The sequence below is a fragment of the Ceratotherium simum genome, chromosome X (assembly GCF_057802395.1).
Source record: "Ceratotherium simum simum isolate JZ-2026a chromosome X, ASM5780239v1, whole genome shotgun sequence".
Classification (NCBI taxonomy): Eukaryota; Metazoa; Chordata; class Mammalia; order Perissodactyla; family Rhinocerotidae; genus Ceratotherium; species Ceratotherium simum.
In genome coordinates this window covers 36777341-37354056 of record NC_141940.1, presented here as the reverse complement: position 1 = coordinate 37354056, position 576716 = coordinate 36777341, and the positions used below count along the sequence as shown (strand labels likewise).

General features: G+C 40.4%; 3 protein-coding genes across 18 annotated transcripts; 1 reads left to right on the top strand and 2 right to left on the bottom strand.

Annotated features, from left to right (window-relative positions):
* Positions 1–109598: 109598 nt before the first annotated feature.
* On the top strand, positions 109599–370289 carry PAK3 (p21 (RAC1) activated kinase 3). Of its 11 annotated transcripts, XM_087427731.1 has the most exons (20): positions 246148–246259; positions 247102–247167; positions 247287–247396; positions 248229–248385; positions 252779–252926; positions 254034–254123; positions 272922–273123; positions 292335–292435; positions 297914–298067; positions 299808–299845; positions 314636–314767; positions 315963–316128; positions 324095–324158; positions 340283–340331; positions 340648–340760; positions 342371–342488; positions 343958–344057; positions 344561–344757; positions 360223–360360; positions 363752–370289. In XM_087427731.1, the coding sequence occupies exons 7-20, from the start codon at positions 272949–272951 to the stop codon at positions 363839–363841; spliced, it is 1635 nt and encodes a 544-aa protein (XP_087283857.1). In that variant the 5' UTR covers positions 246148–246259; positions 247102–247167; positions 247287–247396; positions 248229–248385; positions 252779–252926; positions 254034–254123; positions 272922–272948; the 3' UTR covers positions 363842–370289. The 11 variants fall into 11 exon arrangements, with proteins under 11 accessions (XP_087283862.1, XP_087283853.1, XP_087283860.1 ...); XM_087427727.1 differs by lacking the exons at positions 246148–246259; positions 247102–247167; positions 254034–254123 and adding exons at positions 109601–109973; positions 153169–153264; XM_087427729.1 differs by lacking the exon at positions 254034–254123 and having other exon boundaries at positions 248229–248341.
* A 13386-nt stretch (positions 370290–383675) lies between these two features.
* Positions 383676–408221, bottom strand: CAPN6 (calpain 6). Its single transcript, XM_004440494.3, has 13 exons — positions 408143–408221; positions 401468–401641; positions 392735–392866; positions 391468–391676; positions 390760–390952; positions 389986–390179; positions 389650–389727; positions 389357–389543; positions 387581–387703; positions 387200–387402; positions 386505–386626; positions 385965–386101; positions 383676–385364 (listed from the first exon to the last, which is right to left on the bottom strand). Exons 2-13 carry the CDS (start codon positions 401630–401632, stop codon positions 385182–385184), a joined length of 1926 nt encoding a protein of 641 aa, XP_004440551.2. The 5' UTR covers positions 401633–401641; positions 408143–408221; the 3' UTR covers positions 383676–385181.
* A 30419-nt stretch (positions 408222–438640) lies between these two features.
* DCX (doublecortin) lies at positions 438641–545738 on the bottom strand. 6 transcript variants are annotated; one of them, XM_087427387.1, is made up of 7 exons: positions 545455–545738; positions 543522–543907; positions 534815–535155; positions 470008–470110; positions 467590–467727; positions 452750–452844; positions 438641–441190 (listed from the first exon to the last, which is right to left on the bottom strand). In XM_087427387.1, the coding sequence occupies exons 2-7, from the start codon at positions 543883–543885 to the stop codon at positions 441134–441136; spliced, it is 1098 nt and encodes a 365-aa protein (XP_087283513.1). In that variant the 5' UTR covers positions 543886–543907; positions 545455–545738; the 3' UTR covers positions 438641–441133. The 6 variants fall into 6 exon arrangements, with proteins under 6 accessions (XP_087283513.1, XP_087283514.1, XP_004440554.1 ...); XM_087427388.1 differs by having other exon boundaries at positions 467605–467727; XM_004440497.2 differs by having other exon boundaries at positions 467605–467727; positions 545638–545711.
* Positions 545739–576716: the final 30978 nt, after the last annotated feature.

The window sequence follows — 576716 nt, the reverse complement described above, 5'->3', positions numbered from 1 at the left end:
TCAAATGATTATCTCTGCTATGAGTTTATTTATTGTTATTTAATATTTTTAAATGAGTCCTTAGGTTCACAGAAGTGGATTCATCATAATCCTTGTTTCAAGAGACACCCTCATCATTGGTCCATACACGGCCCTCTTTGATTTAACTAGTTATTTATTTTTAATAATTATAATACATACCCAAAATACCCCCACTCAAAACAAAAGCTAGAAAGTTAGAACCTTAACAATAACCTACATCTAACCACGTGTTCCACCCCCCATTATACCCCTGCCTCCCCCTGCCACCCCTACCTGATATAACCATTATCCTGAATCCCATGCTCATCATTCTCTTAGTTTCTTTTTGATATAATCTTATTGCATCTACATGTGTCACGAAAAGTAATTTTTGATTTTTAAAATCATGGTTGTTTTTAATTCTATTAAAGGGGTATCACGTCTTATGAAAATCTTTTGGGATTTCATTTTTTTTCACCTAACATTATATTGCTCACTTCATCAACATTGTTGTGCATAACTCTAGATCATTTATTCTGACAGCTGTATAATATTCCATCGGGTGAGGATATCACAGCTTATTCATCCAGGCTCACATTGATGGGCATTTTGTTTGTTTCTATGTGAACTTTAAAAGCCAGCAACTGGCTCTTTTCTTTCTTCCATTATTTACACTGTGATGTCCCTACTCTGAGGCAATGGATGCTGATTCTGAGCAACTCAGCCTGAATGGGAGAAGGGTAATGGAATAACAGAAAACACCTAGAAGGAAAACATACATTGGTTAATATATCAAGAATTACACAGATACAAACTCAGAGGCTTTTTACCTAGTCAAACCCTAAGCGTGTCGTTCGTTGCTCAAAAGGAGTGGTCTGAGAGAGAGGAGTGGGGATGGTTCCCTGTGGCTGAGCCCGGCTACTAAAAGAGCATCTCAAAGGACTTGTCTTGTGGGAGCGGCGTCTTTATAGTAAAAATACAGTATATCATTTAGCCTATTTTCTCCTCCTCTTTCTCCTGATAGTTTTGTTCAGAAGACAGAATAGATGGGTGGAGAAAGTTTAAGAATGTGGTTCCTGGCTCAGTATTACCATTAGCATCATTTAGTCATGTTTTAGATTATCTCCCCATTTACTAAAGAACATTGACTCTGCTAAAGTTACACCATCATTAGTGCCAATACAATTCCAATCTAGATTTCTTAAGATATTTCCCTTTCTCTGTCACAATTAAGTACCTCATGATACTGACAAGTGCCACTTAGAGGCAAAATGCTGGAAATGAGGAACTTTACTGAAGATTCTGGGTGTGAAATGTGTTTCTAAGAAGAAGGAAGGTGGTTTATATGGTTTACAAAATTATTTAAAGATGGGATTTGCTTTGAGAATCTTCTTTCCTTTCAATTCTTCAGTCTATGGCTTATGAACTTTGATTTAGGGAAAAGATCAGGCAGCTTGTTGGTGGGGGGCAGTACATGATACTCACCCTTTATCTTCTTGAGCCAGTGGGCAGCCAGCTGCTGCTTTCTGCTCCTTTAATTTAACTTGCAACATCCATACAAAGCTTATTCTTCAGACTGATGTCATGTGCTGCAGCTCCAAGAAACATTTGCTGGCAGCTGGATAGGTGTTTCAAAGGAGAAAGTGAGGTTGAAAATTGTCTTGGGATACTATTTTTTTCTTGATTCAATTCTTCCACCGCCCACCAACATGGGAGTCACACAAAAAGTAGAGGGGAAAATAGAAGGGAAAGTAAAAATATTGTACTGATAATGATAAAAAAAAATGTGGTTCCAGGTGGGATATACTACAGGTTATTTTCAAAATATTGTACCTTGCAATTATATTTTAATACACTTTTGGAATAATTTAATATTTATAGAAGAGTTGAAAAGACAATCAGACAGTTCCCATATACCCTTCACTTAGTTTCTGCTAATCTTATATAACTAGAGCACATTTTTCAAAATGAAGAGATTAACATTGGTATATTACTATTATCTAAACTCCAGCCTTTATTCAGATTTCACCAGCTTTTCCACTAATATCCTGTTTCTGTCCCAGGCTTCCATCCAGGATACAACATCACATTTAGGAAATTATATTTTAAATGGGACGAACCAACAAATTAGAGAGACGTTTGAGACAAGGCCCTTAAAGCCTAAAGCAAATCACTTATTAGATTTTGCAGTTGCATGATCAGTTTCTGAGGGAATGACAGTAGGGAAGGGAAGATGGTTGGAGTCTGGGAAGAAGAAGAAGTTTTAATTTAAGGAGGCTTTAAAAAGATTCAAATAATTTTGTGTAGTTTTGTCAGAAGGGCTTTTTCTTTCTCTGAGGATCACCGTGATGGACAGGTTCAGGAAAATGCATAAAGCCATCATGGCATATGGAGGCGCTGTGGTTTAGTGGAAGTTTTGGATCAGCAATTAGGAAATCTGGGTTCTAGTCTAAACACTATCACTAGGCACCAGTGTGACCTTCTGGAATTCACTAATCAGTTCTCTGCCTCAGTATCCTCAGCTATAAAATGGGAGGAGAGTTTTACTTACTGTGTTCATCTCAGGGAGTTGTTCTGAGGAGCAAATGAGATAATGTATATGAAGATTCCTTTGGGGGAAAAAGGACAAAAAGCTATTCATATGCAAGGTACACTTATTAATAAAAATAAGAATGTGATTATGTGCAAATCAGAGTGAGCTGATTCTCCATCAAGAACTATTCTCAAAGCTGAATGTTAACATTCTTGGTTTCATTCAAAATGTCTCTAGCTTTCTGTGTTCTTTGTGCTTCAATGACAAATTGATTGTGACCTATTGAGGCTCAGATGTTTCCATTTCCAAAAGCAAGACATCAGATAAAAAAAAAAAAGAAGAGAAAAAAAGCAAATTTGAGCTTTGTCTGCCTGTCACCCAAGGAACTGGCAGAGTAGTGAAAAATTAAATCAACTAGATGTTTTGACTATGTGTGACTTTTTCATTGTATTGACTAGATCTTCTGGTTGTTTGGGCATCATAAGGGCAGTCTCAGAGGCAATTTTGTATCAATTTTAATATTTGTGTACCAGTTGAATATTAATACATCAAGGAGACTAGGCCACCAAGAATTCTCACTGAAAGAGGACTCCACTTCCCTGTCTTCCATTATCATATATTTGATGTCAGATAGATTTCAGTTTAATTGAAACTATTCTAATTATAGAAAAACATTTGATCCTTCCTCTGTACATTATTGGTCTTATCTCTTTTCCTGAATTGTTAAAGATTTGATCCATTTTTCAGCTGCCTCAGAAGCATAAATAAAAATGCTGACCATATTATTCTCGCCAATTTCCTATTCTCTGATGATCCTGAAAGGTGCATTTGGTGTCTGTGTTACAGTCAATAAGTGCAAAAGAAACAAAATTCTGCTGATGGGCTCTAGGTAAGTGTTAATAAGCAGATCAACCTGGCTCAAATTTGAATTCCTTCATACATTAAAAAAAATTTATGCAACACCTAATATTTTTAGGCATTAGAGTTCCTTAAACCCTAAATAAATGCATATGTGCTTGAATGATGACTATTGAAATAATGATAATTATAATAGTAATATGTGCCAAACACTGAGCTAAGTATGCTTTATCTTGTTTACTCCTCATGACAACCCTATAAGCAAGGTGCTATTTTTATTCCCATTTTACAAACAAGGAAATTATGTCTCAAAGGGGTTAGATAATAACTCAGTCAAGGTCATGTGTTGATGAAGCAAAGATTTTTTTTTTTGTGAGGAAGATCGGCCCTGAGCTAACATCTGCCAATCCTCCTCTTTTTGCTGAGGAAGACTGGCCCTGGGCTAACATCCATGCCCATCTTCCTCCACTTTATATGGGACGCTGCCACAGCATGGCTTGCCAAGCAGTGTGTCGTTGCGCGCCCGGGATCCGAACTGGCGAACGCCGGGCCGCTGCAGCAGAGTACATGCACTTAACTGCTTGCGCCACCGGACCAGCCCCATGAAGCTAAGATTTGAATCCAGATCATAGCTAAAGTTCCTGCATTGTTTACTACTTTGCATATGATGTCAAAGAACTTGGCTTCTGATACCTTCTTCCAGTTAGGGCAGATGTTCATTTAACCTGGAGATCTCAGTTAGGACCCGTGGTCCTAATGGTTTTGAGCCACCTTGACTATTTTGTTTCTTCACACTTGCAAAACACACTTTTTCTTCTTTGTGGGAAAGTTGTAATTAAATAGTCAATTTATTTTATGGTTATGGGGCTATTTGGTTTGATTTTTTTTTATTTTGGGTCTTCTTTTAATTTTATTGTGGTAAGAACACTTAGGTGAGATCTACCTTCGTGACAGATTTTTAAGTGTACAATACAATATTGATAACTGTAGGCATAGTGTTGTACAGCAGGTCTCTAGAACATGTTCATCTTACATTATTAAAACTTTATACCCATAGATTAGGAACTCCCCATTTCTCCCTACCCCGTGCCCCTGTCAACTACTGTTCTGCTCTCTGCTTCTGTGAGTTTGACTATTTTAGATACCTCCTAGAAGTTGAGTCATGCAAAGCATGCTTTGACCCATTTTCCTGATAAGCTGATCACTTCAATGAATTATCTCACTTGAGGCTCACGTGTCCCATTAGGAAAATGAGGCTCAGGAAAGTTAAGTAGCTTGCCCAAAGTCACACAGCTTGTAAATGGAGACTGTTGTACTCCAGTGCCCCTGCCTTTAACCACTTTGATAACTGCCTTGATCCAAAAATAGAAGGAGATCCTAGGTTTGAGCCAGTTCATTCAGTAAAGATCAAATGTCATCAATAAATAACTCATCCTCTGCTTTCTTTCATTCATTCATCCTTTCAACAAGTATTTATTTGGCACCAGCTATAGCGTTATTATAGCCTCTGGAGAAGATCAGTTAACAAAATAGAAAAGAATGGACCAAAATCTCTGCCTTTACAGAGCACACATTTTAGTGGAGGTGGGAGAAACAGATAATAAATAAGTAAGCAAAATATATACTATGTTAGATCGTAATATATACTGTGTTAGATCTAGCAGAGAGGGAGAAAGGAAGTGTATACAATGAGGGTGGGGGTGGGGTTTGCAATTCTGGGATAGGGTGATCTGACTGAGAAGCTGACATTTGAAGCGGCCAAGGAAGTGAGCCGTGTGGATATCTGGGAGAAAAGTGTTCCAAGCATAAGGAACAGCAAGTTCAAAGGGTCTAAGGTGGGGTAGTGCCTGGTGTGGTCAAGGAACAGGAAGGAGACCAGTGTGGCTGGAAAGGATAGAGTGAGGGGGAGAGTGGTAGGGAGATGAGGTTAGAGAGGGAACGGGGCCAAGTCCTACAGGGCTTTGGAGATCATGGTCATGATGTCTGAGGGAGATGGTGAACTGTTGGAGGATTTTGAGCAGAGGAATGTCATCTGACTCACATTTTTTTTTTAATTTTTTGTTTATTGCAGTAACATTGGTTTATAACATGGTAAAAATTTCAGGTGTACATCATTGTACTTCTATTTCTGCACAGACTACATCATGTTCACCACCAAAATACTAATTACAACCCATCACCACACACATGTACTGAATTATCCCTTTCACCCTCCTCCCTCCCCCCTTCCCCTCTGGTAACCACCAATCCAATCTCTGTCCCCATGTGTTTGTTTATTGTTGTTATTATCTACTACTTAATGAAGGAAATCATACGGTATTTGACCTTCTCCCTCTGACTTATTTCACTTTGCATTATATCCTCAATGTCCATCCATGTTGTCACAAATGCCTGGATTTCATCGTTTCTTATGGCTGAGTAGTATTCCATTGTGTATATATACCACATCTTCTTTATCCATTCGTCCCTTGATGGGCACTTAGGTTGCTTCCAAGTCTTGGCTATTGTGAATAACGCTGCAATGAACACAGGGGTGCATGTACCTTTGCAAATTGGTGTTTTCAAGTTCTTTGGATAAATACCCAACAGTGGAATAGCTGGATCATATGGTAGTTCTATCCTTGATTTTTTGAGGAATCTCCATACTGTTTTCCATAGTGGCTGCACCAGTTTGCACTCCCACCAGCAGTGTATGAGAGTTCCCTTTTCTCCACATCCTCTCCAACACATATTGTTTCCTGTCTTGTTAATTATAGCCATTCTGACGGGCGTGAGGTGATATCTCATTGTAGTTTTGATTTGCATTTCCCTGATAGTTAGTGATTTTGAACATCTTTTCATGTGTCTGTTGGCCATCTGTATATCTTCTTTGGAGAAATGTCTGTTCAGGTCTTTGCCCATTTTTCAATTGGGTTGTTAGTTTTTTTGTTGTTGAGATGCATGAGTTCTTTATATGTTTTGAAGATTAAGCCCTTATCAGATGTATGGTTTGCAAATATCTTCTCCCAATTGTTAGGTTGTCTTTTCGTTTTGTTGATGGTTTCCTTTGTTGTGCAGAAGCATTTTAGTTTGATGTAGTCCCATTTGTTTATTTTTTCTATTGTTTCTCTTGCCCGGTCAGATGTGGTGTTTGAAAAGATGTTGCTAAGACTGATGTCGAAGAGCGTACTGCCTATGTTTTCTTCTAGAAGTTTCATAGTTTCAGGTCTTACATTCAAGTCTTTAATCCATTTGGAGTTAATTTTTGTGCATGGTGTAAGGTAAGGGTCTACTTTCATTTTTTTGCATGTGGCTATCCAGTTTTCCCAACAGCATTTGTTGAAGAGACTTTCTTTTCCCCATTGTATGTTCTTGGCTCCTTTGTCAAAGATTAGCTGTCCATAGATGTGTGGGTTTATTTCTGGGCTTTCGATTCTATTCCATTGATCTGTGTGTCTGTTTTTGTGCCAGTACCATGCTGTTTTGGTTACTATAGCTTTGTAGTATATTTTGAAATCAGGGAGTGTGATCCCTCCAGCTTTGTTCTTTTTTCTCAGGATTCCTTTAGCTATTCGGGGTCTTTTGTTGTTCCATATACATTTTAGGATTCTTTGTTCTATTTCTGTGAAAAATGTTGTTGGAACTTTGATAGGGATTGCATTGAATCTATAGATGGCTTTAGGAAGTATGGACATCTTAACTACGTTAATTCTTCCAGTACAAGAGCACAGAATATCTTTCCATTTCTTTGTGTCTTCTTCAATTTCTTTCAGAAATGTTTTATAGTTTTCGGTGTACAGATCTTTCACCTCTTTGGTTAAGTGTATTCCTAGGTATTTTATTCTTTTTGTTGCAATTGTAAATGGGATGGTATTCTTAATTTCTCTTTCTGCTACTTCGTTGTTAGTGTACAGAAATGCAACTGATTTTTGTATGTTGATTTTGTATCCTGCAACTTTACCATATTCGTTTATTACTTCTAAAAGTTTTCTGGTGGATTCTTTAGGGTTTTCTATATGTAAAATCATGTCATCTGCAAATAGTGACAGTTTCACTTCTTCCTTTCCAATTTGGATCCCTTTTATTTCTTTGTCTTGCCTGATTGCTCTGGCTAGGACTTCCAATACTATGTTAAATAGGAGTGGTGACAGAGGGCATCCTTGTCTGGTTCCTGTTCTTAGAGGGATAGCTTTCAGTTTTTCACCATTGAGGATGATATTAGATGTGGGTTTCTCATATATGGTCTTTATTATGTTGAGGTATTTTCCTTCTATACCCATTTTATTCAGAGTTTGTATCATAAATGGATGCTGTATCTTGTCAAATGCTTTCTCTGCATCTATTGAGATGATCATGTGATTTTTGTTCTTCATTTTATTAATGTGGTGTATTACGTTGATTGATTTGCGAATGTTAAACCATCCCTGCATACCTGGAATAAATCCCACTTGATCATGGTGTATAATCTTTTTAACGTATTGTCGTATTCGATTTGCTAGTATTATGTTGAGGATTTTCGCATCGATGTTCATCAGTGATATTGGCCTGTAATTTTCTTTTTTTGTGTTGTCCTTGTCTGGTTTTGGTATCAGGGTAATGTCAGCTTCGTAGAATGAGTTAGGGAGCTTCCCCCCCTCCTCAATTTTTTGGAAGAGTTTGAGAAGGATAGGTATTAAGTCTTCTTTGAATGTTTGGTAGAATTCACCAGGGAAGCCGTCTGGTCCTGGACTTTTATTTTTGGGGAGGTTTGTGATTACTGTTTCGATCTCCTTACTGGTGATTGGTCTATTCAAATTCTCTACTTCTTCTTGATCCAGTTTTGGAAGGTTGTATGATTCTAAGAATTTATCCATTTCTTCCAGATTGTCGAATTGTTTGGCATATAGCTTTTCATAGTATTCTCTTATAATCTTTTGTATTTCTGAGGTGTCTGTTGTAAGCTCTCCTCTTTCATTTCTGATTTTACTTATTTGTGCCTTCTCTCTTTTTTTCTTGGTGAGTCTAGCTAAAGGTTTGTCTATTTTGTTGATCTTTTCAAAGAACCAGCTCTTGGTTTTATTAATTTTTCTATTGCTTTTTTGGTCTCTATTTCATTTATTTCTGCTCTGATTTTTATTATTTCCCTTCTTCTACTGATTTTGGGCTTTGTTTGTTCTTCTTTTTCCAGTTCCTTTAGGTGCATTGTTAGATTGTTTATTTGAGATTTTTCTTGTTTGTTGAGATAGGCCTGTATCGCTATAAACTTCCCTCTTAGAACTGCTTTTGCTGTATCCCATAAATTCTGGCATGTCGTATTTTCATTTTCATTTGTCTCCAGGTATTTTTTGATTTCTTCTTTGATTTCTTCGTTAACCCAGTCGTTGATTCAGTAGCATTTTGTTTAATCTCCATGTATTTGTGGCTTTTCTGATTTTCTTCCTATAGTTGATTTCTAGTTTCATATCGTTGTGGTCAGAAAAGATGCTTGGTATTATTTCAATCTTCTTAAATTTATGGAGACTTGTTTTGTGGCCTAATATGTGATCAATCCTGGAGAATGTTCCATGTGCATTTGAGAAGAACGTGTATTCTTCGGTTTTTGGATGGAATGCTCTGTATATATCTACTAGATCCATCTGTTCTTGTGTGTCGTTTAAGGCCAATGTTTCCTTGTTGATCTTCTGTTTGGATGATCTATCCGTTGGTGTAAGTGGAGTGTTAAAGTCCCCTACTATTATTGTGTTACTGTCTATTTCTGTTTTTATGTCTGTTAATAATTGCTTTATATATTTAGGTGCAGCTACATTGGGTGCATAGATATTTACAAGTGTTATATCCTCTTGTTGGATTGTTCCCTTGATCATTATGTAATGCCCTTCTTTGTCTCTTTTTACAGTTTTTGTTTTAAAGTATATTTTGTCTGATATGAGTACTGCTACCCCAGCTTTCTTTTCATTGCCATTTGCGTGGAGTATCTTTTTCCATCCCTTCACTTTCAGTTTGTGAGTGTCTTTAGGTCTGAAGTGTGTCTCTTGTATGCAGCATATATATGGGTCTTGTTTTTTATCCAGTCAGCCACCCTATGCCTTTTAATTGGAGCATTTAGTCCATTGACGTTTAAAGTAGCTATTGATAAGTATGCACTTACTGCCATTTTTTAACTTTTTTTTTTCTCACTGTTTTAGTAGTCCTTCTCTGTTCCTTACTTCTTCTATACAGAATTCATGGTCACTTTAGTTTGACCTCTGTCTGAAAGCTGTACTCTTTAACTCCCCTCCTCCCTCCTTTTATGTTTTTGATATCATATCTAACCTCTTTTTTATGCATTTGTATCCGTTACGTTCTAATTATGGAAATAGATAATTTTTCCTATTTGTGGTCTTCTCTTTTCCCCTTAAATCAGTCCCTTTAACATTTCTTGTAGCACTGGTTTCTTGGTGACAAACTCCTTTAATTTTTGCTTATCTGGGAAAATTTTGATCTCTCCTTCCATTTTGAATGATAACCTTGCTGGCTAGAGTATTCTTGGCTGTAAGTTTTTTCCTTTTAGCACTTTAAATATATCGTGCCATTCTCTTCTAGCCTGTAAAGTTTCTGCTGAGAAGTCAGCTGATAGCCTTATGGGGTTTCCTTTGTATGTAACTTGACATTCTCTTGCAGCTTTTAGGATTCTCTCTTTATCTTTAATTCTGGACATTTTGATTACGATGTGTCTTGGTGTGGGCCTCTTTGGGTTTATCTTGTTTGGGGCTCTCTGTGCTTCCTCTACCTGGATGTCTGTTTCCTTCCTTAGGTTAGGGAAGTTTTCATCTATTATTTCTTGAAATAGATTCTCTGCCCCCTTGTCTCGCTCTTCTCCTTCCGGGACACCTATAACACGGATGTTAGTGCACTTGATGTTGTCCCAGAGGTCCCTTAGACTGTCCTCACTCTTTTTAATTCTTTTCTCTTTTACCTGTTCACCTTGGGTAATTTCTTCTAGTCTTTCTTCCAGCTCACAGATCCATTCTTCTGTATCCTCTACTCTGCTTTTGAGTCCCTCTAGTGAATTTTTCATTTCCAGTATTGTATTCGTCATTTCTGATTGGTTCTTTTTTATATCTTCCATTTCTTTGTTGACATTCTCACTGAGTTCATCTATTCTTCTCCCCACATCAGTGAGCATCCTTAACACTCTTAGTTTGAACTCTCTGTCAGGTAGGTTCTTCATTTCTGTTTCACTTAGTTCCTTTTCTGGGGTTTTGTCCTGTTGCCTTACTTGGAATGTATTCTTTTGCCTCCTCATTTTGCCTCTTTCCCTGTGCTTGTGTCTACGTATTAGGTAGGTCAGCTACGTCCCCTGCTCTTGGATAGGTGACCTTATGTAAGTGATGCCTTAGGAGGCTTCCAGTGTGCTTCCCTCAGTTCTCAATGTTCCATGGGTGGCCCCTATGTGGGCTACGTGTGTCCTTCTATTGTGGCCTGTTAGCTCTCCCTATAGGCGCCCAGGGAGGCTGAGTTATGCTCCTGGCCAGCTGTTGTAATGCTCAGCTGCTTGTAGTTGTTGTGGGCCCTTCAGTCTCTTTATCAGGTGTGGGGAGCCCCAGCACAGTTGGCTGCAAGTTCTAATAGCACATTTGTGTTGCAGTATTTCTTTTAAGTGAGTACGCCCCCAGCGTGGCAGGTTGTTAGGCTCAGGGCCTTACAATTGCTGTAAGCCTCTAGCCTATTAGGTCTCTTGTCAGCTCTCTGAGGATTGCAGCTGGGTGGGGCTGGCCTCAGGCACAGGAGCACCCAATTGTTTCAGGCTTTGTAAGGTGGGGCAAACCTCCTATGTGGGTCTTTGAGAAGCACAAGCCTTCTGCAGCTGACAAACCCTGCCGCCCACAGGTCCACACACACAGTCAACACAGTCCTGCCCCTTGTGAGTACCCCAACCTCCCCAAGCGGACCCAGTCTCACCACGGCGGGAGCCCCACACACTCCGCCACCGCCCCACACTCTCCACCCGCTCCTTGTGCACACCCTGCCCCGCTCAAGTCGGCTCAGTTGCCAGGCTGCAGAGAATCCAGTCACCAATCTATGCAGGCCCACACGTTGCCTGAGGGCTTGTTGTTGGGTGGGGCCAGTCTCTAGGGTGGGCTGCCTGCCCTGGCTGAGCTGGATTAAATCGGTGCTCTAGCGGGTGGAGCAGACCCTGGGCTAGCAGGCCTCAGAGAGAACTCCAATGGCGTCTGTGTCAGCACGCTCACACCAGGCCGCAACAATGGCCGCCGCCAATGTCCCAGTCCCTGGAGAGGTCTCACCCCTCCCCGAGATGCACTCAGGGCCTATTAGGTGAGTCTCTTGTCACCAAAGCACTGTGCACCTTTCTTTGTGGTGATTTTAGGATGCTTTCTGCAAGGGGTGAGTTTGTGCGCGGGCCCTTTAAGAGCCAGTTTTAGTTTCTTTGTGAACCGGGTTTTCTGGTTGTACTCCCCAGTGTTTTAGTAGCAGGCAAAGTCAGATATTATGCCGCTGGTCTCGATTGTGCTGGGTCCACAAAGTGCCCACAGCGGGGGTGCTCCCCGGCTCAGGACCCCGTGCCTCCAGGGAGGCTGCGTACCTGTGCGCTGCTCCTGGCGGCCGTGAAGCTGGCGGCTTGTGAAGGCGGCGTTTTTCCTCTCCAGAAGGGAGTCTCTGCCTCTTCTGCCTCAGTTAGGATTGTCCGTTGTTGCAGGAGTTCCTCTTATCCAGTTTTCAGTTCTGTCTCAGGGGTAATTTTTCCACGAGTAGTTGTAAATTGGCTGTGTCCACGGGAGGAGGTGAGTTCAGAGTCTACCTACGCCGCCATCTTTGACAAAGTCTCTGACTCACATTTTAATAGTGTCACTCTGGCTCCCATTTTGAGAATAGACTTAAGGTGGGCCAGGACAGAAGCAAGATCAGTGTAGAAGCCTAGTGTAGTAATCCATGCAAGATATGATTGTGACTTGGCCAGGATGACAGAATGGTGAGAAGAGGTCAGATTCTCAATCATCCTTGAAGGTAGAGTTGACATAATTTTCTGATAGATCAGATGTAAGATATAACTCCAAGGTTTTGAATCGTAGCAGAAGGAATAAAGAGTTGCCATTTACTGAGATGTGAAAGACTACAGTAGGAGTAGGTTTGGGGTGAGGAAGACCAGGAACTGAATTTTGGACATGTTAAGTTTAAAATACCTAACCGACATTTAAGTATGGATGTCAGATAGGCAGTTGGGATGATCACTGTATTGATGATAGATAAAAATAAGACCCTGAAATCCTCCAAGGAACGAGTGTAGATAGAAGAAAAGATACTAGGACTGAGCCCTGGGCACTCCAACATTTGGAGGACAGGAAGATGTGGAGAAATGAGCAAAGGAGACTGAGAAGCAGCAGCCATAGAGGTAAGAGAAAAAAGTAAGTGTAGCATCTTAGAAGCCAAGTGAGGAAAGTATTTCAACGAGGAGTGAGTGTGATCAGCTGTGAAAAAGAATGCTGATGGGTCAGGTGAGATGAGAACTGAGAATTAACCCTTGGATTTAATAATGTAGATGTCGCTGGTGACCTTGATAGGACCGGTTTTAGAGACATAGTGGAAGCCAACGCCTTATTAGAGTGGGTTCAACAGAGAGTAGGAGGAAGGAAACGGGAGACTGAGCATATAGACAATCGTTTCCAGGAGATTTTCTATAAGGGGAAAAAGAAAATAATAGAAGCATAGCTAGAGGGGGAAGTGGAGTCAAGAAGAGATTTTTGATTTAAAGGTGGGAGAAATAACATGTTTTTATGCTGTTAGGAAAGATCCAGTAGAGAGAAATTTCTTAGCATCCCCATGCATCAGGTGTTTACTAGTTTGTGACAATTGTATCAAGTCGTGTGCAGTGGTTCTCAAGCTTTGCTTTTTCCACACTGAGAATCTTTGTTCTCAAGGACAGCAATGTTGATAGAATTTAGAATATCACTCAATTATTCATTTGCTTTATTACACATTACATTGAAAACTGAAATGTATATATATTTTGGCCCAGCAATGCTACTTCTAGGTATTTATTCCTAGAGGAAATCTCCTCTATGTGCATAAAGAAACATGTGCCAGGATAGTCATTGTGGTCTGTTTCATAAAAGAGGGGAAAAGTGAAACAACCTAAATGTCCATCATAGGGTAATGGACAAAAAAATCTTGGTGCAGCCATAATATGTAATATTATGCAGCACAATAAAAATTATATATATATACTATATATATATTCAGGGCGTTATTAAGAGGGAGAAGTGAGTTGCAGAATAACAATAATGGCCAGCATTTATTGAGGGCTTAATATGTACTAGACATTGTTCCAAGTCCTTTATGTGTATTAATTGATTGTTACCACCATTGCAATCCTACCTATGAAGTAGGCAATTTCATTATTCCCATTTTACAGATGATAAAACTGAGGCACAAAATGTTTGAGGAAATTCTCTAAGGACACATAGGTGGTGAGTGCTAAAATGGGGATTTGAATTAAGGCAGTTTGATGCTGGGACCTATGCTCTTAGCCTCCATATTATACCACCTATCTCATTTACATAAGTAAAATCACCCAAATTTTATATTAGTATGTACATATGTTAGTGTATATATATATATATATATATACATACATACATATATGTATATGTATGTATTTTATTTCAGAGTAAAGGATCTGGAGGGATGTGTATCAAACTGATAATGATGGTTATCTTGGGGAAGGGAGTGAGATGAGATGGGCCTAGAGGGACCTTTACTCTGTCTATATGATTTGAAATTTTAATAAGGAGAATAAAGAATATAGCCATGTATGATTTCTGCAATTTAAAATACTTTTAGAAAACATTAATGGGTTCTACTTCTGGTAATGACCAACTAAGCGCCTATTGGACCAACCCTCCTGAAGATAAATATAAACTCTGGACAAAATTTGAAAAACAGCTCCCTCAAGAGACTGCAAAGCAACAGAAAGCAGGCAGATTCTGGAAGGGAGTCAACACTTGGTCAAAGAAAATGGCAAAAGGTAAGTTTCCTTTTTTATGGTTTCTTTTTTTATTGAAGTAACATAGGTTTATAACATTATATGTTTCAGATATACAACATTGTATTTTGACTTCTGTATAGACTGCATCGTGTTCACCACCAAAAGTCTAGTTGCCATCCATCACTGTATAAATGTCCCCCTTTACCCCTTTCACCCTCCCCCCACCTCCTACCCTTTTGGTAGCCAACAGTTTGTTCTTTATATCTGTGTGCTTCTTTGTTGTTTTTCTATCCTCCACATACAAGTGAAATCATACGGTATTAGTCTTCCTCTGACTTATTTTGATTACCATAATACTCTCAAGGTCCATCCATGTTGTCACAAATGGCAAGGTTTCATTATTTTTTGTGGCTGAGTAGTATTCCATTGTGTATATATACCACATCTTCTTTATCCATTCATTTGTCAATGGCCACTTAGATTGTCTCCATGACTTGGCTATTATAAATAATAATGCAATGAACATAGGGGTGCATATATCTTTTAAACTAGTGTTTTCATGTTCTTTGAATGAATACCCAGAAGTAGACTAGCTGGATTATATGGTAGTTCTATTTTTAATTTTTTGAGGACTCTCCATACAGTTTTCCACAGTGGCTGCACCAGTTTACATTCCCACCAGAAGTGTGTGAGGGTTCCCTTTTGTTTTTTCTTATCATTTGTTATTTCTTTTCTTTTTAATAATTAGCCATTCTGATGGGTGCGAGGTGATTTCTCATTGTGGTTTTAATTTGAATTTCTCTAATAATTAGTGATGTTGAACATCTTTTCACATGCCTGTTGGCCATCTGTATATCTTCTTTGGAAAAATGTCTGTCCAGATCTTCTGCCCATTTTTATTTTTGTTTTTTTAAACATATTTATTTATTTATTTATTTATTTATTTATTTATTTATTTATTTATTTATTTATTTATTGCTGCAATATAAGGGCTTTTTTAAATTGATGTCATAATAGTTTATAACATTGGGAACTTTTAGTTGTACATTATTGTTTGTCAGTCACCATATAAATGCATCCCTTCACCCCTTGTGCCCACTCCCCAACCACCTGCCCCCTGGTAACCACCAAACTGTTCTCTCTGTCCGTGTGTTAGTTTATCTTCCACATATGAGTGAAATCACGTGGTATTTGTCTTTCTCTGTCTTCTGCCCATTTTTTGATTGCGATGTTTGTTTTTTTGTTGTTGAGTTGTATGTGTTCTTTATATATTTTGGATATTAACCCCTAATGGATGTATGATTTGAAAATATCTTCTCCCAATTGGTAGATTGTCTTTTCATTTTCTTGATGATTTGCTTTGCTGTGTAGAATTTTTTTAGTTTGATTTAGTCCCATTTGTTTATTTTTGTTTTTCTTTCCCTTGCCTGAGGAGACATATACACAAAGATATTGCTAAGACTGATGTCAAAGAGCATACTGCCTATGTTTTCTTCTAGGAGTTTTATGGTTTCAGGACTTACATTCAAGTCTTTAATCCATTTAGAGTTCATTGTTTTGTATGGTGTAAGATAGTGGTCTACTTTCATTCTCTTGCATGTGGCTGTCCAGTTTTCCCAGTGCCATTTTTTGAAGAGACTTTCCTTTCTTCCCTGCATGTTCTTGGCTCCTTTGTTGAAAATTAGCTGTCCGTAGATGTGTGGGTTTATGTCTGGGCTATCAGTTCTGTTCCACTGATCTGTGTGTCTATTTTTCTGCCAGTACCATACTGTTTTGATTACTGTAGCTTTGTAGTATAGTTTGAAATTAGGGCACGTGATACCTGCAGCTTTGTTCTTCTTTCTCAGGATTGCTTTGGCTATTTGGAGTCTTTTTGTTTCTTATATATTTTCGGATTCTTTGTTCTATTTCTGTGAAAAATGTCACAGAAGGGATTTTGATAGGGATTGCTTTAGGTAATATAGATATTGAATCTGTAGATAGCTTTAGGTAATATAGATATTTTAACTATGTTAATTCTTCCAATCCATGAGCATGGAATATCTGTCCATTTGTTTGTGTCTTCTTTGAATTCTTTCAACAATGTCTTATAGTTTTCATTGTGCAGGTCTTTCAACTCTTTGGTTATATTTCTTCCTAGGTATGTTATTCTTTTTGTTGTGATTGTAAATGGGATTGTTTTCTAGATTTCACCTTCTGTTAGTTCATTGTTAGTGTATAGAAATGCAACCGATTTTTGTGCGTTGATTTTGTACTCTGCAATTTACTGTAATCATTTATTATTTCTAAGGTTTTGGGGGAATTCTTTCGGGTTTCTACATATAAAATCAAGTCATACGCAAATATTGACAATTTTACTTCTGCCTTTTCAATTTGGATAACTCTTATTTATTTTACTTGCCTGATTGCTCTGGCTAGGACTTCCAATACTATGTTTAGTAAGAGTGGAAAGAGTGGGCATCCTTGTCTTGTTCCTGTCCTTAGGGGGATAGCTTCAGTTTTTCACCATTAAGTATGATGTTAGCTGTGGGTTTGTCATATATGGGCTTTATTACGTTGAGGTACTTTCCTTCTATATCAATTTTATTGAGTTTTTATGATAAATGGATGCTGAATCTTGTCAAATGCTTTTTCTGCATCTATTGAGATGATCATATGATTTTTATTCTTCATTTTGTTAATGTGGTGTATCATGTTGATTGATTTGCAGATGTTGAACAATCCTTGCATTCTTAGAATAAATCCGATTTGATCGTTGTGTATGATTCTTTTAATGTATTGTTGTATTCAGTTTGCTAATATTTTGTTGAGAATTTTTGTATCTATGTTCATTAGTGATATTGGCCTATAATTTCCTTTTTCTGTGTTGTCCTTGTCTGGTTTTGGTATCAGGGTAACACTGGCCTCATAAAAATGAGTTAGGAAGTGTCCCTTCCTCTTCAATTTTTTGGAAGTGTTTGAGAAGGATAAGTATTAAATCTTCTTTGGATGTTTGTTGGAATTCACCAGAGAAGCCATCTGGTCCTGGAATTTTGTTTTTTGGGAGGTTTTTGATTACTGTTTCAATCTGCTTACTAGTGATCTGTCTATTCAGATTCTCTATTTATTACTGATTCAGTTTTGGGAGCTTGTGTGATTCTAAGAATTTACCCATTTCTTCTAGGTTATCCAATTTGTTGGTGTATAACTTTTCATAGTATTCTGTTATAATTGCTTGTATTTCTGTGGTATCTGTTGTAATTTCTCCTCTTTCATTTCTGATTTTATTTATTTGAGCCTCATCTCTTTTTTTCTTAATGAGTCTAGCTAAAAGTTTATCAATTTCATTTATCTTATCAAAGAACAAGCTCTTAGTTTCATTGATCTTTTCTATTGTCTTTTTAGTATCTATTTAATTTATTTCCACTCTGATTTTTTATTGTTTTCTTCCTTCTACTGACTTTGGGTTTCATTTGTTTTTCTTTTTCTAGCTCCTTTAGGTGTAATGTTAGATTGTTTATTTGAGATTTTTCTTATTTGTTGAGGTAAGCTTGTATTGCCATAAACATACCTCCTAGTACCACTTTTGCTGCATCCCACAGATTTTGGGATGTTGTGTTTTCATTTTCATTCATCTCCAGGTATTTTTTTAATTCTCCATTGGTCCAATAGTTGTTCAGTAGCATGTTGTTTAGTCTCTACATATTTGTGACTTTTCCAGCTTTCTTCTTGTAGTTGACTTCTAGTTTTATACCATTGCGGTTGGAAAAGATATAATTTCGATATAATTTCAATATCTTCTTAAATTTATTGAGACTTATTTTGTTTCCCAACATGTGGTCTATCCTTGAGAATGTTCCATGTGCACTTGAGAAGAATGTGTATTCTGCTGCTTTTGGATGGAATGTTCTATATATATCTATTAAGTCCATGTGGCCTAGTGTTTCATTAAAGGTGAATGTTTTCTTGTTGATTTTCTCTCTGGATGATCTATCCATTGAAGTAAGTAGGGTATTAAAGTCCCCTACTATTATTGTGTTGCTGTCAATTTCTCCCTTTATGTCTGTTAATAATTGCTTTATATATTTTGGTGCACCTATATTAGGTGCATATGTATTAATAAATGTTATGTCTTTTTGATGGATTGTCCCCTTTATCATTATATAATGTCCATCTTTGTTTCTTGTTATCTTTTTGGCTTTAAGTCTATTTTGTCTGATATAAGTATAGCTACACCCACTTTCTTTTGGTTGCCATTTGCTTGAAGTATCATTTTCTATCCCTTCACTTTGAGCCTATGTTTGTCTTTAGAGCTGAGATGGGTCTCCTGGAGGCAACATATTGTTGGGTCTTGTTTTTTAATCTATCCGGTCACTCTGTGTCTTTTGATTGGTGAATTCTATCCATTTACATTTAGGGTAATTATTGATATATGAGGACTTAATACTGCCATTTTTTCTTGTTTTCTGGTTGCTCTATATTCCCATTGTTTTTTTTTTTCTTCTGTTTATGTCTGCCATTTCAGTTTGATGGTTTTCTGTGATGTTTTTCCCAGTTTACTCTTTTTTATGTTTCATGTGTCTGTTATGAATTTTTATTTTGTGTTTATCATGAGGTTTGTAGAAAAAGTCTCATCGATGGTGTAGTCCTTTTTCTGCTGATAGCATCTTATCTTCATTTGCCTATGCAGGTTCCACTCTTTTCCTCTTCCCCTTCTATGTTTTTGTTGTCACAAATTATCTCTTTTTGTATTGTGAGCTTGTTACTAAATTGAACAGGTTATGGTTATTTTTTATGCCTTCTTTCCCTTTAGCCTTTATGTTATAATTAAGTTTTTACTAACCTATCCTGATATAGAGTTGCAATTTTCTGATTCTGTCTGTTTATCATCTTGCTCAAAGCTTTGTAAACCTCTGCCTTTTTGTTTCAGGCAGGATGGCTCCTTTCAACATTTCTCATAAGGCAGGTCTAGTGGTGGTGAATTCACTTAGCTTTTGTTTGTCTTGGAAAACCTTTATTTCTCCTTCATATCTGAAGGAAAACTTTGCTGGATAGAGTATTCTTGACAGCTTTTATCTTTCAATATTTTGAATATATCATTCCACTCTCTCCTAGCCTGTAGAGTTTCTGGCGAGAAATTCTCTGATAGCCTAAGGAGAGTTCCTTTGTAAGTTATTTTCTTCTCTATGGCAGCCCTTAATATTCTTTCTTTATCATTGACTTTTGACAGTTTTATTATCATGTGCCTTGGAGAAGATCTTTTTGCATTGAGATATTTGGGTGTTCTATTAGCTTCATGGATTTGTATATCCAGTTCCTTCCCCAGGTTTGGGAAGTTCTCAGCTGTTATCAGTTTAAATAAGCTCTCTGCTACCTTCTCTTTCTCTTCTCCATCTGGGATACCCATTATCCTTAAGTTGCCATTTCTTATGGAGTTAGATAATGCTCGTAGAATTCCTATGTTTTTAAAAATTCTTAGTTCTCTCTCCTTTTCTACCTGCATAATTTCTAGGTTTCTATTTTTGAGCTCTCTAATTCTCTCTTCCATATGGTCTACTCTATTTCCAATGCTTTCTAATGTGTTCTTCTTCTCGTTTATTGAGTTCTTCAGCTCCAGAATTTCTGTTTGGTTCTTTTTTAGAGTTTTAATCTCTTAGGTAAAGTATTCCTTCTGTTCATTGATTTTGTTCCTGAGCTCATTGAACTGCCTTTCAGAGTTTTCTTGTAGTTCTTTGAGTTTCTTCAGGACAGCTATTTTGAATTCTTTATCAGTTAGATCACGTTCTTCCATGACTTTATGTTTGGTTTCTGGAGAATCGTTATTTTCTATTGTGGTGCTGTGTTACTGTGACTTTTTGTGGTGCTTGCCGAGTTATTCCTTTGCAAGCACATTTGTCGTACTGAACACTTTTTAAATTTAGGTATAACTGTTTGTTTCAATTCCAATAATTCAACTGATTGGAGACTAGATGCCTTTCTTTTGTTTTTCAGTAGGTGGCACTATAGCACTAGTTTTTGGTTTCTCTTACCTGAGCTACTTTTGGCTATATTTGAATATCAGCACATCCCACCCTCCACCACCTCTTGTAGGGGTGTTGTTGGTACTCTCGTCATCACCACCTGTGCCTCAAGGGGCTCACTGACGTCTTGCTGTTGCCAGTGTCACTGTGGTTGCTGGCTTTGCTGCCAGGGGTACAAGGATGGGTGATGCCTCTGCCACAGCTGGGATCACTTGGGTGGGAAGCTCCACTGCCATGGTGGGGCGAGGGTGAGCGTGGGGATAGAGCTGGGTTCACGGGGCCCCAGGCACTGCTAGGGTTGAGAGGTCAGAGTTGTGTGCACAACTCCACTGTTGCTACCAGGCTCTGAGCCATGGCCAGGGGCTTGAGATTTTGGTGCTCCACCTCTGCTGCTGCTCTGCTCCCCATGGCCACAGGTGCCACCATGGCTGAGAGGCTGGAGTTGCCTGGTTCTCTGCCAACTGCCTACCTGGTTCTCTGTGGCTGGAGGCAGCTGGCTCAGCTGCTGCAGCCAGGGAACCAAGATCCTGGGCACTGCCTCTGCTGTTCCCCCAGTTGGCCTCCTCTATATGCTCCAATCCACCCACCTTTGTATGTACCGATATGTGGATCTCTCTGGCATTCTGGTGTGTTGGGCAATGCAGCCTTTGTTGGGTTGTGGATGTTTTATTCACTGTAGATTAAAGGGAGAGATAAAGGGACCCTCTCATGCTTCCATGATGATGATGATGATGTCACTCTACAGATTCTTGCCTGAGAGCAGGCCCTAATCCTTGCCATATGGAGCCAGCTAATGCTCTAATAGAAAACTGGCAGTTTTTCTGGATTGAGTAACCACAGGACAGAATTTAGGGCAACCACAGCTGCTAGAAAGTGAGGGAAGAATCTCAGCAAGGAAAACAGCGAAGAGGAGAAGGTGCAAATTCTGTGTATAAATTATTCCCAACTCTCTGTTGACCTCTGAACTTTAGAGGTGCAGAGCAGACTCTAAAGTTCAGCTAAGGATAAAAGAATTGATCTGAGATCAAGCTGCCACCCAGGAGTCAGAGTTTGCAGTTTGAGTCCAACCAATTTAATTGCCTGTTAAAACAAAAATATGAACACTCTTCAAGAAAATATAACATTACCCAGAGTTCCCATAACATAATATTCATGAAGCCCAGATTACAATCCAAAAGTATGTGATAGATGAAGTATTAGGAAAATATGACCCATTCTCTAGAGAAAAAACATTCCATGAAGATCAACTCTGAAATGACTCATGTTGGAATTAGAGGGAAAGGTTTTTAAGCAGCTATTGTAACTATGCTCAATGAAGGAAAATATGCCTAAAATGAATGTAAAGATTAGGAATCCTAGCAGAGAAATAGAAACTATAAAAATGAAACAGATGAAAATTTTAAAACTGAAAAATACAATATCTCAATATCTGAAATAAAAAATACTAAATGGGCTTAACAGCAGAATGCAGATGACGAAGGAAGGAGTCAATGAACTTGAAGATAGATCCATAGAAATTATCCAATCTGAAGAAAAAATGAAAAAAAAAACCCAAAACTAATACATAACTTCAGGGATCAGTAGGGCACTATCAAAAGGTCTAACTTACATGTCACTGGAGTTCCAGAATGAAAGAAGAGAGAGACTGAAGCAGAAAAAAAAAACCTTTTGGGAGAAACAGTGGCTAAAAATATTCCAAATTTGGTGAAAGGTATACATTTACAGATTCAGGAATCTCAGTGAGCTCCAAGCAGGATAAATGCAAAGATGGCTATGCCTACATAAATCATAGTGAAACTGATGAAAACAAAAGATAAAGAGAAAATCTTGGGCCAGTCCCGTGGCTTAGCGGTTAATTGCGCGCACTCCGCTACTGGTGGTCCGGGATCGGATCATGGGCATGCACCAATGCACTGTTTCTCCAGCCATGCTGAGGCCGCATCCCACATACAGCAACTGGAAGGATGTGCAACTATGACATACAACTATCTACTGGGGCTTTGGGGATAAAAAAAAGGAGGAGGACTGCCAATAGATGTTAGCTTAGAGCCAGTCTTCCTCAGCAAAAAGAGGAGGATTAGCCCAGATGTTAGCTCAGGGCTGATCTTCCTCACAAAAAAAAAAAGAGAGAGAGAGAGAGAAAATCTTGAAAACAGCCAGAGAAAATGACACATCATACAGGGGAACAATGATTCAAATAATCTAGAAAGCATATAGATGTTGGTGTCAGGAGAAAAAATGGAGTGCAGAAGATAGTGGAATAATATCTTTAAAGTGCTAAAAGGAAAAAAAAAACTCTTAACTTAGAATTCTATATCCAGAGAAATTATCTACCAAGAATGAAAGTGAAATGAAAACAGTTTTACACAGAAGAAAACTAAGAGAGTTTGTGTCCAGCGAATGTGTATACTTTAAGAAATGATAAAGGGAATTATTCAGGCTGATGGGAAATGATACCAGAGGAAAACTGGAGTTTTCAGGAAGGAATCAAGAGTATTAGACACGGTAAATATCTAGTAAATATAAAAACTATTTCCCTCTTAATTTCTTTAAAATACATACAACTGTTTAAGGCAAAAACTAGAGCATTACAGTGTGGAATTTAAAATGTATGTGGCTATGATGTATCTGACAACTATAGCACATAGATGGGAAGGGAGGTAAGTTGACTTAAACAGCTGAAAGAGTTCTATATTTTATGTGTAAAGGTAAAAGATGAACTTTAAGTAGGCAATGAAAAGTTAAGGATGTATATTGTAATCCCTAGAGCAACCACTAGAAGTGGTTGTACAATGAAGTATAACTAAAATGCCAATAAATAGATTTTAATATAGAATGGAATTCTAAGAAATAGTCAATGACAAACCAAACATGATCCTCTCTGGCATTTTGTAGAAATGTACAAGCTAGTTGTAAAATTTATTTCAAAATGCAAAGGACCTAGATATCCAAATCAATCTTTAAAAGAACAAAGTCGGAAACTTACTCTACTTGACTTCAATGTTTATTGTAAAGCTACTGTAGTCAAGACCATATGGTTTTGACCTAAGGATTGACTAACAGATCAAGGGAACAAAATAGAGAGCAGAGAAATAGACTCGTACTTATATGGTCATTTGATTTATGACAAAGGTGCCCACACAATCCAATAGGGAAAGTAAAGTCTCTTCAACAAATGGTGCTGGAAAACTGGATATCCAAATACAAAAAAAAATGACTTTCATTCCTATTTCAAACCAGACACAAAAATTAATGTGAGTAGGATCACATACCTAATGTAAAAACTTAAGCCATAAATCTTTTAGAAGAAAACAAAGGAGCATATCTCTATGATCTGGGCATAGGCGAAGGTTTCTAAGACAGGACACAGAGAGCAATAACCATATAATTAAAAAAATAATAAATTAAACTTTATCAAAATTAAAAACATCTCTTCATCAAAAGACAACATTAAGAAAATGAATAGATAAGCCACATACTGGGAGAAAATATTCACGAAACATATATCTGATAAAGGACTGATATCAGGATATATGAAGACAAATAATCTAAAAAAAATGGGAAAATATTTGAACAGAATTTTCACAAAATAAGATATGTGAATGGCCAATAAACACATGAATATGTAGTCAACATTATTAGTCATTAGGGAAGTGCAAATTAAAATTACAATGTTATACCTCTACACTTCCACAAGAATGGCTAAAATTAAATAGACTGTTAACACCAAATATTGACAAGAATGTGGAGCAACTGGAACTTGCATACATTTTTGGTGGGAGTGTAAAATGGTATAACCACTTTGGAAAAATGTCTTACAGTTATCTACAAAACTAAATACATAGCAACCCTAATACCAAAATATTCGCTTCCTCACTATTTTCCCAAGAGAAATGAAATCATTTGTCTACACAAAATCTTGTATATGAATGCTCATAGCATCTTTATTCATAATACCTCCAAAATGGAAACAGCTCATGTGCCCATTAATAGATGAATGTAAACTGTGCTATAGTCATACAACAGAATACTACTCAGCAATAAAAAGGAATGAATTACCGCTACACACAACAGCATAGGTGAATCTTGAAAATATCATGCCCAATGAAATAATCCTTACACAAAAGAGTATAAACTATATGATTCCATTTATATAAAGTTGTAGAATAGGCAAAATTAATCTATGGTGAAAAAAAAACAGTGCTTGCCTGAGGCAGGGATAAAGGTGGGGACTGACTGGAAGAGGCATGAGGAACTTTCTGAAGTGATGGTAGTGTTCTATATCCTGAAAGGGGTCTGGGTTACACATGTGTATTAATTTTTCATAATTGTTTCATAATTGTTCATTAATTTTCACTGTTGGTTCAATTAAGATGTATGTATCTCATTTTATGTAACCTTAATCTCAAAAGAAAAAAGTACCATAAACAAATTCTGAACTTTAGTTCATGATAGGCATGTTGAAGTATTTAGAAAGAAGTATATTGTTGTCTGCAATTTACTTTGATGTGTATCAAAAGAGTAAGATAGATGATGAATGGATAGAGGGATAGGGAGATGAAGTATGTGATAAGCAAAGTATAATATAATGTACATTGTAGAATCTAGCTGTTTGGTATATGGGTGCTCACTATGAAATTCTTTCAACTTTTCTGTGTGTTTAAAATATTGATAATAAAATGTTGAAGAAAAAAACAATGGTGGTTGTGATTCATCAGGAAGTGCCCCTTATCTCCTCACATCTCTTCCTGTGTCTGATTTCTCCATGATCACCCATATTCAGTATCTGAATTGCCCCCTCTCATTTCATTCCCCAGGTTATAGCTTGTCCCCTCACACTTCTTACCCCGCTATGTAGCCCATAACTCCCATCTCCATCACTAACTCCACTTCAGACTGTCCTCTGATAAGGGATGCGGTCAGCTTGTCCACTGGACCTCTTCAAGGGCCCTGCCCCATCTGATAGGATCTCCCATCCCAGGCTCCCAAACCCCTTCCTGGGTCCCACTGAAAAGGATTAGCTTTCAGGCCCATCACTTGCAGAGATGCAAGCTCACTGTATAGGGGAAATTGCAATGGACACACAAAGATATCCATCCTGGCTTATACATTTGAAGATGGCCTTGTGTGCAGTTTTTGTCTTACCTTATATACAGACCAAATATGATGACCTCTGTTTATTGCAGACACAGTTTGTACAGAGATTGGTTCCCAGGCAGTGTCACCAGGGCCTGCCCAGACAAGCCATGACATAATTGTGTAGGAACCAAGATTAAGTCCAGAGGTCTTAGAAGAAGTCTAACAGGCTTGATCACTGGTTCTCATCCTAGTTATGTTCCTGAGTGATGGTTGTAAGCTAATTTTAAAACGTAATAGGTCTCCAAAACTTCCAGAACTAGATGCCAGAACATCTAGTCCATTGGTTCTCACCCTTGGCTCTATGTTAAAATTCCCCGGGCACTGATGTTTTTAAAGGCTCCCCAAATGATTCTAGTGTGCAGGCCAAGCAAGGTGGATAATTCAGTCAGATAATTCAGTCACAATTGGTATAGTCATACCAATTGTGAAGATATTGAGAGATACTTTCAATGAAGTTGATAAATGCCCTGAGACCTGAGCGCCTTGGATACCTCATCTCTTCCAGCCCAGAACCACAGACTTCCCCACAATCAGTAACTAAATAGTTAATGCTTGGTCCAGTAGGAGTCCTCCAGAACCCTGCTTCAGCATTCAGCCAGATTCCATTCTAATTTGTCAGTGCCCAGTATTGCACCCATTATGAAATATTTGAATATCACTTCTGCAGCCAGTGTTGAGAAGCACTGATCTAGTCAATTCAGACAAGTATCTGAGTATTGTGTCTGTACCACACCAAATAACTAGTTTGACTACGTTTCTACCTTTGTCCATTCACATAATTAGGCTTGTGACCTTAAGCAAGTCATTTCCTAGCTCTGAATCACATCTAAAAAATGACAGGGTTGAACTAGGTCTAAGCATGCTGCCAACTCTGAATTGTGTGGTACTGTGATTCTGTGAATCATAAATTCAGCAAAGCTAAAAAAGGCTCCAAGAGAAGCGAGAGCCAAACGGATCCAGCCTCCTTTACACTGACTCAAACCAGCCAAAGAAAACCCACAGTGCGTGCTAAGTGTATATTGCTCTTCTTAGAAGATGTGAATCTTTCTTGAAGCTGCTCTCCCCCGCCCCCCACCAAGTTATGGACTTGGAACTTGAAGCATGAAGATGGATTCTCCCTAATTTGGGCCAAAGATGCAAATGTTATTAGAGCTGATTATGAAGTTAGCCCATTCACTTTTAAGGTATTGTCTCAACATTTCTATTTATAGCTTCTTGCAGTAGTGACTTCCACAGAGGGGTGACATACTACAGGAAGACATAATCCATTTTACTTGTTCCATGTTTATTTGCCATTGGTTTCATTGAGTAACCCCTTGTTTCTGGATTATAGGGAAGAGGAGGAGTCAGCGTTTATTGGTCCCTCCAGAAATTTAAACAGCCTCAAGCTGTCCTCCCCCAGCCTATGCCTCTTTTGGCCAAGTATTCCTTTGATTTTATAATCTCACAGTAATCCTCAGTTCTATGGCTCTTCAAGCACAGCTCACTTTATCTGGATCTTTTCACTTGATCTTTCCCAAGGCAATGTTCCCAAGTGGTAACTGGAACCATGTTTACAATAGTCTGAAGTGAGATGGTGAGTTGGCAATTATGTAGTTCATGCAGTTATTGTGTATGGCCTGGATTATCCAGATCATTTGTCTATACTGACAAATGAACAGCATAGTTGCCAAATCATTTCATTTTGTGAAGTGGAAGTATAACTTATCATCTATGCTAATATCTCTGAAACGTACATCTATTGTATGGATTTCTCACCCTATGTCCTAGACCAATATCTCTCAAAGTGGCAAGCTTTGAGACTGTTGTGCTATGAAACCTCAATGCAAAACTCAGAGCCCTTATCTCCATTTCTGCCCCAATTGCCTTTTCCCAATGTACCAAACACTTCCCTGTGCCCCAGTATTGATTACTCCCCCATATCCCCCAAGCCAGATACCAACAACCAAAAATGAGACAATATAACAGTGGAAGGAAATATGTGATCTATTACCCAGTCATGCCAGAGAAGACTGAATTGGAATGGAAGGAAGGGACTGGACCTACTTATCAACCAAAGGCCTGGTTGGGCTGGGCTGCTCCTCAGCAAACATTTGTGAGGAGCTAGGCAGATAGGTCTTTGACCCCCTCCCCTTTGTATCATCCTGGGACTCTACCCTCTTCCCCACATGAAATTCCCTCACAGCATGTATCAGAAATTTTCAAAGTACGCTCTGTGCAAAGACCACCTGTAACAGAGCTATTTGAAATACTATTCAAAATGCAGATTCCTGAGGCCTATGAAGACGCATTGATAGAAACTAAAATTGAAGAACCATTGCTATTTATTTTGATCAAATGACTTCATTTGTCTGAACCTTTATTTGCTCAATTATCAAATGGAGAAATGCTGTCCTATTTACAGGACTTCTTAGAGAACATTTCCATTTCCATAGTCCATCATCATTTTCAGCTTAAAGCATCTAAACTTAGAGTCTTCTTCCACTCTAAACTGTTTGCCCACATCAACTTTTCCATATATATCAGTGACACCACCATACTCCCAGGATCCCAGAGTCAAACCTCAAAGTCCACGGCAACAAATTAGGATGAATCCATTGTTTTTTTCTATTTTTGTTTTTCTTTGTGGTTGCTCTTTTTATCCAGGGGAAGGAAAGAGTGGTGGATTAAAGCTTGCTATGTTATTGCATAGACATTATCACAGCATCATCTTTTTATAGCACAATCTCTAAACTCTTATCAGGACTGTACTCTTAGAAGGAAATTTGAAGGGATCTGCAGAAATTCTGTTGCAAGAATCAAACACCTTGTAAGGTACCAACTGGAGTAAGGCAGGACCCAAACTACTCTTACTCTGGGTCAGATTCACCCAGATCCATGAAATTTCTCCTTCCATTTGGAGTCTCAGAGACCACTCAATATCTAGCTGAAGCCTCTTTGTTGATGTTCAAGTAAGAAGACTGACGCCTTCATTATCTAACAAGTGTCCTTCACTATTACTAATCAAAAGCATACATCTGTGGAGCGCTTACTATATGCCAGGTACTATTCTAAAGACTTTACAAGATTATATAGCCAGGAAGTGCAGCATTGGGATTCAGACCCACTCGGTGTGATTGCAGCGCCCATGATCCTAACTACCACACTCTCTGCTAACTGTTGGCAGCCTAAATCATCTAGACTGTGTGGAAGGCTGAAAGCTGTCTGCCCCAAAGAATCGTCAAAACCTCCTCTTTCTGTCACCTCTGCTAGAATGATGCAAACCTGCTACCAGGGAGTTCGCAAAGCCCTAAAAAGGGCTCCTGCTGCTACATACATATGTAGTAAAGGAATAAAGAAATCCATGGAATGATAATCACCCAATTTAGGATGACAGTATGCTCTGGAAGAAAAGGACGGGGTGTGATCAGAGGGGCACGCAGGGGGCTCTAACTGCATTGGTAATGTTTGATTTCTTAAGCTGGGTGGTGGTTAAATAAGAAAGTATGGCTTAAATATTTCATAATAGAAATTTTACAAGGGCTCCTAAGGATTGCACTGTCTTAGTCAGAGAGGAGAGCTCAGCCTATAGTATTGAGCTCGCTGTACTAGGGCCTGAAAAATCTAGCAGTGGGGATGTATCATTCTTACTCTTCTCTTGCCTCACAAAGGAGGATCTTTAGATTTACAGCTTTTACTTCCTCTTACTCATCCTAAATCTCCTTCAAGGTCTGACAATGAGAAATATATTAATAATATGTATACTCATATTTCATAACACTAAAAGTCCATATTTCTAAACCTATGATGGCTTGGAGGATGTATATATGGGGATGGGAGAGCAAGGTGGGGAACCAGGGAGAGGGTAAGGAAGGAGGAAAAACTGGAGGAAGAGTAAATACCTGAATAAGCTCCAAAGATTGAGAGAAGGGAAAGAAAGAGAAAGCAAATAAATAAGAACAGAAAATAAGAAGAATAATAGGGCCTAGAAACACACACACACACACGCACAAATGGACGGAGAGGCAAGGAGAGAAAAAGAAGAAATGGTATAAAGAAAAGGAAAGAAGGGAGGCCTAAAAGCAGTGGAGAAGATGTAAATAAGAACAGAAAGATAATAAGTATCATTAATTGAGGGCCTACTATGTGCCAGACACTTGTGCCAAGTACTTTACAAGTGTTATCTCATTTGATCACCCTAATAAACCCATGAGATAGGCATTAATAAGCCCATATTTTACAGATGAGGAAAGTGAGGTTCAGAGAACTTGAGAGATTTGCCTGAGGTCACACAGCTTGATAAATTGAAATTTGACCCTGGATCTGGGTGATCTCATAGATTGGAAGCTTAACCAGTGAGTTTACTGTCTCTCAACAGAAGTCATGAGGAGAAAGAAAAAAAAAAAGGTTGAAGAAGGGAACCAAAATCCTTATACCTACAGGGGCTAACTAGGTAACATGTGTGGGGCGCAGAGGCTTGCTGAGCCTGTGGCACACTGAAGAGTGCCTGCTTTGTCAAAGGCGGCCCAACTCAGCTCCGGCTGATTGTTGCCTTGTAGGAATGTGGGCCAGGTTTGTCAGATACTCCGTTTTTCGAGTAAATGTTGAAGTCCATATTTTTTTTAAAGGAAATCTCATGGTTGTTTAATATTAGCAAATGAAAAAAATTATTAGGAAAAAACCACCCTGTGGGCCAAACAGAACCCAACTATGGGCCAAATTTGGCTCACAAGCCACCAGTTTGCAACCTCTGGATAAAGAAGGGCAGATAAAGCTGAGTTAGGAGATCAGAAAGGAAGAAGAGAGAAATAAATGATCAGAGAACGAGAGAGAGAGGAAAAAAGAAAGCAGGAGAAAAGGAGAAAGATTTTTGAAAAGTGAGAAAAGAGTTAAGGGTCAAAGAAAAGGAAGAAAAGAGGGAAATGAGGAGAGGGCTGTGGGAAGCTCAAGAGGTAGAGAGGAAGCAGATAGCTAGCTGAGAAAGAAGAGAAAAAAGAGAGGAGAACAAAGAAGAAAGATAGGAGGAGGGAAAGATGCAGGGAAGTGAGAAGAAGAACACAGATGAGAGGGGACGAAGGGCAGGTAGAAGAGGTCAGCTCCTACCCAGCAATCCTTGGGGACCCTGGGCCAGTTGGTGGCCAGGGAGAGGTGGGGCGGGAGACCACCAAGCCACCCCATTTCTTGGGAGAGCTCTCTCCCATTGAAAGGTGGAGCTGTTTGTTCTCTCAGGAAGCAATTGCTCCTCCTCGCAGGACACAAGGTGGCAGCAGCAGCAGGATGAGGCCCCTCAGGGCAGTCTGTGGGGCCCAGACAGCAGGCCTTGTAGAGCCCTCTGCTGGCTGGCACTGCCTAGCGGATAAGGGAGCTTTTCAAGGACATGTTCGAGTTGCAAGGAATGGGCCGGCCACAGTCTGGCACACACCCTTTCCTGGCATCAGACAGGAGCTTGTGCAATAGAGCAGTAGCCATGGTAACCCTGTGTGCTGCTACCCTGTTTGGATTCACAGAAGGGAGTTTAATTTTGCATCAGGACATCCACATTCAGGAAAGGCTGATCCGGTCTGTCCCAGCCCCCCTGGGCCCCTCTCCCTCTGGAAGACCCAGGCAAAACTTGAAGAGAGGAATGTTCCACAGAAGAGATTCCTCAATCTCTAGTCCTTCCCCTTCCTGGGCCCCACATTTCTCCCCCAGGGGCTTTTATTGGGTCAAACACTCACTAGACCTCAAGGTCAGAAAGGACTTCAAAGGTAATTCCTGAATAAAACTCCATCATTAAACTTCATCCCCCACACCTACCAAAATGATAGTTTTTAGTATCACCTGGGGCTTCCAGGCTCACAGAGGCTATTTCCGGGTACTAAGACTCCCCATATATAATTTTTTTATATACCAAACAGGTTACTCAAATTGTGCTATATTTTCAATGTTTCCATGGCTCAAAATTACATTTTGAACTGGAAAAATGCATCAATTTGTTTTATCTGCTCACAGTTAATGATTAACGTATTTTTTGACTGATGCAAAAGTTTGGAATCTTTGCAGCTAAATAATGTCACAGGATTTTTGATATAACAAAGACTATTATGCCAATTAGGGGTTTGGCTGATGACCATGAGTCACTCATAATCTATAGCCTAATTCTAATTTAAATGTTCCACCAGAGATGGCAAAGTTCTACAATATAATTATGCTAGTCACAAGATAATTGCCAGATTTATTATAAAAATTAATTCACAGTGTAGTACAGGTAGTGGGCCTGGTGATGAGACAGAAGTTTAAAGTGATATGATGAATATCTTCTTTTTGTCACGTCACTGTACACTGTATATCTAGAAACTCATTTAGTGATAGCTTCACAAGTCTAAAGTTGAAGCCCTTTGTGAATATCATGCCCAGGTCAAATGCTCTCCTTTCTTGTCTTCCATCCCCATGCCCTTTGGGGCATTATTTCCTTTTCAATAGTGTCCTCTTGGAGGTAAAAGCCTTCAAACAAATCTTGATTGGGGGAATTTTAGACATTTGAATGGGGTGACAGATTTTGGAGATTTAGTGCCTTTCAAGTGACATCATGACACGGCTACCTACTCTTTTTTTTTTTTAATTTAATTTTTTGTTTATTGCAGTAACATTGGTTTACAACGTTGTAAAAATTTAAGGTGTACATCACTACACCTCCACTTCTGCGCAGATTACATCATGTTCACCACCAAAACACCAACTACAACCCATCACCACACACATGTACTGAACCATCCCCTTCACCCCCCGCCCCGGCAACCACCAATCCAATCTCTGTCCCTATCTGTTTGTTTATTGTTGTTATTATCTACTACTTAATGAAGGAAATCATACGGTATTTGACCTTCTCCCTCTGACTTATTTCACTTTGCATTATACCCTCAATGTCCATCCATGTTGTCACAAATGGCTGGATTTCATAGTTTCTTATGGCTGAGTAGTATTCCATTGTGTATATATACCACAGCTTCTGCACAGCAAAGGAAACCATCAACAAAACGAAAAGACAACCTAACAATTGGGAGAAGATATTTGCAAACCATACATCTGATAAGGGCTTAATCTCCAAAATATATAAAGAACTCATGCATCTCAACAACAAAAAAACTACCAACCCAATTAAAAAATGGGCAAAAGACCTGAACAGACATTTCTCCACAGAAGATATACAGATGGCCAACAGACACATGAAAAGATATTCAAAATCACTAACTATCAGGGAAATGCAAATCAAAACTACAATGAGATATCACCTCACGCCCGTCAGAACGGCTACCTACTCTTGAGGCATATTCTAGCTCTTGCCCAAATCTGAATGGGGGTGGCAGCGTAAGAGGGGGACTAGTTCTTTTAATGAACTTTCTTTTAAATTATGAAATAATAGAGGCCTGCCCTGTGGCATAGTGGTTGAGTTCATGAGCTCTGCTTCGGCGGCCCACGGTTCACGGGTTCGAGTCCCGGGCACAGACCAGTGCACTTCTCATTAGGCCATGCTGTGGCAGCGTCCTACATGCGAAGTAGAGGAAGATGGGCACGGATGTTGGCTCAGAGTCAATCTTCCTCAGCAAAAAGAGCAAGATTGGCAATGGGTGTTAGCTCAGGGCCAATCTTCCTCACAAAAATAAAAAATTAAAAAAATTAAAAAAAATAAATTATGAAATGATAAAAAACAAGCTCATAGATACAGAGAACAGATTGGTGGTTGCCAGACGTGGGGGGTGAAGATGGGTGAAATGAGTGAAGGAGTCAAAAGGTACAAACTTCCAGTTACAAAACAAATAAGTCCTGAGGATGTAACGTACAGCATGGCGACTATAGTTAATAATACTGTATCATATATTTGAAAGTTGCTAAAAGAGTAGGTCTTAAAAGTTCTTATCACAAGAAAAAAAAATTTTTTGTACCTACATATGGTGATGGATGTTAACTAGACATATTGTGCTTATCATTTCGCAATATATACAAATATTGAATCATTATGTTGTACACCTGAAACTAATATAATGTTATATGTCAATTATATCTCAATTTTTAAAAAATAAAAATTAAAAAAAATTATGAAATATTTCAAGCATACTGTTACAAATGACCGCCCAATTTAGCATTTTAAAACAACCGTGATTTTATGCTCATGGAATCAGCAGGACAGGAATTTAGAAAGGGCACAATGGGGAGAGCTTTCTCGGCAACATGATGTCTGGCACCTCCTTGGGAAAACTTGAAGGCTGAGGCAACGATGGCCAGGGGCTGGAATCATCTAAATTTCTTGTTCACTCACATGCCTGGTGCCTAGACTGGGAAAATTCAAAGACTAGAAGTGCCAACCAAAATGCCTACATGTGGCCTGTCCACATGACTGGCTTCCTCACTGTCCAGTGGCTTCAGGGTAGTCACACTTCTCACATGGTGTCTCAGGGCTCCAAGAGTAAGTGTTCTAGCAAGCAAAGTGGAAATGGAAATCATCGTTTCTGATCTAGCCTCAGAACTCACACAGCATCCATCCCACAACATCCTATGGCATACAAGAGAGCCTGAAAGATTTAAAAAAAATACTAAAATTCCTATGGAACCACAAAAGACCTTAAATAGCCAAAGCAACCTTGAGAAAGAAGAACAGAGTTGGAGGCATCACAGTTCCTGATTTCAAACTATATTACAAAGCTATAGTCATCAAAACAGTATGGTGCTGGCATAAAAACAGACACATAGATCAATGGAATGGAATTGAGAGTACAGAAATAAACCCATGCACATATGGTCAACTAATCTTTGACAAGGGATCCAAGAACACACAATGGTGAAAGAATAGTCTCTTCAATAAACTGGATATTCACGTGCAAAAGACTCAAACTGCACCCTTATCTTACACGACTCACAAAAATCAACTTGAAATGGATTAAAGATTTTAATTTAAAAACCATAACACTCCTAGAAGAAAACATAGAGGAAAAGCTTAATGACATTGGTCTTGGCAATGATTTTTTGGATATGATATCAAAAGCAGAGGCAATAAAAGCAAAAATAGACAAGTGAGACTACATCAAACTAAAAAGCTTCTGCACAGCAAAGGAAGCAATAGAGTGAAGAGGCAACCTATGGAATTGGAGAAAATATTTGCAAATCCTATATCTGACATGAGGTTAATATCCAAAATATGTAAGGAAATCATACAACTTAATGGCAAAAAAACAAATAATCCCTTTAAAAAATGGGCAAAGGATCTGAATAGACATTTTCCCAACATACAAACAGCCAACAAGTACATGAAAAGATGATCAACATCATTAATCATCAGAGAAATGCAAATCAAAACCACAATGAGATATCACCTGACACCTGGTAGGATGGCTATTTTCCAAAAGACAAGAGATAAGGATGAGGTGAGGATGTGGAGAAAAGGGAACCCTTATGCAATGCTGGTGGGAATGTAAATTGGTGCAACCACTATGGAAAACCGTATGGAGGTTCCTCAAGAAATTAAAAATATGATCCAACAATCCCACTTCTGGGTGTATATCCAAAGGATATGAAATCACTATCTCAAAGAGATATCTGCACTCCCATGTTCATTGCAGCATTGTTCACAATAGCCAAGACATAGAAACAACCTAATTGTCTGTCGACAGATGAATGGATAAAGAAAATGTGGTAATATATATATATATATATATAATATATATATATATATATATATATATTATTCAGCCATAAAAAAAGAAAATCCTGCCATTTGCAACAACATGAATGAACCTAGAGTACATTATGCTAAGTAAAATAATCCAAACAGAGAAAGACAAATACATTTGCTAAGAGAGTACATATTAAGCTTCTCACTGCACACACAATAAAAGGGAACTATGTGAGGTGATGGATGTGTGAATTAACTTGATTGTGGTAATCATTTCACAATGTATACATATGTCAAATCATCACACTGTATACTTTAAATATATACAATGTTATTTGTCAATTATACCTCAATAAAGCTGGGAAAAAATAACCAAATGGCACAATTTCAAAATACCAACAACAAATAAAATGCTACAAGAGGGTCAGAGACCACACCTATCTATGGAAAAGTGTCAAAGATTTTGGGTCCATGTTTTAAAATTACCACACATATAAAACTATAGGGAAAAATATAAAAACACCAACGTATCCATGACCCAGAATTTATGTATTAACATTCTTACTAGGAGTGTTTCAGAAGATTTTTTGAGCAAATACAATGTCACTTTTAAAGAGAGGGCTCCAGCCTATTGAGTCACCTGTGCCAGTATCTGCATACTGCTTATCCGGAGATTCTCCTTTTAATAATAGTAATAATAGGTAGAACTTTTTTGAGTTCTTGCTAGGTGCCAGGCACTGTACTTTTATGTAGATTTCTCTCAACAACCCTCTTAAGTGGGTATTGCAACCATCCCCAATTGACAGATGGAAAAAAACCCCAAGACTTAGAGGGACAAGTTGCCCAAGGACACAAAGCTAAAGGTTCTAGTCAATTCTGCAAATATTTATTGAGTACTTACTATATGCCAAGCCAGACGTGGCCCCTTGCTTTATTTATAGAACTTGTAATCTAGTGGGAGTTAGGTCATAACAATAAAGATTGTGGAAAGTACTATGAAAGAAATAGACTAATGTCTTAGGAACGTCAGGAGGAGACAAAAGAGTCAATATTTGAACCCAGGGCAGCCTAATTCTAGAATCTGCATGCTCAACCTTTGTACTAGACAGATTCATATTCTTTGGTTTAGGATTTGAGACCTAATGAAGTTAGGTCTGTGGCATGTGGCATCTTTTCCTCTAACCACTAGATTGTATACCCTCCCTTTTGCCTTCATTTAAAGTACCTTTGCCAGCATTTGTTGCTTCATGCTTGTTTAATTTGCTTCCTGACTCAGATTTTTCCTGGTAGAACTCTCTTGGCAGTAAGCAATCTTGTCACAGAGAGGTTCTATAAAGCAGACATGTTTAGACTATCTTTAATAAAATAAAGTGACCTCCCCTCCACAATTAACAATGTTGAGCATATATTTAAACCTCAAAAGTCCCCGAGTCCTGATTCATCCATCCTGTATTATAAAGGCATAAGGTTGCTTTTATCACTCAGTAAAATAATCATTGAATGATTTTCTTGGAAACTCTAAAAGCTGGGAGGGAAAATTAAGTGGTTTGGGCCCTTTGGGGATATAATTAGATCTTCTAGGACTATTTGACTAGGTTATATTGCCCGAGGACTTAGAAAAAAAAAGGGTTGATATTTTCACCCCGTTGAACTCATGCATGTGACACATGAATGTGAGATTCCCCATTGTGTGTAATAAAAGTGTGGGTTGCACTTTTATTACAATCAGGTTACACCTTTCTCTTGCGATTTAATTCTATGCCATTGATATAGTGGGTCTTAATGAAAATGTCAGACTTTTTTATGTCTTCAGAAATAATGACACAGGAAATGAGTTGGGTGCCCCTTGTGGCAAGCAAATAAATTAAACAAAATCCAGCCACAGGCTCTTTCTTTCTTGGTTTCAGTTCTGTACCTGCGCTGTGCCTAGTTTCCTGTGGCTTAATGGGAGAAAAAGGCAAAGGTCCTGATGTTTCTTCTCAGATTGACCAGGCCTATTTGTTTTTTGTTAACAGTTTTAAAAAATTGAGATACAATTCACATACCATAAAACTTACCCTATCAAAGTGTACAATTCAGTGGTTTTGAGTATATTCATAGAGTTGTGCAACCATCACCACTATCTAATTCCAGAACAATTTCATCACCCCCGAAAGAAATCCCCATACCCACTAGCAGTAACACTTCATTCCCACCCACTCCCCACCCTCTGGCAACCACTAATCTACTTTCTGTTTCTATAGATTTGCCTCTTCGGGACCTTTCATATAACGGGACCAGGCTTATTTTCCCTCTTTTCCCCTTCCCCCCTCCCCCTCCCTAACTCCCTGTGAAGTCAGGCTCCTGGCGTGCTCGGACAGCCTGTAGGGCAGGCTGAATCCATCTGAAACAGGTTTTCTTTACTCGTTTCCTCTGGCCTGCTATCCCATCTGCCTTTTCTTCTTCTCGCCTCTCTTTGTTTAAACCTACTCTCATTTAATCAATTCACAAGTATTTATTGAATGCCAGGTACAACTAATAATATACAAAATTGAGTACTTAATATTGAGTCAAGAAGAGCTGTCCCAGTAGCTTTACTTGCATTAACTCTTTTGATAGAACAACCGAATGAGGTAGGTATAATTATGACAATGATTATTATTCTTCCCATTTTACAGATGATTAAACTGAAGCATAGAAAGAATAAGGGACTTACACACTGCTAGTCAGTGCTAAAGCTGGTATGTGCATGGTGTTCTGTGCCAGGGGCAGGAGGTAGAGGTGGCGGGCAGGGCCACCAGAGAAGACATGGTTCCTGACCTCAAGGAGTTGGGAGAGAAAATAAATCACACGCGCATGCAGTATTGAAGCAACAGTGTAAGACAGTGGTTTCCAAGTGTGAGTGAACCTCAGAATCACCTGGAGGCTTGTTAAAACACAAATTGCCAGGCCCTCCCTCCAGAGTTTCTCATTCATTAGGTCTTGGATAAGGCCAGAAAAACTGCATTTCTAACAAGTTTCCAGCTGAGGCTGATGCTATAGGTCCAAGGACCTCACTGTGAGAACCACTGCCTCAGAGCATAACTGTCAGAGAGAGCATCTGGAAATGTAGCAGCAAGAAGGACAATTATGCACATTTAGGCAAAGTACAACCTTTGGTGTGATGTCTTTGTTGCAAGATGAGTTAGCTACCTGAAGGAGTTGGCAAAAGGAAGACAATCATCGTATCAATAGGATAAAGTCTCTCCCGTGCTTACAACTCTCCTGTGCTTTCCTGCCTCCTGCCCCTTGCACGTAGAGTCCAAGCTGCCTACAGGGCACCAGAGGCCCTGCACAATATGGCTCCCATACGCCTCTCCAGCCTCACAGCCCTGACCTCTCAGCACCCCCTTTACAGTCCAGCAATTCCAAGTTGCTCTGAGTTCTCAACCTCCATGCTGGTTCATACTCTGCTGCTGTTTCCTCTGCCTGAAATGTCCCCACTCATGTCCCCCACTCAAGGCTTCCTGGCTCCACCAGGCTCTGTCACTTACTGACCAAGTGACCTTGGGCAAGTTGGTTAACTTCTCTGTGCCTCAGTGTCCTCATCTGTAAAATGCGGATAATAATAAGGCTGTTGTAAGGATTAAATAAGGTAATAATTATAAAACATTCTGCAAGAGTCTAACATATAGAACCTATTTCAGAAAATTAAGTATTTTCACTATTATTATTTTTATTAATTTTACTAAACCCAGCTTAAGCATTTCCTCTGCCAGAACGTCCTCCGTGTCACTCTCAGCTGTGCTTACTAACATTATTAGTGATTCCTTCTCTCTCCTGTACTTCCTCTCTACCTGATAATGCATGCTTCTATTCAAATCCCTGCCCCATCACTTGTTAGCTGTGTGATGGTGAGCAAGTCATTTAACTTCTTTGAACCTAGGTTTCCTTACCTGTAAAATGGAGATAATAATAGCATAATAGTATCCATCTCGTAAATTACTGCTGATATGAGAGATGGCAATGCATGAAGTAGCTCGTAGCACTGCTCAGTACTTAACAGAGGCTCAATAAATGTTTGCCAGTGTTATTTTGAACTGCATCATAGGACTGTGAGAAATAAAGAGATCATTCCTTCTCAAGGTAAGATCACGATACTCTTATCTCAGGAAGTAGTTGGGAAGAGCAGATGGTTTTATATATTAATTCCTGGTTGTGAGATTATTATTGCATTCCTTGACTTTACCTCTACCTACCCTTGCACCTCATACTGGGTTCTCTTATTGTTCCCAACATCTCCCACCTAGTTCCCCAGCACACACCATACCTTTGCAAGCTTTCTGCTCAGTCTGTTCCCTCTGCCTGAAATCGCCTTTCCCACATTCTTCCGTGGCTAATACCTGCTCATTTTTCAAGATTCAGCTTTCCATGTCACCTATTCCAGAAGGACTTCTCTGAGCCTCCAGATTGAGGTGGGTGCCCCATCCTGTGCTTACCCCATCACAGTGCTTATGATATTGTCATATAAATTTTGTTTAGGCATCAGTCTCCCTGACTATCCTGTGCCTTTCTTAAGAGCCAAGCCTGTTCAACTTCATCTCCGTACCCCCAGCATCTAGTGCAGTGTTTGTGACATAGTATGTGCTCAATGAGTATTTGAACTAAACAGAGGAGACCCAGCTGTACTGGAAAAGACTTAAGGCTACTGTTAAAATGTCAACAAGTTGCCAAAGACAAGTTACTTTTCCTGAAATTGCATCATGGAAAAATTTGGGCATTCTTCTGGTGGCAGAAAAGATGGTTAAGTTGACCTATGACTCATGAAAAAATGGCATTAAACAAAGCTGGGGTTTTATGCTACTGAAGGCTTGGAGAACGCTGCCATCTAGTGATGGAATTCAGAGATGCTTGAGCTTGGGATCCACAATTCTCCACAGAGGCGTGGAGAAAACCACTGAGGCTGCGTCTCCACAGAGCAAGGTGAACGGCCACTTTCTCTGAATAAGGCAGATATGTGATGTGCACTTTCACGCGCTACATCTTGTTAATTGAGAACAATGAAGGTTTGGATATCTCATATAGTAGTCACCAATTCCTATTAATGTGGCTGGTTACTGATGGGGTGGGGATTTTCCAGGATAGTACAGATAAAGCCTGTTTTGTCCCATTGTCACATTCAGTGTCAGATAACGTAACTTATTTTTTCAAATGGAAAGTATGGTTGGCACAGATCTGCGTTCAGGCATTATACCATCTGATTGGATGCAAGAAGCAATTAAGGAATAAGACACCATTAAATTTGACTCAAGTCATTCGACTGGCTGTTTGTGGGTTAAACAAACATACCCAAATGTATACATGGGTGTTTGCAGTCCTCCTGGGGCTATCTATACTTCTTCTAGGAACCCTCAAAGAATTTTGGAATATATTGCCCTTAGAATCATCCTGAGCCTGTTCTAACACCATTAAGAAACATTACAGATAATCTACCGAACATGCCAACAGCTGAATGTGTATTGCATTTGGAATGAAAAAGATTAAGGTTTGGATCGCTACTGTATCACTTACTAGCTTTATGACTTTGGGCTAATTCCTAAACCTCTCTGTGTCTCAGTTTCTTCATCTGCAAAAAAAAAGTGAAAATAATCCCCAATCTCATTCAGGTTTTGTGGGGGTTAAGTGAGATCTACATATAAAGAACTTGAAACAGCATTGGGCACTTTAGTAAGTGCTTGCAATTTTTGTGTATGTGTGTGAGGAAGACCAGCCCTGAGCTAACATTCAATGCCAATCCTCCTCTTTTTTGCTGAGGAAGACTGGCCCTGGGCTAACATCCGTGCCCATCTTCCTCTACTTTATATGGGACTCCGCCACAGCATGGCTTGACAAGCGGTGCATTGGTGCGCGCCCAGGATCCGAACCAGTGAACCCCGGCCCGCTGCAGCTGAGCACGCGCACTTAACCGCTTGTGCCACCGGGCCAGCCCCAAGTGCTTGCATTTTTAACAAATAATTTGCTACAACCCCTTTATTAACCTGAAATGAAACAGGGAGCATTGTAGACAATATAATGTACTTACTATACATATAATTTTATGTATTTGTGTGTGTGGGAGCAATGGCACGCGCATGAGAGAAAAAGAGAGAGAGAGAAGCCTAACTGTAGTGTAAAGGAGAAATAAAGGGAAAGTATTTGTAATTAATAATGAATCCATCTGTAAAGGTTCAGGCCACAGCATGCTAGAAGACCTAAGGAAACAGACAGAAACTTCACCTATGTTTACAAACGCCATGACTGCAAACGCTACAAATGCAGACCTGTACAGGGGCATTGCATTAGTGACTCAAGTACCGGCACCAACATTACTGTCGGCAACTTGATCTTCAAAAAATGCTAAACAACTCTTGGGAGAGTTCTGAATAAAGCAAAGTACAATTTTCCTTCAATTTACATGGTAGTTGTATTCCTGGAAATTTCGGCATATACTAAAACCATGCAAAAAATACTTTGTATTTATGCGTAAAGCAGAGTTATGTTCTAGGCACAGATCATTATAAACAGATTTCTTTTTACCTACATGAATAACTGGGTGGGGGGTGGCATTCAAGAGTTGGGAAGAATACAGGGTATTCTTCACTGTGTGGGCCTGTTGAGCATGTTGGGGACATCTGGCCTTCTGCCCACTAAATGCCAGTAGGGCTCTCCCCTTGTGGAACAAATCCCTGCCTTATACACACTCACATGCACCCAGACCACCGAATTAGAAAATCCCCTGATATAGACACAAAGTTTCAAAGGGGAAAACTGACTCAGAGCCCCAGTAGTCATAACAGGGCTAGCCTGAAAGAGAATTCAAGGATGGAGACTCAGCAGTGAGTGGGATATAGAGAAGGGTCTTAAAATCTGTAGATTCGGTTGAGTCATGAGTCTGGATAGCGCATGCAGGGAAAGGGGTGGAGTGGGGGCTCGAGGACGATGGGGTGGGGAGGGTGGCAGTGGGGGAGGGCAGTTATTCAGACACTGAAAATTAGAGAAAGGCTGAAAATCATTGACAGGTAGGCGGGCAGAGCCAGAGCCTAAGCCAAAATTAAGGCTTTAGAAAGGCAGCAAATCAGGAAGCATGAAAACAGACAACAACCAGGATTGAAATAGCAGGCAGAGCAAGGGAAGGTGTCTGCATACAGGCAGACTGTCTTCCATCCAGCTGGTTAAAGCATAGACTTGGAGTCAGACAGACCTGGGTTCAAATCTTGGCCCTGCTACTTACTGTGTGACCTTGGGAAAGTTACTTCAAGTCGCAGAGGCTCGCATTCCTTCGTCTGTAAAGTAAGCATACTGATATGTGCCTGCCTTCTCCCTCGAATGGTGCATGCGCCATGGATGCCAGCTGTCATTACTACCTTCCTTGCCAAGCTGCTCTTCGTTTTGTGCCCACGTCTCAATGAGTGGCATCACCATCCGCCTGCTCAGTCACCCAAGTCAGAAGATGCTTTGAAGAAGCCTGGAGATGATCTTTGACTTCTTCTTCCTCACACCTCACAATCGGGATTAGAAATCGCTCTTGTATCTGCCTCTCCTTCTTCCCCATGGCAGGGTTTCCAGTTCAGCCCCTCACTGTCCCTCATCCTATCTGTGGAGCTTGGCTACACCTAGGAGGATGACCAGTTCTCCTGGGACTCTGCTTGGGTGAAGTCTCGGTGGCTGACAAAAGACACAACATTTATCCAGAATGGGTGGGAACAAATGAAGTGCAAGGGGGGACTGTGGACTAGAACTTCAAAGGGAAGTCAAGGGTATTATCAGAAGCACTGCATAGCATAGCAGGCTACAGCATAACGATTAAGCCAGCAGACTGTGGAGCCAGGCTTCCCGGGTCTGAATTCTGACTCTGCCACTTACCAGCTGTTTGACCTTGCGCAAGTTACTTTACCTCTCTGTGCCTCAGTTTCTTCATCTCTAAAATGGAAATAAAAATAGTACCTATGCCAGAGAGTTGTTGTAAGGATTAAATGATTTATTATATGTAAAGGGCTTAGAATGGTGCCTGGCACATAGTAATCATAAAAAGTATTTGTTACAGTACTTAAAAAGAATTTAAGATAGGGTTAAGCACAAAGCTGTAAGGAGGTAGACTGCGCCTAGGCTATAAACAAAATATGGGCAAGGGATGGCATTCCTGATGGGTGGCAGTAGCCCACAGGGAGCAGGAGCAGCCAGCTGGCTTACAGGCTCCAGGCTGGGAGGGACTAGATACCACCCCTGCCACCCCCTACCAACCCCAGCCCTCCTAAGGGCAGCCTTTTCCAGATTTGTGTGATAGAAGGCTATAGCCCTCTCCAGTGCACTCTTCATCCCAACTAAATTGCATCTTTTGCTTCCTGGCAGTTGGCGGCAGTGGGATAGCAAGTGTAGAAAGCTAAAATACTGCTCAGTGGAAGGCAGGAATTGCTGTATATCTTAAGGATTCAGCGGGATCATTCTCCAGATTAGTGGATTTCTTTCTTACCTGGCTCCATGCAGATGCCCTGGGCAGGTAGAAAGAGGCCAAGGAACTCTGCATTTGTAACATGTTCATTTACCAGTGTAAGTACTGCTGTTGTAGGTCCAGGGCTGGCTGAACCAAGGACTTGATGGCATAGGGAAGCAATAACAATAAAACCCAGATGCAGAGGGGCTTGTGGGATCTGGTGCATCAGCTGTTTGAAAAGCTGAGATGTTGTGCAAGCTGCAGGCCATTATCAGACACAGGAACTGTCTGGAACAGGTCTAAAATGGTACAGTTGTTTTGGTCACCCTCCTGGATTTGATCAGGGCTGTAGATGACCTGGAAGTCTAACTTTGCATCACCCTGGATTCCCTGGGGGTTTGTCCAGGAGGTTGGGAATTACTGAAGTTGGGAAGGGTTCCATATGGTCACAGAACTGACACTGCAGAGCCCTGGCATAGATAGAGTTCTCAATTTTTCTTTTTACAAAGAGTACTAGGTCCCTGCTGGGGAAGTAGAAGTTCTGATGAAGCTTGGCAGAAATTCATGCATGAATGGTTGTAGAGGTAACTGCTAGAAAATCCTGAAATGTATGGGCTGCAGATGCCCACAGGATGGTAGACGTTTGGCTTTGTAGCCAGAAGAGGCTAGGGATCAAGAAGCAGAGTGAAGCTGAGAGGTGAGGTTCAAGGGCGACGTTATATCTGGCCAGAACACTTGCATACTGGCATGTGTGGACTTTTATGTGTATCTCAGTGGTCATTCTTTTTCCAAATCATAGTGTGGGGTCCACCCAAGCTGGGACTGGCTTGAGCCGTGTGAAATGGCTGGGGCAGGGTCCACAGAGTTTTTCAAAGCTCCTTAGTTTAGGAGGAGTCTGGAGGTAGTTACCATATGCCCTGGAATTTGCCAGTGTCCAACACGCTGTGACTGAGGGGAGGGGTGCTAGAGCCCAGTTGGGATCCAAAGCAGGATTTGGCCTGGTTCCCTCTTTACCAGCAGGCAGTGCTGGACTTCCTGCTAGGCAGACTAACCGCACATCAGGGGCACGGAAAAGTTCAACTTCAGGGACCTTATCCAAAATTTTGTGATCAGGAAATCTAGAAGTCAGTCACTGGAATTTCAGCAAAATCATTTACAGTTTAGTTTTACTTTCATTTTGAATTACATATGAGGGGGACAACATAATCTTTCAAGTGCTTTCAGGCCTCAGAGGGCCTAATTGGGCCTTGCCAACAAGCCCCACAACTTGGGAATGGTGACTGTATTACAGTTGTGGGATCCTTTGGCAATGAGTCCCTTCCTGGCCACCAGCTCATACAATGGCGCCATCTCGTGGTATATGCTGTGCTGCAGGGAATGAGTTTTAACCTGCTGCAGAGCTGTTGCAGCCTCCTGGTGGAGGGAGGGTGGGCTCCTGTGGCAATGGTGAGGAGGTGAGGCCTGACCTCATGGTGTGGTGGTCAGCTCCACACCTAAGTTTCTGTTCTGTTCTGCTTGAAGTTTTAGCAGCCAGACTTGTTCCTCTCATAGCTTTCCAGCCACCCAGCCTTCCCAGCATGGGCTCTCAACGCAGATACACCCATCCAGTTCCTGGGCCAGAGCTAGAAAGAATTCCTAAGAGCTAGGATTCTTGACTTTGGGGTTCCATGGAGCCCTTTGGTAGGCCCATGAAGCTGGCAGAACCCCTTCTTAGAACTGTGTTTTTAAATGCATAAGATGAAATACATAGGAATGAAAAGGAAACCTGTTATACTGAAATACAATTGTCAAAATATTAAAAATGAATTTGCGATATTACAATATATGTGCATCTTTATCACACATTAAATAACGAGATCTAGTGGCAGGTCTCATGAGCATGATGAGCATGATGAGCATGAAGCAGTGATGAGCATAAACATTATTCGAAGATATCTGCAGCTGTTGTAGGGCAATATGCAACCATCTGTGACTCCCACTGAAGACAAAGTCATAGGTACTGCTAATACCACCATGGGTCATTGCATACGTGATAATTGAAGGAAACGCTACATTGAATTGAAGGAAAGTTAGAGGTTAGTAAAGACAAATATGTTCTCTGCATCTAAGTTCTCAGAACCTCTCTGTGGATGGACCCCATCTGTGGAGGCCAGGTTAAGAAGCCCTGAATTAGAGCATCTCTGGGCCAGAGGGCTGCAGATCGCAACCCTGGCTAACCCCTCTCAGGCAGGCTGTTATAAGAGGAGGATCTGGAATTCCACGGAATACCTAAAATGGAACTGTCCAGCTGCTAGAGCAGCTCCCACTCCTTGCTTCTTACTCCCCCTGTGTTCAAGCTCCTGCACAAAGCGGAAGTGCTGGGGCAGGGGGGCCAGAGATTGCTGCAGCTTTAGATTCTGACTTTTTTGCGATCACTTCCTTTTTTCTCCAGAGGGTGGCGTAGGGGCAGGGCTGGAGATCCCTTAGCAGCTGCATCCTGAGGCATCACCACCCACAGAGGGGCAGCTCTGGCCAATTTGTGGCTAACTTAGCTGCCAAAACGAGCACCTGCCAAGAGAAATCAGCCTTTTCCTTCCCCCAAACAGCAGGTGACGGCTCTGCGAAGCAACCCTGAGTTGGAGGCAACCTATTTGACTCCCCACTACATGGAGTTTGGAGGCTGAGACTGGCCAACCTAAGAAAAGGGAAAAGCAGCTGGGGTTGAGGTTTGGTCCTGCAGGGCTAGTGGAGGAGTGTGCATTCCTACTGATACAAACTGGACCACAAAACCTGGAGGGCCAGCCAAGGCAGTTTCCACTGGAGAAAAATAAAGGGGGGGTACTAGAAAGACTCAGTCCCAAACCCAAGTTTAAGGTCCAGAGGTTGCACAAGAAACCAATCAAGGGATTGAAAAGCCAGAAGGCCATAGCCTGCAAAGCAGAGCAGAGCAGTCTGCAGGGTAATTATCCTGATGCGACCTGGGTCATGCGACTGGCCACTGTGGCTCAGCAGGCATGTCAGCTGGCCTCAGAGGTTTACGCTGAGGGAGTCTGGGGGTGCAGGAAAGAATTGAGGAGTATCAAAGTTGCTGAGACTGGAGATGTTCTGGACAGGGGACACCAGGAGCAGTTATGTGTAAATTCATTAGTTGCGAGGTCTGAGACTTTATGACTCTTTTTTATGTGTTCCTTCTGCCTAAGGAGGCTGCATAGCATTGTGTGTAAGCACACAGGCACTGAAGCCACAATGCCCAGCTTTCTATCCCAGCTCTGCTTCTCACCAGCTGCATGGTCTTGAGCAAGTTGCTTAACCTCACTGTGCCTCTGCTTCCTTGTCTGTAAAGTGGGGATAAAAATAATACCTACCTCAACAGGCTATTGTAAGAGTTAAAATTAGGCAATGCAGGTAAAGTGATTAGGGCAGTGCCTAGCACATAGAATCAATTCAATACATATTAGCTCTCATTAGAATATGCTGCCAAGAAGCAGTAGAGCTGAGTGGTTAAACATATATGCTCTGGTCTCAAGAGAAAGTTAGGTCCTAGCTCTGCCATGTGTTTTCTGTGTGACTTTGGGCAAATTACTTATTCTCTCTGAGCCTCAGTTTCCTTATTTGTAAAATGGGAATAATAATACTATGTCACCTAACAGGATTGTTGTGAGGATTAAATGAGATGGTATGTGTAAAGTGACTGACACATACACAAGCCTCACTCAGTGTTGACTTTAATTATTGACCTGTGGACAGCAAACAGGTAGATTTGAAGAGTGCCTTCCAAAGTCAGTACTTCATAAAGAAAAAAAAATTGGAAGGATACACGAGATATTATTGATGGTGGTTTCATTTAGAGAGAATGACTAAGGATAACGGGTAGGAGGCAAGAAAGAAGTCCCGACAATTAATTTTGTTGTTTTTGAACTTGTATTTTTTTAACATGTGTGAATTAAAGCAAGAAATACTAATGGCTTATCAGTAATTATGGTCCATCTGTGATCACTTTATACCTTTTTGTATCAAAAGGGAAAAGGCCATGAATCGGGACTTTTGGTCAGTGCATTTGGTTCTGAAGCCTCTGAGGTGCAGCATCCTTCTGATGAACCATGCGGTAGTGACAAGGGCCGAAGACATCTGGGTGCAGGGCGCAGGATGCAGGGGAAGACGTGGGTTGTCTTTGTGTGGATGTCGATGATGACCACTGTTTTGTGGCCTGGGAATGGTGTTGGTCTGTTAGAATGTCTAAGGTAGTAAATCTCAAATTATGGGCTGTAGACCAACTGCAACAGAATCTCCTGGAGGGGCTGGTTGAACCCCACCCAGGCTCCTCTGTCTCAGAATTTCTGTGGGTTTGGCCCAGGGGACCCGTATTTATAAGCAGCTCTCTAGGTCCTTCTGAGGCACACCAAATTATGAGACCCACTGATGTAAAAGTTAAGAGCAGAGGCTTTTGCTTCAGATAGACCTGAGCTCAACCCCCAGTCCAGCTACTCCCTAGCAGTGTCAAAGCCCTCACTCCCCACATGTGTCACTGACAACTTGCTGCTTGGGTCCCAGGATCCCCTGTTATATAACCCTGTTATAACTGCACATGGTCAATTGCATAGCTGCCTTTTCCCTGCCTCTGGATAGAGGAAAGGCCTCTTCCGTGTGTGTAACTCTCCCCCTTCTCCCCCTTACTGCACATGCGCAGTTATCAGATGGGCAGCCATTTTGTCCCCTTTCCTTCCCAGGCTCCTGTCATGAAATTGCTGCCAATCCTCCTCCCCAAACATGGTTGCTAGGTAGTTGGAATTTACTGCTCCAACCAATCAGGGCGCTGATATTTTTTACTTGGCTATTGCTTTCTCCGGCTCATGCCCTTGTAGCAACCTTTACTCAAGTGCACCAATACACTCAGGTACAAAAGCCTCTCTAGGTCTCAGGGTGCAGGGAAAGGTGTAAAGGTGGATAATACTAGTGCTTAGTTAATGAGATTATCGTGATTATTACATGAGATAATGGACATAAAATGCCTAGCATAGTTACTAGTTGCTGATATTAGAATATGTGCGAGATCCCTTTTCTGGCATGACGTGGGCTGTTATTATCTCCCAAGTCTGTTCCTCTCTCTGAGCCTCAGTCTGAAAATCCCTAATGCCATGAGGGGAAAGTTAGGTGCATGGTCTCCGAGGTTCCTCTCAACCCTGCCATCTTGGAATTCTCTATAAGGAGTTGTCTGAAGGACAACTTTGAGTTGGCCCTAGGGAAACCGCCATCACAGTCAGGCAACAGATGCTTCAGAGCATGGTTTTGAAGGGTGAGTAGGAGTCTGCCTGCATATACTGCTATCAGAGTGGTTCTTGCCCAAGCAACCAAAAGTTAGCCTTCCTTGCAAACCTTGCTTGGGCCTTGCATCTACTTAACTGCATCTTCCTCCCCACTACCCCTACCTGCACAATGGCCTTTATTCCCAAAAGTAGTTCTCTCAAAGGCTTTTTCCATAAAATCTCTCACTAACTGATGTGGATATCCCTTCTTCCCTTTATATCTCCCAGCTGTGCCTTACAAAGGACAGGTAAGAGCTGTTTCATCAGTACAGCTAAATGATGACAGGATAAACCAATGGCTTTCAAACTTTAATGTGCATCAGAGCCACTCGAGGGCTTGTTCAACTCATGGATTCTCAGGCCCCACTCAGCCAGTATCTTCAGGGATAGGCCCTGGGCATCTATACCAACCATCACACAGTGTGGTCAGTCCGTAGAACAACTCCATCGGAATTACCTAGAGTGCTTGCTTAAAATGTAGATTCCTGGGCTGAGCCTCAGACCTACTGAGTCAGATTCTTAGGCTGAGGGATGATCATGTGATTGAACCAGAGCAGTGGTTCTCAAAGTGTGCTCCCCAACTCCCCAGCAACATGACATCACCTGGGACTTGTAAGAAATGCAAATTCTTGGGCCCTAGCCCAGACCTATTGAATCAGAAACTCTGGAGATAGAGCTTGATAATTTGTGTTTTTACAAGACCTCCATATGATTCTGATGCAGGCTCAAGTTTGAGAGCCATTGTGCTAGGGTGTCACCACTCCCACATCCCACCCCTTAAGCGTCATATCATAATGATTCTGAGCCTTTATCAGTTACTGCTGTGCATAGAAGTCAGTTACTGCTGCCTCCTGATGGGATTCCAACAAAATTAGACTCACAACATTTTCTGGGCAGATCCGTCTCAGGGATCCTCTTATGACGGGATGGCCACTATGACAATGGGTGAATGAATAAAGAGTGAGCCAATTCAGGGTGTGCAAGGATTGTGTGGAGGTGAAGGGGCTTCAAACATAGCTGGAGTCAGAGGAAGCCTCATCTCTTCTTGTAGAGAGTCCAGAGGGGTGTTTAAGCTGGGGAAAAGGGACAAGACCCCCAGGGGATACCTTATAATCCCCAATAATCTGTTATCCCTTTGGTAGCTAAGGAATTTTGCTATTTTACATCTGAGGATGCCATGTCCAGCCTCAACCAGGGCATGGCTTAGGAATTCATCCTCTGCGTTGTCAAATACGCGTTTTAGAACATATTTCATAATTATTAGTTTTATATGCTACTTATACTTTCTATATGTCAAGAACTATACTGAGGGCTTTACATAGATTATCTCATTAAAATTCTTACATCAGCCCTGTGAGTCATGCAAGGAATTGAGGCTCAGGGAAACTTGCCCAAGGTCACATTGCTGGTATGTGGCAGAGATGAGATTTGAAACTAGGTTTGTCTGACTCCAAAGTTCATGCTTTTAACCATTCATTCATTCACTCATTCATTCATTCAAGTATTTTTTGAACTCCTACTATTGGACAGGCATAGTCTAGGTATTGGGTATACAGTAGTGAACATGAGCAAAACAGATAAAAATCCCTGCTCTCAGGGAACTTTCACTCTAGTACAGGAGACAGACAATAAACTAGATAAATAAGTGAAATATATAGTATGTAAGATAATCGTAAGTGCCAAAGGAAAAAAAAATAAGCCGATAAGTGATGATATGACACGTTTGGAGGTAAAACCAAGGTGGCCAGGAAAGGTGTCATTGAGAAGGTGACATTTAAGCAACAGCCAGAAGGAAGTGATGGAGCAGCCAGGCGGATGTCTGGGAGAAGAGCATTTAAGGCAGGAGGGACAGCAAGTGCAAAAACTCTGAGGTATGGGAATACCTGGTGTACTAGAGGAATGGGGAAGTAGCCATTGTGACTGCAGCAAAGTGAGTACAGGGAGGATAATAGGAGATGAAGTCAGGGAGGTATTTGAGGGACTAGATCACATAGAGCTTCTAGGACTTTGTCTCTTACTCTAAGTGAGACTAAGGAGTGACACCTGAATTAGGTTATAACAAGATCTCCCTGGCTACTGTGTAAGAATAAACTGAAGGGGAGTATAGGCAGATGTATGGAGAACAATTAGGAAGCTATTGAAATAATTCAGGCAAAAGAGAAGAGAGTTGGAAAACAGTCTGGCAGTTCCTCAGAAAGTTAAACTCAGTTACCGTAGACTCAACAATTCCACTCCTAGGTGTATACCCAAGAGAAATGAAAACATATGGCCACACAAAAACTTGTACATGAATTTTCATAACAGCATTATCCATGATAGTCACAAAAGTGGAAACAACCCCAATGTCATCAACTGATGAATGGGTAAACAAAATATGGTACGATGGAATATTACTCAGACATAAAAAGAATTTAAGTACTGATACATGCGATAATATGGAGGAATCTTGAAAACATTTTGCTAAATTAAAAGAGCCAATCACAAAAGACCACATAGTGCATGACTCTCTCTATATGAAAAGTCCAGAACAGGCAAATCTATAGAGACAAAAAGTAGATTAGTGGTTGTTTAAGGCTGAAGGGGGGCAGGGGGTGGGCAAATAGGTGAGTGATTGCTAAAGGATACAGGATTTCTTTTGAGGTTAATGAAAATGTTCTAAAACTGATGTTGGTGATGGTTACAAAACACTATGCATATACTAAAAACCATTCAGTTGTATGCTTTAAATGGATGAATTGTATGGTATATGGATTATATCTCAATAAAGCTGTTTTTTTTTTTTAACAAAAAAAGATGATTGCGGCTTGCACCATGGTGAAAATAGTAGAAGTGATGAGATGTCATTGAATTGTGGATATATTTTGAAGGCAAAGTAGACAGAGTTTGCTGACATGCTGGATATGGGGTGAAAAAGAAAGGAATCAATGATGAGCCTGTTTTTTTACTTAAGCAACTTGAAAGGTGAAGTTGCCATTAATTGATATGGGGAAGCCTATGAGAGGACCAGGTTTTTGGGGATAGAGATGGAGATCTATTTGGGGCATGTTAAGTTTAAGATGTTATTAGACATCCAAGTAAAGAGTCAAGGAGGAAGTTGGATATATATGTCTGGTGTTGACAGGAAAGGTCCAGGCTGCAGATACAAATTTGTTAGTCAACAGTATACAGATGGAGTTAGAAGCTACTATAATGAATGATTTCACCAAGAGTGAGAGTTAGAATAATTATATAGATAATTATGCCATGTTGTCTCCCATGTTTTTGGTGGCCATTCTGTAATCACTCCAGAACTTCCCAAACCAGGGTCCCATGGGAGACCAGATCTTGGGAGTATATCAATATGTTCTTGAAGAAACCAATCAGTTTCAGTCTCATGGATGATGCCATCCATAAGGTGTGGCTATATCATTGGAGCATTGCATATTTCAAAGGGAATCATCAAATAATTTAATTACCTCTAAGAAAATCTGAAATTCTGCCTTTCATTCATTTCCTCTCTGATTTAGATGGGATCAAGTGTTCCTCACTAGGTTCAGGATTATGAATGCCCAACCTCTAAATTAATCTGATACTCTAGGGCTGAGCAAAAAAGATTGTGATCCTCTGTTACCACTGCTTTGATATTCTAAGCATTCCAGCATATCCTCAATTTTGTTCTCTTCTTTTTCATTAAAAGCAATAGGATCTGGGGAAGGGCGGTAGAGAGCCTCTTTTGTAGACATACTTCAAATATTCTGAGACCATGGGTCTGTGGTTGCCTGGATGCTATATTACGTTAGAAAGAATAGGTATAATATCTTATGTCCAGAGAGAGGGACGTGCTACTGTCCCAAGGAGATCTCTGGTGAACTGCATTTCTCCCTGGCTAGGTAGTCTCTGTGACCACCTTGGGTGACTTGTGTGCACAGTCTGCAGCAAAAATCTGAGCCAGCTGAAGGTCCACAAGCCTAGGACCCATGAGTGACAAGGACTTCCAGCTAGGAAAGGCCAATTACCAAACGCAGAAATGTTGGATTGAGGATAGTTCTTGATGTTCTAAACTATGTTCTCTAAACTATATGCTTCTTGAGGATAGAGACTGAGTCTTAGTCACTTTCATATGTGTGAACTTCCTCTCTTAGGGGGCTGGGGTGAGCCCAGTTTAGGAGTGTTAGCCAAGTGAGCCAGTTCTAGGGTTGGAGTCATGAGGAGCAGAAGATACTTCCCTCCCTCACCCTGAGACAGTGAGGAACATAAAGTGTCAAAGCAGAGAGTTCAGATCTATAGAATGCAGAAGGTTAAGCCAAGGAAACCAAGTACAGACTTCAATCGAAAAGGGTAAGAATGAAACCAAAACCAAGAAACAGTGCCCAAAGTCAGAACGGTACTGATCTGGCAAACTTGAGCCAACTATAATGTCCAACCCAACCTCCAGGACACCACCATCTGGGTCCATTGCAACCTCTCTCCAACCCTTAACCATCTGGGGAAGAGTATTAGACCCAATGGTAAGTGTATAATATGGAAGAAAAAGTATAGAACCACCTTCCATTCCAGCAATGTATGGGAACTCATTAAGTCCTTCCACTGGAACCCAAACCAAGTTTGTCCTTTTCATGAGTGCTTTGTTAACAAGATAGTGAGGGTTGAAAACTGGGAATCAAAATGAGGGTACCTAATGATGCCCTAGGATCACTGAATGTCTCTGCTAAACAAGAAAGGAACAAGAACCTTCCATTATTCAATGTATTTATACCCCCACCTTGTCCACCTGGTGCTGAAGAGGAACTAAATAAGTAAACACATATAGCACATTTTGTAAAGGATACTGATATAGAGTGATGAAGAGTGGGATGGGACAGATGCAGAGGAGGGAGTGATCACTTCTCCTTGGAGATGCCAGGTTTCATTGAGTCTGAACTGAGTCTTGAAAAGCAAGTAAGTATCCTACAGGTGGTGGGAGCAATGGGAATAAAGGTGAGATGGCATGGCACATGAGGGGAACTGTGAGGAGCTCAGCATGGTTTGAGGGGCTGGAGATGGAGGTCAAATCGCACAGCAGTGTTTTTTATTTTTTATTTATTATTATTTTTTTTTGCTGAGGATGATTCACCCTGAGCTAACATCTGTTGCCAATCTTCCTTTTTTGCTTGAGGAAGATTCGTCCTGAGCTAACAACTGTGCCAGTCTTCCTCTATTTTTTATGTGGGTTGCCGCCATAACATGACCACTGACGAGTGATGTAGGTCCACACCCGGGAACCAAACCCAGGCCACCAAAGCGGAGCATGCCAAACTTAACCACGAGGCCATGGGGCTGGCCCCACAGCAGTGTTTTTTAAACTGCAGCTTGTAACCCATTACTATCTTGTAAAATCAATTTGGTGAGTCATGACCAACATTTTATTAAATGATATGGACCATAATAGAATAGAAAATATAATGCATTGCTTGGAGTAAAGGTAAGAATTCCTTTGTGAAAAAAATTTTAGATTATTTGTATGCATATTTGTATAGATGGGTACTGGGTTACAATGTAAAATGTATTTTGTACTGTGGGTCACAGTCAAAAATGTTTGAAATCCATTGTCACAGAGGAACTTGTCAACCCTGCTAACATGTTTGGACATTTTCCTGTAGGCTGTGGCAAGCTATTGAAGGATTTTAAGCAAGGTAATGACATGATCCAATTTGTGTTTCATCAAAAAGTTTCACCACTTTAGATCAAATTAGCCATGGAAAAGGTGTTGGAATCAAATTAAGTACAGATTGACAGCTGATCTTTTCAAAATTAAATGTTCAAGATAATTTAATCTATGTGTCGTAAGGAAGACACTTCAAATTGTACATATTCTTTTATTTGAAGAATATTTTTGGAGAACATATCTTATGTCAGGCACTGTGCTAGGCACTAAGGATACAATACAATGGTGAACAAAAATCAACACCATCTCCTCCTTCCCGACATTCAATCTAGTGAAAGAGACAGTAAACAGACAAAAACCCGAATGAGTGTGATAAGTGCAACAGGGAAAAGTACAGGGTGCTGTGAGAGAGAAGAGTGGAGTGGAGGGTACAGGAGAGAATAGTGATTTAAGCTGTGGGGTCATGGATAGGCTCTCTGAGGAAGTAATCTTTACGCTGAGATCTTAAGGATGAATAGGAGTTGGAAGTGGAGTGTGTGGGGGAAGAATGTCTCAGGAAGAGGACAGCAAGTGCATAGGCCTGGAGGCAAGAAAAGAGCTTTAAATGTTTAAAACACAAAGGAGACCACTGTGGCTGGAGTATGATGATCAAAGAGAAAGAGTGGCACTGGATGAGACGAGAGATGTAGGTAGGGCCAGAGGGGGCCATTGTGTGAGATTTGAAGCAGGTGAAAGGCCAGATAAAACCTGGAAGAGTTGGCTTGTATTCAGATACTTGTCAGGGCCTTTGGCACAGGCATGCTGGGAGCAATTAAAGGGACTGATGTGTAAAGAACACCACTCATTCTTTATGGGCTTCTGCTCCAGGTGGAATGAGCCATTGTTCCCTCGGAATTTGCCTGCTAAAAGGTTTTAATCTCTGGGAGGATCCAGAGATTAGAATGTGCCTCTGCAAACTGTTAAGGCAAGCTGTGTACTGTACAACTTCAGGGGCACCGTTTAGGCTCTTTGATTGTTTCTGGGGCCTTTACTACTTACTGGGTACCAATTCCTAGAGCTTTCCTTGAACCCAGCACCACTTTCATAATAAACTCACATTTCTCAACTCAGGTTGTTGACCCCTTGCTGGCACACTAGCAGCTAGGCAAGACTGGTTGGATATGCATAGAGGAGCTCTGCTTGAGCTAGAAGATCTTGGAGTTGACAATTTCTGTCACCTCAGTCCCAAATGGTAACCCTCTAGATTCAAGAATAAGTGGGTAGAGAGTAGTGGCTGGAAGAGGACCATATGGTATGGTCCATTCAGATGTCCTTTCTTGTGGTTTGGTACTAGCTAGCATTCCCCTTCTACCAATGTTTTGCAAGGCAAAGGTTTTTTGGAGCAGCCTCTGGTTCCTACAAGGATCATGTGGCTCCAGTGAACGTGGTATAGTAGCAGTGGAAACTGTAGTTGCTGAGAAAGAGGGTGTTTTGATATATGGAATGTAGTGATTTGAGTGCATCTCTGTGGTGCTAAGGGAAGTCGTGTTTTGATAGGAGGTATGGTAGAAGAGGTAGTCCTCCAATGCAGTGGTTCTCAACCAGGGGTAAGCTTGCCCCCTGAGGCACATTTGGGAATGTCTAGAGGTATTTTTGGTTGTCATAAATGGGGTCAGAGGGAGGTGCTGCTGGCATCTAGTGGATAGAGACTACCGATGTTGTTATACATCCTACAATGCACAGAACAGCCTTCCACAGCAAAGAATTTTCTAGGTCAAATATCAATAGCGCCTCAGTTGAGAAATCCTGCTCTAAAATCTCGTTGATATGCCACATGTGCGTGTCTGTCTGCTGGAATTAGGCCATAAACTGGTCAAAATGGAGCAGACCCTCCCCTAAATCAGGAACAACTTGGAGGTGCAGCTGGTGATCACATGTATGGGCTGAAAAAAATAGAATGACTTATCTAGTACAGGATGATTTTATGACTCCATCTCTTAACCATTTTTTTGTTGAGGTATAACTGACATACAACATTATATTAGTTTCTGGTGTACAACATAATAATTTGATATTTGTATATATTGCGAAATGATCACCACAATAAGTCTAGTTAACATCCCTCACCATACATAGTTACAGAATTTTTTTCCTTGTGATGAGAACTTTTAAGGTCTACTCTTTTAGCAACTTTCAAATATGCAATACAGTATTATTAACTATAGTTGCCATGCTGTATATTATATTCCCATGACATTTACTTTATAACTGGAAGCTTGTACCTTTTGACTTCCTTCACCCATTTCACCCCCTGCCCCCCACCTACTTCCTGTCTCTGGCAACCACCAATCTGTTGCTTTATCTATAAGCTTGTTTTTTTAGATTCCACATACAAGTGAGATCATAAAGTATTTGTCCTCATGCTCCATCCATGTTGTCAAAAATGGCAAGATTTCATTCTTTTCTATGGCTAAATAATATTCCATTGTGTGTGTATACATATATATATATGTATACATATATATATATATGTATACACACACACACATCGTCTTTATCCATTCATCCATTGATGGACACTTAGGTTGTTTCCATATCTTGGCTATTGTAAATAATGCTGCAATGAACATGGGGGTCCATATATTTTGTCAAGTTAGCATTTTTGTTTTCTTTGGATAAATACCCAGAAGTGGAATTGCTGGATCATATGGTAGTTGTATTTTTAATTTTTTGAGGAACTTCCATACAGTTTTCCATAGTGGCTGCACCAATTTACATTCCCACTAACAGTGCACAAGGGTTCCCTTTTCTCCACATCCTTGCCAACACTTGTTATTTCTCGTTATGACTCCATCTCTTATGCTCCAGGCTGCCGTGGTCTGAGAGCACACCAACATCAGGTGGCCTTCGTGGTCAAACAGCTCTGACTCCAGAAAAAGCTTCCCAGAAAAATAAGTGTAGGGGTGGATGTCACTAAGTCCTTTTGAGACAGGATGGGTCTCACTGCAATTGTCTGTCTAGGGTCAGGTGATGACAAATTGGACAGGCTAATGGAGGTGGATACAAAAGGTCATTATACAGATAAGCTCCTCTCCTGTTTGATGACTCTGGTTATCTAGGCAGCCATGGTGGACAAGTAAGGGTTGAACCTTTCTTAATATATAAGAAATCCCAAGGAATGACCAGATTGTCTTAGGTGAGTACAAGTCCAGCATGATTGATGCATGTCACTTGACCCCTGACATCATGGCTGAATAAATCTTGACTCAGGAATCAGACTTCAGGATTTTCAATAAGTAACTTTCATGGTTTGTCCAAGAGGAGGGATAGTTGAGAATGTCATCTAACTAGATAATAAAAAACTTCTGTCCAGGTAGTAGTGTAGAATACTGGTTATTTCTTGATGGAGAATGCTTGGGTATTCAAAGGTCAAAGGGCATGGTAGTGTATTCAGACTAGCTGGGAGATTCTTATAGGATATTTTCCCATATCAACTTTCCTAACACTGATGAGATTATAGGTGACAATATTAGAATCAAGATAGTCCTGGAAGAGGCAGAGCTTTCAAATATTTTTCTTCAAGAGAGCATTGAATTTCTATATACTAGCAATGAACAATCTGAAAAGGAAATTAAGAAAACAATTCTATTTACAATAACATCAGAAGGGATAAAATACTTAGGAATAAATTTAACCAAGTAAAAGCAAGACTTGTACACTGAAAACTATAAAACATTGCTGAAAGAAATTAGAGAAGACCTAAATAAATGGAAAGACATCATGTGTTCATGTATTGGAAGACTTAATATTGTTAAGATGGCAATAATCCCCAAAAGTGATATACAGGTTCAATGCTATTCCTATTAAAATCCAAATAGTCTTTTTTTGCAGAAATGGAAAAGCTGATCCTCCAATTCACAGGGAATTCTAAGGGGCTCCAAATAGCAAAAAAACCTTGAAAACGAAGAACAAAGTTGGAGGACTCACACTTCCCAGTTTCAAACTTATTACAGAGCTACAGTAATCAAACCAGTGTGGTACTGGCATAAGGATAGACATATAGATCTATGTAATAGAATTGAGAGTCCAGAAATAAACTCATACATCTATGGTCAATTGATTTTTTGATATAGTTGCCACAATCATTCAATGGGGAAAGAATAGTCTCTTCAACGGATGGTGCTGGGACAACTGGATAGCCACATGCAAAATGATGAAGTGGATGTTTATCTTATACCATACACAAACATTAATTCAAAATGGATCAAATACCTAAATAGAAGAGCTAAAACTATAAAACTCTTAGAAGAAAACATAGGGATAAACATTCATGTCCTTCGATTTGGCAGTGGTTTCTTAGAAATGACACTAAAGGCACAAGCAATGAAAGAAAAAACAGATAAACTGGACTTCATCAAAATTAAGAACTTTTGTGCATGAAAGACACTATCAACAGAGTGAAAAGACACCTACAGAATGGGAGAAAGTATTTGCAAATCATGTCTGATATGAGTCTTTTATCCAGACTGTATAAAGCACTCTTACAGCTCAAAAGAAAAAAAAAGGCAAGCCAGTCCTGATGGCCTAGTGATTAATGTTCAGTGTGTTCCACTTCGCCGGCGGAGGTTCGGTTCCCAGGCACGGGACCACACCACTCGTCTGTCAGTGCCCATGCTGTGGTGCTGGCTCACATAGAAGAACTAGAGGGACTTAAACAACTAGAATATACAACTATGTACTGGGGCTTTGGGGAGGAAAAAAAAAAGAGGAAGATTGGCAACACATGTTAGCTCAGGGCAACTCTTTCCCAGCAAAAGAAAAAAAAAGGCAAACAACTCAATTAAAATAAAAGATGGGCAAAGGATTTGAATGGACATTTCTCCAAAGAAGATAAACAAATGGCCAACAAACCCATGAATAGATGCTCAACAGCATTAGTTATTAGGGAAATGCATATCAAAACCACAGTGAGATACCACTTTGCACCCACTAGGTGGCTATAATCAATAAAACGTAAAACAAGAAGTGTTGATGAGGATGTAGAAAAATTGGAATCCTTATTCATTGTTGGTAAGAAGGCAAAATGGTGCAGCCACTGTGGAAAACAGTTTGATGTTTCCTCAATAAATTAAACATGGAAAACAGATACTCCAACAAATAATTGTACACAAATGGTCATAGCAACACTATTCACAATAGCCAAAAGGTGAAAACAGCCCAAGTGTCTATCACCAGATGAATGGATAAACAAATTGTGGTATATACATACAATGGAATATTATTCACCTTTAAAAAGGAATGAAGTACTGATCCATGCAACATGGATGAAGTTTGAAAACATCATTCTAAGTGAAAGAAGCTAGTCACGAAAGGCCACATATTGTGTGATTCCATTTATATGAAATATTCCGAATAGGCGAATCTATATAAAAAGAAAACAGTGTTAGCCAAGAGCTGATGGAGGGGAGAATGAGGAGTGATTGCTTAATGAGTATGGAGTTTCTCTTTGGGGTGATGAAAATGTTCTGGAACTAGATAGTGGTGACAATTGCACAACCTTGTGAGTGTACTTAATGCCACTGAATTATACCCTTTCAAATGGTTAATATGGTAAAGTTTTATGAGTATTTTACCACAACAAAAAGTAAAAATAAAAAAGAGAGTGCATTGAGCTTTCCTTTTGTGGAGGTGGAGGGCTTGGTGACTCCCTCAACACTTCTCTATAGTAATAATGATAACAACAATAGTAATGAGAGTAATAATAATAGTGATTATTACAAGTATACCAATAGCTAGCATTTATTGTTTATTGTGTGCCAGAGACTATGCTAAGCACTTCTCTATGCATTATTTAATCTTCCCAACAACTCTATTATGACCTCGATTTCACAGGCAAAGAGAAGGGCTCAGAGATTAAATAGTTTGCTGAAAGTCACATAGGTAACGAGTGGAAGAGCTGGAATCTGAAGCCAGGTCTGTCTGATTACAGAGCCTGCACTCTGGCTTATAAACATCAGAGCATCAAGCTAAATGACCGGTAAGACCCTAAGTGATTTATATGAATTAGTTCATGTAATTCTTATAACAACATTATGAGAGAGGCATTAGCATCATCCCCATTTTACAGAAGGAAATTGAGGCAAAGAGTGTCACACGGCTAATGAGAGGCAGAGCTAGGATTCAAACTCTGGTCTAATTGACCCCAAAACTTCTGTGCTTCACCATCAAGCTGTATAGTAGCAGTTGCCCACGTACTTACAGAAGGCCTAGGTCTTTGGCTTGGAGAGGGATATGGGTACTTGATGGGAATGTAGGCTCCAGAGGCAGGTCTACTTTCACAGTAAAAATACTTCCTGGGTTCCAGGCCTTGGATGGACAGATGAGATAGAGCTTAGGAGAAAAGTAGACAATATAAAGGGAAGAATATGGTGTTTCCAGAAAGTGGCTAAAAGTTGTGAGCTTCCTGCACCAAAAGCCTGAAGGACCAAGGGGAAAGGTGGATAGTGGGTAAAATGTAGTTTTTACTGTTGATCCTGAAAAACATTTGAAAGCTACTGTCATAGAGCGCCTTGGAAACTGTATTGACTCATTTGGACATTTCCATGTAAGCAAGGGTGAGCTATTGAAAGATTTAAGCAGAGTGGTAAATGAAATAGTTTGTGTTTCATCAGAGGTTTAACCATATTTGATAAAAAGTGTCCATAAAAAATGTCTTTTGATGTACTCCCCCACACTCACTTTGATATAGCCATCTTGTGGTTCACAGGGTTGGCCATTAGGGGTTATCTGTCATTGCTATGCCTTCATAAGGCGGCTGGAGGAAAAGATCATTGATTTACAGATAGGAGAAATGGAAGTCATACTCTAAGTACGTGCAGAAGATGTGAACAGACAAACTGCACTACAAGCACAGACCCTCAGCCTCAGTGAGTGTCAGCAGGAAGCCACACAAGATCCCTGGTTCCGGCGGTTTCTGCAGGGCAAATTATGGTACCCTTGAGCATGTGTGTGAGAGTCATCTCATATGCCTAGGCTAGATGCTGGGGCAATAATGCTTCTTACCTGTGTTTTTAGGAGGTTTAGCCTATAGCCAGTAACTGGAAGTGGTAATATTTAGTGCTACGAGGTCACCTAACACAAATGGTTCTAGATGAAAGCTGGAATCCAAAATACAAATGTAGCCAGAAGAGGGGCCAAGACAGGAGGTTTGCAGAGGTAGGAGAAAGGCAAACCTGGAAGAATTTTACTTCATTCACTCGGTAGCAGCCTTGTATGTAGTGCCCATGGCCTTGGGTATGACCATGCTTGCCACATTTAGAGGGATACAGTATTAAAGGTGGCTGTGGTGTGTCTGACTTCCCTCCTCTGCTGTAGGCCTGGCTGGGCATGTGGCAGGGACAGAATATGATTAAGAGCAGGAGTTCTGGAATCAAATGAATCTGGGTTGGAATCCTAGCTCTGTGTGTCTCTGTCTATCAGTATGATCTTGGCAAGTCACTTAACGTTAGTGAGCCTCACATTTCTCATCTATAAAATGGGGATAATGATAGCAAGTATTTCATAGAGTTTTTCAAGGATTAAATGAGGTAATGAACATAAAATGCTTAGCACAATGCCTGATACTTAGTAATAGCTCAATAAATGTTAACTCCTCTCCTCCTGCTTTTATTCTTCCTCATTGTGATTATTGCATTGAATGGAGTCCAGGGGAAGTTACTTGAAGTATTTTCCTAAGATAATTCCAGGTCAGAGCCATGAAGACAGCCCAAAATCAAGTTTCTAATTCACACAGGTCTAAACCAAGAGGGAGAGTCAAGGTATGAATTTGAGGGAAATGGAAACCAAAGGAGATCAGAAAGAGAGGCTGTGTACCCAGAGGGTGCGTGGGAAAGAGGCCTGGAGTAATGGCTGTGCCATAATGCAGGTGACTTCCGTGGCTTTTCATCCAGGTCCCACGACTGCCATCATGGTTCTTCTGGAAGCATTAAAATGGACAACAACAGAGTAGACACTATTCCCTTCCAGACTCCCTCTGACAAGTGGTGGATCGCAGGATTTTCCTGCATTTGCCTTATGAGTTCTGGACTGTTGCCGACCAGAAGTGAGAGGTAGCTTCCCAAGACCAGTTCTTTGGCCGTTATCCTCCCATCAGGCCAGGTATAGATCTAGCCATACTATCAAGATGAGTCCTGTGTCTTGTCTCTCCATGACATATTAGTTTTTTTCATCCTAGGTCATCTGGAAGGGCCACTGAAGTGCACAATGGTAGATAAGATCTTGGTAGGTCAGTTGTAGCAGGGAACATGTCTAGAACAGGGTTGATGATTGCCAAAGGGCATGAAGTCAGAAAGATGCTGGTGTCAGAGAGCTATAGGGTTGATGGCAGATATTGTAAAAGTTCCCAACCAGTAATCCCTGAGCTTCCATAGTGCATATGTGCTAGAGGCAATGAAGACATTGTCTCCCATATCAAGTTTCCCATCACCCCCCCACCCCCACCACATATGCCCAGTACCAGTAGGTCTATTCTTTGTACTGGTCTTTGGCCCACCAGAAGATGCCCTAGGGGAATTTCTAGGCATCCTGCAGCTCCCCCAGGGTACGAATTGCCTACAAGAATGTCCCTGATGCTAGAAGTGAAAAAAGTAGTGAAGGCTAAAACTATAGTTGCTATGAAAGGAGATGTTTCCAAAGCAGGAATACAGCAAGATGGTATAGGCAACTTCTGCCATGGTAAAGTAGGTGGATCAGTCATGTGGCTGGTAGGCGGCAGCAGAGAAATTCTTCTAGCATTGGACAGATTAAACTCTTTGACTCAGTCTGTAGGTGGATGGTACACAGATGGATGAAGCTGGGCCACATGGCTAGGAAGTCCACAGAGGCAAAGGATCTTGTAAGATAAATATGGTGGTGGTGGCCTCTGCCTACCTTTGCATCTTCATTTCATACCAGTCCCCTACTCACCATACTTCAGCCTCTTCTTTCTGTTCCTGAAACCTAGGCCCTTTCCTGCCATTGGGCCTTTGTACTTGCTCTTCCTTCCGCCTGAATATTCCTTGCTTGGCTTGTTCCTTTTCATCCTTCAGGATGACTCAAAGAAGTCTTTTCTGATCGCTTTGTCTAGAGTTGATTCCTACCAAGTACTTTTTTCCCCAACATTCCATTAATTTACTTGGTGGAATTTATCAAACATCTGCAGATTTATTTGTTTATTTAGCTATTTATTTATTTGTTTATTGTCTCTTCCCTCCCAGACTATAACATCTATGTGGTCAAGGACCTTGTTGTTCCTTTTCAATACTGTTTCCACAGTACCCAGTATGGTAGGCACTTAATACATAGTTATTGAGCAAATGAATGAATGGCTGCTATGGATGGGAGTCAGAATCAGGATATAATATGACATGTTTTGTTAGGACACCCACTACCATCACAAGGATGGATTTGTAGCTGTGGAAAAGGCCAGGTTGGAAATGAACTTGAGTGTGAAGGTGTCCCAGGAACATTTTGGTGTCAGGAGTGGAAGCAACTGATCTTTGGGTTGGCTAGACTTATCTTTGACCCGGATATAGACGTCAGAGTTCATGCTGTTTTGGAGAGTGTCATATCAGTTGTAGGTTTCCCACAGCCTTGTATTTAAGGTTTGGGATGAGCCACAAACAGCAGGACAGCTGGAATAATGTCAGGATATGGGCATTTCTCACCACTTGAGGCCAAATATGAGTGACCCTGAAACTCAGTGAGGTGCCATCCTACATAATCATCTCTTTGTGTTCAACCCTACTGAACCACATCTGCTAGTTGTGGCTGGATCTTGACAATCACAAAATTCCATGCTGCCTAAATTTTCTTGGGTAAATCTGCCTCCCCATCTCATACTACTCCAGATTCTAGGATCTCCTTGGAAATTCTGGTTGCTTGGGTTATAGCAGATGGCAAGTTCTAACCATTTGAGTAAAGTGGCACACAGAGGCTAGACTGAAATCTTTAAAGTCCCTAAGCATTGAAAAGTGAATGTCCCCCATTTATTATTGAAAATACCAACAATACTAAACTGTAAATAGATGTTAGAGAAGTTGAAAGGAGTGTAATGTTATTTTTCTTGAGATGTTATTTTGGTGTTATTTTTTAAATATTAGTTTTTGACCAAATGTATTTCTTCATTTATTGGTACTCCTGCTTTGCTGATATCCTAAGTACATGCCTAATGTGCCTAGAGGGTAAACCAGCAGTCAGCAGCCACTATAGTCTACATTGCTCTAGATGTCAATGATCTGAATATTCTATCATCAAGCACTGGGACCCTTGAGGAAGTGAAAACATACCCCTAAGAGAGTTTTGATGGTCAGTAGCTTTCTTTAGCAGACAAAGACATTGATGGTGTCCAGGCCAAGCTTCTTGGACAATCAGACGCAGAGGAAGTGGCCACTGGTACTGGGATTATTCTGTGATAGAATGTCCACCCACAATGATGCTGGAGGAATCGCCTTTGCCTGGGAAGGGCCTAGTTGGATAGATTAGAACCTGAGCAGAGGTGAACAGAGTCCTCATGGCCATAACTATGGTCAGAGATTAGAGGAACTCATTCCCCATATGTAAAGGTCCACCATTAGCAGTTTCAGAGCAAAAAAAAAAATGGTGGATAAATGCTCAGCAGTATTTGGTGAACTTCAGGCATTTATGGACACCCTTGATTGACCTAAGGGGATACTACTCCTGGAAGGTTGATATCTCAGCCAGACAGGATTTGGTTCAAGAATTCCACCTCTGGAATCTAAAAAAGTAGAACTCATAGAGCCAGAGAGTAGAATGGTGGTTAATGGGGGTAGGGAGTGGGGAAAATGGAGAGATGTTAGTCAAAGGGTACAAACTTCCAGTTATAACAGGAATGAACTTGGGAGATGTAATGTACAGCATGGTGACTATAGTTAATAAGACTGTACTGTATACTCGAAATATGCTAAGAGAGTAGATCTTGTGTTCTCACCACACCAAAAAAAAAAAAAACAGGTAACTATGTGAGGTGATGGATGTGTGAATTAACTTGATTGTGGTAATCATTTCATGATGTATATGTATATTGAATCATTACATTGTACACCTTAAATATATACAAGTTTTACTGGTCAATTATACCTCAATAAAGCCGGAAAAAAAAGAATTCCGCCTCTGGACTTTGGAATCTGCAGTGTGAGTTCAAGGGTGATGCCACTACAGGCGGTACTGGACCTGGCAGACCATGTTTTTGCTTTGTTTTGTTTTTGAAAGCAGGTCAGAAAATAAAATAGAATGCCATCCAGATAGATAACAGATTGTCTGTGCAGGAGGTCATGTAAGATGTTGATCATTAAAATAATGCCTAACATTTACTAAGTACTTATTATGTCCCTGGCCATATACTTATCTCTATCTTATACATTAGAAAACTGAGACACAGAAAGCTTAAGTAACTTACCCAAAGGTCATACAGGTAGTAATTGGAAGAGCTAGAATTTGAACCAAGGTCGTCTGACTACAGAGACCATGCTGTGAACAACTATGCTAAACCACTGTCAAATGCTATACTCTCTTCCATTCCAATAGGTGCTAGAATATAGTCAGGACATTGTTTAGGCCAAATCATATTATGGTAAATTTGCCTTGGCTGAAGTACAACTTCTACTTGTCACCTTCCAGGAAATAAACTCAATTGTAGGCCCCCAGAGGTCCAATTTTATAATGATGCCTCACAGAGCTGGGCCTGAAGATGGGAAATCAGCATGCGCAGGTGAGTGGTGATCATGTTGAGATCATTGTCATTTAGGTAAAGGTAGAGCTCTTCATTTTTCCAAATTAGAAAGAAACCTGGGGTCTCATCAAGGGAAGCAAATGAATCCCTGCAGCAAGTTGGTATCTTATTCTTGGACTCTAAGGTTGAATATATGAACCGAGCAGTAACCTGAGCCCTGGAGCCCAGGCTGGAATGAACAGCTATGCCTTCAGTGTAAGGGCAGTTTCTCTGCTTGCTGCCCCCAAACCCCTCAGGGTGGGCAGAGTTCTGTGTGATCCAGGACTGAGGAGGCACCTGAGCAGTGGGTAACTATTGTTTTGATATAAATTAGAAAGCCCGAGTTTTGAAGGAGATAACCACTTTGAGGACTTCTAGCCAGGAAAATCTGAGGGCCAAGGGGAAGGGTGGACACCGTGTAATAGTCCGCACCAGCCTTTGGGCACTTTCGCCCATTCATAGCTTAATGGAATGTCTCCACACTCACTCATCTCCTCCACGGGCAGTGCCTCTCAGTGGTGTCAATAACAATAGTAATAAGGTGGGAATGTAAATCGGTGGAGCCACTATGGAAAACAGTATAGAGGTTCCTCAAAATGTTAAAAATTGAACTACCATATGATCCAGCAATCCCACTTCTGGGTACATGTCCAAAGGAATTCAAGTCAGGATCTCAAAGAGATATCTGCACTTCCACGTTCATTGCTGCATTACTCACAATAGCCAAGATATGAAAACAACATAAATGTCCACCGATGGATGAATAGATAAAGAAAATGTGGTATATACATACAGTGGAATATTATTCAACCTGAAAAAAGAAAGACAAGCTGCCATTTGCTACAACATGGATGGACCTGGAGGACATTATGCTGAGTGAAATAAGCCAAACACAGAATGACAAATACTGCATGGTCCCACTTTTATGAGAAATCGAAAATAGTAAAACTCAAAAAACCAGAGAGTAGACTAGTGGTTACCAGGGGCTGGGGGAGGGGGAAATGGAGAAGTGTATGTCAAAGTTACAAAATTTCAGTTATGCAAGATGAATAAGTTCTGGAGATCTACTGTATGACATAGGGCCTGTAGTTAACAATACTGTGTTATATACTTAAAAATTTGCTAAGAGGGTAGATTTTATGTTAAGTACCCTTACCACAAAAGAAAAAATATTTTTAAAATTTTTCAGTAAATAAAAAAAATAAAGAGGGCAGAAGAAAACTTTTGAAGGTAGTGAATAAGTTTATAGCCTTGATTGTGGTGATGGTTTCATGGGAGTATACTTATTCCCAAACTCATCAGTTTACATTCGTTAAATATGTACAGCTTTTTGTATGTTGATCAAACCTCAATAAAGTGGTTTAAAAAATCAAAACCTAATAAATATCAAAAGTTTGAAAAAAAATAGTAATAATAGGTGGCATTTACTGATTACTCATTATGTGCCAGGCACTGTGGTAAACACTTTACAGGCATTATTTCATTTAAGCCTCACAACTACTTATGATACCTGTTCTATTATTATCCCTATGTTAAAGATAAGAAAACTTAAGTACAGAGAAATGAAGTGATTTGCTTAGGGTCACAGAATAGACGGCTGAGCCAATAACAATCTCAACTGGACTGAGTCCAGGTCCTGCCCTCTTAACCATAAGAATGAAAGCAAGTATGGCTCATTCCTGTCTCAGGGCCTCTGCACTTGCTGTTCTTTCTACTTGAAGCAATTTCTCCTGGATTGTCACATGGATGCCTCCTTCTCATCATTCAGATCTAAACTTAAATGTCACCCCATCAGAGAGGCCTTTCCTGACCACTCAATCTAAAGTAACTGCCCATAGCTCCTCAACCCTATGTCTATCATATGACTACATGACATCACGTTATTTATACATTTTCTTACTTCTTTATTTTCTATCTTCCTGCACCCCTAACCAGAAAGAAAACCCCAAGAAGGCAGGGAATTTAGTATGTTTTGTTCACAGGTATATCACCCAGAATTCAAAACAGTGGCTGGCCACTATGGAAAGCAGTATGGAGATTCCTCAAAAAATTGGGAATAGAACTGCCATATGATCCAGCTATCCCACTGCTGGGTATTTATCAAAGATCGCGAAAACACAAATGCATAAAGATACATGCATCCCTATGTTCATTACGGCATTATTCACAATAGCCAAGACTTGGAAACAACCTAAGTGCCCACCAAGGGACGAATGGATGAAGAAGCTGTGGTATATATACACAATGGAATACTACTCAGCCATAAGAAATGATGAAATCTTGCCACTTACAACACCATGAATGGACCTTGGGGGTATTATGCTAAACGAAATAAGTCAGAGGGAGAAAGTCAAATACTGTATGATCTCACTCATAAATAGAAGACAATAACAACAACATAGATACAGAGATTAGATTGGTGGTTAACCAGAAGACAAAGGGGAAGGGAGGAGGGCAAAAGGGGTGACTAGGTACATGTGTGTGGTGATGGATGGTAATTAGTCTTTGGTTGGTGAATATGATGTGGTCTGCACAGAAATCGAAAATAATGATGTACACCTGAAATTTATATAATGTTATAAACCAATGTTACCTCAATTAAAAATAAATAAATAGATAAATAAAACAGTGGCTGGCACATGGAAAGAAACAGGTAGATATTTGTGGACTGAATGACATTGCTCCATCATCCCAGATGAGTGACGCTTTGTGTTGGGGAGGTGGGGGGTTCAAAGCCTTGATCTGGAGGTAAGAGCCCATTCGTTACTGAGTTCACACTTGATAGCACATGAGCCCTTATGTTCCATGCTGTTGGGCTGAACTTGTCCCTGATGGGAAAGGGCAACACCACTATAGATCAGGACACAGGGACTAGTGGTGTCCTGGTAAATGTTTAACAACCAGCTCTCCAGAAGGAAAAGCCCCAATTTGTTGTGTTCACCGATTTTCATGGTGTAAGTACTCCCACTATAGCGAATTTCAAGCCATTATGCTTCAAGCTGCCAACATGACATCACTGAACATGGAGTTGGGAAGCTATGCAGTAGCACACCATTATATACTATTTCCACCATACAGATACAATAGCCATAAATAACCTCAATAGTATAGATGGTGATAACAAATTCAGTGAAATAATTAGGAAGCGATGAGTTATATGTATTTATCACCTTTGTGTTTTATATACTTTTAATTGAAAATTTAGATGATTTGGTTTTTAATGATGGCTATGTGTCACAACTGGCTTGCAACATTCCTAAAAATTGAACAGTTGGCTCTTGTGAACCAGTACAAGCCAGCTCCAGTACACAACTGGACCAAACCCTCTGGAAAATAGGCACAGCTATTTTCCCAGACTTGGGACACACAGTCTCCACAGTTGCCAATGAGTGATATGTGCAGGCAGCTGATTTTAGTGTGGGTTGGAGGGGGAATATCAACAGCTTCAGTGGAAAATGCAAGTGGACCCTTAATGGGTTCTATCCTTGGGTCTGCCAGCTTTGAAATTCTGGGGGTGCTTGGGATCTATACCCTTGAGATCATCTTAGAACTGTGCTCACCAGGAAAAAGCATTTCATTCCAGTCCCATACCAGGAACTGAAATTCTCTAGCAGAATAGAAATTCATTGCTCAGAAAATATACTCCCAAATGGGAGTGCTAAGCACATGTTAGCTCTGTTGAGGGGTGCACTCTTGGGCTGCAGCAGGAGACTTGCCCACATTACTATGGTAGGCAACATAATGTAGTGGTTAAGAGCATAAGATCTAGAGGCCCACTGCCTGGGTCCACATCTTGATTCTGCTGTTTAGGGCTATGTGACCTTAGACAAGTTACTTAATTTTTTATGCCTCAGTGTTTTCATCTATAAAATGGGGATATAATAGTAACCATTTTAGAGTTGATGTGAGGATTAAATTAGTTAATATATGTAAAACACTTAGAATAGTGATTAATACATAGTAAGTACTATGTGAGCATTTTTTATCATTTTTCTTACCTGCTAATCCTGAGACCAGTTATGTAATATGTCCAATATTCCTTGCAATCCTGGAGCAGAACGTCTTCAATGGAAAGTAAGACTACCACTAGCAATCTCCAGTGATTTTCTATAGGAGTGGGAGTTCTGGCAGCAAAGGCTTAGGATTGGATACTGAAACCCCACAGTTCCAATGCTGCGCTGTCACTTGGCAGGATGTCTACACACACCACTGCCACAGCCCTCCTCTAGGAAATGAAAACAGAAGGCCCCAGGAGCCAAATGGGCTTTAAAGCTTGTCTCATACCCTGCCTCTGACAAGTTGAGCCAGAGGGATTACTGTAGTTCTGATCAGAGGAATGTCCCTTACACCTGGCCAGGCCCAAGAGGTGGGATGCCTCTTGCCCCTTGATGTGATTATATGGAATCAAAGAGCAGTTCCCTCAAACAACTTCCTCAAAAATTGTAGGTTCAGAGAAAAGGAAAGTATTCCAGGCCAGAAAACAAAATAGGACTTGTCAAAGATGCGGAGGTAAGGTACAAGCTGTGGTTTGCTGGTCAGTGTGTAACAACTGGCTCTCCGATGGGGGAGGGGGTTAATTTGTAGTGCTTCACAATTTTCATGATATAAATACACCTATTATGTATGATTTCAAGCTACCAATGTGACATCACTGAATGCAAAGTTGGGAAGATATGTGCACACTTAGCTCTCAAGAGCCAGTAGCAGCCAGCTCCAGCCAATAAAAATGGAGTCTGAAAGCAGCCAAGGAGAAGAGAGATTAGAAGCTAGTGGTGGGATGTGAAGCCTAGACTAATTCCTGAGCCTCAAGACAGGTAACTGCAGTAGCACGGGCATGCAAGAAGCTTTTAAATGACATGGCAACAGACTGGGCAATTACCTTTTCCATAACACATTTTATTTCCTGCCTTAGGTCATTGGGCCCGTTGAAAGGTAACCCAGAAAAAATAGAGAATGGTGAAATATTCAGAGGAGCAGACGGAGTAGAAATGCTATCAAGCTGACCATCTCTTTTAAGGGCTCTAGGTAGCCATCCTTCAGTTGGGGTCACAGGCAGGAGGAAAAGCTCCTCCTGGACTCATAAACTGGGCAGCATCACTCTTGTTCTCATCCTAGGCTCACCAAAAGGAACACCTAGAGGTCCTGTTGGTTGGCCTATATATCTTCTAGGTTCTGGCCAGCCATTGGAGTGATGGAAGTGCCAAATAGAAAACTGATTGCTCTGAAGGGGGATGTGCCTCTGGTAGGAGTGCAGTGGCTTGCTCTATGTGAATCTCATGTTGACTAGGTTGGGAAACAAATGTACCTGCTGTGCATAGGAGGTGTAGAACAGAAGGATGCCTCCAAGAACTCATTTAAAGGATGCACCTGGCCATCCATCTGCAGATGGTGATAGGTGGATGCAAATGTGGAGGGCTTTGAATAGCATCCTCCAAAGCAGGGATACAAATTTGACTTTCTAGTGACAGACCTGGTGGATGTCAAGTCATTGGAGATGGAAAGTTTTCTTAATGATTTTGGTAGCAGTAGTTAGTACAGCTGGGGTAATATTGCAAAGGCAGTAATATGCCATTTGAATAATAGCCTTCTTTACCATTAGAATTATTCCCTAATCCCAGTTCAATAGTAAGGTCTCATAAGAAACTGGCTACTACAGCAAAGGGGTATTAGTGGCAACTCAAGATTGACTTGGACTGTGTGATCAGCTGGAACAAGCCTTCATTCATGAATCAGTCCAATAGCCAGGAGTCTACTGGGGCCCAGATGTGAAGGCAGGTGCCACTGCTTTCAACTCTACAGGAACAAAGCAGAGTGCAGGAATGGTAAAGGATTAGGCCCAGCCAATCCCATAGGTTAACACCTCGCCTCCAGCTGTTTCATATTGTGGACCATCTCCTGCCCACTGTTTTTGTAGGTGTTGTGGATGCAGTGAAAAGATGTTGGTGGGTGACAAAATAACACCATGTAAAAGTCTCTGAATTCCCAAGAGGCTGAGATACTTGGGCATGTTATCTATCCGTTGTGTAGTCCACTGAGACCTTCCTAGAACTGGACCTTCTATGTAAGCTATTTTAGTTGCTTAGAAAGCAGAATTCACTTGTGTATGGGACTATTGAATGTACCCCTCTCTTTCATCCTAGACTGAATCAGCAGATTATGGTGTTGAAACTCTTAACAGATGAAGAGTATCCACGTGTTTCTTAGGGTTTTTAGGAAATCACTGTAATCCTTTCCTGAAAGTACATTCCTAGATTGCAAGAGGGGAATGGTTCATTGCTTCGCTTCCTCTACAAGATGTGACAAGGTATGTAATTTGCTCACATCTTCATACAAACCAGTGATTCCATGTACCCATCTAATATCCCCTGTCAGCTCTGGGTTGGGATGCAGTGTCAGGAAGCTTAGACTAGGCACAGAAGTAGGTCAAAGCTTGCCCATGGTGAAGGGCACTATCTAAAATGTGGAAGGGTAATCCAACTCATTCAAAGACTGAAACCAAATGCAGGCATATTGATGGTCCATCTAATTTGTCAAGCCAAAGGAGAGTACAGAGGGGGAGAATCCAGGCATGAAGGGAACCAGTCAAGAGTGATAGGATGCCAAGCAGATGATGGGAGTCAGAGCCTCAGAGAAATTTCCTGAGCCAAAGAAATGTGACTGCAGTTGCTTGTATAGAGGGCCTACAGCCTCACATGTGGAAAAGTGGGAGCTATTAGGGCACCTCCACTGCACTGACCTCGTCCCTCTCGTATCCCCTGTGCAGGGCAGATTTGTGTTTCCCCATATTCAATTGATAAAATGCCTACCTCATTCCAGTACTTTGTGGAAGCACAAGCCAGTTTCTCATGACCAGTTTTCCAGCCTGTGCCTTTCTCAGTGCTTCATTCATTCAACAGACATTTATTGAGTACACTTGCTACAACCAGGCACTGCAGCTGGACACAGTGTTATTGGGATCTTTTTTATCCACAACAACCATTTAGATGAAGTGGCAGAGCAAGACTTTGATGTGCCAGACAGAGTGAGGTATAATGAAGCATGAGATGGATGCATAGAGCAGAGGGAGGCTTGGTTGGGAAGACAATGGAGTTAACAATCTTAGCTACCTTAAAAATTCCAGGATAATGGTCCTGAAGTTTCCAACAAGTGCAGGTAATGGACATATGTTTGGCAGAGATTCAGCCAGCAAGTCCTACTTGGATGCCTGCCCTTGGAACTTTGTGTCCTTTGAAATACTCTTTGAATCAGCCCTTTTTGTGTAGGACAACATCCTACAGGTGCTTCTAAGGGTCTCATAGTTCTCACAGGTACTGCCTGGCTGATGGGAATCTATGGTTCTAGGGTAGAAGGGGACTGACTGTACTGTTGGTAAATTGAAGAACACTGGCTGGCAGTTCTTTTCAACTACAAAGTGTGCTGGTCTTGGGCCTATATTACTCTCCAATTTATTCCTTGCTCTTCTCCTGATCTGCTCTGTATTACAGGCAGACTGAACTCTGCAAACTACATTTCCCAGACTCTCACATTGGTTGACTTCCAGCTAAGTTTAGCTAATGGGAAGCACTAATGTGAGATTGGAGGATGGGAAGTTGGGCCTAGCGGTGGAGACTGAGAAGACAGGTTATTTCCTCCGTGTCTTATCTACCTCTAGTGACATCTAGACACAGTAGCAGCCATGTCTTTTCCATGGTTCCGGTTCCCACTGGACAAGACCATCTTGGTTCCAGCTTCCTTTCAGTGATCCTGGCCCTTGGGCTCTGGTAAACCTGTCTCCTCCCTTTATCCTTCCAGCCCAAGGGTGATAGAGGTTTCTTGATTTGCAATCTTAGGCTTAACTCACTGTTTCTTGCTGGCTTTTCAGTTCTTCCATCACCCATGTAACCAATTTCCTGTATTAAAGTCCTCTCATCTCTAAATATTGGAGTGTTTTACCTCTTCCTGGTTAGACCTTGATTAATACATCTGATTAATATGATTTGTTTGAAAATAAGTATTGAAGTAAAACAATATCGTGGACATGGAACTGAAAGGCCAAGAACTGTCCTCAAAAGCATGATAGGTTTGAAGGAAGATATTAGGGGGCTTTTCAGCCCATGGAAGCAAAAGTCTTTGTTAAATAGGGCTGAAATGCATACTTTAAATGGGACCACTATCAGGAGATAGTATAGGGTATTTTGTGAGGGCATTCACCACCACCAGTATGGTGTGGCACCCATGCAAAGGGAGAAAGTTGGGAATGAAATATTGGGTGATTGTGTTACAGAGTTACCTGGAGGTCAGACAGAGGGTGCATCAGATACGAAGGCACCAAAGACTAACGTGTTGACTAACCTAGATGGTGCTATGGCACAGATGAAGATGTGAGATTTCAGTCTCTCTGGCTGGAATAGATCATAGCCCACCTTTTTAGAGCAGTAACCTCAACAATTTGTGCCTCTCTTCTAGGGCTGCCTCTCACTGGCTCTGAATCTCAGGCACATTTTAATGACAACATCTTGCCATGGCTCATGCCAAGCCACCTTGATTGGCTCTAGCTGAGATGGGATGACTGCAAAATTCTCAGACCAAAGAACTTTTCAGCATGGAGTCGCCTCTTATATCCCTTGACATTCTGGATTTTGGAAAGAGGATTCTATTAGGCAGTTTTTGCGTGAACTGAGATTCCAGACATCACAGAGCTGCTCTGGGCTCAATATTATTAGTGCGTTGTCATGACATACCCAGCCTCTTCAAGCTAGTATCTCCAAGAACACTTAGCCAGTTGAAATAATCTGAGTCCATCTTCCTGAAGGAGTAGGAGATGCAGGGGCAGAGATCACAAGTTGGGGTTGTCCTGGGAGTGAGTAATTGTTAGTAGTATCTGGAGAATCCCAGGAATCACTAGGTGTATTGGATGGCCCTAGAGAGGGACTTCCCACTCACTAACCACTGATAATTTGGCTAGCATTGTATGAATTTCTTGGCTGAACAGAACATGGTACCCATAAACTCAGCAATAGAGCTTGACAACTTTTATTTCTCAAGGTTGGGCCAGGGGTGGTATTGCTACAAATAGTCTAGAACTAGATGAACTAGAGGGTACAAGTGAAATCAGTTTAGGAGAGCTGAACTGGATGTTTTTCATATTAAAATATTTTTCTTTCTGAGAGGTCATAAAGGGTATAATTCATAAGGATTAAAAAATGGCTGGGGTACTGCAAAGATCAAAAGACATCACACTATTTTCAAGTTGATCTAGGCACACTTCAAAGGCCGTTCATTCCTCATCCCACAGTTATTTATTGGGTGCCTAATATGAACCTGGTTTAGGAAATTAAGGATTAGTTGTTATGGGCAACAACATAAAGACTGTGGTAAAGCTGATAGAAGCAGATCTCACTTGGAGTGGCAAGTTAGGGAGGCAGTCCTGTTATAGACAGAAATGTTTAGGATTCTTCCCAGAGGAAGAGTGAAACTCCTGAGGAACCTCATTTCAGAAAATTTTAAGATGTTAGCAAGAGACATCAGCTTCAGAAACCAGAGGCATTGCCCATTACACTCACACTTCCATATCCAGTTATCCATGGCCCATCACTTACTTGAGCTATGGCCAGAGGGCATGAATCAAATGGATCCTGATAAACACTGTGATGGCCATTTACAGCTTGCTTCCTCAACATCTGCTGCCTTTCTTTCCAATGATATTTGAGTTTTGTTTGAGGATCCAGCCTTACTGCATATCCTGTCTATATGGATTATATGAGTTCCAAACTATGGACTCCGGGTATAGCCACAGAACCTGAGCCTAAGTCAATGTATCTCATGTCCTTAAGCCAAAATACTGGTTCAAGATTGGCCATATGACCACATCAGAGCCAGTGGGTCTGAAATTTGCTGAGAATACTGGGAGAGAGGCACTTTTCCTCACTCCTCACTCCCTGACTCGAATCTGGAAAGCTGGGGTGTGGGCGATTCTGCAGCTATTTTGCTACCATGAGAGGATAACTGAAGAAACTAGGAACTAACATCTTGAGCTGCATTGACCACTATGTAGCCATTAGCCATATGTGGCTATTTAAATTTAAATAGGACTTCTAATATTCAGGTTACTCCAACTCAAGATGAAGTAACAGGGATCAGTTTACCCTTCCTCTTCAAACAACTAAAAAAAAGGCAATATAAGAAACAAAAGTTTTTAAAACACTAAATATTAGGCACTAAAAGATAATGATCCCCAAGAGATGGGGAAAAAATGAGGGAAGCCTTACAGCTGACCTGGCTTAGTGCCTTGAGAGAGTTTCCAGGCCATGACATAGAAGGGGGAATCAGGCAGAGCCAAGCAGAATCCCTGAGTTAAGTAGACGGAGCTGAAAGTCCAGGAGACCAAGGTGGCTGGAGAACTCAGGAAACAGTACCAGAGAGGGAATAGCCCCACCAATCAAGAACCCCAAGCATCTACAGAGAGTCCCCCTTGGGAATGCAGCAGAGCACTAAGCAGCACATGCCTTTGAGGAAACTACTCAAGGCCTGGGGAAATAATCACCCAAAACAATTAGAGGAAGAGTGCCCCAAAGGAGTAGAAAACCTACAGAGCCAGGAACCATGTCTTTTCCCACCAGCCAAAGTGGAAAAATTCATAATTCATGGGGCAACGGGTAGAATACTTAGGAAGGTATTTCCTCAGTTGTAGAGAATAATCAGCTCTAGACTGAGCACTGCTTCATTCCCACCTAATGAATCATAAAAGCGTGACCTGAAAGATCAAACTGTTTCCAAGTAACAACTGCATGCCAGAATAAAGCTCAAAAATATTTATAGGAACACAAAAATATCCAGCACTCAGTAAAGTAAAATTCACGATGTCTGATATCTAATCAAAGATTACCAGGCATGCAAAGAGGCAGGAAAACATGACTCATTAAGAAAATTAATCAATCACTCGAAACTGACACAGATTTTAGATTTAGCAGAGAAGGACATTAAAACAGTTATTATAAGTGTATTCCATATGTTCAAAAAGTTAAGTAGAGACATGAGCAATATAGAAAAGACACAAATATTACTTCTAGAGAGGAAAACTACAATGTGTAAGATGAAAAATACATTGGATGGGATAAATGGCAGATTAGACATTGCAGAAGAAACGATCAGTAAACTTGAAGATGAAGATATAACAATAGAAACTATCTAAAATAAAACACACAGAGGAAAAAAATCCAAAAACAGGAAAAGAGCATCAATGAGCTGTTAGAAAACTTTATCCATTCTAATTTCTGAGTAATTGGAGTCCCTGAAGGAGAGGGAAAAAGGGGATGCAGGAAAAATATTTGAAAATATAATCACCAAAATTTTTCCAAATTTGATGAAAACTGTAAACCTATAAACCAAAGAAGCTCCGTGAGCTGCATGCACAAGAGACACGAAAAAAGCTACACCAAGGCACGTCACAAATATGTTTCTCAATACCAGTGATAAAGAGAAAATCTTAAAAGCAGCCAGAGGTAAAAGACACATAGGTACAGAGGAACAAGGATAAGGATGTTGGCAGATTTCTCAATGGAAATAATGCAAGAGAAAAGAGCGTGGAGTGATATCTTCAAAATACTGAAGGAAAAAATACTTCAATCTAGAATTGCATACACATCAAAAATATCTTTCATAAATGAAAGTGAAAAAAGACATTTTCAGACATACAAACACTGAAAGAATTAACCATCAGCAAACTCACACTACAAAAAATGTTAAAGAAAGTCTTTCAGGCAGTAGGAAAATGATAGCAGATGGAAATATAGATCCACAGAAATAAATGAAGAGCACCAAAAGTGGTTAGCATATGTGTAAATATATGAATTTTGAAAATTATTTAAATTGTTTTAAAAGATAACTGTTTACACAAAATAATAATATATTATAGTAAAAATATGAGTTTTATAACATATGTATAAGTAAAATGCATGATATGCATGATAATAATAGCATTAAGGCAGAGATGGGAGAAATTGTAGTATACTATTGTAAAGTTCTTATACTATATGTGAAGTGGTATAATATCACCTGAAGTAGACTGTGATGACTTAAAGATGTATGTTATAAACCCTAAAGCAAACACTAAATTAAGAAAACAAAGAATTATAGCTAATTAATCAACAAAAGAGAGAAAGGAATATCATACAAATACACAATCCAAAATAAGGAAGGAAAAGAGAGAAAAAAAAGAACAAAGAACAGATGAGACAAATAGAAAACAAATAGCAAGATGCTAGCATGAAACTTAATCATATCATTAATCACATTAAGTATAAATGGCCTAAACATTCTAATCAAAAGGCAGAGATTTTCAGATTGCATAAAAAAGCAAAACCCAAATATATGCTGCCTAGAGAAAACACACTTTACACATAAAAGCACAAATAGATTAAAAGTACAAGGATGGATAAAGACATAAAGAAGAAAAATCTCAAGTGAATGAACCCAGCTTCTACCTTAGGAAACCAGAAAAGAAGAGCAAATTAAACAAAAAGTAAGCAGAGGAAAGGAAATAATAAAGAACAGAGCAAAAATCATTGAAATTGAAAACAGAGACACAAGAAAGAAAATCAATGATTGAATAAGCATAATCCATTAAAGGACACATAGCTAAATTAGGCTTCATCAAAATTAAATACTTCTGCTCTTCAAAAGGTGCCAGTAAGGAAATGAAAACGCAAACCACAGCTGGAGGAAATATTTGCAAAATATTTGCAATAACAAAGGATTGCTATCTAGAATATATAAATAACTCCTAAAACTCAAATAAGAAGTGTTGGTGAGGACATGGAGCAACTGGAACTCTCATTGCTGGGAGAGATGTAAATGGTACAACCATTTTATAAAGCAATCTGGCAGTTTCCTACAAAGTTAAAAACACACTTACCATTTGACCCAGTAATTTCATTCCTAAGTATTTATCCAAGAGAAATAAAAAAGATATGTCCATAAAAAAACTTGTTCATGAATGTTCATAGCAACTTTATTTATAATAGCCCCAAACTGGAAATAACTCCAATGTCCACCAACAGGTAAATGGAAAAACAAACTGTGGTGCATTCGTACAACAAAACACTGTTAAGCAATAAAAAGGAATATAGTACTGATACATGCTACAACATGGCTGAACTACAAATGTACTATGCTGATAAAAAACATACAAGAAAGCACACGTGTATACTATTTATATGAAACTGTAGAAAAGACAAATCTAATCTATAGTACAGAAAGTAAACCATTGGTTGCCTAAGGCCAGGCATGGGCTGGGGGACTGACTGGGAAGTAGCATGAGGGAACTTTTTGGGGTGATGGAAATGTTCTATTTTTTTATTGTTATACAGGTGTATACATTTGTCAAAATATCAAACTGTATACTTAAAACAGATGCATTTTATTACATTATATATTATATATGTAAAATATATAATATATATTATATTTTGTATTTATTAGTGCAAATTATACCACAATAAAGTTGGCTTTTAAAAAAGAACAAGCTGTTCTACACCAAGCATGGTTTCTACTTTTACTACCTTCTTTGCCTCTGAACACCTGGGTAGAACCACAGAGCAACCTCTAACATTCCAAGGAATTGTACAAAACGTAAACCATCTTGGGTACCTGGAGATACAATCAAGCTTGAGACACTGATTGCCTCTCCTCCTGCTATAACTGTACAGCCAACCAAATAATTAATTTCTTTTCTTAGGCTTTTCAATATCATTGTTATTCAACACTGTGCCACTTGGTCTCTAGCAAAGTTTGTGCACATTCACCCTATCTTCTACCTTTCCCTTATATTCCTTGCCTGTCAAGATTTCTCTCCTCCCACTCTTCATTCCTGTACCCTTCCCCCACCACACAAACACACACACACACATATTCTTCCAGCTAGTGCTGACATCTGAAGATCGTAGATTCTTGTTGACCCTTGAACTCTAAAACTGGGTCTACAAGGAATGTTTTTTACCCAAATCTTCCTTTGTTGGGGGGCTGAATGGAGAGATAATATGTGCCTGGTCCAGTTAATGTGCAATGGTCCAGTTAATGACCATTCATATGGTCAGGGTTGGGTTGGGTTCTGCAGGGCCAAAGTATAAGTGGAGTTTTCCTATCATAGCTAACTTAGGGTTCCAAGAACTGGAGGGGCAGCTGAGCCAGCATTTACTGGGAAGACTTGAAGGTTTAATGCCACAAAGACCAGGACCAACGCTTAGCAGAAATCAAGACAGGGGTTCTAGCAAAAGTTCAGAACTGAGTAGAGGTAAAATTAGAACAAGAACAAGGTTTGAGATGAGTAATCAGGATTAAAGAGTGATTTCCATGTATGCTAGTAGAAGTTTGTGGCTTGCCTTTATGGGCAAGTGGGGAGGCAGTGCATGGATGGGTTAGGTTGGCTTAAAGGACTGTGGAGAGGGAAGACAAGAGACAAAAAGGGGCCAGAAGAGCCATTGTAGGTCCCCACCTTTCTATCAGGTATACCCAAGGAAGTCCTAGCCCTTATTGGCAAAAGGGTTGGTTGTGGGGAAGGGTAGGAAGAGTTTGCCCTGCTTTCTGCCTTTTAAATTAACCCAACCCACTCACATTCCAATCACCAGCCAGACTGTAAAATCAAGGCCCAAACACCAAAAAATGTTTGCAGCAATCACTCATTGCTGCTCTCCCCCGCCCCCAGATCATGTTTCAACCTACTCTTGCTTTGATCTCATCTCACTCTAATTTTAAAACTTTGCTCTGTATACCCCTTGAATCCTAACTCTGACCCTTTGGACTTGGTGTTTATAGTTGTCAACCACTTGGTAGGCACCCCAGTCAGGCTAGCCCCAGACTCCTCTGTGTTTGAGTATACGCTGGGGTGGGGGTTGATTTCAACAAGTAGGAATGCTAGTCCTACTAGGGAAGTCAAGTCCAGTGCCTGAGGGATAAGATCAAGCATCGGGTTTAAGGATATAGTGGAAGGTTCTAAATAGAAGATAAGGAGGTAGGAGCCAAGGAAATGAGGCACAAGTTTGGAAGTGAAGTATAAGACAGGTCATAGAGAAGTTCTTCAGGATGTGGGTAGTGAAAAAACCGGAGATGTAAGATGTCCTTATTTATTGAGTGTTAGTATCGTGGTCCTCCCCTTCAACTCACATCCCATATTACTTCCAGAAATCTGGACTCATAATTCTGATTATGGCTCTGTAAAACTTTTTACTATTGCTCCATTGCAAAATGTAACTCCAGCACACAGTGTGCAAAGCCCTCCATGAACTACCCATGCTAACCTTTCTCCTCATGTTTCCCAACTTTCAGTCTATCCTCCAGTGACACTGAACTGTTTGATGTTATCCTCAAATGCTGTTTCTTCTCTATGTACCTTTATAGGCGCTACTTTGTCTGGCTGGAATGATTCAGCCACCTGTTTGGCTGGCATATTCCTACTCATTCTTCAATACTTGGCTGAAGCATCTGCTCTGTGAGGATGTCTCTGCCTAATTTCCATGCAGAGTGAATTATGCTCTGCTTTGTGTCATCATTCTTAGATGCTGCAGATAAACAAGACATTGTGAAGACAGAATCCATAGGCCTTAATGATTGAGTGGATGTGAGGGATGGTGGAGAGGTAGGAGACAAGGATAGTCGTACATTTCTTGCTTGGGCAGTCAAGTGGATGGTGGTGCCATTCATTGACCAAGGGAACACAGATGGAGAAGCAAATTGCAGCGGGGGGTGGGGGTGATGAGTTCAGTTTTAGCGTGTTGAGTCTGAGGTACCCAGGAGACATCCAAGTGTAGATGCAAAGTAGGCAGTTGAATATACTGATGTAGAGCTCAGGAGGGAGACCTACGATAGAGAATATGAATTCAAAAAGCTTTAGCATGTGGATACCATGGGGGAGAATGAAATTGCTCAGAAAGACTGTAGAGTGAGAAGAACAGAGGACCCAAGATAGAGGCTCAAGAATCACTAACACTTAAGGAGCAGAAGAAGAAAGTCTTCCTACAGGCAGAATCTGTTAGAGGTTAGGGGTTTTGCCAAAGGGAGGCTTTTTATGACTCAAATTTGGGACTTACAACCAGAAATGTTTGTAAGAAATGGTCTCAATTGTGTATAATAATCCCAAGGAAGTGTATGATTACGCTTATATGAAGTACCTAGAGTAGTCAAATTTATAGAGGCAGAAAGTAGAATGGTGGTTGCCAGGGGCTGGAGGGAGGGGGAAATGGGGAGTTGTTTAATGGGTACAGAGTTTCAATTTTGTAAGATGAAAAGAGTTCTAGAGATAGGTTGCCCAATAATGTAAATTACTTGACACCACTGAACTGTGCACTTAAAACTGGTTAAGATGATATATTTTATGTTATGTATATTTTACCACAATTTTTTAAAAATCTCAGGGAAAGATCTCAACACAGATTAGGGGTGGAGTAGTTTAGGGCTTTCTTCTCCTTTCCTCAGTAGTTCTTTAAACACCTAAGAACTCTCTATGGTCCTTTCTCACCCCACAGGACTGTATACCCCACCCTCTTCTAGCACTTGGGTACCTAATACAGTGTTTAATAGAATTCATTGTTTGAAAATCCTTCCAGCTATTGACTACAGTATAACTCTGAAATAAAATGGCCTTCATTTCAGCTGATTAATATAGATTTCCTCAGTGCCTGCAAATGTGGTTTCAAGATATGAACCTTGCCATTCTCAGGAGTATTCATTTCCCCGAGGTGTTCTCTTGTTTTATAGACAGCAGCCTGTGTTTCCTGCTACAGTGAGCACATGCAGAAGTGGTTGAGTTACATGGGCCCTGGCAGGCTGAGGCTCCTTTGGATGTTAGCAAAATGCCAATCACTCATCCCTGGGCTCCAAAGACAACAACAAAAGACACTCAAATCCACTTTGTAAGAGCTGGGGAAAATTGCAGTCTCTGTGGTTCCCAGGGAGAATTTGCCCTTAAATAAGGATTTTTTTGCTCCCTATGAAGTGGGGAGACTTAAATTATATAAGAAGGCTGGGCAGCCGGCAGGGTGTTACATAATGGATGTGGCGGGGTAGGGTAGATAAGGTATAGGTAGATGCTTCTGAATGTGCCTGCAGCATCATTTCTGGGCACAAACAATTCCTGTTTTGGCGCTTACCTACCCCAGACTACACTTGTGTTTCAGTATTTATTAACTGGTTTCTAGACACCCAGACCAACGCTGGGTGCTGTGAGAACTATAGAAATAGATACATAGTCAATCTTGCTCTCAATGGCTTTATTATTTAGTTGGGGAGTAATCCAGGGCTGATTTCAAAATAATCAATTTTCTAAATTTCAAGTACATGATGTGGTCTTGGAAGCCAAAAGAGAAAGAGACCCCTGTGGGTTGAGGGAGATGGGCCTGGAGCAGGGCCACTGTACAAGATTATGTGTCTCCTACAGAAGGGCACCTGGCTGGGGGGAGGGAGGAGTGGGAACTGAAATCCGTTCTGCACCTCCATTTCCCAAACTCTGTGTTCCGGCTTGGGGCTGCACTAGCCCTGAGAAAGGGGCATCTTTCTCCTAGTTCATCCTCCTAGTGGGGCTGCCTTTTCGTAATTCACCCAATGACGCCATATGTGCTGATGGAGACCCTGACCTGGAGATAGGTGATGACATTGCTCAGGGTATAAAAGTGGAGGAACAGAGCTGGGAAGATCGTGAAGCTGCTGTCTGGAGGAGGGTTGGAGTGCAGACTTATAGATTTACAAAGGCAGCCTTTCCAGCACTGGGACTTCATCTTGAAGTAGTGAATATCTGCATGTCAACAGGTTGTTTTTGTTTTCAAGCTAGGCCATAGCACACCTTTGTGCAAATGACAAAAGACTCCCCCCTACATGGGCAAATTACAGAAGAGCCCCCTTCCACTAGCCTGACAAGTGGAGCAAGGACTTTGTTTCTGTTCCAATTTGCCACCTGTTCCAACTTGGCTGGGTGCGTTAGTGGAATGCAAGAAATGCACATCTATTTGTGGTGGCCCTGGCTAGCCTCTAGCCAAAAGTGTGGAAGCTGGGACTTTCCAGGCCTTATTTTTAGCCATTTAAGATAATCCAGAAAGAAGGTGAAGAATGCTAATTCTTTCTTCTGTGCCCAGAGGAGTACATTGTTAGCACCAGATATGAAGGGTAGGACCAGGCTCCTGGAAAGCATGGAGAAACGAGCTCCCTGGATTTACATGGAGGAGAAGGTCAGCATAATAGTGATGCAGCTAGACTCTACGGTCAGACTAGAGGCCAGCATTCGAATCCCACCTCCACCACTTGCTAGCTGTACAACCTTAAGCAGATTTACCAGACTCCCTCCACTGAGCCTCATTTTCCTCTTCTGTAAAATGGGTATAATCTCTCCCAGGGTTGTTGTGAGGATTCAATAGGATAATATATAAAGTGCCTGGCATGTAGTAAGCACTTGATATATGTTAGCTGTTGTTATTTCCCTGCAATTTCTTCCAACATTACAGAGTAAGGCACTGCCAGTTTTACAATGAATGGTATATTTTCATCCCAGGGGAACCCATGGACTGACAGGCAGAGGCTAGGGAGAACTCTCTGTGTCACATTCTCAAATGGGACTTTCTTTCACTCCAGTTAACACATGCCATATGGCAGGTGGTGGGGTGAGGAAGATTCAATTGCAGCCTTCTCTCAGCACTAGGAGAGATGCGATTGTCACTCGCCTTGGCAGAAACATGCTTCTCCTTCCAGGCTGGGGTCTCCTCACTTGGTAGGCCTTTACTCTAACAAAGAAAGTGTGGTAAGCTGATTTCCAGATGTTCCCCTAGGTGAGGTATGAGTCACATGTCAGATCTTATTTCAGCAGCACAGTCTGCTAACTCTGGAGTGTTGAGGATTTTTTTCTTTCGCTCTTCAGAAAAGTATTTCTTGCTAAAGAATGAAAGCTCTGTATGTGTGTCAACAGGGCCAACTTTCAGCAAAAGTGAGTTAGTTGAGAAGTGTGTCTTTGGCTGCTTTTCATTTTCTCTTTCCATTTCTTTCCTGTCTCCTGCATTCCGGGATCCCCTGGTTTATTCCCAGAAGTCCTTAATCTTTATTCACTTGTTTTTTTTTAACCTAAGATGCAGGCTTATAAATTTTAAGGTGTGGCCCCTTTAAGACCTGTTTGCTCAAATAACTTGGCAGCTGATGGGAGAAATCTGTGATAGGAGCTGTGCGTGCCCACGGGTGCCCCTGGGTCCAGGAGGCCCTTCGGATTATTCCAGGTGTTGCTCCTTCTGCCAAATCCACGTAGGGCAAATCCCACTGTGGGCCTTCCAGCTTGCTGTCCCTCTCCCATCCACAACTCCACCTCATTTCTTTCTTTTAAATCCAAGTGCATTAGGTCCAAAGAAACCAGAAGAGTAAAATAAATCACCAACTGTCAAGCCTGAGGGGAGTAAAGAGAAGGGCACAGTGGGAGCTGTTTGTTAATTGGTATTTACTGAGCAATTACTATGAATCAGGAAAAGCCCTGGACACTTTCTCACTCCTCACCTTATTTAACCCTCACAGCACCCATAGGAGGTGAATTCTTTCATCCTGATTTTACAGATAGGAAAACTGAGGCTCAGAGCAGGTATTAAGTGGCAGAGCCAGTGTTGGAAGGCCAAATCCATACACGGGGCCACCAAACATGAGCCAGAGCAGGGAGTGCCCATTTCCCTGTATTTTACAAAATGCCTAGCAACCATTCAACTCATCCATATTTCTTGAACAGCTATTCTATGCTAGGCACTGTGCTAGGGGCTGGGTCTACTACTTGAAGAACTAGAGTCAGCCTAGGGTGACCAACCATTCCAGTTTGCTTGAGATGTGGGACATTGAGTATTAAAACTTTTAGCGCTAAAAACAGGGCCCTGCCTTCAAGTCACTTATGGTAACATTCCTTCCCAACTCTGGTTCAGTGACATGTTGATAATCTGAAATCGGCCATTGTCGGAGTATTTATTCCACATAAATCACAAAACTCTACGAGTCAGTGCTTTTTTCCCCTTTTTCCAGGAGAGCTCATTATTAAGCATTTATCAGCACATCACTGCTTACAGTCTAGTAGGAAATACATAGACATGCAGTATCTATATCTAACACAGTATCTTAAGCACTGTAATAACAAGAGCTAGTGTGTGTTGAATGCTTATGATGTACCAGGCACTGTTCTGAGTGCTTTAGATATATTAACTCCTTTAATCCAATCCTTACAACCCTATGAAGTAGGAACTATTGTTATCGTCATTTTACAGATGAGGAAACTGAGGCTCAGAGAGCTTAAGTAAGTTGCCCAAAGTCATACAGTTAATAAAGCAGCAAAGCCAGGACTCAAATGTAAGTGTGCCTGATTCCAAATCTGTACTCAAGGTAGCCACTGAAGACAGAAGATCCCAGGATGAACAGAGCAGTAGTGGCTGCTCCACTTGGATCCTTGAGACAGAGAGGCAATGAGCCAGTTTTATGAGGTGTGTTGGAACACACACATACACATATTACTTAAAACAGTGCATGGGACACACAAAGCACTATATCAAGTAGTTGCTGTTATTTATTATTGTTGTTGTGTTGGGGTCCCAAGAGGAAAGCAAGTCAGAGTTGAAGTCCATGGTAACAGTGACATGGGGCATGTAGATCTCTCGCTACTGGCGCATACTTGTTGCTGTAATGGCATATTGAAAACTGCTGATGCGGAAGTGAGAACAGAAGGCCATGCAGGTTTTGTTGGGGGCATTGAATGAACTACTGAGATCTGCTGGAATAGCCTTTAGGGCCTGAAGTTGTGTCTCTCTGACTCAGCAACATTAAAACCCATTATAGAGAAGTCTTTTACTCTAAGAGCTTCAGGACCAGTCCTCAAAGCTCTGAACCTGCTGTCTACACGAGGCTATCTCCAATAACTAGAGTGGGCCTAGAGAGCCCCAAATTTCTTAAGTCAGAGGTTTTGACTCTCTGCTAATTCAGCTTCTTAGGGAGAACTACCCTTGGTCCCTAGCTTCTGCTGGCTGGAAAACCATATTCCATACCCCTACCCATCCCATCTCCTTCACTGTGAAAATCCATATCCTCTGCTTTACCTCTGTATTCTGCTGCCAAGGTTGTATATACCCCCTGGGGCCTAACTCATTTGTCACCTGAACACTTGGGCCAAGGGTGTTTGGGAGCACAGAGGAAGAATGTGACTGGGAGATCATCCCAGTACTCAGGGCTCATTTTTCTGCCAAGCGTGTACACCCTTATCGTCCAACACCGGGACCTTCTGAATGTCTGTAGAAGTCAGTTTGTGGGATGGAATCACGAAGCCTCCTCACCCCCACCAAAGCTCTGGTGCTCCTTGTGAGGAAGAAGAACAGGATGCCACATCTCTTCCAGGATTCCTGCAGTTGTAATACACTTACTCCTCTGATGGCTGACCTCTTAGAGCACAGGGCTTAACTTCGGGAGGCCTACAACTTTGATAGAAAGAGCAAGAAGTGGAGGCTGACTTTCCACATGAGCCTTGGCCAGTCTGAAGGTGCTGTTCAGCGTTTGGGCCTGTGTGATGCCTGATCCGTTGTGTATATAGCTCAATGGTTGACAGCATAGGTAGACTGTGGATTGCAATCCTGGCTCCACCACTTCCTAGCTTTGCATTCTTAGGTAGATTACAGAACTTTTCTATGCTTTCATTTTAACAACTGTAAAATGAACATAATCACAATAACGGTAAATAGGACTACTGTGAGGAATAAATGTGATAATCTATGTAAACTTCTTAGAATGATGCCTGAGTATATAATAAGCACTCAATAAATATTAGCTAGCATTATTTACTATTACTTTTATTATCTTACACAGGGGTCAGCAAATTTTTCTTCTGTGAGGGACCAGATAGTAAACACTTTAGCCTTTGAGGGCTAAGAGCAAATTCAAGAATATTATTTAGGTGCTTATATAAGAAAGTAAAAGAATTTCCAAGAATTTCTATCGACAAAATTCCAAATACAATAATGATTGAGTATAATTTTTGATAATACAGGCCTACTAATGAGAAAAATTGAATTCTTTTTTTAAATAACATTTCACTTAATTGAATTTTGAACTTAAAATTCCAAATCATTAAATCAATTGCAAATATTTATCTGTAAAAACGATTCTTAGCTCATGAGCCAAAGACAAACAAAGAGTGGCTTGATTTTGGCCCATGAGCCATAGTTTTCTGACTCCTGATTTTACACAATCTCATCAACAGAAAGTTTGTTATCTACCTGGAGGATATCCTAATTTATTTCCATGATCTGACCTCAGAAGAACCCCAAGTCTGGGTAGTTCTGAGCCATCTAAAGCAGCACCACCTCTGGGAAGACCTTGAAAAGCCCAGAGGTGACTTTCTTGAATGAAGGCCTGGCCACACAAGTTATCTACATGGTGCCTGACAATGTGACAGCCACAACAGATTGGAACCTCCAGGTCAATCAAAGTGATCTACTGATATCTGAAGTTTGTGGAATATCACTGCTACCCTCCACCCCATTTTACCACACTCACTGACCTCCAGGATAACCTTCTCAAGACTCAAAAGGGTTTATCTGGTTTTCATCATGGCCCTAGCAGCTGGAGCCACTTTTCATCTCTGACCTCATCCTGGCCTCCTAGGTCTCGATAGCTCTACACCATCCAAACCAATGTCATCAAAAACAACTACAGATGCATCACTGTCATTTTCTGTGCCTGCTTCTCCAGGGAGGAAATATCCCTGCCTGTGTTCCACCAACTTTGTGTAGGTATTAGGGCCATTGGCCATCAAGGCTAACCTAGAAACACAGAGGCATTACTTCAAGGGTATCCAACACCTATGACTGATAGTCATAGACTACAATAGGCTAGAGCAATGGAGACAGATCCAGCAGGTAAGCTTTCTAAGATGAAGAGGGTCATGCTTTTTGAGCAGTTCAGTATCTCCATTGTCGATATCGTGGGCCACATTTTGAACTATTTCCTTCTGTCTTTCTTATATATCAGGCAGCCAGGATAGTTGGGAGGATATTCTGTCTGTACAATCTGAGTCAATGTCCTTTCTAGCTCCTTCTGCTCATGCTAAGGCCAAAGGCATCCTATAAAACTTGTTTGTGTGTATGCTCCACAGCTCAGGGAATTCTCCCAGGCTCCTTATCCACCCTCTGTTTAACAACAATTACTAACATTCGTTGAGAACTTACTGTGTGCCAGATACTATATATACTAAGCACTTTATAGAGATTATCATATTTAATTCTCACAAGCACTCTATGACTTATGTGTTCTTTTTATCTCTATTTTCATAGATGAAGAAACTGTGGAACAAAAAGATTAGCAATTCATCCAAGGCTACCAGCAAAGAACGTGGCTGAGCCAGAATTCAAACCAAGTTTAATTAAGATGCTCAAGGCCATTCTACTCGTATATGATGGAGTCTAGTTATAACCAAGCCCTCTCTGGCTCTTAAGTAATTTTTCTACTTTCTACTCTGTTTCCTGCATTACTGATTCTCTTGCTCTACCCAACCTATTTGGACTGACATCTAGATATGACTATTTGCCTGGTTTGGATTTCAATTTCTCTCCAGAATGCTGCCGCTTGGATTGCCCACCTCTGTTCCACCCTCTGCAGGCTGTGGTCCAGCCCAATCCTATCCCTGTGGCCAACGCAAGTTCCAGTGACAGTACACTCTAGTCTAAATCCAATGTCCCAGAGCTCAATTTGTCTGGAAGGAAGGATCCAACATTCCCTCAGACAAAACTGGAGTAAGGGGAAAAGATGGAGGCAGCCGCACTCGGGTAGATACTCCAACAGACCCTCTGAGTTATCCAAGTAAAACAATAAATAATGTTAATCTTGTGCTCCAAGTACTGGGATAAACACTTTACACGAATATTTCATTTAAATCCTCATAATAATCCTTTGAGGTTATACTATTGTCATCCCCATTTTAGAGAGGTGGAAACCAATGTTTGAAGTAATTAAGTGACTTGTCTAATTTTGAAGAGCTATGTTTAGGATTAGGTTTCTTAGACTCTAAGCCCTATACCACTGCCCTCTACAACTAGCTGGCACAATCCAGAGCAGGCTGCAGATAGATGCCTACTCATGGCAGCACCTGGATGATCTCCAGGCCCATGCAGTGACAGCCCCAAGAGGCAGAGAATGTTGAAAGTGCCTACTCTATGAGAGTGGGCAATTATATTTCCTAGCTAGAGAGGCTCACACACAAGTACTTCCCTTGTATAATGACACTACCCTGCTGGCTACTGTGGTCCATTCAAGTCAAGACTTTGAACTTAGTTTTTAGTAGTGACTCCGTCTCTGACACAACATCTTCAATGAGTCATCACTTAGGATAGCTGCTTCCAAGTCAAGGAGTAGACTAGTAGATCCAAGAGCCGTCTGCTTCCACCTCAGATCTCCAAACACCTCTGAGATTCCATCTCACAGTAAACTATTTTGGCATATTCCCTTTTTCATAACGCCACAGAATCCTCGTAGTGGCAGATGTCTTGGAAAAAAAAAATATATATATATATCATTCATTGCATACTCAGCATCAGCTCCCTATCTACTCCAGCTATGATTATTTTGTTTATGAAAAGAGTATTCTGGTTCCAAATTATCTAGCTATTTGGTCTCTGATTATTGCCTTCAATTTTCCTGATTTTGGAGGGTCCTGTTCAAGGCCCTTCACATTAGTATCCACGTGTCAATGACCTACTGCTGGTAGACATAGAGGTCAGATTTAGAATATCAACCAAGAACTAGAGGACTATCTCTGCTGTTTCACTTTTTACTAATAACACACTGGCTCCCTCTCCTTACTGTGCCTGAGTTTTCCCACAACTTGTCACATTCATCCATCTAGAAACACTTATTTTCACAGTTATTATGCCTTCCACATCCACTGCTTTCCATACTGTCTAATGCTATGTTGGACATAAGGAGCTGTAAGCTACCAGAATGCTGAAGGTCAGGACATGAAGTACACTGAACAACGCTGGGTCCTTGAAGAGAACATCAGCATAGGAGACAATCACACACACACAAACACGACCACGTGGGACACTTCAAGGTAATGAACATCATCAACACAATGAGTTTCTGATTCCAGCTAACCCCTTTATGTGAATCCACCTCATCTGCCACCATTCTTTGCTATATCCAAGCCACTGAGACTTCTCCCTTGTATCACTCACTGTGTAGGTCTTCAGATTCCAGGAAAGTAAAGTCAAGGACCAAAGGGGGTTGGATAGTGGGTGATGGGCAGCAGTGTCTAGCTACACCCTCCTATATACTTATTTATGAGGTGAGCTTGAGGGTCATAAGTCTCCCAATCAGAAACACCCATTGGTGGTGGTTGTTCACATAGTGGTAGGTATGAATTGAGTGGGCATCTGGGTTCATTTGACCAGGATTTGGCCTACCAAGCAGCTTAAGGGCCCTGAGTCTATCCTATCCTCAACTCAGTGACAGAGTACTTTGGCTCCCCTTTGACAAGCTGGGCCACCAGATATACATCCCAGATTAATTAAGAGACCCTGGTAGTTTCTGAACCTACACGAAGCATACACATCACTCACCCATGTCTTTAGGCATACAGGAGAGAAGGAAAACAAGAAAAGCAGTTTTCTTTTATTCCACTGTGAAGGATGGCTGAATATTTTCACATATAGCAGCATTTGGAGTTCAAAGCTGGTAGCATGAATCCCCATCAAGCTAGGGCATGTGCCAACAAAGCGACCAAAGCTTCATCCTAGTAGCTGATAGATAAGCACGAAGCCCTGTATCCATGTCCAAGGAGAAAGTTGCCCTCTAAATACTGTCTGATGCTCTTCTCATAATGTGGAGGCTGGGAAGGAGAGCAGCCCAGTGAGTTAGTCCCACAAGACAGGGATGGGAAACAGAAAATCTTCTTCCTGAAGTCCTTGGCCACGGATCTTGAAGGAGAAAATAGCAAAATTACGTCTGAAGGAAAAATATATCTAAAATTAGTGGTCATGCAAGGGAGTGTTTGCAAAGCAGTAGAAGTTGAGGGGCAGTGCCAAATGGGGAGAACCAGGAAAGACAAGAGGAATATCATCAAGCAGGTCAGAGTGGGCAAACAAAATGTGTGGTGTCTGAATGAATACCAAAAGCAGGTGCACGTTGCCAGATGCTGGGATTTTACCTGTTCTAGATATTACTTGCATGAATGAGCCAAGTCCTTTTAATGGGGCCAGAAAGAGTATCAAATTAAAAATTAAAATAACTAACTAAATAAATGAATAATTTAAAAAGTGCACATACTGTCTAACTCAGCAATTTAACTTCAGAAATTTATCCTATTGATATACCTGCACAAAGGCACGAATATGAGGATGTCCCTTGCAGCATTAATTGTGTTAGTAAAAGACTGGGAAGAATAGAATGTCTACCAATACTGAACTAGTTAAATAAATTATGGTACATTCATATAATGTAATACTTTTCAGCCACTAATGAGAATAGTAAATCAATTGAAAACCAACCCAGAACTGACACCGATATTAGAATTAGCAAAGACATTAACACAGTTACTTTAACTGCAGTCCATATGTTCAATCTGTTAAGTGGAGACATGGAAGATCTTTTAAAATGACCTAAATAGAACTTTAGAGATGAAAACAATAATGTGTGTGATTCAAAATATACTAAATGGGATTTACAGCAGATTAGACATTGCAGGATAAAAAGTTAGTAAACTAAAATATACAGCAATGAAAGCTATCTAAAACCTAAAAAGTAGGGGAAAAAATCAGTATAATGAAAGGCACATCAGCGAGCTGTTAGACAACTTCAGACAGCCAAATATGTGAGTAATCGTTGTAACCAAAGGAGAGCAAGCAGAGGGTAGAAAAAATATTTGAGGAAATGATGGTTGAAAAATTTCCAAATTTGATGAAAACTCTGATATATCCACAGATTCAAGAAGCTCAGAGAATCCCCCACACAAGAAACATGGAGAAAACTACACCAAACTACATCCTAATCAAATTTAATGAAACCAGTGATAAAGAGAAAATCTTAAAAGCAGCCAGAGAAGAAAGACAAGTTGTGTACTGAGGAACAAAGATATGGATTACAGTAGATTTCTCATCGGAAATGGTGAAAGTGAGAAGAGAATGGAGCAATATCTTTAAAGTACTAAAAGAAAAGAACTGTCAATGTAGTGTTCTATATCCAGAGAAAATATCTTTTAAAAAGGAAGGTCATATAAAGCCATTTTCAGACATACAAAAGCTTGAAAGAATTCATCACCAGCAATCCCACACTAAGCAAATGTTAAGGGATGTCTTTCAAGCAGAAGAGAAATGACACCAAGTGGAAATATGTATCTACAGAAAGGAATAGAGAGTACTGGAAATGATGGCTACCTGGGTAAATATATAAATTTTTTTCATATTATTTAAATCTGTCTAAAGGATAACTGATTCTTTAAACAAATATAATGACAATGAATTGTGAGGTTTATAAATATGTAAAAGTAAAATGTATGACCACAATAGCATAAAGACTGGGAGGGAAGAAATGGTATTATATTGTGGGTAGGTTCTTATACTGCATGTGAAGTGATATAAATTCACTTGAAGGTAGACTATAATCACTAAAAATGTTTTCTATAAACCCTGAATCAATCTCTAAAATAGTAAAGAAAAAGTTATAGCTAATAAACCAACAAAGGAGATAAAATAAGATCATAAAAAATGCACAATTAATTTAAAAGTAAATGGAAAGGTGGAACAAAGAACAGATGAGACAAATAGAAAACAAATAGCAACATGATACATTTATTGCCAATCATATCAATAGTCACATTAGAAGTAAATGGTCTAATCTCCCTAATTAAAAGGCAGAGATTGTCAGATTGGATAAAAAAAAGCAAAGTGCAACTATGTGCTACATTCAACATACACGCTTTAACTATAAAGACGCAAATAGTTAAAAGTAAAAGGAATAAATAAGACATACCATGCTAACACTAGCCAAAACAAAGCTGACACTCATGTATTAATATCAGCCAAAGTGAATTTCCGTGTGAAGAATATTATCAGTATAAAGAAGGTCATTTCATCATGATAAAGGGGTCAATCCGTCAAAAGGACATGACAATCCTAAATGTTTGTGCCCCTAAAATTATTCAGGAAACAAAAAGTGACTGAACTATAAGGAAAAATAGACAAATCCATGATTATAGTTGGAGATTTTAATATCCTCTCAATAACTATTAGAACAAGTAGACAGAAAATCAGCAAGGATATAGTAGACAACACTATCAGAGAACTTGACTTGAATGACATATGTAGAACAGTCCATCCAGCAACAACAGATGACACATTTTTCTCAAGTGCAGATAGAACATTTATCAAGACAGATCATATTCTTGAAAATAAAACAAGTCTCAATAAATTTTAAAGGATTCAAGTTACACCAATGTATGTTATTTGATCACAATGGAATTAAATTATAAATTAATAACAAAAACATCTAAGAAAATTTCACATATGTTTAAAAACTGAACAACACACTTTTAAATAACCCATGAGTCAAAGAAGATCAAAATGGAAATTAGGAAATATTTTGAACTGAGTGAAAATGAAAACACAACATATTAGAATTTGTGGTATGTAGCTAGAAGCAGTTTAGAAAGATCTCAAATCAGTGATGTTACCATCTACATTAAAAAACTGAAAAAAAGATCAAAGTAAGTAGAAGAAAAAAATGAAGATTAAAGTATAAATCAATAATGTAGGAAACAGAAAAACAATAGAGAAAAACAATGAAACTAAAAGCTACATTTTTTGAGAAAATAAAAGAAATTGATAAACCTCTAGCCAGGCTTCTCAGAAAAGAAAAGAACACAAATTTCCAATATCAAAAATGAGAAAGGGCACAGCACTACAGAGTCTACCAACATTAAAAGGGTAATAAGGGAATATTATGGATGACTTTGTGCCAATAAATTTGACAACTTAGATAAAATGGGCAACCTTCTTGAAAGACACAAACTATCACAGCTCCCTCAAGAAGAAACAAATAACCTGAATAGCCACAAATCTATAAAAGAAATTGAATTTGTAGTTAAAAGCTTTCCCATAAATATATCACCAGGCTCAGATGCCTTTACTTCTACCAAATACTTAAGGAAGAAATAATACCAATTCACTATAAATTTTCCTCAAGAAAATTGAAGAGGAAGGAATATTTCCCAACTCATTTCATAAGGCCAACATTACCCTGATACCCAAACCAGAAAAAGATGTTGCAAACAAAGAAAATTACCAACTGCTATTCCTCATGAATATAGATGGAAAAAATGTCTTTAAAACGTTTGCAAATCAAATCCGACAATATATTAGAAGTATAAACATCATTGCCAAGTGGGACTTATTCCAGTAATGCAGGGTTGGTTTAACATTTAAAAGTAAATGTAATTTACCATATTAACAAACTAAAGGAGAAAAAACCATATGATCATCTCAATAGATGAAGAAAAAGCACTTGACAAAAATATCCAACATCCATTCCTGATTAAAAAAAAAAAAACAAAACTCTCAGCAAAGCTAAGTATAGAAGTGAACTTTCTCAACTTGAGAAAGAGCATCGAAAAATCTATATATGACGTCATATACAATGATGAAAGACTTAATGTTTTTTCCATTAGATCATGAACAAGGCAAGAATGTCTGCTTTCACCATTTCTATTCAACATTGTACCGGTGCTTCTGAATATTGCAATTAGGTAAAATATGTATATATAAAAGTCATCCAGATTGTCAATGAAGAGAAATAAAACTGTTCTTATTCATAGATGACATGATTATCTATTTAGAAAATTTGGTAAAACCTACAAAAAAGCTATTAGAACTAAGTGAATTTAGCAATGTTGCCAGATGGAGAATCAATATACAGAAATCAAGTATATCTACCAGTAATTAAAAATTTAAAAGATATATTTATAGTAGCACAAAAAGTATGAATTGCTTAGAGGTAAGTCTGATAAAAGATATAAAAGATCTGTGAAGTGAAAACTACAAATAATTGTGGAGAGAAATTAAAAATGACTTAAGTGGAGAAATATACCTTCTTCATTAATCTTAAGTCTCAGTATTGTTAAGATGTCAAGTCTTCCTAAATTGATTTATAGATTAAATACAATTCTAATCAGAATCCCAGCAGGACTTTTCTGTAGAAATTGACCAGCTTATTCCAAAATCCATATAGAAGTCTAAAAGACCTAGCATAGCCAAAATAACTTTGTAAAAGGAAAAAGTTAGAGGGCTAACCCCAATTGATTTCAAGACTTCTTATTAAGCTACGGTGAAAACAAATCAAAACAGTGTGGTATTGGCATAAAGATAAATAAATCAGTAGAACAGAATAGAGTCCGGATATAAACCCACACACATATAGATAGCTAATTCTTTTTACAAAGGTGCAAAGGCAGTGCAGTGGAGAAAGGAATAGTCTTTTCAACAATGGTGCTAAAACAATTGGATATTTGTATGCAAAACGTGAACTTCAATGCATACCTCAAACGCATACCTTAAAAGTGGATCGCAAACCTAAATGTAAAATCTAAATCTGTAAGATATATAAAAGAAAACACAGGAGAAAAATTTTCGTAACATTGGGTTAGGCAAAGAGTTTTTTAATACAACACCAAAGACATGATCCATAATAGAACACGTTGATAAATTAATCCTCATCAAAATTTAAGACTTTTGCTTTTCAAAAAACATTCTTAAGAGAATGACCAGGAAAAAAATCTTTGCAAATCATATATCTGAGAAATTACTTGTGTCCAGAATATAAATAATATATGAAATCATAATCTGGACTTGTGTCCCGAATGTAAAGAACTCTCAAATCTCAATAATAATAAGAAGAAGAAGAAATAAGAAAACAACTCAATTAAAAAATGGACACTAGGTGAGGAGAAATTTGTACTTGTATAAGCTGTTTGTTGGTATGTAATTTGATATAGCCCATTTGGAGGCCAATTTAGAAGAACCAAAAAAATTTAAATTTACTTTACTCTTCCATATGGCAAGTCCTTTATAAGTACTATATTTTTCCGAGAAAAATATATTTCCATGTGCACAAATAGGCATGTACACTGATGTTACTGAACCATTGTTTATAATAGCAAAAACTGGACACAATCTAGGTGACCAGCAATAGAAGAATGGTAAATAAACTATGATTCATCCATCATCCACATCATACTGACCTATAATACAGCAGTTAAAATGAATGAGGTAGAGCTATGTGCCCTGACATGAAAAGAATTCTGAGCTCCATCAGTAGATGAAGAAGGTAGGTTGCAGAACAAATGCAAAGTGTTATCCTAAAACAAAGTAAAACCACATGTTTGTATATGTACACATAGGTATGAAAACTTATTTAAATGATCTGGAGTGACATATACCAGACTTCTTATAAAAATGCAGGGGAAGGCGGGCACAGATGATTGAGAAGTGGACATGTACTTTATATGCCATATATTTCTTATGACAGCTTTATTGAGATATAGTTCATGTAAAATACAATTCACACATTTGAATGTGCAAATCAATGGTTTTTAGTATATTCACAGAGTTGTACAACCATCACCACAGCCAATTTTAGAACATTATCATTGCCTCAAAAAGAAACTCTTTACCCATTGGAATCACTCCCATTTCCTCTCAACCTCACTCTCACACCCAGCCCTTGGTAACCACCCAATTTACTTTCTGTCTCAACGGGTTTGGCTATTCGAGACATTTCACATAAATGGAATCATACAATATGCCCTCCTTTGTTACTGGCTTCTTTCACTTAGCATAATGTTTTCAAAGTTTATCCATGTATCCATATTTTGGTTTTTTTTCATTGCTGAATATTATTCTATTGTATGGATATACTACATTTTATTTATCCATTCATTAGTTGATGGGCATTTGAGTTGTTTTCACTTTTTAGCTATCATGAATAATGTTGCTATAAATATTCATATACAAATTTTTGTGCATTTTCTATGTACTTTTTAATTTTTCCAACTTTTTTTTACAATGAGAACATATTCATATATTACTTGTGTAAAAATTAAACATGTAATAAAGAACGCTTTACACATATTATTGTATGCAACTCTATGAGGCAGGGACTATTTTTATCTGCATTTTACAGATGAGGAAACTAGCACTAGGAAGGTAAAATTGTTCTCCCAAGGTCACAGCTAATAAAGGAGAGAGCTGAGATTTAAACAGCTGCTGTCTGACTCCAAAGCTCATTCCCTTAATCATTATGCTACATTGCCAATTGTGATGACCTTCTGGTAAGGGTATCCACTACAACCAAGATAGTGTTATGACCATGAAACAGGGAGTAGGTTTATGATCAATCCCACATCGATGGTATCAAGAGTGTGTTTGAGGTAATGGATAAATTAGTCTGTTGGGCCTTCCAGATTTATCCTTGATCACATTGTAAGTGCTCCAAGTTCTGGTTTACTGGCTGGCATTGTGACAGATATGGGGCCACCATAAGTCCCTGCACTCAAGGTTTTGAATAGGCCACTGTGGCAGAGTCAATGCTCCTACCAGGATGTATTGCCAGCATATAGTTAGCACTCTATCCCCCTTGCATTAGAATATTCTGGTCCCTCACCAGTGCTCCTGAGTAGGGTCATGCTTGTTGTCCCTTTCACTTGCCTCAGTCAGGTGCAACTGACTATAGTGACAGTAAAGCTCCCAGGTCAGAGAATCTCTTAGGGTGGGGCCTTGGCTTCACTCAGACTTACATGACTGAGCATCTACTCAATGGGACACAGTGGATGTGAAAATTTTACCTTTTCTAGAACAGTGACATTTCATCTGGCAAAACTGAGCTTCCAGCTTTGTTTTAATGGCATCATGATGCACAGATTGTGCTATATCATTGTAGGTGTAGAGGCTCCCATGCCTCAAAGGTAACCCTGATTGCCAGCAGTTCCTGTTCCTACACCAAGAAGTGAATGTTAACCAGGGCCATTTTCCTAGGGAGGGAGGCACATGGGTGCAAGTATCTGGGCTGTGATCTTTTTGTAATAGGATCACTTCCACCTCAATACTGGAGGTGTCAGTTTAAATTATGTAAGGCCAGGTTGGCTCAGGTTAGGCCTGGTCAAGGTAAAAAGATTTTTTTTAAACTGCTTTATTGAGGTAAAATTGACAAAATATACTGCACAAACTTCAAATAATTACCATTTGCTTCTGTTTTGCCTAATCTTTCTTTTTTCTTGTCTCACTGTACTGGCTGGAACATCCATTATAATGCTGAACAGGAGCTGTCCTAGGAGGCATCTTTGTCTTATTTCTGATCTTGAAGGAAATATTCTCAGCAGTTCCCCAGTATGATGTCTGCTATAGTTATTGGTACAGATGCCCTTTTTCAGGTATAGGAAGAATCCATCTATTCCTTGTTAGCTAAGAGGCTGTTTTTTTTTTTAAATCATGAAGGAATGTTAAATATTACTGAATATGTTTTCCATATTATCAAAAAGGTGATATGATTTTTTTTCTTCGTTAATGAGTTAATATGATGATTTATGTTAATTAATTCTCCAAACCAACCTTGCATTCCTGGGATAAACCCAACTTGCTAAATATTCATTATCTTTTTATATATTGCTGAATTTAGTTTGCTAATATTTTGTTTATAATTTTTACATCTATAACCATGTGTGAGACTGACTTGTAATATTTCTTTCTTATAAATAGTCCTGGTCAGGTTTTGTTACCAAAAAAACTCAGAGAGTGTTACTAATTTATTTTTCTCTGGAAGAGTTTGACAATATTGGAATGATATTTTCCTTGAATGGTTGGTAGAACTAGCCTGTCAAGTACTGTGGGCCTGGTGTTTTCTTTTTGGGAATGATTTTATTTACTGATTCATTTTCTTTAGTGGTTAGAGGACTTTTTGAGTTTTCTACTTCTTAAGTCACTTTGAATGCATCCATTTTCAATCTGTTTTCAAATCTATTGACATAAAGTTCTTTATATTATCTTATTATTATCTGTTTAATCACTGCAGCATCTGTAATTATTTCCCACCTTTTTTATTTCGAAATGTATATTTGCATTATCTGTCATTTTTTCTTCTTGGTTAATCTTGCCAGAGATTTGTGTATTTTATTAGTCTTTTCAAAGAAATAACTGTTGGCTTTGTTGATACTACTATATATTTGTTTTATATTTCATTAACTCTTACTCATCTTTATTATTTCCTTTCTTCTGCTTTCTTGAGGATTAGTCTGGTATTCTTTTTCTAATTTCTTAAATTAAATGCTAACTGATAAATTCTGAGCCTTCTTTCTTTTCTAGCAAGAGCTTTTAAGTCTATTCATTTTCTTCCAAACATCACTTTAGCTCTACCCACAAATTTTGATATGTAGTATTTTCATTATCTTTCACTTCTAAGTATTCAATTCCAAATCTAATTTTCTCTATGACTTTTTTTACCTATAAGTTGTCTAATATTGAGTTTTAAGTTTCCAAGCATATGGATTTTTTTCCTAGTCATATTTTTTAGATTGCTTTGTAATTTAATTGTATTGTAATTAGAGAAGGTGGTTTGATACGATATCAAATCTTCAAAATTTGTTGAAGCTAGCATGTGGTCAATTTTTGTATATGGTCCAAAGGTACTTGAAAGTAATGTACATTCTCTAATTATTTGTTGAAATTATATATATATATATATATATATATACACACAGACACATATACATAACATCCAGATGTTAATTATGCTGTTCAAATCTTTTATATCTTTACTGATTTTTTTCAGCCTGATCTATCAGTTGCTGAGAAAGATGTGTTAAAAATCTCCCACTGTGATAGTGGGTTTATCAATTTCTCCTTGTAGATATGTCAAATTTTGTTTTAGAAAAAAATTTGGCTGTACTAATAGGCAATTACAAATTTTGAAATATTACACCTTCCGGGTTGAATTTACTTTTTCCATTATAAAGTGACTCTTTTCACCTTTAGTAATGTTTTTGCCTTACATTTTAAAAATCTGATATTAAAATAGCTACTTCACCTTTCTTTTGGTCAGTTTTTGCCCAGTAACATTTTTTTCCACCCTTTGACATTTAGTGTTTTTGTGTCCTTACATTGACATATAAATGAAGGCATTTCTCTTATAAACAGGATATAAGTGGATTTTGTTCTTTTATTCATTCTGACAATCCTTGACATTTTAATTGAGGACTTTAGTCCATTTCTATTTAGAGTGATTACTGATATATTTGGATTTATTCCTACTCCCTTATTATGAGCTTTTTATTTGTCCCTTTTACTATTTCATTTTCCTTCTTCTTTTTTCTTGACTTCTTTTGAATTAGGCTTTATTTTCTTTTTTTATTCCATTTTTCTCTCTACCTATTTAGAAGTTGTATATATATATATATTTGTGTGTGTGTGAGGAAGATTAGCCCTGAGATAACACCTGTTGCCAATCCTTCTCTTTTGGGTTAGCCTAGTCAAGGATTAGCCCTTGGCTAACATCTGTGCCCATCTTCCTCTACTTTATATGTGGGACGCCTGCCACAGCACGGCTTGGTAAGTGGTGCATAGGTCCATGCCCGGGATCCATACTCACAAACCCCAGGCTGCTGAAGTGGAGCGCACGAACTCAACCACTACGCCACTGGGCCAGCCCTGGAAGTCGTATGTTTTATGTCTAAACTTTTGTTGATTAGTCTTGCTATTTTAACATGCGTACTTTGAAAAGTCTAAAATTAATCATTTTTCATTTCCTTTATGATTTAACTGTCAAAGGGGGCATGCACATTACCCACACTCACCATATATTGCCTTCAGCATCAATATCTGAAAACCATGGATTAGGTAGTGCTCTTCCCACATGCCTTCCATCCATCCCAGTTTTTCAAGATGTGTTTAAAAAATTATTACCTCATTTTGTAGATTAAGAAATTGGGTCCTGAAACAAAGAACTTGTCCATAGAAATAGCTCATCTAATCATCAAGGGAAACCAGGCCTCTGGACTATTTTTTCAATTAAGAAATTCAGGAGATTGCCTGGGGAAATTTTTTCCACACTTAGTTTTTCAAAATTTTGATATATATTGCCACCTAGCCCTTCAGAGAAGTTATACTAATTTACATATAGCAGTAATTGAAATCCATGTTCAATCCAATGCTGAGTTCTTTCCAGTTCTTAGAGGACAAGGACTGTGTCTTTTTTTCTCACTTGTATTATAACTTATACAGAAGTAGAAAGACTAGTTAATAAATCTCGTAGGAACAGTTTAATCTCAAGTTATTGTCCACAGCTTAGACAGGAAACATGGCAATAAAACAGGAAAGCAAGAAGCTGGCCCCATGGCATAGTGGTTAAGTTCTCACGCTCCACTTTGGCTGCCCAGGGTTCGCAGGTTCAAATCCTGGGCGTGGACTGACACACTGCTCATCAAGCCATGCTGTGGTGACAGCCCACATACAAAATACAGGAAGATGGGCACAGATGTTAGCTCACAGTCAATCTTCCTCTTTTTGCTGAGATGTTAGCTCAGGGCCAATCTTCCTCACCAAAAAAAAACCAGGAAAGCAAGACTAAATAGAAATGTGTTTTATGTTCTATTTTTCAAAGGTCTGATTATCTTAAATCCTTCCTGTGTTTTGAGATTATAGAAAAGCCTTAATTAACAGGAACCCTAAAAACTGGAAACTTTCACTGGCTAGATTCTTTCCTGGTACTCAATTTGAGTGGAGATTCATCATAATATGCTCATAACAGGGATTTATTCTAAAAATACAAGATTCATGGAATGACTACTGAACAACCAATAGGTCAAATAAGAAATTAAATGGGAAATTAGAAAATATCTTGTATGAATGAAAATGGAAATGAAAAGGAAAACACAACATACCAAAACTTATGGGATACAGCAAAAGCAGTAGTAAGAGAGACATTTTAGCAATAAGTGCCTATAATTAAAAAAGAAGAACTCAACTAAACAATCTAACTTCACACTTCAAGGAACTAAAAAAAGATTAGACCAGAAATAAACAAAAGAGAGACTAGAAACACAATAGAAAAATATCAATGAAACTAATGGTTTTTTGAAAAGATAAAATTGACAAACTTTTAGCTAGACTAAGAAAAAAAGAGAGAATACTCAAATAAAATCAGAAATGAAACAGGAGACATTACAATGGATGTGACAGAAATAAAAAGGATTATAAGAGACTACTATGAACAATTATATGCCAACAAATGGGATAACCTAGAAGAAATGGATAAATTTCTAGAAACATACAAACTCCCAAAGACTGAATCATGAAGAAATACAAAATCTGTACAGACTTTTAACTAGTAAGGGAATTGAATCAGTAATTGAAAATGTCCCAACAAAGAAAAGTCCAGGACCAGATGGCTTTACAGGTGAATTCCTCAACACATTTAAAGAAGAACTAATGACAGTCCTTCTCAAACTCTTCTGAAAAATTGAAGGGAAGGAAAAACTTCCAAACTCATTTTATGAGGGCAGTATTACCCTGATACCAAAGCCAGACAAAGATACTATAAGAAGAGAAAACTACAGGCCAATATGCTTGATGAACATAGATGCAAAAATCCCAACAAAATACTAGGAAACCAAATTCAATAGCATCTTAAAAGGATCATATACCACTACCAAGTGGGATTTATTCTTGAGATACAAGGATGGTTCAACATATAAAAATCAGTTCATGCGATACACCACATTAACTGAATGAAAGATGAAAATTACATCATCATCTCAAAAGATCTGGAAAAAACATTTAATAAAATTCAACATCCTTTCATGAAAAAAAAAAAAAATCTCAACAAACTAGAAATAGAAGAAAATTACCTTGGTCCAAGGGTACAAATTTTCAGTTATGCAGGATGAATAAGTTCTGGAGAGCCAATGTACAGCATGGTGACTATAGTTAATAATACTATATTGTATACTTGAAATTTGATAAAAGAGTAGATCTTAAGTGTTCTCACCACACACACAAAAGTAACTATGTGAGGTGATGGATGTGTGAATTAATTTGATTGTGGTAATCATTTCACAATGTATACATATATCAAAACTTCACATTGTACACTTTAAATACATACCATTTTTATTTGTTGATTATACCTTAATAAAGCTGGAGAAAAAAAGGAGGAAATCACCTCAACATAATACACGCCATATATGAAAAGTCCACAGCTATCATCATACTCATACTTTGCAACATCAATGGTGAAAAACTGGAGGCTTTTCTTCTAAGATCAGGATGCCCACTCTTGACACTTTTGTTCAACATAGTACTGGCAGTCCTAGCCAGAGCAATTAGGCAAGGAAAAAAAGGCATCCAAATTGGAAGGGAAGAAGCAAAATTATTGCCATTTGCAGATGACATAATCTTATATGTAGAAAACCCTAAAGATTCCTCCCAAACTGTTAGAACTAATAAACAAATTCAGTGAAGTTGCAGGATACAAAATCAACATAGACAAATCAGTTGTGTTTCTATACAATAACAACGAACTATCTGGAAAGGAATTTAAGAAAAAACAATACCATTTACAATAATGCCAAAATGACTAAAATACTTAGGAATAAATTTAACCAAAGAGGTCAAAGACTTATACATTGAAAACTATAAAACATTGAAAGAAATTTAAAAAGACACAAATAAATGCAAAGACATCTCGTGTTCAGGGATTAGAAGACTTAATATTGTTAAAATGTCCATATTATCCAAAGCGATCTACAGATTCAATGCAATCCCTATCAAAATCCCAATGGGATTTTTCACAGAAATAGAAAAAATAATCCTAAAATTCATATAGAGCCACAAAGGACTCTGAATAGCCAAAACAATCTTGAGCAAGAAGAACAAAGCTGGAGGCATCACACTTCCTAATTTCAAACTATATTACAAAACTATAGTAATTAAAACAGTATGGTACTTGCATAAAGACAGACATATAGATCAGCGGGACAGGATGGGGAGCCCAGAAATAAACCCATGTGTATATGTTCAACTGACCTTCCATAAGTGTGCCAAGAATACACAATGAGGAAAGGATAGTCTCTTCAACAAATGGTATTGGGAAAACTGGATATCCACATGCAAAAAAATGAAATTGGATCCTTATCATACATCAAGCACAAAAATCAACTCAAAATGGATTAAAGACTTAAACATAAGGCCTGGAACTGTAAAACTCCTAGAAGAAAACATAGAGGAAAAGCGTCATGACATTGGTCTTGGCAATGATTTCTTGTATATAACACCAAAAGCAGAGGGAACAAAAGCAAAAATAGATGAGTGGGATTACATCAAACTAAAAAGCTTCTGCAAAGCAAAAGAAAGAATTAACAGAGTGAAAAGGCAACTTACAGAATGGGAGGAAATATTTGTAAACCATATACCTGATAAGGGGTTAATATTCAAAATATATAAGGATCTCATACCACTCAATAGCAAATAATAATAATAATAACAACCTGATTTAATAATGAGCAAAGTACTTGAATAGACATTTCTCCAAAGAAGATATACAAATGGCCAACAGGTACATGAAAGGATGCTCAACATTACTAATCATCAGAGAAATGCAAATCAAAACCACAATGAGATTTCTCCTGACACCTGTTAGGATGGCTATTATCAAAACAGAAAAAGAACAAAACAAAATAAAAGATAAGTATTGGTGAGAATGTGGAGAAATTGGAACCCTTGTACACTGTTGGTGGGAATGTAAATTGTGCAGCTGCTATGGAAAACAGTCTGGAGTTTCCTCAAAAAAATTACAGCAATCCCACTTCTGGGTATTTATCTAAAAGAATTGAAATCAGGATCTTGAAAAGATATTTGCACTCCCATGTTCATTGCAGCATTATTCACGTTACGCAAAATGTGAAAACAATGTAAATGTTGATCGATGGATGAATGAAATATACATAAAATAGAATATTATTCAGCCTTAAAAAAGAAGGAAATCCTGCCATTTGCGACATGGTTGAAACTTGAGGACGTTATGGTAAGTGAAATAAGCCAGTCACAGGATAGATACTACATGATTCCACTTATACACAAGGTATCTAAAACAGTCAAACTCATAGAAGCAGAGAGTAGAATGGTGGTTGCCAGGGATTGGGAATGAGGAGAGATGGGAAGGTGATATTCAGTGGGTATAAAGTTTCAGTTATGCAAGATGACTACATTTCAGAGATCTTCTGTACAACATTGTGTCTATAGTTAACAATACTGTATTGAAAACTTAAAAATTTAAGAGGGTAGATTTCACGTTAAATGTTCTTACTATAATAATGAAAAAAAAAAAAAAGAGATTCAGGGAGTGACCTGGACTCTGTCCCTCTCAGCCTGGTCTCATATCCCTAAAATCATTTCCAGTTTTATGTGCCTGGCATTACATAGACCATTCTGCATGTCAGTCGTGTTTGAAAGGGCTACTAGGAAAAAGACTTGTGAGGAGAAAGTTCAAGGAAGCAAGAAAGAGGACTGCTCCTTCATTTCTTACCTCTATTCTTGTTTTCATGCCATACCTATGTACCTGTAATAAAGTCTCAAATATCAGCTCTAAGCAATTGTTCCCAGTTTTCATCTCGGCTGATGGAATAGCAGTGTAGTGGAAAGAGCTCTGTGCTTGGAATTCAACTCATGGCTCTCCTTCTTGGGAGCTACGTGGTCTTGGGAGAGTCACTTAACCTTTCTGAGCCTTGGTTTAATTACCTGTGAAACAAAGGGGTTGGGCTGGGGATAATAACTAATGCCTCTTCCTGTTCTAGGTTTCCGTTATGATGTGAATTAATATTTCCAAGGTCTGGTCTTATTCATGGAGAGTCTTATACCTAAATGATTTGAGGGTACTCAAAGTATTTTTACCACCCAGAATTCCTGAACTTCTATCATTAGTGATCCATTTCGTTGGGTTTAGCGTTGTCTCCTTATAAACCCTGAGAAGAGAAGCACACAAAGACACTTCATTATAAAGAATAAATCTGGTCACTTTTTCCCGGTTAGGAAAGGCAGGGATTTGATGTCCGGAGATTGGAAGCGGGAAGGAAAGGGTGCAACACAGAGAGACTGGAAGGGTGTCAGAGACAGATTTCACCTCCTTCACAATTTTTCTGCAGCTTGGCTCATAGCATTGCTATGACTCAACCTCTCTGTGCTTGGCAAGGCTCAAACAAGAATAGTCTCTATTTGGTACCAAATCAGAACAGGGAGTCCCTGGATGAATGTCAGATTCAGGTATTTTTGATAGATTCTGAATGGAGTTTGTCATTAGGCCTTTTCATAAACAGGAATTTTTTTGGAAGAGCCAAAACACCCCTTTGAGTAAACCATGTACATTGTTACAAAACCATTAACAGGCATATACTCCCAAACTATCACAGTAACCACGAGTAGCAAGAATCTGGGTCAGTCCCCTGCCCAATCCTAAACGTCCTCTTTTCATCATCCTCTTCTGATCCTGCTGTCTTCTCAGCTCCAGTCCTCAGTAGTTGCAGAGAATTCCTCATCTCTATTTGTTTATCATGCCTGTGTCCTATCACCAGCACTTGATCTCTCTTATCCTGGAGAAAAGCAATCTCCTCTTCTGCATTCCCTCGATGTTGAGGTCCTGCCAGTAATAAAGGATTTCTGCCTTTAATGGAGAAGCACCCATTAATGCAGTTGTTGCTTTTTATCCCCTAATAATAATACCTATCATTTATTGAGCCTTGCTATGTCTCTTGATAGGCACTTGTATCACTTCATTTTGTCCTCACACCTCTACACCTATTTTGCAGGTGGATTGTTGATACTGAGTCATTCTCAAAGACTTTCCAGTGAGGGTGGTCTGGGTCCAGAGCGGAGCTTTTGCCCACTGCTCTAGCCTGACTCCTTTGCTTGATATCCATCTGTATAATCTTGGGACTTCCCAGGCTGCTGTGTGGGAGACAGGTTTCCTCCCTCGGTGGCAAACAATGATTCATTCTCATGACTTAGAGGATGCAGATCTAGCTCATGGGTGAAATATTCCTAAGATTATCACCCCAAGAAATTCAAATAGACCCTCTTCCTATTTTCTTTCTGTATCTTCATTTCAAATTATTCTCACAGTAGCTGGTAGCAGAATCAAAGGAAAAATTATATCTGCTGATTGTGGACTGAGGCCTACAAGTCTTGAACTCTTTTTTGCCCACTAACTTATGAGTTGCACCTAAATGTATCAATCTAATTGAAAATACTTTTGCAAAATCTCATTTTAGTTAACAATTTCAACTTAGTGAAGGCACTAAACCATTTACCTCCAACATGGAGATCAATAGATGAATTTCAAATATCTTTCCAAGATGTAATTTAAAAAAGGATCTTTGGCCTGGAAATCTGAAGACCTGGGTCTCAATTCTGGATCTGCCCCTTATTAGCCTGTAATGTTAGGCAAATCCATTTAATCTTGATGAATATGTTTCCTCATCTGTGAAATATGAATAATGATGTCTTCCTTGCCGAATTCACAGAGATGATATGGTAGGGATCTCGTTATTAGGAAGTGCTTTGTAAATCCCAAAGTGCTCTATAAGCATAAACCATTAGGCAAGATGAAGTGAAATGCTCAAAAGGTCACCAATGGGAAGGAGACTTTCAGCAGAGCTCTAAGCAAGGGGTTCACCAAGGATTGAATCATGGGGAGAAGTTGTGCCTCTCACAATTGGTTTTCCCTTATCTTAGTTTTAGGGGTGCAGATCCAAACTGGGTCTCCAGCTGGATCCATGATGATCTTCAACCCTCTGACCTCCAAGAAGCCAGTCTTGGTTCTCATCTCAACTGAGTACCCCACTCCTAGAGGGGGAGTGGCATGAGGATTAAGTGATCCCTTGACACCAGTGAAGCCAGGGACCTGGATAATACTGGCTGGGTAAGCAGAGTATAAAGTAGAGAATTGATTGTATGCCACCTTGGTTACAAGCAGGAGATATTTCAATGGCACAAGAGACAGGAGAAAAGGCGGAATGTAGATCCTGTATGAAGTTATCCGCACCTCAACTCGGGAAAGTCAATCCCAAGTTAGAACAGCAATTGCCTTTTGGGTAGTCCAGACAGCACTCAGCACAGTGTGAGTGCTCACTAAATACAATGTGATGGTGATGATGACTGTCCTTGGTCTTTTTCTATTCTCCTTGGCTATAGGCTTTCCAGAGATATATGTGGATGCAAGCTACCAGTGCCCAGAAGAAAGGGGTGTGGACGTTAACGGCAGGCCTTGCGTCCTGGTACTGAACCTCTTCTCCCCGCCCTCTCTCCCTCACCCCCAACCCCCATCCCCCTGTCGGCACAGTCAGGCTTGGGAGACTGAAAGGGTTTCACTTCCGCCTGGCTGCAGGAACCACAAGTTCCAGACTAGGTCTGAATTGGAATAATTACAGTCAAAATACACCCAGATGCTCTCACACACCCAGAGGCGCGCGCATCTCCGGGCCATGGGGCGCACGTGAGCCCACGCCCCGCGCACCCAGCCCTGCCTCTCGCCAGAGCATCCTCAGCAGCTGCCACAGAAGCAGCCTCCTCCTCCTCCTCTTCCTCCTCCTCCTCTCGCCGCTGCCGCCGTTGCTGCTGTGTCTCCTATCCCCTCTCGTCCTCCGTCCTCCCCCAGTTCCAGCTCCTCCTCCCATTCCCGGAGCCTCCTGTCCGGCGGCGGCGAAGGGCAGAACCCTCAGCAGCGGCTCCCCTTCGCTCGGGCCACGAAGAGGCTGGAACAGGTCTGTGTGGGGGGCGCTTTGTTGCGGGCTGTTGGAGCGCCTGTGGCTCCAAGAGCCGCTGGGAGGGCACGGGGCGGACGGAAGGGTAGATTATTTCCCAGTTGTGGGTCTTTTTCTATGAACAGATGGGTTGCGATGGGGTGGGAAGGCAGCATTGCCAGTTCCCCGTCCCTCTCGCTTCATGGCGAGAGAGCACTGAAGCTGCCCGGACTCCTGCCCCCGCCCACCCCTGAAGCTCTCTTTCTTTGCGCCCCCACTCCCCGCATCCACTTTCCAGAGCTGAGCTTTCTCTTGTTCTGGGAGCTCATGGATGGGGGCGGGGAGAGATGGATGGAGTCGATCCAGTGGGGCACCTGAGTGCATGGGGCTTTGTTACATACAACAAAAACCAGTCCTCACCAGCTTGCAGTTCAGGCTAGGCTGCGTTCTGTCCGTGGGGGTGGTGTGGGGTGTAGGCCGGGCAGACTGGGGAAGTGAGAGAATGTGAGGGGGCACTCCCTGTGTGTGACTGGGCACACAGGAATGCAGTGGTGTTTGCAGGGGAGATGGTCCCGGGTTTGTGAGCGATTCAGTGAGTGTGAGTTGGAGTGTGGTGTGGGGTGTGTGTGTGTGTGCGCGCGTATGTGCGTGTGTGCATAAGCGCGCCGTGGGGCTGGGCTACTCCTGGCATTGCATGTCCTTGAGTATCATCCCATGCCAAGCCAGATTGCAGTAACACACAGGCGGATCAGGTCCAACCTGTTCTGCCCACATTGGAAGGGTAATGATCGTTTCAAAGTGATGGAAATCCCCCCAGCTGGGGCTGTTGCTTAGGACATTCTGGATGTGGAATTTCTAGCCACGTTGACCAAGTCCTACTGGACATCGTTATTGTTTCCCCAAAGATGCCCAACTTTCTTAGCAGGTTTCTCTCTCTCAGCCAATGAGGATCCAAAGCTCTTACAATGATCCCTGCAGTAACTGCCTCCCCCCTTTAATTAGTGGATCCTCATGTCTTCTTTACTGCAGCAATGTTAGCAGTGGGCTAGGATGTAGCTGTATGCTTGGAGAAGAAGGAACATGCATAAATGCATCTATGTATTAGTTGTGAATTTGGTTTAGAGGTGTTTTTTTCCGTGAACCATAAGGTGTGAATTGATGTGGTCATTTTTTTTTAAATCAAAGAAAGAAGAGATCAATAGAAATGAATAAAATTGTTAAACCTTCTCTTTGACATTTTTATTTGTGGTTTTAATAAAGCATTGTTTTTCAGGGTCCAAAAATGTACAGTTAAGGATAGTGATCAAACAACCGACATTTACTAAACACCTGCTATGTGCCAATAGTGATGTTAGGTATTGGAAGTCTAGAAATGAATAAATGAATAAAACATCATCTCAGCTCTCAGGGAGTGCACAGTCTGGTAGGCAAGATAGAGTGTGTAAACAGATAATTACAGTAGAATTTGACAAGGGATGGGTAGGGTACTGTGAGAGCACTGAGGAGGGGTGTCTGGCTGGGGGTAGGGGGTATTATCAAGAAAGGCTTCATAAGGGAAGTGAAATTTGAGTGAGTCTTAAGAATTAATTCACCAGGTGGCTAAGTTGAAGGAACAGCATGTATAAAGGCTGAGGGGTCATAGTTAAGTAAGACTGCAGGGAATCCTCGGAAGTGTTACTGTCACATTCTCAACAAACTCAGAATGAGTCTCCCTGGACTGGGATGGTGATTAGTGGTGAATCCAAAAGGAGCCAGTATTTCAGATTGAAAAGGATCAGAACACAAAACCATCTTAAAAAATGTCTAGCTCATTTATTAATATTAGTGTGTTTTGCTTTAAGCAAATCTGATATGTGTAAGTATGGATTTACAAGGCAAATGAACTAGATGGACACTATTCACATTGCAGAATGTGTTGCTTTACAAAAGGATTCATAACCAGATCATCTTAAATAACAGTGCCCCTCTGACCTTTACAGTGAATATTTTTACCAAAAATCCATTTACACAGAATTTTTTCATATAGCCAATGGATGGATAAAGAAAGGTATACCTGCATTACATTTACTTTTTGCACAGAGTTACCAGTTTCAATGCAGGCACTTTCCTTCATGGTGTGGATGTTTAATAAATACTAAAAGAAAACATGAAAATGTTAGTAATAAATATTAAATCTATTGTCTGTGATCTTTTATCATTTGGATTGTATATAAAATACAAATTAACCAGGGCAGGGTCTTCAGGGGCTTTTACATTTTAGATACTGTTAGTGCTGTATTGTATCCATTTCTGTTAGTTTTTTTTAATTTTTATTTTTTTTTTTTTATTTTAAAGTTTTCTTTTTTTTTTTTTTAAGATTTTATTTATTTATTTTTCCCCCCAAAGCCCCAGTAGATAGTTGCATGTCATAGCTGCACATCCTTGTAGTTGCTGTATGTGGGACGCGGCCTCAGCATGGCCGGAGAAGCGGTGCGTCAGTGTGCGCCCGGGATCCGAACCCGGGTCGCCAGCAGTGGAGCGCGCTCACTTAACCGCTAAGCCACGGGGCTGGCCCCATTTCTGTTAGTTTTGAAATGGATATATGATGACTGCTCTAACACTCATGCAATTAAACCAGAACAGGGGCACTGTCTGAGTCTTCTGTTTTGTTGTGTTGGTGCTGATTGCATGGGCTGATGAATGGCATTGGAAATAAACCTAAGAGATGGATGATTTCTACTGGAAGTGCCTGGTGGGCACAAAATTATGCTAGTTAAGTGTGTGGACTCTGAGGGCTTAGACCAGCATCCTGAGCATCTCCTTTCTTAAATGAAGTCCAACAATAGCCCTGGGTTCTATTTGAAAGGAATATCAGCAGAAGTGGGTGAGCTTGAATCGACTTCCTCCCTAGACTGGCCAGTGCCCTGCTGCAGAGGAAATGATAGCCTGGGGTCCTTTGGGTGCATCCAGGTCCTTTGTTCACTGGCTGTCAATACCAGAAGGTATCAGGCAATATCTCTAAGAAACATCCCCCACAGCTTGGGCTGGAATGGAATCGATCTGTCTGCTGTGCTGATACTCAGATCAGTCTAGTGACTATACCAGTGCTTCCCCAATGTGGGTTCCAAAGAAGACTAGCTCCGCAGGATGTTAGTATGTGTTACACACACATACACACACACCGAGTTTTGTGGTCAGATTAAATTTGGGAAATTCTTGCTTAAACAGAAACAGGTTTGTTTACTGCAGGGCTTCTAAAAGCCTTTACTAGGCTAACGTATATTATGACTCTTCAGGAGAATAGAATATGCAGCATTTCCCAGATGTATTTGCCCAAAGAACCTGGTGTTCCAACAAGCATTTGGCTGGACTAGTGTTGAGAAGAATATTCTTTGGGGGATGCTGGGCAAGAGCATTTCCCACTGAGTTCGGAGGCTGTCAGTATTTTGCTGGGTAAACTCGGATGACTCGCTTCACTCCTTTCACTTTCCTTCCCGCATGTGTAAAATGAGGCTGATAATAATCATTGCTCTCACCGACTGTGACGGTGTGATGACAACTAAGATAATATCTCTGCAAGTATTTTGAACTCCTTAGAAGAAAGGTTCTATATAAACTCAAGGTTATTATGAAAGGGAAGTGAAGAATTAAGGCAATTATCCTGATAATTCAGTTCCAAATCCTGTTCTTCTGTTGCGTTATTGGGCAGACTGCCTCAGTTCTCTGCTCTGCTTTGACTGCAAAGACCTATCCTCATTCAACCTTGGGTGACTCAGTTCTCTGGGTTTATTTCCTTTCACATCCTGAAAATTTCAATGTGGCCTTTAATTTCCTGGTCCAGAGGTATCATCAGGACAGCCTCAAGAAAAATCCCATCAATCTGAACACATCCTGCTGATCAGAGAACCCTGAAGGTGGGAATGAAGTTTAGTTGGAAAGTTGCTTTTATTTTTCAGACTCGTTCTCTTGCAGAAGCAGTTCTAAAGGGCCATCTTGGAAGCTAGCTGCTGCAGGGCTCATCTCCAGTGGCCCCAGTGCCCAATCTGGGCTGAAGTCCTGTTTGCAGGAGAGGTTTCTTGAGCACAGTTTCTGGGGTCCATTTTGTCAATAGGAAGGTATGGCCATCTTTAACGAAATTTAAAGGCAAAAGAAAAAGCACTCGTGACTATTGACCCTTCCTGATTCCCTTGACTCTTCATTAATTCCCTCAACCTCTCTTCTTTACAAGCTGCCTTAAAAGAAGAATGGAGTTCTTGGGAATTAACAGCTAATAATCATTACGAACTGGGTTTTGGGTAGAGATTGATATGGAGGCATTAGAGTTACTAGTTCTACAGTGCTCTGTACACAGACCAGCCATTCTCTGCATGAAAGCAACAAGCTTCAGTTGCAGTAGGAAGGATTTAGGTTAGCCACAAGAGAAAACTCTGTGACCTTCAGACTGTGATACTGGAAAGTGCAAGTGAAGTCATTCTCTGTTCTGGAGACTTTAGTGGAAAGCCTGTCTAGTAGGAGAGATTCTTAGAATGGTAGAGCCACAAGTCCCTTTTGAAGTACATCTGGTGGAAACCTTCTGTTTGGATGAGCCAAATGAGGATCAGAGAAGTGAAGTGAGTTGCCCAAGGTCACACAGCTACCACATGACAGAGCAGAAGTCATACTAAAGGCTAAAACTCAGATCTGCTGCTTCCTAATGCTCTTTCTACTAGACCTAGCTGTCTTGTGTAGTTCAGGGGAGTGTGGGTTGGCTCAATCAGTGAGACATGGAGGTAATGACCAGGCCTGAGTTGTGCGGGCTCTATGTGGCAGCTTTAGCAGACGGACAGGTTTCTAATGGACCCCAAAAAAGCCATGCTTCCCTCTCTTTCTCTCCATTTCTCTTGAGTGTACAGTTGAGTGATTCACCAAGCCAAGCAGCCAGCTGGAAACCTGAGGACAGGGTGTTCTGCCTAGATACTCAGTGAGTGATTCAATCATGCCAGTCCCTCTACCTTAGTGGTTATTAACTTTTTTGTGGACCAAGGACCTCCTTAAAAGTCTGATGAAAGCTACTGATGCACTCCCCAAAGAAGGACCCACATCCACTAACATGTGCATGTAATTTCAGGGCTGTCTGAGTCTAGGATTCCTGCTCTGCTGGCTGTTGGTGTTGGTACACAGCCTAGGGTCATTTATAGATGCTCCCTAAATACTAAAGATTCCCAGAGCTGGCACTGTCAGCCTTAACTTGGAGGGAATTGGAAATACTGGGATGAACCTTATGCCAAACAGACTGGGAGATGGGGAGTTAGTGTCGAATTTCTTTAGGATAAAATACAGTCACGTGCCACAGAATGATGTTTTGGTCAACGATGGACTGCATACACAAGGGTGGTCCCGTAAGATTAGTACCATATAGCCTTGGTGTGTAGTAGGCTATACAATCTAGGTTTGTGTAAGTACACTCTATGATGTTCGCACAATCACAAAATCGCCTAATGATGCATTTCTCAGAATGTATCCTGTCATTAAATGACACATGACTGTAATGGGATTCAATCCTGGACTTGAAGTAAAAACAGAAAAGTAATTGAAGTGAGCTAGCCATGTCACCTTCTCCAAACCTTATGAAAGAGATAGATAGGGGGAAAGGAGGCATGGCAGGAAGAATGGTGGGGGATTTGGGAGGATGGGAAAGGGAGGTCGTTCTAGAAAGGGTGTCAATCACGCCATAATTACATGAAATGAAACTCTTCTAAAAGAATGTGACAACTCTTCCACTTCTTTCCAGTGTTTCCTACCCTAGTTCAATTTCTAAATAGCAAAAGCTCATGGCTTTGGGTATTAGAAATTGTCTTAGATGTTAGATCAACATGTCCTTGAAGAGGACGTTTTTAAGGCTGGGAGTGGGAGCTGGACATCGTGGGGGAGTGGCACAGCCTGCCTCACTTCTTGTCTAAGAAAAGCATTTTTATGATCAAAATAATACACGCTCATGCTTGTAAAAATAGAAATATGAAGTAGAATGTGCCTGGCCTCTCCACTACTGATCCTCCACCATGTTCCTAGTTTGGTATGTATCATTTTGTGCATGTTTTTATGAATATTCATATAGGTATTCATTTGCATAAAATAATAAGGACGTGACTGATGCTCCACATACTATTCTACAACATGCTTTTCATTGAACTATATGTCTGGAGGTCTTTTACTACCAGGCTACATCTAGCTAGTTCGTTCTTTTTAATAGTTGCGTAATACTCTGTTTTATATGGTTGTGACATAATTTCTTTAATCCAACCTTTATTGATTAATTTTTACATTATTTCTAATTTTTTAAAATTATTAAATATTGATACAGCATACCTCCTTTTACATGCATCTCTGCATACTATTTCAAGTGTTTTTGTAGTATAAATTCACAGTAATTAAATTGCTGGTTCAAAGAATTTAGTTTGCACATCTTTGATTTTAATAGAGCCTGCCAAATTGCCCTCCAAGAAGGCTATAGTGATCTACATTCCCACCAACAAAGGCCATTTCTCCATGCTCTTCCTCACCAATTTCAGATATTATTCATCTTTCTATTCTTTGACAATGTGATAGCTGAAAAAAAAATCTCCTTTTTCTTTGTATTTTTTTGAGTACTAGCGAGGTTGAACATCTTTTATGTTTATTGGCCATCAGCATTTCTTCTTCTGTGTTGCCACTTCATATCTTTTGCTTGTTTTTCTATTGAGTTGTTCTTTCTCATTTTGATAACTGGGATCTCTTTATATATTTTGAATAGTGTTATTGCACCAGGTCCGTTTTTGCCTGCCACCCAGAAAGCCAATCACTGAGACGACGAGACTGCAGCAGAGAGAGAGGGTTTATTAATCACAAGGCAGCCAAGTGAGGAAATGGGAGAATGAATCTCAAATCTGCTTTCCCAAAAATGGGACTCAGGGATATTTATGGGGTAGGGGGCAAGGTGGTCTGAAATGATTCGAGGTGAGGAGAGATGAGGTAATTGATGATCTGTGCAAGTGTAGTGAGGCTTCATGTCTCTTCATAGGATGCATGTTCACAGAATGGCGGCATTAGCATGCCCTGAGGGTAGAGTTCTAACCTCAAAAGGTCGCTTATAAGACATATGTCTGTGTGGACCCCGTTGATGGGTTGGTGATCTCAACTGACCTGGAGTGGGCAAGGTGTTCCAATTCCTGAAAAAAAAATAGCTCAAACACCCATTACCATGGTGACCTCGGCTCCAGGGAGATGTTATCTATAGGAACCTAGTGGGAGTCAGATAGCATCTTGCCTAAACAGCAGTTAACAATGGGTGAGTTTATCATGCAGATTTAAGTCCTGACCTTCCATTCTGATAAGTTTCTAGGTAAGGCCACTGCCCCCTTCTTCCTGGTACAGGGAAGAAGATACCTTTACAAATGGAGATTTCCTTTACAAATGCAAATGTCTCTTACAAAGGGTAACCAGAACTGAGAATGGGCTTAGCAAGGACCCTTGTAGATACCTGGAGATGTCTGTGGTGATGGCCTGTTTTGGGGGCAGGCCTCCCATCCCAAACTCTTTTGGTTAGTTAGTGGGTGTGGGGGTCAAGTGTCTTTCAGGCAGAGACATATTTTGAGGTGGCCAGTTCCTATCCCCCATAGTTACTAGCTGCTTAATCATCAATGGCTGTTTCCTGGTTTCAGTAGTAACTATTTAACAGTTATCTATGTTGCAAATATTATTAAGCAGTTTATTGTTTATTTTTTAACTTTGATTGTAGTGTCTTTCATTGTACAGAAATGTTTAAAATTTTACAAAATCATAGTTGTCACTCTATTCCTTTATGAGCACTCAAACAATGCCACAGTGAACATCTTTGGGCTATATTATATGCATTTGGCTCATTATTTCCTTAAGATTAATTCTAGGACTGGATTTGTTTAGTTAAAATTTTTCTTCTAGATATTGCCAAAATGCCCTCTGAAGTGTTTTTACCAATTTACACTCCAACCACAATGTATAAAAGTACACTTTGCTCCTCCTCTTGATATCTTCTGATAATTCAGGTTTTGCTTCTTAAATCAAGTGCTAGGCAGGAATTCATATTTGGCACTATAAAAGGCTTACAGCAGAAATCCCTAGCTGCACATGAAACACATGTAATACATGTTTCACCTTCAATTATTTAAGCAAACATGCTTTTTAATTCATTTCCAACTAGAACTGTGTCGAAAGCATTTTCCAGCATCAAGTCCCTCTCAATTCACTGTGAAATGAATGGCCATTTAGGGTCATGTCTGCTGGCAGCAGCCACAGCAGCAGACAATGGTGAACTACCTTTAGAGATCTACCTTATAAGACACTTGGAAAAAAGCTACTGCAGCATCTTCACTGACCTCTGAGGTTGGCTAGATTGGTTCCAGAATTTTCCAGAGGCTGAGTGCTGAGTAGGAGTCAGCTTCTATCCAACTTGCCTTCCTGCAAAGAGGACAAGTTTGAGGCCCTCCCATGAGAAGTTATTCTAACAGAAATAAACAGTGATGTCACCCTCTGCAAAGGGAATAGTGGCAAACAGGTACAGGTGTAGCTCTTTCCCTCACTCTGCCTGGGCTTGCTTCATCTTCTTGTATCTCTTTTCTGCCAACATCCAGATATGGTCAAGAGGATTCTGGTGTTTGCTTCAGGCCAAGGGTAGGATCTATGGAGTAAGAGAAGATGGATATCAGAGTGGTCGTTTGTGTGGCTTAAGAACTATCTTTTGTCTGAAAAGTGACAATAGCAACCTTAAAATCTCTTGGGGGTGGCAGAGCAGTGGGGGGGGGGCATGAAAGAGTGGTGACAGTTGTTAGCCATTTTCCAGATGGAGAAGACACATCTGAAAAGAAGAAATGCTCTGAGAGTTGGACATTGCTGGAAAAGGCTCCTGCCATACCCCCCAACACTTGTTAGCTAAAAATTTGGCAACTTCTCTCTTCTAGGGATGGATATAGGTGCCTTTAAAGTGCAGCTTCCTAATTTGATAGATTTAAGAATGCCCTTTGTACTTAGCCATTGTTCACTTTACCTAGTATAGTACTTACACAGCCCACCCCTGGGATGCTTTTGAGCTGTCAGAAGATGGGTGGGTTATTGTCCCCAAAGGAATAATTTGGATTATTTGAACTATTGACAATTATGATTTGTGGTTTCCCACTTACCTCAAAATCTTGGTATTTGGCAAATGGCTTTAGATCTTATCTAATATTTGTTGTTGTTGTTTTTCTTTTAAAGGTTTGGAGTAGAGTAAGAAGAGTTCACAGGGGAACTGATGGCCAGATAATATAATTATTAATCTTTGCTGCCTTGAAAAAAATGGCTTTGGTTGTTAAGCTAATGAATGTCCCATCTTAAAGCTGTGTGTCTTCCTCAATGCTGAATAATTTAAAACTGAAACATTATAGCCACAAATATGGTCACTACACGTAAAGCATTTGATACATTTCTCCTTATGGATGGTCATAGGAGAAAGGCCATATTTTCTTTTCTTTTTAAAACTATGCTTGATGTTTTTAGTGGAACTGAGGATTGTCATGTTTTGTTTTCTAATGAATTATTCTGCAAAGGTAGCATTGCTATTTAACTTTAATTATAACCAGGAAAGGACATCTGTGTCCATACTCAAACTAGAAAGGAAAATCTCATTAAGAGGCGAGGAAGAGTCAGTAAATGGAGTTTACAGTGAATTGGGAGGCAGAAGATCCGGGTTCCAGTTCTGGGTTTGTTACTAATTAGCTGTGTGACCTTGGAAAAGTGCTTAAATGTCTCTAGCTTCAGATTCCTCACATACAAAATGAGGACATAATTAGGAATATATTATCTATACCGTAGCGCTTTCCATTTAAACAAAGCATACCTGTCTCTAAAGTGAAAGCTTGTTTTGTGTCAGAATCACTAGTCACAAAAATATGTTGGAGTCCCTACCTCAACCAACTAAATATGAAATTCCAAAAGTGGACCCAGGGAATCTGTTAACCAGCTCTTTAGATGATTCATAGAAGGCTATAACCCTCTCCCATGGTAACTTTCAGGAGGCAAGAGGCCCTCGGCTTTCTGGCCTGAAGGAATGAAACCATTTTCCAAAGTGGGAAAGTCCAGCTCTCCCAGTAGCTCTGGCTTAGAAACTTGTGATATGAGACTGCATTTGGGGAGGCTGGTTTTTGACCTAGTTCCTGGGGCTGGTTTCTGCAGAGGTGAGTGGAGAGCAGAATGTTCTTTTTAATAAGAGTGATTCTGGGTGAACAAACTGACCAGTTATTCAATAATGAGCATATTTCAGGCCCTTTGGCACAAAACTTTCAGTAGAAGCATTTCTGAGAAAGGACAAAGTGGTTTCCACAACTCAGACCCTTTCTGCCCAAGCTTTGAATCCCATTTGAAGTTTCTATCCCTCCTTTAACATTTTAAACTTTTGTTTGTCTTCCCTTCATTAAACTCACAGTGTTGCAATGGGTTCTGTTGCTTCATGAGATTTCAACACCCTAGCTTTTTATGCCCTAACCTCCCCCCACCCCCACCACATTTTAAACATCTCCCCACCCATCACCCACTCCCTTCATCGCATCACTGATTTTGTTTCCTTCAGCCATAGGCACTCTCTCAATACTATCCTGCCCTCTAAATGCCAAAAGGAAAGGAGTCAGCATCAGTGTACACCCATTTGCCCCACTTCCTTTCTTGTGTCTCAGCCTTTAGCCTTTCATTTTATTGTGAAAGCTAGAGAAGTGCTTCTCCAAGGCAAACTTTGAGAGACAGCAAGTCTTCCTTTTTATATATAGCTACTATTTATTGAACTGGGTGTCACTGCACTACTCTCTTGACATGCATTATCTCATTTAATGCCTTCCAAAGCTCTATCAGGTAGTTACTGTCAGTATTCTCATTTTACAGAGGAGGAAACTGAGGCTCAGAGCCTCAGAGCAGCTAAGTGACTTGCACATGTTCATTCAGCTGGTGAGTAGCAAAGTGGGTCTTCCTTTCTGGTCCTGGGGCCTGAATGGTTAAACAGAGTATTCTACTAGTAAGGGTTCCCATGGTAATAAGGCTGTGTTATACCAAAGGTGAATGTATGAAGCAACCGATTTTCTTGGGTGTGAAGAGTCTGAGCCCTAAAGAGTCTGAGTAACTTTAAACACCAGGAAAGAAAAGGGGATTCATTTTAATGGCAGAGGAATGTTTCTAGGGTTATTTTGTATCATTCTAGCAGTGGGGCTAGGAGACTGGTTTTGATTTTTGAGAATTGATAACTGAGTAAAACTGTAAATATTGGCATTGAGAGGTAAATTCCTGAGACCCCTGTGACTGCTGTTAGTTTCATAGATCATGGGGATGTGAAATATACTTGTTATTTTCCTCCTCCCACTCCCATCAGGAAATTGGTGCCAAGGGTATAGATGACCCCTGGGAGGTTGTGAGTGACTTCCTGGATGCTTTCAGCTAATGGGGGACTGAAGAAGGGGGGTGGTAAGAGGGAGGGCCCAGAATAGGGTGAACAACAGTCTTGTTGGCTTGGATTCTTGGTTTTCCAGCTTACCCAAGTCCTTCTTGTCTGCTTCTCATTATTAAACTTGCAGCATGCAGCAAGGGATATTTGGCATTCACCAATACAGACTTATTGAACTGGCATTGATATGACTCCAAGTCATGAGCACAACAAATCCATGCAGAGAGATTTCCAGAATATACCCATGGGACCGAGGCCATCCTCAAACTCTAACCTAATACCCCATTTGAAGGAGCCCAACTTTTTACTTTGATTGTAGTACATGGATCAATTTAACACTGCTGCACAAAACCATTTCTTTTTTCTTTTTCTTGGCTCTTTCCTGGAAAGATCTTATATCGGCTATAATTTCTCTAAAAATCTCTTTTGAGTTGGAGCCATCAGATGAAGATTTCCACCCTTTTCTGTAGTTTCTGTCCTCTTTATTGTCATTTCCAATCATGAGAGTCAAGAAACCAAGGTCTTGTAAGGCCTCAGTTGCATGCTCCATGTCCAGTACATGAAAAGTCACTTCGCCTCTCTAGGCCTCAGTTCTCTCATCTGTAATGATCCTGATTCTCCCTTCTGCATGGAGATATTGGAGCAATCAGATCATTGAAAACAAATGGACCAAGAGATATGATTGTGGTTGTCTTCAGGTTTTCCCTGACAAAAGAACTGTTTTGGAGCAAAAGGGAAGGTAGTGTAAAGGTTAAAGGGCTGGGAGCTGGAATCATTTGCTTAAGTTCAAAACCCCGCTCTATCTCCTCCTAGCTATGTGATTTGGAAAGTTTCTTAACCACCTACTGTCTCTTAGCTCTGTAAAATGGAAAGAGTAATAATTGTACCTACTTCACAGAGTTATGATAAGGAATCAAAGAAATGATATATGTCAAGCATCTGCCCCATAGTTAGTGCTCAATAAATGGCAGCTATTTGTTTATTATTATGAATGCATAAAGCTCCTTGGAGAGGTGTGAGTCCCGGCCCAGGCACTTGAGACAAGTCACTTAGCCTCTTTAAACTTCAGTTTCTTCACCTGTGTAATGGAGATACTAATAGTAGCTACCTATTAGGGTTTTTTGAAGAATAAACAAGATAATTCCTGCAAAGTTCTCAGCACACTGCCCGGTACATAGAAGTGCTCAAAAAAGTATTGTTATTATCAGTCAGTTGCCAATGTCAGTGACCCTGTAGACCCTTTGGTCGCTGGATTCTCAATGTCTGGGCCACCTTTGGGCCTCGCTCACACCTCACCAGAGATTTCTGACGCCTGTGGGGTAAGCTGAGGAGATGGCCTTTTTGCATAGGGACCTCCCTACACTGAGAGGGCTTTCTACAAAAGCACTGCACAATGTCACATGGGCTGCTTCTGGACAGCAGCTGATTCCCGGGCCTGAAAATGGTACACAAAGTGACAAAAATGAGGAGAAAGCAGACGCTGCTTAGCAACTCCCACAGGAGCCTGGCCCCAGGCAGCACAAAGTTCTGTTAGTTGCCCCTCCCACGCCTCCCCTGGCAGCCCCGCTAGCCATGTATTCCCTTCTGGCATTCCTCCAAGACAACAGGCCGGAGAGCCCTGCGTCTCCTCCCCAAGTAATACGTCAAGTAAGGCAACCAGATGCTACCATAGTGACAATTCCTACCTGATCAATAGAGCTGGGAATTGAGCCCTGGTGACAGGGCTTGCTTTGAGGGGGGCCACCTCCCAGGGCATCACCTGCCTCAGCCTGGTGACCGAGCAACGTGTCCTGCCCACTACTGGCTGTGTACCAGTCTCTGGGCTTTTCCCTAATCCCTACCTCTGGGGCCCCAGAGTGACCATTTCAGGCTTATGCTACCCCTATTGGATTCCCCAATGTCTCTGCCTTAGTTTAGCCCTCATTATTTCTTCCCTGAACTATTCAATATTATTATTGCTGCTGCTGCTGCTACTATTAGTAACAGTAATAGCTAACATTTATTGAGTGCTTATTATGTGCTAGGTACTGTGTTAAGCAATTACATGCATTATCTCATTTAATAGTCACAACAACCCTGTGAGGTAGACACTATTAGTATTCCCATTTTACAGAGGAGGAATAATGATAATAGCAGTTAACATTTATTGAGTGCTTACCATATGCTAGGCACTATGCTAAGTACCTTATATATATATTCTCATTTAATCCTCATAATAACCTAAAGGTAGGCACTATTATTACTACTAGAAATATCTGTCGGCCTTGAGTAGGAAGGATTCAGATGGGAACCTGGACACCTACAGAATATTCAGAAGGTGTTGCATGACCCAAGAGGACCTTTGATGTACTTTGACAACAAGTCCTTCCTTACCACCCCTTCCTCTTTCTCACCAGCTGCCTGGGTACAGTAGACACTGCTCATTCCAAATCCTGCTGGGCCCCGACCATGGCTGGAGATATGAGGGCCATGCCACCCCTAACTGCTTGCAGCTGAGGATGAGTTGTGCATCCTGCCCACCCTGGGTTGTTTGGGGGATAGCTGGGATCAGGCTAGGGTAGCAGCATGGTGGAAGTTACTGAACAAAGGTCACACTTCTTAGCCTGGAGTTTTAGGCTTTTTACTATATGACTATAAATGACTATAACGCACATTTTCAATAGTATCCACTTACCACAGACCACATACACCAGCCATGCAGGGCTACCCACACCCCAGAACACATCTTGCACACAAATACCCATTTCCATGCCTTTGCTCTTGGTGTTCTCCTACTGGTTCTTCTCCAAAAATCCTTCTCAGACCATATCACTTCTTTACTCCTTTATTCTTTTATCCTTTCCTCCCATGGACACATATTGAGTGTCTATTATATATAGGTGCTGTGCTAGGCACTTAGAATATGATTATAAACAAAACAGACATAGGCCCTGCCCTCATGAAGCTTACAATCTAATGGATAAGACAGACATTAAACAAATAAACCCCGATATATATAATTATAAATTGCAATAAGTGCTGTGAAGGAAAAGAACAGGGTAATATGAGAGAAAATAACAAGGGAGACTTCATTTACATGGGAGGGGAATCAAGAAAGGCCTTTCTGGGGGAAGTGACATCTAATCTGAGACCTAAAATATTAACAAAGAGTGTTCCATGGAGAGGGAACAACTTGTGAAGACACCCTGAGGTGGGTGCTTGCCATATTCAAGCAACTCAAAGAGACAGTGAACCAGGGAGAAAGTGGTGCTCAGTGAGGCTGGGGAACGTGCAGGCCTTGCAGGCCATGATAATGAGTTCTCTCTCTATGCTGAGGGCCATGGGAAGCCGCTCACGTGTTTAAGTGTGAGATCACAATAATCCAATTTGTACTTTTAAAATAGCCCTCTGGCTGCTACACAGAACTGAACTGGAGAGGGGCAAGAAGAGAAGGAGGGGCAAGATAGGAGGCCAGCACAGTAGTCCAGAAAGAGAGATGCTGGTGGCCTTAACTAGGGGGTGGCAGTTGCCATAGAGAGAAATGAGCAGATTCAGGATACAATTTAGAGCTAGAGCCAAAAAGACTTGCAAATGGACTGGATATGCAGGCTGAGGGGATGGAGCAATCAAGGAAGACGTTCATGTGTCTGGCTTGAGCAAGATGGATGGCAGTACCACTGATGTACATGGGGATGTATCCTGAAGTGGATTCAGAGTTTAGCTCTCCTGTGCCACATTTGGTCTCTGATGCTCATTTAGGTATATCCTATATTACTTTGTTTTGATGATAGTTAACATGAGCGTATTCGTTGTCTCTCTAGGTAGGTTTTAAACTCTTTGAGGACACTGACTATGTCTTACTCATGTCTGTATTCCCCAAAGCACCCACGACTTGATGTATTGAAGACTGACTGATTGATCAATTAAGGGAAGGAACTCCTTTATCTTTCAACTTACTCTTTTCACCAAGGCATCAGATATGACTCTGGATTAAGCTTTTTTAAAAAAAAGAAATATGACATACTCTTGAAGAGATATATGCTTTGATACATACTTTGAACTGCATTCAATCATTAGTCACCTTTTGAACAATTGCTGCTGTGTCAGCATGATACACAGGGCACACCTAACCTTGGTCCTCAGAACACCCTTCAGCAGTGCAGTAAAAGCTATGTGTTCACAGAAGAATGGCCTCATGGGAGTGTGCAGGCTAGCTCAGGATGGGCAGAGTGGAAGACTAGAAGTGGCTTAAGGGCCTCACTTGTTCAGGCAGGTATGGGCTTTTGTCGCAATAGGTTTCAGCATGTCGCATCTGAAAGCACATACATGGATAGCATGCTATGGAATCTTAGAATCAGTCACAAAATAGACAAAATATAGCTGGGTTACCACGTCCAAACAAGACAAAACAAAAAGGAGGTGCCTTATCGCAGTTTTGATAAGATTCTTGCAGAAGTCATATAGAGAGTTGTCTGATCCTACAGTTCTGAGGTAGGAGCCCAGGACTCTGCATCTTTACAAGCATCCCAGGAAATTCTGGTGCAGGTGATCCATGGATCACACTTTGACATGTTCTGGCTTCAGATATCAGCCTTGGAACTGAAAGCAGGTACAGCTAGCTCCTTAGGTACAACCCAGCCCATCCTTGCGCCCTCCTTACGGGAAAGTCCAGAGTTATTCTCAGGAACCCCAGGAACTTCATGCACAGTTGTAGACATGCATGGACACTCAGATGAGTCACTTAAAAAAGAGATATAACAGTCCTGACCACCAGAGTGGGAAGGGCCAGGAGGCCATCCATAAAATTTCGGTTGCACCTGGGAACTGACTGGCACTACAGGTCCATTTTAGGAAGGCCTCAAGGGGGTGCTGTGTGATGACTTAGTTTGCAGAGGCAGTACCCTGCCCAGTGCCTACAAACTTCTGAGGTTGCTTTTCAAGAGGAACTGCATTGGGCCTAGCCCTGTACTCTAGCACCCAACCAGGGGTGTTGGAGGGTGATAGGTGTGGATTTAGCATCTCAGTTGGATTAAGGGTACCCAGCAGTTCCCTCTCTCCAGGTTCACACTGTAAGGGACGTGATCCCCGTCTAGCCAGCCCAGCTCCCTACATAACCAAAACTTGCTCTGCATTCCCCCTATAGTCTAGACAGCATGGAAACAACCTTCCTCCAAGTGTCCAGGGGGTTAGCTCTAAGAAGCTCCATCATCATTGCTTCCTACTTCCCCTGCCTTCCACCTCTCTTGGTGGAGACCTAAGACTGACCTGGTCATCAGCTGCAGAACACACAGCCTGTAGCAATGAACATCTAGGGGTCCACTTCAATTCCTGTCTTCTAAGGCCACCAAGAGAAACCTGAAGGCAATAATCACATCCCCACCCCCCACTCCCTTGGACTTGGATGTACCTTCTGAATTCCCCAAATGTGGACTTGGCCCTTGGTGGTAACCAGCACCTTCTCAGTTGGTTTCAACTCTGGGACAACTTCACCCCAGTGATTTCCTTCCAAAAGGGGTCTACTCAGAATTTTGAGACCTCTTAATTCCTCTAATGTCCCTCAATTCATGCCATCCTCTGCCATTACCCCAAATGTAAGCTCCTTTCCTCTCCTGGGGTGTTTCATCCCCATACATGTTTGTGCTTTTCTCTTCATACTCCATCCTCTCCCCCAAGGAGAGAAGCCTGGACCCCATCCCTGGAGATTCTGATTCAACTGGCCTGAAGTGGGGCCTGGGTTTCTGTACATTTTAAGAGCCACCCCGGAAAATGCTAATGTGCAGCCAGGCTTACAGAACACTGACACATGCTTGCCTTAACTGACACATCCATTCTCTCGCAGCTTTATCAAGTGTAGGCTGCTCATTCTCCTGGGCTGCACGTGCCACAGCACTGAGGGGTGATGTCCACACTCTCCTATTCCCTGGCACTATGTTCAGGCCTTTTGTGTCTATCCTAAAAAAAAGAAAAGAAAAAAATTAAATAAAAACTAAATTTATTGTTTATTGTTTTAAAAAATAGGTTGTTTTAAAAATGAGATGAGAGAAAATTAAATAAATGCTCCTTGGAGGCACATGCCATCGATCTCACCCACTATTGTTTTTGTCAGCTCTTGTCCTCCTCATTCACCAACACTTTTCCTGGACTTTTAATACCTGGTTTATCATCTTTCTCTCCAACCTGAGTCCTGCTCGTATCCTAGATGACTTTAGTGCCCCTACGTACAATCCATCCAACATCTTGGACTCACGATTCCATCACTCCTTTGACAAATATTTCTGGAGTGCCTGCTACATACCAGGCATTGCTGTAGGTGCAGTGTGAGGGATATAGCAGTGAACAAATGGACAAAAATCTGTACCCTCAAGAAGCTTATGATCAGGAGGGCAGGAGTGGAGGAGACAATCAACCAATCAGAAAAAAAAATACATAAGAATAATACATATAATGCCAGAGGGTAATAAACATTTGAAAGAAATTTAAGCAGGGGATGAGATAGGAATGCTGGGAGAATCAATTTTATATATGAGAGAACGTGTTTCAACAAGGATAGCCTTCACTGAGCAGATGATATTTGAGCAAAGACTTGGAGGAAGTGAAGGAGCTGACATGTAAATATCTTCCAGGAGAGCATTACAGGCAGAGATAACAGTAAGTGCAAATGTCCTGAGGCAGGCACATACCTGGCTGGGCAGAGGCCAGTATAGGTGAAGCTTAGTTACTGAGGGGAGAGTAGTAGATGAGGTCAGTGAGGCAACATGGGGCCAGGTCTTATTGGGCCTTGTAGGAAACTGTAAGGACTCTGGCTCTTACTCTGGATGAGATACTGTGCTATTGGAGGGGAGGGTTGTGGCTAGAGAATGGGATAGAATCTGACTTACATTTGAAGTTTCCTTGTTCTCATGTATTTCCACTCACCTTCATCTCTACTTCACTTTGATCACTTGTCCCCATGGCCAACCCCTTTATTTTGTCATTGTCCCAAACCGCTTCACCTCTGAAATCTTAAACTCAGGTATTGTGATAGCAAGAGCTTATACACCTAGCTCCTTCATTCTAATTATACGTTTTCTTTCACCTCATCTAAATCTCTCATCTCTTGACTCTATTTAGGTCTTTATGGATATCAGTCCTTCTGGCTTCTCTTCTTTCCCTCTCCCTCCTAAACTTTACAGTGCATCTTTTCCAGCAATTCTCATGTGTCAACTTTCTTGCTTGGTTATTCTTATTCTATAGTAGTTCAGCAAAGCCCAAACCATAGATCATTCAAGTGCATCTCGGGCCTGGCTGCAAATTAGAATCATCTGGGATGCTTTAAAATCTGCTGATGCTTGATTGCATTGCTCTAGGATGGGGCCCAGATGTAAGTATTTTTAAAGCGCCTTCAGTGATTCTAATGAGCAACCAGATTGAGACCTCGTGGATTAATCTAGCATCTGCCTCTCCCCTGTCTATACTTCGACACCTGGACAGGAAACCAATCTCAATTGTTCCTTTAAAACTACTTGGAAATGTCACAAAGTGACCTTAGTAAGAGATATCGCACATTCCTCTCAGTGCTTAAAACAAGCTTCACCACCCTCCCCCAGCCTCCAACCCCACTTCTGTCCCTGTCTCTCTTAGATGGCTTCATTTTCCATTTCATACAGAAAATAGAGGCTTCTAGGGCCTCAATCTCCTGCTCTGCTGCCTCAAACCTAGATATATGTGTCCCTTTTTATTATCTTCTCTCCTCTGCCTCTTCCAAAACTTTCCTCTATTTTGTGGATCCTCAGCATATTACTTAGCATTGGCTCCCTTCAAAATATCTACAGTTTGTCTTATCTTTAAAAACTTTCTCTTCGGGCCGGCCCCGTGGCTTAGCGGTTAAGTGCACGCGCTCCGCTACTGGCGGCCCGGGTTCGGATCCCGGGCGCGCACCAACGCACCGCTTCTCGGGCCATGCTGAGGCTGCATCCCACATACAGCAACTAGAAGGATGTGCAACTATGACATACAACTATCTACTGGGGCTTTGGGGGGGGAAAAAAAGGAGGAGGATTGGCAATAGATGTTAGCTCAGAGCCGGTCTTCCTCAGCAAAAAGAGGAGGATTAGCACGGATGTTAGCTCAGGGCTGATCTTCCTCAAAAAAAAAAAAAAAGGTTCCTAAAAACTTTCTCTTCAACCCTATATCCTCCCACTCTAGCTACTGCCCTGTCTCCTCTCTTCATAGCCAAGCTTCTTGAAAAAGGAGTCTATTTAGCCTATCCCCATTCTCTCCCCTTACATGCACTTCCACAATTCACTGGAATCTGGTTTCTGCTCATGGCTCTTCTGAAACATTTTTTTGCCGTGGACACTAGTGATTTGCCAACTGACAAATCTAATGAACATTTGTCAGCCTTTTACCTTACTTGGTGTTTCTAAGTCATTAATTTATACTGCCTGCCTTCCTGAAAATTTGTTCTCCAGTGGATTCCATGACACTATTCTTTCTTGATTCACCTCCTCCTTCTTTGGCTGCTTCTTGAGCTTTTCTTCCTTTACCTAGAGCTGAAATATAAGTGTTCCCAGAAATCTCTTTCTCTCTCTCCCTTCTTACTACTTCACATTTTTCTTGGAAAATTTATCTATGCCTGTGGCTTCAACGGTCACCTACATGTTTATAACTCCCAGATATATACACCTACCACAGATCTCTCTCCTGAGCCCTAGATCTGTTTATAAAACTGCCTATGGGCTGTCTCTGCCTAGAAATTGCACTCAAGGTGTGCAAAACTGAACGTGGCCTTTTATATACTCTGACTCCATTAAACCAGAAACCTGAGTCATCCAAGATTTCCCCTTCATCTCCCTCACTTTTCACAATTATTAATTCCTCCCAAGTCTATCTCCAAAACATCTCTTATCTATTCACTCTTTTGCATCTTGACTGCCATTTCTCTAGATTCTCATCATCTCTCATCTGGACCATTACAATATCTTCCTAACTGGAGTGCTTGGCTCTAAAGCAACCTCCTTTAAACTGTCTTCTGAACCTGAATAATCTTTCTACCATGCAAAACTTATCACGTTACTTCCCTGCTCATATGCCATTAATGACTCCCAGGGACTTATAGCAGTGGTTCTCAAGTTATACTTTATGGATTCCTGTGTGTGTTCTGGAGTGAAGGCGAGGGGAAGTGGGCTGATGAGACTACACACCAGGGCCAAACTCCTTTACTTAACTAGGACAACTGTGCTTTGTGTCTATCATCCTGGGTATCTGAGGACATTTTCCGTTAGAGTGAAAATTCTGCAACCAGAAGAAAAATTTAAACACCATTGACCATGATCTTCACAACAAACTCTAACAAGTTCACTGTTTATTAGGAATAGAAGAGTATTTCTTACATCAAGAGTGTGAAAGATTCATAGAGCTTGTGTCCAAGAGCTATGTCCCCTCCAGATATCTAAATTTGGTTGCCAAGGCCCAGACTGAGGGCCCTCACAGCTTGATGTGACTTTTTGTGTTTTAAGGCCCTTTCTCTTCCCTTTTGGGTTGCCATTGCCTGTCATAGACATAAAAATTGAATAACTCTGCCTGAAGAACATCCATGGCTTTCATGCAGGCACCATCCCTGGTCAGCCTCAGATATCAAATTATACACTGTTCCATAACTTGCATTTTTTTCTATTTGACATATCTCTAATATCTTTCCAAGTGATTAAAGGGTCTTTTCAAAAGCTGCAGAATAGTCCATTGAATCAAAGATTGTTACATATTTACTTTGTGAAATGAAATTCTGTTCCTTTTCTCAGAACTGGGAGAACATTATGATGCCCTGTCCAGCCCGCACAGTGTGGCCTCAACGGGAACTGATTCTCTGTGAGCTTAACTCTCAAAGCAACTCATGGACAGTGGCCCTTATTTGCTTTTCCAAACTGTGATCAAGTTAAGTTTTCATCTGCATAACGGAAAGAGGAAAATGCACAGAAAGGGAATTTTGGCATTGAAAAATCTGGTGGTTCCCATTCCCATGCTGTAAAATAGTCTTAATTTGTCCAGTTTAGAGAATGTTCATTGGTGAGTCATCTGGAGCCATGCCCTGGCTTGACCTGAGCCTCTTGTGTCATTTCTCCCTAAGCAAACATTGTCAAAAGTGCTCTTAAGTAAAAGCACTGAGCTGGGAAGCAGGTTTTAATGATAATTGTACCACCCAATTTACTGTTTGACCTTTGGCAAGTCACTGAACAATCTTCATCTGAACAAGGAGGGTGTTGGACTAAATAATCTCTAGGATCCCTTTCAGCTCCGATACCCTGAGTCTGATGCTAGGAGATAATCAGTGTGGAAATGCTGTGAAAAGTTCAAAGTGCTGTATAAATGTCAGGTGTTATTAATTCAACCTATTGCTTTAAGTTCCTATAGCAGCAGAATAAAAAGTAAAGGGGTCTTCCTGATTAATATACAGCTGGGCAAGTCAACATCTGATTCATCTGAAGTTGGCAGTGTTGTGTTTACTGGGGAGCAAAATAATAATAAGAGCTATTATTTATTGAGACATGACCGTATGCCAACAGTATGCTAGTGATTTTCCTATACATTTTTGTTAATTCATCTTCACAGTAAACCTATCATTATTATTATTGCCTTTTTACAAATGAGGAAACTGAGGCTCAGAGAGGTTAAGTGACTTGGTTGAGGTCACACAGCTAGTAATTGATGGAGCTAAGGTCTGAACCATGATTTTTATGATTCGAAAGCCAAAGCACTTTCAAGTATGTGAAAATTTCAGACTCAGGTTCTTGTTTTCTAACCCAGTACTTCTCAAAATGTAATGTGAAGCTGAATCACCAGATCTTTCCAAAACCAGAGTGCTAATTCATAGGACTAGGGTAGGGCCTGAGCTTTTGCATTTCTAACAAGTTCCCATTTGCTGTTGATAGAGCGAGTCCCTGGACCACATACTTTGAGTAGCAAGGGGCTAGAGGCCTTTCTATAGGAATCCCCGGCCTGCATTTGCCCCTGGAGCAGGGCCATACAGGCTGTGCCCTGCACAACTCTGGGGGGCACCATTTGCATTATAGTCTCTCTGTAGTGTGTCTCCTGGAGTTGTATACCGTGATGCCTTGCCCTCGAGCGAGAACACAGTGAGTAGTGAGTAGATATACAGACTCTTCCTCTACCTGGGCCAAGTCTGAAGGAAGGAAAGTGCTCTTTCTCCCACAAATGAAAAATTGATCAGTGCAGTTGAGAAAAGAAATGCAAACCCAGTCTGCTTACAATGAGGGTGGCCCATTTGGTGTTCGAGGCAAGATGGGGAGAGAGAAAAGGAAGCTGGCTGGCTGGCTGGCTGGCTGGCTGGCTGGCTGGCTGGTGTGGCAACTCCATTCTTATGCTAACAAAGCCCCAGGCTGCAGCTGCTGCCTGGGTGGGGGCTTGGGCCATTCATACCAGCTTGCTTCACGAGTGCCAGACCCCCAGAACAGGTGCGGCCCCTCTTGTTATTTTGTGCAGCCTGACTTCCAGACAGGGAGCTGATTATCACTGTGAATCACGGATTACTGCTGATCTACCAGCTTCTCCCAAACAAAGGGGTGGGCCTTGAGACAGCTGTCTCTTCTGGCCGGAGTGAGGCTGACTGCCCTGAAGGCCATGTGGGCCTTGAGGAGGTGAGATTGAAGTGGAAATGGGACAGAGGAAAATCAGATCCAGGTAGCCATTCTTCTGAGACAGGTCAAAGTGTCTGCGAGTTAGAGGGCTGGGAGCTTAAGCTCACAGTCCCTAAGCAGGAGAGCAAAACGTATTGAGATATCTCCAAGCTCCCCTTCGCTGGTTGGGGGCTGCTGCCCTGAGCCCCCGGTCTGGTCTGAGGTCTGCTTCAAGTGGCCAAGAGTATGAGAAGGCCAGCTGGCTATCACTGTACCCTTCCTCCTCTGCTCAGCCTCAGTACCAGGCTTTGGGGAGAAGAAAATCAGCTTTTATTCATAGAAAGGCAGAAGACCTATAGCACTGTGGTTAAGAAGCCAAGCTCCTTAAGAATGAGGCAGCCTGGATCCAGATCTTAACATGATCACTTACTAGCTATATAAGCTTAGGTAATTATTTGATTTCTCCAAGCCTCAGTTTCTTTACCTCTCATATAAGGATAATATTAGTACCTCTGTCATGGGGCTACTGTGAGGATTTATTATTAATAATAATCTTAGCTAACACTGAGAAGCACCTATTGTGGACTAAGCACTCTTCTAAGCACTTTACATGCTGTAATTCACTAAATCCTCACCATAACCCTATGAGATAGGTACTCTTATAATCCCCATTTTATAGATTTGGAACACAAGGGGTTAAGTAACTTGTCCAAGGTCACGCAGCTAGAAAGTGGCAGAGCTGAAAACTGAACTCAGGCAGCCTGCTCCAGAGGTCACCTCTTAAGCACTATGCTTTACTGCACAAACTCATGTAAGTAGAGTGGTGAGCACAGTGCCCAGCACACGTAAATCCTCAGTAAATGAGGGTAGTTATGATTCCCTAACCTGATGTAGCCTCACTGTTTCAATGAATGGCTAAATATGTGTCACCCAAGAAAGGAATATATTTTTCTAGTATGAAAAATGGGTTTCCACAGCTGGAGTCTCCATAATGGAAAGAATGGTGGTCTTTGTTAGCCCCAGGGTTCCAGCTCCATTCACTCACACACAAAGAAGGGTAGGACAATTCATTTTGCCACTTGGCTTAGCAGACCATTTTTGATGCCCAGAGTAGCTTTTCATCTCTACCTACCAAACCGCCTCCTCTTGATTCTGTAGCTTCTTTAGGCCCACTGTTTCCCTCAAAACTTTTATCCCAGTGAATTGGATTCACTTAGTATGTCGAAGAAAGGGAGCAAGAGTAGGAAGGAGGGAGGGAAGGAAGAAGGGAAAGAGAGAAAAGAGAGAGAAAGAGAGAAATGAGAGAGAGCCTCCCTCTTAAGAAAAACGAGAAGGAAAAAATAGGACCAACAGTCCCATTCAAATCTAATCTTAAATAGATTGAGACAGCTGTTTTATAAGAATGTTTATTGACAAGGAAACATATCCATAATATACGATTAAGTGAGAAAAGCAGGCTACAAAATATATCAAGTGTGAGACCATTTTAGAGTGTATGTGTGTGTGAGTATACAAATATAGAAAAAAGACTGGAAGGAAATACGCGAAAATGTTAATACGAATTATCTGTAGGTAGTGAGGTTGCAGATTATTTTTCTCCTTTAAATTTTTCTGTATTTTCACCACAATTCTAAATGAATATGAAGGACTTCTGTAATTAAATCAAGTTCTAAGGAAGAGGAGAAAGTAGGGACAGGATATGTCTGTACAGTCTGTGTCAGGTGTGGCTCCTGCCCTCAAGAATGCCCTGTCCTAGAGAGCAATGATTGTCTCGTGTGTGTGCTGCCAAACAGCACTCCCTGTGTGCAAGGGAATGTCAGACTACTCAGCTGGGTTTTAGAAAGCTTTGAGGCGCATGCTCAGCTCTCAGTCAGCTCTGAGAGTGTCTAATCTTCCTGCCCAGACAAGTAGGGAGGAATAGAGAGCCCTGACCTGTGATGTGCCCATTTAGGACAGTCCCTGACTGTGGTTAGGAAACCAGCGGGACAGTTAACATCCTAAAGGCTTGCGAAATGGTGCAAGAACTGGAACAGGGCTGAGGGGAGAGCAAGAGCAAACAGATCAGGGACTAATGAGTGAGGCAAGTCAGAGCTGGTAACAGAAAGGTGAGGCCTAGATGTACCTTTCCTGAGTTGGTGGCTTCTTATCCACAGTTCCTGTTTGGGGCATGGCCGTGTTGGAAATGGGTAAAGGAGTTCGGGCAGGCATACGGTTGGGGACAAAGGCATAACCAGAGGCCACAAACTCAAATGCCTTTGGGGGTCAGGCTGGTAGCATAAATGACTACAGGGATCTGAGTGAGGACTGTGATGGCTGGAGAGAGCAATTCCTGTGTAAAAGGGCAGTGGGAAGCCTCGCAATTTCCATGTCTTAGTGGGCCTAGGGTTTCCATATTTTAGGAATTTTCAAGAGAAGATAGAAATCTAGATATTTATATAAAATCTCTCAACAATTTTTTTTTTTTGGTGAGGAAGATCAGCCCTGAGCTAACATCCATGCCAATCCTCCTCTTTTTGCCATGGAAGACTGGCCCTGGGCTAACATCTGTGCCCATCTTCCTCCACTTTTATATGGGACGCCGCCACAGCATGGCCTGACAAGCGGTGCATTGGTGCGAGCCTGGGATCCAAACCCGGGCTGCCAGCAGTGGAGCATGCGTACTTAACTGCTACACCACAGGGCTGGCCCCTCAACAATTTTTTTTAATGTCAAGACGCTACAGGCCCAGCAACATGCATATGTGGGCCACAATGTTTTAGACTTTTTAAAGAATTACAGATGCACAGGAAGTTGTAAAGATGTTACAGAGTGGTCCTATGTACTCTTCATTCAGTTTCCCACAATGGTTACATCTTACATAACCATTGTACAACATCAGACCAGGAAATGGACATTGGCACAATGTGTGTGTACAGTTCTATGTCGGTATATCACATGTGTGGATTTATGTATCCAACACCACCGTCAAGATATAGAACTATGCCATTATGTCAAAGATATCCCTCTTGCCACTCCTAAATAGTCACACCCACTTTCCTTTCCCCACCATCCCTAACCCCTGGCAACAACTAATCTCTTCTCCATCTCTATAATGTTGTCATTTTGAGTATGCTATATAAATGGAATAATATAATATGTAACCTTTTGAGACTGGCTTTTTTACTCTGGATAATGCCCTAGAGACCCACCCAAGTTATTGCATATGTTAATAATTCATTCCTTTTTAATGCTGAGTAGTATTTCATAGTGTGGATAGACCAGAGTTTGTTTAACCATTCACCTTTTGAAGGACATTTTTGTGGTTTCCAGTTTTTGACTATTACAAACAAAGCTGCTATGAACAATTGTGTACAGGGTTTTGTGTGGACAGAAGTTTTCATCTCTTGCATAAATGTCCAGGAGTGTGATTGCTGAGTCATAAGGTAAGTACATGTTTAGTTTTATAAGAAACTGCCGAACTGTTTTCCAGAGTGGCTGTTAGCAATTTGTATTCTCATGAGTAATATATGAGTGATCCAGTTTCTCTGCATCCTTGCCACCATTTGGTGTTGTCACTAATTTTTTAATTTAGCCAATCTCATGTATTGATATCTTGTTGTAGTTTTAATTTGCATTTTCCTAATTGCTAATGATGTTTAACAACTTTTCACATGCTTATTTGCTATCTAAATATCCTCTTCGGTGAAATGTCTGTTCATGTCTTTTGCCCATTTTCGAACTGAATTTTGTGTTTGTTACTGTTAAGTATTGAGAATTCTTTATATATTCTAGATACTAGTCCTTTGTCAGATACATGGTTTGCAAATATTTAACTTTTCTTTTCAGTCTTTTAACACAGTCTTTCATGGAGCAAAGTTTTTAATGTTTATGAGGTCCAATTTATTGATTTTTCTTTCATGGATTATGCTTCTGGTGTCATGCCTAAGAACCTCTCACGAAACCCTGGGTCCCTAAGATTTTCTCCTGTTATTTTCTTCCAAAAGTCTTCTATAAACTATACACAGTTTGTAAAGCTATATGTATGTATAGTTTTACATTTAAATCTATGATCTATTTTGAGCTAATTTTTGTATAAGTTATGATGTTTAGGTCAAAGTTCACTTTTTTTGCCCATGGATGTCAAATTGCACTGTTATCTTTGTCAAAAAGGCTTTCTTCCACTGAATTGTTTATGCACCTTTGTCAAAAATCAGTTAGGCATATTTCTGTGGGTCTATTTCTGGGTTATCTCTTCTGTTCCATTGATCTCTGTGTCTATTCCTCTGCCAATACAAGGATCTCTTGATTACTGTAGTTATATAGTAAACCTTAATATTGGATAAAGCAATTATTCTCATTTTATTATTCTTTTTCAAAATTGTTTATTCTAAATCATTTGTATTTTCAAACATATTGTAGAATAGTATTCCCGAAATCCACAAAAATCTTGCTGGGATTTTGATAGGAATTGCATTAAATGTGTATATCGATTTGGGGAGAATTGACATTTTTACTATATCGAGTTTCCTAATCTATGAGCACAGTATGACTATCTATTTATTTAGATCTTTGATTTCTTTCATCGTTTTTTTTAGTTTTCAGCATACAAGTCCTGTACAGGTTTTGTTAGATTTAGCCCTAAGTACTTCTTTTTTTTTGAATGATTGTAAATGGTATTGTATTTTTAATTTCGGTTTTCATGTGTTCATTGCTAACATATAGAAATACAATTGATTTTTTTATAATGATATTTTATCCAGCAACCTTACTAAAGTCCATTATTAAATCAAGGAGCGTTTTTTATAGATCCTTTGATATTTTCTATGCAGATGATCATGTCATCTGCAAATAGAGACAATTTTCTTCTTTTCTGATTTGTAAGCCTTTTATTTCCTTTTTTGCCTCATTGTGCTGGGTAGTATTATGTTGAATAGCAGTGATGAGAATAGAAATCCTTGCCCTGTTCCCAATCTTAAGGGAAAAGCATTCAGTCTTTCATCAAGTATGATGTTACCTGTAGCTTTGTTATCAGCTTTATTGAGATATAATCCACATGCCATACAATTCACCCATTCAAAGTGTACAATTCAATGCCTTTTAGTATTCACAGGACTTTGCATCCATCACTACAATCAATTTTAGAACATTTTCATTACCCCCAAAAGAAACCATACGACCCCTAGCTGTCACCACCCAATTCCCCATCTCTCCCAGCCCTAGCCAACCACTAGTCTACATTCTGTATCTGTAGATTTGCCTATTTTGGACATTTTATATAAATGGAATCATACAATATGTGGTCTTTGAGACTGGCTGCTTTCACTCAGCATAATGTTTTCAAGGTTCTTCCATGTTGTAGCATGTACTTCATGTACTACATTTCTTTTTATTGCTGAATAAATATGCCATTGTATGCACATATCACATTTTGTTTATCCATTCATCGGTTGGACATTTGGATTGTTTTTACTTCTTGGCTCTCATGGTTGTCTTTTTATTATTGAGTAAGAGTTCTTTATATATTCTAGATACAAGTCTCTTATCAGATATGTGATTTGAAAATGTTTTCTCCCATTCTGTGGATTGCTTTTCACTTTCTTTTCTTTTTTTTTTTTTTTGTGAGGAAGATCAGCCATGAGCTAACATCCATGGCAATCCTCCTCTTTTTGCTGAGGAAGACTGGCCCTGGGCTAACATCCGTGCCTATCTTCCTCCACTTTATATGGGACGCTGCCACAGCATGGCCTGACAAGCGGTGCATTGGTGCGCACCCAGGATCTGAACCTGGGCCGCCAGCAGCGGAGCGCGCACACTTAACCGCTACACCATGGGGCTGGCCCCAACCTTTTCACTTTCTTGATGGTGTCCTTTGAAGTACAAAAGTTTTTAATTTTAATGATGTCCAGCTTATCTATTTTTTTCTTTTGTTGCTTGTGCTTTTGGTGTCATATCTAAAAAATGATTGCCTGATCCAAGATCACTAAGATTCACACCTGTTTTCTTCTAAGAGTTTTATAGGGTTAGCTCTTACATTTATGTCTTTGATCCATTTGAGTTAATTTTTTATGTGGTGTGAGGTAGGAGTCCAACTTCATTTTTTTTGCATGTGGGTATACAGTTGTCCCAGTACCATTTGTTGAAAAGACTATTCTTGGGCCGGCCCTGTGGCTTAGCGGTTAAGTGCGCGCGCTCCGCTACTGGCGGCCCGGGGTTCGGATCCCGGGCGCGCACCGACGCACTGCTTCTCCGGCCATGCTGAGGCTGCGTCCCACATACAGCAACTAGAAGGATGTGCAGCTATGACATACAACTATCTACGGGGGCTTTGGGGGAAAATTAAAAAAAAAAAAGACTATTCTTTCTCCATTGAATTTTCTTGGCACACTTGTCAAAAATCAATTAACCATAAATGTGAGGGTTTATTTCTGGGCTCTCAATGCTATTTTATTTTTCCATATGTATATATTTATGCCAGTGCTGCACTATCTTGATACCTGTAGCTTTGTAGTAAGTTTTGAAATTGGAAAGTGTTTTCCAGCTTTGTTGTTCTTTTCAAGATTATTTTGGCTATTTGGGGTCCCTTCCATTTCCATATGAATTTTAGGATTATTTTGTAAATTTCTACAAAAGAGGCTGCTGGGATTTTGATAGGAATTGTGTTGATCTATAGATCAATTTGGGGAGTATTGCCATGTTAACAATATTAAGCGTTCCAACTATCAACATGTGATGTCTTTTCATTTATTAGGGTTATGTCCCATTTATTTGTTCCTTTTATTTAGATCTTCTTTAATTTCTTTCAACAATGTTTTGTACTTTTCAGATTATAAGTTTTGTACTTATTTTATTAAATTGAATTCCAATTATTTTATTTTATTTTTTGGTTCTAAATAGAATTGGTACCTTAATTTTATTTTTGGTTTACTTATTGCTACTGTTTAGAAATAAAATTGATATTTTGTATATTGATCTTATATCTTACAACCTTGCAGAAATTGTTTATTAGTTCTAATTGGTTTTTAGTGGATTCCTTAGGATTTTCTAGATATAGATTGTCACGTTATTAGATACACTTTTACTTCTTCCTTTCCAATTGGAATGCCTTTTATTTCATTTTCTTGCCTAATTGCCCTGACTAGAACCTTCAGTACAATGTAGAATAGAAATGGCAAAGGTGGACATCCTTGTCTTATTCCTGATTTTAGGGGGAAAGCTTTTAGTCTTGCACCATTAAGTATAATGTTAGCTGTGGTTTTTCATAGATGCTCTTTACTAGGTTGAGAAAATTCCTTTCTATTTATAGTTTGTTGAGTGTTTTATGATGAAGGGGTGTTAAATTTTGTCAAATGCTTTTTTCTGTGTCTATTGAGATGAACGTGTGGTTTTTGTCCTTCATTCTATTGAAGTGGTATATTACCTTAATTGATTTTTGGATGTTAAGCCAACTCTGCACTCTTGGAATAAATCCCAATTGGTCATGGTATATAATCCTTTTTAGATATTGCTCGGTTTAATTTGCTATTTGCTAGCTGTGGGGGGGTCTTGTTTATTTATTTTTTTGTTTTTTGTGGATGTTCCTTATCAAGTTGATGAAGTTCCTCTCTATTCCTAGATTTCTGAGAGGTTTTTTTTTTTTTTTTAAATCATGAATGGGGGGTGGATTTTGTCAAATGCTTTCCTGCATCAGTTGACATTATCATATCATTTTTCTCATGTAGCATGTTGATACGTGGATTTTCAGTGTAGCCTGTTGTATTTTCATTTTCATTCTGTTTTGTAGGTAAGAAGTCTTGATAGACTTGATAGGGTATTCTGTTCAAGGTTTCAGCTGGGCTGCGCTCTTATATGGAGGTTCTGTGGACAGATTTACTTCTGAGCTCATTCAGGTTTTTGGCAGAATTCAGTTTCTTGGGGGTATATGTCTGAAGTCCCCATTTTCTTGCTGGTTGTCAGCCAGGGGCCACTCTCTGCTCCTAGAGGCCACCTACATTCTTCCTTATGTGGCCCCTCCATCTTCAAACCAGAGACCTGGCAACCTGGCATGTCAAATCCTTCTCATGCTTCAAATCTGACTTCCTCTTCTGCTTACTAGCTAGAGAAAACTCTGCTATGTAAGGGTTCATGTAATTAGATTAGGCCCACCCACATAATCTCCATTTTGCCATATAATCATTGGAGTGATTTCTCATCATTTTGATAAGTTTCACCCACACTCAGAGGGGAGGGAATTATACAAGACCAAGGGTTATTGGAGGTCATATTTAGAATTTTGCCTACCACAGTTAATTAAGTTTAAAAAGTAAGCTAATTTAAAGAAAACTGTGGAGTAAATGATATGGCCAAAATCTTGAGGAGTGCATGAAAACAGTTTGAGACCCAGTGGAGTAGTTCATTCTCAGGTTCCTTCCATATTCTATGATTCTGTAGTTAGGAAGTCTTGGAATATTCTGCTCTTCTGTCCACTGTGAGGTAAAGCGTATCAAAAATCAGAAGCTATTTTCTTCAAAAATGTCAAGGTCATGAAAGACAAGAAAGACTGAGGAACTGTTTCTCATTAAAGGAGAATAAAGAGACATGATAACTAAACTCAAAGATTGATCCATGTTTGAGTCCTATACCAGATAATCATTTTTGTTCTAAAAGATGTTATTGGGATAATTGGTGAAATGTGAAAGAAGTCCTTTGATTAGATAATAGTGTTATATCAATAAAAATTTCCTGATTTTATTAACTGTACTGTCGCTATGTAAGAGAGTGCCCTTTTTTAAAGGAAATAGACGCTGAATTATTTAGAGATAAAGGGGCATGATGTCTGCAACTTACTCTCAAATAGTTCAGGAAAAAAATAATGTGTGTATATATAAATATGTACAGAGAAAGAGAAAAGGATGAAGCAAATGTAAAATGTTAACATTTGGGGAATCCGAGTGAAGGGTATCTGGAAATTCTTTATACTATACTTTTATACTTTATATTAATAGAGCTTCAGATGAGAATCACAACCCTAGCTGACACCTTGATTTCAGCCTGGTGAGACTCAGCCTGGACTTCTGACCTACGGGAACTGTGAGATAATAAATTTGTGGAATTTTTTTAAGAGGGGCAAGAAGTGTGGAAGAAGCATTGGAAATAGAAGAAAGAGTAGCATCAAGGGATGCTGTGAAGAGAAAATCACCACAATTTGGTGCCTGACTAGATGTGGTCAGAGAGAGAAGAGTTGGGGATGGTTCTGAAGTTAAGAGCCTGAAAATTGGGATGATACTGACGCAACGGGGCAAATCTAGAGGGAGAGCTGGTTGGGAGAAAATAAGTTTCAGGTATGTTAAGTTTAAGTGAACAGGGGACATTAGTAGAAAGGAACCATCCCGTAGAAAGGAGTTGGTTAAGGATTGAAGCTGAATAGGGAGGTCAAGGCTGGAGCCAGAGGTTTGGAAGTCGTCACAATGGTTTTGGAGATATTTGCAGTATCCGTTGTAAAGGGAAGAAAGAGGCTGAAAATAGAGGGATGTTTCTGGGTCCACCACTGCATACTGAGCTGGTTAGGAGCACTTGCTCTGAAATCAGACAGGTCTAGGTTTAAAATCCTAGCTTTGCTCATTTCTAGCTGTGTGACCTTAAACAAGTCCCTTAATGTCTCTGAGCCTCGGTTTTTTCAGCTATGAAATGGTGATACTAATCACACCTGCCTTGCTGCGAGAATTGGACGAGATAAGCTACAAATAAAGCATTTAGCCCATTGCTTGGCACATAGCTGGAGCTAAAGAAATCGGAGCTATGATTATTGGTTGGAGCTATGACTAACTGATATCTCCTTTCATGTGTTTGTCTGCATTTAGATAGCTTTCTCCTAAAAGGCCCCACGCAGTTCAGTTCACTATGTTTTGCTGGCTGGAATGAGGCAAGACTACCATAGCATGGTGTCTTTTGCTTATGGAGGGCGGTTCAACAACCTGTCACTGAAAAAGGTAGACTCCTGTTCTCTTCTGGCAATATGGGCAAATTAAGAGGAAGGCACAAGGAGCTCTAGGAAGTGAGAGTCAGAGCTAGGGCTGATGGAGCAAGGGCAGGCCCCAAAAGACTTACCTGGGTCACCAGCAGTGATTCATTCCTCAGAAGCCTTGTCTAGGCCATCCCAGAAAAGGGATATTTGGAGGAGGGGATAGCATGATCCAGTTTGAGGGATGGGCGCAGTATACAAAGGGACAATTTATATTTATGAAAGGTGTTTGGTGCCTAGGTCGCCTGATACATATCTAGGGAGGAAGTGAGTTCTCAGGGAATGTGCCTGGTCCAGGAATGAGGAGTTCTGGCTTTACCTGCTGGCACTGATTCTCCCTACAGAAGATGCAGCTCTGGGCACTACACTTCTAGCTTAATTTTCCCCCTGCTGTAGCACTAATCAATCTGTAGTCTTCTGCTCCCGATGTTAATGCAATCAACGAGATCACAATGACCTTAAGATTTCCTGATTAATTCTCCCCCCACCCCCCGTCCGCATTACTTTCTTTAATTTCTCAGTGCTTGGCTCATTTTCTCAGCTCACTTGGCTCTGCTTCATGCTCCAAGTACCTTTTTCCTGTACTGGGGAGAGAGTTTGGGTGCAGTGACGGAGCTCTGGGCTGCTTGGCAGCAGCCGATGAAAAATCCCTGTCCTTGAATGAAGGCATACACCCCAAAGAGGAAGGTGTTTGGGTTTTAACAAAAAGCAATCACAGAAAGGGACATTGAAAGAGAAAGAGAGAGAGAGAGAGAGAGAGAGAGAGAGAAAGAAAGAGAAAGAGAGAGAGATTGAGAGGTATCAGGATCCTGTAAGTAAATGAGGAATCTTGAGAAACTGGTAGGAACTAACTGAAATCATTATTTCATCTCAGGCAAAAGGAGGCACAGAAAGAAACCTGCTGAGGCAAAGATCAGTATCAGGGATTACCAGTTTTCTAGAGGCCTCTTGTGCTTTGAGATCCTCAGTGGGAAGGAGCTTAAGATACAGAGACTGATAGATCCGCTGCTTAGGTGGGCAGCTGGAGTTGATGCAAACTGCCCAATGATTTTTCTCCTACAATCTTCCTCTTCCTGTCAATCTCACTTAGTAAATGGCACTACCACTTACCTGGTTGCTTAAGTTAAACTCCTAGTCATTATCCTGAGTTCCTCCCGTTCCCTTACATATCACATCCTAGCCATCAGCAAATCCTGTTCATCTACCTTCAAAATATATCCTGAATTTGCCTACTTCTCACCACGTCCTCAGCTAGTGTAAGCCACCATCATCTCTCTCCTGGACCACTGCAACAGCCTCCAAACTGGTCTACTTGCTTTGACTCTTGCTGCCAGGGCTGCCGTGCATGGATGTTCAGGTTGTGTACTACACAAGGGCACCAGAGCCCTGGGTGTTCCGTTTTTATCAGAGACACATACTAACTTACATAAGAATGTGCACACGGGGGCAGACATTCCGGGCTTCTTGGCTCCAAGTCAAGCAGAGGAAGGGAGCCTGCTCCTCCATAAAACTGTACCAGTAGACATGGTCTTGTACAGACTCTGGAGAGCCTACACGCACACACAAACGCACACACTCAGTGGCACACATAATTGGGCTCTGTCCCGCCCAAGCCCTGGGTGTTCCCTGAGTTCACTTCTCTCACTCACCACCCATTGCTCGCACAGTCTAAAGTCCCATCCCTCCCGCCTAGAGTTGCCTCATGGGGGCGGGGGGCAGTGGAACAGTGGAGGTGCAAAGTACTGTTGATGGTACACATATTCCAGTGACAAGAAATGCATAAGTGAGAAGAATGTGGGTGCACAAAGCCAAGGCTTCTGCCTGCCAGGACTCTGGGAAACTCCCTTGGGCAGGACTTAAAGTTGTTTAGGTTGTTCATTAAAAGATTAACCTATTTTTTTTGTTTTTAACTTGAGGAAGGGGCATCTATTTTGTAATTCACACAAAGACATTGTGTCAGATAGTGGCAGCCCTGCCCCTAACAATCTCAATTCCATATAACAGTCAGCAAGAACTTTAACAAACATTTGAGTATATTGATCCTTTGCTTAAAACCTTTCGTTATTTCCGAGTGTTCTTAGGATGAAGACAAAACTCCTTACCTGGCCCACTAGGCTTGAATGATCTGGCCCAGGCCTTCCTCTGCAGCCTCATCTCATAAAACTCGCTCATGCTCCGCACCCAACCCCGGCCACTCTGACTTTCTGTCCCTGGAGCACAGAAGCTCATTCCTGTTTTATTCTTTATATTTCTTGTCCATCTGTAACCCCCCAGCCCCTTCTAGAGCATTAACTCTATTAAGCAGGGACTTTGTCTTGTTCACTATTGTGTCTTCATCACTTAGCACAGTGCCTGCCATGTAATAGGTGGTCAGTAAATATTTGCTGAGTGAATAAATAAATGACCAGGAAAATGGCCAATTTCGACCCACCCGAATAGCTCTAAGATGAACCTTGGTTCAGCCCCATTTCTAGTGTGCATTCAGATCCTCTGGTGAATTGAGATGGCCAGAAAATGCAGACTGTTAAACATCAGAAAGCTAAAAGACCGGTTTGGCCAGGAAGAATAATAATCAGCATAACCAGCAGTTACTGAGATATTAGCCTGTGGTGGACATTTAATCTGCACAGTAACCTTAAGAGGTGTAGCCCAGCATTATTCCCATTTGACGATGAGTAAACTGAGACCGGGAGATTCAGTAACTTGGATTTAAACGCAGGCAGTTTGACTTGACTCTGCTGTACTGTGGAAGAGTGAGAATACTCTCATTTCTTCTGGTTTCTTTTTGAAATGCCCTGGGAATGTGCCTCCCCCCCACCCCATGCATGCAATCTCCTAGTCTTGAGCCCAGCCTTGGGAAGCAGTTAGGGGAGGGACACGTGCTATGTTGTCAGGCAGCAGCGAGTGCAGATCTAGTTAGTGTCCCCATGGGGAAGGAGCCACTTCAGTGATTGACAATATCAATTAAAAAGCTGAGATATTTTGTACTTACTTGATATTGAAATCTATAAAACCATCAAATCCCAAGCCAGCCTCACCAAACTAAAAGGGAGTTGCAGTCAAAAAGCAAGCTTAACACCTCTTCCAATTTTTCTGACATCAAGTGGAGCGCTTCCACTGAGATGAGAATGGCATTAGCTTGAAGCTCTACAGGGCTGAAACCTCAGCTATTACAGCTAGACTGCACCCACCACCTTCACATGGGAAGAGAAATTGACTAAGGGAAGAGAATCACAGGGGAAGAGGCAACTGACTAGGCAGGCTTTGCAGCCCTGACTATGCATAAAGAGAATGAAAAATAAAGCAAGAGAGGGAAAATGCAGAGTAATCCTCATCGCTAGGATGTGAGCATGCTCATGGGTATAATAGAAATATTTTTTCCCTTACCCCACTTTTTTGACCTTCTTTAACAAAAGATCACTATTTAGAACACAATTTGAAATCAGTTTGCCCCTTCATGCTCAGAGCCTGAATCACAAATTTTTGGGCTATACTTGGAGCTTTCCCCACATATTTTATCAGAATCCTAGAACCAGGGAAAGGACCTAACACACCATTTGGTTCAACCCATTTTCTTTATAGATGGGGAGACTGAGGCCAAGAGAAGGGTGTCTTGCTTTATTTTCACCAAGTGTGTGTGTGTGTGTGTGTGTATGGTAGGTCTGCCTCAGGAGCTATTAAGGGGAGAGACAGAAAGACCTGCATTGTGAAGGGGTAGCGGTGAAGAAAAATGTTAGAATCGATACAGTTGTTTGATAAATAGCTAGTCATTTGACACATAAATATATACGCATTGCAAACAACACCCCTCTCTGTGGTAGAAACAGAGGGGATGTTCTCAACAGAGGGAGGGCCTCAGCCCAGGAGGCTAAATGGGGGTCATTCATCCCTCCAGCCCCTTTCTGGCATCGCAAAGACTGGTCCAGTACACCACCTAGGCTTTCTGTGGGCTCTCAGCATTTTGCTTGGCAGAAACTTCCAAACGCTGCTTTGCTAGTGGCTGGTGGCATTTAACCTCTGTGGGAGGGATGGGGCCTTTTCCTTTCATCATGGAATCCATTATTTTTCTTTGAAGCACAGTGCAGAGCTTTTTACAAATTGCACGGCAAAAATAGAAATGCAGCCAGTCCTCAGCACAGCCCTGTGGAGGAGGTTCGGGGCAGACTGCCCCTCAGGCAGTGTGTATACAAAGTGTGCTCATTTCAAAACTTGATGGCAAATCATGTAGGGAGGGAGGCAGAAAGCAAGCTATCTCTTCCTCTTCTGCCTTAAAGGAAGATAGACTTGAAATGGGGTGGAGCTGGGAACTCTGGAGAAAGCCAGTCCAAGTGCAGTAGTAGACCCTGCCTGAGCGAGTCAGAATGGTGCAGCTTGGCTGTGAACTTGCCGGGAGACTTTGGGCAAGTCACTTCCCCTTTTTGGATCTCTGGTTTTTTATCTGCCTCTCCTGCCTCATAGGGTAGCTGAAAGGTATGTGTGGAGAAAATAGACAGACATATGCTTTGGAAACAGTAAAACTCAATATAAGTGCAAAATATTGTTGTTGTTTTATGTCTGCTCCTGGCCTCTGGTGTTTGGATCATCTTGGTGTATGACCCAGAATTTGAATTGGTATAGAACATTCCAGGAGTAGTCCAAGGTCTCTGGAACTACAGAGGGGAGAGGGTGGAAGGGGTCAGTAAGGGTTGGAACAGACCCTTCATGAATCACAGCCCCACCACTTCCTTAACCTCTCTGTGTATGTCTTTCAAAAGCTTATTGAACATTTCTGAACCTCAGTTTCCTCATCTATAAAAAGGGCTGTTATGAAGATTTAAGTGAGATAATGAAAGGAAAGCTCTTAAGCCAGCAGCACTGGCAGGAAGTAGGCATTTGATAATAATTATTATTATTGATGCTATTTGCTTCTGTGTGCTAAGGAGAACTGTGATTCCTTAATGCCAGTGCATGGCTAGTCCTTGGTAAAAAATACAGATTGCTGGCCTCACCCCAAAGAAATTCTGATTCCATAGGTTTGGAATGGAGCACAAGAATATGTATTTAACAAGGATTCCAAGGGATTTTATGTGGGGCCAGATTTCGGAACCATTGGTCTAGAGCATTGTTTTTCAAGCTGCCAATTATTACCTACTACTCAGGAAATCAATTTAGTGGGTAGTGACCAGCATTAAAAGACAAAACAGGGGCCGGCCTGGTGGCATAGTCGTTAAGTTTGCGTGCTTTGCTTCAGGCAGCCCGGGGTTTGCAGGTTTGGATCCCGGGCATAGACCTACGCACCACTCATCAAGCCATGCTGTGGCGGTGTCCCACATACAAAGTAAAGGAAGATGGGCACGGATGTTAGCCCAGGGCCAATCTTCCTCAGCAAAAAGAGGAGGATTGGCAACAGATGTTAGCTCAGGGCTAATTTTCCTCACCAAAAATAACAAAACAAAACAAAAGGAATGGAATGGAATAGGAAAAAACAGTGTATATTGTACACAGTAAGGGAAAGTATTGCTTCGTGAAATGTTTGTTGTATACTTATATATGTATATATCAAATTTAGTAATATATGCTCTGTATGCTATATGAATGTCAAAGGTATTTCTTACTGTACATCATGGTCAAAAATGTTTGAAATACACTAGAGGATACTATCTTCCATTTGGAGACACTAGTATCCAGAGAAATAATCTGTCAAGTCCCAGACCAGACAAGAGATGACCAGCAAGAGAATGGAGTAGGATGCATTTCTCCTCTCTCCCTCTCTCTCCCATTCTATGCTTGTGTCGACAGAATTGGTTGTTCTCTAATTAGAATGAGTTCTAACACCATGTAATGGCCCTGGCCTGTGATGTAAGGGCAAGTTCAGGGTATTGCTACAGGTATCAGGCTAATTGCCTTGACTGCATTAGACAGAAAATGCATCTGGGTTTACTGGGGTGTAGAATTGCTCTTGGTTAGTGAGCTCTTTGTACTGGACACTTCGTTTTTATCGTTCTCCCAGACTTTGATATTTATTTTACCATTTGAAACTCTTTTATTGCCTTTGTGAAACCAAATAATAAACTTAAACCTTTCACCCACATGCTCTGTCTGAAGGGAGCAGCCATCTTGGGTTCCAGCCATTGTGGTCCTGTGAGAATGTGGTCACCTTGTCAGCAAGGCCTTCTCAGACCACCCTCTGTAAACTCTAGGCCTTGCAGGCCCCTAGCCCTAGTACTTCAGAACTCCTCATCTCCTACCTTTATATTTTCTCCATGATGCTTATCACAACCTAATACACTATATTGTAAGTAATAAACAAATGAGAAAAATAACCCCATGTGTCCAGATCTTTTTTCCTAGAAAGATTGTAAATGGAATTTTATGTGAAGTCTTCCAATTTTTAAATATTGCCAGATCATCTGATTTATCTAGAGAGGTTGGAAATCTGAATATTTATGTAAAATCTTCTGATTTTTAAATGTTAGTTACCAGTTCAAAGAAATTTTAAACACTATGTGGGCCAAAGAAAATATGTCTGTGGCCCAGGTTTGGTCCGTGAATTACCAGTTTGTGACCTCTGTCATAGACTTCTGGAACGCTGGAGCTGTGAGAGGCCTTCTGAATTGACGTCTTCACGTCTTCAGTCTCAGAGAGGTTGGGTACCTTCCCTATGGTCACACAGCTAGCTTGTAGCAGAACTGCATGTTCAACCCAAATTGCTTGCTTCCTAGTGCTCTCTCACCTTCACCCTGCTGCCTGCTGGGCTGCCTCTCTTCTACTGAGGGTTGAGCTAATCTGCCCTGCGTAGAAGACGGCATTCAGTGCAGTCCCCAGTGCCCTCCTCACAAAGAAAGTAACAGAGTCATCACCACCCATCTGATAAGCCCCAGGCACTTCTTACCCGAGTGTATGAATTTACCTGCCTTCCCAATCTCAATTGTGGATATTGCCTCTTGGTGCTCTTTATTGCTTTTGCTCCGGTGATAGAATCAAGACGAGGCCTTTATAGGAATGTTATTAGCATTGCTTCCAGCTAGCAGTGCCTTCTGGTAGAATCAGTGTGTTGTAGTGCAAAGAATCTGGGGCTCAAAGTCCACAGGGCGGGGCTCAATTCTGAGATGTGTGACCCGAGACAACTTAACCTCCCTGGCCCTCAATTTCCTTAACTGTAAAAATGAGAAAAATAAGATCTGCCTTTCTTATCTCTTAGAGCTGCTGTGAGGCAAAAGTGAGATAATCTGTATGAGAGCGCTTTGAAAAGAGAACATTTTACAACTGTGAGTGTATAGTATCATTATGAAACTAGCAAAATAATTATTGAGCACCTACTATGTGTAAGCTAGTGTACCGTTTATTCAGGGCATGCTGAGGAGCTCAGGGCCTGGCTGCCTTCATGAGCTACAGTCTAACTGAGAAGGGACATATGTGAGTGGAAAGCGAGCCAGCACTGCAAAGCCAGAGATGACCAGGGCTGAATGAAATGTATAGACTGTACGATGAGAGTGATTATGGTGGAAAGGGCTGGTCATGGAGCGATTCCTAGAGGGAGTTGCATCTGAGCTTCACTTTGGGTAAAAACTGGTAAGATTGCGTTGTCAGAGGGAAGAAGAAGGACATTCTAGGCAGGGACAACAGAACAAATCGGGGCTGAAATCACGTGTGTAGGAGGCCTAATCTACATTGAGTGGAAGGTTCAAGTAGTGGCTGGCAGATGATCGCTTCTCCATTTGGCTGGAACACAGAAGAAAGAATCAAAGCATGCTTCTCATGAAACCAAAGCAGAGTCCAAGTGGGACAGTGGGCATGGTTGATTACATTACAGGAGGGCCTAGTACTGTAAAATGGTCACAATAATAGTTTCCACCTCAGAGGGCTATTCTGAGCATTAAAAGAGGTGATATGTTTTAAACATTTAGTACAGTGCCTGATACATGATTAGTACTAAAGAAACATTAGCTGTCATTATCATCATCATCAATTTTCATCTTACATTGAAGCCAGGGGATAATAACATGGACTTTGGAGTCAGCCTGGTATTAGTTGCATTACCTTGGGCAAGTCATGTAACCTCCCTGTTTCTCAGTTTCCCGGTCTTTAAAATGTCAATAATACTAGTGCCAGCTGAAAAGGACTATTGGGAGGATTACATGAATTAATCCAAGTAAAGTGCTTATCACAATGCCTCGCACATGGTAAGCACTCAATAGATGTTAGCTACGACAACTATTAAGGCCAGGTAATCATTAATGTAATATGACTGCATAACAAAAAATTGGGGAAATTGAAAAACATAAATAAAATCACCCCAAATCTTACTACTAAGACTCCTTGTTATCATTTTGAGATCCGGTTCTTAAATCTGAAGTGTCTTTTGTTGAAAAAATCAAGTCTGGCAGAAAATAGCATGGACTTGGGTTGCAGTGGCCATTTCATTAAACATTTACTGAGTACCTGCTATGTGCTAGCCAATGTTCCAGGCACTGAGATTCAACAAAAAACAGGACAGGTGTGATTCTTGCACTTATAGCCTGATAGAGGGAGACAGGAAAACAAAAGTATAAAATATTATGTTACACAGTATTAAGTACTATGGGGAAAAACCTTAAGAGGAGCTGACAAGGAGTTCTGAAATGTCGAGGAGTAGGGTGGTGGTGGAGGGAAGCGTGTAAGGCCTATAATTTTAAAGAGGATGGTCAGGGAAGACCTCACTGAGAAGGTGATCTTTGATTCCAGCGCTGAAGGAGGTGAGGGAGTGGGCCATGCAAGTATGTCAGGGAAGAGCATTCCAGGCAGAGAGATCAGTAAGAGCAAAGTCCCCGAGTTAGGAGCATACCTGACATTTAAGCAACACCCAAGAAGCCCTCGTAGCAGGAGTGGAGTGAACAAGGGGAAGGGTAATAGGATAGGAGGTCAGAGGGGTCACAGGGGCAGCTGATTAGGGCTTTGTAGGCCATTGTGATGACTGCTCTTTACAGGGAGTGAGATGGAAAGCCGAAGGAGGATCTTGTCCGGGGAGGGACATGGTCTGAATTACATCAGCCATTTGGCCCTCCTATAAGCAGCGGGTTTTGCTCCCGTAGGCCTTGGGCAAGAATAAACAAGAGGCAGCAGCCCCAGCAGTTCCTGCAGAGCTGTCCTTACCACTCTGTAGACTGCAGAGGCAGGGCTCACTGGTCCAAAGGAAGACACGGAGAATAGGGGAAATAGACGTAATCTCTTAGAGCTCAAAGGAACCCAGTTAATGTAATTCTGCCACTGGGCATCTGTTCATCCAGCCTTGACTTAGAACATTCACTGCCTCACTAGCCGGCTCACTTCTGGCAGGACCGTCTCAAGGTCAGAAAGCCTTTTGACAGGTTCACTGAAAATCTGCCTCCTTGCCACCACTGGGTGGCAGTAGTCCTAGTTCTGTCACCTGAACAACCCAGACATAAGTACATATCTTCCATAGGAAAACACTTTTGAGATTTGAAAGCAGGTGGGTATCCTATATATCCCCCAATGGTTCTCTTTTTCAGGCCCCATGTCTCTGGTCCCTTCAAGAGCCACTCCTTTTATGGGGTGGTTTCCAACCCCTTTGTCAATCTCCTGACCGTCTTCTGGAGGTGCTCCACTTTCTCAGTGACTCTCTTAAAATGTGGTGCCTAGAATTGAACAGGAGACTCCAGGAAGGCACAGCAGAGGTGGCAGTGCAACAATTAGATTCTGAGATCTAGAAACTGGACTTTGATTAATACAACCTGAAACTGTGCTCCGTTTTTAGCAGCTAAATAATTTAGCTATACTAAACTGTTGAGGGCCGGCCCCGTGGCTTAGCGGTTAAGTGCGCGGGCGCTGCTGCTGGCGGCCCGGGTTCGGATCCCAGGCGCGCACCGACGCACCACTTCTCTGGCCATGCTGAGGCCGCGTCCCACATACAGCAACTAGAAGGATGTGCAGCTATGACATACAACTATCTACTGGGGCTTGGGGGAAAAAATAAATAAAATTATTGAAAAAAAAAGGAGGGTAGTAGAACCATGTAGTTAAGAAAATGAATTTAAAAAAAAAAATAAAATAAACTGTTGACTCAAATTATTCCATAGGTCAACTCAAACTCCTAGGTCTTTTTTGGTGTGTGTTTGTTTTTATGTGAGCTGCTGCTGAGCCATGCTTCCCTTATTCTGGCCTCACAACATAGACTTTTAAAATTTTAATTGAAGATTTGTTTTCTTTATCTCATAAAGTTCACTTTTTTTTAAATTTTAGCCCAGTATTCCAGCCCATCTGAGCTCATTTTGAATCTCAATTTTGTTCTTCAATAAATTTGATATCCCTGCCAGCTTTACGTCATCTTCAAACGTGGTAAGTATATTTTATGTGTCATCTTAGTTATTAATAAAATTGGAAAAACCCCATGGCCTTTCTCTGGAGACCTTTCTGCTGATTGCCACTTATGCTTTGGGTAAAATTCTTTAACCAATTGCCAATCTATTTGACTATGTTAATCTGGTTAATATGTTGCTGTTTCATCTTGGTTCATTCATAAGAAAGTTATAGGAGACAATTTCAGATGCTCTGCTGAATCCAAGATATGTTGTGGTTACCAAAGACAGGATGGATGGAGGATGATCTAAGATGGAGCCTTTTGTTTGCAAAATGGAAACTATTGTAGTTTTTTCCTATAAAAGTAATATCAGCTTGTTGTAAAGGTCAACAGCATACACAAGTATACAAATTAGAAAGTCCCTCTGTAATTCTGTGTGCTGACACCCTACCAGATAACTGTGGTTAATGGTATTGTGCATAGATAATACAGATCTGTGATGGAAATGGAATCATACCATAGAGACAGTTCTGTAGCCTGCTTTTTTCACTTACAATCTTTTAGAAACATCTTTCCTTATCAGAACATAGAGTTTTATCTCATCTTTTTTAACAAAAACACAGTGTTCTTTTCTGTATAAGTTTCCTAATTTATCTCATCAATCCTGTATTGATGGACATTTAGATCATTGGCAATTTTTTGCTGTTACAAGCAGTACTGCATGATGAACTTTCTTTGCTGGCTTGATGAGATGTTGTGCTGAGTGCTGGTTTCTGGCTCTGCTGGATTCCCTGTCCTTTTAGGATCTTGTTATCAATGTTCTAAATGCCCAAGGGCTGTTTCCACGGCAGAAAGAAGAACTAAAGAGGGGGCTGCCAACTCCCTACTCGTCATGGTTTGAGTTTGAAAATCTATACCTGTCCTACCTTGGCGTGGAGTTAAGGCTGTTTGAGCTCCTGGGGGTCTTAGGAGGACCAAGGCACCCCAGGATCAAGCCCTGAGTGACAGCCAGGCTCGAAGGGAGGCTCAGCTCTGGCTGGCCTAGGTGAAGGGATTAGGAGCAAGAAGGGGAGGAGAACTGCCTTGTCACTGAGCCACTATTCTCCATCACACACCCTCAGCTCTGCCAAGTGGGGCCACTTGCTGGGCCCTGAATAGGCCCCTCCTTCCTCATCCTCACACCTTTCCTCCTCCATGGGGTCTTCCTCCCTACACACATGCACCTCCCAGAACAAAGTAGGAGCTGCCTAATCTGAACTCGCAGAATACTTAAAGAGCATGGGCTTGCGAGTCAAACCTTTGTTTGGATCTCAAAGCTGCACCTGCCCAGCTCCGTGATCTTGGATGTCACTTATCCTTTCTGGGCCTAGTTATTCTCATCTATAGAAGAAAGATATATCTATATAAGATATTTGAAAACACCTAACCCAATGCCTGGCTGATATGGAGCACTTAATAGATGTTACTATTATCATCACTGCCATCATGGGTGATCTTATTATCTACCCCAGAGAGTTGTGAAGATTAAATGAGAATATATGTAAAACACCCAAAGCTCAGCATAAATTGAGCGCTAAATAAATGATAGCAATTATTATATTTCTATCTTCCTTTGTATACTTACCTCGTTCTCTCTTGTGTTACTTCTATTTGTGTCCATTTCTTGATCTCCTCCTTTAATTTACAAGCTCCCTCGAGAGCAGAGAGTTCTCTCTCTCTCTCTGTCTCTCCCTCTCCTCCCTAGAAAGCATAAAAGACACAGTGCTGGGGATTAGTGGGGCTCTTTAAAATTTAGATGAATGAATGCTGCCATCACTTTTTCTAAGCCCCTTTATATTGTATTGTTTTCTAGTTAGAAAGCATCTCTCTCATTAACTGATCAACGGCGCCTTGTGCCTTGGGCAGGTCATGGCATACGTATTCTAACCACTGAGCCACTGATCACAGAATTAGCAATCTACAGAATCTTAGCTTTGGAAAGTTTTCCAGAAAACAATGGCCTTGAGTGTGTGTTTGTCTGAGAAGAATGGATTTGTGTACCACTTTCAGACTTCTGCTGTCTAAATGGAAAGGGACATTAGGCACCAGCCTAGTTCAGGCCACCATCAAGTCCCTCTTAGACTACCACAACAGCTTCCTGTGTTGTTTTCCTGCTTTTACTCATGCCCTCCACACAGAAGTAAGGGCAATCTTTAGAAAATAGTAAATCAGATCACATCATTCCCTTCCTCAAAATCCTCCAGTGGCTCCCATCTCATGTAGTATAAAGTCCAGTTTCCTTCCCATAGTTGACAAGGCCCTGCATAATCTGGCCACTGTGTATCTCTTCAAACTCATCTTGTTCCACAATTCCCCTTGCCCACTCTACACCACCTGCACCTGCCTTCTGTTGTGAGAACACACCAAGATCATTCCTGCTTCTGTGCCTTCATTCTTATTCTGCCCTCCACCAGGAATCGAATCCCACCTATGCCCCAACTTCCCCATGCTTCCTTTTGTCTTTCAGGTTTCCACTTAAATAATACCCTCTCAGAATGGTATAATTCATTTAGGCCTTCCCTGTATACTCTATCTCAAGCAGGTTCCTATCCCTTCTGTTACTCTCAAACTCATTAGTTCTCAGTCTTCACTTTATATTAAGAATCACCCAGAGAATTAAAAAAAAAAAACACACAACAACAACAATGGCCAGGTCCCTTCTAGATCAAGTAAATCAGAATCTCTGGGGATGAGGCCCAAGTTATCTGTATCTTTAAATGTCCCTCCCAGTAATCTGAATGTGTAGCCATGGTTGATAACCTCTGTTCTAATCTATCAGCTTGTTTCTTTCCTTTTTAGTACTTATCATAAGCTGTAATTATTTTGCTCATTTTATTCATTTATTCAGTAAATATTTGTTGAGCTCCTACCATGTACCAGGCACTGCTCAAAACACAGGAATTAAAATAGTTCACAATAAAATAGTGAACACAAATCCTAAACTTTATGAAACTTCCATTCTAGTGGGGAAGATAGACAATAAATAAGATCAGTAAAATATATAGTAGTGTTACGGACTGAATGTTTGTGTCCCCGCGAAATTCATATGTTAAAGCCCTAACCTCCAAGGTGATGGTATTTGGAGATGAGGCCTTTGAGAGGTGATTAGGGTTAGATGAGGTAATGGGGGTAGGGCCCTGATTTGATGGGATTAGTGTCCTTATAAGAAGAGACACCAGAGAGCTTTCTCTCTCTCCCGATCTCATCCCCTCCCTACTTTTGCACTCAAGAAGAGGTTATGTGAGCACACAGCAGGATGGCAGCCACCTACAGGGCGAAAGAAGAGGCCTTAGAATGAAACCTACCTTGCTGGCACCTGATCTTGGACTTCCCAGCCTCTAGAACTGAGAGAAATAAATTTCCATTGTTGAAGCTACCCAGTGTATGGTATTTTGTTATGGCAGTGTGAGCAGACTAAGACATATGGTATGTTAGATAATGACAAGTGCTAAGGAAAAAAATAAAGCATAAAATGGAGATGTGAATTTCTTTGTGGGAGAGGGGAAAAGGTTTTAGATAGAGTGGCCTGGGAAGGTGAATCTTGAGTAAAGACATGAAGGAAGTGAGAGATCTACATCCGCAGCTATCTAGATGTACAGCATTCAAGGCAGAGAAGAGTCAGTGCAAAGGCCCTGAGGCTGGATCATACCCAATGTGTTTGAGGAACAGCAAGGGACAAATGTGGCTGGAGAGTTGAGAACAAAGGGAAGAGTGGTAGGAGATAAATTCAGAGAAGTACTGTGGGGACCAGGTAATGTGGAGCCTTAGAGGTTATTGTAAGAGCTATGGCTTTTACTCTCAGTAACAAGAGGTATCACTGAAAAATTTCTAACAGAGAATAACATAACCTGACTTAGATTTTAGTAGGCTCACTCTATCTGCTATGTTGAGAATAAACTGCAGTGGAAAAAGGATGAAAGCAGTAGGACCAGCTAGGAGGCTACTGCAGTAATCCAGGTGAGAGATGATAGCAGCTTGGAGGAGGCAGTGAGATGAGAACCAATGAGAAATGGTCAGTCTGTATGTACTTGGAGAGATAAAATATACAGGATTTGTTGACAGACTGTATGTTGGGTATGAGATAAAGTGCAGTCAAAGATGACACCATGATTTTTGGTCCAGGCATCTAGAAGAATGGAGTTTCCATTTAACTGAGATGGAAAGGACCATGGGAAAAGTAGGTTTTAGGGGGAAATATCAAGGGCTTAGTTTTGAACTTGATAAGTTCAAAGTGCCTATTAGACATTCAACTGGAGATGTCAAGTAGAGAGGTGGATATACAAACCTGGAGTTCACAGGAGAGGTCTGGCCAGGAGTAGATCTTTGGGAGCCATGAGACTGGATGAAATCACCTAGAGAGTAAGTTTAGGTAGAAAAGAGAAGAGGTCCATGGACTGAAGGCTAAAGCATTCCAAAGTCTAGAGGTTGAGTTGAAGAGCAATAAACAAAGGGGACTGAGAAGACGCAGCCAGAGTGGAAGGAAGAAACCTATAGAATTGGGTTTCCTGGAAGCTAAGAGAAGAAAGTGATTAAAGGAAGAGAGAGTGGTCATTTATGTCGAACACTGCAGAGAGCTCAAGGAAGATGAGGACAGAGAAATGACCACTGGATTTTGTAACATGTTTGTCACCAGTGATCTTGATCAGAACAGTGATTAGAGTTCAAGAGAAGGAGAGAATTTAGAGACAATGAGTATAAACAATTGACTCAAGGTTTTAGTACAAAGAGTAGGTGAGCAATGGGGTAGTAGCAGTACCTGAGGGGCGATTAGGGTTGAGAGAAGGTTTTATTAATTTTTTGGAGGGAGAAATAATATTCTCATGAGAGTAATCCAGTCTCCCACATTAGAATGTAAGCTCCTTGAGAGCAGGGACTTTGTCTTGTGCATCTTCAGCACCTTCCACAGTGCCTAGCACAGAGTAGGTACTCAATAAATGTTGCTGAATAAATGAATGATCAAATAAATGAAGGAATAAATGCAAGTAGATGTCAAAGAGTTGAGTAAGAAATAATAGCTAGACAAAGTGGCAGGTGAATTGGGTAGCACCCTGGCTTTACTTCCAGTCATTTCTGCCACACTCCTGGCACACCAAGCTTACTCCAGGGCCAGACAGCCTAAATATGGGTTGGCATGGCCCAACTCCCTTTGCCAAGTGGGCATGCTATGTCTCTGTAGTCATCTGTTCCAGGGAGCAGACAGGCTTTGGGACTGTAAGAACTGGGTGTGGCCAGACAAGCCCGCCAAGCTGAGGAGTGCACCAAAAGAGAAACCCCTTTGCATGATCATCATTCTCTGGACGTGGTCTGTCTGTAGCGCAGGGCACATGTGAGACACTCGCCACACTCACATCCCAGCCTGCCCCTGCTGGCTGGAGAGTAATTAATAAGCTCCTGTAGCTCAGGCTAAGGAACAACTAAACCAGAGTCCAAGAAGAAGCCCATGCCCATGCAGTGACTGGAAGCCTTGGCACCTGCCTCATCTCAGTTGCTGCATTGCACAAGCCCCACATTGTAAGGTGATGGGTTGGCCCAGTGGGGCTCTCCCATGGTGCCTATGACTCAGCTGTTGCTTGAAAGATGGCATGGCCCAGCGCCGCACTAGCACATAGGAGGCACTCAGCAACTTTTGAATGAATGGACCCTTTGGGACTCTGGGAAGTGACACAAAGGGTGAGGAAAGACTGCTTCTCTGTTTCCATGCCTTCTCTGTCATCTCACTCTGTGTCCAGACATAGCTCTGTGCAGGGACACAGCCAGCAGCAAGAGCACATCCTGGGCTTGGAAAAAGGGACAGGGAAACCCCCATAGTTAGTTGGCAGCGACCCCAGACAGACCTTTTCCATCTCCTCGCCTTGAACCCAGAGATTCTACCATTGTGTTAACTCAAAAATTTTATTTCAACCAGCATTGACCTAATACCTGATCTGGACTGTATCCTGTATATTTTCTCAAAATTGTGACTATACTACTAAATATTACAACTACTACTAACAACAACAACAACAACAACAACAACAACAATAACAACATTAATAATGATGATAATTGCAGCTAACACATACTGAGCACCTACTATGGGCCAGGCACTGGGCTAAGCACTTTATGCATTGTCTGTTGTACTCCTCACTGCAGCCCTGCGAGGTGGATACTATTATTGGCTCCATTGGAAAGAAGAGATTCAAGCTATGAAGAGAAAGAGTTGAGATTCAAGCCCAGTTCTGCCTCATTATAGAATCACACTCTACTTGGTTCCCTATTATAGCATCAGCGTGCTCTTTAAAAAATTAAATCAGATAATATCATTCCTTGGTTTAAAAGTCTCAAGTGGCTTTCCGTCACACTTAGAATAAAATCCAGCTTTATTCCTGGGCCATCAAGGCCTGGCAGAATCCAGCCTTTGCCTGCCTCTCCAGCCTTGCCCTGTTCTCCTTTTCTCCCCACCCCTGTAAAACCTGTGGAATCGGGTCTGTAGCAGTAGCAGTGCTCTGCCCTCGGTACATTTGGTGGGATGACTTGGGTGATTAACCCAGCTCAGAGTGATACTTCCCTTGGAAAATGCCTTCCACAATCCAGATCACCATCCCTGAAGATATATTTATATAAGGTGGAAGCTGCCTGTGATTGTCAGTACACCCACTGTTCCAGGGATTTCTTGTTGGGCTATCTTAGTACTCTCTCTCTCACTTGTATTGTAAGATCCTAGAAGATTGACAGTGTCCCAGACGCTGTCCAGCACCGAGAAGAATGTGATGCTCAGAGGTAAATCTAAGCCCAAGTTCTCCTTTTGTGACTGCTGGCACTTGGTGAGACTATAGTATATGGCTAGGACAGTATAGAAACAGTACTGGACTAGGAAACATATAACTCCTTTCTCACTCATTAGCTAGGATAACTTAAATAAATCCTTTCACTTCTCTAAGCCTCAATTTCGTTATTGGTCAATGAAAGTAATAGTTGCTGCTCCTAAGGGGTTGCTTTGAATATCTAATGAGATGATCTATTGGATAGCCTTCTGGAAAGGACAGAAATTTTCATAATAATAATGCCTACTGAGTGCTTACTATATTTCAGATACTGCTCTAAGCTCCTCACATGTATTATCTCAATCAATCCTCAGAAAAACCCTATGAGATTAATATGAATAGCATTTCCATTTTACAGATGAGAAAAATGAGGCACAGGAGGCTGAAATTTGTTCATTGTTCCCTAGCTGGTAAGTGGCAGAGCCAGATTGTGAATCCAGGCAGTCTGTCTTCAGAGTCTGTAGACTGAGCCACTTACTTACACGTGTAAGGTATCACGTTTTATTCGGGAAATGCCTTAGTCCATTCGGGCTGCTATAACAGAATACTACAGACTGGGTGGCTTATAAACAACAGAACTTTATTTTTCACAGTTCTGGAAGCTGTGAAGTCTAAGATCAAGGTGCTGGCAGATTCAGTGCCTGGTGAGTCCTGCTCCCTGGTTTCCAGATGGCCATCTTCTCACTTATTATAACCTCACATGGTGCAAGGGGCAAGGGATCTCTCTGGGGCCTCTTTTATAAGGGCACTAATCCCATTCATGAGGGCCCCACCCTCATGACCTAACCACCTCCCAAGGGCCCCACGTCCAAATACCATCACATTGGGGATTAGGTTTCAACATATGAATGGGGGGCACAAACATTCAGTCTGTAGCAGGGGTGGGGAGGATATTATTATTTTTAAAAGTAAAATAAATCTTGCTGTCAGTTTGTCCAAGTGTTATACGTTTTTTGTCTCACTGGACCACATGCTACTTGGGTTCCTTCACCTGTTACTGTTTAGCTTTGTGGTAGGGCCCTCACTCTACCCAAATCGTCTTACCTTTCCCTTCCTCAAAGATGCAAGAGGTTGCCAACAAACGTGATATTCCACAGAACATAATCTTCCCATGTCCAGAAAGGAGTGTAGGTGCCTGGTGGTCTGGTCCCTTTGTGTCTTCACAAGTACTAAGCACCTCCCATGTGCCAGGCCCTGTTCTAGTCAATGGGGGATACAGCACTGAACAAATATCAAAAATCCCCACCCTCCACAACTTCACTTCTGCAGTATTCTTGCCCCAAATGCATAACCTTAACCTAACCATGAGACAATATCAGACAACCCCTGATTGAAGGAAACTCTACAAAATCATTGGCCTGGACTTGTCAAATTGTCAAGGTCATGAAAGACAAAGACTGAGGAACTGCCATAGATTACAGGAAGCTAAGGAGGACATGACAACAAATACGATATGAGATCCTGGGTTGGATCCTGGAATAGAAAAAGGACATTAGTAGAAAAACTGTGAAAGTTTGAATAAGGTCTATAGGTTAGTTAATAGTATTGTATCAACGTTAATTTCCTGGTTTCAATACTTTTACCATTAGGTAAGGTATTAATATTAGGGGAAACTGGGTGAAGGGTATCTATCAACTCTTTGTGCCATGTTTACAATTTTCCTATAAAGTCTAAAATTATTTCAGGCAGTTGGAAAGTAAGCTGGCAGGCAAGAAATGATAAATGCCAAAAGGATATGGGCAGGGCATTGACGGTATCTGCTATACTTCCTGAATCTCAGTTTCCTCATCTGTAAATTAGACCCAATAATACTATATCTCAAAGAATTTATATGGGAACCTGCTTTTTATGTAGTATAGAAATGTAAGCTATAAATATTCAGTTTTGTGATAGAAGGTACAAAGGAAATATATATATATCATCACTCTATCCTCCAGAAAAAAAAATTAATAAAATTATTTCAAAATAAAAAGTTAAAAGTGTCCCTGCCTTACTGGGGACTTACCTTCTGATAAACAGGGAGGGGGGGGGAGAGAGAGAGAGGGAGAGAAAATGAATAAATAAAACAATCAGGAAATTATATAGTATATTAGAAGGCAATGGATGCTATGGAGAGAAATAAAGCATGAAAGGGATATAGGGAGCAGAGGGGCAATTTTATAATAGGATGGTCATGGAAGGCCTCACTGAGCAGATGACATTTGGATAAAGATTTTAAAGAAGAGAGGGCGCAAGAGCCCCAAGAAGGAGCACATCAATCCAAAAGAATGGCAAGTGCAAAGGCCCTGAGGCACAGTGTGGCTCGAGCAGAGTAAGCAAGGTCAGTTTGCCTCATTCTGTGGTCTTAAAGATAACGGAAAGAAACTGGCCATAGGGGAAGGATCAGGGAAGTCAAACAACAGACAGCAAATACAGGGCCTGCCAATGTCCTGTATTTCCAGCAGAGTCACAGATGACAGAAACACGAAGGGAAGGAAAGAGCAGGGAAGTGAAATTGCTAAAGTCTAGAATCCCTGTCCAATTTCTGGTGAGGATCAAATCATTATTAAGCACCATAACAAATTTCTGAGTCTCCTGTGCTTTATTCCTCTCTGATCATCGAACTCTAATTAATGCTGAGTGTGGCAGTAGGACCAAAGCCATCTTCATGATTTTGCCTTAATGAGAAGTGTAATTGGTAGCATAGAGAGGTAGGCTGATTTTTCGTGGACTAATAAGTGGAGTTGATGAAAAATCCAGAACATCTTTCTGGTTTGGTTTATGTTTACTGTAAAAAGTCCTCGAGTCATTCAGTTCACATCATTTGGATGTTTGGGGCCTGGTAATGCATGCACTAAACAGAATGCAGGCAATGATGCCGCATGGAAAGCAGCCCCCTGGCCTGATGTGTACCTGCGAAAGATAGGCCGAGTACCACAGAGGTTTCCTGGAGGCTTCTCACCATGGCCCAGGATGCTTCTTCTTCCAACTGTGCAGAAGCAGAAATCCACACGGAGAAAGCCAGCCTTCTGCATGGGAGACTTGTTGACAGCAGTGGTGTTTTTGGAACATCTCAACCCATCCAGAGGTCCACACAAGTGTGCTGGCCTTGTCTTTATGGTGTTATAAAGACAGGATGAGAAGATTTAGTGGATAGTATTCTGAAAGTGTAAAATATTGCATATGTGTGAGTTATTACTATTATTGTTATTATGCACCATGGGGAGGTGTAAAGAAAGTAGAAAACCCACAGCCATAGTGTTCTCTGGTTCCCTACTTGTTTAGTGTTATAGAGGGGGCCATTACCCTCTTTTTAGAAATAACAGCTCCCATTTTTTAGCACTTCCTGTGTGTCAGGCACTATGGTAAATGCCTTGCATGCATTATCTCATTAGCCCTCACAAAAACCCCATGAAGTAGGTCCTGTTTCTCTCTCTCTTTTAAAGGCAACTGAGGCTCAGAGATGTTAACTAACTTACCCAATGTTACACAGTTAGTGGTTAGAAACAGGATTAACACTCAGGAGACCGGCTCTAGGATTCTGTATCCACCTCGCTGTGCTAAAGTGCCTTTTAAATAAAAGGCACTTTATAAACACCCAAGACACACATACCGTGAAATGGCAGATGTATCTCTGAGGGGAGGGCCCAACTTTGCTCTTTGGGCTCCACACATAGAGATGGATGTAGAAAGAGACTCCCAAGCATCAGGATCAGCTCCACTTGGAGTGATGGTAGACAGGAGTGGGCACTTGGATGCTTGAAGAGGTGCTGTGGGGATGTGTGGCTTCCCAACTGGAAAGGCCAGGCTAGGGACAAGAGCAACAGACCAAATGTGAATTCCAGAAATACCCAGAGTAGCAATCACCAACTTCACCCCTTCCTTGTGTCTGTGAAGAAACTAGAGACCAAGAGCAGTGCTGAGACCTGTCCATGGTTGCCCAGCTCACTGCAGCCAGCAGCTGCAGTAGAACCCGGATCTTCAGGCTCCCAGTTCAGCACTCTTCCTCTCACCCTAGCCCCACCGGCCCCTCAGATTCAGTGGGCAGCAGTCAGAGAGAAGGCATCTCCTTGTGAGTGAAGTCATTGTCTGGATAGTGGTTCTCAGCGTGGCCCAGAGAACTGTAGCATCAGCATCACCTGGGAACTTGTTAGAGGTGCCAATTCTCAGGTCTTACCCTGGATTTACTGGGGCTGGGGGCCAGCAATGTGTGCCTTAACGAGTCCTCTAGGTGACTCTGATACTTGCTCAAGTTTGAAAACCACTGGTGTAGACTGAAAGACAAACCGCTGAGTGCTACAGACATCAGTATGTGTTTGGATCATCAACTCGCTCAGTATAAAGGATAGTCTTCATAGGGAAGGAATGTGAAAAGGACTGCAGCTCTCAAGCCACACCTGCGTAGCAGTGTCACCTTCAAACACACATGACAGTGATGGATAGACGTACGGAGACTGGGAGGGAGAGTGTAGCCAGTACTTGTTCATCTGTATGTGCGTCAGAGATAATGTAGTTTTGCCAACTCAGCAGTTCCCCCAGAGACATGCCAGCTACTTTGCTTAGTCCTGTGGAAGATGAATTATTGCCTTCGGCGAAACCACCACCCAGGATCATATAACCTTCAAGTTGGGAGGGAGTTTAGAGATTACTTACCCCACTGCCAACCTGGGTTTTAGGTATTTTCGCCGCAAGGATCTTTGCTGCAAGCAGTTTTACAACAAACACTTTTGCTGCACAACTATTTAGCCGTAAAGCAATTTTGCCGTAAAAGATAAAATCACGAAAAATATAGAGGGACGCTAGAAAGAATATAATGAAACATTAAAAATTAATAGCAAAATTAAAAAGACTTGACTGCAAAAACTGAAAATACAAAATATTTGAATACAAATATTTGAATATTTAAATGTGTGTAGACTCATGGCAATACCGCACAAAGAACTGATTTTATTTTGTAGATTGTTACTTAAGCACTTTGTCTCCTAAGTCTTTCATTCATGGTATTCATGGTATTACACTTTTTTGCTTATTGATTGGTCTCCTCATTTGGCATCACACTTCTTTTCTTTTTTTCCCTGAAATGTCTTCCTTCATTGAGAGAGGTATCAGTTTCATCCAAATACTAGGATGCATGTTTGTAACCAAATGAAAACCATTTCTAACCAAATGAAACCAAAACTGTCAATCAACCACTTATTTTATTTTTTATGGCAAAACTGCCTTTACAGCCAATTAGTTGTGCGGCGAAACTGCTTGCGGCGAAACTGCTTACGGCAAAAATACCGGACGTGCTCTACCACGTCCTGGTGATGCGCCTGCCTGGCACTCTCTTGGCTTCAGCATTGCAGGGCTGCAGCAACAGTGAGCTCGGCTTCCTGTAAGACAGAGCGGAGGTGGGTAGGAGGAGGAAACACCTGGACAGGTAACTACAATAATAAAAAGTAGCATAAGTGCTAGAGCCAATGCTATGAGAACACTGAGCCAGGAGGAATGAATTTTAGCTGTGGGAAGTCGGGGGAAGCTTCATGGAGGAGGTGCTATTTGAGCTGAGCAAGATTTCAGTGGGCAGAGGTGATAGAGTAGGAAGGAGGCTTGTTTCCATATTTCCGTCAACAAAAATATGGAGGCACGAAAATGCAGAACAAACTCCAGAAAACGTATTTAGGCAGGCTCTGAAGTGAGACTGCTTGGCTTCAAACCCTGATTCCACACCTTACTAGCTGCCTGACCTTGAGCAAGTTATTTGACATTGGCCCCTATTTCCCTACTTGAGAAATGAGAGTAATATAACATACCTCATTGGGTTGTAGGAAGGAGTAAATGAGATAATGATATGAACATTTTTGGCTATCTTACTTCATATATAACAGCCAATGAGATGGTTTGCCTGAAACACTGGGTATAGGACTGGGAGCGTCAGAGGTAATCTTTGATACTAGGTTGTGGAGAGGGATTTGAATGCCAAACTAAGGATTTGGGGCTTTTATTATTAAGGCAGGGAATATGTGTATTTGGAGGACGGATTGGAGTAGAGCGATAGGAGAAAGGGCGAGTTAAGAGGTCGCTGGATCTTAACTATGTCAGTGGCAAAAGAACTGAAAGGGATGGGACAAGAATCAAGTTCAAAACAGGGATATCTGAGTTAGTGTATGTCTGAACTCCACTATTACATATAAATCTGAGTTCAGGTTAACAGAGCCTGAAATGTACGTGTGTGTGTATATCTATGTGTGTGTGTATATATATATTAAACATGTATAAATATGTATAAATATTTTTAAAGCATATAAAATGTATATGTGTATATTATACTTAATATATATATATTAAATAACTAGAGAATGAAAATTAATGGTTGCAGAGAATATTAGCCATTTTTTTATGGTTGTAATGTTAAAGTAAGTCCCTTTGTTAGCTCGAGTTAAGCTATGTGAAATATCATATTCTGTGAAAACATTTCCCAAAGCTGGCCTTTTTGTTAGAAAATTTGAGATATGTGCAATTCACACATACTTGATAAATTTAAGCACATTCTGTCTTATTGGCAGGGACCAAAATCTGTAATAAGACAAGGAGTCCTCTGATGAAAGAGATGATTAGAAATGGCAATAGCAGCACACACTGGGTCCTAATTAAGGAATTTCCTAATGGTTGTCTAGGAATACAAGCGCCCTCCATTTGGACTTGGGCGATATCTAGAATATTCTTTAGTTCCTAATCAGGATGAACACAATTCAAAATGTTCTCAAGTCCTGGGCCAGAGGGAATGATCTCATTTGGCGCATTATGGAGTTCCTGTGAGGAGGAGAGACACTAACTGCTCACAAATATTTTGTCATTGACTAACTACAAAGATGCATCTGTTAAAGCAATCCATCTGAGTAGGCTAGTTCTCTCGAATATTAAAGAATATCAATATATACTAAAAGCAAGTCAATTTGTCAGGCACTTACAAAGCAGCTTTGAAGCCAAATAATCCCTTTTCTACCTTTACCTTTCTTCCAGAATGTATTCACAAACACATACAAATCTGGCCTCAGCCTCCTCTGTTAGAGCCTTTTCAAATAAAGCTGACTTGCTTTGGCTGCAGTGAAACAGATGTTTGGGTGGGAGGGGGTATAGGGGGTGATGGCTGCTTCAGTGATGGGGAAATGGTTCTGCCCCCAGCAGACTGAATATCATGAACTCTTAGATCTGCCAGGCTTCGCCTTCATCTGCTAACGGGTGGAAACAGAACAGATCCATTGAAGCAGTTAAACTGACCAGTTAGATTGACCCAAATTCTTTCAGGAAATGCAAAAGCCTGCTGGCTCATGGGATTAGCTTTAGTCTTGCAGTTGCTCCCCATCTGCACGTTACCTTCTTGTCCGCTACAGCCCCAGATTGCTACATCTGCTCACCTCAGCAGCTTGCTTTCCAAGCCAAGATAATTTGAGAACAGTCTAGTTAAGAGAAAGCAGTTGTCGAACTCTAGAGAAACTTTGTGGCCAGCCCGAAGAGAAATTTGGCCCTCACCTTAATTGATTTGCTGTATCCCTGGTGTTATTTTCCCACCATCTGCCCGTGCTTTTCTGCAATTTTTTTTTGTTTCCTTTTATTTTTTTTGATGTATTCCATTTATTTATTTATTTTTAAAATTTTTTTTTGTTTATTGCAGTAACATTGGTTTATAACATTGTATAAATTTCAGGTGTACATCATTACACTTCTATTTCTGCATAGATTACATCATGTTCACCACCCAAATACTAATTACAACCCATAGGTGCTGCAGCCAGCTTGTTAGATGTAGCTTTGTGGAGAACACAGCACAGAGCATATACCATCCAACGCTTTATTTTTCATAAAGAAAGAGGGACAGTGCTGAGCAGCTGTAGGGAAAATGGCAGGATGGAAAAATGAATGTTTTGTTTCCATTAGACCAGTGGCATCAGAAGGCAGTGAGGAAAGGCCCAGGGAACCTCATAGGCAGTTAGTGATGTCAGAACTAAGATTAAAGGAGACATGGGGCCTAGACAAATTATACTCAGGACTTACTCTGCTGAGAAGAGTTCCTACCCATATGATATACAGGGCTTACAGAAAAAGCCTATAGCACAAAGGTTCTTAGCCCTGGCTGCACATTAGAATCTCCTGGAGAACCTAAAAATTTATATGCACAGGCCCCTCCCTCGGAGTGTGAGGTTAGGACCACAGCATTGGCACTTTTTAAAAGCTCTCCAGACGGAAAACAGAATTGCCATGAAGGACATCATTGAGACAACTGGCCACATTTGAATATGTACTGTATATTACATGATATTATTATATCAGTGTTAAAATTTCTGAACTTGATACCTGTACTGTGATTGTGTAAGAGGATGGGCTTGTTCTTAGGAAATACTTGCTAAAGTATTTAGGGGTGAAGGACATGATGTCTACAGCTTACTCAAATGGATTAGGAGGAAAAGCCATGTAGAAACGTAGAGAGGAAGGAAGAAAGCAAGTATGGCAAAATGCTAGCTAGCATTTGGTGAATCTGGGTGAGGGCTTACCCTGATGACAAGAGTTCTTTGTACTATTTTTAGAACTCTTCTGTTAGTTTAAAATTATTTCCAAATAAAAATTTCTAAAAAAATCCCAGCACCCCAGATGAAATAATGTACAACCAGATTTGGAAACTACTGGATTCAGCAAGACAGAGGGAATGGGGACCTACTGTAGATAGGCGATCATGAAAGCCTTTCTGAGCCACAGTCATACACCAGTGCCTCTCCCACTTAAATGCTCGTATAAATCTCTTGGAGGTCTGGTTAAAATTGTTTCTGATTCAGCAAGTCTACAGTGGGGCCTGAGATTATGCATTTTAATAGACTCCCTGGTGATGCCAAAGCCACTGGTCCATGTGCCATACTTTGAGTAGCAAAGTTCTAGGACTGAATTACCCCATCATATGTCTTGTCAGTCAATCAACAAGTGCTTTGGAACCACCTACTCTGGGCTCAGCACTGTAAGAGAAATTCCCTAAGTAGAGTGGGCATGCAGGGCTCCCTGGTTTGACAGCCCGTCATCTTGACCCCTTGACTGTGGCGGTTCTCTGTGAGCCATGTGATCTAGCCCTGTGAGAGTCTCTCTGATCCACAGAACAGAAGAGAGCACCCAAGAGAACAAGCATAAACAAAGGCTTGCAGCAAACGGAAGTGGGTATGAAGCGGTCTCTTCAAAAGCAAGCCCGTGATACAGATCACAGGAAAAGTTCAGCCCTTCTTGGTGGGTGGCAGTTGGAGCTGAGCTAAGGCTCTTTCAGAGAGCAACATAGTTCTGATGAGGTGTCAGGGCACAGGCTGCCTGAGCCTGGCTGCCTCCTCTAATGTGGAAACTCATTTATTAGAAACAGATTTCCGAGGAAGATTCCCATTTCGTGCTGGTTGTGGCATGCTTCGAGTTTGTTGCTTCTGCTGTAAGAGGAGCCAAAATGTCTCTGCCCTGGTCGGAGCATTTGGAGAACAGCCCCTGCCTCCATCAGAGTTTTCCAGGCCTCGCTCCCCTCCCTCCCCCATGGTTGCTTCCTTTCCCTCTGCCTGCATGCTGTGATCATGTTTTCCATGCATTGAATTAGAGGCTCATCTGTTATTTGTGTCTCCCTTGTTTACATCAAATCAAGGCCAACTGACATGGATGCACAGAAGGGGGCAGCTGGGCTTTACTGAGCACACAGTCCCAGAGAAGCCTCTGGAAGACAAATGAGAAAGGCCTGGAGTTGGCAGACCTGGGTTTGGATCACAGTTTTGCCACTTAATAGCTGTGTGAACTTGGGCAAATTACTTAACATCTCTGAGATTTAGGTTCCTCATCTGTAAAATGGGGCCAATAATAGCACTAAATTCATAGGGCTCTGAGCATTAAATGTGAGAGAGAACATACCAAGTGCTCAGTAGATGGAAGATAGTCATTCATTTGATGGGTATTTATTGAGTTTCTTCTATGTACAGTATAGACAGAATAGTTCAAATCCAATCTACCCCTACTTGCTTGTTGTGCAATCTTGGACGCGTTCCTTTGTTTTACCTCTCTAAGCCTGTTTCCTTACTCTTCAGTGAGACTGGAACTAGTCCGTAACTCACAGGATTGCTGTAAGGAATAAATAGGGTCGTGTATGTTAAACACGTGTCAGGCACCTAGAAAAGTGCTCAGCCAATGTGAATTATCACAATTGTAGTGGTTATTATTATTATCAGCTCTTCTCTGAGCTCCTTCTTATTATGAGTAGATTTACTTAGCAGCCAAGCACTCTTTAAAATGGTCATTTGCGGTCTCCTGCAGTAGACCCTCCCCGAGCTGCATTATCATTTCCTTGAGGGTGGAGGCCATATCCTTTATACCGTTCTGGTGTCTCCATGGCATCTGGAGGTGGTAGGGTAGGTGTTTGGTGCATGAAGCAGAGAGTACTAGGCAGCAAGCAGAACCATCAGCTGCCTTCACTGCCTGGGTTTGAGTTTTAGCATGTCCACTTCACTTACTGAGTGACTTTGTAGCAGCTCTGGGAACCTTTCTTTTCTTTAGGTCACATTGGTCTATAACATTATATAAATTTCAGGTGTGCTGTCTCCTCAGGCAAGGAAAACAAAAGAAAAAATAAACAAATGGGACTAAATCAAACTTAAAAACCTCTGCATGACAAAGGAAACCATCAATGAAATGAAAGGACAACCCACCAACTGGGAGAAAATATTTGCAAATCATATATCCGACAAGGGGTTAATATCCAAAATATATAAAGAACTCATACAACTCAACAACAAAAAATGAACAACCTGATCAAAAAATGGGCAGAGGATATGAACAGACATTTTTTCCAAAGAAGATATACAGATGGCCAACAGACACATGAGATGTCCTGGAACTTCTTGAGTCTCCATTCTCTCATCTGTAATAATGAGTGTGATAATAATTCCTACCTCTGAGGCTTGCTGTGAGGATTAAAGCGGGACACATAGTGGGAGCTTAGTAAGGACTAAGTGTTATTATTGTTGTTGTTATTTGAGAAAATTCCTGCAGTCGAGGATCACAGGAGCTACTCTAAGAAATCACACACACACACACACACACACACACGCCCCTTCACCATGAGTGGGCAGCACGGAAAGGACAGGTCACAGGAGAAACACAAATAGGCATTCATTGCCCACAAGGGGGTCTTTGAACCCCAGGCCTGGGCCAGCGTCTGCATAAAATTCTGGGACCATAGTGCTGTGAGCCCCTGAGTTCTTTTTTATATTGAGGTAAAATTCATATAACATAGAATTAACCATTTTAAAGTGAGCAACTCTGGCGTTTAGTAACTTTACAATGTTGTACTACCACTGCTCCTGTTCTTTAGAAGAGATTATCCCTTTAAGCTGGCTGTATCCACAGGAAGGCAGAGCTCAGTCGCTTCTGCTTCTGTCACTCCTCCTGTCACTGTTCCGTGCCTATCCCCATCCCCACTTTTTTCTTCCTCCTCCTTGCTTCCAGTTGCTCCATCTCTCTCCCCCCTTCTGCTCTTTAGGGCAACGGGGGTAAGTGTCTCTGACTGACATATATGTTTAGGGAGAGTAAGGGTGTTGACCCACTGTAAAGATGCCAGGCCCAAAGGATGGCACTGGCAGAGTGTGGGTTGGGGCTGGCAAAGACACTTCTTGCCACATCTGAAAGCAGGCACGGCACAGCGGCAGCTGCCCATTTTCAGTTCGCTTTCTGGTGGCCCCAGGAGGAACAGACAATGTGAAAGGGATTATTACCAATTACGGCCTCTAAGAGGCCGTATAACAAATCTCCTTTGTTATCGTGTCTTCCATCTTTGGGCTCCTCGTTGTGAGGAATAAATTTGCTGCATATCAAAGCATCTATTACAAAATAACCTTGGCAGGCTCCAGAGCCTCACAAAGATCTACTTTGTATTTGTACTTGTGAGCAAGAGCCACATCTTGAGTATGTATTTTAAAATATAAGAATAGTTTATAGGTACTGAATTCTTCTTGTGTGACAAGCACTGTGCTAAATGCTCTGTGTGAGTTATCTCATAGAAGAGTTCTTACAGTGACTCTAGGAGGTAGGCATTGTTATTATCTACTTTTTATAGATGAAGAAACTGAGGCACAGAGCTGGTCAGTGACTTGTCTAAAACCATAGTGAATAAGTAACAAAACCCATGTTCTGTGTAATACTGAGTCCCCATAATCCCAGCATGGATGTTAATTCATTGGTTGAACAGAAAAAACAATGTGTAGCAACAACATACAGTAGCTTCCTTCATTCACTATCTTGATTTTAGTTCTGGCTCATGAGCTTCCTAGCTTTATGACTTTGGGAAAGTCACCTAATCTTTCTGAAACTGTTTCTTCATTTATCTATCTATCTATCTATCTATCTATCTATCTATCTGTCTATCTATCTGTATAATTGGGGTAATTTTTTGTCTTATCTCCCTCAGATTTGCAAGCATAAGATATAAAACCATACAGGGAAAGTTTTTGTAAAATGTAAAGTGCCATGCCAATGTCGGGAATTGATATCATGAATAAATGGCTTCCTGGGATTGTATAAGAACCACACAGTTGCATGTTGGGAACTTGAGCTCCTTGAGTGCTCTGTAATAACCCTGGGAAGCTGCAGGTTTCTCTGGTTGAGTCAAATCCTGGACAAGCCATTCCCATTTCTGCTCTTCATGGCTGTGTGAGCTTTAAAGCACTAGCCAGCTTCTCTGAATTCCATATCTGTGTCTTTCATCAAGTGTAGTTGGAAGAGCACTGGGGAAATCCTCAGCCTTTGGTACATCAAGAGATTAAATAAATCCAGTGAAAGCCTTCTAAGATATCTCCAGCCTGTTCCATTTTTGCAAAATCACAGCCTACCTATCACAACATAAAAGGCAGAGGTTGTGGTGCAGGTTAACTTGAGATGCTGTGTCTCAAAATGCCTTGCAGTGCCAGTGCCTGCCTCATAGTGGGTGCTCAAAAGATGGTGACTCTTTTTGTGATTTGGGTTTTATTCTTGAGGGTGGCTGTGGGATGCAGAAGAAGAGGGAGGAAGCTGCAGGGGGCAGGCAGTTTGTGTAGTTGGGACTTCTCCACCTCTTATTCACACAGGAGCCATTTATGCATAGGGCTGTGTCTGACTTCCCATGTAGGTTATTTTTGTTTCCCAGAAATGTTGGGAAGGGGTCAGGGGAGGAAGCCTAGTTAAAGGCCTACCTGTTCCACCACCCTTCATCCTTCGTCTCTCTGGCATGCAAACAGTTTAGCAGCAAAGCAGGCAAGAGTCTCTGAGCAAGAAATAAATTTCATTATCCGTCAATGTAGACATGAAGGACAGGGGAGCAGAAGACCTAGGGAAGCAGTGGAGGGAAACAGTCTTCTAAGTCCCATGTAAAGTTTTTTTAAAGAATTATTAAACTTTTTCAGAAATTATAAATGTTGCACACGTTCACAGAAATAATGCACAGGCATACAAAGAAAAATAAGAAACATGCTCTTTTTTGGGAGGGGGGCGGGGAGGAAGATCAGCCCTGAGCTAACATCCACACCAATCCTCCTCTTTTTGCTGAGGAAGACCGGTCCTGAGCTAACATCTATTGCCAATCCTCCTCCTTTTTTCCCCCTTTTTCTCCCCAAAGTCCCAGTAGATAGTTGTATGTCATAGTTGCACATCCTTCTAGTTGCTGTATGTGGGACGCAGCCTCAGCATGGCCGGACAAGCGGTGCATCGGTGCACGCCCGGGATCCGAACCCAGGCGGCCAGTAGTGGAGCGCGCGCACTTAACCGCTAAGCCACGGGGCCGGCCCCAAGCAACATGCTCTTTTATCCTTTCGCTCTCTGCAGAGTAAGCAATAGTAACAGCCTGGGTCTAAATCCTTCCACAGTCTTCCTGTGCACATGCAAGTATGTGCAGGCATGGAGCACATCTATTGGGAATTTTGCTGTTTGTACTAGAATGGAATCAAGAGATAGACATTTCTCTGCAGCTTGGCTTTTTCACTTAATAGTATATCACAGACCTCCCAGCACATCAGTAGTTATAGATCTGGCTCATTCTTTCAAATGGCTGCATAATAGTCCATGATATAAATATACCATGATTTATTCAGCCATTCATCTATTGATGAGCATTCACTTTATGTAGAACTTTGTGGTCTTTACCCTGAAAAAGAGCAGCATCCTCATTCATCTGGGCAGTTTTACCAGTGTTGGTAGGAAGATTGCTGGGTCAAAGGGTTTTAATTTATCTATGGCAAGATTGCTTGCCTGGTATTCATAACTAAAATTCTGATTATCTCCTTTTATTATAAAAGAAGTTTATTTTTAATCTGTTAAGCAGCTCTCATTTCCTTCTCAATAGTCAATATATTGCCCCATAGTAAAGGGTATGAATTGAAAAGGATTTTTGTAAAGAGTGGGCATCCAAAGGTATAATTTTCTTTTCCATGGGCTCCCAGAAAGAGGTGGATTGTAGTTTATCAAACTGGACCAAAGTCTCCTGATGCCTTCCTTTACTGATCTAGTCCAGTTATTCTCCTGTCTTTTCTAGCCATGATCACTCTAGGCCCAACCTTAAGAAGCAAAGAGAAAATACATTTTGTTGGCAGCAAACGTATTCTGGGTTCTCTCTCAGATAAGGATTCCTTTGCAAGATAATGCAAAGGGACTGGAATAGGAAGATGAACACAAATTATAGAAAATGAGGAAGATCAATCTGCTGTACCAATTTCTTTTGCAAAAGTATTGTTGAACGGTGCCTTATATACCAAGGACTTGCTGGAGACGGGTGTTCACTCTCAAGTTCTTTCAAACTTGTATAACAAAATGTTAAGATGTTAATATGTGGTTTGATTTATAAAAATTCTGGTCACATACCATTTTCCAGGCATATAGGATCTGTATCAAAATATTTTGCCGTGTATATGGTACTTGATGGTTTTTAAAGTACTTTAACAATCTAATTCCACCCTTCCAGCAACCTCGTGTGACAGGAATAACTCTCCTCATTTGACAACAGAGAGAATTAGGCCTGGAGAAGTAAATGACTTATCCAAAGTCATGTACATAATTGGCAGCAGGGTTAAGCCTTGAGTTTGGGATTCTCTGTCCAGTGTTCTTCCACTTGGGGAAGAGGGGTGTAACATAAGATCTTAATTCCATTTCTCATTAGGCCTCTGCTTGAGTTTCATTTGGCCTAATCCAATTTCTCTTTTACTCTAGGCATACGGATTCATGCTTCTTTCCATGGCTGATTTAAAACTGATTGAGCACCAGTAATGTGCTAGGTGCTCTAGAGACCATTGAATTAAATCTGGTTGCTGCCCTGTAGCTCCCAATCTCAATTTGTTGTAGCCCAATCTAAAACAGTTATTGCTCTGCACAGACAGTACAGGCTTATAAGAACATTTCCTCTCTCTAACCTTGTTTCTCACCATTTTTCCTTAGGACCCCCAAGGGACTTTCTTGTTGTCAGACAGGAATATCTTGGAACTGGTCTCTGAACTATTGCCCCTTATTTTGCCCAACTCGCTCTTAAAAATGAATGTGTCAGTTTGTTTTCCCTTCTAGAATAACAAACAGAGGCCAGTTTTCTCTTCTGAAGAATCAGAAGTGCAGCTCACCCAACATAGAATGGTTTGAGGCACATTAGAATGGTCTCTCTGATCTCAAATATTTTCCTTATCAGCTGAAATGTCCTTTTTAGAGATGTAACCCCTTGACTCCTTCCTGGCCCCCACATCCTGTTGGTTATCATGATGTATTGACCATACTCTATGTATGTCCTTTGGAATGTTTCGAACATCTGTCCTTTTTCTAACCATTCCTGCGGCCACCGGCCTTGTCACCTTAAACAGTTACAACAAGGTCCCAGCAGATCTCTGTACTTAGTATCATCTCCTCTAGTCTACCCTACATTCTACTGGCAGAATTATATTTCTAAAACACTGTTTTGGTCATGTCGTTCCCCTGGTCAAAAGTCATAGCCTGCTTTCCATTGCCTCGGGGTAGTAGTTTTCAGAGTCCGTTTGTTCATTTGTTTGTTTGTGCATTGGTTTCCAATTAGCATAGGGATGCTTTTTTCAAGGAAAATATTAGGTAGTTAAAACCCCAAAATGAAAAGTAGATAAAAGTAGACATGCTCTAAAAAAATGTAGATATGCTTTAGTTGAAGAGAGGAGGGAGGACCAAGAGCCTCCCTTCCTTCAAGGGCCTCAGGTTACACAGTGTAGAGACCAATGGCCTACTCGTGAGGTTCAAACCCCTTAGCTTGGCATTCAAGAGTACACTAACCTAGCCCTAACATGCCTTTCCTGTCAGACTTCCAACTCTTCCCCAAAGGATCCCTTTGCTGTAGCAGTTTGTTTGGCTCTCTGTCTTCCCCACACAACTGGGGCATTCCCCACTCTTTACCTTTGCACATGTCATGCCCCCGAGCCTGAAATGCCCACTATGTTCTCTCTTCCTGTCTGAATTGTGTTCATCCTTCAAGGATCAGCTCTAGTCCTATTTACTTCAAGAAACGTTTCCTGGCTACCTTGTTTCACAGGGACTCGCTTCCTGGGGCTATGATGACTTTATCTTCCAAACAGAAAAGTGGAGACAGAGCTGTTCAGCAAAGAGATTTCTATAGACTCTATGTTTATGTACTTCTAGCTAAAGAAGCCTTATGGTGTGATCACTAAATGTTGGGCCAAGGTTCCCTGACTTAATGTCTAGTCTCTGCTTCTTGTTAGCCGTTGACTCTAGTTACCATGCCTCAAGTCTCTCATCTGTAAAATGGGGACAATAATAGTACTCGTCTCAAAGGGTTATGTGAGGATTAAATTGTATCAAGCTCCTAGCACAGTTTTTGGCATTTAGTAAGCAGTTGATAAAGATTAGCTGCTATTAGGATAGCGCAGACATGAGGTGCTAAAAGTCAGAGCTAAGGCAGAGGTAGTGGGGTGTCTACTGAGAGCAGAATTGTTGGCAGATTTAAAGGTAGGGGATTTTGTACAGAGTAAGAAAAAGAGACTAGTATATAACCAGTGGAGGGTGAAACAGGTTGCTCTTATCACCAGATGGGGAAGGACGTGCCCTGAGAGGTGGTTCCCACAAGGCCTCTATCAGCAAGGCTCAATTCTCACTGAGCCTGTGCTCAATAATTAAATTTATCAACCATGAGTACCTTAGCAAAATTATTTTTCCAGTTAACTGGGAGCTAAAAGTAAGCATTTTGGAATTGGGCCATAAGAGAGAATGTGTTGGAGGAGTGAATACAGAGCACGGGGACCTGTCAGGAAGAGGAGCCTCTGTGGCAACAGGTGAGGGCATTGTGCCAGGCATAGCATAAACTCTCTATAAATGTTAGCTGGTATCATTAAGAGTGCACTAGCTGCCTGGGGCAGGGAAAGGCAGTGCCAAGATAACTGAATGGAGACATGGAAAAGCCAAAATAGAAACTTTGATAGTTTGCTTACTTAAAAGTGTGTGTGTGTCTGTGTATGCTAGAGTGCAAAGGGAGAGGTCAAAGATCCAAATTGATTTTGTTACCAGGGAGATAATTAGCTATTTGAATTCTTTCAAAGAGTAACCATCATTCCAGATAGAGTGGAGGATCACAGATATGATTACTATTTGGTGAACTCTTTTGGGGCAAGATCCATACCTTACTCATTTTTTGTGCACATCATAAGTTCTTGTTCAATAGCGGTTGTTCAATATCGAGTTGTGTAAGGAGGGGAGGGGACGGAAGGGAGGAGGGAGGGAGGAAGGAAAAAAGGAAAGCAGGAAGGAAAATAGGAAGAATTATGAGTGATGATTAAAGCATCTGCCCCAGGGACTCTTGGAGAAAAATAGGGGTTTCTGACCTCTTACTTTTATTCTAAAATTGGTATTTCCTTTGGGACGCACAATGCTAAATAGTGAAAATTCAAAAAGGAGAGTAATCCCTGATTTGGGCTGGAAATGAATATGAGTTTGGCATGGGGAGGAGTAGAGGCTAGACTTGGGTTTATTTTTACCTCCTGGGATTGAGGTGAGGGCAATATATGACTTCAATCCATTCATTTTGTGTACCATTTAATGAGATCCAAGTCTGCTGTTCACTCTGGATAAAGGCAAGGCAGGGATAAGAGCTAAAAGCCAATTCAGTCATACAAAATCAATAATTATTTATTGAACACCTACCTTGAGCAAAATAAGCAAATATTGAGCACCTACTCTGTATAAACACAGCAGCAGTTATGAATGGTTCCATACCCTAGGGAACCTGCAGTCTAGGTGAGGACTCAAGTCTAATATACCTGAAATGATAACAAATAATGGGAGCCAGATTAAAATTCAGTCCAGCAAACATTTGTTAAGCACTTGCTATGTGCCATGCATTGTAGATTCAATGATTAATAATAAGTGCAAACAGGTGATGTCAGCAAGATGGTAGACTAGGAAGCTCCAGGCCTTCATGGAAACATCAAATAAACAATTAAGGATTGACTAAAATAACTTTATAGGAGCTCTGGAAACCAGTCAAAGATCAATAGCATCCAAGCAAATGCCCAATCAAGAAAAAGCTACATTCAAAATGGTAGGAAATTTCATGGCATTTTACTCACCCTTGCCTTAGCCCCTCCCCAGTGTGGTGCAGCATGGTTGGGAGGAATCAGCCCAATTCCCAGTTCCCTTACTTGGGAAAGAAGCAACAGAATGGAACTTGTTTGCAATGTTCTTGCCTGTCTGTGTGCTACCTGAGGAACTGGTTTCTGTCTCACCTGACTCAGAGCACAGATGGGGAATAGTTTGGATCTCAGGCTGGAAACCATGAAGGCAATGGCAGGTGCTACAGCATGTGAAAATTGCAGGAAAACTGCAGACCTGTGGATGCTTGGGAGCAAGAGATTATGGGCAGAGGAATACAATAGAAGATCTAAGGCCCCAAGAAGAAGCAGGGGTGAGACTCTTTGGGAAATTAAGACATTTAAAAGAAGCTGGAGGAAATGAAAAAATAAAACCATACCTACACAAGCCCAGACAGGATGCATGCCCAGGAAGGACCTGAGAAGAACTTCAAAGCCTTCATCCTGCACTGATCCCAAGGCTCAGGGGCCTGCTAATTAGTGAAGGTCTTCCATGCTAGTCTTCAGAGACTAGAAGAGGTGGCTGCCTTTTCAAATGCCCAATTTTCAAAAAAAGATCACAAGTCATACAAAAACACAGGAAAAAACTGGCCTGTTAAAAGGAATAAAATACATCTGCAGAAACCGTCTGAAGAAACACACTCATTGGGTTTACAGACAAAAACTTTAAAGCAGCTGTCTTAAATATGCTTAAAGAGCTACATGAAAATACAGGAAATAAAGTGCTATGGACTGAATTGTGTTCCCCCCCACTGCAATTCATATATTAAAGTCCTCCCAATGTGATGCTATTTGGAGATAGGGCTTTTGGTAGGTGATTAGGTTTAGATGAGGTTTTGTAGGTAGAGTTTTCATGATGGGATTAGTGCCTTCGTAAGAAGAGACACTAGAGGGCTTGTTCATGCTTTCTCTCTCTCTGCCACATATAGCCACAACAAAAAGTGGTCATCTGCAAGCCAAGAAGACAATTCTCACCAGAACCCAATCATGCTGGCACCATGATCTCAGACTTCCTGTCTCCAGAAGTGTGAGAAAATACATTTCTGTTGTTTAAGCCACTGAATCTATGGTATTTTACTATGGCAGCGTGAGCAGACTAAAACATCAGGAAAACAATATATGAATGAAATGAGAATATAAACAAAGACATAGACATTATGAAAAAGAACCAAATAAAAATTCTGAAGCTGAAAAATAAGATAAATGAATTGAAAAATTCACTAGAGGGTTTCAAAGGCAGAGTCACACAGTCAGAAGAAAGAATCAGCACTCTTGAAGACAGATCATTTGAAGTTATTGAATTTGAGGAGCAAAAAGAGAAAAGAATGAATAAAAGTGACCAGAGCCTAAGGGACTAATGAGATACCATTCAACAGACCATTATACACATTATGGGAGTCTCAGAAGGAGAAGAGAGAAAGGAGGAGAGAGATTATTTGAAGAAATATTGGCTAAAAACTTCCCAAATTTTAGGAAATCATAGATATACAAATCCAAAAGGTTCAATAAACTCCAAGTAGGATAAAACCAAAAAGACCCACATGAAGGCACATTGTAATCAAACAGTCAAAAGAGAATGACAAAGAAAATCTTGAAAGCAATAAGAGAAAAATGACTTGTTATGTATAAGGGATCCCCCATAAGACTATCAGCAGATTTCTCAGCAGAAATCTTGTAGGCCAGAAGATAGCGGGATGATATATTTAAAGGGCTGAAAGAAAAATAAACTGTCAACTGAGAATTCTATATCCAGCAAAACTTGCCTTTAAAAATAAGTGAGATATTAAGACATGCTCAAGACAAACAACAGCTGAGGGAGTTCATTCCCACTAGACCTGCCCTGAAAGAAGTGCTAAAAGAAGTCCTTCAACTTGAACTGAAAGAATGCTAGACAGCACTTGAAACCATATGAAAATATAAAGTTCTCCAGTAAAGGTAAATACATGGACAAATAAAAAACATTATCATCATAATTTTGGTTTATAACTCCACTTCATGTTTTCTAAGATTTAAAAAACAAATGCATTAAAAATATAAATCTATGTTAATGGATACACCATATGTAAATATGTAATTTGTGACATCAAGAACATAAAGTGGTGGGGACGGCCCCGTGGCTTAGCGGTTAACTGCACGTGCTCTGCTACTGGCGGCCTGGGTTCAGATCCCCGGGGGCGCACTAACGCACTGCTTTGTCTGGCCATGCTGAGGCGGCATCCCACATAGAGCAACTACAAGGATGTGCAGCTATGACATACAACTATCTACTGGGGCTTTGGGGAGAAAAAGGGAAAAAAAAACAAAAACATAAAGCGGGGAGTGGGTGGAGCTGTAAAGGAGCAGAGTATTTGTATATGATTGAATTTAAGTTGGTATCAATTAAAGATAGATTGTCATAACTTTAGGATGTTATATGCAATCCCCAGGGTAACCACAAACTGTCTATAGAATATACACAAAAGGAAATGAGAAAGGCATCAAATAGCATGGAATGGACATGCCTCAAGGAACAGACAGTGAAGGTCCTTCCCTGAAGATGGGAGGAAGGTTGCTAGCCCTCTCTGGGCAATGTATCCCATTTGGCTGAACTTGACTGCATTAATTTAGTTCTCCCAGGAGTCACAGACCGATGCCAGTGAGGGACTGAGTTACAGTGCGATTTCATGCTGCCCTGCTCTCCTTGCCTGGAATCTCAGCAAGCTTACATAGGAGGCTTCGCTTAGTGGGGCAACAACCTCCCACACAGCTTTCAGATATTTCTGTTATTCTTGATCTCCTATTGGTTGTCCTCTGGTACCCTCCCTAAGGAATTGGGAGCCAGTGAAGCCTCAGGGAGTTTTGAGGGGTACAGGTGAGTTTTAAGGTGAGGTTCCCTTTGTCACATCCTCCCCAAATCTTCCTTATCATGTCTGCACATCTATCAAACGACTGCAGCAGAATTCCCACCTTCATGTTGGAAGGAAGTCTCCCCTCCCCACAAATCTTTGCCAGTGTTCACTGAGAAGAAACTTTGTGTAGAAGGGTGACAGGATTGATGTGTGAGAATTATTGGGAATCTGCAGTGAGAGGGAAGGGCAGGACTGAAAAGATCTAGGAAGCTTCTTAAGAGAGAGGCTTCTTAGTTCAACTCAACAATTGTTAAATATCAGATTTCCATACTCCCCACCAGAATTTTCACATGACACTCAGTTTGAGACCTATATTAACTGTAGAGTTTATTTGCCTTTAAGATTCCAAGAAGTTTAAACTTACCTAGTTATGTTGGATAAATACATGAGTGGGTGGATGGATGAAAGCAGGTTGGATTTATGGATAGATCATGGATGAATGGATGGTTAGATGTTGGATGTATGAAAGGAAGGATGGAGAGCTGGACTGAGACAAAGTAAAAAAGGTCAAGTTGATTCGCTTGTTTCCTGACCCAATTGTTTTTGAAGTTCAGGTAGACCTGCCTCCAGACATCATGAAATACTTCCTAGTCATTTCCCACTTCTTTCATTAGGTTTTAAATGTGCCCAACAGTGGTACAAATGCTTCATCTTAGCTTAGTTTCAATATATTTGAATGACTAATTCTCACTGTGAAAGTTTAAGCTACAAGTCAGTTTGTAGTCAGCTGAACTCTTAACTGCCCTATAATTTTGGCAACTGGTAAAACAACCAACTCCATGGAATCCACCCTCACCCTTGTCCCAACCAAATTGCAAAGTGAACTAATGATGTGGTCAAAGCCAGTTGTTTGAAATGGCTCATCCATTGGAAACAAGACATTTCACTCATTAGCATGCAACACATACAAATTCATTACTTACTGTGAGATAAAGCCATAGCTCTTATCTTTGGGGAGCTCACAGTCTAGTGGAAGAAATAGATATGTGAAACAGGGAACTAGAATACAGTGAGTACTAGACTGAAAGTAGATAGACCTGGGGGAGTCTAGAGCAATGGGTGATTAACTACTTGAGAGGGTCAGATAAGGCTTATTATATGAGGGAGGTACTGGGAATCCCTGGAGGCCCACCCAAGAAGATTAGGCTTCATCCTATAGAGAGGGAAACCAATAAAGGGCTTCTTTGAGCAGAAAACAGAGTAGCAAAATATATTTTAACCCATTCTGGTTGATGCTGGCCTATCGTCATGCTCAGTTACTGTAGTGACTAAATATCTATGGCTGAATCAGTTCTCATTTCCAAATATTTGGTGAACCAAATGAGAGGTGGGAGCAGCTTTTCCTTTGTTGTTGTTGCTTTTTGATTGTGTATTTGTCATTGTTGTTTCTCTTTTCCTCTGATACAATCACTGTCTTCACTGTTCTCAGCCTCCTTTGATTTTTTTAGCAGTGGTCAGAACATTCTCTTATTTAGCAGTTACTATTGTAACCTTATTTTCAGTTTTGGTGGTTTCTCTCTCTCTCAAGAGAATTTAACCATTTAGGGATCTGTGGATAGAATTCAGGGGCTCCATGAAATTGGATGGGAAAAAAAGTACATTTGTATTTTTTACTAATCTCTAACTGAAATTTAGCTTTTTATTCAATTATGAATGTAGGCAATAAACCACAGTAGTATTAGCAATAGTTGTGACTTTTTCACCAATAGAAATCAGAGATGTTTTCTTATAAAATTACAGCTGTTGGCATTGTCTTGAAATATCATTTGTGCTGATCACTATTTTGAAATTATGTTATGAGACCCACTGCTAAAACTTGTTTAACATGTTAATAAGCTCATATATGACTACATCACAAACTGTTTAATAATAGAGTTATTTCAATATAGTTGGTTTCCTTGGTGATCCCATATATTTAATTTTATACATTTGAAAATGTTGTTCTGAGAAGGATCCATAGGTTTCATCAGACTGCCACGGGGGTCCATAGTGCAAAAAATGGTTAAGAGGCCAAACATTGCATTTGCTATAATTGCTTGTTCTAGAAAGTAAGAAGTAACACATTTCTTTTTGGCCACCATGTTGGCATCTTTCATCCAGAAACTTGCCCTAGGTTGTAAACATTTAGATCAGTGCTCTTGAAGACCATTAAAACCAAGTTGCATTTGTGTAACTACAGGCAAAAAAGGAACATTATGTGAGCAATTCTGGTTTTCAGCCAAACTTGGGGCGCCAGACATCTGGGTGCAAGATAATCCATTTATTGCTCTACTTGTAGCCAGTGCTCCTATTATTTGTGGGAACAGACAGAAATTGAGATTTGGGTAGCTCACAGTATTGCATTTAACCATTCTTCTTTCCTGGATGCCCATGTGAACAAGGTACTTGTGTAGATCAAATGAAAATAATGAAAAACAAAGGGAAGACTGCCCAATGTTGAGCCAAGGCTAGGCAGGTACTCATAGACACTTGTTAGAAAAGAAAGAGGCATGGAGGACACATACTTTTAATCTGAGGGGGGAGGGCAGTTTTGCTCCATTTCCCTTTCTCCTGATTCGTAGAAGTAGAGGGAGAAGGGAGGGGATTGGCTCAATTGTAAAGGAAATAAAGTAATTTGGTTCAGCTCCCTGGCAACCCAGGCCCTATTGAAGTAGGTACTTAATGAGCCAGATCCTCTTCCTTGTCTCTTCTTAAAGGGCTCTTCATGGGCTCATTGTCAGTTTCTGTCTCCCATGTTCATGTACTTGTCTTCTTTTCCCTCATTACTAACACGCAGGAAAGTACACTCACACACACACATGAATGACTCACACTGAGAATTTGAGACGTGCTACACATACATGCATAGTCCCATCGTGACTTATTATCACCAGATTTAGGTACGCTGACCCTGAAACATCCCAGCTCTATATAGTGAGAGCTCAGTGGAGCTCTCACATTCACATCTTCCCTTAACACATGCAGGTGCCACACACACACACACACACACACACACACAGTCTTCCTGGCCACAGTGCCCTACACATGCATGTCACATGTAGCTTTGAAGAGCCAAATCTTCACACCCATCATCCAATGTGTGAGAGGTGATACTTGTTCAAGCATACATGTTTGTGGGGAGTGCATATTCCCAAATGTGCCATACCCCCGTCCTCTCCCTCCTCCTCACCCCATACCTACAGACCCAAACACACACACGCAGGAATTTATGACATGCAGGCCTAAAGGTTGGGGGCGGAAGACCCTTACCTCACAAGCACTGCACAGATCTGCAACGGTCCCACATTGGCCTGCACTCACCTTGATGTTTCTGCTGACGTGCTGAAAGTAAATCATCCTGGATTGTTTCTAATTTTTGTAGAGACAAGAGAGCTGGCAAAGGAAGAACTCAGGTGGACCACCTTGATAAGACTTTTCCCAGCATGTGGGAATGCAACTCCCTTGCCTTAGCTGAATAGTTACAGGATACGCTTGGGATGTCTGCCACCCACTCCTTTTAAAGATTCCCCGACACCAAATTAGCCATTTGAAAATTGAGCATAAGTGATTCCCATTTGGCTAATTGCTTTTAGGGAGTCTGTCAAAACCCTTCACTTACTCCAGCCCACACTCAGTTAGAAATTCCAAAATAGCACTGTGGTTGGGGCAGTGGCTGGGGAGCAGCTACAGTTGCTAGGATGGAGACAGCCTGGTGTGGTGGCTTGGGCCCGGTGGGAACTCCTACTGGGGAACTTATGGGGCTTCCCAAGCTGACAGTGAGGAGAAGCTGATCTGATGTTGCCATATGCTTAGTTTGAACACAAGCTGAACACTGAGAAATGCTGGACTCAGTGACCAGTGGAGGATGAGAGGCCCTAGATCCACCTGCACCACCTTAGACCATGGCTGTCAGAACTCCAGGGCAGAGGAAACACTGAAGCAGGCCAAGAGGTGATCCTCAGATTTCCAGCTCTCCCCTGGAGTTACAAAGCTCGCCTAGATCTTTTTTCTCAACCCTCTCAAGGGCTGTGCCATAGATTTGACTTGCTATGAATAAGCAAAGGATCAACGAAGCTGCTGCCTGGAATCATTTTGTGTTAGTTATCTATTGCTATGTAACAAATCACCCTAAAACTTAGTGGCTTCACACAACACACGTTTATTATCTCCCAGTTTCTGTGAGTCAAGAGTCCAGGCATGGCTTACTAGGCTCTCTAACAAAGCTGCAGTCAAGGTGTTAGCCAGGGGTGTAGTCATCTCAAGGCTCAACTGGGGAAGAGTTCACTTTTAAGCTCACTCATGTGGTGGTTGGGAGGATTCTGTTCCTTGTGGGATGTTGGACTGAGGGCTTCAGCTCTGTACTGGCTTCTGGCCAGAGGCTGCCCTCATGGCAGTTTCTTGCCACATGGCCTCTCCAATGTGGCAGTTTACTTCATCAACGTGTCCAGTCTGAAAAGGCAATGGAGAGAGAGTGCCAGCAAGGTGGATTAACGGTCTTTTGTAACCTAATCACTGAAGTGACATCCCATCACTTTTGCCATATTGTATTCCTTAGAAGCAAGTCACTAGATCTCGCCCACACTCCATGGCTGTGGGTACCAGAGGAGGGAGTGTTGAGATCCACGTCAGAAGCTGTTGAGCAGACATAGTATAATGGAAGGAGCATTATACTGGGAGTCAGGAATCTTGTCTTCTAGTTCTGGCAATGCCATTAGCTAGCTGTGATACCTTGAGCAATTTTCCTTACTTTCTCTTTCCTGTCTTTTCCTTACTATAGGATGGGGACTAATAATACCTGCTATAGGATGAAACAAAGTAAAAAGTATAAAGATACTCTGAAGAACTTCTAGTAAATATTGTGGGGTTTTTTTTGGAGGGGTCCATCTCCCTGCATCCATTCAGGAGAATAGAGTGTAATGTTTAAATCATAGACTCTGGAGCCGGATGCTTGAGTTCAATCTGAGCTGTGACATTAACTATGTGACCTTGGTCTGGTTACTTAATTTCTCTAAGCATCCATTTGCCCATGTGTAAAATGGTAATGATGATAATACCTACCTCACAGAGTTCTGAGGAGTAAACAAAATAATGTTTATAAAACATTTAGCAGGGTAATTAGTTCACAATTAAGATCTCAATAAATTTGACTTATAATTTTGTTATTATTATTATTATTTTACAATCATGTGAAGGGGCATAATCGTATATACTTTAAAAAAATTCCACAATCTCATCCCTTAGGCCATTCCAGTCTCATCACCTCAGCAGAGCTGGGTACTCTTTCTCTTATTTTCAAGCTCTAATTTCTCCTCCCCCTGCACGCGTGCACACACACACACACACAAGTGCATACACAATTCTACTCTAAATTTACCCTTCTATACTTCATTTCTTTCTGTTCTTTATTCTCTCCATGATGATGGCAGCTAGAGAGTAAAGTTGAAGTTTTGAGTAAAATTGAAGTCTCCTGTTTCCTGGGAGATAGTCACAGTAACCTACTCAGAAGGCTAAAATATACCCAAAGAAGACTATGTATATATAAATATATATACATAGTCTATAGTCTTCTTTGACAGAGAGAGAGAGAGAGAGAGAGAGAGAGAGAGAGAAAGAGAGAGAGAGAGAGAAAGAAAGAGAGAGAAAAGGAAAAAAGCCCAGAGCAAATGGAAGTCACCCCTTCCATAAGCAAGAGACTGGCCGAATACTTCAATGATCACGTTGTTATGGTCTCTCCAATCCTCCCTGTCCAACAATGTTTAAAATCCAATTTTTACTTAAGCTTATTTTTCTGATCTTTTAGACAACCTCTTTGTTACTCCATGGATGCTGCTGTTTGAGTCCTTTGGTAATTTCCCAGGTCAGTGCGAGTAGATTACTATGGGGCCAAAGGGTAGGATTGCTGTCACCAGTCATCTACTCTTTTTTCCCAGGATAACCTCTGTATCCGGTCTGAGGTGCTACACTTCCTTGAAATTGACCTTGACATCTGTGCCAAGCCTTGCAATGTAGTGAAAAGAACTCTAGACTACCAGAGAAGAGACCTAGGTTCTAATTTCACCTCTGCTGCTAACTAACCATATGACCTTAGGCAAGGCTGTCCTTCTCTGTGCCTCACTTCCTCATCTTTTCAATGGCAATGGTAATATCTGCCTTGCTGACCTCATAGCTTTGTTGGGAGGCTCAAATGAGATGTGAGGAAAGCATCCTGAAACACATTCAGTGCTATGCTAATGTAGGTAGTTGTGGTCAACAAGGGTCAAGAATTCTGCCTCTTGTTTTAACTTCTGTACTCTGCAGGGACTTGCCCAAATCTCAGTTTATTCACCATTAAATAGCTACTGCAGTGACCAGAGGGAGTTGTAAGCCATTGACTGAGTTTTTCCAAGCCACCTGTTGTTCTCTACTGTGGGTAGCTGACGCCATGCAGGGGACTGAATGGTGCCTGGCATGAGAGTGGGGTGGAAGTGGTGTGGTGTGCCAGCAGGCAGAGGTTGTGGTCACAGCTGTGAGACATTATTAGCTAGATGTTTTCAGTCTTTCCTAGGGAGAGAAAGGAAAAAATAGAAGGAAAATGCTTTAAAAGTAGAATGTTAAATGCTGTGCAACTATGAGATATTACATTTTAGCCTCCCTCATTTATTATTTATTTTTATTCTTACTCTATGTTACTCTGTGTTGGGCACAGTGCTAAGTTCTTTACATGCATACTTCATTCAATCTTCACTTCAACCCTGTGAGGGAAGTATTAAATAGATGAGAAATTTGAAGTTCTGAGAGAGAGTAAGTAGCTTTCTCAAGATCGAACAGCTTGGAACTGGCAAAGTCTCAATCCAAAGTCATCTTGAGAGGTGAATAAAACTAGCCATAATTTACAGGTCGGGAGACTGAAACAGAGAGGTAAGTAAACTCCTCAAAGCCAAATGGCCAGTCAGTGGAAGAGCCCAATGCCGAAGCCCATGCTGATTATCTGTATAGTGTATTGCCATTTCCATCAGTTCATTGATCTCTAGGCAGCCATTCCTTGAACATGTACTCAGTGCAGGGGGCTTGCTAAAGGAGGTGGCACTGGACGTAAACCACAGTCCAGTTAAGATACCAAGAGTTACACGAGGCTAAGCTTGACTTTCCAAGGCAGTGTGCTGCGTTTCTGTTGAGTAAGTAGATAGGCCTGTGGATCAGACCATAGCTGCTTCCTCACACAGGCCCAAAGCAAACCATTATATGTCAAAGGGTCTAAACATGTTGTGGGCTTTTTATACTTATTACCAAATTGCTTTATATAAGAGAGCTCGTCCAGTTTATACTAGCCACGCATAAGAGTGCCCATAGGACACTCTCTTGCCAGCATTCAGTCCTCTACTTTTTTTAAAAAAAATTTTGTTTATTTGATCGGCAAAATTTGTATCTGACTGTTGCTTCATTTTTATGTATTTTATTACTAGGTGAGATTGAATAGTTTTCATATATTTATTACATTTTATAGTTCCTCCTTTAGAAATTGTTTGTATCTTTTGCCCATTTAACCATTAGAGTCTTAGTATTTTTCTTAACAAATGTATAAACTCTTTATATATGAAGGCTATCAACCCTCTGTCATATTTGTGGTGATTGTTTTTTAAGCTTGCTGATTCCCTGCAAGCCTTTTGAGAGGATTTCAGGGCCGGCCCAGTGGTGTAGCGGTTAAGTTTGCACACTCCACTTTGGCGGCCTGGGGTTGATGGGTTCAGATCCCAGGTGCGGCCCTACACACCGCTCATCAAGCCATGTGGCAGCATCCCATATACAAAAATAGAGGAATATTGGCACAGATGTTAGCTCAGGGACAATCTTCCTCAAGCAAAAAGAGGAAGACTGGCAATGGTTGTTGGCTCAAGGCCCAATCTTCCTCACAAAAATACATAAATAAATAAATAAATAAAATTGAAAGGATTTCCATCTGGGGTTTGGGTCAATGTGGATGGCTTTTTATTTATTTATTTATTTATTTATTTATTTATTTATTTATTTATTTTTTGGTGAGGAAGATTTGCTCTGAGCTAACATCTGTTGCCAATTTTCCTCTTTTTTTTTGCTTGAGGAAGATAAGCCCTGAGCTAACATCTGTGCCAATCTTCCTCTATTTTGTACGTGAGTCGCCGCCACAGCATGGCTTGACAAGTGGTGTAGGTCTGCACCCAGGATCCGAACCTGCGAACCCGGGCTGCCGAAGTGGAGCATGCAGACTTAACCACTATGCCATGGGGCCGGCTCCTGGATGGCTTTTTAAATCTTCCCACATCCCTTCTTTGTTCAAAAACTGGTCTTTCCTTGGTATTGTGGTTTTTACCACTCAAGGAAAAGCAAATAGTTCAGTTTTGGTCAGAAGTAGAGTGAATATTGTCTTTCCCTTAATCATAGTCACTCAGCATAACACTGGCAAGAAACAAAATCAAGCCCATCAAGTAACAGACAGCACAGGTCTACTGTATTCCTAGTATAGTGCCTGGTACATAGTAGGTGCTAAGAAAAACTTTGTTGTAAAATTAAAGCAAGCATGACTCTCCCCCCAAGAATCATGTATTATCAGTTATAGCCTCATGTCTTATCACCTCAGTTATGAGGCAAACTACCTTCTTTCTCTCTTTCTCTCAAGCTCTTCTTTTCCAGTATTTAAAAAATATATATCTGATTACATTAGGAACAGGATATCTATAGGTATTCATAGATCTTTGACACTAATAATCTCCCTTTCAACAAGAGGTTCACAAGGTGTCCCAGGTTTCTTGTGAATATTATGGAGGGGCCTGTAATGTCGTAATTAAAAGCCCAGAGTCTAGTGACAGAAAAATCTGAGTTTAAATCCAACTTCTGCAACTGACTAGATGTTTGGCTGTTGGCAAATTATTTGACTTCCCTATGCCTCATCTTCCATCTCTGTAAAATAAAGATGATAGTAGTACTTATCTCACAGGGTAGAGGTGGTTCTGAGGGTTAAGTGAGATAATATATGCAGAGCATCAGGTACAGAATAGGTAAGCACTCATTGTATGGTAACTACGATTATATCAACAATAATAATGTATGTATTGGGAGCAGGAGGAAAGGATAGTGGTAGCATCAGAGACTGTAGCATAAAGGATATTGCCATGAAGTCCAAACACATATATTCGAGTTCCAACTCTATCATCAACTCACTCTTTGACTTTGGAGGAGTTCCTTTCGTTCTGTGGGTCTGGTACTTTGACAGTCAAGTGCCCTGTTATACTCTGCTCACCTGGGGTGGGGTACTAGCCACATCATTGTTACAACAATTGCTCCAGCTTCTTAATCTGCCTTGCACTCATGCATGGAAAAGGCCTTTCTGAGGTTAAATATAAGGTGGCCTATGGGACTCCAGAAAGAGTAAGAACTAGGACCAATGGTACTTGGGGTGCAAGCTACAAAGAGGTAGACAGGTTTTAGCCCAATAAAAGAGCTTTTCATAGTACAGTAGGTAAGTGCATATAGTCAGAAGCCACATTGCCTTGGTCAGAATCCTGACTGTGACACTTAGCTGTGTGACTTTGAGTAGTTTAGCCTTGCTGACATTCAGCTTCCTCACATGTAACATGGGGATAATGATAGTATCTACATCATAGGTTGGTATAAAGATTAAATAGTTTAATGTTTGTGATTTGCTTAGATAAGTATCTGACATATATGAAGCACAATATAAGTGCTTGTTAAATAACAAAATAGGTAAAATTGAGAGTTCATTTAGAATTGGAGGAAGTACTTTGATGGATAGCATGTTCCCTGTCACTCCCAGGATACCAGGAGAGGCTGGTGGTATTAAACGTATTTAAGAATTAAGATTGGATTGGTGGTTACCAGAGGGGGAGGGAGGAGGGTGAAAGGAATAAAAAAAAAAAAAAAAGAATTAAGAGAAGATTGGACAAGAAGGACTTGACCATCATTTCCTGATCAGAAATTCTATGACTTACCTCCCAAAATCACCCACCTAATCAGTAGCAAGGAAGACCTAGGATAAACCCAGGTTGAGCCAGAGCTTAGTAGAGTTGTCTTTCTCTTATGCTACTCTCACTCTTGTTTAAGCTTGTGTTTCCTTGGATGACAGTTTTAAATCAATCCATGAAATTCAGCAATATGAAGGGCACGCTCAACCAGCCACCCTTCTCATGCTCACAAAGCAGCTATTACTTTGAAAGCCAGTTTTACTTTCTGCCTCCTTGTCAGATACTGGACAACTTTGATTGACAAGAGGCTTTTGGTGAAACTGTTTTATTTATGTGCTGGATGTCACTTGCTGATTTACGATCTTCCGATTTGTAAGATTCCTGTTGCTGTTAAATGAGAGGAATTATCATGTCATAATACTGATGCCATCAGCTTGTCAGTTTTATATCTGACCTAGCTGTACTTGCATCTGCCATTTGACTTGAGCCTCTTATTTGGGAGAAAATATCATCCTTTCATCCACCTGCCACTCACTAAAGACTAGAAGAAGTATGCCTCCAGGTGAGGTTGCTCAGTGATGGACTGAGAAAGAGAGTGCTGTAGTTACTCTAAGCTCAGCAGACTGGGCTGATTTAATAGACCATGAAGAAAAGGGGCAGTGGGAGAACTGGGGCAGAGATGATTTCTCACTGGAAGAACCAGGCTAGTCTGTGGCTCACACAGACATGACTTCCTGAATGATGAGAGATGGAGTGTTCAGTATACCCAGCCCTGAACTGGGCTGAAATCCAAACCAGGAAGGCAAGCTAGGTGTGAGCACATAAGTGAATGAATTTCTCTAAAGTAGCTAGGCCCACGGGGTGCCCTGTGGCTAAGAAGTGGTCCTGTGAGACACATCATTCCAGGGTCTTGGCTGAGGCATGCCTGCGGACCCTGAGAATCCAGGGGGACATCCTACTTGTTAGAGAGGGGCTAGGCCCCTGGGAGTTCTTAACCACTCCAGGAAAAGTAGGTGTAGCAAAAAATTGTCTCCAAGACGCCGTCAGAGTATTGGAAGGTGGAGGTTTGTCTGCACTAGAAGACTCAACCTAGGTCCAGAGAGAATGCCACTCAGCAACTGTAAATGACAGTATGGCCTTGGAATCAGAGAGACCTGGGTTCATGTCCCTGCTTCACCAAGTTCCATTGGATGACTGACGTAACCTCTCCAAGCCTCAATTTCCTCTTTTTCTAAAATAGAGATGATGATAAAAGTCCCTGCTTCATTGGGTTGTTGTGAGAATTACATAAGATAGAATGTAAGTAAAGCACTTCACATTCTTCTTGGCAAAAACTAAGTGCCTAATAAATGTTAACTATTATAATCATTATGCATCAATCACTGGAAGCAGATAAATAGAACTATTCAATAAAATACATATACATTTTCATACACTTTTTAATGCATACTATATCTCACAATAAAACCGTTATTCAAAAGAGAAAAAAGAGAAGCAGTGTGATAGAATGGTTAAGAATGTACAACAAATCATGGTGCACACCCGCAACTCAATGACCTAGTCCCTGTGAGTGTCTGGGTAAATCATTTAGCCACTTGAGGCTCAGAGGACCAACCTCATAGCATATTGTGAGAATTAAATGAGGAAACCCCATAAAGTGCTTAGTGCAATGCCCTGCACAAAATAAACTAAGATTTATTTCTGGTTATTATCATTATGGATATTTTCCCTTCTGCAACTCTCAGCCTTGTTGTGTTCCATGTGATTCTACCAGCATTTACCTCCTCATTCTAAGCTGTACCATAGGGATGTCCAGAGTGTCACTGGTGGTCTCTTGAGGTGGGTGGGTGGGCTTCAGACTCTCAGGCCCTAGGGTATAACCCTGTGGCAGTGGAAAGAGGAAAAGCATTGTTAGGAGCCCAGCCTATTAACTAAAGGCACTGTGGCTTTAAATGTAATTGTTTTCCAGTGGCCCCACACCTGAGTTGGTTCCCCATTGGACCCTGTACCATGATATAGCCCATTCCTTCCTGCCCCGTAACCCCACCAGCCAGTCCTATACATACACTCCTGGCTGACGTATTTGCCACTTTCTTCAAATATTTGCAAAATGCTTCCCAGGGCAGGAAGCCTCGTGGCTACAGAGCACTCTGTGAGAAAGATGAAGCATTGGTTTCTATGGCAACGCTTTGGCACTTATTAGTGTTTGCGTGGGCACTGAGGCAAGAACTAGGGTCCAGATAGGCCCTTGCTGGGAAGGGATGAGGAGAAGAGAGGGCTGGGGAGTAGAGCATTGCTCTCACTTTGCCCTCTTGGGTGGTGGCCCTCAGGGACAGTCCTGGGGGAATGTTGGGGGCACAATTTGGCGAGGTGCCTTAGAGAGAGTTTGAACTCTCCTCTGGAAGCTCCAGAACCACTCATCTCACTTAGTACTCTCTGGCTTTGCCACTAGGTTCAGCTTCCCCAAAAACCCCTTCATCATGCTACTCCTCTGCTGCCCAGAACCTTTGCTGTTTTTCCCTACTATCTATAGATCAAGTCTAAATAATGGCACTTGAGGCCTTCCACACCTTCCTCTTTCCAGAAGCTCTGGCTGCTTCCCTCACCCTACCCTGTGTACCTTCTACTTCAGCCAGATTGTTCCACCTCATCCTACCTCTGCTCCATGTCACACTGGGGGTGTTTCTACTTCCCATCTCTCTCCCATACCATTCTCCTTGCTCAGAGTTCCTGAAACCCTCCCTCATGCATCCAGGACTTGCCTTTCTTTCAAGACCATCTTAAGCCTCAGTTTCCTCAAGAAACTTTCTTTGACCACCCCAACTCAATGGACTCCCCTTGTCTGAATGCCGATTGCATTATGGCTCAGACCTGTTATGCATCTGGTACTTAAACACATACTGCCTTTTCAGTTGTTTTACTACTGCTTATTATGTCCCTATCCGACTAGACTCCTCCCTGAAAGGGGGATTTAAAAAATCCCCCTTTGCCGTAAGCTCCTCCCTGAAAGGGGATTTAAAAAATAATTTCTGTTTTCCCACAGTACCTAGGACAGCACCCTGGTCATAATAAGGAATTAATTGAACAGTATATGTAAAGGGCTTAGCCCAGTGCCTGGTATATAGTAAGCGTGAAATAGATGTGTGGTATTACTAAAATAGCCCTCAAATAGTTCCTGAGGGATACCCTGGTACCCCAGTCACCACTTCCACTCAACACATCTTGAGTTGCATATGGTGCCCCTAGGGCATTCATTTAGCCTGAGGCTTGCAAACTTCATGAGCCCTTAGGTTGGCAAAACTCAGTAAGTAGCCATTGGCCTTATCCTCACCTGCTGTTGCTGCCCACTTACCATTCTGGCTTTCAGGACTGGCTATATAATTTGAAGGGCCCAGTGAAAAATAGAAATGTGAGGCCTCTGGTTAAAAAATTAAGAATTTAAAGACTACAGGTAGGGTTCTTCTGAGTGTGGGGCCCTGGATGACTGCACAGGTTGCACACCCGTGAAGCCAGCCCTGCTAGCTATCCTCATTCCCTTGTGCTGCTCTCCAAGTCCCTGGAACAAGAGACCGGAAATTCACATGTAGCAAATACATATCAACTGGTTCTAAATTAATTTACTAAAATTGAGTTCTCCAGAAGTGAATTCATTGAATGTCAAATCACTGAATGGCCAAGTGTCCGAACAACCAATTTGTCATATTTGTGGTATTTTTATTTTGTCCTGCCTTTGCCCTTGCCTAGGCCCTGCCCAGGCCTGTGACTGTACCTATGCCTATGCTCTCAGCTTCTCACTCCCCAGTTCTCGACAAATTGGACTATAAAGGAAAGGCTGCATCTATTTTATGTCCTTTTTGTCTCGATGTTCTTATTTTCTTTGAATTAGTCATGGTTTCTTTTGGGGCTCAGGTGAACAGCCACTCCACCACCACAGGCCCTACTCACAGGACAACCAGGCAGTGGAGATTGATGAATATTCAAGAATTAAAAGCTGAAAGTAGATGATGCTTCTGTGCTTACTGCTATTAAGGTTTCCAAATCACACGAATCTCTTGCATTCATTGTCAACTTTTCTCTAGCACTTCCATGTATATTATCCAATGTGATTATCTGCCAACTTATTTTGTGCTTTCTACTTGTCCTTCCATTTCTTTTTTTTTTTCTCCTTTCTTGCGTTCTTTGGCATTGGTTTTATTTTTTATCATTTTATCTCTCCCTTCTACTAGTTTGGAAGATAAACACTGTTTATGTTCATGTATTCATTACCTAAAAATTAGAGCATGCATATTTAACTTGTCATAGTTTTTTGATCATACTTTTACCCTGCTCATGGGTAATATCAGGATCTTAGAACAGTTTAACTCCATTTCTTTAAACACAGTAAGTATCATTTTATAGTCTGTCTCTGGTATATCCAATATCTGAAGTCTTTGTGGATCTGTTTCTGCTGTTTGCTTCTTCTGCAGGTTCCTGGACATGGTACCTTATTTCCTTGTGTGTCTGGTTATCTTTATATGCTAGTCATTGTACTTGAAAAATTATTTGTAGGAACAATTTGAGGCCCAGGATAGATATCTTTCTTCAGAGAGAGAATTTGTGTTTGCTTTGGCCAGGATCCTGGGACACTGCTGGTTTGGGACCATTTTATTTTAAGACTTGAGTTTTCCTTGACAACGTAAACTCAGGCTGCAAGTCTACAAGGTTAGCGTGTGATTCACCCTTATCCTGCGAGTATAATCATTCAGAGCCCTAGATTTCTTTGGGGAGAGTTTCCTACCAGATTTCTTACCTCCTGTTGGTTCTGGGCTTTGATTTCTGTTCCCCTTGACCCACAAGGCTTTCACCATAAAAGTTGCAATTTGCTGGCATTGGAAAATGCCCTAAGGGCAAAAGAAGCTATATCCATGTTTACTCACATCTCTGGGGTTCCCATTTTCACTTCAGTTTTGTTCCATAATACTCACTACCTTGTTAATTCTTTATTGATTTTAAGATTTTTAAAAATATGTTTGTCCAGAGATTTTTGGTGGTTTCAGAAACCAAAGTATACTGCATGCAATTCTGTCATAATGTTTTGAAGTACACAGGTAGACTGGAAAGCTAAAATTATATCTATTTTGTAGATGAGGAAACTTCTTGAACTTACTTTCCCAGAGCCACACAGTGAATTAGTGACAGAGGCTGAAGGAGAACCCAGGCTTCCACCACATATTCCTTGCTCCTTGTGTCACCATCATATTACCAAAATGAGGGAGGAGTGTTATTCCCCAGTGTGCTACCCCCTACTCTTGCTAAATGCTGGGAAGATGGCCCCTGGGTGCCCCTGCTTTTCCTTCTACCTTCTCTCAATGACTACTAATATCAACATTCCCCAAGGGCAAGACGTTCTTTCTTCATTTGGTCTTTGACCACCCTGCTTTGTATAGGAACCCCCAGAGAAAGGGTTGACAACTTTTCCAAAGCAGTGGTGTCAAGGTTCCTGGCCCTTTCCTTTTCTTTCTATCCAAGTATTCTTGTCACACCCTGGATGTTGCCTTAGAAATAGAGAGATGGATGTGGCAGTGTGGCCTGATCATTGGCAAATACATGGGTGCCTTCTTGGCTACTGTGGTAGCCTGACTACTGCTACAGATGAACAAGGTCTCCTCTCCCATCTACCATCACCTCTCACCCTGTAGTAGTAGTCCCTCAGGTGCAACTTTGAAGAACCTACATAGTAGAGTTCTGGAGTGCTTTTACACACGTGTGTTGATTTTTGCATCTGTGCTGTCATCTCTGACTACCAGAAGTTGATCTTGCAATGTATTTAAGGAGGTTAGTGGAACAAAAATTCCAAGAAAACCTGCCATTTTGTCGTTGTCCTCCTAAGCTAGATCATTGAGATTGTGCCTTTTTAGGGGGCTGGCATAGGAGACTCAGAAATGTCTGGGAAATGGAAGATTCAGGCTATGACCTATGCATGAAAGCTTGCATTGGTCTACAGAGCCTTTGCAAGAGAAGCCCAGTGGACGGACACCCAAGCCACAGACCTCCCCAGACCCTTCCTCCTCTCCTCCCCTCCCTGATGAAATTGACTTTCATCTTAGAGCTTAGGTGTTGTTAGTTCTTCTTCCCAAGGACCCTCAGCAGATGCTACAGGTAAAATCAAGCACAGGTGTCTGGAAACAAGCCAACAAGGGAAAGCAATGGGAAAAGTGCCCAAAATGTATATGAAATTATCTTGAGTGTCAATTCAGAAGCGCTAAGGTGGTTTGACACTAGTGAAAAGCAGAACCATACTGTTAACACTTTTCAATATGCTATGGGCAGATACTGTCAGGTTGCCAGGATTATGTTGTATTTTTATTTTCAACAGTTATATTTTCTGACATTTTGAGCACAGTATTTCTATTGATATTTGAGAAGAATTGTGGATAATTTAGCATAAGGTTATGGGTTTCCTTTTCATTTTAATAAGAGATTTCACTAAAATTGCTATCCCCCTAAGTGTAATATGATTGCACTCAATGCCTGATGTTTTCCTAGGATAATGAGAAGGAAGATAATTGGAAAGTTGGATTCACTAAACAGAAGTTGGATCTATTTTGTTAAGTAAGGGCCACATGTCTTACCAGCAGTCATGCCTAAAGACATAGGCATGACTCCAGCTCCAGCTATAGAGGCTCTACTGTAATGAGCAATGTTTATTTTCCTCTAGTAAGTTATGGTCTCAAGATTCTAAGCAACTGCCTCCATGGCGGATTTCACTCCATCCCACCTGCTGTTTCTGTGGGCCCGAACTGGGCTAGGCTGTGGGGTGGGGGGGAGTGATGACTGTCAGCTGCATTGATGACGCTGGTCTGGGGCTCCAGTGGGCAGAAACTTTTCAAAACTAGTCACCTCTATTTGACCCTGCTTCTGAGCTTTTCTTTCTGCCATTGTCATGCCACTAAGCTGAGGTAACCTAGCCTTCTCATTTAGTGATCTAAGTTTCACTCTGTAACTTCATCTCTTATTGTTAACAAGGGCCATCCTGGCTGACCTGCTCAATTGGGAGCCATAAGAGAGCCTTGACTTATGGTGGGTAGGGAGAGCTAGCTGTATGGGAGCTGAGACAGAGAAAGGCAAGAAGGGACTATCATTTACTGAGTGCTTACTGTTTGCTGGGCACCATTCTGGGTGCTTTACATGCATTAACTGTATTCATTTGCTGTCAACAAAAGGAAGGGTCAAAATGGCTCAACTCTAAAGGGTGGGAGACTGACTTGTTTTCCCTGCATTAAATGAGGTGGTGCTGTGTAGGAGAAGAATTGCTCTGAGTAAGGACCCTGTGGTCAAATAAGCATATGACTTTAAACAAGCCACTTCCCTACTGGGCTTCAGTTTCCTTCTCTCTAAAATGGCCACATAGTCTTTGCTCAGCTTATTTCACATAATTGTTGTGAGGACACAGTGATATAGATTATTGTGTGAGGCAATATAGAGCCAGAGTACAGATGTGATAGGGGATTCCAAATCTCAGCACAGCAACTTACCACCTGGGCAAGTCACGTAACCTCTTTGTGCCTTAGTTTCCACATCCATAACTGAGGATATGGATACTACCTGTTCATAGGGGTTTTGTAAGAAAAAATGAGATAATGTATGAAAAATTCAGAATAGTACTGGCACATAAAAAGTGCTATGTAAGTACTATTTATAATTACAAATATTAGATACTGTGAGTATTTTATTCCTCTGTCTTTCCGACGTGCACTTTCTCAGAATTTGTAACCCTGAATGCAGCAGAACTTAGCTAATTCTGTAATTCCATATATATCGTATATAGCTCTTGGCATGTTAGGGCATAACATATAACCCTGCCCTAGAATGCACATATGTCATAGCACCGGGCCATATAAGGGGGTGGAAGCTCAGTACTCCCCAGAGGATGAGTCAGGCCACTTTAAAACTGACAGCCTCTGAGGTGAATGCCATAAAGGACTGACTTACATAAATTCAGGATGCTTTTTAACTTTCAGAAACATATTTGCTGCATTAAATCAGATACACCTGTGTATAGAGGAAGATCCAGCATCGTTTCATCACGCTACAACATTTAGTAAGCACCTACTTTGTGTCATTTTTTTGTGTGTGAGGAAGATCAACCCTGAGCTAACATGTGATGCCAATCCTCCTCTTTTTTTTTTGCTGAGGAAGATTGGCCCTGAGCTAACATCTGTGCCCATCTTCCTCTACTTTATATGGGACGCCGCCACAGCATGGCTTGACAAGTGGTGCGTCAGTGCGCGCCCTGGATCCGAACCCGCAAACCCTGGGCCGCTGAAGCGGAGCGCGTGCACCTAACCACTTGTGCCACCGGGCCAGCCCTACTTTGTGTCATTTTTGAGATACAAAGAGGACTAAGGCCTAGTCCCTGACCTCAGGGAGTTAGTTGATCATTTAGTGGGAGAGAGAAGACACATATTCAAACTTGACATGGTATAAGACAGAACAGTGTTAATTATGAGGCTAAATGAGAATGTACACATATTCCTTATAAGCTGAAACTATATAAGTGCTAATGGTTGCAGGTTTTTATACAGACCTTAAGAATTGCAAACTGCTGTAGGAGCTAGGGAAGGGAAGGATCATTTCTTGCTGGAGCATCAGGGAAGGGACTGAAGCATGAGTTAGACTTTCAACAGGCAGAACTGAGGGCAAAGGGCACCAGCAAAGCCCTGGAGATGAGAACATATACAGAGTATGAAGGTCCCATGAGTAGCTTGTGTTGGCTTTCACATAAGTTACACACAGGGACTTGCTGAGGGATAAAAAGTCTGGAAAGTTAGGTGGGGCTGGGCTTAAATGCCAGGCTGGAAAGTTAGGTTTATTTAGTAGGCAGTGGAGAGTGATGAGGAATTTTGGAGCAGAGGAATTGCATCATCAAAACTACCCTTTGGAAGGCACTTTGACAGCAGGGTACAGAAAATGCCATCTCCTCTGGCCGCCTCAAAGACTTCTCTTGCAATGCTATCTTTCTCTCCTGCATCATCAATCTTTCTCTCTCCACAGATATGCAATGGTAGCCTGCTGCTTTCAAAAAGCAAACAAATGAAAACCTTCTTTAACTCGACACTCCCTTCCAGCTTCCTTTCCATTTCTCTACTGCCCAATAGCAAAACTTTTAGAAAAAGTTTAGAAAAAAGAGGTTTCTGTATTCTTGTTTCCACTTCCTCACTTATCATTCTCTTCTCAACTTGCTCTAGACAGGCTTCTGCCCTCAGATATGTTATGGTCAATACTCTTGTCAGGGTGACCAATGATTTCCATGGAATCACATCCAATGGTCATTTCTCTGTCCTCTTGGTGCAACACTCTCTCTTGATTTTCAGAACTCCATACTCTCCAGTTTTCCTCATATCTCTCTAACCATTCCTTCTCAGTCCCCTTTGCTGGCCGTTTTTTCTTTACCTCATCTCTAAATGTTGAAACACCCCGTGGCTCAGCTCTAGGTCCTCTATTCCTCTCTATCAGTACTCTCTCATAAAATGATTTTATCTAGTTTCCTAGTTTTAAAAATTGTCTATATTTTTTTGACATGTTGATGATGCTCACGTTTATATCTTCATCTCTCACCTTTCCATTGAGACTCATATATCCAACTATCTACTAACATCTCCACTTCGAGTTCTAATAGCATCTCAGACTCTTGTCATAGCCCAAAAAACCCTCTTGAGCCAGGCACCCCCCACTCCCACCACCAAACTGTTCCTACCTCAGGCTTCCCCATCTAAGTAAATGTTACCATTTGTCCAAGACCAAAACTTAAGCCTCATTCTTGATCCTACTTTATCTCATCCAATACAAACTATGCATCTATTAATTGACAAATCCTATTGGCTCTACCTCCAAAACGTATCAAAAATCCATCCATTTCACCTCCACTGCTCTCATCTTGGTCCAAGGCACCATCATCTCTTTGCTAAACCACTGTAACAGTCTCCTAACTGATCTTCCCACTTCTATTTTTGCTCCTTTGTATTATTATTACACATTATTATTATTAATTATAGGTTCTATAATTAATTCTCCACAGAGCCTCCAGAGTGAGCTTTTAAAAATATAGGTCAGATCATGTCACTCATCTGCTTGAAACTATCCAATAGCTTCCCACTACACTTACAATAAAATCCAAACTCCTTCCTATGGCCTACAAGTGCCCTACAGCATCTGGCCTCTGCATGTTTCTTCAGCCTCATCTTGTGTCACATTCCTTCTTACTCCCTATATTTCAGTCTCACTGTCTTTTCTATTCTGTAAACAAGCCAATTAGGACCTCTGCACCAACTCTTCTCTCTTCTTGGAATATTGTTCCCCTAATTCTTTACATGTGACAGGATTCTTCTTGTCATTTAAGTCTTGGCATAAATGTCACCTCCTCAGAAAAGCCTGTCTTGACCGCCTAAAGTAGTCTCCCTTCCTTTCCATCACTTTCTAATACATCAGCCTGTTTTCTTTTCTTCATAGTATTTATCTCTATTAAATTACCTTGTTCTTTAAGCTTTTACTGCCCCACCCTCCCCACACAACTAGAATGTAAGCTCCATGAGAGTAGACTCCTTTTCTGTCCTATTTGCCATTGTATTTCCTGTGACTGAAACAGTGCCTGGCATGTAGTAGACACAATAAATATGTATTGAATGAATGTTGAATAAATTAATTGGCAGCAGAGTGGTTACTACAGTAATGCGCACAACAGGCAATAAAGCCTTTAATTAAATTGGTGGCAGTGGGAAGCAAAACAGAGAAAAAAAATCAATATTAGATCAAACCCACTCAGATTTCATCTAAGGGTATTTAATACTGGAAACACCAGAAGACTCTTCCTAGGTCACTATTTCAATTGCAGAGTATGAAAATTGGGACCACAAATCAATTAAGCAATAAGCAATTATCCATCCATTAATCAGAAAAAAAAAAGAAAGAAGTGAAGGAATAGATCAGTAGAACTTGCTATCTGGAAGTTGTAGGAGTGGAAGGAAAAGATAAATGATGATTCCATAATTTCTTGCCATTAAAACAAAGCAGGAAGTGTGGGAGAAGAATTGCTGGTGGGTGGGAGGGAGGATGACAGGTTTGGTTTAGAACATGCTGATTTTTACTCATCCCCTGAGGTTTCTGGCAGAGGCTTTCATTGTGGGTCTAGGATTCCGCAGGAAGGACTGAAGAGGAGATAGAGATTGAGGATATCATCAGCATAGAGATGAGAGTTTAATGTAATAGGAGCAGGATCCTTGAGGAATACAAAACAACTGAAGGATATAGGAAATCCTTATTTCAAGGGATCTGTTTATCACATCTTGTAGCTCTTGAAGTACAACTAGACAGTGTGGATTATAATAATCTCCAATTTCCCCAGCGTCTTCCCCACAGTTTGCCCCCTCCCTTGAGCAATCCTGTGGATTCTTTCTTAGGCACGGGGCCCAAGCGTGGGCTGTGAGGAGGCATTGTCATCCTCCCTGACATCAGCCTCATAACATATGCTCCTCACTACTCACAGGGACAGATGTCAAGATAAGCAATGGAGAATGCCTTGGAATGACTGAGATCTGCTGGGAAAAAAGCTTGGCTATAAAGTCATCACTACTATTTTGCTTTCCCAATACAAATGCACATTCTGATCCCTTAAACATCAGAAATAATGCAGTCAGTGGCAACAGCATCAACACTCTCACCCAGACACGTAAAGCTTTTTGTAAATCTGGCTAATATTGTCAGTTGAAGCACTGTTATAATTTTTATTCACTGCCAGTGTGTGGCTTGGCAAGATGAAGGAGTTCATCTGAGTTAGTAGCAGAGCTGGGATGAGGTCCTCAGACCTCTAGGACCAGCCCCTTAGCTCAGAAGGGGCTGTTGGCAACAATCTCAGAGTGTTATCCTACCATCTCCCTTTGCCAGTAAGCAAGGCCTCATCCTCGACACTGGGCTTCATCCTCAACCTCTAGTGAGAGCCAAGAGCCTATAGAGACTGATTGTTCTGCTTCCCTTGGCAGATTGGCACCAGCTAGTGTCAGGGCTTCTGTGGAGAGTATATAATAGGGTCCCTAGTGAGGACATGACAATGAGGGTTTTGTCTCAATTGAAGGGCTTATTTGTCCTATGTCTGTGTCTAGACCCCACAAGGCAAACCTGGTGGCAGGGAGGGAGAAGAGAAGGCTGTGAAATAGAGACTCAGAGGACAAAGTGGCAAGTGGCCCAAGGTTCTCAGCTGCTACAGGAATCCAAACCTAGAATTTTGTCTTGGGCCTTGGGCTTGAGCATAAAGAGAGGGGTGGGTTTGGGTGGTCAGAGTGGGTTGTCAGCTTCTGAACAAGACAAGACAGTCTGAATTTCTATTCTGGAAAAGGATCGCACTCCCATTGAAAAAAAGAAGTATGCTTCATTGGAGCAGTGACTTTGTGTGGCTTGTTCACCTTTGTATCCCCAGGGCCTAGAAGAGTGGCACATGGTAGATGCACAATAAATATTCGTTGAATATGTGCATGAATGAAAATAGATTTGAAGATGATTCCCAAATCTTAGAATTTTATTGATAAACTCAGCTTGTCTAGTGGAAACTTTTCCCTAGCTTTTAAAGGAAGAATTTAATTTCTGTAACATTCTAGGCAATAAGCAAAAAACTCACAGAGATTGCTTTTAAAAGATGATCTTGTACCCATTTCTTCCTTTTTTGTTTTTCTCTAGACCTACTCTTCCATATTGAACATTTTGAGATTTTCTTTCTTCTGAGCTAATAATCATCATAAGCTCCCATTTTTCCTCCCCCGTCACTGGGTTGCTGCCGCAATCTGAGACTCTGATAACTTGAATTTCCATTTTTGTGCTGATCTCTGCTTAGTGTGACATCAGTGGGTGTAGTCCTTATGGAAAATGCGTGTGTTCGTGTGTGTGTGTGTGTGTGTACGTGTAAGCAGTTTTAACTGCCTTGAAGAAGGAAAAGAACTAAAGAGGGCAATAGAGAGTGATGATTCACGCGTAAGTGAAATGATTAGGCGTTTCTCAGCCTGTCACTAGAGCCATTATAAGTACTAGACAGGAAGACACCTCATTAGGGACAGAGTCTCAAATTGGCCCTAAGGTGGAGCTTTCGGTTCAAGGCAGTGGTTGGCCTTGCAAAAACACACAGATGGTGAATCTACTAACTCGCAGCAGTGCCGAGGTCATTGTAAAATAGGAAACTGGGAAGATTGGAAGACAAGCAGGCCCATGGCTGTAAACAGCACTTCCACTTGCCTGTGAGGAGGATGTTGGAGGCAGCAGGTACCATCTACCCCCACTTCCCTGGCCCAGGCTGAGCCTAGTTCCTTATGCTGCCTAGTTTGGAAACCAGAGTCACGTACTCCCAGCCCTTTTCCCAGCTTCTCCCACCATCTCCAGAAATTGCTGAGGAAGGGAAATTCGCGTTAAGTTTGATCCTTTATTGGTGAATGGGCAAGAATTGAAGGAGCAGGCAAGTGTCAAAGGTCATGAACAATCTATAGGTCAGCAACAGAGGAGAATGAGTTATTTAAGGCAACAAGACACTAGAATGTGAACTAGAGAATCCCTAGAAAATGTTTTATGTAGCTGTGTGGCTTAAAATTTTTCTTCGTTTTATCTTATAGAGAATACAGAGTAATGGTCAACAGTTTCTTTCTTTAGTTCCTCTACCTTGTGGTGTTAATACTAATGGCAGCTAACATTTATTGTTTACTATGTGCCAGACACTGTCTTAATTCTCTTAAGCACATTATCTCACAGCTTCATTTAATCTTCATGATGACTCCCGTGGGGCAGGTACAATTAATATTATTACTAGTTTTTAGATGATGAATCTGAGGCTTAGAGTGGTGAACAAGTTTGCCTGGGTCATACAGCTACTGAGTGATAGAGACAGGATTTGAAGCAAAGCTCTCTAACTTCAGAGCCAAATCTGTTAACCAATAGACTATAATAGGTATTCCTTCCCTTGACTCTTTTACATAAGTAGCAATTTTATGAAGTCTTAAGCTAATGCAGTGGAAATGGAAGTGCATGATTTTGTAAAAGTTTTGGCTTCTTTCGTGGAAGGGACTTAATAGCACTCCCATACCCCTTTATGTGAAAAGCTCAAAAGATAAGAATATTGTGGCATATTTTATACTTTTATTAAATAATAAGCCATATCATATATGTTATTAAGCTATGAATAGATAGTGGTGACTTTTACTGTGTAAACTTCTGTAGACGTATAGCACAGGTATCTCATATGCACAGTTGTATTAAGTCACATGTGTTCTTCTGAGTTATGTGACATATTCAGGAATGTACCCCCTGTGTAACTGAAGTAAAGGGTATCTGAGGCAGGGCCTTCCTATATATTTACTTCCAGGAGAGAACTGAGATTAGAATATAGAGAGGTGTAGGGTCTGGTATACTTGATGGAATAAGCTGTGCCTGGTTGAGGAATGAGTTTCCACCACTGGCTCAAAAGTGGGTGAAAGAGTTGGGTACCTAAAAGGTTCTAAAGCTTGAGGTTCTCAATGCTCTCTGTCAGCTAGCTACCAGTGTCTGCCAGTGCAGATGGGGGAATTGAAGGCTCAGTGTCTTCCAGATTACAAGGCTATATAAGTTTATGATTCCAGGAACGGATCCAGAAGAACTGTCAGGTTGTCTCTATTTCTTTATCTATACAAATATTAAATGATGGAAAGTTATAGGCCATTGAGTAGTCACCAATTGGCAACCCGTCTAGAGTGCTATGTCTCTGTGTTTTATAATTATCTGGCTGTAATTTCCTCGAAGGTCCATTCCAGGCCCAGGCACTTTTGACACACTACACACTATTAGGCAGGATTTTGCCAAGACAAAGACTCTCAGATCAAGCTACGTACAATAGATAACTCTTACCCTACCTAAGACCCTCATGACTGTGCCATACCACACTGGGCAGCCCCCATCTAGCCCAGAGCCCTTTCTTCTTTCCTTGACACGGCCCTCCAGGGCCCTTGTCCACTGATCAGGATAACCCCACACAGCACCTTCTCAGACCAAAGTCCAAACCACCACAGTGCATACCCCAAGGCAGCCCTCCTGACACTCACCCATGCTCGACACATCCTCAGGCAGCCCTTGCTCACATGAGAAGCCATACCCTAACTGTGCATGGAGTAAGAGCTTTCTTTTTAAGGTCACTCCTTAGCAGTCATACACACTGAGACAAGTCTACTCACCACCAGAGTGCACCCTACAATTATGCAGCCTTGACACTGACCTCCATGGCCTACTTAACCACTCTTTACCTGCAAGACAACCCTGGCTCAGACTGGAGCTCACACTGAACTTGCCAGTGAAGCGAAGCTGGCCCTACCTGATCTGTCACCATGCCATCACTCTGCACAGCATGAGGTCAAACCTGACCACACAGCCACCACTTCCCACAGGACAACCAGAACAGAGATTCTGCCACTGCTGGGTCCACTGTGAAGATGACCTTACCAGCTCTCACCTTCACCAAGGCTTATACGGCCATTTTGCTCATAGTGAGGCAACCCTCTCCCAGACCAGGGGTCACATCTCACCATAGGCCCAGTGAAGCAGCTTTCCAGTGCCTCTAATCAGTGCTGCATTATCCAGAAGGCCAGCTAATATGTTCTTAGGGCACAGCACTGGAGGGGCACCAACAAAATAATTTTTTAAAGAGTTGGAAATTTGATATTAAAAAATGAAGTAGTCATGATAAGAAAAATCAGAACTTTGTTGGATTTTTTTTACACCTGTTGTATAGTTTAGAATTGTTTCCATTTGAATTACAGAGACGAGGGTGGACATCAAAATCTTTTCAGTTATTAGGGCTTTCAAAGCACCTATTTTGGCCTGGCCATCTCTGTTTCTCCACACAGTATCAGGCAGCCGTCTGCCACTATCCAAATCGCCTCACACCATTAGACAACTCTTGCTTAGCATAGTAACCTTACAACTAGGACCAATATTCACCCAGAATACATGGTATGGCCATACCAGGTGTTAAAATACTGAAATTCTTCCCTACCTGTTGATAAATAGCCACTTCCCTAAACCATCCCCTCCTCCTCCCGTGCATCCCACCATCATCAAAGCTTCCCTAGACCTTCCCTAAGGATTGCTGGAACTCCTCATAATCTAGCAACTGAAGCGTAATGCCTGCTCCAGCATTTTGTTCCGGTGTTTGTACTGATTGGCCAGTGCCCATGCAGAATCTGTTGTTAAATATTTTGAATATCATCCTCTCTTGTAACCACTGCATCAAATATTATACAGCTCACTAGGGCTCACTACCTAGATGCACATGCCACTAGGCAAATCTCTTCCAAACCAGCCAAGACTCCAGAATTTGGTATGCAGTGTGTGCTAACCACTGGCCCATGCCACTACTCACTACACTTAAATGTAACCTTTGCCTTAAGGCAACCCCTGAGCAGACCGCACCTCAACCAAGCTCTTCGTGAAACAGCCCTCAAGATACTTGCCAATCTCCACACACTATGCAGCAGGTTATAACCATGCCTCCTCTTCACCTATTGACTTGACCTACCACTCACTACTGCCCCTGTACCCTGGACAACCCATGATCTGGCCAGTGCACACTGCTCCAGTGTGAGGAAATGACTGACAAGACCAGGGCCACATGGCTGGTGCCAGTCCTCGCACACTGAAGCAACCTATGACCAGATCAGAGACCACTTGGAACGTAGTGTGTCAGCCCCTAACATGGGTCCCACACCACCTCTTCACAGAGCATTACGCAAAACTTGTCGAAACCAAGATTCATAACACCATTTCCAGCAATTCAAGGGACCTTCTAAACAGAATCAGGTCCAAAACCCCTCTCTCCCAACAACAAATTTCTACCCCTAACAAGCATGTGAAACCACCCAGGACACTGACTGGAACAGGGATGCATCTTCTCTCCACACAGCATGAGACATAATCCCCGACCAGACCAGGATCCACATCGACGTTAACCAGACAGTCACACACACAGCCACTCCTCACATCCTGAAGCAAACCCTAACCAGGCCAGGAAACAAACATCAGCCTGCAAAACTCGAGGCAAATTCTGAGCAGATCAAGGAATCTTGAGGAAGCCACTAAGATGACCAAAGACCACAGAAGCACCCTCCACTTCACGAGACAACCTGTGAATAGACCAAGCATATGGCCCCATTCTTCACATTCATCTCCTCCCGCCGCTTCTTTCCGTTTCTCCTATTCCTCTCTCCCCTTTGCTCCCATTCTCTGTCCTCCTTGGTCTCTTTCTCTCTCAGTCAAGTCATTGCTATATTATTTAATTGTTATAATAATTTTGATGTGTCCCCAGTCACATTTAGGACAGGGGAAAACTTGGGAAATATCTAAGACAGTACCAGCCCCCACCACCCCGGCAGCACTGCTATGGGAAATTGGACCTACTGAATGAGAATCTGAGCATGGAGTTTTTGCTTCTTGAACCAGAATGGTTGTAGAACAAGATCCCCTTTCTCTAGTAAGCAGGGCCCGCAAGCCAGCTGCTGGTGATCTAAGACCAGTCCCCAGATAAACGGCTATGTGTCAGCCAAATTGAGAGAGACTAGAGGAGACCTTGAGCAAAAAAGTCATGTAAGTGAAGTCTTCCATGCCTCTTGCTACCCCATTCCTTGCTATACCACATTAGGAAAAATATTTGTTTAAAAAAATCCTTCAAGTGTAGTTTTGTTGGCAATCTTTTAAATAAGAGATTTAAATAAACCATAATTCATTGTCGCTCATGTCCCTTGAACTCCTTTCTGCCCATTTTTTTCTTTTCATTACATTCTGTTGGTTTTTGGTCTCCTATGTGTTATCACCACACTCAATCTAACTCCGCCCTCGCCCCCAAGTTTATAGTGTCATCCATTTGGTGTGTATATTTTAAGACCTTTTTCTCTCTGTTTACATATGTATATAGGGACCTATACAAATATAGAGTATTATTTTGTGTGTGGACTTTATATATATATGCTGTGCAGTACATATCATTCTGCAGCTTGCTTTCTCACTCTACATTGTCTTGAAGATCTTGTCATGTACATATAGACCTAGCTCATTTACATAAATTGCTGCATAGTGTGGTATGTTATGAGCATATCTCAATTTATGTAATCAGTCCCTTATTAATGGATATTTAGGTTGTTTCCAATGTTTTACAATTGCAAACAGTGCTTCAGTGAATGCCTTAGTCTATGCCTCCTTGTATAATTGAGTAAGAGTTTCTCTGGGGTAGATATTAAGAATGGGAATCACTGGGTCATAGTGAATGCCCCTCTTTTTTCATTGTAATAAATACTGCAAAATTGAACTCCTACGTCACTTTTCCAAATTTAAATTCCATTAAAGTGTATGAATATATATGTTTCTCCAATCCCTTGCAAACATTTTTTCAAGCTTTTATTGTGAAAATTTTCAGACATAAAAAATGTGACAGTACAATGACAATCCATATGATTACAGTTAGATTCAATAATTGTTAACATTTGCCATGTTTGTTTTATCTATCTATCATCTATATCTATCTGTTTTGCTGAACCATTTCAATGTAGGTTGTAAGTATCATGACTCTTAACCCTTAAATACTTCAGCATCTCCTAAAAATAAAGACATTCTCCTACACATATGTAACTTATTTTTGCACAATATCTTATCACATCTATAAAAATTAACAGTAATTTCCTATACCTTGTATCATTTGATATCCAGTTCACATTCAACTTTCCCCAGATGTTTCAAAATGTCTTTTATAATGTTTTATTTTGGTGACTAGGATCCAGTGAAGGTTAACTAATTGCATTTTTTACTGAAATATAATTCAAATACCAAAAAATTAACCATTTTAAATTGAACAATTGAATGGTTTTTACCATATTCACTAGATTGTGCAACCATCACTGCTATCTTATTCCAGAACATTTTCATCATCCCAAAAAGAAACCTCTTACCTGTCAGAAGTTACTTCTAATTCGCTCTACCCCCAATCCCTGGCAACCAGTAATCTCATTTCTATCTCTATAGATTTGCCTATTCTGGACATTTTGTGTAAATGGAATCATACAATATGTGACCTTTTGTGTCTGGCTTCCTTTGTTTAGCCATAATATTCTCAGATTCATCCATGTTGTAGCATGTGTGAGTACTTTATTCCTTTTTATGACTGAATAATATTCCATTGCACGGATATTCCACATTTTGTTTATCCATTCATCCATTGATGGACATTTGGGTTGTTTCCACTTTTGTGCTTTTATAAATAATGCTGTTACAAACATTCACGTACAAATTTTTGTGTGGATATGTGTTTTTATTTCTTTTGGGTATATACCTAGGAGTGGAATTGCTGGGTCATATTATAACTCTATGTTTAACATTTTGAGGAACAAACTGTTCTTCACAAAGGCTGAGCCATTTGACATTACCACCAGCAATGTGTGAGGGTTCCAATTTCTCCAAATACTGGAAATCGTTTGTTATTTTCCTTCTTAAAAAAATTATAGCCATTCTCATGGGCATGAGATGGTGTCTAATTGTACATTTGATTTGAATTTCCCTAATGATGTTCAGCATCTTTGTGTGTTTTTGGTCATTTATATCTTCTTTGGAGAAATGTCTGTTTAAATACTTTACCTTTTTTTTTTCTTAAAGCTTCAGTGCATGGTTGTGTATCCTCGTTGTTAGTCTGATTCTTTATGTGAGCTGCCACCACATTATGACAACTGACAGATGGGTGGTGTGGTTCCACGACCAGGAAATGAACCTGGGCCGTGGCAGTGAGAGCACCGAATCATAACCGCTAGACCACGAGGGCTGGCTCTACCATTTTTAAATGGATGGTCTTTTTATTACTGAGTTGTAGGAGTTCTTTATGTATTCTAGATAGAAGTGCCTCATCAGATATATGATTTACAAATATTTTCTCCTAACCTGTGGGTTATCTTTTCACTTTCTTGATAGTGCCCTTGGACACACAAATGTTTTTAATTTTTTGATTTCCAATTTATGTATTTTTCCCTTTCGTTTGCTTGTACTTTTAGTGTCATATCTAAGAAAATGTTGCCTAGTCCAAACGCATGAAGATTAACTCCTATGTTTACTTCTAAGAGTTTTATAGTTTTAGCTCTCATATTTAGGTCTTTGAACCATTTTGAGTTAAATTTTGTATATGATATAAGGTTGGGGTCAAAATTCATCCTTTTGCATGTGGATGTCCAGTTGTCCCAGCACCATTTGTTGAAGAGACTGTTATTTTCTCTTTACCTGGTCTTGAACTCTCAATTCTATTCCATTGAGCTATATGTCTATCCTTATGCCAGTACCACATTGCCTTGATGACTGTAGCTTTGTAGTAAGTTTTGAAACTGGGAAGTGTGATTCTTCCAACTTAGTTCTTCTTTTTCAAGATTTTAGCTATTCTGTGACCCTTGTATTTTCATATGAATTTTAGGATCAGCTTGGCCATTTCTTCAAAAAAAGGCCATTGGAATTTTGATAGGAATTGAATTGAATCTATAGATCAATTTGAGGAGTGTTGCCATCTTAATAAATTTAGCCTTCCAAACCATGAACATGGGATGTCTTTCCATTTATGTAAGTCTTAATTTCTATCAACAATGTTTTATTATTTTCAGTGTACAACTTTTATACTCCTTTGGTGAAAGTTATTCCTAAGTATTTTATTCTTTTTGATACTATTGTAAATGGAAATGATTTCTTAATTTCATTTTCAGATTGCTCATTGCTCATTGCTGATGTATAGAAATACAATTTTCTGTATTGATCGTGTATCCTACAACCTTGTTGAACTCATTTATTTGTTCTAATAGTTTTTTGGTGGATTCCTTAGGATTTTCTATATATTAGGTCACGTCATCTGTGAATAGAGACAGTTTTAATTCTTCTTTTCCAATCTAGATACCATTTATATCTTTTTCTGGCCTAATTGCCCTGGCTAGACCCTCCAGTACAATATTGAATAGGAATAGTGAGAGTTGACATTCATGTCTTGTGATCTTAGAGGGAAACTTTCAGTCTTTCATTATAAAGTGTGATGTTAGCTGTGGGTTTTTCATAGATGCCCTTTATCAGGTTGAGGATGTTTCCTTTTAGCTCTTATTTGTTGAGTGTTTTTATCATGAAGGAATGTTGGGTTTTTTCAAATGCTTTTTCTGGATTTATTGAGATGATCATGTGGGGTTTTCCCCTTTATTCTACTAATAAAATGTGTTACATTGATTGGTTTTCATATGTTGAACCAATCTTACATTTTTGGGATAAATCCCACTTGGTCACGGTGTATAATCCTTTTTATATGCTGCTGGCTTTGATTTGCTACTTTTTGTTGAGGATTTTTGTATTTATATTTGTAAAGGTTATTGGTCTATAAGCCAGCCCTGGTGCTCTAGTGGTTATCGGCGCAGCAGAGGTTTGCTTCCCAATTTGGGTACCACACCACCCATCTGTCAGTTATCATACCTGGTGGCTGCATGTTGCTGTGATGCTGAAATCTATGCCACCAGTATTTCAGATACCAGCAGGGCCACCCATGGTGGACAAATTTCAGCAGAGCTTCCAGACTAAGATAGACTAGGAAGAAGGACCTGGCTGCTCACTTCTGAAAAAAATTGGCCATGAAAACCCTATGAATAGCAGTGGAGCATTGTCTGATATAGTAGGGGAAGGTTAGAGGATGGTGCGAAAAGATTGGGCAGGATTCCGCTCTGCTGTACACAGGGGCAACAAGGAGTTGGAGTTAACTCCACAGCATTAACAACAACAAATTGGTTTGTAGTTTTCTTTTCTTGTGATGTCTTTGTCTGGTTTTGGTATCAGGGTGACACTGACCTCATAGAAGGAGTTAGGAAGTGTTCCTTTCTCTTCTAATTTTGGAAAAGTTTGTGAAGTATCAGTGTAAATTCTTCTTTAAACATTTTGTAGAATTCAGCAGTGAAGGCTTCTTGTACTGAGCTTTTCTTTGTAGAAAGTTTTGATTATTAACTCAATCTCTTTATATAGGTCTATTCAGATTTTTAAGTTTCTTTTTGAGTCAGTTTGGTCATTTGTGCAACTCTTTGCATTTTGTTATCTCTTTACACTCTTTTATTCTAGAACAGTACTCCCACCTTTTCTTCCCATGGCATTGACTTTTAAAGACATCAGGTTGGTTGTCTTGTAGGCTATCTCATATTCTGTATTGTTTCATCATGGTATCATTTAACATGTTCTTTTTTCTCTTCTATTTCCTGTAACCTGGAAGTTACATCTAATGGCTTGAGTAGTGTCAGGTTGAACGTTTTGCTTGCCAACATTTGATATTTTAAGAAATTTTCATTTTGACAATCTGATGGATGAAAATAGGGTCTCATTGTTAATTACTAGGAAGAGTGGAGATATTTTCAGATATAATGGCCAATTTGAGTTTACTATTCTGTGAATTGTTGATTTTTATTCTTTGCTCATTTTGCTATTGTGTTGATCATCTTTGTCTTATTGATTTATATGTGTTTATTATATATTCTAGATGAGGATTATATCCATATTTTTTAGGCCTTTAATTCACCTGAAATTTGTTTTTGCAAATGATGTATTTTAGTAAGTATGTTATTTATTTAAACTGATAACCAATTGTCCAGATGCAATGTCTTGAATAGTCAGGCTTTTCGTTGATTTGAGATGCCACTTTTATTATATACTAAATTCCTTTATATATATATATGAATCACTTTCTAGACTTTTCATTATGCTCTACTGATTTATTTTTGTCTAGTCCTATGCAAATACATTTTTAATTACTCAGATGTATTTATCAGGGCAAGTATCTTATCTATTTCTTTAAAAAATTATATTGGCTATTTTTGCATATTCACTTTATTTTTAAATTTTAGAATCAGCTTGTAAAATTTTGTGAAATATCTTTTACTATTTAGGTTGTCATTGTGTTTATCTTATAAGATTACCTTTGTGAGAATTTATATCCTCAACATCATGTCTTCCTTCCATAAGCAGGGCTTTTTTTTTTATGTTTTTCAGTACATTTTTATAGTTTTCTCCATAAAAATTTTGACCATTTTTTGGTCAGATTTATTTTTATGTGTATCAGAGGCTTTTTTTGCTATTATAAGTGTGATTTTTTTTCCGTTACATTTTCCAATTGGTTATTGCTGATGCATAGAAAACTTTTGATTTTGGCCTGTGAACCATAGACCCAGTCACTTTAAAAAGTGCTATGAGCTCTAAATAGTGGTCATTTCCTTTTTAAACCTAATTTATTTTTATTTCTTATGGCATTGGCTAGAATGTCAGGTGCCATATGGAATAGTGCTTGTTAATGATCATCCTTTTCTTCTTCATTTTAATGAAAATACTTCTAAATTTTCACCATTAAAGCATGCTTGCTGTAGGTCTCCAGTAGATAAGTTTCACCAAGGTAAAAAGTTCCTAATTTACCAAAATATTAGTTACATCATAAATATATGGTGTGCTGAGTGTAGCTCCAAGCTTGAGACCAAGTACCATCTTCATTAGAAAATAATGCATAGGCAGCATGGACTGCTGGGCTGCAGAGCATTGGCTTGGGTTGAATTGAACTCTGGGCAGATGGACCCTGCAAATTGAAGCCAGAAATCTGTGGAATCTCCTAGAAGTGAAAAAATTCCCAGAGGGAGGGCTCTTTACATACCATACAAGCTCAGTCTCACCAGGAAACAGGATCTTGCTTGGGAGAAGAGAGGCAGAAGAGGCTGGCCTAGAGAAGTCCAGGCCCAGCAGATCAGATTTCTGCTGCAGACCCTGTTGCCTGCCTGCCTTAGGTTATCAAGTCAATTTGGAACAGAAGAGAATGGAGAACTGTGGTTTGTTACACCTCCATCAAACTGTAGAGCCCTTGGGTCAGGAAATTACCTAATTTTTTTTCACTGCCTCAGGAGAGAAAGGCCACTGCCTGGAATAGTGTCATCCTGTCATTGAGGCAGGCACCACTTAGGGCTTATTGGCTTTGTTCTTTCCATGCCATACTGTTTGCAGTGCCATATGACAGCCTCAGCTCCTGTTACCTGAAAAGAAACTCTTGCTTCTTCCTCTTGCTAGAAAAAACTAGTGGCTGAAGCCAAATGCCTAACAGGTGCTTTCCTCAAAGGAACTTTTCTCTCTCACACTTTGGGAAATACCTGGAAAGAAGAATGGAACAAAGTATTCTTTAGTCAGGTTATGATCAAGTGGAAGGAGCTGGGTGTCCACAGACCTGGATTCTAATATTAGCCCCTTTCTTCACTTGCTATGTGAGTTGGGACAAATCACTTAATTTCTCTGTGCCTCAGTTTCCTATCTGCTGAGTGTAGATAAAAATAGTATCTACCTCAAAAGTCATTGTGATGATTAAAGGAGATGATATGTATAAAATGCTTAGCAAAGAATCTAGCAATATTCAGTGTTGTGAAAATATTATCTGTTAGAATGAAGTACTGAATGGAATAGTTATGAAAAGCCTCAGAGAGAAAGGGAAGAGACACTATCTTATTCTATATCCATCTCTCTCCAGTGACTTGCAAGTGCACACTTGCTAAATTGTTTGAACCTAACTAAAGAGAAACAAGATTCCCCAAAGAGGCTTTCAGTAGCCCCCTGCTTCTACACCCAGTCATCTCTTCTTGTAGGGAAGGGTGAGCTCGTGAAACTGGGCATTCATTACAAAAGCAGTGATTCCTTAGACATGAAAAGAAGCTCTAGACCCCTCGACACTGCTCAAGATTAGCTAGACTCTGAGAATGACTTGATTTAACCCCTGAATAACTCCAGGGTTTTCCAGGTCTTTCAGGGATTTTGTTGGCAAGGGGAAGAGCACACAGGACTGCTCTAGACTATAGACCCATCCCACAAACCCTAAACTATGCTAGTCTGTTTACTGCTCTGAACATCAGAGGGCCTTGGTTGTTTAAAGGGAAAACCAGATGGTGTGTCTAATTTGGACTCCCACATGCTCCTACTTTGGCTAAACCATTCCCCTACTCTGTATGAACAATTTCTTATTTGAAGAAAGAGAATGACACTTTGAGTCATACCTCTTTCACCAGGACTTTGTGAGGAAGAAAATTAGACAATTTTAAAACAACAACAACAATAATAACAATAGTATTAAAAATGCTACCTTAATGAGTACATAGTCTATGTCAGGGAGAACACTGCTAAGTACTCTCTATGCTTTGTCTCATTCAATCCTCATAAGAACCCTTGAGGTCAGTACTGTTAACTTATCTATTTGACACATGAGAAAATTGAGGCCTAGAGAGGTTAAATAACTTGCTCAGGGTTTCATAACTAGTATTTTATAGTTTATAAATGAGATATTTTTCTGTCAGATATCCTTATTGCTGATGTATAGGAAAGCTATTGATTTTCATAGGCTGATGTTTGATCTAACCACCCTACTGGACTTTAATATTGGTTCTAATATTTTATCAGTTGACTGTCTCAGATTTCTGTATAGCCATATTGTTTGTAAATAACAGCAATTTTGTTTTTTGCTTTCTAATCATTATTCTCTTATTTAATTTTTTTACCTTATTGCATTGGTTAAAACATCAAAGTGTTGTACAGTAAGTGGTAATAGTGGCCATCCTTGTCTTATTTCTCATCTTAACTTTTGTCAATTAGTACCACTAATAACAACTAATGTTTATTGAGTACTTAATATTGCCTGACACTCTTTAAGTGTCTTTATATATTTTGTAACATTTAGTCCTCATACCAATACTATCAGGACAATACTATTATGATCCTTTTTTTTTTTTTTTTTTTTGCTGAGGAAGATTTGGCCTGAGCTAACATCTGTTGCCAATCTTCCTCTTGTTGCTTGAGAAAGATTCGCACTGAGCTAACATCTGTGCCAGTCTTCCTCTATGTTGTATGTGGGTCACTGCCACAGCATGGCCGCCAATGAGTGGTGTAGGTCCACACCCAGGAACTGAACCTGGGCCGCCAAAGTGGAGCACGCTGAACTTAACCGCTAGGCCACGGGGCTGGCCCCTATCCTCATTTTTATGGATGAGGAAAGTGAAGCTCAGAGAGATTAAATGATTTGCCCAAGATCACACAGCTTCTATATGATGAATTTAAGATCTAAACCTAAACAGTCTGGCCCTAAAGCTTCTGCTCATAGCCAAAATTACCTCCTGGTAGTTTTCTAAAGGTTTGTTGAGGAAGTTCTCTTCTATTCCTTGTTTGCTATAGGTTTTTATCATGGATGGGTATTTAATTTTGTCAAATGTGTTTTTTTGCGTCTGTTGAGATGATTGTATGGTTTGTCTCTTTAATCTGTCATTGCAGTGAACTATATTCATAAATTTGTTAAGGTTGAACTATCCTTACATTTTTGGGAAAAACCCTACTTGAGCATAATATATCATTTTAATAAGCTGCTAGATTCCATTTGCTTTAGGATTTTTGTATTTATATTCATAAGTGAGATTAGTCTAAATTTTCTTTTCCTTTCTTGTCCTATCTGTTAGATTTGTGGGAGCAGCTCATCTTTTTCTAGGCTATGGGACCATTTCTATAAAATGGGAGTTGTCTGTGATTTAAAGGTTTGGAAGGATAAATTTGTTTATCCTTTCACTTTGTTCAATGATTTTTGTCTATGATTTTTTTGTTGGGTAAATTTTAGTAATTTATCTTTTCCTAGAAGTTCTCCCATTGAAACATATTAATTTAAAATTTTATATAGTATATCTTATATTAATATAACCTTTGCACCTGTATGTATGACCCTATTTGGCTTCCTGGTGGTATTTAGTTGTACCTTCTTACTTTTTTCTTATTAGTATTTACTGAAGGTTTGACTTTAAAAAAAGTTTTGGTTTTAGGAATTAACTCTATTTTATTTGTTTTCTATTTCACCATTTTCTGATTTTATCTCTATCAATCCTTTCCCTCTACTTTCCATGGATTTATTTTACTATACTTTTTATAACTTCTGGAGTTGATAGCTTAATTCCTTTATTTTCCACTTGTTTTTATTTTCTAAGTGAATTTAATATTGCCATCACTGCATCCAACAGACTTTGATATGTACTGCTCTCATCATCATTCAGTTCTAAAGCATTTGTAATATCAATTTAAATTCCTCTTTTATTCAAGAGTTATTTAGAAGTGTGTGTTTTTAATTTATAGGTGTATACAGTCATGCACCGCATAACAACGTTTTGGTTAACGGTGAACCACATGTACGAGAGTGGTCCCGTAAAATTAGTACCATATAGTCTAGGTATGTAGTCGGCTGTACCATCTATGTTTATGTAAGTAAACTCTTTGATGTTCTCACAATGACAAAGTCGACTAATGGCACATTTCTCAGAACGTATCTTTGTTGTTAAAGGATGCATGACTGTATTGTGTTGGGTCTGTATGATGGGAGTGGAGTAGTTGTTTATCTTTTTATTGCTGATTTGTAATTGTTTTTGAGTCCTGCATGGCTGGATTTTGAATCTGTATGCTCAATCAATACAAACGATAATTGTCTGTCGCAGTGTGTCTCTGCCTGTTTCCCAATCTGAGGCAATGTGATGTTTGCTTTTTTATATTCAGCACCACCTTGAAGTGAGCATTTGGGGATATGAGAAATAAAACTGAGTGTCAGATCGAAAAAGTTAGTTGATCCACTGAGAGAGAGACAGCTCCTTTCCTAAAGAGCTTCCTCTTCAGGGTTGGAGAGAAGGTATTTGCCTTATGAGCCCTCTTTGCCAGGCAGGACACACTTACCATGTTGACTCATTTAATTCTAGTGGTTTGTAGCTAGACTGAAGAGTCCTGGCTAGTTGGTTATGGCACATCTCATAGGTCATGTGGGATTGAGGAAGTAGAATCTTCAAAGTCCTGTCCTGGAGAAAAAAAACAATCCATCTGTCCATGGAGGCTAGGACTTCTGGTTAATTTTTATTCTACTCAACACCACTGCCTTCTTGCTCTTCAAACCCACAGTGTCCATAGAAAAGGGAATAATTTGTATATTACCTTGTAACCTATGATATTTCTTTGCTTATGTTGATAACTCTCGTGTAGTTTTCTTGTCTTCCCACTTATATTTTAAGTTTCTTGAGGGGAGAGACTGCATCTTACCTGGCTCCACAGTAGTTCCTAAGTACTTTGTACAGAGCTAAGCAAAACAAATGCATCAGTAAATGCTTGTTGAAAGAATAAATGGGAAGGATAGATAAAGACCAGATATTCTTAGCAAAATAAAAGAAAACCAAAACAAAATACATTTTTTTCCTGCTTAACAGTCTGGATGGGTGTCTCATCTTCGTTTGTACCTTATCTATAAGAACACAGTCTCACTGCCTTGTGACATGGGTCTATATATCATATCTCAGGACAGGGACTTCCTTCAGACTGCTTTCATGGTCTCTCCCTCCTCCCACTGCTACTACTCCAAACCCACATTGCCGCCTGATACATGCATCCTGAAAATGGTGGGTTTTAATTTGTTTTCCAGGTGAATAGGGCCATTTCCTCCCAACTGGACCCCATTTTGTTTTCATGCCCACATCCATTGTTTTCAATGTCCTTGCTTCCTTGAAGACCCCTAATTGTGGTCTTCTGCAGACTAAATCTGAATACTTTTTTCCTCCTCTCTTCTGTATCATTAATGACAGTGCAGGATAAAATGGGGCCTGACAGTGCATTCTGCTAACCTCCCTGCCAGATCCCCCTATGGAGTGCACTAGATTATCTATTAGCTTTTTCTTTCTTTTGTTTTTTTGTGAGGAAGATCAGCCCTGAGCTAACATCCGTGCTAATCCTCCTCTTTTTGCTGAGGATAGCTTTTTCTTTTTTTATGATCAATTTTCTACTCATTCAAGCCATTACAAAATTATTTTGCATTATATGGGCACACAGTAACCCTGAAACAAAAACACAGACCAGCTGAGATTCCAGGGGAGTTGCACCAACCCATAGCTGTTTGTGAAGCCCCTATGTTTACACTGCTGAATTTGATTATCTATATGGACAAAGCAGGTTAGTCAAGAACTGTGTGTGCTTCCAGTGCGGTTACCAGTACTCTGTGACTTCAAAATGGTTGCGGTCATGTGTCTAGATTGGGGCATGCCTCAAATGAAGACATCTTGCCTTTCTGAGGCTGAGCTACGTTTACTGCAGGAAAATCTCTGCAATTCCTTCACTGCAGGAAAATGTTTGCAATTCATGTTGAACTTGGGGCAGGAGTGAAGAGGAAAGGCTTTTTTGAGCACAGAAATATTTTAATCTGATGTTAAGGCCTTTGCGTACTTGTAGTCATCACTATACCTCACGAATGGCTCTTTCAAATGAATCATAGATCTTAGAGCTTGAAAGGACCTTGAGGCTATCTGATGTAGCTCCCTTCCTTCAACTAGAGATGTCATTATGATACCCATTTTATAAGTGAGGCAACTGAGGCCCACAGAGAATGACATTCTGTAGTCACAGGATTGTCTGAAGACATCATACTTGACCCTGCCACTGTTTGCACTTTGCCTACTTGGTGATATTCTCTCCTGGTCACTGCTTTGATCTGATGATGCTCTCTAAAGAGTTCGACCATGTTGCTACATGCTGGGCACCTAGTGGGGAGAATTTCCACTCCCAACTCCCATAACTGAGGGCAGATCTGACTCACTCCTGTTTGCCTGTAGGGAATTATTGTATCCTTTAATGCAGTGATACTTTCCCCGAGCCTCTGGAGCTGCATGTGGTTCTTTCACGTGCAGCCTGCCATTTGCCCAACCCTTTGATGTCTGTATTAAAATATTTTTTCCGATGATACTTCACAAGGGACATGTAGTCATCAGGTGGCTTTCAGTTAATGCGTGATTGCATATCAGACTCCAGAATCCATGTAAGTGGCCCAACCTAATAGGACAGCCTGTTGCATACTTATGCCATTTAGCTGGATGATAAAAGTATTTTGGGGAATTCTCACACACACCATTGAGGAAACCAGTTCACTGAGGCCATACTGGTCTTTGGAAACCGATGGAACTGGATTCTAAGCCTTGCTCCACTATCAAATAGTAACTACTTAACTAGCTGTGTGGCATTGGACACATTACTATAAGCTTTCTGTGCCTGAGTTTCGTTATCTTTTTGTGTGTGTGTGAGGAAGATTTGGCCATGAGCTAACATCTGTTGCCAATCTTCCTCTTTTTGCTTGAGGAAGATTATCCTGGAGCTAACATCCATGCCAATCTTCCTCTGTTTTGTATATAGGTTGCCACCACAGCATGGCTTGATGAGTGGTGTATAGGTCCACGCCCGGGATCTGAACTGGCGAACCCAGGGCCACCAAAGCAGAGTGTGCAAACTTAACCACTATGCAACCAGGCCAGCCCCAATTTCGTTATCTTTAATGGGATAGGAGTACATGTGTCACAGATTTGTTGTGAGGATTGAGATAATCTACATAAAGAATTTAACCCACACAATGCCTACCACATTGTAAAGATTTACTACATTGTTATTATTATCATTATCATCATCATCATCATCATCACCATGTCTAACTACATTTCAGGGTTGTTATAAGATTATTAAATAAAATTATATAAACTATATAGCAGCGCTTTCATCCCTAGTAGACTCTCAAAACTAGCAACTCTTGTAATTATGGTTATTAAAGTGCCAGGAGTATACCATGAAGCTGTCATATTTCTGGAGCATGGCTTATTTGGTCATGTGGTTTATCTTGAGCAAATAGTACTGTTCAAGTTTTCTAATGCAAGTCCATATGCCCCCTCACCAGAGAGTAGAAAGATAAACACCATGGAATCCTTTAGAAATGGATCCTCTTTCTGAGTTTTCCCATTAAACCTCTGTCAATTTTCTAAAAGCAATACTAAAACGTACTTTCAGAAAATAGTTTCTTTTGAGGGTAGAATTGTGACAAATGATATTACCAAGGTGGCTAACTAACAGATACACAAATTTTGCAAGGCAGAATTTTGAGATGTGCTCTTTTTACTTGGTCTCAACCTTTCTTTGATTTTACCATCCACCTGCACACCCTATCTCCTACATAAACACCCAGCCAAACTTGTGTACTGGAAATTGCAAGGAGTTGGGAATCAGAAAGACCTTGATTCTACTTCAGGCTCTACTACTTGCTAACTCTGTGACCTTGGCCAAGTCTCTGAATGTCAGTTTCCTTATCTATAAAACTGGTATAGAAATAAGTTTCTCGAGAGGAGGAAGTCAAGATGGCGGCATAAGCAGACTCTGAACTCACCTCCTCCCGTGGACACAGTCAATTTACAACTATTCGTGGAAAAATTACCCCTGAGACAGAACTGAAAACTGGGTAAGAGGAACTCCCGCAACAACGGACAATCCTAACTGAGGTAGAAGAGGCAGAAACTCCCTTCTGGAGAGGAAAAACGCCACTTTCACAAGCAGCAATGCCTCACGGCCGCCCAGGAGCCACTCACAGGTACGCAGCCTTCCTGGAGGCGCAGGGCCCTGAGCCGGGGAGCGCCCCCGCTGTGGGCATTTTGTGGACACAGCACAATCGAGATGAGTGGCAGAATATCTGACGTTGCCTGCTACTAAAACATTGGGGAATACCCCCAGAAAACCTGGTTCACAAAGAAACTAAAACCGGCTCTTAAAGGGCCCACGCGCAAACTGACCCGTTTCAGAAAGCATCCTAAAATCACCAGAAAGAAAGGTGCACAGTGCTGTGGTGAAAAGAGACTCACCTAATGGGCCCTGGGTGCATCTCAGTGGGAGGTGAGACCTCTCTAGGGACTGGGACATTGGCGGCGGCCATTGTTGTGGCCTGGTGTGGGCGTACTGACACAGACGCCATTGGAGTTCTCCCTGAGACCTGCTAGCCCAGGGTCTGCTCCACCCGCTAGAGCACCGATTTAATCCAGCTCAGCCAGGGCAGGCAGCCCACCCTAGAGACAGGCCCCACCCAACAACAAGCCCTCAGGCAACATGTGGGCCTGCATAGATTGGTGACTGGATTCTCTGTAGCCTGGCAACTGAGCTGACTTTAGCGGGGCAGAGTGTACACAAGGAGTGGGTGGAGAGTGTGGGGTGGTGGCGGAGTGTGTGGGGCTCCCACCGTGGAGAGACTGGGTCCGCATTGGGAGGTTGGGGCACGCACATGGCGCAGGACTGTGTTGACTGTGTGTGTGGACCTGTGGGTGGCAGGGCTTGTAGCTGCAGAAGACTTGTGCTTCTCCAAGACCCACATAGGGGGTTTGCCCCACCTTCCAAAGCCTGAAACAATGGGGTACTCCTGTGCCTGAGGCCAGCCCCACCCAGCTGCAATCCTCAGAGAGCTGACAAGAGACCTAATAGGCTGGATGCTTACAGCAATTGTAAGGCCCTGAGCCTAACAACCTGCCACGCTGGGGGCCTACTCACTTAAAAGAAATACTGCAACACCAATGTGGTATTAGAACTTGCAGCCAACTGTGCTGGGGCTCCCCACACCTGATAAAGAGACTAAGGGCCCACAACAACTACAAGCAGCTGAGCATTACAACAGCTGGCCAGGAGCATAACTCAGCCTCCCTGGGAGCCTGCAGGGAGAGCAAACAGGCCACAACAGAAGGACACACGTAGCCCACATAGGGGTCACCCTGGAACATTGAGAACTGAAGGAAGCACACTGCAGGCCTCCTAAGGCATCACTTACATAAGGTCACCTATCCAAGAGCAGGAGACGTAGCTGACCTACCTAATACGTAGACACAAGCACAGGGAAAGAGGCAAATTGAGGAGGCAAAGGAATACATTCCAAGTAAGGGAACAAGACAAAACCCCAGAAAAGGAACTAAGTGAAGCAGAAATGTGCAACCTACCTGACAGAGAGTTCAAACTAAGACTGTTAAGGAAGCTCACTGATCTGGGGAGAAGAATAGATGAACTCAGTGAGAATGTCAACAAAGAAATGGAAGATATAAAAAAGAACCAATCAGAAATGAAGAATACAATATTGGAAATGAAAAATTCACTAGAGGGAGTCAAAAGCAGAGTAGAGGATACAGAAGAACGGATCTGTGAGCTGGACGAAAGACTAGAAGAAATTACCCAAGCTGAACAGATAAAAGAGAAAAGAATTAAAAAGAGTGAGGAGAGTCTAAGGGACCTCTGGGACAACATCAAGCACACTAACATCCGTGTTGTAGGTGTCCCGGAACGAGAAGAGCGAGACAAAGGGGCAGAGAATCTATTTCAAGAAATAATAGATGAAAACTTCCCTAGCCTAAGGAAGGAAACAGACATCCAGGTACAGGAAGCACAGAGAGCCCCAAACAAGATAAACCCAAAGAGGCCCACACCAAGACACATCATAATCAAAATGTCCAGAATTAAAGATAAAGAGAGAATCCTAAAAGCCGCAAGAGAAAGTCAAGTTACATACAAAGGAAACCCCATAAGGCTATCAGCTGACTTCTCAGCAGAAATCTTACAGGCTAGAAGAGAGTGGCACGATATATTTAAAGTGCTAAAAGGAAAAAACTTACAGGCAAGAATACTCTACCCAGCAAGGTTATCATTCAAAATGGAAGGAGAGATCAAAAATTTCCCAGACAAGCAAAAATTAAAGGAGTTTGTCACCAAGAAACCAGTGCTACAAGAAATCTTAAAGGGACTGATTTAAGGGGAAAAGAGAAGACCACAAATAGGAAAAATTATCTATTTCCATGATAAGAATGTAATGGATACAAATGCACAAAAAAGAGGTTAGATATGATATCAAAAACATAAAAGGAGGGAGGAGGGGAGTTAAAGAGTAGAGCTTTCAGACAGAGGTCAAACTAAAGAGACCATCAATTCTGTTTAGAAGAAGAAAGGAACAGAGAAGGATTACTAAAACACTGAGGAAAAAAAAAGTTACAAAAAGGCTGTAAGTACATACTTATCAATAGCTTCTTTAAACGTCAGTGGACTAAATGCTCCAATTAAAAGGCATAGGGTTTATGATTGGATAAAAAAACAAGACCCATATATGCTGCATACAAGAGACACACTTCAGACCTAAAGACACTCACAAACTGAAAGTGAAGGGATGGAAAAAGATACTCCACGCAAATGGCAATGAAAAGAAAGCTGGGGTGGCAGTACTCATATCAGACAAAATAGACTTTAAAACAAAAACTGTAAAAAGAGACAAAGAAGGGCATTACATAATGATCAAGGGAATAATCCAACAAGAGGATATAAGAATTGTAAATATCTATGCACCTAATGTAGGTGCACCTAAATATATAAAGCAATTATTAACAGACATAGAAATATACAGTAACACAATAATAGTAGGGGACTTTAACACTCCACTTACACCAACGGATAGATCATCCAAACAGAAGATCAATAAGGAAACATTGGCCTTAAATGACACCCCAGAACAGATGGACCTAGTAGATATATACAGAGCATTCCATCCCAAAACCGAAGAATACACGTTCTTTTTAAATGCACATGGAACATTCTCCAGGATTGATCACATATTAGGCCACGAAACAAGTCTCCATAAATTTAAGAAGACGGAAATAAAACCAAGCATCTTTTCTGACCACAACGCTATGAAACTAGAAATCAACTATAGGAAGAAAATCAGAAAAGCCACAAATACGTGGAGATTAAACAAAATGCTACTGAACAATGACTGGGTCAATGAAGAAATCAAAGAAGAAATCAAAAAATACTTGGAGACAAATGAAAATGAAAATACAACATGCCAGAATTTATGGGATACAGCAAAAGCGGTTCTAAGAGGGAAGTTTATAGCAATACAGGCCTATCCCAACAAACAAGAAAAATCTCAAATAAACAATCTAACAATGCACCTAAAGGAACTGGAAAAAGAAGAACAAACAAAACCAAACATCAGTAGAAGAAGGGAAATAATGAAAATCAGAGCAGAAATAAATGAAATAGAGACCAAAAAAACAATAGAAAAATTTAATAAAACCAAGAGCTCGTTCTTTGAAAAGATCAACAAAATTGACAAACCTTTAGCTAGACTCACCAAGAAAAAAAGAGAGAAGGAACAAATAAGTAAAATCGGAAATGAAAGAGGAGAAATTACAACAGACACCTCAGAAATACAAAAGATTATAAGAGAATACTATGAAAAGCTATATGCCAACCAATTCGACAATCTGGAAGAAATGGATAAATTCTTAGAATCATACAACCTTCCAAAACGGGATCAAGAAGAAGTAGACAATTTGAATAGACCAATCACCAGTAAGGAGATCGAAACAGTAATCACAAACCTCCCCAAAAATAAAAGTCCAGGACCAGACGGCTTCCCTGGTGAATTCTACCAAACATTCAAAGAAGACTTAATACCTATCCTTCTCAAACTCTTCCAAAAAATTGAGGAGGGGGGAAGCTCCCTAACTCATTCTACGAAGCTGACATTACCCTGATACCAAAACCAGACAAGGACAACACAAAAAAAGAAAATTACAGGCCAATATCACTGATGAACATCGATGCAAAAATCCTCAACAAAATACTAGCAAATCACATACAACAATACGTTAAAAATATTATACACCATGATCAAGTGGGATTTATTCCAGGTATGCAGGGATGGTTTAACATTCGCAAATCAATCAACGTGATACACCACATTAATAAAATGAAGAATAAAAATCACATGATCATCTCAGTAGAGGCAGAGAAAGCATTTGACAAGATACAGCATCCATTTATGATAAAAACTCTGAATGAAATGGGTATAGAAGGAAAGTACCTCAACATAATAAAGACCATATATGAGAAACCCACAGCTAATATCATCCTCAATGGTGAAAAACTGAAAGCTATCCCTCTAAGAACAGGAACCAGACAAGGATGCCCACTGTCACCACTCCTATTTAACATAGTACTGGAAGTCCTAGCCAGAGCAATCAGGCAAGACAAAGAAATAAAAGGGATCCAAATTGGAAAGGAAGAAGTGAAACTCTCACTATTTGCTGATGACATGATATTATATATAGAAAACCCTAGAGAATCCACCAAAAAACTTTTAGAGTAATAAACGAATATGGTAAAGTTGCAGGATACAAAATCAACATACAAAAATCACTTGCATTTCTATACACTAACAACGAAGTATCAGAAAGAGAAATTAAGAATACAATCCCATTTACAATTGCAACTAAAAGAATAAAATACCTAGGAATAAACGTAACCAAAGAGGTGAAAGATCTGTACACCGAAAACTATAAAACATTGCTGAAAGAAATTGAAGAAGACACAAAGAAATGGAAAGATATTCCGTGCTCTTGGATTGGAAGAATTAACATAGTTAAGATGTCCATACTTCTTAAAGCAATCTATAGATTCAATGCAATCCCTATCAAAGTTCCAACAACATTTTTCACAGAAATAGTGCAAAGAATCCTAAAATTTATATAGAACAACAAAAGACCCCGAATACCTAAAGGAATCCTGAGAGAAAAGAACAAAGCTGGAGGTATCACACTCCCTGATTTCAAAATATACTACAAAGCTATACTAACCAAAACAGCATGGTACTGGCCCAAAAACAGACACACAGATCAATGGAATAAAATCGAAAGCCCAGAAATAAACCCACACATCTATGGACAGCTAAACTTTGACAAAGGAGCCAAGAACATACAATGGGGAAATGAAAGTCTCTTCAACAAATGGTGTTGGGAAAACTGGATAGCCACATGCAAAAAAATGAAAGTAGACCATTACCTTACACCACACACAAAAATTAAGTCCAAATGGATTAAAGACTTGAATGTAAGTCCTGAAACTATGAAACTTCTATAAGAAAACATAGGCAGTACACTCTTCGACATCGGTCTTAGCAACATATTTTCTTTTTTTTTTTTTTTTTTTTTTTTTATTGCAGTAACATTGGTTTATAACATTGCAAAAATTTCAGGTGTACATCATTGTACTTCTATTTCTGCATGGACTACATCATGTTCACCACCAAAATACTAATTACAACCCATCACCACACACATGTACCGAATTATCCCTTTCACCCTCCACCCTCCCCTTCCCTCTGGTAACCACCAATCCAATCTCTGTCCCTATGTGTTTGTTTATTGTTGTTATTACCTACTACTTAATGAAGGAAATCATACGGTATTTGGCCTTCTCCCTCTGACTTATTTCACTTTGCATTATACCCTCAATGTCCATCCATGTTGTCACAAATGGCTGGATTTCGTCGTTTCTTATGGCTGAGTAGTATTCCATTGTGTATATATACCACAGCTTCTTTATCCATTCGTCCCTTGATGGGCACTTAGGTTGCTTCCAAGTCTTGGCTATTGTGAATAAGGCTGCAATGAACACAGGGGTGCATGTACCTTTGCAAATTGGTGTTTTCAAGTTCTTTGGATAAATACCCAACAGTGGAATAGCTGGATCATATGGTAGTTCTATCCTTGATTTTTTGAGGAATCTCCATACTGTTTTCCATAGTGGCTGCACCAGTTTGCACTCCCACCAGCAGTGTATGAGAGTTCCCTTCTCTCCACATCCTCTCCAACACATGTTGTTTCCTGTCTTGTTAATTATAGCCATTCTGACTGGCGTGAGGTGATATCTCATTGTAGTTTTGATTTGCATTTCCCTGATAGTTAGTGATTTTGAACATCTTTTCATGTGTCTGTTGGCCATCTGTATGTCTTCTTTGGAGAAATGTCTGTTCAGGTCTTATGCCCATTTTTAATTGGGTTGGTAGTTTTGTTGTTGAGATGCATGAGTTCTTTATATGTTTTGGAGATTAAGCCCTTATCAGATGTATGGTTTGCAAATATCTTCTCCCAATTGTTAGGTTGTCTTTTCGTTTTGTTGATGGTTTCCTTTGCTGTGCAGAAGCTTTTTAGTTTGATGTAGTCCCATTTGTTTATTTTTTCTATTGTTTCTCTTGCCCGGTCAGATGTGGTGTTTGAAAAGATGTTGCTAAGACCGATGTCGAAGAGCGTACTGCCTATGTTTTCTTCTAGAACTTTCACAGTTTCAGGTCTTACATTCAAGTCTTTAATCCATTTGGAGTTAATTTTTGTGTATGGTGTAAGGTAAGGATCTACTTTCATTTTTTTGCATATGGCTATCCAGTTTTCCCAACACCATTTGTTGAAGAGACTTTCTTTTCCCCATTGTATGTTCTTGGCTCCTTTGTCAAAGATTAGCTGTCCATAGATGTGTGGGTTTATTTCTGGGCTTTCGATTCTATTCCATTGATCTGTGTGTCTGTTTTTGTAGCAACATATTTTCAAGCACCATGTCTGACCAGGCAAGAGAAACAACAGAAAAAATAAACAAATGGGACTACTTCAAACTAAAAAGCTTCTGCACAGCAAAGGAAACCATCAACAAAACGAAAAGACAACCTAACAATTGGGAGAAGATATTTTCAAACCGTACATCTGATAAGGGCTTAATCTCCAAAATATATAAAGAACTCATGCATCTCAACAACAAAAAAACTAACAACCCAATTAAAAAATGGGCAAAAGACCTGAACAGACATTTCTCCAAAGAAGATATACAGATGGCCAACAGACACATGAAAAGATGTTCAAAATCATTAACTATCAGGGAAATGCAAATCAAAACTACAATGAGATATCACCTCACGCCCGTCAGAATGGCTATAATTAACAAGACAGGAAACAACATGTGTTGGAGAGGATGTGGAGAGAAGGGAACTCTCATACACTGCTGGTGTGAGTGCAAACTGGTGCAGCCACTATGGAAAACAGTATAGAGATTTCTCAAAAAATCAAGGATAGAACTACCATATGATCCATCTATTCCACTGTTGGGTATTTATCCAAAGAACTTGAAAATACCAATGCGTAAAGATACATGCACCCTTGTGTTCATTGCAGCGTTATTCACAATAGCCAAGACTTCAGGCAACCTAAGTGCCCATCAAGGGACGAATGGATAAAGAAGATGTGGTGTATATACACAATGGAATACTACTCAGCCATAAGAAACAATGAAATCCAGCCATTTGTGACAACATGGATGGACATTGAGGGTATTACGCAAAGTGAAATAAGTCAGAGGGAGAAGGTCAAATACCATATGATTTCCTTCTTTAAGTAGTAGATAATAACAACAATAAACAAACACATAGAGACAGAGATTGGATTGGTGGTTACCAGAGGGGAAGGGGGGAGGGAGGAGGGTGAAAGGGATAATCCGGCACATGTGTGTGGTGATGGGTTGTAATTAGTATTTGGGTGGTGAACATGATGTAATCTATGCAGAAATAGAAGTATAATGATGTACACCTGAAATTTATACAATGTCATAAACCAATGTTACTGCAGTAAACAAAAAATTAACAAAAAAAAAAGAAATGTTTCCCAACCCCTTATCTAAAAGCCCTGGGGCCAGATAAGTTTCATAATTGAATGTTTTTTTTTTAATTTTAAAAATACTGCATGGTACACAACACTTTCAGTGCGATTTGGAACACAAGTCAGCAATCAATCACATCAATATTTCTGCAATGAAATATGAATATTTACACTAAGAAAGCCTCACAGGTTTTGCTACTGTATAAGTTTTGGCAGGAAAATTATAAAAAGCTGTTTGGTTTTCAGAGCTTTCTGGAATTTGGTATTATTGATAATGGACTGAAGAACTGTACCTGACTTCATAAGATTATGCTAAGGGTTACGTGAAAAACATTATGTGTGGCAGGGGTCCCGCTGACCCTAAATTGAGATTCAGACACATCTGGGTGTGTGAAGACAGTCTATTGCTTGAGATGATCTGTGGAAGGGAAAAGGCTCTATGAGGAGGACTGTGTCAGAAACCTAGGGCTGTGGGGGTGAAAGAGCATCTGGTAGGGCATGATGGTGTTCGTTCTCCAGGCACAGGAACCAAGTTGTAAAGTCTGAGCTGGGGTAGTGGAGGCTCTGGGGGAGTGGTTGTTGCTGTAGGAAGAAGCTGAAGCGCTCTTCTCTCATGGGCCTCACTGAGACACAGCGTAGAAGTAATGTTGTTTCAGTGTCCAAGTGATAAAGTGTGGCACAGAACAGAAAGGGGGCATTTCCACCCTTCTGGGTAGACCCATTGGTGGCTTCAGCCAAAGCTTCCTGAAGGGAAGGCAACACCATTTAGGCGCCTCACACGTTTGTAGCTGTGAGTGCCCCAGAATCCACGCCCCACTCCAGCAGGGGCCTCCGTGTTCCCACAGCCAGAGGCACCACCAGTAGCTGTGGGGCAGGGTGGCGGTGGGGAGCTCCCACTGACTGTCTTTCATTAGAAATGTAAGCTCCCTAAGAAAAGGGATTCTGTTGTCAGTCACGGTCCCCACTGGATCTCCAGCAGCTGGGCAAGTGCCTGGCACATAGTATGTACCTAGGAAACATTTGTTCAATTAATTTGTTGGCAGTTGACATTGATCGCGAGAGAGGGAGTAGAAGAACAACATAAAAGGACTGTTCTCGAAGACTTGAGGAAATAACTGGGGAGATGTTGAGGGGGATTGAGTCCCTCTGTTGAGTAGGTAGGGACGCAAGTCAGTGACATGTGAGTTATTAAAGTGTGTGTGATCTCACTTGTAATCGAGGTCAGATATGGCCTGGGGAAACGTGAGACCTAACATTTTATAAAGGTTCAAAATGTCTTCTGGAGCATTCTGGGTATTAGATAGCTAAGCTTTTTATAGACACCAAGTGGCTCTTGGAAAGTTTCTAATTATAAAGAAGACCTTCTGGGTGGCATGAAGGTAGAGAAGCAGGTGCTGATTCTAGCAGGTTCTTCTTGGGATTTAGCTGCATCATTTGGGCCTTGTAATGTTAGTTTGGAGGAAGGGAGAGGCAATAATAATTCGTTGGGGAAAAAAGTAAATAGAAAAGATTTTCTGTGGTTCTCTACTGTGTCAAGAGGAAACCACTTTTACTTGAGTTATTACTATTAAGGTGAAGTCATTTGCACCCATGTGCTGGCTAAGCATGGGCAAGGGCAAGTTACATATGTCCAATATTATATAGCATTTCTCCTGATAATGTGGTAGACATGCAATAATAATTTTAAATGGATGATATTTCCCTCTAATTCCCCTCCTCCATCTCTGATCCCTGACTATGATCTTCTTGAGGGCAGGGAGTACAGATATAGTTCTGTCTTTGTTTCTTCCCTGCCTAGCACGCTTCCTGATCCGTAATAGGTGTTAATAAAAAAAAAGGTTGTGCGTTGAATGAATAAGACACATTGATAATTAGGACATGGATATACAAATTAATGCCACAGAAATAATTAAAAGAAATTATTTTCTCCCAAACAGGTTCAGTCCCATCTGACATGAACACTAAGAATTTGCTTAGCAAACAGTTCTTTGGTAGGAAATGCAAAAGATAACTTTATTCCACTCTAGGTCTGGGATTATCACAAAACCGAATGGGTGGGCTCAAATGAATGAAGTTTTCCTGTTTGTTTTTCTTGTTGTGGCTTTTGACATTCCTTTCCCATAAATCAGAATACAGCACAGAAAATATAACCAGGCATTTCCTTCTTATGATTGGGTATATCATAGCTGCTGCCTTCAGTTGGCTCACATTTCCCTTACCTCATTCTGGTTGATGGCTGTTTTTATGAGGCCTTCATGACTTGCCGTTCACCTAAATTAGTTTATTCATTTGTCTGCATGCTGACTTTTAAAAGGGCTCCACTCTTGTAGGCTTGAATCATTATTCAGTCCATATCCTCTCTCACTTGTTACAAGGCTAGTTTTGGGTCTCTTTCTCTTTTCCCTGATTTGTCATGAGCCCATTGTGTTCTCCTTAACCTCTTCTTTAAGTGGTACCTTTCCTTCTGCCTTTGCCACTCCAAGTATGCTCTAAACAGTTGAACTGATGAATTATATTCTTGTTTGTGTCCTTTCTTCTTCTCTTTTCATCACAGCTGGTTCTTGGCCTCTTTGATCAGTTGCTGCACATAATACTTTCTCTCTGAATTTTTCATTCTGGAAGGTACAACCCTATGCTCTTGACAGTGAGCAAGGGAGGGATTCTTCACCCAGGCAGTACCCACCATTGCCCTGTGCTTACCCCACTGCATGCACCAACTCTTTTCTTTATACAGCATGTCTTTCACTTGGTTCATAAATACTGCACACCTCTAGATGCATTGTAGAGTGCTAGGCACTGGAGAGAGAGTGGTGAACATGGCCTTGCCATCAAGTGTTGATCTTATTTCTTTCATTTATGGACAGTCAACTCTTTTACCCATGACATGGATAAAAGTAACTTCAAAATCATTTTTATCTTTTTGGTTGCAGATGTACCCATCCTGATTAATCTTATGTTAAAAATTAATCTGCATTTCTTGAAATACAACATTTAACAACCCCACAGTGTGCTGGAGAACTGACTGGCTGGTCCATTCAAATGTGTCCATGAAATATTCACAGGGGGCCACATGATACTGCACGATGTTTGTTGAATATTTCTTGCACACACATTTGTATGGCTTCCTGGATTATCTGTCTTTATGAGCATCCAGAGGGCAGGGACCGGGCCTGTTGGACTTGATTTGTAGGGAAACTAGCTCAGAACCATGTCACTCCATTGCATATAAAATAACGTACACAAGAGGTTACTGATTCACTGGATTTAATTAATTTTCTTTTCTCTGTGCTTTCTAAGAGAAGTAGTGACTGTTAAATGAAATGAAATGACAGGAAATAAAATAAAATAAAACTAATCACAGGCTCTAAATGTTTAGCCCCAATTGTGAGGCACTTTTTAAACATGGGCTGCTTATCATCTGTTTCTTGTGACCTTACGGATTTTCATATTCCACCCTCAGCTCAAGCTATGCATCAGATATCATCATCTCCTCTAGGTTGCTTCCTTGGGGCCTGCCTCCCTGCTGTGATGTGGATGGATGACACCCAGTCGTTTTCCAGTTGAGCAGAGTAAATGATAACCTCTGGTGTTGAGTTTGTGGATGGTTCATACCCAGGGTAGTTTCAAACTACCTTGTTCAGCAGCTGAGTCCTTGAGCCTCTAAGCCTTTCTGTAATTTATTTGTCTTTCTGATTCAGAAATTTTTAAACTATTCCTTCACTAACTCAGGGGAATGTGTGAGGTTTTGTTTTTGTGCCCTCCTTTTTTATATGTTTTGGCACAGTAAATTATTTGAAAAAACTACTACTCCTTTCTCTAGGAGCTTTGTAAATGGCCTGTTGGGTAAATGGCCTAGTCCATTTTTCTGGGCCAGTGAAGAAACAGCTTTGGGCTCAGAGTTCATCCAAAATGGGCCAGGGAGAGAATCTTCTTAAAGGAAAATGTATTTGATTATTATTATTTTAGTACAAGCAGGTTTTCCAAAAGTTGCAGAAAGCATTGAACTTATCTTCAAGTGCTGAATTATTTTTAAATGTAATTTTTAAAACAAGAGAATTTGAGTGTTTAAAAATGACAGTTATTTAAAGATAAAGTGGTACATTGTAGCCAATCAAAATCCCCAGACCAGAAAATGGTTTTTCAATTTAGCCAGTCTGTTTTAATCCAGGTTATCCCAAGGCTTGGCTAAAGTAGCCATAAGATTGCTGCCCAATGCCACTGTCACCCCCAGCTTTCTAAATAGGCATGCATAAAATTGCAGAGCAGCAAAGAAAGGTGCTTTGAGGCAGGGACTGGCCTTGACTCCCAATGTGATCAGACTGCAATTAACCGGAAAGCTGAGGTGGTCAGTACTGTGAGGCATTTTAAATTCCTATTTAACCAAAAGCCCTATTTTTGTCTTAAGCTTCTTTGAGTTGATGAAAAGTCTTGCTTACATGCATGAATGCAGAAGTCTGTCTTTGAAATCATGGAGTGGATTACTGTCTGATGACTGAGAACCCTGGCGGGGGCCTGCATCAGAACCAAACTTGTGTGTGGGAAGGGCTCTTTAGCCGTGTGATTTGCAATGTTTCTCCACCAAAAATATCCTCTCCCCAAACCTGTAGTGGCTTCTACATTTCCACCTCTGCAATTCATTCAAGTTAAGCATTGCCCATGCCAGAAGGGTCCTCCTAAAATACAGATACCTAAAAAAAGTAATAAATGAAATCGCTAAGACTGTACTGAGAGGTCAATCCGATTTCCTCCTTCCCACACCTAGGAAGGAAATGGGTGGCAACTTTAGCTCATTGGGTCTCTGGGTGGCTGAGAGAAGTCCCTGAAAGGAAGAAGGATGGAACACAGGAAGGGAAAGAACATATTAAGGCTAGTTCATAATTTTGTTTAGGACAGGCCTGTCACGTCCACATCATTGTCTTAAACTGTAGAGAGAAGACTTGGATGTCAGCGTGTGTGTGTGTGTGTCTGTGTGTGTGTGTGTCTGTGTGTGTGTGTATCCGTGCGCATGGCGGGAGGAGCTTTTTAAAAAAGTGGAATATAGTAAAAAAATAATAAATTTATTATTTGAGGCTGCTGTTTTGGGGATTCTAAATCATTTAGATTTTACTAAAAATCTAAGGAATTTGAAGGTTATGTGGTGTAACTAGAAGAGGATACTTTCAACATCACCCTCTTCCACCAGGCAAAACCAAATAGAGCCTGAGGGGAAGAGTGATAAATCCTCAGCTCCCCACCCCCCAATACAGTTTTGATAAACGTCTGATAATTTCAACTGGAGTGTAGGGAAAATGGTGCTCTGTCTCCCTACCTCTCTCTCTTCAGAACAGTTTTAGGGGGCATTTGCTTTAAATTGCAAGAAGGGAGGTTAAGAGTTCTTTCTGGCCTTACATGGGTGATGAAAATTAAAAAGGGTCAAAGATGATGCCAAGATTAGTGGGAAAGTACACCCCCCTCTCGTTTACAAAGACACCCCACGTCTTTCAAAAGAGAACCGGTAAAATACCATGGAAATCTGCCCCAACAGGCAGAGCTCAAGTAGGAGTCAGGGCCTTTGTTAGCAGGGGTTTGTGGGGGCCGGCACCATAGTGAACACAGTTAAACCTCACTAATTCCCTGAATGGGGGAAAGGCCAATCTTGATTTGTAAGAAGCTTGAATTTGAAAATATGTTTAAAGAAATGCCATGTTATTATTTTCAAAAACCTGCAGTCAAACTGCTGGCTGGGGTCTGTGCTCCGAGCTGCTGAGACTCTTAAGGCCTTGAACAAACAGATAAGGACTGTAATTAGCATATTGGTCATTTGAATGCAGAGTGCAGTTAGAGTGGCGCTTAAAAACCGCGTGTTAGCATACTCCCCTAGCAGGCTGTCACTTTCCTATGTTTATAGTATTAATTTGCCTAGCAACCTGCCCCCTTTCCTTTTTGGCAGTAAACTTTAGCCTAGCATGTCAGAATTCGTTAAATTTTCCATATTAGCAGCTGGAATAAATAAGGAGTGGGGAGGGGAGAGGGAGGTGAACAACTTGTAAAAATAAACATGAACATATTTTAAACTTCTATTTAACTGACCTTTAAAATTCATCAGTTAATTCATATTTATTATTTACTGAGTAGGAAATGTATTCTCTTGGATGATTAAAAAGGGGAAGACGAGCAAGCTGTGTCAAATGCCCCTTCCCACAAGTGACCTGATCAAGTGAACACCACAGAACATTGAATGTAATGAGTTCCTGGATTATAACAAAATAAGGATTGATTATGAGGCTCAACAGGTGCTTAATTATATGGAACAACAGCACATTGAGATCTGCGTCTATTAAACACATCTGTGATGGTCAGCTAATCCTGCATGCACATATTAACTTTGTTTTTAAATTCACACTTGAGACCACTTAATTTGAAGTGTGACTGTGTTACGTTTGGAAAGGGAATAAAAAAGAGAGACGAATACAGCTGCAGTTCTACCCAAATATTCAACGTCTTCATCATTTTGCTATGCACGTGGAAGAAAAAGGCTATGTTCTTTTCCAAGTCGAACAAACAATACGGCAGGTGGAGTGGGGATTGCAGGAAAAAGCTGGGTGAAGCCTCAGAGAGGGCCAAACTTAAATTCCTGCCCCTTGAGAATATTCCCCAATTCTACTTCCTGGCACTGTGAAATTCAGACACTCTGAGAAGGGTGGCAAGAGGTTACGCACAAACGTGAGGAGGAAAGATAATCCTTAAGTAATGAAATCCCTAATCCAGTGGTTCCCAAACTTTGCTGCACATTAGAATCTGAGAAGATTAGAACCTGAGGAGATTTTTAAAAACCCTGATGCCAAGATTCATGCCATACGATTAAATCAGAATGTCTGGAGGTGGGGGCAAGGCACCAGTGTTTTATAAAGATCACAAGGTGATTTCAAGTGCAGGAAAATGGGAACCACTGCCCTAATGCTTTCCTGCTTTACATGTATTTAACTTATATTTATTATTCCCAATTACCCTAAGAAGGAGGTGCTATTAGTTCCCCATTTCACAGATGAGGAAACTGAGGTTCAGAGAGGCTAAAGTTTCCCAAGGTCTCAAAGCTGTTAGTGAATCTGGGATTTGAATACCAGCAGTTTAATTTCAGAGTCTGCACATTGAACTTCTGTGCAATACTGTCCCGTTAGGCTTTTGTCCCCAAATCTAGTACCATTCCAATAAATCTGAGATATGACAACCCCATATCAATTCAGTGAGAATTTATTAGGCACCTACTACGTAAATCACACAGTTTTAGACACAGTGTGTGACTCTAGGTAGATTTAAGGAAATACAGCTAACTCCTGATAATTCAAGGGGCCTTCCAGATAGCCATGGGTTGGTTATCCCATCATTTATGTTAGAGCTTAATTAGCCACAGACTACCAGAGATGACTGTTGTCCAACAAAGTCAAATTGCATTGAGGCAGTGAATTCCAGAAGAACCATAGGATGCCATTCTTGAAAAGAGTTAGGAGGGAACATTTTTTGTAACATTTGGGTTCCCAAATGATTCTGAGGAGGGATAATTTCTGGATTGATTGAAGTTTCTGAAGCGAGATCAGGAGAAGGAGGTATTGACTAGGAATTGAGTACTGTCATGAGGCGAGGGTGGCTGAGCAATTGGGAATCCCCAGTAATAAATGAAAATAGCAAAGCAAGTCTGGGGCATCACTAGTAAGAAAGCAGTAGTCACTCAGGGTCGTTATGGCCTTTTACAACTGCTGCATGACCTTGGGAGAAATAGTGTTTTCTGTTAACTTTGCAGCTGGCTTTATCTGTCTGCCTTCTCAGCCTGATTAATGGCAGGGCCACTTTTTCGTAGTTCAAGCTGATTTTCTCTCTTTCAGTCTTGAGCAAGTTTTGACTCTCAGGTTTTACCCTTTTTCAGTGGGGATGAGCCTGAGAAAAAAGTTGACACTTAGATCAACCATTAGTAGTTTTGCTACTTTTCAGCTGAGTTGGTAAATGATTTAATGGAAGAGTACATGTAAAACTGGTAAATTCTGAATAAGGCTTGCATTTCAGTTAGTAGTATTACCCTAATGTCAATTCCCAGGGTTTTGACAATGTACTGTGGCTGTGTAAAATAAAATTAATACAATATATCAAATATTGGAGGAAAGTTGGGGAAGGATACCTGGGAAATTTCTGTACTATTTCTGCAACTTCTTGTGAGCCTTAAACTATTTCAAAATAAAAAGAAGTTATTTGGGCCGGCCCCGTGGCTTAGCAGTTGGGCACGTGCGCTCCGCTGCTGGCGGCCCAGGTTCAGATCCCAGCCATGCTGAGGTGGTGTCCCACATACAGCAACTAGAAGGATGTGCAATTATGACATACAACTATCTACTGGGTCCTTGGGGAGAAAATGGGGGGGGGGAAAGGAGGAGGCTTGGCAATAGATGTTAGCTCAGGGCCAGTCTTCCTCAGCAAAAAGAGGAGGATTGGCATGGATGTTAGTTAGCTCAGGGCTGATCTTCCTCACAAAAAAAAAAAGAAGAAGAAGTTATAGAAGATGTTTAGTGGGAGAACAGGTTTGTGTTGATTATCTAAGTAAGACTTTTTAAAAGTAGTCTGACTTTACCTGTGCTCTTCCCGGAATAATCCAAAATTGGTTGTACCAATGTTCTCTTATATGTCGCTGAATTTGAATCTGCTTGATTTGAATACAGTACCCAGTAGTGATGTTAGTCAACATCCATGCTTACCAAGTACAGATCCCAGTGGGGTTATAAATATGGAACCAGTTCATGCATCAGTGAGATGTCATTTGAGTAGATTCTGGAAATATACATTAAATATCACCAGGTAGGGAAAGGAGGGAGAATGTTAGTCTAGGCAAAGGGAAGGGCAGGCGGAAAGAAAGGCACAGAGTATGAAAGTCAAGGCATATCAGGGAAACAGATAATAGTTTGAGGGGTCTGACACTTGGGGTATAAGGGAGGATTAGTGGGAGAAAACAAGAACCTGGAAAGATGGGTTGGAACTGGAGTGTGACAGTCTGGATGTGATTCTCTTCTCTCTGAAATTAAGGACGTTGGACTTCCCTTATAGTACTTACTACATCTGTCTTGTGTCATAGTTACTTGGGTATGTATCTTTTCTTCCCAACTAGATTCCAAGTTCATTGAGGACATGGTCCAAGTTTGGTTCATCTATGTAGCATCTGTAGCACCTATCTGTGTGCTTTGCACTTAGTAGGTACTAATAAAATTGTCCTACGAATGAATAACATATCACAAAGATAGTTGACAGTCTCTCTCAAGAACATGTGGAGCCCCAAGATAATGTAGAGTGAGGTGTCTACCCCCAGGGAAATAAAGTAGCAGGCAGAAAAGCACACAACCCATCCCCCTCACGCTCTCTTTGTATCTGGCTTTGGTGACTGAGTATGGCCATGCCCTGCCATCTTTGACACATTCACCCCATTGCCCCCCGACAATGCCATGATGGCGTCCTTTGAAGAGAGATAACGTGCCTTGCCCTAATTGATTTAGCATTCCACTCACACTTCCCTCTGTTTAGCTTTGCTGGAGGGTTGCAGAGATGCCTCACCCCTCCACCACCTGTTCCTCAGGTCTCTGAATTATAGCAAGTATAGTGGTTCAGACGGGACCTTGAGATGATAGGTAAGGAACTCCTCAAGAAGGAGGTTTTCTCCAGGATTTGGCTGACATACATTATCTGAAGGGATCTCCACCATGACTGCTGGTGATTTTTTCCTTTCGCCTCCTGAGAGAAATATTGCATTGCTCACCACTTCAGATGGTTGCTTGTGGGGATGGGGGCACTTCTGTTCCTGAAAACCTCATTATGTGGTTATCAGGAGCAGACACTGCCCAGGTTGTCACGACAACCAGCAATGATTCAAAGCTTCCCTGAAAGGTCTGTATCTCTGGCAAATAATCAGCCTTTAGCTCTCAGCAGATGCTGAACTGAGCAGCCAATCACAGGTGAGCTGGGAAAGCATGACATCATAGTCCAGCCAGTCCAAAAAAATTAAGATTTGGTTTTCTATGTCTCTCCTTGGTTCTTTGTCCCCTAGATTTTGTCCTCCACTTTCTCCTTGTCTTTCTTTTTGCTAATAAAATGGGGAGAGCAATGAAACCAACTTTCCAAATTCAATTTACTCTGCAGTTTGACTTAGGTTCGGGCAGTGCAGTGATCGGAGTGTGTGGGGAAGGAATGTATAATGTGATCCACTTAGGAGCAAAATCAAACAGAGCATCAGTTCAATTAAGTAATGTGGTTTGGTATGTAGGAAGTGGGGCTAATTAAAACCAAGTCAGAGGAGAGGAACTTTCTAATTCTCATATTAATTCATCCAGAGCCACCTGCATTTAATTGTCGTCTTCTTTTCCTTTGCTAACTCCCTAGTGGAAGGGAGGAGGGCAGAGGCTATGGGCTTCTGAAAGCTTTTAGGTTCTATAGGGCAGGTCTCTAATGGATGCTAATTATAGTGAAGGAAGGTGAGGTGGGACCTTGGGAATGGAGACCCCCCATTCCCAAGGTCCCACCATAGAGGGAACATATGTAAATGGGGACTCATCAAGTCTATTAAGGAGGTGTATATTTCTGAAATCTGTTAAATCCACTCTTGTTCCATTAGCCATTTGCTTCCATGCAAGAGTCCAGGGAGATAGGCAGGGCAAGTTTCACAGAGGAGAAAACTAAAGCCCAGGGAGATCTGAGTCTTGCTCAAGGTTTCCTAGCCAGAGGCTAGACTAGACTCTGGGTCTCCTGATTGCCTGGCCGGAACTCTGAAGACTCAAGAGGATGGTGATTTCCTAGCCATGGGCTTTCCTCTTTTCCCAGCCTCCGGTTTTCAAGGGACCTAGGATGAGACCTTTTGGCATCTCTGAGGCTCCTTGCTCTTTGCTCATCAGGCTACTTCCCGTGTTGCCTCCTACAGGAGAGCTAGAGTCCCTGATGATGAGAGTAGGGGACAGGAAGAAAGAGGCCCAGTAGGTCCCGACCGCAGTGATGGTAACAGGTTGTAGTGATCAGGCCCTGATGAAGGAGGAGTGGGCACTGTGCTCCCATCCACTGCCATGTGCACTCGCTGCCAAGCCAGATTCTTTTGTATTCAGAGCAGGAGGGGTTTTTGTTTTAAGTGCAGCTGATATAGCAAAATCTGTGAAGACTGAGAGCCACAGAGACCCAGAGTCTACAACTGGGAACAGTTTCTGGCTGTGGGACTTGAGGCAGGGATGGGACGGGAGCCAGGATATCCAGGCTGCTTTTGCCCAGTGGCTTGTACATTTCTGCCCTGTATCCAGGGCCTGCCCAGGTATGGCTCACCTTAGCCTGGCACACCATAGCCTTTATTGCCACACTTGAACCATTGACCTGGCATTCAGACCCCTTTCGGGATAGCAGGAGTGTTTGTTTGTTTGTTTAGTTTGGTTTGTCTTAATCCAAAGAAGGCTATATTTTCCCTTTTTAATGTTTCTTACATGCAAAATGCTGTATATATGCTTATTGTAAAAAATGTACAAACAATACAGAAGTATATAAAGAGAATAGTTAATGCCCTCCTACCACACAGACATACGCACATGTCTTTTTTACCACCTTTTTAATTCCCAGAGTTAGCCTATTAGCAGTTTGGTATGTGTAATTCCAGCTTAAACACACACAATTTTTTAAAAACAATAAAATAATAGTACACATGCTGTTTTACAAATTTTTTCACTGAAGAATGTGTCAAGGTGTGTTTCTCTTTCAATACATAGGAATATACTTGATTCTTTTTAGCTGATGTATAATATTCCAAAATGTGTATATACCATAATTTATTTAAAAATTCCCCTATTGAGGGACACTTAGGTTGTCCTTTATGTAACATTTTTACATAAGATTCAGCAATGAACATACTTGAACTTATTTTGGCATGTTTTTATGAGTATATCCATAGGCAAATTCCTTGAGTTGAAATTGCTTGGTCAAGTGGCACATGCATTTACAATTTTCCTAAGTATTCCCAACTTGCCCTCCAAAAAGGCTGTGCCATTTTACACCCCCATCAATGGTATATGAGAGTGAGCAATGTCCCCTTTATCTGGGATTTGAATGGAACAGTCTAGAGATATTCCTTTTAGTTTACTTGTGTTGCTACAAGCCCCATCACAGAGCCTCTCGCTTCTCATGTGACTCAAGGGCACGGTTGGGTTGGTGAAAGCCAAAGGAGAAATACGTTTAGGGTAGTAAAAATAAGACAGAACTGAGACTGGGAGACTTGGTTTCTAGGACCGTCTCTCTGAGGCATTGGACAAGCTACTTTAAACCCCTGGGCATCCACTTGCTCATCTATGAGATGTAGATCATCGTAATTGCCACAGTACACTGTTGTGGTTGTTGTGAGGATCAAACGGGGAGATACAAAAGTGGTTTGTAACCTGAGAAGCAGGATACACGTGCCAAGTGGTTATTATGGTAGTGTTTTTATTATATCCTTAAATCAATGAACTTGAGGAAAGGAACAGGGGGCAGTGGGAGTTGAGTGGGAAAGATTACACAGATGAAATCCTTAAGACATTTCAGCTTCCCTGAAAGTTCCCACGCAGTTGTCCTATATTCTTGGAGAGCAAACCATGTTGGCAATAAAGACTGCTTTATGGTATCAAGAATATTATAGGTTATCACTCTTTCACAGGAAGACCGAAGTCTTTTGTGCTGGGTCTGGCTCCTAAGTCCAGTCCTCTTTCTATGACACCACTATGCTTTAATTTTTCAAGCACCTAATAGGATTTTGGCCCCGTGCTGGTTTCTGTAATCACCAGGGAAAGAAGAAATACACACATGAAACGTTTAAATAACCATGTGCTGTGACTGCATAAATAGCTCTGAGTTATAGCTGAGGTATATGGGAGGATTAGAGTGAAATCAAATACCTTTTAATTACAATTTAAATCAATAGCCTAGAAGACCCAAGTTAAATCATTAGCCAGGAAAATCCAGTTATACCTTGCTATTTCTTAAAAAAAAAAAAAAAGTGTTCTTATTGTTTAAAATAGCCCAAATAAGTGCATTTTACAAATCAGAGATGTAACATTAAGTAAATGACATTCATTTAGGTCATGATTTTTTACCATGATGTAAAAACAAAAATCAGTGTGATAGGTTACTTTTTTTTAACCCCAAGGTGATTAAAAAGATATCTGTAAAATCATTGGAAGCAGAACCATCCTGATTTCAACCTATTAATCAGGGATTTGAGGAGGAGGGTGATGGGTGTTTTTGCCTGAGATGACAAGTAACCACCATGCAAAAAAAAGCTATTTAAAAATGCCTGATTTTTAAAAAACACCAATCTGGTATACTCTGTTTTTTTTCAAAGCAAATATGTATTTTAACAAAACCAGTAATGCCACGTATCTCATTAGAAAAAGCATGGGCTTTGGACTCAGATCTAGATACAAATCCCAGCTCTGCCACTTTCTACAATGTTCATGTAATACTCATGGATGCATAAATATATTTTTTAATTAAGGAAAATAAAAAGTAAAATGCAAAGTGATCCTTTAAAAAGTCTGGAGTATGTTGTTTACTTAGTCTTTGCCTCCCTCTTTCCTGCTTTGTCATAGATTGGAAGGGTCGTTGTTGTTCTTTTTTCAATTCCCAGTATCATCACAATTTAAAATGAATTAGTCCAAAGAGGCATCCCATTCTCCAACTTCCCCAGATGTTGTCTCTGGTGAATCTAGAGGCCTGTTGTATGACTTTTCCTAAAAGGACCTGGGCAGATATATTAGTTCACTCTCAGTCTTTTTTTGAGGAAGATTGGCCCTGCACTAACATCTGTGGCCAAACTTCCTCTTTCTCTTTTTTCTCCCCAAAGCCCCAGTACATAGTTGTGCATCACAGTTGTAGAGTTGTAGCTCTTGTATGTGGGACGCCACCTGAGCATGGCTTGATGAGCGGTGACTAGGTCTGCACCCAGGATCCAAACCAGCGAACCCTGGGCTGCCAAAGCGGAACGCGCGAACTTAACCGCTACGCCACCGGGCCAACCCCTCACTCTCGGTTTTGAAACTTATTTTGTTGGCATTATGGAGAAATGATTGCTGGATGTTATGCAGTGTTGAGAAAATTGGATAAAAGTGCACTGAGGAGGGTCATGACCCATTTTGACCATTTAAGTATGTGAGGATATATTTATAAAACTAAGTTTGAAAGTGGAGAGGAAAAATCACCCACAACCCTACTACTTTAACCCAACTATTATAATTTTATGTTCTCTTCTGATCTTTTTTTGCAGGTGTATTTTACATCATTATGATTCAAATATACTTAGTATTTTGCATTCTTTGTCATTTTTGATGACAGCTTACTGTCTTCTTGCTGAGATTTACCATAATTTACATACTCTAGCCAAATCCTGGGGAGTATGGATTTTGGAGTAGCAAGAGATGATTTTTGGAGATCGATTTTAGGCTTTGGACACCAGCAAAAATTTGAACTTTTTCTTAAAGACAAGAGAGGCCATGGAAGGTTTTAGGGAGAGCCACATTTTAATGAAATTAAATGTACCTATCTATATCTATATGTCTATAGATACATATAAACTGGCAGTAGATTATCCTTTTTTTGTATAATGCTCTGTGTTTTGAAATGTGTTTCATGCACAGAAAGGTAGTTTCCCCATCTAGACTGTCATCTCTTTGAATCCCACTGCCATAGCTGCCTGAGTTTACTGTGTATTCCAGAGACTCCGTCAGTGTAACCTGCTTGCTCGCCTGTCAGGTGGTGTCCCGAATCCAAACCATTTCACCCCAATAAAGAGGGCCTGTGTAGCTGGACATATTTCCTCCTCTGAAAATTTATCTGAAATCCCATTCTTCCTGAGGGGACAGTTAAGGAAGATACATGAAATACCGCAGCCCCTCACTACTGTCAGGTGCGCCTCTTTCTTGATGGCCCCACCTCCGTCTAGACAACCCTGACAGTATAGAAGTTTCCATCTCCTTTTCCTATCCCTCTCCCTATTCCCTCCCCTTGATTTTTTTTCCCTCCCAAGCGCTTCCTGCCTGGAAACAAAAGATTGGTCCTTAGTAGCCCACTCAGGGCGATTTTAGTTGTATGCTCACCGTCTGATTGGCCTATGTACGGCGCAGAGCCCGGGTGACGTCATAGCGGAGAAGGGCTAGGGAGCGGTTGTGGAGCAGGGGCTCTACCGCGGGCGGCCAGCTGTCGGCAGCTGACCGTCTGGGGTCTCGGGCGGGGGGGGGCTGCAGTTTTTCCCGGCTTGGAGCAAGTGTGCGGGGCCGGGAGGAGAGCCAGGGGGAAGCGGGCCGGGCCTGGGGCTGCGGCTGCGGCCGCGGGGCTGCGGCTCCCCAGCCCCGCCAGCCGGAGCGTTCGGAGGTAGAGGAAAGGTCTTGACAGGGTGGCTGGACCAGTGGCAGGTAAATCCCTCGACTTGCGGCACCCGGCTCGCTCCGGGGAAGGGGTGGAGGCTGGGTGCTGCTGGGCAGATTTTCTGCCTCGAGCGCCCTACGTGGCTCCCGCGGAGCTCGGAGCCCCAGCGCGCAGTTTGCATGATCCGGGTTCGCGAACGCGGACAGGTGGGTGTGTCAGGGCCATCCCCCGGAGGGCCTGGGCCCCTTCGCTGGGTCAAGCCCTAGACTCGCTTGCTGGGGCCTGGGCCTCTTGAGGCAAAATCCGCCCCAAAAGCTACGTCAGCCTGTAAGTCTTGTACCATCTTCCCGCCGCCCTCCCCCAGCCACAGGAGCGGCGATGACAGTACCCCCCTAAGGGGAGGGGGTGTGGCCGCGGCCCGGGCAAGTCCCGGGGAGGGGGAAAAGCTCGACCTAGCAAACAGAAAAAGTGACGATTTTCTTAAACGGGCGCCTCTCGCCCTTTTTTTTTGTTTATCCCCTTTCCTTATTTTGCTGAGGGGAGGGTAGTGACAGAAGGACTCCTCTTCTCCTGCGAGACTGGGATGATGCAATAATGTCCCTAGAAAGCCCAGGGTCTGTCAGTTGGCCTTTGTCTGGGGGGCAGGGTCATTAGGTTCACTTTCCCCCTTCCCTCTCCCTCTCACCTCGCAGGGGGCCTTACCTTCAGTTTGTGAACTGACTCAGGCAAAATTACTGCCGCACTTTTGGGCAGAGTGAACGTTTTAGATTCTTGCTCTTTCAGGTTTTCCTTCCCTAGGTGGTGGTTGAAGGATGGGGGAGCCACGGGAGGGTGGTGCCGGCAGGGAGGCAGCCAGAGGCCCCACTTGTTTTTTGGTCCCACCTTCCAGAATCCAGTGACAGACTCTGGACTTGAGGGTTCTGGGCTGTGGTCTGTAGAAGCCAAGGAGAGAAGGGTGAGTGGCTTGACTTTGGGAAGCATGAAGGGGGCGGATGCAGTGCTATTTTTTTTTTAATGGCTTTTAGCAGGGAAGCCTTTAGCCATGTTAGTCTTGCTCCGCCCATGGTTTTGCAGACTCAAATCCAGGTCAAGTGTATGGCTGTCTGAGGTGTTGGAACAGAAGGAGGTCCATTCCTGTTGGTGACAACACTGTGGCCCTGTTCTGGGATGACCGAGGTGTAAAGGTCAGTGCAGTTTTCACTGGGCCATTTGCAAAATTATAATGGGGCAGGTCTATGATTTGGTACTTGAGGCCCCTAATCAGGGGCACCTTGGGCAAAGGGACTTAATGTGGTAATGGATGATTAATAGGCCAGAGCTTGGAGAGAGAGCCATGTAAGCCTCTATTTCTGGATACAAATGTCATACCTCCATCCCCCATGAAAGAGGCAAAATGGGAAGAGGCTGGGATGTATGCTGGGTAAAACCCGACAGCTAAGAATCTTAAATCTCGAGGCCAGAGGGACCTTGAGATGTCAAGGAGCAGACCCTCCAAGCCTCCAGGCAGGCAAATGGGCCTTGTAGGCGAGACCTTACAGAAAAGGGAGGTTCACCTGTGATGGGGTGCAGGCAACGGGCTACAATGCCCTAAAGGATGTTCTGACTAGCTGACCATTCCCACAGGTTGTAGATTTTCTGGTTGGAAGCAGAAATGGTGTATAGAGCAGACAAGCTTGCTGAGGTCTTTGGGGGAAGGGGCATGGATGTGACAAGTGAGGGAAATGAAGAATAACTGCGAGGATAGGGAAGTGCTATCCCCGTCAGAGACTCTGCTATTGTGAGGTCAAAGAGGGTGGTCAAGGCAAAAAAAAAAGAAAATCAGATCTAGAAATCAAATAGAGTAGGTAGATAAGATCAGATGGAGTAGGTAGGAACAAAGTGATGGAGAGATAGAAGAAGAAAAAAGCCTTTGTCTTACCAGTAGCCCAAAGGCCCTGATTTCCCTGGTGAGACGGGGGAATTTTGGTGGCTCAGCCCAGACTGAGAGAAATCATGTCGATATTTCTCGATATTTAGGGACTGAATAGCATTCCCATCAGTGTAACCCACTTTCAGCAGCCAGTAGCTTTGGTCAAGGGAAGAAGAAACTCCATGAGCAGCAGCCTCAACAACCGGCTCTTTCCTCCTGGGTAAGGACAAGGGAGTGGAGGCGCTTCGAATCTGGCCAAGACTGGTAGGTTGACTGCTTTTACATGGGGTGGGCCAGCTCCAGGTCTGGGGCCCCTGCTCCGGGCACGGAGGTATCTGCCTGTGCTCAAAAAAAAAAAAAAGCTCTCCTTCCCAGGGGCCCATGGGACCCTGTGCAGGCTGAGGGACAGTGAAAACCACTGCCCTAGAAGGTAAGTGCAGCTGTTGAGTCATCTGGGGTGCAGCTTATGCTTCAGCTGCCTTGTTGTCCCCCAGCCTCTCCACCTGCTAGAGGCTAGACGTTTCCTTCTGCAGGGCCTGGGGCGGACTCGCCTGCCAACTTCGCACTATGTGGTTTCTCCAGTAGGGGGTGGGAAAGGGCATGCAGCAGCGTACAGGGCTTGGAATCCTCCATTTCAGGTGTGAACCCTGAGTCTCAGATCAAGTAACAGCCATTCATTTAAAATCTGATTTAGGGATACCAGAGAAGCAAGTGAACCCTCAGGTCTGGCAGTCTGTTTCCATTTCCCTCCAGAAATGTGTCACTTCCTACCGCGCTTCGTGACTTTGGAAGGCATTTGCATTTACATATGTGGTGATTACTTGAATCACTAATACACACAGCCTAACCCAGAGTTTAATTGGAAATGTTAATCAATGCAATGGATCGGTGTCTGATTTGCACATTTGGTGAATTATCGGCAGGTTGGGGCAATCTGTGCTGCACCTAGGGGATGCGTTGAGGAGCAAAACGTGTAGCTACAGCTGGGTCTGCAGGTGGGAAGTAAAATGGGGGAGGTGGACCTTGAAGACTGGCAAGAGATGAACGATTTACTGGTGGGGAAAGGAGATCATTCCAAAGGTGTGGTCACAGAGAGGCCTGGGTGACTGATCACTGAGATGGAATAGGACAGTCTTGGATCCCACACAGTGGAGGGGGAGGCTAGGGTTTTTCCCTGCGGTGAGAGGGGGCTGCATTTGGAGAAGGAAGTTTTTTAGGGACTAGAGGACCATGACCTGGTGTGGAATGAACCCTGGGAGTCAGAAGTCAGGTGTTCTGGTCTGAGTGTTTCTGCCTCTCTCTTGGCCTCAGTTTCTTTGTCTTTCAAGTGATGGGATTGGACTAAGTAGTTTCTAAGATGGTCATGACATTTTAGGAAGTGAGTCCATTTGTTCTTGGTAATGAAGACAGGTCCACTAAAGGGCAGTGCCTTCTGCCTCCCCTGCAAATTAACCCTTCTAAGTCTCACTTTTAATTTTTTTCTTTTGTGAGGAAGATTGGCTGTGAGCTAACATCTGTTGCCAATCCTCCTCTTTTTGCTGAGGAAGATTGGCCCTGAGCTAACATCTTTGCCCATCTTCCTCTACTTTGTATATGGGACACCGCCACAGCATGGCTTGATGAGTGGTGTGTAGGTCAGCACCCGGTATTCGAACCTGCAAACCCTGGGCCACTGAAGTGGAGTGTGCGAACTTCACCACTATGCCACCAGGCCGGCCCCCTAAGTCTCAGTTTTTGGTATTTCCTCCAATTTTGGGGAAAACAAATGCAAAACAAACCCACAACTACCACTCACATTTCATCTCTTTCAATAGTTTGATTTTACTTTTATTTCATGTGAATAGGGAACAGGAGGGAAAAGAGAAGCCCAAGCCAAGAATCTGCTGGTGGCCCTATAACCAAGCCCCTGAAAAGCTCTATGGGGATCTTATACGGTGGGGGGGGTGGGGGGTGCAGATATTCGCTAGTGGCCCTGACTCCCTAACTCAGTCTCAAAATAGAAGGGCTTGGGGTGAGGGTGAAAGAAGGGCCTGGCTTAGGATGTGTATCCTTTTTCTTCTGTCTTTCTCCTCCATCTCTCTTTGGGCCAGATGAACTTTTTGGAATTCTGTACCTTGGAGACACTACCCCTAACTATCAGCACAATTGCGCCCTCTAGTGATCTCAACAGGGACACCTTTGGCAGAGTTCCCCATGCTCTGGTGCTAAATCTTTGTGCAGCTGTTACTCCCTGTGGAGAAGGGCTCTAGTCCTTCCCACTGGCCTGAAGGAGAAACTCAGGCAGCTGTGGCTTCCTGAAGGCCCTTCTCGTAAATGGATGGCGCTGATAGTTGAGAGAGGGAGCAATCCCCCTAGTGCCCAGTTTCTTTGGGCCTGAAAAAGGTTCCAGGACTCCTTTCCCAGCTATCTTCAGTGCTGGGCAAAGCATCTGTCATGAGAGAGCTCCCTGGTAGAGGGAGAGTGGTTGTCAATAACTTCCCTCCCCGCTAAACAAGGTGGCAGCCCTAGTCCTCAGACAGAGATGCTGGCAGGAAGCTGGAGTGCAGCAAGGCTGGGGTGCTGGTAGGCATAAGATGCATGCACTAATCCCTACCCCAGCCTCCAGCAGGAAGCTGAGCCATGGGTGCACACACAAGGCAATAGAGACACACAACACGATATAGACACACAATGTGGCATAGACATGACACATAATATGGATTAGACACGTGGCACACAGCACAGAGAACATGCAATACACATGGAACAGAGTGCAGACCCCAGCACATACACAATATGGTACTGACAGGATACACATACACAACACAATATAAACACAATTGCACACACATCCAACATGATACAGACTTGACACAAACACAACATAATATAGATATGACAACACACACACACACACAATATGGTACAGGCACACAAATACAGCATGGTACAGGGAGCAGCACAGATAAACCTAACCCCACATGTGCTCACACACAGGACACATCCCCACACTCCCAACACAACACACCCCCAGGCAGGTGAAAGGAGTGTGACCACCAGGCAGAGCCCTGTGTCCTGCCAGTTGCATCTGCACTGGCTCCAGCTGTATAACTGGTGAGTTTGAAGCAGGCTGCCATGGAGTTAATAAGTGGCTGAGGGGAAGTGGAGGTAGGCCTAAGGAAAGCTCTTGATCTTACACAGAAACCTGGAGGTGCTCCGTTAGTGCAGGTGGGAGCATCCCCCTTCTATCCTCTAGCACTGTTCCCCACCCCTATGGGTGTATGCTGCCTCCCTAGGACCAGCCCTCAGCTCTGGGAATGGGCAAGGGGCTTCTTGCAGCCATTCTTCTTGAGCCCTCTTGGAGCCCCGCCCCTCTCTGGAGCTTTGGCAGCCCTCACTCCCTTACCTCCAACCCACCCCCTTGCAGGATGAACTCATGCAGCGAGGGAGGAGGTAGGCAGACCACTCAGCAGGGCAGTGGGTGGGATTTGGAAAGGCACCTTGGAGTGTGCATATGGGAAGCAACAGGAAATGCCAGGGCTGCTGGGGGACAGACGTGCTCTGGAGTCTTGCCAAGAGCAAGTGGCAGACCTGGGATATGTCTTGGTCTTCTTATTTAAGTAGGGGTAATTGGGAATTATGGGGGCCCTTGAAGCTTGACCCCTTGAAGCTTCAGTTTTGCTGTCTTCACCTTTAGATGTCCATCCATCCATCCATCCATCCATCCATCCATCCATCCATCCGTGTCTTTGGATTAGGACCCTGTGCCTTCTGGTATCCTCTAATAGATGTGTCCTAACCTGGATCCAGCTTTATTGGGAGTTACATATAGGTGCTGCTTTTCTTTGAGGATCAACACCATGGAGGGAAGGGGGGGAGGGTAGGAAGGGTCACAGAGCTTGGGGCCCTATCAACATAAGATAGATCTGCTCCTTGAGAAGCTAAAGTGATTGTGGGGAAAGGCAGAAAAGGGAGAGGTTAGAGAGACCCCGTCTCCATCATGGTTGGACATGGAAACCTCTGTGGGGAAGATAGGGTAAATTGTCAGCAAAAAAAATCCCACAGTATATATTTATCCTAAGAAATCTGAGGAAGACATACCTGTGGTGGAGATTGGCGGAAGGCAGAGGGGAGTTCCAATTAGGATCAGGCTGAGGCCCTCAGATTCTGTGAGATGACAGCAAATTAGGGGACTTCAGAGTGCCCCTCCCTCCAGTGAAGGAGGTTGTTGAGAAGGGAAATGGAGTCAGAGACTTGGAGTTGAGGGATGAAATAACCTGAACAGCAGTGCCAGGACTTCAGGAAGATTTTCCATCATCTCTCAGTACACCAGACCATACCACCTCCCATAAATGTGTAAATATTTCACATCTTTCGTATTTGATTTAGTCCTCCCAGCACTTGTCCAAGGTGACTAGGGCAGGTCTTTTCCACTTGATAGCAAGCATATGCAGAGTGGTGAGGTGACAGCAGTTCTCAACTTGAAACTCTCAGTTCAGTGCCATTTCTGGACTCCTGCAATGCTCTTTTACACTTCTCACCTCTCTGATTCTCTGCCTTCTTAAGGGATTTTCTGAAATTCACCGTAGTGTGTGTGTGATGTTTGGGGGGTTGGACAAGGGAGTTGTAGCAGGTGGGGAAGGAGGTTCCTGCTCCCCCACAATGCTTCTCTTGGCAGGTTTCCCCCAAGAGAGAGCAGCCGACTCCTTGCATCTTGTGGCAGCTGGTGTGCCCAGCACTGAGTCCATCGGAGCTGAAGGCAGCCTGGCCCCTTCTCATGGGCAGCGCCCACCTGTGCTGAAGTCCTACAGCGGTGGCAGTGTGAGGTGAGTAATGGATTCCAGGGCAGGGAGTTAGGGATCTCCAAATCCAGGTAAATGCCACCTTTCCATTAGAGCTCCCAATATTAATGACCTTGCCCAGTGCCTCACCAGCCAGGCCTCATAGCACAGCCCCTACTTTCTGGGGAATTGTGCCCAATACAACTGCCCTTGGTTTCTTAGTTCCTCCATCTCTAATATGGGAGTGACAGCCTTGACCTACGTCCTGGGGTGAGTAGGAGAAACAACCTAACAGTCACTGCCAAGTCCTTTGCAAATGTCAAGCTTCATCTAAGAGCTTCAGTGTAACACAGACGTGCTTCCCATCAAGCTGTCATTTCCTTTCCTCCTAATTCCCTGAAGTCGAAGTGGCATTTCAGCCACATGCCACAAATTCACCAATCGGTTCCTCTAATTTCTACCACCCCATAAGTTTAATTTTACTTTCCTATTGAAAGTATACCCCCACCCCATCCATCCCAGCTTCTGGGCCTGGCAGGCTTAACTTAAACCTTCCAGAACCTTCCCTCTGCCTTCCCACCCAACCAGGGAGCACTTCCTCCCCCAGCTCTCCAACAGCACCTGAGTCTGTAGCATGCAGTGTAGCCCTTGCTTCTCTACTGCCTTAAATAATTCTTGCATAGTTACTGGAGTGTTCATCTTGGCAGGTAAACTAGACTGTAAGCTCTTCAGGGGTAGGGACTAGATGTCACAGGTTTCTAGTCTCGCTCACAAATTCCTGACAGTTCACCAGAAGCTCTTCAATTTGGGCCTCTCTCTCTTCCTCTCCACTTCTTTCAGGTTTCTTGGCCTGCCTCTCTGATCATCTACCTGTCTCTTTTCCACTCAGGCTGCCATTATAGCTTCCTCTTTTGGCTTCTCTGTCTGGCCTTCTGTTGCTATATGCTGCAGTCCACCTATCTGTTTGTATTTTACCATCCCTCTGTTTGGTCTTCTGTCTGTCTCTTTGTCCGTTACTTAGGCATCTCTCACATTGTCTAAGTCAAAAACAGCCAAAATAAAAAATATCCAAGAAAAACAAACTAAACAAAACACAAACAAGGAATATGCAATGCAATTCCCTTTCACACTGAGCCTGTCCTGGGCCTACAGGACAAAGGAAAACTGCAGCTCAGCGGCAGGTGTTTCTGTGATGCCTTTTCATGAAGGGGAAGCTCCAGAGTTTCAGCCGTGAAATTGAAGGTATGAAATTACAGCCTTGTTGATACTGATGCGTTCAACTTTCTAGAGATGTTCTGGTAGGGGATCCTCTATAGACTTTCGGCGACAGAAGGTAACTAGAACTGGCTAAAATAAGAAGCAAGCCCCTGGGTCTCTCCTGGGTGTTCTATGACAGCTACACTAATAACTTGTATTTATTGAGTGTCAACTGTTGCCGGTACTGTGCTAGGCATTTTACTTGCATGAGACCATTTGAACCTACAATAACTCTGCAAGGTAAGTATTTTTTTCTAATAGTTAACTGTATTTGTTTCTGATTATAAAAGTGATACTAGCTCAAGGTAGGTATTATTACCATCACTGTTTTACCCATGAGGAGATAGAGGTTGAGAAGGGCTAAGTAACTTGCCTAAAACTGGACACATGTTGTAACTTTGGGTGGAAAGACACTTCCTGGACAGTTTCTCAGCATCCCAAATTATGTTCATACCCTTCAGTGCACGTACACACTCTCGCGTACTCTTGTACATTCACACAATCATGTTTATCTCATTGACTCACACTCACTTTTCATACTGGACACATTCATAGTGATGATCACTCTTACGCCCTGACCCTCACGCACAATCATATTTATGAACACACTACATACAGGCACATTCATACTGCCACACACTGACATATACTCACATTTATATACTCACATTTTCATGCTGACACACACTCACACTTAACCATACACCCCACCCTCACATTCTCATCCACTCATACCTTTATGTTCTTTCTTACATTCTCATAGTCTCCCAGTCACACTTGCACACTCAAATCCACACAGATGATACAATCACCCTTAACCCTCAGATTCCTACACAATCACACACACTCAACACACATTGACTTTCCCCTGCCTCTTTCTTGTACAGTCATAAACACACTCAATTTCATACACTCCAACACATTTGCACTGATACCACTATTTCCTCCTCACAGTCACACATTTACACAACTTATAACTCATCACAGGGACACACATGTGTATACATGCTCTTATGTTTGCATTTATACATGTTCACACCATAAACACAATCTCACCCATTTAAACTCACACTTGCTTGCACTCTTACATTCAGAATTACATGCTCTTTCACTCATATGCTCAGCGCTGACACTATCTCCTGCTCCTCTCACATTCACACATAATCACACATACACATGGAAATACTCATTTTGACATACATTCACACTCACACACTCACCTTCACACTGAGACATAATTGCACTCTATGCCACACTAACAGGCACACATTCTCAAATAGAATCATATGCACACTCATTTTCATAACTCAGTCATTTTCACTGACACACATCACCCTACCCTCAAAGTCATAACACAATCACATGCAGAGGTGCACTCACACTGACACACACTGACACATACATATGCTCACTCACATTCAGTACTCACACAAATTTGCATTAACACACAGTCACACTTACTGCACACCCATGCTTACATACTTACATTCTCACATACTCTCACATTCACTACCATACGCTCAAAATCATACACTCCCACACATCCCCATGGAGACACAGTCACACTTCCTCACACTCACATACATTCACATGTACACCGTCTCACGCTCCAACTCCAACTTGTACATCACACATACTCACACTGGCACAATCACTCTTCCCACATGCTCACGTTCTTATACATTCCCACTCTCAAACTGTCATACTGACACACCCTCACTCCCATTTTGCACATTCACACCAGTATGCATGTAGTGACATGCACAGTCACTGACCTGCGTTTACACTGGCACACATCACATTGACCCACACAATTCACACTGCCACAGTCAATTCACATAGGTGCATACATGCACTCACACACAGGCAGTTACTGATCCTACCTATGGCCACATAGATTCACGCTCAGACTCATACTCACCCTGCCATGTCTTCTCTTACACTGATACACTTGCTCACACTGAACCATGTGCCCATGTAGTCACTGATGCATGGGTATACTGACTCTCACTAAACACACTCTCCTGAACCGTCATGGACTCTTACCCATACTCTCACATGGACACATTGACACTAACACATACTCACACTGACACTGACTTAACATTCCCTCACTGAGATGATCCTATTGACCCACATCTACTCATATTGATTCACACATGCTTATAGTGACCCACACTGTCATGCACACACCCACATATACTTTCCCAAACTCTTATACATACCCCCACACTGGTATTGCCACATTCACATGCTTTCTCACTGACACACACACCGTAACACAACCAATTGCAGCTAATAGTTCATATTCACAGTTGTCACTTTTTTGTCCTATTTGCTACTAGTGCTCTCCACACCTCTGCTAAAAGGTTTTCCAGCAACATGTGGTCAAAGGAACAATGTTGGTCTCAGCCAGGGTGCCAGCGGGATTAGATCTTTCCAGTGCAGAAAGGAGTGGAATTTATGTCTAGGATTAAAAAGAAAAAGCTCAAACTTGCAGATCAAGTTTTATATCCTTCACCATAGTTTCCTTTTAAAGAAATCATCTGTAATAAAACCTTAGCCAGTCCTGTCAAAATGAGGTTGGGGTTTAGATGGTGTATTTATTTTCTGGAAGTTTATAGCTTAACTTGCTACCTCCTTTCCCTCCCAAGGCGGGAGAAGGTGAAGAATGTGTTTGTTTATACACTCTTAATGGTCTCCTATGCAAAAGTGTGTGCCTCCAATTTTATGCTTATGATATGGAATTCATTGATGATTAGACACATGGAAAGGGCAGGCCTGCTTCCAGCAGGAACCTCTAATCTAGCCAAGTCTACTTAATAGCCTGTTAACCTTAGAATATGGTATTCAAGAAAGAGGGAAAAAAATGGTGAATGAGTTACCTGGATGATAAAATAAATTTCTATCGTGAGTGTGCATGCACATATATAGTCCCCACTGGAATTTCAACAACTGTTACTAACAAGTTAGAGGAAATTTCTCAGTAGGCATGGGTAAAGACAAGCTGAATAAACTTCCTTGCACTCCAGACAGACTGTGGATTTCCCTAAAAGAGGGTGAAAAGAAGCACAAAACCCAAGAGTGAACCAGTAGGAGTCTGGTACCAGAGTTGTACACCACCCTAGTTTCTCACCAGAGATTTAGAAACATGAGAGCACCTTAAGAGTCCATGACTTCCCCTGGTGGAGTCTTCCTGGAGTAAAAATGAGTGCAAAATATGTCTAAGCTGCTGTTTGATATGGGTTCTGGCTCACCATGGGGAAGAGCCTATACTCTGGAATACCCCCCAACACCTCACACCTGCCGTTAGATTGAGAACTTCTTTGATAGCAGAGACCACATCATCTTACTTAGTTTATTTTGGATACCCAATGCTTAGCACAATGCCAGGCCCAGAGCAGCTACTTGTGAAACTCAATTAGGAAACTAAAAGTGGTAGGTGAGTAGCAACATGTTGTCAGGACAGATCCAGTGCTGTCCCAGCAATCCCAGAATTCCAATGGCATTGCCAGCTCAGATTGAGGATCTTCTATCGGCCCCACATAGTGCTAGGCCCAGAGGGACATTCAAATGAGTGAAAGACACATGCTCTGTCCTTGAGGTAATTTTATTTGAATGGGAAAGATGAAGTCACCATGAAACAGTAGTACAAGGCAACAGTCTTGAAGCTTGGGATTGGAGGAATCTTTATCATGTAATCCAGTGGTCTTCAGGCTGCAAAAGCCTTGAGGGCCCATGAGTAGTGGGGAGCAGCAGTCAGGATTTAGGAAAGCCACTTCTCAAAGCAAACCTCCTCGTAGACATCTTGCTTATTAACACAGGGCTGTACCATCTTTCCAGAAGATTGTGTTACAGAGCCCTGCATCACTGGGCATAAGGCAGAGGAAGAAAAGTGAGCTATAGACCTTAATGGAAATATTGTACTTAATTAAGATTTAGCCACCACCTCCTCCAAGAGACGGCTTTAGGGAAATAGCCTGATAAATTTACATTTGATAGTTTCTGCTGATATGCTGAGACTCACCAAAAGCAATTTATAAAATTTACAGTACTGGCTGAATTTTAGGAAGGGGAAAAATGCACCTGCCTGAATTCACTTGAATGCGGTCAGAAGCACTAAGTGAGGAGAGCCACCTCCTTTCATTTATATGATATTTTATTCTTTTCAAAATATTTAATAACCCATTCATCCATTATGATAGAGACATTAGAAACACAACTCTGAAGTCAGCTAGACCAACATTTAAATCCCAATTTTGCCACTCCCTAGCTATGTAACCTTGTTTGAGTCAATTATTTATCTCCCTTAAGTCTCAGTTTCCTCATCTGTAAAATGAGAGTGGCACTAATATCATCTACCTCATCGAGTTATGAGGATGAAATGAGGTAATATGTGAAAGCATTTAGCACAATGTCTGGCCTATAGTAAGTGCTCAGCAAATGATAGCTCTTATTATTATACTTACCCCAGCCCTTTGAGATAAGCACTTTCAAAGGGACAGAATCCTGAGATAACAGAGAAACAGTATGGTTCTTTGCAGCCAAAGACCTGATTTTCACAGGACTTGTTGCCTGCTTTCAAGTCTTTATTTTGACCTAATCACAAGGTAGGGGTCAGTGCTCATCCCCATTTAAGAAGATGAGTGAAAAATAGAATTAATCCATGGAGAGTTTCCTCAATTCCTGTGTCATTTTAGGACATGTTTATCTGACCACTGCAGCAATGTTTCTTGTTCATTTCAATGTCCACTCTAGTCCTACAATTTTCCCCTTGAAGTTGTGAAGCCTTCAGTGATGTCACCTTCATTTGCTGGCACAGAATCTTGGGAGAAGGGGAATGGAAGAGAGTCCTGATGCTGGTGGAGCCAGAGGTCTGGTCTCTAACCACAGGCACTCCTCTGCTGTTTAATGCTGAAATGTCTGCTTTGTGGGTGGAGGGTCTGCTCATTTCCAGGCTTTGGTCCCAAACAGCATAGTGGAGGCACAGTTCACTTACTCTGAAGCCCTAAGAACATTTGTGTCTACGCAAAAGCTGTGAGTAATTGAGAACTAATCATATCACATGAAACTGTTGTGTGACTAAGGAAGCATAGATAAAAGCATGGGCTTTGGAGTCACACAGACATGGGATTGTATAGTCTTACTATTGTACTTTCTAGCTCTATGACCTTAGCAAGTGACCTGATGTCTCTGAACGTCAGTTTCATCTGTATTGGTAGACATCTTCTATTGGTAGAATATCTTAAATTATTTCAAAGCATTTCCCACATGTGGGTCATTTGATCCTCACAACCTCTTGGTGAACATGTTTGTACATGAGGAAATAAATTCAGAGGGGCCAGGGGATGGATTCAAGGTCATGAATCTCATTAGCAGCAGTGCTAGGCTGAGAGGGTGCCAGTCCACACTGAATATTTACATCTTTGCTTGACAAAGTTTTTTGGGGCTAGTTAGCAAATAAGAGCTGTTTGAGCTGAACATAATCTTGCTTGTGAAAAAACGTCTAAACGCTAGCTACGGTTTATCTGCTAGCTGAACCACATTGTGTTTCTCTTTGTGTACTGTGTGATGCCCAGCACATTGCAAGAGTGCAACAAATGTATCATCGTAAGAGTACCCTATGCAACAAGACTGAGTGATATATGGCTACAGTGGCACATTTCACCACCAAAAGGAAAATCTTTCTAGAGGCATCCTGTGTGGTTCTGTTCATGCTGCTCAAGTAACACCGAATGTCCAGAGTCTGGGAGTTCTTAAAACATGCTGAAACACATCATCAGACCTCCAGTGCCACTTGGCTGTTTCTCTTCTGACATGAAAATTAGAAGACGTCAACTTTAGTAAACTCTAGGGAAAGGCTGAAAGGACAGAAAGATAAGAGCACTTTTGACTTCCCTGTAACATTTGCCTCCTAGACCTACTCGTCTTGAAGTACGCTTCTCTTGGTTTCCATGACATCATATAGCCAGTTCCTCCACTTCTTTAACTGTATTTCTCAGGGGTCTGGGGTTCCTTTTCCAGCCTCTAAATATTGGTGTTCCCCAGAGGTCTTTTCTTCTCTCTTATTATATACTCTTCCTGGCAGTTACACCCACTCCCATGCCGATGGTCTCCAAATTAATACCTTTAGCCCACTTGTCTTGTCTAGCTCTCCATCGAGCCATTTCATAATGCCAAATAAACGTGTTAGAACTACTGCCACAATTGCATTTATTTTCTTAGTCCTGCTGTGTTTATTGAGAGGAATAAATATAGCTAGAGATATATTTTTTCCCACCACATGTGAATTGAAGTTTCCTTTAGCTTTTTATTATTTACTAAGTGGTTTATACCTCTCAAAGACAAGATGCTTTGATTTGTTTTCCTTCCCACTAGATATTTCTAGTTTAACTTTTACTGCGATATCTAATGTGTTATTGTGTTTGTTCTCTCTTCTTTGTATATTGACTTATACAAAAATTACATATTTGAGGTCCATTTGTAGATATTTAGTCGTTGTAGAATTTTTATGTTTGTTGGTAGAGTCTATATATATATATATATATATATATTTAGATGAATTTTCCATAAAACTCATAAGCGCTGTTCTATTGGCCAAAACCAGAATAATGTGTTCTTATTATTCTCTTGGGAATATGATTATTGCTGGTTGTCCACTGGCTAATACAAGGGGCCTCCAATATAATCATATTTGCTATCAGCACACCAGCTTCATTAGTTGTCTTTTTAATCACCATTCTAAGCTACTTGTTTATTCTCATTTCAAAAAAACAGAAACTGAGGCACAGTTCTGTTTGGAATCCTAAACAAAATCTAAAAGCTACACTGGAGGTATAATGTACAGCATGGTGACGATAGTTAATAATACTGTATTATATACTTGAAATTTGCTGAGAGTAGCTCTTAAGTGTTCTTACCATACCAAAAAAAAAGGGGAACTATGTGAGGTGATGGATGTGTGAATTAACTTGATTGTGGTAATCATTTCACAGTGTATACATATATCAAACCATCACATTGTACACCTTAAAAATATACAATTTTTATTTGTCAATTATACCTCAATAAAGCTGGAAAAACTCCTAAAGACTAAAAAAACCATTAGGCCTCCCACATTCCTCTGGGCCTCTTGGGATCAGTATATATTTTTTCCCAGATTTCCAGTTTAAGTCCTGAGACCAGTTAATTCCACCAGGCCTAGCATCCCTGCCGTCTTTGGCAATGTCCAAAATAAGAGGACCCTCTTGAAATCTCTCTTCTCCTGTCTTTCTAGTCCCATACTGCCTGTGTTTCCTTTCCCCTGGCTCATTTTCTCAGTGTTGTCCCTTTTCAAAATTGTTTCCATGTTGCTACCTGGAAATCCTACTCCATGGGAAAAAAGTCCCCAAGTCTTCAACCTTAGACATCTGTTACATTGTCACCAGAATAATAGTTCTATAAATTCAAAGCTAATCATGTCATCCCACTGCTCAAAACCTCTTCATCTAGACAGGAAGAGCCCAGACCCCAGAGATAGGCATACAAGACCCTTTTTAATTTGATCTCTACTGATCTTATTGTTTCCCATCCCTCTCCTTTGCTGTAGTCACACCAAGTTATCTGTAGTTCCTCTAACACACCACGTTGTCTCTGGGCCTTAGCATATGTTGTCCCTTGCCCCTGAAACATGCCCTCCCTATGATTTGGTTACTTGTTCTTCCTAATTCATCTCTAGTATACTTCCTTTGTGATGCCTCCTTCTTAAGGATGTTGGGAGACTCTCTCTCTGTCCTTCAGTTGCAACCTGTTATCTTTGCACTGAGCTGTCATGGCCAATACCTATTACACTTTAAGTCTCTTCAAGGGCAGGGATTGTACCTTGTTCATCTCTCACCCTAGACCCTGGTGAGCTCCTACTCATCCTGCAATACCCTGCTCAAGTGCTATATCCTCTGACTCCTCTGGGAAGCATTAACTATCCTTTCTCTACTGTCCTTCCAAAGCATCCTCTGCCTTCCTGGGCACATAGTAGACACTGTGTAAATGCTGAGTGAATACATTTATGAAGGTTTAATGATTTCCTCAAGATTATAGAATAATCCAGAAGGGGAGCTAGAATTAGCCTTCCCTCTTTTGTTGGAGACAACTCTTTTGGGTTTATAAAAGATCTAACTAAAAATCAACCCCTGAAATTAAAACCCCATAACAAGATGCAACTTAGTCCTTAAATGTAACATTAAAGGAAGCAGTGTCTTTTTCCAAGTGTTATGTTCTTAATACATTTCCCCAAAGGAGGTCTGTTCTGCTCATATATGGCTACAGTTCTAGAACGATGCTTTGTGTCACCCATACTGATCCCTTCTTCTGTAGTTCATCAGGAGCCAGAGTCCTGGCTTTTTAAAGTCTTGTGCATGTTACTTTCTTCTAGATGTTTGAGATATGTTCTCTTCCTTATATAGCACCAGCATCACTCAGTTCAGCAGAGATGGGCCCAAGGCTAAGAAACCTAATCTAGCATGCTCGGAGTATTTGTTGGTTGGAATATATTGTTGAATAGTGTCTTACATCATCCTGGTGCTTTCCACTTTTCAAATCCTGGTGATTCCTATTTATCCTTCAATTATCTGCTCAAGTGCTCCGGGAACATTAGTTACCCTTCCTGCTCTGTCCCTCCAAAGCATTCTGTGCCTCCCTGGGTGGCATCACATTGTATTCCCTATCGTATGTCTGCATGTCTACCATCTGCACTAAACTGTGAGGTCTTTGAAGACAGGGACTGGTCTTTATTCATCTCTCTTTATGTACCCCCTGTACCTGACACAATACCTGGTGCATATGAATGTTGGCGGCATTGGAATGAAAGGTAAGGTAATGATGTTCTTTGAAACAATATCAAACTTTCCTTACATGTGGAGGTATGATTATTGGCACTGATTTCTCATACAATAGGATAGTAGTCAGTTAAAAAGTCTTGCCCTCCTCTGAACTGCTGCAGTCCTCTTTTTTAGCACTTTTCATTTTGCAATACACACACCCTTACTTGTTTTGTAGTTATATTTTATCTGTATATTTATTTATTTATTTATTTATTTATTTATTTATTTATTTATTTTGATTTTTTATTTATTTATTTTTCCCCCAAAGCCCCAGCAGATAGTTGTCTGTCATAGCTGCACATCCTTCTAGTTGCCGTATGTGGGACGCGGCCCCAGCATGGCCAGAGGAGCGGTGCGTCAGTGCGCACCCGGGATCCGAACCCGGGCCGCCGGCAGCACAGTGCGCGCACTTAACCGCCAAGCCACGGGGCCGGCCCTATCTGTATATTTAATATACATTTTATATATAATGTGCAGCCAGAGATGAAACCCACTACTCAAGCCTATAATCTCACTCAGGGCTGAGCGTTTATTTTTCTCTTTACTCCCAGCACCTTGCATGGTGCCTGGCACATAAGCTTCAATAAATATTTGAGTAAATGAATGCATGCACAGATGGGTTGCTTAAGAGGCATACTCTGAGAGTTACTATTTGACCCCTCAAAGGGTAGTAGGTCTCTGTTTTGGTCTTAGGATTCTTTGAAAGTCAATTAGAAATCAACAAGAAGAAAACATGTAATTGGTTTATTTTCCTATGAAAAGCAACATTAGGCTGACATAAGATCTTTTCCTCTCTTTATACAGCTGTGTAACCCGTAGACCCTCATTATTAAGATGGGTGGGAGGGTATAGGACATGCCTAGGTGACCTGCTAAAGGCCACGAAACCAGGTCGTGGTTGGCTGAACTGGTTGTGAGTGCAGGGAATGTATTAGGCTCAATCTTAAAGGAAAGAACACTCTGAGATGAACATTGTTTGGTACAGAGTTGTAATACCGAGTTATATATATTTATTATAAACAACCAGCTTTCTTCCCCTTTTACTCCCCCAAGTTTTTGTCAAGATATGTTCTAGGCCACAGTCCAGGCTCCACAGGAGTAATTTGGCAACTACTGACTGATTCCCCCTCAGGCCTTCTGACTCCAGCTCCTTCTACCAAACCCTGCTTCTGCTTTATCTGCAATTTTCCTACAGGAAACCATATCTTCCTTTGAGGTGAGGGCTGGGCCCTGTGGTCTCAGCCTGGGGGCTTCCCAGGGCCACAGAAAGACTTAGGTGCATGGCAGTCTTCTCTTTGTGTGTGAGCACTGGGGAACCAAAGCTGATCATGGGCTGGAGTGGGGATCTGCTGTAGCATGAACCAATGATGAGCCGTAGTTTATATAAGTGGACAGTAGCAGCTGCAACCAGGTATTAGCGTAATGGGCAGCAAGAGGAGCAAACTATGTGGTGGATCCAACAACTTGCACAGGAAGAACTTGTGTAAGCTGGGCACGAGAATGCCATGGGAAAGCCAGTATGTTCAATTATGAGGTCATCCTTTAGATCGGACTTTTGGTTTCTAGAAGAATTTCTTTGGGTGAATTATCTTTTCTTAGACCCATGGCCAGTTTTCTTTAAGACAAGAAATTTGTCTTTAGTAGGAGTAGGAGATGGGCAATTCCTACAACTAAGGCTGTGGCCAGCTGAATGTTTATCCCCTACCATTTGTGAAGTGGGATAGATGGAAAGTAGGTCTTGTCATGTCCCACTCTTCCTTCAGTATTTGAGGAAGCCTTTTTATTTAATAGATGTTAATTCCTCTTCTTTAACCATAGCCTCCAAATAAGATACTGAGACACACGCTCAGCTCTTTTAAAATGTGAGCATGTAAACGTAAACTTAGGTCATGGGGCAAAAGCTTGAAGAAGAGTTGCTGCATTTTATGCCAGCTCAAATTCTTTGACCTCTGTTTCTGGCAAGATGTCATTTTTTGGGTGAAATATGAGCTTTGCTAAATTGATCTAAATTCCTGGTTTAGAAATAATAGCAGGGTCTCAATTGAACCCACGTAGCTTTTCTCTTCAGACATGCAATGGGCACCTTCCCTCTAGAAAGCTGATTTGGGTACAGAGAAATTGAGAATAGAGCAAGGACCTAGAATGATGAGCTATGACGTGCAGGTTGGAAAACAATGTTCAGGCATCTATATGGTACACAAAAAGCCCTAACAAATTCGGAAATTAAATTTTTAGGCTTGAATTTGAGGAAATTTGTGGCTCTTTCACTGAAGTGGATCAGGGAAGGGTATAATTATCACCCATGCATAGTAACAGAGAGCAGCTAGAACCCCAGAATCTCAAGATGTCAGTTTACCATATCCTGCTCATTGGGCTGTTAGTCGGCATCTAATTTTTTCCATCTGAATGCTTCCAAGGATACCACATTCTTTTTTGAGAACTAGGAAATGTTTTATTACTGGGTTTTGCCCCTCTTTCTTTTTCCCACACATTTCTTTGAGTCATCTTCTAAGGGAATCATTTATGGCTTTTTAATGCTTAAAAAATATTTCTTCCTCTGTTCCTTATGCATCTTATTTTCTCTTCTTAGAAGCATTAATGTTGGAAATGAAAAGCTGAAACCTGTAATAATGCATCAGTTTGCAAATATAAATACACGTCAGATGATCATTAACATTTTCTTGGCGTTAGCTCATGCAGCATGCACAATGAATAATCAAGTGTGGTGCTGCATATATTTAGAAGCTTAAGAAGTCATTGGAAAAAGAACTATTTGTCCCACATAATATATACAGTATATTAGGTCTGGTTGCTGGGGTATACCTATCGATTTCCTTATTTGCAACCTATCATTGGAATTTGTGACTGTAATATGCTGGCTTATTGGATTGATGTCAAGTTCCTGCTGAAAACAATGGAAGTCACTCATAAAGATGTTAGCAGAGAACAGGACTACAGGGGAACCGACCTCATTTGCTTGTTTGTATGAGAGAGAACATGAATGTATTCTGTGTGAGTGTGCTTGTATGTATGTCAGTAGTGAGCTATCTTTTACAGGATCTAAGATTGAAACTAGGCTGCTGTAAAAAGAGCTAGTACCTCCCTTGCTTGTCTGGCTGCTTTTGCAAATCTGCCTAACAAGTAGCTCAGCTCCTCCTGATCAAATGATCTTAGAAATGGCTTCCCTCCATTACACACTGTAATGGTATCTCCCAGGTGAGGCTCTCTGAAACAGCACACCCCTGTCTCTGATAGCAGAGTTCCCTTGGTGAGTGCCCCAGAACAGACAAGCTCCCAAACAAGGCCGTCTAAGAATTTGTACTACCGGCCAGCAAAACCTGTTGGAGTTCAGTCAGTAAATCACCTAGCCTTGGGTCTTTGGATGAGAAAAGCAGTTGAAATCAGTAAGTACCAGCCTGAGTGGGTTGAAATGAAAAATCTAGAACTGTCATATGAATATTTTAGGGGGATTGTATATATATATAAAGTGTGTGTGTTTGTAGGTTTCCTTGGATACACATTGTGTTGGTGTAGTGAAAAGGGAATTGAGAAGAGTTTGAGATTCTAGTCTCAGTTCTTTCACTTATTTTGTGACCCTGGGTAAGTCACTTAACTGCTATGCCCTGTAAGTTTCTCATGTGGAAAATGGGGATAGTACTCCCTTCTTCCCATGTTAGTGTCTGGCTCAAATAAGAGCAAGATGTGGAAGCTCTCTGGACATTACAGAGTCGTATAGTAAAAAATGAGGTGTTGATAATCAGATGATAGCTGGCTTCTACATGATGCCCAGTTGCTTGGCAATTAGATTAGTGCCAATATTCCCAAATATGCCTTCTTGGCTCAGACCTGCTTCAAGTAGGCATATAGAATTATGTGACATTATGAAAAACTTACTCAGAACTGCAACAAATGCATAGAACATATAGAGTTTGGTTTCATTACCTCACATGTGTATTTAATGCCAACTGGGAACAAGGTACTGTACTAGGCAGTGTGAAAGCATACAGTTATGACTGAGGGGGCCTTACCCTCAAGGAGCTTATGATCTAGTGAGGGAAATGACATGTATAATGACTATGTGCAATTTGAGACAAGATGATGGAAATGCTAAGTTGGGCCCATCTGGCTCAATAGTGGTTGGGCTGTCCCTTGTCCACCTGGTCTGGGAATGGAAGTATAGGTTTAGAGCTGTGGGGAGACCCAGACCTGGCTTGCTCTCTTCCCTGTAAAATGAAATGAATGCTCTTTCTTTCCTCTTGGGCATCTTAGCATATTATGGGAATTAATGTTTTAAAGTCACTAGAAATCTTCAAATGCAACTTGCTATAGAAATGTAAAGCAATGTATAATCTTTCTTAAAATTATAGTACATTGTCCCCCTTGTGGAAGGCTAGATGATTTTCTTCTTTTCTTTCTTTGGCAATAAAAACAGTCCACTACATCTTCTTACATTGTCAGTCATAAGTGTCTGAGCCGGTTGGTTTAGTTGCTGCTAATGCGTCCAAGATAAAGTGGGTTCAGTATCAGTGTAGGCTGGTTAGCAAGCATAGTTTGTTTCTCAGTCACAGTCTATACCTAGAAGCTCAACTAGCCATCTTGAAAATGTTTGCTTTTGTTTACAAGGGAGCCCAGTAAAGAGCCAGCAGGTAACTCTTGGATCCTTTTTCCCAACACCAAAGTACAATTTAGTGTATACATCATTCTGATAGTAAAAGCAGCAACCTATTCCTTAAATACAAAGAACAGCCCAGTGTTGATATCATTGTCTAAGGAGATATTGGCTGACTTTAAATCTATGTTTGCTTAATACCTTGAAGTCTGGAAGCTGTCATTAAAAGTTCAATTTGTCTTGATCTGTAGAGCTAATTCTTATTATAAATATCTCCCAATTTCTAGAAATTTGAAATACTGCCATGTTTTGTGTGTGTGTGTGTGTGTGAGGAAGATCAGCCCTGAGCTAACATCTGCCAATCCTCCTCTTTTTTTTTTTTTTTTTTTGGCTGAGGAAGACTGGCCCTGGGCTAACATCCATGCCCATCTTCCTCTACTTTATATGGGACGCCGCCACAGCATGGCTTGCCAAGCGGTGCATCGGTGCGTGCCCAGGATCTGAACTGGCGAACCCCGGGCCGCCGCAGGGGAGTGCACGCACTTAACCACTTGCACCACTGAGCCGGCCCCAAAATACTTTCATGTTTTGTTACTCATTTTAACATAGTGAGAGTTCTTTGACTTGTTTACTATATTTCTAAGATCCTAAAATCCATCTTCTTTCATATGTGCTCATTTTAGTTTAGCCGTCATCTCATCAGTTCAAGGTGTCTTGCAACCCTATTTTTTCATGTAGTTATCTCACATGAACTAATGTGAGATAGTTAACCCTGGAAGTTCACCCTGGAAATTTCCTCTAGGCTAAATCTCATTCCTGTGTTATATCCTCTGTTTGATATGGAAAGGCTATTAAGCAATATTGGTGTGCTCACTGATTTGTAGTAATAGCTTTGTGTGGTTGGTGGTTTAGGAACTTTACCTCTGGGTTTATTAGATCTTGGCTGTGCATCTGCTGGCCTGGGCTTTTGTTTTTGTAAGGAGGCCAGTATTAGTTTGATTCTCATTGGGAAAATGTGCAAATAAACAGTTATTTAGATTTTGAAAGCAGACAATAATACATGTGCGTTGTCTCTGATGGCACCGTATCTGGTGAAAATATTTCAGTTGCTTATGGCTTAATAGATGCCCTTGCAAGTTGTAGGGCAAGTGTTTCTGGAGTCTCACCCTTCACACACCTGGGTAGAGCACCTGTGGGAAATGAGTGCATTTGGCATTTTTGGTTGCATCCAATTCAACATATACCATAGTATAAATTTTGGCCACATTAGCTAGAGTATGACTGATTACTTATCCTTCCCCTTCACTCCTGGAACATGCAAGTTGGTTGCTTTCCGTTTTAACCTACTGAGAATTCTCTGGATGTGTAGATTGGCACTGCACTATTAAGAGAATGCATTTTGGAGGAATGAGAGAACAATGAAAATTGTTTATAATGCTTAATCAGCTCACTTAAAGTTGCCATGCATCTTGATAAAAGTTTTCCTCTAAAATGCTTTGCAGTAATCTCTGTGTCAAAAGGCAAGGCAGTGAAGGGCTGTGTGTGTTTGTGTATGCGCCTGTGTGTATATGCCGTTGCAGTTTTTTTGGTGGCGAGGGGAAGAGAGAGAAAAAGGAAGATGAGGAGGGAGGGAAAGAAAGAAGTAATCTTTCCTAGGACTCTGAAAAAGGGATGTTCAGGCTCCTTGGTTATCATGAGACCAGAGGCTCATTTCTTATTGCTGATGAATTTCAATTGTAATTACAGAGCCTTGGTAAACCACATTAAGTCCCAAGGGCTGGATCAAAAATATACACCATCCACAGAAGATATTTGAATTCTCTCTGAAAAACCTAGTAGCCAAGTATGCAATCAATTTGTGAACAGATATAAATTATTGCTAGTTGTCCATTAAAGTTAGCTGTTTCTCCACAATACTAAGGGCCAAGTTCTAAAAGGGAAATGAATGGCCTGTGGCTAGATCCAGTGTGCCACTCACTTGCAAGTTTCTATTCTGTTGCAGAAGTGAACGACAACAGTTAAACTTTAAAGATAAACAGTTTTTTGATTGGGTTCCTAGAGAATAATGATGCTTTTGTACAGTTCTTTAAATAGAGCCTCCAGCCACCCCAAACAAAATAGTCTCTTTCAAGATCTTGGAAATAATGACATCATAGGCAAATTGAACCAGCAATCCATTAATAGTATCCTTTGTAGAAAGCAGTCTCAGAGGAGGGACCCGGCTTAGTAAATTGGCATTGTTTACAAACATAACATAATAGAATCCCCCTTTTTTTCTATGTTTGTGAAATAGTCGGAGACACCTCCCACTTGGGAAACAAATAGATTAACAGCAAGGCTTCCTTACAGGTCTCTACCCATTCTTCATCAACCGGTTTTCTAAAAGTGTGCTTTGAAGCACATGCTTTGAAGGTGAGTTAAAGATAACAAGAACCTCCTGCACCATGCCTTTGTCATCACGTCAGAATTATCTGGAATCATTAGAAAAAAGTGAAGATTGGTTATGCCTTGTAAAGGGTAATAAAGAACTGAAGTAATATCAGGATAATTCAAGCAAAACCAAATCTGAAATGTCTAGGTAAACTGAGTGATTATTTGGTTCATGCTTCATGTTCTTGCTGTGGGACTGGACAAAGATTCTTAAATTTCATTTCCGTCTCTGTGAAAGGTTTATTCCAGCTCCTTTTATAATCCCCTGATGAGTTGAATGGAATTAAAACAATTCCAGTTTGCTGGGCAGTAGAAGGGTGTGCCATATAAGCTGAGTCCTTTGGAGAATGCCTGTGGTATGGACCACAGCAAGTATGTGGTGTTGAAATTTTGATCAGGGATTTCTAGTGTAATATAGGAGAGTATAGTTTGAGTTTTATATCCCAAGTAGCCCTTTTTTCCAGACCTAAAATATACCTAGTCAAATAAGGTGTCTGCCCAGAGAGTGTAATTAGGAACAAAACAGGCCGCTCCGTTGGCCATAGCTATTTATCAAGAACAAAGGAGCCTAGTATTTTAAATTATGTAGGTGCACTAGAACCCCGACTAGCCCAGACTCTTACTTGCCTTATTACACAAGATCAGCTTTGTATATCATTTTGAAGAGGCCACGCATTTTTCCCTGACTTTTGTCATCTCAAGTTAAGTAATATGTCATCAGAAAATATGTATCATCCAGAATATGGTGGCTCTCTCTCCCTATGAGACACATTCTTCAGAAACCTATCTTCTGGGTATTTCTATTTAAATCCTCAGTTCTTTTGCAATAACTTTCTAATTTCATTATTTTTACCAAGCTATATTTTATATATCCGAAATTTATGTAATAATCACCCAGGCATTATTATTGAACTCAGAAAAGTAAAACAAAACAAAAAAATAACAGAAAGTTAGTGCATTGTTTCTGGTGTCAAATTCTTCTCAGTCACTAAATTAAAAACCATGAACCTGTCCAACACAGAATAATGCCACTGGTGAAGTCAGTCTTAAACTCACTTTTCTTCTGGAGAAACAGTGAATTTAGAAGGACCAAAATCAAAATACAAAAGGAATGCAGGCCCGTTAGCACTTGTTTCATATGCTAGTTAAAATATTTACTGGTACCAGAAGTATCTATGAATATACTCAATCCTTGACATCACATTTACTTTTTCATTTTCCTATAGTTTTCCTTTCATTTTCCTATAGTTGTACCCATACAGGAAAATGTGAGGCTTATCAAATTGTCGTCGGTGACAAAGCATTTATTACCAAGTATTTTCACTATCATGATTACTTAAAAAAATACAGAATTGGTCTTAATTCATTAAAATAATGCAAGGCATAACAGGCAAAGGAAAAGACAAGAGATCTCTTGTCCAAATCAAGATCAAGCCAATTATTGTTAGTTGGCAGTCACCTGTGCAGATGGAGAAACTACTAATTGATACTAACATATTCTTGAATACTTACAGGCTGTAAATATTTGAGAGAATTTAGAACATAGTAAAATATTTCAAATTCTCCACATATCATGATGCAACTTAGAGTTCATTACTGAAAATAAACACATTGTAACCACTAAAGAGCTAAAAAGAATTATGATAGATTATTTCTCATTACAGCAGGTAATGAGGAGACCCCTGTTTTTGTTATTGTTGTACTTAGGTTTGTTTATAGTAACTGTTACTGGAATAAAGTGATATGCTAAGTCGTGTTTGGAGAGCTCTTATGCTCCTAAATTAGTGCTAGTTAATACTTGGTGAATTTACAGAGATTTTGTTGAAATGCGATTTAATTTTCCTTGTATTCAAACTGGAGATTCACTGGGAAAGTACTCTTAATACATAACTTGTGATGGCAAGTGTCAGGTCTCTAATGAAAGACTTGAATTAGAATAGGAAAATAGTTGGAAACAGAGACATTTCCTTGGGGCGTCCATGCTTTTCCAGTTCACTTTACCCTCCCAGTGGGATGAAAGCTGAATGTATTCAGCTGTAAGAATAAGATACTAAAGGATAATAAAATTCAGAGCAGATAAGTTGCTAAAACCAAGACTATTTCTTACAACCCTGTTACCCCTGCGAATTCCCTTGTTCCCTGTTCCAGGACATAAAATGTGACAAGGAGAAAGGATATGGTGCCTCTTCAGGAAGTGGTCCTCTCCTTGGAGCTCCTCTTTGCTCATGGTGACATTTGGCCTGCCTTTATCTTCTACTTGCTACCTGAAGATGGGCATTGTTTCCCCTATCAGTACACCCCACTGCTGAAACTGCCAGGTCTATTAGATTGTTTCTTAGTTTATTTTTCCCCATAAAACAGTAGAGTGTGTTTTGTAAATCAAATACACACAGGTAAGAATCAGATACCAAAGGCATCCCAATGTCAAAGTGGCTAACAAATCATTGTTGTGGACCATTAAAAATCAACAGCCAAACCTGTGTCAATTCCAGACTCCAAGGAGGTTGTGCTACCTGACCATGATGATCATCAATATAGAATTTTTAAAGAAGAAAGATTGTAAATTGTTCATTAAAAAGACTGTGAGTGGACAGCAGAAAATAGAGTTTCATTGTGAGAAAATGAAGGGACCTTATGTGTTTGTGTATACATATTGAAAAGCCATTAATTATTGCCGTTACTTTCCTCTTTGGGAAATTGCATCCTTGGTCTTTAGGGAGGCAGCTCCCTCATCTCTAGAAAAGAAACCTCTCAAAATAGTCAATTCAAAACCTGAGACAATGTGAGACTAATTTTTTCGTTTCTAAGGTGTTAGAATCCCCATGTTTACTAGATTATTTTTAGACCTCTCCTCTCTTAACACCTGTTTTCTCCTCCTTTTCTTTAGGAGCTGTGCAATCAGTTGTAACTAAAAATGTCTGACGGTCTGGATAATGAAGAGAAACCCCCTGCTCCCCCACTGAGGATGAATAGTAACAACCGGGATTCTTCAGCACTCAACCACAGCTCCAAACCACTTCCCATGGCCCCTGAAGAGAAGAATAAGAAAGCCAGGCTTCGCTCTATCTTCCCAGGAGGAGGGGATAAAAGTAAAGTATCAGTGGCCGGGCATTGAAAAGGGGCTGGTTTACTCTTTCATTGTCACTTTCTTTCTTGGGTAGTCATTTATTGAGCATTGGCTATTCAGAGCCTGCCTGACCTTTACATCTACATCTTCGGAGGTTGCATTTTGTCAGAGAATAATATTTGGTTGACTTACTGTGGGTTTACAGAAAATACACTTATGCTGTATTTGTCTTTCACATAAAATTAAATTTATAGTGTTAAGCCAAGGGAAATCATAGCAACAGTACTATCTTGAATATATAAAGAGTGACTTTCTTTCTGATAACTTAGAGAATTTACAGTAATCGCTTCCTAACTGCAAGTTGTCCTTATTAAATTTGAGTATAGGTGGATTTACTTCTGTATACCTTTTTGACAAATGTGAAAATTTTGAATTGAGTATACGGGAGTGAGTCCAAGTTGCCACATTATTGTTTCTCTTACTATATCACAAGGTAGGAAGAAACTTCTGAGTCATTTGTTTCTTCTCTCATTCTTCTGCCAGTTGTCCCCTCCGCAATCAGCCCTATTTGCTCTATCACAAAAATATATTATCATTTATCCTTGTGTTGTTCATAATACCATTTGGTGCTTAAATATCATATGCTGACACTTTGTAAATCTGGGGAATATAAAATCTCTAGTAAGTAATTGTCAGCTTGCATTGATTAGCATAATTGAACATGACTTCTATAAATGTGACTATTGAGGCAGAAGAGAGTAAATCAAGTACAAGGACACTGGCACCACAGAAAGTTGCCAAAAGGGCAAGAAGGGTGATGTCTTTAGAAGAGAAAAGGGACATTATTGATCTGCTTCTTCAAGATAAAACAAATAGCTTTGTAGGTCATTTATATGGTGTTAATGAATCCATAATTTGTACCGTAAGGAAAGCTGAAACTCTTATTAGGGCCAGTATTGCTTCTTGTACACCTACGTCGCTTAAGAGATGCTCTATCCCTCATAACCCAAGGATAGAAAAGATGGAAATGATGTTAAACGTCTGGATTGAAGACAAACAAAAGAATAACAAAACACTGTCCATGCAAGGCATCTGTGACTATGCAAGAAGAATTTTTGAAGACATATTTTCAGACACTGAAGTGGATCCAGAAAAAAATTTTGCCGGGAGCAAGAGATTGTTTGAGAAATTTATGGTGCGCCATGACCTAGAGACCAAGTCTTACGTGACAGTGGTACTGGGGAAAGAACCACTAGATCCTGTAGCTCCTGTGTTGTATCTGCCACAAATCCAGCATGTGACTGAAGAAGGGGATTATGTGCCTGCACAAATCTTTGATGCTGTTGAGATCGCCATGCTTTGGAAGCCCTTGAATAATCCGCTTGCCCTTTTGAAGTGCAGGAGCCAACTGATGCTGACATGAGTTCAGCAAAAACAGAAAGGCTGACAATTCTGTTTTGTGCCACTACTTCAGCTGACCTCATAGTGAAACCATTGCTGCCCTACAGATAACTACGCCCAAATCTTCTCAGGAGAAAAACCTGAGCCAAGTTTCTGGTGTACTGGCATGCAAACAGAAAAGCCTGGAAGACTCCTCTCCTTAAGGAATGGCTTGAACAGTGCTTTCTTGTGGAAGTTCAAGACCACTTAAAAGAAAAAAATCTTGAATTCAAAGTCCTGCTGATTCTTCACAGTCCTTTTGGTGCCTCAGATGCAGTTGCCAATGTGCATCCTAATGTTAAGGTTGTCTTTATAACTAGTCGTATGTCTCAGATCCTTGAGCCCTTAGGTCAGTACTTGATCCAGCCATTCAAGAAGACTTATGCCAAACTAATATATAACTTTGTTGTTCAAAATCTCGCAAAGTTTCCTTTGTCTGTAGATCCTAGTGCTGCTGGGATTCCTACACCATCACTAATGCTGTATTCTTAATAAAACAGGCATTAGATAGTTTAACAGAGCCTTTCATTAATGTGACCTGGCAGAAGATTTGGCTAGAGATGGTAAAGTAACTTTCAGTGGTTCCTCCTGAAGACAAAGAATCTTTGGATCAAGAAGAACCTGTGGATGAGAATGAACATTTGGTGCAGGAGCAGTCATTGGCTGAAGTTGAATCTGAGCCTGTTGACGCTAATTCAGGTGATGTGTTGCTGCTAGGGGATGACTCTCAGGAAGCTTCCAGTACCCCAGAGGTGATTACCATAAGTGATGATGAAGATAATTAGGAAGCTATGGGACTGGAGACAAATACAGTTATAAGCAAAAGGAGCAAATTTTTTAGATCAGGATTAAAACCTCCCCAAGAAACTAATGAAAACTGATACCTCTACATGTCAAATCTTACCTGTTCAAAGCTTGAGTAACTTAGCAGAATTCTATAAAGAGGTGCTCTGATGCCTTCAAAAAAAATCACAATAAACAGAAACCATCTTCAGCAGAACTTAAATCATCAAGTAGTGCCATTTAATTCTGTTGCTGGACAGCTGATTAAGCTGCCTTCAGACAAAACTTGAATTGATTTAATTGAACTCTATAAAGAGGTGCCTAAGAGTCTTTTTACAACACCGTATTGGGAAGAAAGCAACGTCAGAAGAGCCTGAATCATCAAGTAGTGCCATTTAAATACCCGTGCTGGACAGCTGATAAGCTGTCTTCGGACAAAGCTTGAATGATTAATTTGAATTCTATACAGAAGTGCTAAGGTATCTTCAAAAAAGACTTGAGAAGACAGCATCTTCAGAAGAGCCAAAGTCATTAAGTCATGTGACTTAAATTCACTTGCTTGATAGGGCTAAAGCCAACAGCAAGTTGTTACAATTTCAGGATTGGACTTAGATGACTCTGAGACCATGCAGATCCATGATTTGAACTAATAGTCCATCTCTGTTCATTGCTTCACTGTCACCCCCATTTTCCACTGCCATAATGAATGGTACATTCGCATCACCTCTGGAAATCATCTCAGGATCTAAATGGAAACTATGTAGAGCCTATCATTTTTACTAATTTAAGCTATGTAAACTCTCGTTATTCTTATGTAATGTACTGTTGTTATTGCTTTGTTTTACTGCACAAAAAAATATTTATGAGGGCCTTCAAGAGTTCATATGTGACCTCACTTTCCCTGCCTCCTTTTTTTTACCTCCTAAAATCATAATTTCCTCAGCCCAACTCTCCTACCTTGGGATTCATTCAGGAACCTGACCCTCATAGGTAAGGAGGGGTTACTGTTTCTGTGTTTCTGCCTCTTGGTGACTGCTTGAGTTTTGCCACAGTCAGTCTTGAATGAATGGAAAGAGCACTGGACTTGGGTTCTGGAGACCTGGGTTTGAGTTCAGCTCTGCTACTGATTATTGTGACTTTGGGCTAGTCACTTACTTTCTCTAAGCCTAAGTTTCATCACCTGTTAAATGAAGATATTAATACGTGGCCTACCTCACAAAGTATTTTTGATAATCAAATGTAATTCTAAATACCAGAGTGCTATTAAAAGTAAAATTAAAAAATGCTCAATAATTGTGAGGTGTTATTATACTTGTGTCATTCTGGACCTTAAAAACAAACTGCCAAAAACTAGATTTTAGAATTCTTCTTTCTTTTTTTAAGTAACTTTGTCCCTACCAAGAATTTATATGTCAATTATAGAAAATTTGAAAAGAAAATTAAAATTGCCCATAATTTCGCAAGCCAAAGATAACTAACTGGGTTGATGTTTTTCTTCCTAGTCCTTCTTCTTCTCATCATATAGAAATTGTTCAGCAATAGCAAACATTTGGAAAGTAAAGACAAGCGTATACAAAAAAATAAAAATCACCCATATTCACAAACCTCAGAAGCAATGTTAACATTTTGGTGGATTTCTTTCCAGACTTTTTTTATGGCTATATATACACATATACTTTTTTACATAGTTAAGATCATAACACATACAGTTTTATATCCTGCTTTTTCACTTAACATTTTTATCATGAATATTTTCCTACATTTTTAAAAAGTTTTTATAAATATCATTTTTGATGGTGTATAATATTTCATCATGTAGTGGCATCATGGTTTATTTAACCATTTCCTTTTGTTGGGTATCTGAAGTTCTTTCCAAATTTTTGTTTTAAATAATGTCACAATGTCTATTGCTTTAGTTAAATGAAAGTACTTGCTTTGGTGACAGCAGAGATTTTTGTTTGTTTTAAAAAGTCTCTTTATTAACTACATTTCATTGACCAAATGGAACTTCAAGAGACAGGTAGAAGAAAAGTAAGAAGTAATAGATGTAATTTCAAGACTGAGGTTCTATCTTTGTTGGAGACTGTTCCAGGAGCTGAATTTTGGTGTTAGAGCAAATTAGGAGAGACAATTTGCCACTATTTTATGATACTTCACTATAGAAAAGTTTTCAGAATTTAGATCAGGAAAAGGATATCCTAAACAAGTGGTTTGATTTTATTTTCTGGACCCTGTGAAGTGTGGGACTGATCAGCTTTCTTTTGTTGGCTACGAGAAAGCTTGGAGCCAAATGTGCGGCCCATGCGTAGTACTTGTAATGGGAGTCTATGGTATGTGTGCACTTTGTATTAGCTTTCTTCCAGGCTCCATTTTATATTCCTATCTTTCTTTTTTTTTGTCTTTTACTTACTTTGAATTTGTGCTGTCATATTGTATTTTGTGTATTCTTTTAAACCACCTTATATCCATTTTTGAACAAGGTGGGGAATAAATACATGGAGGAATAAATAAATACATGAAAAGATACATGAGTAGATAAACCAATAAGGCGAAGGCAATGAGGCAGATGAATCAGCCAGGACTCTGAAAATGGCATGGTGCCTCTAAAAATAATCAGTGTTAAGGACTTGAAGCTTGGAAGAACATGTGGGACAGAAGCAGGTGAGGCTGCGCTTGCAGGTGACATGTTCTGTGTGATGTCTGCGTCTTCTGAAGTATGCTTATGTGTCTTGTGTGCTGCACTTGAGCGTTAGATGTGTTTTAGAGGACACGCAATGCTGTGTGAAGGGCTATGTCTTTAGAGAGCACAGTTCATGTGCATTTTATTTGTGGGGAATCCAGAGAGATTTGGGAGCTCGTGAGCCTGGGAGTGAAGTGAAGCCCCCTCTTCCTGGTGGAGTATGAGGGGATAGTTGAATATAAATCAAATCAAGATGAACAGGAATTAATCTTCCATTTACTAACTAGTTTCTGGATGCCAAGCTATGTGCCATGCATGTTACAGGTATTGAGTCTTTTAATCCTTACGACCACTCTGCATTACCCCCTTTTTACAGATGAGGCAACTTAAGCTCAAAGCGTTTAAGTAGACAGCATAGGGTCACATAGCAAATGAGAGAAGCCAGAAGTCTCCCAGGTCTCTCTGACTCCAAACCCTATGCTTATTCTACTTTATTACACTGCCTTGCAACAGGACAAAGGGAATCTATGGTAAACTATCCAAAGGCCAGCGGGAGCTTTAATTTTTCCTTAAGAAGACGGCAGTGCACTTTGAAACGTTTCTGAATTTCAGAAAAGGGGACTTTTTATCACCACTCAGGAGGAAAGAAAGAAATTTTTTTCATGTTTTTTTTGAAAGAAATGATGGTGAGAAAATATTCTTGACAATAGAGATGTGCTAACATTTGATTTGGGTGTTTTGTGGGTTGGTCTCATTTGGTGTGTGTATTTTACAGGCTTACATATTGCTTACTTTAGAAAGTTGAGGCTCTAAATGAGTGTTCATAAATGTGAAAAAGTTCTTAAAGTGCCATATCGTTTTGTTATTGTATTGCATACATACTGTTGTTCTAATTCCTAGAGTATGTTATCTTCTATATACACTATACAGCAGGAAGCATTGCTGTGCAACAATTATATTAAAGAAGACTCTCCGTTTTCCTTTATGGTGGTGTTAATCAAATGTTTTGGTCAATGCACATTACTAACTTTCATCTAATTAATGCACAATAAAAAATACTTAGTATGATAACTAGACTGAACAGTATGCAATCTTTCTTTGGTGATGCTGAAGACCCTTTGGGATCTTGCAGTAGCTCAAGGTTATTATCATTGCACCAACAAGGAGTGGGAGTCTCAATTGAGGGTTCTGTTATCAGAAAGCCAGATGTCAGAGACTGCTACATCCTGAGTGGTGTTTACATTCCTCTTGGTTCTCCAAATGTAGCCCATACAGCTCAGCAAGGAGTGCTCTTCGGCGATCACTGTCCTGCCCTTTGGGAAGTATGAAGGGCATGGCATCTTTTTTGTCGTCCGGTGTCAGTGCTGTGCCCCAGGAGAAGAGCCTCCTGTACTACTCCTTTACTCCTAGAAGACCCCTGTGGTTGAAATGGGAAAAAGGTGGGATGGTGATGCACTCTATCTACTAGGGCTTGTGCTTCCATTTCATGGCCGGTAAACAGGGAAATTGGGCACAAATATGGTGGCCCACTAAAACCAGCAGACTGTCAAATTCAAGAGAAGTATAGAATGCAGGATTGAGAGATGTATACATGAAAGGAAAGAAGCAACGGGGAGAAATAAAGTGAGAGAGGAAGTAATGTGTGAGAGGGAGATTAGGATGTGGAGAAGATACAGGGGATGGATGTGAAGAGGGGAAGACAGAAGACAGCTGTCTCAAATGTTAAAATGAAGTGTTGAAAGGACAGGAAAATTGACACTAGCTAAGGGATATGAAGTTGCTTTCCTCCTTAAAGCAAATGAGGCCCTTTTTTTTGTCTGTCTCTCACATTTGTGCCCTGTATAATTATCCACATGATCAGAAGTGTCTCATTTAGGACATTGCCTCGTATTTGCTTTTTGTTTTCAAACATTTTCCATTGAAATTGTTGCACATGTGAATTGGGTGTAAACGAGAGTGGAACTGGTGTGTGTTTCCTGGAAGGAGATGGATGTAAAACTCAACTTCCTAATGATTTTCAAGAATGATCACGGTTGCTGAATCTTTTTGAAGATGATGCCACTGAAGTGATGGCCGCCTGTGTGTATGAGTGGGAGTCACTAGAGGGACTCACATGGGACCATCATTTCCTTTCCCCCATCATCCTCATGGAACACCCAACCTATGAATTGGGCTTGTAGCTAGCTGCTCTTGAAGAATCAGGTACCACTTTGAGATTTTATCTATAGATTAAAGGCTGCTTACTTTATGGAGGGCATATATTGTTTTCTATAGCCACTGAAGACCTGGCAGGAGGAAATGGGCTTACAATTCCACCAGAGGGAATGGAACTAGACATAAAGAAATTTCAGATATGCTATTTGGGTACTATGAATTATCAAGAGTGAAATTTCCTAGGTTCTCTATTGGATCTCTCATGGCTTTAGCAGGTTCTGCCTGAAGGCAGAATAAACCTCCCACCATGGGCCTTCCCAACTATATACTTCTGAGGTTTGCTAATGTAATAAAAAATATTATAATAAGAGCAGTGAATGTTTAAAACAGCCTAGTTTAGTCTTCTTTCTTGGTAGTTATATTTCCAAGGACATCACTCCCAGGATTGAAGTGCTGGGTTTAAAAAGTGGCAGATTAGTTAGTTCTCCAGCAAACAAAGTCACCCTGTTACTAAGTATATTGTTAATGAGATTATGTATTTTGGATGGCAGTTGTAGGGGTGTTACAATGTTCAAAGTGTTTTCATATCAGTTACCTCCTTCAAACCTCCTATGATGGAGGCAGGACAAGGATTATCCCCATTTTACAGAGGAAGGCAGAAGTTTAGAGTGGTTCAATAACTTCCACAAAGTTGCCCACTACTAATTACAAAGCAAGGCAGACCTAGAATTTAGATTCCCTGACTCCTAGTCCAGTGGTGATTGAACACTATACTGCTTACCATAAAATGGGAGTTACCTAACTTGTTTTGAAAATAGGTTTTGGCCAATGGAGTATGCAAAAATGGAATTTTTACAGAAGCAGGTGAAACCTAGGTGAATCTAACCCATTTTATTAATCAGCAATTGCAACAGTAGACATACCTTTGTCTTTACAAGTTACTCCTTCTGAGGTCCTAACTTGCTAGCAGAAAGTAACAGCCTTTGTAAAAAAGAAAATCGTTCATTGTTTTCTATTGATTCCTGTGTTATTTTTTGGGTGTTTAAATCTTTTTCTATTACAAAAATAATATCTGATGCTGTTACAATTAAAATATTAACTATATTAAAATAGAACAGGAGAGTCACCTCTCATCCCTCCCCTTAGATTCATTCATAACTCACTATTTAAAGATTTGAGCCCTTTTCCTCATTTAATAAATACCTATTTTCTTTTCTGCTCAGAATCACTATGTATTTTGCCCAAAATTCTAGGTTTAAGCCAGAAATATATGTTATGTAGAAACTCTTTTTTTAAAACAAATTTGCATATTAAATCAAATTTACTGTGGAAGAGACCAAATGACAAATGACCAAACCAAAAAGTAACCTACCACAGAATAACTATGTCTCTATACAGTTAACATCCCATTGCTATGAAATATCTTTTATAAAATATTCACTTTTTAAAATATAGTTTTTATAAACTTGCAAACTCAAACAATATTATTCATACTAACTTTTACCATAAATTTACCATGAATCTCTCATGTTTATAATTTTTTAGATTTTTTTGAGGTCACATTGGTTACACATTGTGTAAATTTTGAACCCCTTTAAATCTCTTACCCACCTTGCACTTTCAATTTCTTTAAATACTTAGAGCCAAGAATAAAATATTTTTTATGCCTAACTTTCTATTGTAGTTACCACATAGTACTTTCAAGTATTTTCAATGAGAGAAATAAATTCGAAGACCCACAAAATGACATTCTTTCTACCAAAAAGAAATTAGAGGAAAACTAGAGAATTGATCTCTTCCCTGTGTAAGGGAAAATGTACATTTCATGAATCCAGGAGGTAAGGAATTCCTGTGGGCTCACTCTCATAATCTACCCCCAAACAATATTCGTTTACAGAGCAGAGAGATTTGAACCGTTTTTGCAGAAATCAGTCCCTCTGGGACTATTGCTCTCACAATGAGCGCCTGCCTCTTTGACGTCACCTGCAGGACTGCTGGTGCCGTAGGAAGAACTGTTCTGGGATACTTGTTCTTACCCAAGTAGAAGCCTTCAGAAGGATTCCCTCTGTGGCGTTATGGCATGGTGTGCTCTGTGACCCACAGATCAGAGGATGGAGCAGAATGACGTTAAAAACAATTAAAAAAGCAATAATCCCAGTGCTTAATTCGCTTTCCTGGTAGTTAGGTAGACACTAATGCATTTTAATACTTAAAGGCCACAAGGGCAACATTTTGTAAACAATCTTTGTGAGGCATTGACTGGCAGCCTCTTAGTGAATTAGAGAAATTAATGAACCACCAAAAGCACCTGTCACCCAGCTAAAGAGTGACCAAGTCACTGTGGATCATCTATTAGGAAAAGATGGATTGCCACCCGTAGGAGGTGGATGGCCCTTTAAAAATACTTCTGTATCCTTCCAACATGGCATTCCCGGAGCAAAGCCCAGGAATATTGAGATGAAAAACAGGTATTTTAGTATGACAGATCTCTAACCCAGCCATCCTCACTGTCCCTACCAGAAATGGCCCCTATATCTGCACAAGTTGTTTGGCTTCAGGAACACATAACACTGAGTACAGATTGCATCTGGGCAGGGGGAGTGGGACAAAGTGGGGAGGAGGCGGGGGGGCTTCTAATGTCAAGCTAGTGGTTGTGGGACAAGGGCACCTCCCAGAAGAGCTGCAACCTCAGCAACAAAATATTTTATTAGACCTCCTTTATCTCAAAGGACTTCGTGGAAGATCCCAGAATAGACAGATATGTGCAACCAGCCAATGCATAAATCTCAGCTGCATGCTGACTTCCAGCACAGATCTGGTTTATTAGCTATCTCAGTTTAAAGAAGATATAACAGAATTGAATGTTAACATAGGCTTACCTGGAGCATGTTTTTAACTGCTTATATACTTCACTCAGAAAAGATTTATGCCTGCTTTTTATGTGCCTAGCTGTTTGCTCAGTGTTGTGGGGATGCTACATATAAGACAAGGTTTCCTGCCCTCAGGTAATTTTCAATCTAGTTGCAGAAATCAGACACAGACACACTTTATAGGAAATGCCCAGTAGGTGATCTTAGAGGCAGCAGATGCAGTGACAGGTAGGTAGGTCTTCCCCATTCCACCTCCAGCCTGTGTGAAACAGCAACTATCTAGAAGCCTACCCCCATCATCCCATGTGCACCTAGCAGCACATAGCTACCTGGCTTGTCTTCCAGAAAACACTTTTCTATTAAAATATCCGTCTGCTCAAAAATCTTTCTTAGCGCATTCCTTATGACTGTCTCCAATTTCATCTCTCTTCCTTCCTGATTTCCAAAGCTATACCCTGTTTACCCTTCTGTCTTCTTACTTCCTCATCAATATACTGTGTACATTTATACTTCCAAGCTTTGCTTCTCCTGTTTTTCCTGCTTGAGATGCCTTACCCTTTCCTGCCTATGCATTCTTTAAGACCTATCTCTCGAGTTCTGCCTCCTCCAGTAAGCCCTTCCTGTCCACCACAGATTTCTGTGATCTTCTTTTCTTTTGACGTGCTACAACATCTGTACTCTATTCTTCCCAACTTAGCACCTAATTTTCTTTGGTTTGGTAGTATCAGTTGCAATTTCTTGTTTGCTAAGCTTATTTCCCCAATTAGATTGCAAGGTTAGAGTATTACTTAAGTTCCTAATGAGTCACCAAGCATAATCTGTCACTACACTGATCCACAATTCCATGTATACTTGTTAACTCACTCACTCACTGATTCAAAGGGAAGGAAGCTGAGACAGTAGCAGGAGGGAGTTGTTCCTTAGAGCCAGGCTTGTGAAATGTTTGCTGCTTAGAACTAGCCAACCTATGTCTTCTTTTCTTTGGAAAAATTTTTTCTGCATTTTAAAAATATGTTTTATATAATATTTTGCTTTTAGCTTTCTGTATTAATGTGGCTTTAAATGTCGCTTTTTATTCTGCCATATACCGTAACTTTGCATGCTTTCCATTGCTTTTTAAAAAATGATTATTGTTCTGTGCTTTTAAGCTAAATTTATGTAGGAAAGCATTTCTCTATATCTGTCTTCTGTCATTCCTTTTCTTTTCCTGCATGCTCTGTTTTCAAGGAGCTAGAAAGTGTTCTAAAAAATAATTCTGGACGTGGCCATATGACATCTAATGAGAAGGCCCAACAAAACTTCCAGGAATTTTAGGGAAGATAACAAGTGGAACTCTTACAACAAGGAAGACTCAGGTGATAGTTTTCTAAAATGCTTTCAGAAGGCAGGCATAGCACCATCCAGAGATTTCAGCTGGGGGAGAATTAGTTGCTTTGCTGTACCTTGAACCCTGCCGAACTATGTTGCCAATTTATGCTTTTGGCCTCAAAGTGGCACCTGGCAAGAGGCATGCCTGAATGAGTACAGAGTCATCCCCACTGTTGGGGAAAAACAGCAACGATGCCACCACCACCAACTTCAAATATAACAAATGCTCTAAAACATACCCTCCCAACCCCCGACCTTCTTGGGGGACCTAGATCATTGTCTCCTCATCCACGAACACATAATAGCAAATAGGCATGACCTGTCTCCATATATTGGGTCTCATTTCATTGATCCATTCATTTGTTTGTTCATTTGCTTATTCATTAAATATTTATTGAATCAGGTAGTGTGCTAGATAGATGTTAGGGTACAGAGGTGAATGAATTTCAGTTCCTGCATTTAAGGAACTGATGACCTAGTGAAAGACACAAAAAAGTCAGTTAATAATTAGAGTTTAGGTGGTAAGTACAATATAGAAGTGAGCACTGAGGAGGGGCATCTGTTCAAGACTGAGGGAAGGCGTGGTTAGGGAAGGGTTCCTGGAGGAGGTGACCATTGAATTGAGGTGAGTCTTAAAGAAGGAATAGAGCTAGCCATGTAAGAGATGGGTAGCATTCCAGATAGAAGGAGCAGAATTATAAAGGCAGTAGACATGACATGCTATTAGTTGAGGTTCTTTGAATACAACTATGAGTACTTCAGAATAGCTAGTGCATAGAGTGAGAGTGGGAGAGGGGTGGGAGATGGAGCTGTGGAAGTAATTGGAAGCTGGATCCTGGAGGGCTCCTATATGCCATACTGAGGGCTTTGAATTTGATTCTGAAGACAATGGGGAAACATTGAAGCAGGGGAATGATATCAGATTTGTGTTTCAAAATATCACTGTAGCCACAGGAGAAGAATGAATTTGATGGGGAGGGATGGAAGGAGACAAGTCAGGCTGTTGGAATCATGCAGGTGAGAAATGACTGGCCTAAGGGCTAGTATCAGTAAGAATAGATGAGGACAATGCAGAGGGAATATTTAGGAGGAATAATTAATAGAATTAGGCAACTAATCAGATGGTGAGAGGAGAAGCTGGAGGAGGGTGAGGTAGAGAACACAGGAGGAGTTGTAGTTCCTTGTTTTAGATGGTGAAAGGCAGTGGAGAATTAGTTTACTTTTGAAAATATTTGGAATGAGGGGCCTGTGAGGCATCCAAGTAGAGGTGTTAAATAGGGAGTTAATTCCATGGGGTCGGGGTACAGCAGAGAGGTCAGGGCTGGACATACATATGGGGAGTCACTAGTATAGATGATAATTGAAACCATTCAAGTAGATGAGGTGACCTGAGGGAGAGATGTGTTGATGAGAGGAGATGAGGACCTAGAAGAGCTCCTGGGGAATACTATTTAAAGAGTCAACAGAAGACCCAGAAATGTAGGAATAGACTCTAGGAAAGTATTGTGTGAAAGAAGGTGAGGAGGAGTAAGTTTCAGGAAGTTCATAGTCAGCAATGTCAGTTTTGACTGAAGTCACCAGTTGTAAGGACTGAAAAGTGGCCATTTTCAAGGAGAAGGTTAATTTGTGGAGGAGTGAGGGTTAAAACAGTCTAGAATGCCTTTTCAAGAAGTTTAAGTTAAAGAAAGAAAGGCTGAGAGACTATAGCATCTAGAGGAAGATGTGAGGTGGCAGGCAGAGGGCTTTAATTTTTAAAGACAAAAGAGATCTTGGCACGTTTTTTAAGCCAAATAGGAAGTGTCAGTAGAGAGGGAAAGATTGAAGATACAAGAAGAAATAGGAGATTATTGATAGAGTGAGACCTCTGGAGAAGTGAGAGGGACTGGGATCTAATGCACCAGTGGAGGGATAAACCTTAGACAGAAGGAAGGGACACTGCTTCCAGTGGACATGAGGGAAGAAGATGTCACTGATGGAGATGAATGCATAGGAGTGGAAGAGAGTGTGAAGTCAGAGGAGTTCTAAACTGATGACCTCCATTTTTCACAGTCAAGTAGATGAATTTCATATGCTGAAAGTAAAGGAGGAGAGGATGAAGCAGAAGTTTGAGCAAAGTGGTGAAATTCTGGAATATTCGGTAAGAGGAGTGGGAAAGGAAGTTGACAAGGGGCAAGAAGAATATTACATTGATGACCCAACTATAGCCTGTGACTTTTATAGTAAGCAACAATCTGTATGGCTCTGTGACTTTTTCCTCAGCAACTCTCAGCAGCCTCCGTATAGAAGTGGAGCTTTCGTAGTTGGATTCTTTCAGGGTAGAGTTTTGCAGAATTGCAAGAGAAGATCGAAGGGTGAGAGTTTCCAGTGCAGTGGTTTAAGAGCAATTTAAATGATAGACCATAGAGTCTAGGCCAGGAGGAAGCTGAGAAATTAGCTAAAAATGGAGGAATCCAGAGACTGGAGGTTTTATTGAGATCTCAAAGAACGAGTAAAATAGGAGTAAGGGCTTGAAAGAGTGAGAAGGCTAAGCAGGGTGGGAGGCTGGGCTCAAAGAATGAAATAACAGGGTTGAATACTTTAGAGAAAAGGTCATCCTGGATGAAGAAGAGGCCTGCGGCAGCTGTGGTTCTCCACTCTATCTGCATATCATCTATTGTGCTTAAAAAATCATTTGCCCAGGTCCCACCCCCAGAAATCCTGACACAGTAGGTTCTCGGTGGGCCCTAGACATTAATACTTTATGGAACTCGATAGGTTATTCTGATGCACAGCACTAGTTGAGAACCACTGGTTTAAAAGGTAGCCATGAGAATGGATTGCAGAAGTGGAAGAAAGGTGAAGTTCATTAGAGTTGAGGGAGGTCAAGGAGTTAAAATATGTGAAAGAGGTGTCCATTTATATATTATGTTTCACAGAGTGAAGGCAACATTGAGTGTAGGAAGGAAGACAGAGCCAAAGTCCTCAATGGATAAGGGGACTTGGCCAGGAGAACTAAATGGCAATAACCTCAGAGGAGGGGGTTTTGTAGGCAGGTGCAGGACTACTGATCTCAAACATTTGGAGTAAAAAGGGGAAATTCTGCCCTTCCCCATTCCCCCAGACCTAAGGATTTGGGATGGCGAAGAATGAGCAGGGTCCATCAGGATTATCTGAGGAAGTGGTACTCTCATTCGATAGTAGGGTTTAAAGTTGTTTTTTTCTCAACCCCAGCTGCTTAATGAAAATAACTGAGGAGCTTTCAAAATTAAAGGCACTAGGGTCCACTTGAGACTAACTGAATCTGAATCTCTGGGGGTGCGGCTCTGAAGTCTCTCTCTCTTTTTTTTAAGTTTCCCAGGTGAGAGTGGCACAATGAAATTTGAGAACTTAAGGCAAGAAAAGTGAAGAGAGAATTTCATGAAGAGGTTGAGGGTGTAGAGGGATTTGTAATGGAATAAGCTCTAGTCACTAGAGGAAATGCAGAACCTTGGGGTGGAGCATATAGGAGATGACAGATGACTAGAGGGGCTTTTCTTTCTTTAAAAGGTAAAGGAATAGAGAAAGATGTCAGGATGAGAAATTCTGGAGAGATTAGCTGGCCCCTGGAGTTACAACCAAAACTCATGCACAGAGGGTCCCAAAGCCCAACACTGCAGTTTGTGGTCTAGTCAGCAATCTGTGGCCTTTGTTCCAGGTTCCAGTAGAATATGGGTGAATTGCTTAGAAAGTGGTACTCATTTGGGCTTCTGCTCTCTGGAAATATCAACCCAGAGCTGATCAGGCTGAATCTTATCAGTCCAAGTTTCAGATTAGGCTGAGTCAATATAAACGACCAGTGCTCACAGAATTTTCTGGGGGAGATACAGACATTTTAGTGTTCCTTATAAAAAAAAGAAGAAAAAGTTCTCATCTAGGCTCCACTCAATCACTAGACATTTACTGAAAACTAGGGCTTAAATCTGTTGAGTTTTTTTAATGCTACTGAATAATAAATAATATAGCTATTAAGAACTTAGTTTCTGTAGACACAGTTAGGACCTAGGTTCAAATCCTGGCTCTGACATCTGCTAGCTGTGTAACCCTGGGTATGTGGTGTAACCTCACTGAGGCTCACTTTCCTCTTCTACAAAATAATGATACTACAATAATAATAAGTCCTACCTTATCAGATTGTGGTGGAGATTAAATGAGATAACCCTAGAAGCACTTGGCATATGGTGAATGTTCTATAAATGATAGTTATTGTGTGCAGACATAAGCCAGGTACTAGGAATGTTGGAGTGAATAAGATACAGTCTCTGCTGTCAAGTATCTCAAATTTTAATGGGAGAGATAAGTATGTAAAGAAGAAATAGCAATCCAGTGGTGATAAGTGCCAAGCTCAGAGGGTACACTAGGTAGCTCTACGGGAGCATGAAGAGAAGGGCATTTAACTTTGTCTGCAGAGGGAAGACAGGAAAAGTCTTGCTAAAGGAGAAGCCCAAGAGTGAGTTTTCAAGAATAAGGACCAATGGGAGTTATCCACACAAAGGGGGAGGGGCAGTAAAAGATAAGACTTTTCAGGCCTTGGCCTAGCATGTGTAAAAGCTTGGCGGTAAGAGAAAACCTGGCAGTTTAGGGAGCATGAAATGGGTTTGGGACAGTGGTGGCCATGACAAGAATAGACAGTGGAGAGGTAAACTGGGGCAGATCACGCAGGCCCCTGGATAGCATGCTAAGGAGCATGAACCTTTAATATATGGGTAATGGGGAGCCATTTAAGGATCTTAAACAAAGGCAAGAATGCAGTCAGGTTTGTATATTTCAAAAGATTACTCTGGCCACAGAGTAATGAATAGCAGGGGGCAAAATTGGAAGCAGTAAGAACAAGAGAGAAATGCTGGTGCCTTGGACTAAGATAATGGTTTATGGGGATGAAAGGAAGAAGGTGGATTCAAGACGAGTTTGGGAGCTAGAACAGAGAGAACTTGGTGACCAGTTAAGGTAGAATTAAAGTAGGAGTCAAAGAAGCTCCAAAATTTATGGTTTGGGCAGTTGGGCCAGTGCTGGATTACCCAATAGCCAAAGTAAGCATGTTTGTTAAGGCCCAGCAAATCAGGGGCACCCAAAATGTGGAAACATTTTGATTTTAGATATACAGTTTTTAAAAAGACTTTAATCATCATAGAAATATCAGAACTTTTTGGACTGTTACCTATTTTATGCTTTAGTATTGTTTTTAATTGAATTATGTATTGGAGGGGGAGGAAGTCGTAATCTTTTCATTGCTTAAAGCTTCCCAAAGAGGAGGAGTCTCAGGTCTTAATCCTTCTCTGATCTGAGTGGCTAGTGGTATCATTTCACTGAGAACACGGACACTGGAGGAGGAGCAAGTTGGGGCTTCCTGCCTCTGTTATGCTTAGCACTGAGTGAAGGAAATGGTATGATTAGGCTTGTAAGGGACTGGCAATCAGGTGGCCTTCTAGGGAGACACATAGCTCAGCCAAAGTGGAGTGTTTATGTCTAAGTCAATATGCTTCAAATGTGCCACCAGTACTAGTGGAGTAGTAGGGAGAGACTATTTGCTGGCAAGAGAGATCATAAATGCAAGTTGGTATAATGACTGGAGATACAGATTAAGCTAGGAGTTCTTAACCTGGAGTCCAGGGGAATTTTGAACCTCTGAAATTATATGCAAAATGGTATATATGTGTATAGTGCATTTATATGGGCAGAAGTTCCACAGCTTTCTTCAGATTTTTCAGAATGGTCTTTGACTCCCAAAAGGTCACCAACCACCAGGAGTAGATTTACTATGAAGTGAATAAACCTTCTTCTTCAGAGTTCTTCACTTGCCTGGGACTCTTTCAAGGCCTTAGGAGGGGCACTAACAATTTCGTATTGTTTTTACTTAAAGGGAGCTTTCCTCTCAAATTACATAAAGTGTTTGGTCCCACAAAGTCTGGATCTACCCCCGCCAACCACAGATTAGGGAATTACCCAATATGAATTAGTATCTGGGGTGGATGCCATCCAAGAGGAATGAGTGTAAAGAAAGGATTGCAAAAGGCCAAAAACTGCACTGGGAACGGCACAAGAAGGAGAGGCAATGCCAATCACATGAAGAATGGTCACGAGGGAGGAGGAGAATCAGACCACATTGTCAAGGAAGTAGAGAGAGAGGTGGTTAACCATGTCCAACATGGATGGGAGATCAGAAAAAAGGAAAAATAAGGCAACAATTACAGAAGTAGCTAGGACACCTTCAGTGGAGTGGCAGGAACAAAAAGCTGACTGTTCTGTTAGCCTTTCTGGACAAGTAGAAATGGTAGTTGGACAAGTAGAAATGGTAGCTACAGTCCACAAACATGCGGGGACAGTAGAAGTACCAACAGAAAACTCTAAACTTCACTGTTAGTTAGGATAATATTCAATAAAGTAGGCTCATGGTAAAAATAGAATCTATGCTGAAGTTAAGTTAGGTGGCATGTATGTACTTGTCAAAATGAGTCCTAGATGTGTTCCATGGCCAGGCAAAGGCCTTGGGTGACCCTTGTCCCTGCTCCGCACCCCACCCCCACCCATGCCTCCAACCTCTTTCCTAATCCTGTATCGTAATCCTCTTACTGCTTGAATTTCCATATTTCTGCCCCATATCTCTGTCCTCTGGCTGGAGATATGGAGCAGTGAGAGAGGGTAGAAAGAGAAAAGAATCCATAAGAATGACATTTGAACATGAAAGGTTTTGAATTTAGAATTTATCCTGGGTAACCCACAAGACCAGTAATCCACATGTGGTTAATTGAGTGTTATCTGAAATTCAGGCCTAGGAAACATCTATTTGAACCAAAATGTTCTAAATTGGCCACCCTGGAAATTCTGAAGTTGATTGGTTTCAATTGGGCAAATGTGGTTCATGCTGACTTGCCTAGTATTAAGAAGGTATTACTTTTTTGAGTGTTAAATGCAGCCTTATCAGACATACATGCTCAAATCTGCTGGTATGTCTATTATGGAAGCTACTAGAAGCCATTTTACAGTGTTTCCACAGTAACATCCTCCTGGGATCTATTTCGAGATAGGCTGATTTCATTACAGTTCCCAACTTAATTTCTTCAGTGATTATATCTTTAAAGCCTTTTGACTTATTAACTATTGATGTGTTTATTCATAATTCTGTCACTATGAACAATTTGCTACTTGAGGACAATGATATTGAATGGCTAATATGACAGAATATAATAGGGACATGGAAAAGTGGCTACGAACTAGAATGACTAAACCAAGGAATTGGTTTGAGGTTTCTAAGAACTAAATAAAATTAATTCAGTGAAAAGAAGCAGTTTGTATTTTTTTATTAACAAAGTATTGCATAGAAAATGATTAAAAACATTGTTAATGATAAAGATTTGTAACATTGATTTGCAATAGTTTTCTCATTGAAAGAAGACCAAGAATCTATTAAGATATACATCATAATGTAAACGTGTAAATTAAAATTCTACCTACTTGATATTTAGCTATGGTTAACATGGAAACAATTCATAACACTTTTATAGATAGCTCAAGCCCTTTTCTTTTCCATTCTTTCTTTCTAATAATAAGCCTTAGCTTGACTTGGGTGTAATGAATTTCTTATTTAGTAAGTGGTATTTGATCCAACAAAGCCAGTTAAACTCAATATACCTAGATACCTGTGCATTACATCATTAGACTGGTAAAGGACATCAGTTTGACTAAAAGTTTTGTTTGAATTAGATTTTGGAAATTTGTAAATTATTTGGACATAACATTTTTTGTCAATCTATCTCTCAGCCACTTCTGCAAATAAAATTATAATTTCTGGAGTTAAATATTGTTAAAATTGTGTTGGAATCAGTTGTCTTTCAACTTTGTAATTGTTTTGATGAACCTAATTATACAACTTATGGATGCCAAAACTATATCCCAAATAAATATATGTTAACATTTTGCCTTTAGCCAATAAGAAGAAAGAGAAAGAACGCCCAGAGATCTCTCTTCCTTCAGACTTTGAACATACGATTCATGTGGGGTTTGATGCAGTCACCGGGGAATTCACTGTAAGTAAGCTCCTTATTTTGTTTTGTAAGCCATGAAAAAAATCCTCTTTGAAAATAGGTTTCAAGCAAGGATTGCCATGTCCCAAAATGTCAGCCTTGAAGTTTTTGATGATTTCAAGTAAGATGGACTTTGCCTAGACAATCACAGATGGAACCAGTGAGTGGCAAGAATATTGGCAAAATTGTTTTGTCCATCCTAACAAAAATGTCTGATCACTGTATAGTCTTCAACTCGATTGAAAATGCTAATTTACCATGGCACAGGAGATGCAGTCCTGGTAGAGAGACCCTGCTTGAGCCTATTCTTTATTGTTTGAAGTGAATCAGGGAATCATTGATTCAACTTGGCCAGTGAGGGCAATCTGTCTGAATAACTCAGGCTTTACATTGGAACCTGGATTGCTCAGATCAGTTAACCACACTAACCAAAAATCTCGGTGAAATTGACCTGTTCTTTCCTTTGACTTCAAGAACATAGCTTATTTTTAGGCTTATTAACAGGTATATTTTGTAGACATTCAAAATAACAAACCGCATGTTTCAGGAAGAAATATTGATGGATACATCATGTATGCTTTAGTGGTTATGTGCTTACCTTGTATATATACAATCCCCAGTAAATACCAATAAGAATTCTCCAGAAAGACCATAGCTATAGATCCAGCCTTTCTTTGGATATTTGTAGTGCTCGCATAGCACAAGATCTCAGATCTCTGACATTTTATACTTTTTCTTAAAAGATCTGGCATTTTTCTTAGATGAATGAAGGAAAAGATGTGGCTAGAAATATGTCCCCAGGAAGATCAACTACCTTTTTCATACTACTAAGGAACTCAATCAAAATGTGCATTCTAAGAGTAATTTTGAATACATTCAGAAAAAGTCTTTCATAGAACTGTCACCATCGATTCTTGGGTTCTTAAACCAGAGGTAAATTTAGATATTAAATAATTGAATTTCCTGTTTCATAACATGATAGTTAGTGAGTAGACTGTATCATATGATTAAGTGAAAAAAAAAGAGGGAGCAAATTAATTTGATTTGGAGAAGCAAACCATGTCTCTGAATTGACAATATGAAATAAGCAATATGAAAATGAAGTAGAAACTGAGTAAACATCTTGGCCTTGTGAAGTGATGTGAGCTGATTATTTCTTTGTTCTCAGTAGCCAGCAGAAGAGAACGTTAAGAAGTAATGCCATTGATAAAGTTGAGGTGCTGGTAGGATTTAGCCAATTTCATCCCTGGAATCAGAGACATTATTCAAATAGCCTTCAGTCTGAGCCCAGCCTCTGTTCTTTCATATTTGAGAATATTCTCTTAACTACACTTAGGAAATATAGCCTCACTGGTACCACTACCACCACCATCATCACCACCAAAAAAATAATAATAATTTTAATAATCTGAACAAGTTTAGACTTTTTTAAAAAAATCATAAACAGAGATTATGACTTTTTTCTGACGTTTGAAACAGTGAAAACACTTAAACTTTATAAGTGTCATCTAATAACTCTGCCCTTTTTTATTTTAAGAACTTTATCTTGCCGCTTTTGGCCTTTTTATTTTCTATGTGCTTTTCTACTGTTTAAATTTCTCTTACGTTTTATTGTTGTCATTCCATATTTTTCTTTTCTTTTTTTCTTCCTTTTTGTTTTCTGATGTGAAAGTTTTCTCCTCCACTATTCTCATGTGACATTCTGGTTCCTTTCATGTTGTTTATTTTTCCACTCTTTCCAACTTACTTCACATCTTACGATACAATCTCTCTATCTTGAGCTCTTTCTTTGTTCTTTATGGGCTCTGAATGGAAATGAAGGAAAGTGAGCCACCATCATCTTGCTGTTTGCAGATCAGCCATTTTTACTTTGCTGTCAATTAGAACTCAAAGAACCAACTAGAGAGGGATGGGATGGAATATGTGATGGGCATTCTTTCCAATCTTGAAAAACAGTTTGATGCAACTGAACCAAACCAACCAGAAACCTGTCCTGTCCTCCTGAAAACCCAATATGAAATAAAGCAGCAGTTTGGATGCAGTCAGTTGTTAGAAATCCATTGAATATATAGATAAGACACAGGCTAAATTTGGAAATCGGATGCACTTTATCATCATCTTGATGATCTTTTATAACTACTTGCCCACACATTATTTTTAAAGATACCAAATTCTGCCTTTTTTTTTTACTATCTTAACCTGTGATTTACATTTACTACCTTTAAAAATACCAAATGATAATAAGCTTTTAAACATCATTTTATTGGTAGGATTTAAAATTGGGTCCTAATTGCCGCAGTACCACTGATTTGTTGTGTGTGTGTTCGGAGGGGGAGGGACATATTACTAAATTTGATTATTGCAGTTGTTTAGGTTGAATTTTGAGCAATTTGTTGAACTATCTAGTCTAGTTGTTTTACAAGGGCCTGTTATTTTGAATATTTGGACACTAATTTGGTGTGTTGCTTGGTGATTACCCTATGGCTAATTGGCCTGTATAACCTTGTACACCTGGTCATACACTTGGACCTTGAGGTTAAAATTAGGTTGGGAGGTGAGATTTTTGGTGTTAAACTATTACAAGTCCTTACCCTTTATATTGCCATTTTTGTCCCAAATACTTCAGAACTCCCCCTTCCAGACCTCTAGACCTGTGACGGTCGCTTCAAGTCAATCAGAGGGAAAAATGGTATGAGTGATATAAATTATCATTTTTATGATAAGATAAATGCTTGGCCTGTTGTATCATGCTGCCATTCTCCTGGGCTACACTAGATAATCCCCAGCTTGATGTATATCTGGTTGTTATTGGATACATGGTCAGGCGTTGATATGTGCTCCTGCTTCTGATGCTCACACTTCTAGGTCTCCATTAGCTGTCTAACTTTTGGGATTTGTACCTCAATTTGGAGTAATGAGATGGCTTTCTGATTATGTGCCTTTGTGGCATACATTCAAATTTAAGTGTCAGGTTTCATTGATTAACTGGTTTATCTCAACTTAAAAAAGAAATTATGTCAGCAGTGTAGTCATGTGGTAAATATAGTTGTCTGGAGAATCTTCTACAATTGACAGCTTTTTTTCTGCTGTCTAGTGATCACAAGACTATTTATCACAAAAGTTTAGAAGTGCCATGAGAATGTATAATAACTGCAAATATTCTAATAATTATGGTAATGATCATGCCAATGATGTCTGCTCTAGTGGTTATGTGCAATGCGTACCTGGTTTTGTAACACTTAATAACTCCTTTGGCCATTACAGTATTAACCAAATGCTATTAATTGCACTTAGAATCAGAACTGGGATCATGCATGGGCTCCTGAGTTCAAATTCTTGGCTTAAGGCTTTAGCATTAAATTGCGTGATTAATGCATGTAAAAGTGTCGTTTCACTGTGCTTGGAGTAACCCCAAATGCCAGGAATCAAAGACCTATATCCCAAATCAAACCAGTTGGGTCAAAGCATGTTTCTGTAGCGTTAGAGATATCTTTATTTAGACAAAGCTGTTACCTTATATCTAATCTTATTTTGTGGGAAGTGGGACTTCAGAACTGTGCCACTGAAATGGAAATTATTCATATATGGTTTGAAATGAAATGGTTGCCCTTTCCCTGGTCCAAATGTCTAAGAAACTCAAACATAGAGTCTGGCTGTGTGGGAAATCCTTAATCTAGTTTTCTCTATGCCAGCCATGACTTTAGCTACAAAGTGCAGAAGAATCACATCAATGAACACAAATGTTAAATTCAGCATCACCATATAGCTATACTTTGAATTTTAGCCACACAGATACTTCCAATGTGAAACTGAGAATGGTTAACCAGAATTGGGGACTGAAAATTTGTAAGTTCATCACATGGCCATTGGCTACCTGTGATCACCCAGTTATAATAACAACTTACAAATTATTGTGGAAGCTTTTCATGATGCCATCCTTCTTCCCTCCAAATTCATGTTTCTGCCTTTTAGTAATTTCTCCAGTCATTTAATGGTAATTATTATTATTGCATATTTATGGAGGAAGCATCTGTCCAAAAGTGGAATTATTCATCCAAACTTTGAAACATTGTTGTTTTCTCTGTTTTCTTAAATCTGTTGCCCTGTAGCCTATCCTGCCCCTGATTTAGTTAATACCTCCCTATTTTCATAACCGTCCCACTTTAGAAGGGATTACCCCCCCCATTCAGACCCATTGGTTTCATCTCCTCCCACCTTCTAAGTTGTCCCACATTCTGTTTTAACTTTCTTTTCTTTCTTTATTTACGTCCATTACAGCCAGATCTCTATGGCTCACAGATGTGCCCAGGGAAGCTCCCAGAGGTGCGTCACAGGCCCAAAAGAAGCTTGCATCAAAGTGCTTCTTTGAGATGTCATAGCACTGCAGCAGCAGGTTCATGTGTGTGCAGTAGAGTTGTTGCTTGGCTTATCTCACTTTTTTGTTGTCATTCCCAAACTCTGGAGGCCCACGTCACACATTGTTTTGCCGAGACTTCATAGGACAAAGCCACATAAACTGTGTCTAGATGCACTTCAGGAATACTGTGTCTGTTTCTTGCTCCAAGTTGCTCTTGGAGGTTGGATAATTATGAAATGGGGACATCTCTAGGCTGAACGTGTAGGAAAGAATGCTGAATGTTCAATGCAAAACTAACCTCTCTGTGTAATTTTTGCAATTCTCCTTGGTTAGATTTCCAAATACTCCCTCCCCTCTGCTGTAAATGCTTCAGATTATTGCAAATTCTCACAAGGCTTTCACATCGTTGTCACAGTCCCCAGGTTCTATATGGCCAATGAATGAAGTGGGGAGGAAGGGATGGAGGGAAGAGAGGAGAAAGCTGCAGGGAAAATGCCCAAAGCAGCATTAATGTTACTATTTAGCATCTCAGTGGTTATTGGTCCTCCATAATTCTATTTTTGTCTCCTCTCAATCCCCCTTTATATTAAAGCTCTAGACCCCAAAAATTACACTTTATAATCACAAAGTATGAACTGACCAAAGGTGAGACTTTACTTTTATTCTAAAAGATATTCTGGTTACAGCATACCCAGAAACAGCTTATGTTATTCCAGTCATATGAAATCTATTGATCTGCACTATTCTATGCTGTGCACAAATTTAGAGAAGTCTTGCTATGTCTGCCCTGAGTCGCCAGAAAAAATAAGCTAAGCCGTAAACATCATTTCATGGATGAGCAGAGTTAATATGGAGGTGATTTTCATGCGCTTTTTTTTTTCTATCACAGTCATACTCTCACCTACCCTTTTTAAGTTGGATCCTAGTTTTACCTATGTGTTTTAATTAGAGAAGAGAATGATTGCATTATTAAGTTACTAACTTAAAATCTAGAGTGTAACTTCAGTTTCCCAAGTGTAATCCTACAGGTAGCATGGGCTTCTTGGTGAAGAACTTTACTGGAACATGAAAATGCAGCTGCTGAATGTTCTGAGCTGCCATTCTTTCCCTTTGGTTGTCCACAGGGAATTCCTGAGCAATGGGCACGATTACTCCAAACCTCCAACATAACAAAACTGGAACAGAAGAAGAACCCACAAGCCGTTCTAGATGTTCTCAAATTCTATGATTCCAAAGAAACCGTCAACAACCAGAAATACATGAGCTTTACATCAGGAGGTAAGAGTAAATCTAGGCTATCAAAAAGTGGAGAAGTAATTCTAATCTCAGAGTCTCGGGATTAGAACAGAACATCTGTAGGACGTTTGAAGTCAGTTCTAGTTCTCTCTACGAATGACTTCAGCATAAGTAAACCAAAAGATGAGCTGGAAGTTGAAGTTGATGTTAGGAGATTTACAGTACTTGGGTGATTTTAGAACTCAAATAAAGAAATTGTTCAGTGAAGCAGTAGTTGTCCGTTTGAATCAGCAATCACGATTATTTTGTCGCTTCACAGGCATGAAGACACTCAGTCACTTAGGATCAGGTCTCGTGATGTGTTTATGAAGTAAGAGGTGTATGGATCAAACCATGGTCTCTTGAAATTTATTTTATCCCTTAGCTTCATTGAATTGCATGATGATGACAACATAAATTTTGTGGTTGCCAGGTTATTTGGTCAGACCTCAAAATCAGACTTAAAAAAAGAAATCATGTCATGCTATTTATAAGAGATCTAAATGGCCATGTTCCTGCTAAATCTCAACTTCATTTGCTAGCATTTAGACTAGGCCTTTGCTTGAAGGTTTGATGTTCAAATTTGCACTATAAGCAACCAAAAACAATATACCAAACAATACCTTTGCATTTTGAGAAAAATTATCTAGGTTGCCTCTCTAGAACAATTTATTATTTAACATCTAAAAAAAAGAGAGAATATTATCATTAGCGCCCCAGCTATAAAGAGCCCCTACCTCTCGGCATTGGTTTTAGTATACGGCAGGCTTGAAATCTCTTCAAGAATGGTGCAAAGATACACTTGGAAAGGAATGAGTGTCTGATTTCGCCATAACAAATATCAAAGCCCAAACTTAAAGGCGAGTGGCAATTCACATGCTAAATGGGACTTATTTTAATGAGATGATTGCTAAATGCTGTTATACAATGGTGAAAACCTAGAAGAGAAAAAAAGGCACCAAGGACAGCTTTTTATGATAGTCTTCCACATGGAATAAAATGTCTAAGAGATGCTGGTGACACATCAAATGATGCTTAATGTAAGGAAATCTAGAGCTGTGCTCCAAGTTCACTGTAGAATCATAGGCTACCAGAGCCGAAAACGCATTCAAGAAATCATTTCAGTGTACCCATTAATACCTTCTAGATTCTCAGAATTTGGTCTTTATTCCAAGTAGCCACTGTTTTTTAACTCTTTTATTTTTATGTGTCGAATTCTCTCAACTTACAAAGATGAAATCCTGAAAACTATGTTAGAACTCAACAGTATCTGAGTTATTGCACTGTTCTGAGCTGAGTGAAACTCACCATATGTTTTCTGGATGCCCTAGTATTGAGACTGACTAATAGGATAGGAGGGCGAGGGGAGGTGGGGAAGAGAGGAAGGAAGGGAAAGGACGGGGGGAGGTTGAGAGAGAACGAAGAAGTGGGGAAGAAGTTCTGGGTAAAGATGTATAGAATCATGTCTATCAGGAGTAGGTGATCTTGACATTCCTCTATGTGGATGAGATTCACTGGCGGCCTTCATTAAGGTCTGTAAAATGACGTGCTAAGAATATGGTGAGGATGTAAGGGTGTGAGCTATTTTAAGAAAAACTTTGTTGTTTGTCATAATATCTATTTAATACTGAATTGGAGAATTTCCTTCTGGTCAAAAGCATGCAGTTTTGTTTTTTTTAGTATGGTCTCTAAAAGAGGTATTCTTTATGAAACAAAGGTGACTTCTTTTCCTTCACTTTTCAGATAAAAGTGCACATGGATACATAGCAGCCCATCCTTCGGTAAGTGAAAAATTGAAAATGGTTTTGTGATCAGTGTTGCTGGCGGTCCGACAGAATACAGTTGTGCAGATCCAGTTTAGATATAGAAACTTTTAAAAACAGTTTTTAAAGGTATAATTTAGATATATAAAATTCACCCATTTTTGAGTGTACAGTTTGATGAGTTTTAGTAAATTTATACTCCTATGCTACCATCACCACTATCCAGTTTTAGAATACTTTCTTCACCCCAATAAGATCCCTCATGCCTGCTTACAGTTAACCCCCACTCATCCCCACCCCAGCCCCAGGCAATCACTAGTCTGGTTTTATAGGTTTATCTTTCAGGACATTTCATGTAAATGAAATAATACAGTTTATGACCTTTGGGGATTGGCCTTTCTCACTCAGCATAACGCTCTTAGGTTCATCCAAGTTGTGTGTATACTAGTTTGTTCCTTTTTATTGCTAAGTAGTGTCCCATAGTATGGATGTACCACTGTTTGTTTAACAATTTACCCATTGAAGGATTTCTGGACTGTTTACAGTTTTTGGCTATTATAAATAAAGCTGCTATGAACATTCATGTACAAGTCTTTATGTAGATAAATATTTATATTTCTCTTACATATAGAATCTTGAAAATAATAATCGTAATGATAGTAACTTCTCTTTACTGATCACTTACAATGTGCCAGGCACTGGGCTAGTAATATTTTATATTTACTTAACCTTTCCTACAGCCCAATTAGGTAAGTCTTACCATTGTCTTCATTTTACAGGTGAGGTTCAGAGAGGTGAAATAAGTTGTCTAAGGTCATACCACTACACCTTTTAGTGTTACATGTTCCAAAAAACTGCAATGTGGTGGGAGGGGGTGACTTTGCCCAAAGTCACATAGATAGTTTTATCAGAGAAATGACTAGAAAATAGGTAACCTAGTTTAAATTCCTTGGAAATGCTGTTGTATTTGAAAGAATACCCACACACGTTAGACAGAAAATGATCATAGTCAAGGCTTCTCTTTGTGTGATTTTCATTTTGATACCCTGATAGAAACTATTATTTGACTCATTTGCTTCCTTAGGAGTGAAATATTTAGTGTTAGTGAAACTTTCCTAACTGTTTATTCAAAGAGTCATGGGTAATCAAGCTTATTCTTCCTTTTACAGAGGATAAATGCTGGCCTGCTTGATGTCACCCTGGGTGGCCAGTGTGACAGCAGTAGATCATTAGTGGTGAAGAGTAAAGGCTCTGAAATAGTATGGCAGTTCTTCAAAAATTAAAAATAGAATTACCATATGATACAGCAATTCCACTTCTGGATTTATACCCAAAAGAATTGAAAACAGGGTCTCAAACAGATATTTGTATACTCATGTTTATAGCAGTGTTATTCACAATAAACAAAAGGTAGAAGCAACCCAAGTGTTCATCAATGGATGAACGGATAAACAAAATGTGGTATATGCATACAATGGAATACTATTCATCCTTAATAAGAAAGGGAATTCTGACACATGCTACAACGTGGATGAACCTGGAGGACATTATGCTAGGTGAAATAATCCAGTCACAAAAAGACAAATACTGTATGAGTCTACTTATATGAGGTACCTAGAGTAATCAAAATTGTAGAGAAAAAAGTAGTTTCTGGGGGAGGTGGAAATGGGGAGTTGTTGTTTAATGGGTACAAAGTTTCAGTTTTTCAAGATGAAGAATTCTGGAGATGGATGGCAGTGCTGGTTGCACGATAATGTGAATATACTTAACACTACTGAACTGTGCACTCAAAAATGGTTAAGATGGTAAATTTTATGTTATGTATGTTTTACCACAATTGAAAATAAAATTTTAAAAACGGAGTGAAAGCTGTGGGCATAGGTGTTTAATCTTATTCCTCCACTTACAAGCTGTGCAGCTTTGGGAAACTGGCTTAGATTCTGTGAGTCTTTCTTTCCTTAGCTTTAACTGAGAATAATAACAGAACCTACCTCCTAAAACTTGTGTGAATATTGAATGTGATAATGCATATAATATACTTAGTACATTACCTAGCACATACTATGTGTTTATTAAATGTAAGCTACTATTACTATTATTTTTAGATGGCAACAAAAGGAAAAACACACTCTCTCCACACGAGACTTGTTTGAGGCCATGGTACTTGTGCCTTGCTCAGATTCCCCAAAGCAGGACAGAATGTAGCCCTACCATTCTCACTGGTCATTTCCCCTCCTTTGTCTTCTTTGCCGTGACACCTTCCTGGGCCACACTGAAAACAGCATGTGAAGGGAGGTAATAGCAAAGTGGGAAAGGCAAAAATGTCAACCTTCCACGACCAATACATACCTAACATCCCTTGATTTAAATAATATCGTTGTTGTGCAATAATGGCTGGGTATCCTGGCAAAGAAATAGTTATTTTTTTTTAGGTAGGTCAGTTATTTTATTTTCTTTCCTTTTTATTTATTTATTTTTATTTTATTTTATTTTATTTATTTTTTAATTTTTTGTTTATTGCAGTAACATTGGTATATAACATTGTATAGATTTCAGGTGTACATCATTATACTTCTATTTCTGCATAGATTACATCATGTTCACTACCCAAATACTAATTACAACCCATCACCACACACATGTGCCGAATTATCCCTTTCACCCTCCTCCCTCCCCCCTTCCCCTCTGGTAACCACCAATCCAATCTCTGTCTCTATGTGTTTGTTTATTGTTGTTGTTATCTACTACTTAATGAAGGAAATCATACGGTATTTGACCTTCTCCCTCTGACTTATTTCACTTTGCATAGTACCCACAATGTCCATCCATGTTGTCACAAATGGCTGGATTTCATCGTTTCTTATGGCTGAGTAGTATTCCATTGTGTATATATAGCACGTCTTCTTTATCCATTCATCCCTTGATGGGCACTTAGGTTGCTTCCAAGTCTTGGCTATTGTGAATAACGCTGCAATGAACACAGGGGTGCATGTATCTTTATGCATTGGTGTTTTCAAGTTCTTTGGATAAATACCCAGCAGTGGAATAGCTGGATCATATGGTAGGTCTATCCTTGATTTTTTGAGGAATCTCCATACTGTTTTCCATAGTGGCTGCACCAGTTTGCACTCCCACCAGCAGTGTATGAGAGTTCCCTTCTCTCCACATCCTCTCCGACACATGTTGTTTCCTGTCTTGTTAATTATAGCCATTCTGACGGGCGTGAGGTGATATCTCATTGTAGTTTTGATTTGCATTTCCCTGATAGTGATTTTGAACATCTTTTCATGTGTCTGTTGGCCATCTGTATATCTTCTTTGGAGAAATGTCTGTTCAGGTCTTTGGCCCATTTTTTAATTGGGTTGTTAGTTTTTTTGTTGTTGAGATGCATCAGTTCTTTGTATATTTTGGAGATTAAGCCCTTATCAGATGTACGGTTTGAAAATATCTTCTCCCAATTGTTAGGTTGTCTTTTCGTTTTGTTGATGGTTTCCTTTGCTGTGCAGAAGCTTTTTAGTTTGAAGTAGTCCCATTTGTTTATTTTTTTTATTATTTCTCTTGCCGGGTCAGACATGGTGCTTGAAAATGTTGCTAAGACCGATGTTGAAGAGCGTACTGCCTATGTTTTCTTCTAGAAGTTTCATAGTTTCAGGTCTTACATTCAAGTCTTTAATCCATTTGGAGTTAATTTTTGTGTATGATGTGAGGTAATGGTCTATTTTCATTTTTTTGCATGTGGCTATCCAGTTTTCCCAACACCATTTGTTGAAGAGACTTTCTTTTCCCCATTGTATGTTCTTGGCTCCTTTGTCAAAGATTAGCTGTCCATAGATGTGTGGGTTTATTTCTGGGCTTTCGATTGTATTCCAATGATCTGTGTGTCTGTTTTTGTGCCAGTACTGTGCTGTTTTGGTTACTATAGCTTTGTAGTATATTTTGAAATCAGGGAGTGTGATACCTCCAGCTTTGTTCTTTTTTCTCAGGATTCCTTTACTTATTTGGGGTCTTTAGTTGTTCCAAATAAATTTTAGGATTCTTTGTTCTATTTCTGTGAAAAATGTCGTTGGAACTTTGATAGGGATTGCATTGAATCTATAGATGGCTTTAGAAAGCATGGACATCTTAACTATGTTAATTCTTCCAATCCAAGAGCAGGGAATATCTTTCCATTTCTTTGTGTCTTCTTCAATTTGTTTCAGCAATATTTTATAGTTTTCCATGTACAGCTCTTTCACCCCTTTGGTTAAGTTTATTCCTAGGTATTTTATTCTTTTTGTTGCAATTGTAAATGGGATGGTATTCTTAATTTCTCTTTCTGCTACTTTGTTTTTAGTGTATAGAAATGCAACTGATTTTTGTATGTTGATTTTGTATCCGGCAACTTTACCATATTCGTTTATTACTTCTAAAAGTTTTCTGGTGGATTCTTTAGGGTTTTCTATATATAAAATCATGTCATCTGAAAATAGTGACGGTTTCACTTCTTCCTTTCCAATTTGGATCCCTTTTATTTCTTTCTCTTGCCTGATTGCTCTGGCTAGGACTTCCAGTACTATGTTAAATAGGAGTGCTGACAGTGGGCATCCTTGTCTGGTTCCTGTTCTTAGAGGGATAGCTTTCTGTTTTTCACCATTGAGGATGATATTAGCTGTGGGTTTCTCATATATGGTCTTTATTATGCTGAGGTACTTTCCTTCTATACCCATTTTATTCAGAGTTTTTATCATAAATGGATGCTGTATCTTGTCAAATGCTTTCTCTGCCTCTATTGAGATGATCATGTGATTTTTATTCTTCATTTTATTAATGTGGTGTATCACATTGATTGATTTGCGAATGTTAAGCCATCCCTGCATACCTGGAATAAATCCCACTTGATCATGGTGTATAATCTTTTAATCGTATTGTTGTATGCAATATGCTAGTATTTTGTTGAGGAGTTTTGCATCGATGTTCATCAGTGATATTGACCTGTAGTTTTCTTTTTTTGTGTTGTCCTTGTCTGGTTTTGGTATCAGGGTAATGTTGGCTTCATAGAATGAGTTAGGGAGCTTCCCCCACTCCTCAATTTTTTGGAAGAGTTTGAGAAGGATAGGTATTAAGTCTTCTTTGAATGTTTGGTAGAATTCACCAGGGAAGCCATCTGGTTCTGGGCTTTTATTTTTGGGGAGGTTTGTGATTACTGTTTCGATCTCCTTACTGGTGGTTAGTCTATTCAAATTCTCTACTTCTTCTTGATCCAGTTTTGGAAGGTTTTATGATTCTAAGAATTTATCCATTTCTTCCAGATTGTTGAATTGGTTGGCATATAGCTTTTCATAGTATTCTCTTATAATCTTTTGTATTTCTGAGGTGTTTGTTGTAATTTCTCCTCTTTCATTTCTGATTTTACTTATTTGTTCCTTCTCTCTTTTTTTCTTGGTGAGTCTAGCTAAAGGTTTGTCAATTTTGTTTATCTTTTCAAAGAACCAGCTCTTGGTTTTATTGATTTTTTTCTATTGCTTTTTTTAGTCTCTATGTCATTTATTTCTGCTCTGATTTTTATTATTTCCCTTCTTCTACTGATTTTGGGCTTGGTTTGTTCTTCTTTTTCCAGTTCCTTTAGGTACATTGTTAGATTGTTTATTTGAGATTTTTCTTGTTTGTTGAGATAGGCCTGTATTACTATAAACTTCCCTCTTAGAACTGCTTTTTCTGTATCCCATAAATTCTGGCCTATCGTATTTTCATTTTCATTTGTCTCCAGGTATTTTTTGATTTCTTCTTTGATTTCTTCATTGACCCAGTCGTTGTTCAGTAGTATTTTGTTTAACCTCCACGTATTTGTGGCTTTTCTGATTTTCTTCCTATAGTTGATTTCTAGTTTCATACCGTTGTGGTCAGAAAAGATGCTGGGTATTATTTCAATCTTCTTAAATTTATGGAGACTTGTTTTGTGGCCTAATATGTGATCAATCCTGGAAATGTTCCATGTGCATTTGAAAAGAACGTGTAATCTTCGGGTTTTCGATGGAATGCTCTGTACATATCTACTAGGTCCATCTGTTCTAGTGTATCATTTAAGACCAATGTTTCCTTATTGATCTTCTGTTTGGATGATCTATCCATTGGTGTAAGTGGAGTGTTAAAGTCCCCTACTATTATTGTGTTACTGTCTATTTCTGTTTTTATGTCTGTTAATAATTGCTTTATATATTTAGGTGCACCTATGTTGGGTGCGTAGATATTTACAAGTCTTATATCCTCTTGTTGGAATGTTCCCTTGATCATTATGTAACGCCCTTCTTTGTCTCTTTTTACAGTTTTTGTTTTAAAGTCTATTTTTTCTGACATGAGTACTGCTACCCCAGTTTTCTTTTCATTGCCATTTGCGTGGAGTATCTTTTTCCATCCCTTCACTTTCAGTTTGTGAGTGTCTTTAGGTCTGAAGTGTGTCTCTTGTATGCAGCATATATGTGGGTCTTGTTTTTTTATCCAATCTGCCACCCTATGCCTTTTAATTGGAGCATTTAGACCACTGACGTTTAAAGTAGCTATTGATAAGTATGTACTTACTGCCATTTTTTAACTTTTTTTCTCTCAGTGTTTTAGTAGTCCTTCTCTGTTCCTTCCTTCTTCTATACTGAATTGATGGTCTCTTCAGTTGGACCTCTGTCTGAAAGCTCTACTCTTTAACTCCCCTCCTCCCTCCTTTTATGTTTTTGATATCATATCTAACCTCTTTTTTGTGCATTTGTATCCATTTCCCTCTTATCATGGAAATAGATAATTTTTCCTCTTTGTGGTCTTCTCTTTTCCCCTTAAATCAGTCCCTTTAAGATTTCTTGTAGCACTGGTTTCTTGGTGACAAACTCCTTTAATTTTTGCTTGTCTGGGAAATTTTTGATCTCTCCTTCCATTTTGAATGATAACCTTGCTGGGTAGAGTATTCTTGCCTGTAAGTTTTTTCCTTTCAGCACTTTAAATATATCGTGCCATTCTCTTCTAGCCTGTAAGGTTTCTGCTGAGAAGTCAGCTGATAGCCTTATGGGGTTTCCTTTGTATGTAACTTGACTTTCTCTTGCGGCTTTTAGGATACTCTCTTTATCTTTAATTCTGGACATTTTGATTATGATGTGTCTTGGTGTGGGCCTCTTTGGGTTTATCTTGTTTGGGGCTCTCTGTGCTTCCTGTACCTGGATGTCTGTTTCCTTCCTTAGGCTAGAGAAGTTTTCATCTATTATTTCTTGAAATAGATTCTCTGCCCCTTTGTCTCGCTCTTCTCCTTCCAGGACACCTATAACACGGATGTTAGTGTGCTTGATGTTGTCCCAGAGGTCCCTTAGACTGTCCTCACTCTTTTTAATTCTTTTCTCTTTTATCTGTTTAGCTTGGGTAATTTCTTCTAGTCTTTCGTCCAACTCACAGATCCGTTCATCTGTATCCTCTACTCTGCTTTTGAGTCTCTCTAGTGAATTTTTCGTTTCCAGTATTGTATTCTTCATTTCTGATTGGTTCTTTTTTATATCTTCCATTTCTTTGTTGACATTCTCACTGAGTTCATCTATTCTTCTCCCCACATCAGTGAGCATCCTTAACACTCTTTGTTTGAACTCTCTGTCAGGTAGGTTGCTCATTTCTGTTTCACTTAGTTCCTTTTCTGGGGTTTTGTCCTGTTCCCTTACTTGGAATGTATTCCTTTGCCTCCTCATTTTGCCTCTTTCCCTGTTCTTGTGACTATGTATTAGGTAGGTCAGCTACGTCTCCTGCTCTTGGATATATGACCTTATGTAAGTGATGGCTTAGGAGGCCTGCCGTGTGCTTCCCTCAGTTCTCAATGTTCCAGGGGTGACCCCTATGTGGGCTAAGTGTGTCCTTCTGTTGTGGCCTGTTTGCTCTCCCTGTAGGTGCCCAGGGAGGCCGAGTTATGCTCCTGGCCAGCTGTTGTAATGCTCAGCTGCTTGTAGTTGTTGTGGGCCCATCAGTCTCTTTATCAGGTGTGGGGAGCCCCAGCACAGTTGGCTGCAAGTTCTAATACCACATTTGTGTTGCAGTATTTCTTTTAAGTGAGTAGGCCCCCAGCGTGGCAGGTTTTTAGGCTCAGGGCCTTACAATTGCTATACGCCTCCAGCCTTTAGGTGTCTTCTCAGTTCTCTGAGGATTGCAGCTGTGTGGGGCTGGCCTCAGGCACGGGGGCACCCAATTGTTTGAGCCTTTGGAAGGTGGGGCAAACCCCCTATGCGGGTCTTTAAGAAGCACAAGTCTTCTGCAGCTGACAAGCCCTGCCGACCACAGGTCCACACACACAGTCAACACAGTCCTGCCTCGTGTAGGTCAGTTATTTTAAACACCAACTTGCTAGGGTGGTCTGTGTATTGGTTTTTCTTTTTGTAAACAGTTTATATCTCCTAAGATGTTGGCCTTTTTTTTTTTGAGCTTGCTTCTATTGGTTTTGCTTGTAGACTTAAAACTAAATCTACATAATGTTGAAAATATTCCATCAAATCAGAAAAAAATGATGATCTCACTGTTTCGAGATAACACAACTGGATATTCACTTATTTAACATATATTTATCAAGTGTAAGCATAGGAGATATGGGATATACATACGAGATATACAAGGAGATATATTTATTTCCTTGTAAGCACTAGGAAATTTGGAGCTCAGTCTGGTAAGGGAAGAGAAGTAAGAGCATGAAGAAGCACAATACAATATGGATTATGTTACATACCATAAAATATGTCAATTTGCTATGAGAATTCAGAGAAAAGAGACTACTTTTAGCTGGAGTCGGAAAAGGAAGAGAGGCCCTGTCTCCAATGGCTTAAGCTCAGTGCCTGGTACAAAATAGGCACTTGGTACATATTTGTTGAATGTTGAATTAGAAAATTCTTTGTATAAAAGGTGGCATCTGAGCTAGATCTTGAAAGTCAGATGGGATTTGGATCTGTGAAGATAGAGAAGGGCATTCTAAGCAAAAGGAAAAGTATGAAAAAGGGCATGCTAGTGAGGAGACCAATGGGAGAAGGGTGTGGGTTTGAATGAAGACTGAGATGCAGGAGAGGGAATAGTAGGAGTTAAGCCTTGAAAGTTCAGTTGGAACCAAATCATAGAGGCCGTTAAATGGTATTCTAAGGAATCTGGCCTTTTTAAGTGTATAGTGGGAAGTCCTTGAAGTTTTTTGGAGCAGGTGAGTTAGGTGATTAAAACTTATGCTTGGGCCGGCCCCCATGGCTTAGCGGTTAAGTGTGCACGCTCCGCTGCTGGCGGCCCGGGTTCGGATCCCGGGCGTACACGGATGCACTGCTTCTCTGGCCATGCTGAGGCCGCGTCCCACATACAGCAACTAGAAGGATGTGCAACTGTGACATACTACTATCTACTGGGGCTTTGGGGAAAAAAAAAAGGAGAAGGATTGGCAATAGATGTTAGCTCAGAGCCGGTCTTCCTCAGCAAAAAGAGGAGGATTAGCACGGATGTTAGCTCAGGGCTGATCTTCCTCACAAAAAAAAAAGAGAAAAGCTTATGCTTTAGGAAGAGTGATCTGACAGCAAATGTTGAGAATGAATTAAGGACAGAAGGTGAGACTGAATGAAGGGAGGTCAGTTGGGGAAATATTGTAAGCATCCAGGCCAGAGGTAATAAGTGAGATAGTGGCAGTAGGAATGGAGATTAGGTTCAAATTCCAGAGATGTTAAGTTATTGATTGGATGTTGAAGGAAAGGTTCAGATCAAAGATAATTGCACACTTAGAATTATATGCGGGTGGCCAAAAAGATGGGGATGTCGTCTTTCAGGAGATGCAGATTTCTGTGAGAGGATGCTGAGTCTTCTATTGCACAGTTTGAGTTTGAAGGGCTGGCAGGACTTCCAGGTGGATATAATTGATTAAACTGCTTGACTAAGGCAGGGTTTCTGTTGATTGAATGGACTGAATTAGACCCTTCAGTTCAGGTTGGATCACTTCACTGGGAAGTGTTACTTAGGAATGGGGAATTGCACCCTGTGTTCTCCTTATGGGTTCTCCTTATGGTTCTAGGGAGAGATTGAATTTTACACTGCTTGTGCTTTTTTTGCATTAGAAACACTCCCAGTAGACCTAGCTATCCTACAGGATCTGATTTAATGGGGTTGACTACCCCTTATAGACATAGCCTGAACTGATCACAAGTTTTGGCATCCTCTAGTAGTCTGGGTGGGAATTCAAATAGAACCAATGTTGTATTCACCAAATGTATTAAACCATGGCTATATAATTAATATTGAATTCAGCTATACCTCCCAAAGTCATATGACATCTGCTTTACTGCTCAGTCATGGTAACGTTTTTGATATTAGTATATTAAATGTTAAATACTGTTTGGGGACCTACTCTTCAATTTGAGGCTACTTTTTAAATTTTATATTTTTTTTGTACTATTGAGAGTGAAATAATGCATTTAGAATCCTGAGCTAGTATTCTGAGTGGAAGGTAACAGCAATAATATGAATATGCCATGATTTATGCCTAGAGAACCTGCGTGTACAATTGATGGATTGTAGTTTTGACTTGTAGTACTTGTTTATTTTGTTCATCTACATTAGTTGTTCTTTTCCTTCAGTGTACATCAGAATTGCCTGAGGAGTCTTTTAAAATGCAAATTCCAGAGCTCCACTCCCAGAGTAGATCTAGATAGAAAACCGTGAAATCTGCATTTTAAACAAGCGCCAAAAGTGGCCCACAGACCACACTTTGCATTATCTAATGTCTCCAAAGTCCTTACTTCTAATTCTTTTGACTTTTAAAAATTAAGCTCAAAGAAAGGAGTTTCCTAAGGTAGTTTCTCTAGCTGGTGTATTCTCTATAGTGGGATTTATAACTTGGAGTCTGTGGATGGGGTTCAGATCTATGAACCCTTGAAATTATATGTAAAAATATGTGTCTACCTGTATTTTTCTGAGATAGGCTAAACACTTTAGAACTCCAAAAGAGTCCAGGACCCAACTCAGGTAAGAATTACCTCCACTGCCCTACTGTGTAGAATAATAAAAGTGTCAAAAATACCTAATTTCAATAAGACAAAAATATTCCTTACTTGCTATCCATCTATCTATATTTTTACAAATTTAGACATATTAGGCGTAGTAATTCTCAGCCTGGAAGGAATAGTGTAGCAACATTATACCTTTGACTTCCAAAAAGACCACTAGAAAAACCTGTTAATCAAGCAAAGCTAATTTTATTATACTTATAGTAGCAAGAAAGTGCACTACCTTGATAGAGTCTTAGCAGTGTTTTAGAAAGGGGATATCAAGGGAGAATATTTATAGGATTTTAGAGCATGGCTGTGTGATTTTAAAGTAGGTCTTGCAAGGCAAGGAATGGGTTAGGATTGTGCAGTGTTTATGATGAACTAGTTTTGGGTTGGTGAATACAGCCAAGTGAGGGTCTTGAAGAGAGTCTTGGTGAGGAAGCTGTTATTATTAATAAGTAAAGTACTTCAGCTGGTTCAGTCTTATCTTCCAGGAACAAGTATTTCTTAAAGTAAGAAGCTAAGTTATTTTTGTTTGTTCTCAGTATTGTTTAACATAAGAACAGGAAAATATGCTCTGTCGTGATATTGTTTAACGCAGGGAAAAGAAAGTATGCCCAGTCCCAGTATTATTTACACAAGAGCAGGGAATTATGTTTATTCCAGTTCTCAGTACCAAGGACTGGTATTCTAGCTGTATTACTGGGTAGTTAATGCTCCCTGGCCCAGCCATCACCCAATACATAATGTTCACCGAAGGCCACACATTCTTTCCAACCAATCAGCCAACGTCAGCATAGTATTTGGTCCCAGATAAACAGAAACATCTGTCTTCCTTCTCCCCTACAGACCTTCCGAGGATGAAAACCTTTAGGTTTTCGAATAGTCCCTTAGTCCATTCCTAGAGATGCAGAATGTCCCCCATATGAAATTACAATAGTGAGGATAGTAATGAATGTTAAGAAACATTCAGCGAAATTTTGCAGGTGGATCTTCTCTAGTGAAATAGCAAAGTTAAGATGTGGAAGGTTACCTCTTGGCTAGTAAGCACTGATTGGTCTTTGTACCAGTCTAAGGGTTGGGCCAAGAAGCCTAGACCTGAGACCATTTGTATTTGCCACTAGGGCCACTTTTAGATCTTCGTGGGCTGTATATACACTCTCACTTATGGAGGCCACATGATGCATTGTATCAAATATATTAAAGGGCCCCTACACCCTACTTTATATTTTTGCTGTAAACTTTTAAAAGGGATTTTTAAAATACTGGTTTTGACATTATTTCATTATAAGTAATATTTAATTTATGGTTATGTATGATTTCTTAGAAATCATTGTGAATACTCAAGAATTGTTGCGAAATAAAACAATCTAGGCTACAATTTGTTTTTTAATGTAATGAAATTTCTATAAATACTAAATTTAAATGATTAGTTAAGTTGACATATACTTAATAGACATTTAATTAAACATAACTTGATTTAGATTTTATAGTTTTCTTGTGGTGTTATTTCTGACTTCAAACATTTTCATAGGCCCGCGTAAAGCTTATCCCTCGGCATGGTTCGTATTGCCTAATGGGTAAAATAGCTTTGTTTGCCATATAAAAAGTAGTAATTTTATTTTATTTATTTATTTTTTTTTTTTATTTTTATTTTTTTCCCCCAAAGCCCCAGTAGATAGTTGTATGTCATAGTTGCACATCCTTCTAGTTGCTGTATGTGGGACACGGCCTCAGCGTGGCCAGAGAAGTGGTACATCGGTGCACGCCGGGGATCTGAACGTGGGCCGCCAGCAGCGGAGCGTGAGCACTTAACCACTAAGCCATGGGGCCGGCCCAAAAAAAGTAGTAATTTTATATGCAAGTTCTGCCCGTCTACCAAGGAACAAGTGATTAGGTGCATTCTGGATCCCAGCTGGCATAAGATAGAGCAGAACTTTCTGAAACAAAATAACGTCAAAGCAAATACCAATAACCCAAAGGTGACTTCTCCCTGTGCCCACTGAGGTGCCCTGAAGAGTTAGTCTTTCACAAAAAAGAAACTGATTTTTTATCTGAAACTTAATGTCATTAACATATGTTGCTATCCACATAACCACAATACAGTATAATAGCCCAGCCATTTTGGCTAAATTAAGAACAAATATAGATGTATAAATAAGAAAACCAATATCAAGAATATAAACTTCAAGCTATAAACCACTCAGCATATCTATCAGGGCAGTCAAATATTCTTTCAAATGCTTATTTATAAATTCTAAGTTGTCTTCTTTCTCACAATAGATAAATCTTGCTGGCTCCAATAAGATATACCATTTCACCTTATTACCCCACCATAGGTTTATACATAACTGTAGAAAATCCCCGATGAATTTTAAATCATAGACTGTGGTCCTTTGATGTAATAGTCTGTTACTAGGCTGCCTGTATCTGCCTCAAGAGCTTTGTCCTCAAGGAATAAAAATTCTTTTTAGGATTAGCCTGAGCCAGTATACCCAAAGGCATAAACAAAAAACAAATAAATACACACACACACACACACAAACAAAAAATCAAAAACCATCTGTAATAATGCTGTCCAACAGAAATGTAATAAAAGCTGTATATATAACGAAATTTTCTTATAGCCACGTTTTAAAAAGCAATATATTTTATTTAACCTCAAATAGTCAAAATATTATCGTTTCAACGTATACTCAGTATAAAAAGCATTAAAGAAATATTGTATAATTTTTTTCATATTATGTATTCAATATCTGGTATGTATTTTACACTTATAACACATGTCAATTCAGACTACCCACACTTTAAGTATTCAACAGCTATGTAGAAGCTAGTGGCTAGTGGCTGCCATATTGAACAGCACAGACCTATATCACAGTTCAGTGATTTTTAAACTTGAGTATGCATCAGGATCACCTGCAAGGCTTGTTATAACACAGATTGCTAGGTACCATTCCCAGAGTTTCTGATTCATAGGTCTGGATGGAGCCCAAGAATTTGCATTTCTAACAAGTTACTTGATGATACTGATGGTGCTGATCTGGGGACCACACTTGGAGAATAATGGCCATGGTTCTTTCAAAATCCAGCTTTGAAACCATTTTACCCCTGCATTAACGTGAATGATCAAGAACCGACCCTAGATACTGTGATTGTTGCCGTTATTTTTGGTGGTGGTGTTACTGTAGTTTTTAACATTGCAAATCAACATTTACCTGTGGGTTAAGATTGAATAATTATTTATGTAGATGAGTATTCCTTAGATCTTCATGTCTGTTACTCTCTGAGTACTTCTTTGCAAGGAGGCTGAACGGGGAAGAAACATTTACGGGCTTGTTTACACTTAGTTGGTATTTGCAGAAATGTATTAATACCATATCCATATGCATGCTCTGATCTTTAGGCACAAAATGGCCCTTTTCTGATTGACAAACTGTCAGTCAACAAATTGACAATCTGCCTAGTGCAAATTAAGGGCTTTAATAGCAATTAATTTGATTTTTAAAATATATTAATTGATTTCAGAAGCATTGAACTTTAAAATAGTAAAATGAATAGCTCACTGTTTTTGATCTCAGTGGAAAATAAAAAGAATTTTTAAAATGTCATGGTGTTTAAACCATGACCTGAATTTATCTCTGAATGTAGGCAGGTCCTGGCCACCAAACCAGTAGGTGGTTCTGCTCATTTGTAAAAGGTGCAATTTCCTTCTATCCCTACATGCTTAAATATTTAATTTCCCTTGTCTCATTTCTGAAAGAAAAAAATGAGGAGTTAATACCTGTTCTTTAAACTTTGTTTTTGTCATAAGAGTACAAAAACAGCATCAGAGCCTCCTTTGGCTCCTCCTGTGTCTGAAGAAGAAGATGAAGAAGAGGAAGAAGAAGAAGACGACAATGAGCCCCCACCAGTTATTGCACCAAGACCAGAGCATACAAAATCGGTAAGTCACAAGTGACTATTTCCAAATGATTCAAAAGATGTCCTTTAGAACAGTCATAGAGTCAGAATCTAGTTAGTCAACTAGTACCTATTGAGCATCTACTATGTTCCTAGAACTAGAGTATAAGATATGAACTTGGTTGAGGTTGCTGTTTGGGGATACAAGATTAGCACATGACAATTAGAAAATAATAGCAAACCATATACAAATAAGTGTGAAGTTATAAGACTACCGCAGAAGTTAAGATAGAGAAGGGAATCCATATGAACCAGGTAGGAAGAATTACATAAGCAGAGGCATCAAGATCAGAATTAGCACAGCACATATGTGGACTGCTAAAGACTAGCTCCTAGGAGCTTTCAAGGGCAGTGTACTTGAAGCAACTTAAAGTTCTTTTTTAATATAAATCGTTTGTCTTTAAAAACTCATTGAGGGAGGCCGGCCCCTTGGCTTAGCGGTTAAGTGCGCGCGCTCTGCTACTGGCGGCCCGGGTTCGGATCCCGGGCGCGCACCGATGCACCGCTTCTCCGGCCATGCTGAGGCTGCGTCCCATATACAGCAACTAGAAGGATGTGCGACTATGACGTACAACTATCTACTGGGGCTGTGGGGGGAAAAAAAGGAGGAGGATTGGCAATAGATGTTAGCTCAGAGCCGGTCTTCCTCAGCAAAAAGAGGAGGATTAGCATGGCTGTTAGCTGAGGGCTGATCTTCCTCACACACACACACAAAAAAACTCATTGAGGTTTGGGGGGTGGTGTGGGAGTATGGATGAATAGACAGAGCAGAGAGGATTTTTAGGGCAGTGAAAATACTCTGTACTCTGATACTATAATGATGGATACATGTTATACATTTGTCCAGACTCATAGAATATACAACACCAAGAGTGAACCCTACTGTAAACTATGGACTTTGGTGATTATGATATATTGATGTAGGTTCATCACTTGTAACAAATGTACCACTTCGGTGGGGGGATGTTGATATTAGGTGAAACTACGCTTGTGGGGGCGGAGGGTATATGGAAAATATCTGTACCTTTGTGTCATTTTTGCTGTGAACCTAAAACTGCTTAAAAATTTTGTCTTAATTCAAAAAAAACTCATTGATATGACAGTGTCTTGACTTCATACGCTTTCCTTGGCCTGCTGTTTAAATTGTAGACCTTTTTTTTTTTTTTTTTGTCTTTAAGATCTACACTCGTTCTGTGGTTGAATCCATTGCTTCACCAGCAGCACCAAATAAAGAGGTCACGCCACCTTCCGCTGAGAACGCCAATTCCAGTACTTTGTATAGAAATACAGATCGGCAAAGGAAAAAATCCAAGATGACAGATGAGGAGATCCTAGAGAAGCTAAGTGAGTTTTTTGTCATTGTTACTTTCTTCATGAGAAGGTTTCTCATAAACTACTTAGAATGGGAATTGATCCTTTAAAAGTCTGAACCTGCTTGCGTGAACTCCAGGCTCCCTGAAGTCATGAGATAAAAAGTTTGGGACTCGCTGTGTATTTCAGATCACTCCCTCTCTCACACTCCTAATTTGACAGAAACTAAATATTTTCACTTGAAAAAATCAGTTAAGGTGAAAAGTTGACAAAATGAATTAAGTAGTAAATTTTATTTTAAAATTATACTCCCAAAAGGGGTAAAATAGTCTGATGAAATATCTTATGATCATACCCCAAGGGCCCCCAACTGATCAGTCACAAGTTCCTTGTCTCTCCCAGTTTGGGTTAAGGACTCCTCTTGTTTACTGCCTTTATCGCAACAAATATCACACCATACTAATCTGTCTCTTTTACTAGACTGTGAGCTCCTCAAAGGCAGGGACTCTGTCTTCTTTTCCTGTATGTCCAGCTCTGATAAAGTGCCTGTTAACATAAAGGCACTTAACAAATGCTTGTTGAGCGAATGGATGAAAAAATGAGCAAACAAATGCATCTTTACTGGGTTCCTACTTGTCTGTTCTATGCCAGAATCTTTAGAGGAAATAATAGGAAAACAATTTCCTGCCATCAAGAAACTTACAATTTTATTTGGAAGATACAATTTAATAGTGTGATACAATTAGAGAATAGGAGGCCATCTTGTTTTTGCAAATGTCTATGTCAAAGAACTCAGAAAAGGAAGAGAGCAGTTTCTGCTATAGGCCACAGGAAGACTCTGCAGATGTGGTTGTAGGCCATTTTGTGCCCGAAGGGACATTTGGCAATGTCTGGAGACATGTTTATTGTCATGACACAGGGAGTGCTCCTGGCATTTAGTGGATAGAGGCTAGGGATGCTTCTAAACACTCTCTAATGCCGAGGACAGCCCCCTCTCTTTTCCCCTCTGCACCACAGAATTATTCAGCCCCAAATGTCAACAGTGCTGAGACTGAGACATTCTGAGCTAGAAGTATTTGGAAAGGCAAAGGTTCAGATTGCAGCTGTCAGTGAGCTCTCACAACTGGACTTGGTGGACTTCAGCCAACTGACTTTACTGTACAAGATTAAATATGCCTCTAGTGCTAGTACCGACTATTTGCTATAATAACAACAGTAATAATTCCCATTTATTCGGCACCTTCTCTGCTGGCCACTTTACATACATTATCAGGTTTCATTTTCACAACAATCCCTTGTGGTAGATTTTAATATCCTCATTTTACAGATCAGTTAAAGTAAGCCTCAAAAAGCTAAAAGTGAACAGGTCACCAAACTATTGAGTGGGAAGCCGGAGTTTGAATGCAAGACTGTTTGCCTTCGAAGCTTACTCTATTTCCATTACCCACTTGGCTTCTGCATATTCCAACTGTCTATTTGTGTAAAAGGAAAGGAATAAATGAAAGAATTGCCTGGGTAATTTCAGTTCAATTATTCAGACAATTGCATCCATTTCCCCTTATTTTGTACATGTAGATGTGACCTATGACATACCAGATTTTAAAAATCTAACAGCTTCAATTTAGTAAAAATGATTGGTATCTGTTTCAAATCTCAATAGATTTATTATATTGAAAATGCATTTATAGCTTTCTTAAGTTCACTGACAGAGAAACAAACAACATTTTCTTGGGCCAAAATCTTGCTTTGCTTGCAAGCTGTAATGGTACTGGAGCTGTGGTCTTTATAATTTGTTGTTTATTCTACTCTGCACTGAGCAACATGATGAAGAGGAGAAAGCTGCCTTTGATTGCATTTTTAATTAAGAATTAAGTGTTTTCTTTTCTGTTGGAGAATGCTTGGGTCTAGAGACAATCATTTTCCCCCTCGCCAGTGGGCCACCTGCAACTGCCAACCCTATCTTGTGCTTACAGATCTTGGCAGGGAGAACCTGCAGAGAAATGAGAGAGTGCTTCTCATGAAGCAGATCCAGGCTGAGCTATACTGCAAAGTCGGTTGTTCCTGCTTCTGATCCACCATCACCCTCTCTATGCCCTCTCTCTGCCACTTACTCGCTGTATCGCCTTAGACAGATTATTTAACCTCTCTGAGCCTCAGTTTCTTATCTGTCAAATGGGAATAAGAATCACAACTACATTTTAGGACTCTGTCTATAGGATGGATTTTACATAGCTCAACCAATCCAGAGAGAACAGGTATTGGAGTCAGAAAGGCCCAGAATCAAATCGCAAGCCCTTGCTACCAGCTGTGTCACTTTGGGCAAGTTATTTAACTTTTCTGGACCTCTTTTTCCTCATCTAAAAAAATGGAGATAATAATAGTGTCAACCTCATAGCTTTATGATAATTAAATGAGAATAATGCGTGTAAGAACTTCAGCAGTGGTACCTGATACACAGTAGGTGCTCAGTAAATGGTAGTTACTATTTTATTACATTGGTATAAAGCCTTAGTAAGATTGCAGTCCCAGTGTAATGATGAAATGAATAATAACTGAGTCTGAGTCATAGACCCAGACTAGCTGCATGTCCTTAGGCAAGTCACTCAACTCCTCTGAACTTCAGTTTCTTCATCTGAAAAATAGAGATAACAATAGTACTGATGTAATAGGGATTTTGTGAAAACTTAATGAGGTAAAGTATTTAATATACCTGGCACAATAAATAGTAGTATAAAATTATAATGTTATTTTTGCAAAATGAGAGCGACTATATCTTTCAGTATAAAAAAAATGGGGCATGAGGCCTTCCATTGGGACAGAATGTATGAAACTAGGAATAATCCCAGATGTATGGTCCCTATACGGAAGCCATTGAGGACCTTGGAATCAAGGCCCCCGTTGGATCTTGAGAGGAGGAGTAGAAAGCCTGTTCTGAGAGGCAAAGGAGAGAGGGAAGGGAGACAAGGAGGCAGAGGAATGGCCCATAGCCCATACCAGAGTAGACTCCACCATAAGTATGAGGAAGAGGTGAGAGCGACCTCACCTTTAGTCTCAGGGGTCCTTTTACTATGAGGTGGGCAGTCCAGACCAAAGAGCTGCCAGGCTGTTCATCTTCCATGCAGATACTGACTGTGGGGGCCAGACCATGGGATCATTAATGGCTGAAATGAACAGATCATCTTTCAGTTTTATAAAGACAGATAGCCTGGGTCTAGTTTGTTCATTGCAGTCTGTCAGAATCTGTTGGAAAATAAAGAAATCTCTACATTTTAGTGAAAATTTTCAAAAGGTGCTGTCAGCAAAATGGTGCAATGCAGGAAATTTGTCTTAGGCCTCCCTCCTTTGGGCCCCATAATTACCTCCTTCTCTCATACTTCCCCGCCTCCAGCATTTCCCACTCAAAACTCTATCCTAATTCCCCCTCAGATAGAAGTGATATTAATTTAGAGAATTATTTTTTCTCAGGAATCAAAACTTTCATTATGCTAAAGCGATAATCTTTTAATGGTTGGAATTCAACTTAGTTTAATATGTAGGAGAATACATTGATGGGCTTTTTTGGCACTGAAACCACATAATGAACCCTATTTTCAAATACTAGTGTCTAGTGATTTCTTAAATCCTTATACTTTAAAACGAATAGTTTGTTTCTTATTTAGGAAATTGCTCTGTAGGAAATTGTTCTGGTATTGCTATCATTTTTTTTTCCTTTTGATTTTGAGTTGCTGGTTTTTGTCACCTTTTTCCGTATTGTGTCACAATGTTTTTTCCTTTCTTTACTATAATTTATAAAAGCAAATTATAATGGCTCTGATGAAAGAGGTCACTTTAAGAGCTTGTTTTGTGATTCGGAATTGTAAACTAGGCTTCCTGTGCACTTGCCTAGCATCAGTAGATGGCAGCACACACTCTCCTGTAAAGGGTGATGAGTGTGGCGACGCCATTTTATTTGAATAGCAGTTAAATTCAGAAGCAAGATCTCGTTGAAATGGTTGTCTTTTGGTAATCCTCATGAAAGGATTTATTTCCAGTTGTTGTTGGTTTTTTTTCCCCCTGCATACCATGGAAATAAAGGCTGAATAATTTACTACCATAAAACCTCATTAACTAAACCCCGCCAGTTGGAATGGATCATAATTTAGAAAGTGGCTTGGGCTGAAGCTTGTTTGCTTTTGTTCAGTGTATGGAAAAGAGTTTGCTCAGCAACTTATTAGTATAACTTTCTTAGATGACTATAAACTGCTTAATAAAACTATGGTTTCAAGTGACTTCAAAAACCATCATTTCATTAAAAAAAAAAAAGTCCAGGCCATTACCCATTAATAGCGGACTTGAGTAAGGATAGTTCTCCGTGATGTAAAAATCTGTGAGACAATTTGAAAAATGAAATAGCAACTCAGAAAGTGTTAAATTGGTGGCATTCTATAGAAATAGCTCAAGGAAAATACATTCTGCAACCCCTATCTTAAAATATGGGGCATTTACAAAAGTGAATGCCTAATTTTATTTGAGTTTAATTCCACAGACATTTATTGAGTAACCAATGTATTCCACACACAGCATTGTATGAGGAGGCACTGAGGATCCAGAGATGAATAAGACATGGCTCCTGTTCTTAAGACACAGTCTGTAAGATGATGTCAAATAAATAGATATATGGTGTATTAAGGAGAGAGAAAGAGAGCAAGGGCAAAAGCAAGAGAGGCAGAAAGAGAGAGAGAGAAGGTACAGTAGTAGTACAAAGAAGGGAAATTATTAACTTTATTCAAAAAAATCAGAGAAGGCTTCCTAGAAGAGGCAACATCGAAGCTGAGTTGAAGCGTGAGTAGGAACTTGCAGGAAGAAAACTTAAAAAGGACATTTCAGGGGCCGGCCCCGCAGCTTAGCAGTTGAGTGCGTGCGCTCTGCTGCTGGCGGCCCGGGTTCGGATCCCGGGCGCGCACCGACGCACTGCTTCTCCGACCATGCTGAGGCCGCGTCCCACGTACAGTAACTAGAAGGATGTGCAGCTATGACATACAACTATCTACTGGGGCTTTGGGGGAAAAATAAATAAATAAATAAAATCTTTAAAGAAAAAAAGAAGGACATTCCAGGCAGAGAATAGCACGTAAGGAAGGTATGAAGGCATATGCCTGGGAACTCTTAACTTATTCAGTGTCACTTGAATATAGAATTAGTGGTGGATGGTGGGACTGGAGTTTTAGGACTGGAAGCTAAACTGTTAAGGAGGAGCTGATCATGAGCTACAATTAGTTTGTTATGGTCAAAGCATAAGGTTCTAGTTGGGAAGTGGGGAAGATGAGATGGATAATGAAGCAAAAGCCAGGTATGAAGAACCTGGCATCCCATGCCAAAGAATTTGACCTTTACCCTGTAGGTGTTGTGTAGGCATCAGAGACTCCTGAACCAGAGAATCACATGATCGGTTCTGCACCTAGAGCAACCCGACAGAGGTGTGGAGCCTGGACTGCAGTGGGCGGAGGCTGGAAATTAGAAGTCCAGTTATGAGGCTGTTGAAAAAGCCCAGACAAAAAATGATGAGGGCCCAACTAGAAGAGTAGTAATGAAGAAGGGGCAGATTCAAAAGGCATCTAGGAGGTAAACAGATATAGGCCCAGGACTCGGTAGACAACTGCATCTGGGGAGTGAAGATAAGGGATGAGTCAAAGATGACTCCTAGATTTCTGACCTGGGCTACTGAGTAGATGGATGGTAGTACCATCGACTCAGATTGGAAATACAAGAGAAAAAGAATGATAACAACTCACATATTGGTAAGTCTTATTTAACCTAAAAAACAAACGTAAAAACCCCTAACAACCTGATAAACAATCCATGAGTGAAACGTTTAATTTATTATTGTTTTCAAGGTATACTCTTTACTGAGAGGTCTGAATTAAGTTGTTCACTAGCCCAGAAAATAAATCATTGTCTAAATTGACATGAGATATTGTCTGTAGCACACAGTTTAGCACTTGAGCACGTTTTCTTGTTTGCATTCATTTAGTCAACAAATATTTGTTCAGTGGCAGCCACTCTTCTAGGCACTAAAGTTACAGGGATGAAAAGACAAAGTCCCTGTCCTCAAGAAGAAGCATGTAAGTCTCATTAGAAGGATCAGAGAAGAATTCACGAAGGAGGATGACTTGAGATTATATTTAAATAATAAATAGGAATTCATGGGTTAGATAGGAAAGGGAAAGGGGAAGCATCCGCAAAGACCTAAGCCTCGTATAGTGATGGCATTAGAAACATATAAAGTAGAAGGGATGGAGAGGGGAGGAATAATAGGAGGTTTAGAATGGTTAGGTAGGAGCTAGATGGTGCTCGATGGCAAAGGACCTCTATGCCAGACTAAGAAATTTGAACTTGATCCTGTAGTGAGGAGGAACTTTTGAGGAATTATGAACATGGAGTGAGGTCACTCTGAATTAGGGTGACTATACATCTCAGTTTACCCAGGACAGTCTCCATTTATGAATTATATGGTTACCCTATTCCAAAGGCATTATGGAAGAGAAATTAGAGAAGGCAGAGTTTAGAGGTAGGTAACGACTAGCACAATTGTTTGGACAAGAGATGTTGAGGGCCTAACCAGTGGCAGTGGCCCTGGGCATGAAGATCAGGAAATGAATGAGTGACAATTAGGAGGTAGACTCTATAGACCTACTCTTGATTAGTTTATGTGTGTCAATCTTGTCTTACTGACTCTACACTTCTTTGGGACAGGGGCCATGTTAGTAAGATATGAGTCAAAGGTAATGATACTGATATGTTTGCTACCAAAAAGACAGAAGGGAGAGCCAGAGGCATCCAAATAGATGATTCCCTTCAAAGTAGTCCCCTTGAGAATCTGCACCCTTCTTCCCATAATGCTGCTATGGCCCGGAATTTGCCTGCACCTATTTGAGCACTGCGTTGAAGAGTCAATGTCACTTCCTTTAGATTTATTCTGAGTGGTGGCAAGTATTCAGCCTCTGAGTACGTTGAAGAGTCAATGTCACTTCCTTTAGATTTATTCTGAGTGGTGGCAAGTATTCAGCCTCTGAGTAGTGGATTTGATATTTTGAAATAACAAAACCGATATTTTTTTTTCCAGAGCCAAACATGATAAATTAATGGTTTTCTTGTGTGGCTTATAAACTTACTCCACAGTGTTTGGAACAATCCATAGAAACAGAAAGTAGATTAGTGGTTGCCTGGGGATGGGTTGGGAAGCCAAGACGGGGATGAAGAGTGACTGCTAACAGGTACAAGGTTTCTTTTTGGGATGATGAAAATGTTCTAAAATTAGATCATGGTGAAATTTAGTAAATTTGTACAAGTCTAAAAATTTACTAAAAGCCATTGAATTGTATACTTTAAATGGGTGAACTTATGGTATGGAAATCATATCTCGGTAAAGCTGTTAAAAATGTTTGGAGTGCTAGTAGGGTCCTAGGTTCAGGGATGTATGTTTTTAAAAAGCCTGAGTCTCATTACTTCATGATTAAACTTTGTTCTTGGTTAGACTCATACCTATCCCCCATTGCCTTTAGCACAGTACTGGGTGCACAGTAATTGCTCAATAGACATTTGTCCAGCAAAACTGAATGTAGTGTAGTGCTCCATTTCACTCCAATTCAAAGAAGATAGTAATTTTATTAAATAGCGTGTACAAGTTCTTAGATGTTTTTATCTCCTAATCTACAGTATCCTTTTATGGGAACGTTTTATAAATGTTGAGTTGTGATGAGTCCTTTTTGTTTCCCAAACATCATCAATTTTGAATATAAGCAGCATGGGTTATTACTACTACTTTAATTAATATATTGCTATTCGTTACATTAATAAAATGTATCATTATCCATAAATTATAGAAATCATGTGGGAATATTGCTCTAATGTTTTATTTGTCATTGACTCTGGCATCTTAATTTTTAGTATTAAATAAAGGGAAATCAATCATCAATTTATGTCTGTCTCTCTCTTCCTCTCCCCCCAACCCCCAACTCAGGAAGCATTGTGAGTGTTGGTGACCCAAAGAAAAAATATACGAGATTTGAAAAAATTGGTCAAGGGTAAGTGATTGTTACTTGAAATATCAAAAGATGAGCACCAGAGACATACATTAAAATTCAATAACAACTTAGATTTCTGGTAAATTATGCTTCTCATTTCCTGGGTTATTTTCATGGTTTGCATTCTCAATATTGGCCTTTCTGTCTGGCAGACTGACTGTTAATTAAACAAGGAACATATCCTGCTGGAATCTTCACTATTGTTGGGCTGACAGTGAATTTTTTAGGGATATTTTGATCCCATATAGTTAGAAGATTAAAATTTTATTTCTCTAGAAAAGTGGTAGGGTAATAGAAACCTCTAGCTTGTATGAAAACCCCCTTTATCTCTGTCCCCCTACGTCTGTATGGATGTTGTACTTAAGATATTGTTTCATTGTCAAACTGAAAAGTGACAGAGTGAGGGTAGAGAAAGTCCTTATTGAATGAATCAGAGGTGGGCAGAATTGGCTATCAGAGTAAGGAGGAAGCAGATCAATAATTCCTAAATGAGATGGAGTGCATCATCTTCACCTAGTGTGCTTGTTAAGAATAGAGATCCCCAGGCCCCACTGCTGGAGATTTGATTCAGAAGTCTGAAGTGGGGCTCAGGAATCTGAACTTTGGAAACGTTCCTCAGAGAATCCTGATCATCAGCTATAATTAGGCGTGTTTCCCAGGCTTCAGTGTGAAACTAAACAGGAGGGCCTGCGTAGGCAACAGCATTTGAAACAGGGAAAAGTTTTGTTTAAACAGAAACGAAGTGTTCTTAAGGGCTGTTTTTAAATGGAGAACGAGACAAGATATTTAGGTGCACTAACTACTGTATGCCAGGAACCAAGATGGCATCCCAGAGGTTTTCTGGCTGAGACAAGGGGCTTGGATGGAAGAGATACAGCTAATGTCCCTGCAAAATTATGCTAGCCCCTCAGCCAATCAAGTCTATTTTTGGGTAATGGAATGTAGAATTTCTTCAAGCACCTCACTACTTTTCCTAGGATTCTTAGGTTCAGAAAATTATATATTGTATATAAGCTTGGCTATTTGTCATGATTTTTATACTTTGTTTCTTCCCCCTAGCTCTCATACTCAAGTTTCCTTTGAAATTGCCAACTTAGCTTGGGAAATAAGGGAAAGCATTCATTAGACATTTAGGCTAGAGGGTAAGAGGGACATGTCTTACCCCTTACTTGTGGGGATGGTGCCTGGTGGGAATCAAGGTGAGAAGACCCTGAGAGGGAGGCAGAAACTCAGGGAGAAATATATGGCCAAATTTCTTCTTCCAGTGGAAACCATAATGGTGCTGCATTTCTAGGAAGCCTAAAATATATACCTATTTATGCTTTTGCTTCTTTCTTTGTCACTTGATATCACTGGTATTCTCACTTGCTAATAAAAAAAGAGTTTTGTGGTCTCTAGGGACCCCCATCACCTAACCAGTCAAATAGTATTTTTGCCGTTGATTGGACAGTGCTGTCCAATGAAACTTTCTGTGATGATGGAATTGTTCTATATCTGTGTTGTCCTCTGTGGTAGCCACTAGCGTGTGTGGCTATGGAGCACTTGAAATGTGTCTAGTGCAAATGAGAAACTGTATTTATTTGAATTAATTTATTTGCTCAGCCCACATTTATTGAGCGCCAACTATGTGCCAAGCACTATGCTAAGTGCTAGAGAAACAGAGATGGGTAATGGTGGTGTGGACTCTCAAGAAACTTAAAGTCTACAGTGATAAATGCTTGACAGAGGGTTACGTAGGGTCCAAGAGGAACGTTGAGACAAGCCTACTCAATTCACCAGTAGGACTGGCTTCTATAGCCATTATTTCCCACCTGGAGTTTTCTTTTTTTTTTTTTTTTTAATTTTTGTTTATTGCAGTAACATTGGTTTATGACATTGTAAAAATTTCAGGTGTACATCATTGTACTTCTATTTCTGCATAGATTACATCATGTTCACCACCAAAATACTAATTACAACCCATCACCACACACATGTACCGAATTATCCCTTTCACCCTCCTCCCTCCCCCCTTCCCCTCTGGTAACCACCAATCCAATCTCTGTCCCTATGTGTTTGTTTATTGTTGTTATTATCTACTACTTAATCTTTCTTTAACTTAAGTAAGGAAGCCTTACCTTTTCATGTCCATATGCAAACCCCAACTCACTTTCTTCATGCCTAAAAGGTAGACACCACAAGATGATTACAAAAACATAATATCACCTACTAAGGGGACTTGGAAAGCAAAAGTTGGCCTTTAGATTTTATTTTAATCTGGTTGGGTCTTTGGTGGAGCTAAAAATAGGAAAGGATACACAATCCACAGAGAAGTAGCATTCCAGATCTTTGCTGTCTAATACAGTAACCATGTGGCTCTTGAGCGCTTGAAACATGGCTAGTCCAAACTGAGATATGCTGTAAGTATAAAATATGGACTTGATTTCAAAAAGTTAGTATGAAAAAAGGATGCAAAATATCTGGTTAATTTTATATTGGTTACTTGTTGAAATGACATTTTACTATATTGTGTTAAATATGTTGAAATTAATTTCACTTTTTAAGCTTTTTTAAATATAGCTCCCAGGAAATTTAAAATATAGCTCATATTATATTTCTAATGGACCGCGCTACTCTAGTTGTAGGTATAAATGGGAGCTATTTATTTATTTATTCATAAAGTGTTTTTTTTTCAGAGTTGTCTTTTGGGGAGTGGAATTATAATAAAATTATAATTTTGTTTGATTGTTCATTCCCACTAGGACCCAACTGAGCCAAAAATAGCATTGAATTTAAAAAAGAAACAAAGGAAGCGATGGTTTCAAATACCTCCCAGGTACCAGGTAATGAAGCAAGACTGATTTATCCAAGAACAAAGATTAGGCCGCCAAGCAGCTTTGCATACCAAAGAGATTTCCTTTCCTGGTCGTTATTTATGCTTCTGACCTCTGAAGGTGCAGAATGAAAGTTCTCTATTTCTGCTTACCTTTGTAAACCCTTTATAATCGAAAGTGAAAAATCAAAGCAGAAATCTTGCTTGCTACTACAGAAAGGTCTGTTTTAAACTCCCAGTGAGTTTATCATTTTAAAGAATGATGAAACCAACAGATAGTTTACTCATAGGCCCAATTCAACTTTTAAATAAGTCCTTAGAGAATAGGGAGTCTATTTTGTTCCTCTTTTTGTCTTATTTAGTATCTAGCACAGTGCTTTTGCACATAGTAGGACCCCCAAAAACAGTTCTGTACAATTTCAGTTAACAGCCAGAGTTCACTTGGCCAAACTCAGAGACCTACAGAGCTTCCCCTGTCTGCCTCCCCCATGTCTCTGGATCTGCTTTTGCCTCAATAAATATTTGTTGAACTAATGAAAATGTTTGCCTTTCTAGCTCTCCCTTTCCTCTGGCCTCTGTCTTTTCATGTGTATATACATGTTTACCTTGCTCTTTCTGTCTCTGTCTCTCTTTCTCAGTGTATCTTCATCTCTTTGTTTCGCATAGTGATCTGCCTCACCACATCTGATTCTTTATCCTTTGGGAATTTGTGTGTGCTGCATGTCTGTTTTTTTCATTCATGTTGCCTTCACCTTCTGCCCATTTTCACACACACACTCAACCAAAATGATCATAATATAAAATCAAGATGTATTTTTTAAATAGCTTTTAGGATATAATCTAGTAACTTAATCTATTTGCTGTAATTTTATCATTTATTTAATTTAGTAATTTGGGTTTTTTTTTGTTTTTTAGTAGATTTTTACTCTCTGTTCTTAATTTTTAATGTGAATGAGCAAAATATTGATTTATTTCTCTCTAGAATAACAAAAAAACCCCACTTAAATTAACTTTCCTTTTACTTAAATTGCTCTCAATGGATTTTTCCATAAATTATTGGCCTAAGTTAAGGCAAACTAGTATCTATAGAGTTTTTATTTTATTTTCATTAACACTTGTTTTTTATTGTTTCGCTTTACCCATTATGACGGTCACATTCAGGCCTGTGTCAGTAATCATGTGGTGCTAGGAATAATCAGCCCCAGTATTCCATTTTCAGCTCCAGGGAGCACAACAGCTTCCTCTTGGGAGCCGGATTTGAGAATAACTTCACCATTAATCACCCTCATTTACTTGGAAAACTAAATTTTTCCAGTCTGTGTTTCTGCCATCCCAGCATTCAGGCCTGGGGCCAAAGAATTGGGCTCCATCTTCCATAAATCAAGTTCAGATTTGCATGTCTAATCATTTGAGACCATAGCTGTGAGTTGAAGGCTAAAAATGACATTATTTCACCAGGTTTCCTGTGAAAGTGTTCTGTAATGGGCCACCAAATCCAGATATTTTGAGCAGATGTATGTAAAGTTAAAAGAAAAAAAAAGGAAAGAAAGCAAAAAGGCCTGGTACTCCCCAAATTATCATTAACTCAACAGGAGTTTGTCAGAAATATATCTGGTGGAGACTTCAGAATCTTCACTCTTTAGGACAGTTATATAAAAGAACTTGTTTAATAAATGGAGTAGGGTGAGACAACAAAATCAAATATTTATTTTCAGTCAACAGCTATCATTGGCAAGCCTGTGTAATTCCTGAATAAACAGTAGCTGTGTAATAGAGGGCTGAATTTGCTGCTGTTGGCAGCTGTTCTCACAGATTTCTCATTAATATATTTGAATTCACTTGAAAGCCTTTCCTTAAATGAGAATGCACTGAAAAACAGACCCTTTCCTCTTTCAGGTTCATATTTATTTTCTCTTATTATCATAGAAAAATATTTTTGAGGAAGCAGCTCAGAGATGTTGGTTTGGATCCAGTTAAACAAATAACTTTTGGAATTCAGTGAACTATTATTGAGTGCCTACTATGTGTCATGCAGAGTAGTAGTTGAGAAGCAAGTTCTGGGAGTCACGGTGACCTCTGTGCTCACTGTCTCTCTGAATGTCCGATAGGGAGAAAAGAAAAGTTGTATCAAGAAATAGGCAAGACCCCCTTCCCAAATGCATCCACCTTTCCCCCATATTTTATCCACATCCTCGTCTTCACTGTTATCTCCCCCACAGATCCCTCCCTGGCTGCCCTGGCCCTAACTGATCTTTTCTGTCTTCTGTCCTTCTGAAACCTACAGCTTGTATCTGCACTGGCATGTATACACCACTTATATCTTAGCTTGCCTAGACATGTAAAATTGCTTGAAACTTTGAAAACCATGGAGTAGTAAAGGGAGATTTTTTGAAATATTTGAAGAAAAATAAAGAGTCCAGATCCTGAATTCAAAAGGCTGTAGGTAAATTATTTAATTTCTTTAAGCAACGGTTTTCTCATTCGTAGTAAGCAGAATGCACATACCTCATAAGGTTGTGAGAAATGAACAACAGAAGGCATTTAAAGTGCAGAGCAGAGTACATGGCACATAGTGAAGTGCTCAGTAAATGCTAGTTATTATTACGGGTGAAAGACACACCCACAGTTACTATTATATAGAGCAGAATACAGTAAGTTATGGGGACAGAGAGGAGGGGCAAATCATTTAGAGCCAGGGTAGGGGTATGATGAAAGATTCTTAGAGGAGTGTGCATTTGAATAGTGGCTTCAGAAGGTGTAGGATTGAACCAATAGGGATTATGGAAAGGTTCATTTGAAGGAAACCAAATGAACACTTGCTCCAGACTGTAGGTTTCATTTACTGTGGTATCCCTAGGGCCTACAGCAGTGTCTGGTATAGAGTAAATACTCAGCAAGTATTTGAGGTATGCTTATCAAAAAGACCAGAAGAATTAAATCAACAATACCTGTTTTGCAGACAGTCAGAAGTCCAGTTTGGCAGGGGAGTTAACAGGAAATAATGCTAGAAAGATCTGTTGGGGCTGTGTTATGGAACAAATTGAGAGATACAAGCTGCACTGTATTTTTTATTTGAGTTTAATTTTTTTTAAATTAATACTTGTACATGGTATAACATTCAGAAGGTAGAGAAGAGTAGACAGTGAAAAGTAAGTGTCCCTGCAACCCTTGTCCCTCAGCCTCCCAGTTATCCTGCACAAAGGAAACCTCTAGAAAGAAATCGTTAAGTAGTTTCTTATGTAATACTTTCATAGATTCTGTGTGCAGACACACACGCATGTGCACTCACATACACACCATGTATGCTTGAATATAAGCTGACACAATGAAATAATTTTTAAAACAGTTTTTTGGCTCACCTAGATACATAAACTGTTAGATATATAATAAATGGTGAATGTCTACTTATGATGTTTAACTTGTTAATTCACTCTTATTTACATAATTAAAACTACACATTATATAAAATAATATATAAATTGGGAGAGATTTTTCTACTCTCACATTTTATGAGCAGTATAATTCAAAATCTTCCTATGCATCTTTAACATCATTGTTTTTGTAATCACTAGAGCCCCTTTTTGAATTCCCCAGCAGTTATCCAAGTATGTCATCTGTCTTACATCTAAGATCTTTGAGATATAATATTTTTGAATCTACATATGATTCTGCCCCTGGATATTCTATTCCTAGTCACAATTACCCATTCATAAAACATTAAGATAATTGTTTTCTGAATCTGTCCTGTAGGTGTATATTTAAATCTTCACAGCATAACTCTCTACTATATTGCTTTTTAAAATTTCTATTACAAGTTTTCAAACTTACACAAAAGTAGAGAGAATAGTACAGGAATTTCCATATTCTTATCACCCAAATTCAACATTTATCAATATTTTAATATAATCACAATGCCATTATAACACCTACAGAAACTTAACAATTGCGTGATATCATCTAACTCCCAGTCTAAAATCAGAGTTCTCCAACTGTCTCAAAAACTCAGCTTTTATAGTCAGTTTGTTCAAATCAGCATCCAAAAAGATTCACACATCGCATTTGGTTGTGTCTATTAAGTCTCTGTACTCTAAAGCAGTCCTCCTTCTTTTTCCACTACCATTGACTTATTGAAGAAACTAGTCATTGTCTTGTAGACCACTTTCTGGATTTGTCTGTTAGTTTCATTTGATGTCATTTACTTGTTCCTCTATTCCCTGTATTTTCTATAAATAGAAGTTTGCTCTGGAAGCTTAATTAGATTCAGGTTCAAATTTTGGCAAGACTTCTTTTTTTTTTTTTTTTAAAGATTTTATTTATTCATTTTTTCCCCCCAAAGCCCCAGCAGATAGCTGTATGTCGTAGGTTCACATCCTTCTAGTCGCTGTACGTGGGACTCGGCCTCGGGTTGGACGGAGATGTGGTGCCTCGGGGCGCGCCCGGGATCCGAACCCGGGCTGCCAGCATCAGAGCGCGCGCACTTAACCGCCAAGCCACGGAGCCGGCCCTGGCAAGACTTCTTCATAGGCGGTGCTATGCGTTTCATATTATATCAGCAGGCACACAGTGTCTGATTGTCCCATGTTTTAGTGATGAGTAGATTGATCAGAAGGTTCAGTAGGTGACTGCTCCAGTGCAAAGTTCCTCATCAGCCTTTCATCTAATGATTTCATCTATTTATGATTATTACCCAAATCAATTATTTCATTGGGATTACAAAATAGTGATTTTCTAAATCTATCATTCCTTCTGCAATTATTAGCTAGAATACTTTTGTTGAAAAAAACTTTACCTCATCAGCTAGGGGTCTTTGGTTACCCTGAAATATAGTTCATACAGGGAAACCAAGATAAATGCTTTATTTTTTTAATTGTTAATTTTTAGTGGAAGGAGTTGGTACCCAAGCTACTTCCAAAAACAGTCAACGAGGGGTGTTTTTTTTTTTTTTAAGGGAGAAGGAGGCATTCTCTTTTGCTAAAAAAAAATATCTTTATAAACTCATGGATTTTTATATTTTCAATTTGTTTCAATCATTTGCATTCATTATTGATTTTGATGTTCAAACTGTCCCATGTTTGGCTAATAAGAGCCCTTTTCACTGCATTAATTTTGAAAGTGACCTTTAAAAAGCCTGTTTATGACATCTAACACTTGCAGTTGAGATCATACCTTCAGAAATAATTTATTTACATCTTTTCTGTCGCATTCTGAGATACTCCTGATAAGCATCCAAAAGTAGCACTGATGGAGAATATTTCAACCTAACATGTCTTTCCCAAACACTACTTTATGGATAAAAATTAATGAATATGGAGAATTACTACATTACATGAGAGATTTTATAAGGATTTGAATATACGGCAATTCCCTTTTTTTCCTGAGGAAAAAATTTGGGGGAAAAAAACCCTTACCTTGTATTTGGACATATATGGTGCATTTCTCTGTGTGTGTGTGTGTGTGTGTGTGTTGTGGGTACATTTTTAACACAAATGGTAACATGCTATATATTTCCTTTTTGTTCTGTGCCTATGTTTTAGAGATGGTTCCATGTCAGTACTTCATTCTGTTTAACAGACGCAGTGTTTTGTTGTTTGCATGTACCACAATTTATTTAATCAGGTCCCCATTAGTAGACATTTAGTTTGTTTCCAATATCTTGCTATTATAAACGAGGCTTCAGGGAAGATCCTTACAAATAAGCCATTTCATACATATGCAAATTTATCATCAGGATAAATTCCTGAAAGTGGAATTGTTACATGAAAGGGATATCTGCATTTTTAATTTTCTAGTTGCCCTCCATAGAAGTTGTTCCATTTAACACTCCCACCAACATTGTATGAGAGTGCCTGTTTGCCCACACCCTCACCAACACAGCCGTATTCATTTATTTGGGATTATGGTACTATAATAAAAACTTATCCCCACACTGATTTTCAAAAGGAAAAATGTTTAAGAAAGGAACTCTAACAAGAAATTATATGGCAAAACAGAAGGCTACCCTAAAGAACCCATTGGCCAATATAGTGCATGTCTGTATTATGCCAAAATATCTTTGTTGTATGTCATATCTCTTCATAGATTAGACCAGCAATGCAGCTAAATTTGTCAGAAAGTGACAATAGGAGCATTTCTTGAAATCATTTTCCTCTTATGCGTAAAGATATACGTCTGGCCAAAGGAATTTCATCTAACATCTGGATCTTTGCCAATCATCATTATATAGAATGATAATATGATCAATTCATCAGTAATTGCAAACAAACTTTTTTCTTTTACAAGCCGATAGTCCCTGTCCCTCTAAATTAGTTTTTGTTTTAAGGCTTGAGAAGGTAAATATATCATGTTAGGTATTTTTCAGACTTATCTGCGCTACTCAGTGAGAAGCCCTCTTCTTACTCTAACACAAAGTTCCCATATTGAAGATGAATAGTTTTGAAACTAGTTTCTTAAAGGACTTGATGAATAACAGCTTGTTTAGAGAACCTGACAAAGCAGTGTACAGCATAGAACTCAGAGATGAGTGCTGAGAATAAAACCTCTGACTTGTTTTCCTTTGCTCCAGAAACTATGGGCAAGAGCAGAAGTGGTGTCTAGTGTGCTTACAAAAGTGATTCTTTGGGTAGGACCACCCACCCCAAAAGAATTTGCTTTCTCATTGGATCTATTTTGAGCCATACAAGTAGGACACTGCTATGAGGCACTAAACAGATGTAGACTGAGCTTTATAATAGGCTTTGGGATGAAGGAGATTGGAAATACATTAGCATTTGTGAAGAACAATGTTTATGGAGCAGTGGAAGATGCTCTTTGTTCTACTTAATGCTCTTAAATGCACTGTGTTGTGTGCTGTCTCTTGTAAAGAAAGATGATGCCACTCAATCAACCACCATTAGCAGAGTTTGCACTTTAAGTTGTTTTTTCCAGTCATAGTAATGAGCTTGTATTAAGCTGCCTGCCCCCCTTTCCTGTTTAGGCCCTCTTGAAACCGGTGGCATACACTGTGAAACAGCTGTTTAGACCTAATGTTGGAGTGAGTAGTTGAGAGTTATCTAGCCTTTCCAGGGATTAAGCCCTGTAACTGTGGCCACATTATCACTGGACTATAACCCACTGAGCTCCCTGGCCTCACACCCATAATGTGTTACAGCTCTATTTAAAATTAGATGACCATGAATACTCTGGGAAAAGTCATGCCCTAGTTAAAGAACATGAAATTCCCTGTTCCAATTTATAATCCTAGTAATTAAAGACTATACCACCTGGCCCTGGCTCCATTCTGTGTTCTTAGAAAGGTACTATATGATTTTTACATAATTTTATTTTTTTTAATTTAGTGATATATTTTCAAGAGGTAAATTACACAAAAGAAAACACTCTGAAGCTCTCTCTCTGAAAGAGTTATTGCATGTAATGGTAACACTGTTCATCACCATTTCTGAGCCTAAAGGGCAAATGTCTCAAAAAACAAGTAAATGTATGTAGTATTAGACTATATGATATCTATGTATTTTTATGTCAAGTGCATTAATATAGCGAAACAATTTCTAGATAGGGGGCTACAAGTAGTACCTGTATCTTAAATACTCAGCAGAAGATAAAGTCCAGTCCTAAGAACTAATCTGAGGCCTAGTCCACTCTTGGTCACATGACCAATCTTAACTGAGTCAGAAAATAGAACCATCTTGTGTGGTTATGCCAAAGGAATCAAATGTACCATGTCCAGGGACAAACTAAATGGCTTACAAAGGGCAAGTGGACTAAGTGAGCAGAAAATTAGAGGCAAGGAAAATATTTTAGTGAGGTAGCTTAGCATAGATACAAACGTGGACTCTGGGAAGTACCACACTTGCACTTGGCATTGATGTAAAAATGCTAATCTATAACAGAACATGAAATGGTGGTTAAGAGCATGGGTGTGGAGTCAAACTAATGCATTTTTCAGTTCAGCTTCTGACTAACTGTGTAACCTTGAGCAAGCTACTACCATTTCCCAGTTCCAATTTCCTCATTTGTGAAATGAGGGTACTACAACTTACCTCATAGGGTTGTCTAGGGTGAGCATTAAGTGAGGTCATCCATTTACAGAGAACAGGCAGAAAGACATATCAATAAATGATATAGTCTTTTCTAGCAGCAGTAACAGTAGAAGTAGGAATAGATGTAAAAAATAACAATCCTAGATGTGGATTAAATCCCTGACCGTGACCTCAATGGCACCAGATTTATAATTGTAAAACCTTAAATGTGAAAATTATCCTATCCTTCTGGCTCCCTCACTCTTATTCTGACTAGGCTCACCTTGGACCCCATTGAGCCCTCTAGTCCTTTTGCCCTTTTTCTTTTCCTTCCAGTCTATGAGCTTCCTCCTAACCTCACTTCCCTGCCCTTCTTTCCCTCCTCTAATCCATTTTTATGCTGAAATCGGTGTGATTTATCTAAATTACAAATTTTACCATGTTGCTGCTTTGGCAACTACTCATGATCATGGCTTGACATTGGCTCTTAGCAGGAAACATCAAAACCTGATGAAGATTGCCTCTAATTAAACTGACTTGTTGTGGGAGGAAAAGGGAGACATAGTGAATTATTTGTTTCTTTCTAGACCTTTTGGGCTAGATGCCAGTGTTTCCATTTGAGTATTAAGTGCTTGGCCAGGTCAGGGAGAAACTGTTGATAAAGCATCTAATGGGATGCCAAGAACCCAGCAGTACACATCACACTGTAATTGATGATGAGGCCCAACGGTTAAGCAATCTGTTGGTTTAATATTCTTGAACTATAGTGTAGGTTAACTGAAAGATCTCTTGTTCAAAGTTAGGAGACTTTTGTTACTTACTAGCTGTGTCATCTTGGGCATACCCCTTCTATTCTCTATGATTCGGATTTCTCATCTGTAATGAGGAAGTTAACCTGGATGATCTTTATTTTCCCTTGGGTCCTGGTAATGCATAATTTCTTTATACCATCTGAGGGACTGAGGTTTGGAATAAACAAAATCCCCATCAAACAAATGTTCTTCTTATAGCAATCTGGCTTTAATATAACTAGAATGGAGGGATAATGGGAATCGATGCAATTAAATGGCATAAAACTCAAGTTGACAGTGTTGACCATTTCAGCACACCAGCCCCAATATACCAGAGAATTAGGAGTTTTAACTCCCATCTTTGTTAGTTTGGTTTCTGGCATCTTTATGTCCTAAAGTGCTGCATGATACTGACTTTTTTCTGTTCAAGTGACTGACTGATTTTGTAAAGATATCCGTTGAGATACTTCAACATACCCCAGGCTGTTGCAAAGCTCATCTTTTGGGAATCAGTGTGGCATCTTGTTGGCTCAACGACTGTTTCTTTGGGAGTATACACTACTGTGCTTCACTTGTTACAAGGAGAGTGCTTCTCAACTTCACTACCAAGGATCCCTTCAATTATTTGTCTTTGTGAATTCCAGGTTATGAATAATTATAACTATAATCTATATTTATGAAATAATAGTTTATTTATCATACTTTATTAAGCAAAAATAAATATGTATAACTGCTGCTTAGACCTTTTGATCAGCGTGAAATATGCAACGTAATCACAAGTTGATAAAATTCTAGCTAAAAGGAAATATATGTTATATTTTAATTAGCTTCATCTTAGGTAAATATCAAATTTCTGTTATGAATTTGAAACATCAAGGTATCCTAGAAGCTCCTAGACACTGAAAAAGATTCCTAGTGATCCACAGATTACAATTTGAGAACTTGCTGAATATATTAGGTAGCAATCAACCTAATAATAATAATTACTACTACTGCTGATATTATTATTATTATTATTGTTATTTATTGGGCAATTACTATATGCCAGGACTGGTTTTAAACACTGTATACATTTAATCCTCCTTTAATCCTGAACCACAAAGAGGTTAAATTATTTACTCAGGGTCACACAACTAAGAATTGGTAGGATTTGAACCTGGGGAGGTTTGAATAGATGGTGAGGACTACTGTTCTTAAACCATCAGTGGTCAAAGAGTGTGCTTTAATAGATAAATAAGAGAAACAGAAAGATTCACATTTTAATCAACTGAATTTTAAGTTGCTGGAATATGGAAAGGCATCAGAACTGGGGTGCAGAAAAGTGTTAGGGGTGCTAAGATGGAGCTGGAGACAGAGCACTATGTTTTCCTCTGCAGGTTAATCCTGAGTTTGTGCATTTGAATCGAGGACTCTACAAAGGCTGGAAGTTGGGGCAACCAATAACGATAACTTAGTGACACTGTTCACTGTCAGAACAGTGAATTCCAAATGCCTAACAACATGTTTGGTGTGGGGGAGATGGTGGGAAGTGGGGTGAAGGTGGGAAGTGAGGTGGAGGAGGAGATCACCATTTTAAGACTGGGATCAAGAGTTGGGGGGAAGGAAAAAATGGCTCCCACTAGATAATTACATATATGCAATAAGGTGGGGGTAAGGGGAAGTGAGGAGAAAAGCTCATGTTTTAGTTAATAACCTATGTTCTAGAGTTTCAGGGTGTTTAAACCTCTGTGGATTAGGGATTTGTGGCAATTCTATACCATAGACTGCCATAAAACCCAGGATATTGGGATTCCAGGGTTAGGACTCAAGCAGTTTTAAGACAATGAAATGCTGAGGGAAGTAGGGGGCAAAAAAACCCAAGGATTTTAAAAGCAAAGCTCTGGAGATGTTAAACACTAAACCCTGTTGCACTCCAAGTCAATCACAGTTTTAGCCCCTAAGACAGTGGAAATGGGCTTGGCAGGTGAGGGGTAGGGGTGGTGAAGGGGAAGCCCACTTGGGCAGGAATTTTGGGCCTCCCTCCCTAGTTTAAGTGGAGCAGCTTCCCTTTTATATTGAGGGTTTCTGCATATGGTTTCATTTGATAAAGGCATTCCAAACTTAAAGAAAAAGACAAAACCACTTCACTAAGGAAAACAAAGAATGTAGAACTTCTAAAAAGTGTTCTAGTAGGTCACCTTTGGCCTTTGTCCTTAAAAATAGGGGCAGACACTAGCAAGGATGTTTTGGCTGGGAGATTGGGAAGGGCCAACTAACAACTCAATAAATCAGTCATCCTCTACTGTGAAATCAGTAACGGCGGCAGCAGCAACAAATGATAAAACTAGCATTTACTATATTAAGCGTCAAGTCTGATCTTGGCACAGGGCTAAATGTTTACATAGATTGTGCCATCCAATTCTCTGTAGCCCTATGAGATAGATACTATTATTATCTAATTTTGCAGATACTGTCACTTTTTTGTATCTGAAGAAATTGCACAAGTGGCCTAAGTATACAGGTATAAACCAAGAAAAGACATTTTTGAATCTTAGTCTGCAATTAGATTTAAGTAGTTGCCCAGGGCTTCTGCAGCTGAAATACACACCAGGTTGAGGTGATCTATTCCTATGAACTCAGGAAACTCTGAGTTCAGAAGGACGAATCACAAACTGGCCCCTGAAATTAGGAAAATCTGATAGCTTAATTCCAAGAGGGAAGTGTTTTATGTAGATTTAAGTAGAAGAAGAAATGTTTTTTCACAGAAAGGAGAGGTTTTATGGCAATTACATGTTTGCTTGAAAAGATTTTTATTAATTTGTTCAATTAACAAATACTTATTGAGCACCAGCTGTGTGCTCTGAATCCAGAATCTCAAGCATACAAAATCGAGAGAGTGATTAGTTTGATACAAGCCTCAAACCGAAGGAATTTCTGAAATCACCACATTCTGGTTTAGGTGGCACCTATTGATTAAGTGCGATTTTTCAGTCTAGTTCCAATAGATATTTAAATACCCATGCAGAGTGAGGAGGGCAGCAGAGTTTGTAAATTCTAGATCATGGAATTAAAGAATCTTAGAAATAAAGCTGCCCATTTCCTGTGTTTTACAGAAAGAGAGTGAGACAGTCTTGGATTGTAAACTGTATAACCTTGGGCAGGTTACTTGACCTCTCAGAGCCTCAGGGTCCTCATGTGTAACATGGGGATAATAGCACTTGCCTTTTAGAAATATGGTAAGGATTACATAAGATAATTTATATAAAGTTCTTAGTGCAGTGTCTCGTATGCACAACATGCTCGATATATGTTTACTGTTATTGTGATCACTATTTTCTGAGTGAGGGGACTGAGACTCAGAGAGGGGAAGTGACAAGCCCAAGGGTCACATAGCTTGTTGATGTTAGAGCAAATATGAGAACTCAGATCTCTATAGTTGTCAAATATTCCTTATACTACATCACCCATTTTATTCCCTAGGAGCAGATAATGGAAACTTCCTAGGCCTGTGAGAAATATTTTGGCTCATCCAGGGAGAAGAAGGGAGAGGATTACAAGGAAATGGCTGACATAAAAAAAGAATTCCTGGACTCAGAAAACAAAACTAACTAGAAAGTTTAAATAGCAGTGTTGGAGCATTACAACGCCTGGTCAGTCACAGAACTGATCTCTATCCTAACTCCTTTATTCACCACAAGTGTTTCGACAAAGTTGACTTTTTCTTTTTCTTAGGAATAGAGGTGGGGAGGTAGTTCAGAATGCATGTGTGTTTCATGGAAAGTTACTGTGAATTCAGCTTTACTAGACAATTTCTATTTGCAAAGCAAGGGAGCCCTGTAATTGAAGTTAGAATGAAAGCATGAGTACGACATTAAAATCTACCATTAAGAAATGATGATTTTAAAAGGATAGTGGGCTTCAGTGAAACCTCATAGTAGAAGCTGTTGAGAAATCTAGCGAAAAGAAAAAAAATGGCTCAACAGTAACCCCACATTGTTATTCTTTTGTGTAGCTACAGTACTAGTACATACAGCATGAGAGTGATTGATTTGTTAGATGAAGATATTGTTAAGAATTAGAAATAAATGAAAAAAGCCATTCTGTCCATATGCTAAAAGCAAAGATTAATTTACAGTTGCCTAAGGAAAAGATGATATATTGTTTCCTAAACTGTACTTCAGTTTAATCAGAGGACTTCAGTATTGGTTGTTGCAACATCCAAGGAGTATTCAAAATATTCCAGGAGTTTCCTAAAAGGAGCATTTTGCTCAATTCATTACTGCATGGTGCCGTGGCACATGGACTGCTGCCAAAAAGTCTGACTGGAGTTCCTAGCCCACCAAAATGGATACATCGTGATTGTTTCGGGTGTAATTACTCTACAAAATGGTTGTTCCTTTTTTACTTCATCCTTTAATCTTGAGTTTGCCAATTTCCCTCTCCTGAAAATAATTACATTTTATTTAAAATGAAATATATTGATAACACTTTGATTGCTTATTCATTTGATGATTTTCACCTTCACAGGGCATCAGGTACTGTTTATACAGCACTAGACATTGCAACAGGACAAGAGGTAAGTGCTAACATTCAGTCCCGATTTATATTTTCCTTTATTCATGTTGATCAGATTTCATCTTTGATGGCATCTATGCCTAAAAAAATGGATAGCCTTGATTTGACATGGGAGTTTGCTTCCATAGTGTCCAAAGTATCTGAAGTGGATGGTTCGCTCATGATTGACCAAAGAAAAGGGGCATGGGTTTGTGGCACCAAGAAAGAGCCTAGTAAGATAAAGAATGGTTGTGCCTCACTTTGTATGCCAAAAAATATGGATGTTTGTGTTTGCTCTTATGATTGTAATTCATTCTTGCATTTTAATCATCATTCAGGTGGCCATAAAGCAGATGAACCTTCAACAGCAGCCCAAAAAGGAATTAATTATTAATGAAATTCTGGTCATGAGGGAAAATAAGAACCCCAATATTGTTAATTATTTAGATAGGTAAGTGTTTTCTCTCATTATGTACTTGTTTTCTTTATGGGATATCATTTTCTTGGCAAATTATTTTATTTAGGGTCTACTCACTAAGCATTCTACAAATATTTCTCAAACGTTACAAAATCGTAGAGTATCAGATCTATTGCTAAACTTGCACCCACTTATCTTTGTCCACCCATAAAACATTTGAAGACACATTTCATGGTCTTACATCTAAACATGAGCAGTTTGTGTAATTTCCTTTTGAGGATCATGGCTCCTTGTTGCCAGGAAATAGACTATGGCGTATAGGAGAGAGCTGTGGTGTTTTGAACAGTTCATCAAGTGTCTGTTTGGAGCCAGTGCAGCCTCTGGGTGTCTAAGTGAAGAAGACTGACTGCAATGGCCCTGCTTTAATGGGTGCTTTGTGATTAACCAACAGTGGAGTCTAGGGAATTGAGACTTTAATCTCAAACCTTTTTCCTAGACCAGGTAATTAATGTCTCTTTCATCAGTGTTATTAGCGGTGGGTTATAAATAGGCATTTAAAGACAGCACTAACTCTTCATTTGTGGTTAACATCTGTCTCATTCAATTTCAGTAAGTGTTTGTTTAGCACCACGTGCTGTGTACTCTGAGAGGATAGAAGGAAATAAGACTAGGTCTACAACCTCAATGAGCTTAAGATCTTGCTTTCTGTGTTTTGTGCCAGGTAGACCAGTGGTACATAAGGAGGGGAAGGGGGGATGAAAAAGGAGTGTCAAATTTTGCAGTTGAAATCAGTGTTTCATAAAGTGTTCTTTAGGGGCCACCTGCAGCAGAGTGACTTTGCTTTTGTAAAAATGGCATTTGTAAAAAATGCAGATTTCTAGGCTGCTCTCCATAAAGAGATAGAGCCTGTGAATTTTCATTTTTAACAGGCTTTCAAGGTGAATCTTACGGGCACTGCACTTTGAGCACCACTGGCTAAGAAGTCTTGCTTCATATTGATGTGGAACTGAGGGCAGGGTGGAATCATTGGAGTCATTCCATTCACTGTAATTCCTCTCCCTTGCTGAGCAGCGGAAAAGAGAGACCAGATCATTCTACTAAAGATAATGGGCCCGTCACAACTGACTTCTATCAGAACTGAGACCGCAGCACAGTAAATCCATTGCAAACATGAGTCTCTTTGGTTCAGCGACTGCTTGAAAACATTCCAGTAATTAATTCAGTAGAATCAAAAATACTGCCGAGATCTGAATAAATATCCCATAAATCTAAATGCCATGGGCCAGTTCAGTCCAAAAGTCAACATTATGGCTTGAGTTATCCAAAAGGGCTCTTCAATGATCCTGTTCATTGGAACTAGCTTTTACAATGGAATGACTGACAGTAGTCAGTCACTAGAGGTCTCCTTGCTCCTTTCCTTCCTCCTTGGTGCACAGTCATATCTGATGATCCTTTGATTTTCCATGTATATTCTCTTCTAATGTTAAGGAAGTGTCTCGTTATCACCATCATTAATATTTTCCTCTTGATATGTAATATGGCCAAATGCAGAAACTAACTGCAAATTGTCTTCTTAATAAGAATATAAAGGAGTCCCCACTTCCTTAGACGTGAGTCAAAGTCTTTTTCTTTTCTTGTTATAGTTACTTAGTGGGTGATGAACTATGGGTAGTCATGGAATACTTGGCTGGTGGCTCCTTGACTGATGTGGTCACAGAGACCTGTATGGATGAAGGACAGATAGCAGCTGTCTGCAGAGAGGTAAGAAAATAGAGCATTTCTAGCTGATGAGAACACCAAAAGTGACAGTTCTTTATCTCTGATTATTCAAAATGTTTATAACATCAAAGTAACAATAGCACATCTTTTCTTCTGAAAAAAAAAATTGGAGGGCCTAACCTCAAATTAAATCCTAATGTAATAGCACTCCTCTTCCCAGCCCTCCCCAGCCCCTTGTTTGTTTTAGTTGTTTTGCTATGGATCTTTTGAGTTCCGTTGTGCCATTCAAGAGGTGCCATATCTAAGCCTGCGTGCTATAGTCTCAGTGAATGTGGAAAACAGTGATGTTGGCATGGAACTTCTTTACTATTTGGGGAAATTTTTACATGATAGTTATTTTATCCTGCGTGTGCAATGTGAGCCGTGTAAAATACAGACCACAGTATAATACCATCATTTTCTAGAAGGCAATTTAAGCAAGGTGTTTCCTCAGCCCAGAAAGTAGTTGCTTTTACAGTACAGTCTGGACATCCCTACTAGCCCTCCAGTGGGTCTGAGGGTCTGCCTCTTTTCCAATAACAGTGTTATATCCTTAGTTTCAAGCTAAACTAAGGATTTATTATATTAATTTTTTTCAATATTAAAAAAAACACACTCCTCATTGGAGTCTCTTCTTGGGTATTACCATCTACCCCATTCATTGTGGTGAGGTTTTCTGCAGACACAAGTAGGAATTCTGACCCACTGAAACTTGAAAACCAATAATAGGGAAACAAAACCAAATAATTTCAGCTAGTCTTTGCTTGTTTTGTATTTTAAATTTTTCACTTAAATTCCCTCTTTCTTTTTTCTCCTCTCATTCCCATTTTGTTCTCCCCAAAGACACACACATATCCAGCAAACATATATATTTTCTATTCATGCAATAAATCAAACTTATAATATTCAGAGGAATATTCAACCCTGAGCCTGTGGTTTCCATCTTCTAGTGTTACAATGCAAAGCCATTTCTAATCAAGTACCTATAGTTACTTCGAAGCCTAGAAGTGGTTCCCAAACCTGGCTGTCCATCAGAAATAGCTTGGGGCATTTGTTTGAAATGCAGTTTCCTGGGCTCCACTCCAGACCTGCTGAATCAAATCGTACTGTGGATGCAAAAGCTTACTACTTCTCTATAAGACCAACCTGAATCCATATCCTCCAGATAACTATGTCAAAGTATGATTATACTAATTGGTTAGTTTTGCTATATTAATGATTTAGTGCTGCTTATCACACCATCACTCTTCATGTCCTAGTCTGACTCGGGAGCCTTCATATCTATAATGCTAGGTAGCATCACCGATGTAAATTGTAATGTGATTTCAGAATGGTGTTAAAACATTTAGTAATCTATTTCACTTGACAAGATAAAATTATACCCTTGCCTAAAATTTATCTAGAAATGAAACTCAAATTTTTAAAAAATTCTCTGTGATATAATTAGAACTTTTTTTTTTCTGATTCATTAGTGCCTCCAAGCTTTGGATTTCTTGCACTCAAACCAAGTGATCCATAGAGACATAAAGAGTGACAATATTCTCCTTGGGATGGACGGCTCTGTTAAATTGAGTAGGTATTTTGGTTCAGATGGTGTTGGAGAGAGTATTGGGGAAATTTTGCTCTTTTACTGTCTATTTTGAGAAGATAATGGCTATTGAAAGTGATTGATTTGAAATCATTTAGAGCCCTGTTTGAAGTAAACAATTTTTCTAACACTGCGTTCCTGTAGATCATGACTAGATTTTGGGGGATTACTATTTCAGAATTTATAGTGACTTCCATCTGCTGGATGACAAATACCTAATTAGAAAACTGAAAGATTCTGTAAATTGCAGGGAACAGTAATAGGGAGGGAACTGGATTGAGGTCTAGTAAAAGTGACATCACATCAGTCAGTTATTTCAGACCCTTTTAAAATCAGGACCAGCTGAGAGATCAAGTTAACAAAAGGATATGAGCTAGGCAATTGTGGAAGCTCAGTGTCTAACAAAGGAAGGTACGGCCATGTCTGAAAGTGACCTATTGTAAAAGAAAAATAATTCGAGCTGATTTTAACTGACTTTTCTCTGCAGCTGATTTTGGGTTCTGCGCTCAGATCACCCCTGAGCAAAGTAAACGAAGCACTATGGTGGGAACTCCCTATTGGATGGCACCTGAGGTGGTGACTCGAAAAGCTTATGGTCCGAAAGTTGATATCTGGTCTCTGGGGATTATGGCAATCGAAATGGTGGAAGGTGAACCTCCTTACCTTAATGAAAATCCACTCAGGGTAAGTCCAAAGAAAACTCAGGTACTTCCTCCCCAGGAAAAGCAAAAGGCCAAATGTCACTTCGTGCCTTCACTAAAAATGGCCAGAATGGGCTCTTTCCTGTGACAAGTGACATGGAAGCACCAAGTTATAATTTTCAAAATCATTGTGAGTTATCTTCAGTTTATCTTAAGATGTCTCAATGGTTTTCTCAAATGCTTTGATATCAGTAATTCTAATGTCAGGGGTCTTTAAAATATTTCAGTATAGCTTTCTGCTGTTAAAAAACAGTGTAGCTTTTTTTTAAAGTAAGATGTGGGAAGAAAAGAGTACTTTTAATCACATGCCCTGGTTAAATGATCTATGTAGGAAACACTTGCTTTATAGTTATTTTAACAAAGTAAATAAATGCATTTCCAGAACAGCTATAATTTTTAAAATTAAATTTTGTTTCATTATCAGTAATGATTTGTTGAGCAACAACAGCTTGGTGGGTATTGAATGGAACACAAGATAGACACAGCGCCAGCCTGGTGAAATCACAAACTTAATTAGATTGTCAAGTAGAAAATGAATGGAAATAGTTTGTGTTGGGTAACTCAGTTTGCTACTGCAGAATCAGAGGTTTGATCCTTATGTGGTGTGGTTAGCTCTGCAAAGAGAAAAGCTCCACTTCATAGCCTAACACCACCATCTTTATTCAGAAATATGCTCTTGTTCGTAAGAAGAAAAAGCAAAGGAGGATGAAAAAAATGCTTGCTCAGCACAGAAGTGAGCCAGTGCCTTTTTCTTGTATATAACCTAAGGGTGAGCCAGAAGCTGTGTTGTGTATATAAAGGGCATAACACTATTGAAAAAAGGAGATATGCACTGATTCCAATTCTTCTCTCAAAACGCACGCAGAGTGCCGATGCCAAAGGCATCTTGCATACTGTTTGCATCATTACCACTAAGATTCTAAAATTGAATTTTACCCTTGGTATATAAAAATATTGTCCTTAGTAAATGGTTTAGTGTTTACACGTTAAGCTTATGAAATCCACAAGCTAAATATATGTGGCTTTCTATACATGTAAAGAAACCCACAAACTAATTGTCTAGTTGTTTTGGCAGTTGAACATTTTGTAATTGGGAGCTGCATTTCCCATATGGAAAGGGGGACAGCCTCCTCCTCGCCCCCTCCTAATTCCTCTCTGGTACTTGGCCTCTTGTCCTAGTCCCTGAACTGATTAGAAAACAACAGATAGGAGTGAAGGCTCTAATGAATGCTATGGGCTATTGCTCTTGTCTCGTGAAACAATCTGGAAGTGAGATATGCACATTGATTAGCTGCCTGCAGGGCTGAGTGGAAAAGAAGGGGCATTTTCCCACCGTTCCTGGGTCAGCCCTCCATGAATTTAATCAAGCCCACCCCTGACCTATGGACCAGCACATCAGGATAATTACATGGGCTTGCCCTTATTGTTTAACCACCTTTGCCCGTTAAAAATAGCAGAGAAAGAACACATCAGGCCTCTCGTTTCCATGGATTTCCTCCTCTTAAGTCTTTGGAGTTTGGAGGCACTAAACGGATTATAGCTATTTTGCTTTCTGCCTTCTAATGAGTAATTTACAACCTGAAAAATTTAAGGATTAAATAAATGGCTCTGTAAAGCAACTGGTCTCAGTAATGCATTTATTACCTTCTTCAGTTCCCCAATTACAATTGATCGCTCTTGAGCCAGGCTGTTAATTGTTAGAAAAAAGGAAACAAGTTTTAATCTTTATAGGCATCTTCTAGCCTGGGATTAGAACTCATAATTAACAGCTTGTCTCTTAGAATCCACAGCCTTGTATCTAAACAAGTACTAAACAAGCAGATTAACAAGCCACCAGGTTCAGGAAGCCTACATTAAGTCTATAACAAAAAGACCTGTCAGAAAGACCACCCTGTTGAATTCCACTGATAAGGATTGACTCTAACTTTGCTCATTACTCTCTGTGTGTGATCGACCTCCAATGAATCAACCAACAAGTCCATATTGAGCCAGCCCTCTATGTCTCTGCTAGGCACCATGAGTACTATTTTAGTTTTGATTTTAAATATGTTGTCCTTGTATTCTCTTAAAGCAAACACAATGCCTCAGGCTATATGCCCTTGTTTAGGATTTGAAAAATGTAGTCACTGAAACCATGGAGAGATTGGGGAAAAAAAGATATGTAACGTGAGCTTGAAGGAAGCCAGTGTTTTCTTGGATCCTGGTGACCAGGCCATATGTGGGGAAATAGAAAAACCGCAGAGCTTCAGGAGAGATATAAAAGAGAACTAGGTTTGTCGTCCTTTCTTTAATATCGTTCCAATACTGCCACTCATCCACCACTTTAGGTTTTAAGGAGGAGAGAAGGAAATAAGTGGAAGGAAGACAGAATGGTAGAGTAGAGGGTGGCATGTTGATGTGAAAAAAAATTTGGTCTGTGTAGTCAGGCAAATCTGGATGTGTCCTGGCTCCACAACCTACAAGCTCTGTGACCTTCAGCAAGTCATTTAAAATCTTTATAAGCCTGTTTTCTTTGTGTAAAATGAGGATAATATCTATCTTTCAAAGTTAGTGTGAAAACTAAATAAATAATGCATGTAAATTACCTAACAGTGTCTAGCTCATTGTAGGAAATATATATAGAGAGAGACATTTATATATGAATAGAAAAGTGAAAAACGAATGAGAAAGGATTCTTAGAGTGCTTTTCACCCATTCATGAAGGCAGATTAGATTCCCCACTTCCCCAAGAACTTTCCCTCCACACTCGCTATACTCCCATCCCCGTAAGAAAGTGGAGAGTTCTGCACAGTTCCATAGGAATTACCATGAACAGGTAACACTGAACAGGAGAGGTTAAAGGTGAAGTCTGGGGCTATACTTCTGAAAGTTGTTTGCATTTCACTGTGGCTTTTTTATGTCTTTGTTGTGTCACTTACAACTGAGCAAACCCCCTATGAATATTGCCTGTTTAACATATCATTGATGCCAGGAATTAGCTGCTTTTTCCCCCTAGTTATAAAGTGGTTGGGATTTTTTTAATGTAAAGTGCTCTGTACTAATTGACCTAATTTGCTCATAAAATGCCTTTTAAAGGTCAGAGAGTTATTAACTGTACTGATGTTATGAGGTTGGTACCCTTCCAGAGACAGAGAGGAGACAAGCTTCTTACCGTCCCCCACTGCCTGAAGTCTTTGCCCTCAATATAATTGGCCTTGGACATGTTGTTCTGTGACCCGTGGACATATTTAGTGCAGTCTCCAATAATAAAGTGCTTTGTTATTTCTGTTTGCCAAAGTGACTGGGGTTAAAATAGAACTTGCCTTGTGGATATGCAAATTAGATGTTGGTGTTCTGCTCATCTCCCCAACATTTTGTTAATTGAAGATATGTGTGTGTGTGTGTGTGTGTGAGGAAGACTAGCCCTGAGCTAACATCCGATGCCAATCCTCCTCTTTTCTTTTTTTTTTTGCTGGGGAAGACTGGCCCTGGGCTAACATCTGTGCCCATCTTCCTCTACTTTATATGGGACACTGCCACAGCATGGCTTGACAAACGGTGCATCGGTCCACGCCCAGGATCCAAACCTGCAAACCCTGAGCCGCCAAAGCGGAGCTCTCAAACCTAACCGCTATGCCACCGGGCCGGGCTAGAAGATATATTTTTTAAAACCTGTGATTATAATAACCTGATTCTAAATAAGGAGCCACAATCATTTCCATAAAACAAATCTTTGGTTTGTTTTTTTCTCAGAACCAAGAGTGCCTTTTATTAATATTTCATTCACACATAATGAGGCTGTTCTTGTCAGTGGATTTTGATGGAATTGGGTGTTTGTGAAATGTCTCAATGATATCCAGTTGAGGTCCCCATGGACCTTGTGGGTGGAGCCCTTTTTTATGTGTAAGTTTCCAAGCCATTAGCCTACCTGAAATGAACTTGAAGTGTTCTCTTTCTGCCCTTGCTTTAAGCATCTGTGAAACCGTATCAAACATTGGATCTTTGGAAGATAGTTATTGGTATCAGTAAGAGACCTCTGAATGCTAAAAACAGTGTATAGTATGTGAAGCACGGATCCTATACAGTGGTTCTCCTCCTTGGTTGAGCACTGGAATCACCTGTGGAGCTTTAAGAACCAATGATGTCAGGTTCCCACACCAAGGAGTAGACCAAATACAAAGCTCTGTGGCAAGCCCTTTCTAGAACCCTGTCTAGACTCAAAAACAGTTCTTCATCAGCCCTCTTTAAGCATGGTTGTTCAGCCGGAAGACACTATCATTCTTCCCGCATTTCTCCATTTCATCTAAAAAAATATCATGAATAACTCTGTCAAAGCCTTGTTGAAATCCTGACACACTCTGGCACTCTGTGATTTAGTGTTGCTGGACATTCCCAGTCCAGCAACACTATCAGAAAAGAAATGACATTAGTTGAGCATATACCTCCATGAAATATCATTTTCATTTTCAGTTTTGCTTCTCCTGAAAATGGAGTTCATCCTTCAAATGTGCTAGCTGCTGAGTACATAGCACATATTGGTGATAGTAAAGCCATCAGTCTGACTATTCCTGATTAGGAGTACATTACTTGTATGGCTGCAGAGAAAGGAGGGCAGAAATCTAAAATCAGACTGTTGTCTACACTAGGAGGCTCCCTACTCCCGCTTTCTCTTCACTTAAAACACTACACAAATGTTAGTTATTCTTATTTTTTATTATAGAACCAGGGAAATTCTGGTTAGTTTGTATATCTAGAGAAGCGAGTTAAGCAGAAGAAGAGAATCTGCAGCAACTACAAAACAGCAACTAAGGGCCAAAGAGCTTCTAGCTTCCTCCAACCACTGGAACCTGTGTTGTGGATTGGAATGTCTGGGTTTGATGGCGCGTGCTCATTTGGAATTAAAGTCAGACATAAACTTCCTGAGCACCAGAGAAGCAAGCATACTTTGCTAGCACTCAGTCAATATTGTTTTGAATGTATTTCAGGAAGAGCTGGGAGCATTCCCTTCTTTTTCTGTAAGCCACTGTGGCTCAGGAAAGTTTATTGATGGTTTGTTGACCCTCCTACTTTGAGGGCAAGCCTATGCCTAAAAGGAGGGGCCGGTTGGGATAACTGCAACTAAAATAATTATAGAACAGTAACAGGGTTTCTTATTAATCAGAAAAAAATATTCCCTGTCAAAAGATAGACAGCTCTTAAGAATCATTTGTTGTCAGGAATTTAGCATAGAAAAATGGGACCTAGCCATAGAAAAGCTGCAAGTCTCATTTAGATTGTAATTCAGAAGCAGACAGCTCAAGATGGTGAGTTATGACCCAGAAGACAGCCAAGGGAGAAACTGATTGCACAGCAAACTAAAATCTGAGACTCTGACCAGGTGAAGAGAAGGGAAAGAAAGATTAAAAACATGGTGACCAGGGACCTGCTGTTGGCTAAGACTGATATTCCCTTGTCCTACTATTGTCTTATCCTTCCTCAGTGTCCTTAAAGCATGGCTTGGGAATAAGCCATGGATGCATATGCCTACTCCCCTAATAGGTACCAGACCTATAACTAAGTAAAGTCCCTTGAAATCAGTTCATTCTAAACAGACGAATCATGGAGTGTGGTGATGGGCATGTGTCCACTGAAATGCCCACTCACATATTTTATCCTATGACTTTTTAAATCTGTGTTTGCTAATGAAAAATGACTTCACCAAGAAATTTAGGGTTTTCTTGATAATTAAGATCATTTCTACCTTTGTCATCATTTTGACATATACTTTTTCAAACCTGGTTGCAACATTATTTTAGAAGATCCTTTGCATTCTGATAAAAGGAAACTGATATGCCTTACATAAGCCTCTTAGCAGAGAAAGGTAACTTGATTAAGGCAATCTTAGCTCTGTAGTGGGAGAGCGGGAAGTGCTAACATTACCCCAAGAACCAGGCTGACATTTTGCTGCAGCTTCTTTCTCTCTTCCTCTCTTTCTGTCTTTCTTTCTTCTCCCCGCCTCGTCCTCCCATTTTTTTTTTGTAAAGAACCGCCCCAGTGCTTAGATGGCAAAATTCATCAGCACTTTCATCTAGGAGTGGCCAATGAATGTGAGAGGACTAGACAAGGAGCTGTCCAGTGTCTCTACCAGCTGTATACATTATGTGAATTGAAGAGTGTATTCCCAAGTTTGCCAGTCAAGAACTCCATGACCTTGTATAGGTTACTTTTCGCTGAGCCTCCATCTCCTTATCACTTCAAACAAGTGGAATTTCACTAGATTATTGGTTACCAGTGGACTCCACAAAGCCCTAGAATTCCATGGAGTTCCCGAGGCTTGAAGGGCCCAAGGGAAAGGTCACATGCTCTTGACTCCACCAGAACAGTTCCTCTTTAATTTGTTTTCTATATTGGGCTTTCACATGACATGACATGACATTTACTTAAATAAAAGGGGAAACTCATGCATCTGTTACTCTGATTCTGTGTTCTTAGGCTGTAGATTGGCTACAGCTTTCCCTGACTGCCAGAAGGGCCATGGTTTGAGTGTGTGTTGTGATCTTCAGAAAGCAGCTCAGAAGCATCTCTCTCATCACCTCCTGACTAAATCTGTATCCCATAGAGTGGAACAATCCCTCTTTTCCTACTAAGTAAAGACATTTGATCATGACGTGAAGCATGCTATGTCTGGGACTGCGCAACCCCAATCTAGCAGGAATCTCAGGGAGAAGCCAGGGAGGAGCACTGCAGAGATAAAGCTGCTGCAAGGACCATGGTCTACACTCTGGGGTGTGATGGGAAAAATTGTTATTGTATCCAGAGCTGTTAAGCTGATGAACTGTATATAAAATAGAAGTTGAAACCAGTTTATGTGAGCAATAATTCATGTCTCACACATCACATCACAATCTAGCTGTTTTGATCTTAATATCATAATTTGGAAAAGCCTAAAAGAATCAGGGAGTTAGTCCCTTCTTACTCTAATATTCTGAAATGAGATATGAACAAATGTATACTGTTAAATGATACTTTGGAACTAGAAATTAGGTGTGTGGTGAGGAGAAAATGGGAGGTGAGGAAGATGATATACCAAATATAGACAACGTTTTGAGTTTTGTGTGAAAAGGACCAGAGAAATGGGACAGTAGCAGAATGGGACCTAGGATCAGGTCCCCTTGATCTCCCTGATCTTTTAGACTTTATCTTCATTTCTCTTCCTCTGCATTCTACCAACCACCTTCTCTCCCCATTGTCCTTTGGTCTCTGTCTTTGCCATACATTCTCCTGCTCCCTCTGCTTCTCACAGCTTTTCTTCTCTACCTCCTGCTCCATTTTGCCTTCCTTCCTTTTCTAGCTCTATCCCTACTCCCACTCCCATTTCCAAATCCCCTGTGGTCCTAAACCTTAGGTGCTGCTTGGACTGCCCAGGGTTGCTTCCTGAGCACACGTAGCCTGCTCCATGTTTCTTGACAAGCCCTATTAATTCTGAGAGATTAGAATGAGCACATACGTTGTCAGAGTCATCTGGTCTTTATTTTCTGGCAGTGGCCAGTCCTTTATGCTTGAAAGGAGCACTGTAAAGCTCGACCAACACCTAATCAGTCAGTAGTACCTAATCACCTTTTACCATCAACCTATAAGGGGATAGATCTATAGTAGATTCATTTTAAATGACTTTTTAAGGATTAAAAAACAACAACAAAGCCCACCCCCCATAATTTGGTGACAGATGAGAGCTACTATGCAAGACAAGTAGGGAGCTAAATTGCACCACATTATTTATTCAGTTATCACACTGGACTGATGGGTTGAATAAGTCAAAGTGTGGAATAAAACGTTAGTTATAATATAGTAATTTCTTTTTGCAGATTTGACCCCACTTACTTTCTTCTTAGAAGGAAAGAAATGTCACGGCCTTTCATGAAATCCATAAACACATCAGAGGCAGCAATACACTCTGGCCTTTAACCTCTGAAATCCCAGGGCACAAGTAAACTAGGTCATAAGGTGTCAAGTCACTTGTTGCCAAATCTCTCTCATAAAACACTCAAAGGTAGCTGAAAATTCTAAAATGAGAAAGGAACCAGGACATCAGTAGGTTGCAGGCAACAACCAGAGTACAAGCTTCTTATAAACTCTCAACATATATATGGACACTGGGGAATACAGTGTGAAACCCTCTAACTGGGTACCTGCCCTTTGTTCCCTATTTCCAAGCAAGTGGAAAATGATTGACCTCAAGAGGGTCCATTTTCTCTGTAGAGGTAGAGGTGGAGTTGCTCATGCTCAGTGTGCCTTATTTCTTGAAGAGTCCTTGTCTGTCTCTGCTATGAGGATTCCTCCCTCAGAGACGGGGACAGTGTGAAGTGGTATTGTGCAGTGGCCAGGAGCGTGGACTCTGGACTCACACTCCCTGGATTCAAATATTGACTCCCTCATTGCTAGTTGTGTGATATTGGACACGTTATTATATTAACCTCACAGGCCTCAGTTTCTTCATCTGTCAATTGGGGATCATAATCGAGTCTACTTCAGGGGGTTGTTATACGGATTAAGTGAGCTAATAGTAATCAGTCAATAAATGTTAGCTATTAATACTTCCCATGGACATAGTATTTATACAGATATTGAGATACAGATGAATAGCCCTCTTGGTCTTACAGTTCAGTTACATTGTATGTTAGATTTTTATGGGCTCAGCTGGGAGCCTGTTCACCATGTATAACACAATTTCCATGGGAAAATGTATTTTGAGTCCCAAATATTCAACTTAGAAAGAAATGTTTGTACCACACCCTATCCTCTTTGTAAAGTGAGTCTTTATATCAGTTCTGGGGCCTCACATGGTGACTAACACGTTTCCATGTAAGTCCCCTGGTTTGTTTTCTAACATCTTAATCTAAATTTTATAAACTGTTATAATGAACTGAAGTCACAAACTGAAGCTTTTTAATTAAATGGTTAGTCCTGTTGCAAAACTGCCTTAATGAAAATTTATTGGGTACATATGGATTGTTTTGGGACCTCTAGAGAAATGTGGTAACTTCTGAGATGACTGCTTTGATCTTTTTTAACGGAGGAAATTGCCAATAAGTTAAATTATTCCTTCAACTGGGTAAAGTAGTTTTCTCTGAGTACTTAGGTAAATTTAGTTGCACGTCAGGGTCAGTGAAAACTGTGATGTTTATGTGTTATTGCCAAGAGATTTAGAGTTATTATTAAGAATTCCAGAACATCAGAAACTTCTAGTTAATATGTATCTGACAATGAAGAGAGCCACGGCTTTTTGGCCAAAGGTTGTCTTTCTAACATTATAAATAAGGTCAGTAGGTCATAGGGCCTATATTGCCTCACCTTGGGATTAAACAGACCTTGCTTAATGATGTAGCAAAAGATTAATCAAGAGCACCTTCTCTGTTCAAGATCAGTCAAAGAAGACTAAGTTTCTGAACTATGTTTCAAGTTCCAGAGAGCACTTGTTCTCTCCCCTTCCTCTCTGGGTTTGCCCACAGCAGATTACCGTGTTGTGGTCATCTTTTTCCAGTTTTCCCTCCCTTTGATGGCATCTCCTTATGTACGCTGCTCATGGAGCTCTCTTCTTTCTCCCACACTGAGGATTGAGTAGTCCAAAGTTACCACATGTCAGGCCTGTTCAACTCTGAAAAGGTGCTTTTGTCGTTCTCTGTGTATCTTCTTAGATGTCTAATAGTTTACTTTAGGTTCTGAGCTTTAATAATTTATATATTAAAGTCTGTTATTTTCCCAGCTCAGTTAAATTTATTTATACATTTTTGCTCTCATTTCATTCAGCAAGAGAAACATTTATTGAGCACCTATTTTGAGCTAGTTGCCATAAAATTCAGAGATGATGATAACACAATTCCTACTTGCACAGTCCAGGAAAGCAGGCCTATAAACAAGTAACAAGTATTCATAATACAATGTGAAAATAGACATATGAACAAAGGGCTGTTGTAGCTTAAAGGAGGGAATGGCTAACTCTATCTGCAGGGTGACCAACTATCCTGGTTTGCTTGGCATTGAGGGACACAGTACCTTCAGTACTAAAACCCAGGACAATCCCCAGAAAACCAAGGTGGTTAGTCACCATATCTATTTAGGAGAGATGGAAAAGACTTTATTTTTATTTATTTATTTTTTTGTGAAGAGGACTAGCCCTGAGCTAACATCTGATGCCAACCCTCCCCTTTTTTCTTGAGGAAGATTGGCCCTGAGCTAACATCCGTGGCCATCTGCCTCTACTTTATATGGGACGCCGCCACAGCATGGCTTAACAAGTGGTGCATCGGTGTGCACCCGGGATCCGAACCGGCGAACCCCGGGCCGCCGCAGTGGAGCGCACACACTTAACCACTTGTGTCACCGGGCCAGCCCCAAGAGAAGACTTTAAAGAGGAAGTGCCATTTGAAATAGAGCTTAAAAGGCAAGTAGAAGTTCACTAGGCACTTAAGGGAAATGAGGATAGCATTTTAGGCAGATGTGAAAGAGCATTTCTTATTATGGGAATGGTGAAGAAATTGGTGTGAATAGTATGTGAGCTTTGGCCAATGTGTGTACGTATGTGGGTGGGTGGCAGAAGAAGGGCTCTAGAGTGAGAAGAGAACAGATGAAGACTAGAAAGGTAGGCAGGGGCCAAATCATGGAGGACCTTATATGCCATGCTAAGGAATCTTTACTATTTCCTGTGGATCAGTGGTTTTCAAATGATGATAGTAATCCCTTGGTTCAAATGAAACCTTGCTTGGAAGCATGAGTAAATAGAGACAGAAGAAATATTTCTCTGATTGAAACAGATATGTGTGGGTGCAGGGTCCTAGAATCTCTACACGTATCTCCCTCTCCCACATCTTTTCCCTCTTCGCTGCTCTTGCAGGGAACTTTGGGCAGTACAGTTTGAAAACCACATCCATGGAGCGTAGGGAACCACTAACATTTTTTAAGCAGAAAAATGGATGACATGATGAGATCTCTGATGAGACAGATTGTTAGGGAGGATAGACTGAAGAATAAAAAGGCTTGAGTAAGGAAAAACAATTAGGAGGCTATTTTAACAGTCTGAGAGAAGCTCAACCTTAAGCAGAGACCATGGGGGTAGAGACAAGTAGATAGGTATGAAAGACATTTCTAAAGGTTGCATTAACAGGAGCTAGTAGACTGATTATAGTAAGAATGGGAGGAGGGAAAGGTTGCTGGATGAGGAAGGAAGAGAACTCAAGGATAATTCTGTGGTTTCTCACTTAAGAAGCAACCAACTATAAAGGAAATCTCTAGTCTAATTTCTAATAGCCAGCTCATTTTCCTTGAGTTTTCATTAACTCAGATGAAACCAAAATGTGATCACTCATGCCTGGATCTATTTTCCTCAATCTTTCTTCATCTGAGACTTGACTTTGCTAGTAAAACCCTTTTTGCTGTGATCATTGTATTGGCTACAACTGTGTTTGTCTCTCATTGGCGGGGCAGTGGGTAGCAATTTTTTTTTTACGAATCTTTTTACAAATTTCTTACACGCAAGATATCTTCCAAAAGTTCATTTTTAAGTTATTTGGAACTCAGAGTGCATTTTCCCATAGAAGTGGCATTATGCATAGCAAGTAGGTCCCCAGGCCAGTCCACAAGGGCCATTTTAGCCCATAATATAACTGAAAGTGTGGATTTTCATAATGGAAATTAGTTGGAAATAATACTGATGCAATTAAAATGAAAACAATAGTTGAAAAAAATCATGTGGGTTTTTGTTTCCCACAAGGGCTAGTACTTGATGAAAAGCAAGTTTAATCTGAGGAAGACAAAGAGAAATAGATGAGGATTTCTGTGTAAGTTGGATGGCACAGCTTTTTAAATTTATTTTTTAAATAATCTTTTGGAGGGTTTTTTAAAATAATAAAAACAATTGTGTTCATTGTGGAAAATTTGGAAAATTGAAAAAAAAAGTTTTAAAAATTAAGTCGCCAATAATCCTACCACCCAGAGAGAACCACTGTTAACATGTCGATGTGTTTCTTTTCAACCTTTTTCTTCGTACATGTATTTTTAAATCAGTCCAATGATATTAACTATAGTGCATCCACACGATAAACTATTATTCACTCCTTAAAATGATATTTATGAAGAATTTTTAAAAACATCAAACAATATTTATGATATAGTGTTGAGTAACAGGCAGCCTTGCATTTGATACCTACATTAGGGACGAGGGCGTGTAAGCAGATCAGCACTAATCAACCAGGCAGGAGTCGTCTGTTAGGCTACCAACCAAGACCCTCCACCCTCAGTCCCACTCCCCCCCAACAAAAACCACAGCCATTCTTTTTGTACAAATTCAGAAGAGGACATATTCACTCTTTGAAGTGCTGTACAGGTTCATAGCACTGGCTCCTTATTACTTCTGATTCTCCTTCAAATTACAGGGCTTCCTTCTCCCTTGCTGCGCTGTATCACTAGCACTACTCAGGCTTTACAACTATAAATAAGGTCATTTTTTTGATTCATAAATGGAATGGAAAGAGGGGCATGCATTTCCACAAGTAATTAGGCATGGATTGAAGAGAGGTGAGAAGGCCTTGGGTAGAGATATATGTGTACTTGTGAGGAACAAGATTATATGGAGTAGAATGTATTGTGCTAAGAATGGGGAAAGAAAACTGAGAAAATGAAACAGTATAGCTTGCAGAGAGACCTAGGGAGAGTGGAAAGGGAAAGAGATGTGTTTGTTTAGGACTGTGCTTGGCTTCAGAGCAGAAAAAAGCATGCAAAGGACAGAGAGTTTGGTGGAATTGTGGCCAGCTGAAATAAAAGAGTTTTAGGAGGAGGCAACAAACGTAATTTGCAGTAACCAATTTTCTTTTTTCTTTTTTTGGGTGAGGAAGATTAGCCCTGAGCTAACATCCATTGCCAATCTTCCTCTTTTTGCTGAGGAAGATTAGCCCTGAGTAACATCTGTGCCCATCTTCCTCTACTTTGTATGTGGGATGCTGCCACAGCATGGCTTGATGAGTAGTGCGTAGATCCACACCCAGGATCCGAACCTGCGAACCCTGGGCCGCCGAAGCAGAGTGCACAGACTTAACCACTACGCCACCAGGCTGGCCTCACAGTAACCAATTTTCTTTTAATAAGGGAACAAAGATGACTTGTGAGGACAGGTGCTTCAAGTGCTAATCATCCAAGAACTAAAAACACTCTTTGAACTTAATTTAATCTATCTGCTATGATTGTGCATCATTTGATTTTAGCCCACTTGATGATTTCCTAAAAGCAGTTTATGCATTCCTTTTCTATACTATCTCCTTTTAGAAAAGACTAGGTTTGCCACTGACTTGTATTTTGGCATCAAATTCCTAATAGCTGCCACCTGCGTTTGCTGTTCATCAACAAAGGAACTGAAAATTAGAAAGGAGTGAAGAGTGGGGGAAAGGAAGGTGTTGGTTTGTAGGGGGAGTGTTATTTACATGTGGGTATTTTAATGTACTGGGGAAAAAAACAGAAAATTTCATCGCACTGTAGAAACTTGGCATTTTAATTCTCACCTATCACTGTGCAAAAGAATCCCCCTCTCTGGGATTCTGTGGTTCTCATATTTGGTGTACTTATGATGTACAGATTCTGAGTTATTAAGTGGGCCGCAAGTCCTTGGCCAGTGGTTCTCAATGTCGGCTGTAAATTGGAATCTTCTAGGGAGCTTAAAAAATATGATGCCTGGGTTCCATCTCCAGATATTTTTATTTAATTGGTTTGGGGATGAGAACTGGGCATGGGGAGCTTTTAAATCTCCTCAGGTGATTCTCATGTGCAGACAGGTCTGGAACCTCTTTAGCCCATTCCTTAATTACCTGGGTGGATTAAACCAGTTCTCAAAGCGTAGTGGAAGCAGCAGCTTTAGCATCAAGAGGGAACTTGTTAGAACGCAAAATCTCAGGCTCCTCTCCAGCTTTACTGAATCAGAAACTGAGAGTGGCACAGGAATCTGTGTTTTAACAAGCCCTCTAGGCGATTCTGGTGCATGCTGTAGGTTGATAGCCACTGTGTTAAACAGTCCTTCCTAACCCTTTCTAAAGTACATCCGTGGAGGTTTCTGGAAAGGAGAGATGTCCTCACCAGCTGATGAAAACTGGCCTGGGAAAAGACTTTGATAGAAATACTTTTAATAGTAATATTAGGGGCCATGGTGGGAAAGGGGATGGTAATTTCCTGCAAAGCCCAAGCAAGTTCAGAAGGGAGCATGTCTTCATAATAGTTAGAGAATTGGTCACATAGGCAGGCATAACCCTGGTGGCAGTACCTGCAGGAAAACTCCTACTTATCCTTCAAGATCCCGTTCAAGTGCAAACCTCCTCTGCGAAGCTTTCCCTGAGCTCTGGTGTAAATTGCTTCCTCGTATTTACTTAGCACTCGCTATGGTCCTCTATTAGCTCTTGTCTCACTGTATTGTAGCTATCTATAAGTCTCTCTCCCTCACTAAATTGTGTGATCTTTGAAAGCAGGACATTCTGTTATTCATCTTTGGATCTCCAATGACTAATATGATACCCGATACATACGTAATGCTCTAGAATTGTTTGCTTAGAGGAGACATGAAGAATGGCCAGCTTTTTTGGCTCTGAAGAGCCTTTGAAAGATGGGTTTACCTTTGTGGATTAATCATGATCCTGGGTCCGACTCTCTGCCTTGAAGGCTAGGGCCCTTGATTCTGTCAGCACACCATAAATTGACGTCTCTCAGTGGTGGCCTTACACAACAAAGATCTCAGAGATGTATTAGCAACTTATTAGTTTACAGTAGGATACAGGATTGTCAGGTTCCAGGACTTCTAATGTCAACTTTTCTCATATTTTCTCTTATTATAGGTAGACCTTCATGGGAAATCTAATTAAAATCTATAGGGATACATCTGTCACAGGACAAAAGTACTTGAGTCATTGGGCCCCACAGGTTACCATCCGGGCACTGCCATCTTCTGGTTCTTTGTACTTCTCTAATTCTGTAATATAATCTATTCATCCCTGGTCTGCTCACAAATGTTCTTCAAACAAGAGAAACACTTAGTAAATTACAATCACTTTTGCAACTCTGCCTTCTGGAGGTTATACTCAGGTCAACATGATTGGATGTATGTGTGTTCCCCAACTCTTTAGAGTCACAGATTCACAGGCAATCCCTTGGTTTAATTTCCTAGGTGGTTAATTACACATTCTTTATATATGGATTTTTACTAGCTTAACTCTTAGAAGACAACCTTATAGCCTTATTTTCAAGTTTTTTTGGGGAGAGCACCTCACTGTCACCTCAGTTACTGCCCAGAGTAATAATTTCTAAATGTTATAGAAACTTTGAAATATGTCCGTGTTATTCTCTAAAATGGAATTTTTCAGACCCAGAGTATAAACCAGAAGAAACTAGATTTGTGCCTTCTGTGCTAACCCACAATCCTAATATGTATGTACTGAATCGATTTTTCTATTTTTTTCTATAGGCATTATATCTGATAGCCACTAATGGAACCCCAGAGCTCCAGAATCCTGAAAGACTCTCGGCTGTATTCCGTGACTTTTTAAATCGCTGTCTTGAGATGGATGTGGATAGGCGAGGATCTGCCAAGGAGCTTTTGCAGGTGAAAATAAAATAGGACAATTACAAATAGTCATTATATTGAGCTTTTCCACCTCAGTGTGTGAGAGCAACAGAGCTCTGTCAAGAAATGTCTAGTTAAAGTTAGGCTATAACCGTTTGATTTTAGACCACAGGCACATAAGTATAGGCTGCATCTAATACATGATTCCTTGGCATGTTGCCTTTCTTCTGAAAAGTTGGCAGTTTAATCTATAAATCTCTTTTGTTCTTCCTGGAGTCTTATTTTGCAAGGAAAAAAAACAATGTGAACCTCTGGTGTTGCTGTTTTGTTCTAAACTTTACTTGTGCCCCTGGATGTTGTATGCAGGTGCTCTTGGCTGGAGGTAATTCTCTACATAACTATGCAATTATTTCCGTGGCATTTGCTACTCTAATGCTTTACTGGTCAAAGCCCCTTTGCTTGTGATGCCAAATGGCAGGCACCTGCTTGCCTGGGTGAGTACCATCCAGTGGTGAGTGCCTCTGTAACCATTTGTCCTTTTCATGGCTCTCAGGGATTAGTATATATGGTGATAATTAGTACGTATTATGTACCAGATTCTTTACACACATTATCTCATTTAATTCTTACAACAGTTCTGTAGGGTAGGTGCTATTATCCGATGTTACAGATGTAGAAATTGAGGCTTATATAGCTATTGAGTTGGAGAACTGGGATTTGAGCCCTGTATTGTCTGCCTTTCTACCACACAAGCCAATTTAGAGAAAAAGATGTGTTAATATTGATAAAGTAACACATACCTAAGATTATTCATATAGCTTCACTGCTGGGGACTGTTTTTTGCGGACATGCATCAAGCTCTGTAACATCCAAGAACAATGACTGCTTGTTCTCTCTGTGACTTTGAACACATAATCCAGTTAAATAAAAGGTGCAATACTTGGTTGTACAGAGTGTTAACCACAGGTTCAGTCTGTTCTAGGCAAAAAAATAAATCTGTTCCCGTTGTTCCTGAACTCCCTCCAGAGACAGAGAGCCACACCCAGGCAAAAAATATCCCACCCCAACCCAAATCACATCTGGGATAAACGGATTTGGAGGAATCGAGGAGGCTACACCTTCTGTTTTCTGCTACCTGTGAGCATTTCACAGGCTGTCATAGGGCCCTAAAATGTCAAATCTAGAATCACCCTTTATTAATCCTCTAGTTAATCCAATCTCAAATTACAGATGAAAACCCTGAACTTTTGAGTGCTTCCACATCTTTTCACCCATCCCACCACCACACATATACATCCTGATACACATTCCAAGGATGAGTGAAGATATAGATTGTCTTAATGTAGCTATACAGTTACATACATAATTGAATCAGTTATCTAGTTAATTCCTTCCCCAACAATACTTTTATCTGAACCAGTCAGATAACTGATACAAAACTATATTTTGAGTGTAAATTGAATTTTTTTTGCATCTATTCATTTTATACATGTTAGCAATAAGCTGTATATTGCCTAAAGTCCATGTAACTTCCTTCTCGGACTCTAGCCTATTGTTGCCCATTTTAGAGGTTAGAAAGAAGAGAGATGCATGACACTCACACCACTGGAATCCTTGAGAAAAGGCACAGGTCTTGAGTATTTGTGAGCCTTTCTATATGGCCAAAGTCAATTCTGTGTCCATCAATTCTATTTGTAAGGCTTAAGTGCAGTGGGTGATACAAACCTGTTAAAGGCATGATTCCTACTCTCCGGAAGTTTGTAGTCTCCTTAAGTACATGAAAAAATAATGCAAGCTTGTTTAGAGACTCATTTAAACCAAGTGACTGATCAAACAGTAAATGTCTTGGTCGATTAGAGAAACACTTCTATAGGCTATGACAATCAGAAAATGCGAACAGGAAGGAGTTCTGCTGGGCCTTGAAGGACAGATCAGTGTTAGATAGGTTGAGGAAAAAGGGGGAAGGAATTTCAGATGGAAGGGTTATAGTGTGACCAAAGGCATAAAGGCAAGGTTTTAAGGGAACAGAAAATAGAAAGTATAGCTGAAGTAAAGAGTTCAAGTAAGGAAGCTGCAGGAGATAGGACCGTAGAGGCCCTTGAATACCAGGCTAAAGAGTTGGGGCTGTAGGCAGTGGGGAAACACTGAAGATATCTGAGGAAACACATGATAAAAGCTTTGTTGAGCAAGATCAATCTGGTGGTGTGCAATAAGAATTAGCAACAGGAACAAATGGAGGCAGGAAGGTCAAGGGAGAGTTATTGTTATAGTTTAGGATTAAGTTGATTAAGCCTGAACTAGGGAAGGCAAGAGATAATTGTAGGAGGCATTGAGAAGAAAGTACTTGGTAGTTGATTGCATGTAGAACATAAGGGAGAAAAAAACAAGTGACTTGAGAATATCAAACCAATGGTAGCATTCAGTAAAAGCAAAAGTGATAGAGGATAATACAATGGTTAACATTTCTTTGCCTCTATGTAGCCTACAGGAAACTGTCACTTACCTTACCTCATTTAAGCATGGTAATAAACAGAGGGAAGGATTGAACCTAAGTGCCCTGACTTCAAAGCCCCTGTAGCTTACGCCACACAAGAGTAACCTGTTTGGGAGACTTTCACATACATTTTTAAATGTTTAATTTAAGGTAACAGAAGGACATTCAAAAGGAAATATCTAGCAGGCAATTGGAGAAATAGGACCAGAATTTAGGGAAGAGATCAGGTCATACACTATAGGTTTAGGCATATCCCCATAAAGCTGATGAGAGGTTGAAACCACGACAGGAAATGAGCTCTCAAAGGAATTAAATTAGAAGAAGACTATGAGAGCCAAGTTCTGATATGTGGGAGGTGGCAGGTGGGAGGAGGAAGTGAAACCAGGGAAGAAGATGGAGAGGAAGTAGTCAGTGAGCATGCATGTGGAAGAGAACCAAGACAGTAGAATGCCACAGCCCCACAAAGAGGAAAACATTTCCAAGAAGGAAGGGATATTCACTTGTATTAGGTACTGCAGAGGCACCAAAAGAGAAATGGTGGAGGCGTAGTATTGAGTTTAGCAGTTAGGAAGCCATTGATTTCAGGGTCAAGGTCTTTAGTGGTCAACCAAAGATGCTTTTTCAAGCATGAGGGCTGCTCCAGATAAATTCACCAGATTAAGAAAATCAGAAAGTTAGGCTGTTGCAAACACAGTGGGATTTTACAAGACCCCTACTCTGAGTTGCTAGCTCTGCCAGTCAGCTTCCAGAGGATTTCATGACACTGAAGGTCAAAAACATCTGAAGGACAAAAGCTGGCACCATTTTAAATAAAATGATGTTTAATTGGATGCTCGAAATACATTTTAATGAAAAAAGGGCTGCTTGAAAATGTAAAGTAATATACTTGTTGGAGGAAAGAATTCTAGTAATTCCTCTTTTTTTTTCCTTTTGCAGCATCCATTTTTAAAATTAGCCAAGCCTCTCTCCAGCCTGACTCCTCTGATTATCGCTGCAAAGGAAGCAATTAAGAACAGCAGCCGTTAGGACTGCAAGCCTTACCCCACACCATCTCCCTCATGAGTAAGACTGAAATAAAACTCTGCTGCAGGAAAGATGGAAGAAAAGACAGTCAAATGGGGTGGGAGTTCTTTAACTTTCAAATGAATAGAAACTTCTTATAAGCCTTTTTCCTATTCCCTCAGATTATGTAATTTATTTGTAAGCCTGAATCGCAGCCCAAACAGGGCAGCAATGTCGAAGTGGCCGTAAAGTGGTCACTTCCACCGTGAAGCGAAAGAGCCAGTAGTGAATCCCCTCATTTTGTGCATTCACTTTGACGAAAAAGGTTTCTCAAAGATGCACACTCCCTCTTCATAGTGTTGTATTTGTTTTTAAGTTAGAGAGTAGTCCCTCTTGCATTCAAACCTCCTTCAAAACTCCTTACCCAATGTGATGTTTTTCACTTGCATTGTCATTAGATGTCCAGACAAAAGATGTCAAAACTTTTTTAAAAAAAGAAAGCAAAAAGACAAAAACAAAACAAAAACAAAACAAACAAACAAAAAAACCCCAGAGCAAGTACTGTGTAAACATGTGGAAGTCCATGCCCTAATAGAGTTGCAATTTTTTATTCTTCTTCTATAGTGGTGGCTTGGTTTGTGTACCTGTTTTTCTGCATTTGTATTGGAAAAAGTTTCTTTCAAGACATTTTCCAAAACCAGAGAGGAATATATGTGTTCAGGAAGGGCTTTTAAAACCTGTATATCTAAACAAAGCTCAAATGGTGAAATCTTGTCACATTTTCACTATGATGCTTAAAAGGTAGTTGATTTATCATTTATATAAGCCAGATTGTTTGTCTTCATGATACCTGAAAAGGATACACCGAAACTGTGGCACTCCTGTTGGGTGAGTCCACGTCTGGAACCTAGAAAAATCTGACGGGAGAAACCATACTTAAACAAAGATGGGACTTTCTCTGAGAGCCAAAAGGAAAACAAGTGTGCAATACTGAAATCCTTGTTGGGCAGTAAGTAAACAAAGAGAAAGATACCTAATTTAATCTTCTCTTGTGCTTGTGGAACATATGCAATGTAAAATAGGCACATCAGGAGGAAACAGACCCCTTACCCCACATTTGCTTATGATAAAAAATATTTAATTTGACGATTTATGGCATTTTAAAAATTAAAAAACAAGATCTGGAGAACAGAGATATTGTACGCATTCAATTCTCTAAGAAATAGGAGGTCAGTGAAAACCACATCCCAATCAACATTTGGCTCTAAATATTTGTTCCCCTTTTCCTTATGTATCACCAATTTCTGTTTCAGGATACGGTATGTTCATACTTTTAATCCTTTGGGCTTTTGAATTTCAAAAACATGTTCATAAAGATCTGGAAGTTCTCGAGTGAAAATAATTCAGGTTTGCAATCATATATTCCAAGAAATATTAGTCCAACTGAATTCCTTTTATGGCTTGGAAAAAAAATATGAAAATTTGACTATTTCACCAAGTATCTGTTTATTAAAAATTCAACAGTTGGCACTTCCGGACTCTTCTGAGAGTAGAAAAATATTCTAGAGGGTGTCTGCGTAGAAAAGAATATGCTCCTCTTTCGAGTGTATTGTCAGTTTTACAAATTCTGCAAAGTTGTTTCTCTGAGCCTTTGAAAAGCTAACAATTTCTGCTGTAGAAGGCTTCTTGATTTGTAGTGTATCAAGAATCTGAATCTACTAACCATATAGTGCACGTGTTTATGTTTGGGAGATAACATCACTGGTGGATTTCCTATTTTCCTATTGTTTTCTTTGACTATAAAATTGGGGAGGAGCTTGACCCCCCAGAAAGTGTCCAAACTTGAATAAAACAACAAATATGAAAAGAAAATCAAATGGTAATATTAATTTGAAGCATACTCTGTTATACTTTGCAAAAAGGTGGCTGGGCCTGAAATTTTTAATGCCACGCTGTTCTAATGAGAGAGAGAGAGAGAGGCCTTAGTTTTTATTTTATTTAAAATGAAGGGGTTTTTTTCAATTTTTTATTCGTAGTGCCAGGGAATTCAATAAAATAATACCTGGGATATGAATAGAATTAGTACATTGATAACTATGCCTTGCCAGTGGAGAGAGCCCCTAACCTGGTTGGGAAGACCTAGTTGTCAATTAGTATCCCTTATATGTCATAAAGGCCATTTTTGGTGGGGGGAGACCTGGAGCAGTGATCCTTCAGATCACTGTAGGCAGAGAAATGGCTGCTCTTTTATGCTTTCAATTCAGCATATCAATGAGGAGCCACGTACTTCTTCACCACACCCCGTTGTATCAAGATTTTATGATAATATATCCCAGTAGGCTTTATTCTTAGAAATTTATATCTATGTAAGTTTTAAAATGAGAACAGCTTCTAAAGACCCTTCCCCGTGTTAGAGAGTTATGTATATTTCTAATAAGTATTAGAGAGAAGCTGTTTCTCCTGCCAAAATGATGCTGAAGGATTCACATTTGGTACACTTGAACAACTTGGACTCCAGATGGTTAATAGTTTATTCCTTTTCCCTGAATTTCTTTTAGCTTATCTTGACATAGGTGAGTCTATCCAGATCTTTAAATTTGCTAATGTGCCCTGAGATAATGAGGGCACATCACCGAATGTTGATTCCAAAATGTCCTGAGATAGGGATAGGGCAGTGGGAAAGTCAGGGAAGGGTGAGAAGCACAGTTGAGATTATTTATTTAAGAAAGAAAAGAACATTAATGTTGTAGCAAGGATCCGGTGCGTTGTCATAATCCCATGAGGATTTTTGGATGACACAATCTCCTCAAATCAGTCATCATGTTGGGTAATGACTTCATTCTTGCTGATCTCGTATATGTCTCATTGTAAATATTTGTGTGTCCATGTTCCATTTTGGCTACTGGATGGCCAAGTCATGTAAGAAGATTTAACTCAAGTATTTATTATTTAATTATGTTCTTCAGATTTCTTTCAGGCTTGTGAATTGCACCTCAATGTTTGAGTTTAACCACCTGATCCCCACATCTATCCCTCCCCTGTGAAGCACATTCCATTGCTAAAGGAAAAAGAAATATGAAATTGCTTCCTATCGTCTGTATAACTGTTTTGATAGTTTGAGATGTTTGTCTATAAAGGATATTTCTCAGCTCAAAGATTGTGTAAATAATTATTATATTCCTTTGCTCAATGGGTTGTTTATTTCTAATGAGGCTGCCAGTTCTCAGAATCTATAAAATCACTTTTAAATAACATAAACAGGGATTACAACTATGTAAAAATAAGTGTGCATATGGACAAAGACTGGGAACACAGATAATTGAAATTGGTTGTGTTAGGGTGGTAGGATTATGCAAAATTTTTTTCTTTTTAAAATTTTCTTTGATATTGTTATAATATTGCTTTATAGTAAATAAACATCAGAAAGGGGACTATAGAAACATAGAAAAGATGCCAGAAGCAGAAGCCTTCTGGCCAGAGCCCAGAGCATGCAGGGCACAGATATTGCTAGTTAAAATTTTTCCGTAGGCTTTATATTTGCCTGGGTGCTGAGGTTGGCGCACGCTCGGGTATGGCACGTGCTTTCTTAGGGGACTATTATCTATAAGTTAAAGCTAGGGAGATGTTGCCGTTAGAACTCCAAACACATCCTTCTGCTTTACAACTGGCTGCCCTCTGCTTTGATATGGCATCGAGATTTCTGTTTTGGTTTACTTTAGATTTGAGGGGTGACATTTGATTAGCCCCCTTGATAACATCTGTTTCAGGTATCGCCTTTCTGGATCATTTTAGCAGATTTTCAGGTTGGATTTAGGAAGAACAGAAGGATAAAATCCCCAGCTCCCACCATTTCCTTGTCCAACAGGATATTGTATCATTCAGGTAGGATTCTTCTTTTAATGACCAGTAGGCAAGTCCCATTGATTTCAATACAAATTGTGACTTGCACTTAAAAGCTGACTATGAAAACATTAAGGCAAATATTTAGAACTGCCTTTACCTGTTGGCATTCAGTCACAGTCCTATTAGCTTTGGCTTGAGATGGCCTCCATGTGCTTTCTGTACTGCCTGATTATAGGTTGTATGCAGTAACTACTGTCATTTTTAAAGAGAAAAAGGGAGACTATCTACCAAAAGAGAGGAATTTCCTTCTAACTCACCAAAGAAATTTTAGGTGAGGACTTTTATAATGAGATAGTGGCTTCAGATGTTACTCGGTTTCACCAAGAGCAGACCTTATACCTAGAGAACCCACAGGCATTTCACTGGCCATTCGCAGCATAAAAATACTCATGGGAGTCTTAACCCTGCCAGCCCCAGTTGAATCTCGTGGTGGTTTTCTGAGCTACTTGCAGTTAATATTCAGTTAAACAAAGGCATGGCCAGTGATGCAAGCTTCTCCCAGTCTCTGAGCAGGAAGACTTAAATTCAGCATTTGTATATTGACAGTCTAATAGGCCTTGGATTTTGAGTGAACTTAACACACAACTCTGAACATATATTTGCATGTGGATTGGGAAGGAAATAAATGGGACCTTGGAAATAATGAAAATATTTTTCCTAAGAAAGAATTTTTCATACGAGATTTGTTTCTGATGTAATCTTTCTGTTGGTTAGCTTTAATTTTTTCACTCCTTTTCTGATCCCACACTCCTTTAGTGACCAAATGAATATAACCCAACTCCTCATGCATTGGGAATGTCTGTTTAACATTAAACAATATCTAACTGAATCTGCCAATGCGGGAACTAAGATATCACCTCCATGTGCACACTTTTGTGTACTATAATACAACAAGTAGTATTTACTGTCACGTAATATAGTCAAACTTGTTAGATAAACTTATAGAAGCTGGCTAGTGCCATCAGAGTCTCCTTTGGAAGCTGCCATCAAGTGGATGCTATCCCATAATACCAGCAGTAAGGTAGGTACCCTGTTCACCTGATTTGGTACCTAAGAGGAAATCAACAGCAATTTCAGAGAATCAGTCAGGAGTAGTGGAAGGAGTACATACGAGCCTAGGAGTAAGGAGACGTAGATTCTAATATAGGCTCTGTTACTAACTTACTGTGTGACCTTCAGCAAGTCACTTAACCTTTTCATGGCTGTTTCCTCATGTGTAAAAAAAGGATATTGGACTAGATGATCTCCAAGGTGTTTCCAAAAGCTCTAACTTTCTATGGTACTATACGTTGTGTTGCAAATTCAACCTGCTAAAGTGATGGCGAATATCACATGCTTAAGCCTGGGTCTCTTATGTTACAGTTAAACAGTAGAACTATGTAAGATGTTGGAGGAAAAACTCAAGTAAATCAAGTTAATAATACTGGGGAATGTTGATAAAATTTGTGGCAGCCTTCCAATTCCTTCACAGTTTTTTTGTTTTGTTTTGTTTTTGTTTTAATGTCCTTTTTCTATTGAGTGTTCCCAGTTGTCATTTTCCATATACTGTGTATGTAAAGTCTGGTTTTCATTAAGCTGTGGCCAGTATTTGCTACTAGAACGGAAATACACTGTCATACTTGCTAGAATAGAACTATACTTGGGCCTCTCCTTTCCTATGAAGCAGTGCTGGGCTTTATAGAGTTTACTTTTTAAATGGCACAAAATGGCAGAACCCATACAATTTAATAGCTGGGACTACTAAGAGTGGACCTAAGCACTTGAAGAGAACAAAATGAAAAAAGTAATTACATGCTATTAGCACTAAGGAGTTTTGACAAATCCACTTGTTGAGAACCAAAGATAGCATTTCTGATGACAACTCTCACAGTGATTGGCCAGTTGTATGAGTATGCTGCTGGAAAGAGGGTAAACTGGAAGTTAGTGGACAGTCCCAATGCCCTGCCTACAGCAAAGTGCCAACCAGCCCTGAGTGCAAAATACAAGTTCAATGTGCGTGCTTATGTGTGGTGTGCTTTATGGACCCGCATATGCTATATTCATTAGTGATGATAAGACCTTTCACAGAATCCTGTGACAATTGGTGGGTTGAGTTTTAAATCTCAGTACATCAGCCAGGAGGAGCCAGGTCACAGGATACTGATGTCTACTGGGATTATACTCATAATATCCAGACAAAACAAGTTGAGGAGGATCTACATTTTCATTGTTTATCAGAATTGTATCTCATTTGGCTGTGCATTACTTTTGTTAAAATGTGTTATCTGTAAACCCATGTGTAGTGAAATTTTTCTGTAACTTTGGATTAAAGATATTTATGGTCTTTTCATTTGTTTGATTTTTAATTAAGTTATTTCTTTTGTAGACCTGCTGATGGTACGGTTCCATCCTTCTGACCTCAGCATCCAATCTTTTTAAGGACTTTTGTTTCCAATATTGTTATTTTAAATTGTGGTTGAAGCAATAGAAAATTGAAATATGGATTGTGCATGACTGTGTCTTGAGTGTAAAAATATTGCAGTTTGAAACTTGGACCTAAAGTATTGCAAATAAAAATGACAAACATCAATCAGCTGGTGCTTCTCTCTTCTGTCACCTTCTCACCCACACCCTTGGTATTGGCCGTTTACCTACTTCACAGGTTGGAGTGTAGCACTCTCTCATAGGTATCAAGGCAGGGCAATTCCCAGCCTTGTGAGCAATACAGCAAATGTCCTGCAGATTCTACCACTGAAGAACTCATACCCGGAGTCTCCATCTGGTTTTCACATGGAATAGCTCAGAGAGGCGAATGTGCATACCGAATGCAGGGCAAAAGCCTGGAGGATCCAAGAGGTAGATGAAGGAAAACTGCCAAAAGAAATCATATGTAATAAGTAATTTGTTTCTACTCATTTTTCTGCTTGGAAAATTCTAAATGAGTAAAACCATCTGCGTAATGTTTAGTTTTTATCTTATATCTGATATTGAGCTCCACAGGTCACAGAGAGAGAGATTCCAAACCCACATTACTGAGAACATTCATTCATTCATTCATTCACTCATTCAAAAAGCATTTTTTGAGCTCCTGCTGTATGTCAGGCACTGTGGACATTTCTGATAAAGATAACTTTTAAAAACCACCTCCAAATGTAACTAAATGACAGTGAAGCTCATTGAAAGCTGCTAGATGCACCTGTTGGAGTCAGGTTTGTCAGAAGCTTTGAGTCCTCAAGACTCAAGACAAAAACACCAGAGATTTAACAATCTGGCGGTTTGTTCCACCAATATTACTTGTACAGTGGGCATGGTGCTCCTTCTGGAGCATGTGTTTATAATTTGATACCTTTGTGTAAGTGGATACACAGTGGTACTACATTCCCTGTGAATGGATTATATATCTTACCAAATGCTATTTGGTTGTTTTCTAGTTCACTATATTTGCATGCAAGCTTTATTTCTCTTACTGAATTTCTCCATGTTGAAAGCAAAAGAGGCATTTTCTGTTAACATGAATGGGCAAGTGAATGAGGATCCCAGTAGTTAGCCAAGTTCTCTACTGCCCATATGCATGAATTACTGAGTTGCCTCTCCCACTATCAGCCTCATATCCTTCCATCCTTGATTGGCAGGTTTCCTCCAACTGTTTTCTTTTAATCTCTATTAAATGTAATAGAAATACTTCTTATGTGCTAGCAAATTACTGATATCTTCCATCAAAAAGAAAATTTAGAAGGCATTTGCCTTTGCCACAACAACTTGAAGGAACAGAATCCCAAATGATGATAAATTTATTACTCCACAGCTCAGCCCTACTAGCTCAATTGCTGGAACTCTAGCCTCATTTAAGTCCCTCACCTACTGAAGTGGGAAGGGGGTAATACCTAAAGTGCCCCCAAAATTATAGTTGTTCTCCACATCCCACGGGGCCCTGGCCCCCAGACACTTGGGTGGCATCTGGTGGCTTCCCACATACCTCTATCAAGCACCACTGCTGCCACTGTCCTGTTGCTACTGTTCTTGCCACTCTAGTTATCTATATCTGCAACATCCCCACCAGTCCCTGGTGCTAGTTGCCTCTGGATAGTGCACTGGGGTGACTCATCCATTTGCAGTTTCATAGCAGATTACTTTTTACAGGCATACCTCATTTTATTTCACTTCGCTTTATTGTGCTTTGTAGATATTGCATTTTTTACAAGACCTTTCACCACAAAAAGATTATAACTTGCTGAAGGCTCAGATGGTTAGCATTCTTAAGCAATAAAATGTTTTTAATTAAGGTATGTAAATTTTTTTTAGACATAATGCTATTGCACACTTAGATTACAGTGTAGCATAAACATAACTTTTATATGCACCAGGAAACCAAAACATTCGTGTGACTCACTTTATTGTGATATTTGCTTTATTGCCATAGTCTGGAACCGAACCTGCAATATCTCCAAGGTATGCCTGTACTTGGTTGCTTTTCCATACCTGACAGCAGAAACCCCTCCTTTGAAATCAACCCATTCTGCTACATCTTTGGGCCTGTTTTGGTGGTTCATTTTCCAGTTCTGGCACCTCACTGAACCAGAGAGCAAGTTTGGTCTTCATTTCCCCCTCTGCCTTTCTGGGGCTTGTCAGGTCAACTTGTGTATAGCCTGGCCCCTTTCAGGTCTGCCACCTCCTGTGAAGGTTAATCTGCAGCGTTTGCTGTAACTATTCCTTTATAAATTCTCCATGTTTTCCCAAGCAGCCCTCCTTGGGGTAAAAAGAAAACTGGCAGTTTGGATCCATTCTACATGTACTTTAATGTTCTAACTAGAGTACCCTGGTCCTGTTTCCTAGGGATATACATTCCCACAAAGTAAGAAGCAACAGACTGTGTTACCACTGTGGGGGAAATGGGTGAAGAGTGCACAGGATCTCTCTGTATTAGTTCTTACAACTGCATGTGAGTTTACAATTATCTCAATAATGAAAAGCAACGGACTGCATGGTACCTCCCCCATGATATTTCAGAGGTCATGGCAAGGAAGTAGGTTGTGGGCTGGATATCATGCCCCAACGCATTTCCACCACCAAGTACCAATTATTACCTTGGTATCAAGAAGCTCCTCCTGACTTAATTCCACCCGTCACTAGTCTCACCCACCTTAGGTAATAGGACTTCCCACTTTCTCTTCAGGCACTTCTGAGGCCTCACTGGGGAAGCAAGGAACTCAAATATCATTGCTTATGAGTTCTTCCCTGTGGGCATGGATTGACTGGCTCCTCAGCCTACGGTGTATGTGAGAATAAAATTCATAATGAAAAACAACTTTTAATTTTACAGCAAGTAAAACTGAATTGCCGTGCTTTAAAATATAGGAGTGGAATTGTCATGTTCTAACAATGTTGTACAACAGAATAAAGCTCTTGTTGTGTCCTGAAACCCTGTAGTAGACAGAAATAATAGCCCCACCATGGTTTCCACACTTTCTTTCTAAACTCTTTTGAACAGACATTAGCAAATGGTAGTTAAAATCTCCTTCATGTTTAAATGGATATGTGACATAATTCAAAAAAAATGTTTAATCACTTAAATGAGATACAGTTACTCCTCTAGCATTCAAGTAGAGAGCAGGGATTACCAAACTGTTCTCCCCTCAGGAAGATCTTAGTCTCTGGTGTTATTGATCCATTACCACCTTTTGCAATGATTTTTGTTCTGATTTTGGATGTATTGTGTTTGATAGGCTGTTTTTCACCTGAAGCAGAAGTGTATATGTCATAGTCTACTTTTAAGGTATTGCTATCATAAGACTTGACAGTAGAAAAGACAATATTGTCCCAGTTTGTAATTAGGAATCTTCTAACTCCTTTGGATAAATACTATCTGGATTGCACATGTTATTAATCTCACCAACACCAACACATCTTACATCACAATGATATAAATTCTGCATAATGTGCAAGCCTATATTACCAAATCCCAAACTATAAATGTTTTATCCCCTGCATTGGGGGACAATCCCAAGAAGTTTATGCAAGAAGCCACGTTCATGATGTTTTCAATTCCGTGGAAGATACCTCTCCCGTGACAGAATTACATGGATGCCACTTTGAACTGTTTACCAATGACACAGGTGTGTGTATTAATATCAGAGTAGCCTATGGTACCAGGAAAAACATTTGTAATCTAGAACATTTCCCTTTCATTTATGCTCATAAGAGGGGCAGAGGCATCAATTCCAAGATCAATGAAACCCTTTTTCTTTAGTTCCATGGTACACTTCTGTGACCTTTTCTAGCTCATTATCTGGATAATTTTGAGGGTTATTAACACCTACCTTAGGCCCTCTTTCAAATGGTATATGAATCATAGCACTTTATAGGTTATTAAAGAAACCAAAGGCTTGACATCATCTGCGCTAACATCTGTACTATTTGGAGTTGTGTTGGTTGTGCTGGGCCTATGCACTCTCTATGACCTCCCAGGAACCATTGTTCCTCTGGTGGGAAAGGTGACACTCAACACATGGTCACAGGCTTAGTGATCCATAAGATGTCACGTACCCTCTTCAGTTTGCCTAACTTTCTCAGATCTTCAGGTTTTCCACCAACTAACTTTTCTTTCGCCACTTTGGTATCACAATTGAAGGAGACATTCCCCCCTGTAATGAATAATTTCTGATCATGTTGTTCCGCATCATTGTCATGGTGCCTGGCTACAGCTGAGATGGCACCTGCAGGTGAAGGAGCCAGTTCAACTGCAAGTTTGGCTTCTCAGCCTCTAAGTGTCTAAGAAGTTGAGGAATGAACCCTACCTGGAAGGACACTTGCTTTGCCGGCCAACATATGGATGGTGGCCCAGTGGCTTTCCCTGTTGGCTGGAGTATACACTGTGGCCCACTGTGATAGGTTCACCCCATTTTTCTCCCTCCCCATAGATAGTGCAACCATTTTGAGTTCACCAAGGAGGTCCCCATCTCCTCAACATCACTCAGCACCCCTTCATGAAGCTCCTGTCATCACACTCTAACATTACACTGGTACATGTTCTACTCAAGGTTGCTGCAAAATGCATTGGGATGCCAAATTGTAAGTTTCTAGTAGTTTCTACTTTAGCTACATATCATATCAGCTTCCTAAATCTCCATACCTCCCATTTACTCCCCCATAGAAGAAGTCTCTGGGCAGTGGGGTTTCCCACCAAAAATAAAATAATGAGAGTAAAATCATCATTCCTAGTAGGGTAGTAACCCTGTACCAAAAATGCTCCATCCTGGCTCCCACCACCTCTTTGGCTCTTGCCTCAACTAGACTGGATTATGTGCTGTCAATTCATTCGAATCTCTTAAATTATGAATTCCCTCTTGGGCTGATATGGGATTAATAGTTTAGATTTCAGAGCTAGAACTGCATTTCACTTCTCTCTAAGCGTTAGTTTCAGTTATAAAAAGAGGATAAAACTATTTCACGGCGTGGTGAAGAATAAAAATGTTAACAATCAAAATGCTCATTTGGTCACATAGTAGGCATGCAATAAATGGTCGCTATTATTATTATTAGTCTTTCAAAAATATCCTGGCCAACTGGAACGCCTTCAATAGTAGCCATTGCTCTGAGTGAATTTTCGCTGGCAATCCAAATGCAGAAAAGTGTTTCTTCATAATACCGTAGCCATTGTTGGAGACCTTCTGGTCCTGTGTAGGACACGCTTGGGAGGGGCCTAGTTGGTGAAGTGTGCAGTGTGAATATACACCCCAAATTTTTTTCCTATCTACATCCAAAAGCAAGAAATCTTTGCTCACCAACACTAGTGGCTTGCATCTGGGCATAGCGTCCAGTTATGCTCTGTATATTGGTGAGGGCTTGTACTGTGCAAAGCAATCCCATGCCCTCGCATTTGTATTTCAAGTCCTCATCCATCTTTGGCTAAAATAACCAGTTCTCCAATAGTTAGTTCCTTCTTATATTGCCGGAGCCATTGTGTAATACTCTTTAAACCGTAAGACAATACTCGTGGGGAAAATCCAGCTATTTCAATTTATTTTAGCAGGAGAAATTATAGCACCCATATAAGACATGATTGACCCATAATTGAACTGTACAATTAAAATTGGGCAATTTTATTGTATCTGAATTATACTTCAATTAAACTGATGATTAAAAAGAAACTACATAATTGCGAGTGAGTGTGTGTGTGAATGTATATATATAATCTGATCACTTCTCACCACCTTCGCTGCTACCAGTCTGATCCAAGGCATCTTCATCTCTTGCATGGATTGTTGCAATAGCCTCTTAACTGGTCTCCTTTCTTCTACCTTTGCATGCCTAACTATAGTCTTGACATGACAGTCACCATAAATCAAAACTCTCCAATGGTTTCATATTCCTCTCAGAGTAAAGACAAAGTCCTTATAATGACTTACAAGGTCCTCCACTGTGTGAACCACCCCCTTACCTTCTCATCTTACCCCTTCTATTCTCCCCTTCACTCATTCTGCTCCAAGCACACTGATTCCTTGCTATTTCACAAATGTTTCAGGCATGTGTTTGCCTCAGAGCCTCTGTGATGGCAGTTGGATTGGAAAACTGATTGGAAAACTCTTGGCTCAGATATCCACATGTCTCCTGTTTCACTTCCTTCAAGTCTTTGCTCAAATATTTCTTTTTCAATGATGCCTACTCTGATTACCCCATTTCAACTGCACTTCCACTAGCAGAACTCCTGATATGCTTTCCCTGGTCCTTTTACCATAACATCTATCAACTTCTTTCATACTCAACCATTTATTTATTTATTTATTTTGTCTATTGTCTGACTCCTCCCAGTTGAATGTAAGCTCACTAGGGCAAGTATCTTTTCTTTTTAATTCCCTGAGGCATCCCTAGGCACATAGTAGTCACTCAATGAACCTTAGTTGACTGAGTGTTGGTTGTTCCCTTCTTCTTGAAACCCTGTCTTCTTTTGATTCTGTGACCACTCTCTCCTAATCATTCTCCTACCTCTCTGTTTGCCGTTTCTCCAGATCCCTTTTCAGAATCCTGCTTCTAGCCATCCTTTACATGTGGGTATCTCCCCAGGATTCTTTCATGGTCTGTTTTAGTCACACCCATGTCTCCAGCTCCCGCCTATATCATAACTTCCAAATTAATATCTCCAGCCCATATGTCTCCTCTAAGCTTCAGACCCTAAATGTAAATCCATCTACCTACTTGAAACCTCCACTAATGTGTCCCAAAGGCACTTCATACTCAAGTTGTCCAAAATTGAATGCATTATCTCATATTCACCGTATCGGATCCTCTTCCTGTGTTCTCTCTCCCATCATCAACCAGGTCAGAAATCTAGGCATCATCCTTGAATTTCCCCTCATCTTATTTACCCCTACTGTTTCCTTAGTTACAAAGTTCTCTTGATTCCTCCTGTTAAATGTCTCTTAAACTATCCCTTACTCTTTAGACCCACTACTATGGGGAATATTGTAGCAATACAGGAGAAATAAATAATGATGGCCTTAAGGAACTGGTCTCTCAGCTTACAATCTTGCCACTCTTCTGATTCACATTGCTGCTAGATTGCTTTTTCTAAAAAAGTAAATATGACTAGGTCATGACCCTTCTTAAATCCTTTCCATGGACTTTCTGTCACCTTCACAGTGGACCTCTTGCTCTTCACTGCATCCTCTTCATGTGGATCCTCACATCAAGCTCAAGAGTTTGTCTAATACTTCCTGAACAGAAACCATGACCCCTGATGATATATTCATGGAGATATACGAGAACCACATATGAAAGTCACATCCAGAAATCAAAATTAGTGATCCCTGAGCCAGTAGAGAATGAAAAAAAATGATGAAGAACATTGGCTATAGTTTGTGACGGCAAAGTCTTCCTGTATGATAATCCTGTAGGAAAAGCATTTAAGCCCAATGATGTAATTAGTTTTGAGGCTGAGAACTCGCAGACTTGTAAGGAAGAGGAGGAGACATTTTTGCACTGGGCATCATTCAGAAACATTATACAACGTTCTCCATTCCATGGTGTTTGGATTCATCCTTCCAGTTGCTGCAGGTCAGCCTCCATCCTGGAAGGTAGGCTAACTCTCCTCTCATCTTGATGCTCAAGAGTGCATGGTCATTGACCAATAACTTGGATAGGTTTGATATATTCAAAATCCTTGGAAGTAGCCCTATACTAGAGCTAGACACACAGAAATCTTCCACTATAGAGTAAAATGGGTTCTTACATAATTGTCACTGAGAACTTCATCCCAAATGGTTTACCAGGTGAGATGGTCTACACTGAAATCCAAATGTATGAGTATGGTTGGTTTGGCTATAAGTTCAACCCTGAGATAAAAGGCAACAGTCTTCCCCAGGCAGAGCTCCTCTGGAGAGGTACTGTGCCAGAGTCCAGGTCAACTTGGATAAGGATCCTGGCACAGACTATGAACTTTCCTTGTAACCCTCCACATCTGTAAGGAGCATCTGGAAACAACTCAACAGCGTAAGAGAGTTCAGAGAAAGGAGATGAGACCCCTCTGCCATGTATGGGCAGCAGAGTTAGAAAGGGGTTTGGACAGATGTTTTCATACTCTCAGTGGCCTCAGAGCATGAGAGCAGTGGGGATGTCAGAGGCTCTGGAGTTAGAACACCTTTGATTCAAAACCCACCTCTGCCACCTAATAGTCCTGTGAGTTTTATCCAATTCCATAAACTTCCCAGGCTTTCACTTCCTCATCTGTAAAACTGGGATGGTCATACCCATGTAAAAGGTAGTTGTAAAGATTGAGTGAGACCATGTTGTGGGGAAATGCAGGGTACAGGGTTTGGCAAAGAGTATGCTCTTGATATATGAGAGTTTTCCTCTACCATTGCTCATCCTGGGACTGTATGAAGAGCAAGTCTACAAAACTTAGAATCCTCAGGATCAGAGCTGCCCCTTTTTGATATGGCTCAGTTCTAATAGCAAGGTCTTTGTTTCTGTCTCTCAAGGACCAACTGGAAACAACACAAAGGGATATGGGCACTTGTTGAGAGGGGGGCCTTAAAAGGGGGTTAGTGCACCATTTGTAAATAAATATTAGTTTTACTTTTACCTAAAAAGTAATGCATGTCCCATGTTCATTTTGATATTGCTAAGTTAAATGCTATTTAATATTGTTGAGATGGCAATATTCCCCAAATTGATCTGCAAATTCAATTCAATCCCTATCAAAATCCCTGTTCGCTTCTTTGCAGAAATTGCAAGCTTATCCTAAAATTTATATGGAAGTGCAAAAGTCCCAGAATGTCTAAAACCCAATAGCCAAAATTTTGAAAGAGAAGAACAAAATTGAAAGTCTCACACTTCCTGATTTTAAAACTTACTACGAGGCTTCAGTACTCAAGACAGTGTGGTATTGGCATAAAGATAGACTTATAGATCAATGGAATAGAATTGAGAGCCCAGAAATAAACCCATACATTTGTGGTCAGTTGGTTTTCAACAAGAGTGTCAAGACTATTCAGTGGGGAAAAGAAAAATCTTTTCAACAAATGGTGCTAGGACAACTGGATATCCACATGCAAATGAATTTGGACCCTTGCCTTACACCATATACAAAAATTAACTCAAAAATGATCAAACACCTGTATGTAAGAGCTAAAACTACAAAATTTTTAGAAGAACATGTAGGTGTAAATCTTGTGACATTAGGTTAGGCAATGATTTCTTAGATATCACACAAAAACCATAAGCAACAAAAGAAAAAAATAGATAAATTGGACATCATCAAAATTGAAAACTTTTGTGCTTCAAAGAACACCATCAAGAGATAGAAAAGACAACCCACAGAATGGGAGAAAATAGTTTCAAATGACATAGATCCATAATGTTAAATGACTTAGATCCATAATATACAAAGAACACTTACAACTCAATAATAAAAGGACAAATAACCCAATTAAAATGGGCAAAGGATCTGAATAGACATTTTTCCAAAGAAGATGTACATGTGGCCAGTAAGCACATAAATAGATGCTCAACACTGTTAGCCAGCAGAGAAATGCAAATCAAAACCACAATGAGATATCACTTCACACCCACTAGGATGGAAATAATCAAGAAGACAGATCTCATAGAGAAAGAGATCAGATTTGTGGTTGCTAGAGGTGGGGGTGGGGGGAGGGAGAATTAGAGGAAGATGGTCAAAAGGTACAAACTTCTAGTTATAAGATAAGTACTAGGGATATAAAGTACAACATGATGACTATAACTAACACTGATGTATGATATATAGAAAAGTTGTTAAGAGAGTAGATCCTAAGAGCTCTCATCACAAGGAGCAAAATTTCTTCTTTTCTTTTTAATGTATCCATATGAGATAATGGATGTTAACTAAGCCTATTGTGGTAATCATTTCACAATATGTGTAAATCAAACCATCACGCTGTACACCTTAAATTTATACAGTGATATATGTCAATTATTTCTCAGTAAAACTGGAAAAAAAGAAGACAGATTGGCAAAGACGTAGAGAAATCGGAACCCTTATACAATGCTGGTGGGAATGCAAAACGGTGCAGCTGCTTTGGAAAATAATCTGTCAGTTACTCAGTTAAGCGTAGAGTTACCATACGATCCAACAATTCCACTCCTAGTTAAATGCCCAAGAGAACTGAAAACGTATGTCCACACGAAAACTTGTACACTAATGTTCACAGCAACATTATTCATAATGGCTAAAAAGTGGAAATAACCCAAGTTTTCATCAACTGGTAAGTTGAATAAATAAAATGTGATATAGCGACACAGTGGAATACTATCTGACAATAAAAAGAAATGAAGTACTGATTCATGCTATAATATGGATGAACCTCGAAAATATTGTGCTAAATGAAAGAAGCCAGACACAAAAGGCCACATATGGTATGATTCCATTTATGTGAAGTGTCCAGAATAGGCAAATCCATAGAGACAGAAAGTAGATTAGTGGTTTCCTCTGGTGGAGGGGAAGAGGGCCGGGAGGAAATGGGGAGCGACTGCTAAAGGGTACAGGATTTCTCTTTGGAAGTAATGAAATTGTTCTAAAATTGATTGTGGTGGTGATTGCTCAACTCTATAACTATACTAAAAACCATTGAATTGTACACTTTAAATTGGTGAATTGTATGGTATGTATTGGTGAATTATATTTTACTAAAGTTGTTATAGTTAAAAAAAATGATACATATCCATTATAGAAACAGGAGAAAATTCAGAAAAGAAAAAAAAACCTCCATTCACATTTTTTAAAAACGTTCTATGTTTCCCAGTTGTTCTCAGGATGGATTAAGTCAAAAATCCTTATCCTGATGTATAAGACCTCTCAAGATACATTCTGTTTACTTCTCCAACATCAACTTTCATCATTCCCACATTGGTACCATATGTTTCAACCGCAACAAACTAATTGTTTTTCTCCAAACATTCCATGCTCTCTTGCAAGTTCGTGTACTTGCACACATCATTCTCACTGCCTGTAACTGTTGGTCCCTCCCTTCTTCATTTGGTAAATTGTGTTCATCCATCAGGATTGGCTTAGATATCACCTCTACCAAAAAACTTTCCCTGACCTGTGGGATTAGGTGTACTTCCTTGGTGTCTAACAGTTCTCTGTGCTTATTTCTATCAAATCATTCACTGTATGCCAATTTTAAAAATGAAAAATTAAAATTAAAAAAAATTATGCCAACTACAAAATGAAAAAAAATGAACAGAGCCTCCAAAATCTCTAGAACAATATCAAAATGTCTAACGTTCATGTCATTAAAGGCCAAGAGGGAACAGAAAAAGGGATTGGTGCAGAAAAAAATTTTTCAATAAATAATTGCTGAAAACTTCCCAAAATTTGATCAAGGACATAAATTTACAGATTCGAGAACTCGTGAACTCAAAACTGTATAAATGTAAGTAAAATCACTTTTAGACAGATAATGAAACTGCGGAACACCAAGGATAAAAAAAAATTCTTGAAAGCAGCTAGAGAATAATGACACATAATATATCTGATAACAGTACTTTGAAATACTGTGGATCTCTCATCAGAAACCATGGAGGGCAGAAGACAGAGGAACAATGTCTTTAAATTGCTGAAACAAAAGAACTGCCAAACCAGAATCCTATATCCAGTAAAAATATCCTTCAGGAATGAAGGCAAAATAAAGACACTCTTGGATGAAGAAAAACTAAGAGAATTCATTGACAGCTCTAAAAGAAATACTAATGGAAGTTCTTCAGGCTGAACATAAATGATAGCAGAGAAAATCTTGGAACTCCAGGAATAAAGAAAGAGAAACAGGAGTAGTAAACATAAAAGACTATTTTCCTCCTCTTAAGTTCTTTAAAATATGTATGGCTGCTAAAAAAGCAAAAATTATAACACTGTCTGGTGGAGTTTTTAATGTATTTAGATAAAATATCTGTGAAAAATTTAGAAGATTAGGTGGGGAGGGTGAGGTGGTTATAAAACTTCACTTCTTAAAAATTTATTTACAGTAAAATTCAGTTGTTTTTTGAAAAATGCATACAGTCGGGTAACCAACATGGCAATCAAGATACAGAGTAGTTCCAAAGTAATGAACATAATCATTACTGCCAAAAGTTTCCTCAGGCCACTTTGTATGCCTTTCCTCTCTCCCCTCCCCACCTCCCCAGGCAACCAATGACAAGATTTATGTCACTATAGAGTAATTTGCATTTTCGAGATTTTATATGAATGGAATCAGGCAGGATGCACCTTTTTTTTCTGGCTCCTTTCACTCAGCATAATTATTTTGAGATTCGTTCATGTTGTTATCAAATACATTTTGGTACGTATTAGTGCATTGGATTCCTTTTGAGAAGACTAATTCTATCGACACATTATATACATGCCTAAGTAAGTACATGTGTGCGTGCCTGAGTTAGAGAGGTAAAGATTCTGAGAGAAACATTTGGTATGAGAAACATTTAGGAGTCAAACAGACATGATTATCTAATAATTATGATATGATGATTGAATGAACAACCTTGATTAAGTTACTTAGCCTATCTCTTCCTTAATTTCCTTATCTTTGAAAAACAGGGGATAATGACAGCACTTGGCATGATTGTTATGGGCATTAAAAGGAGATCATGTATATAAAGCATTGATCATGGAGTCTGACACAGCAGGCTATCAAAAGGTGTTGGTTCCTTTTCTTTTCTACCTTTTTATTTGGGGAAAAAAGTCTCATCCTTAAAAAAAAAGTGCCAGCGTTTTTGAGCTTAATTGTAATATTATAGTGCCATCTGGTGACCATATAGAACCATTACACGACCTGTATTGGATACTTCATTTCTGACAAAGCTCTACCACACCTAAATCCCTATACTTAAGATGTCATCTCCGGTCTGTTCTGGGCTAGTGTTGCAGGGATGGGGAATGAAGGCTGTACTTAAGGACTCTTCTGCTGAGCTTGGAGACCCCTTCCCTGCCTAGGCATCTTTTCCTGTCAAGAGGCAGAGCTCAAGGAAAAAGGAGAGAAGTTTCATCCATAGCCTACCCTAAGATGGGCAGAGGGCAGATTGAGTGCGGAAGCAGGTGAGTGCAGTCTTCACTCCATTTGACTCTAAAGGTGATGCTGGGAGGGAAGAGTTAGTATTTTCTCCTGTTGGGAGGTCTGCCCTTGAAAGAACTGGCCACCGTAGCTTTGGCCTTGAGTCCAATCCCAGAGAAGTTTCAAAATTGTGTAACCCCAAATATCACCCAAATAGCCCTAAGTATGGAATAGAAGAGGGCCCGTCTCCATTTTCCCAACCACTTCTCCCACCTGGATAAAGGACTACACCAATGCAGCCAAGGCCTCTGCATCCATCAGACTTGTATCTGGGCTCAGTTTGCACAAAGTACCCCTACCCCCACCCCCAACCCCACCTCTAGCAGCTCTGAAAAGAGTCTCAACAGACGGCCGCTCTTGCCATCTCTCCTGTGCCATCAAATCCAGTCAAGACTGCGTAATTTCTTGAATGTGAACTTTATTGTGGTTTGGATTATGTAAGGCAGTGTGGTGAAGGCACTGCAGAAGTTACACAGACTGAAAAACATGGTAGGAAGTGAGCGAGTTAAAAAAAAAACAACCTGCAAAGTATTTTTTTAAATGAATGCGTGCTGGACTAGACTAAGTACTACAACTATGTTTTTTTTTTTTTCATCATTGCAGAAGCATTGAAATATTGTTGGAGATTGGGATGGGGGGTTAGGGAAGGCTTCATGGAGGAGGTGGCATTTATGCTGGGCCTTGAAGAAGGGGTAGAATGTGGATAGATGAGATGGAGGGAAGAACATTTCAGAATGACTGACTCTAGAGAAAATTCTGTAGAAGTACTGAAAAAACAAGAGGGCAAACAAACACCCCCAGGGAGTGAAGCTTCCCAACTGAGAGAAAAGCCTGAGGGGCCTGGGCTGACCCCAAGTCTCAAGCCCCCAGATGGGGTCTTCAGTACCAATGCTATTAGGAGGCACAGGACAACGGGCTTGTTTGTAAACCTAGCAGCAGCAGGAGGTTTCACATTGCAGTCAGGGGCCCCAAACTGGCTGTACTATGCCTGGATGGATTCTCTCATCCTTTTGGGGTGTGTGGTACTTATACGTCCTTCCTTTTGCCCACTGACTGCCTGAACGGTAGTTCGTGCGCGCCCATGTGCGCGTGTGTGAGTGTAGGTGTGTGTGGATGGGTGGGGGACCGAGGCTTTGTCTCCCACTGCAGCTTCTTCCACTTTTCCCTCTTGTGGCACACAGCTGGCTTCCATTGAACTGGAGCTCAGGCCCTTCCCACTGTCTAGGCCTCACTGAACTCCAGCTCTTGATTAAGCACCTAGGAAGCTTCCTCAACATGAAGGTAAAACCTACTGTGGGGGGTGACTTGGGTTAAGGCAGGACTACACTTTCCGGAGGTGGTGATGGTGGTGGTGATTGGCGGTGATGGTGGTGGAGGTGGTGGTGGTGGTAGTGGTAGCAGTGGCAGTAAGGGCTGGGGACTTATAAGCAGGCTCTGGCTTCTGGATAGAATGCTGCCAGGAAGTTCGTAGTGTTCAGTCAGGAGCTGGGGTGTCAGGCTAGACCAGCTTGGCCTTGGTCACCCCTCCTCCTTCCTCAACGTGCCCTACAGGGGACATATTTTGGCCACTTGAAAGCAGCAAAGATATCTGTAGGGTATCCAGGCTGTTGTTGTCCTGCTTGAATCTCACCCCCGGAAGCCCCAGAGATCTTTCCTCAACAAACATCTGTATGATCTCCAGATAGGACTGTCACCTCCCCCTGTCCAGCTGCTGGAGGTATATAGGTTATGTAGCTACTGATGCTACTTGGATCGGGAGGTATGGGGAACTTATCAGAAGAAAGGAAAAGTTAATTACTGTGAATTTCTTTCTTTCAAAAGATTATGAATCTTAGATAAGACCTGGCTTCTGACAGAAAATAAAAGGATGGAAAGCTCTGTCAGGATTCTTTGAAGCTGGAGATTTAGAGCTCAGTGAGATCATCGCTGGAAATAACCTTGAAGCTGATGTGGCCTTGCTTGACTTTGGCAGTGGGACCACCCTTCTTACGCAGGTACAGAGACTTCAGATCACGGCAGTCACTGGGGTCAGCATCCAGAGTAACCTGCCCCAAGAACTGATCACAGAATTTTCGGCTGTTCCAGACCTGGAGAGACCAGTCAAGAGAGTGAAGGTGAGCAACCCTCTGTGAGATTGGACTTTGCCCAGTGGCATCTAGAACCTAATACTAAGCTTGGAAAGGTCTGTTTTAAAACAAAGAGACTGTCTTTCCTGATACCTCTCTGGCTGAGGGGAAGCTACCTCAAAGAATATAGACAAAAACAAGCAGAGCCCAGGATCAACCTTGACCTATGAGGTGGCTACCTAAAGGCAGCTGGTCAGAAGCATTAAATCAGAAAAGCAGCCAAACTGTAGTGGTCCATCTTGACCTAGAAGGATGAGGGTCATCTGAACTGGCATATGCTTCCCTTCATGGGATTTTATAGTACGTGTGTTAACATGTACCTGAGAGCATGTGGGCTTCTTACCCCAATGAAATAAATGGAGGAGAGGATATTTAGGATGCAGATTAATAAGGAGGTCAGTGTCTGTGCCTGGTTGGAGGTGTCTTTGAGTACAAAATAAACAAACAAAAAACCAGGATAACTCTTGCTCTGTATCCTAGGACATATGTGAGGCACTTGGGATAATCTAGTATCTGGTCATGAATACGAGCCCCTCTGGGAGTCCCTGTTCACATTCTTACCTGCACTATAATAGGAATGTCAGTGGTCCTTCTGTAGAAAATGGCCTGGGTGTCAAAAATGGCATGAACAGTATTCTTTTGGACAGGAGAACGGACTTCCTCCTTTCCACACTTGATGACCAAATATGGGTTTACAGCTGGAACAAAGTGACATTTGTTTTTAACACAGTGATTGAAGTTCTCTTTCTAGATAGTCAAGAAACTGTCTCACTGTTCTGGGACTTGCAGCACAACACCTGGGTATCAGAATGACCTAGGACTCAACATATTTTTCCTGCTTCCCTTTTCTTTTCTATACTTTATATAGGAATATAAAAATGAATATTATGTAGGCCTTGCCCAAAGAAGTTTACATCCCGTTCTCTGGCATGGTTGACAGCCATCCTGACTTCTCTAGACTGAAAGTACCATTGGAGAGAATCATTTGTGATCATGCTTTCTAACCATAAATAAATGAATGAATAAAGGAATGAAATAAATGAAATAAATGCAATAAATGAAACAGAGTTTTGCTTTCCCAAACACCCCTGCAGTTCTTACTTTCATTGGCATACTTCTTCTCCAAGCCCTCAGCGCTGTGAACAGTGATCTGGGTAACCACCTTTGGATAGCCACGAGCCAGGTTCCAGCAGGACATCTTGGGCATATCCAGAGTCAGTTCCCTGGAACATCAAAAAGAAGACACATCATTGATGATGAACGCCCTTTGATGACGAGATAGGCTTGCCAAAGCAGACATTGTTGCTGAAAAGCATGAAAAGCTGAGTGACCTAGCCCATTCCTCCTCAGACATAGCTTATATTTTACGAGCATGTTTTCCTTTCCTCTTGCTTTAAGGACCAGCAGATAAAGATCAGAGTAGGCAAGGCTGGGGTGAAAAGGTAGCTTTGGTGACCCAGCTCTCAGAACATAATAGAGGAGCAGTGAGGAGTGCCAGCTGTTTAATAGAAGAGAGAGTCAGCTAGAAAACAGAAGATAAAAAATAAGTGGAAAAATTTAGGCTATAGGCCTGTTCCCCTTAAATGGCAGCTCAGAGCTCTGAAACTCAGACGTCCACTGGGGAATTTTTTGTAACCCTGCTTTGAGAAATATTTCTACCACCACCATTTCAACGAAGTCTGACTTGAACAAGTTGTCCCTTTGAGTGTCTACATAGGGGGAGAAGGGTCAAAGGGATTAGGATTGGAGGCAAAGCAGAGGATAGGAGTTTGTGGGGCTGGCCAAAGAAACTGAACCTGAGCTGGACAGGCACTTCAGAGAAGATTCTCAGGAGAAACTCGCTGGTGCGGCCATGTTGGAACATGGTTGGGACAAGCACATAGTTGCCCTTCTTCAGGTACTTGCTCAGAAACACGGTGCGGGTGTCAATATAGGTGGAAGTCCCAGCACGTTCTTGGATGTAGAGGTGGTGGAGGCGGAATTTGCGGTTCACCTCCACCTGCAAATGAAATAGAATGAAATGCTCCATTCTGCTCAAATCATAGTTTTTATGTTGGAAGATCCTAGGTCCTCAGCTTTCTTTATCCCTGGACCTTTCTTAATTCCCCTAACCCTAAGCCATCCTAACTTTAACTTCATTTGCCATCATTCTCTCTGCTCCAAATCTCCATTCTTACCTTGAAGAGCTCAAAACCAATGATGTAATTGTCAGGTCTTCCCATGCGGCGGTAAGTACGCAGGTCCTTCTGCTGTAGTGACATGATGACCTTGTGCCCATCCTCAGGCACAGTGAAGATGTACTAAGGGAAAGAGGCCACCAAGGAGCTTAGTTAGCACTTCCATTTCAGATGAGCTAACTCAAATTTCAGGGAAGAAAACTCTACATTGGGAGGCAGAGACTTGGGTTATTTTCTGGACTTTGCCATTGACCACACAATGAGGCCTTGGAAAATTCATTGACTTCCTGAGTGTAGATCATAATACTTGCTTCTTCCTATGGCATTCAGCGTGTGTTGTGACAACTTTATGCCTAGGCCTTTGATGCCAAAGAGGTATGCTTTGTTTTAATAAGTTTTTGGAAGAACCTTGGATTTTTTTTTATTATTGCCCTCTTGTTTTTAAAAGCTGTACATAGAAAACTTCCAGAAACCATAAAGACAGAAAGCATTCTTATTTGACTTAATCTGACACTGCAGCATCCCCCTGGGCTAGCCTCCCATGGCCAGCCCAGATGTGTGGCTTGTGGAGCGGCTGGATCCACTTCCTTGGAGAATTGATGCTTTGCTACCACCATTTTAGGGAAGCTGCAGGCCTCTGCTTGAGACTTTCCAAACATCATCTGGGGAATCATGATGCAATTGGGAAGTAAAACTAAGGCATCAGATTCTTCTCTCTGCCTCTATCTCTCTCTCTGTTTCTATGTTTCTCTCCTCCCCGCCATCTCCTTCTCCCTCTCCCTTTAGCAACAAACAAAAAATGGATGCAGACTCATAGGCTCACAAGGCCCCCAAGGGTCAATCCTGTGCAGACATTTAACAGTGAAGCCAAAAGGGTCATTTCCCCAGCTTGGTATATGTGCCTGAGACTTGAAACATTTCCAGGGTTGTAAATGGGGGTGAGGTGGGGGTAATAGGAGCTTTCTTTTCTTTAGGGACAATTAAGATGGAAGGGATGGGGAAAAAGTATGAGTTAAGTAAATCACCCCACAACCTTAGCATCCTCCAAAATGCCTGGCCAATGAGGGCCATGGAAAGAAAAGATACACCCATATAAGGCTGCAATACAGTCATAATTCTTGTCTCCTGTGGGTTAGCTTATCAGCACATTTGGGGATAAAACCATCAAGGTTAGTTAGTATAGATTCAGGCTTTGGATGTTTGGATTTTTTGCTTTGGGGTATTCCTGGGCTTGACCCCTAATGTGTCATCTGGAATAGCATTGTAATGGGAGGTGGACGAGATGGGGTCATTGACAAGTGAATCAAATCCTGGGAAAAGGGGGTTCTAGATAAGAAAAGAGAGATATCATGATGGAGTTCAGAAGAATCACTTGCATGAGAAAGAGGATACATATAGTAAATGTGAACCTAAGAGGACAGAACAGAAATGAAAAAGAATTGAGAAAGCATCTGGGAGCAGATTCTTTCTCTCCAATATGGGACCATCATAAGGAAGTAGGGAATGTCAAACAGCCATACCAAACAATATGGCCAGGAGTGAGGCAGCCAGGAGAGGTGGCTCGGATTTGATAATATTGCCAAGGTACATCTCTGCAAAGAAACACAGTATGCCATGCTTTACAAGCATCTGAGCCAATCCCTAGGCATCTTGGTTGATGAATATTACACAATAGCTGCAAATGGAAGAACTGATGTCAAAGAAATACTCCAAGGTGAGACCTGGGTTTCTATTGCCTTGATAACCTGAAGGGAAAGAAAAATAATTGATTCAAACCTGGGGATTCTGCAGGAAGGTATCTCGGTTGTTATAGCAGCCTCCTGAACGGTTCATCAGCGGATCATCATCCACAGTCCAGCATCCTACCACTGATTCCAGTTCCTTGCGGCCAAAAATAGGGTTGTTCACATTGCGGCAGACATTCAGTTCATGAAAGTTGCGGCAAAAGTCCTCCAGGCTCATCCTGAATGGAAGAAGGGCAGGAAAGAAATGAAGATGGCACTTAATACCTACCCCTGTAGTTCCATGTAGAAGCCTCAATTTCCTTAGCACAGAAAACCTCTCCTCACCAAAACTCTCCATCATCAGACATAACAAGCCCCAGGTTCTTGCGATCTGCTGCAGTCAGTTGCTGCCACTCTTCAGAACTAAAGGCAAAAAAAGAACAAACGGATAAGCTGTTATATTTGCCATTGACTTCCTATAGTGAGCAGGGTGCCAAAGGAACAAAATGTATGAGGATTGGGCCTGCTTTATCTCACCTCCAGCTGGGTCACAGACCCTATGCCTGACAAGAACCCACAAATGCCACTGAGCATTGACAGCCCTCTAGCTGTCTGGAGGCATGGGTTTGGAAGAACTATAGGGTTTGGGGGATGTAGCAGTCAAAGTGGAATGCCACTCACATTTCACTCCAGGGGCCACTCCATTCCTGTCTTCCCAAGGGGTTCCTCAGTCGAACCATATACAATTTCTCAGTGCTGAAGACTTCCACAAGTCTCTCTCCAAGACGGATCTTGCGAATATCAGTCATGGTGTAGGTATGGCCCTTCAGTAGACCCCAATCAGTTTCAACTTCTTGTTCCTCCTGATTAGGAGACTGAGAGCAAAGAAAGATACATAAGGGCAAAAGAATTGGGAGACCCAGGCCTGACTCCTCTTCTTCCTTGACTGGTTTACCCTAGTATGGTTGAAGCTAGTTCTCCCTATGCAGATGGAAATTTGATCCTGACACCTAACTTGACACAAAGCAAGTGAAGGAAAGGAAGTAAAGAGTTTAATGTAACAACTCACTTAAACAATTCAGATTCAAACTACCCACAGTAGTATACTGATATGAACGGCATTAAAATTTGTGGTGCTGGTTTATTCCTTGAGCAAACAGCTATAACCTCCACATTCAGGAGCAGAGGCAGGAGGAATAATTTAGCAGGGGCTATTTACATCAGCTTGTATGCTGTGTCCCCCCACCCCCCACCTCAGTGGGATGACTGGTACAAAAGGATAAAATGATAAAGCTCCTCAGCCTCTGTGCCAAGGCTTAATGTGCATTGTTACCTTTCTGAGTTCCATAATGGTTTTTCATGGATCTCCGGAGTGAGGGTGATGTTCCCTACTAAATTTTGTAGTCTCCTCTGCCAGAAGTGAGCAAAGAGTGGTTGTTTTTGGTGAATACAAACCTCAATGGAGCAACAGATCAGACCTCCTTTGGTAAATGTTTTGTACAGTTCTCCAAAGAGCTTGTACTTCTCCTCAACAAGCTCCGTGTATCTTCCCTTCTGCATGTCTACAGTTTCAGCCAAGGTGCCAGTGAAGTCCACGATGATATCAGTGGTGGTCAAACCATCAAGGGCCTCATAACAGCCAAGCAGCCTGGGGGCAAATATGCAAGGTTATCTTTGTAAAATTATTTTTCCAGGCCAAGGACATCATGTTCCCAAAATTTAAACAGTTCTTGCCCAACCAGCCTTTACCAGATGGCTTTTCTCTTAGATATTAAATGAGAGATATTTTGAGATTATATTCAGAAATTTCTAGGCTTAGGCTACATCGATCAAGGATAGTCCATGTGAGAACTTCTTTCTATAAGTAGATGTTAGACAAGGAGAAAATTTGAGGCCATAATGCCATGTGATCTGCAGATTAGCAGCAGGAAGGGGCACCTAGGAGCAGATAGGGGTTTAATGAAAACCAGAACAGCTGATTTCTCTCTCATATAGAATTTCGAAGAGCCAGTCCCAGGCCCAAAGCAATGCCTTGGATCTGACTGAGATCCTACCCAATTTAAACTCTGGGGCTGGGCTGGGAAAGAATGAGCTCCCAAGGACAAATGTTGCCTTCCTTTTCTCATGTACCCGGACCACTAACTAGTCAACCCCCCTCCTTACTTTGCATAAGCTTTTTCCAATAAAGCATTCCAAAACTCATTCATGGAGGTGGAGAAGGAGAAAACCAGATCTCCATTGATGGTGGGCAGCAAGTCATCAATCACCACCTCGGTCCATTCTCCAAAATGCCAGAAGCGGAAGCGAAATATCCCAGCATATTTATCTAATTTTCGAGGGTCCCATTCCTGTTCCTTATGGTTGGGAATTGTCTGGAAATATAAGAACATTCAACCAACTCTTATTCACGTGACCATATCCAAATATTGAAATTACAGTTGACTTCCAGAAAATCCATGTGGCAATAGGAAGCATAGCATATACACCTGGTTTGGGTCTAGATTGGGAAGTCCTAGGTAGGGCATTTTCCCCCCAAAACTTCTGCCTCCTCAGTTCAGTTTTGCTGAGAATACAATTACCATGCCTGCCCTGAGTATACACAGGGTAACTGGGGGCAGCCAGTTAGGAGTAAAATTATTACCTACAGATAATCTATAAACTTGACCATGAGAATTTGTCTATACAAACATATTCATGGTTGAATGTTTAACCACATAAACAAGGTATCTTAAAAAGCAAAATCAATCAAAACACAAGGCCCCTGTGGCTTAAGTTTTTATAAGTCCATCTTAGAGATTTCATGTAGATTCTATAGAATATAGATTTTATTCACAACTTGAATAAAATTACTTTTAGGAAATTCTCATTTTTATATTACAATTACACATTAATCTTTCAAAAATCATTTTTCTGAAGAAAATGCTCTAACTTTGTCCCAAGCAAAGTCAACACTTCATTGTCTTGAACTCTATCTAAATGCCAAAAGAATTTTTGTACTCTTAATAATTTATTAGAATCTTTTTAAGGACCTATTTCCATCTTTCTCACCTTGTCTGTTATTCACATCTGTTAGTGACTTCCTGGCCCCTACCGGCTTTCTACTCCAGCAGGTACAGAGAACACAAGCAGGCAGAGCTGTAGAGCCAAAGCACTGCAAGTGACAAAAGATCAACTAGTATGTGTGACAAGGCAAATAGAGGAAAACGTTAATAGTAGAATCTAGGTGAATATATGGATGTTCACTGTAAAACTCTCCCAACTTTTCTATATTTGTAAAAATTCTCATAATAAAATGGAAGGAAGACACCAGTTAATACCTCTGCCTTCAGGAAAGAAATTACCTAAGAAAATTATGAGCTGACTTTTCCTAAAGTTGTTAAAGAAGAAAAGAAGGTAGAATTTGAGTGAGGTCCTGCGGGAGAGGGAATACCTTTGTCCAGTGAGACTCCTGAACAGCCAAACAGGAAAATGCAGAGACCATTGGCTTGTGCCCCAGTCTCCCTTGGATCAGCTGGTGGCTGCTAATGTTGCCCACAATCAGACGGGGGTCATCACAGATGTCCTGTGGATACAATAATTGGTCATAAGAATTTCTGGGAAGAATTTCCAAGAAGTCACTGTGAGCTGAGCTAAGCAGGACAGACTTCATAGAGGAGGTGGGGTTGAAAGATGAGTAGGACTTCCATAGATGGGATAAAGGGAAAGTTGGGGGGTTGTGAGGAAAAACACAAAGCAGTAGATCATCTAGCCACAGGAAAAGGATCATGTGGAGAAGTGGCAGGAGAAATGGAAGAAGGGAATGCAATGAGACAGGATGAGATGTGCTGATGGGGGCCCTCAGACATAGCTGTCATTGGGGTTTGGAAGAGTTTTCACCACAGCAGTGAGATTTTAAAAAGGAGGACTAGGAACTAGCACATTACATTCTGATCCTTCTTGTCAGGATGAGATTTTCTGAAGCACTTGTGTTTGGAAGGGTGATTACATTTAAGAGACGAGGCCTGAAGGAGGTGAACATTAATGCTTCTCCCTTTCTAGGAAGATGAATTAGGAGACCTTATACATGAAGCCTTTTCCTAACATAAAGCAAAGGCAAGAGTAGTCTCCATGGCAACTAGGTTTTTCCACAGCATTGTATGAATATAGATGGCAGCAGCACTAATAGCAAGTGGTAGTAGACCACTCACAGGAGCACTTCAACAGACACTCTTCCCACAGTGGATGTTCTGAAGGAACATGGTCAGAGTGGGGGCAGTATTTGTTTGGGGTGTATGTGTGTGTCTTCTTCCAACATATCATTAGCTGTGCCATTCCCACTGCGAGTAGAAAAATGAGACCCAAATAATGCAATTATAACAAAATATGATGAGGGCACATTGGAGGCATTTTCAAAGTATAATCAGTGCCCAGAGGAAGGATCCCCAAAGTTTCCCTGGTGGTAGACAGAATAGATTGAATAGCAGTGATAACATTTCAGTTGAAGCCGTAGGAATGATTAGAATTAGGCAGCTGGACAAAGGAGGCATAACAGGTAGAGAGACAGGCATAGACAAAGGCATAGCTGCATACATGACACCATATAATTGAAGACATGATTGTGTGACTCAGAGTATTAGCACTTGCAGAGTTCAAAGGCAGGAAATACCAATGAAGTCCTGAGTAGACGGAGAAAGCCTCGTGGAGGAGGCCATTTGCCGGTACCTTGACATTCTGCTTACCCAGCAGAAATAAATCCTTGTCTCAAATGGAAAGAAAATCTAGACATATATCCTTTTAAAAATTATTAAATAGAGACAGCTATATTTCTCTGGTTCTCAAACCTCTTTTTTTTTTTTAATGGACATAATTCTCCTTGATGAAGGGTCTGGTCTACCGAATGAAACATTCCATACATTCTTTAAAAGCCAAAATAACTCTGGAAAGGAATAGGCATTCTGGGCAGGGACAAGTCCAAACTGAAGATTAATTGGCATCACTCTGCCAAAAGGAGAGGGTTAGGTGGGTTGTCAGCTTTTGATTTTCTGGTCTTTTTTTTAAGATGCATATCTGGTGTCTCATCATTACTTTTTTGTCTTAGGAGAAGACTTCTATCTTATTAAATATTTTTTTATGGGTTGGGAGCTGCCTGTTTTTTAATTTATTAAACATAAATCAGGTGTGTTGGATGAATTAGCTCCTGATATTCTTTCTCTTCTTATCGTCTTTTTGCCCTTCATAAGATGAAGTTCAACACAGTTTTTCCTCTCTGAGTCAGGTGTTACCATTTCGCTCGGAAAAAGATGTAAAGTTATACAATGACTTCTTGGACTTAGACAATGAATATAATAGTTTTCTAGCATGGAAAATCAATGAAGTGAACATTGATATGTGAAAAAGTATGCTTTTAGATTATTAAGGCAAATTATTTGCTGGTTTTATGTAGAGTTATTAGTGGTTGGGGTTAGATTAAAGTGTCTTGAATTTCTACGAGGCTTTCATTTCACAGCATGGATCTAGGCTTAGCCAAAACTTTTGGCATGTCAACTTCTATTTAAGACATAAAGGGTCACATAAATGAGCAAAGACATGTAAATAGAACTCAAATTGAGGAACTGGCAATTATTCTCCTGTAGACCTAAGCTGAATGTGGTTATTATACATTATGTGTATGTGTGTGTGCATGTAAAGCTGTGTGTAATCATGGTAGAATATAAATTTAGGCAAAAAAATCTCCCTTCTTTTCAATTTCCTCTTATAAACTGGCCCATGTCCCAGTTTTATTTCACCAGTCTTCATACATGATGGATGGCTACTTAACAATGGATTTTAAACATGGTAAGTTAACAGTCCTTAGACTGTTAAAGCTGGAAGGAATTTTAGAGACTATTTAGTCAACCTGTTTATTTTACAAATGAGGAAACAGGCTCAGAGAAGGGCAGTAACTTGCCCCTTCCATCATCGAGCTAATTAGAGAGGACCTAGGGTTGAAGTTTTAGATTCTTCATAACCACATATAGTTAGAGAAGGAAATTCAAGACCTCACCCGGTCCATCCCTTTGCATTTAGGTTTATTAATGACCATCACATAAAGGGTAATATTGTGAAGCTCTCCAGGGATAGAGATACAACTACCTCTCTCAGTCATGCATCCCAGTGTTTTATGCCTACTTGCTTAACACTCACCTAAAGGCTCTCCATTGTTCTGGAAGATTTGCTTAAGTCATGTCTTTGCTTTTAGTTCTAGGCTAAATATTACCAATAGGCCTTAATCTCCTCAATTCAATCCACTAAATGTGAATCAATCTCTTATTTATGTCAGCATCATGATGTGAAACATGGGAGAAGATATTAAGCCACATCTTCCACCTCTTTAAGGAAGTGAAAGACTAGAAAGCAGCTAAAGAGGTAGAAAGGGTAAAGGGTAATGAGCCAATGCAAATTTAACAGCCAAACGGACTTTTTGGTGACAAATTTGAAAATAATGAAATAGCTGTTTACTGACTTTTCCCCTTGTTTTAGACAACTGGGGTCTTCCCGTTGGAGGTAAGGAAGTAAGGCTGGAGAAATTTTTCTGTGGCTCAAAGTTGAGATGCAGAATGCAGATGGGACATTTCAGCATGAGCTCTGCTAGAGTGGTGGGGAGCAGAGTTGGAGGAGAGGTCACAGCTAACATATTCACATATTTGGGTGGCTTGGGAGGGAGGGAGATGCTGAGCCCCTAATGGCTCCCAGCTGTGTTGGCACAGTTGACGTGATCCTTGAACTGGGCTGTTTATCAAGGGAAAATAATTTCTTAGGGGGAAACACACACAACTAGGAAGTCGAGCACCAAGAGTAAAGCCAGGAATAGTCCCCGCATGCCCCCATCCCCAAGCCAAAGGCTTCTACAAGAAAAGCAGCTTCTCTAAGAAATATGTTCTCTTAGCTGATCATTGAGGGACCCTCCCATTGTCCTCACCTCATGTCCCTTCCCAGAGACCTCTGGAGGGGGGGAGGGAGACATACAATTACAAGACTTGGATTCCCGCACACGTCACTCTATGTAGCTCCCTTTGCACCTACCATATTCACATCTTTAGCAATTTTCTTTTTACACAGGTGAAATTTGCTGACAATAAACATTGAAGTCCAGGGTAAACCTCAAGAACCACAGTAAAATGAAAGGCTGCCTAGAAAACCAGCAGCCAGAAGAGTGGAGACATTTTCCAAAGTGCTACGTGCAGTCTTGCAGTACTAGGGGGATGGGGGCGTGGACACCTACAAGTGAGGCCAGCCCTGCAGTAGGTACATTGTGACTAAGACCAGGGCTCTAAATAGTCCCAGAAGGCTGAGGGCTACCACTCAGGACCTGAGGGTTTTGTGAGCTAGTCCAAGTAGCCATTATCTTATCCTTAGAAAATTGAACCATCTCCAGGCAGGGCATTTATAGGTGGACTTGAGCTCAGGGACCAATGTTGGACTAGCCTCTCAAGGAGTCTGCTTTACTTGCTGGGGAGTTTTACTTCTGCATGAAAATTTTGTCATAAGTAAAACATTCTCTTCCTTCCTAACTCCTTCAAGGAAAGCTCAATATGGAGCCTGGGAATAAGATCTTAAGCCCAACTTCCACCTCCAACCTAGACAATCAAGTCACTATGTAATTATCTTCTTATTTGAACCTTCAGACTTCTGCTAGGAGACTCCAGGTATAAATCTCAAACTACTTTATTGGGGAGAATTTATATATCCATGCAATGGAATACTGTTCAGCAATAAAAAGGAATAAACTAATACATGTTACAACATGGATGACCCTTGAAAACATTATGCTAAGCAAAAGAAGCCAATTACTTTTATGATTCTATTTTAAGTGAAATGTCCAGAATAGGCAAATCTAGATGGAAACCAAAAGTAGATTAGTGGTTGCCTGTGACTGGGGAGAGGAGGGGTTTACTCACTGCAAATGTGTGCAAGGGATCTTATTGGGATGATGCAACTGAACTAGAACTGGACTGTGGTAATGTTTGCACGACTCTGTAAATTTACTAAAAATCGTTGCATCATACACTTAAAACAGGTGAATTTTATGGGATATAAAACTGGACTTTGATAAAGCTGTTAAAATGCAGAATTTATAATAAATAGGAGAGATGGAGAGAAAGAGAATGGGCCTATTCAACTGTCTTCAACTGTGTCAACAATGGAAAACACTTAGGACTACTCAGGTTGGGGGATATGATCTCTGGAAAGAAAAAAGAAATTTATAAACAGTCTAGGCCAAAACTACTATACAGAGGTGTCACACATTCAGATGGCAGCTGGAAATTTCTATTAGCACAAAGAGAGAAGTGTTTCCTCCTTTATTGTTCCCTCACATGCAATCAATCACCAAGGCCGGTATATTCTGCTTCTAATGTCTCCTTTCATCAACCTTTCCCTTCCTTTCCTACCTCCTTTGCTTTAATCCAGAACCTCATCACCCTCCTCCCACCCAGTATAGTGAAATGGCCTCCGGAGAGGATATTCCCTAGTGGAAGACCTGGGCAAGGGCAATGGTAGTGAAGGCTGAACTCAAAACTCCACCAGGAGAGCTGACAGAAGATCTTGTGCAGGTGCCCTTGCTTCTCTCACAGCTGGCTGTGCAAATCCCCATGAGGGCTTGCTCCATTTTAGTCAGGGATTAGATGAGTCTGACTCTAAGACACTATTGTAGCTGGGTATGAGTCAGACAGGAAAAAAGCCAGAGGCGGGTAGGAGGGGAGGGTGGCTGGAGGAAACTGGAGAAGAGATTTTCTATGGGAATTTGGCAGCCAGATTTCAGCCTAAAAACCCTACCTGCAGCCATAATCACACTGTAACTCAGTATAACTCAGCATAACTTAGAATTTACTAAGACTATGTATTGAAGCCCCAGGAGGACAGGAAAGTCCAGAAGTACATGTCTCAGGCAATATACCTCTGTACCCAGGAAGCTAGGACAGTAGCTGAGGCCACTAGACCACTGGAGGAGTTAAGGAGAAAGATTTTCTTTTGGAGGGTATGGGTGGATGAGCTGGCACTGAACAATTGCAAAATGCTCTGATAATCCCTGTCTATCTAAAGTGGCTCCTTAGGATACAGCAAGGAAGTGGCAAGCGGGAAGAAGGGGAACTCAACCCTCCCCTGGGATGGTGAGGGCTTGATTGGACTCAGTTGGTTCAACTAGCAGTGGGCTTTACAGGCATGGAGGCTTATAAAGGCAGAAGTTTACTACACGGGAGAGGAAAGAGACAGAAAATATCAGATTAATCATGCTTCTTCCATATTAGAGACTTCGGAAAATAGCCCTGGTTGAGTTTGAGGCTATGTGGCATGCCAAGGGACAAAATGTCTGTAAGCTTCCCTGCAAACCAGGATCTCAACCTTGCCAATGAGGCGGGTGAGGCCAATGACCCATCTGGTCTTCCTGAGCCAATTCAGAGAGGCCCAGGGCTGTCTCTCGGCTTTCCTGATGGGAGGCCAGAGAACTTTGACGTGGTTCTTGACCACAGGCTTGGCCTCCACTCTGGCTGGAAAGGAATCCACAGCTTTTTGAGGAGACTCAGATGGTGGTCCAGAACCTTGTTGTTCCCTCACTTCCCACAAGAGGCCCCTTCCCCAACCACTCCAATCTGTGATGATCTCCCCCTTCTTCAAATCCTACATGATTTACTATCTGCATGCCTGAAAACAGCATTTCTTATATCAGGCGTTAATTTGTTGTTTAACTCTCCAATAGCTCAATATCCATCTCTCCAACTAGAATGGGAGTGCCTTACCCCAGGCTGTGTCTGTAAATTGCACAGAGGCTGGCATAGAGTAGGTGCTCAATAAATGTTTCTCAAGTGACTCTCTCTTGGGGCTCAATTAAGACTAAGCTCATAGTATGCTCTCAAAAGGGCTAGTATGGATCAATTAATGGATGCACAGCATCAACACAGTGAGAAGGAATGTGAGAACTGACTGGAGAGAAGCTACCTATTTAGCAAAAGAAGAGACACAAACAACTCCATCTCCTTGAAATAACAGCATGGTAGAGTGAAAATCAATGTGGGCTTTTGAGTCAAACCTGGATTCAAATCCAAGCTTGTTGGCAGTATGACTCTGGGCAAATTCTTACTTTCTCTCTGAGACTCAGTTTCCTCATCAATAAAATAGACATGGTATCTACCTTTATTTCTTAAGCCAGGAAAAAAGAATTACATCGAAGTACTTTTTAAGATACCTACCTTGCTAAGCCGTGGCAGATAAGGATGAAATGAAAAAATGTACAGAAAATCTAAACACGGTATCTGGACCCATAGTAGGCATGCCATACATGCTGATTCCTTTTTCTACCCATCCCCATTCACCCTCTCTTTCTGGCATTACCTCACACTGAAAGGGGTATTGCTTGTCTCAAAGGCAAGATGGAATATTGCCATGGTTATTAAGTTTTTTCTTTCCCTGTTAATCCACCTAGGATTCAATCCACAGAATTTGGAAGATGAAGGCAACGACAAAGGACTGAGCCAAGACAGAGGAGGAAGGATGTGTCAAAAGACCGGTCAGTACAGGAAGCACTGTCGGCTTGGTTCACATCTGGGGAATGGCTTCATGTTGCTATTTTGCCGCCCATCGGATCTCATCCCATCTCCTCCAGGACCTCACCCCCATCAATCATTCCTTCTCTCTTCTGTGTCCTCAACTGCTTATTCTTTACTGTTTACTTCTTAGCTTATAAATATGTTTAAGTCTGTTCTATTTTTAAAGACACTCCTCAGAAAACCTCCCTGAATTTCCTGCCTCCTTTTCTGCTACTTCTGCCCTATTAATCTCCTTTTTTTCATATCCAAACATCAAAAAAGAATGGTGCCCCTCATTAGCACCATCCATTCACGTGAGTGGCTCCCAGACAACATATCTCTATTTTCTCCATGCATTTCTGAAAAACAAAAACAAAAACACAACTTACCTCTCTGCATACGGAATTAGTGGCTAGTGAATTCTGCTCATGTTTCCCAGATTTTTATTGCAGGTCAGTGATCTGCAGGGATGTCAACAACTGGAGGCACAGAAAGTCAGGAGGACAGTAATCTTCCTTCTGATGGAGAGGACTTCTCCAAGTCTCACACTCTCAATAGCTATCATACTTGATGGGCAAAAACTGAGACATGTCCTTTGAGTCACATAGAAAACAAGAGCCTTGAAGTGACCAATGTATCTTGGCACCACCTGGTGGCAACCTACATAAACTGAAGTAGCTCTTGTAAGAACTCCATTTAGGAGTTTACGCTGTGGAAATTGCAACGTGATAGCTTGCTTATTGAAGAAGGCAAACCTTGAGTTGCTGACTGAAGTGGTTCCATAATAGTGCACAAAAAGGTACATCATTAAATAGGATCAGAAAGTCTTCAGGATATTGTGAAGGTCCAGGAATTTGCATTTCATAACAGCCCTTTATGGCCTATATACCTAGTCACCCACTATGGGAAAGAACCCAGGTAGAACATGCCTTCTATCCAGTTATACCCCTTAGATATAGCAAGGTTGCAATTTATTCTCCAGATTCCAACTTCTTTCATTTTACACATTGAGCTCCCACTCATTTGGGGCTTATGAAGGGGTCCTGAAACTTGCTTTAGAGATACAATATACAGATGATCTACAGAGAATTCTAGCAACTATTAGTGGGTGGTGAAAGAGCTACAATTCTACTTGGAGCCCACTTTGCTAATTGTGGGAGGATACAGGTGATGGTATCCAAAAAGTAGCAAAGAAGCCTCCCTCTCCCAATGTAAATTCTATCTTGTCCCTGTAGAGTTCACTTCATTTATGCTCACCATATAAGGAGTTTTTCTACTCACTGGTCTGAGGTTATCTTGAAGTTGCTGTGATAGGTAACTCGGTAAAGAGACAAGAGTACAGTTGCTTTAGGAGTTACCATATTTACTCAAATGAACTTTCAAAAGAACACAAGCATGGTATATCTCTTTTTTGTTCTTTTTAAATTACTAGATCTGACAATTTGACTAAAATTCAAGATTCCTCAAGCTAGAGCCAGAAGCACAGATCCATAAAAGTTCCCATTTTAGAATTGTCTCCTAAATTGGTCTACACGCAGTAGGCTGTGTAACTGAAATAGTGAACCAAGTAGAGTTATGATGAAAGAGATGGAGAGAGAGAGAAAGTGAAAAAAGAAAGTTACCTGGGGACGTTTCCACACCACCTTTCCGGGAAGCAGTCGGTTGTAGAAAAGTGAATCATTCTCAGGCAAAAATGTTGGATCACAGAAAAGTCTACCATCTTTGATGCATTCCTGCTTCAGTTCCTGGTACTTCTGGTTTTTGAAGAGCTTCAGAGGAGGGCCCATAGTGTCGAACTATGTGTAGAATGAGAAAAATTGTTGTTATTGGAGGAAGAAGTTCTCAAGTCTTTTAAAGATTGCCTGAGATTAGACAACCAGTAGTCATCCCAATGACCTTTTCCGGAAGCTAGGCACTTCAAGTTTGGCTTTAAAGGAAAAGTCACCATTTTCAGGGAAAGAAGGGTCCAGGCTCTGCAACTTATTAGTTTGGAGCTTTGAATAAGGCACCTAAACCATTTCAAGGCCTCAGTTTCTTCATCTGCCAAATGGGGTACTGTGGGCCTTAACAATCTTATTGGAAAAATAGATAATAAATGATTGCTATTTAAACATGAGTCATTATAATTTAAAGGGCAATCTTCCATTTTACACTGGCATGGAGAAGTTGAAGGCAAAGAACAATTCTAAATTTGAAGATAAAGGGAAATATATCGCTTTACTATATTCAGAATAAGTTGATGCCCTAAAGGGCCACACACTTTGTGCTTGAGGGAAAAGCAGCCACTTTCACTTCTAACAAGCCCTTTTACACAATTCCTTCCTTTTTATCATTAAAGAGATTTGCATTTTCATTACTGGCCAGGAAGGCTAATGCAAGAAACAGAGCTCAGCAGATGGCCTCCAAAGACAAGGAAAGATAGAAAGATTGTATGTGTCTTTCTTCTTCAAAGTCTAATGTGTAATCATTTGCCTATGATAACATGCAGACTCTGAAATTCAATTACACTAATTTGGTGGACTATAGATTTTTATCCCATGGCAATACACTGTTGCTTTCTTTTCTTTAAAAAAAAAATCTCACATGGCTAAATAGAGAATTAATAAAGTGGCTCTTCAGGCAATGTCTATCAGAGTACCCCACACTCAAATGCCCCTAACAACTGGTTTTTATGAGGATAATTTGAAAGGAAAATTTGATTTTAAATAGCTTTAGGGTGATAATAGGGTTTTCAATGCCTTTGCTTGATTCACAAAGATAGATTTGTAATGATTTTAATGATCTTCTCATGACATTCAGTGGTAAATAAGAGGGACGTTGTGAAATTTACATGGCACCAATTATTTCAAAAATATGTTTTAAGGATAACTGTGACTACTTTCTATGATTATATAAGGGTTGAAACAAAAAATCTGACTAAAGTCAGATTATCTGCTAAAAAACAGATGACATTGGAAAAAAAAAAAGGCTAATTAGCACTTTAAAGAGTATCTGTAGGGAACACAGCTCAAAACCCAGTTAGCGAAGAGTCAGTTGCTATTTTATAGAAAGTGTAATATTAATAAGACCTCTCTACTATCTTATTTCATGTCCTTTCAGTATTACACTGAAGTGCTTTCATGGTAAAGAAGTCTCCCCATTTGAAAACCATAAAAAATTTTAATTCAACGTTATTTGCAACTTCCAATATGTGTAAACAAACTTATCCTTTCTCTGAATGCGAGAAATAAGAAGCTGAAAATAGCCATAGTTTTTCCATAGCCATATTTATTGACAATTGTTTTTCAAATTAAGGCTACAGGACACTGAAAAATACCAAAATGCCTTTGGTCGTCAGATTTAAGTCTGTTCACGTGTTTTAAATATTAAAGCGTATTTCATTGTATTTGAAGGCATGGAGGGTATCAGTAATAATTTTCCGTTAAGCAGCATCAGAGCCAAGCTGAATGTATGCCCAGGCTTCTTTCTGGAACCTGTTACAAATGGACCCCAATTTTCACGTGTGCTCAAAACTTATAACAAACACTACCAAGCCTCTTACTTTCCCTGGAAAGTTTGGTAGTTTGCCAGAGGCTGGGGACTGTAAATGGGGGATAGTCTGCGGCAATTAGGATGTTTAGTTTGCCAGAACCTCCTAGTCCCTGAACATTTTGAATAAATGAGTATTTCCTGTTCTCAGAAAGGCCCTCTGCGCCCACCCCCCCACCCCCCACCCCACCCCCGTCAGTCTCTCCTGTTACCTAGTCAAATGGCGAGGCAGGCAGTAGCCTCGAAAGGGAATCCCTGTTATATAAAGAGGGCTTGTCTACAGACAGAAGCAGCATGGACTGAAAAGAAAATCAGGTTTGATTTTAAAAACCGGTATGATCCCTGGGGCCAGCCCAGTGGCATAGTGGTTAAGTTCACACACTCCGCTTTGGGGTGGTCGGGGGTTTGCAGGTTCGGATCCCGGGTGCGGACCTACGCACCGCTCATCAAGCCATGCTGTGGCGGCATCCCATATACAAAATAGAGGAAAATAGACACAGGTGTTAGCTCAGGGCCAATCTTCCTCACCAACAACAACAACAAAAAAACCAAACAGTATGATCCCAGTGGACTCTGCCAGAGGCAAAATGTACAGCCGGTATGGATAGGTAAAGTCTTTTGGGTGAGAGCACCTGCATTTTGGGGGCCCACAGTAAACAAGGAATAACAGGTTATCAGCCTGAACTTTAACAGGCTTTCATTAGAGTACAATTGTAGTCCCAAGTCCCGTCTGACTTGCAGAGTAGAGTTGAGCCCCATTTCTGACTAGGTAACAGAAGAACTGTGTTCCGTTTGCTGTGATCTTGGTTTCTTTGTGCCTCAGTTTTCTCATCAGAGGAGTGGGATTATCTATCCTGCCCTCCTTACAATGTGGCTATACCTAATGAGATGGTTAGTGTAAAAGTATTTTGAATAAGTAGAAAGGGCTCCATAAATGCAAGATATACATTATAAGCCCTCTCATTGCCTGGCACAGAGCTGGGCACACAACCATGGTTCAGAAAATATTTGTTGAATCCATGAATGTCTTACGTAGAAATTTAATGTTTGTGTAGCAATTTATTGTTTGGAATGTACGTTTCAGTTCATGTTCTCTTCATGGCAGCTATGTTTAGTAGATATTATCTGTGCCCTTCATTTTGTATCCGCAGAAATGGTAGCTCAGAGAAGGGGAAGCTAGAAACTGGCAGAGCTGAATCAAACCCAGGTCTGTGTAATGCCAGATTTAGTGTGCAGCTTTCCATCACATCACACTGCTTCTTCTGGTCACTGCTTTCTTACTGAAGGGATTTTTTTTTTTTTTTTTTTTTTAGCACAAATGAGGAAAACCCTCCAAAGCAAACATGATACCTAACTTTGAGGCATTCTGCCTAGAATTTATTGCCATGGTGGATATTGAAAAAGTTCTTTATTTCCATGATTTGATGATCATGGGAGAATTCAAACCCTTCACATCCAAGGGTTCATCAGTTAAGTTTCAGAAAACTTTTGGAAACCTAGAAATTTGTAAGTTGGGTTTGTCGTAAACAACTTGCCCTGTCAGAGCATAGGAGAGTGAAGAAGGGCATGTTTCTTCTTTACTATCTTACTGCACCCAACTGTGAAGACGACAGAGCCCTTAGGTTAAAGACCACATATTAGGAAAGTCGGTAAACAGAATCAAAGCTAGGGCTTTAAGTATCAACCAAAAAGAGCCTCTAGCTAACAAAGGGAACGTGCACATCTAAGAAGAGGGACCCTGTGTCCTGAGGGCTAGTATCATGGGTGGTTGGGTGAAGTAGAGTGTGGGGTTTTGCAGTACTCTTAAGCAGTACAATTTGAATGGGGACCCACACCTAGAGATAGACGAAGGCAAGTGGGAGGGGTGGATCCAGAGTGTGGAAAGTTGAGAACTGCCAGGGGAAGTTGAAGGAGCCTGCCCTGTAGAACACAAGGCTCCAGTTAGGAGAGGGAGCTTTTGCTACTCACTGGACTGGAAAGCTTGGGAAGCTGGACAAACTCTTAAGAGGAAAAGCACTTGTTCTTTACCTGTGGGTCAGCCTTAGAGTAGAAACCAGATTGTGCTCTAAAAAGTGAAATCTGCCTTGGTTTATTAAAGAGAATTATTGTCTGATAGAGGAAATCCAATCTGCGGTTTACAAACCGCATTTGATTGGGGTGTGTGGGAGAGAAGGGAGGGCATTTAAGGGGGAGAGAGGGAGAGAGCATGGCTCTGGGGGTGCTGTCCCTGGCTAGTTTCTCCTTTTCCCCACTTTCCCCCTTGTGCTGCACTTGGGGAAAAATCAGAGGTGAAAGCAATTACGAGCTTGCAGAGCAAACGGAATACAGAAGACCTAACTCTGCTCTGGCATGAAGTAGGGGCCACTTTAACCACAATAAGCAGTCCCTATCCTCACACCTGGCCGTAATGTGGTGAGAGAAATGGGGCTTGGAGAGGGAGAAGTCATAAAAATTCAGCACCCACATGTTACACAGAGAATAGTGCTTTTCATGTCTAGACACATAGCCCACATCTATGGGTACTACCTGCCAGGGAATATATGGCTGTTCAGATTCAAATTCTTGGCCAAATATTCTGGAGTCTGAAAGGGACCATAAAACTCCTCTGATCCAGCCTTACATAGGCGACATCTACTCTGACCAGAGAGAAGACCCTGTTCAAAGAAAAAAAGAGCTCACAATTTCTTTTAATTCCATTGTTGAAGAACTCAATCAAAAAATAAAAAGCAATTCAGAATCATAAAAAGAGCACAGGTAGTCAAGAGATCCAGGATCAAGTCACAAATACCACCATTTAGTGTAGATAACATCTCTGTCCCTCAGTTTCTCCATCAGCACAATGCAATTTGATGGCTGCCCTGTACACCTCGGGGTATTCTTGGGGAGATCTAATGAAATTAAGTATGTGTACATACTTTTTAACTGTTAAGGATAAGACCAGTGTAGAGCAGTAGTATTAGGAAATGCTTGTTTTTAGCAAATTAAATCCTTTTTGTCCTTAGTGGAAAATGAGAAGATTTGATCACATGCTTTAAATAAGACACTCACCGACATTTAAAAGACCAATATAAAATGGCCCCTCCGCCATTCAGTACCTCCTCTCTTTTCCACCTCTCCTTTTTGGCTGACTTGCCTCACTACCCGTTTTTTCCCTCTTGGATGAATAAGCCCATACTATAAGTCTAATTTTACAGCCTTGCGAGAATCTAATTCCAATTTTTATAGAATGTTATGCTGGAAAGACTCTTAGAAATCACTTAGCCCAGCTCCTTGCTTTTACAGGAAAGTGAAGGGACTTGTCCAAGGTTACATAGTTGGTGACAGAGCTGGCAGTAAAACCCGAACCTCCTGACTCTTTTCACCACAATTTAAGAAAAGTGGGGGGGGGGGGGGCGGCACGCAAACTCTAAACCTCAAGACATTGCTTTTGAAAATTCTCATTGTCCTCTTCTTACAAGAATGCACTTAAGAGTTTTGTTTTTGAATTGCAAGCTGTCAGAAGGCAAGATGATTTCAAATCAAGGCTAATCAAAGAAACACTGATTTGGGGTCACAAAGGGGCTTTTTCTGCTTTTAATTTAGGAACTGAAAACTCCCAAGGATACAGAAAGCTGCTTTTTAACCTATTCCTGACTGCACAAGTGTTTAGACTTTTCTCTAGCCTGCTAGGGACTCTAAGGATAAATAAAGAATGCTATTCACATCCAAAGTATTCCCACACACGCACGCGTGTGCACACAAACTGCTAGGGGAAAAAAAGAGTTAATTAGCAGTCCTCCAAAGAATCGTTTTTAAAATTTTCTCAGACTATAAAATATTCTTAATTTCACAACAAAGATTAGCAAATGAGACATTAGCTGTATTTCAATAAAACATTAACACAAATCAAGATGCTTTATCCTGGAGCCCAGAATGACTTTCAGGACCGCAGAATTCGTTTAATTTTCCTATGTGCTTCTCACCAAATTTCCAGCTCCAAACCCTCAGAACCAATTTTCAATCGCAATGCTCCAATACTTTTTCTGCCCTCCCCCAGCCCTCTCTGGTCAGGTAGCTCGGTGAAACCCCTAGAACACAAGTAACAGTGTAGTGGGGGCAGGGGGATAGAGCCCCAGCTGCAAATCAAAGTTTAAACTAAAGCAAGAATCAGAGAAGAACAAAACCAGGCTGGCCAGGAGCTGAAAATGAAATAGCCAAGATCAACCTGTCGCCGGAGCAGGAGGACCCCCCCCCCCAGCTGTGCAGACAGGACAGCCAACTGCCACTCCCTCCTGTGCAACAGTGCACAGCCCATGCACCCCACTTCCAGGGCTTAAAGGCCTTTTGTACACAGTGTAGCTCCAAGATTTTGCCTGCATTTCAATAATTTGCCCACAGCTGTAGATCAACAGATGCCAGAATGAAACTCAGACAGTCAGCCTGGGGTTCTCCCTCTCACATCCCCTTCCCAGGTTTGTCCTTCCTTACCAAGGATTTTGGGTAACAGGAGACAAACTTTAAAAAGCCTGACCAGATATCACCAGAAAAATCTCATTGCCAGACAACCATAATCACCCCCCACACACCCAAAAATCAGCAATAAAGAATTCCATTAGTTTTGAAGTTTCCAAACTGCTATTACATACACACATTCAATCCAGACAAACCATAAAATTATAGCTACGGAGTTTGATTAACTATAAAGTTCAAATTTCTTCACCTCTTTTAGACTAGAAGTGATCCAGCAAATAAAATTCCAGGGTAAGTTTGCAAATGCGCTGTCTACTCACCTGAGTTATCCCAGGAGCCTTGCTGCTGCTGCTGCCGCTGCTGCTGCCGCTCTTGGCCAGGTAACCCCTACAAAGTCTGTTCAGTCAGTGCGGCTGAACAAAGATTCTGGCTTTCTTAACCTGAAAACTATTTGGGCTGTACCAAGCTCTGCTCACAGGGGGAGGTGCCTCGCAGAAACTTCAGGAGCTTTTGCCCCGCCTAGCAGTCAGAAACTGATCCTGAGTCATGAGGAAAATCTGGAAAGCGCCCCTGCCAGATGTGCAGACGGGATGCCCACTCCAGATCCACCCACCAGCAAATCTGAAAACCCAGGAAGCCACGTTTGAAAGCTTTTTCTGTTCCAAGGAGAAATGGGACTTTCAGGGAGGGGTCTGATAGATTTCTGACTTTTCTGTCCCAGAGTTAATAGTGCAGATGTGGACATTACTCAAGAGAGGACATAAAGAGAAAAATCTTTAAGTGTTGGCTAAGTTCTTGTAGGCTAGGCTGCAGACATGGCCTTCTACATATATTTATAGTGGATAGTGATGAGGACTTCAGCAAGCAAGTGGGAGTGACAGAGGAGCTAATGAAGCACAGGGAAGAAAAGGTTGCTTTGTGAAGCAACAGGTTACATTTGGCCAAGGGCAGAGAGGAGAGAGCATTAAGAAGGAAGTGAATGGAGTTTGATTCCATGGCAGTTGTAAGAAGCCTAATTTCTAGCAATGGTGCTGTGGAGATTCTGTCTGGCAGTGTTAGGTGAAAATCAAAGCAAATAACTGTTTGCTCTGAAAGGCCAACCAGAGACTGCAGCAGGATATTCAGACCCCTGTAAAATGCTATGCTGCCTCCCAGTCAAGGTTCTGCTCCCTTCTTCCTGACATATTCACCGGGACACAGTTCTCAAGTTGTTTTGTTTGTTTCAATTTTCACAAACTATGAAAGCTCCTATGGTCTCATTCCCCAGCTCTCTCAACCAGTGTGGTGTTAGCCCTTCGACCTGAAATTACCACCCTCTGTCCCTATCCTTGCTCCAACTCTCCTTCTGGGTAGTTGGAGACAGAAAGAGGGTGAGAGCGAGAGCGACAGCGAGAGAGAGCAAGTGAGCAAGGTGGAGCCTAAGAAGGAAAGGAAGTATGCTCTCCCTACTCACTGGCCCCATACCAATATTTTCATGAAACAGATCTGAGCAGTTCTATAACTCTGGTCTCTGAGACCTCCTCCTTGGCATTTCCCCACAACACCCTCTGTGCCTTCTCACCCTCTATGCCAAGATGGAAATTGAGCGAGAAGTAGGAGGCAATACAAAATGCCAGAGCCCAGGAGAATTAGTGCTTTAAATATTGGCACCCAATTGGGTTCCTGAGTGACAGATTTCTCAAGCAAGTATCTCCCATGTTGTGGGATTTGGGCTTTGAACCCAAGAGAGGGTGTTTTGTCTGAGCTCATCTTCTTTAGCCATCTTTTCCATCTCTAAAATTTTCAAATGAGTAGGGAATCATAGAATCTGAGAATTAGAAGAAACCTTAGAGGCCATATCTACCCTCTCGCTCAGTGCAGAAATGTCCTCCTGATAATCTGGAAAGCTCATCCCTCTATAAAGCAGCTTGTTCCATGTTTGGGCACCCCCTAATTGTTAAAAACGTCTTCCTTAGGTTGAGCAAAAAGTAGCTTCACACAAACTATTCTAATTCCTCTTTCACGTAACAGACCTTTAATATATCTGTTATGTCACCCCAAGTCTTTTCTCCTCCAGGCCAGACATCCTCAGTTCATTTATGCTATGCCTCATGGGACATGGTTTTCAGATCTTTTGTCATTCTGGTTGTCTTTTGAGCATAGATTTGATCGACGTGTAGCTTGTAGCTCAATTAAAACCCTCTTTTGTTTCATGCATGAACTGCTATTATTTGCCTGATTCTTATACAATTGACTTTTGTTTTAACCTAGATGCTGGGCTTTCCATGCATCCTCAATAACCATCACCTTGTTTATTTTTTATTTCAATATATCTCTTTATGATTCTTCTAGATCTTGAGTCTCTCATCTAAAATATCATATTCTTTTATTTATTTATTTATTTATTTTTTAATTTATTTTTTAATTTTTTGTTTATTGCAGTAACATTGGTTTATAACATTGTAAAAATTTCATATTCTTTATACCAATGTTTCTCAACCTTTTTTCATTATCATACTCCTAACAAGCCTTTTTAGACATTTTTTCCTAATCTCTCCCCATGAAATTTTAGTAACATAGATATGCTATATATATGTTTATGTACTGTATATATATCTGGGATCTATGTATAAAATATTTTTTTTCACTTTTCAAGAACCAATTTTTGTCCTCTTGGTTGTGATACCACCCCCATTGAGAGTACATGCTCTATGTCTTCAAGTTTCTTTTATCTGCATGTTTGATCAACCACACTAATAAAAGTATTGAATGAGATATGGTCCAGGACAGAACACTGCAGCATAACCTTAGAGACTTTCCCTTATTAACAATCACTTTAAATAAGGTTATTCAAACTTGAAGCAATCCATGTAACTTCTGCTACCACTCAGCTCCTATTTTCCTATCTTTTCCATGAGAATATCATAAGACTTTTTCAAATGTCTCGCTGAAATCTAGGTACATTACACTACAGTATTCCCTTCATCTACCCTTCAATACCCATTCAAAAAAGGAAATGGGCTTAGTTAAGCATGACTTGCTTTTAGCGAGCTCATGCTTAACCCTAGTGATTTCCGCTCCCTTTCTAAAGCCTCAAAAATGATCTGCTTAATAGTGCATTTTATACTTTTGCCAAAGACCAATGCCATGCTCACTGGTCTGCAGTTTCCAGGATCTACATTTTGCACCCTGCAACACCACCACCCCCCTTCACTAAACATTGGAACAATGTTTGCCTGCCTCTTTGCATCTCTCACCTCTTCCCTTTGCCATAATTTCTCAAAGGTTTCTAAGACCAGCTCTGTGATCACATCTGCACATTCTCTCAGTAGCCTCGGATGTAATTTGTCTGGACCTGGAAACTTGAACTCATTGAAGGAAGCTAAGTACTCCCTTATTATCTCCTCATCTATCTTGGGCTTTAATTCTCTTTCCAGTTCAAAGATCACGCTCCTTGATGACGAGGTTAAGTAACTTACCCACAATCACACACCTAGTAAATTGACAGAGCTGGAATTTAAATCCCACCCTGTCTGACTCTAAAGTCTGGCTCTTAACCAGCATGCTATGTAGCATTCAACTATCAAATGAGTGGTATGGCCCATGGGTGCTATATGAGTTCCAACGTGGGAGAGAGCTCTTCCAGCAAGAGTAGTCAGTGCAAGCTTGGTAAAAGAGGTGGAATTTGAACTAGGTCTTTAAGAATGAGTAGTATTCTAATAGGAAAAAAGGAGTGATGTGTGCATATGTGGTAGGGTGATAGAGGAGATTGAGGATAGCATCCCAGACAGGGGAAATAATAAAGAATCACCACGTTGGGTCTGCCTCATAGTACAGTTGGTTGATCATTAGGCACACTAAGAGATCATAAATGGTCAAGAGATAGCCAGGATGTTCCTGCCTTCCTTTAGTAAGTAACCATTCATTCAAGCTCTGTTGCTTACTAGTGGTATACCCTAGGGCAAGGCACAGTCTTCCTGAGCTTTGCTTTCCTGCTCTATAAAATGGGAATAATAGTAGGGCTACTGTATGAGGGTTGCTGTGAGAATTCAATCAGCTAGTTAATACATGTAAAGTACTGAGAACACTGCCTGGCATACAGTTGGGGCTCAACAAATATTTATTACTGTCATTATTATTATTACTGTGATTCATTTATTTATTCAACAGGCATTTGCTGAGCTCCTACTATGTGCCAGATACCATGTTAGGTCCTGGGGATATGACGGTGAGCAATAAGAAACATGATCTCAGCCCTCAATGTGTTAAAGATTAGCTATCCATGTACTTTGTGGAAGTTTTCAGTCTGTACTATGTTTGTTGTTGTTTCATATTCTAGGTAAACTGGTACATTTTACTTATTCCTTCAGAAGTTTTGACCTCCTTCAAAGGTTTGTGAGGATAGTGGTAAGAAGCCTTTTGATCCAGTAGCCCAGGATTTGTGGAGCAAGTTAGTGGCTACTCTCTCCAAGATGCTGTAGATTCTAATTAATTCCATCTCAGCCTTCACCCAAGTCTTGGGTTCTGCCCTTTTGCATCCTCCAGCTGCATTCCTAGCCCAATCATTTCCCCTATGTTGGGCATTTTCCAACCCTAGATTGTAAAATTGCGTTCCCCTATGGGAAAAAGCCAGCTGCACCTTGTGTGTGTGTGTGTGTGTCTGTATGTGTGGGCGGGGGTTGGGTTCTGCACATCAGTGTAGTGTGGGGCAGTGCGGTTTGGTTTTGGTCAGCTAACTGCAGTCCCTGCCTCTTTTGACTTTACAATCCCACAAGGCCAGTGAGAGTGTGAACAGAAGCCACGGAAGAGGATGGACTGTCAGCTTCCAAACCAAATAGCCTTGGGCCAGTGTGGGGTGGAGTTCAACCAAGACTTTGGGAGGGGGTAACTTGGACATCTTCCCTGTTGGCCTGGTTAAAACAAAAATATGCTTCACTGGGCTGTCGGCAGAACTTCCTTTAATTAAGGGAAGCAACTCATTTGCCTTGTCAACTAAAGAGCTCTAGTTTCTCAATATTAGTCAAAGGAAACCTCTGTCCCTAGAAATTGAAATAAATGTTTACGGTGGTTCCTAATCTCTGATTATATCAAATCTATACTACTCTGCTTGGTTACCAAGGCCCTTCCTCCACCAAGGGATGCCATTTTATCCATTTCTCATGATTGATTGGTTTCACCACTACTCCTTGGCTCTTGTCTAGCTGGCCGTTGTGTTTCATTTCTCAGGGCTGGCAAAATTTTCAGGAACACAACCAATACTGGCTGGTGCTGGGGTAGGGAACTCAGGGCTGGGAAAGGTTGGCTGGGGTTGATGCTTTGGATACAGATGTTATCCAAGACTTAAACATACGTTGTAGCTGAGGATCAGCCCCAGAGAATTGAGAATTGGGTACCAGGTGAGAATAGGCAAGGCCATAAACAGAAGGCAAGGTGAGGAGTCGGGAATTGAGGTGATCTGGAACTCACAGGACAGGAAGCATCGTGCAAAGTGGGATGGAGCCTCATAGTGCAAGGTAAAGGCTGAGAACAAAGCCAAGGAACCCATTCTAACTGGGTGCTGGATGCATGGCATGATTCAATCCTATCCCCACGTTTTTACTCTAGATGTCCCCCTACTGGGACTGTCCTTTCTCACCCCTCCATCTATCCAAGTCTTGCTTATCCTTTGATTTTTCCAACCTTACTTTCTCCACGATGCTTTCTTCCTCCTTCACTGATCTGCAACCTCTGAATATCTCTCTTTGAGTCTGTATCATATCACATAGGGTTCTAGTTAATCATTCTCCAACTGTTACATGTGTGCACTTGGGTTTCCTCTAACTGTAAGCTCCTTGAGGACAGCAGCTTTGGCTTTTGCACTCTGCATAGTGTGAAGCACAGCATGAGGCACCAAGTGGATGTGCAGTAAATAGTTGGTAATGGATTCCAGAGACATTCAGAATGGAAGTCAGTAGCAATTTAGCAAAAGACCCCAAGATGGGCCCATCACACACTCACAAAAAGTGCTTAGAAAATCAAGTAGAACTGTCTTCTGGGATTTCAAAACTTGAGAAACAGGAGAGGTCTGAGGGAAATGATTGTATCTCTTTGTCAGAGCTACACATCCATAAACAGCCCTTTGAGTGCTAGGAAAGTTTATAGATTTAGAACAAAAAGGGCCGAGTCAGCCTTGAGCTGTCATTGAGCCTGGGAGTGAAGTAAAGATCGGGGAGGGGGTTAGAAACAAACAAACAGAATTATGAAAAATTTCCAACATGGGGAGAAAGGAATCTTTTTCAATCCCAATAAAATGTCATTCATCTGCGCTCCACTTATTTATGATTTTTGAAAAATTGGACTAAGGGAGGCTGTAGCTTGTTATAGCCAGATCTTGAAAGAAAAGAGTTGCTAAACTAATTAAGCCTCCTCGGTGTTGGGAGAGGGAGTGGGGGATGGGACAAGGTCTTGTTTGACTTTGTTAAAAGAAGTGTTCCCATCTCCCCCCTAGAGCTCTTTGGAAGTCTCATTAAGCTAATTATAAGTTCTGGTTGCATAGTCATTCTTGTCCTATTTTTCCCTTGTAAATACTCAGGAGTATTAAAACTGCATTTAAAAATCTACAATTTCGACTTTTTACTATTTTAGATTCATTCCCCCTCCTCAGTTGGTGCCAAGAAAGAAGGGACTATGGAAAGCCTCAAAGTACTGGGAGCTTTCATGTGCTATCTCATTTAATCTTCACAAAAACAACTCTGTGCAGAGGTATTGTTTTTCCTGGTTAACAGAGATAGGGGAGATGCTGGATGGAGGGTGGGGTGATGGTAGTGGGGTGTTAAGTAACCAGCCTCAGGCCACACAGGAAGGAAATAATGGAGCCCTGTCTTTTAAAAAAACAATTCTTTGAACTCCTAAGTCCTCCAGCTTTCTCCTGGACCGTGTTGCCTCTAAATTGAAAATAACCATTGACTGATAGGTGATTCGAAGACTTTTCCATACAAATCTTGCTTTATTAACTCATTTAAGTGGCTATGAATTCATGAGAAGAACACATGGTTGAAAACAGAGGTGATAATCGTAATAGCCCAAAACTGCAACCAGCCCAGATGTCCTAATTTTAGAAATGGAGAACAAATTAGTGTTTGCCGTGCGTGGGGAAGGGGTTGCAGGAGGGAGGTGGGTGCAGTTATGAAAGGGTAACACCACAAAGGATCCTTGAGGTGATGGCGCTGTTCAGTATCTTGACTGTGGTGGATACACGAACCCACGTGTGATAAAATTGTCTAGAACTAAAAGTACACACAGATGAGTATAAGGAAGACAGGAAATCTGAATAAGATCTGTGGATTTTATCAATATCAATATCCTAGTTGTGATATACTAGAGTTTTGCAAAATGTTACCATTGGGGAAAGGGTAAACAGGATTTCTCTGTACTATTTCTTACAACTATTTGAGAATCTACAATTATCTCAAACATATCGATAAAAAAGAGAGGTTAATGTAGAAGATTTATATATACATCAAATGTATTCTATCTAATCAGACAGAAATCACTTTTGAAAGATAAAGTTGCAGTGGTCTGGTAGATTTGAGCAGTGTAGCCAAGACTTGGAGGGGGTGGGACTCTCAGCTCAGGAAGAAAGTTACTCTCAGCTCAGGAAGAAAGTTCACACAGGTCGCTGAGCCTGACTGAGTGCAAATGAATGGGAGTGTGGTGTGAAATTCGAAGGAACAGATTTCACGCTTGGGGGCCTTTCGTTCAAGGTCATAACTTTGCAGGTTCCTTTGCTCTTTTCTGGGAGACTGAACCCTGCTCCCAGCAACCTGACTACGATGGGCCTCAGCCAGGAATGGCTACGTAATTTGTGAGGCCCAGTGCAAAATGAAAATGCAAGGTCTCGTTCAAAATTTATAAGTAATTTCAAGACGGCGACTGCATAGCATTAAACCAGGCACGGGGCCTCTCTAAGTGTAGGGCTCTGTGCAACTGCACAAGTCCTGGCCCCAGTTAACATTTCTGCTAAATCCTCACAGCTGCAACATCTAGAGAATACAAACCAGCACCCCCTTCCCAACCCCTCCCTACTGGTCTGGACTGACTGAGACGACTGAGGCCCAAGTAGTCCTTTGGGACCTATTCATTGTGAAGTCACTATGCTGGGCACTTGGAAAATCCCCGCTGAGTGATGGACTGCACTGCTGTGGCATAGACCAGATCTAGAGCAAGAAAGGGAGGAGGGTAGAGTCCAGAGGCAGAAGGCGGGCTGGAAAACTCTGGGTGCCCGCTGGCAAAGGGAGGCTGGTGAGAATTAGATCAGGCTGATGGCCATTCCTAACATGTGCGATGAAGGAAGCACTAAACTACGGCCTAGATGCCATGGCTCAAATGTCAGCTCTGCCACTCAGAACAATCAGTTAATCTCTGGATGTGTCAGTTTTCTCGTCTATAAAATGGAGATAATAATAATAGTACCTATCTCATTGAATTGTCATGAGGATCAAATGAAATTGTGGATATGAAAGCATTGTGAAATTCTCATGATATATAGAAACATAAGACATGATTATTATACACATATCCCGGAGACTCTCCTAGCATGTGGTGACTGACTTGATCTCATGCCTGAAATAAGAAGTAAAGTTAAAGTAAACGTCCCAGACTTCTGGTTCTAGCAAAGATAGAGTGGTACCATTCTTCCCTCCCAGGCCCTCCTTCTTCCAACTAAAAAACCCTGGACATAACACAACAAACAAGCATAGGAAGACTGAAAGGTGGAAAAAGGCAGACCGCCTAAGGACCTCAGGACTTGAGGAACAGCACAACCTTGAGTTCTCTGAGTTCTCTTATTTCCTCCCATATGTCCCGGACAGTACAGTACAGAAGCCCCCAACCCAGAATTTCCAACAGGCACAGATGAAAAAAGTTCCAAGGAAAGCCTGTTTCCCCTAGCCGAAGGACTGGGCAAAGGGTAACCTAACTATAGAACACCTTTTTTTGGCACTTCCCACCCTACTCCAACTAAACACCATGGAACAACTGCACAGCACTCCTCTGGGGGTTCAGTGGGGCTGAGAGGTGATCTGATCTTCTCTTCCCTGCCTGGCAGAAACAGTAGGTGCTCCAATTCCCTCACCAGAGTAGTCCAGTGGTGCACTAAGTCTCCACCCTCATCCTGCAGCAGGGAGACTGAACAAGGCAATGTGAGGCAGGGCTAGTTGGCTTCAACAAGCAATTATGCATTCGTATGAAACAAATGAAAAAATGGAAAATATCACCAAGGAAATAAAAATGTAAAGAAGCACCAAAGGGAAATTATAGAACTGAAAAACACAATAATTGAAAAAAATAGTCACTAGATGGGCTCAGTAGTAGAGTGACGATAATAGGATAGAATCAGTGAATATGAAGACAGAACAATAGGATTTACCAAATCTGAATAACAGCGAGAAAATAGACTGGAAAAAAAAGTGAACAGGGCCTCAGGGACCTGTGGGACAATAATAGAAGAGTTAATATTTGTATCATTGGAGTCCCAAAAGGAAAAGAGGAGAGAATGTAGAGCTGAAAAAATATTTGAACAGTGGCTAAGAATATTCCAAATTTGTTAAAAGATATAAACCTACAAATTCAAGAAATTGAGTGAATCTCAAACAGAACAAACCTAAAGAAATCCATGCCAATACACACCATAATTAAACTTCTGAAAACTGGAAGTCATGGTCCAAAACAGAGAGTAGGTGTTGGGGAATTCAGTACAGAAGATCTTCAAGGCTGTCAGTCTCCCCTTTTTGTTTGTTTGTTTGTTTGTTTTCTCTTCCAAAAGGTTTTAATTCCTTTCTAATTAAAGATATGAATAAAACTGGCCCAATGTTTCAAGATCTTAAATCGGAAATAATCTATTGTATCTGTTATACATTGAACAGCAACACAAATGATCAAAGATATTGGACGATGACAGTCTGGCATTTGTATGCCTCTATGAAGTCATGGTTCCCCACTGCATAAGTGCACCTTAAATGAGCTGCAAACATTTCGTCATAAGGGGGTTCCAAAACTTGTTGACACTTCTCTTCTGAAGAGGCCATCTGAAGCCGTGGGTTGGCAACATGAGGATGCTTGAAAGACACGAGCTCCGCACAGGATGCCCCATCTCTGGTGTCGGTTGCTTCATAGACCTGCTGCAGGTACTGGTTGATGGTGATGTGCGCCATGGCAGCGCCCGCCGCGCGGCCCAGACAGCCAGTCTCCCCTTTTTGCATCTTGTAAGGGAAGAAAGAGGAATCCCAACTACTTCAAATCCCAGCTTCTTCTGGTCTCTATCACCAGCTCCACCCATCAAGTCTACCATTCACTGATTCAACAAACATTTATGAGCACCTAATATTTGCCAGTCATTCACCTAGCTGCTGGGGAGATGACAGTGAACAAGCAGGAGTCCCTGCCCTCACGGAGTACATTCTAATAGATGGAGACAGACACACACAGAATGTGTTGGGAAAGAGAGTAATTAAATAGAGCAGTATCTATTTAGATACACGCTTTTCCCAGAAAAGGATCTTACATCAGCCACCCATTCATTCATTCAATATTTATTAAGCACCCAAGCACTCACAATGTCTGACAACCTGCTGGGCCTTGGAGATACAGACACTAGTCATTCTTGTAGGATAGGATTTCTTATCCTTGGCACTATTGACATTTGGGACTGGATAATTCTTTGTTGTGGGGGGTTGTTCTGTACATTGTACCATGTTTAGCAACATCCCTGGCCTCTACTGACTAGATGCCAATAGCATCCTCCAAGTCACGACAACCAAAAATATCCGCAGACATGGCCAAATGTCTCTAGGGGGCAAAGACAGCCCAAGTTGAGAACCACTGTTGTAGGATAAACTGACTAGTGGACAGATAGTTGATATGAAATGTGTTCACTGCTAAGGTAGAGAAAGCTCCCATTGTTTACAGGATATAATTGAGGCTCTTTAACTTCAAAAACCAGGCCCTTCAGAGGTGGCCTCACTCTCTACCTCCAGCCATATTTCCTGCTGTGTAACCAAAGCTCCCCAATGTCTGATATAGCACCAGGAGGTAAGAGGATGGTGCAAAAAGGCCGGGCAGGGTTCCACTCTGCTGTACACAGGGTAGCTAGGAGACAGAATCGACTCGATGACACTAACAACAACAAAGCCAAAGCTCCTACTATATAGCACTTGAATCATCCCCAGAACATGGCATGTATTTTCCTTTCCCCAGGCCTTTCCACATGCCCTTTTCTCTACCTTGAATACCTTCCCCTGACAAGCTACCTCAAATAGCATAGCACTCCTCTCCAATCTTTCTTTGAGGCATTTACCCCACTTTGAGGGCAAAGACCGTCAAGTTCATCTCTGTAGCCCCAGCGCTTGGCATAGTGCTTGCTCCTTGAAGGAATGCCAGGATACAGAAAAGCAGGAAGATATGACTGGTTCTAGTTCTCAGATTGCCTCTATTCTGCCTGGAGGAGGCTAGGCAAACAGAAATGAAATGGTCACATTTCATATAACCTGGTTTGTTAGGTGTGAATATGTGCGGGATGTATTAATGATGACAGAGCATGGGAGGAGGAGTCATGAGACGAGGCATTTGAATTGAGCCTTGAAGGAGAAGCCTGGCTTTGATAACATGAAGGGGAGGGAGGAGTAGTGAGGGATGGAGGTGGGAAAAGAGAGTGGAGCACAGTACACTCACCAGACAGTGAGAAAACCAAAGCCCAGAGAGTACAGGCCTGAGCATGGCCTCATGGTGTATAGGAGGTCTGCTCCCACCCTGAGCTCTGGCTAGATAAATCTTGGCTCCTTTAAGCAAGTAGTAAAAGGAAAGTGTTATAAGAGTGATGGGAGTTCTGGACTACTGGAAAACATTGGGAGTAACATGTTTAGAGAATGAACACAAGCACACTGCCCCCCAAAATGAGCTGATATTCCAAGCACAGAAAGCAAATTCTTCCTTAGCACTTATAATTTAGTTAATTTTGATTGAGCACCTATCATGTGCAATGTGCTTCCTGTATATTGTCGTGTTTAGTTTTCACGATGATAAGGTGGGTCTCTCAGTGGCAGAGCTGAGATTCAAACCCAAGCTTTCTGACAGCAAGGCCTGGCCACTTCCATTGTACAACACTGCCATGGTTAGCTGGGCCCAGGTTTGGGGTCTGGAGGAATTCTTAGTGAACTTCTTTCTTCCTTCCCTTCTTCCCTCTATAGACTTCTAATCCTGAGACACCCCATTCAGAAGAACATAGACACCCTCAGGAATGGGGCATCCACAAACACTTCCAAGATTGGTGAGGCAATTTTACCCTGATACAAGGATTCCTCCAGAGGGTTTCCAGAGAACTGGCTGCAACAGTTCTCTGACTTCTTTGGAGCCTCTTTCCCCAAGTGAATCTCAGTTGTGAGGTGTCAGGCAAAAGTCTATGCCAGGCAGCTTTTCTTGGTGCCTTGGTGCCACTCAGTGGCTGTGCCCAAGAACAGGGACCATGGGAGAGGTCAAGTTGTAGGTTTCAAGGGTGTGTGATATCGCTGCTTCCTCTGACTGAAAGATTCTCAGCATAGTTGTTCCTATTTAACTAGAATCCTATTTGGAACGTTAAACTTCCTAAAGCTAGAGAACCATGGGAAGAAGGTCAGTAGCCAAGGAATAAGAACACTTAAGAAGCCAAGTAGTTATAGTGAGGATATTAGTTTTTGAAGGCATCTAAGGTGCTTGCTCCAAGCCTTGGTAAAAGTTCCTGTGGTCCTGGACTTAGAATTGCTCTTTTGACTGCTGACTTTTCATATGACTGAACACATCTGCTCCTGGGAGGAGATGGTAAGGGCAGTGGGAGTGAAAGGGAGCACCAGGGGCTTCATAATGGAAGAGTCCAAGAGAAAATGTGATCTGGGGACTCTTCTCACGAGGGCCCACAACAATGAGCTTCTTGCCTTCCTTGAGGAGAGTGGTAGTGCCTGTCCCTCAGTAGGGAATACCCTAAAGGCCTCTGTAGTGTGTGCCTTACAGAATGTGTGTGGAGGGAGTGGGATATATTTCTCCCTTTCCCTCTCTCCCCTTTCCAGAAGCTGAGGTGTTATTGCTATCTACCAAGTGGTACTTCGTCCAGCTTGGCCTTCAACCAATATAGTGCTCCCACTGTTCATTTCCAAATAGCTTCTGCAGTCTCGCCTCCACTAGCAAGTCAAACCTCATCCTTTTCCCAATACTCCTATAGACGTTCACTCTTCTCCTCCATCCCAGAGGCACTTTGTGTGAGCTGTGTATTTTTGCTTCTCTGTCAAATCTTTTCCCTACAGAATCTTCAGCCTAAAGAAACAGGGACAAACCCTCTATCAGCCCTTACTGCCTCTTGGATCATGTGTAAGGCCCTGGAGCAGAAGGAACCAGCACTGTGCCAGATACTTTACATGCATCATTTCATTGAATTTCTCCACTAGCCCAATGAAGTAAGTGTTGTTAATTTCCCCATTTTATAGATGAGGAGACTGAGGTTCAAAGAAGTTAAGTGATTTATCCATAGTTATGCAGCTAGTAAGTAGCAGGACCAGGATTTGACCTAGGTACTCCATTCATCATACTTTCACTGTAATTATCTATTTAATTGTCTATACCCCCCACTAGATTGTGCATTTTTAATTTTTGCTTCCATTTTTTAGAAATGTAAAGTTGTCAGGAACTTCTTTGTGTAATAGATGAGACTTGAGCTGTGCCTGAAAGGATAATAGTGCTTTGAGAGAAAGTAGGCATTTGGGGTATGGGGTAGAGAGATCTGTAGAGTTTAAAGCCTTGAGTCAGTCACGTGAAAATGTGGTGTGTGTCGGGGATGGGCTTCAGGGAAGTACAGTGAGGAGGACTGGTGGGACTGGGTTTCAGAGTTCGTGTTGGCAAATAATGGGAGATCAGACCGGGTAGAGCCTAAATCTGGAGGACTTAGCAGTTTACGTGGGTTCCGCAAGCTGGTATGTGTAGACACAGGAGCCTGCCTAGCCAAATATAGCTGTAGAGACTGTCATGGATTAGTTGGCTGGGGCAGCTGGGAAGGCTGCCACTGGGGATGGTAATATAATTGAAACATCTTTCATATCAAGCTCTTCTGGAATGGAGATGGTGAGCAAGTGTCCACCTGTGGCAAAATCGTGTGCCTTGGGTCACTTCACCTGCATTTTTCGCCCTTCCTTCACCTTGGATTTCAGTAGTTCCATCCTGCCTTCTGCACTCAGAGCTCTCACCTTCTATCGCTGGTAAAGTCTCATCCAGGACCACCTTCCCTAGGAAGTATCTTTTTCTCTCACTACTAGTCCCTGTTCTTTTCTCCATCCAAATCAAATCACTTTTTCTCAGGGCTCTATCACGTTACTAGCATAAATCTGATTGATAGACAAATTCACAGTAAATGTTAATCGTTGATAATGTCTTAATAACATCTAAATTTGAATGGTAGCCTGCAATGCCTTTGCTAGAAGCAGGGGCCAGCAGGGGACTTCAGGCTCAGGGAAAAGGGGGGTAGGGATGGGGTGGGGATGGGGGTAGAGGCGGGAATTTGAGAAGGGGCATTTTGGTGACCCTTGCATAAGGATAGTCCTGATTATTTCTTAAATATTTGAAAAGAGGCTTCCCCCCATTCCCCTCACTGCCCCCTCCACTTTCTGCCCACCTTGTTCCTGCATTCCAGAATCCTGCCAGGAATAACTGTATTAATTAAACAGTCCTTAGATGCAGAGAAAATGCCCAATTTGGTTTGGGGATAGAAACTCTTCCTGAGTTGTCAAGGACCCCACAGAACTGAAGCTGCTGCTATTAGAGCTCATGTTCACAGCTCCCTTGGACACTAAATTTAACAGATGGGACACTTCAATCCAGGGCACAGTTGTCAAAAACCACAGTTTAAATCAGTCACAGACAACTGTTTCATTCCCCACACTTGCCTGGGTGTAACAACTGCAGGAATGCCTCTGCTTAAATTACACCCAGTGACACCACAAGGAGAGACATGTCTAGGCTCCATTCATTCTACGTCGTTTCTGAGCTTCTTTTATAGCAGGGGTCAGTGCCCTTTCCAAAATGGGGTGCCAGGGTTCTGAACCATGTTCTTTTATCAAACTAGTGCATGTGGGCTTATACATGCAATCATTGGCAAGGTGGGTGAGTGACGAGGTAGGAGGGAGAGAAGGGAGAGAAGGGAGCTATACTCATCCTCGCAGAAGGGAGTGTGGTGGCCAAGGATTAACCAGAGACATGGCAGCATTGGGTGATGACTTACAAAAATAAATGGTGAGGAGGGGATCTTACCTGTGGCCCCTGACCTGTGTGCCTGTAATAACTGGTCTGCGGGTCATCACTGGGTGTCCAGCAGCAGAGTACTAGCTCTTGCATTATGGAATCCACTCATTCATCCATTCATTCAGGCATTTATTGAGTGACCACACTGTGCCATTCACTGTGCCCGGCACTGGCAACACAGACGTGAATAAGACACAGTGTCTAACCTTAAGGAGCTCACAGTCTAGTTTCCATTCCCCATAGTTCAACTCTTCACCCAGCCTAGAACTCATTGTCATTTATTCCACTAGCACTTGCTGAGTGCTGGGCACTGCACTGGTCGGTGGAGATATAGAGATACAGAGAAGAATAGGACAAGGTCCTTGACCTCAAGAGGATTCCAGTATAGTAGTGTAGACAGACACATAGACATGTTCATTTGTATTCAGTGTAGTAAGGGACATTTGGCTTAGATGAGCCTCTAAGATGCCCTATGACTAAAAATCCTTGATCTAGTGGGAGTATGCCTTAGAATTGGGGGAGCAGATGTTCTGGGGAGAGGCAGACTCTTGTGTCTGAGACTTGTCTTATCACGGTACCAGGCACCTAGGTAGGGGCTTGGTAAACATTTGTTATTTTTGTTTTGGGAACAATCTCTTTCATCATTCCCTTTATGTGGGGGAAAATAACACAAAACACTCAAGCTAGTGAAATAAAGCAGCTACACCTCCTGATGAACAACTTCTGTTCCACTTGTGGTTCATGGGCTTTGGAGCTTCATGTCAATGCCCCCATCCTGTCAATGCCCCCACTACCTTGTACTGGCAGTTCTCAATGTGGAGATCTCAAAAGGTAGTAACTGGTGCCCTTAAGCTATTTTTTAATATTGAAAAAAAGTCTAATAGAAATTGTACATTCAGCCAAGACAAAGCCACAGAGCACCAAGTACAGTATCGTGTTTCTGTGCTTTTGACTGAAATTATATTAGCTTGTTGTGGTTATCTCATGCAGATCAGAAGCTCTGAGTGAGTAAAAAATTGGGAAAATGAATAATTCCATAATAAATGTAGCTTTGCTAGATAAAAATCTCTCCAAATGTGGGTCCCATTCGGGGGAAAAAGTAATAAAAGGGATCCTTGGTGGTGAAAAGGTTGGAAAACACTGGCCTTCACGTCTGGATGCCAAAGTTTGGCTGCAGATTCAAAGCCTATGACCACAGAATCCTGGGATTATTGGCATCTGACACCCCTGATGTGGTTCCTGTTGGAAAAGCAAACATGCTCCCTGCCCAGCTTTCTAAAGTGTTATACATTAACTGGCTTACAAAGCCCCATTCACGGGTGGACAGGTTTTTTTTTTGGATCATGGTTTACCGTGTTTTTGTACCTGCAGTGAAAGAACGTTTCAGAGGAAGCATAGGCTTGCCTGAAATCTACAAAGCAATGCTGTTGCTGGACAAGCGCAGACTCCTTATTACTTACAGAGCTGGAACGAGCTGTTCATATCTTTCTCCTTCTCATCAACAGCCTTCATCCGGTACCTCTGAGATCTCACATTCTATGAACACACTGGAAAGAGGCTAAGAACATCCATTGGTATAATGGAAGGAAGAGGGACTCTACAGGCTGGGTAAGGAGGGAGGAGGTTTGGAAGTGGCCTGGTCAGAGAATCATTTCCACTCTTCCCATTGTCTGAAAAAGTTTTCTGGAGGAGTCTTAGGAGGAGAACTCAAAAGTACATAGGCGAGAAGGGAGCTAAGGTTTCTAGGTAGAAAAGGACCTCCCAGAAATATTGATCCCAGCCCACATTTAAAGTTTTTCTTAAATTGCAACTGTGATAAAATACACATAATATTTTCCATCTTAACCATTTTTAAGTGTATGGTTCAGTAGTGTTAAGTATTACATTGTTGTGAAATAGATCTCCAGAAATTTTTCGTCTTGCATGACTGAAACTCTATACCCATGAAACAATAATTTCCCTTTTCCCCTGCCCCTAGGCCCTGGTAACCACCATACTACTTTCTGTTTTTATGAATTTGACTACTTTAGATATATCATACAAGTGGACTCATACAGTATTTGCCTTTTTATGACTGTCTTCTTTCACTTAGAATAATGTCCTCCAGGTTCATCAATATTGTAGCATGCATCAGAATTTTCTTCCTTTTTTTTTTTTTGGTGAGGAAGATCGGCCCTGAGCTAACATCTGCCAATCCTCCTCTTTTTGCTGGGGAAGACTGGCCCTGGGCTAACATCCGTGCCCCTCTTCCTCCACTTTATATGGGACGCTGGCCACAGCATGGCCTGACAAGCGGTGCGTCGATGTGTGCCCGGGATCTGAACCGGTGAACCCCAGGCCACCACAGCAGAGCACACGCACTTAACTGCTTGTGCCACTGGGTTGGCCCCAGAATTTTCTTCCTTTTAAAGGCTGAATAATATTCCTATGTATATACCACATTTTGTTTATCCATTTGCCTGTCAGTGGACACTTGGGTTTCTTCCACCTTTTGGCTATTGTGACTAACACTGCTATGAACATAGGTGTGCAAATATCTCATTGAGACCCTGCTTTCAATTATTTTCAATATATATTCATAAGTGGTATTGCTGGATCATATGGTAATTCTACATTTAACTTTTTGAGGAACCACCATACTCTTTTCCATAGTGGCTGCACCATTTTATATTCCCACCAGCAGTGCACAAGGGTTCCAATTTCTCCACATCCTTGCCAACACTTGTTATTTTCTGTTTTTTTTTTTTATAGTAGCCATATTAACGGATGTGAAGTGGTGTCTCATTGTGGTTTTTATTTGCATTCCCCTGATGATTAGTGATGTTGAGCATCTTTTCATGTGCTTGGCCATTTGTATATCTTCTTTGGAGAAATGTCTATTCAAGTCCTTTGCCCATTTTTAATTGGGTTATTTTGCTGCTGTTATTGGGTTGTAGGAGTTCTTCATATATTCTGGATAGTAACCCCTTACCAGATATGTGATTTGAAAATATTTTCTCCCATGCCATAGGTTACCTTTTCACTCTATTGATTGTGCCCTTTGATGCTCCAGCCCACATTTTGAAAGACAAGGAAAATGTACAAAAATGGAGAGGGAACCCAGCAATAACGATGTCCATAGCCTGGGGGCCACATCAGATGATTTCTCCAAATCCTTTGAGCTCTGTGTTTTTGAGTTCCCATCCTCCTGGTGATGCTCCTCCCAAGGTTTTTGTACACTGCTTAGTCTTTATCCTATTAGCTCCAGGCTACTTCTAGAGAGAACATGCTACATCCTTAGAACCATTTGCCTTTATTATCCTGCAACTTTCTCGCTGCTTTCTCCGTGCCCGTGAGATCTGCTTTTTCAGCCTGCAGCATCTTCAGTCTTGGGTGTTGTAACATGGCAGCCTCAAAACCACTTGCAACCTTTCTGCCATCTCAGACAGAGATGAGTTTAAACTCTGCTTATATGGCAGCCATAGTGGCGGGACTGAGTGTAAAGGCCATTTGATGTATCAAAATTTCTCTGAGAAGCAAGTTCATCTAATGGAAAGACCATCAGACCATCACTTCCTGGCTGTGTGACTGTTGACGGGTCACTTCACCTCTCTGAGCCCCGAGTTTTCTATTTGTAAACATGAAGACAGCACCACCCACCCCGCCGGGTTTGTTGAGCCTTTTTCAGGATAAAGTGTGTGCAGGTGCCAAGCTCAGTGCCTGGCACACCACGGGAGAGCTTGGCAATTTGTTGTTCCTTCCTCTGGGCCTAGACTCTTCAGCCAGAAGGAGGCATCACACCCAGCCAGGGCCCATTCCACTCAGAGGCCGCACAGCACTGAGGGGTAGGAATAGGAGTCCTTCATGGCCCCTTGCCTCTGGTAGCCCTGTGCCTGGAGAAGCCCGGGTTCTGTGAGAGCCTGCCACTGCCTGGCAGGTGGGCCCCAAATATCCCTCTTTGGTGATACCTTTTACCGGCCCTCAACTCTTCCTGGCCCGGAGTTCTTCCTATCCTTTGACTCATTTCCCTTTAGCCAGAAGTGAACCCTTTTCTCCCTTGCCTTCCCACAGATTTAACCCCTCACCCAGGCCTGTTGATTCAACCTCCTGAAAGTCTCTCCAATTTTTCAACTCCTTCTTGTCCATACTGCCACTACCCACGTCCAAGCTGCTATCAATTCTTGCCTGGATCAGGACATCACTGCCCTCCACACACACCATGCTCTCCTTGTGTCCCTCCAGTCCAGTCTCCCGGTAGCAGCAGGAGTGATCTATCTACAACTTTTATTGGCTCATCTCACTCTCTTGCTTAAAACTCTTTAATGACTCCCTGGGTGCTCTTCAGGGGGGATGTTTGAACTCCTTAATGTGGCTTACAGGCCCCACGTGGTCTGGCCTCTGTCTGCCTCTCTGGTATCATCTCTCACCACCTCTCCTCCATCACACTCCACACTTCAGCCATATTGGACTTCTTTCAGTTGCTCCAGCAAACAGCCCTTTTTCTCAGAGCCTTCACATATTCTTTTCCCCTGACCTGGAACATTCTTCCTCCCTCCAGTTAACTTTCTTCATCATTAAATTTCGGTTAAGACATCACTTCCTCTGGGAAAGCTCTCCTACTGCCCCACCCTGACTGAATTAGGTAACCCCATGTGATTCCCCTGCCATTTTGTGCTTCCACATGTCGCAGCACTTGACACACTGTGTTATAATTACTGTCTACTTTAGCTAGACTTGGAGCTCTGTGAGGTCAGGGGTCATGTCTATTTATCCCCCAGGGCTAGTCAGTGCTCAGCATGTAGCATGTTGCATGTTTGTCAAATGAGTGAATCCCGGTTTACCTTTCCAACGTGGTCTTCATCCGCTCACTCCCCTGCCCTCTCCACCCCAGGCCACTCCATCTCACTGGAGGACTTTCTGATCCCCAAACACATTGGACATGGATCATACCTCTTTACCTTTGTTCATACTGGTCTTTGTGGCTGGAATGCCCCTGTCCTGCCTTTCTCCCTTCTTCGCCTAACAAACTCCAACTTGTTATTTAACCCCAGCTCAAGTTTCATCGCTCAGTGAAACTTGTGCCTGAAGGGGACCATTAAAATAAAGATTTATTCTAGGCAGGTTAATTCTTAACTCATTCTTCATCATTAATGCATTATTATACTAACTCCAATATCCAGGAGCCTTCATCACCTCCCCCCAGCAGCCAGACTGCCCCTCCTCTGTGCTCTCCTGACTCCTTGCAGCACCACCATTATAGCACTTTCTCAAGGCTTTGGGTGATGATTTTTTTGTTTGTTTGTTTGTTTGGTTTAATTTAGTTTAGTTTAGTTTTTTCCTGGAGGAGGTAGGAGGACATTGTGTAACCTTAAACCCCCGGATCCTTGTAGAGGAACCTTGGCTCATTTCTTCAAATAAAATGAGACATAAATTCTGTGCCCTCCCCCACCTTTTGTCTTTTCCCTGCCAGTGTGCCCACTCATTATTGAGACAAGCCAGGGCTGCTTCTCTTTCAGGAAGCATCATTTTTCCAATTAGCCTTTGATTGGAAACAGTACCATTGCAGCTGGGCTGCTTTGAGTGCCTGCTGGTGATAGGCAGCCTGGTCATATGGAAAGAGCACTGAACCAGGAGTCAGCAGTCCTTAGTGCTAGCCCATCTCTGCCTCTACCCAAATGTCTGAATGTAGGCAACTTCCTTTCCTCTCCTGGGCCTCAGTTTCCTCTTCTTTTGAACAATGAGTGGTTTGAACTTAATGTTGTGCTACTTAAAGTATGGTTTGTGGACAAGGAGCATGGAGCATCAGTGAGTAGCCTGTTAGAAATGCAGAATCTGGGCCCCACCCCAAACCTTGTAAATCAGAATCTGCAATTTTAACAAGATGCCCAGGTGATTCTATCGACAAGTTTGGGAAGCACTGTGAATTTCTCAGATGAAAGAATCACTGAGGCTCTTGTTAAACATACAGCTTTCCTGGCTGCTGTCCTGGAGATCCTAATGAAGTGGGACTGGGAATTTGTATCTGTAACAAGTACCCCGAGTGACTCACATCCCTGGGGAAGTTTGGGAAACATGGGACACGTGGTTTATAAGGGACCTTCCACCTTTGACATTCTGCAATTCTGTATGCGACTGGTTCATTACTGGCAATAGTAAATAATGATACACAATGCAGACCTCCAGGACTTACCCTTCTCTAAATTGGGTAAAGTATTTTCAGTATCATCCAGGGCTGTGCTGGCGGGGGAAAAGGAAGAGGGATTACAACAACTTAAGCCAAGTCTTCTTGATTGGAGAAAATCAGCAGCCTCCAGTGTTCAAAGAGAAATTGCCTGCTTACTCCAGACTGTCTCCTTGAAGCAATCAGCCTTGATATAATCAGAGGATCTGAAAGACCCTCTTGGAGTACTGAAAAGGAAGGATTAGAGATAGAAGGGGCAGTGTCTCTCTCACACTGGCAAGGGAATCGAGGAGAGGGAGGCCAGACAAGTTGAGAAGGAAACCTGGGGAAAGCCTCTCCCAGAAAGGAATCATATTTTCCAAACCCTCAGTGTGGATATGTGTCCTGACAAGGGATGTTTTCCGATTTGTGAGTGTATTTATATAAAAATTTTAAGAAAGGTCTAAAAACGAAATCACATTTATATATTTAACAAATCACCTTTATTTGGAAAAGGAAAAAATTACATAAGATCAGTACTGCCCTGGAAAGTTCAGGATAGAAAGTTGCCAGTTTTTCTCCATGTTTGAGTTTGTTTTTCTTATAAATATGCCTTAAGTTCCGTTGCTGGTAGGTTTTGGCTACATCTGAGATTTAGACAGGTGAAGAGAATGTGGAAGGGCATTCAGAGGGTATTTTTCTGGGCAGGAAAAGAAGGGTATACTCTGTCAGTAAGAGTGAAGTTTAATGAGCATTGCACAGCCAGGGCCCAAGTCGGGGGAGGAGGTGGATAAAAGGGAGGCTACTGAGCTGTCAGGAGCAGAGGACCATGTCTGGGGACAGGGGAAGCTAGAACTGAATTACTCAAGGCTTTCCTTCTTTGACATTTTCTCCCTACATCCGTCCGTCCACCAAATCTTGACACTTCTATATCAACAGCTCCTTGTCCCCATCCCTCTTCTGCACCACCACTGCTCCAGCCTTAATTCATGGTCTTCTTATGTCTCCATCTGGACTCTTGCAACAGCTGCAAAGACCTGTTCTCAGTTTGTCTTTACCTGCGCAAGTTTTTTCTCATGCTTGAAAAGGCAATCTTTCTTCAGAAAACTAAATATATAGAGATCTTACCAGAATTAACAGCCTCTTGAGTCTTGGTTCTTCCGGCAAAATGTAAACTCTAATTCAAATGGCCCATGAGATCATATATGCTACTTAGGACCTCACTGCGTCCTGGGGAAAAGGAAGTGGAATTGACAAGAGCAGGGATTCTCAAACTAGGGAGGGCCTCAGAATCCTCTGGACGGCGTGTTGAAACAGGAATCACTAAGCCCCACTCCCAGAGTTTCTGATCCAGTATATGTGCAGTGGGCCCTGAGAATTTGCATTTCTGACAAGTTCCTAGGGGGTGCTGATGCACGACTTCTCAGTGTGAGCACCTTGAAGGCAGAAACGCCTTCATCTCTGTTTCATCTCTGTATCCCCAGGACCTTAGCACAGGGCCTGTTGTGTAGGAGGCTTTCAGTAGCAACTGTTGTAAGAAGGAAATCATAAAAAGAGAAAAAAGAAAGGGGGATGGGGAGGAGGGGAGTAGAAAGGAAAAGGGGCTGAGGAAGGGATGGTGGGAGGAGAGAGATAGAGAGCGAGAGTGAGGGAGAATGAGAGAGCGAGAGTGATAGAGCAGAGAGAGAGAGAGAGACAGACAGACAGACAGTGCGCACGAGAGAATCAGGAGAGAATTTAGTGCTTCTAGGAAGAGCTTCCTTCAAATACCAAACACATTTTTTCTTATAACTCAGCTCACACTGGTTTCTCCATTTCTCCATTCTTTTAGTCTAAACCAGTGGTCCAAACTTCGAGACTTCACAGATCATCAAAATTAAAAAAAGAAAAGAAATAAAGATAGTTAGGTTTGATTTGAGCCTCTCCTAGGTTTACTCACTTTTTATTTTGCCTTGTTAGGACATTAAAAAACAAACACACACATGTCTTCTACCATGACCAACATTTCATAAAAGAAAGAACATTTTTAATAACAAAAAGGTAAAAAGGATATGATCTCAAACGATAGTCCTTCCTTTTAAATGAAGTACATTTGTTTCTATGAAAAAAACACAGTATATTTCCTTAGTTTTCTCTTTTCACCACAGTCTGGTGAAAATTTTATTACAGACTACCACTGGTTGCTGTACCAGCATTTGGGAACCACTGTTCTAAACCACCCTAAATATAATTCCAGACTATGCACTTGTGTTTTCTTCCCAGAACCCTGTGTACTAGGCCTATAACCTTGCCACCTCAGGGAATTTTCAGTTCTCAGAGAGGGTCTTGCTTTTTCTGCCATTTCCCTGCTATTCCCTCTGCTTAGAATGCTCCCTGCCCACCTGGAAAACTCCTAATCTGTTCTCACACACTGCCAGTTACATGAAGTTTTCCTGGCCTTCATCATCCCGGTACATTAATTGTCCCATAACACTTGCTCCTTTGCAGTGGACTCATTTATTTACAGGTCTGTCTTCACTAGGCTGGAACTCTTGGAGGCCTAAGACCAAGGCTGAGCAATTGGCAGGGTACCTGGAACGTAGTTGGCACTCCAGAGATGTCTTAAATGAAAACCATGAAGAGGAGTTGGACTTGATCTAATGGGCAATAGACAACTATCATAAGTTCCTGGTCAGAGGAATGACACAATCAAAATGATCTTTTAGAAAGATTTTGCTTGCAGTGGATACCAGGATAGACCAAGGTGGGAGAAAGTGACATCATGAGAAATCAGCAATGAGGAGGGCCTAATGATAGTGGGGATGAAGACTGGCCTGTCCAGTCTGACTGTTGTATCTAACTTTCCTTTGGATTAGGAACACTAAGTCCCATCTCCATCTACTTTCTTTGTCTCCATCAGACTGATAGTCATGGGGCTAGTTGATAAAATATGCTATATGGAGGAAGCATTCCTAATCATCTCAGTCCTTGGGAATACCTAGGATGCTGGCATCTTTGCTTCTCCAAACACAGGTCAGGCGGGAACTGCAGGGTTGGCCCTCATCGTGAGGTTGGTCAAACTGTTTTCCAAGATCTCAGCCTCCTCCTTCTGTGCCCTTTCCTCCCTCCCTCTCCATCAATCTCTTCACAAGCCCAGTGTCCTGTGTTCTCCCTGTTAATAAAACGTTTTCTGAGAAAAATGTTTAGGCATTTATTCCTAAGAGTGAATAAGATATTTAGGTATTCCCTCTCCCAGAGAGCAGCTGCACTATCAACCTATGGAGGGAGAACAGCCACATTGTCAAAGGATTTCAGGCAGCAGGTAGAGGTATTTTCATGGAGTCTTTCTTGGGCCTCTGAAAACATGGTACTAGAAGTGACTACCTATTCTGATGGCACAGACTGACCTTGGCGAATGCATCTTATACATAAAAAAGAGGTCCTTTGATTCCTGCTCAACTCTGGAAGGGAGATCTCAGATCTTACATGTTGCAAATGTGCTGTGATGTTAATTACGGTGTTTCCATCATACATTGATCCTCAGCTTCCTCATCTATCAAATTAAGGGCTTGCAAAATAATGTCTAAGTTTTCTGCCAGCTTGGACATTTTGTGGTTATATGATCATCAGTTCAATGCTTAAAAAAAGAGAATGTCAGCCAGAAATATTGAAATCAAATTTTATTTTTGGAAAATGACATTACCCACATCTTGCAAATGTACACAGAAATGAGAATGAGATGAAGAACAGAGCTTGAGAGCCAAAATGATTGCAAGAGCAGCTCTTTGGCAGCCCAGTATTGAGTGCTGTGAATCCACAGCACTCACAGTTCACGACACATTACACACATGGGGAACTTCTCTAGACTTTGAAGTCCTCTGACCAAAGAAAGCCCTCATCAAATTGTGGAGGGAGGAAGAGGGATATTAACAGGCACAGGAGATGAAAAGGGTCTGCTCCAGCTGGTTTACATGGGCCTCACCAAACTTGCCTGTCCAAGTGGGGACAGCAAACCAAAAAGGAGAATGCCTTCTTGGAACACTGCTTTTGAATCACAGTCTAAGACCAGGCTAAGCATTGCCTGTGAAACCTACAGCAATGCATATAAACCCATGTCCTTGCCTTTTCTGGCTATGACTATTCTAAAGGGGCAGCTAAACATCCCTAAATATCTGTTGTCTTTCTCTGTCTTTCTTTTCTTTTTTAAACATAATCCTTGGTCATTGATCAAGCAGAGCCTTCTGAGGTCTCCAAACACCTCAAAATTGCTACAGGGATAGGGACATCGTTGTCCACTGTCTTTCAATTACATGCGATTCTGAGAACTATTCAATTCTGCAGTGTAATCAAATGGCCAAAGACACTCCCAATTTGTCACAGATTTTTATGCACAGGGGAGTTGAGTCTTTGATTACAATGCCATTCCTTGAGAAACAGTCAATAACTGCTGAGAGACTGTTGAGAAATGACTTTTTCTCCCTTTTTCGTTTGTTTGTTCTTTGCTGACTTTACTTGGCAAAAATTATTGGCCCCCAAATCACTTATTTACAACTGTAAGACACCTGGGAGCAGGGGGAGGGAGAGAGCAAGGGAGGGAAGAGGGACCACAAGGAAGAATATATTCTTTTCAGAGGTTAAAATGAGTTATTTAAGAAATGTGATGTACAATACCATGCATTTACTCTCCAAAGCTAGTCACTAGCAAGCTAACGCCTCTAACACTACAACCACCAATTACAGCTGTTTTGCTACAGTTACTGAGTTCTAACTACAGCTATAGGGCAGAAAGGCGGGCTGTTTCCATTTTAAACTTTCTCCCTTTGAAAATGGCCATAAAAGCATTTTCTGTACAAGTTTAATGGCACAAAAAGGTGACCGAAAACGTTTTAAAGAACTACCACACATGAGAAATGCAAAATTCAATCAAAACATGCATTAGTTGTGTACAAGTCATAAGGGATCATTGGCTTCAAGCTGCAATATATTACAGGACCGTACATTGGAGACATTTTGGTATAACTTCTTACTTGCTCAAATCTCTTTAAGAAAACTTATAAAGAAATGGCATTGGAAAGGGCATTCCAGATGATATTGCCAAGAGGTGACATTCCCAAGGGCTGTGCACCCTGTTGAATAAATTAGCACCTACAAGCTGGCTTCTTTAGGTCCATTAATTACTCTTATACAGACTGCCTGCACAGGATTATGAACAGTTGGTGTTAATAGTAAATGTTTAGGTGAATTAGTAACAGAAGGAAAAATACATTTCAATCAAGTAAATGTTCCTTTTTATAGTATGGACTTGTTAAATACCCTCTTCATTTAAATCAACCCCAATTGCCTATCGGTTTAGCTAAAACAGTTCAACAGTTGGCGAGCCCAAAACATAAGGTTATTACAGACAGCTTTATGTGTAATGGTAAAGCTTTAAACAAATTGCTACCCCCGCCCAACACCCCCACCCAGCCAAACCGAATGACAGGAGAAATTACCTGTGGTCTCTCATTATATTATATTGCAGCTTTTGAAACTATGAGCAAATTTTTAAAAATCAATCAATAGTATTTAGCTGATGTGAATCCATGGGTGGATTTTTCGCTTCAGCTGATTATGTCTCTGAGCACACTTCACTGCTCCACAAAATGGCAGACTAAAAAGGAACCACAAAGTATTCTGTACAGTGTTTGGAAGGCAAAGACCCAAAGATACATGAGCTATAAGGAAACTGCTTGTGAGGATCTGCTCTGAGGAATTACAACTGAAAATGGAGAAGAGAGGGCCAGGATCAGCTTGATTCCCATCAACCAACTTCTGAATGGACTAGGGTAGGATCAGGGCTGGTTGAGTCTTGAAATAACTTCTCATCACCAAGGCAAAATCACAGGGCTAAGAAGAAGCATATGACCCATGCCTCGACAAGGAGGAAGGAAAAAATAAAGAAGGAGACAACAAAAGAGAGAGAGAGAAGAACTGCAGAGGACAAAGGATGGACATTTGTACTGTGGAAAGAGCATGATAACACAGAGGACAAAACCAAGAGCAAACATAGTGAACTAGAGAGAGAAAGAAAAGACAGAGATACACATGGGAGGTAGGGAGTGGCAAAAAGCCATTGATTTCCTCAGGTTATTAACCCAGAAACGAGAAGTTCCAATGCCTCCAACTTTTTGCCTTAGTTTACAAGGTGTTTTCTCTGACTTCTGTTGTGCCATCTGACCTCTCCCAACTAGCATGTCCTTCTAATCAGGTGCAGGAAGATGCCTTAATTCCCAATGGGAATTCTATATTCTCCTAGCCCCGGGCATCCAAGGTAAGATAAGACTACCTCTGATTCCAGAGGAAGTTGAAGCCTATAAACTAAGATAAAAAGTTAGGCAGTTAGCAGGGGAGTTCAAGAGTCTTGTCATATGATAACCAGTGTCACACTGCCTAAGCCAAAGTAGGAGGGCTGCATGGATCCTTAACAGGAAACAAGCAGAAAGCAACACCAATACCAAGAGGTGGGGTGTAAATACCACACTAGATCTTTGGAGACGAAGACAAGCTCTGGGGACCAGGGTGGGGTAGACAGAGGAGGAAGTCACCTTTTCCTGAAGAGATAGGAGGGGCAAAATTCTCTAGCCAGGCATACTGAAAGACAGGCTGATGGAGAGGGAGCCTTCTAGTCTCTGAAAAGAAAAAGTGGAAGGGGTTAAGAGAAACTGCTAACAGTCCCAGCCCATAGTAGGTTGCCCATGGGAGCCACTGCTCTATGGGTTTAGAAACGCATTTTCCTCCCTGCACACGTCTTGGCTGCTGTGTTACAAAAATCTCTAGCCCTTTACCTACTAGGGAAGTGAGGTCTGCTAGCCAGAGGAAGAATAAAATTAGGAATTTATTTTTAAACAATGACTTGTGTTGTCTTGGTCCATAATCACAGCCTTTAGGGCTAAGGGCAATCCACTGACTGTTAACAGCACTCGACTGGGTCTGGGCCACCAACAGCCAGAGAACCTGTTGGAGATGCCTCTCCAGCCAAAAGGTAGGCATGAGGAATCAATGCAGTATCCTTGCTCCAGGGGGTCACACCTGTAGGGAAGAGGAAACCCTGCATAAAATCACAGAACAGTGGACGAGGCTAATACGGGGTCTCCTTCTTCACGCAGAGGCAGAAGTGTGATAGCTTCGAAGTTCCATACTAGGAGAGAGACCAAGGAAGCCCAGCAAGGCTCCATTGCTATACAAGAGGTCTCAGATCACTTCTGGCATATCAACGGCTGGCCTTTATTCTCTCAAGTTTGCCAGTCCCAAAACATAGGACTTTAACCCCCCCCCCCATCCCAGATGAGTTTCAAAATACCGATGGTTTACTTAGGAAACCAGCCTAGGCCTAAGAGCCAAATCCCTTAATGCAATGAGGGCAATACGTGAGTGAGGCCTGGCCTTGGAGATCCAGGTGGCCCCATGTGGCCAAGGACAGGTTCCAACGCATTTTTTTAAAGAAAGAAATCTCCACTGCCTTTTATTTCCATAGCAAACTGGATAGTGAAACAGGTCATTCAAACCCCATGGTCCCAGTGCATCTGTCTAGGAAAGTCTCTTGGCATAGATGTTTCTGAGCTGGGCTGATCTTTGGGAAAATTCTCATCAGTGTGCTGGAGCTCATTTTGGGGACATGGACATGCTTGTTCCCTTGTCCAATGGAGATGTGTTTTTAAGAAAAGAAAAGCTATGTAGAACCAAATCCGAGGGGGACTGGGGGCATGACCATCCAGAGTTTTGAAGGGACTAGGGAAGTAGACACAATTTTGTCCAAGGCAAGCACTGGATTGCTGGTCTAAGCCTCGGGCTGGGTGATTTAAAGAAGGATCTAGGTGCTCAGACCCCTTCTTGCCTTCTTCAGATAATTACACATCCACTTTAAGGTTCCTTGGTTACTGCTGGTTGGGAAGAAGCAGGAAAGAGAGAGAACTTCCTTAGGAGTGGGGTAAGCCCAGAAGGAGGTCTCTTGGAACTGAACTAATGAAGACCCCTTAGTTCCCAGGAAGAGCCTTGCTGCAAGGAAAACTATGTGTTCAGATCTTGTTGCCCTGGTTTCTGCCATGGAAGGCCACAGGAGCAGTATACACAAGAAGATGAGTATGGTGTGTAGAGCACACACCTTGCTATTTTAGTGCAAATACAAGAAGCAAATGTTTAACATCAGCCAGGGTACTTTTTGGTCACAAAGCCCCTTGCTTATACCTAGAAATTGTCCCCATCAGGGCAGGATGGCTATGGGGACATTGTGGATGAGGGCTACCATAGCAAGACCAGGTTATTTTCTCTAGCTAATCTTACTCCCATATTTTAAAAGAAATTATTGCCAATGAATCATAGCCAAAGTCATTTAAAAATACTGAAAAGCCACCTCAGAAAGTTAGGATGAACAAAGCTATTGTTCCGCTCTTCCTTCCTTCCTTTCCCTGCTCTAAGAACAAGAAACATTTCCATCAGCCCGTGAAGACCAACCAGTATGAGATGAGATGAGTTGAGCTGACAAAGAAAACCAGTCTTCCTCCATTCCATTTGGACAGGACAGAAGCTCAGGGGGCTGTTCTGAGAGCTCCTCAAGGTGGGGCAGTGATCCCTTGTGTTGGATGGACAAGGTGAGGGACCCCATTGTTCCTGTTGGTCCTCAATGCCTCCTTCTCTTTGGAGACATCTGCAGTCCATGTGGATGGGAACCATATGAATACAGGGAGAAAGAGCTGTATTAGGTTGCTGGGAGGATTTTCCACTGAGATCAGGGCAGCAGCATATGGCTCCAAGATGCAACATGACCCTGGGAAAGAATTCTCAGGAGCCTAGTGGAAGGCAATACAGTTCAGCGGGAAAAGGCCCTGGAATAAGAGCCAGGAGATGTGGGTTCTAATCCCAGCCCTGCCCCTAGCCAGCTGTGTGACCTTGGGGAAATTACTTTACCTCTGTATCTCCGTTCCTGGCCTGAAAATGAGGAATTTGGAGTAGATGATGTGATCTTAAGGTTCCTTCCAGCTAGAAAACTCTATGATTCAATCTAGGCTAATACTAAAGTCTGTAAGGACACGAAGCAGTCATGCTAATGGCTATCCTTTCCCAAACAGTGAAGAGAAAAGGAACTTTTCTCTCAATTTACCCCTAGTTAACACTACTTATGAAGTTGTTCAGCCCAGCCCCCATATATACATTTTCCCCTTCTTTGTCCCTATTTCTTTTTCTGTAAGGGAGAAAAATCAGGAGGTAGGAACAAGCAACAGATGGATTGCGTGTGTGTTTGTGTGTGTGTGTGAAAAGAAGGAGGGAGAATGGGGGAGTGGATGTAAATGCTTGCTAAATACTTGATATTTGCTGACTGTGCAGAAGGTAACACAATGGGACTTTAGTGGTAAAACTGGATTGGGTAAAACTGGGAATGAACGACAGAGGTGAAGGCGCTCAGTTACAATTTTATTTTTTGTCTTGAAAATGGGCTAATTTAAAATGCAATTATTGAAGGCTTGAATTTTTAACTATGTCAAGCCCCTCTGAAGTGGCAGTACAGAAACATTTCCTTATAATTGATTAAAAGAAAAATGGAAAATCTACTATTATTATAGAAGATTGTTGGTTCAAAGATCATTCTAAAGAAAATATGTCCATTTAGTACTTTCTAATGGTGCATATTCCACAAGCAAGGAAATGCTCAGAGAGGTAGCATAGGGCCTGCACATGAGGAAATCTGAATTCCTCCTCTGGTCTTGCTCTTTGCCAGCAGGTCATTGAGCTGCCTCAGCCTCTGTTTCATCTTAAATTGAAGGAATTGGATTAAATGAGATCTGGAGAAAGACTATGGGTGGAATCTTTGGGGATCGGGCCTGAATTTTACAAACAGGCCTCTTACCACTCTCTACACCCCCCCATTCCAAGTACCAGTTTTTCCCAATTAACTACAAACTATTCTGGGAGGTACTAAGAAAACCTTAGCTTCTAGAAAGAGGTAGGGGGTAAGTAAAATGGGCTTCTTAATGGTTTCTAACAGGCCTACAAATAAAGAAGAGGGGCAAAAAGAGATTCTCAAATTTGGGGTTCTTCAATGACCTGTTAACCAGGAACCAGTACTACCATCATCTGGACTTTTCTTGAACCAAAAATGTTTCTTGTAGCTAAGGACATCTGAAGCCTGTCTGGGGCATCTGAGCTACTCCTTCCACCATTGAGTCCCCTCCTACACAATGCACATCAGCCGTTGTCACTGATCCATGTTGGAGTATCCTGTAGTATCTCCCAATTATGAAGCAGCTGCACACACACACAGCAAGCTTATTCCAGTTAAAGTGGAGGAACAACTGCAAGTCGTTCAATAGCCAAACAGCAGCTTGGCTTCGAATGCTGCACCTTTCAAACTATCCGAACAATTACAAAGAAATAAGGACATCTTCATATCTGCTAAAAGCAAACACAGAATTGGCATGCATGGCTTTCACTTAAAGTTCATTGTCTTTGCCATTATGGGCTGTGATTACAAACAAAAAGCAGTGTTATGAACCTGTACCTCAAAGACTAAGAACTATGTCAAATGATCACTCCTTAGCAAAGAGAAAATCCTTTCTAGTGTTAAAGACGAGTGAAAGGTTTCTGTGTCTTCAGTATGCAATACCAGGATTATAGATAAAAAAGAGTTGCTTAAAATATGCCATAACATTCATTTAAAATATAATTAGAATGTCTGGTCCACATTGAAATTATTAATGTAAGCATAACTGTTAAAAAGTTATCAAAAGACTGATTCTATTGAATTGGCCTCTGCTACTCATTTTGTTTTCTCCTGGAGGTTTCTGTTTGGCAGTGACAGCATGATTTCTAAACTACGTTATTCTTCTGCATTTTTTTGATAAATTTTCTGCATGTGTTTTTTAGACAAAAGAAAATCACCAGTTTATAAAAAAGGAGCCTGAAGAGTTTGCTCCTGAAATACAGAAATGTTTTATAAAAAGGATATTGGCTTCCTGCTATAAAAAGCGACCAAAAGGTGTCAGACCTGAAAACAAATTTCACAGTGTTTTCAGTGTTGGCTGTTTACAAGGCATTCAATAGAATAGAGATAGATGGATACCATACAGTTTGTGTAATAACTTGCTATGTTAGACAGCCTCCTAGTGGAATCCGGTATATGAAGTCCCTCACCCCCAACTCTTATTAATTGCTTATTGATTCCAAAGTGTCCCAGTGGAGAGGTTGACAAGGAATTCACTGTGCTTTATAAACTCTACTGAAATGTCTACAGTGTTTCCCAATGCTGCCTAGTCTCTTTTAGCTAGCCCTCACACTGGGGTCCTAAGCATCTGGTGTCAGAATTACAAGTTGCTGGTGTTTCTCCCCCTTGGCAGCCAGAATTGGTGCTAGACAACAAACTCGGGGCTCAATCAGGAGTGAAGAGCGAGGCTGGGAAGCTGCCTTGCCGTCCTCCTAGGAGCCTCCAGCATTCTTGAGATCGGAAGACAAGGGGCACTTGTGTTTGTCACTCTTGGATTTGCCAATGAGGTTTTTCCCCCCACACACACATTTTAAGTGATGTGTATGTAAGCAACCCTCTACAGAAGGAAGACTGTCATGTATGAGCAAAGTGAGACGGGGAAAATAACGCAGTCGCCTAAATATTCAATAGAAACGTCATGGACTAGCACATTTTGCATCCCTGGAAAGTTACCCCAAAGGATGGTTATCAATCTATCTCTTATAATTGGTAACTGTGGATCAGTGGCCCAGAGGAGAAATCACAGGAAAATAAACCCAACATATTACAGTATGTTTTTAAAAATAACAACACCACCAAAAAATAAAAACTTGAAAGCACCAATAGCCCTGTTGGACACTTGAGCAGAAGTACCCTATTGTAACGGTAAGCTTGGATTTGTACTCTGGACTCTGAACGCTCTCTCCTCCTTCACATGGAATCACCAAGTGAGTCCGAGTCATCCAAGGACAGAGGCAGGTACAGGTCCTGTAAGAAGATAAGGGATAAAGTTAATTCTCCTTTTCTTAGCATCTTGGGCTTTGGGCTCTGATATGGGCAAGATTATATGACTGCTTTTGTTTTTTTAATTAATATTTTCTCTAATTTTTATTTTGAAATAATTATAGATTCACAGGAAATTGAAGTACAAGGAGATATCCTTGTACCAATGCACCCTTCACTCAATTTCCCCCAATGGTATCATCTTGCAGTTTTCCATGCACTCGTGTGTGCGTGTGTGTCTGTGTGTGTGTATGTCTGTGTGTGTGTGTGCATGTGTAGCCCCATGTAATTTTACCACATGTCTATATTTGTGTGACCATCACCACAGTCAAGATACAGAACTGTACCCTCACCAAAGGGCTCCCTCATGCAACCCCTTTATAGCTACATCCACCTGTTCTCCATCCCTAAGCCCTGGCAATCAATGATCTGTTTCCCATCTTTATAATTTTGTCATTTCAAGAATGTTATATAAATGGAATCATAGAGTATTTAACCTTTTGGGATTGGACTTTCCTATTCAGCATAATTCCCTGGAGATTCATCCAAGTTGTTGCATGTATCGTTAGTCCACTCCTTTATATTGCTGAGCAGTATTCCCTAGTGTGGATGTACCATAGTTTGTTTAACCATTCACCCATTGAACGATATGTGGGATGATTCCAGTTTTGGGCTACTACAAATAAAGCTGCTATAAACCTTCATGTACAGGTTTTTGTGTGAACATAAGTTTTCATTTCTCTGGGATAAATGTTCAAGAGTACAACTACTTGTAATTGCATGTTTAGTTTTGTAAATATTGTCATATTGTTTTCCAGAGTAGCTGTACCATTTACATTCTTACCAGAAAAGTTTTAGTGATCCAGTTTATCCACATCCTCACCAGTATTTGGTGTTTTTGCTACTTTTTATTTTAGTCATTCTTGTAGGTCTGTAGTGATATCTCATTATAGTTTTAATCTGCATTTCTCTGATGGCTAATGACGTTAAACATCTTTTCATGTGCATAGTTGACATCTGTAATTCTTCTTCAGTGAAATGTTTCTTTGTGTCTTTTGTTCATTTTTTCTTACTGTTGCATTTTAAAAGTTATTTTTATATTCTATATATGTCTTTGTTAGATATGTGGCTTGCAGACATTTTCTCCCAGGCTATAGCTTGTCTTTTCATACCCTTTGCATGGTCTTTGACAGAGGAAAAGTTTTTAATTTTGATGAGGTCTAATTTATCCTATTTATTATTTTTTTTCTTTTATGGGTTGTGTTTTTTTTAAAATTATAATTTATTGAAATTAGTATGGGAATAAGGTTCATACAGTGCAATCTGTTTATATGTCTCTCAAAGTTTCTTTTTTTAAAAAATTTTTTGTTTATTGCAGTAACATTAGTTTATAACATTGTATAAATTTTAGGTGTACATCATTATACTTGTATTTCTGCATAGATTACATCACGTTCACCACCCAAATATGAGTTGTGTTTTTGTTATCAAATCTAAGAAGTCTTTGCCTAGCCGAAGATCAGAAGATTTTCTCCTCTGTTTCCTTTCTAAATGTTTTACATTTACATCTATAATCCATTTTTGAGTTAATTTTTACATAAGATGTGAGGTTTAGGTTGAGGGTCATTTTTTTGCCTATGGATATCTAATTGGTCCAGCAGCAACTATGGAAAAGGCTATCTTTCCTCCAGTGACTGATTTTTGCACCTTTGTTAAAAATCAGTTGTGAATATATATGCAGGTTCATTTCAGGCTCCCAGAGAACTGCCAGGCCTTGAACAAATGCCTAACTCAGAAAATGTACCCCATCTACCTACTTCCAACTTAATTCCTGATGCTTCCATTTCCGAACATGAATTAAGATTCATGGCTCCAATATTGCCCCAAGCCTTGTCAATGTTTTGAGGAGAGATGGATGATATGGCATTGGTTTTTTCCATTGCTCCCAGAGCTCTATTTGGAAATCCTCCATTGATTGATTTTTGCACTCTTCAGTGAAATGTTTCTTTGTGTCTTGTGTTCATTTTCTAATTGGATTTTTTTCCTCTTGGACTTAATTCATCCCATAGTTTAAATCAATGATTTTCAAATCTCTCTCTCAATCTCTTTTTCTCTTCTCCCTTTAAATCCTCTATTCAAATGAAATTTTTCTTAGAAGCCCAATACATAGAATAAATAAAAGTGCAGTTGTTCTGGTTGAACCAGACATGGGGAAGGCAGAATCTCACCCATCCCCAAATGAAGCACAGTTTGAAAACCACTGTTTTCATTCACATTATAGCAAGATACTAAAGGAAACTGGAAAATTTAGGGTCAACTCTGTGGATATTTGAGAGAGTCTCTTTGGTATGATGGAAATAGAGAACTTCAGTAGAGGACTGTCCAAGAAAATTGGAGAGTACAGCTTCTTCTTGAGGTAGAGGAAAAAGTGAAGATGAGGAAGAAGGACAAGAATGGGGAGGAGAGGGACTTATTTATCTAACATTGAGAATGCTTTCTGCTGAGAAAGAAGGGGAAGGAAAACTTTTTGGCAGCTTAGAATGGAAAGAGGAGTAAAGTGTATTCAGATACCTGAGGTTTTAGCCCTGGCCAATTAGTACTGTGACATTGAGCAAGTCTTTAATTCTTGGTTTCTTCATCAAGAAAATGCAGACTTTGAAACTGACAATCTGTAGGGTATTTTCCAGCTATTATTTGGGACTCTTCAAGGGAATATTGAATCACTATTAACACAACAAAGGCAACTACAACAAATAAATTCACTTCTCCCAACCCACCATCCCTTCGCTATAAATCAGAGGTTGACAAACTTTTTCTGTAAAGGGCTAGATAGTAAATATTTTAGGCTCTCTTTGCTGGTCACAGATAGTCTCTGTCACATAGTCTTGTTTGTTTGGGTTTTTTTTCTTTTTACAACCCTTAGAGATATAATAAATATTCTTTACATCAGGGGGCCATCTAAAAACAACCAGGCCATAGGCAGGATTTGGCACTCTTGTTCTAAACTACCAAACAAAATTTCTTAGAAAACTGAGAAACAGGAAGCACAATTCTGAGGAACCAATAGGAGGGCAATAAAAACTTGTAAAATTGAATTGAGGCAAAGTGGCATACAATGGAGTTGCATCTCTGGAGGGATATAGTTCTCCAGTAATTGAGTAAAGTAAAAATTGAACATAATAAAAATTATCTTTGAGCTCTAGATTTCCAGAATGGGAGAGAAAGACTCTGAAAATCTGCTCTTACATAAATACAGTCACACTTGAAAAATTGTCAAAATCAACTTTTTCAGAACTCTGGAAATCAACCAAAGGCTTGCAACAATCCAAAAAGTGTTTATTTAAGAAAAATGGCTGACTCTCAGTAAGAATATCAAGATTTATTGGGCTTTAACTTGCTCTATTTCCATTCTCCCTCTTCCCAGCTCTAGTTTAGCTTTGAAAACCAACAGCCTCACAACTACAGTATCTGAAAAACAGCAATCTAGCAGCCACTGGAGGATGCAGAATGGGTTTGGAGCTCCCCAAAATGCCCCATTCCCAGAGAATTGTCACTATTTGGCCTGTCTGGTAGCTCCCTGGAAACTCTCACTTATAGGGCTTTTCTTTTTTTTTTAAACTCTAAGCATCTCTTTATTTATTTATTTATTTTTTCCCCAAAGCCCCAATAGATAGTTGTATGTCATAGCTGCACATCCTTCTAGTTGCTGTATGTGGGACGTGGCCTCAGCATGGCGGAGAAGCAGTGCATTGGTGCGCGCCCGGGATCGGAACCCGGGCCACCAGCAGCGGAGCGCGTGCACTTAACCGCTAAGCCATGGGGCCGGCCCCTTTTTTTTTTAATAATTTTATTTATTTTTCCCCCAAAAGCCCCAGTAGATAGTTGTATGTCATAGCTGCACATCCTTCTAGCTGCTGTATGTGGGACGTGGCCCCAGCACGGCCGGAGAAGCGGTGCGTCAGTGTACGCCTGGGATCTGAACCTGGGCCGCCAGCAATGGAGTGCGTGCACCCAACTGCTAAGCCACGGGGCCGGCCCTATAGGGCTTTTCTTTATTCCACCTGACTCAGAGCACACTCATTGTGAACATCCTTTTCAGGAAGCATTAATCAGCTGCAATTGTTTAAAATCACAGCTGCCTGAGTGGGGGGGGGGGAACAGTTGGCACAAATGAAGCTGCTCAAAAACCTTAAAAGGAAAAACTGGAGAATTAATGTCCATAGGGGACTTTGAAAATCTCTGACATATTCCCAGAAATCTCTATGGCTGGGCACACGTATTCTCAGAAAAGAGCTGAGAATGCCCTAACCTCTCACCTCTGGTTGGCCTTGAGGCACTACACAAGCAGCAAGTGAATGCTAAGGCAAAGTTGTAAACTACCTGACAGAGCATTGAAATCATGCCCCAATGCACACACAGAGCACCACAGCAAAGGCTGGGAGACTTACTGGATCATACCATTTAAGGAAATATAGCAAAATTATCTTTGAAGAATGAAGGAGAAATCAAGACATTCCCAGATAAACAAGGACAGAGTATTTGTTGCTAGCAGACATGTCCCACAAAAAATACTGAAGAGAATCCTTCTGGGAGAAATAAAAAACAATAGACAGTAATTCAAATCCACATAAGAAATAAAGAACACTGGTAAAGATAAATACAAAAGACAATATAGATTTATTTTTGTAATTCTTTTCTTCTATTATCTAATTCAAAAGACAACTACATGGACTAGTAACTATAAAAATGTGTTGATGGACTTATTATGTATAAAGATGTAATTTGTATGTCAATAAAAGCACAAAGGGAGGAGGGAAGGAACAGAGCTATACTATAGCAAAATTTTTATATACAATTAAAATTAAGTTGATATTAATCCAAAGTAGATTGTATTAAGATGTTAAATGTAATCTCCAGAGCAACCACTAAGAAAAGAACTCAAAATAAAATTAGTAAAAATACAAGGGAACTAAAATGGTACACTAGAAAAATATCTGTTTACCACAAAAAGGGCAGAAATCAAAGCATAAAGGAACAAAAAAGACATAAAACATATAGCAAATAGCAAAATGGCAGACGTAATTCTTACCTTACCAGTAATTACATTAAACATAAGCAGATTAGACACTCGAATGAAAAGGCAGAGACTGGCAAATGGATTTAAAAAGAAAACATGATCCATCTCTATGCTGTTTGAAAGAGACACACTTTAGATTCAAAGACACAAATAGGTTGAAAGTAAAAGGATGGAAAAAGACTTACCATGCAGTTAGTAACCAAAATAGAGCTGGAGTGGCTATACTAATATTAGAAAAAATAGACTTTAAGATAAAAATTGTTACTAGAGACAATGAAGGACATTTTATAATGATAAAAAGGGTCAATACATCCAAAACAACAATTATGAACATATATGCACCTTAACAACACAGCACCAAAATACATGAAGCAAAAAATGACTGAATTGAAGGGAGGAATAAGCAATTCAACTATAATAGTTGAAGACTTCGATACCCCACCTTCAATAAAGGATATAACTAGGCAGCAGACCAACAAGGAAAGAAAAGACTTGAACGACGCTACAAATAATTATGCATCTATAAAATACTCCATCCAACAACAGAATATACATTCTTCTCAAGAGCCCATGGAACATTCTGCAGGATTGATCATTTGTTAGGTCATAAAACAAGTCTCAATAAATCTAAAAGGATTGAAATCATGCAAAATATGTTCCTTGACTACAGTGGCATTAAATTAGAAAGCAAAAACAGAAAGATATTTGGGAAATTCACAAAAATGTGGAAATTAAACAAACACTGCTAAATAGCCAATGGGTCAAAGAAGAAATCACAAAGGAAATTAGAAAATACTTTTGAAATAAAGGAAAAACAATATAGCAAATGTTATGGGATGCAGCTAAAGCAGTGCTGAGAGGGAAACTTATATGAAATGTTCAGAATATGCTAACTCATAGAAACAGAGAGTAGATTAGTAGTTGCCAGGAGGTGGGTAGAGGGGGAAGGGGCTGTGACGACTAACAGGCATAGGGTTTCTTTTGAGGGTGATAAATCTATTCTTGCACAAGTTTTTGATTATACTAAAAACCACTAAACTGTACACTTAAAAAGGTGAATTTTATGGTATGTGAATTACATCTCAATAAGCTGTTATTTAAAAAATGGTACCTTTGAAAATCCCTTCATTGACAATTAAATGCTGTTTATGTGATTCCTGAGCATGCAACCCTATACAGCCACATGCATGTATGATGTATAATGTATATAGTAATATTCAGTTTGTATTGATGTGTACAAATGTAAGAGACGGTTTTGTAGCAGTTTTGTTCTATGACTATATTGTGACTATTGATGAATTCCATAAGTTAAATTTACACATAATGCACGTCCACTGTAGCAGAAAGACCACAGGATTAAGAGTCAGAGACCTAGGTTCTAGGCCTTACTTCGCCATTTAACTTCCTCTTTCAGGGTCTTTGCTTCTATATTTGAAAATTGAGGAAGATGTAGACTATAAAATCTTTAAGTTTTCTGCTGGTTCTAAAATTCTATAAAATATAACTTGGATCATTGCATTTTGTTTTTCTTTAGTTATAGCAAAGCAAGAGAAATGAGACAGACACTGCCAATTTAGTGAACTCGCTGGACATTTTTCAGGCAGTACAGAAGGGCCTTTTCTTTATGGAGGCCACTTTGAGTCCCACCACACTGAACCACTAGGCTTCAGCATTCATTCCTGCTCTTAATTGTTCATGTAACAGTCCCTTCAGTGTAGTTGGTTGGTTGGTGGATATAATTATCTGAGAAGATTGTTTCAGACTTTTATCTCAGAGGAAGGGGAGACAGGCCTAGGGATAGAATCATGAGAAGACTCCACTTGCAGCTGCTGTACTTGGAATGGGTAGGGTGAGATGCAGGCTACGGAGACAATCCGTAGGACTAGGCTTAGGTATGAACTTCAGTCCTCCATCAATTTATTTAATATTCAAAATAAAATTTTTGTATGGGTATTACAATATTCAGGAAAAGGAATTATCTCAACATTCTATTTTTGTTGATTGATATGTAGAAATACAGAAAAACACATATTGCTTAACAATACAAATAATTTGCACCTGAAATTCATTTGCTTAGTCCCTTGGAGCCCTCCAGAACAAAATGTTTGTAACAAATACAGCTGTGCTGGCGATATTATTGCATTAGAGAAAACAAAAACTTGGTCTCTGGTCCAAGGAGCTTATGGTCCAAAGGAAGTCAGAGAGGAGTCTTGAGAAACCTGGCTTCTGGTTTGGGTTTGCTTTTTTCCAAATGTGCCCTGCACTTTTCTGATGGTCTGGCTTTGTTCTTGCTGATTTTTTTTTAAGCTGGACTGCCCATTCTCTTCACCAGCCATCAAAAACCTACCCAGGCTTCAAGACCCGACGTAAATGTCACCTAGTCTGTAAAGCTTTCCTTTCTCCCACCCTCCCCCAGTCAGATGTCTTTCCCACCCTCCTCTGTGCTCCTGCAGTCCTTTTGTTTGCTCTTGATTACACTACCAAAATCCACTTAGAGTGGTGTCTATGATTTAAGGGTCAGGACCCTGCTTTACGCATCAAACTATCTCTCCAAGCACTTAAAGGATGACAAAAAAAAGTCTGGAAACAGAGTAAAATATATATTTATATAATGTTAGTTATATTTTTAAATAATATGTCGAATATATTTTCCTTCAGTCTCCAGACAACTTCGGAAGTAAAATGTCTTCAAATTTAAAGCCATGAGTGCAATCACTAATCTGGAAAAAAATTAAAAATCAATGAAAAATTTTCCCTATGTTTCCAGGCTTTTTGAACATCTTTAACATGATACCTTCTCCAAATTGTTGAATCATACTGGGGCTGTCTAATCTTGGCACTTTCTTTTTCTTATCTGTAAAATGGAAATGCTATCTGCCCTATCTCTTTCACAGGGTTATCACAAGGGTAAATGAGAAAACGGCTACGCAACAGGGAAAAGCAGCATGAAAATGCAAAATGTTGTTCTCATTAACCATACAAGGATTTACTTTGCATCCATATTGCAGCACTCGAGTATGCGGACTTTGGCTAACCCCACCACAGCTGCATTACAGAGGATTCTCCGTGAGCTGCTTAAGAGGGGAAGCCAAGGGGCTCATTACAGCTTAGGGCCCTGCCACAGCCATCAAAAGTTACCAAAGGGATGCTGGGACTTCAAGTTTGTTTCCAATTGCGCAGGAGGAAAGTCATGGCCTCAGCCACCTGCTTCCTGTCTCCACCATGACTCACACCTTTCAGGTCCACTTGGATGGAAGTTCAGATGAGATCTGCTTAGGCCCACTGCCCAAGGACCTTGATGGTGCTAAAGCTCAGGTAGCTGTGTGAAAGAAGGAGCAAGAAGCTGAGACCTGAACCCCAGGGGGACGGAGGAAGGTCACAAGACACTTTTTAGCTTATTCAGAAAAACCAGTTCACCCTCCATCATTGGTGGTGTGAGCATGAGGCCATTGCCTCCTGATAGGATTTACTGAGAGAGATGCAACATCACTTTTATGACATTTCTGCCCCAAATGCATAATCTGAATTTAATCACAAGGAAACATCAGACAAACCTAAAGTTGAAGGACATTCTACCAAAAAACTGGCCTGTACTCTTCATTTCTACAATATGCTATCCTAAAAGATAAAAAAAGACTCAAGAATTTTTCTAGATTAAAGAAGACTAAAGAGACATGATAACTGAAGGTAATGTGTGATCTTGGATTAGACCCTGGACCAGAAAAAGAACGTTATTGGGCGGCCAGCCCCGCGGCATAGCGGTTAAGTGCACGTGCTCTGCTGCTGGCGGCCTGGGTTTGGATCCCAGGCGAGCACCAATGCACCACTTGTCAGGCCATGCTGTGGCGGCATCCCACATAAAAAGGAGGAAGATGGGCACGGATGTTAGCTCAGGGCCAGTCTTCCTCAGCAAAAAGAGGAGGATTGGCATGGATGTTAGCTCAGGGCTGATCTTCCTCACACACAAAAAAAACCCGTTACTGGGACAATTGATAAAATTTAAATATGGACTCTAGAGTATGTAATAGTATTGCATCAGTGCAAATTTCCTGATTTTGATAATTGTAGTATGGTTATGAAAGAAAATGTCCTTATTCTTAGGAGATATATAGTGAAGTATTTAGAGGTAAAGGGGCAGGATGTCTGTGACAATCTCAAATGGTTAAAAAAAATAGAAAAAATGTATATGTGTGTGTAGAGAGAGAAAGAGAACACAAAAAATCAGTAGGTCAAAGTATAAACAACTGGTGAATCTGTGTAAAGAGTATACAGAAGTTCTTAGTATTATTCCTGCAACTCTTGTAAATTTGAAATGATATTAAAGTGAAAAGTTAAAAAAAAGTGAGAATTATACAAAATCTAAATTTTTTTAAAGTTTTCTCTAGAAAATTATATAATTTATTACCTAATGTTTGTTTGCTTAACTGTCATAAAAAGTAATTTTAAAAATAAAATAATATATTGAAAATTTCACAGTTAAGAAAACAGTGAGGCTCTAAGACAATGATGCCACCTGTTGCTTATTCTAGTCCTTCAATGGTTAAATTAGTGTTTAGAATTGAGTCCCCGCCCCAAAAAAAAACACCCCACAAACAAATAGGCTGCAAACCCAACCAGGAGAAAGGGTTTAACAATGCCAGCACTCACCTCAATGGGCTTATGGATGATGGGTCCTCAGCCTAAATGAACTGAATATGTCAGTGGAAAAGCTAAATGACTCAAGTGTGCAGACCAAATGCCCAAGCTTCCCCCAGCCCTTTGGGGAAGGTACTGATGGAAAGTGGTGGGGTAGATCACACTTTTCAGAAGGAAAGTAAAGGCAGACATGCATAGGGCAAAGACACAGTAAGAAGCAATGTAGCAGAGGAGGGTCTATGTGGAGAGTGGAACAACAAAAGTAGGCTACTCCCCATCCTGGAATGTCCACATTAACAAGCTTTGCTGCTCAGAAGAATAACTGAAAGCTGACTGCAAAAGCAATTTTCATCCATCTCATAATCTCTGGGTGATGCTGGCTACACAGACAATTCAGGAGATCCTCCTTTGGGGAAACCAAATAGCTCAGCAGGACAATTAGAAGGTTCTGGTCAGGCAGGGTCAATACCAGAAGTTAAAGGGGTCATTAAAGAAATGAAACAGGCATTAGGAATGATGGAGGAGGTAATGGTCAGATTAACCAGGAAATTGAAGTCCTGATGTAGAGAAAAGGAAATGAAAATGGATGTTAGGCAGTGGTGCGCTGTTAAATGTTTAACAACTGACTTCCTGTGGGAAAAAAACCAACCACCTTAATTTGTAGTATTTGCTGATTTCCACAGTGTAAATATTCCTACCATGGCTAAGTTCTAGTTACCAACATGATGTCACTGAACACAGAGTTAGGAAGTGATGTAAAAGCGAGCTAGTGGGAAGTGACAGCAGCATACTGCTAGCAGTAACCTGGGGGCCAGTCCTGTCTGCTACTACCTAGATATGTTACCCTAGTAAGTAACTAAACTTTCTGGATCTCAATTTCTTCATCTGTAAAATATCAACCTCATAAGATTATTGAAAGAGTCAAATGAAACTAATTTATCTCTGTCTAAGATCTCTTCCCGCTCTGATCATCTATGGTTCTGTGATGGAGTTGGCCATATTGGTGGCTTTTTGCCTGTTTTCACCTCACACCAAGTCTTTTGAGCAGGGAGAAGACAAGAGAATCCTAGAGAAAGCTGCTCTAGAGTGTGATAATCAAAGCAGAAACCACATCCACATCGCCTTAGAGATGAGGTTCAAGGCAGTGACTACTCCAGATTTTCTGTATAGGAGAGATTTCTAGGTGGGAATCTGTTTAGAAAGTGGGGCTAGAGAATTTATGCACTTCTAATATTTTAATGGTATATATTTGAGAATGACTTAGAGGTGTAAATGGTGCCCAGGGCCAATGCAATGTATATATGCCCTCTCTTCCTACACTGTACCAGAATCTGCCTTGTAATGAAGAATACATAGTGAAACTAGGGTCTGTTCATATTTTAATGTCCAGCAAATCTAAAGGGAAAAACTCAGTGTTAACTTGTGTTGACTGCTTCCTTTATGTCACTTCTATTGATTGGTGCCTGAGGACATAAGTTGCCCTCAATGCCTTCTGTGCTATGTGTCTGAATTAGAGAGACAAATGCTCAACCCATCCCCTGAGCCATCATTTGGTGACACCATTGCTCAGAATGGGTATTTGGGAACTCTGTACTTCTTCCTTTTGGTTAAATGTAACTGCAAGTAAATGAACCGGGAGTCAGAGGAATAAATAAAAATGACTGGAAACTTGGCCCCTTCTGGGATTCCCAGGGCTTCAAATTAATGATCCAGATGAAGGGAAATTCTGGCCTTGATGTGCTGTTGAAGTAGACGGAAGAGAAAACCCTCACCCAGCCATTCAAAAAAGTCCGAGTGCAAAGGGGTTTAGTAAGGTATAAGAGACATAATACCTTGTGCTTCCGGAGGCTGCCAGGACTGGTGGGCGTAGAGATGGGAGACTGCTTAGACTTGGGGGTAGAGAGCTGGCTGCTTGAGGTTCCATTTGCTAGCCCAAGGCAAGAGAAAAGGAAGGGATAAAAATCAACAGCATACAAAGGAACACGTTATCCTTCCCCTCCAAAGGCACTAAGAACATTCAAACAAAGTACACAGACAACCAAGTGATTTGATGAGTAGAACAAAGGTGAAAAGAAACACATTCCTCAGAAAGGCAAGAACTTCAATCCTCAGTTAATTAGATCCCCGAGCAGTGCAAGGCAGTAATCCTCCCACCCTTTCCCCTGAGTGCTTCCAATTACAGGGGTCTGGTTCTTTTCAAATCTTTCTCATATTCATTCCCAAGTTTGACCCTAACAACATCTCTGGCAGGTAGTCTAGGAACGTACTATTTTGTTTCAATTTTGTAAGTGAGAAAAAAGTGAGGCACAAAGAGGTTATGTGCCTTACCTTAAAGGGGAAGACATATGGGTGATTCAGACTGGGGCACATCTCCTTTTGTGGCAGATGATGCGGCAGGTGCAGGACAGCCCCATTGTCAATCTCTCCCCCTCCTCTCTTTTTCTACTCATCTTTCCCCCAACTCTCTCTTCCCTCCCTCATTCTGGGTGAAAAGAACAGAAGGAAAGAAAGAGAAAGGAGTCTAGACAGGAAGAAGAATGAAAAAGAAAGTGGAGGAGAAACAGAGAGTGAAACATTAAAAAAAGGCTCAAACGGCAAAATGGGCAGAAGAGAGAATCATAAAGGAGAGAGAAAGAGGTCAAGAATGGAGGAGAGGGGAGACAAGAAAGGGTAAGAAATAGAGAAGAGAAGAATGAGGAAGTTTGAATTAGGGAGAAAGACACAGAGACAGAGGAGGGCAGACATTGGTGGCCTGAGTCAGAGTTCACCCCATTTGTTCTAGTCAATAAAATGCTGAAAAGAAGATGGTTTAGTATATAACATCTTCATATTCCATTGTATTTGCAAATTGTTTTATACTCCCTTGCTAATGAGCTTTTAAAATATCTAGTCATGTAAAAAGAAATGTGGTAGATTGAAATGGAACAATTAAACAGCTTTCAAAGTGGATTCACGTTCAGACATCTCATGCTAAAGTTAATTTTTTGTGTATGTGTGAGGAAGATCAGCCCTGAGCTAACCATCTGATGCCAGTCCTCCTCTTTCTTCTGAGGAAGACTGGCCCTGGGCTAACATCCGTGCCCATCTTCCTCTACTTTATATGGGACGCCGCCACAGCATGGCTCGACAAGCAGCGTGTTGGTGCGCACGTGGGGTCCGAACCGGCGAGCCCTGGGCCGCCGCAGAGGAGCACATGCACTTAACCGCTTGAGCCACTGGGCCGGCCCCATAAAGTTAATTTTCTTTTAAATCTAAGGATCTACATTGTTAACCAGAGATATTCTGAAATGTGCTTTAAAACTAAAGCCAAATATCCCAAGGGTGTGGGGTGGGGAGAGGGAAGGAGGGAGGAGGAGAGACAGAAGCAGGAAGGGAAGGCGGGAGGGAAGGAGGGAGAGAGACAGATTGAGAGAGAGAGAATAGAAAATTGAAAAAGTTAAGCAGGAAAATGGCTTGAGAGTGTTGCTGTTAGTCCCACAGGTAAAGGTTGCACTACTATATCATGAACATTTCCTGGGGATATACTTCCTCTGCACCACTTATGGTAATGTTTCTCTAGGTTCTGGAACCTGCATATCAACTGTAGAGCTAGAAGAGTCATCAGTATGGTAGCTGCTGAGTTTATCCAAGTGCAAGTGAGCTGAAAAATGAGCACTTAAGCATCTACTGTCTGGCTTTGCTTGTATATTCACTCATCTCTCATCCACTCACTGAGAGGCCTTTCTCCTTTCTCCCTGTGAGGGCTTCCTGGAAGTCATTCATTCATTTAGCCAATAGTTACAGAGTACTTCCTCTGAGCCAGGCCAAGTATTAGACACCGGGGTTTCAGAGATGCGTAAGTCACTTCCTGCGGGGAGGCAGGCAAGAATAAAGGGGGCTAAGTGCTATGTCAGAGCCATGCAAGGGACATTATTAGAGCCCACATACAGGCTTTGAAATCAGGGGACTGGGAGGTAAACAAGAGGAGGCAACATCTGAAAAAATCTTGAATGATGACTCTGGAATAAACAAATCTATAGAGACAGAAAGTAGATCAACGGTTGCCAGGGGCTGGCCAGGAGGGGTGGGGGAAGTGTGGGGGGAAATAGTGTCTGCTCATAGGTACAGAGTTTCTTTTAGGAGGATAGAGATGTTCTGGCATTAAATAGTCGTGATTGTTGCACAACTCTGTGGCTAAACTAAAATCCATCGCATTGTACATTTTAAATGAGTGAATTGTTTGCTATGTGAATTGTATCTCAATAAAGCCATCCAAAAAAGATGAATTCAGGGCTGGCCTGGTGGCGTAGTGGTTAAGTTTGTGTGCTCTGCTTTGGTGGCCTGGGGTTCGCAGGTTTGGATCCCGGACGCAGACCTATGCACCGTTCATCAGGCCATGCTGTGGTGGTGTCGCACATACACAATAGAGGAAGACTGGCACAGATGTTAGGTCAGGGCCAATCTTCCTCACCAAAAAAAAAAAAAAAGATAGTGAGGCAGAGAGGGTAGAAAGTGTATTCTAGACTTTAGAATTTCACCAGTAGGGGCAAAGACATGGAGGTATGAAAGAATACAGTATGTTTACAGAAGTGCAAATAGCTCAAAATGGCTCAAGTGTAGGGTACCAGCAATGAGTTCTAAGAGATGAGACTGGAAATGAGGATAAAGGCCAGACCCTGGGGGCCTTTTGTGGGGCATTCTGTGAAGTTTGGGATTGATTTGAGAAAGAAATCTGGGAGGGACACCATCAAATTTGCATTTTAAAACGATTCCTCCAGTTGCTGTGGTGAGACCCAGGGGGTGAGGTGGCTGGGATGGGGATTGTTTAGAAGACAATGCATTAGTACTGGTGAGAGGTGACTATGGCTTAAATTAAAGCAATGGGGAGGGAGAGAAGGAATACGGTGGAAGATAGAGACCTCGAGGCCAGTCAAGCTTAGAGTGTTATGTGCATATACTATGTAAACCACCCAAAGAAGAAGGTGTCCTGTGTCAAACAGTGCAGACTGTGCGAGCTAGGCTTTGCCAATGCACTAAGGCTTTCTGGTGAATAAAGGAGGCACGTTGGAAAAGGCAAGAGTCTGTGAAGCCACAGTGGGGCAAAGTAGTCAATTACTCTGCAGGAAAAGGAAGGAGTTACTGGACCACCTACAGTGCCTGAGGGCCTTCCCAGCAGGACCTGGCCCTAGTATTCAAGATAGAGAGAAATCTTGGAGATCTTTCTTAGCTGACATAATGGAAGTCTTCCAAAAGAGCCCCCACCTCAGCTAGGAAGTCTAACAGATGTAGGCATCCCCAGGTAAGTTCTGGCATTTTGTTCCACATGATTGTTATATCTTTTGGCAACAAGAGATTCTAGTTTCCCAGCATTTGTCAGCCATGCTACAAAAGGGTGGCTACTATATTCCCAATGTAAAAACTCTCTTTTTTACCTACACTCTTATCTAGCTGAGAATGAGCCTACTGGTCTTGCCAAAATGTGGAAAATTGTTAACGACAAGCATGTCTCCACCTATTGGTCATAGATCTGCACATACAGGTTCTTTTATAACTTCCATTTTTTCCCTCATTATCCTCTGGAACTCTCTCACTCAAAAACTTTAGGGGTAATACATGAAGACATATTCCATCTACACCTCTCTATAGATTCTCTGCATATGTATGTGTATATATGTTCCCCTGCCACTCCCCCAGCTAATCAATCTTAAGCTCTCTGTAAATAGCGGACTTATTTTGCCATCCACACTCAACAAGCATTTTGGAAATCTGTTTTTAATAATTTAACTGCCACTCACTGCAGACAGTTGAAAAATGCAAACACTTTCCCCGACTTCCCTGATGCAATGAAAACCAAATATGGACATACAGAAATGAGAAAATGTAGACATGCACAGGCAAACGTCGATTCCTTACAAGCTGACGGAGCTCCTGCATTTATAGGCTAGATAAAAATATACTCATATATGCATTTCTTCTATGGGTTCTGTGTGAAAAAAACTGGAAGGGTGCCATTTGATAAGGATTTTGAAGCCAATTCATAAATGTCAAGTAAAAGAAGTAGCAGGAAAAAAATGTAAATAGGGTCTGATGAACTCTGCATGGTCTTGGATTGGCAAATCCACATGGAAGCCTGTCATAGTTCATTTTGAGAGTAGCTGGAAATAACACAACTGTTTGGTATCCCTCATTTTCCTTTAATTCTTCTTTACTAACCATCCTTGAGCTCTTGTCTCTGAGCTTCCATTTCTCAGCTGCAATTTGGGAATGCATGAGTAGCGGGTCTGCTCCCTCTTTTACTTGTCTCTCTTGCTCATTTCCCTCCATAGAACCACAGCACTGTCTCACTGTTCTCACCTTTCATTTACACATAGTCCAAATCCTTTCATTCCTTTCTTCTCATTGTATAGTTCATTTTTCCCCCTCTATAACAAGGTGCATCAGGAACTTTTCAATCTCCTAAGCGATCTTATCAATCAAAACAGGATAATAATTAGTGTGTATTGAGTGCCTATGATAGGCCAAGGCACTCTTCTCTCTCTCTCTCTCTCTCTCTCTCTCCTTTTCCCATTCTCTCTGTCTCTGTCTCCCCCCCCCCACACACACACGCAGAGTCTCATTTAGTTGTAGTCTTAGTTCTGATAGGGAAACAGAGGCTTGCTCCAGTTAGGGGTAGCAAAGTCAATATTTGAACATAAATCTCTCTGATTCCAAAGCCTGTGTGGTTTTTTTTGTTTGTTTTCAGTTTTTGCTACATTGCCCCTTCTTTTTTAAATGAATTTTTTCGGGGACCCCTTCCTATGACAACTTTCTGATGGGGGGTAGGAAGGGAAGAGGAAAGTTGTGACAGAGAAAAGAGAAAGGAATAGGAGAAGGTAGGAATAGGAGAAGGTAGAAGCAGACACCAAAGCTACTCATCTCCTGGGCTTTTATTCTACTTGATCTAGTTTAGATTAGAAAGTGACTAGGAAGAGCTTTCTGTCATTCACTGAACTAACTGGGTATCATAGACAATGTCACGAAACAATAGCAGAGAGAGCAGTCAGCATGGCATGTAACGACCCTCATGCCACATAGCTCTGTGGGAAGATGGTATCTCTGCCCTGTCTGTCACTCTCCTCAGCTGGTACCCTTCAGCTATGCAATTGCCAAGCTTGGCCCTGCATAGCCTTGGCTCACTGGCTTCTCTGAATGATTATGCCTGCCCTTGCCCCACTGCTTGTCTTTAAATCCTTGGCTCCATCAGAATAGAACAGAACAAGCCCAAACAAAAGATGGCTGGTTAGGTAACTCAGCTGACTTACCTAGATTTATATGTATGGGGGAAAATGAGTTCCCAGGAGTGAGGAATAATGTGGAGTGTGACAGTTCCCAAAGAACAAGGAGAGAGCCTAGTTTTTGGCATGGGTCACTAAGGACAGAGTGTGGTTACCAGCCAGGCTGAGTTGAGCTGAGCTCCTAGACTATGGATTCCCTTGTCTGGAGGCTGGACTGATCCCTGGAAATTGGGATGCAGCTGTGTGTAAGGTGGGTGTAAATAGCCCCAAGCGTGGCGATTAAATAACCGTCTGGGCAGCGAGTTAGCCAGTCATTATACATTCTGTGTTCAAATTCACATGGCCAGAATGGCACAGGAAGAAAAGGGCCAGCTTACCATCTGCATTTCACCCAGTCTTCGACTGGAGACCAAACTGATTTAAGGCTCATTCTCTTAGCTCTGGCCTTCCCACCATTCTAATCCCAACACTTGAGCCCAACTCAAAAACAAACATCTTGGCTTTGGTTTGATGCCTAATTTGAAATTTGCTCACTGAAAATAACCCCAGTCTACCAAAAGAAGGCCATGATACTAATTTCAGAGCCACCTTAATAATTGCGGTTGTATTTCTACAATTGTTTTCAAAGCACTTTACCATATATGAATTCACATGATTCTCCTGATAACCCCAAGAGATGGTCGCCAGGAATTACTGGTCTCCTTTTTAATCACAAGGATATAGAGGCTCAGAGAGAGTATGAACTGCTTAAAGGGTATAAACTGCCTCTCCTCAATGGACGGTAGCCTCAGAGATTTGCTCAGATTCATTTCAAAATTCCCTTAAGGTTAGCACATCACATACCTCCCACTGTGAGATTTTAGTGATTGGTTCTCTGTCTTGTCTTCTCTAATTCCCTAATGCCTTTCAGAATGAGATCTCAATACACAATTCAGCCATTTCCTCATTTTTTCTCATATTAAGATGCTCTAAGTGTTCCTTCATTCCAGTCCGAAGACACCCCATTTTCTCCAAGTGTTCCTTCATTCCAGTCTGAAGACACCCCGTTTTCTCCCTACATATACAGGGATTTTTTCTGGAAGGCCACCCAAGTAGAACCAAGGTGGTTTCAACTTACTTCAGAACAAGGCCAAGAGACAGAGCCTGTGGTTTTCACACATTCATTCCAAAGAGCCATTGGGCAGGATGTTTGGATTGGTTTGGCTAATTGTTTCTGCTCAGTGGAAAAGCTATTGTGTCTCTCCCCAGACCCATCCGTTAGGGAAGCAAGAACTGAGGGTCCAGGAACAGTTCTTCACTGATTTGACCATAGGGCTGGTTCTCAGGCCAAATTCAATCATAGGTTGTGAGATACTGTAACTTCCGAAGTTAGAATTTGAATTTTAAATCTATTCTCTACAGAGTCTTGGACAACATGCAGTTGTGAATCCTTTAAATAAAGGAAAGAAGAGTCTTCCCTGTTGCAAAATAAATATGTGTACCCATTCCTGCAATATTTTGACACAGATCAGTCTCCAAGAAAAGGATATCTGTAAAGAGGCTGATGGAAGTGCCAGGATTGTTTCTTCAGGCCTGATAATGCTGACAACATTTATTTCCTGTTGAAGGTGGTTCTGCTGAAAATATGTTTCTGGTCCAGCATGCCTGTTGTCAAGGCTCACTACCGGTTTTATAGGTCAGGAAGTAGAACAAACTACACTGGTCTTAATTTGTGGAAAGAACACATACTTTGGAATCAGTCAAGGTTTAAATCCTGGCTTAGCCATTTCCTAGATGTGTGACCTTGGGTGTAACCTTAACCTCTGTGAGTCTCAGTTTCCCCAAATGGAACATTTGAATAAAAATAATGTAGATCCCAATTGTTGTTGTTCTGAGGATTACATGACAAACTATACATAAAGTGCTTAGCCAAGTGCCTAGCACATGGGAAGGGCTCAAGAGATGACATCTTCTATTGATATTACTACCACCACTACTAGAAATGAAGGAATTGAGTAACAATACAATATATAGGCACTGAAGATTGACCAATCTATATAGGCTGAGGACTAATTCTTCGGCTAGCAGATCAGGCATTAGAGGACTGAAGTTTCCCTGAGTGAAGCCCGTTACTTCTGGTTTTTGCATTTTGTTGCTGTGTTCCCCAAAACACAGCCCTTGGACCTCTGCTCTTCTCTCTTTTTACTCTCTCAGCATTACCCTGGGGGGAGGCAGTCAATGAATGCAATGTGGAACCATTGAAGGTTTTGGAGCAGAGGAGTAACACAATGGACATGGTGTTTTAGGATGAGAAATGTGATGGCATCACACCAGATGTGTAAGAGGACAGAGATTTGAAGCAGAGATACCACTTAGGAGTCTGTGGAGTAATCCAAGTGTGAGGTGATGAGGGAAAGAAAGGGACTTCTGTGTGAGTAATGTGGAGATGTTTCAAAGGTTCAACAACAAAAACAGCAGGATATGGTGGACATGAAGGATTAAAGAGTGGGAAGAGTCAAAGATATGCCAAGATGTTGGGGTTGGGAAATAGAATAGAATTGATTCTATTGTCAGACAGGGAGTTGGGAGGAGGAAACATTTTTGATTTTTAGACACATTATGTTTGGCATATATAAGCATGATTGTCTGGTAGGCATTCATGGGATTGACATCCAGAAGGAAGATTGGGGCTGGAGATGTAGATTTAACAGTCGCCTCCCTGTACCCTGGTGTGCTATATTCATCTCCATCTCTGCTCTTTTGTTCATGCTTTCTCCCCTGACAGAAATATCCATTTCCTTATCAATTGAAATATAACTTTCCTTCAAGCCCCATATCTTCCGGGAAACCTTCCCTTAGCACCCTAACCCCTGAAGAGCTCTCTTTCCCATGAACTCCAATAGCTCTTAACAGCCTGTATCCCTCATTCACTTGGCATTTTAACAAACCATTGCTATTAACTCTTATTTAGCACCACAGGGCAAAGGTTAAATGTGGACTGTGGAGCCAAATTGCCTAGGTTCTAATCCCAGCTCTACCACTTACTAGCTGTGTGATCTTTGGCAGGCCACTTAACTTTTGTATGCCCTAGTTTCTTCATCTGCAAAATGGGGATAATAGTAACTACTTCATAAAGTTGTTGTAAAGATTAAATTAGTTAATACATGTAAAGTTATTAGAACAGTTGTTTGGCACATAATAAGAACTATATATGTATTTGCAAATAAAATCATTTTGTTAAATTTATATGAATACTGGTTCCCCAAATAAATCATAAGCTTCTTAGTGACAGGGAATTTGTCTTATCATTCCTTTTCCTCATAGCACCTAGCACTACTGGGTACTTCACCAAAGCTTTGGAGATTCGATTGTATTAAACACAAGTCCCAGGCTGCAGCAGGTTGCTAGGAGTCCTATTGCAGGGATATGGGTCAAAAGCACCACATCCCAGGCCCTGTGGAGTGGTCAGTGGCCCCCATTATACTGTTTGCCCCAACCATTTTCTGGAGCGGTTCTCCAATGACAACAGAAAAGTTGCCTTAGAAGTAGGGCAATTCTTCCACTTAAACTATGTATAACTGTGGTTTTAGAAAGAATCAGAATGGCGGATGGGCCAAGGGAAGTTTTTCTCTTCCCATAGCTTTGCCAAGGGCACCACTTCGCCCCAGAGTGACAATAAGGGGGCTGATGGAATGTCTAGGACTGGGCATTGGAAACAAAGGCACCTGATTACTCATGGCTGTGCTTTATGCAGCACAAAGAGAATGACATAGATACCGCGCCACTCCCCTGCCTCCCCACATCCCTTGCATGGAGGTGGGGGAAGGTGCAAGGAAGCAGAGAAGCAAGGACTGTCCAACAGAAACCTTTCTATTCACCACTCTGTAGCTTCTCACACCTTGCCTCAAGGACACTGCAAAGACTGCCTGCCTGGAAGTCAGGAGAGCTGGGCTCTGGCTCTTGGGTACTAAATAGTTGTGTGACATTGGGAAGACCACAAGATACTGAACCTCTTTATATCTTAGTTCCCCAATTTAAAAAAAATGGGTAATTATCCTTTCCCAACCTAGTTGATGGTGCTATTATGAGTGACAACTGAGGTGATGAATTTGGAAATATTTTACAAAGTGCAGAGCATTTAATTCATGTAAAAGATCGTTATCTTGAACCTCTCTTAGATGGAGAAGAAAGGTATTGTGCTATCTAATACGTAGCCACTAGTCACGTGTGGCTATTGAACATTTGAAGAGTGGCTAGTCAGAATTGAGATGTGCTGTAAGTGTAAACTACAACCCAATTTCAAAGAATGTAAAATATTTCCTTTACAATTTCATACATTGCTTACATATTGAAATAATAATATTTTAGATATATTGAGTAAAATTAAATATATTATCAAAACTAATTTTACCCATTTCTTTGAACTTTTAACTGTGGCTACTAGAAAATTTAAAATTACTTACAAAGCTCACATTTGTGGCTTGCATTATATTTCCATTGGACAGAGCTGGTCCAGACAGTCACATTTAGAAAGGTCTAAACAACTACATCCCTCCATCTTAGGCAACCCAAAGCAGCCTGTTCAGTTCAGAGGAGAAGGATTCCCAAATACAATTCTCCCATGGACACCCCCAGCCTGCTGTTTTGTGTCCCTTGACCTCCCCTTTCAAAGATTGTGTATTTTGGTAAAGAAGCCATTCATTCTTGGGAGTTTGGGAACAGCGAAGATTTGATTTTCAGGAATAGGTGCACATAGGTTGAGGGAAGGAGGGTGTGGAATATTGGGTTGCTACAACAATGACTTACTGTTGAAGAATAGCAAACTAATTATCAGATTACAATTTTCTCAGCCTACCAGGGTGGGTAATTATCTTCCTTGGAGGCTCCTTAAAAAAAAAGAAGAAAGAAAGAAAAAGAAAAGATTTCTTCCCAGCAACTAGCTACTTTGTCCTTTCAATTCAATTCAATTCAATTCAATTCAATTCAATTGGGGGTAGTTGCATAAAGGGAAAAATTAACACATTAATGGCTGAAATGGAAACAGAGAGAGACATACTAGAAATGTCTTCCTTTAGTTCTGAAGCCAGGCTTACTTTTGCCCATCAAAATGGCAAGTCCTGGGTTAATCGAAATGGGGCACTGCACAAGCTTTCTTCAAACATCCCATAAGGAGCCTTCTGGGCTCAGATTTTATCTGCTTACCATAGTCCCATGACCTTCTTCAAAGACAGACATGGCTAATGGGACTTGGAATCTAAGAGTTCATCAGCTCTCCCCAATGAAAATGAGAGCTCCTTATAGCAATATTATATAGACAACCAAATCCTTCCTTAACTTGAGTTTAGAGCCTAGCAACTGACATTCCATTTGGGGCAAACTCATTATTGGCAGGAGTGGGGATTGAACTTGGAGGGAATAAAGTAGAAGAATTTTTATTTATTCATGGGCAGAACAGGAAAGAGACAACTTAAGAACTAAGGAATAAGGAATCAAATTATGATGCAAATTACAGACCAAATAGCATCAATTGACTAAACCTCAAGTCAAACTGAACCCACGTATTAATTGAACCATGAATTTGACTAAATATATGTATTTGAAAATCTAGCAAACTTGTTCAAACCAGAATCAAACCTATATATTTTCTAATGAATTAGAACATCAAAACATTCCTTTAACTGAACCTGAACTGAGCCAATGTTTCATTTGGTTTGAGTCCGTACTAAAGAGGAACAATTTTGGCTTTTGTTTACCTTCAAAGGAAGGTAGTTAAAATTCTCTAGAAATGGCCTTATCTTCCACAACCTTTAGTTACTCAGGTTGAATGAAGGAATGTGAATCCATCCACAAGTCTCAGATCCAAGACAGACTAACACAGGATGGAAACAGGGTGGTACTACCATTGGTGTCCTAGAAAAGAACAAAGAATTTCAGCCCCACCCAACACCATTATTCTTTGGTTAAATGTATACTAACCTGAGTATGTCCCATGCTAACAGCTCAGAAAAACCTTGACACTTTATGAAATAATTCTTTCTTCTTAATGTCTATAAGGACAAATTTATGCTAATACAAAACTATGCATTGTCTATAGTTCATCCTTCTGGTTATCTGATTCTGATTCTGTGAAAGCTGTTGTACAACTCTGTAAGTTGGAAATAACTGATAAGAATGGAAAATGATTTTTATCTATAGAGATGCAAATTCTGTCTTATCCAAAATGGAAACCAAGTCTTAAGGAAGGTAAGAAACTTGTCCCAAGTCACAAAGCTGGGAAGTGGGGTAGTTGGGCCTTCCTAGAGAGATGTCCCCCTCTCCTCTTCCATATCCTATCCTCCTCCTCCTCCCAGATTGGAATGGTACTGAGTGAGGTAGAGGTAGAAAGGGGAAAATGGGTATGTCAAATGCAAACCTTACCTGAAGTACTATTTTGACTGAGATCAGCTTTGCCACTGTGGAATGTTCACTGAGTAGATGCCCTGGAGTTGGCTCTACACTGCCATGGAATGGGCAAGGTTATGTTACGTGGATCCTTTTATACTTTGAGGCTGAAATCATGTGGCAGCTCTAGACACGTCATCTGAGATGAGCTCAAACATTCTGGAAATTGCCATGAAGGCTAGCTAGACTAGAGTTTGGCTTCATTTGTGTTCATGAACTATCTGAAATGAAGATTTAAATTCTCTCTATTGAGAAAACCACTTTAGATTTTTTAATGGTAAGGAAGAGGAGCTCTTTGTAATTCTGTTATCTGCCAAGTAAAGTTCCCTTTTCCCCTCTCAAATTGATTACTCTGTTTATCTTGTATGTGTGAATACATTCTCATTCCTTCTCTTTAGCAAGGGAGTTCTGAAGGAGCAAGAGCAGATCTTGTCTGCCTAAGCATGGGTTGGGATCTATTATAACTCCTTTCAATTTGACAAATATTCATAGAGTCCTAATGCATTCCTGCTCTGTCTCTAATATCTTAGAATCAGTGAAGTGCATATTTTGTAGAAGGGAAACTGTAGGTAGCCTGCTGGAGATCCATAATTTGACATATGTTTAACCTGTGTTTAACTACAGGTGGTTGTGTTCATGTGTTCTGGGTAATCCAATCGGATATAGTTTGCAAAGAGAATCTATTTACTTCAAGCTGCTGCCACATCAGCATTTCTAACTCATGGGTTATGTCGTAGTTTAAAAATAGGTCCATAAATTCTTTGATACTAGTCCCTTCAAGAGGTGGAGCCTGATTCCCCTCCCATTGAATGTGGGGTGGACTTAGTGACTGCTTCTAATGAATAGACTAGAACAGAAGTGACAGTATGTGGCTTTAGAGACTAAATCATAAAAGGTACTACATCTTCTTCCTTATTCACTCTCTTGAATCACTGTCTGGGGAAAGATCCTGCCAACAGCCATCTTGGAAGTAGATTCTACAGTCTCAGTTAAGCCTTCAGATGACTGCAACCCCTACCAATACCTTGACCTCAACTACATGAGAGATCCTGAGCCACAGAACCACCCAGCTAAGCCACTCCAAATTCCTGACCCACAGAAACTGTGATATAGTAAATGTTTGTTGTTTTAAGCCACTAAGTTTTGGGGTAATTTGTTTCATAGCAAGAGATAAGTAATACAGGTTAGAAATCCCAGAAATAACCAGTGATATTTCTGAAAAACGATTAACTAAGTGATTATTGCCAGACTTTATGAATCTTGATCAAATGTTTACAGTCCATTTTTTTTGCAAGGCCCTGCTTAGAATCTGTACAAACAATTTCATTCTCAATCCAAGTGTTAAACCCTAGGTCTTTGTAGTTTGAGCAATACGAATTTGCTTAGATAGATTCATGTGCTGTTCTGTATACTTAACCAAAATATCACCAAATGCATGCGTTTTTATTCCTTCAGCAAAAAGTACCTAAATGCTTACTGGGACTCCAGCACCATGCTGGATGAAATAGGTGCTCTTACGCAACTGTTAATTCACAAGCATTATTTGAGCATCTACTAGGACCCGTGCACTGTGCTCAGCACTGAGGATACAAAAATGAACATGACATCTTGCCCTTGAGGGGTCCAGTATTTAGTTGGGGAAGCAGACAGATAAATACATACTTTACAACATAGTGTGGTGAATGTTATCCCAGACATATGAAGAACATGCTATGATATTCCAGAATGAAACAACTATTTCTATTTGAAGTATTGAAGGATGAATAGGAATTTTTCAAGCAAAGAAGAATGATGGGATAGAGGGATAGCATTCCAGGTGCATGGGAAAAGGGTGTGCAAAGACACGGAAGAATGAAAAACCTGAGCTGCCTCTTCAGTTTAGTTCCTTCTGCCTGAGAATGAAGAGATGGTTGGTGATATGCATGCTCCTGGCAATGTAAGAACAGCAGGATAGGCTGTTTTTCTAGGACACAGGCATTTCAAAGCCAATAGGCTGTTCAACCTGCCTCAAATTGAAGAAGAGATAAAGGGTGCTTGTGCTCTCTGTCCCAAGGCTCTCAGACTAGAAGAATTCTCACAGTGAACTCTGAGCCTTGGGAGGACAAATATGTAAGTCTTCTGGACCATCTAATTTCCTTATCATGAAGAACTCAAACTGTCCTTGCATGAGTCTACTAAGCTTCTAAACATGGACTTCTGTGGCCTTTTGCCCTTTGGATCAGCACCACTCAAGCTGTGGGTGAAGACCTTGCACCATAGTGTAAACCAGTGTTGTAAAAACAACACTGCTGCCTTTTATCAATAAAGACATTCTATGAAAAAAGTCAGCTGAAGTAAATAGTTTGCTCAGTGGCATGATTTACATTTGGCACAAGCTCCTAATCTCATCACAGACTAATAAATAATTCATGGGTTGGAAGTGATCCATGAACCACATTTTTTAGATCACTCACTCTCCACTAAATAAAATCCTATACGACAAATCTCTTTGTTTCCTTTCAGAACCTGGCCTATACTTTCTTTTCTCATTGTGAGAATGATGCAATTTATTTTCTCTCTTTGTTTTGACTTCTAAATAGTTTAAAGTGAAATTTGAAGCTCAAGTGCATCAACTATGTTGAAACTTTTGGGTGGCATTTTTTTACATTCTTGTTTTTGATTCTGATTTTCTATTTCAAATTTATGTTTGGCTCGATTATTTCATTGACTATGCTTTTGCTGGATGATGTTGAAGACGATGACAATGAAGACAACCATGACAACAAGCATTACAGCAAGCATGGCAAAGAAGCCAGATTTCTGGTCTGCATCCATTTGAGTAGAATCAAGGTTATGAATACGTCTCCATGAGTCCAAACAAGTCTGTTTAATCTCTAAATTGATAGAATTGGTATCATGGAGACACAATGGTGTTCATGAGGAACTCATTCCTCCGCATGCAGAGGGTATTTGCCTCTGTAAATGAAGTCAACGTGCACAGTTAGGAGAAGAGCACTCACCGTCTTGGTCGTTACCTGAGTCAGCAGGAGACTTGCTCCGGCGCATGGGGCCAGGGCTCTTGGCTGAACTCTTCTGAGGTGTTGGGGATGCCTTTGGGCCAGCTGTGGCTGACGGGTTTCCCTTCATGACTCGGCATTCTGGTGGAAAAGACACAGACAGCTTACTAGAGCCGGGGGAGAACTGAGGTTCAGCATATTACCAACCTCCGGAAACTGGAATAACTACCACAGACCAAAGCACCTAATGGCTGAGGACTACGAGGTGGCCCTCATTGTTTGTAGGAACGATGGCTCTGGGGAGGGAGGCATGGGAGAAACCTTCAAAAGTCACCTGGGCTGAGCCAGGTGTTTAATCCATGGATTAGGGAAACAAGGGAAGGAGTTGAAAAGCAGGTCAGGTAGGTAATTACATAGTCAACTCAATCATTTGTGGACAACCCAGCCATGTCTCAGAATAGCACCTGTTGGCATAATTAATTTCATTGGAGAAGAGATTGACAGCTCAGAGGTTGTAGCCCCACAGATGAAACATTCATGCATAATTTAAACAAGGGAAAGGGAGCTACCATTTATTGTTCATTACATGCCATGTATTATAATAGGCATACTAGGGACATCATGTCATTTTATAAATAAACACTAGGACTACCACCACCACTACTTGCATTTATAGAGTTTTTGACTTTCAATGCACATTATCATAATCCCCTATGCTGGTTTAATGAAAATATGGGCCACCAGTGACTCTGCCACTCAGAACTTATAGAAAGCTCGTGGGTGTGTGGGAGAGTCTGACAAATGTTTCTGCTGCTTGCCTCAACCCCAGACTGACACGTTTGGAGCACCCGTTCTATGCAGGTCTCTCAGCATCCCTACTATGGTAATTTGGGGGCACTGATTATGCTAATATATTAGGAGGATTATTATACTCATTTTGCTGATGAGTATAATAAAAGTATAACAAAGTATAACAAAGTGTAACAAAAGTATAACAAAGAACTAAAGCTTCTTGCTTAGGGACACAAAGCAAGAAAATGCAGAACAAGGACTAGCAGCCAAGCCTCCTGAGTCCCAGTCTAGTGTCTTTCCACTGTAGTTTTCTCAACCTTGTGCTGTGATGCTCAAAGGGGAACCAAACAGCTAGGTAGAGGGAGTCTTTTTTTTTTTGGACACCTCCTTGTCGCCTCCTATTTAAAGATACATTGATATATCTTTTCTGGTATCTTTTTTCTGGAATCTTATTTCTGGGAATCTTTTCTGGTAAATTGAGTTTTTTAGGAAGTTGAGTTAAGCAGAAAGCTTTTGTTTGTTTTACTTCTAGTTCTGGTTGATGAACTTTAGTGATCACTGTCCAGAGCTGGAGATGTAGAAGCTATAGGAAATTGGACATAGCCTGGGGTTTGCTTAGCTATTTTATGGTCATTTGCCTGTTCTCAAAGTGAACACAGCAGAAATGCCATCTCTTTCAGGGTCCTTGTCACTGAGTTGTTTGTCAAGTCTATATTAGTACAAGTCAGTTTGTTTTTCTCACACTTCACTCCTCATAATTGGGAAATATGTTTTTTTTTTTTTTAAAGATTTTGTTTATTTTATTTTTTTCCCCCCAAAGCCCCAGTGGATAGTTGTGTGTCATAGCTGCACATCCTTCTAGTTGCTGTATGTGGGACTCGGCCTCAGGATGAACGGAGAAGTGGTGCCTCGATGCGCACCCGGGATCCGAACCCGGGCCACCAGCATCGCAGCGCGCACTTAACCACCAAGCCACAGGGCCGGCCCGGGAAATATGTTTTGAATGTGTTTTTCTATTAGGATCATATCCTAACCCTGTTGCTATGTGAACTAATTCACCATTAACTTACATTTGGAGCTTGGACTCAAGCAAAGGGAGATGGACAGATGTTCCCCTTTTTCTTGAAATTAACAATCCTTTGGAATCTTGTGTCACAAAGCAGGGGTAATGGGGCAGCAAGCCAGAAGGTGGGAAAAGGGAAAAGTTTTGACACCAAGAACACAGTGGAAAATCTTTCTAAAATGGAACCATCAACATCGGCCAAATAGCTAGAAGATGTTCACTAGAAAAAACATATATATACAATGTCCAAGTTCTGACTTCAAATGTTCCTTCCCCTGGTCTGATTGTGCCTGTCAGCCCATGTGACAAAATATGTGGTTCAAGAAATGTGGTCACTATTGGGGCAGATAGTGTGTTTTATTGTGTTCGGAGGCTGGGTATCTGGGACATCCAATCAACCTTTCACTTATTGACTCGTGTATACAAACATACGGCAGAAAGACTAACAATATTTGCCTTCGAGGGACCACCTATGGATGTTCTTCAGGCCATATGAACCCATGGAAATCCCAAGGGATAGAAGGAGGGAGAACAATGGAGCAATATAATCCAGTGGTTGTGCTTACCATTTTCATCCAGAGAAAAGTCATCCTGAGCATAGCGAAATTTTTCAGGACCACAGGCAATAAACACATCGTCATCACCAAAGAAATCATGGAGACAGGTTACCTACAGAAAAAGCAGAAACATTGGATTGATATTTGATGATCTTGTGACAATGAACTTCATACCATGTTGGCAGGGGAACAAAGATTCATCTCTGGGCCATCATCTCTAGCTCCCAAGGATCTCCTTTTTCTGAAAATACCAGGCTCATAGTCTGTACCATGGCATCTAGTGAGTAAAGATATACTGAGTGCCATGTTTCATGTGTGATAGTCTTGTTTCCATTGCATCAAGAGTAACTTTGAGACCATGTCCAAATGGAATGCCCCCCTCTGAATAAAAGTCAGCAAGCAGATGGCCCTACAAATGTCATCTTCTCTCAGATCCTCAAAGACAGAGTGCTCCTAGTCCAACTCTGTGGTCAGGGGTGTAAGCCAAGGCAGATAAGAAAGATCTGCAGCCTGCGGTGGATAGACTCTGTGGCTGACTGAGACGTGGAAGTTTCTCTCTTCATTTTCATGAGTTTTGAAAGAAGGATACCAGTTCTTAACTACTTTGAACTCACAAAAATTGGACTTTTGGTAAAAATAGACTAAGAACCTGGTAGTGGCCAAGAATACCATTCTTCCCTGAAGAACAAGGAGCGGAAAACTGTCCTAACCACTTATAACTTAATCAAGAGCAACAGATCCCCATAAGGTTGAGGTTCTGCTGGTAAAGCCACGTTCCCAGGACCCTTTCCACCCTCTGGTGTCCTATGCATTCCTGCTTCTTCACAATAGAGAGACAGTCTCCCTAACCGTTTTTCTGAACAAAGAAACGAGGGTCCCTGGGAAAGTATGCTGCTCCCTGCAGTCTCCTCACTTCTCAGCTTTCCTAATTACATTTGATAATTAGTCCAGCACATCAGGGAAACCCCAGGAGAAACCATAGAGTCAAAACATTCTTATCCCAATCCTTAGCTTGAAAGTGTTCAAAGCTTCTAATTGTTCTAAGCTACCCATTCAAGCTGCCAGCATTGGCTTTCCAAAGGCATGGTGCTCACAAACTAACAACAGCTTGCTGGGTGCAGAGAGCAATATGTTACATTTGAAAAATATTCATATTAATAGCATCATCCCCCACCCAGAATCTATTCAATCCCTGTTCCCACAGCCAAGATGACTGAAAGCTTTATACAAAGCAAGAGATTCTTAGGGCTGGCCCCATGGCTTAGCGGTTAAGTGTGCGCGCTCTGCTACTGGCGGCCCGGGTTCGGATCCTGGGCGCGCACCGACGCACTGCTTCTCCAGCCATGCTGAAGCCACGTCCCACATACAGCAACTAGAAAGATGTGCAACTATGACATACAACTATCTACTGGGGCTTTGGCGAGAGAAAAAAAAAGGAGGAGGGTTGGCAATAGATGTTAGCTCAGAGGTGGTCTTCCTCAGCAAAAAGAGGAGGATTAGCACGGATGTTAGCTCAGGGCTGATCTTCCTCACCAAAAAAAAAAAAAAAAAAGGAGAGATGCTTAAAGATTATCCCTATTGTCTCAGCTTCCCAATCATCCAAGAGATGCAAAGAGAAGGGAGAGAGACTTGAAACACTGCCTAAGGTTGTTCCTATTAAGCCTCTTCCTAGCCCTGTGTCCTGACCTCATCAAATAGGCCAACATCCTTCTTCAGCCCACTCATCCCTCACCCATTCATTCCACAATCATGTAACAACAATCAGAGCTACCACTAATTGAATGTTTACTCTGTGACTAGCACTCTGCTAAGTACTTCCAAATATGTCATCTCATTTTACTCTCATAACAAATCCTGGAAGTTGGCATCATCATCATCACTATTTCACAGATGAGAAAACTGAGGCCCAGAGACAATAAGTAAATTACTCAGGGTGTAAGCAATGAAGCCAAACAAATACAGATCTATCTTACTCCAAAGCCTGTGCTTTTGGTCACTCAGTAATACAAAGCACTTACATACAGTTCAGGCACTGGAGAGACAAAGATGAATAAGACTTAGGCCACAACTTCATGGACCTCACAATCTGATGGAGTCAGATACATGGAAACAGAGCATTTCAATGTAGTGTGATGAATGCTAGGGTAGAAGTATCTGTAGGTTCCAGGGGAGCTATTTAGTAGCATATCCAAGTGACCTAGTCACTGGCTTGCACTGTTAGTTCAATAAACATCCTGCATATTGTCTTGGTAGCAGATCCAATACAGAGGCTATATGGCTTTGAACCCTGCTGCAGACTCCCGCTGACATCTTGGATCTTGACTCAATAAAATCTGGAGCCCCTAACTTTGATACATTGTGTGTCTCTGAATTATTTACCCCCTGCTACCTCCTTGACCCTGAAGATCTCTGTCACACCTTTGTGTTCGAGGTTGCCCCTGACCCTAACTGGCTGCCTTTAGTTTTGATCAAGAGTGAGGGAAGCCTCACCCCTGGGTGTCCCTCCACTAATGGTCTCTAGCATTTAACACTTCGTTTCAAGACCTGCTTGTATTTTCATGAGTATTCACTTAGTCCTTTCCATTAGATCACAGGTTTCCTGAATGTAAATACCAAGTTTATCTCTCCCTCTATACCTCCCTATGGTTCCTGGTAGAATGCTTATCACATAGCGAGAATTTAGCCAGAGCTATTTTTGCCTCAACTAAATGTAAAGAAAATAAGAAGGAGGCCTTGTAAGAATATACAAAGGCAGAAAAGTAGGAACAAGAAAGAAGAAATCAATCATGGAAGACAACAGGAACTAGCATTCAAAAGTTTTGAAAGGTAATACAAATACACAAATTTAGGAACAAGAAAGGAACAATGACTGTGAATTCAGAAGTTATTCTTTGCACAACTATGCAGACTAGTTTGAAAACTTAGGTGAAATAGATGATTTTTAAAGGAAAACCTAAAAAATGAAATTAGCTAAAAAAGAAATAGAAAATTTCAACCAACTAGTAGCCATAAAAAGAATTGAGCAAATACTTCAAACAGTAACTCTTCCCCAAAAGGCACTTTTCATTTTGGAGGTATTTGTGGAAATTGCTTCCCTAGAAGAACCAGAAGCTCAAAAGCAGCCATCGCAGTGACACGCCATGATATCCTATTGTAGGACAACAAAGCCTTCACAGATTGCTTTGGGGGTTGCTGTTACAATGACCTACCCTCCTCCAACCCTAGGCCTCTCTGCCTCCACCCAGACTTTGGGAAAAGCCTTTGGATAACCCCTCCTTTGGGGAACTTCTAAGAAAGGCAAAGCCCCCTATGCTTCTGACAAACTCACAATGGTGTGGCTGGCTTCAAACATATTCATTTTGTAATCCAGCTGTTCAGCATCAGGTTTCTCGTGTGAACACACCCCACATTTTACTGGCTCCCAAATGTAGACAAATTCACATTGTGCATGTGGATACCCAGCTTTCCCAAATGCCTTAGATAGTGAAACACAACAGCTCTCCCTCCTTTGTCACAGAGTTGGGAAAATAGAAAGCTATCCATCTTAAATATGAGGAACTCGAAGGTGGCCAAAGTCAAAGTGGCCCAAGGATGCACAAATGGTTCATGGCAGAGTTGAGACTAGCACTCAGGTGTCCTGATTCAATTCAGGACAAAACGATTCAATTGCCTGAGAGAATATGCCTTCCTAAAGTCCAGGCTTCAAAGGCTTGTATATAGCCTAGACAGGAGAGTCCCCACTTGTCCTAATCAATGCCCAATATGTATTAGAACATTTTACTGGATTTAAAAAAGAAAGCGTCTTTATGGATCATATTTTTAATCTATGGACAAGAAAACTTCTATTCATTACTGTAACTGGCAACTGTGTATGCGGTGGAGAAGGAGGACAAGGAGAAGGAGGAGGAAAAGAAGAATGAGGAAGATGAAAAAGAAGGAAGAGAAGAATGGAGTGTAGGAAATAATTCCCAAATGAAACTCACACTCACACCTGCTTTTTAAAATTCCATGGAAGTAACGTGATACAAAGTCCGCCTTAGCATACATTGCAAATATATAATTTTGAAAATTTGTTTTTTGAGATAAAATTTCTGTCATGAGGTGGCAACAGAAGTGGAAAAATAATAATCGTTAAGATACCACTTACAGCATCCTCAGAGATCAAGGGTCTTGCTGACATCAGCTTTTGTATGAGTCACACTTGTGTATTTAAGCCAGAGACGAGAACACAAAAGCATGACACCTGTCTTTGTAATTAATCAACTGCCAGCACAAAATCAATAAAATCAATTCACATTAACATTAAACCATTAACTCAATGTTCTTCCTTAAAAAAAAAAAAAACAGCAGGTATTGGGGGAAGGGAAGCTAGCTTGGTTGTGCATTAGTGTGAACAATAGATTACATGGGGCATCCGGTGGCTTAAATGTGGAAGTACAAATAGAGAAATGGAGACAACAGATGACTGTGTGGAAGCAGTTTGAGTCTATTAGCTGCAAATGGCAAATTCACTCTGTGACTTGATTTAAGCTTGATTAGTTTCTCCATCCACATATTACAGATGCTGGCAGTTAGTTGTACGTTCCTGCTGCTGGTAGATTCTACATTTCACTAATGGTTCAGAAAGAAATTTATCTCTGGAAGTAAGGTCTTGCTTGTATATCTATGAGACTCACTTTCAACATGCAAAATATTTTAATTGAAAGTTCAATTCCACTAATATTCATTAATTAAGCACTGACTATGGGAAAGGAAGTATGTGAGAGATACAGAAATGTACAATAAAAGGCCCCTGTCTTCAGAGTTGACAACATAATAAGCAAGTCAGAACCACACAAATAGAATACAGGGCAGACGGTTGTTAGCACTATTATAGAGGCACAAAGAGCAAGGGGAGCACAGAAGACAAAGAGAACAATTCTAAGCATGAGAACTGGGGAAGGCTGCACAGGGATGACACAAAATCTGAGTCTTGAAGGATGTGTGGGATATAGGTTGACGGAGATAGGAGTAAAGAGTATTCTGGGTAACTGCATAAATAAAGGCAGAGAAGCAGGAACATGCCTTTTTTTAATAGCCCTGGAAAAAAGAACCTCATCTTGTTGACTATAGTCACAGAGATTTTAACTCTCCAAAGCACAATTGCCCAGACCCATCTGCCAGCCTTCTGCACAGACAAAACACAGTTGCCTGTTGGTGGAATTCAGGGTGAAGAGAAGGGCAGAATGTCTATAGGGAGAGGAGTAGCCCCAGTGGTGAAGAAGAGAGAACATTGTGGCAAGGAAGACAAACCACACTGATTTCCTAGTCTTGCCAACAGTGTGCCCTGCCCACAGAGGGTGGCTGGCCAGCTTCACAAAATGAGTTAATGAAAGATTCAGTAAACATTACGGATGAGGCTTTTTCTAAAAGTTACTGCTACTCTCATTCTGGAATATTTCCTGCCTGCCAGCCCTGAATGGGCTCTGGTTGGAGGTTGGCACAGGGCTGGCTTGGTGAGCTGAGACAATGTTTCTGAGACAACCCTGGCTTTCTTATCAAACTTGTTTTCCTGGAGTTATCTTGAAGTCTTACTTGTGGATTTTTCATGACATTTTCGCCTGGGCAAACAGCTCCTTGGTTCTGCAGTGCCTCTATTGGCATAGATCTCTTTATTCGATGTCTTAAACTTCCCTAAAATCTTTGGTGAAATAATAACAATGCCACTTGCATTTGTAAAATATTTTTACTGTTTTCCAAACACTTCCACATGTATAGTATCTTATGTTCTCTTCCACATCTCCAATTCTCCTCTCAACCCAATTCAATCAGGCTTCCATCTCCCTCACTCCACACCAAGGCTGCTCTTGTCAAGGTCAACAATGACTTCCATGTTGTCAAATCTCATGGTCACTTCTCGGGCTTCATCTTATTCAACCCCTCAGCAACACTGGATGTAAGCTGAGCATCCTCCTTAAATACCTGCCCCTCTTGGCTTCTGGGACACCACAGCCTTCTGTATTTCCTCCTACCTCAATCTCCTTTGCTATTCTCTTCCACTTCCAGACCCCTCAATATTTGAAAGCCCCAGTGCTCAGTTCTCAGACCTCTTCTCTTCATTTACATTTCTTTACTAGGTGATCGTATCCAGCCCCAAGGCTTCACATACTATCTATATACTGATGACTTACACTATCTCCTGCTATCTCCAGGCCCTTCTTATCCCTGAACGCTAGACTCATATATTCAACTGTCTGCATTTCAACCGTCTGCTTGATTGCTCCAGTTGTCTGATAGGCATCCCAAATTTAATATGCCTAAATCTAAACTCTCATTTCTCCCTCTCCAAATCCTACTTCCCTCCAGCTTTCCTCATCTCAATAAATGGTACCACAATTCCTGCAATTGTCCAAACCAGAAACCTGGTAGTCCTTTTTTATTAGAAGTCACATTTTTCCTTCTCCATCTCACTGTCCTAGTCTAAGATATAATACAGTAGCCCCATAACCAGTCTCCATGTGTCCACTCTTGGCAGCACACCCTCACCACCCTGTTTACATACACTCATACTGTTCTCCATACTGCAGTCACAATAGTACTTTATGATTTTAATCAGGCATATCACTCTTCTGCTTAAAATCCTCTAAAGCCTGCCCATCAGAGATAGAATAAAATCCAAACTTTTTGTCTTGGCTCTATATTATCCAATCTCTTACACCACATATGCTAGCTTGCTCCAGTCACACTGGCCTCTTTCTGCTACTCAGACACATCAAGACCTTTCCTGCTTCAGGGCCTTCCCTCTTGCAGCTCTCTCTACCTAGAAGGTACTCTTCCCAGATAGTCACAGGGCTGGCTGCCTCTTCACAATCAAATCTAAAGTATCACATATTTAAGTCTGAGCAACGCTCACCTTACATGCCATTGTTGCTTAGAATTTAAATTCCTTTATTTAACCCCACAAATTAGTCATTATTATTTTAATTATTTTATACAGTCAATATTGTTTAGATTTATCTACTTATTTACCAGTTTATTTGCTCACCATTTCTTGTTACATCTCAGGCATTTCTTCTGGGTTCATTTTAAAATTAGGTACATGTTAGATCTTCCCATTCTATCTCCCATGTCTCAGCCTCACCTTCATATTTGCTATCTTCTTATCTCTCGGTGCTACATTCTGGAAAATATCTTCAAATCTGCCAGTTCACTCTCTCTCTCTTCTGAAGTTTTTAATTTGCTGTTTAACTCTCTCATTGAGCTTCAGATTTCAATGATTGTAATTTTAATTTTTAGGAATTCTTCATTTTTCCCTCCCAAATTTGCCTGGTCATAGCTAATAGTCTCTTTTTCTTATCCCATTTTGATTACATGTTGTGTTTCTTTAAACAATCCATATAAAGTTATTTTGTGTCCTGTATTTGATCATTCTAATATCTGAAGTCCTTGGGAATCCAAATCTGTTGTTTCTGCTAACTCTCCGTGATGGTGACTTGTCTCCTTGTGTGTTTGATATTTTTTTTATTGTGAGCTCATATATAGTTGAATTAAATCTTTGAGAATCCTGAGGGATCTACATGGGGATATTTTCTTCCAAAAAAAGATATGAATTTGCTTCTGCCAGGTGCCAAGGGGCACTAACAATGTGGGGCCACATTTTCTCAGCTATAGTTTCCCTTGTGACATGAATAGTATAAATTTGAACTCCAGACCTGTGAAAGAGCAAGCTTTGGGTTGCAACCTCTCAAGGGTATACTTGCAGTAGCAGCAGCCACATAAGCAGTACAAGTAGTGCTCTTGTTTATTTTGTTTCCCACCCGGAGTTATGACAGAGACAAACAAACTTACAGGTAGGTTTCTGGTGTATCCCCTTTTAAGGGTCCTAGCTTAATGTGGAGGTTGTGGCTTCAGATCCCTCACTTTTTAAGGACCTTGTGTGCCCTACATTTCTGTTAGTATCCAAAACACTGGGGTTTTGCTTCCAGGGAAGCTCAAGCTTTTACATACTGCTTGCTGCTCTAGTTTCAGTTTCTGGTTCTTCCTCCTTCTGCCTTTCTTTTCTGCAAGCTTAGAAAAGCATTCAAAAATGTTTGTGGCAGGTTTCTCAAAAAGCTAAACATAGAATTACCATATAATTGCGTTCTGGAACTCAATTTCAACATGTCGGGGTGAGGGTGGGGTTTCTCCACACCTCGAATAAGCAATGCTCCAACTTGAGCAGGGTGTCCTACAATTCAACTCAATTCTGACATTATCTATCCTGAGATAGCCTCAGCTCCCACAGGCTAAGGGTTCATCCTACAAGACTGCCTCCCCGCCACTTCAGACGCCAGTCACAAGTCCAGATTGCTACTTGTGCTTCTGACAAACTGGCTACAGATTGGTGGTTCCCACGACCCCCCTCCTTGAACTTCAGATGCCAGTCCCAAGTCCAGATTGTTACCTGTACTTCTGTCCAACTGGCTATAAATCAGAGATTAAATTTCTACAAATTGGGGTAAATAGAGCAGACTTGCTTGGAGTCCTTTAATGTTGAGGATCAGCATGGGGACTTTTTGGCCCTTCCAACCTTTGGTAGTGCTGTATGAAAACCTTTGTTTTAACACCATCAATGTCCATTTTATTCATCTCAGTTCCTAATAACCATCTAAAGATTTCCACCCTGCTGGGATGAGTCCTGTGACTCTCCCCTTTCTGTTTCCTCTCTGTTTCACTCCTATCAATATTTGCTTTATTTACCTTATTTCTCAATAACTGTTTCAAAATTTCCACCTTGGCGGGAATAGTCCCTTGACCCTCCCCTTGGCCTCTCCCCATTCCCTTGTTAATTAACCTAATATTTCTTAGTAGCATCTGTAAAACCCATGAGGGGGCTGAGACAGCAAATTTGGTAAGGCTTCCCGAACTGTCCCTCTGTTTTGCAGCAGTAAGGTTATATGTGAAAGGGGCCCCCTTAACCATAGCATTTACCATGACCTGGGTAATGGGCATATTCAGCAGGTGAATATCCCGGTCATCATGTAACCATGGGCCCTCTAGGAACAGTCCAAACTTACCCCATCTTATCAACAAAGTAACTAAGAGTTGATTTTCAGGAAGTGAGAACCCTTGTCCAGTTCAGGCCAGTTGAGCCACCAACTCATTAACTGGGCCTGCTCAAATGCCCAATAAGTGACCCTTTTGATGTCAAAGGGCTGAAAACTCCACCCTCAGATCATGCTAACACCACCATTTTGTGAACATGCATCCTATGAAGAGCCATGAAGCTTGACTATGCTTGTGCATATCATCAATTACCTCACTTCTCACCTCCAATCATCTATCTCTATACTTCAGACTACCCTGCCCCTCATCCCATAAATTTTGCCCCAAACCCTGGATCAGGGAGACAGATCTCAGAGCGTATGCCTCCCTTTTCCTTGTAGATCAATCTCACAAATAAAGCTATTTTTCTTTACCCAAAGGCTGATGCCATAATAATTGGCTCTTTATGTGCATCAGGTGGCGAGTCCTTGCTCGGTAACCATCATAAAGCCAGTCCCACGTGGCTTGCATACGATGCATATCAGCTGCTTCATCTGGGGTGTTCCACTTGGCATTCATAGGGGGAAATGGACATAAACAGGCCTTACCATGGCTTTTCTCCAGGCCACCAGGCTGGCTGTTCCCTCGGGAACAATCTCCTGTGTGTCTGGATCACATATAGCCATCTGTGTTGTTCCATAGTGAGCTGTGGGTCCTGCATCAACCCAAACACGCTCTTCCACTCTGCAGCATTCAAAACCAAAGACACAGCCCCCAAATCAGTCACTCTCACAACCCATTTCAGTAAAGGTCCTAAGGAAGCTGATGATACTGATCTACAAAATGAAACCATTCCTTCACACTATACTCCCTGTTTTAGTCATTTCTTGGTTTTGCTATCCCCCCATGTTGACTAACTTCTTGGTGACCACAGGTCTTAGAGGTATTTTCTATTGTCCCTGCACAATTTTTACCTTGGGGGACAGGTTTGAAGATAGTGGCCAAAGCTCAGACTCACTAAAATCTGCATTTGGTATAGCATCAAGGTCTGACACACTATTATCTTTTACTTTTAGTTTATGATAGATAACAATAACCAAGAGATTGAACATTTTGCCTTTCTCTTATTAATTTGCATTTTCTTATGCATCCAGTCAATCAACTATCTGGGAGTCAGATCCATCACTAAATTCCATTGGTGACTTTTACCTTTAGTAACTGAGTGCAGCACAGCTGCTGCTACACATCATGGGTGACCACGTGGCCACCCAGGAATCAAAGGTTCTTCATTCCCTACCCCCTCATCCTTTCTCTTCCCAAACCACATGTTTCCATAAGCCAGAGCTGTTCTAGCAAATTCCACTTCACTGACTCCAACTAAAAGGTTCTAGTCACCAATTCCAATGTGTGGGTGTGTCCAAGCAATTCTCAGAAACCAACAAGGTGTCCTACAACTCAATTCAATTCTGATACCATCTACCTGGAGATAGTGTCAGATCCGACAGGTTAAGGGCTCAGTCCCACAAAACTGCCCCCTACCCCTCCACTTTGGATGTCATTTCTAAGTCCAGGTTATCACCTATACTTCTGAGTGGCTGGCTACAAATCAGAGGTTCCCACGACCTTCTCCTTGGGTTCGATTAGTTTGCTAGAGCAGCCCATAGAACTCAGGAAACCCATTTATTTACTAGATTATTGCTTTATTACAAAAGGATACAACTCAAAAATAGCCAGATAGAAGAGATGCATAGGCCAAGGTATAGGGAAAGGGCGAGGAGCTTCCACGTCCTCTCTGAATGCCCCACTCTCCCCAAATCTCCACGTGTTCACCAATCCGAAAGCTCTCCAAACCCTCTCCTTTTGAGTTTTTGTGGAGGCTTCCCTACATAGGTATGATTGATTAAACCATTGGCCATTGGAAATCCATTCAATCTCCAGCCTCTCTCCCCTCCCATGAGGTCTGGGGGTGGGGCTGGACGTTCCAACCCTCTAATCACATGGATTCCGGGCAACCTGTCCCCATCCTTAGGTGCTTTCCAAAAGTCATCTCATTAACATAAAAAAAGACACCTTTATAGCTCTCATCACTTAGGACATTCCAAGGATTTTAGGAGCTCTGTGCCAGAAACGGGGACAAGGACCAAATATATGTTTCTTATTATAAATCATAATATCATACCATAAGACCCAGCCATTCTACTTTTAGGTATATACACAAAGGAATCGAAAGCAGGGACTCAGATACTTGTATGCAATGTTCATTACAGCATTATTCACAATACCCGAAAGGAAGAAGCAACCCAAGTGTCCATCAACAGATGAATGGATAAACAAACTGTGGTCTATACATACAATGGAGTCATATCGTATTCATTGTATTCATACAACTCAACCATAAAAAGAATGCCGTTCTGATACATGCAACCTGGACCTTGAAAACATTTTGCTAAATGAAATAAACCAGACATAAAAGGACAAATATTATATGATTCCTCTTATATGAAATATCTAGAATAGATGAAATCATTGAGACACAAAGTAGATGAGAAGTTACCAGAAGCTAGGGGAAAGGGGAATTGGAGAGTCACTGCTTAGCCATTACAGAGTTTCTGCGTAGGGTGATGAACAAGTTCTCAAACTAGGTAGTAGTGACGGTTCAACAACATTGTGAATGTAATTAATGCTGAATTGAACACATAAAATGGTTACAATGACAAATTTTTGTTATATATATATTACCACAATTAAAAACATTAATAATCTAATATACCAAAAACCATTGAATTACAGACTTCAAATGGGTGAATTGTATGGTATGTGAATTATATATCAATAAAGCTGATAAAAAAAAGAGAAATATAAAAAAAAAAGTTTGTTACAATTTACTCAGGATTTAGTTGCATTGTAGCAGGACAGTTTTTTTTAGAATACTTAGTCTTGCAGAAGCAGAAGTCAAATTTCACCTATTCAGAGAGATCTTTATCTCCCAATCTAAACTAGAACCACCACCACAGCCACATAAGTTCCAAGAGAGCAGAGCTCTCATCTGTCTTGTTCACCATCGTATCCACACTAAGTTCAAGAGTAGAAGGTCAAATATTTAAAAAAATATTATTATCATCAGTAATAGCAAGAGTAAGAAGAGTGTAAGAACCATAATATTCAAATCTTAGTTTCATAGTTAAGGATATCACAGTATGATAAGGTTATTCTAGACTACTAGTGATCACTGTCCTCTACACTGTATCTTGGAGAAAGTCATAAGAGATAAAGATTGACTTATTTACTAAATTCTGGATCTATTTGTTTTCCAATTATTTGCGTAAAAACAGTAGAGTGTCAACCCCCTTCCCCACTAAAGATTATTTCTTTAAGCACCTTGGTTGCCCTATGGGTTTTGTCTTTTCTCCCTCTTTCATCCATCAAAGTATCCATTTCTTGAAGGCACTGATCACGTCTCTGATTTCTTTTGTCTTGCCTCATGTTGCTTAGCTTCAGCACGTGACCCCTCCCAGGGCCTTAGGAAATAGTGTTGACTGGCTGATTGTGGAGGGAGGGATTGATATTCTGTTCCCACTATCTTGTGCCACCCTCTGGGAATTTTCTGCCCTTCTGAAAGCTAATTTACCTATTCCTACGGTAAGTCATATTGAGGCTAACTTCCTCTGAACCTCCAGCTCTAGACCTGATTGGGTGTCTCGTCTTCTTTGCCTGGTGAAGAGTGACTGGCCCCTAGAAGCTTTTCTCATAGGTCTCTAGGATGTAAAGTATCATGTGAAACTCCAGGAATAGATCATGTTTCTGTCAACTGATTTCTTCTACTGGTCTTCTTAGACTCATAGCCAATAGTGACTCTCCTTCCCACTCCATTCTGGAATTTCCCCCAGAAAACCCAGTTAGACTGAAACTAGGCAGCCAGATCTCAGCTGGGTGACTGGCCTTCAAAGTTATTCTTTTCAACATTTAAAATAATTTATCTTTGAATGGTGAAAGGTCATAATGACCCCACATAGCTTTTGCTGTTTTTCATTTGTCAAGTGATCTCACCTTCATTACTTCATTTGGTTCATTAGCCCCCTTTTTTTATGAATGAAGCATGAAAGCCCATCAAGGTTAAGTGACTTGGACAAGATCACATTGCTAGTTAGTTACAGAGCTGACACTAGAACTCAAGACTGCTTCTTTCACTCTTACACACTGGGTACCTAAGTTATACAGCAAAGGCACTTATTTCCTTAGATGGGGAGACCTGGGTAAGGAAATACAGTAGGGGACTCTGGGTAGTATGAAAATACCTGTGACCTTGGAAAGAGAGGCATAGAAGAGGAGATGGGAAGGAAAAAGACTTTCTACCCTATTTTCCCAGGAGCTAGTTGTGATTTAATAACCTGAGCTAGACAGTGCCAGCTCCCCTGGAAGCCTGGCAACCAAAACCCCTCAGTGCTCAACGGTGTTTTTTCCTTAGCCTTTCTTTGCCATTTTCCAAGAGTCTCTGTGTCAGCTCCCACTGGGGGCCTCACAGGGATGAGAACAGCTGCAGAGGCGCTGAAGTTGGGCTGCTGAGTCCATGCCCAGGACCAACACCTGCCCCTCACAGGGCCCTGGGGACAAGTTGGCTCAGCAAAACAGGGACGAGACAGAACTCCATTCATCAGAGAGAACTGGTTGGAAAAACCCTGCTTGATCCCTTGGCACCACTAAGCTCTAAGGTTGGCCCTGAGCCCCACACAACTCCAGATTCTCTTTAGCAGGGTCAATTAAAATAAGAGAGTGTGCTTGTAGGGTCCATTGCAGTTACCAATTACATTTAACAGTTATCTAATGTCTGCTATGCACAAAGGATAGTGGGAGTATGGTTTTGGAATTCAGTAGAGGAAGAAAAGCTTTGTTAAAAAAAGGAAGTTAACATCTACCTAGATTCTAGGTTAAAACCTGCCATTGACTCACTGTGGAATTTTGGATAAGTTGCTTTCTCTCTGGGCCTCAGTTTAGTCTTCTGTAAGTGATGGTGCTGGTCTAGAGCCTTTTGAGGTCTATGTCTTTTTGTGTCACAAGCCTTTTTGAGAATTTGGTGAAAGCTATGGATCTTCTCCCCAGAAAAATGTATATGTGCACACATATAGCTAATTTTCCATGTAATTTAGGGGGTTTATGGATTTCCCTGAAGCCCATCTATAGATCCTAAGGTAAGAACCTTTGGACTAGTTGATTTCTGAGGTCACTTCTAGCTCTGACAGTCTATGAAACATTCCAGGTTGGACATGGTTAATGAGAAGAGACACCAGGGCCAGAATGCTGGCAGCTGTCGTGGAATCCCAGAGGCTTAACTGTACCCCCTTCCCAGGCTTCCTGAGACTCAAGTCCAAGGGAAGCAAAAGGATGTAAGCTCATTCTCTGCAAACTGAGTCCAAGGGAAGCAAAGGGGTGCAAACTGATTTACAGCAAACCAGAGACTGGAGTGTGCAACAGACAGTTGCCTCCCAGGTTGCGGGAATTTAGCAAGTATATAAACTTTGTGGGAGAGAGTAGGCACCAGAGTCATCACCTCTAAATGCCCTTCAATGGTTGGTTGGGGAATAGGACAAAGAGCATGGACTACCCAATTGTTGAGGAACATATATCTCAATTATAGATGTTCTGAGATGGTGACTTAGGAGTTGATTCTCAACACAGCTGGACAGAATACTAATGGGCATAAACCTACTTCATTTCTTTACATAATGTGCCCTCCTTTATAAGTATATATTTTACTACAAAAATAAAAAGGTCAGGGGAGAAGAAAAGAAAGAGATTTGGTAGCTGTATCGGTCAGGGTCCCACTAAGAAACACATGACACACTCAGAGTGGATAAACTGAGCAGAGTTCAATAAAGGGGATTGCTTACAAAAGTATGGACAGAGTATAAAGAAAACAAAATTGTGCCATTTGCGACAACCTGGGTGGACCTTGAGGGTATTATGCTAGGTGAAATAAGTCAGAGAGAGAACGACAAATATTGTATGATTTCACTCATATGTGGAAGATAAACAAACAAACACATAGACAAGGAGAACAGATTAGTGGTTACCATAGCAGGCAAGGCGAAAGGAGTAAAGGGGCACATATGTATGGTGACGGATAAAAACTAGTCTATTGGTGGTGAACACGATGCAGTCTACAGAAATTGAAATATAATAATGTACAACTGAATTGTACACAATGTTATAAGCCAATATGACCTCAATAAAATAATTTAAAAAAAAAGAAACCACAGGGGATACCGAAATATTCTGGGACTAGTATTAGTGGAGTCTATTACCACCCTTAGGCCTGAAAAAGAGAGGGGAGGTAGCAGTTACCAGAACCCAGAGGGAGAAGAGAGCATGAAAATTACATGAAGAGAGCTCCCTGATAGGAGCTGTAACCTTCAGTCAAGTGATGCCCAGCAACCTCTTAGGCAGGGTGCCAGGGAATAAATAGCTTAACCTCACTCTTCTCCTCTCTGGTAGTGCCCCCCATTGGCCAAACACAACTGGAATCCAGAAGACAAGGGAGCCTGTTGATATGAGTCAGCATCCCAGGGCACAGAGCAGGATGGAAGAGGTTAGAAAGTAGAGAGTAGATCTGGAAGGGAAGGCCTGGAGAGTAGGTCTGTCACTGCAGGCAAAAGAAAGGAATTGTTGTTATAGCCTTGAATATGACATCTATCCAGTGGACCCTGTGACATTTGGGCAAGAATAATTGAAGAGGTGTGAACTGCAACTGAGTAATAAGAATAATATCATTTTTGCATTTTTACATGTTTCGTGCTGCTTTCACTCCACTGTCTCATCTGAACCATATAGTTACCATGTAGGCAAAGAAGTAGTTCTAGGTGATTTGCAAGATCAAATGTCTATAAAGAAGAAAGCAGAGACTAGAATTTAGGTTTGGACTCCTGGTCGAGGGCCATTTCCACTATATTCTACTGTCTCTTCTGTATCATGTTTTAGTCCACAAAGCTATTCTGACAGGCCTTCAGAGGACTTCTACTTCTGACAGACATGAAAATCAAACACAAGGGCAAAAGTGAGGGAAAAAAGTGCATGGACTTCTTCCTTACATTTTTAAGAAAGGGTCAGTATGATGGGTGGTAAGAAAACAGGCTGAGTTGGAAGATAGATAAGTGGGTATAATATTTTTTGCAACTAATTTCCAGAGCAGAGATTTTCAGACCTAGTTCTTGCCAAATGGCCCTAGTCAAAGTTCCCTAACCTCTCTCCTTCTTCGTTTCTGACCTCTGGGTGTCCTACCTCATCAGCTATATGCTTTCATTGCAAAGGATACAGTTGAATGAAACTAGGAAAGAAATGGAAATGAAGAAATGAGAGCTCAAGGTAAATAATAAGAAAATAGAAACCTATCATGTCTTTTAGAACTCAATTGCAAAAAGTAAAAAGTATTTTCACATTTGTCCCCATTTGCATGTAAACCAAGAATGAAAACCATGAGATCTACCCTTGAGTTTGCAATTAAGTAAGATTTGAGGAAACTTCTGAGGGTTCCATGTTCTTAGAAACCACAATAGTGCCTAATGGAAGAGATGAGCCAGGCACTAGATGTGAAAGAACATTTAGGAAGGATGGGATTGCAGATGCCTATACCTGCTACCTTAGATTCCCTGCTCTGAAGATAATTTAGAAGCCACTGAACCCTAGAAGGCTCAAGACCAATAAGCTTTCACAATCCATAGCTTCTAGAGCAGTGGTTCTCAACCCTGGGTCACTTTGCCTCTCCCTAACTCCCCAAGGGACATTGGACAATATCTGGAGACATTTTTGTAGTCCCAACTTGGGTGGGTGCTGCTACTGACATCTAGTGGGTAGAAGCCAGCGATGCTGCCAAATGTCCTCCAATGCACAGAACTGTGCCACACAAAACAAAGAACTATCTGGACCAAAATGTCAATAGTGCCAGGATTGAGAAACCCTGTCCTAGGGCGTTTCTCAACTCTCAAGATATTACCTTTGCTAGGACCAACACACTCTCCACTCCCCACCTGTAAAGATGGCTTCTTTGCTCCCACCTATGGCTCTCAGGCTGGCAACTTCCTAGAATCCACTCCATTTCAGTGGGCTTCTGGGCTAAGGTAGAATTTATCTCATTTTCCAGGGTGGTATTGTTGCTGTTACTATTGTCCATTGCTATTTAGTTTTTCACCTTTGGCCTTGCTTTAACCCCAATAAGAAGCTTATTCCCTAGTTCCTAACTGCTTGTCTGGTTAATGACTCACAGCCTGCCTAGACCTCTGGTTTTTGCAAAGCCCTTGGCTCCTCTAGTCCTGGCATCCCTCCCAGGCTCTGAGGTCCAACTTCATCCCTGGTTTCAGTACAACACTGCCTTACTCATTCCATTCTGGGACACCAAATAGGGTTTGGGCTGGTAATTACATTAGACCTGCTGCCTCTTGAAAGTGTGTGAGAAAGTTGCCAGCACCAGGAAGGAAAGGACTCACAAAATATCAGCTAGTACCAGAGGTCTTCCTGCTGTGACTGTCAAAGAAAGCTATGAGAGTGAGAGAGGGAAGATGCATTCTGGGACAGCACATTTCAGAAGACTTCTGTGTCAGCTGGCTTAAGTAGAGACAGAAAGATGTCCTACACAGTGTTGATTTAAATTTAGTTAAGCATGCACTTCATGTGTGAAAAAGAAAAAAAAAAAGTTGAGAATAAATCAAGACCCCACAGTCGAGATAATGTCTGATTTGGCCATTTCTTAAGTGTCAGCCTCATATGCCTAGAAAGGAGTATAAAGAAGGAATTTGAAATAACAACAAAAAGTATGAGGATTATAACCATGAAGGCAGTAGGACTAACTGCTGTTTTCCCAACAAATCTCCATTCTTGAATTTTGAGACTGAGGGTGATATGGTGCAAAGGGTTGGCTTCTAGCCTTGGTTCACTCACATGTTGCTATGTGATCATGGGCAAGTCACTTGAACACTCTATACCTCAGGTTCCTCATCTGAAAAATGGAACTAATACTACTTTAACTGTCTTATAGTGATTTTTTTTAATTTAGAAAAAAAGAGATAGTGCATATGAAAGTGCTTTGAAAAGCATTAGTGCTATACAAGTGCAAATTATTATAATTATTTTGGAAAAGATATGTGACTTAAGGTGAAATGAAGATAGATAAGGTGGGACCAAGAAAAGCTGGTAAAGTAAATCAGATTTTGGGAAAGAAAGAGACAGAAACAGATACAGAGAGACAGAGAATCTTATATGAACTATCTTCATCCTGTATCATAGCACCCAAGTACTAGAAGTAAATTGCACCATACACAAAAATTAATTCAAAATGTATTAAAGAAGATTTCAGGTCTTGAATGTAAGACCTGAAATCATAAAACTCCTAGAAGAAAATATAGGCAGTACACTCTTTGACATCAGTCTTAGCAGCATCTTCTCAAATACCATGTCTACTCAGGCAAGAGAAACAAAAGAAAAAATAAACAAATGGGACTACATCAGACTAAAAAGCTTCTGCAAGGCAAAGGGAACCATGAACAAAACAAAAAGACAACCCACCAACTGGGAGAAAATATTTGCAAATCATATATCCGACAAGGGGTTAATTTCCAAAATATATAAAGAGCTCATACAACTCAACAACAAAAACCAAACAACCTGATCAAAAAATGGGCAGAGGATATGAACAGATATTTTTCCGAAGAAGATATACAGGTGGCCAACAGTCATATGAAAAGATGTTCAACATCACTATTTATTAGGGAAATGCAAATCAAAACTACAATGAGATATCACCTTACACATGTCAGAATGGCTATAATTACCAAGACAAAAAATAACAAATGTTGGAGAGGATGTGGAGAAAAGGGAGCCCTCATACACTGCTGATGGGAATGCAAACTGTTGCAGCCACTAGGGAAAACAGTATGGAGATTTCTCAAAAAATTAAAAATAGAAATACCATATGATCCAGCTATCCCACTACTGGGTATTTATCCAAAGAACTTGAAATAAATAATCCAAAGAGATTTATGCATCCCTATGTTCATTGCAGCATTATTCACAATAGCCAAGATGTGGAAGCAACCCAAGTGCCCTTCTACGGATGAATGGATAAAGAAGATGTGGTATATATTTAATGGAACACTACTCAGCCATAAAAAAGACAAAATCATCCCATTTGCAACCACATGGATGGACCTTGAGGGTATGATGTTAAGAGAAATAAGCCAGACAGAGAAAGACAAATACTGCATGATTTCACTCATATGTGGAAGATAAGCAAACACACGGATAAAGAGAACAGATTAGTGGTTACCAGAGGGGAAAGGGGCTGGGTGGTGGGTGAAAGAGGTAAAGGGGCACATATGTATGGTGACGATAAAAATTAGACTACTGGTGGTGAGCACAATGCAGTCTATACAGAAACTGATAAATAATAATGTACACCTGAAATTACACAATGTTATAAACCATTATGATCTCAATAAAATAATTGAAAAAAAAAGCCACTGTCTTTCTCTGTCCCAGCAGACCATTTTACTTCCACATCCTGGGCATAGTAGTACCTGCCTTTTTAAATAAAATCTCTATGATAAAGGACTCTCCAACATTATTTGGTAATATAATCCAGAATCAATCTTTTAGTCAAGAAATTCTTCTGAATTTGTTCACTTATTGAATAGCATTCACTGAGTGCTCATGAGAATTCAGCTACCATGGTAACTGTTAGGGATACAGAAAGAATAAGACACAGCTCCTGTCCTCAAGGAGCTGTTAGTCTAGTGGAAATTTCTTGGTTGAGTCCCTTCTGTCACAATTTAATTCTCTTCTTGCATCTGACCTACATTTAATGGTCTGAAAAACTGACTTTTGGATCTTGTTTATACAGTCATCTAAACTGCTTAGCCATTCCAAGTTTTGATTCATACCAATTGCTTTTTGAGCCTGTTAAGATTGTGGACTTACACAATTAAATTAGTTTCCCTTAAGAATGGGGGAAATAATCCAAATCCAATATATTTGCAAGGAACAGCAACTGGTTGCTGGGAAAAAAATGAGTCAACTACAAATTTCTGATAAGCTAATTTATGCTAGAGTGTTCATAGCTTAATCTGCATCCTGCCCAGAGTTGGAGGTAATGCCTAGAGAGGACCATAACTGAACCCTAAGAAATAAATCTCTAATAGTAGACATCTCATATCCCTTAAAATTTGGTGAAAAATATTTGAGGGGCTTTGATGGCCCCTTCAAATCACTCTCTTCATGTAAACCATATTTTAAGTTCTGTTTCCACCTTCCTTTAGCTCATCTTCTCATTACGCCAATCATTATTTTTTAATGAGCCAAATTGATTTAAACTCAGCTAAAAGTCAAATACACAAAGAAGTCAGGGTGATGTCTCTGCTAAAAGACACCTTTTGTGACAACTCTCAAGGAGTTTGGGAGACAAAATGCTTCTCTGAAGAGATCCAGGAGGAACAGCTAGTGAAAGTCTTGTATTCTCCCCCTCCTCACAAAAAGACCTTTCTTTTTCCGCTCTTCAAATCCATTCCACCTCCCACACAGAGAGGCAGGACTAGTGGCAAGTTTAAGCAGGAATGCAAATTGAAGGATGTGTACAGGAAGACAGAAATAGACTGTATAAAATGGCAGCCAGTGTGATCACCTGGAAGGAGCTCAACTCAAACCTTTCCACTGAGAGCAAAACAGCCCCTGTTTACATTTGTCTATTGCATGGGCTGCTGGGATCAGGAGTCAGGCTTTCAATGGTTTATAGCAGCAGGACAACCCCTTGGAGGGCCAAAGGCCCACTTCTCACTGTACCTCTTGCCCAAATAAGTGGTAAGATGCACATTGAAGGGACAACAACCTTAGCTGGACTGAACCTGCATGATGAGATTTCCCAGTCCCAATAAAGACTAGGTTTGTTGCAGCTTCTATAAAGCAACCCACAGCACTGGGTGGGGAGACAAGCTACAGTCATTTAAATCTCATTTTCTTTGTATTTACAGTAGTTCAAGGGTCATTTAACTAACACATAGTTGGAACAGAGTTTTGATGATCTTCATTTTTCTGGTCATTGAAGGTTAGCCTTTTAAAAAATTCACTTATATTTTGGTTCCAAATCTTGTTAAAGAAAAGGCCTTAAACAAATGAGCCCCAGATTCTGGCTATTTGTCATTCTCTTATTAAGGCAGAAAATTTTAAAAAATTATTGCAACGTCTTTAGGATCATGTCTTAGCCTCCTCCCAGTATTTTGACAGGACTGGGCACATGGCAAGTTCACAAAAAATCTGTTGCATATAGTACTCCAATGAATCACCATTTTACTGTATTTTTTATGTGTCTACATAGCTGATATCTCTCTTTTTCACATATATACAGCCTGAAGTATATCTATTATTAACCTAATATCTTCAATTTCTTGAAATTGTTTCCTGTTTTGCTTATTATCTCTGTCACTAACAGTCACTGACCTAAGCCCTCATCTGGAACTCAAGGGCAGATGTGCATTCTTCTGGTCATTTTTGTGCTGAGGTTATACTTTAGCTATCCAAATTCAGCTCAGAGGAGACAAACTACAGCAACAGGAGAACACAGAGCCAAGAGAAGGGGAAGGGAAGAGAGACTGGGAGAGCCATCTGAAATGCTTGCTGGGCCATGGTTCAGAGAAAACTGCCTCCTTAGACTTGGCTGTCTTTCTAGGCCAGGCTTCTGTCAATAACACATTTATTGGCCATCCTGACTTCAGCCTCTGATTTGCCCAATTCAAATATACTTTTTCCAAGAAACAGCTCTCCTAGTCATGGCCCCTGACCATTACAAACAATGCTGTTGAAAGGTCCGAGTGAAAGGGGCCATTTTCTCCAAATGAGTCACCACCACCTGGAAAGTTCTTGGAAAATGGAAGAGGCGCCAAAAGGCTAAAGACAAGGAAATGTTGTCCTACTTTTTGAAAAGGGGAAGAAGTATATCTCAGAAAACATAAACCAATAACTAACTTGATGCTGATACCCAGAAAAATATCTAAAAACAGTTATTAAAATATTGTTTTTGAGCACTCAAGAGAAATTATGATCAGTAGACACAAACAAGAGTTGACACAAGCCATGCCCAGCTAACTTTTCTTTTGATAAAGTTACTAGACATCGGGGGAGGGGGTGTAAAATATATTAAAGAAACGTATTTTGAGTACTGACTATGCCCTGGGCCAGGGTTAGCAAAATACTTCCCTCCTGAACCCATGGCAGAAATCATTAACCCCTCACAATACTCTTTGCCACTGAGTTCCTATCTGAACTCACAGTCCTTCTCAGTAGGCAGCATCATAGTCAACCTGTCATCCCAGGCTCAGGGCCTGGGGATGCAAAACATACATTAAGACCCTTAAGGAATTCATAAAATAGTTGAGGAAGCATGTTAGTTATTAAAATTATATTATAGAAATGGAACCTATCAAATCTGCTTCAAGAATGAGGAATAGGGTCTTAATAACACTTCACAGAGAGGTGATATTTGAAATGGGTCTCAGTGGATGAGTAGGAGTTCTCCAGGTAAAGGAAGAGAAATGCCATAAAATATGAGTCTGAAGTTTTTGAAGTTAGGTCTTGATTATACATTTGTTGGCAAATTGAAGAACTGGGGGTTGAATGTCAGTACAATGAGTTATAGCCTTACTTGAAGAACCCTGCCAAAAGAAATTGATTGATATTTTATGACAGAATCAAGATTTATAAAGTTCTTAAAGGCAGGACTGATGGGCGAAAACAAAAGATTTCTAGTGTTCTTTAGAGTTCTAGGAGAGATCATATTTAATATATTTAATAAATGTAAAGTTCCACATTTAGATTTCCAAAATTCAACTGTATAAGATAGAGCAAAATGGATATCGACAGCAGCCCTAGGATTTTAGCTGATCCCAAGGTTAATATGAGTCATTAAGGTGGGGGGCTAATAGCGAAAAGATCTCTGGAATGGGAGCTAGGAGACCCAAATTTAGTTCTATCAAGTTCACTAAGTAACTGTGTGACCTCAGTAAGTCATTTCTCCTCTCTGAGCCACGTTGTTCTCTGAAGAAGTTGGACTCAATTTGTGGTTTTCAAACTATGTTCTTCAGATCTTCAGGATTCTTCTTGAGCTACCTTGGGGAACAAGAAGGAATTGAAATGATGAATGTTCTGTAACCTCTCACCCTCCTTTCATTTCAACGAGAGAAACTTCACTCAACTGTTTTAAGGATTAGGGTTCTGGCTAAGATTTCATTTATAAAAGGATCCCATTGCAAAAATAAATTAAAACCATTTAGCTTTAACATTGCACTGGAGGGTTGTATATAAATTAGTAAAATTAGTTTCTCTATACTCTACAATGGTCAGACAATATCTGAACTCTCTTGCTCTGGACACCATGTTTTGAGAGGGATATTGACAAAATGGAGTGTATTTAGGGAAAGATGACCCAGGGTGCTTATCATGGAAAACAGAAGATGTGGGGGGCATTATAAGTACATTCAAATATTTGAAGGGTTATCCTGTAGAAGAAGAATTTGCCTTATTCTGTTTAGCTCTAGAAAACTGAATTAGAAATACTGGACAAAAAAATTTCAGAACAGATTTTGACTCAACATAAGAAGGAACTTTATTTATTTTTTATTTATTTATTTATCTTTTTGCTGAGGAACATTAGCACTGAGCTAACATTTGTTGCCAATCTTCCTCTTTTTGCTTGAGAAAGATTCGCCCTGAGCTAACATCTGTGCCAATCTTCCTCTATTTTGTATGCGGGTTGCTGCCACAGCATGGCTGCTAACAAGTGGTGTAGGTCCGCACCAGGGAACCAAACCTGGGCCGCCGAAGCAGAGTGCGTGGAACTTAACCACTAGGCCACAGGGCCAGCCCCAAGAAGGGACTTTTAAACATGTAGCCTTACAAAGTAATGAGCTTGCAATAAGAATAAAAAATGAGGTATAAATTTTGCAAAATACAAAAAAAGTATCACTGTTTTCATACTGTATGATTGTCTACTCAGAAAATTCCAGAAAATGCACTAAAAAACCATTTGCTCTAGGAAGATAGTTCAACAAGGTGGCCACATATAAGATCAAAACATAAAAATAATAGTTTTCCTATACTCCAGAAATAGTCAATTATAAAAAAGTTAAAGGAAAAATATTCCATTCACAATAGCAAACAAAATTATAAGATATCTAGGAATAAATCTATAAGACATGTATTGGACCTAGTTGGTGAAAACTATACAGTCTTTATTGAAGAAGATAAAAGATATTTTCCTTTTTTAAATATTTAATAAAGATGTCAATTCTCTCAAAACTTATATATAAAATTCAAAGCAATCCAAGTAAAAATATCAATGAAAGTTTAGGAAAATTGACAATCTGATTTGAAAGTTCACATGGAAGAGAAAATGTACAAGAATAGTGAATGATATTTTGGGGAAAAAAATTCCAAGAAGTGGGAACTTACAACATCAGATGTCAAAATAGACTATGGTATTTAAAATAGGGTAGTATTAGGCCAGGAACAGGTAGAAATAAGTCCATTGCAACAGAGATCATAGGTGAAGAGAGAGCCAAGATGACAGTTTTTATCAGTGGAGAAAGTATTAATTATTTTATAAATTGGATTGAGACCTTGCCTATCTATTTGAAAAAAATGTAGACCCCTCCCCCCAGCTCACACCAAAAACAAAAAATAGAGATCAACATAAAAGACAGTAAGAATGTTTGAAGAAAATATAGAAGAATGTTTTTATTATCTTTGGGTAAGAAAGGCCTTCTTCAGCAAGACTCAAAACACAGAAGCCATAAAATAAAAGAATAATAAATTTGAGTATCCCAAAATTAAAAATTTTTAATTTAACTTTTTACAGAAAACGTGTGGTAAATAAATCTAAAATACAAGCTACACAATAGAGAATATTGGCAGCATATTCAACAAAGGATTATCTTCTAAAATACATCATATAAAATTTTTAAAAAGAATAAGCAATCTAATAGAAAAATAGACAAAGTAAATAAACAGGCAATTAATTAATTAATTAATTTAAAATGGCCAAAAGTCATGCTCACTCAATCTTGATAGTATCAGGGCAATGCAAATTAAAGCAGCAATTATATATTGTTCTTTACCCATCAGACTGGTAAAAATCTAAAAGATTGATAAATAGTTGCTGAAAGTATATGAAAACAGCATTCCCAAACACTGTGGATGGGAGTATACATTTATAAAGCCTTTTGGGTGGGAAATCTGGCAGAATTTATCAAAAGGGAAAACAAATATAACCTTTGATTTGGTAATTCTTTTTCTAGGAATCTACCTAATAGATGATAGATGTACAAAGATGCTCATTGCAGTATTGTACATAATTGCAAAAATTGGAACCAACCTAAATATCCACCAACAGGGGACCATTTAATAAACTACAATATTTCCATACTAGAGAATACCATGCAGCTGTTCAAAAGAATACAGTGGAAATATATGTACCTACATAGAAAGCACTCCAAATGGTGCAAAAGCAGATTACAGAAAAATGGAGATTATGTGATCCTATTTATTTAAGAAGATATATTTACCTCCCATTTCCATCTCTATCTCCATCTCTATGTATAAATCAGGGTTTCTCAACCTTGGCACTATTGACATTTGAGGCCAGATAATTCTTTTTTTGTGAGGAGCTGTCTTGTGCACTGTGGGATGTTTAGCAGCATCCTTGGCTTCTACCCACTAGGTGCCAGTAGCATCCCACTCCCAGCTATGACAATCAAAAATGTCTCCAGACATTGCCAAATGTTCCCTGGGGGCAAAATCACTCGGGTTGAGAACCACTGATATAAATGCATAAGAAAAGTGCTAAAAGGATACACATTGAACAGTTACCAATGGTCATCTCTGAAGGCGGAAAGAAGGAGTGGAGAAGGGGAGAACAGAGGACTTTCACATATTCTCTATATACCTTTGGATTGCTTGAATCACCTACAAATTATAATGAACTATTATCATTTTGATAATGGACTATATTATGTGTCTTTTTTTTAAAGAAAGAAGACAATAAAAAGCAAAGAGCTTCCTGTCTCTGGAGATGTCAAAGTTTTAAGACTCACCGGTAAGAGAAGTTTTTATTGCATGGGAGATGAGACTGGGTGACCCTATAAAGTTTACTCTTTGTCCCTAAAAAGTTTCATGCTTCTAAGAGGAGAAATTGCCAGTATCTTTAAAATCGCTAAACTTCAAACTCTTACTTTCATTCCAACACATTTTGAAGTTTGGTTTTATTAATTTCACCTAAGCTTCTAAACTGTTATTATAAATCCAATCTTCAGGCCTATTGTGAACTATCTCCTTAACAAGATGTGAAAAATAAGCCAATCCCAAATACTCAACTAGGCAGCTAACCAAGTTATTTTCCATCAAAGGCTCATTTGTAGCTTCTTGTTTCCTCTATAACTGGTTTTAAATCATCTGTATATTTCATTTACAGCAAAATTTACAGCTACAACACACAATGCAAATCCAGGTGTTACCCTTATCATAGCTGATTTGTTCTTGTCCCTCAGTGAATGATGGCAAACATAAGCATGAAAAGGAAATTAGTGATACCCAAGCCAACTGCTTTATCTAAGTCTTGAGTTTATGGGATTAGCAATGGTCTCCCTGGAAATCTCTGGGTTTTATGAATAAGAACTATTTCAGTTAGTAGCAACTGTGGAGCTGATGTGGTAAAAGCATTCATGCTTTCAGCTTGCTCCTCATTTCTGAATCAGGTTCCTAGGTCATATGGGATAGGCTGGGGATTCAGTTAGAATCTTATTTTTGCTATTGATGGGCAGAGGTATAAGGTCTTGCAAGAATTCAGGGCAATAGATAAGGGGTCAAGAGAAGGATTGTGGAAAAAGAGCAGGGTTCGAAAAGAGGTAAAATGCAATGGTTGAGAAGAAGTGGAAAAAGCATCACTACTTCAGTTCATAAGAATTCTCTTGAATCAAAGCTTGAGTCAAAGTTTGTTCAAAACACTATCTTTGTTCCATTTCCAGTGTCTATGCAACACCCTTCCTCCTCTCCTTCTTTCATGTTAACTCTCTTTGACAGGTAAATTGAGTGATATATTGGCAGATTCCTGGAGCAATTATGATATAAGAAACGCACCAGTATGTCTTTGTTTCAAATTAATGGAAATAGAGTTCCCAAGCTATTCAATTCTCCCACCATCCAAGCTCCACAGCTTGCTGCCATAGTTTTACCCCCAGGCCCCAAGGAGCAAGATGGGCCTGTGCCTACTAATGAGCATCTGTCCTAGAGAAGACAGTGGCTTTGAGATCACAGGAAAATAGTAAACTATCAAAGGCAGGCTTCATTCTCAATCATTCCCAACCTTCCACTGTTGGTAGATTCAGGGGATGGCTGTGGCTGGGGATACCCTTATACAACAGTGGATTGTGGACTCACAGGGTGAGATGTCTCCCTGGGATGAGAGTAGAGAGATGGTGAGATGCCCTACCCCTCACAAATGTCTCTCCCCATCCTCCTGCCCGAATACCTGGCTTTCCTTCATTCTAAGAACATCAGAGCCACAACCGTTTACTTTTTTAGTCAACAAATTCTATTTAGCACTTATGTAGCAGACACTGTGCTAAGTGCTGGGGATACACTGACGAATGAAAGTAGACATGGTTCCTGCTCCCATGTTGCTTACATACTGGTAGGGGACACTGGTATTGACCAAACAGTCACTCAAACAAATGTAAACTTACAACTGTGATAAGGCTATCAAGGTGAGGTACATGGTGCATATACAAAGCAACATAATTTGGACTACTTGTCTACCTATCTACCTCCCAACCTGACCCCCAATTCAGTTAGAAAAGAGGACCATCACCATAGTAGTTGATGGTCAGGAAGAGCTTAACCTGCCTAAACTCAGACAAAGGAGCAGAAGTCCCTGCCCTTCCCCTAACATCTCTTTCTGGAACTGGTAAGAACAGTCTGCTCCACCACAGACACAAGCCAACTGGAAGAGTGATATGGCAGAAAATGTCCTCAACTTGTGGGGCAGAAGGATGGCAGTCAGGCAACATGTTGGTAGCAGGGATTTGAAGTGTTCTATATTCACAGATATAAAATAGATAGCAGGGCCCCAAGGGAACAGAGTAGGAGGGTATATGGGATAGGACAACCAAAAGGGCTGGAGAGGACCAGAAAGGCCAGATTGAGTATGGCCCAATTTGAGCATACCCAATCTAGTCAAGGACCAGTTCTAGTTGAGTCTTTGGAACCCTTTCTTCTGATCCTGAAATTTACCAGGACTAAATCAGTCATGTTCTTCACCACAAAGGGGCATGGTTTATAAGCACCCTGGTTTCAAATAGTGGCCCAATAGTCTTGAAGAAGTCTTCTATCTAGTTTTATTGCTTAGCCACTACGTATCACATATTATACATTTTCCTTGCCACATCTCCTTCAGTTCATGCCAGGGCTGGGGGTGGGGGGGTGGGGGGGCGGGAAACTAGTTGATACAACTACTTATTTGTAGTGGTCACAATCACACAACCCTATCTTTGGTTTTCTCATGTGGGCTAGACAACAGATGTTCTTAATGAAGATTAACTGAAATTTAATGGTCCTAATTGCCATTTGCACGGGCAGCAGATACCACTCAGTTCACACGCTGCCTTTCATGGTCCTTTATGCCTCATCACATATCAGATTTGTATTTGACTAGAGCAAATGTGACTGGCAGTACCTGGTGGCTACTCAGGTTCAAGATGCTGGCATAGCAAAGGCTCACAGTCTAGGGAAACGTGGAACAGTGTGAGAATGGGCCTGGGTAACTTGTTTCCTAATAGAGCTGATTTCTTGGGTTCTCAGGAATGGCAAGAAAGGGTCATTTTGGTCTGGGTGGGTCTCAGGATCTACCTTAGGAAAGCTAGGTAAAATGCTGCATAGGCTGATTTCTGTGTTTTTCTACAACCTGATCCTGCTCTCTTTTGTTCTTAAAACCTATTGGAAAGGTCTTATAATACAAAAGTGAGCAAGGGATGTGAACACCACTGTTCACAGAAGAGAATATATGACAGGTTCAACATATACATGAAGAGGTGCTCAACCTCATCAGTAACAAGGGAAATGCAAATTGAACCAAAAGTGAGATACTATTTCTCAACCATCTGATTGGCAAATATAAAAAACAGTATAATCATTCCTCAGTATCCATGGGGGATACCAGCAACGCCCTCAGATACCAAAATCCACGAATGCTCGAGTCCTTTATATAAAATGGCATAGTACAATGAATACAGTTGGTCCTCCATATCCACTAGTTTCATATTGATGGATAGGGAAGGCCGACTATAAGTATCAAGTGCTGGTGAGGGTGTCAGGAAATTAAATTTGTGGGCTCTTTGGAAGGCAATTGGTAGTAGCTGATAAAATTTTAAATGTGTGTTTTTCATAACCCAACAATTTTCATTCCCATACCCACTTTTGGAAACCCTGGCAAGTGTGTTCAAGGAGGCATGTACAATGCAGCAATTATCATAATAGCCCCAGATCAGAAGCAACCTAAATGTTCTTCAGTAGGGAAATTGATAAAATACAGAATAATATGAAGCTGTAAAAAATAAAGATATAGTATATATTTTCTATAGCTGCACATAATATATGTGTAAATGTGTAGATAAAGCTCTGAAAGGTCACATCCACAAAACTGGTTACCTCTGGGAAGGGCACTGAGGTGGGAGAAGCCAAGTTGGTCAAAGAGGTTTTCTGCCTTATCTGTAATAGTGTAATATTTTACAAGCAGAATGTGTTCACATATTATTTATGTAATTAAAAATTAATTTAAAAACGTAAAGGCAACATAGTTATATTAGAAAATTTGTAAACCTGAGGAAAAAAGAAGATGCATAATCCTGCCACCCAGACAATCCTCTATTATGACTGTGATGTGTATCCTCCCAGTCTATTTTCATCTGCATATTTTATATAGTTGTGATCTATAATTAGTATCTTGTGTCTTTAATCAGGGTTTCTCATCGTCGGTACTATTGACATATTGAGTTGGATAATTCTTTGTTGTGGGAGCTGTCCTGTGCATTGTAGGATGTTTAGCAGCAACTCAGGCCACTAGATGTTAGTAGCACCCTCACAGTTATGACTATCAAAAATATCTCTGGACATTGTTAATGTCCCATGGCAAAATCGCCCCTGGTTGAGAACCATTGGTTGAATACATCATTAGCATAATGTCATGATATGTATCTTCATAACCTATCCAATGCTTCCAAACTTAATGCCAGTGTGTTGTCTCTATTTTACTCTCAAATCCTGGCCTGTGGATCTCAACCCTGGCCTTGATTAACCTGACCTTGATTTCTGACTGCTCCTTTACTAGTTAAGTTGGTTTGGGATTCCTCAACCCAGAGCTGTACTCTGACTTATCACCACAAAAGCAATTAGACAGTAAAAGCCAAGCCTATTCTCCTGACATCTGTGGACTAATGTTCAGATCATGGGTCAGGAAACAGGGATAATAATCAGGAAACTCTGATCAGTCCAGAGACACAGCTGTGGGTGAAAGCCGCGGGGCTAAGGGCCAAGGCTGAGAAGAGGAAGCCAACTAGATCTCACCCTAGGATCAGCTTTCAGAACAATCAAAAGCATGGTTGCTTGGCTAACAATGCTTCCCTGTCTGCTTTATGTAGACATTGTCTTGGCTCCCAGAGCATGGTCAATACAGAGGACAGACATAAGCCATGGAAAGGATGGCATCTGCCTGATGAGGTCAAGAGACAGAGATTCCGAAGCTTATATTCTAAAACAATAAGGAGAGGTTAATGCCAGGTGTCAGGCTTACTCTTTAAAGAAACATTTACTGAGCACCACATATCAAACACTGTTCTAGGCGCTGAGGATGCCAAGATAACTCTGGAATGATTTAGTGTTAAATCTATTTACTACATAATTGCCAGAGAAAAACAACTCTCAGGAATCAAAATGCAAAAGCAGTAAGAACACTCTTCGTTTTGAGCTCTTAATTAGACCATGTATCACTATCCGTGCCTATGCCCTCGGTATTTCACTTTGCCTCCCACAGGGTATGGGTAGTGAAAATTACATTGTGAGGCTCTGTGGCTCCGAGACTCCAATTCAAGGAGGGAATTGAGTTCATTTCCAGAGCATAGGGAGGTGGTATCAGATTTCATCATGTGAGCTTACAACATGGAAATTTGAATTTCTTGCTCCCTAAACTCTAAAAATGCTCATCTGACCCACGTTTCTTCAGCTCTGAGCTAAGTTGGAGGTACCCCCTCCTGTGTCATTGTCTGTCTGGCCCCTCACTCCTCAGTACCCTAAGGGAGTGGAGATAGGTTGAGCACTTTATTTCCTCAGGGGCTGGATGACTTCCCTGCCTGCCCATCTGGCCTTTTCCTGACAAGATGTTCCCTGACAATTTGAGATCTGCAGACACAAGGAACATGGAGCCAAGTGAGACTGACCCTGGTGTGAAATCTGGAGAGATGATAAAATCTCTTCTTAGCAAGAAAGGGAGAATTGCAGGATACCATTATGCCTTGTAAATAACCCTTTGTCCTCTGAAGAGCGAGAAGAGTTCAATCAGAGGAGTTTCCACAATGCTTTCTTGAAAATTGGGGTTTTATTGCACCCGGGGTCAGTCACTGGCCAAATGCTGGACTACCCCCAATTGGCATCCAATAGAGATAATTCTTTGCTGTGAAATACGCATTTAATAACTCTCCCAAATGCCTATTCTCTTTGTCTTACTATAGTCTTTCCTATGTCCTGGCTTTCTCTGGCACTAAGGAACTAAGGGAGTGACAAATTACAATGTGCTGTGTAGTAAGGTACTCAGTGGCCCTCTGAGGACAATTCACAATTCTGGGTCCCAGTGATAGTCTCGTCTCAATTTATATTTCCAAGTCCGGAAATTGCTGGTCACAGTCACAGATGGGAAGCCTAGAGCAAAACTGAGAAAAGGATCAGTTTGTTATGTTAGCCCCCAACCTCCTAGTTGGCATCCCCTTCCCCGAGTGGTGGTCCATTCTTTATCCAAGTTGGCCAAACCATCATGCCTTACTCTTTAGAGCCTTCATTCATAGCAAGATATAAAGATTGATTATGGCTAAATATGCTATTTTTCCTCCCAAGGCATTTCAAGCTACAAGTTGGAGGGTGGGAGAAGAGCTCTTTGCTATGTTTGAAACCATACTACTTGTGTGTTCAATTACCATGAGCTCAGCCTTATGAACAGGGGTTCTAGGCCCTAGGCCCCACCATTTCTGTTTTTAAAACAGATTTATTGAAGTGGCCCTGCTATTTATGCTCCAATTGTGCCATAACAAACTACTGAAATTACAGTGGGTTCATGGAAAGCCACATATGGAGAGACAGGGATTCTCCCTCTGTGGCTTCGGAGCCACAAGGCTATATGAGATAATTGTGGTTTTAACATCACCTCTTCCAAAACCATAGTCTCCATTTCAATGAAAAAAATCCATTTTTCTCAGGCCTCAGGTCCTGAAGCTCTTTGTAGAAAGCAACAATGGTCCGAGTGGCGTGATCTAATTTAAAGAGCTTCCAGAACCATGGGACAGTGCCAAACCCTATGCTCTATTAATGATGCCACGACTGTTTTATCTTAGGGAATCTGGCTCTCTTTGTTAACTGCATTCAAATATTTCCTGGCTCCTTTTCCAAGCAATGAATCTAATGTTGAACAACTTGATAACAGTTGGGATCATTGGCAACTGGATTCAAAAGAGTAGAAATGGGTTTATGGAGAGTTGAAAATTTTAGGAAGAATCTCAATGCCTGCCCCGTATCTCCTGTTTCAATGTTTCCTTCCCTGTTGGTGGAATTATCCCTTCTCCCCTACCATGTGGTACTTGATGTTTCCCTCAGTTATCTCTTAAATTAATCCACATCTTCTAATTTAATCCATATATTTATATATTTTTATAACAGCTTTATTGAGATATAATTCACATGCTATACTATTCACTTATTTAAAGTTGCAATTCAGTGGGTTTTAGTATATTCACAGAGTTGTGCAACCATCACCACAATCAATTTTAGGGCACTCTCATCACTCCAAAAAGAAACCTTGTACCTAATAGCAGTCACTCTCCATTTTCCTTCAATCTCTCCAACCAGTCTACTCTCTCTATATACAGTAATCCATATATTTTAACAGGAACCTGTAGAAAATTTGCATTATCCAAGGGGATGGTCCCCAAAGGTGTGCTTTCAGGTACTGTGGCAGGCTCATGAAAGGGAACATGTGGAGCAGTGGTGGCCCTATGGCTGGCACACCTCAAATCACATAATCTATTAGCACACATTTCCAAGAGTCAAAGGTAGTGAGAAGAGATACACTGATAGCCAATTTAGCCAGGACAGCTGAATGATTCTCCTCTTTGATTGGCCCAGTTCCTTCTCCTAGGGCCTGGGCCTTCAGTCCTTACCGTAAAGCTTCCTTTCTGACAAAGGAGCAGATAAAGTGTCCTCCCCTACCCCCACACATACCACACTCACTCTGAGCTCTATAAGCTTCTAACTTACAACAAAGGAGAATGAGAACACGCAACTATTTTAAGTGATCCTGTTGGGCCGGCCCCATGGCTTAGTGGTTAAGTGCATGCACTCTGCTGTTGGCGGCCTGGGTTCGGATCCCGGGTGCGCACCGACGCACCGCTTCTCCGGCCATGCTGAGGCCGAGTCCCACATACAGCAACTAGAAGAATGTGCAACTATGACACACAACTATCTACTGGGGCTTTGGGGGGGGATAAATAAATAAAGTTAAGTGATCCTGCTGCCATCGAGGGGGTGAGGAGTACATTCCGGGAGGATGCATCCATTTTAGTGCTACCCATTCAAATAGAAGGCTGCTGAAGGGCAATCTTTTCTGGCTTTGAAGGGGTTGATGACAGCGTCCTGCCCCAGGAGATACCATGCTTTGCTGCTCTAGCAGCTATCTACAGAGCTATAGATAACTCGTCAATTGGTGCAACAGACATGTTTTGGGCATCTATTTTGAGCTAGGCACTGTGCTGGGTACCAGGCATATGAAAATGAACAAGACAGCTTCTACAAACTCAGCCTGGTGCACCTGGCTTCTACTGAAAATTCTGCCTATTCTCCAAAAGCTACCCCAAAACAAAATTCATCTCTCTTTTTGGCTATGCTTAGTTTCTGAAATTCTCATCCAAGTTAATCTTTGGTTTAAGGCTTTCACGGCCCTGTTAACTGCAAGAAAAACATTAATTTATTTTCAGCCATTACTCCTTAGTAGTTTCTCAGAATAACCAAACCCCGAGCAGAGCTATGAGAGGACGGAACTCTAGATAGGTAAGATTTGGTGGAGGGATACAGAGGGAAGTTATAGGTCCTTGTTACTGAATGTGTGGTCCATGGACCAGCAGCATGGGCATCACCTAAGGGCTTGTGAGAAATGCAGAAGCTCAGACCTCACCTCAGACTTCCTGAACCAGAAGCTGCACTTTAACAAGATTCCTAGGTGACTCATATGTACTTGCGAGAAGCACTGGTCTAATGCAGGGTTTCTCAACCTTGGCGCTACTGACATTTCGGGCTGGATAATTCTTTCTTAGCGGGGTGTGGGGGGTTGACCTGTCCTGTGTAATGTAGTATATTTATTAGTATCCCTGGCCTCTACCTACTGGATGCCAATAGCACCTCTGCCCCCAAGTTGTGAAAACCAAAAATATCTACAGACGTTGCCAAATATCCTCTGAGGGGGCAAAATCACCCCGGATTGAAAATCACTGGTCTAGAGCAGTCTTTACTAATTTTTAGTCATTTGAGTATCACCTTCATAATTTTTACCATCTGCATACATACTTGTTAAAAAATGACTCTTTTTTTGCCTATAGAAACTGGCCTCATCCCTACGCAGCAATATTGATGAAATAATATGATTGATGTGCCATTTTTTCTAATACATCTAAAACCAAACATAACTATTATAATTTGAAATGCTCATCTAGGAAACCCATAAAAAATATCATGCACCACAGGTGGAATGTCTACCACCTTTTGGAAAACCCTGGCCCAGTGTATAGTTCTGGAGTAGGGCAGGCCCATGGCACTGGGAGCATCTGAACTGCCAGGAATGTTAACAAGATACATGATGCTTGGATGTAGAGTGGAGCCATTGAAAGCAAATTTATTTTTCTACTCAACTTTGTTTCTGGCAAGGCCAAGTTAGTAGGTTTGAGAATTGGAATATTATACTTACCTACATTTTGGAGACTCCAGGAGTAGCCATTTTGACTTAATCTAGCATATGGCTCTAATTTCATTTCCCTTACTCTGAACTACTGGTGACTGCACCGGTTCCCAAAATGATTCCACTATATTCTGACACAAATTTCACATAACCCTTCTTTGGCCATATGCCAGTCTAATTAAGGAGTCCCTGCTTCTCCTGGCAGTGCTGCCGTCCATATGCAGTGGAGAAACAATCCCCTCTATGAGTTACATCAATGATAAAAAGACCCGGTTTACTTCTTCTCAGCTGAATCAGCAGCCTATGACCCCTGGCACATTGATTGTAGAGGAACTATTTCTATGTGACTTTAATGTATGTGTCATTTGGCATATGAGCTATTACTGATCCACGGCACTCCAGTAGAGACGAGAGAGAGAGAGCATGAAATCCTGTGTAGGATTGGCAAAAAATATATGGTAAGTGCTCATAGGAGAGCCCACAGGCTGCAACTCTGGGATCCTGGGGCGTCTGCTCCCCTTGGAGAAAGCAAAATAGTGCCTGTTTGAAAACACAATCCCAGATCAGCTCCTTATAAACAAGAGGCAACAAGACAGAAGCTAAAATAGAGGCAACCTTGCACTCTCTCTTCCATTGTCCCACACCCTGTGTTCAGCTCTGGCTATCTGGGTGACCACTTAGCCAAAAGATGAGTGTCTGCCTCTCCAAGAGCTGCAAAGTGGAGGCCTAGGTGGTGTAGAACCTGAGGCAATGATCTGGTGGCTAGGAGTGGATTGGAGAGGGAGGTGGCTTCCACCTATGATTTAGCTCATACTGTTCATTACAATTCTTCCCAGTGCTGCTTTCAGTTAGAGGAAATGTTGGAAGCTATGGGTATAGGATAGGGAATGGAGATATATGAGTGAGAAGAAGGGATGGGCTATCATTGACTGACATGTCATCAGGACACTTTCACTTTAGGACCCATGGACACTTATTGTGAATTGGCTTTGAGAGCCCAGAGTACATTGTGTTTGTTTTAAAGGTCCTTTAGATTCACCTTGAGAGTTTTTTTTTTTATAAGTTTATTTATTTATTTATTTTTCCCCCAAAGCCCCAGTAGATAGTTGTATGTCATAGCTGCACATCCTTCTAGTTGCTGTATTTGGGACACGGCCTCAGCATGGCTGGAGAAGCGGTGCGTCGGTGCTCGCCTGGGATCTGAACCCAGGCCGCCAGCAGTGGAGCGCGCGCACTTAACCGCTAAGCCACGGGGCCGGCCCGAGAGTTTTTTTTTTTAAAACCATACCTTGGCCCTACTCCAGACTAATTTATTTCTGAAATTCTAAGGAAATCCACAGCATCAATATTTTTAAAATGCCCCCCAAGTGATTCTACTTTCGCTTTCCAACATTTTATTATGAACATTTTCAAAAAGACGGTAATGTCTGTATAATCTAGATTCTACAATTAGCATTTGCTAAATTGCTTTATCACATATCTATCCCTCTATCAACCCATCTTATTTTTTGATACATTTCAAAATAGGTTGTAGATATCAGTACACCACCCTTAAACACTTCTGCAGGCATATAATTAGAGTTTAATATTTAAGGTTCTTTTATTAGATAACATTTACATATAGTGAAATGCATAAATTGTAAGTGTACCATTAGATGAGTTTTGACAACTGCATACACCTGAATAACAAATCCTTATCAAGATATAGAAAAATCCCCTCATGCATCTTCCCAGCCTACCCGCTGAGAGGCAATCACTGTTCTGACTTTTTTCCAGATGATTCCAATTTGCAGCCAAGGGCAAGAACACCTTAAAGAGAGACAGACAAATTCCAGTTCCCCAGCCCTTTGTAACTGAGGCAGTAGAGCTTGCTGGTAACAGCTCTGGAGTCAGCTAACTTGAGGCCAAGTCCAGCTCAACCAATTGCTATTTGTGTGATTTTAGGCAAGTTAACCTCTATGAACCCCAGTTTCTTCACCTATAAAATAGGGATCATAATAGTACTTACCAGACCAGATTGATTGGGAGACTTACATGAGATAACAAAAATAAATTAGTAATAAAGTTAACGTTTATTGAGTGCTTACAATTTGCTAGGCACTAAGCTAATTACATGGATTATCTCATCTATTCCTCCCTATTGTTATGATCCCCATGACAGATAGGAAAAGAGGCTTAGAAAGGTTAAGTATCTTGCCCAAAATCACACAGCTAATAATTGGAAGATCCAGAATATAATCCCAAAGTGGTTTGATTCTAAGGACCACACTCGCACAGTTAACCACCACACTTCCTTATCTATGCCTGAAACACACAGTAAGAGCTTAAAAATGCTATATATTTATTACATGCACATTGTATTATATCTATATCAATCTGTTTATCTATTATTTATATAATTTATTCAGTTACAGAGTCCAAATGAAGGCATGGGATCTGTGACTCAAACACAGAAAAAACTTAGAAATCTCAACAGCCCAATGTTGCTGGTCCACACCTTGACGTGAGCATCGGTATCTATTGTGCTCCTAACAATGCCCTTTGCTTCATGACTTTGAGAAACACCGGCAATCAGACCAGCCACTGGTACCAACCAACACACAAAGCTCCCAGTGACAACATCCCTCTGGAAGAAAGAACGAGGGAAAGCATTTTTTCCCATTAACACATTCAGCTCCCTGGCGCTCTGTTCTGCAGCTGTGCTGCAGTCGCTCAGACAAAGGGCTTGCTGGAAAATCAGTTACATCATCCGCTTCAGCTCTGACAGACTTGTCAGGAGCAGCATGATTTAACATCTCCACAGAACCAGAGAATGAGTAGGGCTCACTCAAGCTACATTATGCTACTCTTCCCCCAATGAAAATCCCATTAAGTTGGACACTTATCCACACCCTATTCGAGGTGTCTGTTTACGTGCATCAGAATCCATCTTCTTCCGAAGTAAGGCAGCATCACACAGAGCCATCTTACCCTTCAGTCTCCCTTATTGGGCCACTCATTTCTAACAGCCTGCACTCACAGGCTAGATGATACTAGTAGGTTGGCAAAGGGAAGAGAGTGGCACGCTCTGGGCAGGGCAGCAGATGGGTGTCTAGTAGTAAACTCTGTAGCTGAGCCTTAAAAGGAAACATGGTGACAGCTGAAAACAGAACAGTACTTCTTTTATCACCATCAGGAAACCTACGAATGGCTGGTAAATCAATTTCAAAGCTTTGGAAGCTCAGTTCAGCAGGCAGGCAGCAAAGAGAGTAAGGAGAAGACGGGAGGGCTAATGAACCTTCAAGCTCAGTGGCTCCTTTGGAATTTCAGACTGCCAGGCTTCTTTTAATCATGTGAAGGCTATTAGGGACCCTTCCGCCAGGGAAGGGAAATAACTGGCAATTTAGCTAAATGGGTGCCTGGGGTTATGATGAAGTCAGCAATCATGAAATTCCAATAGAGGAAAGCTGATAACACAATGCAATGAAATGAGGTTCTCTGTTAGGAAGGTCAATGTTTCATTATCGCAACACCCATGGAGTTAATGTCTCCAGAGTAATCACTACTATGATTTGATACTATCAGCTCGTGGACTTGTGGCCAAAACACAGCAAGGCTGGCCTTTCTACCATTATCCTTCTAGCCCCAGAGTGGCTGAGCATCTCTTTTAGGTATAGAACTACAGGAACAGAGGGACCAAGTACAAATCGTGAAAAATCCCTTCTCTGGTTCCTGATTCCACAGAAAAGACACAAGATATTTGTGTGAATATTGACAAGCAATGACTGGCCCAAAATATCCCTTTAGGAGATTTTGCCTGCGTGGATATGTTGACTCTCAACCTAAGGAGTCAAATATCTTAGAGATTGCTCTGGTCCTCATTCAAGTTTATTAGTACACAAAAATAGTGTTTGCTGAGCCAAGAATGGGAAGAATTAGTTGTATTCACCCTTTTTTCTAGGAATAATTGTGGTTCCTGGGACACACCTGTCAGACATGGTAAGAGCTAACATTAGGCAGCTTCAACCTCTGGCCAACAAGAGAGACTGATCCATCGTGCACGGCCCAAATGAATCCAGGTCCCCTCAGAAGTGGAGTCAAATCTTTTTTTATCAGTAATAATATTAATAGACGCCATTTTTGAGTGCCTACTATGCACCAGGAACTTTATAACAGCTATATATCTAATTATCACAAGAGCCTTGTGTAGTAGGGCTAGTGTCTGGCACACAGTAACTACTCAATAAATAGTACCTATTAAGTATCATTGTACCCATTTTACAGATGATAGAACTGAGGCTCAAAGAGGCTTAGTAACTTACTCAGGGTCACAATCTATAATTGAATGTGACACTTTAAAGAGATTTGGAATTGGATACATTCTGCCTTGTTCTCTCCTATACAAACCCAGCTTCCTTAGAGTAGCAGCTATGTGCTCCCTTCATCTGTCTTTTTCCTTCTTTGATCCCCTAAGTGATTGTAGAGTCCATAAAATTATACTGAAATTTGAATGTAGGTGCCCATGAGGAGTATGACACCACTATGGACACATAGGAGTTTGCTCAAAAAGTTATTAAAGTAGAGCCCATGCCATAATGAGAACCCCCAAAAGAAGTGAAAAAAACCAAGGCCCAGTGGGCAGGGCCAGAAGGAGTGTCAGGGTTAGGCTAATCCTTTCTAATTATCTGTGTTCCACTATCCACCCACTCAAGCATAGGCCAGAATATATTTAAGAAGCTTTCTGTGAGTAGCCTAGGCAGTAGTAAGGCGGCACTCTTGGGTTTCCTTACCCTTAAGGTTGCTTCATGGTTAAGATGATTTGCGAGTCCTACTCTAGGCTCTTGATTGCTAACTTCATATCTTATTGTTCTCCCCACTCATTCATATCTACAGTGAAGCACTTGGGGAATGATCCATTGCTCTTAAATAAACCCACACTTTACATAGAGCCATCTCTGCCAGAATAAAATATAATTACCCAAGCTAGGAGTGACCTTTCTCTGCTACTGCACTAGAAAAGCACCAAAGAAAGGCACTGGCCTATAAAACAACATAACTGCCCTAGTCATCTTGACTAAATGGCATGATGTGATTACCAAATTTATTAGGTTGTCTCCCATGGGAAATGAAACAAAGGACAGACTACTACAACAATCCAGCTTCCCCCCTTTTTCTTATATTTCCTGCAAAGATTTCCAAGGTTAGAATCAACAACCACATTCAGCACCATGGACAACACCACTGGGTGCCAGTTACTGTTAGACAGGCTACGGGATGCATTAGATTAGCTCCCTGAGTTTCTCCTCTTGATTCTGCTTACCTCCCTTAGTAATCAGACATTTATAAGGACAGTGGGAGTGGGGTTCTATACTGTTCTATAGGAAGAACCAGGAATGAGGCAGGGAAGGGGCTTTTGGAAACAGGGTTTTAAGGAAAAATCAGAATTGAAGGCAGCTGTGGATTGAAACAACTTAAGTGGATTGAAAAGTGTCCTCAATCAGTTATCCCTGCATACCAACACTCCCATTGACAGAGTCCTTTGTCTAGTGGTGAGGTGGAGCATGCATGCAGCAGTTGGGAGCCTTGCTGACTCTTGCAATAACCTTCACCTTGACACTGGCCTCCTGGCGAAATGGACCGTAGAAGTCCTTGCTAAAGCTGCCTAAAGAGGAGACGGAGTGTATGAAAATGAGAGGCTACGAGGACAAACGAAGGTGGAAATATAAGGGATACCTCTGTGCTATGAAATAGAGCCCAAATAAAACTAATTTGGGATAAATCCCTAAGAAGTGTGGGATTGAGGAGAACATGCCATTTCATGTTCACCAGCAGACCACTGAGGCTTGTGAACCAGTAAACAGAACCAATGAAAGAGCTGCAAGGGCCCCTAAAGAATTTCTACAGCAGTGGTTCTCAAATGTGAGCTTGCATCAGAATCACCTGGAGGGCTTGTTAAAACAGATTGCAGGGCCCCACCCCCAGAGTTTTTGATTTAGAAAGTGTGGTTTGGGGCCTGGTAATCTGCATTTCTAACAAATTCCAAGGTGATGCTGATGCTGCTGTTGGAGGAGGGGGCACACTTTCTAAACCACCTCCAGTCCAATCTCTTTAGGGCATAGGAAGGGCAAGTGAGACCTAAAACAGCAGTGACTTGTCCAAGATCACACAGCTGGTTGACAGTCCATCCATTGAGTCCTACAACCCAGGCCTCCTAATTAACAATCATGTGTTTTTATCCCAGAGCACCACACTCAGGTTTAGTTACTAGACTACCGTCTGATGGAGAACTATAAGGGAAGATGACAACAATAGAAATGGATTCAGCCTTTTCTTTGTGTGACTCTACACAAAACTCCCTCCAATTTCAGCTTCTAGCATACCAGTCAAAGCACTACTAAGCCAGGGCTGAGGCTTAACCTTTCATTAACAGCACCAGAAACGTGTCTGTCCCTCCTTCTATTACTCTTTCGGTATAAATCCCACACAAAATTCACACTAAAATGATTGCATACTGGGTAGAGTTGCCAGATTTAGCAAATAAAAACACAGGCTGCTCAGTTAAATTTGAATTTCGCCTTGTGTATCTGCAACTCAAATTTAACTGGGTGTCTTATATTTAATCTGGCAACCCTAATCCTAGGAAACCGCTGGTCAGTTTGAAGAAAGGGGGTTAACTTCTTAGCTCATGGTTCAGCTTCACCCTCCCCCACCCAGATGCTAAAGAGGCTCAGGAACACCTGACCCCTCCACCTCCTGCCTCCACCTGCAGCCCCCCAGGCTTGTTGGAGCTCTATTGAACCAAAGTAGAAAGGCTGTGATTTGAAGAGCAGTAAAAAAGCAGCAGCAGCTGAACTGGTATCCTCCAGCTTTTCTCATTTCTATGAAAAGTTTGATTCTGGTTCCATGCCCTGTGATTAAGCAAAACAAGAGGAAGACAAATAAAAATTCTGTACAGCTGTTTCACACTGACAGACCTGACCTTCCCAGCTGAGGGTTCTTTGTGCTGGGAAATTGTTACCTAGCAACCAGGCCTTGCAGCTGCCAGACTCCAAACACTGAAAGCACGACTTATAGAAAAGACGCCAGGAGAAGAAGGGTGGGTTGGGGACTGCATCAATCTGGGCTTTGTCTTGGGGTCTAATATTATATTCCAGTATGAAAAGATAGGCAGGAATTGAAGCCCCTTCCTGTTGCTATTCAATTGCCAAATCAGGCTGCTTGGGCTCAGCTTCCTGTCACCTCCACCTGCTCTAGCAGTCACCCCGGGGTGTGAAAATGGTAGGGCTGAGGGAGGAGTGGGAATGAAGATGCTTCCCAGAGATGTCAAATACTCTGGGTGGTTCACAGGGCTTTTATTCTTTGACAGTGGAGCATATGTTCAATCTTCAATACACATCTTCAATAATTGGACATTTCTCTCTTCCTCCTCCTCCTCCTCCCCCCCCACTCTTCTTCTTCCTCTGTCTCTCTTTTAAAAAATACACACAGAGGGACCCACCATCTGTATTTTTTAGAACTCCCCAGGTGTTTAGAAATTCCCAATACTGCAGAAGGTGAAGGATTAGCTCAGTGGATTTCAAATATTAGCACTTACGTGAATCACCTGGCCAGCTTCTTAAAATGCATAGTCCTGAGTCCCACCTTCTAGCAAATCTGACTTAATAGGTTTGGGGTGGGGTCCGGGAAATCTGCATTTTTAACAAGCACCTCACATGGATGGGGTCTATGCACAACACTGCATAATACTACTTTATGGTGTCTTTTGACATAAAGGGTTTTTTAGTATACTCACAGTTGTACAACTATTACCTCATCAATTTTAGAACATTCTCATCACCCCCAAAAGAAACCCCATACCTATTAACCATCACTCCCCATTTCTCCCCAAACCTCCAACCCTAGGCAACCACTAATCTATTTTCTGTCACTATGGATTTGCCTATTCTGGACATTTCATATAAATGGAATCATACGGTTTTGTGCTTGGCTTCCTTCACTTACCATAATGTTTTCATGGTTCACCCATGTTATAGTGTGTATCAACATTTCATTTCTTTTTACAATTAAATAATAGTCCATCGCATGGATATAGCACATTTTGTTTATCTGTTTGTCCATTGACGGGCATTTGGGTTGTTTCCATCTTCTGGCTATTATGAGTAATGCTGCTACGAACATTTGTGTACAAGTTTTTCTGTGGACATATATTTTCATTTCCCTGGAGTATACACCTAGGAGTAGAATTTCTGGGTCATATGATTATTCTATTTCTATGTTTCCAAAGCAGAGGAACCATTTTAAATTCCCATGAGCAGTTTGTGAGGGTTCTAATTCCTCCATATCCTTGCCAACACGTGTTATTATCTGTCTTTTTAATTATTGCCATCCTAATGGATGTGAAGTGGTATCTCATTGTGGTTTTAATTTGCATGTTCCTGATGGCTAATGATGTTTTTCATCTTTTCATAGGTTTATTGGTCATTAGTATATCTTCTTTGGAAAAATGTCTATTCAAATCTTTTGCACATTTTTAATCAGACTATATATCTTTTTTACTATTGATTTGTAAGATTTCTTTATATATTCTATATGCAAGTCCCTAATCAAATATATGATTTGCAAATATTTTTCCCATTCTATGAGTTGTCTTTCCACTTTCTTTCTTTTTTTTTTGTGAGGAAGATCGGCCCTGAGCTAACATCTGCCAATCCTCCTCTTTTTGCTGAGGAAGACTGGCCCTGGGCTAACATCCATGCCCATCTTCCTCCACTTTATATGGGACGCCGCCACAGCATGGCTTGACAAGTGGTGCACCGGTCTGTGCCCGGGATCCGAACCGGCAAACTCCGGGCTGCCGCAGCGGAGCGCGCACACTTAACTGCTTGCCCCACTGGGCCAGCCCCTCCACTCTCTTGATGGTATCATTTGTAGCACAAAAGGTTATAATTTTGATGAAGTCCAATTTGTTTATTTTTTCTTTGGTTGCTTGTACTTTTGGTGTCATATCTAAGAAACCATTGCCTAATCTAAATTCAGGGTTTACATAGATGCCTTCTTCTAAAAGTTTTATATTTTTTGCTCTAACATTTAGGTTTTTGATCCATTTTGAGTTACTTTTTGTATATGTTGTGAGGTAGGGGTCTGAATTTTTGTATTTATTTATTTTTGCATGTGGATATCCAATTGTCCCAGCATCATTTGTTGAAAAGACCATTCTTTCCTTATTGAATTATCTTGGCCTCTTTTTGAAAACAATTGATTGTAAATGTGAGGGTTTATTTATGGACTCTCAATTCTATTGCATTGATCTATATGTCTGTTTTTATGCCAGTACCACATTGTTTTGTTTACTATAACCTCGTGATAAGTTTTGAAATTGGGAAGTGTGAATTTTTCCACTTTGCTCTTCTATTTAAAGATTGTTTTGACTACTCTGGATCCCTTGAATTTCCAAATGAATTTTAGTATTAGCTTATCAATTTCTGAAAGAAGCCAGCTAGTACTTTGATAGGGATTTTATTGAATCTGTAGATCAATTTGGGGATTATTGTCATCTTAACAATATTCTGGATTCTCTTTCTCTTTTGAACTGGTTTATAACATCTGCTTGGGTCCCTCATTAATTATGAGTTAAATAAAATCTTTAATACATGTTCATTTTTTTATCTGTACAAGTGTCCTGACTTTACCCTTTTTTGAAAATTATCTTTCAACACCTTTGATTTAGTTGGAGCAAGCATATTTCGCCCATTTCATGGATGTGGAAACTGACACCCTGAGAGTTTAAGTGACTGGCTTATAGCTTGAACACAACCTAATGATAGGATAGAGCTGTGACCAAAACTCAGGTATTCTGACTCCCAGTCAAAGACGTTTTCACCAGACCATACTTTCTTCCTTTGTTTATTAAAATTTTTTAAATGGAATAAATGTTGTTGAAAGAATTCTGTTAGGTTTCTGCTTGGAGCATAATTCCTTTTTTTGTCTTTCTCCTTGTCCAAACCCTTTATTAATAATAAGAAATTTTTACTGTGCCTATTTGATGTCATTATGTTTTCAGCTATATATTTAGTATAACTGAATTTATCAGGTTTGAGATATTTGTGTAGCATTTGTTTCCTGGATCAAAAGATATCTGGAGAATCCAAAGTGTAGTTCAAAGGATTGCACAGGACATAATGTTGAATGAAAGTACCAGTGAAATACAGTCCATGACAAGGGAAACCCAAAGGAAAATATATATAATGGGGAAACTTGAAACAGAATTTTGGGTGGTACAGAATTATCTGGGTGTAGTGGTATGCGTGTAAGATTTTTATGGGAGGGGGTGGGGTAGCTGGCATGGAAGAATGCAGAATTGCGCTCAAGACCCAAGCAGGCAGCTATTTGTTCTTCCTATTACGTGAAGAAGATAAGTCTGTCCAGAACCTATTTCAAAAACATCCTCTTTAGAAATCAAGCATATTTTATCCTTCATTTTGGCTGTTCAAGCAAAATATTTTATTCTCTAGCATTTACTTGCAAATAGGAAATGTCTGTTTTGGGATGTAAGTCCCAGTAACTGTGGTTGGCCAAAGTTGAAACTCCTCAACACCCACTTACTCTGAAAATTAGGCTATGTGTCAAAAAACCAAATTCAACAGAGGAGAGGAGCCTCCAGTTTCAGCTTGTATTAAAAGATATAAGTTTTTATTTATAATCCTTCTAAAGGGCTTTTGATGATGCAAGAATATTATTCTGGTTTCCTAACGTAGCTATCTAATGCAAGGCATTTATTCTTGAAATATACATGTAATCCAACTGCTTGGAGCAGTTGATAAGGCTTCTGATATATAGAAATTCAGAACAGAGGAGTTGAACTATGTCTCTCTGACAGTTGATTCATGCTTTAACTCAAGCAGATGAGGAAAAGCTGGACAGATTTAAGATTTTTAAAGGCTTCAGCTTGTATCACATGTGTGCTTGCAGTAACCTAATTAGCATGTAGTGAATATCTGAAATGACTTTTACTGGATTAGTCAGCATGGTATGGAGGAAAGAGCACTGACCTAGGAGTCAAGAGATCCGGATTCTAGTTATGACTCGGCTATTAATCAGTTCTGTGACTTTGGGTGAGTCCTTTCACTTCAGGAATATCAGAATCTGCATCTGTCAAATGGAGATAATCAAATCCACCTAGGCTATCTCATAGGGTTGTTGTGACAATTAAAACAGATAATAGGGCCGGCCCCGTGGCTTAGCGGTTAAGTGTGCGCGCTCCGCTGCTGGCAGCACGGGTTCGATCCCAGGCGCGCACCGACGCACCGCTTCTCCGGCCATGCTGAGGCCACATCCCACATACAGCAACTAGAAGGATGTGCAACTATGACATACAACTATCTACTGGGGCTTTGGGGGAAAAATAAATAAATAAAATTTTAAAAAATCAGATAATAGAAGTGAAAGGACTTCTAAAAGCACGAAGTGTAAAATATTTTTACAAGTGTAAAATATTTTTACTACTACTCAATTCACTTCTTCAGCTTTTACCAGTGGAATGTCTGCTAAAGCTTAGATATTACAGAGAACTACTATGAATGCAAGATATAAGAAAAAGGGGCAGGATTTGATCAGAACTATAACTAATATTTGCAACATACCTTATAGTTCACAGAGCACTTTTGCATACACTATCTCATCTAAGATCCACAATAACCTTGTTCATTAGGCAAGGTAACAGTAAATTCTTCAAGGGCAGAGAATGTATTTTACTCATCTTAATATATTCCCAAACCTAATGAAATGCCTAGCAAAATAAATATTTGTTGAATTAATTTATATTATTTCTATCCCCATTTTATAGATGAGAAAACTAAGGTCCAGGGAGAATAGGGACAGAGCTGAGATTTGAACTCATTTTTCAAATCCGCTGCACAGCTCTCCTCTACTTTATTACTAGTATTATTGATAGCAGTGGTTCTCAGACTTTGGCAAGCAACAGAATCACCCACAAGGTTTCTTGGAACCCAGATTGCTGGGCCCCACCCCAGATTTAGGATTCAGTAGACCCAGAGTGGGAACTGAGAATTTGTATTTCTAACAAGTTCCCAGGTGATGCTGATACTGCTGGCCCAGGGACTTCACGTTGAGAAGCACTACCTTATAGCCTTGTTTGGTCTTCCAACCAGCAGTATCCGCACCACTTGGGAACTTATTAGAAATGCAAAAACTTATACATAAATTAAAGTTTGAGAAGCACTAGAGGACAATGAGGCCAGTGGTTCCCTGATCTGGCTGCTCACCAGAATCATTTGGGGGAGCTTTGAAATATATAAATTGTCAGGCCCCTCTCGGGAGATTCTGGTTCCCAGGTGATTCTGATGCACAGCCACTTCTGGGAAACATTGCTCTAGACTAATGATATCCCACCATATTTTTATCACAACTGCTCCACCTTCCCCACCCCCATCACCACGTCCTATCCTCCCAGCAATCTCCCTGGGTGGTAAATGAGCCCAGCAGAGAAGCATTTTACTGGGGTTCTGCAAGGCCTTCAGCAGCAAGTAGTTGCTCAGATAAGTGGCCCAAGCACTGATTTTGTAAAAACAATATTCTAAATACCGAGGTAGCCTGGGAGATAAAAGGAGTGCAAAACAAGATCTGTTGGGGGAGCTAGACCTAGCACACACTCTTACATATTAAAATAATTACAAAACAATAAATGGTCAACTCTCTGGCATTCTCAGTATGACTGATATTGAAACAAGGTATATAAATTGGAGTAGTCCAGAAATCTTCACAAAAAGAGGTGGACAGTGGGCCTGCATAAAAAAAAAATTTTTCTTACATTTGTATCACTTTTTTCCCTAGGAAATCATTCAACAAATAGTCTCTCAGACAAAGGATAAATGTAACTCAACAACAGGAACTAAACAGGGGACCTAAAAAATGCACTTAACACCCAACTTCACACTCTTGTATAGAAGAATGAATTACAGAGAATGGATCTGATTAAATAGAATTAAATAGAATAGGGTAGGAATGGGGAAATGTACCTTGAATGGAAATTACCCTGAATTTTCATCTTTTGCAAAGTGAAGCATCTTCAAGCTCAATGTGAGTGGAAGTCTCTCAAGCCAGGAGCAAGTGAAGTCCCTTGTAAGCAAAAATGCATGATACCATGCTAAAATTTCCAAGCCTCATTCCTCTGCCTCCAGTCATGACCAGGCCTCAAACAGATGATGTAGACTAGAAATATGCTAGAACTCGGCTAAATAGCACTCCCTACTATAGGTACATGTCCTCCTCCATTTACAATATGCTTATGTTTCTTCTTGAAAAAAAATGTGAATTTTCAGGGCAATGGATGTCATCCTTATTTACCAAGAATTGAATCCAATAATCCATATTCTAGCTTTTGGAATGGAACATTTACTCATTTGCTAACTCAGGGAGACCTGGAGAATAAAAAAGAATATGGGTTTCATCAATTTTTCTTCTAGTGTAATTTAATGATGGACGGGATGTTTTGCCTAGTTGCCAATTAATATTTTCTGGTTCTATTGGTATGATAAACTCTTACAAATGAAAAATGTTTTATGTTATTCAGAGCACTTTCACAGATATTTTGATATCTAAGGCCCCTTTTAGCTCTGAAGTTTTATGATCTAATATTATCTTTCTAATGGCCCTATGAGGGAGGTTGAACAAGGTTTCTTAACCTGCTCTAGGTCTCAGTTTATTCATCTATAAAATGAGAGTGTTGGACTAGAACAATGGTTTTCAACCTTGGCTGAACATTAATTTGCTTGGGGAGATTTTAAAAATATTGATACTGATGCCTAGGCCCACTTTCAAAGATTCTGATGATATTGGTGTGGGGCCAGGCCTGAACACTGAGCCTTCTACAAGTTCTCCAAGTATTTCTAATGTGCAGCCAGGACTGAAACCCACTGGACTGGATGAGGTCTTCCATCTCTGACATTCTGAGTCTAGATGTCATTTGCATTTTATGGATGAGGAAACTGAGGCACTGAAAGGTTAAATGACTGCTAATGGTTAAAAAATGTCAGTTCTAAGGTGGGAGATAGAACATATGTGTTTTTACTTCAAAGCCTAGACATCTGTTTCAGGCTGCCTATAGTTTACCTGATGTCCAAACCTGTATGGTCCTTAATCCTGATTTTGCCCTGTGTACCTTTATGTATAGAAATCCAGCATTTCAGAAATATCACCCTTAGGCTATTGGCTTCATCTGTTGAGTTTACTATACTCTCTCCTCCATTAGAAGGCCTTCCCAAATTAGCTTCCACCTGGCCCTGATCTAAGCATGCGTGCATTCTTTTAGCACTTACTACTCACTAAGTCAACTTCCACTCACTCATTCATTCAACATGTATATTAAGCATATACCATGTTCTAGGCACTGTTCTAGGTCCTGAGGATACATCTATGAACAAGACAATGCCTCTGCCCCCAACAGCTGTTTGTATGTTACTCTACAAGATTTAAGACTTTATTCTAGGTATGGAGCATGTCTTCCTGACTAGATTGTAAGCACCTCAAGATTAGATACTCTGTTTTCTGGTACTTTATATATATATAGAGTACCCCAAAGTGCCTTGTACCTTACTCTACAGATAACAGATGTCTCTTATTTAATGATTATAGAAGACTGTCACAGTTATCCTTAACAGAATCTACTATTAAGAAAACCACTAATAAATTGGAAAGATTGGGCATTTTGTTTATTCTGTATGTTATAGATAATTAAAATTTACTGATGTCTGGGATTCTTGCCAGTGTGGAGTCATTTCTAGACAACAATAGTAAGCAGCTTAAGCTTGCCTATTTGGGATCTTCCAGATTTGATTTATGTAATCATAGAACTTTAAGCATAGAAAAGACTCAAGTACATAGAATGTTTGCTTTATGGAATGAATTTTAGGGTAATCTATTCTACAAAAGTAGAAACTGAGATCCAGTAAGAGGCAGTGGTTTACTCTAGATTACCCAGCTCTTTAGTGGCAGAGCAAGTGTCTCCAGGTCCCTTGCCCAAGGCTCTTTGCCATTATTCCTTCCTCTATTGCAGGAGTCGGCAAACGCTTTCTATAAAGAGCTATGCTTTCAGACTCCAGATTGAAACATCAAGTCTTGGCTAAATCTCCTGCCTGCCAGCCTGGCCTGCATATTTCAGATTTGCCAGGCCCCACAATCACCTGGGCCAATTCCTTAAAAGAAATCTCTTTGTATATACACATCCTATTGGTTTTGTTTCTCTGAAGAACCCTGGCTAACACAGGCCGTACAATACATATGTTGGGCTTTGTAATCCCAAATGGTCTCTGCTGCATATTTTTCTTCCTTTTTTTAAACCTATAGTTTGCTGACCCCTGATCTATTGTATTGCGAGTAATGGAAAATCAAGTTTTCCTTTGTATTCCAAAGGGAAGTTTCCTAGAGACTGTAAACTCTGATCAACCTTAGTTCTTTCTAATTATATTTCACTCTTATTAGTCTTGCTTTGTATCCTCATTAGCTCTACCTTTTGTGTGAAGATTTCCAGGGTCTGTATCTTTGCATTTATGCTCTATGTGTTACATACACAAACTCAGCTACCCCACATCATTCTGTTCTACTTCAGGCTAGGACTTGACAAGGGCAAGGGTAGTATGGAGCAGATGCTGTCACCCTTGAAAACCACATTCAGCTGTGGGAATGGAAATATATTGATTTAAACAGATTTTTTGCTTTACAAGAAGGGAGGGAGAGAGATTCCTCAATTTGACCTCAAGGAGTCTTGGCAAGGTCCCTGTGGAGTAGCCAAACTCCATACCACTCAGTGAATTGAACCAGAGCCAGGAATGTTGAGCTGACGGGGGTTGGGGGGGGCTGGGAATTTTTTAGTCTGCTCAGTAATAGCTATTTTCTCTGGAGTCTGAGTCCTAGCCCTACTTCCAGTCAGAGAAAACTCTGAAAGCGAAGGTGGCTATGTAAAGTAAATCCCATGAGAGGGTCTCCTCTAAATTCTCACCTTCTACATTACATCAGTTCAGCCACAATTACAGCCATCACCAGCTTCCAGGTGGGGTTTATGGATAAGCCTTTAGTCAACAAACTGTTCAGCAGCCAATGTAACAGCAGCGGTAGCATTCAGAAACCCCATTTCAGGGTAGGGTGGCTGTTGCTAAGGAAGATTATGGTTGGGGTTGAGATTGAGGTGTCTATATTAACTACCACTAAAAATAGACATGGATTAAAACCAATTCCAACCTTTTATCTGGATGAGCTGCAGTAATCCATCTCATTGCTAATCAACTTCCACATCCCCTTCACTCAGCTGCCTTCTGCAAGGCTGCAGGCTAAATGACAGAAACAGTTCCAGCCTGGAGATGAATAATGCCATTCATCAATCCCAGAAGTCTCTCCTTGAAGATGCTGAGGAGGCAGATCCCTATTCCCACCTCTGAGCCCAACAAGCCAGAGAAAATGCTGACTATGGCCAGCGTTTTGTCATGCTTTGTACAGTGGGTAAAATATGTTAGAACTAAAGTAGGAGAAGGGTACTACTTGTGACTTCTCAATTATTAGTTGTGAGGTCTAAGAAGCTACTGCTCTCTTGGACTGAATCCTCAGTCACAGCATTCTTATTCACTGCTTAGCCCACGTGAGCTCACAATACCAGCCCAGGAAACACATAGCCCAGTATATCCAGGGCTGGTTACCCATTAGGTACAGTAGGCATAGTGCCAAGGGCCCACCATAATTTTATGGGCCCATGAAAATGATTTAATTTTTTTAAATCAGAAAAAAGTGAACGTTTAGCTTGAAGAAAATGTTAATATATAATATTAATACATTCTTCTTTATACAAACACAGTGGTAATTATTTTTTTTAGTGGAGGAAGGGGTCCACAAAAGCAAAAGTGCCTCGGGCCCGCAAAAGTGACAATGCATCCATAAATATATCAACTATGCTTGAAGCTCCAAAATCTAAAGGGTAGGATGGCCCACTAGAGAACCCACACTTTTAATCAGGAGAGTCCCTGGGAAAGCACAAACATCAATTCCCAGCAGACGACAAGTCAAACACTTGAAACTTCAAGCAAGGCAGGGCTCCATCCTCTTTGCAAACAGCAAGAGGAAGTTCACCTATCAACTGCCATATTAAATAAACTGTGGAGGCAAAGACTGCCAGAGGGAAGCTTTTTATCAAGGCTGCAATGTCTCTGGTGAGTAAGACCAGAAATGTCCTGACATATAAATATTTATATACGACTTCATCAGATGAGACAGCCAATACAGGGGCACAGGCGTGCATATGCAGACACAAAGAGACTTCAGGAGGTACTGGTCTCTGGCCCAAAACCTCTTTTAAGGGATATTATCATGCTGGGCGAGTCATTCAGACCCCTAGGGTCTGCCAAATTGTTGCCAGCTGGTGAAGCATAGACTTGGTGCAATAGAAAGTGTGCAGTCTACATAAACGGCAAGCAGTACTTATGGCAGTTAAGTCTAATTAGTAAAGCTGTCTCTGATTCTTCCAGGGAGACTCTGCAGCATGGAGGAGTGGAAGGGGTGCTGGTTTATACAGGACTAAATCTATCGTGAAAGTTCTAAACCTGGCAATGGAATTGATGTTGCTGCCTCTTTACCACCATGGTTAGAGAAGCCAAACTTTAATGCCTATGAGAAAAGGATTCTCCTAATTTCTTACAACTCTGGGGAATCGAAATATCTTCTAGACAAATCTCCCATTTTGATCCATTTTTCCTTTTCCTTCTGGAGTCTAAAGCAGAGACAAATGCTCTCAAGCCCTATTCTGACCATGGATAAATAGGTGTTACCTTTGTGGTGATTATTGATACTCTATCTACAGAGACCCTCTTGCGCCAGTTTATCACCCCTGTCAAAATGCAATGGTGCCTGCTTTCTTTCCATTTAATTATTCCTTTGGGCCTTGAAGCTTTTTTTCTTTTCAAGATTCTCTAATTAAAATGCAAATAAATACCTGAGGTGGAGGCCAATGATTCCCAAAGTGCATTCTACCACATGGTCATTGTATTTTTTTAAAGATTTGGCGTTCAAGCAAGTTTGGGAAACGCTGGACTAAACAAAATCAAGCAGGTTTCCTTGCAGAGGGTTCACTGGAGTCTTTTTTCAAGAGGAGAATATACTATGCAATGTGACTAAACTTATTTTACCAAAGAACATTTGATCAGACTAGTATTACATATAACACAATTTGGGAAATGTGCTCTAAACTGATAGGAGCTAACATTATCATGAGGATTGATTTGTTGGAGCCTTACCAACTGAATCCATGAGCTGAGATCAAGGCCCTGAGAAAATCAGATCCAAAAAACATCTGACTTATCTGGGGATAGGGCTTTAAGTTATAAGGTAGGACAGAACACAGTTCGACAAAGGGCTAGCTCGGCATATTAAAATGCATACATGATATAAACTATATCAGAAGGGCATTTTAGCAACCATGTATAACACAAGAGACTACAGAGAGTAAAGCTTTAGGCAAATGGGACACTGGACAGGCAAGTTGTGATCGATCTGGAGTACAGGGAGCTGCCAAGAAACATCAAATACCACAGCCTGACCCAGTCATCACTCCATCTGCCTAATTGCATCTGAGGGCCTTCCTGAGCCAGCCCCTGCCCTCCAATTTACTGGAGAATTTTGCCTCCTGTTCCCAGAAATAATGACTATTCGAATCACCTGGATTAGATTGATTTACTAGCCTAAATCTTCATCTGAAACAGATGTTGTCTGCCACATTTGACACAGCTGCACACTTCTGCATCAAAAGAATTCTCCTAGCCTCTCTGAACACATCTTCATCTAGTTCTCCATGGTTCTAACAATTCCTGGTCTCCTCCTCTTACCACCCCTTTAATGCAAATATCCCCCATGCTCTTTTCCTGGAGCAACTTTTCACATGAACCCTTGGTGAGCTCCTCGACCTGTCTGATTTTAACTACCCCTGTTTGAAGATTACTCCCAAATCTGTATCTCCAGCCCAGAACTCTCTCCTGAGTTCCAAACCCATATATACCACATATATACCACTCCTCCTGGAGACTTCACTTAGATGTAGCAAGGCACCCCAAGGTCAATATATCTAAGCTCTGCTTCTTGCCGTGAATTTCTCTACCTCAGTGAATGGCCCTACCAATCACCCATATACCTCAGCCATAAACCTGAGTCACCTGAATCCTCTCCCTCCCTCATCCATGGTAGGTAAAATTCTAAGAATGACCCTTGCCCTAGTATAATCTCCTCCCCTTGAGTGTGGCAGGAACCTGTGAATATGGTATGTCATTCCTATGATTGTGTTATATTATATGGCAAAAGGAGACTTTTCAGATGTAATTAAGGTTAACAATCAGTTGACTTTGGGTTAATCAAAGTGGAGATTACCCAGGTGGGAGCAATCTAATCACATGAGCCCTTTCAAAGCAGAGTTTACTCTGACTGGTGGCAAAAGGGGGTTAGAGAGATTCTAAGCATAAAACAGTTTTGATGTACCGTGTTGGCGTGAAGATGGAGAGAGCCATGTGAAAAGGATGTGGGTAGCCTCTAGAAGCCGAATAATGGTTCCTAGCTGACAATAAGCAAGGAAAGGGTGACCGCAGACGTACAGGTCCAAGGAACTGAAATCTGCCAAAAACCTGAATGAGCCTAGAACTGCATTCCTCCCCTAGAGCCTCTAGATAAGAGCCTAGCCTGTCTGACACCTTGACTTCAGCCTTGTGAGACCCTAAGCAGAGAACCCAGTCAAGTCTGCTTTAACTCTGACCTACAGAACAGTGAGATAATAAATGGATGTTCTAAGCTGCTAAACTTGTGGTAATTTATTACACAGCAGTAGAAAACTAATACACCCTCAAATTCAATTAATCACTAGGCTCTCCAGTTGCTACCCCCAAATATTTCTTGAATCTGTTTTCTCATTTTCTATGCCCACTATCACTTCCCAGGTTTAGATCCTTCTATTCTCCTTCCTGTACTACCACACAGCCTCCTACCTGGTCTCACCACTGGTTTTGTCTTCCTCAAATCCAAAACAACCGAGTGACCTACCTCACCGGCAAATCTGATCATGTTGTTCTTCTGCTTAACATCTTTCAGTGGCTTCTATCCCTACAGGACAATATCTAAGCTCCTTAACATAGTTTACAAGGTTGTTCCTGGATCTTGTCCTTGCCTTCATCTCAGCTTCATCTTCTGCCATGTCTGCCTTGCAGTTTATCCTATAATGCAGGGTTTCTCAATCTTAGCATTACTGACATTTTGGGTCAGATAATTCTTCGTTGTGGAGAGCAGTTCTGTGCATGGTAAGATGTTTAGCAGCATCCCTGGCCTCTACCAACTAGATGTCAGTGGCACCTCACCCCCTTTCATGACAACCAAAAATGTCTCTAGACGTTGCCAAATCCCCCCTGGGGGGCAAAATTGCCCTGGTTGAAGACCACTGGGCTAACAGTACAGAACTGCTGTGGCTCCGTACACCCAAGCTCTTTTTTCTCAGGAGCTAATATCACAAGACCTGGACAGGGTAGAGTCTGTGGTATCAAAAATAAAAGTATTCTAAATCTAGGAAAAATAGATGGACTGAGATTCTGGAAATCCCTTTTGGTATACCTTTTTAAAATTAAGGAACTTTGGTGGTTTGGGGGGAGTCTGTGACTCTTTGTACTAGAAGTCCCTTATGTTTAGGAAGCATCTTTGATTCTGGAGAGTTAGAAGGGCCAGGATAGGACTAAGATAAAAAGAAGAAAAAAATGTCTTCTTTGTATCTGCTCTAGCTTTAAGAAAAGTTATTAAAGGGACTTGCATGTTTCCTTCTATATTGTTTAGGCAAGAACTCTGGGCCAAATCTCTACACAGAAAAAAAGAGTGTGAATTTGTTTGTTTGGAGCATCCCTTGGGGTACATGTTTTAGGAACATGAGTTTGGGGGTCAGGGGACAGGAGAAAGCCCAACACCCAACGATTCTATTACTAGGTAAATACTCAGGATAAATAAAAATATATGTTCACACAAAAACTTATACACAAATGTTTATAGCAGCATTATTAATAATAGCCAAAAGGTAGAAACAACTTAAGTGTCTGTCAACTAATTGAATGGATAAATAAAGTGTAGTATATCCATACAATAGAATATTATTAATCCATAAAAAGGAATGAAGTCCAAATACATAATACAACATGGATGAGCCTTAAAAACATGATGCTATGTGAAAGAAGCCAGTCATGAAAGACTACATATCGTATGATTCATTTATATGAAACGTCCAGAAAAGGCAAATCTATACATACAGAAAGTAGATTAGTGGTTGCTTACAGCTAGGCGGAGTGGGGCGTAGGGAGGTGGTAGCTAAAAGGTATGGGATTTCTTTTCGAGGTGATGAAAATGTTTTAAAATTGACTGTGATGATGGTTACACATATGTATCACGATATTAAAAACTGTTGAATTGTACACTTTGAATGGGTGAAGTATATGGTATGTGAACTATATCTCAATTGAGCTATTACCAAAAAAAGTAATCTGAGCAATTCTGGGAATCTCCCTTCTCCATGCCCCAGTCCTGCTTAGCACCACTCTGAAGGGACAGAATATGGGACAAGCAAGTTTGGATGCGTCTGGGATGAGAACTTCAGGAGTCTAGAGCATGGGGGTCACTGCCAAGGAACAATAGTTCCTTTTAACTTCTCTTATCAAGTCCTCTTTTTTTTCCTACTTAATAAGGCTTAGCCAACTCCACTGCTGGAGCCTTGGAGTGAGTTACTGTTACAGAGCATCTATATAGGAGAAACTTCTGTGCATTAGTTCACACCCACAGTTCTTGGAAGTTCTAGAAAACTTCAGAGCATTTGGCTGCTAACTTTCAATGCCAAGGTACCCCCTGGATGTGAGGATATGGGCCACTGCTATTTCCAAGTGTCAGATTAAATTCAAAATTTAAAAAACCTGTTTTATCTTTTCAACAAATAGTGCTGGAAAAAATTGGATATACATTTGCTCCCCCCCTCAAAAAAGAACCTTGACCCTTACCTCACACCACACACAAAAATTAACTCAAAATGGATCAGATACATAAATGTAAGAGATAAAACTATAAAATTTCTGCAAGAAAACACAGGAGAAAGTTTGGGGGACCGTAGTTTAGGTAAAGAGTTCTTAGATATGATACCAATGCATAATGCTTAAAAGAAAAATTAACAAGTTAGACTTCATCAAAATGAAAAAATTTTGCTCTTGAAAAGTTAAGAGAGCCATTAAGGAGATGAAAAGATATGTTACAGACTAAGAGAAAATATTTGCAAATCACACATGTGACAAAGGACTTCTATCCAGAATATATAAAAAACTCTTATAACTCAATAATAATAAGACAACTCAATTTAAGAAATGGGCAAAGGCTCTAAATAGACCTTTTTCCAAAGAAGATATACAAATGTCCAATAAACATGTGAAAATATATTAGATATCATTAGTTATTAGGGAAATGCAAATCAGAACCACAAGCAGATACCACTTCACACCCACTAGAATGATCTTAACAAAAAGATAGACATTAACACGTGTTGGTGAGGATGTAGAGAAACTGGAATTCTCATACATTGTTGGTAGGGGTGTAAAATGGTGTAGCCACTTTTAGAAAACAATTTGGCAGTTTCTTCAAATTTTAAACATACACATACTATACAACCCAGCAATACCATTCCTAGATATTTACTCTAGATAAAGTAAGGCATATGTCCACATAAAAATCTGTGCATGAATGTTCATAGCAGCATTATTCCTAATAGCCTAAAAGTGGAAACAACCCAATTGCACATCAATTGATGAATGAATAAGTAAAATGTGATATATTTGTACAATGGAATGTTATTCATCATAAAAAGGAATGAAGTACTGCTATGCCACAACACAATGAACCTTGAAAACATGCTAAGTAAAGAAGCCAGCCACAATGGATCACATATTGTATGATTCCATTCATATTGAATGTCCAGAATGGGAAAATCTATAGAAACAAAGTAAATAAGTGATTGCCTGGGGTTGGGAGGATTGGGAGATTGGAACATAATGTCTAAGAGTATGGAGTGTTTTTTTGTGTGTGTGGTGATAAAAATGTTCTAAAATTGATTGTGGTGATGGATGCACAACCCAGTGAATATACTAAAAGCCACTGGATTGTATACTTTTGTATACAATGTAAGGTATGGGGATTATATCTCAATAAAGCCATTTTAACAACTGTATTAGGAGACAATGCTTTTTCTGCCACTTTAAGGAATGATAATAATGAAAAAGATGAACATAGAGAACTAAGAACAAGAGGCTAGTTACTTCAATGGTTGGTAATGGAAAAGTCTGCATCCCTGGATCAATCCCCACTTGATGATCCTCTTTGGTTTACTCAAGAAATAGCTCTGATGCTAGCCTCCCTCACTGGCAAAGATCCTTCCCAGCACCAAAAATAGCACCACTATTGTGGAGACGCCTTACTAATGGTACTGTCAAATGCTTGCCACAATTTTAGCAGGCTAGCGTTTCTCTTGCTTTGTTTTGTGATTCCTCTACTCCTCATATCATCCACGTTGGAAAGAAAAGGAGGCCAAACCAAAATTGCAAGTTTAAAAATATTCTCTGGTCATGTCATCACAGGCAGCAAGAAAGATCTGAATATAAGAACTGTGCAAATACCATTTAGGGACCATCCTAGAAAACAATGTATCCACCAAGGTAAGTACTACATCATGTTGGAGATTCTAGGAGAATAGCAAGGTGGAGGCCATTGAGAAGAGTAGTAGCTTGGTGAAAAATATCTAGACAGAAGCAACACTGTGACGTGAATACTCTGTTATCATGGAGCTAGAAGTACTCTTAAAGGTCATGTATTTATCTCAAAAACTAAGGCCCAGAGAAGAGGTGTGATTGGCTCTATATCACATAGCTAATGGAGAACAGTGTGAAGACTAGAACTCAGGTCTCTGAATCCCAGTCTAGGGCTCTTCCCATATGCTGAATGTCAGATATTGACAGACTGGTCAGTGTAGGAGACTGGAATACTATGCCAAAGCTTTTGATTGAAATAGCCAAGCCCCACCTCTATCACTGCTCAGAGCCAGGAGCATCTCATCAACAATAAAACTCTAAGAGGATAAATTACTGAAGAAATAACCAATCACGAGGTTACACTTGGTCTTTTCTTTCCAGAAGGACAGTATATTTGATGTTTGGCCACCTCCAGCCCTCTTTTTTTATTTTTATTTTTTGTGAGGAAGATTAGCCCTGAGATAATATCCAATGCCAATCCTCCTCTTTTTGCTGAGGAAGATTGGCCCTGGGCTAACGTCCATGCCCATCTTCCTCTACTTTATATGGGATGCCGCCACAGCACGGCTTGACACGTGGTGTGTCAGTCGTGCCCAGGATCTGAACCAGTGAACCCCGGGCCACCGAAGCGGAGTGTGCAGACTTAACCGCTACGCCACCAGGCCAGCCCCAAAAGCCCTCTTTTACAGCATAAAATCTAGCTCAGTGTAAAGCATCTTGAAGTATATACTATATATGGCAAGAGAGTTTGCAAACTGTCTCCTTTCACAGAGTCCAGCAGGGCTTCCCATCTTTGCTCTTTTCTACTTCATGCTGAAGCCAGTCCTCTCAAAACCTGTCTCCAGGAATTGATTCTGTGGAAGGTTGAGGAGGGGGAACTTTTGGCAATACAAACATCACCTTCCAGCCTTGATTTTCTTAAGTGAAGGTTAATGATAAATGACTTCCCTCTTGGGTCATAATTTATGGCCACGTGGCCTTACCTATTGAGCCCAACATTGACTGACAGGGTCATGACACTAGGAGGAGAGAGAGGTTGGCTCTAGGAAAGCTGGAGGCCAGGGAGTATAAGTAAGATCAGATGTGGCCAGAGCGGACAGAGATGATGGGGGGAGAGAAAAACAGCTACTCAGGCAAAGTAAAGACACATCCACCCTGGGAAATGCACTCAACATTTCCAATGTTAAATCCAACTTGTCTTTATGTGCTTCTTGCAATTGCCTATGTGCTTGCAGCACCCAGTTATTTAGTAAAACAAGATGAAAGGGGCAAGTCTTTCCTGTAATACTTAGTAGTGGTTCAAACATCCTTTGTGCTCTTACTTTCTTATTCCACCATCTTATGGTTTAAAGCATTTCTTAAAACTCCTGTTCTAGCTTCTAAGGCTATGGGTAATCTTGGAATCAGCTTAAACCTCTTTTCTGTTATTCTGAGACCTAGAATTCCTGGTCTAAGTAGTAGTACTAGAAACACGTAGACAGAAACACAAAATAAATCCATCCAATTGAAAATTAGTCTAACAAAGCATAACACAAATATTAAAGGCCATACTTATCCCTTAGATATGTATCTTGAGGCAATAGTGAATCTTTGACTACACAGACCCTGAATGTGGACAAAACTAAGACTGGAGATGACAATAAGTGTCGCATGAAAATGGATGGTGTGAGGACCAGCTGCACCCTGTGTAAGATGCCAAAAAGCTAGAAGTCTATTATTAAAGCTCTGCATCTCTAACAGAAGCACCATGCTCTGTGCTTTACAGAAATGAATTTGAGGCTATAACATGTATCTATTGAGCCACTATCACCAAGTGAATCAGAAATTTGGGTTCCAGTTTTAATGCATCCATGACCCTTTTGCATAAAGGTCAATGTGTAGCTTAATTATAGAAATTAATAGTTGGATAATTTTGTCAGCACAACACAGGCACTCCAGCTGCCAAGAAATCATAAGAACAACCTCACTTGAGAGTGAACTAATATGCATCATCATACAACCCTTCATCATGTTTTCCTTGACCTCCTAGAAATCTATTACAGCCTGTCGGAGTAGCCAGGACCTACCAACTATTCCTTATTCCATTAGCAATTTCTTATTGAGGTGAGGAATAAATTGGGACCCCTTCCTAGTGATGGTTAGCTTCCCTGTCTATACTGACTACAAACATCTCAGAGGCAAGAGGTCAGGAAATCAGTCTTCTATACTGGCAAAACGTAGGCCCTGAAGAATCAAGGGCTCCAAAAGCACATCCAAACAAAATAAAGAGAAAGAGATGAGAGTCATGTCTGCAGACTGGTTGTCAATCAGCATAATCCAATTAGTCAAATGGTATACACAAGAACAGAAGCAACAATAAATCTGGTATAATCAACTGGTCTGTTTTAACTGATCATTATTTAAACAAAGGGGGAGAAAACCACTTTATTTGGTCTACGTGGGATCCAGTTAGAGCAAGACTGAAAGCAAGTGATGGGTTTGACTTCATGATTAAAACATTCCATAACAAATAGCCTTGACCAAACTTTGTTCTTTCTTCCTGGTACCACATTTAGCCAAAGACGGGCATGGAATCTCATCTAAGCAAATCCAAGCCATTGCAACACATGTGCCTTCAGCCTGCAAAGAGGAAGATCATATTCCCAAGTAGTAAGAATACCCACCAGTAATCTAAGTGATTGACAGGTGTTAACATTAGAGCTGTCATCACTAGAATTGGGAAATGGGCTGGGCTACAAAATTTTGAGTTTGGCACCAACTTGCAGTAAGCTCAGCACCTATTTTATAATTAGTAGGTTTGCCCCTGCACCCCCAAATTTTGTTATTCAATGTCCTTGCTGTAACCACACAACGTCTGATTTGTAGGTTACCCCATGCATACCAATCTTACCAGGGAGGTAAGATTGTGAAATCCTGGGTCTAAATTAAATGAGTTTCCTTTCTGCAGGACTTCTCAAAACATTTAATGTGCCAAAGAGCACTGTGAATCTCTAAGAAAGGCATATAATTTGCAGCATTTCACAACATTATTTGCCCACAGAACACTTTTATTAAGAGCTTCTGGGGGTGCAGAGATGGGGACAGTTCTTAGAATATACTTTGGGAATTATTGCTTTAAACGTCTGCCCTCAATGACTTCCAAGTAAGTAATGAATAGAAGTTACCTGGGGGCTATATGAACTACTTTGGAAGCCCCCATCTCTTCTGTAGACCTCAGGATAGTGTCTTGGGCACTGAAAGTAGAGGGCTTCTCAGAACATCTACCTGGGGCCATGTGAGAACCTCTTCATGTTAGTTCATTCAATCAACAAACATTTATAGAGCATCTACAATGTGTCAGGAGCTGAGCACTAAAAAAAAAGGTTAAGGTTGCTTTACTTTGTAGAGTGGAATAGTGGAGACAGAGAAGTTTTCCTAGACAACATGACATTTGAGTCAGACCTTAAAAAATGACCCCCAGGGGTCAGAGTAGGCGGAGGGAGACATTTTAAAGAGAAGGAACAATATATACAGATGCACTGATGCCTAACAAGGCATTTTTCTGCTCCCTTGAGCACTGCTCCCTGATGTTTCTGTACACACACCATATCATACACTGGCATTTCATAATGTGTTCCTCAAAGAAATAGGGAGCTGATGCTTGAAGGAGTTGGAGAAGGCTATCACTCTCTGTGGCCTGTTGTAGGATGAAAATCCATCCATCACTGGACTGGAGCTCGCTTACCTAGGAGGTGGAGGTGTCCTTTTATTTATTATTAGGAGCAATCACAGAATGCCAAAATATGGTATATCTCCACAAAATGTTGGGAATTCATGCTAAGAGTGATGGAGGTAAAGTAGAGGGAAGAGAGCTAACATTTATTAATATATATGCAAATTGTCTGGCAAGTGACATTTTATCTCCTTTGATGATGATTTGTATGCATACAGGTTGACGTCATGTGTTTTAATTAATAGAATGCCTTCATATCCATTATTTCCTTTGATCCTCATGGGAACCCTGTGAGCAGGGGTAGGGCAGGTGTGACCAGCCCCTTTGTACAGAGGAGAAGTGTGAAGCTCAGGATAGTTAAGTGATTAGCCCAAGGTCACATAGTAAGTGGCAATATCAAGACTAAAAACCAGATCTTCTGACCCGTAGTCTTATATCCTTAATTTGCATTTGTCCTGTTTTACTTCAAGAGGCTGAAGGTATAGGGAAGCAAACTTATGCCCAATATAAGAAAAATCTTGCTAAAACTCACAGCCATTGAACAGTGGAATAGGCTGTTTTATGAAATGATCGTAGAGGCTATCCCTGCCTTAGGTGGGAGATTACAAGTCATGGCTTCTAAAGTCACTCTCAACTCTAAGATCCAATGATTCTAAAATTCCTAGGTCCTACTTCTCTGAGACGAGTTCTCCAGCTACTAAGCCTGTTCCTGGACAGCTCCTGTTTATTATATATTTGGTACTCAGAAAAGAGATATTCTTAGAGAGATGCTTGGGAGTTGGTGCTTTTCCCAACATTACAGGTAACCCGTTGCTTTGGTACAACAAACACAAATCACATACAGTCAATGCCTCCAAGTGTCTCAGATCACCAAATGATGCGAACACAGATAGAAGCCACAAATTTATCAAAATTGCCACATAAATGAGTTTGAGTTTTCCCAGAAACTTAAAATCTTATAGCACAGAGTATATATCAGAAATAATGGGAGGAGGCACAGTTCTACATCTGAATGCTCATCAGTCATTCTTAGTACAGTGAATCTGCTTTTTTAGAATCTATATAGTTGTTCAAACACCAAAGGTATTTTAAGAGGCAGAAATTATGGACTGATAATAATCCACGCTTGTCTTCTCTGATGGGAGACCAGGATTCTCTTGAGAGCCAATAGAACCAGCTACTGTTCCAATTCTCCTGGAAAATTTTTTGTCGTGTATTTACAGCTCCCTATGTTCAAGAGAATGGTGCATCTGTCTGATGGAGACGCCCGGCTGCATTCTTTCTCAGATATTAATATAGGTGGCACTTTAGTAGCATAACCAATGACATGAAGAACCTGATTTGGAGGGGAACAGATGGCAGCATCTTTCTTGGGCTAATTTTAGGATTCTGAAATAGTCCCTTTCTCACACAAACAATCAGTGGAACCAAATTAAGACAGCTATGTCACATGGAAAAGGAAGAGAGAAAAAATGTGATCTAGTGTGAAGCAGACAAAAAACCAGCGACTTCAGTGCTTCCCCCATATCTCACTCCTTTCACAGAATATATGGGTCACTTCAACCTCTTTTCATCAGAATGGATGCTGAATATCAACGTGAGGGTATCTAAGAAGAAATGAGTGGAGAAATTTCATTTCCAGCCACATGCATTGAACAATCAAGGTTGCATCGTGTAATAACTAAATTCATATTCACAAGAATGTGTAGGACCTAGGTTCTAACACATCTTTTCTTAGCAGATAAGGAAGCTAAGTGGCCATTCTACTTGTAAGTCAGAAGCAGATTGAATGTCAAAGCCTCAGATTGCTGGTCCATTGCTTTGTCTGCTGAAAAGATCTTTCTTCCAAATGAGATATAAAATATCAAGCAGGGATGATGAGAGGTGGAGAAATAGTCTCCCAATCAGAAAGGATGCCTAAGATATAAGATGGTCATCCAAGGATTTAGAACAAATGAGAAGCAGAATACCTTGAAAAAAAAAAAAAGTACCTACCTGTTTTCCATCCAGAGTGTAGAGTTTTTTGACAACTCCGGTCTCTAGTTTGATGGCTTCAGTGATATCAGTGAGGACTTGCTCAAAAGAGTGGGCTGTCTTCTTGTTCAGAAGCACGCGCACAGCCTTCCGAGGCTTCACCCCACTGCGGATGATGGTCACCAGCTTGGGGCGCACAAAGTCCTTGTTCTCCCTGGCCTGGGCACTGTTGCTGCTAGCCAGGGACTGGGGGGCTTTCATATTGGCAGATGTCTTCACATTGACAGACCAGTTGGGATTGACATTCTTGGTGTACTCCACCTTTTTAAAGAAGTTGTCTGAGGAACAAACATAGCTTTCCCCTAAGGGAAAAAAGAGTGGTGATTAGTTTAATAGCAGATATAGGGACTATTCTAACCAAAATAATAAACTCTGACCTAGGAGTTGGACTTTCAAGGAAATGGTGATAATAATCAAACTTAGGTATAATTTCTAAGTGGGCTTTCTAACAACTTGGCTCATTCAAATTCAAGAGCAAGTAATCAGAAAAACATTATTCATTATAATGGGTACCTAGTTGAAAAAGCCTATAAAGCTAAGGGTCCTAAGGACAATGAACACACCCAAGTACAATCAAACAAGCAGGGTTCTCAAGCTTGATATGGCTTTATTGGAATTGAAATGTTTATATTAATTTCTAGGATGTTTGTTAACATCTATGGCACTAATGAGTATTTTTAACATGTCTCTATTTCTTAATGTTCCTGTCCTGTTTCTGGACTCATAGCTCCACTCCATCGTTACATTATTTCAAAGTTAGTACATTTGTATTTCAAGTTAAAGTGACCCAAGTAACCTTGCATATTGAGCATACAGTACAATCTTGCCAAGAAGCCAGACTGTCCTTTGTACAGAGAATATGGTTAAGCAGTGGAATATTGAAATGTGAAATGTGTGTGTGTGTGTGTGTGGTGGATGTATATATGTGTGTATAATTGTCTCCTCTACTGCTCCCCCCCACACCCAGGTGGAGAAAGTGTCTGAATAACAACTTGTACACACACACACAACACAACATTCCTTGCTCTTGCTTGAGAAATCCTCTCCCCTGTTTCCACTATCCGCCCCTCGTCTTTCCATCTTCCCAAATGCTGCATACTCGATCTGTATATTCAGGGCTGTCTTCACCAGTGCTCACCCTTGGCTGCCGCAAGTAATGAAGTGGAGATGTGAGAATACATTATACAGCCTGATTTATGGATTGGAGAGATCTGGTGTAATTTTCACATTTACCTTGGGCTAGAGGAAATGACTAATACAGCGGAAGAAATGCAGGGGCCAGAGGCAAAAGGAGGGGATTAGACATCTGGGACTAGAAGCTGGAGAAAAGAGGAAGAGAGGTAGGCTCAGCCTGGGGGAGAGAGTATTGGAAAAGGCTGAATTTGTTGAGTAAAACACATTAGCCTCAAGGTATACAGAAGTTCATCCAGAGGTTGAGCTGAAGAAAACCACTGTGATTTAATCAGGCTTAACTCATCAGTAATAACTCTAAATAAATAAATCGACCCTATCCAGTGCAAAGAAAGCATTAAATACGATTATAGTCTGATGTCTCTTCTTCCTTTGGTCTCAGCAGGAGAACTGTGCAGAGACATTCAGAAACACCGGGCTGATAATTCACTCCCTTTGCAAATATTGATTACTTTGCTGTAGCACCAAATCCTTTAAGTCACGTTAATTAATAAATTTCTCAGTGCTGAGAGAAGATTCAGTCAGAATCTCTAGGGCTCTTTTGAGGACATTTATGTGTGTGTGTGGAGGGGGAGGGTAAGTGGCTTCCAACGGATGCAAAATGGCTTCCGACACTGCTCTGAGTCCCAGAAGCTGCTAGTGTTCTATCTTGACAGGGGGACCAAGGGATGGTTTGTAGGTGACCACGGGCACCCTCCCCCACTTGGTGCACATACACACACACACACACACACACACAGAAGATGGGGTGTCAAAGACCCCAGCCAAAAGAAACCCTAATTTCTCTGGTTTCCTTGCTGGCTAATCCAACCCAACCCAAGTGATTAGAGGTTGGGGTCTTTCATTTGTGACTTAGAAGGATGAAGGGGCCCTTTCAAGTCCCCCATATATTCACAGTCAATATACTCCACACCCTAGAAATGGCCTCTTGCCTTAGCACTCCACCCGATTCACGGGCACCTTCCAAGATGTCACTGCTTTTGAGTCAGATGTTTTCCATAACTTGTCATGTACTTTAAAACTCTGTCAGACAACTGGTGGTGTGGAAATGTGTGAGGCTATATATTTATGATTTCACTCATCCACTCATCCTTCGGAGAGTCAGCTGTGTAGCCCTATTAGGACTCTGGACTTTTTTTGCTCCCATCTCTTAAACCTCTTAAGCCTCTGAACTATGAGTATGATTAGCCACCCCCAGATGAAAATGAACATGATGGCAGACAGCTATAGTATCATATGGCACCCAAAAACTTTCCAGAGGACCCAGCCCTCAGTCAAATCTATGTTGAGCATCTTCCAACAGTACGTTTTAGTCTCTCCACTCTTTCTCCTTTTGGCCCCAATATGGAGTAATGGAAAAAGAGCAGCTGATGTGATGTCAGTCAAAATGGGGTCCCCAATATTTCCTAGTTCCGTGCCCTTGGGCAAATTACTTAACCTCCTTTGGCTTCAGTTACCTGTTTGCAAAGTGGGGATGATAATAACAATACATACCTCACAAAGTTGTTGTGAGGCACAAATCAGATGATGGATATAAAGTGCTGAGCCCAGAGCCTGGTACATAGAAAGCACTTGATACATTCCAGCTATCATTATTATTAAGGCCCTAATCTGAAGGAATAAAGAGAGAACAAGAAAGAAAGAACTAAGAGGGAAAGGAGGAATAAAGGGTTGAGAGGAAGAAAATGAAAAGAGGAGGAATAGAAGCTGGAGGAAAGAAAAGAGAAAGAAGCAAGGGCAGCCATCTTGGAACAGAGCTATAATCATTATATAACATCAGCACTGCCCTAGTCTCATGCCTCAAAGATAAGATTTCCTGCTGGTTGAGAGGAGGCTTCCAGTTGCTGCAAATGCCAAATGTAGAAGCTCTGTGTCTAACACTCTGTGTCTAACAAGTGGGGGAGGGTGCCTGTGCTCACCTACAAACCATCCCTTGGTCCCCCTGTCAAGATAGAACACCAGCAGCTTCTGGGATTCAGAGCAGTGTCGGAAGCCATTTTGCATCCGTTGGAAGCCACTTACCCTCCCCCTCCACACACACACACAAATGTCCTCAAAGGAGCCCTAGAGATTCTGAGTGAACCTTCTCTCAGCATTGAGAAATTTATTAATTAACGTGACTTAAAACCAGTGCTGCCACTGTTGAGGCACACTGAGGGCAGGATATATTTTTTAAGACTTTTTTTTTTTTAGAGAAGTTTTAGGTTTACAGAAAAATGAAGGGAAAGGTACAGAGATTTCCCATATACTTCCTACCCACAAATGCGTAACGTCCCCCATTATCAGCATCCCCCACCAGAAGGCAGGATACTTTTGGTGGTTAAGAGCAGTGACTAGGGGGAGTCAGACAGATCTGAATCTGAATTCCAACCAGGCATTTACGAGCTGTGTGACCTTGGGCAACTCACTTAATCTCTAAGTTTCAGCTTTTCCATCTATAAATTGAAGGTATCACACTAGCGACATCTGAGTCCCTTCCAGTCCTAAAGGTCTATAAGAAGGAATTTTCTTTTCTTTTCCATTCCAAACAGGCATTAGGAGACAAAGCTGTTATGGTAATTAAATGTTAAAGAAATAGGTGCCTACCACTGAGGACTCTCCACTTCTACTACTGGAAAGACATCAAATGTGCTGCTTCTTTAGACCAAGGCTTCCCTGTTCTGATTTTGCAAACATCTGCAATGTCTGCTGCCAGAGATCAGTGCTTCCTTCATGTCCAGCTGCCTGGCACTTGGAGCTGGATGAGGTGTGCTGCATCTTTACACAGCTGGGTTCCCATCCTGCCACAGCTTCCAGGGGCTATTTCCCACCCACTGGAAGCCTAGAAGGAAAGCTGGCTTCAGAGAGCCAAGCAAGGTGACAATTTGCTGGAACAGACAACCTGCTTCAGGGTGAGGAGGTAAGGAAATGAAGTCATGGAAGCACAGCTGAAAGGGCAGGAAGGGAACAAGCTCTGGGCTCAAGATGATCTAATGTCTATCTCCCTTCATGTTCAAGAGGGCTCCATTTTCAAAAACGTTAAATGTATTTATATTTTCTTAGTGCAAAAAAGAACTTCTGCCTGGGCTTTCTCCTCTTTTCTGGGGCTTTCTCACTCAAGACAGAAAATATTAAATGGTACTTTATTGTAGTATAGTGCCTATTAATGATGAATCCCTCCCACGTATCTTAAAATCCTCCTCTTTGGCAATGTGCTTGCTTTAGTAGTCAGAGGATAAATTAGTGAGAAAGTCATTTCATCTCATTGGAACAAATGAGCTATGGCAAAGGAACTGGATCATAGCTAGTGCCACCATACAGCTCAGATTTTCCAACAAGACTGTCACAATTGTAAATATTCTGTCCTATGGTCTGTATAATAATGCTCAAAATGAATACCCCTAAGATTGATCTGGGTACTCACACAAGGAAGTGGGCAAAGATTTAGACAAGATATGAGAGGAAGGAGAAAGATTCTACAATGAAAGACTAAGAAAGACAAAAGGATAAATCACTGGTAGATTTCATTCATTGACCAACTGGGAATACGGCTAATAAGGGCCACGTCTTACATGGCTTCACTAAGACCCTTGGTGTACCCAAGGAGCTGTGGGAAAGCTGACATCAATAACCTGACTTTGGTCCAAAATTCTTCCCTTGCTACTTTCAGTGTGTGGCAGTAGACAATAGACTAGAGACCTTAGACAAAGGAGTGCTACAAGGCCAGAGTGGTTATTAAATGATAGCTTTTCATTTCATTTCATTTTAGGCTAAATATTTACTAATGTGGCCATTTGGAAACATAGTACGTTCTATGCTCCATTATTCCTTTAGGATCTACAAAGCAAAACATGAAAACAAGGATTCCTACATTCCTAGGAATTCCTACCACCGTAGTTAGCCAAAGGGGACCATCAAGATCACCTAATCCAGTACTTCCCAAGTCTAAGTGGTCATAAGAATCACCTGGGGAGATTTGTAAAATCATAGATTCTGGAGCCCTAGCCCTAGGGATTCTGATTCAATAGATCTGGGGTATAGCCTAGGAATTTATATTTTTATAAAGCTCTGAAAGGCAGCCAGGTTTGGGAACCACTGGCCATTCCAACCCCTCACTAGCATCATCATTATTACTATTATTATTATTTTCACATCATTGACGATAATAGTACCTTGTAACTGTAGTTTTACATTGTTGATGTTTTCATATCTATTATCTAATTTTATCCTCATAGCTACCCTACTAGATAAAGAAGGCCAGTGTTACTAATCTCATTTTACAGATAAGAATATTACAATAGATACACAAATGTGGTATATCCATTCAATGGAATATTATTCCTCAACAAAAAGGAATGAAGTGCTGATACATGGTACAACATGGATAAACCTTGAAAACATTTTTCTAAGTGAAAGAAGCCAGTCACAAAAGAGCACACAGTGTATGATTCATTTTATATAAAATGTCCAGAATAGGCAAATCTTTTAAGACATAAAGTAGATTAGTTGTTGCCTAGGGCTGGAGAGAATGGGGGAAATGGGCAGTGGCAGCTAATTGGTACAGGGTTTCTTTCGGGGATGATGAAAATGGTCTAACATTAGATTATGGTGATGGTTGCACCACTTGGTAAATTTTCAAAAAATTATCAAATTGTACACTTAAATGGGTGAATATTATAATATGCAAATTATACCTTAATAAAGTTTTTTATAAAAGGAGAACATTAGTCACAGTGATGATAAGGATAAACCTATGGTCATATAGCTAACAAAGCTATAAACTAGGACAACTCAAACAGTAATAGCTACCCTTTATTGAGTGCTACTGTGTGCTAGGCAAAATACCAAACACTGCATATCCATTGTCTTATTTAATCCTCAAAGCAGTTGTTCCCACTTTACAGATGAAAAACTGAGGCTCAGGGAGTCTAAATTGTTTCCCCAAGGTCACACAAGCTAGCAGGTGCAGATCTTGGATTTGAACCAAATCTGGTTGTAAAGACTTCTTTTCCCATTATAATCTTCTGCCTCTAACATTAGAACACAGTGCCTGTGAGTCTTCACCCAGGGATCTTTCCAAACTTTTTTCAATTTGAAGTCTCATGGGAAGCAATGTGTATAAATTTTTAAATATTTCATTCAACCTCTCCCCAAAGTGAACAAAGTGAGGGATTTCTGTCCTGCATTCCTAGATGAGTAGTTCCAGAGGACAAAATAGCAGAGAAAAAAAACTCTTATTCTTTATCTTTCTCATCCCAGTGCCCTTTCCCATCTGGCTCTGTGGTAGTGGGAAAATTGGTCACATTTTTCGATACTATCTCAGAGATACCCCAGAATTTCCTTGACTGAATGGGCAGTATTCAGGAGTGGGAAGGCATTGAGGGCTGCTGCAGCTTGTGGTTGTAGACGACATATGAATAAATGCAACTGAGCCATATTCACACTCTACATGGTCTGGGAGTTCACCAGAAGTATTACCACTGCACCCAGGAGTGGTAGGTGAAAGTAGTCCAATCTAGCAGGACTCAAAAGGATCAAGAGAAAAGAAAGCTGCAGTCTTCAAAATTACATTTATTACCTATATTGAACTGAGATTATCACAACACACGCACTCCCAATACACACACACACACACAAATTGAGGGGTAAAGTCAGTATCCAGGGCTTGTCCTTGAGAAAGACATGTTAAAAAATAGATTTGGGGGAAAAAATCTGTGCTTGACTCCTCTCTTATATCAGACACAAGAACATTCTAATCCTTGCTCTGAATATAATGTCACTTGGTTTAGAATTCTGCTGTAGTGTCTGTCATGGTCTTTAGAATACCAAAGCTAGTGGAAATGAGGACATATTAGGTAACTCAGGGTGCTTTGATTGTGAAAATTATTACAGAGAAACCCCTCAAATTTGACTGAGATGTGGATTTTACAGTGACAAAAGACACACCCCCTATTGATTACTCTGTTGGACAGCTCCCTCAACCTAGATTTAAGCCCTTCAAATTTCCCCAACTCTCCTTTATTTTAAGATATGCGCTAGGATGGTCAATCCTTCAATGTTCAGAAAAAGCCTAAGATTAAGCTCTGCCTGACCATCCAGCACATGATCAAATAATATAAGCCTCCTTAGCATTGTTTTTCAAGGTCGGCTGTGTAGAAAAACCTTGGACTTGAACCCTGAGATCCAGATCTGGTAGCCGTACGGACACTGTGTTTTATAAGTAACTGGCCCCAAATCATTTGACTTGATTTGGGAAAAAAGCAGCTACTTGCGAGAACGTGGTCTTATACAAGGGAAGCTCTCATGCTCCTTTGTCTAGGAACACAAGAAACCTAGAAGCAGTGAGGCAGAGGCGGGGCACTCCCACACCAAGTCATTTAATGTGCTGTTTCTCCTTCCTTGTCGGCTGTTCCATAATTCAGTTTCCCTAGAGATCTGCCTGCTCTAAACTCACCTTTGCCCTGGGAATGGAAGGAGTGAGGAGGGAGGGCTGAAGAGTGGGGGAGAGGATGGGGGGAAACATTTTCATTATCACCACTCCTTGAGGCTGTCTTTTAAAGCATCATGTCAGGTTAAACTGATCACATATGTTATACAAATCCAAAAGTGGGGGTAGGGAGGCACCCTCAGTATAATTGATTTGATAAAGTAAAATATTAAGAACATGTCCCAAGATCTATTTTCTAAATAACCACAAAAAAACACTTCATGGCTGAGCAAGTTTTGGTAAGAGCTGGGATTTTTCCCAATTTTCGGGTGGGTACACAGGTTGTCAGGATTTTTGGCAATCTAGTTATAAAATTCAATTGCAAAACCAAAATCTAGAGAGGATTTAAAGGGATTTAGGTACAGCTAGTCAGTTCCTATTCTAATAGGAATAGTCTTTATTAAAATACCAGACATACCTACAGCTTTCTTTGGTATTTCTCTCAATGACCTCAGCCTTAGGGACACACCCTGAAGTGGGCTTTTTAGAAGCAACAGCTGAGCAGTGACCACTTACCTAAAAGTATAATCCTTTGTGAATATGTCCAGGAAGTCCTGCTTTTAGGGTGCATATTTCCATGAGTTGCAATTCACAAATAGTCTCTCAGCCGTTCAAAGGATATTTGGATATAATATATTCTCTCTGTTAACCCAACTTAACTTCCTTCCTCAGTTTACGCCCCTAATGATTTCATGGTCTGCCTCGATAGTGCTGCTTAATTATGAACAAGGTCTAGAGTAAATGACACAATTCAGATTTTCCTTTGTAAACCCTGACAGATAAGCACAATGCATTATCACCACCATCTTACACTTCACTCCAGCAGAGACTGAAGGCCATGAAGGGTAATGGCTAATGGCTCTGTCGATACCTAGAGAATCAGAAGTCTAAGCATCAACCCGGTGTTTTGACAAATGTATTTTCTAATTTCTGTCAATGAAATCCAAGAAATGTAACCAGAACCAATGTTGCCACCTCCCACCAAGGGCCACCACCCACTCTTTGAATTACCTTCCTCCAGTTCATCCATGCTTCCGATTTTCCTGGCTCCATCAATGGTGTAAATGTAACGCACTCCCTGAGGCAGGTTGATGTTGTCAGACAGAGATCGAGTCAGGTCAGCCAGCAAGGCGTCGAAGCTGCGAAAACGGTCAGAGGACACAGCGTACACAATCCCCTTGAAGTAGCGGTCCCCATTGCGGTAGAAACGTACCTTCTTGGCTTTCTTCTCGTTGCTCAGTGCCTGCAAGGTTCTGGTTCGGTAGAAGCTACAATGGGCGCTGTGAGTGGGGCTAGGGAGCCCATTCATCCGTGAGCCTCGCATGTTCCTGGATGTCTTATCTCTTTCGTCAAAATGTCCAAAATCAAGTTCCATATTTTGGTGGAACCTCAGAGACCTGAGTGTTGTAGAAAGGGGCGGGGGAGAGTGAAAAGAGGCAAAGAAAAAGGAGTGAGGAGGAAAAAAAACGAAAGGAATTCAAATATTAGCTAGATCCAGATCTGCAATCTGCTGCTTGTGAAAAGAACTGGTTGAAAAAAGCCCGTGACCCATCTGCTGCTTGCCCCTGACCTACAGGAATATTGATCTTAATAGAGAAGAAGGAGGGGCTGGGGGGTGCTGTTGGTTGTGGGGGTTGGGGGTGAGTGATAGGGAAGGAGGCACTTTTGGCACTGTTCCAAACAGAGGAGAGGGAGGAATTTTGAAATAGCTTAAAATCTTGGGACTTACTGACAGTGGCTCCTATCAAATTGTGACTTCGGGCTAAATACATTAAAACTGGCATCTGTTTCCTCGCACATGCCCACATGGCTAACAGTTGTAAATGAATTCATAGCCTGACAAAATTCTCCTGGAAGAGAACAGAAGGAGCTAGCCAACGTTAGCATCTCCAGTTTAGGAAGCAATCTTTGCCTCTCAGTAAAATGACTACGAAGGGGAGTGTTTTAATTTTATTCCAAATCCTTTTTTCTACTCTAATGTGTGTCCCCTCCCCCCAGAATAAACTAGCATTCTCCTTTAAAGGGACAGCCTCCAGGGAATAGCCAGCGTCTTTGTGCTATTCACCAAACCCTTTCCCCCACCAAGCTGGTGCAGCTATCCAACATTCATAAGAAATAAGCTGAAAAAAAGGATTAGAAAAATCCGTTAGTTAACAAGTTGTTAGCTCTGCTTTCCCCCGTTACCATTTGGTCACAAAATAATTTTCTTTTCCTTCCTTTTTTTTTTAGGCACTCGATTCCTCCCCACTGATGCAGCCGCACCTCTTAATGGAAAAATTTAATTGTCGAAAGATTCCTAAATGAGTTCCTGAACAGCATATGGGACCTTTAGAAGCAAGCACACCTTTCATTGTTCTGCACTTCTACCCTGACTGAGGGGGCATTTTGCCCTCACGGCAGGCAATTCACCCCAAACTTCTGTATTGCCCGGGTGCATTGGCTGAAGCAAAAGATGGTCATCTGTCAGATTTGCTTTCCCCCCTTCTGCTGAGCCAAAAAAAAAAGAAAAAAAATCAAAACATGAAACCAAATGCAACAGAAGCTCCAAATGCTAGCAAAGGTAGTGACAGCCTAGGAACCAAACTATTAACATGCATCTCACAGATGGGGATAAAAGGACTCACAAAGAAAGCAGGGCTCAGCTGCTACACATTGCCACATTGAGATATTTGCAAGGGACCAGGAGGACAAGAGATAAAGGAGGACTGGTGCCTAGTCGCTTTGCCAGGCTTGGTCCCCCTTTTCTTCCAATGTCACCATGACCTGTGCTGAGCTCAGCATTGTCTCTGTCAGACAACCTGCAGTGGTGAGAGACCCCACCTCCTCAAGACAAGTAGCAAGCATTTCCCCAGGCATGCCAGTAAAGCTCGGCTTTGCTTTAGGATCAGGGGTGGTATTATTCTAAATCAACATCACGGTAAAAACAAAGGAACACCAAACTCACTTTTCCAAAGGAAAATCCCAGGTAGAGGCTTAGGAAAAAATCCGATAGAATAAGGCAAAGGGGAAAAAAAAAAAAAAAAAAAGGAGAAGCAGAGAAAGAGAGAGAGCGTGCACTTTGCCTTGTGCTTTTCCCGTTTGACATCTGTTACATTCTGCCTGAAAATCACTTGAAAGCCCCACTCACCGGTTTTCTGCTGGTTGGGTGGAGATGCTGAGAGAAAGAAAACCAATCTCTCTATGCCTTTGTTGTCTGAGCTCCAAGCAAGAAATTCCTGCCAGGGTGGATAGATGCCTTCTAGGTCCTAGTGCCTTGTCTAGTTCTCCCCTATAACTCAGGCTTAGTGAATCCCCCAACCTCCTATGATTAATTACACGCTTTTTTTTTTTTCAATTCACAGGCTGCGTTAACAGCTAGAAAGGTTTCATTTATAACCAACAGGAAATTGCAGGGTAGCAAAAAGATTGCACAGGCAAGTTCAGAATGCTCTACTGAGCAATGTGCTAGCCTTTTCTTTTAGGGAATTGGCAATTTCACTTGGCCAAAACCTTGGCCTAATCTGCCTGGGGGCCAGACTCAGACAGTCAAACCAGTCTTCTTAGAAATTCTAGCTCTCTTCCTTTCACCTTCTTGAAAGAAAACAATCAAATCTGCAAATTCTTTAAGGCATTTTAATTCATGCATCCAACTGGATGTTTTTGAAATGAAATCAGTGGAGTAGACTAAGAGGGAGTAGGAAACTGACGAGATAAGGCAAAAGAGTTCCAGAATTTCATGGAAGGTGGAGCTGCAAAAGAATCCTAAAGACCTTTTAGCTTGGTGTAATAATTTGGTTAATGGGATATGCAACGTTTCAAAACCAACCCAGAGACCTTTCTAGGTGAAGTAAGTCTGATGGCTACAAGATAAATATTAATGGCTCTCTCCTCAAACTACCTATTTGTTACCAATTTGCTTCTTTATATCCAATAGGTTATAATAAGGGCAAGGAAGCATCCAAATTGAATTCATTAAATCAAACCGAACTATAAGACAAAAGAAGAGAAAAGTGAGAGACTAGAGTAGAGGTGCGCTCCCACCCTCACAACTGAGGCTACAGCCATTAAAATGTAGCAATCTTAAACTATCATGGTTCCATTTTTCGCTAATAGCATGCTCAGTAATTACCTCATATCTGATTCCTAGTACAATTAACCCTCTTTTTTATATATAGCTGTTGATGATTTATAGTTAAACACTTTTCTGTGCATGTGTTTTACTGTAAGCTGCCTCAAAGTGGAAGGTGTTGGCTCAGCAAAGCCTAAGCTATCTATGATAGTTGGGTGGTCAGCCTCAAGTGTGAAACCTGCTCAGTCAAGTCCTCTGAACAGCTTGTTGCTGCTCTCCTAGTTTCTAAATAAGTAGCTCAGGGGACTACATGCATCTGCCCTGTTCTCTTCCATTTGTTTCTGCCTCATATTGTGGCCAGCTCTTGAAAAATCAGGGTTTTTTAGATCAGAGGCAGAGAAATATCAATGAACAGGAGCAGGGAAATATCAAGGAAATTCCAACCAATGGTTGCAACTTCCTCGTCCTGTAAGGCCAATGTCTTAAAATCTTTTTCTTGTACATCATAAGCATTCCGTAAATATACAGTAATTTATTTTGCCTCAGAACTCAAAATCATTTTATTTCCAGTGAGGATATAGAATAGATGGGATTTTAAAACTTAAACATGAAGGATTTGGAATAGATTTTAGAGGAAATTTCCTCATGACATAGGCTTTGCAACACTACTGTGGAAGCTGCAAAATGTCTTGAGGAGACAGTCGAGTTAGATGACTTTGTTTGCATTACACACACCAGACAGCAAAGAGGTGAACAGGATCAATGTTTCCCAGTGTGAGGTTTGTGCATGTTAATAGGTGTTCTTTAAAAACAGGGGAAAGAAAGGTTCTGTGGTCAAAAATGTTTGAAAAGTGATGAGCTAAACAAAATTAGTTTTCTTTATCATAAAACTTTTCAGGGCCTTTAATATACTTAAAATATGGTATGAGTCTCCAAGAAGACAATTAGTATAAAGGGCTTCCCAGTTTTTTTTTTAAGCTCAGGACCTTTATTTTCCCAGAGCCTCTAATAGACTAATGTTCTGTGAAAAAAACTTTTACAAAAACTGACCTAGATCATCTCACAAACATATTTCTTCTCAAAGAACTCTCAACTACTCACCAAGACTTTTTCTCTCACTTCCTCAGAGAAGGATCACTGTCAGAAGAGAAGGTCTCAGGCAGAAGTCCAGGGAGAAAGTCCATCTTTATGTATGGAAGTCAACTTTGAAGATCAAGGGAGAGTGAAAGTTGAGGTGAAGAGATTGAAGGAAAAGTACAGCAACTCCATTGTGGGAAATGTAGCAGTAAGACCTTTTAGTAATTACCCTGTGCCCAGTTCCACAGGCAAGATGCAGAGTAGGAGACATAAGTCACTGCCCCTGAGGGACTTGAAGATTCATTGAGGAGACAGGACAAGAATATGTATCTTTCAAAAATCATGAAGGAGAAGGGCTTAAATCTTTTTTTATATGCTGTGGTCTGAGTTAATCAAACTCAGCTTAAAGATCAGGGTTAGGAAACAAAGCTATCCATCATACACACACAAATACATAAAATCATTAGTTTACATTACCTATCAAAAACACAGAGACTAGGATCAGGGGTGGGGTGGGGTAAGCAAACTGGAAGTGAGGTTGGAAATATATTGTTTATGGAGACCACAAAACTATAAACCACATAGGAATAAGTCCAACAAATATATGTAAGACCTTTATTGAGGAAATCATAAAACTATTGAAAAACATAACAGAAGCTGTGAATAAATGTAGAGCCAGACCATGCTCATGGATGGCAAAATGCAATATTGTGAGGGTATCAATCTTCCCCAAAGGAATCTATATATATGAAGAAATTCCAATAAAAACCCTAACAGGAATTTTTGTGAAATTCACAAATATTGTTTTTTGTGAAATATCTGTTATTGTGAGAATTAAATGAGTAAATTAGTGCTTAGAACAAACCCTGGCACACAGTACGTATGCTATAAGTATTAGCTTTTATTATCCCCCAAATATTCACATGCCTACTCCCCCGCTTCTTTCAAGTCTTTGCCCAAATATCAACGTCTCAACAAGAACAACCCAGACCACTCTATTTACGGTTACAGCCTTCCCTCCCAACCCAGCACTTCCAATTTCCTTTACCCTGCTCTATTTTTTCTATATACTTATCATCTTCCAACATACTACATAATATACCTCTTTATTATGTTTATTATATATCGCCCCAAAGTAGAATATAAGCTCCGCAAAGGCAGGAATATTCTAACAGCTTTAATGAAATATAATTCACAATACCAATAGTAATATTTTTGTTTTTAATACTGTATTCAGAGTGTCTAGAACAATGTCTAGCACATAGTAGGTTTGAGTATTTATTTAATTGGGTAGAGTAAGGAAAGCATGGACTATTCAATAGATGGTATTGGGACAACTAACTTTCAAATGGAAAAAAATTAAATTAGATTCCCACCTCACACCATCTATAAAAATAAACTCCAGATGTTTTAAAGACCTGAATATAAAGAACAGAACTTTAAAATAATTAGAATGAAATGTAGGCGATTCTCTTTAAATCCCTGTGGTAAAGAAGACTTTCTTAACCAAGATGTAAAAAGCAGAAATATCATATGAAAATATCGATAAATTTGCATGAAAATTTAAAGTTTCTGAAGGCAACAGATAGCATTAAAACATTAAAAGATAAGTAAGAGACTGAGAAAAGATATTAGAATCTCATATAACTGACAAAGGATCAATGTCCTGATATGTATGATATACACATACATATATACAGATCATACATATAAAGTTATATCAATAAGAAAAAGGCAAAATTCCAATAGGAAAAAATAAGCAAAGGATATGTCCAGGTTGTTCATAGAAGAGGAAACCCTAATGGTCAATAAACATATGAAAATATGCTCAACCTCACATATAACTAGGAAAATCCAAATTAAAACAGAAATTATGTATTTCACAACCATTAGATTGATAGAAAATTTTAAAGTATGGCATACCAAGTATAGGCAAAGACAAAAAAACAGCTGAAATGCTCGTATACTGTTGGAGGAAACGCAAATTGTTACAATTTCGGAGAGTAGTTTTTGGTAGTAGTTAGTATAGTTGAAAATGTATATCAACATATGACCCAGAAATTCCATTTCTAGGAAGCTCTCACACATGCATTCAAGAAGACAGCTACAAGGATATTCATAAAAGCATTATTTGAAATGTTGAAAAATGAAAACAACCCAAATGCCCATCATTGGCATACTAATTTTATTAGCGGTTATTCATACACGGAATGGTAAATACAGTAAAATAGAATAAATGAGTGCTAAGTGTAAGTGGTGGTGCCCAGGTTTCTATGCAGCTACAAGTTTTCATTTCTCTGGAAATGAAATGCCTAGGAGTGCCATTGCCGAGTCCTATGATAATTGTATGTTTAGTTTTATAAAAAACTGCCAAATTTTTCCAGAGTAGCTTAATATTTTACATTCCCACCAGCAATGTATGAGAGATCCAGTTTCTCTGTATCCTTACCAGGATTTGGTATTTTTATTTTATCCGTTCTAATAGGTGTGTAATGATATCCGCTTGTGGTTTTAATTTGCATTTCCCTAATGTGTAATGGTGTTGAACATCTTTTCGTGTGTTTATTTGCTAACTATATATCTTCTTCAGTGAGATCACTCTTTGTACCTTTTGCCCATTTCTTAATGGGATTGTTTGTTTTTCTTAATGTTGAGTTTTGAGAGTTCATTGTATATTCTAGATATGAGTCCTTTATGAGACATGTAGTTTGCAAATATGTTCACTCAGTCTGTAGCTTGTCTTTTCATCCTCTTAAAATGCTCTTTCATAGAGCAAAAGATGTTAATTTATTCATTTTTTTCTTTTACGGATTGTGCTTTTGGTGTCATGTCTAAGAACTCTTCAGGAAGCCTAGGTTCTAAAGTTTTCTCCTACGTTATATTCTAAAAGTTTCGTAGATGTATATCTTACATTTAAATCTACAATCTATTTTGAGTTAATTGTTGTATAAGGTGCGAGGTTTAGATTATAGTTCGTATTTTTTGTCTATGGATATGTAACTGCTCCAGTACAGTTTGTTGAAAAGATTATCTTTCCTACATTGAGTTGCTTTTTTAACTTTTTCAAAATTCAATTGGATATATTTATGTGAGTCTACTTCTGTGTTCTCTATTCTAGCCCATGGATTTATGTATCTATCCCTCCTCCAATATCAAACAATCTTGATTACTGTAGCTATAAAAAAAGTCTTGAAATCAGGGAGACTGATTCTGCCCATTTTATTCTTCTTTTTCAAAATCATTTTGGCTATTCTAGGTCCTTTGCCTTTCCATACAAATTTTATAATAATCTTGTCTGTATCTATAAAAAAATCTGCTGAGACTTTTTATAAGAATTGTGTTAAACCTATATACCAGTTTTAGGAGAATTGACATGTTTACTGTATTGAGTCTTTCAATCCATGTACATGGTATGTCTCTCCATTTATTTAAATCTTTTTTTGATTTTTTTCCTCAGTGTTTTGTAATTTTCAGCATACACATCCTGTACATGTTTTATTGGACTTACACCTAAATATTTCTTTTTTCAAAAGATTGTAAATGGTATTGTACTTAAAATTTTGCTTTCCACATATTCGTTTTTAGTATATAGAAATGCAATTGATTTTTGTATGTTGATCTTATATTTTGCAACCATACTGAATTCACTTATTAGTTACAGAAAATTTTTGTAATTATCTTGGGATTTTTTTCTATGTAAATCATCATGGCATCTGCAAATAGAGGCAGCATTATTTATTAATTTCCAATCAGAATGCCTTTTATTGCCATCTTTTGCCTTATTGCACTGGCCAAAACTTCTAGTTCTATATTCAATAGCAGTGGTGGGAATGAATATCGTTGACTTGCTCCTGATCTTAGCTGGAAAGCATTTAGCCTTTCACCATTAAGTGTGATATTAACTATAAGGTGTTTTTGTTTTGTAGATGTTCTGTATTAAGTTGAGCAAGTTCCTCTCTATTGCTAGAGTTTTCTGAGGGTTTGTTTTTTTTTTTTAAATCATGAATAGCTGTTGAATTTTGTCAAATGCTTTTTCTGCATCTATTGATGATCTGATCATGTGATTTTTCTTCTGTAGTTATTAATATGATTGATTACATAGATTGATTTTCAAAATCTGTACAACTTAGCATGTCTGATTTATTCCTAAATGATTTTTTTAAATTTGAAACTAATAGGAATTAAGATAATTTTCTGTATTTCTTAAAAATAGTAATTAAAAAAATTACACAAACAAGTAAAAACCTAAGCAGAGTGTTAGCAATCAGGTAATCAGGAAAATATTTGGCAGAGGAACATATAGCATACATAGGCAAAAAAAAAGAAACAAGTTAGAAAGTGCAGTAGCACTCAACTCTGGCTTCACAATAGAATCAATTGGGAAGCCTTTGCAAAATACCCTTGACTATGATTTAATTAATCTGGTGTGGTTCCCAAGCATTAGCATTGTTTAAAGATACCTTGGTGAGTCTAATGTAAAGCCAAGGTTGAGAATCACTGGTATAGTGAAAAGAACCTAATGAGGTAGACTTTGGAGTCAGAGCTGAGTTGAGATCCCAGTTCCACAGCTTATGAGTTGCATGATCTTGAGCAAGTTAGTGGAGTTTATTTATAAAATGGATATAATATAAGGAATGTTTTGAGGAATAAATGAAACATCATATGTAAAGTTCCTAGTAGTATGCATGGTATGTATAAAAATATATTTACCAGACTCCAAGAATATAGAAGTATCACATACAACTTATAGGAAGTATCCACAGAGGGAGGGCCCATACCCCTTTTTGCCCTTTTCTCTTTCCTACTGACTAAAATGTAAATGACATGATTTGTGTTCAAGCAGCCATCTTTTATCAGGAAGTGGAAGCCAGGTATTGAGAATGGCAGAACAAGAAGATAGATTGGAGTCTGGTCATCATAGAACAACCATGTGAGCCCTGGGAAACATCCTTACAAACCTTGTTTATATAATAGAGAAATAAGCTTATACCTTCCTTGAGCCACTGCTATTTATATTTTCTTCACTTGCCCTATTCTACCTGATACAACAGAAAAATGATTCAAGACATGGTCTTGCTTGAAATCACTCTTGGTGGGCCAAAAACTGAGAGGAATCCTTGAAAGATGGGAAGTAGTTGGGTTCTGATTAAAGAAGGAAATCACAGCCCAGGACATGCATGGGAGAGCATGGTAGAGTATTCTTATAGATGGTAAAAGTACCCCAGAAGTTCTCCAAGTCAAAGGTAAAAACTAGGATGATGGAGTGGTCTTAGAGGCAACTACTCATTATCACAGAAAGAAAATCCAGAAGATTCAACTTCTCTCTATCCCTCTTCCCAACCTGGACCAGCAAGCAGTAACAGTGGGATCTGCCTTCAAGCGAAAGCAATAATATGGGAGCCTAAGGCAGTGAGATAGTCTAGTATCTTGAGTGATGGGCAATGGCCAAGTAGACAAGAATATTAAGAGAAATAGAGAGGCACACAGATTCATCAAGGTGCCCTTCTTATGGCGTGTTCTCCATCTCACCCACTCTGATTGAAAACAGCAGCTACATTTATTCCCTCTATTCTCTAAAACAGGCTGCATAAACAGAGGGAGCAGACAGTCTATAAAAAATCTCAAATATAGAGAGAAGCATAGAATAAGAGAATCACCAAACATTTAAACAAAGCAAATATCATGAAATGGAGACAATAAATTTAAGAAATAGAAAGACTTCCATCAGAGAAATAGAGTAAATAGAGTCCTCAGAACACGAATATAAAATGATGATAACAATCTCAGAATGATAAGAAAATATATCACATCCATGAAAGAACAATTGTGAAATAATAACAGGTAAATATGAAAAAATAAAAGATTAAAAAAATAAATAACATAGGTGAAATTAAAATGTCAATAGATAGTTTGAATGAAGATTTGTGTTGGATACAAACAGAGATTAAATCGGTGAGCTGGAAAATTGGGTTGAGGCATTCTCCCAGACCATAGGATAAAGGATAGAGGGATGGAAAGTAGGAAAGAAAAGATGAGAGACATGTAGGATAGACCAATAAAGCAATTTCCACATTTGCCTAATAGGAGTTCCACTGAGTAAAAGTGGAGAGAATAAATGGGAATCAATATTTGAAGAATGAATAGAAACACACACACACACACACTCCCAGAATTGAAGTCATGAGTCCTCAGATTGAAAGGGCCCTCTACGTGCCAAGGAGGATAATGTATAAAAACAGGAACAATAATTAAAAAAAAAAAAACTCTAAATCTAGATACACCACAGTGAAATTTTAGAACATCAAGGATAACATGAAAATACTAAAACCTTTCAGAGAAAATAAAGACCACCTACAATGGAACAAGAATAAGTTTGACATCAGACTTCCCATTAGCAACATCAGATGCAGGAAAGCAATGGAGCAATATTTCCAAACTGTTGAGTGAAAATAATGTTGAAGCTCAGATTTAATACCAAGCCAAACTATTATATAAGTGGGAGGGAGAAATAAAGGCGTTTTGGACATATAAGAACCCAGAAAGCTTACCACCCAGAGAAACTCTCAGAAAGAATTATTAGAGAATATCTTTCAGCAAAAAGAAAAATAATTTGTGAAAAGTAATACTGTTAAGGAAATAATACTTAATCATTTATGTATTATTTATATAATTAAAAATTAATTTTAAAAATATGAGTCGTAACCTGTTTCTCATCTGGGAGAAAGTTTGGCAAGTGTAAGGTCAGTGACAGGTGTTACCCATAAATTTTGCTCAAACCAAGCTAAGCATTGTGTTCTCATTCTACATCGCCAAAGGGAACGTGAATGCTTATGTAGTTTTTGCAGAAGTTTAGAAGAGCATGAGGGATGCCTGTGGTCGCTGGCTTAGTTTAAGTCTCAGAAAACAACTTATAGAAAGTACCTGCCCATCTATAGCCAGTCCCAGGGATCATATCATCATAAAATATCCTTATATGGGGCAAAGTGAAAGAAGGCAGAAAATTGACCTACACAATAGTGTACTCGAGATTTCATTTCACAGAATATTTCCTGAGCTTCTGCTATGTGTCAGGCTCTGTGCTAGGCACTGAGGAGTGCAACGATGAAAAGACAAACAAAAAGGAAGTGAACGATCCTGCTTTTTGAAGAGTTGGCACACCTGATTGAGTCTTTCAGAAAAGAGGGAGGCTTCTGGATGAAGCTATTAAGTCAAGGACATGGGTGAGAGACAGACCTAAATTGGTGTTTTAGGAAGTTCAATGCAGTAGAAGGTACAGGAGGACTTTCAACCCTGAAAATCTGAAAGCAGGGAAACCAACTAGAAGCTAATGCAATAATTACAGGCATTTAGTGAAAGTGGCCTTATGGAAGTTGGGAGGGATAAACATGGGAAATTTGAATAAGGTTTCTGTAATCAAATCCTATAGATTCTATCTTTTGTTGAATATTTAAAATATATAGTTCTTCCTTAAGAAGCCATGTAACACAATGTAAAGAGTGTAGACTTTAACTCCATGACCCCAAGCAAGTTACTTAATCTCACTGAGCTTTAATTTACTCAGTTATAAAATGTGGACAATAATAGGGCCAACTTGGTAGGAAGTTTATAAGAATTAAATGAAATAATGCGTACAAAGTTCTGGGCTTATAGTTGGTGATATTAAATAATAACTATGATTCACAGAGCTGTGCTTAAAAATTACTCTACAGCTCCATTATTGAATTTTTGTGTGTATGTCACCTATTCCAGTTACTATGGCTACATAACTAACTATCCCCAAAATTAGAGGCACAAACCAGCAATTTATTATTCTCAAGGATTTTGTGGGTCAGGAATTTGGATGAGGCAGAGTGGAGATGGCTTATCTCAGCCCCATAATGTCTGGGGACTCAGCTGGAATACTCAAAGGCTAGCGGCTGGCAACATCTCTAGGCTAGTTCATTCACATGTCTGGTAGTTAAGGCTGTCAGCTGGGGGCCTCAGTTTCCCTCCACATTGAGCCTCTCTATGTGGTCTGTCTATTTGGGCTAGTTTGAGTTGTCTCACAGCATGATGGCTGACTTCCCCAGATTAAGTGTATCAAAGAAGCTCTATCTTTATTATGACCTAGCTTTGGAAGTAATATAACATCACTTCTACTGTATATAATTGATTGGAGCAGTCATAAGCCCCCACCTAGATTTGAGGGGAGGAAACATAGAGCCCATCCTTCAGTGGGAGGAATATTGAAGTTGCTTTTTTTTTTTTTTTTTTTTTGCTGAGGAAGACTTGCCCTGAGCTAACATCCATGCCAATCCTCCTCTATTTTGTATGTGGGTCACTGCCACAGCACGGCTGATGAGTAGTGTAGGTCTTCACCCAGGATCAAAACCTGCAAACCCACCTGCCAAAGCTGAGTGTGAGAACTTAACCACTATGCCATGGGGCCATCCCCATGACTTAAAAAGTCACATTCTAAGAAGAACATGTGAGGTGAGAGATATTGTTGCAGCTATGTAGGAAAATACAATCTTTCATATAATTCAAACTTCTAAGTTCAAAGGGCAAAAGTCAGATCAGATCCCAAAGCTTCCTCTGCCTATAGAATGATGCAATTGCTACTCTTAGTATCAGTTAGCACTCTTTAAAATTCTTTAGCCTTCAAAAACGAGGATTGCATTTCCCTCTTCCCAGAGGGTTGGATAGGAGCTCAATTTATTTTCATTAGAAATAACTGTATGTCCAACAACAGAATGACCTACCTCATGAGATAATGACCTCTCTACAATCTGTTTTGTGTCAAGTATTTTATATTCATTGTTGTATTAACCATCACCACAACTTTTAGTGGCTATTATTGTGCCCATTTTACAAATTAAGATTTAAAAAGGCTAAGGTAACAGTAGAGTCAGGATTCAGGTACAGGTCAGACTCCAAAGTCTAACTTTTCCCCATTACAATCATTGCCTCTCCACTGGAAATATTTGAATAGACTATAGAGAACATCAGTTAGAGATGTTAGAGAGGAAATTCCTACAACAAGTAGAAGATTGGATCAGAACGTCTAAGATTTCTTACAACTCTAAGATCCTAAGTTTGTCTTCTAAATTTATATATATACTCTTTACCAATACAAAATGATTTCTATCCTACTGGATCTCATATGATACAATATCACAGTCTATTAGTCCTGCATTGAAAGTTCACCTGTTCAAACAGAGACGCTTTATATAGTGATTAAGCTCTTGAGCTTTGGAGTCAGACAGACCTTGGTTTGATTCCTGGCTTTGCCACTGACTACCTATGTATTTGGATAAGACAGGATGAATTTAGCTGCTGGTAACAGAATGACCAATGAAAAGTGGCTTAAACTGCAAATCTGGACATAGGACAATTTCAGGGCTCCTAATTTGGTGGCTCACCAGGGATCCAGTGCTTTTCATTTATTTTGTCTGCCCTCCCCAATTTGTCAGCAATGTTTGCTCATGAGTCACAAGGTTACAGATGTTCTAGGCATCATACGTAGAACCATCCATTTTAAGTAACAGGGAAGATATTTCTTCCCATGAATGTCTTTTTATTCTCAATGAAAATCTTTCCTAGAAGCCCCTCAGCAGACTTCCTGTCAGGTCCCATTGGCCAGGATTAGTCCCATTTCCATGCAGAAACCAATTACAAGGGGAATGAGACCACTGATTGGCTAAAATTAATCATGATTCACTTTCTCGGAATGGGAAAGAGTTCAGTCACTCCCCCCAGAAAAAATCATGGCTACCCAGAGGAAGGCGAAAAAATTTGGGTTCTATTAGTGAGGAAGAAGTGGAAGGGACCAACAAGGTTTGCTACAGTACTTAACTTTTCCGAGCCTCATAGCAGGGTCTTCAGAGTACATTTTTCCTCGAAGAACTGTTGTGAATATTAAATGAGATAACTCTTGTTAAGTGCTTAGTAAATGTCAGCTATTAATGTTGTGGTTGATGTTATTCGCTTTTAATTTGGTATCTCATCAATAGTTGGTCCTTTCCATATCTCCCTTCTGTCTCCAACAGCTTGACATCAATGCCTCATTACATGGCCAGAAGATGGCTACAGCAACTCTAGGCATCACATGCAGATAACGTCTCTGATCCTCAGTTTCCCTGTCTGTAAAATAGAGATATTCATATTTACCTCAAAGATTTGTTGTGAGGATTAAATGAGATCATTCATATAAGAGCTCAATAAAGTTAGCTATTATTGCTGTTATTACTGACATCAATACCCTCTCGACAGTGCATGGCATAATGTTAAGCTCAAAGTAAGCACTCTACAAATGATAGCTATTGATGTAAACAAACATTTGCATGTCCAGTCTACGCAAGAAAGGGCTGGGAAATCTTCGTGACCTTAGGTTATGCAAAATCTTCTTACATACAACATCAAAAGCAGAAACGACAAAAGAAAAAATAAATACTTCTGTCTTCATAAAAATTAAAAACATTAGTGCTTCAGGGCCGGCTCCGTGGCTTAGCGGTTAAGTGCGCGCGCTCTGATGCTGGAGGCCGGGGTTCGGATCCCGGGCACGCCCCAAGGCACCACTTCTCCGTCCAACCCGAGGCCGAGTCCCACGTACAGCAACTAGAAGGATGTGAACCTATGACATGCAACTATCTACTGGGGCTTTGGGGGGAAAAAAAATGAATAAATAAAATCTTTAAAAAAAAAAAAAAAACATTAGTGCTTCAAATGAGATCATCATGAAAGTGAAAAGACAACCTACAGAATAGAAGAAAATGCTGGCAAATCATATAGCTGACAAGGTACTTGTATGTAGGATAGATAAAGAACTCTTGAAGCTCAAAAATAAGCAAAAAAACCAGTAAACAATGAGCAAAGGATATGATAAACATTTTCCAAGTAAGATAAACAAATGTCCAATAAGCACATGAAAAGATGCTTAACATCATTAGTCATTAGGGAAATACAAATCAAAACCAAAATGAGATACTGCTTCACATCCATTAGGAAGGAAGAATCATGAAGACAGATAATGAAAAATATTGGCAAAAATGTGGAGAAATTGAAACCCTCATGCACTGGCAATGGGAATGTAAAATGGTGCAGCCACCCTGGAAAACAGCCTGACAATTCCTCAAATGATTAAACGTCTATGTCACTATATGATCCAGCAATTCCACTCCTAGGTATATACCCAAGAGAAATGAAAGTTTACATGCACAGAAAAACTTGTAAACACATGTTTATAGCAGCATTATTCACAATAGCCAAAAGGTGGAAATAACGTAAATGCCAATCAACAGATGAATGGATAAACAAAATGTGTTATATGCATACAATGAAATATGATGCAGCCATAAAAAGAAATTAAGTACTGATACATGTTACAATATGGATGGACCATGAAAATATGCTAAGTGAAGGAAGGCAGACACCAAAGGCCATATGTTGTATGTGTCCATTTATATAAAATATCCAGTATGGGCAAACTCATAGAGACAGAAAATAGATCAATGGTTGCCAGGGGCTGGAGGCAGCGGGGAAATGGGAAGTGACTTCTAATGGGTATGGCGTTTATTTGTGTAGTGACGAAAATGTTCTAAAATGGATTGTGATGGTGATTGCACAGCTCTGTGAATATACTAATATTGAATTTTACACTTAAATGGGTCAATTTTATGGTATATGAATTATATCTCAATAAAGCTGTTTTAAAAGAAAGAATGGGCCAGGCTTTGTTAGAAATACAAAAATGAATAAAACAGTTCTTTCCCTACGGCACTCACTCTTTATAAGGAGGGCTAAGCAGTGTACAAAAAGAGCATTCCTGGCTCGATATTATGTCCCCACCCTTGTTTTTCTTTCATTCCACTTTTAATTTCTGATATCTATTTGTATTTGATTTATTCTTACAAATCACTTCAAATTCTTTATGGAACAAGGTGGAGTATTAAGTAAACAAATGACTTTAAATAGCGATGATACAGGGTAGAAAGTGTTCATTGCCATAAAACAGGCACTGCCAAAGTGCTATGGGAGGAAGTAAAGAGCATGTCTGGAAATGGAAAAACAAGAGCACCTCATTTCCCAGAGCACCTTGGTGCCCCTTCTCTCCTAATCAGCCACGGGTGAAAGAAGTCAAAGGACATATAAATGAATCCCAGAGAGACATGAGCACAGCCGATCAGTGAATATATGTTCAAATGTGATGAACTTCGAGAACATGGGTTGTGTTAAGGACTCCGTTCTCAGTTGGTTTGGGCTCTGCTAGGCTGTATCCTGCACTGCAGCTAACCAAATGGTAACATGAGTAAAGTGATGCAAGCCTCTTAAGCTGGAGTGGGCCTGCAACTTGCACCTGACCAGCACTGAGCATACAGAAACATGAAATTCTTGGACCATTAAGCAGGCCTACTGAAGAAAAGCCAGATACTGGGTGGTGAGTTTTCAGCACAGCAGCTTCAGGCTGAGCTCAGCTGTTGGTGCAGCAGGCACTGGGCTCTCTACTCAGAAACTGTCAGAAGCATTATAATTAAACCTCCTCACCTCCCCCTGACCAGGGCTGACAGCTGTGAGAGCAGAGCTGCTAGGAGAGGCACATATATTCTTGAATCAATTCTGATCCAGGAAGGGGGTGGGAATCATTCCACCTCCACAATTTCCACAACAAAGGGCACTTCTATTCCTGGGATACCCGTGAGTCAGAGATGCCTAAGGCATCTTGGATGAAAGAAGTATTTCTCCACATTTGGAAAAAGATATGGCAGTTTCTTATCAAGATATATATATATATGTTGTATGATATATATATATATATGTATTATGTTGTATCACTTCGTAAGAGTTTAGTTTCCACAGGTGCATGCATTTATCAAAACAGTGAATGCACATCAAAAAGAAAAACTGAATGGAAAATAAAATGAGAAATAGGAGCCATATTGGGGGTAAAGGTAGACGTAGGGCATTATCAGATTTCATTTTTTTAAACGTCAGTCTGAAACAGCTGATTAAAAAATGGCAAAAATCTTGAACAGATATTTTACTAAAAAGGATATGCAAATGGAAAATAAACACAGGAAAAAATGTTTTGCATCATGTTCCATTAGGGAAATGCAAATTAAAGCCCCAATGAGATATCACTGCACACTTATTAGAATGGCTAAAATAAAAAATAATGATAATCCCAAGTGCTGGTGAAGATTGCAAGTGACTGGAACTCTCATATATTACTAGTGGGAATACAAAACTATACGACCACTCTAGAAAACAGTTTGGTAGTTTCTTATAAAGTTAAACATACACTTACCATGTGACTGGATAATCCCACTTGTAGGTACTTACCTTAGAGAAATGAGAACTTCTGTTTACAAAAAAACCTGTGTATGCAGAAAGAATGGCTTGATTCTGCTTTATGATGTCTGGGGCCTTAGCTGGAAAGTCTTGAATGACTTGGGATGACTCAGATGGCTGAGAATCTAGCAGCTTCTTCATTCACATGTCTGGAATGTGAGCTGGGATAACTCAAAGACTGTGCTTAGTGGAGACTCTAGTTGACGATAGCACCTACAAATGTCCTCTTCATGAGAGTGTCTAGAGAGTGAGTGTTCCAAGAGAATCAGGTGGAAGCTGTATGGCTTTCTCTGACCTAGTCTCAGAAGTCACACAGTGTCATTTCTACCACATTTTATTAATTAATACAAGTCACTACGGCTATCCCAGATTTAAGGGGAGAAGAATTAGACTCTACGTCTTGATGGAGGAGTGGCAAGGTCACACTGCAAAAGAGCATGTGGGATAGGAGATAGGTTGCCTCTATCTTTGGAAAATATAATCTGCAATAGTGATCAAAGAAATTAACCTACGTATTAATCTAAATAGCCATTGATTATAAAATCCAATAACAACAATAATAAACAAGTTGGGATGTTAAAAATAAGAAGGACTATCTCATTTACATCAATGGATAGATCATCCAGACATAAAATCAATACAGAAACACTGGCCTTAAACAACATGTTAGACCAGATGGACTTAACAGATATATACAGAACATTACATCAAAAAGCAACAGAATGCACACTCTTCCCAAGTGCACATGGAACATTCTCCAGGATAGATCATATCCTGCAGGCCACAAAACAAGTCTTAACAAATTTAAGAAGATTGAAATCATATCAAGCATCTTTTCTGACCACCATGTTATAAAACTAGAAATCAATTACAAGAAGAAAACTAGAAAATTCACAAATATGTGGAAATTAAACAACGTACTACTAAACAACAAATGAGTCAAAGAAGAAATCAAAAGTGAAATAAAAAAATACCTTGAGACAAAAATAGAAATGCAAAATACCAAAATTTGTGAGATGCAGCAAAAGCAGTTCTAAAAGGGAAGTTCATAGTGATAAATGCCTACTTTAATAAAAAAGAAAAATCTGAAATAAACTATTAACCTTACATCTCAAGGAACTAGGAAAAGAAGAAAAAATGAAAGCCAAAGCTAATGGACGGAAGGAAATAACAAAGATCAGAGCAGAAATAAATAAAATAGAGACTAAAAAGACAATAGAAAAGATCAATGAAACCATTCTTTGAACCAATGAAGCTGGTTCTTTGAAAAAACAAACAAAATTGACAAAACTTTAGCTAGACTCACCAAGAAAGAAAGAGAAAGGACTCAAATAAAATCAGAAAAGAAAGAGAAGACATTACAACTGATACCAGAGAAATACAAAGGATCATAAGAGACTACTACAGAAAATTATATGCCAACGAATTGAACAACCTAAAAGAAATGGATAAATTCCTAGAAAAATACAACCTTCCGAGACTAAATCAGAAAGAAATAAGGATGAATGGATGAAGATGTGATATATACACACAATGGAATACTACTCAGCTATAAGAAACAATGAAATCCAGCCATTTGTGACAACATGGATGGACATTGAGGGTATTATGCTAAGTGAAATAAGTCAGAGGGAGAAGGCCAAATACCATATGATCTCACTCATAAGTAGAAGATAAAAACAACAACACACAAACATATAGAGATAGAGATTGGATTGGTGGGTACCAGAGGGGAAGGGGGTAGGGAGGGGAATGAAAGGGATGATTAGGCATATGTGTGTGGTGATGTATTGTAATTAGTATTTGGGTGGTGAACATGATGTAATCTATGCAGAAATAGAAGTATAATGATGTACACCTGAAATTTATACAATGTTATAGCCAATGTTACCACAATAAAAAATAAATAAAATAAAATAAATAAAACAAAAAAAAGAGAAAGAAATAGAAAATCTGAACAAACTGATGACTAGTAAGTAGATTGAATCATTAATTAAAAACCTCCCAACAAAGAAAAGTCCAGGACCAGATGGCTTCATTGGTGAATTCTACCAAACATTCAAAGAATAGTTAATACCAATCCTTCTCAAACTCTTCTAAAATATAGAAGAGTAGGGAACACTTCCAAACTCATTTTACAAGGCCAGTATTAACCTAATACCAAAACCAGACAAGGACACCACAAGAAAAGAAAAGTACAGGCCAATATTCCTCATGAACAAACCCTCAACAAAACATTAGCAAACTGAATTCAACAATACATTAAAAGGATCATATACCGTGATCAAGTGAGATTTATTTTGGGGTTGCAAGGATGGTTCGACATCTGAAAATCAATCAATGTGATACATCACATTAACAAAATGAAGGATAAAACTCATATGATCATCTCAATAGAGGCAGAAAAAGCATTTAACAAAATTCAGCGTCGGTTTTTGATAAACACTCTTACCAAAGTGTGTATAGAGGCAACATATTCTCAACCTAATAAAGGCTATCTATGACAAACCCACAGCTAACATCATACTCAACAGTGAAAAGCTGAAAGCTTTTCCTCTAAGATCAAGAACAAGACAAGGATGCTCACTCTCACCACTTCTATTCAATATAGTATTGGAAGTCTTAGCCAGAGCAGTCAGGCAAGAAAAAGAATAAAAGTCATCCATATTGGAAAGGAAGAAGTAAAACTGTCACTATTTGCAGATGACATGATATTATGTATAGAAAATCCTGAAGACTTCATCAAAAAACTGTTAGAACTAATAAATTAATTCAGTAAAGCTGCAGGATACAAAATCAATATACAGAAACCTGTTGTGTTTCTATACACTAATAATGAACTATCAGAAACAGAAATTAAGAAAACTGTCTTATGTACAATTACATCAAAAAGAATAAAATACCTAGGAACAAATCTAACCAAGGAGGTGAAAGACCTGTACACTGAAAACTATAAGACATTCTTGAAAGAAATTGAAGAAGACACAAATGGAAAGATATTCCATGCTCATGGATTGGAAGAATTCATATTGTTAAAATGTCCATACTACACAAAGCAATATACAGATTCAATGTAATCCCTATCAAAATTTGAATGGCATTTTTCACAGAAATAGAACAGTCTTAACATTTGCATGGAACCCCAAAAGACCACGAATAGCCAAAGCAATCTTGAGAAAGAAGAACAAAGCTGGAGGCATCATGCTCCCTGATTTCAAACTATAGTACAAAGCTATAGTAATCAATACAATATAATATTGGCACAAAAACAGACACAGATAAATGGGACAGAATAGAGAGCCTAGAAATATACCCATGCATATATAGTCAATTAATTCATGATAAAGGAGGCAAGAATATACAATGGAGAAAGGACAGTCTCTTCAACAAATGGTGTTGGGAAAACTGGACAGCCACATGCAAAAGAATGAAATTGGACGGCTATCTTACACCACACACAAAAATTAACTCAAAATATATTAAAGACTTGAAGGTAAGACCTGAAACCATAAAAGTCCTAGAAGAAAACATAGGTGGTAAACTCCTTGACATTGGTTTTGGCAATAATTTTTTGGATTTGACACCAAAAACAAAGGCAATAAAAGCAAAAATAAAAAAGTTGGACTACATCAAACTAAAAAGCTTCTGCATAGCAAAGGAAACCTTAACAAAATGAAAAGACAATCTACTGAATGGGAGAAAATATTTTCAAATCGTATATCTGACAAGGGTTAACATCCAAAGTATATAAAGAGCTCATACAAGTCAATAGCAAAAAAAAAAAAAAACCTGATTAAAAATGGGCAGAGGACCTGAATAGACATTTTTCCAAAGAAGACATACAGAAGTCCAAAAGGTACAAGAAAAGATGATCAACATCACTAATCATCAGGGAAATGCAAAGCAAAATGAAAATGAGATATCACCTCACACCTATTAGAATGGCTATTATCAAAAAGACAAGAAATAACAACTGTTGGCGACGATGTGAAGAAAAGAGAACCTTTGTGCTCTGTTGGTGGGAATGTAAATTGGTGCAGCCACTATGGAAAACAGTACGGAGGTTCCTCAAAAAATTAAAAATAGAACTATCACATCATTCAGCAATTCTACTTCTGGGTACTCATCTGAAGAAAATGAAAACACTAACTCCAAAAGATATCTGCACCCCCATGTTCATTGCAGCATTATTTATAGTAGCCAAGATATGGAAAATACCTAATGTCCATTGACGGATGAGTGGCTAAAGAAAATTTGGTGTATATATATATACAATGAAATATTATTCAGCCTTAAAAAAGAATGAAATCTTGGGGCTGGCCCGGTGGCGCAGCGGTTAAGTGTGCGAACTCAGCTTTGGTGGCCCAGGGTTCGCAGGCTCGGATCCGGGTCACGCACCGATGCATCGCTTTTCAAGCCAGGCTGTGGTGGCGTTCCATATAAAGTAGAGGAAGATGGGCACAGATGTTAGCCCAGGGCCGATCTTCCTCAGCAAAAAAGAGGAGGCTTGGCATCAGATATTAGCTCAGGGCTGGTCTTCCTCACACACACACACACACACACACACAAGAATGAAATCTTGCCATTTGTGACAACATGGATGGACTTTGAGGGCGTTATGCTAAGTGAAATAAGTCAGAAAGAGAAAGACAAATACTACATGATCTCACTTCTATGTGGAATCTAAAAAACAACAACAACAAAAACCAAGTTCACAGATACAGAGAACAGATAGGTGGTTGCCAGAGGCAGGGGGCGGGAGTGGGAGAAATGGGTGAAGGTGGTCAAAAGGTACAAACTTGCAGTTATAAAATAAATAAGTCATAGGGATCTAATGTACAGCATGGCATCTATAGTTAATAATACTGTACTGCATGTTTGAAAGTTGCTAAAAGAGTAAACCTTAAAATTTCTCATCACAATAAAAAAAATTTTGTAACTATGTATGATGATGGATGTTAACTAGACTTATTGTGGTGATCATTTTGCAATACATACAAATATCAAATCATTATGCCGTACACCTGCAATTAATATAATGTTATATGTCAAAAATACCTCAATAAAAAATAAATTATAAAAAAAGAAGGAAATAAAATACTGAGTAACAACACATGAAAAAAACCCTGTGCATGAATGTTTATAGCAGCTCTATTCGTAATCGCCAAAAACTGGAAACAACACAAATGTTCTTCCATAAGTGATGGCTAAATGAACTGCGGTACATCTCTACAATGGAACGTTGCTCAGCAATACAAAGAAATGAACTACTGAAACATGCAACAACTTGGGTGAATCTCAAAGGTATGTTAAAAGATAATTTTCAATGTTCTAGAATTAGTGATGATTGCTGCACTTTGTGAATATACTAAAAAAATACAAAAAACCCCACTGAATTGTACACTTTAAGAGGATGAATTTTATGGCATGTGAACCTTATTTCAATTTAAAAATGTGAAAAAACATAATTTTCAGAAAAAGTTAAAATCATGGCTCTTGTACGGGTATAAAAATGAACATGTTAAAGATTTATTTTACTTATATGAGGAACACAGGCAGATGTCATAACCGGTTCAAAGGAAAAGTGAACAAGCGCAAATTTATATGAAGGAATTGAATTGCAAATAGAGGCAAAACTGGTTTTTCCACAGAAAGGGGGGAAGCCAATCAAAACTCTTCTGGATAAGACAGAGTTTGTGCACCTATCAGGTACCTACAATTTACAAAATAATTTTGCTCTTTGCAAAATTGCTCAAAGACAATGAACAGGCCTGAATCAGACAGCCCGGAAGAGTATGATATAGATAATGCATAGTTTTCCATTAAAGTACAAAGTTTTTTTCTACAAAGTGTCAAAATTCATAACTGTACACTTCACAAGTCAATTTCACTTTACGCTAATTTTTAAAATTAAAAATTTATAATTATTACACGGTGATTTTGTGATAATAGGTGATCAGAATGGAAATGGAACACTCAATAGGAGCCTTTTGCAGTTGTCCACACTAGACACAGTGGAAACTAGTGTTAGGGTAGAGCCTGTGGACAATGAGAAAAACCAACTGATTCGAGATTTTGAAGGTTAAATCACACGTTGAAAGGAATTTTTGAACGCAATCAGGCCTGCTCCAACACAGCAATATATGAGTTCAGAGGAAGTGCAGCCAGAGACACTCTCCCAGGACCAGACTCCTGGTCCATCTCCCAGGACCGACTACTAAGCTAAGGTCCAATTCATCAGGCCACCATGTGGGAGACAACCATGTTTCCCAGCCCCATTGCTGCAACTGAAATACCCTAGGGTACTTCCTTAAATGAGACACATTTATTAACACAAAAAAGCAATGACAGAAGATTTATTCGTAATAGCAGAAACCTGGAAATAGGGCAGCTGTCCATCAATACTAGTCAGCAATAAAATGATGCAAACTACTGATACATAAAAACTGAATGACCCTCAAATGTGTTATGCTGAGTGAAAGAAGCCTTCTGTAAAGAGTACATACTATATGATTCCATTACATGAAATTGTAGGAAAGGCAAAATTACGCTAAGGCGCAAACATATCAGAACACTGGTTATCTCTAAAGGGTGTTGGGGGTGAGTAATGACTGGGAAGGAACATAAGGGAAATTTCTGATAGTCATATTCCGTATCTTGATAGAAGTTTGGATTATACACTTGTATGTATATGTCAAAACTCAGCCAATGTACTGAAGATTTGTACATTTTGTTGTATGTAAATTTTACTTCAAAAGAAAAAAAGAATCTTACAGAATTATTGAACTCTAGCTAAGATGCATACTGAAGCGTTTAGGAGGAAGTGTACCAAAGACTGCAACTTACCCTGAAATGCCTCAGGCAATAATACAACGGATTGATGAATGCATAGATAGGATGGCTAAACGGAAAATATGTTATAAAGCAAGTTCAATAAAATGTAAATTGTAGAATCTAGGTGGTGGTTATACAGGTGTTCACTGAAAAATTCTTTCAACTTTCCTGTATCTTTGAAAGTTTCATAATAAAATGCTCGAAAAAGTTTAACTGTAATCTTCCCCTCAAAAAAAAAAAAGCAACAAAGAAGATACTTCATGAATCCCAGCCAGCAGCTCTCATTTAAAACTGAAACGCACCAAATGCTTTCAGCATTAGGTTAAGAGCAAGGTGAAACAAGAAATTAATCAAGGGCAAACCTTGGTGTCTTTCAAATGATTTTCAGGGCTTTGATTTATTGTTTAGGAGGAGGGAAGGCACTCATTCCTCAGAAGACAAGAATCAGCATTTTTAGAAGAGAAAAAGGAGCCAGGTGCCTATTTCTGATTGGTGTGTAAAGCTGTGTGGGCGAGTGCAAAAAAGAACAGAAAGAACAAGCACAACCATCTCCCAGGAGCCCTTCTCTCATTTCCTAGTTTATGTACCGTGTATTTTATCAGGGATTTAGCAAAGGCCCTGGTGCTCCCTGTCTGAATCCTCCAAATCTTATCCCTGTCCTTTTCCCTAGATTGAAATCTGAAATCCGCTCAAAGATCCTAGCCTTAAGGTAAGGCTTTGATCCCTGCTAGGTGCGGGAAAGACTCCACAGTGTAAATGCAAGATGTAAATGCAGATAGGGATGGGATGGGAGTCTGGTGGGGAGTCTGCTTAAGTAACCCGGGTGTCCCGTGGGGAGAGGGAGAAGAAGAGGGAGGAAGGGAGGACCACTTTGATAATTCCCACGCATCTGCATAAATAACACAAATAAATATACAAATAATGCAGTTCATATTAGACTAACTCAAAAATCTTTAAAAGCCCAAAAGAGAAAGAAAAGCCAGCAATAATCTGATCACCCAGAGATAGTATATTTTCATCCAGAATTTTTTCTGTGTATTCTTTTTTAAATTACATTTTTATTTTGAGATAATTGTAGATTCACATGCAGTAGTAAGAAATAATACTGAGAGTTCCCGTGTAACCATTACTCAGATTTCTCCAATGGTAACATCTTGCAAAACTATAGTGCAATATCACAACCAGGATATTGACATTGATACAGTCAAGATACAGAACAGTTCTATCACTGCAAGAATCCCTCACAGTGCTCATTTATAACCTCATCCACTTCCTTCTTACATCCACCCACTTAAGTTCTGGCAATCATTAATCTGTCCTCCATTTCTATAATTTTGTCATTGCAAGAATGTTATATAAATGGAGCATATAGTATGTAACCTTTGGGATTGGCTTTTTTTCACTCAGTATAATTCTCTGGTGATTCATCCAGGTTGTTGTGTGTATCAATAATTTTGGAATCTAAAGTGAGTCTCTTGCAGATAGCGTATAGCTGGATTGTGTTTTTTTACCCATTCTGATAATTTTACCCTTTAATTTTAGAGTTTAATCCCTTTACATTTAAATTAATTACTGATAAGGAAAGGCTTACTTCTGCCATTTTACATATCTTAAACCTTCCTGTTCCTCATTGCCTCCTTTACTGCCTTTCTCGTGATTCATTCATTTTTTTTCTAGTGTATTGTTTTGATTTGTTTCTTGTTTGTTTTTGTGTATATTTTAAAGTTGTTTCCTTAGTGATTACCTAGGGGATTACAATTACCATCTTAACTTTCTAACAGTCAATTTTGAATTAATAACAATTTAGTTTCAATAGTATAAAAAACCACTCCTTTACAGCTCCATGATCCCTTTATGTTGTTATTGTCACAACTTAATCTTTACACACTGTGTGCCATTAATATAGATTTATAATTATTGTTTTATTTACTTACCTTTTAAATCATACAGAGAAAAAATAGGAGATTCAAACAAAAAAAGTGCAATACTATTGCTTTTATATTTACCTATGTAGCTACCTTTACCTGTGAATAATTTCCTTAATTTATGATGTATAATTCTTTTTATATATTGCTGAATTCTATTTCTTAATATTTTAAAGGATTTTTACATGCATATTCATGAAGGATATTGGTCTATAGTTTCTTTCTTTCTTTCTTTTTTCTTTATCTTCGTCTTCTTTTGATATCAGGGAAATTCTAGCTTCAAAAAATAAATTTGAAAGCACTCTCTCTTTTATTTTCTGGAAGAGATTGTGTAGAATTGTGTTAATTTTTCTTTAAACATTTATTAGAATCCTCCAGTAAAACCATCTGGGCTTGGAGATTGCTTTTTGGATTTTTTAAATTACTAATTCAATTTTTTACTAGTTATAGGGCTATTCAAATTATTGATTTTGTATTAGGTGAATTGTGGTACTTTATGTTTTTCAAGGAAGTAGTCCATTTAGTGTAAGTGGCCAAATTCATGTGTGTAGAGTTATTTGTAGTATTCCCTTATAATCCTTTTGATGTCTGCAGAGTCTGTAGTGATATCCTCTGTTTCATTCCTGATATTGGTAGTTTGTGTGTTTTCTCTTTTTTGTCAGTCTTGCTAGACATTTGTCAACTTTATTGATCTTTTCAAAGAAGAAGCTCTTTGTTTCCTTGATTTTTTCTACTGTTTTTCTGTTTTCAATTCCATTGACTTCTCCTCTTATATTTTTTATTTCCTTCCTTCTGCCTACTTTGGGTTTATTTTGTTCATCTTTTTGGTTATTGATGTAGGAGCTTAGATTATTGATTTGAGACCGTTCTTCTTTTCTAACATATGCATTTAGTGCTATACATTTCCCTCTCAGCACTACTTTAGCTATATTCTACGAATTTTGATATGTTCTGTTTTCATATTTACTCATTTCTATGTATTTTTTTATTTCTCTTCGTCCCACTGATTATTTAGAATTATATTGTTTAGTTTCCAAGTGTTTGTTGATTTTTCTATTATCTTTCTGTTATTAATTTCTAGTTTGATTCCTTTGTGGTGAACACACTGTACGAATTACACTCTTTTAAATATGTTGAGGTTTATTTTATGGCTTAGGATATGATCCATTTTGGCATATGTTCTGTGGGCACATGAAACAAATGTGTATTCTGCTATTGTTGAATACACATTCTGTAAGTGATTGTATAAATATTGATTGGCTCCTGTTGGTTGGTGGTGTTTTTGAGTTCTTCTATGTGTTTGCTGGTTTTCTGTCTAGTTGTTCTATCAGTTGTTAAGAGAGTTGTTGAAATCTCTGACTATAATTCTGGATTTGTCTATTGTTCATTTTAGTTCCATCAGTTTTTGCTTCAGGAATTTTGTGGTTCTGTTGGTTGGTATACACACATTTAGAATTACTATGCCTTCTTGTGGCATAATCCTTTTACTACTGTATAATTTCCCTTTATCTCTCTGGTAATTCTCTTTGCTATGAAGTCTACTTTATCTGATGCTTTGCTTTGATTAACGTTTGCATGATGTATCTTTATCCATCTTCTTACTTTCAATCTGCCTATACTGTTATGTTTGAATTGAGTTTCTTGCACGCAGCATATAGCTGGGTAATTTAAAAAAAAAAACCCTCTGCCAAAATCTGTCTTTTAATTAGTTTATTTAGGCCATTTGCACTTAATGTAATTATTGGCATGTTAAGGCTTAAGTCTGTCATTTTATTTCTTTATTGTTGTTTTCTGTTTGTTTTCTTCACTTTTTGTTTCTCTGTTTTCTTGTTCCTGCCTTCCTATGGGCTACTTGAACATTTCTTAGAATTCCATTTTGATTTATCTGTAGTATTTTTGAGTGTATTTCTTTATATAGCTTTTTTATTGGTTCCTCTAGATACTATGTTATATATACATAACTTATCACAGTCTATCGGTGTCATTATTTTAGCAGTTCATGTAAAGCATAGAAAACTTACCTCTCTTTCTTCTCTATAGTCTCTCCAATTTATAATATAATTGTCCTGAATATTTCCTTTACATACATTTGGAAGCACATCAGAAAGTGTTACAATTTTTGCCTCAACCATCAAACATAATATAGAAAACTCTAGAGGAGAAGGAAAGCTTAGTGTATTTATCCACATTTTTCCTTATCATTTTCTTTCTTTCTTCCTCATATTCCTTTCTCAGAAAACTTCCTTTAGCCATTTTTTTAAGGTAGGTCTGCTGGTGACATTCTCTTTGTTTTCCTTCATGTGAGAAAGTTTTTATTTCTCCTTCATTACTAAAGGATAGTTTTGCTATATATATATAGGATTCTGGGCTGACAGTATTTCTCTTTCAGTTCCTAAAAAATATTGTGCCACTTCATTTTGGCTTCCAGTATGTCTGATGAGAAATCTGATGTCATTCTAATTGTTTTTTCCCTGTAGGTAAAGCATCATTTTCTCTGACTGTTTTCATGGATTTTTCTTTGTCTTTAGTTTAATTATGTTGTATCTTGGCACAGATTACTTTGGGTTTACCCTGTTTGGGGCTCACTTCTTGAATCAATAGGTTTATGTTTCTTGCTAAATTTAGGAAGTGAAGTTTTCAATCATTTTTTAAAGCGCTTTTTCAGCTTTGCTCTCTTTCTCCTTTCCTTCTAGGACTCTGATGACACAAATGTAAGATCTTTTGCTATAGTCCCACATGTCCCTGAAGCTCTTTTTTTCAGTCTATTTTCTTTTCATTGTTCAGATGGTAATTTATACTGTGCTATTTTCCACTTCACTGAATCTTTCTTCTATCTGCTCCATTCTGCTGTTGAGCCTATCCACTGTAGGTTTTTATTTCAGTTACTGTATTTTTCAATTCCAAAATATCCATTTGGTTCTTCTTTACATCTTCTATTTATTGATGAGACTTTCTGTTTCTTTGCTGAGGCTTCCCTTTTTTTAAATTATTTGATTCAAGAGTGCTCATTATTATGTTTTGGAGCAATTTTATAATGGTTACTTTAATTTATTTTCAAATAATCCTAACATCTCTATCATCTCAGTGTTGGCTTCTATCGATTGTCTTTTTTCATGCCGTTTGACATCTTTCTGGTTCTCGTTATGATGAGCAATTTTCAATTGAAACCTGGACATTTTCATATTATGTTCTGAGTCTCTGGATCTTATTTAAACCTTCTGCTTTAGTTGACTTTATTTGACACCATTTCAGTGGAGGAAGGAGGAAGTGCCACATCATTAGTGGAAATAGAAGCCCAAGTTCCCCACTTGGTCTATGTTGACATCTGAGTAGGGGAAGAGCTCCTCATTTTTGCTATGTGGAGGTGGGAGTTCTGGTTCTCCATGCAGCTTCAATTGACTTATTGTTAGGCATGGTTTCACTACTCTCCACTAGGCATCCTCTGAAACCACCACAGTAGAGAATGTGAGGGACATCTTGCTACTGCTGCGTAGGTTTGGAAGTCCAGGCCCCCTAGGTGGTCTCCCTGACATCATAGTGGAAGGAGGGCTCATTACTGCCTGGTGGGGATGAAAGTTTCAGCTGTCTACTTTGACCTATTCTGGAGGAAATGTTCATTATAGCTTCACCAGAGTGAAAGTCTATACTCCCCACTTGGCCGTTGCTAGTGTGGTTGGGGGTGAGGTTATGGTTTTTTTAGTGGTGTTTGACTGGAGTAGAACAATTATTTTATGAGTGTTTTCTATCTTGCTAAGCTGTCCCTTTCCTCATCCTTTGCCTAGAGAAAGCAGGCTTTTTCCCCCTATACCCATTGATGTCTCTGTGTTGCTGGCTTCTTCAGCTTCAAGTCTGGGAAACATGAAGTAAAAAGAAAACTCAGGGAATTCATCAATGTGTCATTCTTTGGGTCCTGAGGTCCCTAGCCAGTCTGCCTTCTTTTTTCCACCTTTCAGAATTTTTGCATGTTTGTTTTATATATAATGTTCAGGGTTTTTAACAGTACTTATTGGGAGGAATAGGAAAAAGTACGTCTACTCCATCTTCCTGTACCTGATTTGTGTTTACATTGCCCTAGTCTCTTTCAGTCCTCCAATGAGACAGCCAATGTTACTTCACACAAGGGCCATAGGACTGAAGGAGTAAGAGGATATAAATCAAGAGTATCCTTGATTAGACAGAACTAATCCATTCTTATTGCCACTGCCCCCAAATTGATCAAGCTCTGTGGGAATGGGACATAGAATGGAATTTTTTAGAAGGGACAGGGAAGAATCAAGATGGATACAAAGACAGGAAAAGAGCAATGACAGTTAAGTGGTAATGCCAAGGGTAGCCCCCTTTGATAAGGAGAACTGACTTTTTCTTAGCCTTTTTACAAAGTGCAGTGCAGACAAGTCCCCTGATTGGCACTGTCCCTTCTACCTGGATTGCTGCTCCTAAGCCTCTAATTATAAGCTATTCTGAAACTTACACTGGTCCAGAGCAAGTGGATACAGAAAGATTGTGAGCAAGGGCCTATGGCAAATCCAGTGCTAGTCCAAGGTTTCATTGATCCAGATGCTGCCTGAGTTGTCAGGGAAGGGTATCCCACAGAAGATTACACCTAAGCTAAATCTTGAAAGATGAATTGAAGTTTTCTAGATAAAAGGGTGAAGGGAGGCAGGTCCACACTGGCTGCATAAGAATCCTCTAAGAACCTTGCTGTTTAAGTCTGCTTGAGTTGCCATAACAAAATGCCATAGACTGGGTGACTTAAACAACAGAAATTTGTTTTCTCACAATTATGGAGACTAGTGGTCCAAGATCAACATGATAAGTTTCTGGTGAGAACTCTCTTCCTGGTTTGCAGGATGGGTGCCTTCCTGCTGTGCGCTCACATGACCTTTCCTGGAGTGCATGCACGCAGAAAGAGAGCTATCTCTCTCGTCCTCTTATTACAAGGCCACCAATCCTATTGGATTAGTGCCCCACCCTTATGATTTTATGACCTCTATTAACCTTAATTTCCTCCAAAAATCTGTATCTCCAACTACAGTCACATTGGGGGTTAGGCCTTTAACGTATGAATTTTGAAGTGACATAATTTAGTCCATAGCACTTGCTAAAAATGAGAATTGTTGAGCCAGCTGAACTCCCTAGAGATTCTGACTTGGTAGGTCTGGGGTAGACCCCATAAATCTGTGTTTTGAACAAAGACACCATCTGATTTTAATGGAAACTTAGGACTAGGGAGATGGTGGAAGACATCAGTGACATAAATGAATAGAGGGTGCTACAACAGGATGGCATGAGCTTTAAAGATATTGACAATTAATACAGTGTTTTGATCACCATTTCCAGTGTGTGTGTATGGGGTGGGGTGATTTCACCTCACACCACCAAGCAATTCTCAGACAACAGCAAGGTGTCCTACAATTCAACTCAATTCCAACACTACCTACCCAGAGATAGCATCAGATTTCATAGGTTAAGGGTTCAGTCTTACAAGACTGCCCTCTTCTACTTCAGACGCCAGTTGCAAGTCCAGGTTGTCACCTGTGCTTCTGACCAATCAGCTGTAGATTAGAGGTTCCAATGACCTCCTCCTTAGGTTTGATTAATTTCCTAGAGTGGCTCACAGAACTCAAAGAAACATTGTACTTATTGGATCACCAGTTTATTATAAAAGGATATAAATCAGCAACAGCCAGATGAACGAGATGCATAGAGCAAGGTACAGGGAAAGGGCGCATAGCTTCTGTGTCCTTTCCAGGAGCACCACTCTCCCCAAATCTCCACATGTTCACCAACCCAGAAGCTCTCTGAACCCTGTCCTTTTGGGTTTTTATGGAGAATTCATTACATAGGTATGACTGATTAAACCATTGATCATTGGTGATTGATTCAACCTCCAGCCTCTCTCCCTTCCTTGGAGATCAGGGGGATGGGACTGAAAGTTCCAACTCTCTAATCACAAAGTTTGTTCTCCTGGGAACCAGCCCCCATCTTTAAGTTGGGTCCACAAGTCACCTCATTAACATAACAAAGGCACATTTATGGGTTTTCATTACTTAGGAAATTCCAAAGTTTCTAGGAGCTCTGTGCCAGAATGGGGATGAAGACAAAATATATATTTATTATAAATCACAATATCACAACAAGGTAGTTGAGAAGTCAAAGCTGATACATGATATAATGTGTGCCCATTACATGAATGTCATTAAGTATTAGCTTGTTTGGTACAAGCACTAGTGGTAGCAGGAGGAAGGGAGGATTGAGTGAACAAACACAAGGAGGTGGGAATGAGCATGGTGTTATTCCTGGGGACAGAGGCCCATCTGCCTGACAGAAGATCTTTACATAGGAGGAGGGAGAGATGGAGCTGGTGGATTAGGATGGGGCCAGATATAGATATAGAAGACCTGCAAAATCAGAGGGAAGTATTTGTACTCGATGTGGTAAGCTGATGGATCAGCACTTGTTGAAAGGACCACATGAAAGAAAACCAAACTGCAGCCATATTGGGTTTCTGCTCTCACTCCTCTAATAAGCTGGTTGGCAGCTGCAACTCCCCATGCACAGTGGGTGGAATATGGGAAGGCAGAGAGCCATCTCCATGTGAGGGACCATTCCTAGAGAAGTGGAGGGATAGGAATCTGGAACAAGAATAATTGATGACAACCTAATAGCTCCAGGATTAAGGGATCAGATATAGAAAAATAATCTTTCTAGAGGAAAAGGATAGAGATGCAAGGATATAAGAAATAATAAGATAAGATCTATTTTATATATAATGATCCACCTAGAACCAGGAACTTTTGGGGAGCTATCAATGTCTGATTTCATATCTCGTGTTCCCCAAAATGCTTAGCACACAGCCACATGCACTGATGATATTCAACAAATTTGAGCAGAAAGAAAATAATTTATTTTTATTTAGCTTGCTGGTTCATATAATCTTAAAGCTCTTAGAGTAGAATTGACTGAATAAAATAAGAAACCATCATGAAATCAGTT

Bases quoted from the DNA above. Each gene is read 5' to 3' on its own strand.
- PAK3 (XM_087427736.1), top strand. From the start codon at position 272,949: ATGTCTGACGGTCTGGATAATGAAGAGAAACCCCCTGCTCCCCCACTG. The intron at 299,846-314,635 runs GTAAGTGAAAAA...TTTTGTCATAAG, and splicing joins ACATAGCAGCCCATCCTTCG to AGTACAAAAACAGCATCAGA. The intron at 340,761-342,370 runs GTAAGTGTTTTC...TTCTTGTTATAG, and splicing joins ATTGTTAATTATTTAGATAG to TTACTTAGTGGGTGATGAAC.
- CAPN6 (XM_004440494.3), bottom strand. From the start codon at position 401,632: ATGGGCCCTCCTCTGAAGCTCTTCAAAAACCAGAAGTACCAGGAACTG. The intron at 389,544-389,649 runs GTGAGGAGAGGT...TCTTCCATTCAG, and splicing joins TCTGATGATGGAGAGTTTTG to GATGAGCCTGGAGGACTTTT. The intron at 386,627-387,199 runs GTTCAGTTTCTT...TTGATGTTCCAG, and splicing joins GAAGTGCCTGTCCAGCTCAG to GGAACTGACTCTGGATATGC.
- DCX (XM_087427387.1), bottom strand. From the start codon at position 543,885: ATGGAACTTGATTTTGGACATTTTGACGAAAGAGATAAGACATCCAGG. The intron at 467,728-470,007 runs GTAAGCACAACC...CTTTTCCACCAG, and splicing joins CTTTTCTCTGGATGAAAATG to AATGCCGAGTCATGAAGGGA. The intron at 452,845-467,589 runs GTGAGTGCTCTT...GCCTTGGGCTAG, and splicing joins CTCAGGTAACGACCAAGACG to CAAATGGAACCTCAAGCAGC.